This window comes from Bacillus rossius, chromosome 5 (genome assembly GCF_032445375.1).
Source record: "Bacillus rossius redtenbacheri isolate Brsri chromosome 5, Brsri_v3, whole genome shotgun sequence".
Taxonomy (NCBI): Eukaryota; Metazoa; Arthropoda; class Insecta; order Phasmatodea; family Bacillidae; genus Bacillus; species Bacillus rossius.
The window spans coordinates 82,613,405-83,145,071 of record NC_086333.1 but is presented as its reverse complement, the minus strand read 5'-3'; the positions used below and the strand labels follow the sequence as shown (position 1 = coordinate 83,145,071).

At 43.3% G+C, this 531,667-nt stretch overlaps 16 protein-coding genes across 27 annotated transcripts; 7 read left to right on the top strand and 9 right to left on the bottom strand.

The window, feature by feature from the left end:
* Positions 1 to 12,886: 12,886 nt before the first annotated feature.
* On the bottom strand, positions 12,887 to 28,816 carry LOC134532138 (uncharacterized). 3 transcript variants are annotated; one of them, XM_063368484.1, is made up of 5 exons: positions 28,795 to 28,816; positions 28,513 to 28,642; positions 22,659 to 25,726; positions 20,232 to 20,383; positions 12,887 to 17,857 (listed from the first exon to the last, which is right to left on the bottom strand). In XM_063368484.1, the coding sequence occupies exons 3-5, from the start codon at positions 25,639 to 25,641 to the stop codon at positions 14,681 to 14,683; spliced, it is 6,312 nt and encodes a 2,103-aa protein (XP_063224554.1). In that variant the 5' UTR covers positions 25,642 to 25,726; positions 28,513 to 28,642; positions 28,795 to 28,816; the 3' UTR covers positions 12,887 to 14,680. The 3 variants fall into 3 exon arrangements, with proteins under 3 accessions (XP_063224554.1, XP_063224555.1, XP_063224556.1); XM_063368485.1 differs by lacking the exon at positions 28,795 to 28,816 and having other exon boundaries at positions 28,580 to 28,784; XM_063368486.1 differs by lacking the exons at positions 12,887 to 17,857; positions 28,795 to 28,816 and adding an exon at positions 17,877 to 20,057 and having other exon boundaries at positions 28,513 to 28,784.
* A 5,563-nt stretch (positions 28,817 to 34,379) lies between these two features.
* Positions 34,380 to 54,688, bottom strand: LOC134532139 (cryptochrome-1-like). Its single transcript, XM_063368487.1, has 10 exons — positions 54,244 to 54,688; positions 53,505 to 53,613; positions 45,622 to 45,764; positions 43,058 to 43,242; positions 42,414 to 42,643; positions 41,121 to 41,288; positions 39,159 to 39,299; positions 37,960 to 38,111; positions 36,828 to 37,030; positions 34,380 to 35,841 (listed from the first exon to the last, which is right to left on the bottom strand). Exons 1-10 carry the CDS (start codon positions 54,414 to 54,416, stop codon positions 35,699 to 35,701), a joined length of 1,647 nt encoding a protein of 548 aa, XP_063224557.1. The 5' UTR covers positions 54,417 to 54,688; the 3' UTR covers positions 34,380 to 35,698.
* On the bottom strand, positions 45,774 to 53,483 carry LOC134532140 (uncharacterized). Its single transcript, XM_063368488.1, has 2 exons — positions 53,307 to 53,483; positions 45,774 to 49,887 (listed from the first exon to the last, which is right to left on the bottom strand). The coding sequence occupies exons 1-2, from the start codon at positions 53,432 to 53,434 to the stop codon at positions 48,552 to 48,554; spliced, it is 1,464 nt and encodes a 487-aa protein (XP_063224558.1). The 5' UTR covers positions 53,435 to 53,483; the 3' UTR covers positions 45,774 to 48,551.
* A 371-nt stretch (positions 54,689 to 55,059) lies between the features above and the next one.
* On the top strand, positions 55,060 to 67,275 carry LOC134532137 (E3 ubiquitin-protein ligase RNF169-like). Its single transcript, XM_063368483.1, has 7 exons — positions 55,060 to 55,454; positions 57,574 to 57,728; positions 58,831 to 58,917; positions 60,793 to 60,979; positions 62,732 to 62,848; positions 64,821 to 64,908; positions 66,989 to 67,275. The coding sequence occupies exons 1-7, from the start codon at positions 55,118 to 55,120 to the stop codon at positions 67,152 to 67,154; spliced, it is 1,137 nt and encodes a 378-aa protein (XP_063224553.1). The 5' UTR covers positions 55,060 to 55,117; the 3' UTR covers positions 67,155 to 67,275.
* Positions 67,276 to 79,844: 12,569 nt separating this feature from the next.
* On the top strand, positions 79,845 to 84,074 carry LOC134532136 (nuclear cap-binding protein subunit 2). The gene is made up of 4 exons (XM_063368482.1): positions 79,845 to 80,205; positions 81,891 to 82,072; positions 82,576 to 82,714; positions 83,642 to 84,074. The coding sequence occupies exons 1-4, from the start codon at positions 80,125 to 80,127 to the stop codon at positions 83,753 to 83,755; spliced, it is 516 nt and encodes a 171-aa protein (XP_063224552.1). The 5' UTR covers positions 79,845 to 80,124; the 3' UTR covers positions 83,756 to 84,074.
* A 9,800-nt stretch (positions 84,075 to 93,874) lies between these two features.
* LOC134532135 (mitochondrial import inner membrane translocase subunit Tim22) lies at positions 93,875 to 97,672 on the top strand. The gene is made up of 4 exons (XM_063368481.1): positions 93,875 to 94,073; positions 94,744 to 95,059; positions 96,544 to 96,788; positions 97,264 to 97,672. The coding sequence occupies exons 2-4, from the start codon at positions 94,754 to 94,756 to the stop codon at positions 97,265 to 97,267; spliced, it is 555 nt and encodes a 184-aa protein (XP_063224551.1). The 5' UTR covers positions 93,875 to 94,073; positions 94,744 to 94,753; the 3' UTR covers positions 97,268 to 97,672.
* A 2,113-nt stretch (positions 97,673 to 99,785) lies between these two features.
* LOC134532133 (uncharacterized) lies at positions 99,786 to 109,545 on the bottom strand. 3 transcript variants are annotated; one of them, XM_063368477.1, is made up of 4 exons: positions 106,538 to 109,545; positions 104,383 to 104,579; positions 102,916 to 103,152; positions 99,786 to 100,479 (listed from the first exon to the last, which is right to left on the bottom strand). In XM_063368477.1, the coding sequence occupies exons 1-4, from the start codon at positions 106,581 to 106,583 to the stop codon at positions 100,303 to 100,305; spliced, it is 657 nt and encodes a 218-aa protein (XP_063224547.1). In that variant the 5' UTR covers positions 106,584 to 109,545; the 3' UTR covers positions 99,786 to 100,302. The 3 variants fall into 3 exon arrangements, with proteins under 3 accessions (XP_063224547.1, XP_063224545.1, XP_063224546.1); XM_063368475.1 differs by lacking the exon at positions 106,538 to 109,545 and having other exon boundaries at positions 104,383 to 105,481; XM_063368476.1 differs by lacking the exon at positions 106,538 to 109,545 and having other exon boundaries at positions 102,916 to 103,143; positions 104,383 to 105,481.
* A 182-nt stretch (positions 109,546 to 109,727) lies between these two features.
* Positions 109,728 to 164,641, bottom strand: LOC134532134 (ras-like GTP-binding protein RhoL). 2 transcript variants are annotated; one of them, XM_063368479.1, is made up of 5 exons: positions 164,520 to 164,641; positions 120,998 to 121,179; positions 114,973 to 115,087; positions 113,589 to 113,706; positions 109,728 to 110,906 (listed from the first exon to the last, which is right to left on the bottom strand). In XM_063368479.1, the coding sequence occupies exons 2-5, from the start codon at positions 121,168 to 121,170 to the stop codon at positions 110,704 to 110,706; spliced, it is 609 nt and encodes a 202-aa protein (XP_063224549.1). In that variant the 5' UTR covers positions 121,171 to 121,179; positions 164,520 to 164,641; the 3' UTR covers positions 109,728 to 110,703. The 2 variants fall into 2 exon arrangements, with proteins under 2 accessions (XP_063224549.1, XP_063224548.1); XM_063368478.1 differs by lacking the exon at positions 164,520 to 164,641 and adding an exon at positions 141,081 to 141,324.
* Positions 158,601 to 178,118, bottom strand: LOC134532327 (foot protein 1 variant 1-like). The gene is made up of 13 exons (XM_063368747.1): positions 178,045 to 178,118; positions 161,107 to 161,239; positions 160,990 to 161,000; positions 160,657 to 160,879; positions 160,587 to 160,609; positions 160,117 to 160,249; positions 159,957 to 159,979; positions 159,757 to 159,889; positions 159,640 to 159,650; positions 159,217 to 159,529; positions 159,050 to 159,060; positions 158,717 to 158,939; positions 158,601 to 158,669 (listed from the first exon to the last, which is right to left on the bottom strand). Exons 1-13 carry the CDS (start codon positions 178,116 to 178,118, stop codon positions 158,601 to 158,603), a joined length of 1,380 nt encoding a protein of 459 aa, XP_063224817.1.
* LOC134532132 (monocarboxylate transporter 14) lies at positions 174,127 to 220,425 on the bottom strand. Its single transcript, XM_063368474.1, has 9 exons — positions 220,322 to 220,425; positions 194,567 to 194,669; positions 191,470 to 191,596; positions 189,474 to 189,617; positions 186,043 to 186,302; positions 184,240 to 184,491; positions 183,186 to 183,543; positions 180,590 to 180,781; positions 174,127 to 178,307 (listed from the first exon to the last, which is right to left on the bottom strand). The coding sequence occupies exons 2-9, from the start codon at positions 194,654 to 194,656 to the stop codon at positions 178,138 to 178,140; spliced, it is 1,593 nt and encodes a 530-aa protein (XP_063224544.1). The 5' UTR covers positions 194,657 to 194,669; positions 220,322 to 220,425; the 3' UTR covers positions 174,127 to 178,137.
* Positions 220,426 to 228,061: 7,636 nt separating this feature from the next.
* LOC134532131 (uncharacterized) lies at positions 228,062 to 268,227 on the top strand. Of its 2 annotated transcripts, XM_063368472.1 has the most exons (11): positions 228,062 to 228,175; positions 231,671 to 231,842; positions 234,337 to 234,463; positions 235,714 to 235,857; positions 256,163 to 256,381; positions 262,135 to 262,248; positions 263,420 to 263,610; positions 264,561 to 264,627; positions 264,768 to 264,907; positions 265,762 to 265,837; positions 267,464 to 268,227. In XM_063368472.1, exons 2-11 carry the CDS (start codon positions 231,786 to 231,788, stop codon positions 267,898 to 267,900), a joined length of 1,572 nt encoding a protein of 523 aa, XP_063224542.1. In that variant the 5' UTR covers positions 228,062 to 228,175; positions 231,671 to 231,785; the 3' UTR covers positions 267,901 to 268,227. The 2 variants fall into 2 exon arrangements, with proteins under 2 accessions (XP_063224542.1, XP_063224543.1); XM_063368473.1 differs by lacking the exon at positions 235,714 to 235,857.
* Positions 268,228 to 268,252: 25 nt separating this feature from the next.
* On the top strand, positions 268,253 to 290,213 carry LOC134532129 (uncharacterized). The gene is made up of 7 exons (XM_063368464.1): positions 268,253 to 268,682; positions 275,343 to 275,412; positions 276,708 to 276,794; positions 278,268 to 279,831; positions 280,639 to 280,937; positions 284,789 to 284,968; positions 285,716 to 290,213. Exons 3-7 carry the CDS (start codon positions 276,767 to 276,769, stop codon positions 285,826 to 285,828), a joined length of 2,184 nt encoding a protein of 727 aa, XP_063224534.1. The 5' UTR covers positions 268,253 to 268,682; positions 275,343 to 275,412; positions 276,708 to 276,766; the 3' UTR covers positions 285,829 to 290,213.
* Positions 290,214 to 290,451: 238 nt separating this feature from the next.
* On the bottom strand, positions 290,452 to 324,349 carry LOC134532130 (uncharacterized). 6 transcript variants are annotated; one of them, XM_063368468.1, is made up of 7 exons: positions 324,231 to 324,349; positions 301,614 to 301,740; positions 300,341 to 300,490; positions 296,858 to 297,140; positions 294,700 to 295,517; positions 293,641 to 293,832; positions 290,452 to 292,814 (listed from the first exon to the last, which is right to left on the bottom strand). In XM_063368468.1, exons 1-7 carry the CDS (start codon positions 324,237 to 324,239, stop codon positions 292,651 to 292,653), a joined length of 1,743 nt encoding a protein of 580 aa, XP_063224538.1. In that variant the 5' UTR covers positions 324,240 to 324,349; the 3' UTR covers positions 290,452 to 292,650. The 6 variants fall into 6 exon arrangements, with proteins under 6 accessions (XP_063224538.1, XP_063224537.1, XP_063224536.1 ...); XM_063368467.1 differs by lacking the exon at positions 324,231 to 324,349 and adding an exon at positions 317,013 to 317,076; XM_063368466.1 differs by lacking the exon at positions 324,231 to 324,349 and adding an exon at positions 317,013 to 317,048 and having other exon boundaries at positions 300,279 to 300,490.
* A 53,012-nt stretch (positions 324,350 to 377,361) lies between these two features.
* LOC134532397 (achaete-scute homolog 1a-like) lies at positions 377,362 to 394,237 on the top strand. The gene is made up of 2 exons (XM_063368837.1): positions 377,362 to 378,020; positions 391,708 to 394,237. Exon 1 carries the CDS (start codon positions 377,386 to 377,388, stop codon positions 378,016 to 378,018), a length of 633 nt encoding a protein of 210 aa, XP_063224907.1. The 5' UTR covers positions 377,362 to 377,385; the 3' UTR covers positions 378,019 to 378,020; positions 391,708 to 394,237.
* LOC134532326 (uncharacterized) lies at positions 378,029 to 381,693 on the bottom strand. The gene is made up of 3 exons (XM_063368746.1): positions 379,471 to 381,693; positions 378,067 to 379,409; positions 378,029 to 378,035 (listed from the first exon to the last, which is right to left on the bottom strand). Exons 1-3 carry the CDS (start codon positions 381,691 to 381,693, stop codon positions 378,029 to 378,031), a joined length of 3,573 nt encoding a protein of 1,190 aa, XP_063224816.1.
* A 90,001-nt stretch (positions 394,238 to 484,238) lies between the features above and the next one.
* Positions 484,239 to 484,784, top strand: LOC134532325 (achaete-scute complex protein T8-like; the record flags this gene model as incomplete). Its single annotated transcript, XM_063368745.1, has 1 exon — positions 484,239 to 484,784. A coding segment is annotated over exon 1 (546 nt), but the record flags the coding sequence as incomplete, so codon positions are not given.
* Between the last annotated feature and the right edge of the window lie 46,883 nt (positions 484,785 to 531,667).

The following is a 531,667-nucleotide window of genomic DNA, read 5'->3' as shown; positions in this document are numbered from 1 at the left end:
CGTTGGCACCACTCTTTCCCTCCAGGGGTCTACTGTGTTGAGGCTGTTCCTTTCAGACTGTTTGCAGCGGAGCACTGGGCAGTCTTGGTGAAAGTGTTGTTCAGGGCAGTGCCAACACTTCGGCAACCTTTTGTTGGGGGTAGTATATTCTTGTACCAGGGTTGGTGGTGAACAAGGTTTACTTGTTACAGTGCCCCTAGTTTCGAGACAGTCTCGCTGCACGGCAGTGGCTCGAACCATAAGTTCGGATAAATTCTCGGGAGGCGGATGCCGTAGAAATGGCCGTAGGTTGGGCCGCACCAGCTCCAACAAGGTAGGAAGAAATTCATTTGGGTCTCTCCCTGGGTGTAGCCTCTTATAAAGTTTCCTTTTCTGTAGTAAGAAACTTTCGACATCCTCTCCTTCCTTTTGTTTGGTACCATATAATTGGGCAGTAAGCTTTACCAGTCTTGATTGGTTTCCAAAATGGTTCAGGAAACCCCCTGTGAACTCTTCCCAGGTGTCATACAGCCCTTCATGGTTATTCCACCATCTAGAGGCTTCCCCAAGTAGTAATGGACCTATCTGGTCCACCCATTCGGTGGGGTGGATTGCATGTGCCCGTAGGGCTTGCTCCCATTGGTGGACAGATTGCACAGGGTCCTCATGATCCTGCCCTCTAAAGGGCCGAGGTACACTTGCAGATCCTGTACTTGAAGGTAACGTGGGATTCACTCTACACTGGGCGCAGGTAAACGACATCCCAGCAAGGTCCAGTGGTGTATCTTCCCAGTCTAGACAGGCGAGATGGTAGTCGCGATGGCAGGCCTGGCAGGTGACGATGACTAGGGCTGTCTCCGGGCAGTTCGGCGCGAAGCAGCGCCGGGGAGCTGGAACTGTTGGCTTCTTTTCTACCAGAAGTTGTCTGCAGGGCTGGCATATGTGGATATATGCCTGTTCACTGACTTGTTCCACGATACCAAGGCAATGTAGGTGAAACTGGGCATTGCAGCATACACAGGGAATGCTGGGTCCATCCGGTGTACTGCAGCGAGGTGCGGCACAGGATCCAGAAGACATCCTTCAGTTGGGTTGGGCGCCACCAGGTGTTTTCTGCACTCCTGGAAGTGGATGTGGCTCTGGCTGTGCTGATGGCTCTCGTAGAGGCAGGGCGTGGTCCTCAGGTTATCCAAGCTGACTGGCCCCTTGTTGGGCGCCAAATTGACTTGTCCCGGGCTTCTGAGAGGGGCACAGGGAGGAGCGGGAGCGGTCCCCGAGCAGGGGTTGCTGCCCAATAGAAGAGAGAGGTAGGAGCGGTCCCCCAGAGAGGTCGCTGCCTACCGGAGGAGGGAAGGGGTAGGAGCGGTCCTGCAGAGAGGTCGCTGCCTACCAGAGGAGGGAAGGGGTAGGAGCGGTCCTTCAGAGAGGTCGCTACCTACCAGAGGGGGTGGGGGTAGGAGCGGTCCTCCAGGGAGGTCGCTGCCTAAAACAATACTGCTCAAGTATTCGGTTACTTTTATTGGCCCAGAATTACTAGGAAGAGCTTTCTGCCTGGCTTAGCTCAGCCAGGGTAAATATACAATGTATGTACATATTCAGTAGGGAGGGCACATCTGTACCCTTCCTGTGCATCGAATAACAATACTCTTTACATTCACTTGTATCATTTGACGTCGTCCGACCGACGACCATCCCTAAGCCCGACCTGCAACCGCCAGTATACTCTCCCGCTAACGGAACGCACCCCTGGCCGTGGCCCACCCGAGTCGAGCGAGCCACCGAGCCGAACGGCCAAACCAGACATTATTATTATAAAGCACACTAAATCCGAGTGGACTAGAGACGAACCACACCCATTCCCCCTCAAACAATTAATTACGAATTTTGCGACCTTAAAGTCTCTTCCAGACGCAGTTATTTAGTTTTTAACGTAATGAGGTCAAGCTTGGCGCGGCAGGGGCCGACGCGCCACCGGACGCCATGCCAGTTCCGCAGTTCTACTCGACTCGCGGACCGGGACGGACCTACGTCCCACGGAGAGACCACAACCATTGTCTTCATCGCAAGTAACGTCCGGTAAATATAGTCATTTAGCATAAACCAAACCTTTTTCTATTCACCTCTCCGTGCGTGCCCGGTCCGTTTTTTACGGTTCAGGACCTAATCCGACCGCGTAAACGTAAAGATGCCCCGCACCACACCTGGTGCGCAGGGTCGTTCTTCAGCATACGGCACGGGCCGTCTCCCGCAAACCACAGAACTTTCTTAAGGCCACGCGCCTTCGCGTGGACCACAAACCCGCAAGGGAAACTTCGCCAAGTTTAGTGGCGGTGCGTGTACCACCCAGTGGGCACGGCACCCGCGTAGAAACAATCGCTTACGGGACTGGCCGACTCCAGTCACCCACAAACTCTGTGTGCCACGTCAATTGTGCGCGCCTAATTTTCATTAAGTTGACGCCGCCGCCAGTGCTCCCTCTGAGAGCACAGGCCGTTATGTGTCCTCAACACCTGATAAGTGCCGCGCCCCGAACGCGCCCGCGCGCGCAACGTAGTGCAGTGCCCCGAACGGCGTGACGTCAGTCACGGCCTCCTACGTGTGCAAAGCGCCCGGCCGGGTGTGGCACTGCGCAAGGGTATTGTTTTTCATGCATTCGAGAATATAAACAGAAACTAATAAATCTAAAACCATCAATAATCAATGTTAATGTAATAATCAGTTTATAAAGGGTTATAATTCACAACGCTGGCCGAAGTCATCTTCCCGCGCTCCGCAGTTTTCCCGCGGAATTCCCCCCCTCCCTGGCCCCGGCGGCCAGGGAGGTTAGTCAGTCGCCATCCAGCACTCGCCCGGGCCGGCAGCCCACGCACGGGGAGCCTTCAACTTTCGCGCCAACATTCTGTAACTGCAATAGGTAATTATAGTCCAATCGTTTTTATATCAGCTCCCCGGTCGGCCCAAACCGGCCGTTAGCGATCTCGCGCGGTCTATTAATAAAGTGGGTAGTCCATTCACGGACTTTCTATTTCCTACGTAATTAATTAGGTGACCCCTAGTGGCACCCGCGCCTCACGCTATTACATCCCACCTCGGGACATAGTTCTTTGCCCACGCAGGGCGGCACTGCGCCAAATGCGACCACAAACATTCGGACGAGTCATCAACTGGGACTTGCCACGGCCACGTGTACGATATCGTTCAAGATTCCCACGTGTCCGTACCCAGCTTAACGTGGCCCTCGCCACCACGCGGACTAGCCGCCTGTGCATATCCTCCGGTGCGGGGCGTACCACAGTGATTTAGTGTAATGTGTTTTCATAAGTAAATTCGCGGGACCTACCTCCCTATAGCGTAATGTGTTTTCATAAGTAAATTCGCGGGACCTACCGCCCTTATAGTGTAATGTGTTTTCATAAGTAATTGGCGGGACCTATCACTCACGGACCTCGCGTTACTTCCGCGGACTTTCGCATAGACCAGGACAGGTTCATCGTGCGCGGAGCTTAGGTCGACGATGAAGCGGCCAGTTACGTGATCGTGCGACATGTAGAGTGTGCTACGCAATTAAACAACTACAAGTACGTGTGCATTTCATTAATCAGGCGTCCTGGGAGGCCATAACAGCCCGGGGAGTCCTTTGTCGCCGCATCCCTGCCTGCAGCCACGAGGCCAGGAACCCCACCCTTGAGATCCAAAAGTTAATCAAACAGTTAAAATTCACGTAGAATCAGATCAGGCAACGGGGACAGCCTCAAAATGGCGCCCAACTAGTGTGGCCAGAACATCACCAAACTCCCTCAACAAACAAGCAGACAAAGGGCTCGAGTAGGGACAGGGCAACAGCGCGCAGCGTGGCAACACCGCGCGACGGAGCGGCGCCGCGCCGGCCGGACAACCCCCCGCCCCCGCTTTCTACCCGCGCAGTACCCCTCCCCTCCTCCGTCCGAGACCACCCCTCAGCCCGCACGTCACTCCGCTCACCACCCCTCCCCTACTCCGCCCGATACCACCCCTCAGCCCGCACGTCGCTCCGCTCACCACCCCTCCTCACCACGCTCCACCCCTAGGTCAGCTGTGAGGGGTGACGTAGGACAGCCGCGAGCCAAGCACAGTGGAGCAACAAGGTCATAAGTCACCATGAGTCTCTGAAGATGAACGACTTCCAGGAGGCCTACGAGGCATGGGCAAGCGAGGGCTATCCATGCCCAGGGTACAACTGGGAGTACGAGGAACAGGACGAGTGGGAGGATGACGTCACCGCAAAGTACTCTGAGGGGCCGGAAGTAGACTGGATGCCGCCACGATTGTACCACATGACACAGCACGCATCGCCGCTTCCACACACGGCCAGCCACCACGCCGCTGTCGCGGCCAAGATGCCGCCCACTTTAAGAACAACCGAAACACCCGTCTGCACCTCGTCGCCGCCCCCGACGCCGTTGCCGCCCCCGACGCCGTCGCCGCCCCCGACGCCGACGCCGCCCCCGCCATATGGGGCGGAGACATCACCACAGGTAGAGGAAGGCACGCCCATCCAGCCCCTGTGGTACAATTGGCACGCGGGGATCGGGTGGACACGTCAGGACGACGCGGACGCGCCGCCTCCGACGCCGCCCCCTGTTGCCGCCCAGGTGGCAATTGGGCCAACCAAAATGGCCACTTTGCGACACCGTCTACCGGATCACCAGGTGGCGGATCACACGCAGCGCCACTGCGGATCCCGAACACCACCTCCGGCACCACCGACGACGCCGCCCCCAGCCACTGAAGGAGCAACTGGTGCGGCCGCAAGCCTCAGAACGGCCACTTTGCGACTCAGTCGGCCGGATTACCAGGTGGCGGATCACACGCAGCACCACTGCGGATACCGAACACCACCTCCGGCACCACCGACGACGCCGCCCCCAGCCACTGAAGAAGCAACTGGCGCGGACGCAAGCCTCAAAACGGCCACTTCGCGACCCAGTCGGCCGGATCACCAGGTAGCGGATCACACGCAGCACCACTGCGGATCCCGAACACCACCTCCGGCACCACCGACGACGCCGCCCCCAGCCACTGAGAGCGCAGCTGGCGCGGCCGCAAGCCTCAAGACGGCCACTTCGCGACAACGTCGGCCGGATCACCAGGTGGCGGATCACACGCAGCACCACTGCGGATCCCGAACACCACCTCCGGCACCACCGACGACGCCGCCCCCAGCCACTGAGAGCGCAGCTGGCGCGGCCGCAAGCCTCAAAACGGCCACTTTGCGACACCGCCGGCCGGATCACCAGGTGGCGGATCACACGCAGCACCACTGCGGATCCCGAACACCACCTCCGGCACCACCGACGACGCCGCCCCCAGCCACCGAGAGCGCAGCTGGCGCGGCCGCGCGTCGCGAATTCACCACATCGCGACCTAGTCCAGATCACCAGGTGGCGGATCACACGCAGCGCCACTGCGGATCCCGAACACCACCTCCGGCACCACCGACGACGCCGCCCCCAGCCACCGAGAGCGCAGCTGGCGCGGCCGCGCGTCGCGAATCCACCACATCGCGACCTAGTCCAGATCACCAGGTGGCGGATCACACGCAGCGCCACTGCGGATCCCGAACACCACCTCCGGTACCACCGACGACGCCGCCCCCAGCCACCGAGAAAGCACGTGGCGCGGCCGCTCGTCTCAAAAGCGCCACATTTCGACCTAGTCTGGCAGACCACCGGGTTGTCGACGCCGTGCCACAAGGCACCGAGGTGGACTTGACAGCCACGACGCCGCCGCCGCCGCCGACGACGCCGCCCCCAACTGCCGTGAAGGCTCACGGGGGGTGGGCGCGATGCAAACCGGCCGTGCTCCCATTCGCGCCGCAGAAGGCGCCATACCGTCGCCTGCCGCGGAGGGCGCCACCACGCGCGCCACCTTGGGCACGCTGCCGCCTGCCGCTGAGGGCGCCACCACGCGCGCCACCTTGGGCGCGCCGCCGCCTGCCGCTGAGGGCGCCACCACGCGCGCCACCTTGGACGTGCCGCCGCCTGCCGCTGAGGGCGCCACCACGCGCGCCACCTTGGGCGCGCCGCCGCCGGCCGCTGAGGGCGCCACCACGCGTGCCACCTTGGGCGCGCCGCCGCCTGCCGCTGAGGGCACCACCACGCGCGCCACCTTGGGCGCGCCGCAGCCTGCCGCTGAGGGCGCCACCACGTGCGCCACCTTGGGCGTGCTGCCGCCTGCCGCTGAGGGTGCCACCACGCGCGCCACCTTAAGCTCGCAGCTGCCTGCCGCTGAGGGCGCCACCTCGAACGTGCCGCCGCCTGCCGCCGAAGGCGCCGCCACGCCGCCGCTGCCCACCTCGGCCGCAGCTGACGCTGACGCACAGGTACCTGACGCCGCCCCATGGACAGCCGCTACGGGTCTACCAGGTCAGTGTGCCGGCGTATCTTTAAGTGTGTGTGTAAGGTGTTGAGGCACAGAACGGCCTCGTCGAGGGGGGGGCATTTGACGCCGCCGTCAGTGCTCCCTCTGAGAGCACAGGCCGTTATGTGTCCTCAACACCTGATAAGTGCCGCGCCCCGAACGCGCCCGCGCGCGCAACGTAGTGCAGTGCCCCGAATGGCGTGACGTCAGTCACGGCCTCCTACGTGTGCAAAGCGCCCGGCCGGGTGTGGCACTGCGCAAGGGTATTGTTTTTCATGCATTCGAGAATATAAACAGAAACTAATAAATCTAAAACCATCAATAATCAATGTTAATGTAATAATCAGTTTATAAAGGGTTATAATTCACAACGCTGGCCGAAGTCATCTTCCCGCGCTCCGCAGTTTTCCCGCGGAATTCCCCCCCTCCCTGGCCCCGGCGGCCAGGGAGGTTAGTCAGTCGCCATCCAGCACTCGCCCGGGCCGGCAGCCCACGCACGGGGAGCCTTCAACTTTCGCGCCAACATTCTGTAACTGCAATAGGTAATTATAGTCCAATCGTTTTTATATCAGCTCCCCGGTCGGCCCATACCGGCCGTTAGCGATCTCGCGCGGTCTATTAATAAAGTGGGTAGTCCATTCACGGACTTTCTATTTCCTACGTAATTAATTAGGTGACCCCTAGTGGCACCCGCGCCTCACGCTATTACATCCCACCTCGGGACATAGTTCTTTGCCCACGCAGGGCGGCACTGCGCCAAACGCGACCACAAACATTCGGACGAGTCATCAACTGGGACTTGCCACGGCCACGTGTACGATATCGTTCAAGATTCCCACGTGTCCGTACCCAGCTTAACGTGGCCCTCGCCACCACGCGGACTAGCCGCCTGTGCATATCCTCCGGTGCGGGCGTACCACAGTGATTTAGTGTAATGTGTTTTCATAAGTAAATTCGCGGGACCTACCGCCCTATAGCGTAATGTGTTTTCATAAGTAAATTCGCGGGACCTACCGCCCTTATAGTGTAATGTGTTTTCATAAGTAATTGGCGGGACCTATCACTCACGGACCTCGCGTTACGTCCGCGGACTTTCGCATAAACCAGGACAGGTTCATCGTGCGCGGAGCTTAGGTCGACGATGAAGCGGCCAGTTACGTGATCGTGCGACATGTAGAGTGTGCTACGCAATAAAACGACTACAAGTACGTGTGCATTTCATTAATCAGGCGTCCTGGGAGGCCATAACAGCCCGGGGAGTCCTTTGTCGCCGCATCCCTGCCTGCAGCCACGAGGCCAGGAACCCCACCCTTGAGATCCAAAAGTTAATCAAACAGTTAAAATTCACGTAGAATCAGATCAGGCAACGGGGACGGCGTCAAAGTGTACTTTGTTAACGTAACTTTGCGCCACGTCATTTGTGCGCGCCTAATTTTCATTAAGTGTACTTTGTCAACGTAACTTTGCGCCACGTCATTTGTGCGCGCCTAATTTTCATTAAGTGTACTTTGTCAACGTAACTTTGCGCCACGTCATCTGTGCGCGCCTAACTTTCATTAAGTGTACTTTGTTAATGTAACTTTGCGCCACGTCATCTGTGCGCGCCTCTCTTGCATCAAGTGTACTTGGCCTGCATACTATTACCCGAGAAACCAGTGCCACGAAACATTGAACATGTACCGGCCTGCACCCCGCAACGGACAAGTAGCCCTCAGGGGCATGTCTGTACTCAGTAATTGTATGGTGTGACGTCAATCCCTTGAATAAAGGCACGTCGCTACTACGGCAATCCCACGCATTCTTCTTTAACGTAAATTCCCAGGCAAGACCGCCGACGGTTCTAGCGGACCACGCTGGGGCAACGAACCACGAACCCTCATTGGTTAGACACCGAGCTAGCCTGGCGCCCTCCCGGAACATAAAACGTTAGTCAGACCAGCCACCCCGCTAGAACTCGCGCCCGGACTCGAACACGAGACCGCGGACGACGGCACATTAACAGGTTTCTTGTCACAACACTATATATTTACATATTTGTCCTGAATTAGGCTGGGCAGGTAGACAAAGTTACCTTAATTTACATTCCCCTTTGTCTGCCATCTAGGGGCGGGTGGCGAACTAAATTTCCTGCCCATAGATTGTGTAGGAGGGGTGGCGCACTTGGGGCTTGTGCTATCATACCAGCCGAGGCCAAAATGGTGGACATGACACTATGCATCTCATCCTTCGCTCCTTCCCTCTTCTTCCACATACAAATCGCCCATCTAACCGCTTGACGTTGCACCCTTTCCAGTTCTTAATTTCTATCCCTAGGTATGGGTTACAAATTGCCGCTGCATATTCAAGCATTGGCCTCACAAACTCTGAATACACCTCCTTCACTCTCCGTCCTGTCCCCTTCAGTGTCCTAGCAATAGCCCCAGTCCTCCCCTTCTTTACCATCCGCTGCACCTGCTTTCCCCAACCTGGGTCACTCCCAGGTACTTGCGTTCCTCTACATCCTGAATCTCTTGCCCCTCCAACTATATATTTTTGCTTAACGACCTTTCTTCACCTTGTGAATCTGACCACCTTCGCTTCATTGATATTTACCCACATTCCATTTTCCCTCGACCAAACTGCCAGCTTCTTCAAGTCTTCTTGCAGGTGTGCCACTTCCCCCACAGTTTCATAGATCACGCAGTCATCAGCGAACAGTCTCAGTTTGCAATGCGATTCCTCGCTAACATCGTTCATCATGATTAGAAAAAGCAGGGACCCCCCATAACGCTCCCCTGCGGTACCCCTGATGTCACGTACCACTCTTCTGACCATTCAATTCCCACTTTAACCCGCTATTTCCTATCCTTTCAGGAAGTCCCCTGTCTAATACACCACCCTACTGTTCTCTATCAGATTATCAACCTTCTCCATCACCATCTTGGCACCCTAACGAACACCTTCTCAAAATCAATAAAGATTGATACTGCCCGTTTGCCTTCATCCACTGCCTCGAAGATTCCATTTCTTTTCAGAATTATTTAAAAGTTTTAATCTCCTTTCCTTGGTGGAATCTCGCATATCCAAGAAAGTTACTCATTTGCACCAGACAATTCCAGTGAAGAACAGGCTGGCAATAACATTAAGAATTTTGGCAATAGTACCTCAAAATTTGTGCCGTGTGTGCTGTAATTTATAGTGTTCTTCAAGGACAAAATTTAAAGGTATGTTAATTAGGAATAAAAGTTATCTGCAAGTAGGCATCGCCCTTCTTAACCCTCATTTTCTGTTTCTTCGCCCAACTAGCTGCTCTCATAAGTATATTTTTACTCGTACATGAAAATTGTTCCTAAACAATATTTATTTTACAGTGAAAAATTGTTAATAGCTTTTTTTTTTTTTTTTTAAAATAAAGTATTGACGCCGACCGCCGGTTCTCCCTCTGGTTCGCACAGGCCGTTATGTCACAACAACACTTACTCTTAAGTGCATCAAACACGTCCGAGCGTGATGTCCGCCGAGTGTATAAAAGTGCGCCGCGACGAACACCAAAGCGACGACAGCGCCCGACCGGGTGTGTCAATGCGCCGAATTAAATACGAATTATTCTGTTCAAATCAAAAACAACCAATTTAATAACAATTTAAAACATAATTAATTCAAGGAAAATCATGTCTAATTGTTTTTTAATTATATATTGTGTAACATGTCTTTTAAGCCCAAAACTGGCCGGATCTGTTTTCCCGCGCTCCACGCGTTTAGGCGCAAGGCCGCAGGGCGGACTCGAACTCGTTACCGTCTGGAGCTCGTAGGGGTCGGACGCTCCGCGAACGTCGAGCCGTCAACTTTCGCGCTACATCCACTTATCAGCAATAGTGTAAGTTTTAAAATCCTTCTTCCAGCTCGGCGCCGACCCCACCCATTCGCACGATATTTCGTGAGACTCGTAACTAATTAAATTTATCCCAACAGGGAACTTTACATTTTCTACGTAATTTCGTGTCCAGAGATTGACAGCGTAATTGTGTTACGCAGTTTCGGCTTCACAGCCAATTAATTGTTATCATCGAAGACTCTTTGTAACGAGTGTCGAGGTCTTACTTACTAACTTTCGCCTTTTAACTTTCGTCTGTAAATGTGTAACTTGTAACATGCAATCTAACCAAGTATTTTCTGATTAATAAGTGACTGTAACGTGTATGACTCCAGCGTACCGGGTTAGTACTTTTCGGGACCTTAATATTTCGCCATAGGTTAGATTGCAAATAACTTTGGAATGTCCGTTTGTATGTGCTGTTTTCCATGTTAACGTAACTGCCTGTAGTTCTTGCAGCACAGGAGATCTGTGGCTATCTGCCGCGCCATTCACATTTATAATCGGCCACTGTGTAAGTCCGTGTACACCACTTGGCAACCTATCCTGGTCGCGCGTACCGTTTACGTAGAGATATACGCGTGTCGCAGCGGTCAGACAACAGAAGCGGCCAGTACCTGGACCAATAAGTGTATCGGTTCTGAATAAAATGCAGTGTCGTGTCAAATCGTTTACCAGTTATTTATAAGGCATCCTGGGTGGCCTGAACAGCCCGGGTAGGTTTTGAACAGAGACGCGCTCCTGCCTGCAGCCACGAGGTCGAACCCCCGTTAAAACCCCTGAGATCACTTTCAACATTAATAATCAATTTAAAAACCTAGACAGGCAGCGCGAGTGGCGTCATAATGGTATTTTTCTTCTCACAAACCTGGCTTCCTCAAGCATTAAATAAGCAAAGGGCATACTAGTACAGCTTATTTACTTTGTTTTATAATTATTTCTTCAATTAATCTGTCTTAAATAATGTTTAAAATGGGGAGAAAGCAGAACAGGCATGCTCATTTTGCAGTTTGAGAAGCATAGACACAAAAGATTTGCTACGTAAATATTTACTTTCTTTTAAATTAGTATTAGTTTCAAAAATTAAAAAAAAAAAAGAATCTCCCCATAATATTCAAAGAATGTTTAAAACTATTTTTTTTTAAATTATTATTATAGATTTTTATTGTAATTAAATGAAAACGAGAGCCTATATTAAAAAAAAATTCCAGGTACTACTTCAGAGGAGCAGTTTTTGTGCAATATGGCGAACAATAAATTAAATGAAGGTTTGGTTCGGGTAAGTTAGTCACATTAATATTACATAAAAACTCAGAATTTTGTGTGTGTGTGTGTGTGTGTGTGCGTGCGTGTGCGTGCTCATGTGCAGTGCATGTGTGCAGTGCATGTGTGTCCCCCGAGGACTCCACTGTTACACATTGCTAATTCAGTCACTCTGGTCCCTTGTCTGTTTAACTTCTCAAACCCGTTCTCAAGTATCAACTGGACCTGCCTTGGGAGGCATACTGCTTCAATAAATAAATTTGTAATCCCTACTTGGGTCTTTGAAACTACAGCTTATATTCTGTCAAGCAACATGCGTGATCTAGACCCCAAACTGATTTATTCCACACGACATTTTTACTGTTATCTTTCCAGTTTAGTTTACTTCTGTATTGTCTCATAGCGTGCACTAAAGATGTTCTAGAGACGTGTTTCTGGTGAGCCTTGTGGGAGCACATGTTCAGAGAGAAGCATGTGGGATGAAGAGCGTTCAACGACGTTCACAACCACGCACGTCTGAGGCTGGGAGGTCCACGTACCGACCCGGTGTAGTCACAACTTGAGATGACTTCCATCGAGTCCAATTGCCCTCTCTGTGAACGTACTCTCTACAATGTACGTAAACCCTCCCACCCATTCTAGCATGGATGGAAATTATTTGTAATTCTTTCATTAACGTTTGCAGTTTACTTTATAAAATGTATAATTATTTATACAAAATCACAAATATTAACATAGTCTTAATTGACTTGGATCTCACATATTTGTAGAGTTAAGTTTTTTTTTTTATTTGTCACATGCCCACCAACAGTTGGGAGACTTTAACAGTGGTTTATGCAGTATTTTAACTGCATCTCGCAAATATTATTCCTTCATAAATTCATGAATTACCTATAAGGGTAAATATTAATGCTTCATTTTACTGTTAAATAGTCCCATTGCATTTCTGTTTTTCAAAAACCAGGTCACAAAAATGTTCAAAATAAATTTTGATCTTCATCCACTTGCAAAGCCTCATATTAATTATCACTGTAAGCTTTACTGATAACTCTTTTAAGCCTCGTGCTAGGCGCTTGAAACATGCTATGGTAACCCAGTCAAACAGGAACATGATTTCTTACATAACAAACTAATTGATTCTCTTAAAATATTTTTACTAACTACAATTTAAAATTCAATTGAAGTGACAGAGTTAGAAATGAATCTGAAACTTTTAAATGCCACCATTAACTTCTTCCCGTACCTTTCTACAAAAAAATTGTTTGCTTGTCAACTGTGGGGTAACCCTTATGTACTACATGTGGCCTTGTTTCCAAATATTTCACTAAGACCATTCCCAGTCGGTGAAAACTGAATTGAGGGAAAGGCTACTACCACATGAAATGCTGCAAGTTTCGCACAATGTCCTTTATTCTGAAAGAACCCTAATGCCTCGAATAACATAGTGTGCACTTGCTGGGTGGATGCGCTGGACAATATGTAATCCTGTGACAAATATTTCGATAGTTCACATTTTCCTTAAATTTGTAATTTAAAAACCACAACTTTTTTTTGTTTAACACCCTTAAAAATTGGTAAAAAAATTCATCAAATATTTTTTTGAAAATACAATAATATAACAATCTTAGTATCGTACTTTCAAAAAATATCAAACATCATAACTTTACAACAAGGCACCTTAGGAAAATTCTAGACACCAAAAGCTCAAGAATATTATACAAATGAACAAAAATTCAACAGTAAATCAACTACAAAAAAAAATTCTTCCTTAAAATTAATATCACATATTCTCACATTGAGTAAAAATTAATACTTCATAAGGCACAGAAGGATGTGGAAAAATTGCTACCTACATTTAACATGACTGTAAAACTTGAAAACAAATTTTAAACGAGTTTCACAATTACTGTGTGGCGTGACTTGGAATAAAACAAGCAATAATTCACACTGATTACAAAAGTATTTTAAATACTTGTTACAATAATATAGTTTCAATTATCAAGGGTCAGAAAAATTCAAAACGTAAACTTAAGCGCCCGTACAGGAAAACAATTAGGATCATCCTAGCTATGTCCATATAAAAACAGTCTTTTGTTTATCACATGTGAAGCAAATAATCTAAGAATTTAATGCGTTTACTCCTCCAGTGAATTCACAGTATTCAGTCTGGACGGTTATCATGGGCTTCCCTGGAGCGAACACAACTTTATGAAACACACGAGCACACGGGATGTGAGACTGCTGGCGTTGTCCCGAGGACAATCTTGCAGACTGTGACTGAGGAACTCAACGTTCATCCAGATCAACTCACAAGATACAGGATGGTATGGCAATCTCTTGACATTTATATGACCCACTCTCAAACCCTTGGCACTCGGCTCAGGAGAGAAAACAGAATGGATGATCAGGAAACAACAAGCGTTGTATGGACTTCCTTACAATGATATAAATGTACTTCAGTATTTGTATTGAGCTCACAATCACACAAACACTTTCATTAAACCTGAATTAAAACATTAGCTTTTCCAACACATCTAACAAATATGAAGCAAATGTATACTTCGGTTTGCAAATGAACACAAATTAACAAATACACAATTATCATGATGGTACTAGCAAAGAAGTTTAAAAAGGTTCAATCTGTTGGAATGTTTTGGCAAATGTTTGGTTCGTTTGTTTGGAAAACCTTGAAATCACAACTTTCAAATGGTTTAAATTTTTTAAAGGATCGTTGTTAGGAATAGCTTGTTCCCACGTAAATGCCTGAAGGACTGAAACAACAGAATATACTATTGTGCATCCCAACAATGACCAATTCTGAATTCTTGTCAAAAAGGCATTATATAACAAAATATATTGCTTTTAAATTTTTTTTTCAGAATAAACAGTTGTTGACAGTAATAAGAGCAAGAAGACAAATAGAAAATATTCTAATTGGCTGAAATACACTGTACTTGTATTACTGTAGATACTTTAACACAATTACTTACATAACACAACAATTTGAGAAAGGTTTGATATAACAAATCACGTTTAATACAAAATAATATAAATTACAAGAGTAACCAGGCTCATTAAGAGAGTTCATTTAAAAAACTGCAAAAACTCCATAATTACATCAAACTTATTTAGTTATGATACATGAAAATTATGGTGAAAATATCATCCGACAAATGATCCTAAATTTTATGGCAAGTAGTTTAGAGAAATTATGTGACCTGTAGAAATTGTTTGAGCAGATGATTCTGTGCATTTAATTGCTCTATTGCCTTCTGACTGACCCACTTCAGAGCAGTGTTCTGAACCACTCGCTAGCCCACTCTGGCTGGACTGGTCGTGGGATGTAACAGCTCTATTAGGTCCCATATTTTCATGAACCAGCACCGCAACTTCGGATGCAAGGTCACGAGACAGCTTCGGTTCCACTCCTTTTGAAATCAGTACAGCTTCCAAAGATGACTGCAGCAAAGGAAGAAAAGAGTGGTCGAATGTGCATTCCCTCACTGGAGTACCACTACTACGGCTTTCCCTGGCGTGTGCGCAAGATACCGAAAGCAACTCCATCACTACGGGACTAGTTTGCATTACAGATGAATGCAAATCTCTCCCAAATGCTTTTTTTTCAGTCAGATGCAAATCCATTGTTTGAGGACATGGTTTATCTTTTTTTGAACCCAAATCCACAGCAAAAGAGCTTTCAGGTTTGCCTTTTGGTTGCAAAGTCTTTGGTAATGGAGTAGTTAACTGATCCTCTGTAATTAACAAATCCATTGTCGCTGTTCTTATTGGATTCTCTTCAGTCAGATCAAAACCTATTCTAGGCTTGTATTCTTTGGTTGAGAGTAAGTGTGATGTCAAAAGAGTTGGTGGTTTACCTGCAGATGTCTGGACAATCTCCACTTCAGACCTTGCTAGTTTGTCCTTTGATGTCCGGGCATTCTCCACTGCAGGAGAGCCTGCAGGTTTGTCTTCAAAAGGCAGGACATTCTCCAATGAGAGTGAGCTTGCTGGTTTGTCTTCAAAAGGCAGGACATCCTCCAATGAGAGTGAGCTTGCTGGCTTGTCTTCAGAAGGCAGGATATCCTCCAATGAGAGTGGGCTTGCTGGCTTGTCTTCAGAAGGCTGGACATTTTCTGCTGCAGGAGAGCTTGCTGGCTTGTCTTCAGAAGGCTGGACATTTTCTGCTGCAGGAGAGCTTGCTGGCTTGTCTTCAAAAGGCTGGACATCTTCCAATGAGAGTGAGCTTGCTGGCTTGTCTTCAAAAGGCTGGACATTCTCCAATGAGAGTGAGCTTGCTGGCTTGTCTTCAGAAGGCTGGACATTTTCTGCTGCAGGAGAGCTTGCTGGCTTGTCTTCAGAAGGCTGGACATTTTCTGCTGCAGGAGAGCTTGCTGGCTTGTCTTCAAAAGGCTGGACATCTTCCAATGAGAGTGAGCTTGCTGGCTTGTCTTCAAAAGGCTGGACATTCTCCAATGAGAGTGAGCTTGCTGGCTTGTCTTCAAAAGGCTGGACATCCTCCAATGAGAGTAAGCTTGCTGGCTTGTCTTCAGAAGGCTGGACATTTTCTGCTGCAGGAGAGCTTGCTGGCTTGTCTTCAAAAGGCTGGACATCTTCCAATGAGAGTGAGCTTGCTGGCTTGTCTTCAAAAGGCTGGACATCCTCCAATGAGAGTGAGCTTGCTGGCTTGTCTTCAGAAGGCTGGACATTTTCTGCTGCAGGAGAGCTTGCTGGCTTGTCTTCAAAAGGCTGGACATCCTCCAATGAGAGTGAGCTTGCTGGCTTGTCTTCAAAAGGCTGGACATCCTCCAATGAGAGTGAGCTAGCTGGTTTGTCTTCAAAAGGCTGGACATTCTCCAATGAGAGTGAGCTTGCTGGCTTGTCTTCAAAAGGCTGGACATTCTCCAATGAGAGTGAGCTTGCTGGCTTGTCTTCAAAAGGCTGGACATCCTCCAATGAGAGTGAGCTTGCTGGCTTGTCTTCAGAAGGCTGGACATTTTCTGCTGCAGGAGAGCTTGCTGGCTTGTCTTCAAAAGGCTGGACATCTTCCAATGAGAGTGAGCTTGCTGGCTTGTCTTCAAAAGGCTGGACATTCTCCAATGAGAGTGAGCTTGCTGGCTTGTCTTCAAAAGGCTGGACATCCTCCAATGAGAGTAAGCTTGCTGGCTTGTCTTCAGAAGGCTGGACATTTTCTGCTGCAGGAGAGCTTGCTGGCTTGTCTTCAAAAGGCTGGACATCTTCCAATGAGAGTGAGCTTGCTGGCTTGTCTTCAAAAGGCTGGACATCCTCCAATGAGAGTGAGCTTGCTGGCTTGTCTTCAGAAGGCTGGACATTTTCTGCTGCAGGAGAGCTTGCTGGCTTGTCTTCAAAAGGCTGGACATCCTCCAATGAGAGTGAGCTTGCTGGCTTGTCTTCAAAAGGCTGGACATCCTCCAATGAGAGTGAGCTAGCTGGTTTGTCTTCAAAAGGCTGGACATTCTCCAATGAGAGTGAGCTTGCTGGCTTGTCTTCAAAAGGCTGGACATCCTCCAATGAGAGTGAGCTAGCTGGTTTGTCTTCAAAAGGCTGGACATTCTCCAATGAGAGTGAGCTTGCTGGCTTGTCTTCAAAAGGCTGGACATCCTCCAATGAGAGTGAGCTTGCTGGCTTGTCTTCAGAAGGCTGGACATTTTCTGCTGCAGGAGAGCTTGCTGGCTTGTCTTCAGAAGGCTGGACATTTTCTGCTGCAGGAGAGCTTGCTGGCTTGTCTTCAAAAGGCTGGACATCTTCCAATGAGAGTGAGCTTGCTGGCTTGTCTTCAAAAGGCTGGACATTCTCCAATGAGAGTGAGCTTGCTGGCTTGTCTTCAAAAGGCTGGACATCCTCCAATGAGAGTAAGCTTGCTGGCTTGTCTTCAGAAGGCTGGACATTTTCTGCTGCAGGAGAGCTTGCTGGCTTGTCTTCAGAAGGCTGGACATCCTCCAATGCAAGTGAGCTTGCTGGTTTGTTCTCAGATGGCTGGACTTCCTCCGCTGCAGGGGAGCTTGCTGTTTTGTTTTTAGAATGCAGGGAATGTGTCAATGCGCATGTTAATTTTTCATTGAATTCCCGCACATCTGGTAGAGTATAATTTGCAAGTTTTTGACAAACATCTTTACTTGGAATGAATTCATCTGAAGTAATTCCAAACTCATTACTGTCGTAGTCACCTACAGATGAAGCACTACTGCTGCTGACAAATATGTAGTCAAGGTCATCCTCCGTGTCTTCAGTTTCCTCGGTAAGTAACTTGTTACCACTAAAGGCTGCTGGAGAGGTACTGCCTGTGCCACATGACGTCTGACTGGCGGGCCCTTCCTTCGAGGTCTGGTGGCACAGTTGGTTCACCTGCAACAGATGTGCTGAGCATTCAAAGGAGCGTCCCACTACTCACATCATCGCACAACTTCTCTTTAAGAATTGGTGCATCTGCCTAAAAAAAAAAATACCGTTAACAGTTAAAGTGAAATTGATCTCCTACAATGTAAAAGCCTGGAAAGATTATGAAGAGCAAGTATCAAGATACTCAATTCAACAAACAGGTTTTAAGATGATGTCTAATAACTCAGTGAATAAAAAGCAGTCAATAAATGTACAACAAATTACACTTTTTACATTAATTTTAGCCCAGTTTCCTACATTTCTACCATTTAGAAAATGCAACCTTAGGTAAGAGCAAATATCTTACACACATCAGAAAACTTGCACAGTAACTTCAAACAAGCACAAGTAAAGCTGATTCTTGGCAATTGAAGAGATTTCACCTTCTAATAGTCGCGCTTCCTTCAGAGCCTCATCTAAAATATTTTTGTTTCTTGACTTGCAATGCTTGCACCATTTCTGATTACAGCCAGGCTAAAATCACAGCGCGCCATGGAAGTTACAAGAATTTTTCCATCCATTGCTCGCATCAATTACGTAGTCCAAATTGCCAAAGTATTGGTCTCAATGTCCATTACAGCGACATGCTATTCCAATATCTGTGTCTATCGATCAGTCGAGATCACGGGATATGCATTAAGGCAGATTGTGGTTTGTTAAATACTGTCTTGTATGTCGTGTTTGCAACGTGACAGAGTTAAAAATTACAGGAGAAAAGAAACACGTTTTCTTAAACAAATTGAAAAATTTGTATTTTAACAGCATGGGAAAAAAGTGTGTTGTTTCGTAAGTATGTATAGTAATTCCAGAAACAGTTTTTATTTCCCTGACTTTTTCTTGACTTTGCCAATGTACATGGAATTCCCTGACTTTTACAGGTTTTCCCTGACCGTAGCAATCCTTTGATTTCATTTTTAGATTGCTGTTCTAAAATAAAATTGTGCCTCCTCTTGAATTTGAGCCAGGTCAACACATCTGCTGTCGAAACTAAAATACTAAAGGTATTTACATAAATTAAATTATTATGGTAAACGAGATCATGTGTGGATAGCTATATACTTAAACCAAATTTCACTCCGCTGATCTAAAGGTTTTAAAGGTGACAGAAAATGCAGAGAATTTAAAGGAACAATATCACTACGCCTATGAAGTAGTGCCATCAGCACGGAAACTGGTGGGAACAGTCTGGCCAACACCGCATACCATTATCACAGCGCAACTGCAGACAACTTGGTAGGATGATTCTGTAATGGTTTCCCATCACCTTACATGACTTAACAATACACTCGGTTCTAAATAATCATCGTCATCAGGGTGTCTACAAAAATCTCACCAACACTTTCAGTACTTTTTCAAGACTTTTCAGTAAAATGTACCAACAAGTTTTTTTATCAAAGGGATATTTTAAATAAAATAACAACCCCAATTAAGCATGAGCAAATGTAACAATGAAATATTCTAAAATTCTCATCAACGATAAAACTTTCTTAGAAATAATTTTCACATGATTTAAAGTGGACAGTTGCCCACTTTTTGTATTTAATATGCAACTGTAAACTGGACTGTGGCGTCACAAAACAAAATGCAAGATGAATCAACTCTGCTGGAAATTAAAGTTTCATGACTCAGTGCCCTTCTTGTTCTTTTAGGGAACTTTCTTTAACTTTGGTGACCAATCTTCAGTCTCCTTACGTTCGTGACTTCTGTGACATGAAGATACCCTGGTTTTTTGTCTGGAAACGTAAAATACCGTAAAATCCATATAAAATGAATCCACAACGATTCACTTGTGAACAATGCGATTGGCAGCAAGCATGCGTGACGACACAACTGACCGCCGTGATGGTCGAGCAACAACTGTTGCTTCGTCACCGGAAACTGCATGGCTCTGCCCACCTTGGCAGGGAGCCAACTTGAAAACTTGGGACAGCTGGTAAGCAGCAGGGAAGTTCAAAAATGACATGTTTCTAACAGTATACACACTATTTACACGTCCAAACACTGGTCACCAAATGCTTCCAGCCTGCTGCCTGGTCAGCAAAAAAAAACTCCCATCTTCTTCTGTCCCTCCACTACTACTCCTCTTCACTCTGTTCCATTCTCCTCCTCTCTCATGAACCGTTGGTAGAAAAATGCCCCTGACCCAGCCAGAAGTTGAGCCTTGGACCTTTAGATTCAACCAGGAAAAAAATATTCTCTGCTAATGAACTATGTTTCTGAAATTCTTAAAAATTTATCAGTATACCATGATTCCTCAGAAAAAATTGCCACAGGTAGTAAACGTAAAAAAATTTAAATAAGTTTGGTAAAACACTACAATGTTGTATTTTTTCTTTCTTACCAATGCTCGCTTGACTTCTGAAGGAATGGATCTTGCCCGGCAGAACTTCTCAACCTGCAGGAACACGCTCGCAGATCCATCGATAGTGCATGAGTCGAACCACGCCTTCGAGGCTTCCACGTCATTGGCCAGAATGAAGGACACCGTATCGCCTGGACAAATGAACCTTTTCACTCCGGGGTCACCACTGGTGACTGTCATCGGTGTCCACGCACGACACAAGTGAAACTTCTTGTCTATTAGATACAGGTAAGAGATAAATTATTAGTTGTTTTTTTTAATTGAACAGGAGATATAATAATTGAGAATAATAAGGCTGCGGGTATGATCTCATTTAAAAAAAAAACTGAGTAGACAAACACAAGCAGCATTACAAGAATTCTGTAGCATCGCTGCTGCGTCATTTATACCTCTCCCTTGCCGTCTCCCCTTCCGGCCGTTAGAACTAGCATACAGCATACAGCATGCCCCTTCCGTCTTTTCTTCGACCGCTAGTGCATGCGCGTGAGTGGCGTCTGAGCTGATGAACTCTCCTCCTCTACTTGTTCCCCCACCACGTGCCTAACAATTCCCCTCATGAAATCGGAATTTTTGTAACGCTCGAAAATTGTAGCCCCCTCAGCAAAGAAGTTTCACTTCATTAAATCATGTGCATGCCCATATAAAACACTGTTTTTAATTCTAGTTTGTTGTGTCATCCAGCAAGAGATTTATCTGTCTAATTATTTCAATTTTGATTTCATCTATAAAGTCACTTGTCTTATTAATTGTTCACTGAATAAATTATATATATATATTTTTTTAATTGCAGTTGTAAAATTGTATGTGAACTATAAAAATTAAGTAATGTAATAGGTCCGGATAAAGAAAAAAAAATGGTTATGTCTTAATAGTGTTTCTAAGGCGTTTATACATGAAGAAGCAATTGTAAAATGGAGGATGGAGGACATCCACTGCCCCCAGAACAACGACCAAAAGCAAGACCCTTCAACACCAGGCAGAAGGGGGGAAAAAAAACAGAAGAAAAACAAGAAAACACTCTGGCGAAGCCCACAGATTGCAGACAGCCAGGGAGGACTAACAAAGATGGACCCCGGGTCCTGCTCAGTAATGACAGCATGGCCACCAGCAGGGTGATTGTGAACTCACGTTTTGCAACACAAGACAAGCAACGAAGGTCGTGGAGGAAAATCTGTTAAAACTCTTAACTATTGATGATATTGTGATGATATGTACTATAATTTTTGAGTATGAACATACATTTTAGACTGTATTTATCTCACTGGTGCTATGTTATATACCACCTGTGTATCAGTTGGTAATGCAAAATGAATAAGAGGTCATTGATGTAATTTAACTAAAATAAGTATTAAATAATGTGACATTTAAGTGGGTGAGTTAGGGGCCAAACCTATTCATAATGAAGTTTAAAATAAACAATATTTGAGGTTAGGAACTGTTACCACAGAACTTATATCTATGGTTTTACGTTTGCTATGACAAAACACAGGTTTTGCAACATTGATGACACAGATTTATTTTATTCCATGTTTAAATGAAATGATTACAAACAAATCACAGTTTTTTGCTAGAAACAAAAATTAAATATAAAAATAAATAGTTACATATCACTGAAACAAAAAACAAAATAGTTTATTTAACACAAGCAATAATTATTCAGTGGTTGCTTGCCTTTGATGTTACTGAATTTCACCGTGGCTCACAAGTCCGCAGATTATAACGAAACACACACCGCACGTTGGTTTGTAATCACCAAAGACGGTATGTGTTTCGGTACAATGTGGAGAGTGCTGCATACCTGCGTGAGTGTTCGTAATCAACCTGCCAGCCCTGGTAGTTTAGATGAAAGTGAGTAATAGTAAAGGCAGACGATAGGTTCCCAAAAGGACATAGAATTTTTAGGTCTTGCCTATGGTTTAACTTACCAATCATAATTATCATGGATCTTGTAACTTGGATCTGTCAATGAGAATAACTTTCACCCACATTAATTTTGACGATTTTTTTTAATGGCTGTTTTCATAAAGAATAAAAAAAATTAAATTAAAAATCACAGAAATCCTTTTGTAATCATTTGTAAATTTTTGAAGGAAAAAAAACACTGCACATCACCACATAAGAACAACACTGAAAGTATGTGTTATACTTCCAAACTGATGAGCCTCATCTTCAGGTGAACAAAGAGAACTGCTCATTACCCTTATCAGAAAAAATGAAAAAAAAAACTGATTAACACACAAGTTACAGCAAGCTACACTCACATAAATGTTATATTGATATCTAGCTTAAGAATTCACTAAACTTTCCAAGCAGATTTAATTAATGGACAAAAAAAATATATTCTAACATGAATCAACCACAGTATACTATTTCTAAATTACAACGTAAAGAAAAAATTCAACTTACCTATGCTGAAAACTTTGGTCAGATCAAATGTTGCCAGACAAATCCCAAAAAGAAGAGCGACCTCTCGTCGGAAAGTGACACCCATGCCATCGACTCCATACTGAACTATGGCAGACACTTCGTCCAACCACACGATGGAGCCTTCCCGACAAGTCTCGTCTCTTCCACAGCCAGAAGAGGATCTCTCGTCGGGGACCTCGCCATTATCCTTCCAAGCATCGCACGCACACCACTCGTACTGGTCCTTGTTCTTGCCGTAGTTCCTCACCACTCGCAGGAACACCTTGTCTCCGGCGCTCACGTGCAGGTTCACCAACTCTCCCTCCCTCAACGGCTCCTCGCACATCAGGCTCGGCCGGAAGAACTGGTTCCACACCAGGACCGCGACCCTCGAGTCGCCCAGCGAGACGCAGGCCGTGAAGCACATCCGCTCCACGCTCGCCACCTCTGCCTCGTACACCTCGGTCTGCGACAGCGTCGCCGGGCCCGCCGGCAGCGACAGCGCGCTCTCTTCGGCACACTGCCTCGGCTTCTTGCCGACCCACAGACGGGTCACGGAGAGGGCCAGGCCCCCCTCGCCCCTGCTCACCTCCCCGTCCAAGTACACCGACTTGCCCGCCGGGAGGTACTCCTCCAGGGGCCAGTCCTTCAGCTTGTCCGGAACGAGCAGATTGCCTCTGCAGAACATTGCCGTCATCTGCTTTTTCAAGACCGTGCACTGAACGATGCCTGTACTTTTGGACGTGTACGAGACAACTGTGGCCGCGTGACCTCTGATCGACTTGGGCATCGTGCCAAGCATTTCGCTATCTTTAGGTGCTGACGTCGCAGTCCGGTCGCTGCCACCCGGGCTGAAGGACTCTGAAGTGCCTGCGGACACCCGGCCACCGATGCCATTGCAGTCCGACGCCTGTGGCTTCATCTCGGTTTCCACCTCTTCACTCACGTCCACCACCCTCGGGGATGGAACTACTAATTTCGTTTTCTTTTCTGCCCACAGACTCGTGATTGTGATAACTCCTGAAGTTTCTTTTTCAAAATGTCCGTCGAAGAACACGCTCCTGCCAACAGTTAAGTAGTCCTGCACTGATAAGTTATAGTCTTTGGGTATGAAAACAACATCTTTGTGGAAAAATGCTTCCTTAAGTGTATGCTCAAAGAGGAACTCTACAATTCCCTCAACATCAGAAACAAAACACTTAACCTTTGCAGTCCTATTGCGCAGAACTAGTTCGGTGGTTGTATTCGAAACCACTGTCGAATCGAGGGCAGCTGATTCTGGCTTTGGTTTCTTCTTTATCCACATGGTAGTTGCAACAAATTCGAAATAGCCATTCAACATTATGACTTTCGCATCAAAGTAAACAGATGTTCCTACTGGTAATGCTTTCGAAAGCTGTTTTCTACACAGTTGAGGTTCTAACAAAACTGAGCCTTTTATGAACACAATTTCTATAGTTACATTATTAATGATGCAATCTAAGACACCTTCAGACTGAGAATTGTAGAATTTAACTACACCACAACGGCCAGTGAGACTTTCCCAGGGTGAGGATCCATCCACAACACCAGTGTCATTCGCAGGCTCTGGCCAGCTCTGATTCGTCAAGGGCTCTGCTAGTGCCGGGGTTGCTCGCTCGCTCTCTTCATCCATCACACTCGGCGAGGTGGAACTATCGTGCCGCTTAATTAGCCTCACTGTCTCGACCACGACATCTCCCGGCGAGAACATCTGAGCCGTGAAGTACACTTCCGACCCTATCGGCAGGTGAGCAGACAGGCTCGTACGACCGTCTGTTTCCGAAGAAAAATCTGTGTCGCTTCTGTAGAAAAGCACTTCACTTTCTTTACCGAATCTACTACAACTTATAAAGCCAGCGTCCTCTGAAATGTATCGGCTCACTTTACCGTTCCGGCCGATGGTAAGTACGTCAGTGCCATCCCACGTGCTGGAGCCCATGCTCAGCGATGAGGAACACTTGCTGCTGACCGAGTCCATGCAGTCTCTAGGTGAAGGCTGACTAGGAGCTGCTGCCACAACACCCGGTCTCTTGCCACACCACAAACGAGAGATTTTAACCAGAGTGGTATTTCCGGACGATATCAACTTCCCGTCAAAGTGAACCATCGTGCCCACCGGCAGGTACTCTTGTAGTGCGACTTCTGACGGCTCGGGAAAGAACACATCCTGCCTACTGAACAGAGCAAACATTTGCTGTCCTTGCACCTTAAACCTGCCCACTTTGCCTCGGTTGCAAGAATAGTAACTCTCCACTGTGCCAGACCATCCTTTCACGTATCCATCTGGATCCGAGCCACGCTTGAAATCAGTCTGTTTGTCTCCTACCCACAAGCAAGTAGCTGTGACACCAGAACTCGTTACAACTGCATCAAAGTTCACCGGTGTGCACCTTGGGATCAAATCTGGCAGAGTTTTCACTCCTTCCACATATTCTGGTATACACACGACGCTACAATGGAACTTTACCTCAGGTGTGTGGTCCAACACACCTCCTTCATTTGATATGTGTTTAACGCGAGCACAATGATTCCTCATGACCTGCATCGACGACGCACTGTGATTCTGAGTCGCACTGTTTCCTCGGTACGGAGTAGCAGGCAACAGCTCGTCCGTCGAAACGCGACAATTCATCACGTCCACTTTGAGTCCTCTGAACCTGATGTCGTATTGCTTGCCCCAAGGCTCAGCCTCGAACGAGACCACTGTGTCGCAATGTAGCACGTCAGTGAGCGGCGTATTGCTCGTGACTTTCTTACCATTTACAAACACTTTATTTTTGAAGAAAAAAAACCTTTCTTTGGTACCCTCACAGTTAAAGATGGCAGTCCCAAAAGCAGGACCCACAGAGTCTACCAGTGCCCGCCCTCTGTAGATCCTGAAGTTGCTACCCAAGTGTCCTGCCCTGGATGTTTTCCCCTCCCTTCCCCCTCCATCCTGCCCCAATCCGGAGGCAATATTCATAGTGCGACTGTCCTTGAAAGTCCCTTACTGTCACATGTCCATGCCAACCTCACACCCATCCGGAACCTTCAAGTGCAGCTGTTGCCTGCAACAAAAATAATATGTGTGGCTATTACACAGGGATGTTAGACAAATCTCATTTGAAGAATCAAAAACACTTACTTACTTTCATGTGAAACAAGAAAGTGGTACATAATTTTTCTGTTAAAATACTAGCCCAATTAAATTGTTAAAAGTAAATTCACTGAGTGCTTAAACTTATGCACATATATAGGCATGCTGCATGCAAACAAATGCATTCAATCGTGCTTTAAGCAGGGACAAAGGACACATCGGGAGAGGTCTCAGGTTGGTAGGTGAAGAATAGCTGTGTTGGTATCTATAAGTAATCCCTGACTTGGTAATAAAAAGGTTGTGAAGTACATTACTGTTATTTTGGATGCAGTGTCGGTTTGGCATCCTGGTATTAACTACTCAGAAAACATTTCCCAAAGCGAGCCAAGGTGTGAGTGATGTCCTTTTCAAGGTTCTGTTTCTCTTGCCATGTTTGATTTTTTTTTTTTTTGCTGGTTTTAGATTTCTGTGAAGTACCTAGTATAGACTGTTTAACAGAGTGATCTGCATCACCCAACATGTTGCATTGACACAACAAGAAATATGTTTCTCTGATACAAAATTCATTTTATGCTATTCAAGATATACCTATCCCTCACTTAGCACGGCTTCAGATTGTGCGAATTCATTTAGCGCAATTTTAATTTTACTGCCCCAGTCTCAAATAGCACGTCTGTAAACTTCAGTTAGCCCGAAATCTCTGCAGGTAAAAAAAAAAGTCGGGCATGACGCCACGAAGTCTATTTCAACTGTAAACGTATGTGCCGTGGGATACAGATAGCCAAACAAGGGGGGAAGATATGCACGTGCAGGTCTGTCTACGCTATCGGCTGTTTTACAAACATCCGCTGTGGCAAGTCAAATTGCGGCTATGGAGTGTAATGGAACAAATGTTTTTACGTCCGTGCGTATGCCGCCGTGCCGTTGTCGCTTGGCCACAAACCGGACCATGAACTCAGCCTAACCAGTGGCAGGGAATACACTCAAACAAAAGCAACGTCTGCCCATTCAGTTGCTGGTAACTGCACGTGCTTGATCACTCGTAATGCATCGTGTTCAACTATTTGAGACAAAACTAGAAGTATTACGGTGTGCAGATTGTCATGAAGGCCACACTTATGGTGGTCGCACTTTAGTTTTAAGCAAGTCAAATAAGTCTGATGCTGTTGGTTGTACTAGCAGGAATATATTTGGCATTAGATACCGGAACAGAAATGAACAGATGATTAACGTGGAAAAAAGGTTGTTAAATGAATGTTGCAATGAAAAATATAATCATTGGCCTGATAGGATTGGTGTGAACCAGGTTGTGATACGCGAATAAACACTTTAATTTTTGAAAAATTAAAATAAAATCATCCAGACAGTAATTTTGGTTTCACTGTCAGTAAAGAATGGTTTAGGAAGGTACGCGACGTGAGTTGAAGGTCAGGCAGGCAAGTCAGCCAGTCGACTGACGATAAAGTACTTATCCACGTATCTCCCGTTATGCGGTGTCGTATTTGTCATACTAAGTGCGATGGGAAGCATATAAAAGATAAATGGTGTGACATATTTATAGTTAAGTGTTATTTAACGCATTTATATTACGTAAAGTATAGTTTCAGACACAACTTTTGAACATATTAAATAAATTAGCCTTGCTATTTATGGAAACTAATGCTTCAGAATACGCGATTTCAAATAACACGAGCATTTTTAGGAACGAATTAGTCGTGCTAAGTGAGGGATTGGTGTATTTATTCACGTTAAAAATTGTTGGTGTAAAATGTACATTGTGCAACTGTTTTTGTTTATATTTAATCCATGTGAAGGACTCGTGAATTAGCTGGCTCACGATCAAAGCTGAAACCCAGGAGAATACATGTTTTGTCACTTTTTTTTACATTTGATGCAACACCTAAAGACTTGCCAAATACCTGAGTGCAATTATATAAAAATAAAGCAACTGGACAAATTTGTTAAAAATTATTAATTACTAATATCTGTGGATCTGGATTTAGGATTGGAACCAAGGTTAGCTGGATGAGAGGTTATGTGCCACTAAGTATCTACAGTACTGGTTTGTGAGCATTGTGCATGTGCGTTCATGCTCATCATCGCTTAAGAAACAACACCGCCTAAGCGACTTTTTTTAAAAATTTGTTTTTTGTTTCTTTGTGGAAACTTAAGGAGTTAGCATCTTCTCACGAAATGAATTTGCTTAAAATTCAACAGAATGTGCTGCTATGGTATTTTCTCTAACACCAGCACGGTGCATAAAGTAAGTAAGCTCTCCTGAAAAAATGTTCTATATGTATGTGTGAGTGTGCATGTCGGGTGTGCAGACCCTTAGAGATGTGCTTCAAGCCGGGAAGACTGGCTACCTACGCTGTACCGTGGACCGCTTGTGGTTGAAAGACACGAGAGGAAAGGTCCGGCGAGCATCCAAGTGGTCTTGTTAAACGATTGAGGCCATGGAAGAACATATGTTGTTCTTCTGTAACTTAACTGCTCAGTGCTAACTCAATTTGCATCACAAGTTGTTTTTAAACAACTCCCAAAATATGCACACACACACTGATTCTTTCTTGTAATGCACTGCACTGACTGTCTGTCGACCAATTTTAATTATCTATACACAGCTACAAGCTGTAAAATATCATGATTTTTAGATATTTGTAAATGCGAAATTAATATATTTGTAACGTAGAATTGAAACCATAATTCTAATCTAAAATGTGGGATAATTTTAAAATATATTTCGTCAAATCTTACCTGTCACTTCCAAATAATAAAGTATCATCACCAAAACTTTCTATGGCAGTTTTACATTTGCAATTACCTTCAGCTACGACCAAATGCATAGAGCTAAAATTGCAACGTATCGTAACAGGTAACACTCGACCTGAGACAGAAAAATCCCCAGTTTTATTTATATTCCTGACAAAAACAACACAATTCACTGGGAAATTTCTACAGGACAAGTACTATACGTTGTTGAAAACAAAAAACCCGAAATTAAAGAATGTACAATATAGCAACACAAAAATTCCTTACACAAAAATATAGACTAACAATTCTGCAGAATCACTACATATCTATATTCACTTTACGATTTATACGTTCAGAAATATCATTAATAATAGCCAAAGTACTTATATGCAATGAAATTTTAGGATCTATCATCTAAAGACTCAACTATCTATAGAACGTAAATAAATGTCAAAAAATGTGTCTTATAGAAAAGCATGAGTTGTAGTGGTAATAAAATCTCGTGTCCACTTATGAACAAAATACCAAACAAAAAGCGGAAAAATAAATGCAGCTACTATTGCAATGACTTGACGTGCAACTTCATTGCCCTCTCTCCAAGCTAGGGAATTCACCTCTACCAGTTAAAGAATGTCACAACTCAACGCAAACGTATGTAGTGCAAAATAGTGTGAGATTTCGAAACAGTGAAAACTTCCTGCTGGAACTTGTGATATTTAATTAGAATTAGGTTTTAGGTATTCAAGTTTGTGTGTACTCAGAATTAGTTTTAATTTTTAATAGTGCCATAGTTCTGTGTAAATATTCTCGCAACTAGTTTTTCATGTTTTTGGGTTGGCATGCGAATTGTGCATGTTTTAGTTGTAGGGGTTGGCGAGCTTGCCCAGCAATCGTGTCTTGGCCCACGCGGTGGTATGTCATATTGCGCAGATACTCCAAAACGATAGCCGATAGTGTACATTTTAATTAATCGACCTCGACTATTACAGCTTCTGATTGACATCTTGACGGCACCTGTTTGAGCTCATTCGGTCCACACAAACCACTATGGCACATCGGCCCCTCGACAGAGCATGAGTGTCTGCATATGCGCCATCAGCGCAAGTGCAGGGCAAGTCAATGCAGCACTACGAATGCCCAAAACCGCCAACATATCGATTGCCCCAGAGCTGCATTCGACAAGCTATCCCAGTTATTAAATGTGTTGTGTTAATAAACCAATAGTAATAAGACAATGTTTTAACAGCGATGGACTCTTATTGGTGTTTACAAATTGTGTCTTTGAGTGACTATTCTCATAGCTTGGTCTGAATTAGTCCTCTGCACAAGAAACTTTTCTGAAGTCTGCATCTAGTGACACATGGAAACCAGGGGTTCGGCCAGTACTACTTGTAATTTAACTGGATTAGGCACATTCTGCACTGTAGGGCCTATTAACATTTGTTCTCAATGTTATGAGCAATAGTGTAGGTTATTTTTAATCCTTTTTCATCGGCCCACGGCTAATCCCAATCGGCTTGGTTTGAACTTGCCAGCCATTTCTCTTTAAAAAGGTATGCCTGCATGAGGGACATTTAAATATTAACAAAAAATTGTTTTAGTATGAACGCAGGAATCATCCCAGACCTCAAATGACGACACTTGATAGTACTCCCTCTGCTCTCACAGGCCATTATGGCCGGTCTTCACCTCGCAAGGGTGTGTGCATGGCCATGCGCGTGTGGAGAACATTCTAATTGCCAAGCGAGCACGCCATGGTGCTGCGTGCAGAGCGAAAGCAATCGCCTATATGGCCGATATATCGATTGCCGCCCACACGACAATGTCCATGTCCACCATGGAGTTAGGGTGTAATAAGCGTCGAAATAAGGGCAGCTTTCTTTCGTTGCTTTTCACAGACGAGAGAGCCAAACGACTGATCGTGCATCTTATGGGGTTTTTTTTGGTCATAGTAAATAAATATGGCGGTGTTGTTACAAAGGATACTAATGGTCAATTAGGTTAGGTTAGCTTCATTATAAATACTTTAAAACATTGAGGACGGTTGATTTGGTTAGGATAACAACATTTAAAGATACTGAAAAGAAAAGAAAAAACCAGGAACTTCGTCTATGAAAACAAGGCTGCCCTCGTATTAATGGGCAATGTTTCAATGACACTTAAGGCATAATGTCCCACAATAACTGACCTGACGCGAATCCATTTAAAAGTCCTGGTCTCAACCACTCTGTAGTTGTGCATGTTATATATTTTTTTTTTTGCAGAAAAAAGGACCCCTAGTGGCACCTGTCATTCGGAATGACCAGTTAGTTCGTCATTTTTTTTTCGGTACTAGACATGTGTCACACCGCAGAGCCCCTCATCCTTTGTGCTCGTCAGCCTTCTACGCAATAGTAAGTTATTAAACCATTCTTTCTCTCAGACGCCATGGCTAGCCCCTTAGCTGGCCCGAACTCACCAGCCACTTAATTTAATATAACCTTGCCCCATGTGGCTATTTTCTCTATATTGCATAATTCGCCCGCCCGGACGCAGTTGTGATCCGGGCTTCATTAGTTATTATTATGTCTCAAGACTCTTACCTGGTTTCGTCACAGGGTCTCCAGTTAGTCGGAAAGTACACCATTAGCTTTTGTTAGGCTCACGGTGTGCTGGGGATCTTTAAGGTTTCACAAGGATATGTGGAATGAACAGAAACAAGGTGTGATTCCGTCTGAATATAATTACTCCATACTGAGGAAACTTATGTTATAACAGATATTAAAAGATAGTAACATATAATATCAATTACGTACTTAAAGAGCTCACAGGTATATTCAGAAAGAAAAAAAAATGGGCCGGCCCTAAATTAGATTTAGGTCTGTTGTGCATGAGTCTGCAATACATCCTTACAGCCTTTAGGTGGAACCTGTTTTCAGCCTGAGCCTCATGCTCTTCCGACTGCGAGCCGGCTCGCAGTTATTATTTATTGCATCGGCTGATGCTCAACCTGTAATAAACCTGTGTTCCTGTAGACTTAGTAGGTACTTCAAAACAAAAAGGCTAGAAACGTACGGGCTACGGCATACGTCAAGAAGACATTTGAAAGGTGAACAGAGGCGGAACACGGGTAATACGCAAATAATTTAGGTGCTAACATCCCAAGAGATTGGTTGGTGTTCAGGTGGATCGTAATATATAAAAATATAAATAAAAAATAAAACACTGAAATCTGGTTACTTCTAGATTATGTTAATGGTTAACTTATTTTATTTTGGACAAGCCAGATTTATCACAGTTGGCTCAAACCCCATTTACCCTCATTCCAAACATAACTTTCTTCTTTACAGAATAGTAGACCTCGACTGACTAAATTCCATATCATAAATATAGTCTATAACTAGGTAGTTAAGTTGAGCTCAGGTAATACCTTCATAGACACATGGAAAACCCTGGGTTGAACTATTGCAAGCATTAAGCATGCAGATTCAATACATGCAGGGGCGTAGCCAGGGGGAGGTTTTAGGGGTTCAAACCCCCCCCTTAGCACCAAATCTTTAATTAATTTCTTATCCATCACTCAAAAAAATTTCATATTAAAATTAATAAAAATTTTACCATTACAATATTTAAATTTAAGTACCGAAAACTGCTAAAATAGCACTATTTTACACCTTAAAATCCAAATTTTCCCGGGGGAGGGCGGGGGGGCCCCATGCTTCTTAACACCCCCCATACACAAATCCTGGCTACGCCACTGAATACAGGACTATGTCACTTGGGTCCTGGGGTTCTGATGAAGACCCTGAGAGATGCTTTGCCCTATTTCCACCTCAGATGTGTAAATATTACTTCTGTGTTCTCAAGTTACATAATAATAAGTTTTGAATCAAATTGTATGTTCAGGGGTCCAAATGAGTGGAAGGCTTCTAATATCTACATACAGGTGAATCAGCCAGACTAATTTCGGGGCATTGTCTTAAAAATTGAGGTTTGGCTATTAGTAACATTCAATTAAATAAATTATGACAGATTTTATTTTTATTGTAAAATTATTTAAACTTACTATTATATAGAGTTTTTTAATATATCACATTTTTAAATTTTTTTAAAAAAGTAGACAAGTATAATAAGATTTAAAATACAATTAAAATTACTTAATGACTATGTTTAGTCAAGTTCAACTGATAACTCATTACATGTTATAGAGTTAGGTTTTGTTCGGAAAGGCCAAATGGAGTCATTGAAACACTAAATGCTTTTCTTTAAACAAATCATATAAGTTTTGAAGCAAACGTTCATTCTTGCAGTGCATGGTTGCTCTGATTTGAACAAGAGAAAATATAATTACAGGTACCATACGGTGATATTTAAACACAGGCCAAAACTACACATTGTTACCATATAGAGTAAAAAGTCGTTCACAAGGCAGGAGGAGATACAAACCACGTGAATTGCCTTTATGAAGGAGAATGCCTTTGTGAAATTTACTGACAAAGATACAATATATGTGACAATTGTGAACAAACTCCAAGAAAGCATGATATAACAGAACAGAAACACCTGTTACTTTAAAAAGTTATATACATATTTATTATTATATTTTACAGTACAAAAGATGTCAAGAGTGTTTAATTTGTGGTGAACTGCAAGTCTTTTTAAGATGCAGTTCAGACAGCCGCCTTTTACAGTATTTAGTTTGAAACAATTAAGTACAACTGTTTCCAACAATTATTGCACAAAACAGTCGAGAAAAACTATTGGCCAGTGATACGAAAAATTTAACTTCACATTTATTACCTAAGCTTAACATTTACCAAAGAAGAGCAGCAGGCCATCACAAAGCAAGTGTGGTCGGAAGCAATACGTAGGTCTGTGTGGTTTCACATCAGTTTGAACCAGATTCAAATCTGGAACTTGAAACTTGATTCTAATTCCTTAATAGTACATTATACATTTTTTTTTAGCTGGACGTTAACACAAGATAACTAAACAATTACTGTCAAACACTGCTGACCTCTGCTAACCACTGCAACCTTTCCAGGAAAACTGCCGAGACAGTCAATTATGTTGTATCAAAATCAACTTTGAATAATGGTCATTTACACCAGCCTATAAAAAAAAAGCTCGACCAATGTAAAAATGCCGTATTTACCCGCCAGAAGGGTCGTTCCTACATAACACACACCCTTAATTTTGGGCAAAAAATTCTAACATTTTCACCGTAAGGGTCACTTTTAAATGAGTCGTGCCATATAACTGTCTCCAGTAGAATACAAGCGATGTCTTTATGGTCCGTGTCTCAGCTTATTGGCACTTAAGTCCTTCATCTTTCCCCTCTTCATCCTTTATGGCCAATACTCTTCCTATGCCCTAGCACTATCAAACAAAAAATACAAAGGAAAATAATGCTATATTAATACCCATGTTTCCCATCCAGTCTTCCCCCAAGAAGGAAACAACCTTGTAAATTTTTTTTGACAGCTTCTTCAATAAAAACAAGAACGTTCTTTACAGCAGTTTTGTCATGAATTAAAAATTTCCGGAGGAAGCGTAGGAAATTCTCACGCAAATAAACAATGTTTGGCCACAGTTGCATCACAAAAACCTGTTCAGAAAGAGTGATAATTGTGTATAGTGCCAGTTCACGACGAGGAGAGGAGGAGAGAGAACCATAAACACTGCTGCATTGCCGCGCGTGCACACACACATAACCCTTCCCCTCTTCCTCTCTCAATCCGGCAGGCAGCCACGTCACTTGCAGCAGGCTGAGTAGCCGCACGACAGGCAGCAGGCTGAGTAGCCGCACGACAGACGGCAGACGTAGGTTAACAGCGCAATTCCCGATGCTTTACACCCACTGCCGAGATATTTTAACCAAACAATTGTTATTTACTCGTGACATATTTATTAAAAACCAACACAGGCTAGTTAATTAAGCATATAGTCATTATAACCCAAAATGGTAATTTTTGCACATGGATCACAGTACATTTTATTCAACAAAAAATCTGCATAAAATCTGCGACACATACGTGGGTAAATACGGTGACAGCAGTGAGCAGAACACAACTGCCAAGCATGTAGCGTACCACTAACTGCAGTCGTGTACTCGGAGCCCAACAGAGAGCAGGCTTGCGTGTTGATCAGTCACCACACTTCTGTGTGAGCGTACTTCGATAAACAGATAAATAATTCCCACAAAGTTCAAATTTTCAGATTAAACTCCGGGACTGATTCAAGTTTGAAGAGCCCAGCCCTAGCAACAAACAAAAACAGAGATGAACTCTGAACCGCTAATATGCATATCAATAATTGATTATAGTTAACCATTTATATTGTTAATGTAAAAATGGGCTCACAGTGTTAGTTGAAACACTTGTTAGATTCAAACCAAACTCTATTACCGAGATCTTAGCCATTACCTGCACTCTGCCCATATTGTTATAAACATATACATTCACAGCCCAAAAACTTTACATTTCATAAAACAAAACAACAAAACTCAACAAAAATGCAGGGTGAACTGGCAATGTCAAATCTATTTTTTTAAAAAAAGTCACAACTAAAAAATAAGTTCATTAACATCAAATTGAAATAAATTATACTATTGTATACTTATAATCAAATTCATGCTAAAGTATTTCTCCAAAACACAATTTGGTAGTATTTACACAGTGAAATAAAAAAAATACATCACAATAATCAAACCACAAGAGAGAAGAAACCCTACGGAAAGTGTGCATCATCTGCTATCCCACCTCTGTCAAGTCTCTTATCACATCTCTCTCTCACCGTGCAGAACGTGAGAAAGTGAACAGCACCAGTCAAAATGGCATTAAGTGACGCAGTTTGTACACACAGCGAGTAGATTTTCAAATAAGCATTTTTTCATGTCGCAAGAAAAAACAGAAAATTTCTGATAGCTTTCAAAAATTCATGGGTCAACTGGGTTCTTGCCGGAAAAATAATTCACAGCCAATCGCGTGTCTCTCCATGTTCCCGGTCTGGTGGCCACCTCGAAAAGTCTTGTAGAAAGATGCACATTCAGTATGCAGAACATTAAAAATTAAAACTTTTTTAACAGTTCCACTAGCACATTTTTAACTGGCAGATTTTAAATGTATTCACGAGGAACACACCTAAAAAAAAATAGTATTACGTACTTAGAAAAATACTTTGAGGGAGCGGCATCGCGCACTTCACGGCTTCACACGGCGCCGGCCTGCTTGCCTGTCTCCTCCTTCACGACGGCGTACTTGCTGGCCGGACTGTACTGCACGGCCGTGATGCAGTCAGGCCCCGGGGACTGCTTGCCCTCCGCGCCCGCCGGCGCCATCTTGGGCACGCACCCTGCCAGGAGCAACACAGCGTGCCGTGAGTATCAACCACCGCCCCACACAGCTCCACAACGCTCCACACTGCTTCACACAGGTACTCACAGCTCCACTCAGGTACACACAACTCCACTCAGGTACACACAGCTCCACTCAGGTACACTCAGGTCCACAACGCTCTACACAGGTCCACAACGCTCTACACAGGTCCACAACGCTCCACACAGGTCCACAACGCTCCACAACGCTCCACACAGGTCCACAAAGGTCCATACTGCTCCACACCACTCCACACAGGTCCACACCACTCCACACAGGTCCACAATGCTCCACACAGGTCCACAACGCTCCACACAGGTCCACAACGCTCCACGCGGGTCCACAACGCTCCACGCAGGTCCACACCGCTCCACGCAGGTCCACAATGCTCCACACCGCTCCACACAGGTCCACACCGCTCCACACAGGTCCACACCGCTCCACGTAGGTCCACACTGCTCCACACCGCTCCACACAGGTCCACAACGCTCCACGCAGGTCCACAACGCTCCACGCAGGTCCACAACGCTCCACGCAGGTCCACAACGCTCCACGCAGGTCCACAACGCTCCACGCAGGTCCACAACGCTCCACGCAGGTCCACAACGCTCCACGCAGGTCCACAACGCTCCACGCAGGTCCACAACGCTCCACGCAGGTCCACAACGCTCCACGCAGGTCCACAATGCTCCACGCAGGTCCACAATGCTCCACAACGCTCCACACAGGTTCACAATGCTCCACACAGGTTCACAATGCTCCACACAGCTCCACAACGCTCCACACAGGTACACACAGCTCCACTCAGGTAATGAGCACACTCTTTTAAAACGTCCTGTGCTTGAAAACTTTTATTTAATTCACAACTAATCAGTAAAAAATAATAAATGCACATAAATAATTACTAAACAAATATAATAGTACTGTATTAAATAAGAAGTGTTGTTTGGCGTAGGGACCCACCGGAGCCGCGGTACTTGCTGAGCTGCTGGTACACCTGCTTCATGCGCTCCATATTGACGCGGCTGACCACCGCGTGGTTCACCATGGGCAGGGCGTAGTCCTTGCCCACGATGCACTTGGCAGCCTTCTGCACCGACTCTGGTGCCATCCACGGCTCGTGGATGTAGCGCGTGGGGAAGTTCTTCAGCACGGGCAGGTAGCGCCTGAACCAAGCCCACGCATCACCGCCCTGACCCTGCCCCTTCTATCGTTCTCAGGCACAACGTTACATCAAGTAGCTTGTAGCCGCGTCCTTGGCGAATTATTCACCAACGTTTCGGTCGACATTGCAGTCGCCGTCATCAGGGAGCAGTTACCTACCGAGGTTCTTAACCTGTTGTCCTGCCCTTTATATACTCTCGCCCGAGGGGGAAGGTGCTTCCCGATTGGCTGCTGCTGTGGGCCAATCAGAGCCTTCCTTTCTTCTGGTTGGCTGGGCTGTTTCGCCAATCGGGGGCGATTTGTCTGATGTTGGCAAAACAGCCCAAGCCAACCAGAACAGTGGAAGGCTCTGATTGGCCTCTGCCTTGCGTGGTGGCAGGCAACTGCACTTTATCTCATTGGTCATCATTCAGCGGTAGTCAGGAGCACTTGCATGCGGTCGGTGGATCATGAAAACTTTTTCAGAATGTATTAAATGACAATTTAACGTCCGAGGTCTGTGACCAGACACAAAGTAACTTTCTTTCAGTGAAATATTTTGAAATTTCTTGACCATCGGCGTTACGGGCTAATGGCGTAGCCTTGGTGTCCCTCGGCTTTCACACTGCAGTACAATGAGTTAAAGTGTGACTGCGTGACTTCAGACTTTTTCTAGCTAGAACTAGTACAAAACAGGCGCAGAGCGATGAACCAATCTGCGCTAATGTGTGAAGAATCATAGATTAAGTTATTTAAATTCTAGGAATATTTTTTTTTTAAATAAGATAAAAAAATTTAAAATATGTTTTGAGAAATTCTTGTGTTTTCAAATGGAATTAACAATTTTTTAATATTTCAAAGCATCTTTCTTATTGAGCATAAATAAATAGTAGTTTCAAAGTGTCGGTTGTTGCCACCGTGCCCGCGTGGAACACGGCGGACGGTGGCTCACCTGACGTAGTCGCCGTTGGGGTCCGCCTTGCGGCCGAAGCGCACGGGGCAGTAGCAGTGGAAGAACTGCTGGAAGAAGGACGAGCAGGACAGCCACATCCACATGCCTGCGTTCACCGACCAATCAGCATCCAGCAGCAGCTCGTCAAACACCTGCCGGCAAGCACACGCACCGCCTCGTCGCCACCCGGCTGCCAGTTCTGCGTCTCCGGGGCACCACCCGCGTTTCACACCACACGTCACAGTTCCCTTAGCATCAGGGGCATGATCATAGGGCGAACTGCGATAATACCAAAATAACAACAAAAAGTACGTCAATACTTTGTATCATTGGATTAATTAGTATTTTTAATCAAAACTAAACTCAAATCACAAAATTGTATATGTAATTGTCTATTAAATGTAATGTATTTAGCATGAAGTTTTTACAAAAATGTATGTACTATAAAGATTGGTAAATTTATTTTACTCCTTTTTGATCTTACAACTGTTATTAATAACTCATGTTTTACATTACAATGTTGATGGATTTTTGAAACAAGTAAGTACGTGCAGATTTATTTTTAGTGTTTTGAGTGCATCATCTATCAGTCAAGGTGACACTAGTTGGTGAAATAAGTTATCTTGTATAAAAATTTGTTTCCAAATTTGGAAATTTTGCTCAATACATAAAAAAAACTTAAAAAAAAACTGTAGAATTTCATTGAATTTCCCGTTTTATTATTTCTTAAGAGTTGCTTGCTATTACTTTTGTGTTATGTTAGTGATTTATTGTTGACGTGGATTTGTTTACACAAAGAGAACTATTTTTACAGGAAGTTTCCATAATGTAATAATGTTTTGCTTTCTAAACATTCAATACACTTTCAAATAATTTGTATGTTAATCATGATATAACTATGTTGATCATGCAGACCACAATCTTTCTTGTGCAAACATAACCTCAATGCCATGTGATACAAATTATTTTATTTATGAACGAACCTTGATACCGGAGCACAATATACAATGTCATGGGCATTATTACATAATAAACACAGTTAGCATGCGAAACAGAAGTTCAAACAACTGTAACTATAATACTAATTGCAGGAGGTGAACATCGGCCTTGATACGAATCCTTGAATAGCAAGGATTGGGTCGCCCCGTCCCCAGTGCTGATGGCAAGGACCCGACCCAGACGGGGGGAAGCCAGGCTACCTTCATGCCCTCCTCCCAGGACATCCAGAGGTCTCCGCGCGTCAGGAAACAGGCGACGGCGTGGCGCGCCAGGTGGTGAATCCAGCCCTCCTCGCGCAGCTGCGTCATGATGGCGTCAATCCAGGGGAACCCGGTCTGCCCCTGCGACCACACACCGACACATGCACGTTGCTTCACTCGCACTGTGAGCAGCACTCTTCTCCTGTCAGGAAGGTTCTCACCTTGTGAGCTCAATAATTATGACTTTACGTTAACATACTGCTACTGCAATGGGGGTTGAAGCGTTCGTCGAATCCTAGGGCGCCACCACGTGTACACCCGGCTACTCTGTTCTCAGGACCGTGACGTAGCCCGTGTGTGGCGAGGCCCGTTTCCCCCCTCTAGCACTCACAAACCTCCGAGACCGACGACAGGTGCGTAAAGCTCCTTCCTCTCGCAGTGCTCGCGACTCACTGCCTGTTCGTCCTCGCTCGGCAACTCTCGGGAGCGGAGCACTGACGTCACATCGGCGGGCGCGGGCCGACACACACACACACACACACGTTGGCAGGTGGGGGTGGAAGGAGGGGGCTTGCAGCGTGTAAGGGGAGAGGTGGTGGCACATCGGGCTGAGAGGGGCGCAGCCCGGGACGATGTCAACACCAAGAAAGGTCTCTAATTTGGCCTCCATGGTTCTGCACATTCTGAGTTCGGCACCAACCTAGCCACTCCCACCCTCGGGAGCTCTCCAGATGGATTCTGGCTGACAACTTCGGCAGTGTGGCTCTGCCGACATCTTTAGTTTCTACAGGGTTTATTGTTAGTGATACAGGGGATTAGTAGGTCCCACCATCTTGCATTGTACCATCTTTTTGCTAATATTTTTATTTTGAACAATCTACTTGCATTTTTGGCATGTCAAGTAACAAATCATATCTCCCAAACCTTATATTTGAGGTTGAATCGAATCGTTTGTAATTCATATTCAAAAATTTGAATATTTGCATACATACAGTATTATGTATTTCAAAAATTTATTTCAACACACGTGCTAATGTGATATTTTTAAACATAATTTACTAAGAGTATAGTATGCAATTAATTTAAATAAATTGTTTACGACCTACTCTATTCACAGGATAAACACAATCTAGAATGTCGGAAAATCCAGGAAATTGAAACTGGTCAGGTAAAGTCAGAGAATTTACTTTAAAAACTGGAAAAGTCATAGAAATTCCTCTTTTTCACCATAATTGTGCTTTGTTAGGGTGGAAAAATAATTACAATTGATAAAAGGCATGGCCCTGGTCTTAACATACAGACATCAAACATCCCTGTCTTTTAGAGAACAGTCTAGGCTCTAGGCTATGCTGTATTCCTAAGGTTCTCTGGAGAACCACAGGTCATGTTGCAGCTAGTATCAAGTAAACAGTTGAGCAGCGACAACATGATCAGGTACATCTCTCGTTGAATAGTCTCGGCTACGCTATTCAATAATATGTCGGCGGCCACATCACTGCACAGGCTACCTATTTTAACTTATAAACTGTAAATTCTCCAAAAAAAAATCGAAATTTTAAAACACCAATTTTAGGATACATATAGGTGGGTCTGTAGTGTTGAAAAACACCACTTTCGTAATTTTATCATTCCATTTACGAAAAAGCAAGGACTCTAGAAATTCACCATCAGAGTTTGTCATGCGAGGAACATTGTGCGGGTGGGTCGCGACTCTGTGAAGGATGACCGGAGTGCCGTGCACACAATTCCGGCTGGGAAAAACGGGATTAGTTGAGCGACTCGTGCGAGGGCAATCCCGTGGATGAGATTCACTGAATCACAAAAGGCATTTGAGCGAACAAAGGAACCGCCCATGCAATGGCAGACACAGAACATTCTACTGACCCAAGCCATGATTGTGTTACACAGTTACAGTGAGCGTAGCGGATGTTCCCGGGGGGAAAGGGAGCGAGGCCCACTCACGCTGGCCCACTTGTAGAGCGCCTCCTTGTTGCGGTCCCAGGGAATCTGCACGCAGATGGGGTTGCCCTGCATCTTGTCGAAGTTGGGGTTCTTGGTGGCCGCGCAGTAGAAGAACTCCCGCCACAGCAGCTGTCCGTGCAGGGACAGCGGGGGGCACGCCTTCTTGATCTGCACACCACGCACGCACACACACGTCATCTCCAGCACTGCGGAGAACACTCTCACAGAGCAGTACACACTGAGAGATACAACACAAAGAGAATGATAACACTGAACTCTTTTAACAACATTCATTATACCCATTCCTCAGGAGTAGAACAGTGAAGACAGAAACTGTGTGCATTTCCTACAACTACCCAAGTAACTAAACTAAACATAAAACACCATCAAGTTCAAAATTTGAATATTTTTGTTTCAGTAAAAGGTTTAGTCATTTGTGTTTTTTTTATAATATAATGTACCAAATATTAAAAAAAAAAAAAAATTACCTACTTTACAAAGGTTTCCATCAACATTAAATAATTTTCTTAGTCACAGATTTTATATAAATACTAATAATACTACACTGTTGAACCTCATAACAAAGTAGTACTTCACTAGGATAATTTTCACTCGTAAGTACAATATAAACTCTTCAATCCAGGACATTTGTAACCAAAGGTTACGTCGCTCTCATACTTCGGTAAAACATGTCATTACAATGAATCTTGACTTATTTTTTTGCCTCTACAATGTATATTAAAAGTCAGCTTATTCTATCATTAAAAAAACCCAGTAACTCTGTTCTGCATGATGGTAAATACAAAAAGAGAAAACGAGAAACACAAATAAAAGACTGACATCCCACTTCTCCCTAAAGTGCTAGTTTCATCTTTCAACGCAATACGAGTGGCGGCCAACCAGAGGAAGATGGAGAGGGGGGGGGGGGGGGTGCAGTGGCGTAGCCAAGATTTGTGTATGGGGGGTGTTAAGAAGCATGCCCCCCCCCCCCCCACATAGTAAAGCCTTTTGGGCCAGGGGTCCTCCCCCGAGAAAATTTGGATTTTAAGGTGTAAAATAGTGCTATTTTAGCAGTTTTCGGTACTTAAATTTAAATATTGTAATGGTAAAAATTTTATTAATTTTAATATGAAATTTGTTTGAGTGATGAATAAGAAATTAATTAAAGATTTGGTGCTAGGGAGGGGGGGGGGGGGTTTAACCCCTAAATCCACCCTTGGCTACGCCCCTGAGGGGTGGATGTGATGAATGCGGTAATGTCTGAAGGGGAGGAAGAGCGGGGCGGGGCAGCACCTTCTTGTAGAGGTCGGTGAGCTGGTAGTAGAAGAGGCGGGTGGACAGACAGCCGAAGCGCAGGTAGGGGCTGAGCCCCGTCTGGCTGGCCAGCAGCGACTGGGGCGTCATCTTGGGGCGCCCGAACGACGCCACCCACGCCTTGCGCTCCAGATGCCTCTCCAGCCGGGCCAGCGCCTCCGACTCCCCCCCGTGCCACACCGGGGGCTTCAGCCCCTCCGTGTCGAAGCCTGCAGCAGCACGGCCGTCGTGTCACGCCTCTCACCGCGCAACAGCCCAGGTTACAGCCTTCCTCATGCAGTCCAGCAATAATCATTTGTTATATTTCAGGTTAGACGTAAAATATTTCACCGGGATTATTGTTTTTAATTTTAAAATTCATAAATTTATTTTTTAGTATTTTCTTTCAGCTGGCTACTTTGGGTTTAATAAAATAAAAGGCTCTTTTACACCATGTCTACCCAAAACAGGAAAAAAAAAAAAAAAAAAAAAAATTCCTGATAAAAATTTAACATTTTTCTTGCTAATTTTTTAAAATTAATATACATATATTTTGGAATATTCTGAAAGAAATCAATGAAATCCAGCCTCCATCATCACCACAGTCTGAGCCAGGGCCGACAGGGGCGGAGGCCGCTACTGACCCAGCTCCTCCAGCGTCGGCACGCCGAACACCTCGTCGTGCTCCTCAGACACGGGCGTGGACGCCGAGTGCACCAGCTTCAGGCTGATGGTGTTCTCCGGCGGGGGAGGCGGGTCCATGGACGCGATCACCGCCTGGAACCTGTGGTAGGTGAGCGGCGCCTTGCCGCCGTTCTTCTCGATGATCCTGCGCGACACACGCGTCACACGTCATAGCGGCGCTCCCACCTGCTTCTACACTCTACAGACACAATCAATAATCATTTCTCTTCACAAAAATAACTTACAGGTACAAATTTTTACTCTCTCTTCGCCTAAACGGAAGCTTATACTTTTACAATGTATAACCAGAGACCTGAAAAATTCGCGGGTTCATTTCGTGTTATGCTAAAATTTAAATAATTATACCTTAGTGCTGCTTCTGTCATTCGTTCACTGTTAATCTGGAGGACTGAGGGCCAATCAGATACCCTCATTCATAGAAGTGTCGAATCACAGGCCACCCAGTCGAGACGACTCACACGTCAGCGGCCAATGAACAGTTGGTATTTGCCCGAGTGTGTAGAGGATATTGGAGTCTATCCTGGAGGTCATTGAACCCGCAATTTTTTCTGGTCTCTATGTATAACTTATCAAGGCAGACCAAATATTTTTCATCATCTATGCCATTATATGACTGTTTTCCAAACAAAATTATTTTACCACATAAATTTTCTAGGTCTGAGGGTTCTAGCCGCATCAAGGGCCAAGATTACACAGACGTTAGTAGGTAACTGCTATCCTGAAGCCTGAAGATGGCGATTGCAACGTCGACCGAAACGTCGGTGAAATCGTCCTCTTTCATCGCGGCTACGCCCCCACAAACCAAGCAACGTCAGACAATGGTCGGGATAGCCTGTTATCCTTGTATTTTACCACCTGTTTCTAGAAGTCACAGGGATTTGGTGAAAACGTTTATTCTAAGTATGACACTGCCTCATCACATGTTAGCAATTTAGATTGTGCTCCTTCACTTTTAATTTCACAGAAAGTTCTGAACAGTTCTCTTGGCAGGGTGATCCCACTCAGCAGACACGGAGTAAAATGGCGCAGGTGGAAGAAACTAGGATCTGTATTCCGTTGTCCACCGTTTCCAGAAACCACTAATCGCAAATTTCCGTGGAGTGTTACCCGTGTATTGGCCATTGCTGATTTCTACTTCTGTTAACACTAGTTTGTGCATTATTTATTCTTTATTTTATAACTTCCATTAGACAGACAAGTGTTTTCACACAATGGACACATCACATATACAAATGGTAAATAATATACACAGACATAAAACTACAACAGTCATAAAAAATATTAGAGATTAAAAAATACTTTGCTAAAATCTAAGAATTATAAACATTAAAAATATTATTCAGGAAAAAAAATTAAAGAAGTTTAAATTACAGTGAGATATTCTGCTGTAATAACATTTAGGTATTTAAGCAGAAGACAATCCCAGCTAAAAGTTTTGTAGATAGTATGCACGGTACAACAAGAACACTATTATTTCTGAAAAGGGGCTACAATGTTACTGTAAATGTTTATTTATTTAGTATTCCTCCAATTGCTCTTGTTTGTAATACAAGGACAGTATTTAGTTCAAGGATGTTGATCCCTCAAAATATGCCTTGGGAAATGACTGACTGAATTAAAATAAGCATAAGTCTTTCGAACAAAAATTGCTTTTTGTAGAAAGTTGCCTAAGTAAAAAAACACCGCCTACGTCACATATTTTATTTTTTTGAAAATTAGTTTTTTATTTCTCCATGGAAAAGTAAGCATTTAGCATCTTCTCATCACAAAGTGTATTTGCAGTAAATCCAACAGAATGCGCTGGTATGGTCTTTTTCTAACACCGGCTATCACTAAGTTCCAGCATGGCGCATAAAGTTATCAAGCTCTCCTGAAAAACGTGATTTTTGTCACATAGGCAGTGTTGTTTCTTAAGGGGCCCGCCTCGTCAGGGGTGTATGTGTGTTAGTGAGGCGGGAAGATAAGTGCGACGCTCGCTGGTATTTCCAGCGCGGTATAGCCTCTAAGCGCAAGTCTCTGAACTGGCGCTCATTCGTCTCGTCGTCACAGGATAACTGTGAAATTTGAGCAGTGACCGTAACATTAAATGGCTGAGAAATAAAGATAAAGGTGTTATACAAGCCCCTTAAGTGCTTTCAAGAATCTGTACTGATTGTTTTATGCCTAAAAATTACTCTGAAAACACGCATTTTAGGCATTTTAACGCTTCTAAAAAAAAGTTTAAAAACTTAATCCGAAATTAAAAGTACTTTTCGGCCCTCAGCGAACTCTTAAATGCTAGTCGTAAATAGGCCCCACTCGGATATCTTGAGTAGTTTTGAAATCGCGTTGTTTTTCCTGAAGCTCTGCACACCGTATGTGTGCCCAGGTAGGCGGGACCCTTAAGCGAGAATATGCTTAGTCTTTTACCAATAAGTTCAAAGTAGCCCTTCCATTTAAAATGTTCATCAACCAGAATACCTAAGAATCCAGCACTGTGTGTGTGTGTGTGTGTGCGACTCACTTCTCCAGCTCGTAGAGAGTGTGCGAGACGCGCACTACGACCGTGATGTTGAGGGCCTTGCACATCACCATGATGTTCTGGTCCCGCACGCGCCCAAACGGCTCCGGGTCCTCTTCGAACGTGAGACACGTGGTGCCCCATTCCTGCAACACGACCGGAGACCTAGCAGCTGGGCGACAACGCTCCTCCGTCTTGCACACGATCGCTCGGGTCGCATTCCGGCACTAACATTGTAACACAGAGATGTTGGAAAAGAACAAACTAACTATGTAGCACACTTAAACGCAGGGATGAGAATAGTAATAGCTGCTATAAAACATATTAAAATCCAATTTTAAAAAAAAAACATAAGATGCATAAACAGTGCAAAATTTACAAGTTTTTAATGTGTTAAAAAAAAACTACCTACCACAGACGAAGGGCAAACTGTCCACTTTACCACTATCAAGAGGTACAAATCTATTTTCAATATCACAAAATACTGAAAAAAAAAAATTTTAACACACAGTTAATGCACAACCAATAAATTTGTTGGTTAGTTGTCCAGAAATTTCTCTGAAGCACATGTGTGACCCAAGAATAGTGTGTATCGGAAATCCATGGCCCTAACATTTAATTTGATCACTAATTACATTTACTTTATAAGTTCAAAGTAGGACAGTAAAACACAAATTTTTGGGAGATGCTAATAATGAATAATTAATTCAAAAAATTTTTACATATCAAATCGAATCACTGGGCCCGAAATTCGCAAATTGTAGTGTGCATGTGTTATCTGCTGCCAAGTCGGAAACAAATGAATATTAAAATACATTATTTGTACACTAGCAGTCTTTATTAAAAAGTTTTGAAGTTTAAAGAGTTTGAAGGGCACTTATTCAATTAAAGACCAATTAAGGACTTTATAAGGAAATTAAGGAGGCATATGAACCCTGAACCTCATGAGTAGAGATAAGATTTTACGGTTTTATTTTCAGCTTAGAAACTATAGGGTCAAAACAAGTGCGTCATCAGTTGAAACTCATTATTGATCTTTACAGTCAGCTTGTTCTGACAATTTGGCAACAAACCACATACTATTATCTTTGAAATATTTGTGCAATGGGAGTGCATGACTTGATGTAAGCTTTTGGACATACGCCATTGCTAAGCACATGTATGTCTGTAGAAGAAAACTACAAAAAAAACAAAAGACAAAAACACAAATTAAGCAAAATTTGCTGTTGTCAACAGGTCATAAACACCACATTATATTCCATGGAGGCTGAGCCAACTCTAAAGGACAGAACTGTAATACCAATCCCATCCATCATGGAAATGATTACCCCTGTGTCACCACGACATATTTCCAGTTCAAGGATATTTTCTACAAACAGACCGATGGCACGGCAATGGGCTCTTCTCTTTCACCATTTATGGCCAATATATTTATGGAAAACTTTGAGCAAGAAGCACTTGGCAAAAGTAATAGCCCTCCTAAAATCTGGCTCCGTTATGTAGACGACACCTTCACTGTCTGGCAACATGGACCTGAAACTTTGGAGGAATTTGTGAACCACCTCAACTCTCTGAGGCCATCAATAAAATTCACATATGAAAAAGAAACCAATGGTAGCATTCCTTTCCTGGATGTACTAGTCAGCAGAAAAAACAACAGCCTGGAAAATAAAGTATACAGGAAACGTACACACACACAAGCCAATACCTTAATTTTGCATCCAACCATCCCAAAACAACAAAAACTGGCATAATTCACACACTAACCAACCGAGCTGAGATTATTTGTTCTGATGAGAAATCTATTGCGGTTGAACACAATCATATAAAAAAGGAACTCGTAGCCAATGGTTACCCATCAACACCATCAAACAGCATATGAAATCCAACAAAACACTCAAATCCACAGAAACCGAGAAACTGGTAGGAACCCTAGTCATTCCGTATGTTCAAGGGCTTTCAGAAAAAATTATACGCCTGGGAAACAAATATGGACTTAAAACAGCATTCCGTTCTAAATCTACTATTAAAGTATTGTTACCAAGGTGAAACCAGCCACAGAAAAATTACAAACTCACAACTGTGTATCAGATCCCCTGTGAATGTGACCACGTGTACGTAGGTGAAACTAGCAGAGCTCTATCCACCCGAATCAAAGAACACAAAAACAACTGCAAGAAGGGTGAAACCCTAAAATCCAGACTTGCTGAACATACATGGGAAAATAGCCACAATATTCTCTGGGAAGACTCCACACCACTCATACAAGAACCCGATAAAGTAAAAAGCAAAATCAAAGAATCAGCCTTCATTATTAGCAGTAAAAATGTTTTCATCCAGCAGAGCATTGAATTAAAAAATATGTGGATCCCTTTGATTAAGAGGGGCTCAGTATCTGTGCTTAATGAAGCACCCCCTCAGCAGACTCTCGTCTGACTGATAAAGGGATAACATCATCGCCCGTGAGGGCCGCGGGGCCCGAATGCCGCAACTTGGCATCGAACTCCGCGACCCTTTAGGAGTACCAGGTGGCTTACTGCCGACCCATTACCTCCTGTTTTGCCTAATGTGAATTCGGTTTTGACTTTTTGTGAATGACTTTTAAATAAGCTGCGAAGCTGTGTTTTGTTGCAAATGACCTGGTATAATCTACTTTAATTTCGTGTGGTGACTCTACTTTAAACTCGTGTGTTGTCCAGCCCTCCCTTTAAGTTTAAATTTAAATTCAAAGGGCGTGGGAAGGGGGGAAAATATTAATTTAAGCTGAGCAGTTGGCCTTGGCTGCTCAGTTTGTTTTGATTTATATGTTGTTATTAAAAACGTGTTGATTTATTTATTTGCGTGTGGGCAGAGGCTGGACTGATTTACTGTGTTAGCTAGTGTGTTGTGTGTGTGGCGAGGTTCCTAGACCGTGGGCTGCTGACCCCCTCCCTTTAACGGGAAGAGGGGCTAGGCCGGCGGAGGGGACAAGTCCCCTCTGCCCACGGCTGGCTCGGTGTGTACCTAGCGCGGCTCAGAACCGCAGTTAACATTTCTGCCAACTGCAGCACTGCGCCGCGCGAAGTAGACTGCAGCTCGGTGCGGCCCCAGGCCCTGGGGAGCTGCGGTCTGTTATGAGCTGGTTCAGCTGCGAGTTGTGCGCCCTTGGTGGCTAGGCCGGCCTCCAGGAGTCGAGTGGCTTCTTCAAATGTAGCAAAAGCCACTCGGTGAAGGCCGGTGGGGCGCCCTGTTGCCTTGCTGCGTATGCGCCAACACTTGGTCGGTTTGTGGCCGGCCTCGTGCAGTGCAGACTCCACTTCTTCGGTCGGTACCCCAGCCCCTCCGCCGCCCCGCAGGACGACAAAGTGCCAGGGCACTCTCTTCAGTTGCGGAGGCTGCTGGCGATGTTCTGCAGCAGGCTGCAGTCTTGGTTCCCGCGCAACAGTGGCGGCCGCCTCCCTCTTCTTGGCTGGAGGGGCCGGCGTCACTGGGCGGTCTCGAGGCGTGCGCAGCTGTTGTTGACTTGGTGCTGGTGCTGTGGCTGCAGTGCTGGTACCTTTCTCTGCCGTAAAAACGGCGGTTTGGGTGCCAGAGTGTTTCCACTTGGCTGCGGCGGGCGTCTGACACGAGGTGTGTCGGAGCCCTGCTGGTTTGTCCGTCTGTGTGCTGCAGTCCTGCAGCTCTGGAGTGAGCTCAGGCGTCTGGAATGAGCTGTCGTTGCTGTGGTTATTCTTGTTTTGCCTTGCTTGCTCCTCGCATTGCACCACATCCCAGTAGATGCCCCATCCGAGGTAATCCGGCGGGTCTGATGCAATGCGGACGGCCGCATGTGTTGTACGAATGCGGTACCTTGAGTCCCGCACTCTCTTGAGACGGTCAAGGCAGGCCGAATCACGCAGATACACCAACGCCTCTGTGGTGCCTGCTGCGCTGCGGATCGGCACTACATCTACTTCTGGCTGGTACTCTTCATCGTCGTAGTCCTCCACGTATCCAGTGACCAGCTCGCTCAGCTTCCCCGGCTCGATGGCTGGATCCCACTTGATCATGCAGCAGAAAGCCAGGGAGCCGATGCCAGCGGGCATGTGATCCTCGTAGATCTTCTCGTAGAAGTCGATAATTCGACCACTCTCTGAGCGCAACGGCGACAAGTCCTTGTCGCAGTCTGCCTCTAGGCTAGGTTCGCACTGCTCGGTGTGCTTGTGGCCGCGGTGGTTTCCCCTCCTCTTTCGGTGCGGGTTTGGCATCTTGCTGCTAGTGAGGAGAGAGCTCGACCGACCAGGCTGACTGCTAGAGTGCGAATGACCTTTGATTAAGAGAGAAACATCCCTGCAGCACAAAACAATAACCAATCCGCTCTAACTCCATGGTGCACAGCCAATTGGGAGTCAGCTTGTCTGCCATTGGCTGAACAAGATGTAGTCCTTTCTCTGATAACTACAGTAGAACCCTCTGCTTATAATGTCATATTTTTAAAGTCCCAATATTTCCCCCATAAGGACAATGTATTTATTTCCTGCATGTAACGTTCATAAATAGTGTAATTTCCTGCTTGTAATGTTTGCTTTCTAACATTCAATAAATGGGGAAAAAATGTTTTAAAACCAAATTATTCCAACACTTACGATAAAAAGTTTCCTTTATGTATGTTTATGTTTAGAATCACTGCCATACAATACATGAAGTTTGTTAAAATACAATTTTATGCAATATACTGAAGGTACACAATGTTCATAGTTACGTGTCAGTTGGTACCCTTAGTCAACTCTTTTCTTCCTTGAAATTCCAGTGGGTATTCAGATGCACGTACATAGTCCTATGATATTTAAGTTGCCAACCATTGAGCGAGGGCATAACTAAAAGTGTTTTCTATTGCTTACAAATAATTTTTTTTTTTTCATTCATACGTAGGAATCCCAAAATTAAACATTTTCAGGTGGCGAAGGAGTAGACGTTCTCACTCTTAATGTTGTAGTCATGAATCGTGACACAATTTTACAAAAAAATGTGGCAGTGTATCTTTAAAGACAAACAAAATTTAACCAGGGAATAAGACAAAGTTGAAAAATTGTTGGCTTGTTTCAGAAAATTCATGTATCAAGTATACTATCTTTGGTTTTAACATTAAAGTTATTTACATAGCTTGTTGAGTCCATTGGTACAAAGCTCAAACATTGTTAAGTGCTAAATTGAGATTTCCTGCTTATAATGTTTTTTTCTTGTGCTCCCTTGAAAAACATTATAACAGGGTTCTACTGTACCCCCATATTTCCAGCCCCTACTCAGTCGCACCTGTGTTTTCGTACCATGTGTGTCTCTGCCTAAGGACGGGAGCAGATAGCAGTTCCCGAAACTTCGCTTGTTTCTGTTTTGGAAAACTATTGTGTTTGTTTCGTCTTTTCGTTTTGTCGTGTTTTTTTTGTCTTGTTTCAACTGTTGGGCTGAATTTTTTTGGGTTCAATATTTTTGTGCTGTCATCATTTGTGGGGGTTTTTTCGTTCTGTTAGTCAATTTTTCTTTGTTTTTCTTTGTTTGTTGACCATATTCCTGTCATGGAATATTATGTGGTGTTTATATCCTGTTGACAACAGCAAATTTTTGCTTAATTTGGGTTTTTGTCTTTTGTGTTTTTTGTAGTTTTCTTCTACAGACATACATGTACTTATCAATGGCGTATGTCCAAAAGCTTACATCAAGTTAAACCACATACTAAAATAATAAAACTTAATAAATTGAATATATATAAAAAAATTAAATTTTAGTGATTTGAATAAAATGTTAATATATTTCATGAACTTAACGGCACTTCAGTTCAGAATGGCAAATTAACTCGCATTTCAATGGGTTTTTTTAATATATATACGTGTTTACACACATTTCTGTTTTATTTTAGTTTTATCAAAAATTTTCATAAAATCTTGCCTCTGCTTATGAGAGAGGCTTCTGCCACTCCCTGCCCCGCTGATACGATGACAAGAAGCGATCAAACGACAAATGAGCGTAAACACGCCACAAACGCTGGAAGCTAAGCTGCTAAGGAACGACCCCTGCCGGTCGATACCTGGCGAGCACTCGACCGAGCGAGCCCCCGATGCATCAGATAGCATGAACGCTGAACAGCATGGTAATGCTCCGCAGGAAGCTGCTCTGACTTTCAGATGCGGTCTCCCGTCAAGCATTACTGCGAGCTGTTACGTCCCAGATGCATTCTGGGCCCTGCTTCCTGCTATCTGGCAGCCTCGCCTACCTTCACCTTTAAAGGCAGATGTGGAACACATACTTCAAAACCCAGACAAATATTTCAGGATTTTCAAACAGCCAGATCAGAACACATGAATGGGAAGTAAAAATTTGAAGAAAAAAATCACATAAAAAGACCTCAGTTGTGCTACAGCAGTTGAACGCACAATTCTGTGGATAATTCTTTAGTTGCACCATCATAACTAAAAACTACCACTTTTTAAAGAAAAGATACAACCATCTCTTCTGAAAGACACAATCAGGATTGCAGCTGCAGAAATAAAAATTAGTCTTTTACTTCACTTTCCATGACGTTTCACATCAAATAAACTCAGGAAATTATTTTCCAATGATCTAAGTTAAACCACTTTAATCCAGAAAAAAATAATTTTGTTTACAACCCTCACCTTCAAATTTAAAGTAATATAATTTTGTTTTTTCTAAACATAAATCTGAAGTCAAAACCACACAGTATCTCGGAAGAGACTGGGAACACACAGCACTGAATCCGGCCGTTGTGTACAAGAAGGCAGCACACCTCACTTTAGAACACTTTCCATTACTTTGCACATGGGCACATTTAAAATTAGTTTGAAAGCCATCCACCAATGGTAAGAGATGAAAGTGCTTCAAAATACGCTATAATTAACTGTGGAACTGTTCTGGCCACAAAACGAACTGGCTTCCCTTGTGCCGATGCATTATAAAACATTTACAATGTAATAGCCGCCGCTGCCATGGACAGGAAAATAGCATCAACAATGCAATAGAAGTTACCTTGGAGACGAAGAAAACAAACAATTCAATGTCAAAACTTTGTCAAGAAGTATCAAAGTTCTGCTCTAGGTGTTGGTTATCTCAACATCTCATGTTGGCAGTAACCTTCCTTGCATTTGGAAGGTCAAGTGTGTAATTTCATTTAGATCAGAGGAAAACACTATTTGTGTAAGAAATAAAGAAACAGAAACTTTTATCTCTGTCTCTATTTATACATATAGTTTCCGTTTGTTTGTTTCTTAAAACAAATTTACAGTTTTACTCCAATCTCGATGAAATTTTAAACACTCGACCAACAGGAAATGAGGAAGGTCATGCATCTACGTAATATTTCAGGGAAAGCGCCCCTTGAAGCAGAATTTTCGTATTTCTTGATCAAATCTTGGATACTCAGTACTCGGCGTACCTACGAGGAGGGGCATTATGAGCAGTCAAGTGTTCAGGGCCTGATTAACCCTCAGGCTAATTAGGCTGCAGTCTAGGGTGCGAGGTTCGGGGGGGATGGGGGCGCTGAAATTGTGTCTTTGCATGCACTATTAATCTAGCATCATTGCATCTACCCTACATATTTCATCTAGACCGAGACAAAACACTAAAACTAAATGCGCTGTGAACTGAAAAAGCTTGGGACTCCCTGATTTTAACAATATGCATTTGAAATTTTAAAAAGCGCACTTAAAACAAACACTGACTTGTCACCCGGCGGGGGCGCGTCCTCACAATTAGCCCGGGGGCGGTCAGAACTCTCGATCAGCCGGTGCGCGTGTTCCGCCTGCAGCGAAGCACGAGAACTGCAGCTAGTTTCACATGTATAACGCATGAAATAGTTATTCTGCTGGCTGAAGAAGATGTGGAGACTACAACCGACACTAGGCGGGGCGACGGCGCACCTTGAAGAGCTTGGGCAAGGTGTCGGCGGGCTGGCCTCGGATCACGAACAGGCGGGAGTTGAGGCGCCTCAGGCTGTGGTCCAGATCCTCCAGGCACTGCAGCAGGAACCTGCGACAACCCCGCGTCCCTTCAGACACTCCTCGACGCTCCCACAGCTCTCGGCACCAGTCACAGCTATACACTAGTACGGATATCCGTGCAAAACAACTGCTTTCTGTAAAAAAAAAAAAATCAGGAAATTTAGAAAATTATACTTTTGAATTCTTCTGATTATCCTCAGCGTTGCGGTATTTGAAGCAGTTTTCCTTATGTAGATTCTGTAGTACTGGTTCAAAGTTACCATGAATGTCAGTCTAACTTTGCACCAGGATAAAAAATATATATATTTGTATAATTAAGTCCACATAAATTGCAATTTTACGTAGAACCAGGCATTATGAATGTCAGGGGTATATATTTTCTACTGAGAGATTAAGAAAATTAATTGTTATTAAATCTCCAAAGAAGGAAATATAGGAAATGTGGTTCAATGTTACCCTGAATGACAGTACATTAAATGTTTAGGGTAGGATTCAAGTGGTTCAGGGGTTTTACCTGCAATGCTTTAAGTAATTGTATGTTGAAAATATGGTAGGTAGTAGTTCCAAATTAGAGCTTACTGGAGGATTCCAAAAATATTTAAAAAAAAACATCAAAAATAAAACAAAGAAAGACTGGTGTAACATAGCAAATAGTTACCTCCATTTGTTGATTCCAACATTCGAAGAACCTGCAAACCAGGGGTCCAAAATAAACACACACCGGAAGGTCGTAGCACCTTTTAACCCCTCACGCAAACTAGGGTTATCATGCAGACGAAGTCCCCTTCGAAACCAATGTACGGAATGCTTTTGTCTCTTCTCTCCGCTCATAATTAGTTTATCCAAGTCAAATATAAACCGATATCAACGCGTATTTCATCTTGAATACGCCACAATCATACCTATGATGTTTACGTTCGTATTAATAAATATTACACGATCCTTTCAAAACGCACAAACACAAATCATTACCAACACACAACACCACTCGGAAGCACACCGTACGCAACGTGACAAGCAACGTGACTTTCCAAGCAGCTGGTAAAATCACGCTACTATTGGTTACTTCAGTCACATGACATTAGAGTCACGTTACGAAGTGTGATGTAGGTCGCTTTCCAAACGCATAGGTTAATACGGTGCATTAAATGAAAATAATGTTAAAGTATAGCCCCAATAACAAAGAGTGCAATTTTTAGATATTTTTAATTTTTAAAAACTGTACAAATATAAATAAAATAAAGTGTAAGAAATAGAATGAGCGTTTATGATAATAAAAGTTTATATTACAAATTAAATATTGTTAAAAGTTATTCTTTAAAACTGTAAAAATATATACAGTAAGAACATGATTTTTGCAAAACGTACGTTCTTTTTTTTATTAACTATTTTAATTTGTTTTTATTTATAAACAATAATTTTATTTTACATGTTGGCTATTACTAGCAAAACGTGCAACAAATGAACTGTTATTATGCATTGCCGCCGAATCGCATCTTCTGTCAAGATTTGGTAGTGGATGTTTTGTAAATATGTCGAAATTATCGAGGAATGAAGCTGCCTCATTACACTCAAAAATGTTACGAGAAATGACTCTTCTTGATGTGATGTGTCCCGTGTGTAGAGGGATATTGATCGAGCCTGTGACGATGCCGTGTTATCATTGTTTATGTAAACTGTGTTTTGAGAGAACTATGGAAGAAGCAAGTTTGTCGTGCCCAATGTGTAGGAAGCGCATAGGTGGATGGTTCAGAAAAAATTCTAAGACAGGAAAATTGATCGATTCAAAATTATGGAAGGAAATAAAGACTCAATTTCCACACCAAGTAGGAGCCAAATTGAAAGGTGAAGATGATGGTATTCCCGAAGGTGAGATTTAGATTTAGGCATGTTCAATGCACTTACATTTCTTTTTAAATTTAAAGTAAGATGCCTTATTAATTTTTATCTACTTAATATGATCTGTTTTAGATACTTACGGATTTGTCTAATATACCTGAGTGAATGACTAGTAGGTCAAAACCATGAGCATTCTCAAGATGCTTGTTATTTGTTATTAAGGGATGATTTTAAAGCTAAAGGCCATTTTTATTAATTATAATACTACCTCTGGACCTATACACTTCTTGAACATTACTTAATTGTTTACTCAACTACATACCATAAGCATTACAAGCAAACAGGTGTTTAAAAAATGGAGTGATATGGTTAGAGAAATATGAAGATATTCCGAAAAAGTCACTCTAGAAAGCATTTTACATTTTTGGACTGTCAACTAGTATACTGTTATTTTTAATTTAACATTTTTTTTTTATTTTGCTTAGGCGTGTAAGGGAACAGGGGGGGGGGGGGGGGTAGACTCCTTGACACCGGCAAGTGTATCAATCAATCAACCAACAAGTAGTTTTACTGAAACAATAATCTCTTTAGTAAACAAATGAAACAAGCTATAATGACACAGTTGAATATTTTTATACACAAATTATAATAATTACTTGTACATACTCATTACTAAAGTAATGATTACAGATGCTGCAAGGTATTAATTAGCCTACAGATATTAAAATTAATTTATGTGTAATGCTATTAAATAAATTATTAACCTAATCCTTACTTATAATAAATTTACATTCAATAATAAACATGTATTGGCAATTAATATTACTTCTTTTCTTCAGTTTACAGATTCACAAATCTGTAACCTTCAGTAATCTCAGACTGTAGGTCTAGTTTATAAACAGTGCAAGAGTGCAAGATGCAAAATGTTCAATAACCACTTATTAGAGTCCTGGTGTATATATACTACACAAGGTGTGATAACGCAATGCAAGTTTTGTTTGACATCCAACTTTCTTGCATTTTCGACGGCCCTGTTTGAGAAGAGTTCCGAAACTTTTAAAGAGGCAGACACGTGCCTAGAAGCCATCATTGTTCTTTCTCTTATGTGCATCATGTTCACACTTGGTAAGCTTTCACACATTAAAAAAGTGTTTAAAATTCAAAAAAAGATAGTTAGAATAATAAATGGTAAGACACAAAGGACTCACTGCAAACCATTGTTTAAACAATTAAATATTATGACTTTTCCTTGCCTGTACATTTTTCATACTGTACATTTTTCATACTATACTTTACACAATGCGTAACTCCACAGTAATATCAAATAGTAATATACACAGTTATCAAACTAGAAATAGATGTGATTTACATTTAATCACACATAGAACAAAACTATTTTCACAAGGACCCTACTACAGTAGTATCAAACTAATTAATAAATTACCAACTGAATTTAAGGAAATTGTCCATTTAAATAGGTTTAAACAAGAACTAAAGAAATATTTGGTAAAAAAATCCTTTTATTCAGTTGAAGAATACCTTAGGGTATAAGCATATTAATATGTTGGTTTTTGTATTTCAGCAAGTATGATGGTTAGGATGTATCAGCAACCTAAATAATATTGCCAAGACAAAGATTGTAGTATCCAGGAGTGTGGTTATGTTTTGTATTTAAGATTTGTGTTTGTCTATATGTTTTAATTTTTTTTTTGTATTTTGTATATTGACAACTCCCTTCTAGTATGTACTGGAGAAAACAGGAGGCAACCAAATAAATAAAATAAATTAAAAAAAATATCAAATGTTTTCATGATAAATATGACTACTTTGGATTTCTGCTGCTTTATTAGCAACTGTGAATTTTTGTGCGTTGGTTGCATTGTTGTGTTTCTTTGCATGGTTTGTTAACTCAGTCTTAAGCAGCGTGGCTGGCGTGGAGACGGTGGAGAGATCGTGAGGGAACGTGCGGTGTTGCGCTCACGCTTGCGTGCTCTCTTGAGCCAAGCTGTCCTTTAGTTTTATTCTTCCTGTTTCATTTGAGGGTTGACGTCTTTGCGACAGCAGCGTCGTCGGAGCCGGCCGGCCGGTGGCTCGTAGGGAGCCCGGGGCTGGGGTCTGAGGGACACAGAGCGGGGTCGGCGTGTTGCAGACGTGCTGACGCAGTTCGCGCCCCAGCAGCAGCTGTGCGACACGGGCGAGATCCGCCGGGAGTACGAGCTGGACCTGAAGAAGCTGCAGGACGAGGAGAGGAGGAGACAGGAGGAGGAGGAGAGCAAGAGCGCGGCACTGATCGAGCAGCTTCAGGTGCGGTCGTCGTCCCCTCCCCTTCCTTCCTTCCTTCCTTCTTCCACTTCTCAAACTGCTTCCGGGCATCTCGACAATCACACCCTTCAACACTAGCTTGAACGATAACTTAACATTCCGCTAACATGTAGATTTTTTTTAAACATAAGTACATCTGATCAAAGACAGTGTTGGAAATCCTTGGAAACAATGTTGTCTTTTTCTTACTAGTTTTTCTTATCGTCACCTTATTACATATTTGCCATATTGATAAACTGAAGCTGTCTGAGCATATATCGCAGTCAAGAGTTGAGGAGTAATTAATTATAAATAATTAAGTCACTGATATTTTTATCAGTATTGATATCTAACTAAACAAGTAATTTCACTTGTGTTCTACGTATTCGGTTTAAAAGAAAACAGTTTTTGATTGCTCATAGTTTGAAAATTATTCAGCCATTTCTTTTTATCTTTATTAATGTTTTATGTCTATTATAGCCTTTTTTTTAGAAGCTCAAAGAAAAATATTAGACAATTTGTAAAATTATGTAATTCTAGGGGCAAGATTATATGGTGAATTGCGATGAAAACTAAACAAAACCAAAAAGCATTTCATAACACCACATAGCATTGAATGCAAGTAATGTCATAGAATTTAAAAAATTTAACCAGTGCAGAATTAAAATCAAAAAAAAAAGTAATCTTTTAATGTTTCAAATTCAAAGATTGTCATTCTTTCCAGAAAATAAATATTGTATTAAAGTGCATGGTTCAGAAAAAAAATTGATTTAATTAGTTTCATTGTACAACTCGTATTGAATCACTTTTTAAACCACAAATGCTGACTAGTTTTTTTTTATTGTTCTGAATGTATTTGATATGAAACAATTTATTACAAATTAATTTACAGTAAAAATGCAGCATATAAATTGAACCACTATTTTAGTTGTTAGTAAAGAAATTTATTAAAGTTAAAAAAATATAAATAAATAGCACTAAAATCCTCTGTTTTAAAAACTGATTTGTACTGATGATGAAACAGAACCGTAGACTCTTGTCTCTGGTGTCTCCCCCTCGTCCCGGCGAGTGCCGGGAGTCTGTGGCACGGGTTGCGTGTCCCCAGGAGGAGGAGATGCAGCTGAGGCTGCGGCTGAAGCAGGCCGAGATGGACGAGCGTCTCGCGAGGCAGCTGCAGGACGAGGCCTCGCAGGTGAGGCTCTCCTCGGAACACCCGGCGCACGCTTGCTGTGCCGTGCAGTGTCTGACCTGACCGCGCTGTAAGCAAGTGTTCTACCACAACGCTCATTTGTGAACACTGTGACCGTGATTATTTATACTTTATCCTGCGACAAGAATTAAAAAAAAACCTGGGTTCGCTCCCGGCACTCAGGTTCGACTCTTGTTTTGGCACCGAGTCGGTATCCGAGTGTCCGTGGATCGCTCCAATCCTAGAGGTTGCATCAACGTGATCAATATGGACAGGTGTGGGCGCTCACCTGGCACGACGCTGGAGCGTCCTCTGCGACGCACGCAGACTCCCTCTCAGCCTCCGTAGACTTGCTGTGCTGGTTTCACAACTTGTGATGTCGTGTGTGACTCGTGTGTCTCCGTGTCGTGTCTGGCCTGCCCTCGCTGTAAGTGTTGTTTGAAGGTTTGGTCAAATATAGCGGTTCTGTATTCCAACTGGCAGCACGGGTGCACATCGTCGGTGGAGATGATGACAGTACCGATTGTGTATTTTGTGCGGGAAAAGAAAGATTTTTATGTTCAGTTCGACATTTTAATTGCGGTTGTAAAGTTTACCTATAAGTACTGTATTTTAATATAGTTATGTTGTCTGCATGATCGATTGATGAGACAGGGAAAACTCAGGGAAATAGTGTAGGGTAAGAGTGAGGGACCCCTTGTATCTGTGCATGACCTGTGTGACAAACCTTATCAAAGAATCAATCAAATATCCCTTGGGTTCATTTTAATAACGCCGGCATTAACACATTATTCAAAATGTAGTTCCTAATGCACAACTAAATTGACACCCAAACAGTATAAATTCACAGTAATTTTATCTGGAAGGTGATTGTATTTAAGTAAAGAATGTTTCTTTTTCGAGGTATTTTTAAGATACTGAAATAAAACTTATTTTACAAGACAAATGAAACCTTAGTTATTTTTATATGTAGTCACCATCATAATTTAAACATTTGTCATAGTGTATCACCAGCTTTTCTATGCCTTCTGCATACTCGGTTACTGTCAAGTTGTTGAACTGGTCTTGAAATGTTAGGAAAGAACAAATTGAGTCCATCTAAGTATAGTGAAACGTCTAACCTGTTGAATTTTTTTCTTTAATCCTTGATTTGACTTTGTCGGTCACAACTGAAGATCGGTCCAAGTGTTTTCATCATGACTTATTCGTTCGCTTACCGTGGAACATGATGCACCATTTTTTCGAATTGAAGCTTCATTCATCCCATTTCAATGAACCGTGTATACCTGTCTGTAAATTTTTGATGAGGTTGACGTATATCACATTCGAAAAGCATAATGCACTAAGAACCTCATAATTGGCAGGATCTTTCATCTTGTCATACGTTTCAAACACAAACATTTATGAACAGTAAACGACAGTTGCAGCTCCTGATGGCTTCATACTGGCGTGACGGAGTGGGAAGGTTTGTACCATGGCGGTGAGGGTGATGGTAGAACTGTACAACTCATCAGAACAAAATTTTCGTTACTTTTAGATAACCCTCGTACAATAAAATTGGAAATTAAGGGTGATAAAGGTGATGAGACTGAAGAAGACAGCACAAATTATGCTCTTATTTTAGTGCGTAGGCAATTTTTAACAATAAATTCTGTACACGTTACATACGTAATATGTATCGACAACAGTTAATTGAGGCTTGTTCATGGTATTTGTTGTTGAAAATTTATGTCAAACGTAGGTTATTCCTCGTATGTCCGCAAATTTTTTACTGCATGTCGTTGCAAGGGCGGGATGGAATGAAAAGCACGGTGTGATGGTGCGAAGGTTCGTGGCGCGCACGGACTCGTAACGTCGGATGTGCTTGTTGCCTTCCAGAGCCCGGGCCAGCCGGAACCCCGGGACGGAGACAAGGAGAACAACGTGCATCCCAGCGGGACGGGGGCCATGCCCGCCCCCAACAAGGGCCCCATGGACGCCTTCCTCACGCTCAAGAAGGCTGCGGGCTCCTCCAGGTGCCTCAGCCCCGCAGACCTCAACGGCAAGGCCCGGCCCCCCGCTGCAGGTGTGACCCTGTAGCGTAGCTCGTCCTGGGCCCGGCCGTGGGCTGGATCAGGGTTTTAGCCACACTGTGCACTGCAGTGGCTATCAAATGACACGTTTGTAAAACATTTACTGTAGTTATTAATTTTTGAGAGTTTTTACACTGTACAAGGTGTATCAAAAAAGAAACAGAAGTTTTGTAATTTTGCAGGTTTGTATTAATCCGATTTGCTTAATTTTTTTTGCTGTCGTGGTGGTAAACGTGTTTGAAAAATTATCTGTTCATTGTTTGCCATATTGGATGTTTGGTTTGTTGTCAGCTATCAAAAAGGTTACGTGTGTTTTGGTATCATTGGTTGATTTGTTATCTTATATATTTGTTTACAAAAAAATATAGTATAAGAATTTGCCGATGCTACCAAAACACATGTAAACTTTTTCACAATTGACAACAACTTAAACATATAATATGGCTAATAATGTACAGATATTTTTCAGACATGTTTACCAACATGACAGCAAAAAAAATTACGTGAATCTGACTAATACGACCTGCAAAATTGCCAAGTTCCTGTTGCTTTTTTAACACACCAATATTATTAAGGGAAAATTTAGAAATGCAAACCTACAAGATATCTTTCATACATTTAGTGAAATGTGGCATAAATGCACTTTATAGTGCTTAACAGTGAAGGAATGCATACGGGAGAATGCTGAGAAAACCGCCAGCACTTTGCAGTGTCCAGTGTGTTTCCCACTTGCAAGCAGCTGTGTTTATTTTGGGGCATCTAACCCCGATCACCTCGGTGGTCACTTCTGTGACTCCGTCACACAACTAGAGTTGTGCAGTAAACTAACCTGGCAAACACGGAGCCACTCGTGTTCAAATTTTTGTGAGCGAAACCTCTGTGAGATTTACGGAAGAATCAAATAAAATAGTGGTGGGAAAAACTTGTCTTTTAAATTACAGAAAAAATAATAAGAGTTTTAAACACTCAGTACTTGTTTTGTCCAGAGACGTACGAGACTGTAAAAATCCAGATAAAACGACACAATTAATGACGATGCACTCGGCGAACAACTCGATTGGCAGCAAGCGTGCATGATGGCACGACTTACCGCCATGATGGTCGAACAGCAGCTGTCGCTTCGTCGCCGGAAGCTGCAGGGCTACCCACCTCGGCAGGCGGCCAACTCGGGAAAATTTGGCGCTGCTGGCGAGCAGCGCGGGGGAAGTTCAAAAATTCAAACGTTTCAAACACTATACACTAAATCAGTGGTTCCCAAACGTTTTCAGCTGGCGACCCACCTTTCCTTATAGGAATACCTCCACGGTCTATCGGTCCATGGTGGAGTAAAAAACCTTATTTGTATTGTATCCCTTCCTTATGTACATATAATTTACCATCAAATATTGCATATAGATATGCTTTTTTAAGATACCGATTGATTATTGATAAACAATTTGTGTTCTGATTTGAAAATGGTTGACAAAATATAAGCACTTTCGATTTTCCTTATCTTTTTTGATGGTTTATTCAATGGTTTCGGATAGTTTTAGCATCGAGTCGCGACCCACCTGTCACTCTTCTGCGACCCACTACTGGGTCGCGACCCACCGTTTGGGAACCGCTGCACTAAATTAACACACAATATTTACAAGTCCAAACAGTAGTGATGTTTGGAGACTCTCGTTGTGCTCAGTTGTTGATTGTAGGCGTCCGTCAGTGACTGAAAGGGTCGGCTCAAGGAAGTGCGTGTGTGTTGCGTGCAGGGGTCGGGGGGAAGCCGCGCTGCGCGAGCGACGCCAGCACGGACAGCATCCACCAGGAGATGCACCACTTCAAGCCCATCAGAGCCGTGCCGCGCACGCCACCCAAGAGGATGCCAGGTGCGCTGCCCCCGCCGACTTTTGAAACAAGTTTGTCCGGGAACTTTGGACTCTGCCGGAACACGAATGGAAAAAAAAAAAAATTTCCTTCTTCCTTTTCACCTTCCTATTTATTTTATTTATTTATTTATTTATTTATTTGATTTGTATCATGCCACACCAACAGCACAAGGCTCCAACGGTGGGCACAAAATTTAGGACAAGTACAAAACATATACAGTAACATTAAAATTAGAGTTAAGAGAAGACCCAAGCTCCTAACTATTTCTTGATTTTTTTTTTATCGTAAAAAATTGTTATAATTCCAACAAAAATTTATTGTAAATACGTACATGTTAGATTACGCTGGCCTAGGAGTCCCTATATTTCACAGTCATCCAACTTCAATTTTCTGTCCCTTAAATAGAAATAATGATTTTTTATAGAGACTTATAAACACTTTTAATATAAACATGATGTTCGAGAAATTGGAAAATTAAAAGAAAAATTGGAACTTAACTTAATTCATTACAGATATTACTATCATAATTAATTTTGTTTCAAGCATCGTTCATTGCAATCATATATTATCCATTCAATGCCTTTTCTTTATACTTAAATAACATTGTGTGTCTACTGTTTTTTTGTCCTATGTGTATTGTATTTCTATTTTAATTTTTTTTATTGATTTTTTTGGCTTTGTATGTTGTGAACATTCATGCAAACTAATATTAATGATATGGCTGTACTATGGTGTTTCTTGAATTATGCAATAATTGGTTTTTGAGCAATCACTAAAGATAACTCAATAGTACAGTTTCCTACAAAGGTTTTCATATTTACACTATTTTATTGCATAATCATCACACACGCATAATCGTCGCACCGATATTTTAGGGCGTCAAAATTTGGATTAAAAAATCTCTGGTGTAAACGTCGCATTATGTTTTTGGTCCCGCTATTAGATGCCGAGCGCTTTGTGTAGGTATCTTTTCCGTATAAAACGATGTATTTTAAAGTAGAAATCTAATATTTATTCGGAAATTACCACTTAATTATTTAATTAACGGAAATACGAAGTTGTCTGATGTGTAAATTTTCTTTTAAAGACGTTTTTAAACGTTATTATCTATATCTGACCGTCTGCGTCGCAGCGGTGTACCGGTGTAAATATATTTTCCGTCTTTCCGTATAAAACTACATATGTATTTTAAAGTAGAAATCTAATATTTACTGAGACAATCGTCTGCATCGACGCGGTGTACCGCTTATGAACATGTAGCCAGTGCTAGTTGGCATCATTCGTGTTTGGTTATGTTGCTTCCCGTATAGAGCGCGCGCACGTAGTCGAATATCGATATCTCGCCGATTGCATGCAGCACGCGCGCTCTGTCGAGTGCAGAGTTAACTACATTTGATGGCCCGCATTCTTTCGTGGTAAATGTGTACTACTGCAATAGTTACGTGTTGGTTCACGTCACAGATTCAAGTGGCTTGCGTTCACGTTACAGTTTGGCTTTTCTACTTAAAGTTGAAGAATGGTTTTTGTTTAATGAATTATTAATATAAATTGTTTGGCGTGCCCTTGTATACTCCACCCTTTTTTAAATAAACTACTTTCCAGGAATGGTTTTTTTTTTTTTAATGAATGACTTTACCTAACAAAAAAAAACATTTCCGCATAATCGTTGCACCCCTACTTTTCAAACTTGATTTTAGTATAAAATGTGCGGCAATTATCGGAGAAAACACGGTACTTTGTAAGAAACAGTGGTACCTAACATACTGTCAATAAATTTCTCATGGTACTTAGAAACTAAAACTCATTATCATTAAACATTGTATGTATTTAACGGGCAAGTGCTGAATCCTTGAAACTTACTATGCAGGGAATTTTAAGGTTGTTTTTTTTTTCATACGATGGTTTTAATGTATGTATGTAGCAATAACGCCAATGTTTATTTTAACGTGTTTGTGGAACTGGTTTTCGCAGATGGCAGGGTTGTGGAGCCGAAACTGATAAAGTCCATCCCGAGGAACCTCAACGAGGTGTATGATGAGATGTCGGTTCCTGGGAAGAGGTGAGTCTCTCGTGCTTCGCGGGATTACGTCCTGTTTGTGTGGCATGTCCCGGTCTCCATGTAACTGTTTCGTGGGTCCTCGGCACATGTCGTCAGGCAGGAAAGAGAGCAATTGGTTGATGTCATCTCTTTGCAACACTCTTGTTAATAACTCGATTCCCTAATCAAGTTGTACTGTAATTTGGAATATCTCATCTTCAAAACAATCTCCATGGTACTATATGTTGTAATTCACCTCGACTTCACATGCAGAGCAACACTGCTCAACCCTGAACATCCCAGGAAATACCGTGTTTTATCGCATAATCATCGCATGTGCATAATCGTCGCACCGATATTTTATGGCGTCAAAATTTGGATTAAAAAAATTCTCTGGCGTAAACGTTGCATGATGTTTTTGGTCCCAATATTAGATTCTGAGCTCTTTGTATAGGTATATTTTCCGTATAAAACTATGTATTTTAAAGTAGAAATCTAGTATTTATTCGGAACTTACCACTTATTTAATTAACGGGAAATCAAGTTTGAAAAGTAGGAGTGCTATGATAATGCAGAAATTTTTTTTTGTTAGGTAAAGTTATTCATAAAAATAAAACCTGTTCATGAAAAGTACTTTTATTTAAAAAAAGGAATAGTATACAAGAGCACGCCAAACAATTTATATTAATAATTCATGCACCAAAAACCTTTATTCAACTTTAAATAGAAAAACAAAATCTGTGACCTGAATGCAAGCCAGTTTAATATGTGATGTGAACTAACGCAAAACCATCGTCATAGTACACATTTACCACAAAAGAGTGCGGGCCATCAAATGTAGTTAACTCAGCACTCATCAGAGAGAACGCATTGCATCCAATAGCGAGATATCGATATTCAACTACGTGTGCGCGCTCTATATGGGAAGCAACATAACCAAACACGAATAATGCCAACTAGCGCTGGCTACATTTTTATGAGCGATACACCGCTGCAATGCATATGAACAGATAAAAGTTATAACATTTAAAAAAGTCTTTAAAAGAAAATTTACACATCAGGCAGCTTCGTATTTCTGTTAATTAAATAAGTAAAATAGTTAATTTCCGAATAAATATTATATTTCTATTTTAAAACACTGTTTTATACGGAAAAGATACCTACACAAAGCGCTCTGAATCTAATATCGGAACCAAAAACATCATGCGACATTTACGCGAGAAGTTTTTTTATCCAAATTTTGACGCCCTAAAATATGGGTGCGACGATTATGCGAGTGCGACAATTATGCAATAAATAGGGTATCCCCACCTCCCCCGTGAATCGGCTAGGAGACGTGGATGTGGTGAACAGTGTGTAAAAGGTTCAGTTCTTGAAATTGGGGGCTGCTAAACAGCTTTATTAACATTTATATGCAAATATAATATTTGACATAATAAATCTTTTTTTTTTTTTTTTTATGTTTTTAACCATTTAAAATTTTTATTTCTCAGTAATGCATGCTCAAATATCACAAGGCTCATGAATATGGCAGAAGGATATTGTAAGTATACCTTAAGGAGATGTTCATTATGTGACCCAGCTACAAATGAAACTGGGTATATAAAAAAATGTTTTCCAGTTAATTATTCCATCAGTGAGTAGAGAGAGAGAGAGAGAGAGGGATAATGATACTGACAGGGAGAGAGGCTGTGGCGTGTACCGCCGGGGGTGATCTGTGTCACTGCTACCCTTTGGAATCAAAAAGTCCCTCACTGATGAGGCAACAGCAATTGTGGAGCGGGGATGAAAAACATAACGATAATGTGAAAACTATGTTTTAACTAAAACTTTTTTGAATATTTTAAAGTTTTAGCTTATATTGCATGCATATGGGACTAGACCATCTAGTTAAGTCAGGTACCTCCACTCACTTAAACCCTTGTACTGCAGTTTCCCTCACCCCACTTCCACCATTCTCTCTCTCTCTCTCTCTCTCCCCCCCCCCCCCCCCCCCCCCCCCCCCGCCCACCCGAACTCCTTCAACCCTGCACATCTTACTTTACAGACATAGTGGTTCCAAACATAACAACTTTGTCATCTTAATTTTCCGTGGTTGCAGCGTGGTGCCCGCGGCGGGCCTGGGACACTGCGTGGACCTCAGCAGTCCGTCCAGCTCGGCCGACACCGGGGCTGCCCCGTCCGCCTTCGCAGGCAAGTGTCCGTCCCCCTGCTGTGTCCATGACCCTGCGCTTGACTGCAACGATACTGCTTTATTGGTGCCGTGAAGCAATTTAGCAGACAGTGTCGCATTTCTTTTGTCGTGTGCACCTACGTGTAGGCATGTAGCATATTCTTTATAAACATTATTCAAATGAACGTATATTTAGGGACCCAGGAAAATCGTGAACCACGTACTTACACGAAATTTATCGGTTTTTAAAGTTTTTCGTGAAATTCAAACATTTTTGATGAGACACTTATTTAGGCGTGAAATACAGCTGTTTTCACAAGATGATTGACACGCCATTTCTGGAAATGTCGCGCTGTTGTTCACGGATTTGTAACACAGGAAACAAATTTCAATAACGAAAGTTGTTTGATATCTTGAACGTAGTATTATTTTTTTAATGTAGCAACCTAACCAACCGTTTACACAATGTCACAGTAACCCAACAACTCATTAAAACTGTAAACTACTTTTTAAAGTGTGCTGTGACTGTAAGAGAGAGGACAAAAACAAACATGTGCAAATGAATAAACCAAATTCACATACACATATACAGTAAAACCCCTTATTTGCACTTTTCAAGGAACCCCAAGGAAAAAGTGTAAATTGCGGAAAAGTGTAAATTGTGGGAAAGCACTTTTATTGGCAGTTAATGCTAAATTTTAGCTTAAAAAAATGTATCAGCATTTACCTATTTTTAATTATTGTGTTTAAAGTACTAACAGGAATATTCAGTTCCTTGGCCAAAACCACTCGGGTACCCACATGCTTGTCAAACTTCTCAATAATTTTAATTTTATCTTCAATAGATAAAGTATTTCGTGGAACTTTATACCTATCCATCTTCAATCAAAATCTTGCCATAAATAATATTGTGAACGATAAAAAAACACGTGCTAACCAAAACGGACGTTGACTAATGTAAACAATGAAAGCCATCATAGATATGTACTGTACATAATGCAGCACTACTAAATATACGTACTGTGTATGAGCGCTTTCCGGTAGTATCGATAGCTCAGCGCTTCGGACTATGCTCTGCTACGAGAGTGCTCTATGACACCATAAATAAAACCGTTTGTGGTTCTGCTACGAATGTTCTCTATGGCAGCAAAGATTAAAACGTTAGTAGAGGAGAGGCACCATAGAACTTGTCGATACATCAAAACGAAAGGTTACAGACAATAGGCGAACTACTTCAAACTTTTCACATCTATGACTAACGTGACGAGTATTTACATTTTTACCGTGTTTTGAAACGTACATTCCGGGTTTTTTGGTTACGTAGCGGTGTAATTTCAGGGAAAATGCAACACGAAAGTTAATGTACAATAAAACGGACCTACATAAAATGACGTTATTTGCGGGAAAACGTAAATAACGAGAACGTAAATACGAGGTTTTACTGTAAATGCAATATAAGCATGGGCTGTGTGTGAAATTAAAATATCTAAAAAAATTTAACCTAGAACACAGATAATCTGTAGTTTTTTAGTATTAATTTGACAATCAAAACAAAATGCAAATTTATATCAAGCTTGTTAAAATTAGATTTGAATGTCTAATATGAACTGAATAAAGTGTGTGCTGTAGACGACTATTGAATTTAGGTACTCGGAAACCAGTATTGTCAAGGAAATATTTTCAGTTAAATTTATAATTATGCCATTTACGTTTATGAAGTGAATGTAAAAGTTTTCTACTTGGAACAAGAGAGAGACAGTTTAGTTTTTAGAGAAACAAATATTTGAGCAGTAATTTTAAAGAGTTGGTTTTGAATGTTTTCAATTTGCCATTACGTTAAGTTTTATTGAGGTTGTTCCAGATAACGGAACCAAGTCAAAATTCAGATCTTTCTTAGTCTAAATAGAGAAATAAATAAAAGAATCCGATCACAAAAAGAGTTTGTAAGCCGAGGCCAAACATTCATGTCCGATCAGAAGCTCTGTCCGAGAGGCAATGCGACATGCCGGTGGGCCAGGTGTCGGCCGAGGTCTGGACTCTGGACGCTTGCAGAGTTCGGGAGCAGCTGCAAGAGGGACCGGGCTAGGTGTCGGCCGAGGTCTGGACGCGGAACGCTTGCAGAGTTCGGGAGCAGCTGCAAGAGGGACCGGGCTAGGTGTCGGCCGAGGTCTGGACTCGGGACGCTTGCAGAGTTCGGGAGCAGCTGCAAGAGGGACCGGGCTAGGTGTCGGCCGAGGTCTGGACTCGGGACGCTTGCAGAGTTCGGGAGCAGCTGCAAGAGGGACCGGGCTAGGTGTCGGCCGAGGTCTGGACTCGGGACGCTTGCAGAGTTCGGGAGCAGCTGCAAGAGGGACCGGGCTAGGTGTCGGCCGAGGTCTGGACTCGGGACGCTTGCAGAGTTCGGGAGCAGCTGCAAGAGGGACCGGGCTAGGTGTCGGCCGAGGTCTGGACTCTGGACGCTTGCAGGGTTCGGGAGCGGCTGCAAGAGGGACCGGGCCAGCCTGTGGCCCAGCGGGGAGGACGAGCCCCCGGGCAAGAGGGCCCGGGGGGAGCCTGCGGGCGACGCGAGCCCCTACGAGCAGCGGGTGTGCGAGGGCCGGAAGGTGATCGCCATCGTCCGGCGGGACGCCATCGCGGAGGTGGGCGGCCACGCCCGCCGCTTGGATGCCGACGGCCGTCCCGGGGGGCCCGACTCGGACTCCTCGGACGCCAACTGGGACGACCCGGACGTGGCGCGCCTCGTCGGCGTGGAGCCGGAGGGCGCGGCGTGCCGCCTGGCGACCGTCACCAACAACGACGTGGCGACGCGCGAGGCGTACGAGGAGCAGCTCCGCATCGAGCAGGCGATACGGCAGGAGCGGGCGGACTACGAGCTGGCCCTGCGCCTGGACCAGCACTGGGCGAGCCTGGACCGCAAGGTGGACCGCACCAAGGGCTCCCCGCGGGCCTACGAGCTGCGCAACGCTCGCCGCGCACGCGCCGGCCGCCAGAGCACGCTTGACGAGTTCCCCAGCGCCCCGCGCCTCAGGCACTGCTGACTGCAGCCGGCGCTCCGGACTCTGTGGCCAGCACTCGAGCCAAGGAATTTTTAGGGGATTTTAGCTTCGTATTTTACGATACACTATTTTAAATGTGGAACACACTTTATTTTATGTATGTGGCCCTTTCTGTTTCATAAGAATTTTTTTTTAATTGTTCCTTATTTTCCTTCTTAAATTATTGTGACACAATTTAAAATTTGTAACTTTTTATTTGCTTGTTTATTCTGTTTTAATTTCACTAACAGAAAAAATAAATGCCCAGTCGCTCAAAAATTTGTTTTGCAGTTTAAAAATATTTCTGGCAAACGAAAATTTACCGACAAAATTATTTGATGTGAATTGGAGTTGCAAGCAAATGCGGTTTCTGTATGTGAGATACGATTTTTTGCTCTCTGTTGTTCTGGATATGTGAGAGAATTACTGATATCTCTTGTGGTTGCAAACAAACATTGGTTTTCATTATTTTCATCACCCTGAAGTAATTCTGATTTTTAAATTGTGTTTCTGTGGCATGGGCAATGTACGAACTTACGCTAGATTTTACAAAAATCTTGATAATTGTTTCAATTTTCCTTGTTTCTACTGTCAGTACTTGGATCCAAGAACTATAAGCATTTTTGTGTATTTTTTTGCTGTTTTGAAAATTGGAGATTGTCCTAAAGTGGCACACAAAATTTATCAAATGCTGATAGCCTACTATAGATGTGAATTTGAAGTGACAGTGGGAATAGCAGAAATGTCAAGAGAGCTCCGAATACCAAGTGAATAATATCGAGACTGATGAGCTGATATATGCATTTCAACACTCATATAAAGTTGCTGCTATGATAATTTTGGCCATTAAAAAAATTTTGTATCACTTTAACTGAACTTATTTTAGTAATCTTGTGCAACAGAGCAAATAGTAATAGTATTTTTGTGTAAAATTCTCCTCTGTTTTGGTTGGAATGTATTGTTTTGATTTCATTGTAATATAAAATGTGAAGATCTACCACAAACAATTTCTGACTGCAAGATTTTTACCTTGGAATTGTAAATGCTTGTTTGTCTTGGATTTAAGTAATATGGTTTTGATTCCTTAGTAACTTTTTGTGTAGTTTAGTAACGAAGAATCTCCAAAACTGAGTTTCCTATAATTTTATTGTATGGCTTACCTGATTGTTCTGGCTACTGTTGAGTCGTGGTGTGATTTTGATCTCATTGTTCCAGTGCAGAGGTAAATTCACTGCCAACCACCGAGACACTTGTTGGAGATTGTTAAAATTCAAATATGTACGTATGTGGTGAAAACATAGCTTACTTTAAGTATATGTCATAGAGATAAATTTATTTGCAGGGAATTAACTTCCCTTATCATTTTTACCGATGCTGCTGTTGCCTTTGGCGAAGATTGAAACAGGACTCGCAACGCACCGAGTTGCTGCCGTGTGTGCATCCAGACGATGATGGTCAGGTGTAGCGACGGAGCACATGGTAGTGCTTTCGTGGTGTGTGTTGTGATAAGAATACACAGTCAATTAAGAAAGGCATGTTATTGCCAGGGTCATGCTACATGCACTGTCTATAGTTGAGCGACTACCGAGTTGCATTGTTTTACTAGCAGAGAATTTTCTGTTTATCTTATTTTATTTTTTTTAACAGACTGAAGGATGTTAATATTAAATTACAGTATGTCCTGTGTAATGTATTTTTAGCTTTGAACATATTTTATTTTACTAATTTAATCTGTCGACTTGTAAAGAAAAATAATAAGAGTTATTTCTGTTATAAAATTAAATGTTAGAATTTGAATTGTTGTGTTTTCATCCACCAGTTGGTTCTCCCACCCAGAGACGTGCTCCACGTGAACGCTAAGTTCTGGTGCATCCGTGCCCACCAAGTGAACTTGGACTTGCGTCCCTCTGCGGAGTCCAGCCGCAGCAGGTACTTGCTGTTAGTACGTAACGTGAAGTGCCTCTCCGTTCGAGCGCCTACACCACCATGAGGCATTCCTCATTTACGTGGTTTTATCGCTCTCCGGGGCCGAACTTGGCGCTGGCGTACTCGATCACACGCCTCTCATCACCCATGCCGTTCTGACTAGCGTCCAGCACATAGATGGCCGTGCCCGGATCGGGGGACCAGTCAGCATGACAGTGTGTGATATTCCCTGAACAGTTGTTTGACGAGGTAGAGGGCATCAGTCAGAGGACCTCTGTCATCAGGGCTGTGATTGTTGCGAAGTTCAGGACAAAGGAACCAAGCCAGTTCAACTTTTGCAGTTTTTTTCCGGTATGGAGGTGGCCTTTTCTTCGATGAGGGCTGGCTGGTCTGGCAGGGGATTACATCCTTCCATGCTCGTGAGGTGCCCCAAGAACTCGAGCTCCTCTGCACCGGTGTGGCATTTGCACTGCGTGCAAGTCAGACCATGTATGGGGAGCAGTTTGAGGATGGTGTTAAAATCCTCCTCTGTAGTCCGTGGGAAGGTTTGGGGGAACTTGCTGATGTATCCAATGTGAACCTTTGGTGGTCTGGATGGTCGTGGTCAGCCCAAATGGACTGACGTAAAACTGAAACCATCTGGCATGCTAGTACCTTCCAGTACCTGGATTGTATGTCAATGATTAGAACTCTTATTCAACAACCTTGTTGGTGAATGCCTCCGTGGTGTTAATGAGCATTGGGGTTACAGGAATCGTGAGGTCGTTAATGGGATCGAAGTACGCCCAAAAAGCCGTGGACTTGTATCCTTTGTTGGCCATGATGCTACTATTTTAAGGTAACTTGCTTAGCTCTAGCACACTGCCCTCCTTCATCTCAGTCATCGGCTCTGTGATACCCACAAGCTTGCGAGGGCAAAACTCTACATGTTTTGTGGGATACCATCGGGATTCAGAATTTAGTGATATTTGTACGGCACATTCAGTTGGTCGACGTGAATGGTCAGGAAGTATACCATTGCTGAGGTTCGCCAGTAGAATGGGATGTGCGCAGGTGGGAGGACTGCGATCTGCCAGGCCGCACACTATATTTCTGCCCCCAGGTTCTTGTATGCAGTCTACCTTCCCTAACCTCTATGGTGGCATCTTTCTGGGTCAGATAAGGCAGCCCAAGGATGAGCACATCCTGGAAGTCAGGCATGATGAAGATGGACATACTGGTCAAATAGTCCCTAATGATGTTTACCTTTGCACACCTGTTCGTGAGTGTGCAAAATACTGCGATGTGTGGCTCGCTGTGGTGTCCACCAGCGCCTCCACAGGCTGCCTGTTCAGCAATACCTGGAACTTGATGGGGTTTCCCACCTCCTGTCTCAGCTGCCCCGGGCAGGATGGCCCTGGTCCGAGTCCCACAGCTGTAGGCACGTTCGCCGACGACGCCTGGGGGGATAGTGTCTCGACGTCGGGTGCTGCAGGCAGGTCCCACCGGTCTGAGGACGCATGAGCTGGGAGTGAGATCGGGGGTATTGGCCATCTGTATAGCTGCCCCCTTATTTGCTGTTACCCATTGGCGCAGGTTCTCATATCGGTGCTCGCCGCAGGGTCTCCCTCGTCAGGCAGACACTATAGCAGTGGGTCGGAAGCCTCTTGCACGTGTCTGATGGGTTGTTATGGCGATCTTCTGGGCGAGGTTTTCCCGCTTGGTTGTGTTGCCCATATCTCCCACGCAGGGCCGGAACTAGGAGATTCGTTAGGGGGGGCAAAGCTTAAATTGCCGCTCCCTCCTTACCAACATTATAAAATACCCTTTTTTGTTAGAAGCGGTGGTTGAAATGATACCATTCACTTATACATAATTGTGAACTTTTATTTATCAAGTACACTAATTGGAAAACTAATACAATTACATTTTTTACTATAATGCAGTAGACTGTTATCAAACTATTGTTTATTGTTTGCACAGCAGTGAAAATTAATTTCTTACCAATAAGTTTATTAAGTACTAAAATTACATAAGGAACATGTGTTTCTGAATTAAGTATAATATTGTATTGATAACCATACAAAGAAATTCAGTTCAAAATTTAATTTTTCGAGCATGATTAGCTGCAAAAGTAATAATATCATCAAAATTGATCAAAGCAGCTTGTTAGTGTTCAATAGATATACTACTTAGATTTGTTAATCCCTGCTGGCCCATCGTGCTTCTCAGATAGCTTTTAATAGGTTTAAGTTTACTAAAACTTCTTTCACCTGACGCAATTGTAACTGGAAGGGTGAGAAACATTCTCAGAGCAGTAGTAATGTTAGGATGTGCCTCCTCCAGTTTATTTTTGTAGATAAGGCTCAGCATTGTTTACGCTGTAGCATCTTTTAATTCATAGTCTACTGTTAATGCATGGTGCTTAAAACTTTCAATTTCAAATACGAATTCTTCTTTGTTAAGATCGGCACTGTGTTTCCTAATTCTGCTGCTTTGACTTTTAAATCTTCTATTTCCATTTTATGAATTTGAACACCACTAAAAAATCCAAACTTATTGTTAATGTTCTCCAAAGCCTTAAACCTGTTACTCAGTTCCATAATTAATCTGTCAATGACTTTCAACATTACTTGATGTAAGTTTTTTGGACATATGCCATTGCTAAGCACTTTTTCTGTAGAAGAAAACTAAAAAAAAAGTAAAAATAACCAAAAGACAAAAAGCACAAAATAAGCAAAAAATTGCTGTTGTCAACAGAATATAAACACCACAAAATGTTCCGTAACAGGAATATGGTCAACAAACAAAGAAAAACAAAGAAAAATGTACTAAGAGAACGAAAAAAAAAAAAACACAAATCATGACGACACAAAAATATTGAACCCAAAAACAATTCAGCACAATGGTTGAAACGAGACAAAAACACGACAAAACAAAAAGACGAAACAAACATAATAGTTTTCCAAAACAGAATAGAACGATAAAAACCCCACAAATGATGACAGCACAAAAATATTGAACCCAAAAAAATTCAGCACAACAGTTGAAACGAGACAATAACACGGCAAAACGAAAAGACGAAACAAACACAATAGTTTTTCCAAAACAGAATAGAACGATAAAAACCCCACAAATGATGACAGCACAAAAATATTGAACCCAAAAAAATTCAGCACAACAGTTGAAACGAGACAATAACACGGCAAAACGAAAAGACGAAACAAACACAATAGTTTTTCCAAAACAGAAACAAGCAACGTTTCGGGAACTACTATCTGTTCCCGTCCTCAGGCAGAGACGCACATGGTACGAAAACACAGGAGCGACTGAGTAGGGGCTGGAAAAATGAGGGTATTTATCAGAGAAAGGGCTAGATCTTGCTCAGCCAAGTGATCACCCGCGCAACGGGTCCTTGAGATGCCAGCTCTCATCGCAGTGGTTTTACTCACTCTAGACAACGAATTATGGTAATACTTGTTTCTTAGAGTGATGTAACGCATTTGAAGTACGAATATATTTACAAATTATGCATAATCAAGTTAAATAGAATTTCTTAATTTCTTGGCTAACTTATTGGTTGCGATATGTACACTTTCAAAACTTTTTTTAATGACTAGTTTCATTTTGTTTTAGTGAACCACTTTTCATATTTTGCCGCCCCCTGATATTTGACGCCCGGGGCACATGCCCCCCATGCCCCCCCTTAGTTCCGGCCCTGTCCCACGGCTGGTTGGCTTGGAAATTGACATCCCCCTGTGGTGGTGGTGGTGGTTTTCTTTAGGCAAGGTGTCCAATCGCAATGTTGATGGTGCCAGCAGTGCTGGTCGGGGCATCGCGATGGTCCAGCCGCCTTAAAATACTTTTAGGCCCTTCTAGGGTGAGAAAAGCATCCAGTCCCAACCCACCACACTATAAACGAATGACCATATGTACAACCGATGCAATGCTCTCCCATATTATCTGTGTCCAGAAAAAAAATCTTGAAGTCTATTCAAGCTATGTCATATTTGTCGCTAAACATTCGATTCCTTACATGCTCCATTTTTCCGGGGCGATGTGCCAAGCTAGTTGATCGTTGCATTTTCACACAAACATTCATGTGTCTTCATGAACATGTCCGGTGAACTCTGGGAGGATATCCAGTCCGCATGGTGTTTGGGTATCAACTGGTCATGATAAGTTTAGTTTACATTGTCCTCACACACCACACACAGAATTAAACCTTCTTGAAAATGGAAGAACTCGCGCCTCTCGGCGCATGCGTGATGCATGACAACACAGCACTGCTGCCTTGTGCGATTTCGCCTCACTGCACGTGAAATAGAGTCACAGGGCACTGCACATTTCTTCAAACCTCTGCCGTCCGCCGCAGTCCGGTGTTCGAGGTCGGGCGCAGGTCCTAGCGAGGTGGCTGGCTTTCTTAGAGATTTCTGTTCCGGGAAGGCGCCAGGTTAGCTCGGTGTCTAACCGTGTGATGGTCGTGGGTTCGTTGCCCCAGCGTGGTCCGCTAGAACCGTCGGCGGTGATGGAATTTGTTTCCTCATTAGGTTGGGTTGTTTAGGTTAATTTACATACACTGTTCTGGTTGTTCTACGGGTCGCACATCGCGCACGGGAGGTGCGGGGTGGACTTTTTATTGTTTGACGCCAGCCGATAGTGCGCCTCTTAGTCGCACAGGCCGCGATGCCTCTCCGACGCCTCTCAAAGCCGTGTGCCACGAACACGCCCGCGCGTGCAACATGGTGCAACGAGTGTGAGTGCACCGAACGACCCGCAGCTAGCACCACTACCGGCCACCTCGGCGGAAGCACTCCGCCGGGTGTGGCAATGTGCTTCCGCCGGACTATAGCATCAAGGGCACATGTTTTCTCTCACAGACATAAACTATGTAATGTATATTTCATCAAATGTTTTTATTTGTTAATTCCATTGTTTAACGTGCGAATAGGTCCTAAACTTGGCCGCGTCTGTTTCCCGCGCGCTGCGCTTCTGGCGCGCAATTGGCAGGCCTGCTGTAGCGCTGTGCTACACGAGTGAGTCAGTACCCACTGGGAGCTCGAAGAGGCTGGTCGTCTTCGCGCAACGTTGAGAGGCCACCTTCGCGCCAATTCCGCAACCGCATCTAGATCGTGAGTTACAACACCACTGGCCGTGCATCACCGCGCATCACCGCGCAGGTCTTAGCAGCAACGTCCGCCACGTACTGTTCGCTCAAAACTCCCCCCTCTCCATAGTAAGCGGGGTCATCGCCGAACAGCCGTACATGCGCAGAGCTCTCTAACCCCGAACAGTCGCGGCCAGGGGATGGATAGCACCATGTAGAGGTTGGTGTGTAATAAAAACCACACTTCACGTAGCGGAGTGCATCATTTGTAGTATAAGGCGTCTTGGGTGGCCTAAACAGCCCAAGGATCACCTCTACGGACACGTCCCTGCCTCCCGCCACTTGGCCGAACCCAAACCCCGAGACCCATCCCGCAAAACTTGATAGCTTTGACGGGGAGGCAGCCGGAACGGTGTCATGTTCACGATTTACACTGGATCATTACATTGGGCGCGAGGTTTACTCGGCGGTACATGACTGCCAATGAGGCGTCGGAACACGTAGAAGTTTTGGTTACACTATTATTACAATTACACTTGATAAAACGGCACTCTGTGGTGCTTTTACGTACACGATTACACTGCACACGTTGTCTGAGAGGGACACCTGCGTGCCTCTACGTGTGTTTACTTATTAAGTCCTCACGCCAGTCGCAGTCGAGGGAGAGCGTTCGATTAGCATCGGCTAATCTCGTAATCTGTAACTTGCGACGCGCGGGCCCACCTGTGTTGACCGCGGCTCGCTACTAAATTAAAAACCCGTTTAAGCTTGAATGTAGCCTGTGCCTGTGCACTGGGCGATTAACTAAAGTTCTGGGGTGGCGGGAGACGGCCCATACCGTATACTGCACGGCCCCACGTAATGCTTTGTGTGGGGCGTGTTAAATTGACGCGGCTGGGTTAGGCCCTACACCAGAAAAGGACCGGGCGCACACGGGGAGTATTTAAAAAAAAGGTTTTGGTTGTGACTATAATTACCAGATGGACGTTCGGTGAAACAAAGAGATGCTGGCTCCCCGTGGGACGTGCGTCCGTCCCGGTCCGCGAGTCGCGCTGTACTGTACTACTGGCCCTGGCGCGAGGGGAGGGGTGAGCTCCCTGTCGCGCCAGAGTTTCTAAAGTTCCGTTATTCGTAAAAATCTATATAATTAACTAATTTTAAGTGGCTCTAAATTCACATAATAAAACTTAATGATTAACTTAATATCTATATATGTTTTAGAATTGACATTTAATAAGTTTGTCTAAAATAATTTTGAATATTAGAGTCAAGCTGGAGATAGCTTGATAACTACTCCAGTGGCGAATGATAATGCTAATTTGGGGCGGTTTGCGTTACGTCACACGTTTCACTACTGAATTTAGGCTGAAGGCCGCAAGGATTGCACTCACAGCTGTTTTAGTAGATAGCTACACGTGAGTGACCCGGGCACTCCTACGTCGCACTCTATTAATTAGGGGCTTTTGTTTGTTTTTGATTACTTTATTATTGTGTGGGGAATTTTGTAGGCACGGGGAGTGCGTTGCATGCGTAGTTAAAATGTTTCGCTATTCTCTACCTTGGGCTGCGGTCCGCTCACTTGACTCAGGTGGGCCATGGCTAGGGGTGCTTTCCGTTAGCGGAGCCGAGTACTGGCGGGTGCAGGTCGGGCTTTGGGTTGGCCTTCGGCCGTACGATGTCACCTCTGCAACACTCCCCAGTTGTTTGGTTTGAACGCGGATATTGTTGCATGTGCAGTAGTAATACTGGGCACATGGCACATCCCATGGTTGTGTTATTTACTGTGAGAGGTTTTAAGCCCCTGTGACGTACCAACTCCAAGCTGATGGCTATGTCCATGCTCCTGTGCATATCGCAAGTGTTGGCCGACCAACCACCCCGAGTGACAGGTTATGACGTAGACGAGTTGTCGTACATCGAGGGGTGTATGGCATTGAGCTCTATAAACTAGCCGGGCGCATATCGCAGAAATTCTCATCTGACACACTGAGTTCACCATGAGGTTTTGGACTCAGAACCACGGGTATGGCATATTTATTATATTATTAAATAATTAATTTACACACAGATTAACAACCCTTATCGGTTGTCGCTCCAACGGCCATCATTACCACGGCGGTGCCATCCGTTCGTGGTATTGCACTACGTTTATTGCACTCATTTGGTTGCGCATACACCCTTTGTGAGCAGAGGGAACACCAATGAGTGTCGTCAGTGTCTTGGATACTGATGTATCACATTCTATTGGTCTCGCTTTTCCTGCTCAGGCCAGGCAACTGCCAGGTTAGGCTCTTGAGCTGTAACTAGTTATTTAAATTTTATACATAAGTTATCTATGTTAAATCATTTTTGTTTAAAGTTTCATATTGTAAAAACAATAGGTTACTGAGGTGGCTAGAATTAATTGGTAAGGTTAATGGCAACGTATAAAAAATGTTTATAGGTAAGGGAGCATGTTGTATTTAAAGTAAAACGAACGAGCCGAAGTTTTGCTTACCAACACCAAGGAAATTGCTCTAAACAGTTTGGGAGTCATCAGGTCCGAAAAATTACTATCTTATAACTTAAGAAAAGGTTTTTTCAAAATAGCGCTATGTCTCTCAGGTTAAAAAGTTCATTTACTATAACTATTTTTTAATGCTTTATGGCAACCCATTTCAAAGCCAGAACTATCCCAAGACGAATAACCATACTTTCATTACAATAAATGTTTCATGTTTGCATTATTTATATTATGTTCTCTATGGACTTTGGATTTCGCCGACAGTAATTTATTGTTGTTTATAACTAGCATTGATGATTAAGTGCACGAACTTCAAGAGAAGTAATTTGCTAAGTAATTAATGCCTTTTATGAATTGAATTCTGATTTTCAAATAATAAATATGATTTTGTTGTATGTGTGTGTGATGTACGGCATGTTAACGTGAACAATTTTATAGACGCCTTAATGTTTTGAGGTTATAAATATACTTTATATTTATATATTTTTGGGTATACATTTTTATAGTTTTTATAATGAGTAGTCCAACATTTGGACAAACTTCTGTGATAACAGCATCTGTAGAGTTGAGTTCCTATCGTGATCAACATTTTAAGGTGAGTAAACAAAATTTCCAGGCATAGGGAATTAATGAAAATAATAATCACTTTCAACTTTGGGCAACGTAATTGAGAAATAAATTTTTAAAAAGTGTTACTTATTTTATTTGTTTTGTAATTTTTCAATTCTTGTTATGAAGTCAGAATTGAATACGAACAACATTGCTTTAAATATTTAAATTCAAAAAAAAATTAAGATTCTAACATTAAAATAGGTTATTATGTAAGATCAATACCTATTTATTTTTATTTGATACTAGTCAACTTTCAGAATTGGAGGAGTAGTATAGAAGATGATACCTTAGTATGGATAGGTAATTGTCTACGGTAGGGGTGCCAATGAAAAAAAAAACAGAAAATGTATTTATTTTTTTCCTTATTTAATTGTATCATATTGAGACACATTCAGATATTTTTGAGAACTTCTCATGTAATTAGCTATTTTACGTTTGCCTATGCATCGACTTGGCCACTGCCATACTTGAGTGCAAGTTAATGTTTTGCTGTATTTTTGGTTTAAAGTTTGGTGTAAAGTTTTTGTTAATGTGGTTAAATTTTCAAGTCGCTGTTGTTGCGTAAATAAAATTTGTAAAATTTTTTTTTGACGTTCTTCTAATTATCCTGTATAAATAGTTTCTTAATTCCTAGTGGTTTCTGACAAAAATGATCTTTTGTAGGTCTCATTAGATAACCTATGCCCTATGCAGTAAAGTGGCCATCTTCATGTTGTGATTTAATTGTGTTGTTGATCCTGTGGTTTTCCATATGAAAGAAAGTGTATATTCTGCATTTGGATGTTGTGATGCAATGGAACGTAAATAATATCTTTAAAAAGAAAATTATGTTATATCTTATTGTGCACCCAAACCCAAATGTCAATTCTTGACTAGGATTTTTTTCTTAGCATTATGGAGGCACGAAGTGCTAATTTGTTACGTGCGATGCTTGCTGATTTAATTTAGTACATCTAAATATGTTGACATAGAAAAAATGTGTGATACAACAGTGAATTATGATTGTAAGTTCACTATAAAAGAAAATATTCCACAAGACCTGATATATTTTTTTTTGTATTTCTGTTAGTAGATTCTTTGTTTTGTCAGGATATTTCGACATACTAAAACAAAACAGCAAAGTTCATGTACCATACGATCATTGTATACAGGATCTTACCATCAGGGTTAAAGGATAAACTTGGTTGCATGATACGGAGCATTTACCCTAAATTCTAGAAACATTAGCTTATCAAGGAGTTATAAATACCAGGAAAATATTGAGTACTAAGTATCAATTTTAAAAAATGGATTAAAACTGTGTAAAACCAAGTTAGGTATAAAAAACATTTCCCACAGTAAAATAACTTAACTGAATATATTCTAAAAATAAGGTACCCTGAGGCAAATGTTAAAAGTCGCTATTTTAATTCGTTTATTTACTTAAGTGGTACTTATGGATGTGTTTAATTATCATGATTTTAGTTATCTTACAATAATAAATTCCTCATTCACTAACAAAAAATTTTGTGTGACTTATCAAGGGCTGCTACGTTCGAACGATGGATCATCGGTACTTAATCTTTAATCTTCAATCTCCTAATAGTCCCTCCCTCCTCGTGAAATAAGCTGAACTGCTAAAAGTAAGGGTTCGAGCTGGATCCTGGATGGTGTGTTGTCATGTCGCAGGGCTCTCGCAGCGAACAAGAGCGGAAGCTGCGGACGTCTGCGACTCTCTATGTCGGCAACCTCTCCTTCTACACCACCGAGGAGCAGATCTACGAGTTGTTCTCGAAATGTGGCGACGTGAAGAAAATTGTGATGGGGCTGGACAAGTACAAGAAGACACCGTGCGGCTTTTGTTTTGTAGAGTATCCTTTTTTTCAACGTGGAATATCCTTTTGTATGTTAATTTTTGCTGCATAGTTTTCACATTTTTGGATATATCTGTTATCTCATGTGGGTAGGTTTTTGTAGAAGATTGTTAAGTTAGTGCATAGTATGTAGGCAAAATTATTTAAGACATTGACTGCTAGCCTTAGCATCTTTATTTTAATGGATGTTTTAGTTATAGTAGTATACAGGACATGGTGTTGTCAACTGAGCAGTATTTTTCAGGTCCTCCTTCCAAGAACGTTTTATGGTTTTTATTGCACAAATAAAATTAAATTTAGCTGTTATTTTCTTGCATTTGCAACTCGGTTTTGATATCACGGGAGCCTTCGAAGTTCCCAATGTTTCACAGTGTTTCGTAAGTCAACTAAGATATTGGAATCGGTTTAGCATGTAGTAATTTTTATTTATAAATAACTCATGTTCCTCGTAGGGTATTGCTCTGTGCTGGGGTGTGTGTATTTTCCTGAGCTGAGGCGAGGTACTACACGAGAGTGGACGCAGAGGCCTGCATGCGGTACATCAACGGCACGCGTCTCGACGACCGCATCATCCGCACTGACTGGGACGCTGGCTTCAGCGAGGGCCGGCAGTATGGCCGCGGCAAGACGGGTGGACAGGTTCGTGTCTCGACAGCTTCTTTGTGGACCTGGGTTTAGTGATCAATCCATTTAAAACTATTCTTAAAAGAACCTCAATTATAGATGTCTGGTATTAACACAGCAACCACAATTTGGCTTACACATTAAATTACTCGTAGTCTGTATTTTTTTTTATTCTTTTACGTTAATTTTTGTCTTCTGGTTAAAATTTGAGCTCTGATATTGGCTAGTTTCTCTCACCATTCCCCACTAGTGACTGGCTTGTATTAGCTGCAGTCTTCATGCCAATTTTCCCTTGTGCTCCAATGATATAATAGCTTTAATTCTTCCAACCCCTCTTCCATTTAACAAACGCCTTTGTTTCCAACCCCACAGTTATCTATCCCTTCAATTATTAGCAAAACTGAGGTGTAATGAAGAAACACCTGAAATCTAACTCTGAGTTTACACAATATTTCTTCAGCGATCTTTCTGTTTCATTAGGAAATGAGAGGTTATTCCATTCAAAAATTAGTTTCAGTAGGGGAACTTATCCAGTGTACCATTATTGTGATCAAAAAGAAATATAATACCACATAGCACATAGTCTTTAATAAAATACTAGGTGAATTCTTTTTTAGTGTATTTTAGTTGCTAAACATTTTATGATATGATACTTTCAAAAGGTATGTATGAACCTTGGTTCTCAGAAAAAGAATAAACAGAGAATCTTGTATTCAATGTGCCCAGGTCAGGAAAAATTGTGAACTTCAGGCCTGGAAAACTTGGATAAGTCAGGAATTTCAGATTTCAAATGCGAAGCAAGTGAATCGGTACTTGTGAAGTTTAAGTTAACAAGCAACGTAATTAATGCAAGTGCATTTGACCGTTTCTTGCTGGTTATCGGGCAAAAGGAACTTTGTTCACAGTCGCGTGTGAGGTACCTGCAGGTTGCGTTTGTTCCAGGTGAGAGACGAGTACCGCACGGACTACGACGGCGGCCGCGGTGGCTACGGCAAGATCATCCAGCAGAAGGTGTCCACACCCATCTCCGACATCACTGCTTTCAACCGTGTCTGAGCACGGTCAGGTGCCGTTCGCCAGTTAAAGACGGTGCTCTCCTGCATTGACGTTGGTGCTCGTGCCAGCTCGCAGTTCTCCAATGTGCCGAGTGAAGTGACTCAAAATAATTTATATCGGTTTTCTGAGATATCATGGTGTAAGCATTAAAACATGCCTGGTTGGCCAGACATTGCAGAAGTTTCTAACTTGTGATGGGGAAGAACTTTTAATTGAGACGTCCTGCAGCCTTTGTGGATTGTTTGATTTTGTATGACTACAGGCTGTAAAATATTGTAATGATGTGAATGTCCAATTAAAGTGTTTCATTTTCTAGAGACGGTTGGTTTCAGTCGTCTGTATTTATTGACGACATTTCTGAAAGACTCGCATGGCTGTCATAGATTTGTAATTCAGGACACTGGTTTTGATATCTCGAAAGGGGAAATTAATTTTTCTACAACAAAGTCAATCAAAGGTAATTAATGAAGGGTGTTACAAACGTGATACATGTGCTGTGTGTAGCAACCTGACCTGTGTGAATATTCAAATTTTCGATTATCAGAACAAATATTTATTATTGTATTCAATTTGATTTTAAATACTAACACTTAGAAAAAAACGTGTATTGAGTCGTCTACGAATACGGCTCTGTGGGATCTCGAAAGTTTGGAATAATTTCGGGATCACATATTTTCTCGTTGGGCAGGATCAGAATTTCCACAGGATTTTCGTAATGTTTTAAGGTTATTTATGTGGAGTTTTTTGCTACCTCGGGCCTATTAAATTTTGAGAAGACAAATATAGTAAAACCAGGATTTAACACAGTAATTCGAAACCATAACTAATACCCATGTTATCAGCTAAAGTATTTTACGGAGAGAGCAGGTCTCGTTAAAAATAGATTAGGACTGACAAGAATAAATATGTGTCTGTAAAAAGAAAAGCACTGCACTGGTGATAAAGTTGACAGTTTTCAGATCAGAGATTAGAAACACGGCATACCAGTTCTGTATTTAGTTTCGTTCAGAATGTGGCAGTGAAGAGAAATTAACATCTGGTCGCATACTTGCAGCAAAGACTCCTAAAGCCTAATAACTTACGACAATGTTTTTCTGGTGGATAATATACAGTGAATGAAGGCCAACTGTATACAGGCCCACACTCACATTTCTAGCATAGTGGCAGTTCAGACTGTTATCTTCTCCTGCATGGCCCAAAAAAAAGATCACACTAAGAAGGTGGGGGAACTTCATCTCTTTTACCAAGCACACATTACTAGACAGAAAAAAAATAGGAACTTTCGAAGCACCTACTATGTTCCTACATTTTAAGTTAAAACAAACCAAAAAATATAATCCATAATTGTTAATATAAATTATGATTTATTTTCACGTAGTGAAAAATTCAAACAAGTTTTTTTGGATCTATGTCTCTGCTCTCTGTAAATTCTTTTTAAACCCACCCTCAAAATTTCTTCACACATACTGCAATGACCTTACATATTCACTTTGCACTGTTTATAAAAACATTTTTGTGGCAGATGATATTTTAATTACAATGGAAATTAATTATTTATTTACTTTAAAGACTCGTTAAAGAGTTAATAAAACAATTATTTAAACAGCTCGCCGGCCGAGGTAAGCCCCAAGGACAAACGTAAAAAGGTTTGAAAGACCGGAAACTTATCAGTACTGCAAAAGGTGAGAACCCCGGTGTGCTGGTGCATCTACTATCTGCCAGTGATGACAAGGGACTGGGGAAGAGGCACGCTCTCTGCGGGCAACATGGCGTCTTTTTCGCCGAACCAAAGTACTGTTAGGTTATTGCGATTACATGCCTAGGGTTGATGAGCAAAGGACACATAAAACACTGTTAAAATTGTTGCATGCCTTATCACAGCTTGGTTACTTAATAAAATATAGTAATTAATACTGTATTGTTTTGAACGTAAGCAGGGCCGCGGCGCGCGCAGGTTCGGAGATGGCTGGCGGCCCTGTACGGCCGCTGACGTCACGTGGCCACCGCAACATGAGACATGCCGCGCGCACCTGGTGGATTACAAGGGTCGCAGCTTCCCCGCCCCCCTAATCCTACCCTACGCTCCCCGCGTGAAGCTCTGCCTCGGCGCCGTTAATCTTAACACCTGGCAGCTGTGGGGAGTTCCGCGATTCGCCGCACGAGTTGCCGATGTCTTTCTCGATAAATCTGGCGTCGGGTCGGCGCGGAATGACGCGACTGGCCCCAGCTGCGCTCGTGAATTCTGGAAGTGGCGCCTGGGCCTATATAAGCCTAGGACGCCGGCAGTTAAGTGGAGTGGAGTTCTGAGGCGATAGTGCTGCGGATGCGGCGGAATTCCTGGGCGAGAGTTTCTTGGAGATAGTTGGGTGGCGAGAGTGCCGCGGGCGCGGCTAGAGTCCCGAGCAAAGTTCCAAGCGAATCCTCGAGGAATGGGAAGTGCGACGGCGGCGACGGAGTCCCGCAACGGTGGTCCACGAGGGGTGCTGCGGCAAGAGTTACGCCAGATGTGTGGCCCAGCGAGGTGTGCGGTGTGTAAAAACCGAGTGACTGGGGAGTAAACATTTTTAAGTGTAATTGATTATTATTAGGCATTTTTAGAAGATTATTTGTTAGTGTTGTAAATAGTGGCAATCAATAAAACTTTGTAGTAATAAAATTTTAAAAGGGCTATCCATTTACGAACTCAATAGTTTTCCCACGATTATTATTTTTTTTTTTTATAAATCGTAACAGTATTTAAATAAAGTCTGACTTCGGCTGGACTCGGGTCTGCCCTGGAAGTGTTTGACACTGTCTTTGTGTTGGTAGCATGATTATATAAGAATTACTAAACAAAATCATCTTGACTGGTCCGCTGTAAAACAAAACCCTTGGACAAACATAATAAAGGTTTTAAATATTATTAATAATAAGGGAGCGAAGCACTGATGCTAGGGCGCCCTCTTGAGGTAGTTTGTGCCGTGTTTGATCTTGCCTACGACTATGTACATCGGCAGTACTAATGCCGGGAAGGAGTGACAGGAAGAAAATGGGAGAGGAGGCTGACCAGGCTTAAGGGGGCAAAGCCCTGGTCAACATCACAACTAACACAAAAATAATACATTATCTGTATTTCACTTGATGCAGGCCTATCAATTTGGAAGCGTTCTTTTTGAAACTAGTGATGTGTCATTCGTGAATGAATTGTTCAAAACAAACTAAATCATGTGATTTGGTTGCGATGAGAGAATCGATTCTTTGAGTAGATTCCTTGAAAGCTGAACATAAGTCAGAAGAACGAAAAGGAAAAAGAAAGAGACGAGAACCAGCCACGTGGCCAGTCTGATTCATTCCTTGGATTAGTTCGTGAAATGAATCGTGACATCGGGAGTGAGAGTAATCGGTAATTGCTGCGTGAGTGTGTGTATACATGAGAGCAAACAATATGATAAAATAGGTTAACATGAAAAGTATCTACACCAGACAAAGTCAACGGTTAAGTAGAAGTTTAAAATTTATTTTTCAGATACAAAAACATAAATTTTGGAAATAAAAAAAATAACAGGGAAAGTAACATCGTAGAAATGCACGACACGTAACATTTTTGGGTTAATTACTTCACATCGCTTGGACTGGTTTTTAGAGCAGTCACAAAACCAGGTTGTTTAGTTGTTGCTTATATATTTAATAAAAGATAAATTATAAATATATAAGGAAATTAACACGTGAAAAAAAGTTTATATAACAGTGGTTTCTATTTGACCAAATTATATTAAAATTGTCTTCAGCAGTCATAAACTTGTATAAATATTGATGTAATTTTGTAAACACTTGCTAATATGTCATTATCTAATATAAATGCATGTGACATGTATAAATGAGTTGAGTGTGTCGAGCTCCTGATCAATACAGTATTGATTTTCAGCCGAGACTGGAATTTTTCACTTCAGAAATATTTCCCACTTAGGTCCAAGACTGGGGGTTCCGATTTCCTTTCACACAAAGCACTAATAAACCATCGCACAATCATCCTGCCACAAAAAATAAAGGTACACTCTACACTGCGGCTTACCACAGCGAAGTTACCTAGGCTAATCATGCTATTTTTACAACAGCCAGTATGTAGCTAGACGTCTGGAATTTCAGGTATCCAAGCTAAGTAGATTACGATAACCAGCCAGGCGCAATAACGTAACTAATACCAAATATTTGCTAGTACCTACTACAAAGGGTAAACGAGTTGTGTTTCTTGATAAGGGCTACGTCTCATAGAAAAACGAATCATATGAACTGATACAAATGAATTGATTAGTAAAATTAATCTTTCTACCCATCACTACTTCAAAAAATGGAGTCTAGAACGTTACATATTAATCGAAAATCTTTCAGGGAACCTTAAGGGGCCCGCCTCGTCAGGGGTGTATGTGTGTTAGTGAGGCGGGATGATAAGTGCGACGCTCACTGGTGCTTCCAGCGCGGTATAGCCTCTAAGCGCAAGTCTCTGAACTGGCGCGCATTTGACTCGTCACAGGATAACTGAAATTTGAGCACTGACCGTAACATTATATGACGGAGAAATGAAGATAAAGGTGTTATGCAAGCCCCTTAAGTGCTCTCAAGAATCTGTACTGATTGTTTTATGCCTAAAAATTACTCTGAAAACACGCATTTTAGGCATTTTAACGCTTCTAAAAATACAGTTTAAAAACTTAATTCGAAATTAAAAGTACTTTTCGGCCCTCAGTGAACTATTAAATGCTATTCGTAAGAAGGCCCCACTCGCATATCTTGAGTAGTTTTGAAATCGCGTTGTTTTTCCTGAAGCTCTGCACACCGTAATGTGTGCCCAGGTAGGCGGGAAATTCGAAAATTTAGCTGGTCATCAGGATGATCAACGTTTGCAAAAATAAGAGTGCGTAGCAACCAAAAAATATAATTATTTAAATCCTTAATAAATAAATGTAATTCAGTGAAACAGATATACAGTTTGAAGATGGCGGGCAAGTAATGTGATGTGGAATTGAGCTCTGCGGAAATGGTGGAATTATAGGAGTACAAAGGAGTTGAGAAGGGAGTATACTAAGATAGCAGCGTAACATTATATATTTTGTATCAATGTAGATAAGAATTAAGGGTTTTAGTGTTTAATCTTTTGCATAAGGAGGTAGTAGTGTTGTGTTGATTTGCGGTCGCCACGTGGCCGTTTAATTAGAGTAGAAATAAGATCTAAGGTGTAGGATTATCTGTTGGTTATTACAGTAGGATTATATATTATTTAAGTTATTTGGGTAATAGGTTAGTGTAGAATAGTGAATTGTGACAAAATGGGTAGGGTGAAATGTAAGTCGAAGCTTAAATGTGTGGGTTGTAAAAAGGTGTGGAAAGATGGAGAGAGTGGTGTACGGTGTGACAAATGCGAAGGCTGGGTCCATACGGAGTGTGCAGGACTAGAGGAGGGGGAGCTGGGTAGTCTGGGGCAGGAGTGGATGTGTAAGGATTGTGACAAGGATAGCAAGGGTTCAGGAAGTGTAGTGGCAATGGCAGGAAGCAGTGGTAGCCAGGAGCTGGTAGGTGGGGTGTCAGGAACTCAGAGGGAAGGAGGGAATGTAGATGTGGGTAAGGACTGGGCACTCAATTTCATTGGTGATATTCTGGGAGGAAAGATTGTTGAGGGTCTGAGTGGGACAAGGAGGGAAGTCGATTTGAAAGAAGGATTAGGTGAGGTGTTGTACAGGAAGGAGATGGAAATAAAACATAGATTAGAGAGGGTAGAGGAAGAAGTAAAAAGGGAGGATGGGTTGAGAAGTGTGTTAGTAAGGGTCGAAAGGCTGGAGTGCGAGCTGAAGAGGACAAAGGAGGAAGTTGAGAAGGAAAGGCAGATGAGAAAGGAGGCTGATGTGGAGGTAGATAGGCTGCGCAGGAGGGTGGAGGAGCTGGAAGGGAGGGAGAAAGTAAGGACTCAAGCTGTTAAGGCCACATATGCAGAGGCATGTACTGGGGAAGTTCAGGAAACAGGTGTCAGGTTGCAGAATGAAGGGGTAGCAAGGAGGGTGCGGGAGGAGGCCGGCAGTAAGGCTGTGGGTACAAGCAACGTAGATGTGAACAGGCATGAAGAGGGCAGGGATACGAAAAGGGGTACAATAGTTAGACAGGAGCCCGAAGTGATTTTCCTGGGCAGCTCTATTGTGAAGGGGGTAGAATTGCAGGGGGTGGGGAAAGGAAGTATATATAAAGCTGCGTTTGGAGGTGCAAAGATTAGGAACTTGGGGGAGAGGGTAGGCTGCATGAAAGGAAGCAGTAAAGTTAAGGTGGTGGTTGTTCATGTAGGGGGAAATGATGTGGCTGGTAGAGTGGTGGGGAGGGAAGTAGAGGAGGATATGAGGGGGCTAGTGGGCAAGGTGAAGGAGAAGTTCCCTGTAGCCAGAGTTGTGGTCAGTGGGGTACTAGTAAGGAGGGGTATAAACTATGTCAAGGCTGCGGCGGTCAGCGAGGTGTATGAGAGGGTGTGTAGGGACTTGGGAGCCATGTTGGTAGATAGCAGGAAATGGGTGGGGCAGGACTGTGTGGGCAGGGATCAGGTTCACCTAACAGAGAGGGGAAAATGGATGCTAGGAGACCTGCTAGGAAGGGAGACTTCTGGCCATTTGGAAAGGGCAAGGTTTGAGCAGCAGGGAAGAAGATAGCAACTAGATAGTGAGGAAGGTGGAGAGAAGGGGGGTGATTGTGAATATAGAGCCGATAGCAATGCTAGGGAGGAGGTGACAGCTAAAGTCAACAAAACTCAGATTGGTTGGACGGGGAGCGAGGAAGGAGGAAAGAGGGGGGTGGAGTTGGATAGGGCTGCAAGAGTGCTGGAAATCGGGGTTCTAAGGGGAAGGGGCACTCGTATCAGGGCGGAAGGGACAGAGGCGCAAAGGGGAAAATGCCAATATGTAAAAGTCGCAGTTATAAACTGTAGAAGTATATATAAGAAGGTGGAGGAGTTCTGGGGCAGGGTGGAAGCCTATGGGGCGGATATCATTGTAGCGGTGGAGACATGGTTGGACGAGGAAATTAGAGATGGGGAACTGAAGAGAGCACACTTTGAAATATTTAGAAGGGACAGGAACAGGAATGGAGGAGGGGTAATGGTGTGCATGCGAGAGGGACTCTGTGGTAGGGTTGTATGGGTTGGGGGGAGAGCGGAGTTATTGGAGATGCAGTTCCAGGTAGGAGAGAAAAATGTACGGCTGATTGCGGTGTACCGGCCACCAGGGCAAGGGGATGAAGCCATACGGGAGGTGCAGGACAGGTTGGACATGCTAGGGGAAGGCAAGTGGGTGATAGTGGCGGGGGATCTGAACATGCCAGGGGTGGCATGGGAAAAGGGGCCGGAGGGGATGGGGTCAAGGGAACAGAGATGGGCATCTCAACTGGCAAACAGAGGACTGGAGCAGGTGGTGACTGAAAGCACCAGAAAAGGTGCCAGGAGAGGAGAGCAGGATGACGGGAACCTGTTGGATGTGGTACTTGTGAGACCAATGGAGGCGGTCAGGGGAAGTGTGGTAATGGAGGGCATCAGTGATCACAGGATCCCAGTAGTGGAGTTAGACGTGGGCTGGAGGGAGAAAAGGGTAAGGAGGGGAAACGTGGTAAACTGTTGGGGTAAGGCTGATAGAGTGGGGGCAGAGGCATTCCTGAAGGGGGAATACAGTAGATGGGTAGATATAGAGGACCTCGAAGGTAGATGGGCTGCCTTAAGAAATATTCTGCTGCAGATGGCTACACGTTTTGTACCTCAGAGGAGGGTAGGCCAAGGAGGTGACCCTCCCTACTATGGAAGGGAGTTGAAAGTGTTGAAAAGGAAATGTAGGAGGCTGCATGCGAGGGCAAGGAAGCTTGGGGGAGAGGAGATAGAGGCGGAAATGAAGGCGCTTGGGAAGGAACTAGGGAGGAAATCGCGGGAAGCAAGGGATGCTTACATGGAACAGCTGATGGGGGAAGGGGGGACGGTAAATGGGGCGGAGCTCTACAGATACATAAGAAGAGTGAAGGGTGAGGAGGGAATAGGGGTTCTCAGAGGAGGAGGGGGGCAGGAATATACAGAGGACAGGGAAAAGGCAGACTTACTGCAGGAGCAATATCTGGCAGTATTTACAAAGGGGGAGGCATGGGAGGGTAAAGAGGACGACAGTTTAATGGGCAGGAAGGCCTTTGAGCTGCGACTGACAGATGTAATTAAGGTGATCAGGAGGTTGAAAGGGAGAAAGGCAGCTGGGCCAGATGGTATAGGGAATAGTCATTTGAAGTTGGGTGATAGGGAGATTGGGAAGTACCTGTTGGAGGTTTTCAAGCAGTCTCTGGAGGAGGGGAAACTACCAATGGAATGGAAGGAGGCAGTGGTAGTTCCCATCTACAAGGGGGGAAATGATAAGGCGGAGCCAGGAAGTTACAGGCCGGTCAGTTTGACGTCCTGTGTAGGAAAAGTGATGGAGAGGTTGGTAGGAAGGTACGTAAAGGGGGAAATGGAAGATCTGGGGTGGGTGGATAACAGGCAGCATGGATTCAGGATGGGGTTCTCATGCGAGACCCAGATGGCTGGGCTGTTGGAAGACCTGGTGGAAGCGGTGGACGGGGGGAAGCAGATAGATGCAATCTTTATAGATTTTGAAAAGGCGTTTGATAAGGTCCCCCATAGGAGGTTAATGGAAAAGGTTGAGTTGCTGGTGAGGGATGGAAGGGTGGTAAACTGGGTGGGTGATTTCCTGAGGAATAGAAGACAAAGAGTGAGAGTGGGTGAGGAAAGCTCCGAGGAGGGGGAAGTGACGTCGGGGGTGCCACAGGGGAGTGTGCTGGGGCCTCTGTTGTTCACAATTATGATAAACGATCTGGGGGAGGGCATGAAAGCCAGATGGAGGCTATTTGCAGATGACTGTGTAGTGTATGAGGTTGTGGGGGAAGGGGGATGTTTAACAGAGGACTTGATAAGGTTGGAGCAATGGACGGAGAAAAATGGAATGTCCTTGAATGTTGGTAAGACAAAAGTTGTCAGATTTACAAAGAGGAGGAAAGTCACACGAAATGTATATTACTGGAAGGGGCAGGAGATAAGAGAGGCAGCAGGATATAAGTACCTGGGGGTGACACTGAAAAATGACCTAGGATGGGCGGAGCACATAGAGGGGGTGGTCAGGAGGGGAAGGCAGGCGCTGGGGTTGCTTGGTAGGACCCTGCAGGGAGCTGGGAGGAGGACAAAGGAGAAGGCATACTCCACATTGGTCAGGCCAATGTTGGAGTATGCGGCGGCGGTCTGGGACCCCTACCTGGTGACTGAGGTGAAGGAGCTGGAAGGGGTGCAGCGCAGAGCGGCTAGGTGGGTGATGGGAATGTGGAGAAGGAGGGAGGGGCAGGATGGGAAACTGCATAGCCCAACGGAAATGATTAAGGAGTTGGGGTGGGAAACGTTACAGAGGAGAAGAAGAGTGGAAAGGTTGGTCAGGATGTTCAAGGTGCTGAAGGGGGAAGGGGGATGGGGGCAATTGGGAAGCAAAGTACATAGAGGGGAGTACAGAGGACGAAGAGACCACAGATGTAAGCTCCAGAGGGTGTGGAGGCGGACAGAGAGAGGGCGGAACACCTTCCTGGTGAGGACGGGGAGGGAGTGGAATGGGCTGGGGGAGGAAATGGTGGAGGTCAGGGATGGGAGGGAGCTGAGGAGAAAGCTGATGGAGGGGGGGGGGGAGAGGGGAGTGAGTGGGAGTTCTTGCCACCGGGTGAAAGCCCAATTGCAGGTTAAGTAATAATAATAATAACAGTCGTAGCAATATTGTGATTCTGATTATTATAAATAACAGAAAAATAATATCTAATAATGTCACGAAATAAATGTTTCCTTGTTTCTTTGTAATGTCTGGAAATCATAGAACCAACTCTCCATATAGGTTATCTAATTCGATGTGAAAACACGGATGAATACTGAAACGAAATAATTATTGACGTTAGCTTCAAATTGTTCCTTTTTAAGTTAAACGAACATTATCTATATCAAACCATGATTAATTTTTATGAACTGTAATTCACGATTAAAATTTGTTTAAGTGTTCTTAATCATTGTTTTTGAAATCTTTTTAGTCAAATGATCAACGCCTGAGTACATAGAGGGCCAAGTACTTTATTTACTCTATGTAGAGGGCTAAACTTTGTCGTCTTCATGTTATTCTATGAACGATTCTAGCTGTTGGTTAAATTAAAGTTTTTCGTGACATTCATAAAAGAAATTTAGTTTTGTATATTGTCAGCAACTGTATTTGGCAAATACTGTTTTTTGTATTCGAGCTTTGGTTGGAAAGCGTACAAGGAGGTAAATAAAATATGTTAATATCTACGTATAAATGATTGTAAACAAATGTTTTTATTAATAAATTGGATGCTTAACTTGCCGAACACGTATTTTTACCATCGTCATACGCGTTAGTTGGCAGTAATTGTATTTTTTGTATTTCGAAAAATAAATAGTGGTGCAAGGTAACTTTTAAACGTCGCTGCTTTTTCGTAAATAAAATAATTAAACTTCTGAATATTTATTGAACGCCAGAAACGTTCCTCTATTTACCCTGAAATGAGAGTTTCAGATTTCATAATAGTTATAGAGAAATTATGTAACGTTTGTAGGTTATGGTAGGTAGCCAAGTTTATTTTTTATCACTGTAGCCAAGGGCGTCGCCAGGGGGGGGGGGGATAGGGGGGGCAGTTGCCCTCCCCTAGAGCCCTAGAGATTCAAAAAAATGTAGCCAAATGCAAAAGAATACCAACTTTTCCCACAACTTGCCCCCCCCCCCCCCCCCCCCAGGCCATTAAATGGCCATCGGCTGGCGACGCCCTTGACTGTAGCGGAGACTGTTTTCCACAAGAGAGTTTTGGAAAATACCATATTCGTAATTTTATTTTTTTTTACGGTAAATCTGCGGTGTAAGAAATTCACCCCGACTGGGAAGCAATGAGGTGCCAACGGGCTCGCGGTGTTGTGGCAGCTGCAGCGCCATGCCGGAGGACGACGCCAAGCGGATCGTGTTCTTCTCGGATGAGCAGCTGGACAGGTTGGCGGCGCACATGCTCGGGGGCCTGCACCACTACCGGGAGAACATCGTGGTCCCTCGCGGCGCCGGGCCCGTCCACATCAAGACCAAGGAGGAGAAGATGGTGGAGGCGGTCTTCGAGAGCTGCGCCTTCAAGTCGGCCATGAGCTGCGTCATCGGCTACGGCCTGGGCGCCGTCATCGGCCTGTTCTCGGCCAGCGTGGGCCCCACCGTGCCGCTGCCGGGCGACAAGATACAGTCCGCGCGCGAGGTGCCTGCCAGTCACTTTGTATAGCCTGCTTCCCACCCGGGCAGCTGGGTTCGATTCTCTGCATGTGGGAAATGCAGCTGACCCGTTGCAGTGGGTTTTCTCGGGTAACTCCTGTTCTGACCACCCAGCCATTTCATCAATGCTCCACTCCTATCTTCATAATTTTCCATAGTCTCTAATGATTCCAATTTCAGACAAGATGTTAAGCTACAATTCAATCCTTTGGTTCATTTACTGGTGACATCTGGCTGTGCATTTTGGTGACATGGATACCGTAATTTTAGTTTTTTTTTTGTTTTCAGTGAAATGCATATCACAGCTCTCATAACTGCTCCTTTCATATTGGTACAGTAGTACTGAATGGATATAGAATGATTCAAGTATGATGTGCTTTTATTGGGGGGAAAAAAATTTCACATTTCATGAAACATGTTAAATATTACTATTTGTGTCTTTTGTAATGCAGTAACAGCAGTGGTTACAACAGACACTATACAGGATGTGCCAGCAAGACGCTCTAGAGGTTGGAGCATGAAGCATTATGGAGTGGTGATAGCACTCGTGAGCACATGTTTTGTAACCAATCTTAATCATTACTACGACAGGTTTCAGCTGGTACAATATTATATAGATATTTATGAAATAGATTTCATTTGTATAAATAATTTGTAAGGGGCTTAGAATGAAGTTGTGGCTTCTAACATTATAATAGACCTTCTTCAAAAGCGAAAGTGTCTTATTGTTAATCCTGGCCAATAAATAATGTAAATGCATGCAAATCATGAATATTATTTAGGCTAAATGAATTATTCCTTATGGATTATTCCTTGATCCTGATGGCATGATCTGTATACTACTACTATGGTACAAGATGTTTGCTGTTTTAAATTATTACATCGAAAGATCCTGGCCAGACAAATACTGGAATACAAAATATATAAGTCTTGTGTAAATTTTTTTCTTTTCTGTTCAAGATCTTTAAAACGAACTAAATTAAAACAGCAAGCATCATGCCATTAGGACCTAGTTTTAAACTTGGAGCGTTTTGCAGACTCCGACCTTAACTTTTCTTGATACATGTAACTAAGAACTAGGAAACGGGTGTAGTTGCTAGGTACCCCAATATGATAACTTTTTATTTTACGTGAACCAATTAAGTCAACAGGTTCTACCCAGGGGAGCAAAAACTAAGTTTCCGAAGGAGGGGGGGGGGGGGGGGGGGGCAATATAACTCCGGGGGTCCTCCATCGGGAAAATTTGTATTCCAAGGTGGAAAATGGTGCTATTTAAGCAGTTTTATTATCTAAAAATTGATTACACAGCACTTTCTTTGCCCCATGTTTGCCCCCACTTCAAGGTTTCAGAGGGAGGGCGCAAATACCCTTGCCCCCCCCCCCCCTGTTGTTGGGCCCCTGGTTCTACCATTAATGGTAATAGCGCTCATTGCACCTGGAAGTAGCGAGGGTGACCGCGAACTGCCCCAGGTGCTGCGCGAGATGAAGGGCACGATGCTGAGCTACGGCAAGAACTTTGCGCTGATCGGCGCAGTGTTCTCGGCGGTGGAGTGCGCCATCGAGTCGCACCGCGGCAAGTCGGACTGGAAGAACGGCACGTACGCGGGCGCGGTGACGGGCGGGGTGATCGGCCTCCGGGCCGGCGTCAAGGCGGGCGTGTTCGGGGCCGCCGGCTTCGCGGCGTTCTCCACCCTCATCGACTACTTCATGCACAGGTGACGGCGTGCATTGATGCGCGGTCAGCGTGTCTTCCTCCAAAAACAGTTCGGTGATATTGTGCTGTGGAGAATAGCTGGTTGATTTTCAGACTGGTCGTTTGGGTTCGGTTGCCACACAAATGATCGAACAATGCTAATGGACGATTGTGTAAGAGTTTACCTTTTTCTACTACCTAAGGGTTCACGCTGAGCTGTGTAGCACCGTACTGACAAGACAAGTAAAGGAGGGGAATATTATCAGTAGCTTAATTTTTACTATCAAGGCAGAAAATCTTTTTTTGTTGATCAAGAAAGATTAAGTTTCGGTTAATTGCTACTTAAATCCATTATATAACTTGTATTTTGGTGCTATGGGGCGTTTTGATATGATTTTCAGTGTTGTTTCAGTTTTATTGCAATTCACCATGTAGTCTTGTCTCTGCAGATAGCACGTCAGAGCGTTCACGCCGCGACGTCTGTTGGTTGGCTGCAGGTAGTGGCACCTGGGAGCCTCGGAGTCCTGGCCACACGGACTCGTAGCTTCAGAGTCGACGGTACGCGTGGTCGAGCAGAGCCTGACGCTTGGCCGCAGCGACTCACGCAGTCTCCCGACCCCATCTCGACGTGGAAGACATTACATTGGTGGAGACAAGAGTTTATGGTTTTGTTTTTAGTTCAGTTCCAATTTTTAAACCAAGATATTTTATTTCTATTATTTTTATTTGTATAATTTATGTTTCGTGATGCTTATTCTGTGAAAGGAGTATAGTTTAAAACTGCTGCAAAATTACAATAACATAATTTGCAGTAAGTTTTTTCCAAAACAAATTCAATTGTAAAAATAATTTGTTGAATATTTGTAGTTTCAAAACTATTCAATAAGAGATGTGTGAATAAACAAAGTATATTTATTTTTTGCAACCCATACACTTTGGTACAAAATTAATCCTTAAATAAGGGCATTATTGAATTTCAAACATTAAGATATTATATTTATTTGAATAAGTTTTGGTGAAATGCTGCTTCATTTCATGATTTTACTTGTATTTTGCAGCTATATTGCGTATTGTCTTGCATTTTGGTGTTATAGATAGGGAGTTTTGATAAGCTTTTCAGTTTTCAATGCTGTTTTGGTTTTATCACAATTCACCAAATAAATCTTGTCTCTAGTCACAACACTTTATAACAAGTTTCATTGACAGTTTTTTTTGTTGTGTTTGTGTGTTGATTTATGTGTTAATTATTATACTAAAATTTTATTTAACAATAGGAATCGTATGAAAATTCAACATGATGACTGTGTTCCAGAAATGGGAACTGTATAAATCCTATAAATAAATTATTTCATAAAACATGCTATTGGTCATGGTATGGGCTAAAAATTAGTTTTATATTTGTTATGTGACTACTGTATGTAATTTTTAAGTGTTGGTTTACATCTGTGGGTATTGCTGCGGCCGGTATCAGAAGAACTGTTCTTGGGGTGTCCTGTACACGATACAGAACCTGCTGATACTTTGTACTCCAACAGTGTCGCATGCGTGGTAGGAAGAGTTACTGCATGTTCGGCCGTTATTGTCACAACCTGTTGTGTTTTGAAAATTTATTTCAGGTAATTCGGCAAGCTACTTCCGTTTGGTGATAATGAAAGATTCTCTTAAGTCACATGGATTTCATTATATAGATTGGAATAACAACCGTACTTTTGTTCCGTCATAGTCGCCATTCGCATCGAGGCACTTGTCATAACGTGTAACAAGTTTTGAAATACCGTCTTCCTAGAAATTTGTCTCCTGGGAGTAAAATCCTTTGTAAGGCACTGCGAAGCACATTGCAATGTGGACCACTATCTCGCGCCTGAAGAGACAGTAATCACTCGATGGGCGGGATTTCTTATGACAGGGTTCATTTTTTAACAAACAAGTCAACCAGAAGAGCAATGATTCCATTCCTCACTGTCTATGGAACACTTGCTCACAGCACCATGGGAATGATGCTATCCCCATCTCTCTCTCACACGTGCTCACTGGGGTTTTCTCAAATTATTACGGACAAGATTTTAGGCTAATTTTGTTTTACTCTGTTTATTCATAAATATATACAAATATGACACTAAAATGTTTTATAATACGTATATTAAAAGAAATCAGTTTTTGTGTTTTGATTTAAATTTTTTGATTAAAAATGCTGATTATTTTATGCTGTCGGTCAGTTGCATTTCGGTGCTTCGTGGTTTATCAACTTGCATTTCTGTGTTATATTGTATTGGCATGATTTTCAGTGTTATTTAGATTTTAGCGCCATTCACCATATAATCTTGTCCCTAAAAAATTATCCTCATGTATGGGTTGCGGGCATGTAAGCAAACATACGTAATGTGACAGTTTACAGCATACACTTTGTCAAGTGAGCGGGGACCGGGCAGAGAAGTGCCTTGTGGAGACAAGTGTAGAAGCTGTGTGGACTGACAGTATCGTCAACTGTCGAGACGAGAAAGACAAGGGTCCAGAGGGTAGTTGCCAGTTGCTCGCGGCAGGCTGAGAGGGATAGGAGTCTCTACTGCACATGCAATCTTGCTTGATGACAAAGAAACACTCAAGTAATGCATTTTTCTTGCTGTGTCTTCATTGCCTTTGACTATGTGTTTTTTATACCAGAGCGTGAGCTCACATAAAAATTTATCTACTGTATATAATGTTGGAAATTTTTTCTTCCTTTTCTCCCATAAAATGTTTTCATCACATGCCGAACATTTGTACTTCGGCTCGGCTGTGAACACAAATACGGCCCTCGGTACGTGTCGCAGCCATAGAATTCAGTTTGACTTCAACTCTGCAATCCAGTGCAAGATCAGGCCTTGTTCCTGGCTTTCCCCTGGAGAAGTCCAGGATAACATGGTGTCTCATAACAGCGTGCCTGAAAAACCCACAGGTGTGCACTTTGTAATGAAAATGCTTTATGATAATCTGTCGTATTTTAAGCAACTAGTAGGTGCCTTAAATACATGAAAAATCCTTTCAAAGCGAGGTGACACAGGTGATTTTATTTTATTGATAACTAGCTGCCCGACCCGGCTTCACACGGTTGTATTAATGGGGGGGGAAAAATGAGACCAAATTTCTTATTTACAGTTATAATAAATGAAATAATTTTGACAAAATCTTAATACAATGCTTTGTAATGTACCGAAGAAAAAACGAATACCTAGCACCGATGGTTTCCCGACACTCAAGCACGCAACGTTGTCATGGAGACAAAGTACCCACTGTTTCCCGGGCTTAAACACCAATCAACATTGATAATCAGTTTATTATTATTAATTATAAATTATTAAGACCATTAATCAAAATAAAAACTATCCTATCTCTCAAGTTGGAAAAAATTACACATAAATGCCAATTTTCATCGAAATCGGTTGACTTGGTGAAGAGTTCACTGGAAACAAACATCAGGACACTGGATTCATATATATATTAAGATTTGACAGCTGTTGTCACGACAGATCTCTCCAGTTGGCGAGCCAGGACGCTCCCTACAGCTCGGTCTGGACTCTGCGGCGGTCCCACGGCTCTTCCACGATGCTGAATATCTCGAAGCCGAGCACCTGCTCGTACAAGTGGTACACGTCGTGGAGGTCGATGCCGTTCCTGAGCAGCTCGGCCTTGAACTCGCCGTACTCCGCCGCCTTGTCGAGGCTCGTCAGCAGCGCCTGCAGCAGGGACACCCGCCCCTCCAAGTTACGCTCTCATTCCTTCCACGAAACCAGCGCTGGTCTGGTATGTTTTTGTTCTTTGACATAACGTATTATTAATCGATGAACGCCGCCTGCACGCACGAAAAAGCATGACTCATCGACACGTTCCGCCAGAGACGAGCGTGCAAGAACCGGCCAACCCCACCGTGCCAGAAAATATTCTATAATATCAAACAGGTTAAGGCGGGCATTTTTAACTGATTGTTCGTGATTATATTCAAACAAATTATTTAAATTTGCAAAAAACTGTAATTAATATTTGAAAATTAAAAATTATGCAATTTTTCATCAATGTTTTCTTATGACGTCACGTTAAATTATCGTCTGTAAACCGACTTTACAGACAACCCCTCTTTTTTCCCCATAAGAGTGCATATTAAACAAAATAATTTGTTTTCCAGTGTGTTAAGTGTGCATGCTGACTACCACGTCAGTCAAGTCACTGGTCCCTTTTAAATTAATTGACAGTACAAATATATGCCTCGATACATTTGATGTAGGTTTAAATAAAATTCGAATAACATTTTGAGATCAAACAAGCTAAATTTAAAAAAAAAATCATATACCACTTTTTTAATTACTTGGGCTTGGCATAACATTCAGAAATAGGTGCTAACAACATTTCTGAGTTATAAAATAATATTGTTATTAAAATAAGAGAATTATTTCAGTTCTAATAAGAATTTTAAAAAGATAATTTAACTTGTTAACGTAATTCCCGACTGTTTACCAAATGTGTCTGCCATGATTTTCCACTAGTATCATAGTAGGTGCGAGGTAAACAAGCCCTGAAAGTTTCTGGGAAGCCTTTTCACAGACGAGAGAGCCAAACGCCCAATTGTGCATCTTCGGTTTTTTTTTTGTTCATTGTAAATAAATATGGCGGTTTTGATAAAAGGATACTAATGGTCAATTAGGTTAGGTTAGGTTAGCTACATTATAAATACTTTAAAAACATTGTGGACGGTTGATTTGGTTAGGATAGCTACATTAAAGATACGGAAAAAAAGCATGTACTTTGGGGAACTTCGGGTGTGGCTCTCTCGTCTGTGAAATGAAGGCTTCCCAAAGTTTCTAGCTTTACGAACCCCTTAAATTCAATAAAACTACTGCTAGTTAAAATTTTATACAATTTTTTGGACTTACAGCATTGCAATTTTACATGGACTTCAAAAATGAAAATGTAAACATAAATCCACAGAAAACAAGCCTGTACCAGCTGACGTCAAACTTTAAGTATCAGACAGCACAGAATATTTTGTGAACGTAATTTAGTCTTGAAAAAATATCAGCACAATCACAGTGGACATTCTTGAAGTTTTTACCATGTCATTGCAAAACTGCGATGACATATATGATATATCCAAAGACTTGCATTCCAAGAATCATTTGAAGAGAGTTCCTGAAGTTGACAGGATGCAGCCTAGAAACCTTGTTTCATAAAACTATAAGTCACAATCTGTCTATACAAGTAATATTACACTCGCCTTGCATAAAGTTTATTGTAACTTGCATTGGCTTGCCATTTGTGAATACAATTGCTACTAGTCTAAACACTAAAGTAAAACATTTTACATAGTACAATTTATGTGCTTCATATGGAAGTTTGTATAAAGGATACAAAATTCACGGAAATTGTTGAAAATAATATTGAGGTTAGGTGACAAAACAGTTTCAGACCCAGGATTAATATGGATTTTATGACAATTATTTAATGTGCAAATAGACATTGGTTTTTTTTATTTATGTACCTACTCATTTCCACCTCAATAAGGCTTAATTAGCTGTATTTGATGCTACTCTTTGTAGTACTTACTCTTTGTTCATAATAATTCAGATAATTAGCTGTTATGTTTATAACTTAGGAGCACAGGATAACTCCTTTTAAATAAATGTGTACATGATCAAGAAGAGGTTATGTTGCTTACTATGGTACCGATTGTCTATTTTTGCCAAAGAACATTGCTGACAGTACAGGGGAAGGTGTATTGTGGGAAATATTTATTTTGGTATCATCAATTTTATCTCTCTCCAGGGGCGTAGCCAGGGGGGGGGGGGGGGTTAGGGGTTCAACACCCCCCACACACAAATCCTGGCTACGCCACTGTCTCTCTCCCATTCTTTCTCTTCCTCTCGCTCTCTTCCACTCTTTCTCTCTCCTTCCCTCTCTATTTCTGTGTATGTATCTAACCTATCTATGTATATATACTTTTACCGGAGTTCCCTCTAAACATAAACAATCTCATCTGACTTGTAAAACTTGTACTTCAGTTTTACTAGTGTACCAACTTTAAAAATTCAAAAAAAGTGTCTATGCAACAGTTTAGTTTCACGATTGTAACCAGTGCCTTGTAGTTCTGTGCGACAGGGCCCGGTGGTGGTCGCGGTCACCTGGAACTCCGGCCCCTGGACCTTGTTCACGAAGGTCCTGAAGCACTCGTGGTGCGACATGTAGCGCGCGAAGAGGTCGCGGGTGCGGTCGAGCGGCAGGGCGCTGATGACGTCGCCCACGAGGCCGTGGAAGCCCGTGCCGGCGCGGGGCTGCCTGGGGGGGCGCGGGGGCGGCTCGTGGTGCTCCCCCAGGTTCAGCAGTCCGGGGTAGCCCGCCTCGTCCAGGTACTGCATGACCTGCGACACACCCGGTGCTCGGTGCCGAGCAGACATCAGTCCAGGCCACACATGACAGGGGCGTAGGGGGGGGGGGGGGGGCTGTTTTGGGTGTCCAAACACCCCCCCGAATATATATATATATGTATATATGTACTTATGACAAAATTTACACTTGTCTAGCTGTTGCAAATGCACTTAGATGAAACTAAGTAAGAACCCTTGAGCCGTTAACCCTTAATATTCAGCAATGAGTTTTCAGCAGTGTCTCGTTAAAAATATCATAAAGTCGGGACACAAATTTATGTTATTTAAATCCAATATTTTAATTACTGAAAGTGCTTAAATAGCACCAAATTGCACATTAAAATCAAAATTTTCCCGGGGGAGGACCTCCGGATCCCCCTCCCTAGTACAAGGGAGGGCGTAAGTAAACACCCCCCGAAAATAAATCCTGGCTATGCCCCTGGTCGGTGATATGGCATGTACGTGTGTTCTCATGTTGTTCATATAAACTTATAATGTGCATTACTTGCATTAACGCGTTCTTGTATAGTTTATTAACCCGGCCGTAGAAAAACCACGTAGCAATACATCACGCTGTTCAATGTCGAGCGTGATAAATATTCGCTTTTCAAGCATGTCCTTTCTCCAACAGCCGCTAGAATTCGCTGCCTGAATCGTAATTGGGATGTGGGAAGGAGATTATGTATTATCAACCGTCTAATGCCAGTTTTCTTACTTATTTATGAATTGGGATTACTTAATGTTTATGAAAGTGACTACGTATGGGTATATGTTGCTACACGTGGGTCCACCATCTTTGTGTCACATCTCCGTTCATCGACTTCCATTCCACTTCACAAAATTACTCCAACCAAATGACGTATACCGAGAGCTAAGAGAATTGCACTTCATAAAAAAAAAACCTAGGAATTGAATCCAGAACATGTGAACTAGAAAACATACTCAAAAAGCACTGTCATAGATAATTTTTAGCATGTTTATAATATTTGATATTTACCAAATAATTTTTTGCATTAGTTTTAAAAATTACACAATATCGTTTTTACGTGTTGTCTACAGTTATAAATTATGTTACCTGCTATGCCCACACTGTCTTGTTCCACAAACCCCCCAATTTAAAATTATCCAGAGAATCATTTTCAAGAATGAGGTTTAGCAAACCTCCTGAAATGAGGAATCCACAGGAATGGCCCTAGAGCGGGTACCAGGGCAGGCGTGACTCACCGCCCTGTACTCCGGGCTGAGGCGGACTCGGGCGAACAGCTCTGCGAAGGCCTCGCTGCCGAGGTAGTCGTGTGCTCGCCGGTACGCCTCGTCGTGCCTCAGGTAGTCGCCGAGCACGGCGGAGTACTCGTCGCTGGGGAACAGGCTCACCAGCTCGGCGAGGTCGCTCTCCAGCGAGCAGGTCGTCTCCGCGGCTCCTGCGGGGGCCGGACCGAACTCTCGTTCTGCTTCTCTGCTCTCTGTTTCCCACAGCCACGAAGGGCACTGCAGGCAAATCCTGCGATGGTTTCTTACAACAGGCACGACCAGTTCTTGTGCCGTTATATCCCCGGTCTGTTCTGCCTCTAGTGTCATGAAACCTTGATGATTACTAGAGACACAATTTAGTGGTTTAGTTTTCAGGCTAATATAATTTTTCAAAACGAGATTTAAATGTTATTTTTTCTAGTTTTATTGATTCTGCTTATTCATAAAGGTAGTACATTGTTAAACAGATTGACACTTAAATGTATTGACGTGGTCAAGGTATTCGCTTACGGATGATAGTGCAATTGAATGGGTGCCACCGTATCCAAGGGTCATGAAAGGTGGAGATCCTGTCTGTAGGATGTGACCTCGCTCGTGTGGAAGCGTGACTCTTAACCCCTTAGCGCAATTACCAGCAGCGTCGGGCACGCCACGAGATGTTACTAATTAAGGTGAGGTCTTGTGGGCGTCCCCAACGCCAGTCTCGCAGTAGGTGGTTAGCACGTGGATGAATGAAGAAAAAAGTAAAATATGTTCGGTACTGAGTTTTATTACGTGCCACTGTGTAACGTGCCTCTCATACATATGATTAATAAAACGTGAAACTGTTTAACGCCTAACAGCTCGACTGGTTTATGTGATATCCACCTCTAGGTTGGATAAAGTCTTTGCATTGGCGATCAAACTCCGACTAGCGGATTGCTGTACAATATTGCAATACATGCAGGGAAGAACCAACAGCAGGCAGACACAACCCACAGGCAACAACTCATACAGGCACGAACAGACAAGACACACGCAAGACAAAAAAAATTCTAAACACATCTAAATTAATTACAAAAATAGTATAAGATATGACGTACATAATGTTGAGTATAGAAAAAGTAAAGGTTTATAGATTTAAATGTAAAATATAGATATGTATTTATTGTTTATTTATTATTTTTAATTATTATTTTTGTAACTTATAAAATATAAGGTAATACATAATTTAAATTTGATTCAGAAGGTATACAATTTTAGAATTCAAATAAAGATATTATAATTTGTTAAAACCCTGTAAATGATATTGTTATAAGTTTAAAGAGTACACAAAGTTGAACGTAAGCGAGAATTAAATTGGGGAATTCTGACTGGTGTTCTCAAGGAGATATATGCAACTGTTTTATTTTATAACTGTTAACAATTGTGAACAAAGATTGCTCCAATATAGGCCCTGCAGTCAACAAAGGAGTTAAGTAAGGTAGAGGGAAATTCTTCAGAACAATCAGTTGGATAACTTATTTTGAAATTTTTCTATTTGTTCAGTATTGGTTACCTTGATGCCATTCCAGTTAATAGAGTCTGAATTAGTTGCATGAAAAGTCATATTTTTTATAAGGGCTAAAGTTCTTAGAGCAGAAGATTATGACAAACCAACTTAATAATTTGGAATCAAGAATGACACCATGATCTTTTATGAATAGGGATTTGGAGATTAACTAACTGGCTAATTTGTATTCATATTCAACTGGATGATATTTCCCAGTTAAGAATATGACCTTAGTTTAATCTTTATTAAGTGTGACCATATTTTTTTTTACACACCAATTATTGACTTCAATAATGTCTTCTTGTAATATACATATTTCCTTCATCCCTGTGTGTGTTAATTTTGTGTTGTACAGTTGCACAGCTGCTATTAATTCTAGAAAATTTAAGTTACTAAGGTAATGATGGTATTAAATATTAAAACTGTATTAAAATTATCAAACAGTGTATGTGCATAGTGATGAAATCTAATTAGGTTCCTGTCCTCCCATTCTATCGCTGGTACAGTTTTTCAAGTGAGAACCAGTTATAGCAAGTGGTGCTACCTGAGGCAAACATAACCTTACAACTACGTAACGAAGCATTCTCTCCGACTTACCGTGGCAAGAGCCAATGAGACAAACGGCAGTGAACAGTAACTTCATGTGTAGATTGGGTTTACTATCTCGAGCGGGGTCGTCCTGTCTTTGCAGCAGGCCCGCGGGCCGTGGCTGATTAATCTCGCAGCACTTGGCTATCAGTCTGATCACTTGCTCTCTGTCCCTTGTTATCAATAACACTTCAGTGGAGTGTCACCCATAATATGAGATTTTGTCTTATTTTACCTATACAAATATCACTCTCCCTTTTAAACTGTTTTAAAGTAATGACCCCTTCTCCAGTCATCCCATCCTTCTCCCTCAAAACTTTCTTTAACTTTGTAACCGTAGAGATAACAACAAATTGTAAGTTCAAACATATATTTTATTTCTGAACATGTTGATTAATATGAAACTTATTGAGGTCACAAAAAATTTTAGTTAACAATATAGGTACATATATCCTGTACACATTGATTTTGTAAAGTGTTATTAAATTATGGCTAACTAATAGAAATAGTATATTATAATCAAACTGTTTTAGTTATTTAACAGTTTTTTAACTACATTAAATTAAATTAAACTATCTAACTTGAATAAGTTGGTCAGCCTGAAAATAACCTCGTAGAGTCCAATTCCAGGGGATTTTGAGTAGCAAAACATTAACCTTCAGATGTTGCATCCCTGAGATTCTCAGTGTTGCTACAGGTGGAGAAGATAGGGAAAAAGGAAAAGGTAAATAAATATGGTCAGAAAATAACCTGGAAAAGTCAGGGAAATCTCAAAATATTTCTTGAATTTTTTCTTGAGCCAACAAAATATAACGAAAAATTAGACCTCTGTCAGTGTTTAAGCACATAAAAAATGCTAAAACATTAAAAATCAAGAAAATTGGTCAGTTTCTCTTTCGTGAAAACCCACACTTTTTGCTGCAAACACGAAGGGGGAAACATTTCTGCATGTTTACATACAATTTTGATCGCTTGCATTCAATAGTTTACAAACACATGTATAAATCTAAAATGGCATTAATGGGGCCTTGCATATTTCATGAAAATTTCAAGACTAGCTGAAAATTAAAACAATGTAGCATCGTCGTTTCGTGATTGGATGAGTTTCCTATGGGTTCATGTTCATTGTTATTACACCAATCACAGTAATCCAGTGCGGGAGCAAACACGTCCTGAGTGGCTCGGTCAAATAAGGCAATGACTTCTCTCACGGACAGTCACCAATCACAAGGAAGAAATTACTTTTGTTGGTATAACTTGTTGCAGTCTAATAGGCGTTCAATTTTTTATTTAATGAACAATGCCTGCTTTTAGGCATTAATTTTGTCATTCCAACAATAAATAGATTTAATAGATATAATTTTCTGAAGAGTTATTCAATATAGGTCTGCCAGCGGCCTCTAATAAAAGTCTCTTTTTTGAATTTTTGTCAACAATGCATTTTTTTTTTAATTGGGTGAGTTACATAGAATAAAATCGTATTATAGGTGCAGGTGTCTGATGCTAGTCTTTTCTTCGTAAAAAAAAATGATCATGTAGTTATGAATTTGTTTTGGCGTTGGTATTTTAAGTTAAAAATTACACATTTGAACTGCATATACAACCTCTTTTCCCCCCCAGAAAGCAACATCAAGAGGACCACTGGATTGTTAGTTTCTGGAAGTTCTGGGAAACTTGTCAATCCAGATCTGGAAAACCTAGGAAAGTCAGAGAATTTTGGAATCACAAGCTTGTACCAACCCTGATTTTGTGTTGTGCTTCTTCAACGTGCTTGTATTTGCTCTCCTGGAATTCAGCCAGGCACTCCGCCGCTCGAGTTGTGGATGTCCTCCGTCAACTCCGAGTGTGAACGACTGTTCGATGTAACATGCGTGAACTTGCTTCAAGTCTAACTCGCTTGCCAAAACATGCTGCAGGATCCTGAGTCCTTTGTATGACATCTACTTGTACTTCTATTTGAGACATACGGGAAAAAACCCAGAATCACACTAATTTGTTTTTAGGTTGAAGATCTGCTTGAATAAATAATTTTTTTTTATACTGTGATAGGAGTTTAAATGATTGCTAGGGATATTTTAGATATTTTTTTTACACAATTTAATTCACTTTCAGACATAAATTACATTCAGATACAGCTCTGAAAAAAGACTTGGAACTAACGTGAAGTTTTTTTATATATAAATACAGTTTTTTTTAGTTCACTTTTATTGATCTTCCATTTCTGATGCTACAAATCCAAGGATTAGATTTTTTCTTCTATTAAATCATCTTCGCTTTGAATCAAATATAACATGTAACTTTCACTTCCGAAACTGTACATATTTACAATACATACACTGATTGTATGTGACAGCAAACAGCATATATCTCTTTAAAATTATACATGTTATACAAAATACATACTTTGGCACACATTTCCCACAATTCATTTGCACTCTAATTTAAGCACTGTCACTACAGAATATATGTACTATACAAATTATGATCAAATATTTGTATTGTTTATTTATGAGACACTTCTAATGCAACAACGAGAATAATAAACATCGTTGAGACAGCTTTCACAAATAGTTCGTTATGAGTACCGTAATGATATGAGTATCTGCCTCACCCTTCCATGAGTTGCTCACTTAGTGTGAGGGAGGGTCACAGCTAAGTCTTATCACACAATACTTTACTTCACCTACAGCAATACTCACTCCGAAGTAAATATTTCCCAACCACTGTGAGAAGTTGTACATTTAATAGTAATTAAAGATGAATTACTTCACAAATTAAAAACAATACAGTGCATAATTTTTAAAATGGGATTTTTTTTCGTAATTAAATATTGTAATCATGGTAGTTAATATGTGCTTTGACACAAGAAAAAAACATTAAAGATCCGGAAAGATTATGTTAGATTATTACATACCAAAATAAGATGGGACCTCTAAAAAAAGATAACTGTGGGTTCAGAACTATTTGGAGAGTCACTCAATGCTCATAAATTATTGAGTGTTTTGGCATCAACAGTCTCTTCTCAGCCTTAGCGACCACGGCTACTTAATTTGTCTTTGAGTTAAACAGCTTGTTTTTTTAAACCCCAAGACTGTCTGTTTAGGCAGGCCCCTTCGAATCCTGTGTTTGTTCAGAAGATTGTGATTCTTGTTTTATTACAAAAGCGTTCACAAATAAGGCATGAAGTAACAAAAAAATATTGTAAAATAACGTTTACTAGTTACAAAATTTCACTGGCAAAAGCAACAGAAAAAACGACTAGTGCTCACTCTTAACCAAACCACTTCATAGAAAAATTTGAATGGAAATTATTTAGTTATATAATACTGCGCAGAAAGCATTCGTTAAAAGACTTTTTGTTTGTGAAGAGATTTACTCTACAAGACCAGGAAGGTAATATTTACATAGATGTAATGATGCAACATAACTTAGTGCTGGTTTCTATTGATGAGCATCTCGCAAAATGTGACTGCACAGTGTAACACGAGCAAGATACCAAAGCATTGTTGTACCGAGTTGCAGAGGAATATGGTTGCGACTCCATCGGGATTAAAAAGGCATGTCCAATTTGCATTGTCACATTTCATAAACTTCTAAAATGACAGCATCGCTTAAGCTTGGCACCACAAAGCAATGCCCCAGCTCTTGAAAGTCCAGGCAATGCACAGCTTCATTGTCTGCCGCCTTCACTGGCAGCACTTGTTCGGTAATCCAGGTGCGCAAATGTTCCTTCATTTCGTATGTCACCTGTTGCAATAATACTTATTAATGGCATGTTTTAAAAAAAAAATTGTGTTTGTGTGAGTAATTAGTTTTGAAAGAAATTATGTGAGTGCGCATCAAGAGTTGCGCATGAGAGTCAGCATTTGAATGTCCGTGCGTGCAGCATGTGTTCACGATTATTATAATTTGAGCTCTCACTTCTGAAGCCAACTTCAAAATAAGTGTAATTTTTATGAGAAAAAATCATACTGTGGACAAGTTTTTTAAGAGTTTGTTATTGGTAAAAGGAAAATGTGTGAATATTGACTGAACAAGCACGGGTAACGTTCCGGACTTTCAGCCGCGAAGAAGCCGAGACGTAAGAGCAGTGCACGCTCCGACAGGCCGGGAGCTACGGAGGTCCGGTAGCACGGCAGCACGGCAGCACGGCAGCACGGCAGCACGGCAGCACGTCACAGCAGGGCGCACAGTCTCTTGGGCGGCGGGGGCTTCCTCATGACGGCCCGGATGGCCTCCACGAACACCTCCTTGAGACCCTCGCCCTTGATGGCCGAGCACTCGACGTAGCGCGCCGCGCGGATCTTCTGCTTCATCTTGCGGCCCTCCGACGTCGACACGCAGTCGTCGTCCTCCTCGCGCAGGTCCGTCTTCGTGGCTGCAACGGCACAACAACACAGCGTCACTCGCCACCTCGGAGTGCTCCCGCTTCCTCCGCCAGTCACCGCTCTTCCTCTTCCATCTACAGCACAGTGGCGTAGCTAAGGTGACTGGCGCCCCTGGCCAGAATTTAAAATAGCGCCCCCTCTTGGATTAAAAGAGAGGGGGGAGGGTTCAATAACACGAAACCGTCGCTGCGCCCCCCCCCCCCCCCCACACTTCCTTCACTGCTCTGGTGCCCCTGGCGGGGGCCATCCTTGCCACCCGATTGCTACGCCACTGCTCCAGCGACCTCGTTACAGACCAGACATTCCAACACTAAGAAAAATATGTTCTACAATGGATGATTTAACAAGCAGACAACAAACCAGCGTCAGCATTCTTCAAGCAGTAAAGCTGGAAGGATTTTGGCTACCACTGCCTCCCGCACAGCATGTCAGCTTGCAGCAAGCTATATTCAAGCTAACTGGGCTCCATGGATCAAGCCCACAGCAAAAAACTTGCGACAGGGTTACCATTTGAAGCTTGTTGTAAGCTTGTAGCATAGCCCTACCCTTAAGGCGTGGTCTCTTGGTACCAGGTGGTTATCTCATTTTTTTGTCTCTGCTAATAATTAGGGATTATCTTGTAAATTTATTTCGATAGCACGCTTGCATTTGTTGTCACCAATTTCCTTACCAGATATTCACTGAACATTATTTTCGAGTTTTTTTTTAAGGTAACACCAGTGATCATAATTACAAACACTTGCGTGACTTTATACTGTTATTGCATAATATTTAGTAAATTCTGTTGAGGAAATTTGAGGCAAACATAAAATTGAGAATATATTACTAGCAATGTAACGGGTGCGCAACAATTTTGGTGATGCGTTAATTGTCGTTTGGTTCCACAGTCACGCGAGAAGATTCTGCACATGCAACTAGGGAATACCCTCACCAGGGTTATTTAAATGGATGCTACAAACATTTAATTGTGTTATAAGAGGAATCTTCCACCATAAATTAAAATTCATGATAAAATTGACTAATGGGCGCCTGATAAAACAATAATAGACTGTAGAAGAAATAGTAATGGGTAAATCTGAATTAAAAGTATGTGTGTGGGACTGAAAAACAAATTATTTTGTTCAATTCCCAAAACAAACACTATCACTATCTACTCTTCTATAATGAAAACAATAAAGCACTTAATATTCTTCAAATTGAATCAGGACCAGCAACCGTCATGGAAGTTCCTCATGAGCGACGAATTCCCCTAGGTATGCCGTCAGAAATTTAACTAGCAGCACAACTTCTACCTTGCCAATACAAGTACCACCATGTCTTCTTGACTCGCGCGGGCTGTTAGCCCTTCCTCGCTCGCGCAGAAAGTCGTCTTGTCGACGTCAACAGCTCCAAGATTCGGCACATAAAGTCCTGCCTCCTAGCTTACCTTTGATATAAACACCTACCTATGCATGGGGGAACATATAGCGGACACTTGGTACAATTTATACTGCTTGCATGAACGGTAGTGGGAAGGTACTTATGGCATTGCTGTAATGATAGTTGAAATGAATTAAGAAAAATAATAAAATATCCAATCAAAAGACGGTGAAGTGAAAATCATACTTAGGCTAAATTATACTAATAGAAAAACCAGGCTAGGGGGTTGCTAGTTCTGGGTGACATTACAAACATTTACAATCACAAAAATAATTACAAAGAAATGAGGCGATAAAACAAATAATGTTACAATAAATAAAAACAACTGAGAGTATGTCCGATACCACATGCAAGAGCACTTTTACGGTAAACTTACAGGAAAAGCCTTGAAGTAATGTTTGTGAGTATAAAACAAAAAAAAAACTAACAAGGTATACGTATGTGAGCCAAGCCCTACAACTGACAAAGGTGAACCTCATTAAGGGACAGGCCAACAACTAGCCACGACCTAGCATAGTAAGTCAACGATGTTATACCAATATATTTTAATTTTGTTTTACATACAAACAGATAAAGTATTTGGACAATGTGCCACAAAGTATATCTGGGTTACACATATAATGAATTCTGATACAGACACGACACTAGATGGCTGTTATCAAACAACACACATAAACTTCCCTATTGCGAGTACCCCCTTAACTCTACATTACATATTTACATTTGTGAGTCTGATAACTGTGACTGGTATCTCTCGGCAAGTGTGACGCCAAGATACCGCAAGTTAGCAGACCCGTGGTTTGACTCACTATGCAGAGTCGTGGCTATTTGGTGTCGAATGGCAAGCCTACTGTGGGCTTGATGCATGGAGCCTAGTTAGCTTGAATCAGACTTGCTGCAAGCTAACATACTTGACACTGCAAGCTCAATTCTTAATCGAGCCTATTTTGCTACATGGGTTCATGTTTCTTGGTTGCCAAAACAGTAGCGTCACCTACTGGAGAGTTTGTTTGGAACTGCCAATCGTCCAAAGCACACAAGACATAAGGACTGAGAAGACAGGTTGTCGGAGTTGTTCACGTCGATGGCCTTGGATACCAGACATTGAACCAGCACAGGTGGCGGCAGACTGAGGAGAACCCTGCCACGCCAGCCTTGCCCGGGGGATTCAGGCAGTCAGGTCGGCCGGCCGGGAGCTGCAGAGCGCGAGCGCAGTGTGTTACCACTGCGCGGGCGGGAGGAGGGGTACTCACCGACCAGCACGATGGGTATGGAGGGGCAGTGGTGTCGGATCTCCGGGTACCACTTGGACGCGATGTTCTCGAACGAGCTGCGCCCAGACACGGAGAAGCACAGGAGGAAGCAGTCCGTCTGCAACAGCGAGCAACCAGCACTCCTCCAGTTCACTCCACTTCAACAATTTCATCATGTAAAATTACACAGCCTTCATTTGTGGCTATGCGGGACATCTCTCTTCAGTAATAAACAATCCTAACGATGATGCGTACAATTATTAAGAATCATCTAGCAGCGTTGGGCAACTACACTTTTCGAGGGTACATAATTTTTCTCTGTCGTATTATTCTGTAGAATAATGCGGCATGTGGCGAAGAAAACGAAAAAATAATTATATTAAAATAGTGCATTAATATTATACATTTACATATTGTCCAATATTTCTTTGAGAATATTATGGCATCCCAACAGTGTCTGCGATAACTTATTCATCACGTATGCAATCAGACAACTAATACACGACAGGATACCTGCCAATATTTATTTTTAGGAAGATTATTTATAGGTCCCGCCTATCTGATCACATATATGTTGCGTGAACCTTCAGATAAAACCACACAATTCAAAAACCACTTAAGATATCACAGTAGTGTCCGTTTACGAAAAAAATTTAATAACATGATTTCTGTTTCAGTATATTGTTTTTAAACTTTATTTTTAGGAAACTGAAACGGGACTGGTACAGATTTTTGAAAACACTCAAGGGACTTGCATTACACCTTTGTCTTCATTTCCCCGCCATCTAATGTTATGGCCACCACTCAAATCTCTAGTTATATGTACGATGAGAAGACTTTGTCAGTCAACAGCCATGCTCTTAGAAACGACACCATACTAGAAGCACCAGCGAGCGTCGCTGACAGATACACTCCTGGCCAGGTGAGCATCTTTAGAGTGAGCACTGGTTGACTAGCACTGATGCACAGGGGCATACACATAATTTCATTTTTTGGGGTGAGGAGGGAGATAAAGCCACTTTGCCCACTGTTTTCTTTCAAATTCTTTCCTTTTTGTTATTGGAAACGATAGGTTTTGTTTAGGAGTTTGGAAGGGTGTTACGTCCCCACCCCCCTGATGCAGACGCGGGCTGTCGTGGGCATTCACTAACGACATCTTGTCTTCTGACTCGAGGCAACGCCCTTGTAACTGTGATTCGGCATGACTTTTACAGCCATCTCCAATGTCGATTAAATGCCCAGAAGCCAAGATGTAGTCAATGATTAGTATCTGTTAAAAGTACAGAGCAGTCATCACTGCCATTAAGTATTCAAGAAGGATGTCATGGTGTCAGCAGTGGCTGGAAGGAACGCGGTGAGGGTGTGTGAGGGACGGGCGACTCACGTTGGGGTAGGACAGTGGTCGCAGGCGCTCGTAGTCCTCCTGGCCGGCCGTGTCCCACAGCGTCATGTTGAAGTCCTGGCCGTCCACCGTGATGTTGTCTGCGTAGTTGTCGAACCTGGCACACACCACATCGCCCGTGACTCCCGCCGCCCGCTGCTGCAGACAACCATCAGGTGGGGAGCGGCGACCAGCCTGACTGCCAGTTGCTCGTGACCGCAGTGACACGCGGAGCCTGTCCCTCCATCAAGAAGTATACAGAAACCCCAGTACACAGAAACAACTGGATTAATTATTTTATTCTCTTTAGGGGAAAGGCATGTACCTTAGGACGGCATGTACCGTGGGCAGGGGTGAAGTCAGTAGGGGGGGGGGTTGGGGTTCTAGGCCCCCCCCCCCCTCCTTTAGCAACATTTATTTTCTTATCTGAAAGCAGGTTAGCTAAAAGCCTGGGTGTATTACTGCTATCACCGGCCACTGCACTGGAGGGGAAGAGTAAGCGAGCCCTACCGATTCTCCTTCCCTTCCCCTACCCTTGTGGCGAGCAGAAGCTACAAGGTTGTGACGCCGTGACGGGTCCCAAGCTTCCAAATATCTTACACCTACTGTATTTAACCAGCGCGGTAATTATAAGCAGGTGTTGACTGGGCTTCCAAAAGTGTAAGGATCGCTGTGTGTGTATAGAATTGAGACGATGACATGGTGTCATGTAACTATTTAAGCTAAAGTTAATTGTTTCCAGGAATAGGCCAGTTCTGCCGAAACCCAACCATTTTTATTCCTTTTTTTTTTGTATTGTCGAGCTTCGAGCATGATTTATGATTTTGAGTGTACGTGGACAAGGCACTTGGATTCATTAAAATATGTTTAATTAATTTCTTACTTCATCACTCAAACAATTTTTTATTTAAAAATTAATAATATTTTTACCATTACAATATTTAAAGTTAAATACCGAAAACTGCTTAAAAGCACTATTTTACACCTTAAAATTATATTTTTCCGGGGGAGGACCCCCGGACCCTCCTCTTTTTTTTTAGGAAGGGGGAGGGGACCATGCTTCTTAAACCCCCCCGCCCTCCATACACAAATCCTGGCTACGCTACTGCGTGGGACAAGTGATTAGCAGAGCACTCAAGAAGTCCATGCAATTTCAAGCCACATCTTTGGCACCCAGTGTGCTGTTGAGAATGAAAGTGTAATTTAAACACTACATTACTTTCTATTAATAGATTTTCTCATATACTATTTAATTCCTTTATTACCATAATGGTGAGTATAAGAAAATTTTTTTTTTTTAGTATCTCTGTGCACGAATATGTACCTTGGGTCACATATAAATATCATGTTCCGAGGTATATGACTAATAGCATAAGTATCAAATTTAATTAGATTTTCTTTATTCTTACATATTCTAAGAAGTAATAACATCAAAAGGGTGAAACAAGACCCAATGGCTATTGCAGCTGCATGAAAACCACAAGCAACTAGGTCTTACTCGTTCGACCAGTTTCAATAAGACAAATGCGTCTGGATCTTTTGAAAAATTATGGGAATATAAGAAAAATAAATGTTCACTCCTGATGGAATTTTAACTATAGACAAAACAAGTGTGACCACAGTGCATAATCCTGGACATGGGCTTAGATCCCACAGGGTCAGGACCCTCCTGAAATCAAAAAGCCATCTCTGAGGGAACCCACTTGCGCTTGCCAAATAGTAACTGCGAGATGGGAATGATTATCCTGGACAAGTGATTTCTCCCAAAGGTGGCAAACAGGTAGGACATGACTTTTGGTGAACGAGGTGTGAACATCACACAAACTGCAGCAGTAAAGATATAGGCAACTTAAAACCACCAGAATTTGTGTTCCCACGTGTTCATTTAAAAAATAAAATGATAAAAGGGTACCCGAACTGGACGTTTTTGAACTGCTCATGTGAGTGGTTGGTCCAACAGCAAGATTTTTGTTAAATTTTTGCATCTATTTTATTGAACTTGTAAAGCCTTATGTGGACAGAAAAGTTCTAATCATTCTGCATAATCACAGAAGGCATCTTTCCATAGAGTGCTTACAAATGTGCAAAGATTACGGAATAGTTTGGACTTTTCCACCACACACAAGTCATAAGCTCCAGCCATAATATTGCCCTGTATTTGGACCCTTCAATTATATTACAAATTCATCTTGCACTGAGTGAATGATAACGAACTGTGGTCGAGCATTAACAATTTGAGATGTTGCAGAATGCATGGGTAAAACATATTTACGTGCATTTACACCACAAAATGTAATGTGTCTCAGGAATATGGCCTTTTAATGAGAACATATTTTCTGATGATGAGTTAATGACATGCTATGTGACAGATAGAAAAAATCCCTCAAGGCTTGAGATACTAGCACTATTCAGTCAAACTTAACCCGCTGTTGATTTTTGTTTGCCAGGACCCAGCATTATTGCACCTCAAGAGCTTACACCTTGTCAAAAATAGAACTTTATTTTTTTTTTTCCTTGAGCTGCTGCTTTTTTTTTTTGCACTTTGGCATGAAAAAAAGTATTGTATTGTAATATATACCTACTTACATGTAATTTAATGATACGTATTTTAGGAAAATATTATAAAGCATCATTTTAATGCCCTTGTTAATGACTTTATTGATGTGTGTATGACTTATGGAAGCATCCATTTGGAGTTTAGGTATTTGTATGATATCGTGAGTTATTGAAGTGACAACGTCTAATAAATCGATGAACGCCGGCTGCACGCACGAAAAAGTGTCCCGTTACGCACAGTGTCCCGTTACGCTCATTGTATGCTTGCACCGCATCTATTTCTCTTCCACTCATTGGAACAACCATCGGTTTGACTTTTTCGAGGCACATTAAACTTGAAACACTCCCATTCGTTTCCTACTTTTCCTATCATCGTCCTATCCTTAACAGAATAACACAGATTGGAAGAAGTTAAATAGCAAACATGTATAAAAGTTATAGTTAAAATAATCTCTTCGTTAAAGTAATAAACATATTTGAATTAATGAGTGCATATAAAAGTAAATTTATCAATTAAATTGTAGAATTCATTTCACTCCTTTTTATCCATACAAAATAATGATAATTCGATAAAATTGATTCAATTTTATTCATAAAAATATGCAATCATTACATGCTTTATATTAGCTTCACCTGTATGTTTGTCTGTCCGTCTGTAACTCTGTCTGTCCGTCTGTAACTCTTTCGACTAAGAGTGAGTGACTCATCACAGTAAAATGTCCCACCCATTTCATTACGTTCGTTAGCCGAGCGGTCTAAGGCGCGGTACGCGGACGATACCGCGCTGATGGTTCGCCATCATGACCCCAACCAAATTAAAGCCAGGCTGACCGCGGCCATCAACCAAATTAATAATTATTTTATGTCCTGGGGCATCCTTCCCAACCCCAGCAAAACAGAAGCCATCTTTTTTACCAGACGACGCCCCCGTCTGCCCCCAGCACTGTATGTGGGAGGCGCAGTCATCAAGTGGAGCGATACAGTGAAATACCTTGATGTGACACTGGATCGCTCCCTGCGCTTCTCACCGCACTTCTCATCTGCCACTGCTCAGGCCTACCGTGCATATAACTCGTTGTCCTCCATTCTCCGCCCCCACAGCCCCTTACCAGACATGGACAGAGTGCGCCTCTTCAAGGCGTACATTGTACCTATTTTGCTTTACTCCTCAGTAATATTTGCACATGTACCCGACATCCGCTTCCACCAACTAAAAACATGTTTCAATAAACTACTCAGAGCAACACTCGGCAAATACAAATACGTCACTAATATACAGCTACATGCCCTCGCAGACACACAATCGCCCAGATCACTTGTTATACAATACGCAGACAAATTCTTCAAGAAAGCAGCACAACACCCGTCTACACTTGTCCGAAACATTGGAAAACACGACATCAACAGACCATACCCACACACACTCATCACCGATTACCATCCCGGCAGACCACCCTGAAAGGGTGGCATGTAAAAACATACCACCCAAAGCCATGAATCCCAGTGTAGTGCACCGGACACCCCCCCACAGTGCCAGTGCGACGTGAAAAACCAATGGACGCCCACCACAGTGCCATTGGCTGAATTGTAATGTGTATATAATGTATATTATGTGAGTTGTCCTAAATTTATGTAATGTCCCCACCCCATCAAATGACATTCTTTGTAAATATCAATATTTTACTAAAGTGTTTATGTTGTGTGCAAAAACTCGCCACGAAAATAGGGCTGATAGCCCCAGAAAAAAGACAAAGGTTTTTAAACTTTCCTTTAAATAACCGCTGCAAAACATATGTAATTTTTTCTGTAAATATTGTTGTGTTTGTGTTTGTAAAGTGTAACCGTAAATAATAAATGTATATTGTTTTTGGCAAAGGAGCACCTGGTGCTGGCATGCCAATCAATCATGAAAATGTAAAAATTGTGTCAATGCAAAAATAAAAATCTTTTGAATTTGAATTTGAATTTGACTTCTGTGACGTCAGTTTTCGGATTCAAAGATCGTGGGTTCTACTCCCGGCCACGCCGAAAAAAAAAATGTTTTTTTTTTTTTTCCCCCGGTAAATTCTAATATTATATCCATACATCTAACTGAAATTGATTCGTAGAGACTTTACCATTTCTTTGTGACGTTGCAACTCCAAATAGTTATCTCAGATGGTAATAGGTAGTGTCGGTAACTAATTTCCCTATGATAATTATACATAAATATAGTTTAAAAAACTAAAAAAACATGCTTTTAAAGAATATCAAACTAAAAAGTTAAAAATAAATATAGTTTAAAAAACTAAAAAACATGCTTTTAAAGAATATCAAACTAAAAAGTTAAAAATAAATATAGTTAAAAAAACTAAAGAAACATGCTTTTAAAGATTATCAAACTAAAAAGTAAAAAATAATTTTAAAATTAAATTTATGACAATAGTATATAAGCAATACTAGTATAAATGAGAAAAAAGCATGGGGCGCTTAATATTCAAAAAATATGGCACAAAGCGCCTCAAGCTTTTTTCTCATTTATACTAGTATTGCTTATGTACTATTGTCATAAATTTAATTTTAAAATTATTTTTTACTTTTTAGTTTGATAATCTTTAAAAGCATGTTTCTTTAGTTTTTTTAACTATATTTATTTCATCAATGTTATGTTATGACGTTGTCACGTTAAACTATCGTCCGTAAACCGACTTTACAGACAACCATTTTTTTTAATAAACCTGCGCATGAGACAATAGAACTTAAAATTGGTGTAATTGGCAAAAGTTTAGAATAAATTTTCTCCTGGTTCCACACAGTTCTCCTTAATACTATCTCTGCCAATCTTTGTTTGTATTTAGGACCGTCGCTCAAGGGAGTTGCTGTTTCTTTTTGGGATCACACATAGTTCGCGAGTTTAGCAACTTTTTTTATGCACGAGCAACTCCTGACAGAAAGCGACTAAGTAGGTTGTGCTCCACTGCGGGTGAAAAGGTGATTGATTGATCTGACCAGCAGGGAGGCCACACAATAAAAAGGGGAAAGAGATACGAAACGAAAAAATAAAATGCCATCTTGATTTGAACAGTTTTTTAGGAGCAATACAATTTTCTATCGTTTGATTTTCAAAATTTGGGTTTGTTCAAGTGTAGTAGGCTATATAATGTAGCGGAAAGCATGAAGTTAAATGTAACGGGCTGCTAAAACCAGTATATCCTGTGCGACGTAATTGGCGTTAAGTATAGAAGTCATTGTTGGGAATGGCTACAACTGCAATAACTGGGTTATGGTCTATGGAAATCTCTTATTTAATGTTCGATATATATCTTAACGACTGTAATTTATCAATTATAACGATAAAAAAAATGGTTGTGAATGAAAACTGTTGAAACCAACATGGCGTCGTTCAGCTGCTAGTTCTCCCCACAACAGTCGCTGCTCTAGTTGGCGCCCGGCTCGGTGCGAGGTGTTGAAGAGGGGGGAGGGGGAGACTCACACGGTGGGCACGTAGTCCCGGGGGAACTCCTTGGAGACGTATGTGATGAGCATGCAGGTCTTGCCCACCATGCCGTCGCCCACGGCCGTGATCTTGATGGGGCGCATCCTGTTGGGCTGCAGACCCTCGGAGCGCACGCCGTTCTCCCTGTGCGGGCCCTTGGGCGTGGCCATGCCGCAGCCCTGCAACCACACACCACCACACACCATCACACACCATCACACACCATCACACACCATCAACACCACCAGGCTCGAGGCTAACACTCTCTCTACTCGGCGAGCATTGAGCGCGTTCATGTGCTTCAATGACCCGCGTCGTGGGATACCACGAGCCAGTAATAAACAAAGGGACAGTTTGGTTGAACCGATCATTTACAACCCAGGGCAAGGAATGGAAGATCTCTTACAATAACAACATAGGTAAAGGCAGGGACAGTCGGAGGAGTCATGTGAACACCTAATAATTTGCTACAAGGGTCAGATTCTCCAGTGGGAATAGTAAACCCGCAGCCACCAGCAGCATTTATGGACTTTACACGATCTGATAGTTCGTTTACAATCGATATTAGTGATTCACGTTAGAAACGTAAAAGAAATATGTATCTGCGGCTGTTGTGTAAGTTGTACGTAAGCCCTGATGAGAAAAAAAAACATGTTAAGTAAATGTTTTCTGTCCATGCCGTCTGGAATGAAAGAAAACACATTGCGAGAGTTCGCTAGTTTCATATCGGCGGTTTCACTTCAATTATCAATTTTTTTTATGGAGTCTGTTATTTGTCGTGGCTCAGAAAGCATATCCGCCACGCGCGTTGGCGCGTTGAAACTTCACAGACATTCAATTACATCCGCGTGAACGATAGCACTGAACTGTTACGTATGCTCCCGCACTACGTACATGATGACGTCTCCGCGGCGCCTGACCGCGCGCCCGATGCTACCCGCCCAACAGGAATTGTCGCGCGCCAAGCGCCAAGCGTCGGAGCCGCTCGGAAATGCTCGGCGGAGTTCGTGTGGCGGGCTTTGAACCCCTCCTAGCACATGATGCATGCGACCCTCTCCCTGCATGGCTAATCCCAGCATGACTAGGCGTATAGGCTTCGGCCTGAGACGCACCTAGGTCCCTCCCTAACCCGGACCCCTCCAAAATACACTTAGTTTTAGTTAGGTTAGGAAAAAAAAAATCGGCCGCCCAGAAGCTACGCCGTCAGAATCTCGCCTGCCTGCCGTCACGCTGCCCGACCAAACTCCACTCGACTTGGTAAGACACTTCATCGGAGAACTGTTTGCGGAGCTAACGACGACACCGTTAAGGCAGCGAGACCAGTTGGAGTAAAACTTGCAAAGATAAGAGACATTCAACCTGAGCCCGCGGCCCGCCCAGTTCTCTGCACCGTCCGCAACCGACTAGCGCCAGAAACGTTGCGTTAAAATTCGGCCTTGAAATTGTACTCCCATCGCGCCCAAATAAGTTTCACTTCAAAAACATATTGTAATTTAATAAACACCACCGCGGTTGCTATCAGCTCACCCTTCAAGGCTGGCCACTCACCCTGGAGGCGGCAGGTCAGACTGCACAGACACTGGCACCAGCACGCGCCGGCAGCGAAGGGCGGGCAGGGACGTGAATGGGCGAGTACTCGCCGCGTGATCCAGAGGGCAGCTGCTCCAATTACAGCCTCCCCTCGTCCCGTATCCCCCCCTACCACCCTACCCCGCTGGGACTCGTTCATTCGCCCACAGCTGCCTGCCACGACATCCTGCAGCACTGCACGCGACTCGAGTTGTCGACTCGCCATTCTGAATGTGGGCCCACTTTCAAACGAACATCCTACACTTGTGAGCAACCTCATTTCAAATGAAATTTATTTTTGAAGTGAAACTTCTTTGGGCGTGATTGGAGTATAATTAAAAGGTCGAATTTGAATGCAACGTTTACGAGAAACAATGATTTTTTTCCTCCCTAGCCTAAGTTAATCTAAGTGTGTGCGGGAGGGTCAATGCTAGGGGAGGACCTAAGTGTGTCTCAGGCCGAAGCCTATACACTCTACCATGCGTGGTTTCAACCATGCAGAACAAGGGCGCGCGCATCGTGTGCTAATTGGGGTTTATTGGCCAGTCATGGCTGCGATTGACACCCCTTTGTTTGCCTTAGCCTAACGGCTAACTGAAGTGACCCAGGTAAAACCTGCAGAGACACAGGTAAAACCCTGGGCCGGGTCATGCGGGGATCAAATCATGTATTAAAGCAAGCAAGAGAGCTACTGGACAAGAGGGAAGAAGGTCCTGGTAAGAGGAGTTGGGCGGGGCAGAAAGATTCAAAAAGCAGGGGTTGGGCGCTTGGGCCTTGCGGCCCGCATTAGTATTGCTGGGCACACCTGGGTTGTATTTACCAGGGGCGCTTGACTTCACTCGTCAGCCCAGCCCTGCTGCCCAGGAAGTCACATGCAAGAAAGAAACGGGCAGCTGTAACTATTCCCTCCCCCCCCCCCCCCTCGGGCTGTTATCTACGCCCGTGTCCCTGAGCTTGTAAGTCACAGTCAAGGGTCTCTGGAAGCTACTGAGTTTACAAGGATTTTTCCTCGAAATAGTGCAAAAAAAATTACAGTATATATTCGATATTTCCCGCCACAAACAACCAATCAGCAGAGCCGCGCTCATAACGGCAGGGTGATGGCTGGACTACGGAGCCAGTTGTGCACACGGAAGAAATGGCTGCCCTGCCGAGTGCACGCGAGCCGCGGTGAGCCTCCCAGCAGGACCTAACTGCAGAGGTGGCCGCGCGCGGTACGGGGTCGGCTGGAGGAGGCCCTGGAGAGACCCCTCGCACCACACTTGACCCGGGGTCACTCGCTCTTCCGCCTCGACCGCCGGGTGGCTCGCAACCCCGCCGCAGACTGACTAGGTTACAAGTCAACGCTAGATGGCTATTTAACAGCATGATTACTTCATCTTAGGGCGCGGTTACACGGGACCCTGAACTACTTCAGGTGAACATGTTTAAGTAAACACGTTTACAAACGCGAAAGTGTACGGTTACACGGTAGTTGCTGAAAAGTGTGTTTAGCTCTAAAACCGATTGTCTACTGTCAACGAATGACTGTGTTGTTGATCTCTATTTTGTAATTGTATCCAGAAAACGCGGGATTTTCTCACTTGTTTATACAGCATTATGAGCAGAAATGAAATGTGTTTACATATTGCTCAATATGTTTTTACCAATCGGGAATTCAAACAACATGCACAGTAAAATTATTAAACTTATTTTTTATTATATATTACTCGAACTTGTGCCAGAAACACTTTCCATCTAGAATTTCTGCAAAAGACTATATTCTAACCAGCCAATCAGAGGCTAATGTAGAAGATATGTCGATCTGAACTACTTTGCCAACCTGTTTAAGTTAAATGGGAAATGGCCTCGAACGAAACATGTTCAGACTGTGTGTAACCGCACTCAACAGCTGAACATGTTCACCTGAAGTAGTTCAGACTCCCGTGTAACCGCGCCCTTAGATAAGTTATTTTCACAGAGTCGCAACAATTTTTTTTATAGAAAATTTTACATCAAAATAAAGATTTGTGACGTTATCTTACATTCAGAAGTTATTGATACAGACCGGAAAAATTCGCGAATTCATTTCGCGATAGGCTAAAATACAAATAGTAATACCTCAGTGCTGCCTCTGCTATTGGCTCACAACTCACCTGGATGACGCTGAGCCAATGAGAAACACCCAACCAAAGCTTTATCGAATCACAGGCTGCTACGTTGGGACTTCTTACAAACCAGCAGCCAATGAGTGGGTGACATTTGACCGAGTGTACGCAGAACTATGGAGTTCATCCTGGAGGTCATTGGACCGGTGAATTTTTCCGGTCCCTAGTTATTGAGTTACGGAGTAGCTGGCGGCATTAAAACTTGAACTGGAAAGTTGCAATTCTATAATAAACTTTCACAGCTCCTCTCGGGAGCAGTAACAAGGTCACGTCCGTTGGCGGTTGCACTCAGTAGGGCAGCCATTTCTTCCTTGTTTAAATCTGGCTCATGTTTTTTTTTGACGTGACAACGTCTAATAAATCGATGAACGCCGGCTGCACGCACGAAAAAGTGTCCCGTTACGCACATTGTCCCGTTACGTTGTGTCCCGTTACGTTCATTGTACGCTTGCGCCGCATCTATCTCTTTTCCATTCGATTGGAACAACCATCGATTTGACTTTTTCGAAGCACATTAAACTTGAAACACTCCCATTCATTTCATACTTTTCCTATCATCGTCCTATCCTTAACAGAATAACACAGATTGGAAGAAGTTAAATAGCAAACATGTATAAAAGTTATAGTTAAAATAATCTCTTCGTTAAAGTAATAAACATATTTGAATTAATGAGTGCAATTAAAAGAAAAAAATTATCAATTAAATTGTAGATTTCATTTCACTCCTTCTTGTATCCATACAAAAGAGTGATAGTTCAATAAAAATGATTCAATTGTATTCATAAAATTGTGCAATCATTTCATCAATGTTTTGTTACGACGTTGTCACGTTAAACTATCGTCTGTAAACCGACTTTACAGACAATCAATTTTTTATTGAATGTGATCGTAGTTGAAAAAAACTGTTTACACTTGTATTTGTTTGCACTATAAAGAAAATTTATGTTACTTAAGGAAAATTGAAATTTTTTGAGAAAATTGAAGTGTATTTTAAAAGACAATTTTTTTTATTTACTAACATGAGTCAGGCTGAAAATGTATAGGAGACCAATTTCGGGCATCAAAGTAGCCGAGTAAAATTATATAGAAATTGACCAGGTGTTAAACATATTGACTACTATAACTTTCACGTGTTCATGTCCTTGATTTTTAGATCTTTGTTGTTTTCACAGCCTACGTTTCTCGTTATTTTACACTCACTCTTACTGTGACACAATCTATATTATGATTAAGCTCAGATTTGTCTCAAACGAACGACAAGATATTGAATAAATACACGAGGTTTTATCTTAAACGTAAAATAATTCTATTTAATATTTACAGAGAACAAATAATTAATGAAATCAATTTTTTTTATTGAATGTAAATGACGTCCTCAAGCACAACCATGTTCCGCGTGCATGTCAACAGTGAGCAGGTACGTGTGAAACTGCGAGACAGTTCGGTGGTCGCCCTAGCTGTCCGGGCTGCACCACAGAACACCGCACCGCCTGCGCCACTGGGACAGCGACTCCTGAGGCGAGGGTCGCCGACCTGAGAGTGGCCCGCGCCGCGCATGCGCTCAGCTGTCGACATCCAGGCCTCCCCGCCCCCCGTGTTACACCTGGGGAGCTCCAGGGGGGAGGGGGGCCTTCATCTCACAGACGAGACAGCCACACCCCAAGTTCATGCTCCCGTTCTATCTCATTGTGTAAACAGGTGTGGCATTAAATTTTGCGGTCGATCAGGATAGGTTAGCTACATTATAAATACTTTAAAACATTGTGTATGGTTGGTTATACTAGGTAAGTATAGCTATATTAAAAAATACTGTAAAATCATTTTATGTTTGCTTAGCAAATAACTTTTTTAATATGTAGCTATCCAGGGCTAGAAAACCGTTTACATGATTTCACAGTATCTTTAATGTAGCTATCCTAACCAAATCAACCGTTCACAGTGTTTTAAAGTATTTATAATGTAGCTATCCTAACCTTTTACAATAAAAAAAAACCGAAGATGCACGATCGGGTGTTTGGCTCTCTCGTCTGTGAAAAGAAGGCTTCCCCAGGGGTGGTCCCTTCTACACACACCTGCAGCTGCAGCAGTGCGTGTCTCATGCTGGCATGAAACCAAAACACTCTGGCTCGGTGGTTAGTTTGCAGGTGGAGTCGGTATTCTTCACTGGTCGCGGGTCGGAGCTGGAGCAAGGTCGCGCGAGATGCAGGTCATCTGCTTCCCTTTCCGGGGTGCTCGTGGCGCACTGACCTCTCTGTCAGGTTTCAATAAACAACCGGAGCTACCAACTTAGCCGCTGGTTGCAAACATGTCATTTCGGAAGGTTATTTGTAATGGGGACGCACCACAACGCCGAAATACCACAACGCCGAACGTACAATAACGCCGAAAACCATAACGCCGAATGCCAAATTGACTACAACGCAGACAGCTAGAAAACTGCTGTGTACCACAACGCCGAATTACCACAACGCCGAAATACATTTTTACGGTTTACGGACGATAGTTTAACGTGACAACGTCATAACAAAACATTTATGTAATGATTGCATACTGTTATGAATAAAATTGAATCATTTTTATTGAATTATCACTATTTTGTATGGATACAAAGGAGTGAAATTAATTCTACAATTTAATAGATAATTTTTTTCTTTTATTTGCACTCATTAATTCAAATATGTTTATTACTTTAACGAAGAGATTATTTTAACTATAACTTTGATTCATGTTTGCTATTTAACTTCTTCCAATCTGTGTTATTCTGTTAAGGATAGGACGATGATAGGAAAAGTAGAAAACGAATGGGTGTGTTTCAAGTTTAATGTGCTTCGAAAAAGTCAAATCGACGGTTGTTCCAATCGAGTGGAAGAGAGATAGATGCGGCGCAAGCGTACAATGAGCGTAACGGGACACAACGTAACGGGACAAAGTGCGGAACGGGACACTTTTTCGGGCGTGCAGCCGGCGTTCATCGAATTATTAGACGTTGTCACGTCAAAAACTTATATAAAATTACTAGATCTAGTACGAAACTGCTAACTGTGGACACCCTGGGAAGACTGCGACAGCGCGCGAGTGCAGAGGCGCCTAGCGGCCGGCGCGGGAAGCAGGCGGGCCTAGAGGGCCAGTCAGGCCGAACTGTCGCGACTACAGCTCATTCCTATGCGGCGCCGGACCGCATTCCCGCCTCATCCGGCCTTTCTTCTGGCAGCGCCTCGGAGCAAGGAGGGACTCCCACAGTGGAAACAAACCATGTTCAGTGCGACATGCGACGCTACCTGCTGGGTGGGCCCGTAACTGCCGGCAACAATAACTGGGATGCAGTACATCTGGTATGCCACACCACTAAAGATGTGCCTACTAAAATAAAGTTTATTGGTTTAGTTTGCCTGATGACAGCTAATGCATCACTTCTCAAATCAAATGTAGCTATGTTTATAACTATATTATGAAAGCCGAGGGCGGACCCAGGACTGTCTATGCGCCACCGTAGCCCCCCTTTGACCCCGCCGCTGATGAAAGCTACTGTCTAGTGTGTGGGCCCAGAACTACTTCAAGAACTAAGTCTCCGTCTGGGCAGCTGGAGTCTCTCCCCGGTGAAACACCGCCTCGTGGCCACTGCTTGAAGCAGTGTCCGAGCCCGAGCTGTGGAGATCGTCACAAGCGTGTTGCAGCGCTGTTTCCGCGCTGTGTCGGGTGTTGCAACAAGGCGGTGCGCTGCGCAGCGGCGAGGCTCAGAAACACTCTCCGAGCCCACGCGCGAGGTTGCCACACGTCGCCAGTGATTCCACTGCCACAGCCGCTGACGTGTGTGTATCTGCTGTCTGCTGTATCCCTGTTTTAACTTCTTTTAACTGTTAATGTTATCAACGTTTTGTTTAGGTCTTTAGTAGTGCCAAAATGTCTGGATTTTTAGGTCGTATGCTATTAGGTTACGTTAGTTTAGTATTATAATATTTATGAAGTATATTTGTGTAGTACTGTGGTTGAGTGTAAGAGAAGGCAAAAGCCTTAACTTCGCCATTAAGTCAATAAATAAATATATGTGACTTCAAGTACGTCACCAGGGGCGTACGCAATGGGTGATATAACCCCCCCCCCCCCCCCCCCCGTGTCCAAGGAATTGAAGATTTGTATGCACTCATGTACGTCACAAGCGCCATCTACTGACAGTAAATAAGTCCTAGTCCGTGAAGCCGGGGGGCTTTCCACTATCGCAACTTACACCAATAAAGCGATGTTTTCTTGGAAAAAACATGGTGGATATCAGAAAGTTGTATTCACCCCCTCCCTCTTACCACTTACACAAGCTTCTGAATCAGCCAATGACGCTTTGGCCGTTTCTGAAGTTACCTTGTGCAATGAATACTTGCTGTAATTGTGGTACACATTGTCTACTCTTTTGGCTTATGCTGTGCGTTATTTTTGACACTGGCTGCCACTTTTCGTATTCCTTCACAAAGCTCTCTGAGCACTCAGGTGCATACAGATGTATATGCATCTACGATTCCTTCCTTAATGAAATTGTAAACAGAATGGTTAGCATAATGCAAAAAATCAGACATACTTCATCGCCACACGGGCAGAAGTCTATCGACAGTTTACCAACATTCACCGGGACAGTAGACTAAAGCCTGGTAGCAGTCTGTACCAAGAAATGATAGCGTCTGTAACAACGGACGATATTCGTGCAGTAAGAGACGTGTATGTACTTTTACAAAAGATTCCTTTGGAAACCAGTTGCCAAGAAATAATTAGTAATACTACCAGAAAGATACCGTAATTATACACAACACGGGAATAAGCTTATTTTTGAATGTATGAAATATGTTTTTTCAAGATAATGAGTATTTCTTACAAATATTGGTGCATAATCTTAGATTTTAATTTGATGTCTCATTTTAACCATAGAAAATATAATCGAATATTCAATCATTTGACTTTATTTTGTTTTATTATGCTTATTAAAGTGCGCAGTTAATGCTGGGAAGCTATTCAGGGAACGGTTTACAAATCGCTTTAACTACTGGAGGTACCGGGACAACACAAGACATAAATACCCGGGTAAGAACCGGAACCCAGTATAACTGCGAACACTATTTTGTAGCTGTACAGCTGTTTTCATGTAAATGTACAGTTCTACAAATATCTGTAGTTTTACATCAATATTTCTGTTCCATTTACAATACATCAGTAATTCTGTTCCATTTACAAAAAAAAAAAATACAGTGTGTATCTTAAAGCGCTAAAATGGGCGAGTTGCACCGGAGCGGCTGACCACAAGCAGGTTGAATCCCGGGAAATGACCGACTGTCACGTGACGGAAGTGTGTCAGTTCGTCCTCCTGGGGAAGCCTTCAGTTCACAGACGAGAGAGCCACACCCGAAGTTCTCCGAAGTTCATGCTCGCTTTTTTTTCTCCCGTTCTATCTCATAGTATAAACCAGTGTGGCATTAAATTTTGCGGTCGATTAGGATAGGTTAGCTACATTATAAATACTTTAAAACATTGTGGATGGTTGGTTATATTAGGTAAGTATAGCTACATTAAAAATACTGTAAAATTGTTTTATGGTTGCACAGCAAATAACTTTTTAATATGTAGCTATCCAGGGCTAGGAAACCGTTTACATGATTTCACAGTACCTTTAATGTAGCTATCCTAACCAAATTAACCGTCCACAGTGTTTTAAAGTATTTATAATGTAGCTAACCTAACCTTTTACAATGAACAAAAAAAAAACCGAAGATGCACGAGCGTTCGTTTGGCTCTCTCGTCTGTGAAATGAAGGCTTCCCTTCCACAACAGCTGACGCTATCTCGTATTCCAGCCGCGTGGCGCGCCCTGACCGCGGGCCGCGTGGGCTGCGCTCCTTCCTGCCTCTCCGCGGTCAAGATGGCCGCGACAGTAACCGTAGCGTGCCATACCGCCGTCTGCGCAGGCGCGAAGCACCGCCCGCACGTGCCGAACATACCACATGCGTTGAGTTTTAACATTTATATTACAAACTCTGCTACCCTGATCTACATTACACATAATTTATAAAACTAGTGAGGAGAAAATGAAGTAGGTACATTGGTGTGCCTTTTGAAAATTATTTTCCTAACCTAATTCAAAAAACAATATTTAGTGTTGCGATGTTTTGGCCCATTCTTCAATTACACAGAAACGTAAAAACGGGATCGGACCCGCAAGATATTTACGTTTCAATTCACGGAAACGTAGCAAACGGCAACCAATGAGAACGAACTTCACAGTTACGAAAAATTAATTTAATGGAAACAAATCTTGAGATCCGAGAAACAAAAAACACGGCCCGAATTTACATATTAATTAAAAAATTACCACAAAGTAATGATAGAACACTATAAAGTCTTGTACCTACTTGAAAACAATTTTTTTAAGTATTTTGAAACGTAAAAAAACATGGCTACCATCGCCAGTGCAGACGTAGACTTTGCGGGGCGCAAATATTTAGGAAAAAGGCCATACTGGAGAGCCTGAGGGGTATAGACTTGCCCCCAGAAAAAAAAAGGTTAGGGGGCCATCCACCGGGAGATTCCAAGATTTAAAATTATTCAACCATGCAGTAGGGGTAAATGTGCATCACGGAAAAAGGGGGAGGGGGCAGCCATGGCGCTCCGTAGTAATCTTTGAAAACTCAAACTGACTGCAATCGAGACAGCAGCAGTATACCATGATTATACGCACAAGGAAAACGGGCGCGGAGTGCTCGATAGCCAGAGACGTCGTGCAGACGTTATCGCACACCGTGACTGCGTGGTTCTTATCAGCTAGCAAACACGAGCAGCGACGGCTGATAGCGACTGCTGCAAATACCTGCGCCATTGTTCCGGCCGACGCAGAGCAACATGTTTTCCTGGAACTGCACTTTAATGGTCCCTTTGGTCTGGGATGTATCTGTGTTGGCGAGGCGGGACGGGTCGTTACAACGCAGAAATACCATAACGCCGAATGTCAAAATTAACCACAACGCCGAAATACCATAACGCCGAATTTCAAAATTGACCACAACGCTGACAGCTAGAAAACTGCTGTGTACCACAACGCTGAAATAACAACTGAATGAATTTGTGTGTGTTTCTTAAACGTACCTTAACGCCGAAATACCACAATCAAACCTAACCTTACCTAACTTAACCTAGCGTAATATAACCTAACCTAACTTAACCTAGCCTAACCTAACCTAGTCTAACCTAACCTAGTTTAACCTAACCTAGTCTAACCTAACCTAACCAAGTCTAACGTAACCTAACCTTTGTGGCAGTCCTGCAATGACAGTTTTCGGCGTTAGTGTATTTCGGCGTTGTGGTATTTCGGCGTTGTGGTGCGTCCCCAGGCGGGACGATAGGCGCGATGCTCGCTGGTGCTTCTAGCGCGGTATCGCCTCTAAGCGCAAGGCTCTGAACTGGCGCGCAGTCTTCTCGTCGCCCATAGGACAACTGTGGAATTTGAGCGGTGACCGTAACATTATATGGCATACAAATGAAGGTAAAGATGTAATGCAAGTCCCTTAAGTGCTTTCAAGAATCCGTAACGGTTGTTTTACGCCTAAATGTTACTCTGAAAACACCCCTTTTAGCCTTTTTCGCTCTTTTAGAAATACAGTTTAATAACTTAATCCAATATCTAAAGTACTTTTCGGCCCTCAACGACTTCTCAAGTGCTTTTCTAAACAGACCCCACTCGGATGTCTTGAGTAGTTTAAAAATCGCGCTGAAGCTCCACTGCGCACCGTGTGTGTGCCCGGGTAGGCGAGGTCATCAGATTTTTCTCCCGGTTCACGAGTACCAGAGTTGTAAAACGATTAGAAAGGGCTTCAGTTTGTGGTCGCCCTGAACGGGAGTTTTCTGGCCATAGTTCTCCGCCCTGCTAGCGGAGCATCTGAGCCTGTCGAGACACAGCAAAGGCTCTCTCGTCCGGCATCTCGGCCTGAACGGGTCAGCCAGTTGCTGGATTACCGAACACAAGCAGCCAGACCTCAGAGGGGATGCCGACATGAGTCGACCGAAGTCGCGCGGGCTGGCGGACAGCGATACTCGCTACACCGAAGTGATGAAATCACTAGAGACCTGCAAAATTCGCGGATTCATTCGGTGATAGGCTAGATTTCAAACACATATACCTCTTAGATAATTTTGCTATTGGCTTACTGTTCATCTGGACGAATCTCAACCAGTTATAAACCCTCAACCAAAGAAGGGTCGAATCACAGACAAACCAGCTGAGACGACTTACAAGTCGACAGCCAATGAACTTGCGTTATTTGCCCGAGTGTACAGGGGTATGCGCAGTCTATCCTGAAGGCCATCGAAACCGCGAATTTTGCAGGTCTCTAGTCATCACTTAGAAACACACTAGATGTAATTCTCTATGTTATACCTGTTCTAGGTCAAGTGTTCCTCACTCGTGATCGTTCTAAGTTTAATTTATAGGTCACTGAACCCGCCAGATTTTCAAATCATTCACTCTACAAGGGGTCATCTTCGCTGTTCGAATTGCCAGCATTCACCGGATATCGCAATGTTGTGGACTCGAAGTATTTCTCGGGGTTCATTCGACATAAAAGTAGTTAAGTTGAAATGCATACGTCATTAACGTCAATGGTGTTGCGTGGCCGCTGGAGACGAGGCAGGATTTTCAGGGAAAACACAACCCTCCCTCCTCCCATCCCCTTCCACTACCGCTACGTGGACTTCTCATTAGTGGGTCTCTTCCTCTCCCGGGAGTCCGGGCGCCGCTCTATCTCCTTGGAGGCTTCGGCATGAAGTGGCATAACTAGGACGCCACTCTTCTCGCAGCTTCGCATGTTGATGACGCGACACTTCGGACAGCTACGAGACCTTTCCAGGGCGGAACCTGGGAGGTATAAACACGAGTCCGACCTGCAAGTCACGGGGTGCCTCTCGCTTGGCGAGCGATAGAGGACGAAGAGCTCACTGTCTATACGGTATAATTTGGAAAAAGCTGTATGGGTATATCGTGAGCCAACGTTGGGTCCAGCGCAGGGAAAAAAAAATAAATTATTCTATCTCACTTTCGGTTCATGCTCGCACCACGCTGTTCGCGCATGCGCGGCAACAGCGCCTCGCCTCGAGCAAACAGCGGCAACAACGCATGACGACACGCTACCTGCGTGCTGCCATCTGCCAAGCAGTGCGCGAACTACCTGTGCAGCCCAGTGCGTCGCCTCCATTCTCTCGTATGGACCGTAATAAGTCAACTGACGTGGCTAACCATGAGTAGAAACACCAAAATGTTTACAAATATTCTACATTTTGATCATTTTAAACTGTTGAGCGTTACTGAAACAGTCTACTGCATTTCACACGGTCTCTTGTTAACGCTCGTGGCCTTGACGAGAAGTCTAAGATGTACATCAAGTTCTATCCCTGCCCGAACACGCCCGAATATTCACCTTCGGCCAACCTCGGGATTTGTTTCATTTTTGCGCAGGAAAAATGAATTCAAATATTAAAAGTGGCCGGTTAGGTTAGCTACATTAAAACACTTTAAAACACTATGGACGGTTAGTTAGGTTAGTATATCTATATTAAAATAAACAGAGAAATATAAATTAATATAAATAAACCCGAGGTTGGCCGAAGGTGAATATTCGGGCGTGTTCCGGCAGGGACAGAACTTGATGTACATCTTAGGCTTCCCGGCCTTGATACGGAGCTGCTGTAGCCAATCAACAATCAACATTCGCACATGGATTGTTCAGTTTGTCGCCATGTTGGTCAGCCTGCACCGCTCTCTCGGGCCGCGAAGCCAGCACTCATGACTTCAGTAACCTGTTCCCAGTGTTGCAACACCAACACACGCACGACAGTCATTTATTGCGCCCGTTACCAGTCCTCTCAACTACTCGCATTTCCGGCAATAACGGTTTCTTCACCATTTACGTACGACCCCTCCCCCCTTGTACCCGAATGCACTCACATACCTACATACTTAGCAAATGCTGCCACAATGTAAAGGACGCGTTTCTAATGGATGGATAGTATCTATCTGTATACTGCACTACCTGTTGCCAGTTGGTCGTACTGATGTGGACGAAGCCATTTTGAGTCGTGTTATCTACGAATATTCAGCCAAACGTAAATAACGACCAATTAAAAAAAAATAATGTAGCGTGGATGTTATAAATGTCAGCGATAAAAATAAATATTTAATGTATTTAAAAAATATTAAAAAACTTATAATGAGAATTAAATACCCATGTAAGTTTAAATTCACAAATTTGGTAATTTTTTAAACATTTTAATTTGTCTCCATTTCAGTTATCATCACTTATGCTTATAACGTATTAAACTAATCATATGCCAAAAATCTTAAGTAATATTATATACAACAAAATAAAACACGATTCCGAAGCTAATGGCTGTAGAGACGTAACAGTGGATGCAAATGTCGCATCCCTGGAAATTTCGATTTTAGTGTGTGTGTGTGTGTGTGTGTAGGAATGCATTGGCAGCGCTTGTGAGAATTCGGAAGCAAAGCAACGATAGCTGCGTCCTCTACGGTGCACTGCTAGTGGATCCCTGAGCTGAGCGATCCATCAGGCTAGAACTGCTCGGGTCTAACAAGCAATTTTTGACGTGATAACGTCTTACAAATCGATGAACGCCGAAAAAGCATGACTCATTCTCACGTTCCGCCTGAGCCGAGCGTGCAAGAACCGGCCGACCACCGTGCGAGGAAAATCTTCTATAATATCAAACAGGTTAGGCGGGCTTTTTAAAAGCAGCAATTTAAAAAAAAATTGATTTATCTGTTCATTTTCGTCATTTCAAATTAAAAATTTATTGACATTGATTTGATTTCAATTTATTACTATAACTAATTGTTAGAGACCGGAAAATGATGCGGATTTATTTCTAGATAGGCTAGAATCCAAGCTTGTTCACATTCGTTCTGATAAGTGACTGGACCAAAATACGCCTGAAACACTCTAAGCCAATGGAAAACCCTGACCAAAAGAATTATCGAATCACAGGCATCCCGATTGGCAGGTGTCCCGAGTTAGTAGCCAATGAGCAGGTGTAATTTACACAAGTGTGTACAGGATCGTGGAATTTATCCTAGAGGTGATTAAAAACGCGAATTTCTCCAGTCCCTACTAATTGTTCGTGATTATATTTAAAAAAAATATTTAAATTAAATTTGCAAAAACTGTAAATAATATTTGAAAATTAAAAAGTATCCAATTTTTCATGTATGTTTTTAATTTCTCTACCAATTTGAAGATTATTCCTTACAAACGCCGAGGTGTGCAATGCCTTGGCGGAAATAATCAACCAGAAGAAGAGAGCTATTAGATGCCCTTTTTATCTATAACTGTTATACTAATAAAACAAAATGCAATTATATTCTAGAAAATACTGGGATTAAAGTACCCACCTATAACAGTCGACAGGCACCTTTATTATGCTCCTTAGGCAAAACAAATGATATATTATACAGAATTATATAAAATTTTAATAAACATGGTTGCTATTTCTCTCTATCAAAAAATAATTTAAATATAAAACAATTTTTTTATCTTAATTTAAATTTAATATGTTTAAGGTTAATGATGCTACTATAGTTATTTTTTTATAAACATGTTCTTGATTATCTTTATTGTTGTTATATAATTATGAAACTTGTTCTTGTTTATCTGTTACTTGCCTGCTGCGTTGTCTTTTGTATGTGTTATTATAGTATTGTCCTCAGATGTTATTCATTTTGTTTCATATGGTTGTTTTGTCTATGTAATTTTTTTTATGTTTATCGTGCCTACCACACATGGCCTTATGCCGTCGGTAGGCATGTAACAAATTGATAAATAAACAAATTGACAAATAAATAAATAACCCCTCCCGACCGAGCGACGCCCAGTGAAGACGTGAGCTCAGAGCCGACCACGCCCCCCCCCCCCCCCCCCCCCTCCTCTCGTGTTGTCCTCGACAGTCACTTGTCGCCGGGCCGCTAACACACGCGGCTTGTTCGCGACTGCCTCGCGTCAAGGTCACGGCGACATGCGCGCGGTGGTCTGTGTCGCGAGGTCACCACTAGTTCCCTAGGCTGTGATTAGTAGAGACCGGAAAAATTCGCGCTTTCGATGACCTCTAGGATAGACTCCACAACCCTCTACATACTCAGGCAAATGCCATTTGTTCATTGGCTATTGACTCGTGACACTTGTCAACTTGGACGCTTGCGATTCGATACTTTTTTGGTTGAAGGTTTCCCATTGGCTAAAATTCCTTCAGATAAACTGTAAGCCAATCACAGAAGCAAAATATGTACAGTTGTTTGGATTCTAGCATATCGTGAAATGAATCCGCGAATTTTTCTCTAGTCTCTAGTGATTAGGGACACGGGAATATCGTAGATTCGTTTGGCGCCAGGCTAAAATGCGCTGTCCTGTGTACACTATGCCCACAATCGCTTTTCTATTGGCTGATTTCTCAAAACCCGTCCATATTTAAATGGCTGGACTCGATTCGGCATATCTTCACTGTCCCACAGTGGAAGAAGGAGGATTTGCACTCTAATTATCAAAGGTATGCACATTTGCAGTCTACTTTGGGATGAAAAGAATCCGCGAAATTTCCATATCTCAAGCTATGATACAAAAAAAAATAACCCCTTCTTTATCCCAAAAAAAAAAGGGTTTGTCTGTAAACTCGGTTTACGGACGATAATTTTACGTGATAATGTTATAAGAAAACATTGTTGAAAAATTGCATACATTTTAATTTTCAAATATTATTTACAGTTTTTGCAAATTTAATTTAAATAATTTGTTTAAATATAATCACGAACAATTATTTAAAAAGCCCACCTTAACCTGTTTGATATTATAGAAAAATTTCTCGCACGGTGGTTGGCCGGTTCTTGCACGCTCGGCTCAGGCGGAACGTGACAATAAGTCATGTTTTTTCGTGCGTGCAGCCGGCGTTCATCGATTTATAAGACGTTATCACGCCAATAATGATATTTTTCGTGCAAAAGATTTTGTAACTAGGTGTATGTTAAAACACTGTAACACCGTCTGTGTTTCGTGATTGAGATTCTTTCAGGTACAACTCTACTCTACGGTAGGCACACCAATCACAACCACCCAGTGCGGAAGCAAACTTGACCTGATGGCCTGGCCAAATAAGGCATTGTCTTCTCTTGCAGACGGCCGCCAATCACATTGAAGTAACTGCTGGCGCTTACACACCATACTGCAATCAAATGATCGTTCAGATTTTTTCCCCCCGAAAAATACAAGCCTCGATGCAGCACATACTGGATTAATCTATGATTAAAAAAAGTACTTTTATGGCTCTGCAAACAGATTATCATTCTTATCTACGCAGATTACTGTCCACTTGAAGGTGTGAATTCCAAGAAACAAACGTCCAATTTGACCTTGTACGTTCATAAAAAGACTAATTTTAAAGATAAAGAAATGCTTATTAAAAATAATAATTATGCTAACCTAAGCTCACAAACAGCTAGCTGACTGTGCTGTTTTTTTTTAAATAATGCCATAAGTGCATACTGCAGAATAGTTCTGAGTTTTGTATGATTGTACAATTAAAGAGAGTTATAGAACGTAAAGTCACATTTCACCTGTCACTAGGGAGATTGTTCATCAATATTTTACTCTTCTCTATATGTATATAAACGTAAATGAAGGAGTCAATATGTTTGAACGGTTGAAGTTTATTTGCCTTCAAATTTGTGAGGCATGCTGGGTGTTTATATACCTAGTGTTATCGTTAGGCCAGACTTCACAATTGTGTGTCTACTTGACATCATTGGTAAAGACTTTAAACCAATTATATTTGACAAGAAAAATGGACTTCAACAGATTTAATTTTTTTTAAAGGCTGTTTGGGCCGTAGATTATTTGACACGTCCCAAACGACTCTAAACAAATGACAGTTTTTAATTCAGCTGCCTGATTCCTAGAGACCTGCAAAATTCGCGGTTTCGATGGCCTTCAGGATATAATGCACATACCCCTGTACACTCGGGCAAATAACGCAAGTTCATTGGCTGCACCAATCACAATCATTCAGGGAGGAATGGCCTGGTCAAACAAGGCAACGGCTACTCTTGCAGTCGGCCACCAAATACAAGGAATAACTAGAGACCTGAAAAATTCGCGATTTCAATGACCTCTAGGATGCACTCCATGATCATCTATGCACTCGGGAGAATTGCATCTGCTCATTGGTTACTGACTCGTGGCACCTGTTAACTGGGATGCTCGTGATTCGATACTTTTGTTTACATTTTTTCCATTGGCCCAAAGTCCTTCAGATATACTGTGGCCCAATCACCGAAGCAGCAGAAATGCACACTTTTAAGATTCTAGCCTATCGTGAAATGAATGCGCGAATTTTAAAGGTCTCTAGTAATAACCATCTGGCGCGGACATATCACATTGCATTCTAATGGGGCGTTCGGACCTTTTAAAGAAAAATAAATTGGGCCTACTCATTGTTCGATGACAAGGTCACATCATTTGGTGGGTCATGCGTGATTGTTCCTTGCTTGCAACTGGGTCCGGGCATGTCGAGACCACAAGTGGAGCAGGTGTGTGTATGCTTGGCACCCGATGGATCCTCCAGAGGTGCTGACTACTTGTCGCAGCGCGCGCGACAGTCCGCAGACACCTGGGCCACGCCCACTGCCAGTCCCCAGCCAACTGTCTGGTCAGCTGAGTGCGGTAGAGGGGCTGAGGCGGCGACTATGCTGGGTTGGTGGCCCCAGCCGCTGGTCTAATACCCTCCCGATCAAACAACAGGGAGCGATCCCTAACAGTTCTGTATATTTAAAAACTCTGGAATATTTAAACAAGAGAACTGGAATGTTACTCCCACCCTACCCCATAAGGGCGCACATGTGGGAGGGGAACGCGAGAACGCCGGCCGTAAGGTCGGAATAATCTGCCAGTCCCCAGCCCCGAGTCATGGTTGGGCACACTAGCAGTTACAGTCTTCCCATTAGCTCTTCCTTTGGTTCTTATTTATTTTAGGGTTTTTTTTTTGACGTGATAACGTCTTATAAATCGATGAACGCCGGCTGCACGCACGAAAAATTGTTACGTTCCGCCCTGAGCCTAGCGTGCAAGAACCGGCCAACCACCGTGCGAGAAAAATCTTCTATAATATCAAAGAGGTTAAGGCGGGCTTTTTAACTAATTGTTCGCGATTATATTTAAACAAATTATTTAAATTAAATTTGCAAAAAAAACTGTAAATAATATTATGAAAATTAAAAAAGTATGCGATTTTTTATCAATGTTTTCTAATGACGTTATCACGTAAAATTTATCGTCCGTAAACCGACTTTACAGACAAACAAACCCCCCCCCCCTTCTTTTTTTAGGATCTTCTGTCTTTGTGCTTTATATGTTCTCACCGAACTTAAAATTTCAATTTCTTCTTGATTATTACAATTCATTAAATTTAAGTATATATAAATTATATATATGCATATCCGGTTCATAGCAGGGTCGTCCTAATATTTATCTCTCTTGCCTTATTTCATTCATCACTTCTCTGCCCCGCCTCCGCACCAGGCAGCTGGGAGGGAGATGGCTCATTGCAGCAGACCGCGCGGGATTGCCAAGGTCACGATGAGCTGACCCAGCAGCGCCACATGGGCGTGACTCCATCAGCGATCACGGTCAGACGACCTTTCACCGGCTCCAGGCAGCTTTCCCTCATTTCCCTGAACTGTGATGTGCGTGTCTGACTCCTTTCCACACGGCGCAAACAACAAATTATTAGAGACCGGAAAAATTCGCGATTTCAATGACCTCTAGGATGGACTCCATGATCCTCTATGCACTCGGGAGAATTGCATCTGCTCATTGGTTACTGACTCGTGACACCTGTTAACTGGGATGCTCGTGATTCGATACTTCTTTTGTTTGCCTTTTGTCATAGGCTCAAAGTACTTCAGATATACTGTGGTCCAATCACCGAAGCAGCAAAAATGCAAACTTTTTGGATTTTAGCCTATCCTGAAATGAATGCGAGAATTTTTTAGATCTCTAAAAATTGTCATTATGAATTTTGAGTAATTTTCCAACCACGCAAGCGAAATAAACATACAACTGTTTGAAGATTGGGTTGTTCGTTTTTTAACGTTACTTTTTAGAATACCAACATATGCGTGCCGTATGTGTAAAGGCTAAGTATAAAACGGCTTAAATATATTTAATCCTAATTATGACTCTACTCTTCCGAGGACGACAATAATAAAATAATATTTTGTTAGTATTGCCAACTTCTAACGCGTATTCAAAATCCGCGGGTGTATCAAGTAACTATCGCACTGCTTACCATGGTTCTGGTGTGTGTTTCAGCACCTCCAGGGGGGTGTTTCACAGCTTCATGACGTCAGAGCGACCTTCGCACTACTCGCGGTGATGCAACAACACGAGACACCATCACCGGACACCAGCTCGGACGAGACTGCGCGCGGCGCACGACACGGGCGATGTAGTACAGCGAGCCGCCGCCAGGCGCGTCCCGAGCGCGACTGGCCGGCTGGGCGTGCGCGCGCACCTCGGCCCCGCGCATGCGCGGACTCCCGCCTGTCACTGCACGGAAGCCTTCATTTCACAGACGAGAGAGCCATACTTCCGATCGTCAACAAGCCTCTCTTCTTACTTCCAAGTTACACAAACAGCTGGGTAGTGCCATACGCGTTCCGCGGAAACATTTGCATTGTGTGTGTTTCGTGGTTGGCAGGGTTAATTTCAGGTGCGTGTCTGCCGTCTGCATACCAATCACAGCCAACCACCGCGGGAATGGCGCAGGAAGTTACAAGTCTAATGAGCGATCAGACTATATAGTTCATTGGTTAGGGTTCCGTACTGAGAACGTACATATGTCACGAGAAACCTGAAGTAATTACAAACATTCAAGGTTCACTGAACAATCCCTTGTTAGAGCCAACTGTAAAAACAATGCAACTCCATGAGAAAAGTATGTGTTCAGTAAGTTAACGGAGTTGCTATGCGTATATGCCTGCAGAGTACATAAACCAACGATATTTAACTAAGGGATCAAGGTACTAATTGTTTGTTTGCCGAATAAGATTTTCCTGTTCTGCCAACGAAATAATTCAAAATTAAACTATGAACTCGAAAAAAGCAATGAACATTGTTGAAATTATGCCACAAACTTATTCTGTTATTTTCGCTCTTCAAAGAAAGTATTTCTTCGCCAGGACACTGCGGATAGAATAAAAGTATCTGGGCTTCATTACTGCATGAACATTTACTATAACCTGTCATAAAGCACTTATTATCGTACGCATAGCATTTCGTCCCTCCACTGTCCACTTCCAGACACCTCTTCATTTTCCGCGAATACCAAGAGTGGCGGTGAGTGCTGTTAACGATAATAGTGTGTTCCTACTGAGACAGAAAAGAGGTTAGTGAATGTTTCTTATATGGCCCAAACAATCGACGTTTTCAAAGTAGTTTTAAGTGTGTATGTATGTGCATATGTGTGTACATACATTAGTTATCTTTTCAAAATTGTTTACTGAATAAAAAAATTTAGTAAGGGAACTATATTTCGATAAAGGCAACACAGTTTATGGCATGGGTGCGACTTTAAAGGCCCGTCTACAACAGTCAAAACCTGTGGGCGGTGCGTGTCCATATCCTAATGTGAAGGACGTTACATTGTCGCACTGAAAACTGCCAAGTCTACAATAAATTGTGATGTCCGATGTCCGTATTTCCTGAAATCTAAAGTAGTCGCTAGAGCGAAGTGAATGTTCTCTCATTGATTTATTGTTTATTGTTTTGAGGCATGGTTTTTCAAACGGGAAACGGAAAATTCAAATATCGTGAGTGTTCTGTTGCTGTCCTATGCTACAAGAGGACACATATTGAGATGAAAAAAAATTCATGTTGGCCAATGTATTCGGACCAGGGAACTTCTGACCATCGCCCACACCTCGCATGACGTCAGAGGGTCACGTGGACCAATCAGTGATCAGTGTTCGTCGTACACACTGCAATTGTAGACGGGCCTTGAACGCGTATCTTCACGAGAGGCTGTGTATTGATGGGGAAGTACCGGCAAATAGAGCGCCCAAGCAAGGCGGCAGGCGTTGCCATGGCGACACCAGCCCGACCCCCCCCCCCCCCCACGGCAAACACACCCTTCCACGTCATTATTACGGATTTTAAAGATGGCAACCTATACGAAATGTGCAACGGTGTTTTTCAATTTTGATTACTTAATTTTTTTTTATAAATTTTAATTTTTTTCCCATTAAAATCTGATAATAATTACGGATTTTCAAGATGGCAGACATGACGTCATACTAACTGGTGATATAGGTATATACCTTGGCAAAAGTGGTTGGAGGTCAGTCTGTCGGTGGCTTCCGTGGAGATAGGATCTATTGATTTTTTTTAATTTATTTTTTTCCCTCACCGGGTTCGAAACGAGGACTTCGAGCTCCATGACGTAAGTTCGTTTTCAAAATAATATTTGATTATTTTTTTTATAAATTTATAGTTTTTCTCGTTCTTCTATCATTAAATATACGGCTTTTCAAGATGGCGACCGTAACGAAAATTGCAACAGTTACGTCATAATCCAATATGTCGTCAGAGGCTTATCGCAGGCTGTAGATATGTATTATTAAGCCTCAATATGGACATTTCAAGCCGTTGGCATTTTAAAGGACAAAAACAGGAAATTTTCCCTCAAAATGTGAAATTTTCCTCGAAAATGGGAAATGTTTTAGGAATTTTTAGTTATTTTTGAGTCTTTTTGAGTCATTTTTGAGTGACGTCGGATGGTAGCCAGTTCCACCTCCACAGCCTGAAGCCTGTGCCCGGTGGAACTATTGTAAGCTACTGCCCTGACGTGAGTGGACTGCTGTCTGCTAAATCCAGCGCGTCTCCTCCTGTGAGTAGCTCGTCCTCACGTTGCCTGTTAGAGGTTTATGTTCCTCTTAAAACACGGTGTATTGTGTGAGAGATGTAAAAAAGAGGGATAACAATTAAGCAGTTGCGATGACCAGACTACGTGTTGTGGCTCCACATGACGGACTGCACCCTAGTCGCCTCGCGGTGAACGCGCTGTACCCCCTAGTCGCCTCGCGGTGAATGCACTGTACCCCTAGTCGCCTCGCGGTGAACGCGCTGTACCCCTAGTCGCCTCACGGTGAACGTGCTGTACCCATAGTCGCCTCGTGGTGAACGCGCTGTACCCCTAGTCGCCTCACGGTGAACGCGCTGTACCCCTAGTCACCTCGCAGTGAACGCGCTGTACCCCTAGTCGCCTCGCAGTGAACGCGCTGTACCCCTAGTCGCCTTGCGGTGAACGCGCTGTAGCCCTAGTCGCCTCGCGGTGAACGCACTGTACCCCTAGTCGCCTCGCGGCGAACGCGCTGTACCCTCTAGTCACCTCGCAGTGAACGCGCTGTACCCCTAGTCGCCTCGTGGTGAACGCGCTGTACCGCTAGTCGCCTCGCGGTGAACGCGCTGTACCCTAGTCGCCTCGCGGCGAACGTGCTGTACCTCTAGTCACCTCGCGGTGAACGTGCTGTACCCCCTAGTCGCCTCGCGATGAACGCACTGCACCCCTAGTCGCCTTGCGGTGAACGCGCTGTACCCTAGTCGCCTCGCGGCGAACGTGCTTTACCCCATAGTCGCCTCGCGGTGAACGCGCTGTACCCCCTAGTCGCCTCGCGATGAACGTGCTGTACCCTCTAGTCGCCTTACAGTGAACGCGCTGTACCCTCTAGTCGCCTCGCGGTGAACGCGCTGTACCCCTAGTCGCCTCGCGGTGAACGCGCTGTACTCCTAGTCAACTCGCGGTGAACGCGCTGTACCCCTAGTCGCCTCACGGTGAACGTGCTGTACCCATAGTCGCCTCGTGGTGAACGCGCTGTACCCCTAGTCGCCTCACGGTGAACGCGCTGTACCCCTAGTCACCTCGCAGTGAACGCGCTGTACCCCTAGTCGCCTCGCAGTGAACGCGCTGTACCCCTAGTCGCCTTGCGGTGAACGCGCTGTAGCCCTAGTCGCCTCGCGGTGAACGCACTGTACCCCTAGTCGCCTCGCGGTGAACGCGCTGTACCCTAGTCGCCTCGCGGCGAACGTGCTGTACCTCTAGTCACCTCGCGGTGAACGTGCTGTACCCCCTAGTCGCCTCGCGATGAACGCACTGCACCCCTAGTCGCCTTGCGGTGAACGCGCTGTACCCTAGTCGCCTCGCGGCGAACGTGCTTTACCCCATAGTCGCCTCGCGGTGAACGCGCTGTACCCCCTAGTCGCCTCGCGGTGAACGTGCTGTACCCTCTAGTCGCCTTACAGTGAACGCGCTGTACCCTCTAGTCGCCTCGCGGTGAACGCGCTGTACCCCTAGTCGCCTCGCGGTGAACGCGCTGTACTCCTAGTCAACTCGCGGTGAACGCGCCGTACTCCTAGTCGCCTCGCGGTGAACGCGCCGTACTCCTAGTCGCCTCGCGGTGAACGCGCCGTACTCCTAGTCGCCTCGCGGTGAACGCGCCGTACTCCTAGTCAACTCGCGGTGAACGCGCTGTACCCAGCACGGACTCGCGGAGTCAGTGACCCCGAGGTAAGTTGACCCGGCCTGGCCTCATCTCTGCGCCGCTGCAATTACACCAATTAGCGTATCCGCGACGACGGGCCAAGGGGAGGGGTGGGGGTGTCCACTCGACACACTACGCTACATTCGGCGGAGGCGATGTTAAACACCGCAAACTGCCGCCACTCAGCTGTATTAAGTCCGGGAATAGCAAGAGGAAAATGAAAATAAATAACAAACAAGGGAACATGAATGACCTCGACATTCACGCCGGCGGTCTGGGGAGAATGTGGCGCTGACTTACGGACCGGTCGAGAAACTCGTTACGAGAAATATTTCCTGGTCGCCGGCCCCCGTTCCAGTCGACTTGCCAAGTACTGTCGGTACCACAAACATCGAGTCACTGAAGTGGCAGGTGCGGGGGAGCCGAACAGGTCCTGGTGGCGGTTCGGTGCTTAGTGGCCTGTAGTGAACCGAACTGAAGGATTTCGGGCTCAGCCTCGATTGCTAAACGTAAACACTATCAATTCCAATTATATTTCACCGCCACGCTGCCTTCACACATCTGCGCGCTTTTTCTTCTTCTTCTTCTTCTTCTTCTTCTTCTTCATCTCCTCTTAGAGTTACTTCATGTTCGGGGCGCACGAAACTGTAAGCACCTGCATTTTGCGAACACGTTTGCGTTTCTGGTCGATCTATTACTCAGAACACTGCAACTCTTTCTTACTGTGATGGGAATCGTGTGTTCTCATTGGTCCTGTCATCAACCTCGCGAAACAAGTTGTGCAAAACATCCAACACATTACTTATAAATCCTACAAACAGTCAAATGTTCCTGTGAAGTACAGTTGCTTCTGATTATTACTACCATTTAACAGTTATTAGTTTTGTCGTGTTTTTATCTCGTTTCAACTGTTGTGCTGAATTTTTTTGGGTTCAATATTTTTGTGCTGTTATCATTTGTGGGTTTTTTTCCGTTCACTTAGTCCATTTTTCTTTGTTTTTTTGACCATATTCCTGTTATGGAATATTATGTGGTGTTTATATCCTGTTGACAAAAGCATTTTTTTTGCTTAATTTGTTTTTTTTTTGTCTTTTGGGTTTTTTGTAGTTTTCTTCTACAGACATACATGTGCTTAGCAATGGCGTACGTCCAAAAGATTACTTCAAGTCATGCACTCCCATTGCACTAATCTTTCAAAGATAATAGTTAATTAAGTGAATGAAGTAAAATAGAAGTAGTGTCTCACAATAAATAAGAAAGAACCATAATAATTTACAGTGTTCAGTGCCGAGAGCTTCTATTGGCTGGACTGGTTTTCATAGCTTCATTGAGCCAGAGTCCGCTAAATAAACTGCGAGGCAATGTCATAAGCGCAACGGACAAGGGCGTACGTGGAATTAGAGGGGGGATGGGGGCAATCCAAAATCTATAATTCCCACCAACAAAAGTAAATATTTTGAAAGAAAACGGTGATAAAAGTGGTTTTATCCCCCCCCCCTTTTTTTTGTGGTAATCTCTTGGACACCTGGGTTATTACACTGCAATTTTTATTGTAATTGGAACAGAAATAGTCATGTAAAATTACAGATATTTGTAAGTTTGTACATTTACATGAAAACCACTGCATCGCCGCTACAATATAGCGTTCGCGGTAATGCTGGTTTCCGATTCTTACCCGATCATTTATACTTTGTGTTGTCTCAGTAGGTACCTCCAATAGTTTAAAGTTATTTGCAAACCGTTCCCAGTATAGGTTTCCAATGTTAACTGCGCACATTAATAAGCATGATAAAACGAAATAAAGTTCAATTGTTGAATTTCCGATTATCTTTTCCATGGTTTAAAAAAAGGTTATTATTGATTGAAACATAAATTAAAATTTAAAATTTTGTGGCAATTTTAGTAAGAAAAACTAAGTCCTATCTGGAAATATATGCAAAGATAACCATGGCCACGTGTTGTTTGTTGTGGTATTGCAGATACTCCAAAGTAGAGACCGGAAAAATTCGCGGATTCCTTTCGAGACAGGCTGGAATCCAAACTCGTTTAGCTCATTGCTGCGTCAGTGATTGGACCGCAATTTACCTGAAGGACTCTGAGCCAATGGCAAACACTCGACAAAAAGAAGTATCGAATCATAGGAACCGCAGTAAACAGGTGTCCCGAGTCGGTAGCCAATGACCAGGTGATAGTTGCCCGAGTACATAGAGAATAGTGGAGTCTATCCTAGTGGGTCATTGAAACCGCGAATTTTTCCAGTCCCTGCTCCAAAGGAATCTCCTGTGAAAGCACAGACATGATGTTGTCGCGCAGAGTGGCTGGGGGGGGGGGGGGGGGCAGTGTCTGTGTCCCCCCGGAGGAAGCAGGCGCAGGCCGGAAGCGACGAGCGACGCATACCGACGGCCACCAGGGTCTCCGCCCCTCCGTGTTGTGGCCAGAGGAGTAACGTCTCCTCGCCAGCTTGCACTGTGACGTCACTCGTCACGGCGGACATCTCGGGTGACATTCGGCATTCCGCCATCTTGCACTCCGCCGCTTTCAATTTATTATTGTAATGAAACATTTTTTATACAAATTTTAAATTTTTCTGATATTTTTAGAATGATAATAACTAGAGACCGGAAAAATTCGCGAATTCATTTCGCGATAGGTTAAAATACAAATAGTTATACCTCAGTTCTGCCTCTGCTATTGGCTCACAACTCACCTGGATGACTCTGGGCCAATGAGAAACACCCGACCAAAGCTTTATCGAATCACAGGCTGCTACGTTGGGACGCCTCACAAGACAGCAGCCAATGAGTGGGTGACATTTAAACGAGTGTACGTATAACTATGGAGTTCATCCTACAGGGCATTGAACCCGCGAATTTTACCGGTCCCTAATAATTAGAGACCTGAAAAATTCGCGGGTTCATTTCGTGTTATGCTAAAAGTCAAATAATTATACCTTAGTGCTGCTTCTGTCGTTGGTTCACTGTTTATCTGGAGGACTGAGGGCCAATTAGAGACCCTCACTCATAGAAGTGTCGAATCACAGGCCACCCAGTCGAGACGACTCACAAGTCAGCAGCCAATGAACAGTTGGCATTTGCCCGAGTGTGTAGAGGATATTGGAGTCTATCCTGGAGGTCATTGAACCCGCGAATTTTTCCTGTGTCAAATAATTACTGATTTTTAATATGGCAGACATGATCCAAGATGGCGGAAGGTTCTGGAAACCAAAATAGCGGAATCCAAGATGTCAGAATTCAAAAAAAGGTGTCGGGATCAAAGTATCCGAAATGGCCACCGGGGTCGCGATCCAAGATGTCGGACACCGACTCCAGCTCCGCACTTGACCCCAGTATGTACTACTCAAGAGGCATCACTCGACCGTGTCTCCATCTCACACGCCGTGTTGATTATTTTTTCAGTCGTTGCATTTATTTAAGGGCCATTTGTAGGGACCGGAATAATTCGCGGGTTCAATGACCTTCAGGATGATCTCCATAGTTCTGCATACACTCGGTCAAATGCCACCCACTCATTGGCTGCTGTCTCGTGAGACGTCCCAACGTAGCAGCCTGTGATTTGATACAGCTTTGGGCGGGTGTTTCTCATTGGCCGAGCGTCATCCAGGTGAGTTGTGAGCCAATAGCAGAGGCAGCACTGAGGTATAACTATTTGTATTTTAGCCTATCGCGAAATGAATTCGCGAATTTTTCCGGTCTCTAGCCATTTGTTGTTTTGTCACACATATATTTCCACCAGAGATCAGCTCCAAGTAGTATCATGGGTGGCGAAAGTGTCGATAGTTAGGAAGACTTGCGCGCACAACGTGCACAATGCATGGACCTAATGTCGCCCGTGTGGTTTCGTCCACGTGCCAACCAGCCGAGCGAAGGGAACATGAAGATGGCGCGTGTGTGCTGCCGGCTGAACGCGACGGAATCACGGAGCGTTGGGCAATGCGACCCTGGCAGGGACCGCGCGTGGCACAATGCGCGCGGAGTGTTCCCGCGCCTCACAGATAGAGCACGCGGCGATGTCGTCAACTGCTGGAGCGCGACCCGTGCAGGCGCGCCGAACAACCCAGCTCTGCTCGCTGCAGCCGCCCGGGCAGCCTTCACTACACAGACGAGACAGCCACGCCCGAAGTTCCCCGAAGTTCATGCTCGCTTTCCCCCCCCCCCCCCCCCCCCCCCCCGTTCCATCTCATTGTATAAACCGGTGTGGCATTAAATTTTGCGGTAGATTATGATAAGTTAGCTACATTATAAATACTTAAAACATTGTGGACGGTTGGTTACATTAGGTAAGTATAGCTACATTAAAAATACTGTAAAATCATTTTATGGTTGCTTAGCAAATAAATTTTTAATATTCAGCTATCCAGGGCTAGGAAACCGTTTACGTGATTTCACAGTATCTTTAATGCAGCTATCCTAACCAAATCAACCGTCCACAATGTTTTAAAGTATTTATAATGTTGCTAACCTAACCTTTTACAATTAACAAAAAAAAAAACCCGAGGATGCACAGTCGGTCGTTTGGCTCTATCGTCTGTGAAAAGAAGGAAGGCTTCCCGTAGCCGGACGGCAATACTGACGCCAGGCCGACAGATGGCACACGGCGTGCCCAGTGTTACCAATGTTTCTGTTTAGTACATGTGGGACCCACATTATGACAACGAAAAAAAAAACTTTTTGACGTGATAACGTCTTATAAATCGATGATCGCCGGCTGCACGCACGAAAAATTATCACGTTCCGCCTGAGCCCTGCGTGCAAGAACCTGCCAACCACCGTGCGAGAAAATCTTCTATAATATCAAACAGGTTAAGGCGGGCTTTTTTTTTAACTAATCGTTCGTGATTCTATTTAAACAAATTATTTAAATTAAATTTGCAAAAACTTTAAATAATATTTGGAAAATTCAAAAGTATGCAATTTTTCATCAATGTTTTCTTATGACGCTATTACGTAAAATTATCGTCCGTAAACCGACTTTACAGACAACCCCCTTTTTTATTCATTATACAGATTCATCGCATTCATGAAAGAGATATAGGACCTACCTCCAGTTCTTAAAGTTTTTGAAAAGAAGTTAATAATGTTTGACACCTGATATTATATATATATATATATATATATATAATTGGATGTTGGTATGTATGTATGTATGACTTGATAAACTCCGACACCGTTTGACCGATCACTTGAAAGTTGGCACATCGAAGTTTTTTTTTATGAAGGTTTTTATGCTATCCATTTGTTATTAACTCGCCGCTAGATGGCGCTGCAGCGCATCAACTTCTGAACCGGCCCCGCTGTCTGCGAGGGGTTCCTGTTGCACCTGTCGAGCTCTCTGACAGACAATACAAGCTGAGTCGACAGATGGCCATCCGCAAAATATTTTCCGTGAAGGAGGGGGGGGGGGGGGGGGAGAGCAGTGGCGGATCCAGAGGTTCACCTCGGAGGGGGCACTCTAGGATTACAGAATATCCAGAGAAAAAATGTCTTATCTACTCACACTACACATAACATCCAACCACCAGATTTTATGATTCTACAAGAAATTAATTAATTATATCAAAATATAATATTTTATTGGCTTCAGAAACAATCATTTTTGTCGGCAATATTAATGTAGCAGACAACTGGTTTTTCGGGGGGGGGGGACTTGCCCCTGGTGCCCCCCCCCCCCCCCCTTGGATCCGCCACTGGGGGGGAGTGTATGTGGAAAGGTGAATTGCATTTTCTCGCGTGAATGTGTCGCATCACAAACACCCGTTAAAGCTGGGAATCAATCGTGTGGATGCTTATCAAGTGGAGATCATGTGATTGGACATTAAAACAGATAACGAGATCAATGAGGTTCCTGATAATTTTGCATTCCGAAAATATTGATTTGCTATTTGACTTGAAGCCTGATCGCAAAAAGCAGCGTTCGAACAGTTCATGAAGGCTATAAAGATATTAATATTGCACGCATGTGTTTCTACTGCCGTACATTCGTTTCAGTAAGCAGACACTTGGTCGTTTCTTCTACCATTGCTAGGGACTGGGGGAAAATTCTCGGGTTCAGTGACCTTAAGGGCGGACTACACAGCACTCGGTGTGGTCGGAAACATAACGCCAGTTCGTTGGTCGGTGACTTGTGAGCCGTCTTTGCTGGGTTGTCTTTGGTCGAGGGTTTCTCATTGGCCCAGAGCGCTCCGGATGAACAAGTTATTTCCGGGCAAATGTCGGCCTGGCCTCACCACCATCACCTCCTAGGACTGAACCCGTCAGGGTGTACCAGGAGCACTACTTTTCTTCTTCTACCATCCAGGCACACCCGTGGTTTGGATGAGCCATGGATGGAGTTGGCCTTTGTTGTTACACGTTTCCTGAAATGGTATAAATACCATTAAGAGGGCCTTTATCGGTTGATAACTTATCCATTCTGTTATTACCGCCGTGCCAGCAGCCAGAATAAAGCCTTGTCAGTTGTTAAATATTCCACGTCCTTTCACGTGTCCACACATAAAACACGGCGGTGTTTATTAAAAACTTTGCTGTCGTTCCGTGTGAGATCTTTCACATGACCCTGTGTCGGGACGGTTTTTTTTTTTTTTTTTAAATTTGATGAACAGTGAGCCGATAGTAAAAGAAGCTCAAAGGTACGTGTATTCTATCCAGGAATGAATCCGCTAATTGTCCCACAGCGGCCCGGAGTGGCCCAGAGTGGCCCAAGCAGAGACCTCAGACCTCGGGACTGCGTGCCAGACAGGAAGTCAGCGTGGAGTGCAGCCGGAAGTGCGTGGGTCCCGTGTCGCCTCACGCAGTTGGCTGGAGCAGAGCAGGCGCGGTGTCACTGGCGAATCAGGAGCCGCGATGGCAGGGCTCTAGGCCGTCCACTCATGCGGGGATAGTGTTTGGGGAAGGGGGAAGGGGGGGTTAATAGCCACAAAAGAAAAGGGGCCTCAGGGAATTAAAAAAAAAATCTCTTTAAAACAATATATTTCAAGCCAACTTGGAACTTTAAATTTTGACAGTGGTTTTGCTAATTTATCTTACAAATTTTGATATACTTTTCCGATAATATATCTATACATGCTAATGATCAAAGGCTAGTGAAACTTCCTTACAATTATGAGTAAATAAAATCTTTGAAGGTTTTTTTTTTCTGATACGAAACTATGTAAACTCAGTTTAAATCGACATGCACGAGTTGACCTGCACTTTTAATTACGTGTTAATAACAATTTTATTCTTTGCTCTCCATATCTGAGACGGAAAACCAAAGCAAACAAGGAAAATAAGAACGGAAAGGGGTGGAGAAGGGGGAAGGGGAACTGAGAGGTTCGTGTGGGTTGTCTGGCTGCCAGCCACCTCACTAGCGGGGTCTCGTGTCAGGGCTGACGACCCGAGTCTGAGCGAGTCTGAAACAAGCAGCTGCTTGAAGCATGCCTGAGGCATTGCGACGCAAGAGCAGTACCTCTCTCCCCGCCCCGCTGTAGAGTCTGGACCCAGATGTCCGCCTCAGTTGTGGCCCGCGAGACGCCGTGTTCGAGTGCTTCGTCTTTTGTTTCCGGACTTGAAAACTGCATAGTAGAGTGTACATGGTGGTCCGGCCACTGGCGCTGGCGCGTCGTGCCGGGTGCCGACCGCCATCTTGGATTGTGACGTCACGGCGGCCATCTTGGATGCCCGTTACCTTGACCCCGGTGGCCATTTTGGATCCGCCATTTTGGATCCCCATTTTGTTTTCCGCCATTTTGAATTATGACATCACAGTTGCAATTTCCGCCATCATGAAAATCTTTATTTATTATCCGATTTTAATGGGAAAAATTTTTTAAATTTATAAAAAAATGCAATTAATAAAATTTTAATAAAAATATTTAAAAAAATAATGTTGTATTTTCACATGTGAACATGACAGCCATGCTTCTTTCATTGCTACGAACATAATGCAACATGGTCAGACATTTTTACAAAATATAAAATTTGCAATTATACTCAAACGCCACTCCGTTAGTACACCATTCCATAAATTCCGAACTGTAAAATTACTTTCTTTTATTTAAGTCATTATGTTTAAGAATTGTCTATGTTTTCTTTATATCTAAAACTTAATAATTGATGTTGGTATTTCTAAACACCACGGCTTATTTAGTGGCCATATTCCGCCTGTACAGTTGCTCCCCCTGGGCTGCACGTCGAAGCTTTCGACATCGAGCCGCCATAGCGTCAGACCACCGGTAGATGCGCAGTAGCGAGTCTCTGACCGACGTCTGCGGTGCCTACAAACACGTTGACAATCAGTGCGGCAATGAATTTTTTTTTGCTAAAAAAATATCTGAGCGCTCATCATTCTGCAAGAACGTAAGCGCGCCAGCGGTTTCTTGTTTGTGATTGGCGGCCGTCCGCAAGAGAAACCGTCGCCTTATTTGGCCGGGGCATCCAGGATGAGACTGCTTCCGAGATTATAGGCATGTGTCTGAGAGAAACCCAAAATTACGAAGCACAGACGGTGCTACTGTGTCTGAGCACACGGCTGGCCTCGGAATATCTGCAAGGAATTATTCCACCCCTCCGCGGAATATCTGCCTGTATGAACATCTGCATGTTTGAATATCTGCCTGTTTGAATATCTCCCTGTATTATCTGCCTGTTTGAATATCTGCATGCTTGAATATCTGCATGCTTGAATATATGCCTGCTTGAATATCTGCCTGTATGAATATCTGCCTGTTTGAATATCTGCCTGTTTGAATATCTGCCTGTTTGAATATCTGCCTGTTTGAATATCTCCCTGTATTATCTGCCTGTTTGAATATCTGCATGCTTGAATATATGCCTGCTTGAATATCTGCCTGTATGAATATCTGCATGTATGAATATCTGCCTGTTTGAATATCTGCCTGTTTGAATATCTCCCTGTATTATCTGCCTGTTTGAATATCTGCATGCTTGAATATCTGCCTGCTTGAATATCTGCCTGCTTGAATATCTGCCTGTTTGAATATCTGCATGCTTGAATATCTGCCTGCTTGAATATCTGCCTGTTTGAATATCTGCCTGTTTGAATATCTGCCTGTTTGAATATCTGCCTGTTTGAATATCTGCCTGTTTGAATATCTGCATGCTTGAATAATGCCTGCTTGAATATCTGCCTGTTTGAATATCTGCCTGTTTGAATAACTGCCGGTTTGAATATATCCCTGTTTGAATATCTGCATGTTTGAATATATCCCTGTTTGAATAACTGCCTGTTTGAATATCTGCATGTTTGAATAAATGCCTGTTTGAATATCTGCCTGTTTGAATATCTGCATGTTTGAATATCTGCCTGTTTGAATATCTGCCTGTTTAAATATCTGCCTGTTTGAATATCTCCATGTTTGAAAATCTGCATGTTTGAATATCTGCCTGTTTGAATATCTGCATGCTTGAATATCTGCCTGCTTGAATATCTGCCTGTTTGAATATCTGCCTGTTTGAATATCTGCCTGTTTGAATATCTCCCTGTATTATCTGCCTGTTTGAATATCTGCATGCTTGAATATATGCCTGCTTGAATATCTGCCTGTTTGAATATCTGCCTGCTTGAATATCTGCCTGTTTGAATATCTGCCTGTTTGAATATCTGCCTGTTTGAATATCTCCCTGTATTATCTGCCTGTTTGAATATCTGCATGCTTGAATAATGCCGGTTTGAATATCTGCATGTTTGAATACCCGCCTGTTTGAATATCTGCATGTTTGAATATCTGCCTGTCGCGAGATGTCCGTTCTCGTTCGAAGACCAAGTACAGTGTGTGCAGAGAGCAAGAAGTCCAGACCACAAGTCAGTGAACCTGCAACATGCCAGTGGCTGTGTCACTGTGAGTCAGCCCCCCCTTCCCCCTCACCGGGTCGCAGTTCTGGACTTCCGCTGCGTCACAGGAACAGGAAGCAGAGAGCCGCTGTGACTGACAGTGACCGAACACGTGGTCGCGACATACGTGGCCCTCAAACAAGGTTGGACAGATAATATTAACTACGTCAGTCTCATTAGCGTAATTATTAGTAGAGACCTGAAAAATTCAAATAATTATATCGTAGTGCTGCTTCTGCCATTGGTCCACTGTTAATCTGGAGGACTGAGGGCCAATTAGAGACCCTCACTCATAGAAGTGTCGAATCACAGGCCACCCAGTCGAGACGACTCACAAGTCAGCAGCCAATGAACAGTTGGCATTTGCCCGAGTGTGTAGAGGATATTGGAGTCTATCCTGGAGGTCATTGAACCCGCGAATTTTTCCGGTCTTTAATTATTAGTATTGGTATACACTGTAAAATAAATGTATCACTACCAAATAGTGTTCACAGTAATACTAGATTCGTATTCTTATACGGGCATTAATGCTTTGTGTTGTCTCAGTACCTCCAATAGTTATTTGTAAGCCGTTATTTGAATAGCTTTCCAGTATTAACAGCGCATATTAATGAGCATAGTAAAAAATAAAGTCAAATGATTGAATAATCGATTATCTTTTCCATGGATAAAAAAATATATTGAATGAAACATAAATTATAATATAAATATTAATCGCCAGTTTTCGTAAGAAATAGTATTATCTCGAAAAAATGTTTTTCATATATGCAGTATTCATACATGTGTTGTAAAAAAATTACAACTTTATTGTAGTGTCACAAAGTATTTCTTGGCAACTGGTTTCCAAAGAAACTTTTGTATAAAAACAGACCAGACTTGTATGGGCTTACTGGCGTCTTATTCACCTTCGTCTCGGCGTTAAAAAAAATTGGCCAGATATTTGCGGTAAATAAGATGAAACATATGGCTGGACCGACCACAGACATGGCTTTAGGCCCTTGTTGAAGTCAACACACGTGGCGTTGTGAAGTCGCTTAAACGAAAACATCTGTAAGTTCCTTGTATAGTGGTAACATGCTGGACCTCTTTCTTTAAAATCGGACGGTTTCAGCGCAAGAAAGCTTGGTGATGTAATAATTATGGCTCGTCGTGTTGAAATGGTCATAATATAGAGACCGGAAAAAATCGCGGGTTCAATGACCTCCAGGATGAACTCCATAGTTCTGCGTACACTCGGTCAAATATCACCCACTCATTGGCTGCTGTCTTGTGAGACGTCCCAACGTAGCAGCCTGTGATTTGATAAAGCTTTGGTTGGGTGTTTCTCATTGGCCCAGAGTCATCCAGGTGAGTTGTGAGCCAATAGCGGAACCAGCACTGAGGTATAACTATTTGTATTTTAGCCTATCGCGAGATGAATTCGCGAATTTTTCCGGTCTCTAGCTCATAGATATTTCATGAGACTGGAGTACAAGGGTTACCCCAAACTTGGAGAGTACGAATGTGGGAAACATTTTGGTACATCGTCGTCTCACGTCGCGTCGGTGCTCTTGTGTTATCCACCCGCCGGTTGGGCGATGTCGCGGACATAGCTGCTCGCTGGGCGTCTTATCAGCAAGGTCGCCGCAATGACGGAGATAAGCGAGCCGCCGGCTGTGCCGCGAGCAAGGAGCTTGCGAATGTCGCGATGAATAAACCTCCTGGTGCGCGCTGCGATCTGGGTCACAGCCTCTGGGCTGCAGGAGCGACGCCAGAGCTGGTCGTCTGGACGCCTCGTCAGGGGCGTATCTGTGTTAGTGAGGCGGGACTAGCTGGTGCTTCTAGCGCGGTGTCTCCTCTGGACTGGCGCGCAGTCTTCTCGTCGTGCACATGAGCGGTGACCGTAACATTATATATGGCGGAGAAATGAAGATACAAGTGTAATGCAAGTCCCTTAAGTGCTTTCAAGAACCTGTACCGGTTGTTTTACGCTTAAAAATTACTCTGAAAACACGCGTTTTAGCCATTTTCACTCTTATAAAAATACGGTTTAAAATCTTAATCCGAAATCAAAAGTACTTTTCGGCCTTCAGCCGAACTCTTAAAGACCCCACTCGGATATCTCGAGTAGTTTTGAAATCGTGTTGTTTTCCCTGAAGCTCTGCACACCGTGTGTGTGTCCGGGTAGGCGGGGGTTTTAAGTGCTTTCAAGAATTTCTGCAGGTTGTTTTTATGCCTAAATGCTACCCTGAAAACACGTCTTTCAGACATTTCAACTCTTCTAAAAATAATGCTTTTTCGTAAACAGACCCCACTCGGATATCTTGAGTAGTTTTCAGATCGCACTGTTTTTCAAAAAGCTTCGCACGCCGTAGTTGTGTGCAGGTATACGGGACCCTTAAGTACGCTGAGAAAAAAAGTAGTTGCAAATAAACCGAACTTTGGTACCTACAACCCACAAAGTCTTTTCAATGACTTATAGGATGGACTCCATGATCCTCTATGCACTCGGGAGAATTGCATCTGCTCATTGGTTACTGACTCGTGACCCGATACTTATTTTGTTTACATTTTTCCATTGGCTCAAAGTCCTTCAGATATACTGTGGCCCAATAACCGGAGCAGCAAAAATGCCAACTTTTTGGATTTTTGCCTATCTTGAAATGAATGCGCGAATTTTTCAGGTCTCTACCTATAGAAGTTATCACTTCAAAAATTGTCATGGCATAAAAGCAATAGTTGACAGGGACGTGGCGTTGTTCGGTAGTTGTGAGTAGTTCTCCCGGGCGGCGGTGCTTCCTGTGCCGGGGGCGGCGCTATCTGCCGCTATCGGGCCGCCCCCGGGGGCAGGAAGTGCGCCGGTGATAGCGGCCGGGCCTACTGCGCGCTGGCTGCACTTCAGCTCTAGCCAGTAGCGGGCTCTGCCTCAGACCACGTGTCGCCTGCGTACCCGTATGTATTCGTTACTATAACAATTAGTACTCGTTACTATCGTATCCTTACGTTACTCCTTACTTCTGATACCTCATAACCGTATTACGTATTAGCCAGCTGAACAGGATGTCCACATTAATTTTTTTAACAAATATATTTTATTGGAAAATCATTGTTAAACTGAAAAGTGTCTCTCTGTGGGTTGCGAGGAGTCCCAGACACGTGAGAGGCCCGGATAGTTGCCGTTTATGGCTGCTGAGTTGTCCAGCTACTGGTTGCTGTATGGGCTAGTGGTTGGGTGGTGTCGATGCAGGGATGGGTTAGCTCAGCCTCTCTGTGGCTCCTATCGTTCCCTTGCAAATATGGGGCCGCGCCATTTGCTGTCGGACACTGCCCCCCGCAAGGTAGCACATGCCGGCCCGCCAGGGGCTGCTGGGGCTGTTCGCACACTGACACACCTCAGCTGAGGCTGTTCGCACACTGACCCCCTGTTCGCACACTGACACACCTCAGCTGAGGCTGTTCGCACACTGACCCCCGCAGGGTAGCACATGCCAGCCCGCCAGGGGCTGCTGGGGCTGTTCGCACACTGACACACCTCAGCTGAGGCTGTTCGCACACTGACCCCCGCAGGGTAGCACATGCCGGCCCGCCAGGGGCTGCTGGGGCTGTTCGCACACTGACACACCTCAGCTGAGGCTGTTCGCACACTGACCCCCGCAGGGTAGCACATGCCGGCCCGCCAGGGGCTGCTGGGGCTGTTCGCACACTGACACACCTCAGCTGAGGCTGTTCGCACACTGACCCCCGCAGGGTAGCACATGCCGGCCCGCCAGGGGCTGCTGGGGCTGTTCGCACACTGACACACCTCAGCTGAGGCTGTTCGCACACTGACCCCCTCAGGGTAGCACATGCCGGCCCGCCAGGGGCTGCTGGGGCTGTTCGCACACTGACACACCTCAGCTGAGGCTGTTCGCACACTGACCCCCTGTTCGCACACTGACACACCTCAGCTGAGGCTGTTCGCCCACTGCCCCCCGCAGGGTAGCACATGCCGGCCCACCAGGGGCTGCTGGGGCTGTTCGCACACTGACACACCTCAGCTGAGGCTGTTCGCACACTGACCCCCGCAGGGTAGCACATGCCGGCCCGCCAGGGGCTGCTGGGGCTGTTCGCACACTGACACACCTCAGCTGAGGCTGTTCGCACACTGACCCCCGCAGGGTAGCACATGCCGGCCCGCCAGGGGCTGCTGGGGCTGTTCGCACACTGACACACCTCAGCTGAGGCTGTTCGCACACTGCCCCCCGCAGGGTAGCACATGCCGGCCCGCCAGGGGCTGCTGGGGCTGTTCGCACACTGACACACCTCAGCTGAGGCTGTTCGCACACTGCCCCCCGCAGGGTAGCACATGCCGGCCCGCCAGGGGCTGCTGGGGCTGTTCGCACACTGACACACCTCAGCTGAGGCTGTTCGCACACTGACCCCCTCAGGGTAGCACATGCCGGCCCGCCAGGGACTGCTGGGGCTGTTCGCACACTGACACACCTCAGCTGAGGCTGTTCGCACACTGCCCCCCGCAGGGTAGCACATGCCGGCCCGCCAGGGGCTGCTGGTGCTGTTCGCACACTGACACACCTCAGCTGAGGCTGTTCGCACACTGACCCCCGCAGGGTAGCACATGCCGGCCCGCCAGGGGCTGCTGGGGCTGTTCGCACACTGACACACCTCAGCTGAGGCTGTTCGCACACTGACCCCCGCAGGGTAGCACATGCCGGCCCGCCAGGGGCTGCTGGGGCTGTTCGCACACTGACACACCTCAGCTGAGGCTGTTCGCACACTGCCCCCCGCAGGGTAGCACATGCCGGCCCGCCAGGGACTGCTGGGGCTGTTCGCACAATGACACACCTCAGCTGAGGCTGTTCGCACACTGCCCCCCGCAGGGTAGCACATGCCAGCCCGCCAGGGGCTGCTGGGGCTGTTCGCACACTGACACACCTCAGCTGAGGCTGTTCGCACACTGACCCCCTCAGGGTAGCACATGCCGGCCCGCCAGGGGCTGCTGGGGCTGTTCGCACACTGACACACCTCAGCTGAGGCTGTTCGCACACTGACCCCCTCAGGGTAGCACATGCCGGCCCGCCAGGGGCTGCTGGGGCTGTTCGCACAATGACACACCTCAGCTGAGGCTGTTCGCACACTGACTTCCTCAGGGTAGCACATGCCGGCCCGCCAGGGGCTGCTGGGGCTGTTCGCACACTGACACACCTCAGCTGAGGCTGTTCGCACACTGCCCCCCGCAGGGTAGCACATGCCGGCCCGCCAGGGGCTGCTGGGGCTGTTCGCACACTGACACACCTCAGCTGAGGCTGTTCGCACACTGACCCCCTCAGGGTAGCACATGCCGGCCCGCCAGGGGCTGCTGGGGCTGTTCGCACACTGACACACCTCAGCTGAGGCTGTTCGCACACTGACCCCCTCAGGGTAGCACATGCCGGCCCGCCAGGGGCTGCTGGGGCTGTTCGCACACTGACACACCTCAGCTGAGGCTGTTCGCACACTGACCCCCGCAGGGTAGCACATGCCGGCCCGCCAGGGGCTGCTGGGGCTGTTCGCACACTGACACACCTCAGCTGAGGCTGTTCGCACACTGCCCCCCGCAGGGTAGCACATGCCGGCCCGCCAGGGGCTGCTGGGGCTGTTCGCACACTGACACACCTCAGCTGAGGCTGTTCGCACACTGACCCCCGCAGGGTAGCACATGCCGGCCCGCCAGGGGCTGCTGGGGCTGTTCGCACACTGACACACCTCAGCTGAGGCTGTTCGCACACTGACCCCCTCAGGGTAGCACATGCCGGCCCGCCAGGGGCTGCTGGGGCTGTTCGCACACTGACACACCTCAGCTGAGGCTGTTCGCACACTGCCCCCCGCAGGGTAGCACATGCCGGCCCGCCAGGGGCTGCTGGGGCTGTTCGCACACTGACACACCTCAGCTGAGGCTGTTCGCACACTGACCCCCTCAGGGTAGCACATGCCGGCCCGCCAGGGGCTGCTGGGGCTGTTCGCACACTGACACACCTCAGCTGAGGCTGTTCGCACACTGACCCCCTCAGGGTAGCACATGCCGGCCCGCCAGGGGCTGCTGGGGCTGTTCGCACAATGACACACCTCAGCTGAGGCTGTTCGCACACTGACCCCCGCAGGGTAGCACATGCCGGCCCGCCAGGGGCTGCTGGTGCTGTTCGCACACTGACACACCTCAGCTGAGGCTGTTCGCACACTGACCCGCCGGTGAGTGTGCGGCGCAGTCCAGCTGATCTAAGCAACTCTACTCAGTCAGCGGGAGGTTTCAATAATAAGTTCCTGGTCATTCGCCGAGTATCTAGTCATATGGAATACGCGTTAACGGGACTATATCCCTTTCTTTTGTTGTGAACAGGAATTACATCAGAGTTCTCTTAATGTTTATGTTAATACGGTTTTGCGCCGCATGACTTGCACAAAACTGCAGGTACTACTCAGGTAGCGACCCACGGCTCATGAATATGAGTCATCGCGCGGTTTTGGGTTCGAACTAGCGACGTGCACGCGCTTATGCGGAATGTCTTGCAATTAGTGGTATTTTGACATTTTGATATTTAGTGACATTTTGTAACTGCATGCATTCCTCTCAACAGATTAAAGAAAAAAATACTACTTATGGCCTTATTTGATTATTAAACTATGCGCCTTTGAAAATTACATTTCTGAACGCATTCTTGTTGCAATACCAGACCACGTGAGCTGAAACAAGAGCGTGCGTATTGGCGCACGCAGTATGAAATCTTCTTTGATTTTTGTTTTTCACAATGTGTGGCGTTTCGTGACTCGTGGAACAAAACAAGCATTGCGTCAAGTGTCCCGCCTAGTCACGGGTCGGTGAGGCGGAATGATAAAGGTGACGCTCGCTGGTGCTTCTAGCACGATGTCTCCTCTAAGCGCGAGGCTTGCCGACTGATGCGCAGTCTTCTCGTCGGGCATTTGAGCGGTAGCAATAACATTGTAAGGCGGAGAAATGGAGATGGAGGTGTGATGCAGGTCCCTTGATGGCTTTCAAGAATCTATATTGGATGTTTCATACGTAAAAACCTTTTATTCCGTTACCACACGAAGGAAATCCAGACACGGAACTACCCATATGTCTTCAGCGTGTTCTTAATGGTTTACGTGCAAGAGGCCACTGGGACATCTCGTGCAGCTGCCTTGAAGCATAGCCCTGCAGGCGACTAGAGCTGTAGCAAACCGTATGTGCTCGGTACTGAGTAACGGGTGCGCCGTCTAGTACCGAGTAACGAAACTTTACTCATGAATGCATTTCGTTACTCGCATTTTTCGTAGTATGGCAGTTCACTTGTAGTTCTACACTTTACCTATTAAATCAAATTAAATTTAGAATGACTTAAAACACAAGTCTGGTTCAAAAAACTGAAAAGTGAAAGAAAAAAAATGCACCTTACGTAGTTTGGTATGTAATGTATAAGTTATGTTTACTATTAATTACGAATGTTGCGACGCCGCGACGTCATACTGTACGCGTACGCAATACGACTCGATTCGTCGCTCTGACATAACATAGCATGTAATGACTAATACAGCGTGACGAGGCCAACCAATCCACACGGACTCGTGACGGGCAAGAGAAGTATTCAGAAGCAGGAGACCCCCCTGTGTGCGCCCCTGCGCCCCTGGGGCGCTGGAGGGCTACCAGTGACGTCATCGCGAGTGGGGATCCACCCTGTGACGTGCGCGAGGCTTGTTTACGGTAGCGCCGGTCAGCCGGAATGCGGTAAACACGGCTGGACGTTGTTCCTGACGTCATCACACAGGAAGTGCAGTGTGGAGGAAACCGCTCAAAAACACCATCACAAAAATTTTAATCCCAGCTGTTTTTTTTCTTATATAATTCATCGATATTTTCTGGTTAAAGGATTGCCTCCCATTTCAGGTCGAAATTGTATATTCATATTAATCACAGAACAACTTCAAAACTATTTAAATGTTTTAATTTTCACGAAATGAATATATATATATACTTCTATATATATACCTATGTGTATACACATGTATACATACACATATATACACTTAATGCATAATTATCTGCCAAAGTTACATTTTTAACGTTTTTGGGTCGTACAAATAAAGATAATTTGATGGATTGCACAGCTGAAAATTTTTAGGTTTAATTGCAATGCTACTGGCTACTTCATGAAATGGTCTACATTTCAATCACAAAATGTGATTTTATATTTCTTGGCTGTCGAAATCCTGACAAATTTGAGAATTGTGAAATGTCAGGTGAAAGAAATTCTAACAATTTATTGAAGTAACCAGCAGCAATGAAGTTAACCTTCAGTACTGTTTACTTTCTACATTAAATTTCGTGTCCAAATTTCGTATTATAAGTGCATTTGCAACACGAGAACACAGTGAATTTGCTCGTAACAAAGGTTAGATGTTACACATCACTGGCAAGAGTTGAAAGACTCGCTGAATTTTTTGACGTGACGCCTAATAAATCGATGAACGCCGGCTGTACGCACTAAAAAGTGTCCCGTAACGCAAATTGTCCCTTTACGCTGTGTTTCGTTACGCTCATTGTACGTTTGCGCCGCATCTATCTCTCTTCCACTCGATTGGAACAACCATCGATTTGACTTTTTCGAGGCACATTAAACTTGAAACACTCCCATTCGTTTCCTACTTTTCCTATCATCGTCCTATCCTTAACAGAATAACACAGATTGGAAGAAGTTAAATAGCAAACATGTATACAAGTTATAGTTAAATAATATGTTCGCTAAAGTAATAAACATATTCGAATTAATGATTGCAAATAAAATTAAACTTATCAATTAAATTGTAGATTTCATTTCACTCCTTCTTTGTTTCCATACAAAATATTGATAATTCAATAAAAATGATTCAATTTTATTCATAAAAGTATGCAATCATTTCATCAATGTTTTGTTATGACGTTGTCACGTTAAACTATCGTCCGTAAAACGACTTTACAGACAACATATTTTTTTATAGTGCACATACAACAATAGAAATTACCAAATTATTGCCCCTGCACAGTGAACCCTCGGTTCCTCTCGACGACCCAGGCAGACAGGACCACAGGTCAACAATACACATGATCCTGGGCAGTTGTCCTGGGGCCGCCTCTGGTACTACCCAGTGACACGCCCTGGCTAGAGCGTGGTCCCTACTGGAGGAAGACTGCCCTAGCAGGAACTGACCTGGTGCGGAGTGCAAGAGTGACCAGCAGTCCCTCAGGAGTGGGCAGGGCTCATGGCCCAGTGGAGCGGGACTGCAGCAGCAGTGACACGCCCTGGCTAGAGCGTGGTCCCTACTGGAGGAAGACTGCCCTAGCAGGAACTGACCTGGTGCGGTGTGCAGGAGTGACCAGCAGTCCCTCAGGAGCGGGCAGGGCTCATGGCCCAGTGGAGCGGGACTGTAGCAGCAGTGACACGCCCTGGCTAGAGCGTGGTCCTTACTGGAGGAAGACTGCCCTAGCAGGAACTGACCTGGTGCGGTGTGCAGGAGTGACCAGCAGTCCCTCAGGAGCGGGCAGGGCTCATGGCCCAGTGGAGCGGGACTGTAGCAGCAGTGACACGCCCTGGCTAGAGCGTGGTCCTTACTGGAGGAAGACTGCCCTAGCAGGAACTGACCTGGTGCGGTGTGCAGGAGTGACCAGCAGTCCCTCAGGAGCGGGCAGGGCTCATGGCCCAGTGGAGCGGGACTGCAGCAGCAGTGACACGCCCCGCCCTGGCTAGAGCGTGGTCCCTACTGGAGGAAGACTGCCCTAGCAGGAACTGACCTGGTGCGGTGTGCAGGAGTGACCAGCAGTCCCTCAGGAGCGGGCAGGGCTCATGGCCCAGTGGAGCGGGACTGTAGCAGCAGTGACACGCCCTGGCTAGAGCGTGGTCCCTACTGGAGGAAGACTGCCCTAGCAGGAACTGACCTGGTGCGGAGTGCAGGAGTGACCAGCAGTCCCTCAGGAGCGGGCAGGGCTCATGGCCCAGTGGAGCGGGACTGTAGCAGCAGTGACACGCCCTGGCTAGAGCGTGGTCCCTACTGGAGGAAGACTGCCCTAGCAGGAACTGACCTGGTGCGGAGTGCAGGAGTGACCAGCAGTCCCTCAGGAGTGGGCAGGGCTCATGGCCCAGTGGAGCGGGACTGTAGCAGCAGTGACACGCCCTGGCTAGAGCGTGGTCCCTACTGGAGGAAGACTGCCCTAGCAGGAACTGACCTGGTGCGGTGTGCAGGAGTGACCAGCAGTCCCTCAGGAGCGGGCAGGGCTCATGGCCCAGTGGAGCGGGACTGTAGCAGCAGTGACACGCCCTGCCCGACTAGAGCGTGGTCCCTACTGGAGGAAGACTGCCCTAGCAGGAACTGACCTGGTGCGGTGTGCAGGAGTGACCAGCAGTCCCTCAGGAGCGGGCAGGGCTCATGGCCCAGTGGAGCGGGACTGTAGCAGCAGTGACACGCCCTGGCTAGAGCGTGGTCCCTACTGGAGGAAGACTGCCCTAGCAGGAACTGACCTGGTGCGGTGTGCAGGAGTGACCAGCAGTCCCTCAGGAGTGGGCAGGGCTCATGGCCCAGTGGAGCGGGACTGTAGCAGCAGTGACACGCCCTGCCCGACTAGAGCGTGGTCCCTACTGGAGGAAGACTGCCCTAGCAGGAACTGACCTGGTGCGGTGTGCAGGAGTGACCAGCAGTCCCTCAGGAGCGGGCAGGGCTCATGGCCCAGTGGAGCGGGACTGTAGCAGCAGTGACACGTCCTGCCCGACTAGAGCGTGGTCCCTACTGGAGGAAGACTTCCCTAGCAGGAACTGACCTGGTGCGGTGTGCAGGAGTGACCAGCAGTCCCTCAGGAGCGGGCAGGGCTCATGGCCCAGTGGAGCGGGACTGTAGCAGCAGTGACACGCCCTGGCTAGAGCGTGGTCCCTACTGGAGGAAGACTGCCCTAGCAGGAACTGACCTGGTGCGGTGTGCAGGAGTGACCAGCAGTCCCTCAGGAGTGGGCAGGGCTCATGGCCCAGTGGAGCGGGACTGTAGCAGCAGAGACACGCCCTGGCTAGAGCGTGGTCCCTACTGGAGGAAGACTGCCCTAGCAGGAACTGACCTGGTGCGGTGTGCAGGAGTGACCAGCAGTCCCTCAGGAGCGGGCAGGGCTCATGGCCCAGTGGAGCGGGACTGTAGCAGCAGAGACACGCCCTGGCTAGAGCGTGGTCCCTACTGGAGGAAGACTGCCCTAGCAGGAACTGACCTGGTGCGGTGTGCAGGAGTGACCAGCAGTCCCTCAGGAGCGGGCAGGGCTCATGGCCCAGTGGAGCGGGACTGTAGCAGCAGTGACACGCCCTGGCTAGAGTGGTCCCTACTGGAGGAAGACTGCCCTAGCAGGAACTGACCTGGTGCGGTGTGCAGGAGTGACCAGCAGTCCCTCAGGAGCGGGCAGGGCTCATGGCCCAGTGGAGCGGGACTGTAGCAGCAGAGACACGCCCTGGCTAGAGTGGTCCCTACTGGAGGAAGACTGCCCTAGCAGGAACTGACCTGGTGCGGTGTGCAGGAGTGACCAGCAGTCCCTCAGGAGCGGGCAGGGCTCATGGCCCAGTGGAGCGGGACTGTAGCAGCAGTGACACGCCCTGGCTAGAGTGGTCCCTACTGGAGGAAGACTGCCCTAGCAGGAACTGACCTGGTGCGGTGTGCAGGAGTGACCAGCAGTCCCTCAGGAGCGGGCAGGGCTCATGGCCCAGTGGAGCGGGACTGTAGCAGCAGTGACACGCCCTGGCTAGAGTGGTTCCTACTGGAGGAAGACTGCCCTAGCAGGAACTGACCTGGTGCGGTGTGCAGGAGTGACCAGCAGTCCCTCAGGAGTGGGCAGGGCTCATGGCCCAGTGGAGCGGGACTGTAGCAGCAGTGACACGCCCTGGCTAGAGCGTGGTCCCTACTGGAGGAAGACTGCCCTAGCAGGAACTGACCTGGTGCGGTGTGCAGGAGTGACCAGCAGTCCCTCAGGAGCGGGCAGGGCTCATGGCCCAGTGGAGCGGGACTGTAGCAGCAGTGACACGCCCTGGCTAGAGCGTGGTCCCTACTGGAGGAAGACTGCCCTAGCAGGAACTGACCTGGTGCGGTGTGCAGGAGGTACCAGCAGTCCCTCAGGAGCGGGCAGGGCTCATGGCCCAGTGGAGCGGGACTGTAGCAGCAGTGACACGCCCTGGCTAGAGCGTGGTCCCTACTGGAGGAAGACTGCCCTAGCAGGAACTGACCTGGTGCGGTGTGCAGGAGTGACCAGCAGTCCCTCAGGAGCGGGCAGGGCTCATGGCCCAGTGGAGCGGGACTGTAGCAGCAGTGACACGCCCCGTTTGGACTACAGCTCGACACTGCCGCTGGCATTCCGGCGCTGATTGCCCGTCGTGTCGGCGTGGGACTCGCTGTCACAATCATCACGGCGTGTGGAGGGGGGAGCAGGAAGAGATAAGGCGCAGCGAGCAGGCAGCCGCGCTGGTCTGAAACCAGCCACGGTCTTCCCTGCGCGCAGACACCGGAGGCAAACCATTTTGTCAACCCCATCCACGGCGCCTCTCTACTGTTTATAAACCTCATAATTTAAAAATTTAATGCTCTTAAGAAAGTTACTATAAATGTGATCTGGAAAAATTGCCATTACTTGCAAGGTTTTCAATGAATTGTATTTTAATATAATTAAAATTTTTGTCGTACTATCAAGGTAAACAGTAGCATAAAAATATTGGTTGTCTGTAAAGTCGGTTTACGGACGATAGTTTAACGTGACAAGGTCGTAACAAAACATTGATGAAATGATTGCATACTTTTTGAAAAAAATAGAATCATTTTTATTTTAATAATAAATGATAAATACTTGAAATTATACTAGTAATTAGATTTTTAAAATGCAAGAATTAACCTTTATTGCCGAAATTATTGTTGTAATAAGCTATGAAAACTACATTAACTTTTCACTTCAGTTTATAAACAGTCGAGTGGAAGAGAGATAGATGCGGCGCAAGCGTACAATGAGCGTAATGGGACACAGCGTAACGGAACAAGGTGCGTAACGGGACACTTTTTCGTACGTGCAGCCGGCGTTCATCGATTTATTAGACGTTGTCACGTCAAAAAGCATTATTTCAGAACTCAGATTCCACCCCACCCCCTCCCCTAATTTCGACAGCCCTGCCAGCTATATTTCTTCATAACTTAATTTTTTTGGTGATCTTTTTTTTACCATTACTTGTTAGTTCAAAAATTTATATTGTTACTGTTTTAAAATTCATCACAGTTTACTGTATATCAGTTTGGTTACATATGCAACCATCAGTAATTAATAATTTTATCTTAGTTTTGTCTCGCATGAGAAGTAAGGCATGTCATTCAATTTGTAACATTAAAAGAACATCCATTAGGGGATTTTTGTTTACCATCGTAAACTTTAGTTTTCAATATTTCATCCACGAAGTACTTCAAGATTTGTTACTACAAATCATCCACTCTTTACCTTAGTGGGACTCTACCCTACCATGCCATTCTGTATTCATCAACGATGGCTATAATTGTTACTTTTTTTACGTGACGTCTAATAAATCGATGAACGCCGGCTGCACGCACGAAAAAGTGTCACGTTACGCACATTGTCTCGTTTCGCTGTGTCCCATTACGCTCATTTTATATTGCTCTTTGCTAACCTGAACCTCCTAGCATTGCAACCGAGTCCGGGGCGTAATTCTGTTTTCATGCATTTCAACGTAACATTTTCATTGCTCTTTGCTAACCCGTTCCTCCTAGCATTTCTGCAGAGTCTGTGGCGCAAATATATTATTTTTGACTGCATCTTGGTGTTGGGTAAGCCATTTTCCTTCACATCATCCTTGAAACACTCCCATTCGTTTCCTACTTTTTCTATCATCGTCCTATCCTTAACAGAATAAACAGATAGGAAGAAGTTAAATAGCAAACATGTATAAAAATTATAGCTAAAATAATCTCTTCGTTAAAGTAATAAAAATATTTGAATTAATGAGTGCAAATAAAAGTAAATTTATAAATTAAATTGTAGATTTCATTTCACTCCTTCTTTGTATCCATACAAAATAGTGATAATTCAATAAAAATGATTCAATTTTATTTATGAAAGTATGCAATCATTTCATCGATGTTTTGTTATGACATTGTCACGTTAAACTATCGTCCGTAAACCGACTTTACAGACAACCAAATTTTTTTTATTCATCCAGATTTACAGCAAGATGAATCACATTAAGTTTTCTGTTTACAGAAGATGTAATAGTTACACTAAGGACAAGGGTGTTGTATGTTGATGTAACATATTGTTAAAAAATGGGGCGTAATCATCTTTTTCTATATCACATGGGCTGAAAGACGTATGTATGTGTATAAAGTTTATATGTGTAACCTATATAACTATATATCATCAATTATATTTCACAAGTGAGTATTATGTTGATTAAACGTCTTACCTAACAATTTTAAAAAATATATATATAAATGCAATAAAATTATTTAATAAAACATATATAACCCCTCCATCAAAGCTTAAGTAAGTCTGGAGCACACACGAATGGTAGTTATTGCTACCTCCTAAATACAATGTCTTCATTAAGCCTCTTCAGGAATAGCATCTGTATTCTCTGCTCTTAAAACTACTGCTGCCTTCAAATACTTGTATACTGCATTCAAGGGCCTGCAAGGTAACATACAATTAAATAATTCAATGCAATTGCTAATGACTGCTAGCTCTGCAGAGAATGTTACAAAGATAGCAAGAATTCCTGCTTGATAGAGCAATGATATCGCATCACCGCTATTACCTATACGATTCTTGATTCAAATGCGATACTGTTCTTGATTCCCAACTCCAGATAGGTAGTGTAATTCCTAAATCAGTAGGATTATTAGATTTTTTAAAATAATAAATGTATATTGAAGTGAGAGTGGGTTATGATTATTGTGAACAATATACTTTATTGAAGAGAATAGTATCTATATTTGTAAAAATATTAAAAAAAAAAAAAACAGAAATAAGGGCTTTAAATGTTGTTTCTTTCGTTAAATAGAGAAACACAATTACATCTTTGTTTCATTTTAACAATTAACCAAGAGTGAAATATTATATATATATATATATAGTGTATACGTAAGAGAATACTATGTCAAAAGTAAAAAAATATTTATATTTAATAAGAGGAACACATTCAGTCACTAACGACACACGTGTCTTCATGTTTGTTTACAAATTGTAAATATCTGTAACCCCAGCACCATGCTGTACCGCTGCGAGTGAATAGTGGCTTGTTGAGAGCGCTTGGCGAGGACTCGCAAGTCCACGTGTGAAACTTGAACATGCGGGCACAGATTGCTCGGTATCTTGTGTGGGCTGACCTTCCGTCATCTGTTTTGTCACCCCGAATCCACAAAGCCATAGCAGCAACTTTTGGCACAGAGAATATGTTCCTTGTGGCCTGGATTGTGGTGCCCGTTCGGAAACAGGTCGTATGCTCAAACTGTAAAGTAAAAGAAATTTTTTTTTTTGCTTTGCAGTGGGCCAATTGTTTGGAAGGGCGCAAGCCCCTGTGTCCGCTGACCGGAGCCACCACAACTGCTCATATCGAGCTATTAGCTTCAGTTTATTGAAGTTGACGTCGTCCGGGGCTGCGCCCATCTGAGCCCGATGTGCCACCACCTCCCTCCCCTCCTGTTGATCCTCCCGGCTGACGTGTTTTTAAATAGCGCGCCGCCGCAAGAGGGCGCTGTAGAATCAGTGCTTCGCTCCCCAAGAAATAATAATACTGTGCAAATCTTTTGTATTGTTCCCCAAGTGCCATATGTTTTTATATTCAAATTTATTGTAATTTTTATGTATTTCGTTCACTAACCACGTCCGCGGCACGACGGGAAACAGGGTAACTGTTCAGGGCGCTTGGCGCCAACCCCCCTCACCACTCTGCTACCTCTGCGGCCATAGCTCGCGCAGTCGCTTCCCGTCGCCAGCTGAAGAGAGACGCTCCGTCCCGGCTCTCCGAGGACTGCGCCTTTGTGCGTCTATCGAGGTGGTTGGACCACAGCTGTGCCTGTCGTGCCGCGAGGCGTTCTCATAGAGCCATTGTGTTTGCGTGCTTCGAGTGTTGTTTGTCGGCGTGTGGGGCGCCCTGAGATACCACTGCGTGGTTAGGGTCATTGCTGAAGGGGGAAACGAGTCACGCCGCCACACGGGCTACGTCACGCCTGAGACAGAGTCTCCTCGCCGGGTCCGTGCCCCCTAGACACGGTGGCGCCCACTAAACGTACCTTATATATACTACCAAATCCCCCGACCATGTCAAAGTGAAACTTCTTTGGGAGCGATGAGAGTAAAATTTCAAGGCCGAATTTTAACGCAGCGTTTTCGTTAAACACAGTTTTGAAACGTTTGTGATGCGAAAAGGTCAGAGAATAGGTACTTGGCCAAAGAGATGTAAAGAGAGCACTATGCTATATACGTTGCCGGGCTTGTTTTCATTCTTCTCTTTGTGCTGTGATTTGTCCCTTGCCGAAATAAAAAAAAATATAACCGAGAGATAGATGAACGAAAGAATAAGACAGATTGTGCACATGCACTTTTTTCAGAACATCTATATATGTATCCTATACAATCTGTTGCGAGTGCCTTGAATTTTATATTTGCTTCCAGCGCGCTCACGTTCCTCCTTGTTCAACCAGCAGCGTAGAGAGCGCTGTTGAGACAGTTCCTGCATTTCCCGTGTTACGCAGGTTGGTACTGCGTAACGAGGAAACTCGCCCCTGCGGGCTAGTGGGATACCACCCACCATACACTGCACGGACTCGGCGCGCGAATTTCAATTGATGCGCGTTGGATAGCAGATCCTCGGGTCCACTCGTGCCGAATCGCCTTTGATCGGAGCACGTGGACGTGGTCGGAAGTTTCCGAGCCACGTTTCCGATTCAGGATGTCCAGAATATTCCTCGCTGTTTTAGTATGGAGCGCAGCGAGTATATAAGCAGGCTGCTAGCACGAGTTCCACAGAGTCTTCTCTCAACCGGCTGCGTGAATAATGCGGTGACCACGACCCGCACCTGCGATCATCGACGCCGAAAGGCTGCCCGCTGAGGTCTTCAAGCTGCGCATGGATGCCGAAAAAGGCGGTAAGAGAGGCCGCAAATTATACAAGTCAGTTACGGACTTGGTAATAATTCAGTGGTAGCCCAGAAACAATTTGCAAGTTGGCACGGGACTTCGGAAGTAAAAAGTAGGTGTCGGACTTTGCAGTAAAATGACCAAGGGGAACATAGAAAATTCCGCCGAGGGTCATGAAGTGGTTTGCGACTAGGAGCATAACAGAGTTCTGCTCAGCAATACTTAAAAAAAATATATATATATTTTCTCGTTCTATTAATACGGTGAAAATAAAAGGTGCTACTACTTGATTAAAACATTAAGGGCGTAGTGCAGTGGCATTAGCGGGACTACCAGTCGTGGCGTTTAAGACTACTTACTAATGAACATAAACAAGGAGGTAAATTTTTAATGAAAAACTGTTTTAAAATAATTTCAAGCAACAGCATGTTAGGTGATTTGTCTCCAATTTTCTGCACTAGTATAGTGTTCGTTTTATTACCAAATAGTGTGAATTCAGAGCCGGCGAAAATGTGCAAGTATCAGGGAATCAGCACGGCGGCAGAGGTAGAATAAAGAAATTCGCTCCGTCGATGTTTCCGGTCCTACTGGGGTGATCAGGTCAAGGATCAACGGAAATAAAAAAAACATTCGCCGCTATCACTTAAACGACACTGAAGATTTTAGCCAATTTTATTTGGGGAGAAGTGTTGAAATTTAATTTGTGTTAGAAATATCTCGTTCCTAAGTCTCTGGTACTGTTAAAACAATGTCTAATTTTGATCTGTAATTGAAGGTTTAAGTATTTTGTATTAAAAAGAATTTGTAATTATAACAAAAAAAGTAGTTATGAGAAAATGTTTAAAAAAGTAGTGAATGGTACGTAATTTTGTATAAGTTTATTTCAGGTGTTTTGTTGGTAATCGCTGGAACATGAATTGTAGCAGTAAGGTGTAAAAGCCAACATAATAAGAAAATTTATATTAATGTATGAGGATTATATGTGTTTGTATAATGTGTGAATAAATTTCTGTACATGCCGTACTAAATATGTGTTATACATTGCTCTGTGTTTCCTTAAGCTCTTGTTGCCATTCTAATTTCCAACGACTAGGTAACACCCGCATAGATAGCGCTACCTGTTATGAATTTCATATTTCGTTCAGAGGTTTGGCGTGTTCCAAATGGCAGAATTCTTTAAAGAAACAGTAACATGCACAATTTTTCTTTATGGTGTGACATTTCTACAGTGAGTAATATTTATTGTTATTTAATCATTATTGATTGATAAATAATTATTGATATCCTGAACAGTTATTTTGACGAAATGTAATAATTTAGTTCATTCATGTTTTTACATCACCAGACTTGCATACATTCACAGCCATGCTGCTTTTCTTGGCACAAATATGATAAAATACCACTTATTTTGAGTGATTTTAATGTAAATTTTACATCTGATGATTCAATACCATTAATTAAATTTCTGCGTGAAAAGTTTAATCTAAATATGAACAATTCTGAAATGGCAACAACAAAATCTGGAACTACAATAGATGTTTATACACGAAATTTGGAATGTATAGAGTCAAAAATGTATGTTTTATATTTAGTTACCATAAAGCTTTTATACTAACAATAGTGTAAAAGTTCAAAAATTCAACTGATATTTTGGCTATAATGTTTTAATTTTGATCCTTTAAATACTAAATATGCAATCAAATTTGCAACACTCAAAAATCCATAATATATGTTGGTTTCCTTGATTTGGTAAATCTTCAGAAAGGTACCTACCAGCACTCATTCTCGTATTAAAATTACAAGAACACAAGAGGTAAAATAAATGCTTTATTTTAAGTTTAACAAACAGCAACATGTCTCAATCAGTCACCACTGTTCAACTAACACAATAACATTTATCACATAATACCTTTGGACAACTCACGATCATAAAACAGTAAAACTACATCTGACTACAATACTCTTAACAACAACAGTGATTCATTAAACATACACATGACAAATATCCTCTTCATGAATCATAGTTACAGACATTAGGCCAATGTTAGGTACAATTCTTCTACCACTAATACATACGTAGGGGATATGTAACCAGTTATTCACAAATATTTACACTTTTGTACGTAATAAGTAGAGACCTGAAAAATTTGCGGGTTCATTTTGTGTTATGATAAAATTCAAATAATTATACCTTAGTACTGCTTCTGTCATTGGTTCACTATTGATCTGGAGGACTGAGGGCCAATTAGAGACCCCTCACTCATAGAAGTGTTGAATCACAGGCCACCCAGTCGAGACGACTCACATGTCACCAGCCAATGAACAGTTGGCATTTGCCCGAGTGTGTAGAGGATATTGGAGTCTATCCTGGAGGTCATTGAACCCGCGAATTTTTCCGGTCTCTAGTAATAAGTACACTCACTCCTTGTTTGTACTCCAGTGAGTTAAGAGGAGGACAATGCCTCTAGCTACAATTCTTAACTTAAGTAACAACATTTAAGTAATATTGACTCAGCCTCATTAAGTCACAGTTGGTTGGAGAGGGGAAATCCTGCAGCGTCGCAGAAGTCTTTATGACCTGGGCACGTCCGCTCCGAAGACTAGGACCTACGTAGCACGCAATGTTTCAGGTGCGTTGCAGGCATGTAATCAGGGGCGCAACAACTAAATTTCCAAAAGGTGGGGGCAATATACCTTTTTATAAAGAATCATCGATCCCCCCTATTGAAGCGGGGGGGGGGGGGGGGGGTCCGGGGGTCCTCCCCCGGGAAAATTTGTATTGCAAGGGAAAATAGTGCTATTTAAGCAGTTTTATTATCTAGAAATTTATTACACAGCACTTTCTTTGCCCCAGTTTGCCCCCACTTCAAGGTTTCAGAGGGGGGGCAAAATACCCTTGCGCCCCCCCCCCCCCCTTGTTGCACCCCTGCATGTAATACTACCTCACTGAAGCCACGTAATGTTTCTGCACTGTTACAAGGAAGTGTCTGAAACTTCTGTGCTGTATGAGCAGCACTGTCGTCACGGATCGATGACTCGTCAGCTGCAGATGTTGCACGTAACTCAGTGCACGTCATACTAATATTACAACACTAAGTACAACTGAGTAACCATTCAACCTGCTATCTCTTGACACTGTAAATTTTCCTTCGACCATCACAAGTCTTCCCTTTTAATCTTTTGTGTTGAAATAATTAACTCTTGTTGATTTTGCTAGCCTAGTTCTGAATTAGAGAGATGAACTACGATACATCAACTAAACATAGGCCTGAAAATAAGCTGAGGGATAAATTTTATAAAAGTATAACTTTTATAAGTAACAGTGCAAGTTTTAGTTCAAATGTACATATCAAGAAAAAAAATTTTTTTTAATAGAGGTAAGATTTCATGTTTAGGCTCAAAAATTAAAGTTATCTGTGATATTAGTTATATATTTTTTTCATTGATGTTTAGATATGAGATGTTGCAATATTAAACATATAAGATGATAAAATGTTTCGTAATACTATTGTCACCAAAGTAAGGTAAGATTTCATGTTTAAGCTCAAAAATTAAAGATATCGGTGATATTAGTTATATATTTTTTTCATTGATGTTTAGATATGAGATGTTGCAATATTAAACATATAAGATGATGAAATGTTTCGTAATACTATTGTCACCAAAGTAGGTATTATTTAAATTGTGATACAAGTTGTATTTGTAACAAATTATTTTTTATATTATTTTAATGATTAAGACCAATTTAATTTTAAAAAATCAGCATGCCTTTGTGTATTCTAATAGACTAAATATTAAAATCTTTAATATAAAAAAAAGAGGAGAGTATTACTGGAGAATAAAATAATTAGTTTTCACAAGTTATAGGCTAGTTGGTCTGTACATTTTGTTGTAAACTAAAATAATGGAATTCAATGAATTTTTTGGAGTTAAAGAATAAAATTTGGGTGATTTGAGTTAAGTTTTGCTTAAATACTGTTTAATTTTATGACTTCACTAACATTTCAGTGTTAAATGCTGTATTAAAATGTACTTCAGAGTTATCTGGTGTAGTGGCTCAAATTTCAGTGACATTTCGATTTTATCGCTATTCACCATGAAATATGGTGCCTAGTTTGTACTCAGTCCTTGTTCGAGCAACAAAACCAATATCTCACTGTCTCAAGTTTTATAAAAGGGCAACCAAAGCTGTGTTCATATTCTGAAAATACTAGCTGTTTAAGTTTAAAAATGAATTTAATGCTGATTTTAAGGATAGAAAAAAAATATATATATATGTATATTAGACATTAATTATTCCAATTTAAAACTTAAAAAAAAAATAATTGAAAATGAGTCTTAGTTATTGTACATTCTCAATAGGACCACTGTAATTGCCTCTGCAAATAGCTTATGTATATATGTATAAAAATAAAACAATCATCTTGATATTACACAATTATTTTTGATCACAATATTTGCAGATGCTCAGTCCGTGTAGCTCAATGAACACACAACAAGTATTTTTCTCTATTTTTTTCTTCACATGCCTAAAATAAATTTTTGTCATTTATCTGTAAAATATTGTCACAAGCATATCTCATCACTGATACGAGACTGTAAAATTTAACAAAGATTTAAACTCAAAGAACACACTGAACACATTTGACGCCAAACTTAGAAAATTAAAACCTTATGAAAAATAAATAATGTCCCTACAATACTTACAACACAATACTTAGCAGTTTGCAGAACAGCTAACCCAGGTTCTTATGTATTTAGCTCTTGTTAAGTAAGCTACTCACACGGACACAACATGGCACATGCATGCGTTGAGGTACACTCTCGTACAATATCCTCAGTTGTGCTTCCACCCTTTACAGACCTTGAAATACACGACATATTTCCAACCTGGCTAAAATCTTGAATGGAATAAAAATCATTTTAAAGTTACCACTAAAAACATTTAAAATCTTTAGAATACTATAATTTTTTTTTTTTTAATTTTGGGTTTTGAAAATTTGTACAATAAGAAATGCGGAGGGAACCGGACAAAATTATTTGCTTTTTGTTTTCTCTCACCGCCTTGGAAACTAGTATTGCGCTTGCATTCAAAGTTGATACACATGAATGCAGTATTCAGCAGGTCTCAATTATTTTCCCAGCTACACTTACAAAAAAAAAACCGTAGTGTGGCTGGCATATAATTTCTACTATGTTAAGGCGAGCACTAGGAGCTGAAACAATAAGTCCAAAACAAAACCATTTCTTAAATATCTTTCGGGAACAATCACCACCTATGGGTTATGTCCCGTGGTTCCACAAAGTGTGTGATGTACATTATGTGCTTCCGACTCTGATGCGAGATCAGTTGTTCCCCGCGATGCCACGGCATCTTGCGAGCAAAAACAAAAAGAAATAATTTAAAGGAACAGCGAAAGAGAAGGTGCTTCGTTCCAATGATCTTGATGTGGATCAATCACGCAGCACAGTTCCACTTCGACTGCAAAATTTTTAGATACAGTAATGAATTACTGCATTTTGCAAGATGCACCAATTTTTCACCGAAAGGAAAGCCTTTGTTCTTCACCTTCCAGGCATGCAAACATTGAGTCTGAAAGTTTTTTTTTTATTCAGAATTCAAAGGTTATTTTTTTTTCAATAGTGGTGTGACATGTTTAAAGTTCTGGTGGCCTAAATTTTCATGCCACTGGAAGGGGATTTACCTAGACTAGTCACAGCTACAAAATCACCAGCGGAGATCGTCATCGCAGCCAGACGCCGACGTCGCTCGCCCCGACTGCGGGTCCCCCAGAACAGCCGTCATCCCGGCGGAGGTCCCGTCACTACGCGCTCCGGGTGGCCTGGGCGTCCGCGTCTTCCCCGGCGTCGCCCTTCTTGCCGCACACCGCCACGTACAGGTACTCGATGCTCCAGGCCAGGATGCAGACGTACACGCACACCGTCTGTGCGTGGATGCACGCGGCGTAGCTGCCCGTGTAGTCCCTGATGATCCCTGCACACGCACACACACAGTTATCGCACTTCCAGGTGACCGAACCACACACTCCTCCATTCCCCCGCCTTAACTCAAACTCTAAAAGAAAAAAAGGAAGGATGACAAAAATTATAGTCTACACCGGTCTCTGCACCTGAACTATAAAGACTGTTCAGTTTTTTTAATATATTTTTTTGTACTTTCTTAGTAAATACCTGGCAAGAGAATTGCGTCCCAAAAACAAATGCAAGAAAGCATAGCAATCACTATAAAGGAAAATCCCACAAATAATAGCCAAGAAAAGGAATAAGAGACCACGCTACTGTTATGCAATTTTTCTAACTTTAGTACTATTAAAATGAGTTTAATCTAAAATGTTGTTAATGAATTTTAAAGACATCAGGAATGTGTTGAAATAAGACTCTTAAAAGGCCGTTATTTTCCAACATTTTGGACCTGCTGTTTAACTAGGAGATAAACCCTCCGCCCCCTCAAAGCCATCCCGTGTTGGTTACTTCACTTTCTTCTCGTTGCTGTTATTTGAGGGCTGCTCTTGTACATTTACGTATCAGGCTAGCTCTCTAGGCCCTGCATTTTTCGTCTCAGATTTTATCAAAAGATATAAACCAAATACATACTATGTACATAATAGCGGTAAAGGACATTCAAATGCTCGTAGCAATGACCTTTCACAGCTCGAACCAAGTTTCTTAGTAAATACCTGGCAAAAGAATTGCGTCCCAAAAACAAATGCAAGAAAGCATAGCAATCACTATAAAGGAAAATCCCTAGAATAATAGCCAAGAAAAGGAATAAAGAGACCAACTCGGCAAGTGATGTTATTGGTGTATCAAAATTTATTCATGCAAAATTATTTTAACATCTTGGTGTCAGACAAATTGCGTGGTTGTTACCACTTCTAAAATTGTAGACGAAAATTGCTGGGAGTATTTTTTTGGTGTTTCATATTTTTATAATCGTATTGGGGAAGTCCACCGGTAATGGTAAAATTGTGAATGATAAATTCAGTACACAGTTGACAAGCTTCGAGTACGAACAGCTGTATGTTTATGACAGCAGAATAAACTGCCAGTGGAAATCATTTTATGATGTTTTGAATTCTACTGGCCCAATTCGACAGCGTAGCTTTTGGGTTAACCTTTTTTACTCTGATTTTTGAGCCGACCCCCAGTGAAGGTATTTTGCTAAGTAACAGTTTGGAATTAATTTTGAAATTATATGAAAATATTTGAAACATAATTTGCCTGTGTTCGGATTGTGAGAATGGCCTCTCCAGCAGAGGTTAACACACAACTAAAGCTCGAGATATGTGGCACACAGTATAGTTCTGGCATTAAAGGTTTCACATCTTCAGTGACACTTGTAATATTGATCAACTACTAGATGTGATTTTTAAGCAAGTACCATTTTGAATTTGGGCCGCCGCAACACTGCTATCAGCATTCTACGCATACTGTCTGTGAACCTACATCTGTCGACAAGCCACAGACGCCATTACGGGAACATTGGACTGTGTTTACATTTGTCTGTGAGTACTGAAAATGCCTCCACCGACCGAGAACCCTGCCGACTGTGAAATATGCGCTGTGATTCGTTTACTTAGTGCTAAAGACGTGAGAGCTACTGAAATACATCTTCGGATCAATGAACTGTATGACTCTGAATGTTTTCTCCACACACTTCACTGATCCGAAGAAGAATTTCACCCGCTGTCACATCTTAGGCGCTAAGAAAACGAATCACAGCGCGTATTTGTCAGTCGGTGGGATTCTCAATCGACGGAGGCATTTTCAATACTCACAATCAAACGTAAACACGGTCGTACGTTCCCGCAATGGCGTCTGTTGGTTTGCTGACAGATGCGTGGGATGCCAACCGCAGCGCCGTGGTACTTATTAAAAAAAAGGGGGGGGGGAGGGGGGGGGGGGTTGTCTGTAAAGTTGGTTTACAGACGATAAATTTTACGTGATAACGTCATAAGGAAACATTGATGAAAAAATTGCATACTTTTTAATTTTCAAATATTATTTACAGTTTTTTTTTTTTGCAAATTTAATTTAAATAATTTGTTTGAATATAATCACGAGCAATTAGTTAAAAAGCCCGCCTTAACCTGTTTGATATTATAGAAATATATTCTCGCACGGTGGTTGGCCGGTTCTTGCACGCTCGGCTCAGGCGGAACGTGACAATGAGTCATGCCGGCATTCATCGATTCATAAGACGTTATCACGTGGAAGACACCCGCGGTACGGCAGGTGGTGGGCCTGGGGACCGACCTATGACGGGGCCGAGGGTCAGGATGAAGATGCCCTTGGCCACCATGTGCAGGCCGAAGGCGGCGGGCAGCTTCTCCAGGCTGCAGTGCTCCGAGATGGTGAGCGTGAAGTTGATGAGCGTGGCCCCGCGCAGGAAGCCGTTCAGCACCAGCCAGCTCATCAGGTAGACGTAGCTCGTCTGCTCAGCCAGCGCTGCAACCACCACGCCCGCGCAGGGGGTCCACAGTTAGCACTTTCCCACTGGATCTAGTACTTTTAGTGGTCTAGTACATTTACGCTCAGATCTAGTACTTTTTTATCTTTAATATAATAATATTACAACTCCGATATGTTTTATTATTAAGCGTAATTATTTTTAAAAAAACTATGGAATTTATATTTGTGTGGTGTGATATTTAAGTTTAAGCATTGCAATGTCATAATAACTTCCTAAATTGTTAAAACCATAAAAAAATAACAATTTAGTACTTTTTTTTTTCAAATCTAGTACTTTTTTCTTGCCTAAGTTGGTACGAAATATTTTTTCCTTGCGGACACCCTGCGCCCACGCTCGCAGTCAGTGGTGTCCGGGGTCTTGGAGGGGGTGGGACACAGCGGTGACGGGATCACCGACAAGTACGGTGAGTTGTGATGAAACCGAAAAACGACATCACTACATCATGCGACACCGAGATGCAAGTTAATGCAACATGAAGCACAGAAATTCAACAAAAATAATGAAAATAATTAGCATACTCAATCAAAACTCACCTCAGATTTTAAAAAATGTAATCCTTTTATATATTAAATTAATGTATATTATTTAAATGGAGTTAGTAGCAAAATGTATGTAGTACGAAATATATTGGGAAAAAATTTGGTTTTTTATATTATTGAAAATGTTATTAGTAACCAATTGTTTATATAATGACATTGGTACATGTTAAAAATGTATATATACATAAATACTTGCTGATTTATTTGTATTGTTCCCAGTAGTTTGACATGCTTATTACATTTTTATTATAAATTGTAAAATTTGATCATGTGTCAGTCAATACGATGCTGTTCTGGTAAAGGAAGTAGTTAGCATTGAAAAGTAAGGGTCATATTTGTTAAAAATGGTGCTATCTTTATGAATAAAATATGAATAAACAGAGTTCATAAAAATAAAAACAATACCACTGAAATCTCCTGTTTTAATAAATAAGAACTTGGTCTAAAAATAAAATCATGCAATCTTGTCTCTACTGATAAGGGTTGGAATAATCGCAGTGGCAAGGATGACCCGGAAGGGCCAGCTAGGAGAGTAAAGACAAGGATCTGTGACCAGCTCACGTGAACACAAGGTCGTGAATGTCCTCAGACGCATAGGGTTGGCATTACTTTGTAAACACAGACCACGAATATCGAGAAAATAACCGACTGTAGTTTTTTCCAACCGCAGAGCCCTTTTTGAAGCCACCGTTTCTTGTGAGGCCCCAAGAAACGTGTAGCGACTGTGAACAGTGCATCACACTAATTTGGCATTCAAATTTAAATCACTTCCAGTGGACGGAAAAATATTTGGTTACACTGTCAATCCAGAAATGTAAGATTATAATCACAAAAAAAATTAATTGTTTTTTTTTCAATAGTGATACCTTTCATTTTTTTTTTTTCATTTTTATAAAGGCCATGGATGGAGCCCCTGAGAAAGTGTTGTCCAATGGCTCTGGAGAACACAGTTTGTGAAACTCTGGCCTATTGGAAGGAACCATGCATGCTCTTCCTGAAGTGGCTATGAGAAACTTAGAAAGGACCACCAGACCAGGTCCTATGGAGTGTGAGGTGTTACCGCTGCTTCGCCCGTCCCTGCGTCGAAACAGAGCTGCAATTTGACCAAAGAGCAAAAACAATAGTACTATCCTGCTGACACCGGTGGCATGAATTGAGAATCGCAACTGAAAATATAAAATCTTAAACCACCGATTTTGATTATTTACCTGTTTAAGCACCACATCCATCTAAACATAAGAAACCTGGTGTCATTGAACCAATGCTTCCAAACATGATGAGCTCAAACAACGCTCCGCACCTGAGGCAGCTTAGATCTGAGGGACGATGAACCTTAGAGTCTCGCTATTGGTTCTTTCTGAAGCCAGCAGTAATGGAGCTCAGAACATCAACCAACATCAAAATGTTTCAGCATAATTAAAAAACTATTCACCTAGATGTAATTCATTTCTATTAAAGAACACTTATTCGCTATAAAAGGTTTTTTTTGATGATGTTTTATTACTTCATCTTATTTATTTTATTACATTTGGCTACAAATCATTTTATTTCTATTGTATCGAGTGATTTGGTTGATGTATTAGGTTTTCGACTCATTTCCGTATATGTGGATTTATTTCAGTTCCATTTGTATCGTGATAAATGTTTAAATATACATATTAGCTGATTAAATAAATAACAAATAGGCAAAGTCATTAACCTACACAAATTCTTTATAAAAGAAACAGTGAGCTGCTATCGTTTAATAATTTAAAATGTGCTAATACGACAGGAGCATGTTATTGGCTGGAGGGTGTGTCCCGCGGGAACCGGACCACGCGGCTAGGGATGGAGCACCCACCGGACCTGGAGATGCCGAGGAACACCCCAGCCACCATGAACAGCGTCCGGCGGCGGATGCTGACACGGTCGCAGATGGGCGGCAGCACGACGCGCGCGATCACGTCCGCGATGGCCGTCATGGACAGGAAGAAGGCGGTGTCCACCTTGTTGTAGCCGAGGTTGGCGAAGAAGAACGGCACCACCATCTTGAAGTTGAGCTCGGCCACGTAGAAGGTGGACAGCCCGAACAGGATGTTGAGGTAGGACGGGTCCTTGAGCAGGTCCAGATCCATGAAGTGGGCGAAGCGCTTCCAGTAGCTCTCCGCCTCGTGGGCCTTCTTGCCGCCGGAGTGACCCTCTTCGTCGTCGTGCACCGGCTGTGGGCATGCCAGGCCTCGGTCAGACACACCAGGGTCATCGGCACGTTTGAGTAGCAGCACACACATGTACGAACCACTCGGTAGGGACAAGATGTTTTATAAAATGGGATGAAACTATCATTGTGAAAGCATCTGTTTCAGACCAATTTATTACAAATCATTTTATTGTAAAATGCAACATATTAATAAAAGCTGTTTATTTAATTAAGCGGACGGGTTCGCTCCAAGGAGAAAATTGACGTGCCGAGACCTCGTGGACATAGAGAAATGATACACACTCACTATTTATGTGTCTATGAAACATGATTTTCTTCTGCAATTTAAATTGTAATATACAAAAAGGGTATTGAAAATTGAAACAAATATGGCGACACTACAAACTGTCAGGATCTTTATTTTTTTCTTACTCTCTACTTAGTTCCTTACTCTCGCTCTGTCTCTTTCTATTGCCCCTCCCCAGGAGCATTAAACGTTTAACGCAACCTTGTTGGAAGTCGCATTAGTAGTTTCACTTCAAAAAAATTTTTCCGAATGTCTTGAAGCGTGTTTGGGAAGAAGTTACTGCAAAACTGTAGGATTGTTAGACATAAAACGAGCAGGATTATCGAGCGGACACGTCGTGAAAGACAGGGCTGTCGGGCGTGTGAACCAAGTGCGGACGGGCGGGACGGGCGGGACGGGTGGGCCACCCACCGGGTGTATGTGGAAGGAGCTGCCGGTGAAGTCCATGCTGGACATGTTGGAGATGACGGACTGCTTGCGCCGCAGCTGCACGGCCGACAGGGAGGCGGTGGAGGTGATGCGCGGCATGAGCGGCCGCTTGCCGCCCGCCCTCTGGGCCTCCGCGTCGTCGCCGGCCCGGGACACCTCGATCCTCGGCTGCCTCAGCAGGGGCTTCTGCGCCTCCTTCTGCTTCTCCTCAGCCGGCGTCCCGTTCCCTTCCTCCTGCGACACACGACCGGCGGCTCAGCACATCTCCAAGGTACAGGCCGCGAAATATCATCTTTGAAAGATATCTGCAATGGGAGTGCATGACTCAGTGGCGTAGCCAAGATTTGTGTATGGGGGGGTGTTAAGAAGCATGGCCTCTCTCTCTCTCCCCCCCCCTCCCCCCCCCCCCCCCCCTCCGGTGTTAAAGCGGGAGGTCCGGGGGTCCTCCCCCGGGAAAATTGGGATTTTAAGGTGTAAAATAGTGCTATTTTAGCAGTTTTCGGTTCTTAAATTTAAATATTGTAATGGTAAAAATTTTATTAATTTTAATATGAAATTTGTTTGACGGATGAATAAGAAATTAATTAAATATTTGGTGCTGGGGGGGGGGGGGGGGGGGGGGGGGGTTTGAACCCCTAAAACCTCCCCTTGGCTACGCCCCTGGCATGACTTGATGTAAGCTTTTGGACATACGCCATTGCTAAGCTCATGTATGTCTGTAGAAGAAAACTACAAAAAACACAAAAAACAAAAACACAAATTAAGCAAAAATATCAACAGGATATAAACACCACATAATATTCCATAACAGGAATATGGTCAACAAACAAAAAAAAAAATAAAAATGGACTAACAGAACGAAAAAAAAAACCTGCATATGAAGACAGCACAAAAACATACAGACAACAGCACAACAGACATACATGAGCTAAGCAATGATGGCGTATGACCAAAAGCTTACGTGAAGTCAGGCTGTAAAATATTTGCCACCCTTGCCTCTACAATCTTCATTTCCTAGATTATTTTTACAATCCAACAATTCCGTTTGAATTGTACGTAAAATAATTTTTGGGTATATTTTTTGAGCTAATCAAAGCTCAATCATGTGGGCAGAGGGCGCAGAGGCCGATTACTGGTTTGGTGGGGGGGGGGGGGGGGGCGGCAAACTAGCTGTTTTACTCTAGAATATGGAAGTTTGCTTGCTACACGGATTCACGGAACGTGCAATGACAAGGGAGAGGGGAAAGTCATCAGCAAAATTTGTTGCTGACTTCTATCTGTAAAACATCAGAAAACAGAAAACCGTTATGGAAAAATCTTTTTGATTTCTATGAGGTAGCAAAAAAAAAAAAAAATCGGTCCCCAAATCTGCCGCCCTAGGCGCACACACCATAATAGAGACGTAAATACTGAAAGATGATAATAAACTACCTGGAATACCTTTTATTATACCAGTAAAATTTTAAGTTTGATATATATATATATATATATATATATATATATATATATATATATATATATATATATATATATAGACACACACACACACAAACATATATATGTATACATATATATATACATATACATACACATACATACACACACACATATATATACAAAAACACACACACACGCTCACACACACATATACACTGACACAATCACGTTTGACATTATTTTAAAGAATTCTACATTAAATGTCATGTCTTAGTTGGGTATTACAAGTGAACACGTGCTTGTCACCGAGCGGGGAAGGAGACAAGGAGGGAGGGAGAGGGCAGTCACCTCGCCGGCAGGCCGCAGGTGCCACTTGATTGGCTGCAGCAGCAGCGAGCCCACGATGGAGTGCAGCGACACCCCGCCCAGCAGCAGCACGGAGCCCGTGAAGCCGTACTCGCGGATCACCAGCTGCACCAGCTGGGGCATGAGCATGAAGCCCACCGCGGTGCCGGCCATGGAGAGCCCCACCGCCTGGCCGCGGTACTTCACGAAGTAGTGGTTGAGCGCCACGAAGCCGCTCGTGGTCGCGAAGCCCACGCCCAGGCCTGCGGGCACGTCCCACGTCCGCCAACCTCGCTCTACCCCACCGCCCGGCCTGTCGCACAGCGCAGACCCCGGGAGGGGGGCCATGGGGGGGGGGGGGGACAGCCCCTCCCGAGACCAACTTCATTGACTAGTGCATATTTCATGTTCACTTAAACATTTAATTCCACATGTTAAACTTTCATCTCATCAAAAAGTTGCATGGAGCTACTAAGGTTCTGTATTTGAAACCTGTAATTTGTAAATAATTTTCCAAGGCCAATATCTGACCTCTTTCATTTTTTGCAACTATGTACGACCTTTCTTTGTGCAATAGCCCCTCCCGAAAAGTCATCCTGAAGCCGCCATTGTGTCGCACAGCAGAGATCGTGATGATTGCAAGAGACCCCAGAGTTTGACGGAAACATTTCGCTTCGACATATTTCCCGAAATACAGCTTGTCCAGAAAAAATTGTCCCAGTTTCAATGGCATATTTTAACAGTTTAATTTAGACTGTTTAAGTAGCTTGGCTTCTGGGTTGTAACCGTGTCCTTGGCGAATAATTCACCGACGTTTCGGTTCAACATTGCAGTCGCCATCATCAGGGAGCAGTTACCTACTACAACCCAGAATCCAAGCTGCTTCAGACAATGGACGTGAAAGCCTGCGAACATTATTAAACTATTTAAAACAAATCATACATCAAATTGAAGGTAAACTAACCTAGTTTTTCTTACAGATTTTTTTTATATTTGCATTTTTAGTTTCACAGCACACACCAAAACTAAGTTCCAATTCTTCCCACATTTTGGTTAGCAAGTCCGGAGTAATGGAAGCAGTAGCCTCTTCGATTCTGTGTCTCAACTCCGGAAAATCATTAGGTAGCGGCGAAACATAGACACAATCTTTTATAAAGCCCCAAAGGCAAAATTTGCATGGCCTTATGTCAGGTGAACGTGGAGGCCAGCGAAAAAGAGCCTTGTCGTCTCGACCATCACGGCCAATCCAACGGTCTGTCAGAGACTTTGATGTTCAACCACACTCCTACAAAGAAATTCTAACTGCCAAATAAAGTTTACAGGTTTACCCTCTACTAACTGGGATAAGAGCCGTTCTTTCACGCTGCAAAGGCAAAAAACAACAAAGCAGTTATCACAAACTGGCTTATCTAAAACTGTTTTAGTAACTCTTTAAATGTGACCTTGAACCAAAACTCTATAATGCTTCCAATTGATATGTACTATTAATTTTTGTAACTAGGACTTTCTTTTATGCACCTACTGTACTGTAATATTTGTTTTGTGTTATGAGCATTAAGATGCACAGAAACTGCAATGTGGAAAATATGTCACCAACCATTGACAGTAATAGAATTAACTTTAAAAATATTCAGGTAACTTTTGATTGGGTGGCTCAAGCATAAAAAATAGTAATATTACCTAAAGAGTATTATTGAGTTACTTTAATTATTCTTGACAATGATAAAATAGAAATAGTTCTTTACCTGAGTGACATTTTATTTTCCAGTATCACGTAAATGGGAGTGTTCGATTAGTATCATGTTGTGATTTATGTTTAAACTAAATGTTACCTACATATGTAAACAAATATCAGCAGTAAAAATTGTTATTAATAAAATACATAAAATATTGTTCAGTAATCACTTTTATGTGTTTATTACATTCTAATTATGAAGAACCTTGCCCTGTTTCAGGTTTTCAAATATCTCTTCACATTTTTCGTTTCTTGTAATTCATTGTTTTAGTTGTGTATTCAAAATTTATTTGTTCCATTGTTAACAGTCCATGTGCATTAGGCAGGAAAATGATCTTGTCATCATTGTTTAATCATTTTGATGGTTTTGAATACTATCAAACTTTGTATTACAAAATATTTCATTGAATTAATGATGATATGTGGATATTTATGGAACGAATGATTGTGCATGCATAAGTAATGGTCAGTAATGAAATTCACTTAAAGAAAAATGAGATTACCGCATTGTTTTATATACTGCAGGTGATTGCTGTGTTGGGTGTTTATAATAGAGACCGGAAAAATTCGCGAATTCATTTCGCGATAGGCTAAAATACAAATAGTTATACCTCAGTGCTGCCTCTGCTATTGGCTCACAACTCACCTGGATGACGCTGGGCCAATGAGAAACACCCAACCAAAGTTTTATCGAATCACAGGCTGCTACGTTGGAACGTCTCACAAGACAGCAGCCAATGAGTGGGTGACATTTGACAAAGTGTACGCAGAACTATGGAGTTCATCCTGGAGGTCATTGAACCCGCGAATATTTCCGGGTCCCTATTTATAACAATAGTGAATGGTTGGACTGATTAGGTTATGCTAGCAAAATAATACCTACAAAGCTATTAATGTATTTCCTTTGTCCTGAATGGGGAAAAAATTCAGTCTTTCTATTTTTATTGATTCAGTGGAGCATACAAAAATTCTTCTTGTGGTGAAGGGTATCTAATGTAGAGTGCTATTAATTATTTAAATGCCCATTAAAGACCTACTTGAATCAACTAACAGTATGGATCTATATGAGTGGAGTATAAATTGAAGACAAACAGCCACTGCACGCATATACACACTCCGAAGGGTGCTACAGCTCAACCCACATTACTTGCAGCATGCTGTAGCTATGAGCACAGCTAGGAATGTCTTTCACAGGGGTTGTCTGTAAAGTCGGTTTACGGAGAATAATTTTACGTGATAACGTCATAAGAAAACACTGATGAAAAATTGCATACTTTTGAATTTTCAAATATTATTTACAGTTTTTGCAAATTTAATTTAAATAATTTGTTGAAATATAATAACGAAGAATTAGTTATAGAAATAAACTGAAATCAAATCAATGTCAATAAATTGTTAATTTCGGAATTACGAAATTGGACAAATAAATAATACATTTTGTTAAATTGCTGCTTTTTAAAAGCCCGCCTTAACCTGTTTGATATTATGGAAGATTTTCTCGCACGGTGGTTGGCAGGTTCTTGCACGCTCGGCTCAGGCGGAACGTGACAATGAGTCAAGGTTTTTTTTTGTGCGTGCAGCCGGCGTTCATCGATTTATAAGACATTGTCACGTCAGAAATTGAAAGAGGCACGCACGCCGGGCGCTAGCTGGTTGACAATGAGCTCGTCCTGAAGCCACCGTGCCGGCGAGGACTCACCGCCCATGAGGCTGTACGTGGTGAGGATGTGCGCCATGCTGGCGGCAGGCGAGGTCAGCAAGATGGCGGTGGCGGCAAGCGTGGCGCCCGCCAGACCCACCTTGCGGTACGAGAACTTCTTGATGAGCGGCCCCACGAACAGACCTGCGACCCCATCACACAGCTGCTCTGCCCCGCGCTCTTTGCAGCTCGGATGGAGCCAGTGGCGTAGCCAGGGGGGTTTTTTAGGGGTTCTAAACCCCCCCCCCCAACCCAACTTAGCCACAACTTTTTTTTTCTTATCTGAAAGCAGGTTAGCTACAAGCCTGAGTGTCTTACTGCTATCACCGGCCACTGCACTGGAGGGGAAGAGCGAGCCCTACCGATTCTCCTTCCCTTCCCCCTACCCCTGTGGCGAGCAGAAGCTACAAGGTTGTGATGCCATGGCGGGTCCCAAGCTTTCAAATATCTTACACCTACTGTATTTAACCAGCGGGGTAATTATAAGCAGGTGGTGACTGGGTAACTCTTCAAGCTAAAGCTAATTGTTTCCAGGAATATGCCAGTTCTGCCGAAACCCAACCCTTTTTATTCCTTTTTTTTGTATTGTCGATCTTCGAGCATGATTTATGATTTTGAGTGGACTTGGACAAGGCACTTGGATTGATTAAAATATATTTAATTAATTTCTTATTTCATCACTCAAACAATTTTGTTATTAAAAAAATTAATAATATTTTTACCATTACTATATTTAAAGTTAAATACCGAAAACTGCTCAAATAGCCCTAATTTACACCTTGAATCCAAAAATTTTCGGGGGAGGACCCCCAGAACCCCCACTTTAATAGGGGGGGGGGAGACCATTCTTCTTAACACCCTCCCCCCCATACACAAATCCTGGCTACGCGATTGGATGGAGCAGTCCTTCATGTTTGGTTAATTAGAGTTAATTACTGTATTTATTATTTTCAAGTTGATCAATTGTTCAACTAGGACAACAGATAAATCATAATTTTGGTGAGAGACATACATTGACTGGTTTTTGACCAACATCGAAAATGCTCGGTAGGTGAATTTGTCACAAGGAAATAATATGAACCGATACTTACATTACTCGTAAAGAATATAATTATTAAGTAAATGCAACTCTTGGGAAAGGGGGTATTTGCCCTTGCCCAGCCCTAATTTTTTTTTAAAATTTTATTTTGTAGGGAATATTTATGTTGACTTAACTCAAAAACTTTAATTCGTGTGTTAACTTTCCTTTCACTAAATGTTTTTTGAAACTATAAAATAACAGTATTTGAGACCATAATAGTGTAAATATTCCAAGCCAATCTCTGACTTATTCAGGCTCTTTTACACTGCCACAGTGCCGCTGTGTGGCGCATTGGGAAAAATTGCCAGAATTGTCTGCAGCCACTGCGCATGCGCCACTCTGCTACATTCCCAGTTAGTACTCGAAAAACGGTTTGGAAGGAAGCAAGAAAATTGTTTGTGTTGCTACAGCTAAATAAACTGCGTGAAAACAGAAGACATTGGAATTACTCGGCCTCCACTAGTGTGAATTCGCCACTCAGGTGAATGGTTCTGTTTGGTTTCAAGAGGCCACGGTGTGGCATGTTCCTTGCACGCTCGCAGTGGCCCAGTGTGAAGGGAGCCTGCAACTGCGTCCTTTCTTTGTGTGACAGCCAGTCCCGAGAAGTCTTCTGGAGTTATCCCTCTTATTAAGGGAGATATGCGCCCTTTAAAATTCATATTCTTGAACATTTTTTTTACTAACATAAAATTTTACTTGCAGCTAAGCGAAAAATAGACAAATAATGCTTTTCATTCCTGGAGTAAAAAAAAATAGTCTTCTAATAGATTTCCCTTGTTTTTGCATGCAGGTTATGTTTCAGCAGAAAGCCACCTTGAGCAACCCAGCCAGCGCAGGGGCGAGGCGGCAGGTTACCGCACACGGGGGGGGGGGGGGGGGGGGGGGGGGGGGGCACCGCCGCCCCGGGGGCCTTGCCTGAGAAGTTGATCATGCCGTCCTGCAGGCTGACGATGAGGGACGCCCCGGTGGTCTCGATGCCCAGGTCGCTCAGCTTGTCCCCGAACAGCAAGCCGAACGAGGGCTCGATGGACCGGGAGGCCAGCTGTGCAACAAACACCACCGACCACACACCGTCAGCTCCCCGGAGCCCCCACACGCTTACAGGGCCTGATTCACCCTCAGGTTGATTGAACGGTGCTACGCACAAATGAGTTAACCAACAAAAGGAAAAAAAAAAGTTATTGAAATAATTGTGTAGGTAAATAAAATGACACTTTTAATTGAGCTAAATTTCTTTAACCGACATTCCTTGCTACTATGCCATCTTGCGACCAAACATCCAATTCACTGCCACAATACCGGTTAATGTGTGTTCAACTTTGAAGCTCAATTTACTCAATTGAAAATGTTTGTGGGTTGAACCAATTTTACATAAAACCGTCCAATTAGGCTGCAGCCTAGGGCATGAGGATCGGGGGGGGGGGGGGGGGGGGGGGGGAAAGCTGTAATCGTGTCTTCGCATGCACTATTAATCTAGCATCATACCCTACATATTTCAACTAGACCGAGACAAAACACTAAAACTACTTAAATGCGCTGTGAACTGAAAAAAAGCTTCGGACTCCCATGATTTTAACAATGAATTTTTGAAATTTTTTTTTAAAAAGCGTGCGTAAAACCAACACTGAATTGTCATCCGGCGGGGGCGCGTCCTCGCAATTAGCCCCGGGCGGTCAGAACTCTCGATCAGCCGCTGCGTGCTTCTGTTGGCTCCACTTGGAACTAACTACGCAAACAAATCTGGGAAGTCAATTTTAACCTTTTTCTAACTGTCTTATCGATTTGAAACTTTGCAAGAGTATATAATCCGGATGACAATACAATAATTTGGTAGCATCGAACTGATGGAGCCAGGAGTTGGATAGTGAAACTCATCAAGGGTTACTAGTAAACCCCTCACTTTTTAGTCCGTACTGACACAAGCGCGTATTTTAAAACTATAATTTATTAACTTTTTAGTGTGTAACTAACTGATAAAAGTATTTTTTTTTTATTTTAGTTTTTTTTAAATATAATATATTATTATGTGTGTGTGTTTACCTAAATAGTAGGATGAAAATTACAAGTTGATTGCAGATAGAATTCAGTGGAAATCTTACAAGTTATGCAACATGAACATATAACGTTTGCAGTATGGCCACAGTAACATTTTTAGTGTTTTTTTTTACTGCAGGGTTTCAAAAGTTGTTCATTAAGTAATGGGTAGGGGGCCTGACAAAATTATTTGCCGGCCCTGTGTACTCATAGGAGATACTGGAATATTAGGACAGGACAGCATTTTTGAACATATGGTTTCAAACACTGATTTACAGGATTTGAATTTTTTTTTTTACTTTTAAACATTAATTGACATTTTATAGCCATGGAATGCCAAAAAAAGGAAAGGAAGCCTACAAAATAAGTCAAAAGATTGTGAAGGTTAAAAATTATTAAGTTCAAGCTAGATTGCACATTAATAATGGCATACAACTGGAAACAATGTAAAGTACACATTATTAAAACTAACTATGCTATATTTAATATTGGTGAAATGTGCAACAAATACAAGAATAAAATTTTTTTTTAAATTTTTAATGTAGTAAAAATTAAACAAAAAAATGGTGTGTGGCTACGTACCCCCGTTATAAGTTATACTTCTTATTGATTTAAGACACTGAACTATTTTGAAAAATACTGTAACAAAAATTAATTAAATAAATACTCAGGACTGTATTCAATATTAATATAAACATATGTATATACCTATAACATATTATTATAGCCAATATGAGCAACAAATAAAATGTATTTATATGTATTTGCTCAAAGCACAATTTGTATAATCCTGTAATCTGTAATTTAAGAAAAGTAAAAACAAAATTCCACAAACCACAGCCCTTTCGCTCAACATCCACGCACTATAACCACTGTGCTACGAAGCCTGACGGAAAACTGTAAGGTGAATAGGTATGTACTATATTTGTAATACCAGAATACTTATGTTTATTAAAACTTGAAATTACTCTTTACACTGACTATTTTACTTTATCTAATAAATTATAGGGTAGTTTGACTATCATAAATTTTTATTTGGCACACCAATACGTTTGGTATGTTCCCTAATTTTTATGAACGTGACTACATGTATATAGATGTTTTATATTCACACACGTGGGTCCACCTTCTCCCTGTGAAAATTTAATTGCATGGTGCACACGCATCGTAAAAATTCACTCTCATCATATTTCCACAACGTGCCTAAAAAAGTATAGCTTCAAAAAAAAGAGGGGGGGGGGGGGGGTTGTTTGTCTGTAAAGTCAGTTTACGGATGATAATTTCACGTGATAACGTCACAAGAAAACATTGAACAAAAAATTGCATACTTTTTAATTTTCAAATATTATTGACAGTTTTTTGCAAAATTAATATAAATTATATTGTTTAAATATAATCAATGAACAATTAGTTAAAAAGCCCATCTTAAACCTGTTTGATAATGTAGAAGATCTTCCTCGCATGGTGGCTGGCCGGTACTTGCACGCTCGGCTCAGGTGGAACGTGACCAATATTTCTGTGCGTGCAGCCGGCGCTCATCGATTTACAAGACGTTATCACGTCAAAAAAATATGAAATTGATAGTAGGAACGCACAACGCTCCCATACAGAATGAGTAGAGACCGGAAAAATTTGCGAGTTCAATGACCTCTAGGGTGGACTCCATGATCCTCTATGCACTCGGGAGAATTGCATCCGCTCATTGGCTACTGACTCGTGGCACCTGTTAACTGGGATGCTCGTGATTCGCTACTTCTTTTGTTTACATTTTTTCCATTGGCCCAAAGTTTTTCAGATATACTGTGGTCCAATCACCGAAGCAGCAAAAATACAAACTTTTTGGATTCTCCAGCCTATCGTGAAATGAATGTGCGAATTTTTCAGGTCTCTAAGAATGAGCCTTCGCACCGATGACGCACCGAGCCAGACCGCCGGCGGACAGCAGACCTGGCCGGCGCGGGGTGGACGGGGCACTTACGTTTATGAAGCTGGCGCCCAGCACCACCATCCAGCCCCAGCCGCCATCTGGGGCCACCAGCTTCTTGGCTGGCGTCGTCTTGGCCGCCATCTCTCCAGCCGCGCTGCAACACACCACACATGCACTTCACTTCAGGTGCCATCAGTGGCATAGCTAAGGTAACTGGCACCCCTGGCCAGAATCGAAAATGGCATCCCCTCTTGGATTAAAGAAGGGAGGTGGGAGGATTCAGTAACGCGAAACCGTCGCATCGGGACCCCCCCCCCCCCCCCCTTTTCCCTGCTCCGAAACCCCTGGCGGAGGCCATCCATGCCACCCGCTTGCTACGCCACTGGGTGCCTGCCATGTTCTTCCAACGACCAGGGACAAGTCACACAAGGGGGGAAAAAATTAATAAAATTTTCAGCTTGATCCAGGTCTGAATCTTAAAAGGCTCTACACTCACGCAAAAAATGATTACTTAATTTTCTTGTAGTTATTTATCATTTTAAATAGCAACTTTGCAGCGTATCGTTTCAAATGTAATTAAAAGGGACTTTCTAAATATTATTTAACAGCGGTCAGAAGCGAACGAAGGGGGAAAGAAAGATGGGATACACACACACACATATATTCTCCGAAGTACGGAAAAAAAAAACATATCAGTGAAGACAGCATGATAATTTGGGTGATGCAAGCTATATCAATCAACATCAGTGAGTATTTGTTAGGGACCGGAAAAATTCGCGGCTTCAATGACCCCCAGGATGAACTCCATAGTTCTGCGTACACTCGGTCAAATATCACCCACTCATTGGCTGCTGTCTTGTGAGACGTCCCAACGTAGCAGCCTGTGATTCGACACAGCTTTGGTTGGGTGTTTCTCATTGGCCCAGAGTCATCAGAGTTGGGCCAATAGCAGAGGCAGCAAGCACTGAGGTATGTATTTGTATTTTAGCCTATCGCAAAATGAATTCGCGAATTTTTCCGGTCTCTAGTATTAGTTGTCAGAAGTCATATAGGATTTTTTTTTAATTCACGTAATGTTTAATTTTTTCAAATTTTTTACAAACCCCGTCGGTGGAAAGCAAGCAGACAAAGCGCGCAAGCAGGCAGATTGTTCAGGCCGCAGGTATCAGGCGGCCAGACGCGGCATGGAGGTAGCGCGGAGCAGCACATACACCTCTCTGCGCGCTATGTGCGCCTGATACATGTCCACGCGCTCCGGTTTGCGCGCTGCCGCCGGCGTCGCCACGTACCTCCTCTTTGTTGTTGCACATGTACGGAAGGAATGTACTTTTGACATTATTTGGCTTCAGTGATTGGGCCACAGTTTATCTGAAGGACTCTGGGCCAATGAAAAATCTTTAACAGAAGAATTAGCAAATCACGATCATTCCAGTCAACATGTGTAACGAGTCGGTAACCAATCAGCAGATGTAATTTGCACGAGTGCATAGAGGATCATGGAGTCTATCCTTTAGGGATTTGAAATCGCGAATTTTACAGGTCTCTAACTATATAGCATTCATACATACATACATACACACACAAATCCTAATCACTTTTTCCCCAGACAATAGTGGATCTCCAAATTTTTGGGGGACCTTTATACTATCTTCCCAAGAGAAAAAAAAATTGTGTATAATTGTTTGAAGCATGACTTGTAACAAATCAATCTCGCGCAAGTAAATAAACAAAAGAACTAAACACAGCGCACAAGAAATGAGCCAGCAGCACGGTGTGTGCGATCACAGCTGCGGATGGCCCCCGCTCGTCCTTGAAGGAATTTTCCGTCTGACGGCCCGTCCAGAGTTCACGGACGCATCTCGCAGCTCCCAGCATCTGAGCATCCCAGCACCCAGCACCTAACACCAGCACCTAGTACCAGCACCCAGCACCTAGCACCTAGCACTCACCCTCGCCACGAAGCGATGAGGCAAAACTGTGAGTTTTGATTACTTCGCAAGTCAATTCCTTCAGCAGTGCGAGCACATGCAAGGGCAGTGAGTTCGCGGAACATTCTAAAAGTTCACGGACTGCAATCAATACCTCTCCTTCAACTGAAGGATGTCTGCTGCAAGTGAAGAAGTTCGTGCCCTTACTTGGCTGAGCCACTCAGAACTCGTTTCCATCCGCTGTTATTCGTGCGCTGACAGGTTCGAAATCATTTCGTGGCAAATCGAAGCCTCTCCGTAATGTTTCCTGCTATTATCACGGACGCATAGTGCTGGGGCCTGGCTTCACAAGAAACTCAACAGAGCAAGAACGCAACACTCAAATAACAAAAAAAATTGGTTGTCTGTAAAGTCGATTTACGGACGATAGTTTAACGTGACGTCATAACAAAACATTGATAAAATGATTGCATACTTTTATGAATAAAATTGAATCATTTTTATTGAATTATCACTATTTTGTATGGATACAAAGAAAGAGGGAAATGAAATCTACAATTTAATTGATAAATTTACTTTTATTTGCACTCATTAATTCAAATATGTTTATTACTGTAACGAAGAGATTATTTTAACTGTAACTTTTATACATGTTTGCTATTTAACTTCTTCCAATCTGTATTATTCTGTTAAGGATAGGACGATGATAGGAAAAGTAGGAAACGAATGAGTTTCAAGTTTAATGTACTTCGAAAAAGTCAAATCTATGGTTGTTCCAATCGAGTGGAAGAGAGATAGATGCGGCGCAAGCGTACAATGAGCGTAACGGGACACAACGTAACGGGACAATGTGCGTAACGGGACACTTTTTCGTTTGTGCAGCCGGCGTTCATCGATTTATTAGACGTTGTCACGTCAAAAAAGAAAAAAAAAAAACACGTAAATCGCAAGTTGACCGCTACCCTACAAATATTGACAAGATAATATTAAATGCGTTAAAACCGTAACAACACTACAGAGCATGTCAGACAACACACAACACCGCAATGTAAGTAAGTTACTGCACCGTTTAGCACCGAAATGTAAACAACACATGTTATCAATAAGCAATTTGACAATATTAACTCAAACCACAAAACTTTTATCTTTTCCATGGTAAATTCATTGAATGTAATTACCTAGCATGTATTTTGTTCCAAAATGTATAAACTAAATGGAGTGAAAAATATATACATATTATGATGTTTGATCTTGCATCTCATTATTAATCATGTTGGTATATTTTTCGCACACTCAATGCCGATTTGCCGATTTATTTTTATTTTTCAGAGTAGTGTTTTTCTATACATGGTTATAACAAATTATTTTATTGTATAAGTGCCTTAGGGGTCATCAAAAAAAAAAGAGACTATTTTGGTGAAATAAGTATTACGAAATATTTTAGTTTCATATTTGCTAAATAATGCATCATTTTGATGAATAAAAACAATAATACCGAAATCTCTCGTTTTAAAAACGAAATCGACCAAAATATAAAACCATAAAATCTTTTCCCTGCAGGAAATTTGAAATTATTGAAATAAATGTAAAATTATTTTCCCCAGGCTTCTTTTGATAATGTTTGTTTATATGATATTGTTTGTTTCTGATATATTTGCTTTCAATTTGCGACGGCTTAATGAATGGAAACGTGAGACGTGTAATGAAAAGAAAATCATAGCCTTCTTTTTATGCACATCACGTAACATCTGCACCTTTAAAGGTTTTCGGAATACTTCAATTCAAAATTTTAATATTAGAAGGCGGAAACGCATGCCGAAACAGGAGAATTAAGATGCGATGCGTTTTTTGAGTTTCTTACGTAGTTAATAAACCTGGCTTAACAAAATCAGAATTTTTGGTCGCCATTAAACAAAGTATAGGGACCGGATAAATTCGCGGGTTCAATGACCTGCAGGATGAACTCCATAGTTATACATACACTCGGTCAACGTCGTCCCAACGTAGCAGCCTGTGATTCGATAAAGCTTTGGTTGGGTGTTTCTCATTGGCCCAGAGTCATCCAGTTGAGTTGTGAGCCAATAGCAGAGGCAGCACTGAGTTATAACTATTTGAATTTTAGCCTATCGCGAAATGAATCCGCGAATTTTTGCGGTCTCTAACAATGAAGTAAAATTAAGATAACTGAGCATCCACTTCTTTTTTCCTTACAGAAATTCGGAAATTTCGCAAATTGCTCTAACAGGCTTAACTCACAAACACGTGTAATTATTACTGTGCGAAATTCTGCGATTTGATCAGGAGCTGTAGTAACACACTTTCTAGCGGGCTTGGATCTACCGGCGAACTGGCAACAAAATTAAGGACCTAATCACACGTAATCTAATAAGGATCGCAGGCCTTACCGGCAACTGTCTGGAGTTGCTTGGCTTCTGCGTTGCAGCGCGTCGAAGGCGAACATATCACAGACGTTTCGGTCGACCTTGCAGTCGTCATCGTCAGGGTGAAATCTTCGCCTCTGAACGCGGCTACAACCCAGAAGCCAAGCAACTCTACACGTAATTTCTCCCGAGACACTTCCAAGTCAGTAGGTGGAGTCACGATGATATTCGTGAGTTCACTGGGTAGCAAAGTAGACTAGAAGCACACGTGGAGTTGCTTCGCGCTCGTGATTGGACTGCAGTGGTCTAGACACGCCTCCCAACACCATTAGCCAGTGGCTGCTAATCATGTGCATGATGTGACCTTGTTATCGACCAATGAGCATTCTAAAAATTTCTTGTTACGTAAAGGGACCGTGCAAATTCGCTTATTCATTTCGCGATACGATAAAATTCACATATTTATATCTCCGCTATTGGCACACAGTTTATTTGTAGGGACCGGAAAAATTCGCGGGTTCAATGACCTCTAGGATGAACTCCATAGTTCTGCGTACACTCGGTCAAATGTCACCCACTCATTGGCTGCTGTCTTGTGAGACGTCTCAACGTAGCAGCCTGTGATTCGATAAAGCTTTGGTTGGGTGTTTCTCATTGACCTAGCGTCATCCAGGTGAGTTGTGAGCCAATAGCAGAGGCAGCACTGAGGTATAACTATTTGTATTTTAGCCTATCGCGAAATGAATTCGCTACCCTAAACATTAGTATGTTCACAAAACTAACGCAAATTTGTCATAACTTTTGGGAAGGGGGGGGGGGGTGTACATTCCCCAAACCCATCCCCACCCCCCACCCCTTGCGCTAGCCACTGATGCAGGAGCTGGTGACCCATCGTGAGTGACGTCATGTGAGATCCACTGCAAGTCCCAGCGTGTGTCAGCTGTTGTTGTGTTCGGGGAACTGTGTTTGGACAGTGACGGGGTCTCGGAGGAAGCAAGGTACACGAGCCAGAACACAGCCAGTAAGAGCTCTGCAGGAGCGACAGAGAGCGCCGACCACTGTGCGCGCGACGACCTCCAGAAAGAAGCCTTACACTGGAGCTCTTTGCTGTCTGGAACTGCGGCGAGACTGTGTCAGTCCGTTGTATTAGGCCTACTGATTTATAGAGACCTGCAAAATTCGCGGATTCATTCGGTGATAGGCTAGAATTCAAACACATATACCTCTTAGATAATTTTTCTATTGGCTTACTGTTCATCCGGACGAATCTCAACCAGTTATAAACCCTCAACGACTTACAAGTCAGCAGCCAATGAACTTGCGTTATTTGCCCGAGTGTACAGGGGTATGTGCAGTCTATCATGAAGGCCATCGAAACCGCGAATTAGGCAGGTCTCTATTGGTGGCGAAGTCTGTTATTAAACTTGACCACATCAGAATATGCTCTACATTAACATTGCAAATCTGAACTCGCACGCCACGGGTAGAGCCACGATTATAGTCGGGCTGGACTCAATGTGCCTGTAAACAATTAAGCCTGTTGAGTTTTCTCATTGGGCGAAGGCACCGCCGTTCCTTTGTCGGGTTACACTTGTCCTTGCTTGTAATTGGCCCAGGGTCGTCCAGGCTCTGTATTCCAGTCATCAACGCGAAGTATGTGCGTACTGTACACGTGCTTCGAGTCTACACTGCTTGCTTCCCAATGAATCCGCGAATATCGTGACTAGCTACTCGGGATGGACTATAAGTAGAGACCGGAAAAATTAGCGGATTCATTTCGTGATAGGCTAAACTTCAAACATGTGAGCAATTCTGCTGGTTCTGCTATTGGCTCGCAGTTTAACTGGAGCTCTCTGGGCCAATGAAAGACTATCGACCAAAGAAGCGTCGAATCAATAGGCCCGGAGATTTTGTGGATTCGTTGGCCTCAGGGGTAGAATTCAAAGTCGCAGGTGTGCTCAACCCATGTCTGCTTTCCCATTTTTGATTCTTAGCGAGAACCTTTTTTATCCTTGTTAATTGGCACTACCTGATTCGTTTGCTTCTCTCCTAGCTGGGCATAGTTGGCTCACGGTCGTAGAGGGGCGTGTCCAAAATAACTGCGATCCAATCAGGAACACAGTGCGAAAGTGTGGTTGTTCTAGCTTGCGACTAAGTGAATGCGCGAAATGTCCGTTATCTCAAGTTATCGCCTTTATCGGTGGCGAAGTTAAGGTGGAAACGTCTTTGAATACACTTGACCGCATCAAAAGATTCTCCACATTAACATTGCAAATCTGAACTCGCGCGCCGCTGGTAGATCCACGATTACTTACAGGCTAGACTCTATTTGCATGTAAACAATGAAGCCTGTTGAGGGGTTCTCATTGGGCGACACTTGGCCTTGCTTGTTACTGGCTCAGGGTCATCAACGTGAAGCAGAGGTATACTGTATACGTGCTTCGAGTCCACACTGTTTCCCAATGCCGCGAATATCGTGGTTATAACTACTCGGGATGGACTATCAGTAGGGGCAGGCACTTTAGGAGAAAAAATGTGAACGCCTATTAGACTGCAAAAAGGCATACCCGCACCAGTGGTTTCTTCCTTGTGATTGGCGGCCGTCTGCGAAAGAGTTACTGCATTATTTTATCGAGCCGCTCAGGCCGCGTTTTCTTCAATACTGAATTACTGTGATTGGTGTAGTAACAATCGACATGTAGATGGAAGAAACTCACCCAGTCACGAAACACAGACGATGATACAGTGTTTTAACTTTCAGTGAGTCTCAAAATCTTTTCGCGAAAAATGCATGGCCCTAACTATAAGACGAGAGAAAAGCAGACCCATTGATTTCAAAACCAAGCCTGCAAAACTGTAAATTTTGAGTCACGCACTGCCAACGGGTACAATGATGGTCTATCTGTCCGCGGCGCTTATCTGGCCTTATCGTCACAGCAATTATTTGTGCGTCTCCGACCTCGTGTTGTCAATACCGCGCTATCGTCTCAACGAACTAAATTGGCATTGAGGGCTGATAAAGATGAAGGACCTTCGTTAGATGTTCAGGGTCTTCTGGTGCGGCCTACATCTGTACATTGCGAGGTTGCGCAGTTTTCGCACCGGCGTTTGCGTAAACGTTGGGATTGGATGAACACGAACGCTCAGGCAGGTATTCATAAGGCCTGTCTACAACAGTTCGCACCTGTGGACGACCCGTGTCCTTATCCTAATGTGAAGGACGTCACATTGTCGCACGGAAAACATCCTAGTCTACAATTGTGATGTCCGATGTCAGAAAGTCCTATAATATTCGCGGATTCATTTCGCGATAGGATAGACTCCAAATACTTTTGACATTATTTTGCTTCAGTGATTGGACCACAGTTTATCTGAAGGACTCTGGGCAAATGAAAAATCTTTAACAGAAGAATAATTAGCGAATCACGATCATTCCAGTCAACAGGTGTTACGAGTCGGTAACCAATCAGCAGATGTAATTTGCACGAGTGCATAGAGGATCATGGAGTCTATCCTTTAGGGATTTGAAATCGCGAATTTTACAGGTCTCTACCGATGTCAGAATGTCCTGAATTATAAAAGTAGTCACTAGGGCGCAGTAAATATTTTCGATTGTTTTTATTCACGTTTTCCAAACGGGAATCGGAAACTTAAATATCGCGAGTGTTCTGTTGTCGCTCTATGCTAGACAAAAGGACATAGATAGGGACAGAAAGTTCAAGTTGACCAATGTATTCGGACCACCGCCCACAACACGCATGACGTCAGAGGGTCACGTGGACCAATCAGCGATCAGTGTACGTCAGACACAGTCTAGTGAATTGCAACTGTAGACGGGTCTTTAGTCACTAATTAATAGATACCAGCAAAATTCGCGGATTCATTCGGTGATAGGCTAGAATTTAAACACATATACCTCTTAGATAATTTGGCTATTGGCTTACTGTTAATCTGGACGAATCTCAACCAGTTATAAATAGGGACCGGGAAAATTCGCGGGTTCAATGACCTCAAGGATGAACTGCATAGTTTTGCGTACACTCGGTCAACTATCACCAACTCATTGGCTGCTGTGTTGTGAGCCGTCCCAACGTAGCAGCCTGTGATTCGATAAAGCTTTGGTTGGGTGTTTCTCATTGGCCCAGCGTCATCCAGGTGAGTTGTGAGCCAATAGCAGAGGCAGCACTGAGGTATAACTATTTGTATTTTAGCCTATCGCGAAACGAGTCCGCGAAATGTTCCAGTCGCTAAGAAGAAGCGAATCTACCAGAGCAGAGTCGCGCCAGTCGGCAGCCAATGAACAGGCGACATTTTCCTAATTATACAGAGGGCTTTGAAGACTATCCTGAAGTCAATGATTCAGCGAATTTTAGCACTTCATAGAAAAGAGTTCGGCCATAACTGCACAAATTTTAACTTAAACACGGCATGCCTTACACCAATTCAAAGTGAAAAAAATTTCAGGAAATGTATTGAATGCGGCATATTTGATTACCATGATGGATTTAATAGTTGTACGTGATTTGGAAACTGGGTGAGGAAGTCGCCCTACACTACATCTTTCAAGCGAACCACGCTGTTTTTAGCCCTCACTAGAACCAACTGCTAACCGTTGGCTCGTGATCTTCTGAGAGTGACAAACAGTGGCGTACGCAAAAAAGGTGAGGGGGAGTAGATGAGGGAATTAACGTCCTCCCAAATACTAAGAAATACTTAAAAACCTTTATCATTTCCACCATCAAAAGGGGGAGGGGGGAAATCCTGAAAGCAAACTGCAGGCAAAGAGTTTTAATCCACAACACAAAACACATCCCCCTCCCCTGGAACCTAAAATATTATATTCTGTGTACGCGCCCAACGTCAAGGTGACTGTGAACTGGTTCAACTAGGCGAGGGCGCCCATACCTATGGGCATGGTGGGTCCGTGGGTCCCCTATCTTTCAGACAAAGAAAAAAATTCGGGTTTATTGAGCATTTTGGGCAAATTTTGAGTCCTTTAAGGCCATTTTTGGCCATTTTTTTGTCATTTGTGATGGTTTACCCGTCTCCCCCTACAAATTCTGCCCCCCCCCCCCTTTTTCAAACTTTCATATGGGCGCCCTTGCAACCAGGTATTGAACAGGACAGACTCAGTACTTCTCTGTGTACTCGGGCCACAGTATCTGTTCACCGGCTGCTTCATGCGCGAGCTGGTTATTTGGATCGGCCCAGAGGTCCCAGCCACGGCAGACAGGCACGGGAGTCCAGTGGGGTTGGTCCAGGGACTTCCCCGGCCTCGGAGGATAACGATGACCGAGGCAGAAAGGCACGACGTCACCAGGCCAGCCCGGCGGAGGGCGAGGGTCAACGCGCGGTTCCACGGAGGGTGCGTCATGTCCGGGCATCTAAGACCTGAGGGAACAAGGGGTGTCCCGGACATACGCCCCCTCCTCATCATGATATTTCTAGCGCGGTATCTCTCTAAGCGCAAGGCTCTGAACTGACACGCAGTCTTCTCGTCGTCACAGGATAACCGTCAAATTTGAGCGGTGACCGTAACATATGGCCAAGAAATGAAGATAAAGGTGTAATGCAAGTCCCTTAAGTGCTTTCAAGAACCTGTACTGGTTGTTTTACGCCTAAAAACCACTCTGAAAACATGAGCTTTAGCCATTTTAACTCTTCTAAAAATACAGTTTAGAAACTTAATCCGAAATCAAAAGTACTTTTCGTTCCTCAGCGAACTCTTAAATGCTTTTCGTAAACAGACCCCACTCGGATATCTTGAGTAGTTTAGAAATAGCGTTGTTTTCCCTGAAGATCTGCACACCATGTGTGTGCCTGGGTACGATTGATACTACAGTTGTAAATGTGAGGTTTCTTTGATTCTGAATCCCTGCATCCGCAATTTCCTAGTGAGCCGCCGGTCAGATTGTCATCCTCTCAGATTTTCGAGGAACCAGCTACATTTTTCGTCGAGTAAGCTGGAGCTGTCAACCTTCCCACTAATCCTGTGATGAGTAGGGACCGGAAAAATTCGCGGGTTCAATGACCTGCAGGATGAACTCCATAGTTCTACCTAAACTCGGTCAAATGTCACCCACTCATTGGCTGCTGTCTTGTGAGACGTCCCAACATAGCAGTCTGTGATACGATAAAGCTTTGGTTGGGTGTTTCTCATTGGCCCAGAGTCATCCAGGTGAGTTGTGAGCCAATAGCAAAGGCAGCACTGAGGTATAACTATTTGTCTTTTAGCCTATCGCGAAATGAATTCGCGAATTTTTCCGGTCTCTAGTGATGATGGTATAGTAGCATTATCACGCGCTGCGGCTACAGTTCCTTCAGTTGAATAAGCTACTAAATCTCACTGTTAAAAGAGAGAACTTGTAGAGCAGAATATTGGAAGTAAACATTTACCGACACGGCCTCTTGGTCCCGCGGCGCGCTGACGCGAGATACACGGACGAAGGGGCGGCTAACAGGATGCAGCAGCTGACAAGGGCTCGGGCTTGCAGCAGCTGACAAGAGCCGGAGCCTCTCGCGCGACGCGTGGGGCTACAAGCATGGCGTCGTGACGGCGGTGTAAGCCTCTAAGCTCACGCCAGTTGAACTGCAGTCACGTGTGTGTTCGCGGATGCATTCGGTGGCGAACTAGACTTGAAGCACACATACGTCAGTTTTAGCTGCGATAGACGCCACTCTCTTCAGCAATGGCTAGAGATCAGAAAAATTCGCGAATTCATTTCGCGATAGGCTAAAATACAAATAGTTATACCTCAGTGCTGCCTCTGCTATTGGCTCGAAACTCACCTGGATGACTCTGGGCCAATGAGAAACACCCAACCAAAACTTTATCGAATCACAGGCTGCTTCTTTGGGACGTCTCACAATACAGCAGCCAATGCGTGGGTAACATTTGACTGAGTGTACGTAGAACTATGGAGTTCATCCTGGAGGTCATTGAACCCGCGATTTTTTCCGGTCCCTAGCAATAGACAGAAAAATAAAAAATTTTCAGTAGTTTCTAGTTTCCCATAAACCATATTTTTCAAATCCGTTATAGAGTCACTATTTTAAGCGCAAGAGAGCCCCTTCAGTGAGGGGGGGGGGGGTGACTGCCCCCTGACAAACCCCCCCCCCCCTTGGAAGTACGCCCATGTTCCTCGGTATGCTTCACTGACGTCTATTTGGTAGCCTGGGATTCGGTAATTCTTTATGTGAGGGTTCCTCATTGGTAGATACCGGAAAAATTCGCGGTTTAATGGCCTTCAGGATAGACTGCACATACCCCTGTACATTCGGGCAAATAACGCATGTTCATTGGCTGCCGACTTGTAAGTCGTCTCAGCTGGTTTGTCTGTTATTCGATCCTTCTTTGGTTGCGGGTTTATAACTGGTTGAGATTCGTCCAGATGAACAGTAAGCCAATAGCAAAATTATCTAAGAGGTATATGTGTTTGAATTCTAGCCTATCACCGAATGACTCCGCGAATTTTGCAGGTCTCTACTCATTGGCTACGAGTATGAGCTGGGTGCCAACAGCGGAATAAGCTTGTAGGTATACATAGTTGAAATTTATCTTGTCACGAAATGAATCCACCCAATTTTCCGGTCCCTGAGGATTGGCTCACGGCAACTTCGACACGCTCGGACGACCTTGACCCAGCGACAAACAAACAGAAGCCAGTGCAGGGATGCGAGGCGTCCGACCTTGGTGTCCTCGAACAAGGAGGAACTGAACAAAAGATCACAGGTTCACTGACCTCTCAGAGTATTCTCTGCGTTCCTCTACATAATCGGGCGAACGTCGCTTGTTCATTGGCAACTGACCTAAGATTTGTTTGAACTGAGTTTTCCCGTTATGCGGTACTTCTTTTGTTTCGGGTTTCTCATTGGTTCAGAGTCCTTCAAATAAGCATCGATTCAAAGGTATAATTACTATAATACATACTTCCGCGATGCGTGACCACGAGTTATTCTCGCCATGAGCACACTCAAAAGACTTGGGAGTGTTTAGATCACTGGTTAGTCTAGCCCGGAGCGAAAGTGTCTACGCAAAATAATAGTGCTTCAAATCATTGCCAAGAAAAGTGGTTTTTTGACGTGATAACGTCTAATAAATCGATGCACGCACGAAAAACTGTCCCGTTACGCATATTGTCCCGTTACGCTCATTGTACGCTTGCACCGCATCTATCTCTCTTACATTCGATTGGAACAACCATCGATTTGACTTTTTCGAGGCACATTAAACTTGAAACACTCCCATTCGTTTCCTACTTTTCTTATCATCGTCCTATCCTTAACAGAATAACACAGATTGGAAGAAGTTAAAAAGTTATAGTTAAAATAATCTGTTCGTTAAAGTAATAAACATATTTGAATTAATGAGTGTAAATAAAAGTAAATTTATCAATTAAATTGTAGATTTCATTTCACTCCTTTGTATCCATATAAAATAGTGATAATTCAATAAAAATGATCCAATTTTATTCGTAAAAGTATGCAATAATTCCATCAATGTTTTGTTATGACGTTTTCACGTTAAACTATCGTCCGTAAACCGACTTTAGAGACAACCGATTTTTTTTTCTTCATAAATTGTTGTAGGGCAAAGACAGTGTTCTTCCTAATCCAAGTGAATATTGTTCAATAATTTCAGAGTATCATCATCATTATTATTATTCATAAATTGTTGTAGACAGCGTACATGAGCGGGTACCGGGTACTGACTTCACGTCCAGCTACACCGCTGACAGCGCGCGATAACACGCGATAAGGAGGGTCCGCTCCGCTGGTGGCCGGATAACCGGGTTAGCGCAGGCGGCAGAACGAGGACGGCACACACGCCTCTCCGCCTGGTGCTGCCGCAGTGGGCTCGTCCAGAACTACAGCGCGTCTCGACCTGGGGAAGCCTACGATGTACATTCTGTATTGCACAGACCCGAATACTCACGTTGGCAAGCCTTCTTTCCACAGACGAGAGAGCCAAACCCAAAGTTCACCGAAGTTCATGCTCGCTTTTTTGTTTACATGATTTCACAGTATCTTTAATGTAGCTATCCTAACAAAATCAACCGTCCACAATGTTTTAAAGTATTTATAATGTAGCTAACCTAATTGACCATTAGTTATCATGAATTGTATATTTATTCATTTAAAATGCACAACAACAACAAAAACCGAAGATGCACGATCGGGTGTTTGGCTCTCTCGTCTGTGGAAAGAAGGCTTGCCAACGTGAGTATTCGTGTCTGTGCAATACAGAATGTACATCGTAGGCTTCCCCTCGACCTGCGCTGCGTATCTGCCGTCTGTTGCCAGACACACGCCACAGAGCACAGTTTTACACACACCTTTACAATGTAATTAACATTTTTGAAAATATTAATGAAACTTTGTGCTTCTTACAAGGAAAATTTAAAATGAGAATTTTGCAAAATACTTTAATTTATAATTCACCAAGAGCTTCATCTAATAATATTAAATTTTTTACTTCTAAGGAGACTTAACATAAAGACGAAATCTTGGTTGTTGTGTTACTGTGTTTCTGTGTGGCTGTATTGTTATGTTGCTGTGTTGTTTTATCTTGTGTTGCTGTTTTTTGCTGTGGCAGTGTTGTATTGCTGTGTGGCTATATTGTTGTGTTGCTGTGTGTCTGTGTTGTTGTATGACTGTATTGTTGTGTTGCTGTGTTGTTTTGATGTGTGGCTGTGTTGTTTTGCTGTGTAGCTGTATTATTGTGTTGCTGTGTTGCGTTGCTGAGTGGCTGTCGTTTTGCTGTGTGACTGTGTTGTTTTGCTGTGTGGGTGTGATGTTTTTCTGTGTTGTTGTTTTTCTGTGTCTGTATTGTTGTGTTGCTGTGTGCCTGTATTGTTGTGTTGTGTGGTTGTATTGCTGTGTGTCTGTATTTTTGTGTTGCTGTGTGCCTGTATTGTTGTGTTGTGTGGTTGTATTGCTGTGTGTCTGTATTGTTGTGTTGCTGTGTGGCTGTATTGTTGTGTTGTGTGGTTGTATTGCTGTGTGTCTGTATTGTTGTGTTGCTGTGTGCCTGTATTGTTGTGTTGTGTGGTTGTATTGCTGTGTGTCTGTATTGTTGTGTTGCTGTGTGGCTGTGTTGTGTGGCAGGGCCGAGGCCTCGGTGCTATTCCCGGCTGCAGGCCGCGCGTGTGAGCGCCTCCCAGAGGCCCTCAAGGTCACACGGAGTCCCGACTGGAGGTCGCTCAGACCGCGAGTGTTCCCAGTCCATATTATTAGTGGCAGGGCTCATTGGACTGCCATGTGAGGCATTGTGACTGGCGGCCGTCTGCGAGAGAAGCCTTCGCCTTATACAGCACGCGTTCCTTGTGATTGGTGGAGACCTGAACAATTCGTGCATTCATTTCACGATAGGCTAGAATCCCAAAAGTTTGCAATTTTGCTGCTTCAGAGATTGGGCCACAGTATATCTGAAGGACTTTGGGCCTATGCAAAAATGTAAACAAAAGAAGTATCGAATCACGAGCATCCCAGTTAACAGGTGTCACGAGTCAGTAGCCAATGAGCAGATGCAATTCTCCCGAGTGCATAGAGGATCATGGAGTCCATCCTAGAGGTCATCGAAATCGCGAATTTTTCCGGTCTCTAGTGATTGGTGTGCCGACGGTAGAAATGTACCTGAGATAAACTCAACTAGTCGTGAAACACTGACTGCTACGGTTCTTTACCACACAGCTGGTCTAGAAAACGTATCGCGGAAAAATACAAGCTCGAATTGCTAGGGAATGGAAAAACTAGCGGGTTCGATGACCTCCAAGGGTAGACTTCACAGTCCTCTGTACACTCGGGCAAACGTCGCCTATTCATTGGCTGCCTTAGCTGAGTGTTTGTCATTGGCCAGGAGTAGGCATTCCGTTAAAAACTGTGTGCCAACAGCGGAAGCAGGTTAGTGGTATATGTACATGGTTCAATTTCGTCCTATCGCTAGAGACCTTAAAAATTCGCGATTTCAATGACCTATAGGATGGACTCCATGATCCTCTATGCACTCGGGAGAATTGCATCTGCTCATTGGTTACTGACTCGTGACACCTGTTAACTGGGATGCTCGTGATTCGATACTTCTTTTGTTTACATTTTTTTTCCATAGGCCCAAAGTCCTTCAGATATACCTTTGAATATATATACTGTATAGAAGTCGCGAGTGGATAGGATTTACTCTACGTTTTTCAGAAGCGTATGATGAGCAGCTTGGGAACTTCGCCGCTGCAGTGCGCTGCCGTAACGCCCTGTATCGTCTTAGTTGTCATTTACACGTTAGAGCGCAGCGCTGTCGCCCGCTGTCATTCCCCGCACCCCTCATCCATCATTCACTGCAGCTCAACATCGTTCAACGGGAGGGGGAAGGGGTGTTTGAAGAGTTCGACACTTGTCCGCTAGGGACCACCGCAAGTCGATGCCCTAGAGATGGTGGCGATTGCGGCGGTGAATTAACCAACTACCTCAAAACCGTATTAGAAATTTTAACCTGGGCTGGCGACTTCTATACAGTATATATATTCAAAGGATATACTGTGGCCCAATCACCGAAGCAGCAAAAATTAAAATCTTTGGATTCTAGCCTATCGTGAAATGAATGCGCGAATTTTTCAGGTCTCTACCTATCGCGGAATGAATTCGCTAATTTTTTCAGGTCCCAGGCGATAGGTTACAATTAAAACTATTGCATGTTTGCGCTACTTCTGCAGCCGGCCCCTGAGGTTGTCTGAAGGACCGCGAGGCCATGAAGCGAGCCAGGCGGGGCGTGTCACAAGTGGGCAGGGAGCCAATGAGACGGTGACTTTCGCCGAGCAACCCTCGCGACTCGCAGCAGCCGGCGCCACGACCTGCCCGTGACCTCTGACCCGGGGCGGAGGGGGGGGAGGGGTGATTGGAGACGAGGGACTGATGGGGCTTCAGCCAATCAGCTAGAGGCGCGTAGCCACACCCACGCTTGCGCGTCGCCACCTCGTCACTGGCCAGCATGTCTATCAGGGCCATGTCATAGCCATGTCTATCAGAGTCATGTCTGTCAGGACCATGTCTATCAGTGCCATGTCTGTCAGAGCTATGTCTATCAGAGCTGTGACATAGTTGAGGTTAATTTTTAACCACGCCACAGCCGTACAGTCCCGCCCAAAGTGCTGTGGAAATAGTGCTTCATAAAGTCTAATAATGGTCAATAAATAAGAACTAGAATCTCCACCGTTAAAAAAGGGTCACTTTCATAATAAAAAAGAGGTAATTTTAAAACTGCATCCAAACACTAAGCTTCAGGCAATGTTTTGGGCGTCTAACCAATAAGGCGCGACAATAACGCAAATTTTCCAGTTCCCAACGGATGATATTCTAGATGATTTCAATTTAATTTTCGATTAATTGTACTGTTCCTCCAGGGGACTACTACAGCGCAAACCCGTAGATCGAGACCGAAATAATTTGCAGATTCATTTCGCGATAAGATAAATTTCAACTATGTATTCCTCTATTGCACTCAGTTTATAGGGATTACTCCTGGCCATTGCAAAACCCTCAACCAAAGACTCATTGACACACAGGCTACCAAGTAGAGACGTCTCACCAGTCGGCAGCCAATGAACAGGAGACATTTGCCCGAGTGTACAGAGGACTGTGCAGTCTATCCTGGAGGTAGTTGGAAACGCCAACTGTTCCGGTCCCTACTCATAGGGAAGACCACTGACTCACCGGTCAGTGAGAACAAACTTGTTTCCAGAATGTTCATGTATGGTCATTAGGGGTTGTGAGTAATCGCGGGAAGATTAAACTTCTGTTTATGTTTGCAACAATTACGTGTTACGCCGGGCGAATGAACACTGCCTGGCTCTAGAATTGGACAATGAAAACGTAGTTTTTGCATTTGCAGTTTCGTCGTGAAACAACCACGTCCTTCCAAGAATTGTTTCTCCCAAGACCAAATTAGTACTGGTGACTTTGATTTGGGGATTTGACCCAAAACTTCACGCGATAAGTAAATAATAAACCATCATTTCATGGGTATCAATCCCTGAATCTTGTTCAGAGTGCATGGAATAGTTGGTTCCAGGTTCAAAGAACACTCTCGCGTGCTTGTTTAGTGTTTTACTTGAAACACAAGATGTTGAAACAATGAAACTACTCTTACAGGTGGAAGTTAAGTGTACGCCAAGCGATGTTTGCGGGGAATTTCGCTATACTGAGGACAACGGGGGCTAATTTCAAAATCTGATCTCTAGAGACCTGTAAAATTCGCGATTTCAAATCCCTAAAGGATAGGCTCCATTATGCTCTATGCACTCGTGCAAATTACATCTGCTGATTGGTTACCGACTCGTAACACCTGTTGAATGGAATGATCGCGATTCGCTAATTCTTCTGTTAAAGATTTTTTCATTTGCCCAGAGTCCTTCAGATAAACTGTGGCCCAAACACTGAAGCAAAATAATGTCAGAAGTATTTGGACTATATCCTATCGCGAAATGAATCCGCGAATTTTACAGGTCTCTACTGATCTCAAACGATGCGGGGGGAGTATTGCCACGACCTCGCCTGCTCTGGGTGAGACTGGGAAACTGCGGCCGGCCTGTGACGGGTGTAGGGGTCAGTGCAGCGGGGGAGGACCTGTTAGGGGGCATTCCCGACGTCCAGGAAGGATGTCCCCAGCACGTGAGCACCCAGAGCCTCCCCGCTGGTGCACACGCGGGGGGTGCAGTCCTGTGAGGCAGGCGGTGAAGACGGCCCGACACCACTGCTGCAGGTGTGCTCACCTCAGGGGCGCGAAGGCCGCTACGTGCGTCACCACAACTCGCCGGACACCTCCCCCCCCCCCTCCCTGCTCGCTATATCGTCTCTGCGAGATTGTTTATACATAGAGACCGGAAAAATTATTAGCTGCTGACTTGTGAGTCGTCTCGACTGGGTGGCCTGTGATTCGACACTTCTATGACTGAGGGGTCTCTAATTGGCCCTCAATACTCCAGATTAACAGTGAACCAATGAATGACAGAAGCAGCACTAAGGTATAATTATTTGAATTTTAGCATAACACGAAATGAATCCGCGAATTTTTCAGGTCTCTATTTATACAGTAATAACACTCGACAAGCACAAAGAGAATTCATGCGACGATAATTGCGGACGCACTGGGAGATACATTCCAACTGAAGTAAGTTATGGGGGGGGGGGGGAAGTGGTATCTCTGTGAAGGCAGTGAAGGCAGTGTGTTATCTCGGGTGATAAGTGGTGAGCCGTTACAACACCAAACCCCACAACAGGAAGTGATGCATTTTAAGAATCCGTTTGGAGGGAGGCTATAATTAAAAGCTCAACTAACATTTACTGCTCCAGCGGCTGTTTTCTAAGTAAGAACATGTTTTTCTCTTTAATCGGAACTACCTGATTCGCTCAATTCTCTCCTGGCTGGGCATCGTTGACTCGCGGTCGTAGAGGGCCGTGTCAAAATAGCTGCGGTCCAATCACGAACACAGTGCAATAGTATGAAGAGTTTCATTACAGCTTGTGACAAAATGAGTCCCCAAAATATTTCTATACCACTAATGATAACGTTTAACTTTCAAACCCCCTTGAAAACATACGTTATTTAAAAAAAAAATCATATTTGTTTTCAAATCATTTCACGAAATAAATTTCTTTGTACGACTCTCGTATTAAGTCAAACCCAGTACAAAGAACAAAATATTTTTTTAAAAATTTGAAAAAGGTAATGTATCAAGTATACACACAAGATAGTTATATTAGCAAGGCGTTGTATAAAAATGTGAAATTTTAAAGTTCCTACCCAAAACAGTGTCGAAATCGCTGTGCGGAAAAATATAGAAAGGTTGGCAATGATGAAATAAGCATATCTTCCAAAACTGTTGATTTGACTGTGAGTTAACTATGAATATATATGTATATATGTATGTATGTATATATAAATATAATAGGATGCTGACAATTCCTTACTCCGTGGTTCAACCGATCTCCACGAAAATTGGTGTACATAGATATTTGAACACGGAGAATATTTTCGCAATATCAATTCTGCTATAACTCGCCACTAGATGGCGCTGCAGCGTATCAGCTTCTACTCCGTCCAACAAATTGGTATATTGAGATTTTTTACTGTCAATCCTTAGTAACAACAAATAGTGATTGGGACTGTGATTAGTAGAGACCGGAAAAATTCGCGATTTCAATGACCTCTAGGATGGACTCCATGATCCTCTATGCACTCGGGAGAATTGCATCTGCTCATCGGTTACTGACTCGTGGCACCTGTTAACTGGGATGCTCGTGATTCGCTACTTCTTTTGTTTACATTTTTCCATGGGCTTTCAGATATACTGAGGCCCAATCACCAAAGCAGCAAAAATGCAAACTTTTTGGATTCTAGCCTATCGTGAAATGAATGCGCGAATTTTTCAGGTCTCTAGTGATAATATACAATGTCAAATACTTCATAGATTCTAGATTACATACAAACCATCCTTTTAGATATAAAGTGTTAAATAAATGAACACTGGCAGGACGCCCGCCCGGGTTCTGCTAGTATTATATATATAGAATGTCAATCGTACGCCAAGTCCATGTGCATGCATGCAAAGCAGAAAGAAAACCCGATCTCGGTGCACATCGACTAGTTCACCAATTTATAACCACGGTTGTTCAAAGAAAGGGCAAAGGCAGCGCGTCTCTTGAGACAATCGATACCGGGCCTTCGTCTCTCGCGCTACTGTCATGTCGAAACCTCGATATCGACACGTGCGCGTGACAGGTTCGAGAGATCGACTCAGCCGTCGGTTGAAGGCCGTCGGCAGAGTGTAGGACACACTGAGGTCGTTGGTCGGACTATTCTCCACGTGAGCCCTCGTTGCTAGACATACCTCTATTTCTTAGATATACCTAGAGACCGGAAAACTTCGCGAATTCATTTCGCGACAGGCTAAAATACAAATAGTTATACCTCAGTAGTGCCTCTGCTATTGGCTTACAACTCACCTGGATGACGGTGGGCCAATGAGAAACACCCAACCAAAGCTTTATCGAATCACAGGCTGCTACGTTGGGACGTCTCACAAGACAGCAGCCAATGAGTGGGTGATATTTGACCGAGTGTACGCAGAACTATGGAGTTCATCCTGGAGGTCATTGAACCAGCGAATTTTTCCGGTCCCTAGACATACCTGTATTTCTTAGATATACCTCGACAAACTACGTTTGCATTTCCCACACTTTGTGTTATTATTGGCTACTCACTTCCCGTTCTTGGCTGGGCCAATGAGAACGTGGTTACTGTGCTACTGAAGACCTATGATTCGCTCGAAGGTAGCTACACTATGTTAAACTTTTTCAACCAACGATTAAAACAAGAAGAAACCAGTCTTTTGAGATATATTCAGCAAGAAAATTTTTCTCAGAAAAAACAGGTGAATATAGTTATTGCTAGGGACTGGAAAAATTCGCGGGTTCAAAGACCTCCAGGAAGAAATCCATAGTTCTGCGTACACTCAGTCAAATATCACCCACTTATTGGCTGCTGTCTTGTGAGACGTCCCAACGTAGCAGACTGTGATTCGATAAAGCTTTGGTTGGGTGTTTCTCATTGGCTCAGCGTCATCCAAGTGAGGTGTGAGCCAATAGCAGAGGCAGCACTGAGGTATTATAACTATTTGTATTTTAGCCTATCACGAAATGAATGCGCGAATTATTTCTGTCTCTAGTTTTTGCTATAGACCTGAAAAAAAATTCGTGTTATTATTCGTAGAGAGATATTGGTCTGCATACCATCACATACTTGAAAAGCGTCCTCATAGGACTGTAAGTAAATTTAACCGCCCCCAAGGAAGAGACCAATAACGACAGTAGTGTATAAAGGAAAGCTGGGACAGGTTCCAGGTTGTGAGGCATGGGGCGGGTCAATGACCGACCGCCATGACGTCATAGCGTCCATTTTGGTGTCAAATTTCCTCTAAATACCTCTAAATTCCTTACAATTTCCATGTAAATGGGGAAAAAATTCCCGTTTTATTTCCAAAAAAAAAAAAAAATAGAATTTCGAAATTCGAAATACCTCAAAATACATTTACCTTACAAAAAAAAAAAAATTCTAAAAGCGGCTTAAATTCGTTATCGGCAAACCGCACTAAGCCGCCGAGGTCATGACATATACCTTGAAGATAAACTTTAAAATCTTTCAATTTTAACCGAAAATTCCCAAAAAAATTTCCTAAAAATATAAAAAAAAATGCTCAGGTACATAAAATGATTTATTACTTAATCCACATGAGTCCTCGCTTCGATTCCCTGCGAGAGTAAACAAGCAATTTATTAATAAAAATTTAGATAAATTCTTAATTACAACTTAAATAAAATTTTAATATAAAATGTTTTCTTACACCATACCCGCCATCTTGGATTCTAGAACCTTCCTCCATAAAAAAAAAGATGTAACAATCGCCGCATTAAAATCCTTAATTTTTATGCTAGAAAATAAAGGAAAATTTTAAAATTCATAAAAAATTACAATTAATTAACTTTTAATTACAAATTTATAAAAAGGTACTGGGTTCTAAACCAGCGTGGTCATTCGATTATAAATGGCGATGGCTCCTTTTTCCAAGAAAGCCACCGGCAGACTGACCTCCAACCACTAATTCTAAGGAATATATTACATCAGCCAGTAATTCGGCATGACGGCCATCTTGGTTTTGCCTGTTGGAGCCCGCCATCTTGTATTCGACATATTGTTTTCTTCTGCTATATTGCGCCACCGCTACATTAGTTTGATTTTTGCCTGCTAGAGTGCGCATTATTTCTTAACAGGCTGTCAACTGTCACGATATTCGCCATTTTTTCACCCGTATTGGCCACCATATTAGAATTCTGTAATTTTTTTAGCTATGAATGAGTAAATTACATTTCATCTTAAAAAACAACGGATCTCTAAATAATAGTACAAGAAATATTACTTGAAATATCACTACAAACTAGCATATTGTAACGAGTATAACGTGACGCGCAAACTGGGTTCGTAAGGTATAGCCCAATTAATTGGTTCAGTTTTATTTATTACTAATGTCTACACCATAAATTTAATTAATGCACTCAAGATCTCTGTCCACAACACAACTGGTATTTGAAACATCAACACCTTCCACTGGAGTTTGGCTCGACAGTGGCTCGCTCTTCTGTCCGCTTCCTTCACACACTCACCCACACCGCGCCGCAGTACAGTCATCCACTATCACTCGTCGCCAGGCCTCCCGATAGGCCCGGCCACTGCCCTCCTCACCTCTCGCTGGTCGCACGGGTGTCGCCAGTATCACTCCCCGAGGGGGAGACTCTCCGCTCTTCGCGGAGGCCGGCGTCGCTGCTTTTATACCCTGGGCAGACACTCTGGAACCTACTGGGGGGTTGGAGGTGTCGCGTCACCTTGGGCCGACCCGACGCCCGAAAAGTCCAGAAAGGCTGTGTTTATTCGCGCCACTCCGTGCGGCGGCCTCGGGAAACCCGCAGAATTCCCAGGTCGCTAAAAGGGTCATTGACAATGGCCTGAGGCGGGGCGGTGCGCGGGGGGCGGAAAGGAGGGAGGGGGCAGGGAGGACCCTTGTAATCCGTGGAATGCCTTACGTCAGTGGCCGGTGCGTGACGTCAGAGGCCGTGCGAGGCCGCCAGCCAGCTCCGAACCTGGCGCGCGTCGCGGTCCTGTCTGCTTTCGTAACATTATGTCAAATATGGATGAAACTGAGGCTAAATATAAAACTCCTGCTTGGTTTGCTTTAGTTCTAAACGGTAGTTAGCGCCAAATTAGCCTAGATTTATATATATTTGTTTTATCATTTATTTATGAAGTGTCTGACTGTTTGAAGCATGAACGAGAATATGTTTAGAAGTTGGACATACACGGAAGATGATGACTGCACCCCCACCCCTCCCCACCAAGTTAACAACATTTCGTAAAGAATTGCACCACAACCATTCAACACGCTCCAGCGATGCTGCCACTTCGGTTTGCCAAGTAATTTAATACACGTTTGTGAAAATTGTTAACATACAAATTTGAAACTGGCGTTTTGAAGTTATAAACAATACCCTCTAGATGCCGTGAAAGACAAAAAAAAAGTTTATACATTATTTTCTTATTAATTTGTTATCTTACAATTGAGTTAATAAACCTTTCGGGAGGAAATACTAAATGTTTAATTTAAAGTAACCTACACGAATTCAATGGTTTCCATGGTTTTATCATATTCTGTGATATAAATCCCATTAACAACACTTTCATTGTTTATTTAATTATTAGCAGTTTAGAAGATTAACGAACCATAATGAAGGCTTCAATTTCAAAGTATTTTCCTGAACTGAACGCTTAGAGACACCGAATCAACAGACTCCCTAGCAGCTCGCGGGCTGCGTTAAAATCAGAATGACCTCCAAACACAGGGAATATCTCCTTGAGTGATTGATTGTTTCATCATCTTGACACGAAGCTCTGCAGCCTGTGGTAACACTGTGGTTAATTGTTGGAGTGCTTAACTCCCACGTGGCTATAGTCAGGAAGACTTCTTGCCCGAACTGCAGTCACTAAACAGTTTGCCATTTCTGAAGTAGGTATGTTATGTGCGATAAGGAAGTAAACGAATACCCGATAAACCAATTTCTGGATTTTTTTTTCAGGAACATTAAAAAAAAATTATTTAAATTTTTTTTTTTTACATCACGAAATCTTTTTTTTAATAAGCAAAATTAAATATAATACGAAATATATCTATTCTCAGAAATGTGCCAATAACCTGAAACCTTTTCAGAGATAATTTCCGCGTGATTTTGAGATTTGACTTGGCATTTCTCACTGGCTCCCTCTTGAAGTTATCTCCGGAGCTTCCACTCTCATCTCTCCTGCCTCTGTGCCACCTCTGTGCACACTTGTTCCCACCCCTTCTGTCTGCATCACGTTCAGCAACCCTGCTCAAGTTTCCACCTTTCGCCTCCTGTTTGTATTTTGACGTGACAACGTCTAATAAATCGACGAACGCCGGCTGCACCCACAAAAGTGTCCCGTTACGCACATTGTCCCGTTACGCTCATTGTACGCTTGCGCCGCATCTATCTCTCTTCCACTCAATTGGAACAACCATCGAGTTTACTTTTTCGAGGCACATTTAACTTGAAACACTCCCATTCGTTTCCTACTTTTCCTATCATCGTCCTATCCTTAACAGAATAACACTGATTGGAAGAAGTTAAATAGCAAACATGTATAAAAGTTATAGTTAAAATAATCTCTTCGTTAAAGTAATAAACATATTTGAATTAATGAGTGCAAATGAAAGTAAATTATCAATTAATTTGTAGATTTCATTTCACTCCTTCTTTGTATACATACAAAATAGAGATAATTCAATTAAAATTAATCAATTTTATTCATAAAAGTATGCAATCATTTCATCAATGTTTTGTTATGACGTTGTCACGTTAAACTATCGTCCGTAAACCGACTTTACAGACAACCAATTTTTTATACGTTCAGTCCGTCCGTCAACAATACGAGCGACTCGCACGTCATTTGTTCCACTCCGCTGCTGCCTAAAACAGTTAATGCTCATATTTTTGAGGAAAATTTATCTTTTAAGGTTTGCCAGTTTGACGAGCATGTACGCTAAAGCACTTATGAATGATTAAATCAAGCTCTAGAATACGTATGTATCTCAATATATTTTCGAGTTACCGCGCATTATTAATTTATTTTGTGTCTCAAACCATTATTGTTTCAAATAAGAAACTCAATACGTGTTCACAGGCAAGTTAAGAACACAATAAGGAAGCAGGTTAAAAAATAAATAAATAAAACAAATTAAAAAAAATAATAATATAAAGCTAACGCATTTCAGACATTTTTGAGATTTTTAATTTCACATTTTCCGTCCGTGCAAAGTTTAAAGATTGGCAAGGCTTTGACGGACAAATGGAATTTTTCGAGCTATCTGATTGGCTGAATTTTACGTGATATTCGTGAGTCAAGCTTTTTTTTTTAAAAAAAAAAAATCTATGAAAATATATAATTCCCACCGACAAATGGAAATAATTTTGAAAGCAAACAGCACAGGCACTAAGTGGTTCCATCCCCCGGAAGATAGGAGGACTGCTTCAGCTCAACAGTCAATCTATGCTAAAGGTCTCCAGGAATAGAACAATTTGCCAGTTTACATTAGAGAATGTCCACATCTAAAAATGTTCAGGAAACACTTACGAAACTATTTGTTATGCAAAAGACAGTAATGACTTGAATACCAACTTATAAGTCGGGTGGTGTATATATGTATACCAAGGTGATTTTATGTGTATACGATGTTATAATGTTGTCAGTATTGGATGTACGAAACCTATGTTTTATTTTTTATGTGTTTATGTTAGCCTCCGTGCTATTAACAACAACAATGAATGAATAAACAAAGAAGCTCCAGACGCCTGGAGACGCGCAGAGTCGCGCGGGGCAGGCCTACCTTCAGGCGCGCATGCGCGGTGAGCAGAGCAGTCCCTCGCGGCGCACAGCTGACTGGCTCGCCGCCTGGCCGCTACTGGCCGCCACGCCGCCGGCGGACAGTGTTGCCACCTCTCCCGCGCGCCGTGCCGCAACTACCGCGCCGCGCCGTAACTAGCGCGCCGTGCCGTAACTACCGCGCGGCGCCGGACGTCACATTGCTTCACTGCCTTTGTGATCTTGTGATTCCGGGGACGCACCACAACGCCGAATTAACACAACGCCGAAATACATTAACGCTGAAAAAAGTCATTGCAGGACTGCCACAAAGGTTAGGTTAGGTTAGGTTAGGTTAGGTTAGGCTAGGTTAGGCTAGCCAAGGTTAGGTTAGGTTGTGGTATTCCGGCGTTAAGATACATTAAAGAAACACACAAAAATTCATTTTGCTCCTGTGCCCCCCCCCCCTCGCCCAAGCAAACATTTTTTCGGCGTTACTGTATTTCGGCGTTGTGGTACACAGCAGTATTCTAGCTGTCGGCGTTGCGGTCAATTTGGCATTTGGTGTTATGGTATTCGGAGTTATTGTACGTTCGGCGTTGTGGTATTTCGGCGTTGTGGTAACGACCCTGTGATTCCAAGTGTTGCAACAACCATTGAATATATTCAATGCAACAACTGACATCACTGGCATCACTGCCTTCACCGAGACATCGCACAATTATTCATTACTTCAGGATAAAAAATAAAGCTCATCTAAACCCCTTCCCCCTTCCCACATACCTTGGGACTTAGCTTTTTTAATTTCCACGCGTTTTGTCTGGTTAAACTCTGCACACACACAAGCTTCCATGCCCCTCGCTCATTTCAAAAATATAAATTTTTTTTGTCATCAGTTATGTCCTCGACATCTCAAAATTATTACCAAAAAAATAATAAAAACTTTCACCGTGTTCATCCCCTTAAGTGTACAATTAGTGATGCTGATGAGTGATGCTGATGGAGCACGCTGACCCACCGTCTTTACATCACGTCTTCTTTTATTTATTATTGTCCTCTTGGCCGGGACGGGCGGTGGGAGGTGGGAGGTGCCTTCTCGCCGGAGGACGGTCGGCGCTATTGGCAACCCTGCCAGCAGCCGCACAGCTGGTCGCCGTGGCGCGCCGCCAAGCAGGCGGGCCAACATGGCGGCCGGCCACGCGCGGTGTAAACAACCCCCGCCCCCTCCCCCACCCGCAACACGTGTCCTCGTGGTTGTCACGTGACCGCGCCCGCCCGCTTTGTGGCTGATGTTCACTGAGTCACAGCAGGGTTCGTGGCGACACAATAACCTGTAACACGACTTACGGTCCGAAGATTGGAATTTGGGAATTTGCGTAATCATTAGAGACCTGAAATATTCGCTCAATCATTTCACGATAGGCTAGAATTTCAAAAAGTTTGCATTTTTGCTGCTTCGATGATTGGGCCTCAGTATATCTGAAGTACTTTGGGCCAATGGAAAAATGTAAACAAAAGAAGTATCAAATCACGAGCATCCCAGTTAACAGGTGCTACGAGTCAGTAGCAAATGAGCGGATGCAATTCTCCCGAGTGCATAGAGGATCATGGAGTCCATCCTAGAGGTCATTGAAATCACGAATTTTTCCGGTCTCTAGTAATTATTAGTTCATGAATAAAACTATGGTTAATAAACTGGGCCATCAATTTGATCCTGTTTTTCCCACTCTTAACAATATGTGTTTACATAGTTTCAACTGATTAAACTGTGAATATATATATAATATATATATGTTTTAAATCAATGTATTGGAATATATTACACGCATTTAACCAATATTATGGTACATTATTTATGAAATATATTAGTTTCTGAGAAGAGGAAGTTATGTTTAAAAAACCGTCTTCAATTAGAGCAAAATATTTACGCGAAAAAGAGGGTATAAAAATACGCAGGATCAAGTACATCCAGCAAAGGCTGCCCACAGTCGTTGTACAATTGTCGCCAGTTCATTGGCTTATGACTTAAGTGAAGTATCATCTAGGTTGTCGTGGATTGGTTACTTCTTCTATTGAGGAAATCCCATTGCCTCATTGTCCTGCAGACGAACTGTGGAACAAGCGAAGAGTAGCACGAATGTAATATGAATTTAATTCTAACCAAATGCGAAATGAATACAAGAAATTTTCCAGTGTCTAGCTATTGGAGCAGAGTCTTTCGTGTATAAATCTGACCGCTCATTAGACGGCAAACACGGTAAGCCCGCGCGAGTGAGTTCTTCCTTGTGATTGGCGGCCGTCTGCAAGAGAAGCCATTGCCCTGTTCGCCTGGGCCATTCAGGACGCGTTTGCTTCCGCACTGGGTGGCTGTGATTGGCGAGCCTGAAATTAACCCAGCCAACCACGAAACACAGACGACAGTATTTTAATACACTGCTGCTCTGGAACTCTTTTCGCAAACCAACGCATGCCCCAATCTATAAATAGAGACCGGAAAATTTGCGGATTCATTTCGTGATAGTCTAAAATGCAAATAGTTATACCTCAGTGCTGCCTCGGCTATTGGCTCACAACTCACCTGCGTGACTCTGGGCCAATGAGAAACACCCAACCAAAGCTTTATCGAATCACAGGCTTCTACGTTGGGACGTCTCACAAGACAGCAGCCAATGAGTTGGTGACATCTGACCGAATGTACGTAGAACTATGAAGTTCATCCTGCAGGTCATTGAACCCGCGAATTTTTCTGGTCCCTATCTATAAATCACCATCTCAACAGCTGTACGAACGCAGTTGAGGCATGCTGTGTGTGTCGGAGAACTCTGTTTGCCACACAAGGCTTCCTTCAGCCGCCATCTGTTCTGCGTTCACTCGGCAACAACAATTGTATAAATACGGATGACTCATCCGACGTTTCCTGTTTCATACGCGCTTTCGTCCGCCGCCACAAGCCAGTGCGAGGCGCACAAGTAGTCAGGGACAGTGCGGGAGACTCCAGCAACAGGCTGAACTCCAAAAACCTATAACCCTCTGTGACCTCTGCGATGCGACCAGGCGTCTGTAGCGCTCACCACCAGTGGGTAGAGACCGGAAATATTCGCTAATTCATTTCGCGATAGGCTAAAATACAAATAGTTATACCTCAGTGCTGCCTCTGCTATTGGCTCACAACTCTCATGAATAACTCTGGGCCAATGAGAAACACTCAACCAAAGCTGTATCCAATCACAGGCTGCTACTTTGGGACACCTTACGAGACAGCAGCCAATGAATGGGTGACATTTGACCGAGTGTACGTATAACTATGGAGTTCATCCTACAGGTCATTGAACCTGCGAATTTTTCCGGTCCCTATCTCTGACTGCCAAGCATAACCGACGGAACATTCAAGTCAAAGACGGGTACCACAGCTAGGCATAGTATATTTCCGGTTTTTAATTGAAAAAAAATTCATTTGCGACTGAAAATTCGACTAAGTAAACAAATAGAAGTTCAAACGAAACTCCGAGCCAAGCCTCTAGTGAAGAGGGGAGGGGTAGGTATTAGAGGAGTGCTTGTCATCGCAGGCGAAGTCAAGGTCGCGTCACTGCTGTGACGTCACCCGCAGCTGTGATGTGGCTGACCCGCTTGCCTTTGTCTGCTTTGTTTGTCTATACTCTGCCAGCTCTACTCTTCTCCGGACCATCTGAGCACACGTACTTAATAGTAGTTCTGTTTTCGTATTCCGTTTTTAAACTGTATTTTTAAGGGAGTGAAAATGGCTAAAAGGCCTGTGTTCAGGCATGAAACTCCCGGTAGGAGAGACCGGAAAAATTCGCAGATTCATTTCGTGATAGACTAAACTTCAAACATGTGAGCAATTCTGCTGGTTCTGCTATTGGCTCACAGTTTAACTGGAGCTCTCTGGGCCAATGGCAGACTATTGACCAAAGAAGCGTCGAATCACAAGCTACCCAGTGGAAACACCTCACAAGTTAGCACCCAATGAACACGCGTGTTTGCTTGAGAAATGCAGAGGATAATAGAAGCTATACTAGAGGTCAATGAAGCCGCGAATATTTCAGGTCTCTACTTATGCATGTATATTTTCTATATAAATAAAAATGTAAATGTTCATTCGTTCAAAATCTTAAATCTCAGAAATTTCTTCACCGATTGATTTGAAATTTTGCACAACGTTGCATTCGAATACGCGCGAGTACGCGCATCTACCTGTGCCTGTGTCAGGTAAAACTAGTATAGAGAAAAATATAGATAGGTGAAAAAATATATATAAATGAATAGTGCTCGTCTTTCGTTTTTTTTTAAGATAAAGATATCGGTAGAATGATATATTAATAGAGAGATAGATATGTAGAGAGGTATAGAGAGATAAAGAGTATAGAGAGATATAGATAGGGAGACACAGGTAAAGAGAGATTTTTAAATAGAGGTATATGTATAGTGAGATTTTTAGAGTGTCATATGTAAACAGAAAGAGAAAGAATTTTTTGTACATATGTACCTACTTCAAACAAATGACAAGAAAATTGATATATATATATATATATATATATATATATATATATATAAAGTCATTTAAGAATGCGTGTTGGTCGTTAACGAGGTCGCCATCTTTGGCGGACTAGACCTCAACGTGCTGGCGCATAACCGTCTCAGGGCCGCCAAGGTCATGTCAAGGCCACTTCAGTCCAGTCGCCTGCGTGCTTCGAGTCCACTCTGCTGACAGAGAACCCGCGGCGATGACCGTGCGTAGCAGTCACCTCTTCGCTGACCTTGTCTCCGGCACCGAGAGCTGGTCGCAGATCCCGGTCACACACACAGAGAGAAATGAGACATGGCTAGAGACCGGAAAAATTCGTGATTTCAATGACCTCTAGGATGGACTCCATGATCCTCTATGCACTCGGGAGAATTGCAACCGCTCATTGGCTACTGACTCGTGGCACCTGTTAACTGGGATGCTCGTGATTCGATACTTCTTTTGTTTACATTTTTTCTATTGGCTCAAAGTCCTTCAGATATACTGTGGTCCAATCACCTAAGCAGTAAAAATGCAAAATTTTTGGATTCTAGCCTATCGTGAAATGAATGCGTGAATTTTTCAGGTCACTAGACATGGCGCGATCCAGAAGGCTGAATTCGCACGGAGAAAAGAAAATGCTAACGTGCAGATTCGGAGTGGTCTATATCTGAGGCAGTGACACTGGCCCCAAAGCGACAGCGGTCGCCGGGCCTCGCTGTCACGGCTATTTATAAACCACTTGACAAGTCAGATGAGACACCTACACTGACCCTGGCACGGTGTCTGCTCGGGACGGCTTGACAGTTCCACAAGTCATCGTGCGAGATCCACACCAGGATCCGGGAAGTCATGTGCAGACTATGATCGTCCGTCATAGCTTTGAATATATATACTGTATAGAAGTCGCCAGCCCAGGTTAAAATTTCTTATACGGTTTGAGGTAGTTGGTTAATTCACCGCCGAAATCGCCACCATCTCTAGGGCATAGACTTGTGGTGGTCCCTAGCGGACAAGTGTCGAACTCTTCAAACACCCCTTCCCCCTAACGACCTTGAGCTGCAGTGAATGATGGGTGGGGGGGTACGGGGAATGACAGCGGGCGACCTTACTGCGCTCTAACGTGTAAATAGCAACTAAGACAATACAGGGCGTTACGGCAGCGCACTGCAGCGGTGAAGTTCCCAAGCTGCTCATCATACGCTTTTGAAAGACGTAGAGTAAATCCTATCCACTCGCGACTTCTATACAGTATATATATTCAAAGGTCATAGTAACAGCCAGACGTGTTTTGCGAAGTGATGCGATACCCACAAATTAAAGTCTGCTTCTTTTTGACGTGACGTCTTATAAATCGATAAACGCCGGCTGCACGCACGGAAATTTTTTTCATGTTCCGCCTGAGCCGAGCGTGCAAGAACCGGCCAACCACCGTGCGAGAAAATCTTCTATATTATCAAACAGGTTAAGGCGGGCTTTTTTAAAACTAATTGTTAGGGACCGGAATAATTCGCGAATTCATTTCGCGATAGGCTAAAATACAAATAGTTATACCTCAGTGCTGCCTCTGCTATTGGCTCACAACTCACCTGGATGACTCTGGGCCAATGAGAAACACCCAACCAAAGCTTTATCGAATCACAGGCTGCTACGTTGGGACGTCTCACAAGACAGCAGCCAATGAGTGGGTGATATTTGAACGAGTGTACGCAGAACTATGGAGTTCATTCTGGAGGTCATTGAATTTGCAAATTTTACCAGTCCCTACTAATTGTTCGTGATTATATTTGAACAAATTATTTTAATTAAAAATTAAAAAACTGTAAATAATATTTGAAAATTAAAAAGTATGCAATTTTTCATTAATGTTTTTTTTGGTTCCATGTCCTCTGTCCGAGGCAGTGGCGAGTTCGTGTTTTCGTTAAGGGGAAGGAGCATGTAGACATATGACGGTCTTTTAATAATTGTATGGCCTATAATTAGAGACCGGAAAAATTCGCGGTTTCATTTCGCGATATGCTAGAATCCAATTGCATTTAACTTTTTGCTGCTTCAGTGATTGTACCGCAGGTTGTCTGAAGGAATCAGAGCCAATGAATAATCCTCAACGAAAGAAGTAATATATCAAAAGTGTTCTAGTTAACAGGTGTCACGAGTCAGTAGCCAATGAGCAGATGTAATTGTCCGAGTGCATAGAGGATCTTGGAGAATATCCTGTAGGTCATTGAATTCGCGAATTTTTCCGGTCCCTACCTATAATTATAAATATCACTGGCATACGTGTATTTTGCCATGGTTAACAAATTTATAAAAAAATTTGAAATCTTAATATTATGCAGCAAAACTAACTACTAAAACATAACTTTCTTTCCCATCAAATACTGAAAACAGTGGCGGGTCATGCACACGCTAGCAGGCCTCGAGCCAGCGGGTGTTATGTAACTTCAGGTAGCTTGGGGGGGGGGGGGGGGGGGATGGTTTATCTTCCGCGAAGAGATGAACGCAACAATGTACGCCCCGCACCAGCGGTTTCTTCCTTGTGATTGGCTGACGTCTGAAAGAGAAGACTTTGTCTTGTTGTGCCGGATGGGTTTTCTTTCGCACTGGATGGCCGTGAATCGAGTGTAGAGAGTAAACTTGCTCCTGAAGGAAACTCAACCAGTTACGAAACACAGACGATTATACAGTGTTTACCACACACGTCCCTAGCCACAGGTGTTGTGAATCCCATGTAGATTCGCGGATTAATTCCGCGATAGGATGAAATTCAATCATGTATACCTCTAAGCTAGCTGTTCGTGCCATTCGCAACCAGTTCATGGACCAATGAGTAGAGACCGGAAAAATTCGCAGTTTCATTTCACGACACGCTAAAATGCAAATAATTGTATTTTTATGCGACTTCTGCTATTGATTCACTGTTAACCTGGAGGACTGTGGGCCAATTTGCTATTGGCATACTGTTCATCTGGACGAATCTCAACCAGTTATAAACCCTCAACCAAAGAAGGATCGAATCACAGACTAACCAGCTGAGACGACTTACAAGTCGGCAGCCAATGAACTTGCGTTATTTGCCCGAGTGTACAGGGGTATGTGCAGTCTATCCTGGCGGTGAAGTCAGTGGAGCGCGGTGGCCACAGCGGGCGGGCCTGGAGGAATGCGACGGCTGTTTCGAAACTCGGCGGAGGGCAAAAAACAGGAGGCGCGTGTGGAGACAGTATTTGTAGTCTGATAGCGCGAGGCCGCGGGTACAGACCCATTGTTCTCCGACCGGCAGTGTCGCTGCGTGTCTCCGGGAGGCCGCTCCGCCAGCCTCTGGTCTCTGGCAGGCCCCTGCAACCTGCTGCCGCTCTGGTGGGTACGCCTTCAGACCGCGAGGTCAGCAACTGGAGGGCTGTCGCCCCGGCCGCTGGACTGGCAGAGTCATTATTACTATAGATATCGTAGTGTTAGAACACAAACAAATGTTGGCGGGTAGATGAACTGAATTATTTGTACTGAAATGTACATTCATTCACATCGTCAAATATTTAAAAACTGGCATTTTTCGCGTGCTATCGAATTTGCGATGTATTAAAAATGAAGTGATTGCTAATAAATCTATTGATTTACCAACTAAGTAGGATAAAAAAAACCTTTGGAATAGTGTAATTAATATGTTGCGGCGATATGAGGTGTTGTCGGGAAAGGTTTTGGTTTTGGATGTTGTGATGGAAAAAAAAGGTGTGTGTGGGGGGGGGGGGGGCGCTAACTCGGGTGGAAACTAGTCTAGTTACGTCCCTGAACACTAGAGACCGGAAAAATTCGCGATTTCAATGACCTCTAGGATGGACTCCATGATCCTCTATGCACTCGGGAGAATTGCATCTGCTCATTGGCTACTGACTCGTGGCACCTATTAACTGGGATGCTCGTGATTCGATACTTCTTTTGTTTATATTTTTCCATTGGCCCAAAGTCCTTCAGATATACTGTGGTCCAATCACCGAAGCAGCAAAAATTCAAACTTTTTGGATTCTAGCCTATCGTGAAATAAATGCGTGAATTTTTCAGGTCTCTAATTACTATCCATTAAAAAAAACATTTGTGTGTTCGTTTTTTGCTTGGTTGAAATCAAATACTCGTATCTTTGTGTTGCTGTTAATATTGGCTCAGTTTATCTTGGGTATCTACTCAGGACCAATGGAAGACAGTGGGACATCTCGCAAGTCAGCAACCATTGAACAGATGACGTTTGCCCGAGTGTGCAGAGGTCTATAGAGTCTATCCTAGAGGTCACTGAACTGTTACGAGGATGCTAGAGACGAGGCAGGCGAGATGGCCAGTGGGAGGCCCCACCTCCCGTCCCTTTGCGGTGATCCGATTAGGAGCGGCGCCTCCCTCCCTGTTCATCGAGTTCCCAGATTCCTGTCTGTTTCAAGTGGCATTACTGTGGGAAGCCATTTTTCTCAGAGCTCCTGGTGCTAGGTCGGGGAATCTGATTAATAGAGACCGGAAAAATTCGCGGGTTCAATGACCTCCAGGATAGACTCCAATATCCTCTATACACGCGGGCAAATACCAACTGTTCATTGGCTGCTGACTTGTGAGTCGTATCGACTGGGTGGCCTGCGATTGGACACTTCTATGAGTGAGGGTCTCTAATTGGCCCTCAGTCCTCCAGATTAACAGTGGACCAATGACAGAAGCAGCACTAAGGTATAATTATTTGAATATTAACACAACACGAAACAAACCCGCGAATTTTTCAGGCCTCTACTGATAACGCGACACTTCTAAGGACTACAAGATTTTTCCAGACCAGAGATGGGAGGTGTATAAACTGAGAGACTGGCCTGCGAGGGCAGTGAAGCCAGCCCTTGATGAGCGCTAGCGTCGTGTGCGGAGACTGGCGCATGGGTAGAGACCGGAAAAATTCGTGATTTCAATGACCTCTAGGATGGACTCCATGATCCTCTATGCACTCGGGAGAATTGCAACCGCTCATTGGTTACTGACTCGTGACACCTGTTAACTGGGATGCTCGTGATTCGATACTTCTTTTGTTTACATTTTTTCATAGGCCCAAAGTCCTTCAGATATACTGTTGTCCAATCACGCAGCAAAAAAGCAAACTTTTTGGATTCTAGCCTATCTTTAAATTAATGTGCGACTTTTTCAGGTCTCTACGCATGGGGGACCTAAGTATCCGGGGCGGTGTTGCGTGCAATATTACATCATTGGAACCAAAAATATTTTCGCAATATACTGTACCACAAGGCTGTATACTACCAAACTGCACAGTACACACCCTAGAACCAAATCAACTGTTCATTGTCACACCATCATCCACCTCCATGTCAGAGTTGAACAAGCGAGATTACACGAGTTCGCTCGCATGCATTTTAAGTACCACACAAACCAAATCGTTAGGATTTCTAGCTTTTTAAATGAAGCAAATAGTTTTATGTAGTCATGCGGGAGCAAAATAAAAATTAAAGTGTGTGCCATTTAAAGTGTCTCAAATTTGACAGTTCTTCAAGGAAGAACTGCGCTTGCAAAGCATCACAAGGTTTTTGTTCACGAGCTCTGCCAACTACGTGAAGTAATGTTCGCAGGCTTTTACGGCCATTGTCAGAAGTAGCTTGGCTTCCGGGTTGTGTATCAAGTGATTTTGTTTGAGTATTACGTTTCCGACTCATTTCGGTATATGTGGACTTATTTCATTTCAATTGGTATCGTTTAAGATTATTTCGGTTATTTGACATTAATTGTTAAAGTAAATAACATTTCCACAAATGAAGGTCCTGCGTGTCTGCTTTGTGCCGAGCGCTGAAACCCCCTGCAAGACCCTGCACCAGGGCATGGCCCCCACAAGGGTGGACTCCTGGGGCCATGTTCCAGGGGCTCCGCCCTGGTGTCGTGCCTCGAGCTCGGCCGGTGATAACGAGGACCGGAGCCGCGCTCTGGCTACGTAAGGTCGCCGGCAGATCCGCCTGCCAGGGCCCCTGCTCGCGCGCATGTCGTGGTGACGCACACGGCCCGAGGCCACTGTGTCTCCACCACCTTCACCAGCTGCCGCCACTATCGCAGAACACACCTCACTTCTTGGCGACAAAAATTCTCGTTTTCAATGACCTCTAGGATGGACTCCATGATCCTCTATGCACGCGGGAGAATTGCATCTGCTCATTGGCTACTGACTCGTGGCACCTGTTAACTGGGATGCTCGTGATTCGATACTTCTTTTGTTTACATTTTTTCATAGACCCAAAGTCCTTCAGATATACTGTGGTCCAATCACCGAAGCAGAAAAAATGCAAACTGTTTGGATTCTAGCTTATCGTGAACTGAATGCGCGAATTTTTCAGGTCTCTAGTAGGGACCGGAAAAATTCGCGGTTTTAATGACCTCTAGAATGAACTTTACAGTTCTACGTACACTCGGACAAATGTCACCCTCTCATTGGCTGCTGTCTTGTGAAGGTGCCCCAACGTAGCGGCCTGTGATTCGACACAGCTTCGGTTGAGTGTTTCTCATTGGCCCAGAGTCATCCAGGTGAGTTGTGAGCCAATAGCAGAGGCAGCACTGAGGTATAACTATTTGAATTTCAGGCTGTCGAGAAATGAATCCGCGAAATTTTCGTGTCTCTACCAATCACGCATAACCATAAAAAATGACGTGACCTTGCTATCGACCGATGGAAATTTTTAGAGGTCTTGATTACTACGTGTAAGGGCAAGTTGAGCTGTAGCTTGGAGGGGAATTTAATCCACTTCATGATCGTGGTTGTCATTACAGCTTGTCATCGTGAAACAAGGCGAGTTACGCAACTACCCACGAGAGTGAGTGTTTTGTTTGTCGCTGCAGGTCGCCTGGCGGGGCCTGGTGACGCCTGGTGACGCCTGGTGGATCCTGGACGACGCCTGGTGACGCCTGGTGACGCCTGGTGACGCCTGGTGACGCCTGGTGACGCCTGGTGACGATGGTCGACTCCGCGGCGCGCCGGTGGAAGGTGGTCCTGGCGTGCGGCTGGTGCCAGGCGAGTGTCACGCGGTCGGCAGCCACTAAGACTTAGTGGCCGAGGCGAGGACGAGAGAGGAACACACGTCACTGAGCAACACCCACGGATACTGAGCAACATTACTGAGCACTACATTTCCTGAGACTGTCGCGCCCGTGCGAAGTGCTTAGCGAGAATAGAACCGAGCGCTCAGCATGGAATACATCACTAGAGACCGGAAAAATTCGCGGATTCATTCCGTGAAACACTACAATTCAAATAATTATACCTTAGCGCTGCTTCTACCACTGGTTCACTGTTAATCTGGAGTAATGAGGGCCAATTAGAAACCCTCACTCATAGAAGTGTCGAATCACAGGCTACCCAGTCGAGACGACTCACAAGTCAACAGCCAATGAACAGTTGGTATTTGCCCGATTGTGTAGAGGATAGTAGAGTCTATCCTGGAGGTCATTGAACCCACGAATTTTTCCGGTCTCTACTAATATATACATTACTTTGATCTATGATTTTCGGACCAATGTTTTTCTTCATCCACCAGCCTGCCACATTTTTTTTTTACCCGAAGGCTACCGAGTGCATGACTACGATGCACGTAAATGATTGGTTTCTCACAAATGAAACAACCAGTGTGAAGAAACAGGTATCTACTCCAGTATGTAAATGACATTAAAGTTTAGTGTGATGCCAATTTGACTCGCATGGTACTTAAATGTTAAACTTATATGTTGAATCTATCATTGTAGCTGGATATAAGATGGGACTTTTTATTTTCGAAAATATATGCATGTTTATTAGAAAGCAATAAGTTATGCCCACTTTAACACGTTCGTTCCAGACGATGTTACAGTATTTCAGCACACAGCCAGTCTGGAAATATTTTGGTAACAATACATGCCTCTGGACGTAAGGTTAAATAATAGGGTTTCTTAATAATAAGAGACTCTTATCATACCTACTTTCTCTTGAGATACGGTTAACTGTTGATTGGTAGTTGTTCTATGGATGTTGGCTTAATATGTTGTATTTCATAATTGTGTTTTGTGTCAACACTAAAACACCTTTTTTATGTCACAGTAAATGTTTTGTTTCGACAAACAAAAGAAACATATAATATGATCGACTACTAAGTTATATATATTTTTTAATTTACTGTACTTATAAGCATGCTATAATTATCATTAGAAAAAAATTAATCTCTTTCTTAATGACAAAGTTAGCTTCTAATGCTATAAATAAAACATTGTATTAAAACAAAATTATTTTAACATCAATTAAATAATAATGTCGAAGTATACGTTCATATCACTGTAGGTCTCCTGTAGTACCTACATGTCAGATGAATGCTATACCTCGGAGGTAAATGACACAAATTCATAAATGGTAAGTATTCGAGTCATGCCTACATGGATGGTGTTATGCACAAATGAGTTAACCAACAAAAGGAAAAAAAAGTTATTGAAATAATTGTGTAAGTAAAATGTCACTTTTAATTGAGCTAAATTTTTTAACCGACATTCCTTGCTACTATGCAATCTTGCGACCAAACATTCAACGCACTGCCACAATACCGGTTATTGTGTGTTCAACTTTGAGCTCAATTTACTCAGTTGAAAATGTTTGTGGGTTGAACCATTTTCACATAACACCGTCCACATGGTGTTCGTTACCTCTGAAAGAAACCGGACATGCCTTTGTTCCCTATTCATGGTAACTGAACATAGTGATCTATACCACTGTATGGAGACCTATACCTATTCCCTTTTCGTGGTACCTGATGATAGTGATCTATACCACTGTATGGAGACCTATATTCCCTTATCGTGGTAACTGAGGATAGTGATCTATACCACTGTATGGAGACCTATATTTCCTTATCGTGGTAACTGAGGATAGTGATCTATACCACTGTATGGAGACCTATATTTCCTTATCGTGGTAACTGAGGATAGTGATCTATACCACTGTATGGAGACCTATATTTCCTTATCGTGGTAACTGAGGATAGTGATCTATACCACTGTATGGAGACCTATATTTCCTTATCGTGGTAACTGAACATAGTGATATATACCACTGTATGGATACCTATATTCCCTTTTCGTGGTAACTGAACATAGTGAGTGATCTATACCACTGTATGGAGCGAAACATGTACATCATGGTCTGGGTCGAGTGGCACGAGACCATAAACTCACAGCTGCTTGAAGGTCAACTATTGTTCAATGTAAGGCTTTGTGATGATGACGAGCAGTGGTTAATGATGGTGGTATTGATGATAGTGCTGACGGTAAAGACGTTTGTAATGATGGCGGAGGTGATGTGGATGGTGGTATAGATGATGATGATGGTGATGATGGTGGTGATGATGGTAGCAGTAATGATGCTGGTGACGGTGATGATGCTGATGGTAAAAACGGTGGTAATGATGATGTAGGTGATGAGGATGGTGGTAGTGTTGATGATGGCGATGGGGATGGTGGTGATGGTGGTGACGGTGTGGTGCTCGCAGGGCGTGGTGCTGGCGGTGGTGCAGAACTTCGCGCTGCTGGCGGCCGCGCTCTTCTCGCGGCTCCAGATGTCCGCCACGGACACCGGACTGCTGCTCAACTGCCACGCGGGGGTCAGCTGTCTCTCTGGTGAGGACGACCCCCCACTCCTCTCTGACTGCAGACTGTCCCGCCCAGTTCCCCAGCTCCACTGCAACACTGCCTGACGCACAGTTCATTGCCCACCTCGAGGCAGCAGGGGGCGACTGCTCTCGTAACAACGGGAACAGATGGCGGCTTCAGGATGACTTTTCGGGAGGGACTATCGCTAGGGACAGGAAAAATTCGCGGGTTCAATGACCTGTAGGATGAACTCCACAGTTCTACGTACACTCGGTCAAATGCCACCCACTCATTGGCTGCTGTCTTGTGAGATGTTACAGCGTAGCAGCCTGTGTTTCGATAAAGATTTGGTTGGGTGTTTCTCATTGACCCAGAGTCATCCAGGTGAGTTGCGAGCCAATATGAGAGGCAGCACTGAGGTATAACGGTTTGTATTTTAGCCTATCGCGAAATGAATTCGCGAATTTTTCCGTTCTCTAGCTATCACAAAAAGAAAGGTCGTAGTTGCAAAAAATGAAAGTGGTCAGATATTGGCCTTGGAATATTATTTATAAGTTACAGGTTTTAAATACAGAACCTTAGTAGCTCCATGCAACTTTCGATGAGATAAAAGTTTAACATATGAAATTAAATATTTAAGTAAACATAAATAAACACTAATCAATAAAATTGGTCTCGGGAGGGGCTATCGCCCCCACCGCTCCCCCCCCCCCTTTCTGGAACCGCGCTTTAATTGGGAACAGATGGAAATAGAAAACAGCTCTGAGATAAATTCCGTAAGTATCATTAACCAAACTTAAGTACCCGAGGTACAACCATTTGTAATTGATAACAGGAGCGTGGTACATTCGACAGCGAGGTCACTGTGACGGCGACACAACTGAGGGATCTTGGGGCAGGAGGACCGACCTCGGCCTACAGCGAGGAGAACCGTGCCAGCTTTGCCCGGAGCGCTGTTGGGACTCCACCAGGCCTGGCCCAGTTCTCTGCGTCCCAGGAACCTGGGAGCAAGGCCGTGGTCAGGATTGTGTTGAGAATGGGGCCAGTACCCCATTATGTCATTTCTGACGTGATAACTGGGATGCTCGTGAATCGATACTTCTTTTATTTACATTTTTACATAGGCCCAAAGTCCAGATATACTGTGGCCCAATCACCGAAGCAGCAAAAAAGCAAACTTTTTGGATTCTAGCCTATCGTGAAATGAATGCGCGAATATTTCAGGTCTCTACTCACATGGAAGTGAACAGGGAAGTGTGTGGTGGCTGTGTTGGCAGTGCTGGCGGCGGGCGGACTGCTGCGACGTCATGGCGCCCGCAAGATGGCGGCGCTGGGAGGAGCGCTGCTGGCGCTAGGCGTGGCTCTCAGCGGGCAGGCGGCCTCCTTCGGCCAGCTGCTGCTCTGCTACGGCTTCGTGTCGTGTGCGTACCTAGCGTCACTGCCCGTCCGACACGGCTTCAGTCACTTCCCGGGTCTGAGGTGGCTTCAGATACTGGCCGGGTCTGAGGTGGCTTCAGATACTGCCTGGTCTGTGGTCGTTTCTAATACTGGCTGGGTCTGAGGTGGCTTCAGTCACTGCCCGGGTCTGAGGTGGCTTCAGATACTGCCTGGTCTGAGGTGGCTTCAGATACTGCCTGGTCTGTGGTCGTTTCTAATACTGGCTGGGTCTGAGGTGGCTTCAGTTACTGGCCGGGTCTGAGGTGGCTTCAGATACTGCCTGGTCTGTGGTCGTTTCTAATACTGGCTGGGTCTGAGGTGGCTTCAGTCACTGCCCGGGTCTGAGGTGGCTTCAGATACTGCCTGGTCTGTGGTCGTTTCTAATACTGGCTGGGTCTGAGGTGGCTTTAGTTACTGGCTGGGTCTGAGGTGGCTTCAGATACTGCCTGGTCTGTGGTCGTTTCTAATACTGGCTGGGTCTGAGGTGGCTTCAGTTACTGGCCGGGTCTGAGGTGGCTTCAGATACTGCCTGGTCTGTGGTCGTTTCTAATACTGGCTGGGTCTGAGGTGGCTTCAGTTACTGGCCGGGTCTGAGGTGGCTTCAGATACTGCCTGGTCTGTGGTCGTTTCTAATACTGGCTGGGTCTGAGGTGGCTTCAGTTACTGGCCGGGTCTGAGGTGGCTTCAGATACTGCCTGGTCTGTGGTCGTTTCTAATACTGGCTGGGTCTGAGGTGGCTTCAGTCACTGCCCGGGTCTGAGGTGGCTTCAGATACTGCCGGGTCTGTGGTCGTTTCTAATACTGGCTGGGTCTGAGGTATCTTTAGTTACTGGCCGGGTCTGAGGTGGCTTCAGATACTGCCTGGTCTGTGGTCGTTTCTAATACTGGCTGGGTCTGAGGTGGCTTCAGTTACTGGCCGGGTCTGAGGTGGCTTCAGATACTGCCTGGTCTGTGGTCGTTTCTAATACTGGCTGGGTCTGAGGTGGCTTTAGTTACTGGCCGGGTCTGAGGTGGCTTCAGATACTGCCTGGTCTGTGGTCGTTTCTAATACTGGCTGGGTGTGAGGTGGCTTCAGTTACTGGCCGGGTCTGAGGTGGCTTCAGATACTGCCTGGTCTGTGGTCGTTTCTAATACTGGCTGGGTCTGAGGTGGCTTCAGTTACTGGCCGGGTCTGAGGTGGCTTCAGATACTGCCTGGTCTGTGGTCGTTTCTAATACTGGCTGGGTCTGAGGTGGCTTCAGAAACTGCCCGGGTCTGAGGTGGCTTTAGTCACTGCCCGGGTCTGAGGTGGCTTCAGATACTGCCTGGTCTGTGGTCGTTTCTAATACTGGCTGGGTCTGAGGTGGCTTCAGTCACTGCCCGGGTCTGAGGTGGCTTCAGATACTGCCTGGTCTGTGGTCGTTTCTAATACTGGCTGGGTCTGAGGTGGCTTTAGTTACTAACCGGGTCTGAGGTGGCTTCAGATACTGCCTGGTCTGTGGTCGTTTCTAATACTGGCTGGGTCTGAGGTGGCTTTAGTTACTGGCTGGGTCTGAGGTGGCTTCAGATACTGCCTGGTCTGTGGTCGTTTCTAATACTGGCTGGGTCTGAGGTGGCTTCAGTCACTGCCCGGGTCTGAGGTGACTTCAGATACTGCCTGGTCTGTGGTCGTTTCTAATACTGGCTTGTTCTGAGGTGGCTTTTGTTACTGGCCGGGTCTGAGGTGGCTTCAGATACTGCCTGGTCTGTGGTCGTTTCTAATACTGGCTGGGTCTGAGGTGGCTTTAGTTACTGGCCGGGTCTGAGGTGGCTTCAGATACTGCCTGGTCTGTGGTCGTTTCTAATACTGGCTGGGTCTGAGGTGGCTTCAGTCACTGCCCGGGTCTGAGGTGGCTTCAGATACTGCCTGGTCTGTGGTCGTTTCTAATACTGGTTGGGTCTGAGGTGGCTTTAGTTACTGGCCGGGTCTGAGGTGGCTTCAGATACTGCCTGGTCTGTGGTCGTTTCTAATACTGGCTGGGTCTGAGGTGGCTTTAGTTACTGGCCGGGTCTGAGGTGGCTTCAGATACTGCCTGGTCTGTGGTCGTTTCTAATACTGGCTGGGTCTGAGGTGGCTTCAGTTACTGGCCGGGTCTGAGGTGGCTTCAGATACTGCCTGGTCTGTGGTCGTTTCTAATACTGGCTGGGATGAGGTGGCTTTAGTTACTGGCTGGGTCTGAGGTGGCTTCAGATACTGCCTGGTCTGTGGTCGTTTCTAATACTGGCTGGGTCTGAGGTGGCTTCAGTTACTGGCCGGGTCTGAGGTGGCTTCAGATACTGTCTGGTCTGCGGTGGCTTCAGATACTGCCTGGTCTGTGGTCGTTTCTAATACTGGCTGGGTCTGAGGTGGCTTCAGTTACTGGCCGGGTCTGAGGTGGCTTCAGATACTGCCTGGTCTGTGGTTGTTTCTAATACTGGCTGGGTCTGAGGTGGCTTCAGTTACTGGCCGGGTCTGAGGTGGCTTCAGATACTGCCTGGTCTGTGGTCGTTTCTAATACTGGCTGGGTCTGAGGTGGCTTCAGTTACTGGCCGGGTCTGAGGTGGCTTCAGATACTGCCTGGTCTGTGGTCGTTTCTAATACTGGCTGGGTCTGAGGTGGCTTCAGAAACTGCCCGGGTCTGAGGTGGCTTTAGTCACTGCCCGGGTCTGAGGTGGCTTCAGATACTGCCTGGTCTGTGGTCGTTTCTAATACTGGCTGGGTCTGAGGTGGCTTCAGTCACTGCCCGGGTCTGAGGTGGCTTCAGATACTGCCTGGTCTGTGGTCGTTTCTAATACTGGCTGGGTCTGAGGTGGCTTTAGTTACTAACCGGGTCTGAGGTGGCTTCAGATACTGCCTGGTCTGTGGTCGTTTCTAATACTGGCTGGGTCTGAGGTGGCTTTAGTTACTGGCTGGGTCTGAGGTGGCTTCAGATACTGCCTGGTCTGTGGTCGTTTCTAATACTGGCTGGGTCTGAGGTGGCTTCAGTCACTGCCCGGGTCTGAGGTGACTTCAGATACTGCCTGGTCTGTGGTCGTTTCTAATACTGGCTTGTTCTGAGGTGGCTTTTGTTACTGGCCGGGTCTGAGGTGGCTTCAGATACTGCCTGGTCTGTGGTCGTTTCTAATACTGGCTGGGTCTGAGGTGGCTTTAGTTACTGGCCGGGTCTGAGGTGGCTTCAGATACTGCCTGGTCTGTGGTCGTTTCTAATACTGGCTGGGTCTGAGGTGGCTTCAGTCACTGCCCGGGTCTGAGGTGGCTTCAGATACTGCCTGGTCTGTTGTCGTTTCTAATACTGGTTGGGTCTGAGGTGGCTTTAGTTACTGGCCGGGTCTGAGGTGGCTTCAGATACTGCCTGGTCTGTGGTCGTTTCTAATACTGGCTGGGTCTGAGGTGGCTTTAGTTACTGGCCGGGTCTGAGGTGGCTTCAGATACTGCCTGGTCTGTGGTCGTTTCTAATACTGGCTGGGTCTGAGGTGGCTTCAGTTACTGGCCGGGTCTGAGGTGGCTTCAGATACTGCCTGGTCTGTGGTCGTTTCTAATACTGGCTGGGATGAGGTGGCTTTAGTTACTGGCTGGGTCTGAGGTGGCTTCAGATACTGCCTGGTCTGTGGTCGTTTCTAATACTGGCTGGGTCTGAGGTGGCTTCAGTTACTGGCCGGGTCTGAGGTGGCTTCAGATACTGTCTGGTCTGCGGTGGCTTCAGATACTGCCTGGTCTGTGGTCGTTTCTAATACTGGCTGGGTCTGAGGTGGCTTCAGTTACTGGCCGGGTCTGAGGTGGCTTCAGATACTGCCTGGTCTGTGGTTGTTTCTAATACTGGCTGGGTCTGAGGTGGCTTCAGTTACTGGCCGGGTCTGAGGTGGCTTCAGATACTGCCTGGTCTGTGGTCGTTTCTAATACTGGCTGGGTCTGAGGTGGCTTCAGTCACTGCCCGGGTCTGAGGTGGCTTCAGATACTGCCTGGTCTGTGGTCGTTTCTAATACTGGCTGGGTCTGAGGTGGCTTTAGTTACTGGCCGGGTCTGAGGTGGCTTCAGATACTGCCTGGTCTGAGGTGGCTTCAGATACTGCCTGGTCTGTGGTCGTTTCTAATACTGGCTGGGTCTGAGGTGGCTTTAGTTACAAGCTGGGTCTGAGGTGGCTTCAGATACTGCCTGGTCTGTGGTCGTTTCTAATACTGGCTAAGTCTGAGGTGGCTTCAGTCACTGCCCGGGTCTGAGGTGGCTTCAGATACTGCCTGGTCTGTGGTCTTTTCTAATACTGGCTGGGTCTGAGGTGGCTTCAGTTACTGGCCGGGTCTGAGGTGGCTTCAGATACTGCCTGGTCTGTGGTCGTTTCTAATACTGGCTGGGTCTGAGGTGGCTTCAGTCACTGCCCGGGTCTGAGGTGGCTTCAGATACTGCCTGGTCTGTGGTCGTTTCTAATACTGGCTGGGTCTGAGGTGGCATCAGTCACTGCCCGGGTCTGAGGTGGCTTCAGATACTGCCTGGTCTGTGGTCGTTTCTAATACTGGCTGGGTCTGAGGTGGCTTTAGTTACTGGCCGGGTCTGAGGTGGCTTCAGATACTGCCTGGTCTGTGGTCGTTTCTAATACTGGCTGGGTCTGAGGTGGCTTCAGTTACTGGCCGGGTCTGAGGTGGCTTCAGATACTGCCTGGTCTGTGGTCGTTTCTAATACTGGCTGGGTCTGAGGTGGCTTCAGATACTGCCCGGGTCTGAGGTGGCTTCAGTCACTGCCCGGGTCTGAGGTGGCTTCAGATACTGCCTGGTCTGTGGTCGTTTCTAATACTGGCTGGGTCTGAGGTGGCTTCAGTCACTGCCCGGGTCTGAGGTGGCTTCAGATACTGCCTGGTCTGTGGTCGTTTCTAATACTGGCTGGGTCTGAGGTGGCTTTAGTTACTGGCCGGGTCTGAGGTGGCTTCAGATACTGCCTGGTCTGTGGTCGTTTCTAATACTGGCTGGGTCTGAGGTGGCTTTAGTTACTGGCTGGGTCTGAGGTGGCTTCAGTCACTGCCCGGGTCTGAGGTGGCTTCAGATACTGCCTGGTCTGTGGTCGTTTCTAATACTGGCTGGGTCTGAGGTGGCTTTAGTTACTGGCCGGGTCTGAGGTGGCTTCAGATACTGCCTGGTCTGTGGTCGTTTCTAATACTGGCTGGGTCTGAGGTGGCTTCAGTTACTGGCCGGGTCTGAGGTGGCTTCAGATACTGCCTGGTCTGTGGTCGTTTCTAATACTGGCTGGGTCTGAGGTGGCTTCAGTCACTGCCCGGGTCTGAGGTGGCTTCAGTCACTGCCCGGGTCTGAGGTGGCTTCAGATACTGCCTGGTCTGTGGTCGTTTCTAATAATGGCTGGGTCTGAGGTGGCTTCAGTCACTGCCCGGGTCTGAGGTGGCTTCAGATACTGCCTGGTCTGTGGTCGTTTCTAATACTGGCTGGGTCTGAGGTGGCTTTAGTTACTGGCCGGGTCTGAGGTGGCTTCAGATACTGCCTGGTCTGTGGTCGTTTCTAATACTGGCTGGGTCTGAGGTGGCTTTAGTTACTGGCTGGGTCTGAGGTGGCTTCAGATACTGCCTGGTCTGTGGTCGTTTCTAATACTGGCTGGGTCTGAGGTGGCTTCAGTCACTGCCCGGGTCTGAGGTGGCTTCAGATACTGCCTGGTCTGTGGTCGTTTCTAATACTGGCTGGGTCTGAGGTGGCATCAGTCACTGCCCGGGTCTGAGGTGGCTTCAGATACTGCCTGGTCTGTGGTCGTTTCTAATACTGGCTGGGTCTGAGGTGGCTTTAGTTACTGGCCGGGTCTGAGGTGGCTTCAGATACTGCCTGGTCTGTGGTCGTTTCTAATACTGGCTGGGTCTGAGGTGGCTTCAGTCACTGCCCGGGTCTGAGGTGGCTTCAGATACTGCCTGGTCTGTGGTCGTTTCAAATACTGGCTGGGTCTGAGGTGGCTTTAGTTACTGGCCGGGTCTGAGGTGGCTTCAGATACTGCCTGGTCTGTGGTCGTTTCTAATACTGGCTGGGTCTGAGGTGGCTTTAGTTACTGGCTGGGTCTGAGGTGGCTTCAGATACTGCCTGGTCTGTGGTCGTTTATAATACTGGCTGGGTCTGAGGTGGCTTCAGTCACTGCCCGGGTCTGAGGTGGCTTCAGATACTGCCTGGTCTGTGGTCGTTTCTAATACTGGCTGGGTCTGAGGTGGCTTTAGTTACTGGCCGGGTCTGAGGTGGCTTCAGATACTGCCTGGTCTGTGGTCGTTTCTAATACTGGCTGGGTCTGAGGTGGCTTCAGTTACTGGCCGGGTCGGAGGTGGCTTCAGATACTGCCTGGTCTGTGGTCGTTTCTAATACTGGCTGGGTCTGAGGTGGCTTCAGTTACTGGCCGGGTCTGAGGTGGCTTCAGATACTGCCTGGTCTGTGGTCGTTTCTAATACTGGCTGGGTCTGAGGTGGCTTCAGTTACTGGCCGGGTCTGAGGTGGCTTCAGATACTGCCTGGTCTGTGGTCGTTTCTAATACTGGCTGGGTCTGAGGTGGCTTCAGTCACTGCCCGGGTCTGAGGTGGCTTCAGATACTGCCTGGTCTGTGGTCGTTTCTAATACTGGCTGGGTTGAGGTGGCTTCAGTCACTGCCCAGGTCTGAGGTGGCTTCATATACTGCCTGGTCTGTGGTCGTTTCTAATACTGGCTGGGTCTGAGGTGGCTTTAGTTACTGGCCGGGTCTGAGGTGGCTTCAGATACTGCCTGGTCTGTGGTCGTTTCTAATACAGGCTGGGTCTGAGGTGGCTTCAGTTACTGGCCGGGTCTGAGGTGGCTTCAGATACTGCCTGGTCTGTGGTCGTTTCTAATACTGGCTGGGTCTGAGGTGGCTTCAGTCACTGCCCGGGTCTGAGGTGGCTTCAGTCACTGCCCGGGTCTGAGGTGGCTTCAGATACTGCCTGGTCTGTGGTCGTTTCTAATACTGGCTGGGTCTGAGGTGGCTTCAGTCACTGCCCGGGTCTGAGGTGGCTTCAGATACTGCCTGGTCTGTGGTCGTTTCTAATACTGGTTGGGTCTGAGGTGGCTTTAGTTACTGGCCGGGTCTGAGGTGGCTTCAGATACTGCCTGGTCTGTGGTCGTTTCTAATACTGGCTGGGTCTGAGGTGGCTTTAGTTACTGGCCGGGTCTGAGGTGGCTTCAGATACTGCCTGGTCTGTGGTCGTTTCTAATACTGGCTGGGTCTGAGGTGGCTTCAGTTACTGGCCGGGTCTGAGGTGGCTTCAGATACTGCCTGGTCTGTGGTCGTTTCTAATACTGGCTGGGTCTGAGGTGGCTTTAGTTACTGGCTGGGTCTGAGGTGGCTTCAGATACTGCCTGGTCTGTGGTCGTTTCTAATACTGGCTGGGTCTGAGGTGGCTTCAGTTACTGGCCGGGTCTGAGGTGGCTTCAGATACTGTCTGGTCTGCGGTGGCTTCAGATACTGCCTGGTCTGTGGTCGTTTCTAATACTGGCTGGGTCTGAGGTGTCTTCAGTTACTGGCCGGGTCTGAGGTGGCTTCAGATACTGCCTGGTCTGTGGTTGTTTCTAATACTGGCTGGGTCTGAGGTGGCTTCAGTTACTGGCCGGGTCTGAGGTGGCTTCAGATACTGCCTGGTCTGTGGTCGTTTCTAATACTGGCTGGGTCTGAGGTGGCTTCAGTCACTGCCCGGGTCTGAGGTGGCTTCAGATACTGCCTGGTCTGTGGTCGTTTCTAATACTGGCTGGGTCTGAGGTGGCTTTAGTTACTGGCCGGGTCTGAGGTGGCTTCAGATACTGCCTGGTCTGAGGTGGCTTCAGATACTGCCTGGTCTGTGGTCGTTTCTAATACTGGCTGGGTCTGAGGTGGCTTTAGTTACAAGCTGGGTCTGAGGTGGCTTCAGATACTGCCTGGTCTGTGGTCGTTTCTAATACTGGATAAGTCTGAGGTGGCTTCAGTCACTGCCCGGGTCTGAGGTGGCTTCAGATACTGCCTGGTCTGTGGTCTTTTCTAATACTGGCTGGGTCTGAGGTGGCTTCAGTTACTGGCCGGGTCTGAGGTGGCTTCAGATACTGCCTGGTCTGTGGTCGTTTCTAATACTGGCTGGGTCTGAGGTGGCTTCAGTCACTGCCCGGGTCTGAGGTGGCTTCAGATACTGCCTGGTCTGTGGTCGTTTCTAATACTGGCTGGGTCTGAGGTGGCATCAGTCACTGCCCGGGTCTGAGGTGGCTTCAGATACTGCCTGGTCTGTGGTCGTTTCTAATACTGGCTGGGTCTGAGGTGGCTTTAGTTACTGGCCGGGTCTGAGGTGGCTTCAGATACTGCCTGGTCTGTGGTCGTTTCTAATACTGGCTGGGTCTGAGGTGGCTTCAGATACTGCCCGGGTCTGAGGTGGCTTCAGTCACTGCCCGGGTCTGAGGTGGCTTCAGATACTGCCTGGTCTGTGGTCGTTTCTAATACTGGCTGGGTCTGAGGTGGCTTCAGTCACTGCCCGGGTCTGAGGTGGCTTCAGATACTGCCTGGTCTGTGGTCGTTTCTAATACTGGCTGGGTCTGAGGTGGCTTTAGTTACTGGCCGGGTCTGAGGTGGCTTCAGATACTGCCTGGTCTGTGGTCGTTTCTAATACTGGCTGGGTCTGAGGTGGCTTTAGTTACTGGCTGGGTCTGAGGTGGCTTCAGATACTGCCTGGTCTGTGGTCGTTTCTAATACTGGCTGGGTCTGAGGTGGCTTCAGTCACTGCCCGGGTCTGAGGTGGCTTCAGATACTGCCTGGTCTGTGGTCGTTTCTAATACTGGCTGGGTCTGAGGTGGCTTTAGTTACTGGCCGGGTCTGAGGTGGCTTCAGATACTGCCTGGTCTGTGGTCGTTTCTAATACTGGCTGGGTCTGAGGTGGCTTCAGTTACTGGCCGGGTCTGAGGTGGCTTCAGATACTGCCTGGTCTGTGGTCGTTTCTAATACTGGCTGGGTCTGAGGTGGCTTCAGTCACTGCCCGGGTCTGAGGTGGCTTCAGTCACTGCCCGGGTCTGAGGTGGCTTCAGATACTGCCTGGTCTGTGGTCGTTTCTAATACTGGCTGGGTCTGAGGTGGCTTCAGTCACTGCCCGGGTCTGAGGTGGCTTCAGATACTGCCTGGTCTGTGGTCGTTTCTATTACTGGCTGGGTCTGAGGTGGCTTTAGTTACTGGCCGGGTCTGAGGTGGCTTCAGATACTGCCTGGTCTGTGGTCGTTTCTAATACTGGCTGGGTCTGAGGTGGCTTTAGTTACTGGCTGGGTCTGAGGTGGCTTCAGATACTGCCTGGTCTGTGGTCGTTTCTAATACTGGCTGGGTCTGAGGTGGCTTCAGTCACTGCCCGGGTCTGAGGTGGCTTCAGATACTGCCTGGTCTGTGGTCGTTTCTAATACTGGCTGGGTCTGAGGTGGCATCAGTCACTGCCCGGGTCTGAGGTGGCTTCAGATACTGCCTGGTCTGTGGTCGTTTCTAATACTGGCTGGGTCTGAGGTGGCTTTAGTTACTGGCCGGGTCTGAGGTGGCTTCAGATACTGCCTGGTCTGTGGTCGTTTCTAATACTGGCTGGGTCTGAGGTGGCTTCAGTCACTGCCCGGGTCTGAGGTGGCTTCAGATACTGCCTGGTCTGTGGTCGTTTCTAATACTGGCTGGGTCTGAGGTGGCTTTAGTTACTGGCCGGGTCTGAGGTGGCTTCAGATACTGCCTGGTCTGTGGTCGTTTCTAATACTGGCTGGGTCTGAGGTGGCTTTAGTTACTGGCTGGGTCTGAGGTGGCTTCAGATACTGCCTGGTCTGTGGTCGTTTATAATACTGGCTGGGTCTGAGGTGGCTTCAGTCACTGCCCGGGTCTGAGGTGGCTTCAGATACTGCCTGGTCTGTGGTCGTTTCTAATACTGGCTGGGTCTGAGGTGGCTTTAGTTACTGGCCGGGTCTGAGGTGGCTTCAGATACTGCCTGGTCTGTGGTCGTTTCTAATACTGGCTGGGTCTGAGGTGGCTTCAGTTACTGGCCGGGTCTGAGGTGGCTTCAGATACTGCCTGGTCTGTGGTCGTTTCTAATACTGGCTGGGTCTGAGGTGGCTTCAGTTACTGGCCGGGTCTGAGGTGGCTTCAGATACTGCCTGGTCTGTGGTCGTTTCTAATACTGGCTGGGTCTGAGGTGGCTTCAGTTACTGGCCGGGTCTGAGGTGGCTTCAGATACTGCCTGGTCTGTGGTCGTTTCTAATACTGGCTGGGTCTGAGGTGGCTTCAGTCACTGCCCGGGTCTGAGGTGGCTTCAGATACTGCCTGGTCTGTGGTCGTTTCTAATACTGGCTGGGTTGAGGTGGCTTCAGTCACTGCCCAGGTCTGAGGTGGCTTCAGATACTGCCTGGTCTGTGGTCGTTTCTAATACTGGCTGGGTCTGAGGTGGCTTTAGTTACTGGCCGGGTCTGAGGTGGCTTCAGATACTGCCTGGTCTGTGGTCGTTTCTAATACTGGCTGGGTCTGAGGTGGCTTCAGTTACTGGCCGGGTCTGAGGTGGCTTCAGATACTGCCTGGTCTGTGGTCGTTTCTAATACTGGCTGGGTCTGAGGTGGCTTCAGTCACTGCCCGGGTCTGAGGTGGCTTCAGTCACTGCCCGGGTCTGAGGTGGCTTCAGATACTGCCTGGTCTGTGGTCGTTTCTAATACTGGCTGGGTCTGAGGTGGCTTCAGTCACTGCCCGGGTCTGAGGTGGCTTCAGATACTGCCTGGTCTGTGGTCGTTTCTAATACTGGCTGGGACTGAGGTGGCTTCAGTCACTGCCCGGGTCTGAGGTGGCTTCAGATACTGCCTGGTCTGTGGTCGTTTCTAATACTGGCTGGGTCTGAGGTGGCTTCAGTCACTGCCCGGGTCTGAGGTGGCTTCAGATACTGCCTGGTCTGTGGTCGTTTCTAATACTGGCTGGGTCTGAGGTGGCTTTAGTTACTGGCCGGGTCTGAGGTGGCTTCAGATACTGCCTGGTCTGTGGTCGTTTCTAATACTGGCTGGGTCTGAGGTGGCTTCAGTTACTGGCCGGGTCTGAGGTGGCTTCAGATACTGCCTGGTCTGTGGTCGTTTCTAATACTGGCTGGGTCTGAGGTGGCTTCAGTCACTGCCCGGGTCTGAGGTGGCTTCAGTCACTGCCCGGGTCTGAGGTGGCTTCAGATACTGCCTGGTCTGTGGTCGTTTCTAATACTGGCTGGGTCTGAGGTGGCTTCAGTCACTGCCCGGGTCTGAGGTGGCTTCAGATACTGCCTGGTCTGTGGTCGTTTCTAATACTGGCTGGGTCTGAGGTGGCTTTAGTTACTGGCCGGGTCTGAGGTGGCTTCAGATACTGCCTGGTCTGTGGTCGTTTCTAATACTGGCTGGGTCTGAGGTGGCTTCAGTCACTGCCGGGGGATGAGGTGGCTTCAGATACTGCCTGGTCTGTGGTCGTTTCTAATACTGGCTGGGTCTTAGGTGGCTTTAGTTACTGGCCGGGTCTGAGGTGGCTTCAGATACTGCCTGGTCTGTGGTCGTTTCTAATACTGGCTGGGTCTGAGGTGGCTTCAGTTACTGGCCGGGTCTGAGGTGGCTTCAGATACTGCCTGGTCTGTGGTCGTTTCTAATACTGGCTGGGTCTGAGGTGGCTTCAGTCACTGCCCAGGTCTGAGGTGGCTTCAGATACTGCCTGGTCTGTGGTCGTTTCTAATACTGGCTGGGTCTGAGGTGGCTTTAGTTACTGGCCGGGTCTGAGGTGGCTTCAGATACTGCCTGGTCTGTGGTCGTTTCTAATACTGGCTGGGTCTGAGGTGGCTTTAGTTACTGGCCGGGTCTGAGGTGGCTTCAGATACTGCCTGGTCTGTGGTCGTTTCTAATACTGGCTGGGTCTGAGGTGGCTTCAGTTACTGGCCGGGTCTGAGGTGGCTTCAGATACTGCCTGGTCTGTGGTCGTTTCTAATACTGGCTGGGTCTGAGGTGGCTTTAGTTACTGGCCGGGTCTGAGGTGGCTTCAGTCACTGCCCGGGTCTGAGGTGGCTTCAGTCACTGCCCGGGTCTGAGGTGGCTTCAGTCACTGCCCGGGTCTGAGGTGGCTTCAGATACTGCCTGGTCTGTGGTCGTTTCTAATACTGGATGGGTCTGAGGTGACTTTAGTTACTGGCCGGGTCTGAGGTGGCTTCAGTCACTGCCCGGGTCTGAGGTGGCTTCAGTCACTGCCCGGGTCTGAGGTGGCTTCAGATACTGCCTGGTCTGTGGTCGTTTCTAATACTGGCTGGGTCTGAGGTGGCTTCAGTTACTGGCCGGGTCTGAGGTGGCTTCAGATACTGCCTGGTCTGTGGTCGTTTCTAATACTGGCTGGGTCTGAGGTGGCTTTAGTTACTGGCCGGGTCTGAGGTGGCTTCAGATACTGCCTGGTCTGTGGTCGTTTCTAATACTGGCTGGGTCTGAGGTGGCTTCAGTCACTGCCCGGGTCTGAGGTGGCTTCAGATACTGCCTGGTCTGTGGTCGTTTCTAATACTGGCTGGGTCTGAGGTGGCTTCAGATACTGGCCGGGTCTGAGGTGGCTTCAGATACTGCCTGGTCTGTGGTCGTTTCTAATACTGGCTGGGTCTGAGGTGGCTTCAGTTAATGGCCGGGTCTGAGGTGGCTTCAGATACTGCCTGGTCTGTGGTCGTTTCTAATACTGGCTGGGTCTGAGGTGGCTTCAGTCACTGCCCGGGTCTGAGGTGGCTTCAGATACTGCCTGGTCTGTGGTCGTTTCTAATACTGGCTGGGTCTGAGGTGGCTTCAGTCACTGCCCGGGTCTGAGGTGGCTTCAGATACTGCCTGGTCTGTGGTCGTTTCTAATACTGGCTGGGTCTGAGGTGGCTTTAGTTACTGGCTGGGTCTGAGGTGGCTTCAGATACTGCCTGGTCTGTGGTCGTTTCTAATACTGGCTGGGTCTGAGGTGGCTTCAGTTACTGGCCGGGTCTGAGGTGGCTTCAGATACTGCCTGGTCTGTGGTCGTTTCTAATACTGGCTGGGTCTGAGGTGGCTTCAGTCACTGCCCGGGTCTGAGGTGGCTTCAGATACTGCCTGGTCTGTGGTCGTTTCTAATACTGGCTGGGTCTGAGGTGGCTTCAGTCACTGCCCGGGGATGAGGTGGCTTCAGATACTGCCTGGTCTGTGGTCGTTTCTAATACTGGCTGGGTCTGAGGTGGCTTTAGTTACTGGCCGGGTCTGAGGTGGCTTCAGTCACTTCCCGGGTCTGAGGTGGCTTCAGTCACTGCCCGGGTCTGAGGTGGCTTCAGTCACTGCCCGGGTCTGAGGTGGCTTCAGATACTGCCTGGTCTGTGGTCGTTTCTAATACTGGCTGGGTCTGAGGTGGCTTTAGTTACTGGCCGGGTCTGAGGTGGCTTCAGTCACTGCCCGGGTCTGAGGTGGCTTCAGATACTGCCTGGTCTGTGGTCGTTTCTAATACTGGCTGGGTCTGAGGTGGCTTTAGTTACTGGCTGGGTCTGAGGTGGCTTCAGATACTGCCTGGTCTGTGGTCGTTTCTAATACTGGCTGGGTCTGAGGTGGCTTTAGTTACTGGCCGGGTCTGAGGTGGCTTCAGATACTGCCTGGTCTGTGGTCGTTTCTAATACTGGCTGGGTCTGAGGTGGCTTCAGATACTGCCTGGTCTGTGGTCGTTTCTAATACTGGCTGGGTCTGAGGTGGCTTTAGTTACTGGCTGGGTCTGAGGTGGCTTCAGATACTGCCTGGTCTGTGGTCGTTTCTAATACTGGCTGGGTCTGAGGTGGCTTTAGTTACTGTCCGGGTCTGAGGTGGCTTCAGATACTGCCTGGTCTGTGGTCGTTTCTAATACTGGCTGGGTCTGAGGTGGCTTCAGATACTGCCTGGTCTGTGGTCGTTTCTAATACTGGCTGGGTCTGAGGTGGCTTCAGTCACTGCCCGGGTCTGAGGTGGCTTCAGATACTGCCTGGTCTGTGGTCGTTTCTAATACTGGCTGGGTCTGAGGTGGCTTCAGTCACTGCCCGGGTCTGAGGTGGCTTCAGATACTGCCTGGTCTGTGGTCGTTTCTAATACTGGCTGGGTCTGAGGTGGCTTTAGTTACTGGCTGGGTCTGAGGTGGCTTCAGATACTGCCTGGTCTGTGGTCGTTTCTAATACTGGCTGGGTCTGAGGTGGCTTCAGTTACTGGCCGGGTCTGAGGTGGCTTCAGATACTGCCTGGTCTGTGGTCGTTTCTAATACTGGCTGGGTCTGAGGTGGCTTCAGTCACTGCCCGGGTCTGAGGTGGCTTCAGATACTGCCTGGTCTGTGGTCGTTTCTAATACTGGCTGGGTCTGAGGTGGCTTCAGTCACTGCCCGGGGATGAGGTGGCTTCAGATACTGCCTGGTCTGTGGTCGTTTCTAATACTGGCTGGGTCTGAGGTGGCTTCAGTCACTGCCCGGGTCTGAGGTGGCTTCAGATACTGCCTGGTCTGTGGTCGTTTCTAATACTGGCTGGGTCTGAGGTGGCTTCAGTCACTGCCCGGGTCTGAGGTGGCTTCAGATACTGCCTGGTCTGTGGTCGTTTCTAATACTGGCTGGGTCTGAGGTGGCTTCAGTCACTGCCCGGGTCTGAGGTGGCTTCAGATACTGCCTGGTCTGTGGTCGTTTCTAATACTGGCTGGGTCTGAGGTGGCTTCAGTTACTGGCCGGGTCTGAGGTGGCTTCAGATACTGCCTGGTCTGTGGTCGTTTCTAATACTGGCTGGGTCTGAGGTGGCTTCAGATACTGGCCGGGTCTGAGGTGGCTTCAGATACTGCCTGGTCTGTGGTCGTTTCTAATACTGGCTGGGTCTGAGGTGGCTTCAGATACTGGCCGGGTCTGAGGTGGCTTCAGATACTGCCTGGTCTGTGGTCGTTTCTAATACTGGCTGGGTCTGAAGTGGCTTCAGTTACTGGCCGGGTCTGAGGTGGCTTCAGATACTGCCTGGTCTGTGGTCGTTTCTAATACTGGCTGGGTCTGAGGTGGCTTCAGTCACTGCCCGGGTCTGAGGTGGCTTCAGATACTGCCTGGTCTGTGGTCGTTTCTAATACTGGCTGGGTCTGAGGTGGCTTTAGTACTGGCCGGGTCTGAGGTGGCTTCAGATACTGCCTGGTCTGTGGTCGTTTCTAATACTGGCTGGGTCTGAGGTGGCTTTAGTTACTGGCCGGGTCTGAGGTGGCTTCAGATACTGCCTGGTCTGTGGTCGTTTCTAATACTGGCTGGGTCTGAGGTGGCTTCAGTTACTGGCCGGGCCTGAGGTGGCTTCAGATACTGCCTGGTCTGTGGTCGTTTCTAATACTGGCTGGGTCTGAGGTGGCTTTAGTTACTGGCTGGGTCTGAGGTGGCTTCAGATACTGCCTGGTCTGTGGTCGTTTCTAATACTGGCTGGGTCTGAGGTTGCTTCAGTCACTGCCTGGGTCTGAGGTGGCTTCAGATACTGCCTGGTCTGTGGTCGTTTCTAATACTGGCTGGGTCTGAGGTGGCTTTAGTTACTGGCTGGGTCTGAGGTGGCTTCAGATACTGCCTGGTCTGTGGTCGTTTCTAATACTGGCTGGGTCTGAGGTGGCTTTAGTTACTGGCCGGGTCTGAGGTGGCTTCAGATACTGCCTGGTCTGTGGTCGTTTCTAATACTGGCTGGATCTGAGGTGGCTTCAGTTACTGGCCGGGTCTGAGGTGGCTTCAGATACTGCCTGGTCTGTGGTCGTTTCTAATACTGGCTGGGTCTGAGGTGGCTTCAGTCACTGCCCGGGTCTGAGGTGGCTTCAGATACTGCCTGGTCTGTGGTCGTTTCTAATACTGGCTGGGTCTGAGGTGGCTTTAGTTACTGGCTGGGTCTGAGGTGGCTTCAGATACTGCCTGGTCTGTGGTCGTTTCTAATATTGGCTGGGTCTGAGGTGGCTTCAGTTACTGGCCGGGTCTGAGGTGGCTTCAGATACTGCCTGGTCTGTGGTCGTTTCTAATACTGGCTGGGTCTGAGGTGGCTTCAGTCACTGCCCGGGTCTGAGGTGGCTTCAGATACTGCCTGGTCTGTGGTCGTTTCTAATACTGGCTGGGTCTGAGGTGGCTTTATTTACTGGCTGGGTCTGAGGTGGCTTCAGATACTGCCTGGTCTGTGGTCGTTTCTAATACTGGCTGGGTCTGAGGTGGCTTCAGTCACTGCCCGGGTCTGAGGTGGCTTCAGATACTGCCTGGTCTGTGGTCGTTTCTAATACTGGCTGGGTCTGAGGTGGCTTTAGTTACTGGCTGGGTCTGAGGTGGCTTCAGATACTGCCTGGTCTGTGGTCGTTTCTAATACTGGCTGGGTCTGAGGTGGCTTTAGTTACTGGCCGGGTCTGAGGTGGCTTCAGATACTGCCTGGTCTGTGGTCGTTTCTAATACTGGCTGGGTCTGAGGTGGCTTCAGATACTGCCTGGTCTGTGGTCGTTTCTAATACTGGCTGGGTCTGAGGTGGCTTTAGTTACTGGCTGGGTCTGAGGTGGCTTCAGATACTGCCTGGTCTGTGGTCGTTTCTAATACTGGCTGGGTCTGAGGTGGCTTTAGTTACTGTCCGGGTCTGAGGTGGCTTCAGATACTGCCTGGTCTGTGGTCGTTTCTAATACTGGCTGGGTCTGAGGTGGCTTTAGTTACTGGCCGGGTCTGAGGTGGCTTCAGATACTGCCTGGTCTGTGGTCGTTTCTAATACTGGCTGGGTCTGAGGTGGCTTCAGTCACTGCCCGGGTCTGAGGTGGCTTCAGATACTGCCTGGTCTGTGGTCGTTTCTAATACTGGCTGGGTCTGAGGTGGCTTCAGTTACTGGCCGGGTCTGAGGTGGCTTCAGATACTGCCTGGTCTGTGGTCGTTTCTAATACTGGCTGGGTCTGAGGTGGCTTCAGTTACTGGCTGGGTCTGAGGTGGCTTCAGATACTGCCTGGTCTGTGGTCGTTTCTAATACTGGCTGGGTCTGAGGTGGCTTCAGATACTGCCTGGTCTGTGGTCGTTTCTAATACTGGCTGGGTCTGAGGTGGCTTCAGTCACTGCCCGGGTCTGAGGTGGCTTCAGATACTGCCTGGTCTGTGGTCGTTTCTAATACTGGCTGGGTCTGAGGTGGCTTTAGTTACTGGCTGGGTCTGAGGTGGCTTCAGATACTGCCTGGTCTGTGGTCGTTTCTAATACTGGCTGGGTCTGAGATGGCTTTAGATACTGGCCGGGTCTGAGGTGTCTTCAGATACTGCCTGGTCTGTGGTCGTTTCTAATACTGGCTGGGTCTGAGGTGGCTTCAGTCACTGCCCGGGTCTGAGGTGGCTTCAGATACTGCCTGGTCTGTGGTCGTTTCTAATACTGGCTGGGTCTGAGGTGGCTTCAGTCACTGCCCGGGTCTGAGGTGGCTTCAGTTACTGGCCGGGTCTGAGGTGGCTTCAGATACTGCCTGGTCTGTGGTCGTTTCTAATACTGGCTGGGTCTGAGGTGGCTTCAGTTACTGGCCGGGTCTGAGGTGGCTTCAGTTACTGGCCGGGTCTGAGGTGGCTTCAGATACTGCCTGGTCTGTGGTCGTTTCTAATACTGGCTGGGTCTGAGGTGGCTTCAGTTACTGGCCGGGTCTGAGTTGGCTTCAGTTACTGGCCGGGTCTGAGGTGGCTTCAGATACTGCCTGGTCTGTGGTCGTTTCTAATACTGGCTGGGTCTGAGGTGGCTTCAGTCACTGCCCGGGTCTGAGGTGGCTTCAGTCACTGCCCGGGTCTGAGGTGGCTTCAGATACTGCCTGGTCTGTGGTCGTTTCTAATACTGGCTGGGTCTGAGGTGGCTTCAGTTACTGGCCGGGTCTGAGGTGGCTTCAGTTACTGGCCGGGTCTGAGGTGGCTTCAGATACTGCCTGGTCTGTGGTCGTTTCTAATACTGGCTGGGTCTGAGGTGGCTTCAGTTACTGGCCGGGTCTGAGGTGGCTTCAGTTACTGGCCGGGTCTGAGGTGGCTTCAGATACTGCCTGGTCTGTGGTCGTTATAATACTGGCTGGGTCTGAGGTGGCTTCAGTCACTGCCCGGGTCTGTGGTGGCTTCAGTTACTGGCCGGGTCTGAGGTGGCTTCAGATACTGCCTGGTCTGTGGTCGTTTCTAATACTGGCTGGGTCTGAGGTGGCTTCAGTTACTGGCCGGGTCTGAGGTGGCTTCAGTTACTGGCCGGGTCTGAGGTGGCTTCAGATACTGCCTGGTCTGTGGTCGTTTCTAATACTGGCTGGGTCTGAGGTGGCTTCAGTCACTGCCCGGGTCTGAGGTGGCTTCAGTTACTGGCCGGGTCTGAGGTGGCTTCAGATACTGCCTGGTCTGTGGTCGTTTCTAATACTGGCTGGGTCTGAGGTGGCTTCAGTCACTGCCCGGGTCTGAGGTGGCTTCAGATACTGCCTGGTCTGTGGTCGTTTCTAATACTGGCTGGGTCTGAGGTGGCTTCAGTTACTGGCCGGGTCTGAGGTGGCTTCAGATACTGCCTGGTCTGTGGTCGTTTCTAATACTGGCTGGGTCTGAGGTGGCTTCAGTCACTGCCCGGGTCTGAGGTGGCTTCAGATACTGCCTGGTCTGTGGTCGTTTCTAATACTGGCTGGGTCTGAGGTGGCTTCAGTTACTGCCCGGGTCTGAGGTGGCTTCAGATACTGCCTGGTCTGTGGTCGTTTCTAATACTGGCTGGGTCTGAGGTGGCTTCAGTTACTGGCCGGGTCTGAGGTGGCTTCAGATACTGCCTGGTCTGTGGTCGTTTCTAATACTGGCTGGGTCTGAGGTGGCTTCAGTTACTGGCCGGGTCTGAGACATTTCACGACATGTCACGAAATATGAGTCTTTAAATGAACCGAAATACACATTATTAGAGGCATACATTTATTTTTAAATAAGTTTTCGAGATTAACTGAAGCATTGTCTGTGTTTCATGGTTGTGTGTATATATTTTTTTCTTTAAGTAACATGTCTACTGTCGGCACAGTGTGTGGCAGCAGGCGTGTACTGATTGGCTCGGCCAACTGCAAGGAAGAATCCACTGGAACTGGCTACCTCATTGCTGTAGTAATGCCCCTACGAATGATACGCTAAGATCCCTTTCTTAGAGGATTTACTCTTTTCACTTAAAATGTAATTTTACTTTATTGATTTTGGCTGATGGGGAACTGCTCTAGGCTAGTACCTGCCGAAACGTCTGGAGATTTGACACCTCATCGACCCTTCTGGGCGGGGTGTGTGAGTCAGGACCGAATAATTGAACCAATGATTTGTGGAGTTTTCAGTATAGTCATGAATACTTAAGTGTAATGATTTGAAGACCTACAGAGTATGCTTTAGAGGGCCGGAAATTGCCCGAATTCGTTTGACGTCAGACTAAAAGTTCAATGCATTATGTTTTCTCTACCAACGTTTTGTTCGTGTTAAATGGTAATACCTGAGCATCGTTGGCTCACGGTCGCAGATGGGCGTGTCTCAATAACTGCGGTACGATCATGAACACAGTCCGCGAGTATGATGTTTTGAATTCTAGCGTGCGACCTAATGAATTCGGGAAATTTTGCTACCTCTAACTATAACATAAAATGTCAGGATATTTAGTATTAAACACCGAGTCGGTTTCCAGCGATTATAAATCCACCACAAGAGCCACGATTATTACGCACCGGGAAAATTCGTGTTTCCAATGACCTCCAGGATAGACTGCACAGTCCTCTGTACACTCGAGCAAATGTCTCCTGTTCATTGGCTGCCGACTGGCGAGACGGCTCTACTTGGTAGCCTGTGTATCGGTGATTCTTTGGTTGAGGGTTTCTCATTGGCCAGGAGTATCCCTTAGAAACTGCGTGTCAATAGCTGAATTAGCTTAGAGGTATCATAGAGAAATGTAAAATTCGCGATTTCAAATCCCTAAAGGATAGACTCCATGATCCTCTATGCACTCGTGCAAATTACATCTGCTGATTGGTTACCAACTCGTAACACCTGTTGACTGGAATGATCGTGATTCGCTAATTCTTCTGTTAAAGATTTTTCATTGGCCCAGAGTCCTTCAGATAAACTGTGGCCCAATCACTGAAGCATAATACTGTCAAAAGTATTTGGACTCTATCCTATCGCGAAATGAATTCGCGAATTTTACAGGTCTCTAGCGTATCAATCCTTGAATTATATCACATCGCGAAAAGAAACCGCGAATTTATCCGGCCCCTTACGATTATTTTGTGTAATCATTGGGTTTCAAGGTAGACTTGAGACATACTACTACTTGAGGCAGTTCTGAACAAGAAAGAGGTGGTTATCCAGTGACCTTGTGATCGACCGATGAGAGAGTGATGATGGGTGTGTGTGTGTGTGCAGCGGTGGGCGCGGGGCTGCTGCTTGCCTCCACGGGGGTGGCGCTGGGGGCGGGCTGCGGGGGCGCCGTGCTGGCGGCGGCGGGGGCGGCGCCCGTGGCTGCCCCGGCCCTCGTGTCCGGCCTGCTGGCGCGCTACGGCCTCCAGGGGGCGGCGCTGCTGTGCGGCGGCGTCTGCCTGCACTGCGTCGCTGCGGCCTTGCTGCTGCGGCCGGAGCACCGAGGTGAGGCCACTCGCCCCACTAGCCCCACTAGCCCTCACTCGCCCCACTCGTCCCACTAGCCCCACTCGCCCCACTAGCCCCGCTCGCCCCACTCGCCCCATTCGCCCTCACTCGGCCCACTCGCCCCACTCGCTCACTCGCCTCACTAGCCCCACTCGCCCCACTAGCCCCACTCGCCCACTCGCCTCACTAGCCCACTCGCCTCACTAGCCCCACTCGCCTCACTAGCCCCACTCGCCCCACTCGGCCCACTCGCCCCACTCGCCCACTCGCCTCACTAGCCCCACTCGCCTCACTAGCCCCACTCGCCCCACTCGCCCCACTCGCCCCACTCGCCCACTCGCCTCACTAGCCCCACTCGCCCCACTCGCCCACTCGCCTCACTAGCCCCACTCGCCCCACTAGCCCCACTCGCCCACTTGCCTCACTAGCCCCACTCGCCCCACTAGCCCCACTCGCCCTCACTCGCCCCACTCGCCACACTCGCCCTCACTCGCCCCACTCGCCCACTCGCCTCACTAGCCCCACTCGCCCCACTCGCCCACTCGCCTCACTAGCCCCACTCGCCTCACTAGCCCCACTCGCCCCACTCGGCCCACTCGCCCCACTCGCCCCACTAGCCCCACTCGCCCACTTGCCTCACTAGCCCCACTCGCCCCACTAGCCCCACTCGCCCCACTAGCCCCACTCGCCCTCACTCGCCCCACTCGCCACACTCGCCCTCACTCACCCCACTCGCCCCACTCGCCACACTCGCCCTCACTCGCTCCACTCGCCCCGCTCGCCACACTCTCCCTCACTCGCTCCACACGCCCTAACTCGCTCCACTCGCCCCACTCGCCTCTCTCGCCCCACTCACCCCACTCGTCCCACGAGCACCGGCCGACCACTAGCCTCGTGGCTCCCGTAGCTGCTAGAAGTGCATCGTAGTGGCATCGGCCATATTGGCGTTGCTTCAGAACTCTCACAAGTGATGCATCCGTCATGAGATTCTTTTAAAACTCAATAAGACTAAAATATAACTGAAATAGAGACGAATAAAAGTGCCAGTATAATTACCGTTAGGCGAACTTAAGCTTGTAGGAGTATTCATGCTCATTGTAAGAAGTATTTTTAATATTTTGGGATTAATTACAAAATTCTTATTTTGCTCACTAACATTTGGAACATCCACGCTACATTGGAATTTTAAAGTTATACGTTGCTATTTCCGTTTTGCTGAATATTCGCAGATATCACGACACAAAATGTCTGCGTGCACATTAGTACGACGAACTGATAACAGGTAGTGCTAGCAGTAGAAGTATCCGGACATCATTCATCCCTTATAAATGCGTCCTTTACATTGTGGCAGCATTTGCTAAGGGATGTAGGGATGTGTGCTCTGTGAACGGATCCCTATGTACTCGGATACAGTATGTGACTGGCTTTGATACATTTTACCTATGTCCACATCCGCAACATTTATTATTGGTAGAGACCTGCGAAATTCGCGGTTTCGATGGCCTTCAGGATGGACTGCACATACCCCTGTACACTCGGGAAAATAACGCAAGTTCGTTGGCTGCCGACTTGTAAGACGTCTCAGCTGGTTTGTCTGTGATTCGATCCTTCTTTGTTTGAGGGTTTATAACTGGTTGAGATTCGTCTAGATGAACAGTAAGCCAATAGCAAAATTATCTAAGAGGTATATGTGTTTGTATTCTAGCTTATCACCGAATGAATCCGCGAACTTTGCAGGTCTCTAATTATTGGCAGAGACCGGAAAAATTCGCGAATTCATTTCGCGATAGGCTAAAATTCAAATAGTTATACCTCAGTGCTGCCTCTGCTATTGGCTCACAACTCACCTGGATGACGCTGGGCCAATGAGAAACACCCGACCAAAGCTTTATCGAATCACAGGCTGCTACGTTGGGACGTCTGACAAGACGGCAGCCAATGAGTGGGTGATATTTGACCGAGTGTACGCAGAACTATGGAGTTCATCCTGGAGGTCATTGAACCCGCGAATTTTTCCGGTCCCTAGTTATTGGCTCCGTTCGGCCAAAGAAGCTTGTTCCTTATTTGACTCAGCCAGTGACTACCAGATCTTCCAGTCACTGTGGCTTGCATAACATTCTGGCGCTAAGCCGTCGTCTCTGCTTACGAGGAGATATATGGGAATGTCTCGGGGTTCAATTATCGGCAGGTTAGACTTAATAGCGCTGTGTTTCCTTGAATCTCTGCTGTCCTCAGAAAAAGGCACTTTGAGGCATCGAAACAACTGAGGCCTAGTTGAGAACGCTGCAAAAATAATAGAGTTTTTAGAGTTTAACTTGGCAAAAATATCTTATTAATTTACGCATCTTTTCTTACGACTAGGGTCATATATATTTTTGCGAGAATGTTTTGAGACATAATGCGTAGCATTGTGTAGGTTTCATGAGTAACCTACACTCTACTTTTTTTGTTGATGGAACAGTAATATTAATGTAAAATTCACATATTTGTAAATTTGTTCATTAACATCAAAGCAACTGTATCACTACAAAATAGGTTTGCAGTAATACTGTGCTGGGATTCTTACCCAGTGTAATACCCCAAGTGTCTTAAAGAATAATTAAATAATAAGGTTAAAAGATTTGGAAGCTTTGATTACTGAGGCCCTCAATTAATAACTATAAAAGTCAACAACAGAGGCGACACTAGGAGTAAACAAAGAAAATTTAGGGACTCCCTACAAATACTTGGGAGTAAAAGGATCGTTATCATATATTAAATAAATAAAAACAACTGTTACGTCTATAGACTTCCTTATTTTATTAATCATTGTTCTTTTTTTTATAGATTAAATTTTCCTTAGTAAAGGCTGTTTTTCATTGATAAATGATCTTATTTACATAACTCACAATTACACTTATTATATGATATTCCTTAACGTTATTTACGATAGGGCCGGCCCTGAATGTATAACAAAAATTAAAATATTTAAAAACAAGAATGAAATTAACATTGGTAACTTTAAAGATTGTACATATAGTCCTTCCGAAACATAATATAAATTTCTTCTCCTCGAACTGCTTTTTACTGTCCGCTGTCTTAACTGGGTTACACTAATCTTGGGTTCGTGAATAAAAAGATAGAATTATGCGGGTATCACCCGGGGCTGTAGGTAGACGGTGATCAAGGTAGTAGGCCTAATGATGTTGGATTCTGCGCAGGAACCCGACTCCAGAGGTTCTGGCAGAGGATTTTGGTTGCCCCAAACTTGGAACCCTGTCAAAACAGGGTGTTGGTCCTGGCGCTCAGGAGAGGGCGTCTCGTCTCCGCAAACTCGAACCACGATTCGCGGTAGCCACGGAAGTCATCATGATTAATTAAAAAAAATAATTTATATAAAAATACTAAGTTTCTCTACTTTCAACTAAACTACTGACTGGTTAATAATTTTAGCTAGGGACTCCATCCCTTTAGTCTGAGAAGACTACATAATATACGATGTCGATGATTCGCAGAAGATCGCAGATACAAACGGTACCAGTCAGTCAGGAGGCGCGCACCGAAGTAAGTTCAGAGCGGGATATCACCAGAATATCATAAGCGCGGGGTCTCTAGAGAATGGGAGGGGGGTTAGGCTCTGAGCCGAAAATTACCGAGCCCACCCGAAGGTGTCCGGCATAAAAAAAATTAGATCTTACTGGAGTGACTGCGCGACTGAGGCGCTATCTTTTGGTGGCGAGAGGAAGTACTAATAAATCGACTTGTGACCGACGAGAGTGTCAAGCTAGGGGGTAATGGAGTAACCAGTGGTGCCACCTAGCGGCCTGAGACATAAGGAGGGGAAAGGTTGTCGTTACCTCCGCGCGAGCGCGGTAGTGTCGGCGCTGCCGACGCCTCACAAGTGGCATTAGTTACCACAGCCGTCGCTAGGTGTCGTTAAGGTGCAGAATCGTAACTGCGGCTGTCAAGCCTGAGATGGCCTTGACTTCGGTTAACGTACCCGAGCGGTCGTCGCTCCTAGCCACTTCTGAGAAGAGAGGGTGGGTGAGCAGGCGGGGGGTGGCTTCAAAAAACGCATGGTCTGTGGGACACAAGGCCCACGGGATCCTCCTGTCGTGTCTTGCTGCTAGTGAACCTTATACCGATTCGTGACAGAGTTAGCAGGGCTCAGCACTGCTTCACAAGCTGCTCTTAGCAAAAGGTAGTCACGCGAAGAAATAAAGTTACCGGCCCCGACGTGCCTGGAGGCGGGAGAAATATTAGCCAGAATGCTAGCCTGGCATGAGGCTGGGAAAGAAAAACAGCTCGCCTCTGAGAACAGAGGCTGAGGGCCTGGCCGTAAAGAAAATAAGATGAGAGAAAAAAAAATATTTCCAAAAATATTTAAGATTACAAAATTTTTAAATAAAACGTGCCTAAATCCCAAATACACGGCACACCAGGCATTTATGCTTTCTGTTGTTCCAGTACCGGCAATTTTTAAAGTTATTTGTATTCCCTGAATAGCTTTCCAGCATTACCTAACTGCGCACATTAATATTTTTTTTATTTGCATCCAATAGATTCAATTTTTTAACAGTATGTTCACAGAAAATAGGGCTTGTCAGTTTGATATACATTACAATAAGTAAATAACACTTAAAACATATACAATATATACATGACTTATAGACAATATCATATACATAGGTATAAATACATATATAATGATATAAAAAATGTAGATAAAACTAACACAATTCAATATACATGTTAAAAATCGATAAGTTTATCTTAAAAGCTCTTATTTACCATAAATGATCCATTGTTTCAGGCTTTACTTGAATCACAAAATACTACAATTCAAACATTATTTTTATAAATAAAAAAATCACGATACCTAAATATTCTAGGTAAGTTGAGTCATTTGGAATAATGTCCATTGCAACTTCGCTCCAGATAATAACGCAAATTATGCAGCTCTCTGCCCATTAAGGATTTCTCTAAATGTCAGTGACCAATATCATGTTAATGTACTTTGTAAGCTGAGGATTGTGAGGTATGGCCTAAAGTTGAGTACATGTTATTTTACAGTACTATGCATAGATCACTAATCTTATGCCTTACACCATTCATTTCTTTTGTGTTGCCTCTGGTGCACAGAGCGTAGCCTAGGCCATAATGTCCGTTGTATACAGCTGTCGATACCAGCAAATACTTTAGGACAGTTTCGTTCGATTAATGTCATTTGTTGATGGATGACTTCATGTCAGATGTATTTATTGGTACACCTCATATGCATTACCGGTCAACTATGTTACTGTTATGGTTGTCGCTCATAGGTTACGATCACTAAAAGATAGTATTAAATTGAAAGTGCAACTATTAAACATACATGTGTTTTCGAAACACACTATAATCTTAAGGGTCGGCCGTTGCAGTAAGCCTCTGAGTGAAACTGTATGATGCAAACCCCTGATTGGACCCATTTTTCATCAACAACACACGTTTGGCAATTTTGCAACACACCCACACATTTTTCTTTTAGTGGCGTGAGGTCTAAGAATTCACTATTGAGCTCAGAGAGATATATTTAATACTTATGTTATGCATCATATTCTAATAACATGCTAAACTTGGGAAATAATTTTTAAAATGTACTATTTTATTTTTTGTTCACATCTAGACTGAACCATAATACTGCAATATACACAGACGCATTCTGCAATTTGATGTTCCTCAATCGAACTACTATTCGAACGCAGCATACTTCATGTTTATTTATTTGACAGGAAAGTCCACGTCGAAGGAAGGCGGGCAAAGCAAAGACAGTCAACCAACCGTGAGAAGAGGAACAATAGTACCAGTCATGAAGATAGATGCTCCAGAGGATGAAGAAAAACAAGGTTTGCCTTATTTGCGTTCATCTCACGCACAGTTACTTGTTTGTATTTAGTATCACACCGTATCACTGTATCCATGCATTAAATAATTACCGGATATCATGCTACCAAGTAGAGACGCATCACCAGTAAGCAACCGATGAACAGGAGACATTTGCCCGAGTATAAAGAAAGAGGATCGTGGTGTCTATCATAGATGCACATAACTGAAAAGGCGAATATTCCCAGTCCCTGGCAACTTGTAACCAGCGCTCTCGGATGCACTGAAGGTGATGGTGGTGAACAGACGCGGGGGCGTGTGTGGGGAACCACACACAACTTAGAACAGTCATAACTTAGAAATTTCAAAATAAAACCACGTAACTTAGATCTGTCATAAGTTAAAAATATCATAACTTAGAAACACACAACGCAGAACCACACCACGTAGAAACGTCGTAACATTGAAAGTCAAAAGTCACAACTTAGAACTATCGTAACTTAAAAACACACAAGTTAGAAACACGTACCTTAGAAACACAGAACGCCGAACCACATAACGTAGAACTATCATAACTTGGAAAACACACAACTTAGAACAGTCATAACTTAGAAACCTCGGAAAAAACCACGTAACTTAGATCTGTCATAAGTTAAAACGATCATAACTTAGAAACACGTAACTTAGAAACACGTAACTTAGAAACACGCAACGCAGAACCACACAACGTAGAAACGTCGTAACGTAGAAATGCATAACTTAGAACTATCACAACTTAGAAACACACAACTTAGAAAAACGTAAATTAGAAACACAGAACGCCGAACCACATAACGTAGAACTATCATAACTGGAGACCGGAAAAATTCGCGGGTTCAGTGATCTCTAGGATAGACTCCACTATCCTCTACACACTCGGGCAAATGCCAACTGTTCATTAGCTGCTGACTTGTGAGTCGTCTCGACTGGGTGGCCTGTGATTCGACACTTCTATGAGTGAGGGTCTCTAATTGGCCCTCAGTCCTCCAGATTAACAGTGAACCAATGACAGAAGCAGCACTAAGGTATAATTATTTGACTTTTAGCATAACACGAAATGAATCCGCGAATTTTTCAGGTCTCTAGTTATAACTTAGAAACACACAACTTAGAACAGGCATGACTTAGAACAGCCCCCCGCGCGTGTGCGAGCAGACGGCAGACGGCCCAGCTCCGCCTCTTCCGGCCCCCGGAGGCGGGGCACCCCCGGCTGGAGGCCGCGACAGTCCGTGGGCAGCCTCCACTCCGGCTCCAGCGCCGGCATGTTCGAGGACGAGGCCTCGCGCAGTCAGCGCTCCAGCCGCTCCTCCAGCATCGCGCTGGAGCCGCCGAGACTCCACAGACCCGTGAGCCCACCTCCTCCGCCGTCAGAGTAGTGGACTACAGCAGGTTCTGGCGCAGTCGGCTTCCAGCACCTGAACCTTCATCAGGGAACGTGGGAATGTACTTTTTGGACAAAAAATTCTCCATAGTCCTCCAAATGTCTCAAAATTTCACTCTCCTAATTAATGTATTAAAAAAATTGATAAAACATTGTAAGGTGCCCAAAATTTCCAAAGAGGAACCATTTTTCCTACACTTTTCCTTACGGCTGCTAGTTTGACCTCGACCTTGAAAATATGCGATTATTGCTATAAACACACATTTAAAATCCCACCAATTTAAATTCTAGAAACTTTTATATGCCAGAACCTACTATTATTCACTACTAAAGAGGGCAGTGCAGACGGACGCACAAGGAAGGATTCGGTTATGACATGTATTTAGAAATCTTCCCAACATCTCCTTGGAATGATTTCAGAAAAAAAAAAAAGCAAAACCGAAATTCTCTGGTACATAAACCCGAAAGGTTTGCCATCATATTCCTCTGTATGTTCGAATGAATACAAGATCTAATGCCTCATACATCGATGTCATTGAACACAGTCGAGAGGTGAGACGGAGACGGGAGAAACAAGAAGAAACCCATTGGGTTCTTGGATCTTCCTCCGTGTCTCCTTGTGGAACATCGGGAGTGATCCCCCGGGGGTCAAACCCTGATCTGCTTGGAGGAAGACGAGTTGTCTGGCAATCAACCCAACTTGGGCCTCGTCTCAATCAGCTCACACTGCTTGAGACTGAATTAAGTTGAGGTGAATTCAAATGTGATAATTGATTTTAACCTGACAAATTTGCAGCTTTGGAAGAGGAATTATTAAGTGTTTTTCGTCTTACCAACTTACAATATGCAAAGTGTTGAGAGTAAATGCACAAGGAGGTCGTATCTGGGGCCTTACTTGTGTTCATTTGATTACAGGCCGGCCAGGAGTCTTCTGTCGGCGCCCATTCCAAGAAGCTCGACGTTCCCAATCTCGCCCAAAGAGGTTTGTGATGACTTCATTACTTATCTATACTGATAAAAAATTTCCTCTGAAAATTCAGGAATAATACTGGTCACCTGGAGTAGCCAAGTGATGTGTATGAGAGTGAGGCACAACTGGACACCTGGTTGGGGTCTGTGCAGGTGACCGTCGCGGCTCCACGCTGTCGGCCGGGTCGCACCGCCGCTCCCAGAGGTCCTCCCTGGCCAGCCTGCTGTCCGCCGGCTCCTCGCTCGCCGTCGTCCTGGACGAGCACGAGGAGGACGGTCTCCTGGGGGCCAGGGTGAGTCCCTGACGACCTCCCGTCGAGCTTACAGCTGCATGCTCCAGACCATCATGACGACCTCCCGTTACAGCTGCATGCTCGAGACCATCATGACGACCTCCCGTCGAGCTTACAGCTGCATGCTCCAGAACATCATGACGACCTCCCTTTGAGCTTACAGCTGCATGCTCGAGACCACTGGCCTTCATATGCACAGGCTGGAATAATGTTCACCTTTTGGATGAAACACACGATCCTCGGCGTACTCGGGTATATCTCAACTGTTCATTGGCTGCTGGTTGATTGTTTCGTCTGAACTGGAATGATTGTAACATGATAATTTCTTTGGCTGAGAATTTCCTATTAGCTCTCCGAGTGATCCAATCACAGAAGTAGAACGTAAATGTTACCAAAAAAATAGTAAACCTCCTATTTTTCCGGTCTCTGATGAGTATGGACGTGTATTTTTCGTGAAAATATTTGGAGACATGTACACCTATTTTTGGCACGAACACGCCTGATTGCAGTCTGATTGCAGTCTGATTATTGGTCAGATTTTTTCACGAAAAGTTATTGGATATTTTTTTGACACCACAGCTTTATTAATTTTGGTTTCTTTAAAAATTTTCAAGAATTATGTAAATGTTATGATTAAGACTTATATTTATTACAGTTTCGTTTATTGTGCTTCATTTTCGTGTGTAATTTTTGATATTGAACATGGATGAAGTGTTCTCTCTATCGATCGAGGGACAGGCGGGTGCAGTAGATCTTGGTCTCAGAGTCGCGCCATGAAAGCACAGTGTCGGGGTACTGCAAGTGATGCTCGTCCGAGGGCGTAACTCCCTCAGCAGCTTGTGGGTGTGTCGCAGGCCCCAGAGGAGCGGCGGTCATCGGGAGTGTCCGCCCGCTCCAGCAGCCTGGAGGTTCCAGGAGAGCAGGTTCCAGGTGAGTGCACCATGCCCGCTCGTCTGTTGTGTACGGCCAAACCAAAACACCTAGTTCATTCAAACAATTACCTGCTGTGCGAGGGATTTTTTTGAAACAAGAATAGTTTCCGTGCCTACAATTAATATATGTAATGTTAAATTTATAAAAGAAACTTCCCTTTCTTGTTTACGATGAACTTAAATATTTTAAAACTACTAACATATATTCGTGCAAATATGTTAACGTGGAAACCATAATACGTTTTATTGATAGATAGGTATGTCATGTTTTTTTTTCGCGAGATAATTCTCAGACCAGCTATGTGTTAAAACTTTGTAGCATTGTTTGTGTTTCGTGGTTGGCCGGGTTTATTTCAGGCGCATGAATACTGTTGGCACGCCAATCACAGCCGACCAGCCAGGTATGGCAATTGGTAGGGACTGGAAAAATTCGCGGGTTCAATGACCTCCAGGATGAACTCCATAGTTCTGCGTACACTCGGTCAAATGTCACCCACTCATTGGCTACTGTCTTGTGAGATGTCCCAACATAGCAGCCTGTGATTCGACACAGCTTCGGTTGGGTGTTTCTCATTGGTCCAGAGTCCTCCAGGCGAGTTGTGAGCCAATAGCCGAGGCAGTGCTGAGGTATAACTATTTGTATTTTAGCCTATCGCGAAATGAATTCGCGAATTTTTCTGGTCTCTAGCAATTAGCATCTCTTGTAGACGGCCGCCGATATGCCAGCTAAGACATGGCGCACTGCAGGTCGATGCAGATCTGATGCTTGCCACTGGCATCGTGGACGGCCGCTAGACCGCAGTTGGGGCCAGAGAGGCGCTACCCGTGGCAGTAGCTCGCCGGTAGCGACTGTTTGCTCGGCACCGCCCGCTTGCGACACACAGCCGTGTGTGTGTGCTCCGCACACGGGCGATGGCACAACAGCTGAGTTATCTCGAGCTTGCACTGGGAACACAGCGCCTCGTAAACAACTGCTGGGGAGTGGTTGCGAGATCAGCTCAAGGTTCGCTGCCACGCGCAGATGTCGCATTTACCTGTCGTTACTTTTTATTTGAGGACAGTTTCTGTCATTTACCACGATAGATCTTTGAATTTTATTATTTTGTCTCAGATTTTCTTACTAGTGGTAAACTGTGCCATGAAGTTGCATGATCTCTAGTAATTATAATAATCATTATTATTTGGAGGACTCATTGGATAGCAAAGTAGGTTAGAAGCACAGATTCAGTTGCTTCGCGCTGATGACTGGACCACTGTGTCCTTGATCACCTTCAGTATGTTTGCGCAAGGAGAAGAATCCCTTGTACTGTTCAAAGAATGTGACCTGGTTATTGAACTATCGGCATTGATAAAAAAGGCTTGTTTATTACAGGAAAAACTCCAGTTGCCTCTGATAAACAAGTATTTGTGTCAATGCCGAGAGTTCAATAACAAGGTAACATTCTTTGAAGGGTACAAGTGATTCTTCTCCTTGTGTACACCGGCTGAGGGTGGTCAAGGGCTTTGTTTCTTACAGGAAACTGGAGTGTTTCCTGTAACGAGGTTGTAGCTGCACCGAGAGAGAGCTTACGTGGCGAGAGTCCCTCTGATGGGCCCGCATGGTGAGAGAGAGTGCTTGTTGCAGGCGGATCAGGGGGGCAGAGACCCTGGTGGGGCCGCCTGTCTGTCGGCAGCGTGTGCTCTGGAGGAGGGTCGCGTGTGTTCGGCGCCAGGTCTCCGAGCCTGGTCTCCGGGGACAGCACTGCCTGTCTGGTGAGAGAGAGAGGGCTTGTTGCAGGCGGATCAGGGGGGCAGAGACCCTGGTGGGGCCGCCTGTCTGTCGGCAGCGTGTGCTCTGGAGGAGGGTCGCGTGTGTTCGGCGCCAGGTCTCCGAGCCTGGTCTCCGGGGACAGCACTGCCTGTCTGGTGAGAGAGAGAGGGCTTGTTGCAGGCGGATCGGGGGGCAGAGACCCTGGTGGGGCCGCCTGTCTGTCGACAGCGTGTGCTCTGGAGGAGGGTCGCGTGTGTTCGGCGCCAGGTCTCCGAGCCTGGTCTCCGGGGACAGCACTGCCTGTCTGGTGAGAGAGAGAGGGCTTGTTGCAGGCGGATCAGGGGGGCAGAGACCCTGGTGGGGCCGCCTGTCTGTCGGCAGCGTGTGCTCTGGAGGAGGGTCGCGTGTGTTCGGCGCCAGGTCTCCGAGCCTAGTCTCCGGGGACAGCACTGCCTGTCTGGTGAGAGAGAGAGTGCTTGTTGCAGGCGGATCAGGGGGGCAGAGACCCTGGTGGGGCCGCCTGTCTGTCGGCAGCGTGTGCTCTGGAGGAGGGTCGCGTGTGTTCGGCGCCAGGTCTCCGAGCCTGGTCTCCGGGGACAGCACTGCCTGTCTGGTGAGAGAGAGAGTGCTTGTTGCAGGCGGATCAGGGGGGCAGAGACCCTGGTGGGGCCGCCTGTCTGTCGGCAGCGTGTGCTCTGGAGGAGGGTCGCGTGTGTTCGGCGCCAGGTCTCCGAGCCTAGTCTCCGGGGACAGCACTGCCTGTCTGGTGAGAGAGAGAGGGCTTGTTGCAGGCGGATCAGGGGGGCAGAGACCCTGGTGGGGCCGCCTGTCTGTCGGCAGCGTGTGCTCTGGAGGAGGGTCGCGTGTGTTCGGCGCCAGGTCTCCGAGCCTGGTCTCCGGGGACAGCACTGCCTGTCTGGTGAGAGAGAGAGGGCTTGTTGCAGGCGGATCAGGGGGGCAGAGACCCTGGTGGGGCCGCCTGTCTGTCGGCAGCGTGTACTCTGGAGGAGGGTCGCGTGTGTTCGGCGCCAGGTCTCCGAGCCTGGTCTCCCGGGACGCCGAGGACTTTCCCGTCGGCGGTGCGACCCCCCAGGTCAGTGCTCGAGTGCCTGTAAGTAATGCCAACATCAGCAATTAAGTTTTAAATGTAACTAAAACACTGAAAATTTCTAAAAGTAATGACATAAATAAAAAATAATAATTTTAAAAAATTCTTATTGTAGAATTGTGCGAATGGTGTATAAACGGAGTGGTGTATTTAGGATGATTGCAAACTATTATTCGTTGGAAATGTTTTTGACAATGCCGAATTATATTGGCAGTAATGAAATAAGCATTGCTACCTTGTGCATATGTGCAGATGTGTGCACATGTGTATTTTTTTTAGACTGAAACTGAAGTTATGATTCCGAAACTCATACATTGCGGGTATGCAGTTTTTTTTAAAGTTTTGAAACAAAATAAGTATTTCGTATTGGAAAATAGATAAAATGAAACATTTATAGTGAATATTCCCAGCAACGAAAGACTAATTTAAAAAAAAATCAAGGTAGCCAACATCTTCTTCCGAAAAGGTAAAGACTTTTAGGTTGTTAGGTTGCCAGAAGTTCGCTGTTTCCCAAGGGAAATAAGGGCGATAGTTGTTGCGACACCCCTCTGGCAATGGTTTGTTTGTACAGCGACTGGAAGGGCAGCCCATCCAATTTCTGAAAACATATTTCTTTAAGTGTTTAAATAATCCTGAAAACTTGCCCCTTTGAAGGGCAGCCCATCAGGATTTTTCTGACAGTAGGGTTTTTGAAAGGTTGTCTGAATAGTTGCCCCTTGGATGGGCAGCCCTTCAACAATTCATCTCCCCCTAGGCATGCATGTTTCTGTAAGTTTTGAAGGAACATTTTACTAAATTGCCAGCGGTATACGGAAAAGAACTTGCTATAAAGAGTGATAGCGACCTGTCCGCCACCTCTCAGCGCGTCATCCTGCCCGGATAGGTGAGCAGCTGGTCGCTGTCCGCCTGCGCCCTTATCATAACCGTCGCTCCAACCCTCATGTTAGTAACTACTACTATTTTCGGTGTCTGTTCCAACCAGTTACTGATACAGTAATGTACTGGTTACAAGTAGCTGATACTTCTGCATCAGCTACAGCATTAGCAGTCCCAAGAAGCAACAAAGTATCAGCATTTCGTTACAGGTTACACATCCTCCGTGCCGTCATCACCAGCGTAAAAAGGGTGTTTTCTCTTTCCACGTTCTTCGTAAAAAGGTATCAGTTTTCTCGTTCTATATTTTTCTTAGTCGAAAAAAGGTATCGGTGTACTCTTTCCACGCCTTTCGTAATCTGAGTCTTCAGTCTTCGCAAGAAGTACGCACTGCGCACTGAGTGTACTTTGATGAGAAGCCTAAGATGTACATCAATCTCTATCCCTGCCCGAACACGCCCGAATATTCACCTTCAGCCAACCTCGGGATTTGTTTTATTTTTGCGCAGGAAAAATGAATTCAAATATTAAAAGTGGTCGGTTAGGTTAGCTACATTAAAACACTTTAAAACACTATGGACGGTTAGTTAGGTTAGTATAGCTACATTAAAATAAACTGAGAAATATAAATATATACAAATAAACCCGAGGTTGGCCGAAGGTGAATATTCGGGCGTGTTCTGGCAGGGACAGAACTTTATGTACTTCTTAGGCCTCCCTACTTTTATATGGGACAATAAACATAAACAAAACGACTCGTTACAATTTCGCTATGCGCCTCTCCTTCAACTCCTTCCCCTGCGCTTCCTCCCCTACATTTTTTCCCTTCTTTATCCCTTATTCGTCGTGCCGCTCCCTCCCCTTTCACAAGCTCCGCCCAAGTGACCGTCATCTGCGATATGGTTCTGCGCACATTGGCCGTGGTGTTCCAGGTGAATTCTAAACTGATACTAAAGTACTTGATACTTGAATAGTGTACTCGTTTGCAGTACTTGAAACAGGCGTGTATCAGCTACAAAGTAGTAGACTAACTAGCTGTCCCAGACGGGAAGTCTTCATTTCACAGACGAGAGAGCCACACCCGAACTTTTCCGAAGTTCGAAGTTCATGCTCGCTTTTTTTTTTCCGTTCTATCTCATTGTATAAACCGGTGTGGCATTAAATTTTTCGGTCGATTAGGATAGGTTAGCTACTTTATAAATACCTACTTTAAAAAATTGTGGATTGTTGGTTATATTAGGTAAGTATAGCTACATTAAAAATAATGTAAAATCATTTTATGGTGGCTTACTTAGCAAATAACTTTTTAATATGTAGCTATCCAGGTCTAGGAAACCGACATGATGATTTCACAGTATCTTTAATGTAGCTATCGTAACCAAATCAACCAACCGTCCGCAATGTTTTAAAGTATTTATAATGTAGCTAACGTAACCTTTTATTTACAATGAACAAAAAAAAAACCGAAGATGCACGATCGGACGTTGGCTCTCTCGTCTGTGAAAAGAAGCAAGCTGTCCCTGTCCGCACACCCAAGAAGCTGCTTCTAGCACGCAGCGGTCGAGGTGACCGGCGCGACACTCTGCTTCCTGGTATCCGGAGAACATAACCGTCAGAGAGGTTGATGATTCTGAACGATGTTCGAACGTCTCCCTACCGCGTTGGAATTCATTGTATCGAGTAAAAATGTGTGGACTAAATAAAATGTTATTGAGACTTTTTGACGTGACGTCTAATAAATCGATGAACGCCGGATGCACGCACGAAAAAATGTCCCGTTGCGCACATTTTCCCGTTACGCTCATTGTACGCTTGCGCCGCATCTATCTCTCTTCCACTCGATTGGAACAACCATCGATTTGACTTTTTTTCGAGGCACATTAAACTTGAAACACTCCCATTCGTTTCCTACTTTTCCTATCATCGTCCTATCCTTAACAGAATATCACAGATTGGAAGAAGTTAAATAGCAAACATGTATAAAAGTTATAGTTAAAATAATCTCTTCGTTTAAAGTAATAAACATATTTGAATTAATGAGTGCAAATAAAATTTAATTTATCACTTAAATTGTAGATTTCATATCACTCCTTCTTTGTATTCATACAAAATAGTGATAATTCAATAAAAATGATTCAATTTTATTCATAAAAGTATGCAATCATTTCATCAATGTTTTGTTAAGACGTTGTCACGTTAAACTATCGTCCGTAAACCGACTTTACAGACAACCAATCTTTTTGATGGTTATTTTCATCCTGTGTTTTACTTTAACGACTTAAAATTGAATTTAGTCAATAGGTTTGTTCAGTATATAACTCCCACTAAAAAGGTTTTGCAATTTTTTAAAATTTTATTCATTTGTTTGAGAGGTTTCGTAGTACAATATGTAACAATAATATGCATAAAACTGATATTATTACAAGTGTAACTATTTCGTTTCCATTACAATTTTATTGCAGTAACTGCAGAAACGAGCCAAATTTGTCAAAATGTCAGTCACACGTGCGGTAACATGCACCCGTAAATATTAATTTGGGCGAACATTGGGGAATGTACTAAGCAAATTGGTGTGTCAAAGGAAACTTTATGGTAGTAAAACTATCTTGGAATTCATTTTGTTAACTTGAACAGTCACAACAAGATATAATCGCAACTTTAAAATACCTATAATTTATTAGCCAATAAAATTGTGTTGGAACAAACATGGCGTCAAAGATTGTGTTGGTTCTCTAAAGAATTACGAACGTGCGCTCTCTTTAAAAATGTTTCAAACTAAAAATTGCAGCACTCATTAGATAGATTAAAACCAAATTATCCTGAAACATTTTTAAACACGTATTATAAGACTAAGTATATGTGTGTATATTTGATTTTGCTTAAACGACAGAAATCAGTCTGTAAATACTTCCTACAAACAATATTGAACTGATTCAACATTTAAGATTTAACAGTAAAAATTTAATAATTAAACTATTTTATTCAACAATATGGCGTCGAATACACATAAGCTAGCAATTTCTTGTGTCTCTACAGTATGATGAACGCTACGCTATCTCTTCTACGTTTCAGTGTTAACTGAGGATTGTAAAACATTGTAATAATGAGCAATTTTTTTAAAAGTTGTCATAATTTCTTTTTATGACTGTAAATTATAAGAAAAGAGTAAATAGAGATCGGAAAAATTCGTGGATTCATTTCTAGATAGGCTAGAATCCAAGCTCGTTCACATTCATTCTGATAAGTGACTGGACCAACAAAATAAGCCTGAAACACTCACTCCAAGCCAATGAAAAACTCTGACCAAAAGAATTATCGAATCACAGGCATCCCGATTAGCAGGTGTCCCGAGTTAGTAGCCAATGAGCAGGTGTAATTTACACAAGTGTGTACAGGATCGTGGAATTTATCCTATAGGTGAGTGATTGATTAAAAACGCGAATTTCTCTAGTCCCTAAGAGTAAATACGGGAGAGTAAGAAGTTCCACATAAAAAATTCTAACCTTTGTTAAGTATGATGAGGAGGAGGGGGGTGGGTGGTACAAACAACTAACGGACAGACCGACAAGACAGACAGGAAAATGAAGGAAGGACGGAGAGAGCAGAGAGAGCAGAGAGAAAAGAAGAAGGGCAGGCAGGCAGCGAGCGACCGACCTCATGAGTCGCTCTTAGTCCCACGGGTATCCGGAGCGCAGGAACCGGGTAGAGGTGTGTGTGCCGCATTATAACAACACTCGCCCCAACGAACGAACGCTCAATCCAAGGTTACGTAAGACGCGGGCTGGCCTGCGGGTATCCGGAGACGATAACACGGATACAGGTTGTTGGCGATGGGGCACATGACAACACGCCTGTTACATACGCCCGTTTCCACAATGACGCGGAAAAGTAAAAAAAACGTAAACGGAACCGGACCCGCAGGATATTATTTTACATTTCACTATCAGCCTGTCACTTCCACCATTGAATATATACGGACAGAACTTGATGTACATCTTAGGCTTCCCTCCATACGCATGCCGTCGTAGATGGGAAGCCTATGATGTACATTCTCTATTGCACAGACCCGAATACTCACGTTGGCAAGCCTTCTTTTCACAGACGAGAGAGCCACACCCGAAGTTCCCCGAAGTTCATGCTCGCTTTTTTTTTTCCCGTTCAGTCTCATTGTATAAACCGGTGTGGCATTAAATTTTGCGGTCGATTAGGATAGGTTAGCTAAATTATAAATACTTTAAAACATTGTGGAAGGTTGGCTATATTAGGCAAGTATAGCTACATTAAAAATTCTGTAAAATCATTTTATGGTTGCTTAACAAATAACTTTTTAATATGTAGCTATACAGGGCTAGGAAACCATTTACATGATTTCACAGTATCTTTAATTTAGCTATCCTAATTAAATCAACCGTCCACAATGTTTTAAAGTATTTATAATGTAGGTAACCTAACCTAATTGACCATTAGTTATCATGAGTTACAATGAACCAAAAAAAAACCGAAGATGCACGATCGGCGTTTGATTCTCTCGTCTGTGAAAAGAAGGCTTCCCGTGGAAGTATGGAGGTGTCGGAGATGTATATCCTTTATTTTACGCCTTTTTATTTAATATCGCGAAAATAATTTTGGGATCGACGAAACTGAACTAACGAAGTACCTTAATACAACGTAAAAACATTTCTATAAAAAATATGCAAATATACACTTTATAATAAAAAAACATAATTTTTTTTTTTTAATCATTAAAGGAAGCTTTTTTAAAAGACTATCTTCTACATATTTATTCGGCCGCCTATGAGAGCAGATATATTATTACGGAATTAAAAAAGTTTACTTAGAGACTTTTTTTTTGTTTTTTACAGTTTTTTGAAAACCAAAACTTTTGGTTTCTCTGATGTGTGTGTTCCCTCTACGCAATAAACTGTAGTACGTCGTATTCGGTAGCTACGAGAGTTTCATTATTTTAAAGGGAGAAGGGGGGAAGTATCACTTTCCTCGCTGTTGGTTTTCAAATTCTTTCTTTCTGTTGGTGTTGGTGACGGGTGTTCATAGGTAGAGACCGGAAAAATTCGCGGATTCATTTCACGACAGCCTGAAATTCAAATAGTTATACCTCAGTGCTGGCTCTGCTATTGGCTCACAACTCACCTGGATGACTCTGGGCCAGTGAGAAACACTCAACCGAAGCTGTGTCGAATCACAGGCCGCTACGTTGGGGGCACCTCCACAAGAGAGCAGCCAATGAGAGGGTGACATTTGACCGAGTGTACGTAGAACTATAAAGTTCATCCTAGAGGTCATTCAACCAGCGAATTTTTCCGGTGCCTAGTTCGTGGTATTGTATGGACTTGGGGGAGGGAGGAGCGATGCCCCTCCCGCCTGGCGCTCCCGTGCACGCCACTGGATCGGACAGGTAGTGACCTCCCCTCGTGTTGCTGCAGGGCGAGGGGTGCTGTCATAACTTAGAAACACACAACTTGGAAACACACAACTTAGTAACACATAACTTAGAATTGTCTAAGTTATGACAGTTCTAAGTTATGACTTTCTACGTTATGACGTTTCTAAGATGTGTGATTCTGCGTTGCGTGTTTCTAAGTTACGTGTTTCTAAGTTATGACAAATCTAAGTTGTGTGTTTCTAAGTTGTGATAGTTCTAAGTTATGACTTTCTACGTTATGACGTTTCTAAGTTGTGTGGTTCTGCGTTGTGTGTTTCTAAGTTACGTATTCCTAAGTTATGATCTTTCTAAGTTATGTGGTGTTCCCGCAGGGCGAGACCCCGCGCACAGACACAGATGGCAGCCTGGGCAGTCTGCGGCCGCCAGGTGACAGCTCGGACGGTAAGCCCCGGCGAGTTGCAGCTCCGGCCTTCGCGACCCCCGAGACACTTGACGACACACGCCACTGCAGTCAGCCACTGTTCGTCAAGGGGAAAGAAAATTTAAGAACGCAAATCATTGGAAAAACACAAACACACAGAAAGCTTCTTTAAAGCTTCAATCACCTTCAAACTATGTTCCTTGTATAGACCAGGAGAGATATTGACATAATCAAACTTAAGACTAGAAAAATCTATTCAGCATATTCTTACATTCTTTTCGTAAATAGACACCACACGGAAATTATGAGGAGTTTTTTAATCGTGTGGGCTCTAATAAACATCAGCACACCGTTTTGCGTACAGATAGGTGAGGCCTATTATTTCAAAAGACTATATAAGCAGATGTCAAACAGATAAACCCAACGATGAACTCTAAACAGACACAATGGACAACACAGCGTCTACAGCACAGACCAACACATAGAGTTAACAACGACGAGACAATCGGAACAATCGTAGTAAATGCAGGCAGACAACAAAACCTGGATCACGCAGCGAATATACGAACACAGCCGATGAAGATAAAACACATATTGTGCACAACACAATGACGAAAAACACCGATGAACACGGTATGTTTCTCATGACAAAACAATTGCGATGTTTCGGGCACTGTCATCCGTTCCCGCCCAGGCACAAACAGGCAAATTCTTACCACGGAATCCTTTGCTGCCCGATATTTAAGTTTGGATGCGTTCGTCTGTGCTGTCGTTGTGTCTTGTCCATTATACCAGTTTAGGTATAGCCTATCGCTGGGTTTATCTGTTTGGCATAGCTATGTAGTCTTGTTCTCTGTGGGTTTATGTTTTCATGCTTATTTCTTAATTTGCGTTCTTGAATCCTTGACAAACAGTGCAAAACTGCAAAGGCGTATGTCCAAGAAATTGTATTTCTCCCTTGCATGAATCATTTAAAGAACAATGTGAGACTATCACTATCAGTTATAAACAGTCACTCGTCAAATAAGGGAAGAAAGATATTATTTCTTTAGAAACTCTTTCTTAGGTTCTCGTGACCAGAGATGTCACACATCTCGGCTGATTTTGAGTTGACACAGCGTGTGTTTGTTTAGGGTCACTGACACAACGTTTAACCATTGTCGATGGCAGATTAATAAGATGTCGTTAAGTAAAATCTTACTTAAAATTTAGAATATTTGTTATTGTTTCGGTCGTAAACAAACCTTGAATGCTCCCGAAGAAGGAAGAGGTTGTCAGAAGAATGTATCACACGTACAGTTTTTTTCCATTCCAGCCAGAAGACAGTCAGAAGACTCCAGAATAGACAGAAGACTGCGTGGCGGTTCTTCTGGAATGCTCGATTTGCCCAAGTCGTACGAACGTGAGTAGGCTGTATGTTTGCAACAAAGGTTACCACGAGCTAGATGTACATTTCGTAACCACATTTATTACGAATTCAGCCAAGCTGAAAAAAAATATATTTTCGTAAGTTCTCTGTTTCATTCGTTATTTACTTCATCCACAAATTTATTACATGCAAAATTGACTATTTCAATTACTGTTTTACAAAGATAACTGGAAGATAAAAATATTTTACCATTTAAAACATTTAAAGAATAATAATTAATTTGTAATCATTTTTTTTTCCCTTAGTGGATCAAAGAAATTCTCCATGACGGAAGTCACGACATGTATGACAGGCAAAATGGTAGAAAAGTGTTCTAATAGAAACACTTGATGATGGAAAACTCTATGTGGTCAGAATTTAGGGTTGTACTTTTTTTTGGGGTGTTCTCTGCTTCCTAGTATTCCTATTAAAAAAAATTGCAGGCAAGATAGAGTGTAAGGTCTAGTCTCATGATTCATACACAAGTCATTATGCAAATATACTTTTATTACAGTTTTGTTACCAGACGAGAGATGAGTGGAGACAGTACCATTTCGCAAAGTTTTGAAACACAAGGCTGTACAATAGTATCTCTGAATACACTCGAGAGCCAGTAAACTGTTCGTTGGCTCCCAATTCGTGACTGACTCAATCACACGGGATTTGAGCAATCGAGTGATGAATGTTTGCCACTGACTCGAGTTCTTCTAAGGCGTGTCACAAAAGGGAAGCCTTCATTTCACAGACGAGAGAGCCACACCCGAAGTTCCCTGAAGGTTGCTTAGCAAATAATTTTTTAATATGTAGCTATCCAGGGCTAGGAAACCGTTTACATGATTTCATAGTATCTTTAATGCAGCTATCCTAACCAAATCAACCATAAAGTATTTATAATGTAGCTAACCTAACTTAATTGACCATTAGTTATCATGAGTTGTCCAAAATAACCAAAACCCCGAAGATGCACGATCGGGAGTTTGGCTCTCTCGTCTGTGAAAAGAATGCTTCCCGTCACAAAATCCAAAGTCGAACGCGGTAGTCAAATAGAAGGCAGAATGGCAGGTATTCCACACTGAGGGGTCCGCATCTATGAGAAGGTTAGATGCAGTGAGCGGGACTAGCCTGGGAGAGCTGTCATAGGTCCTGGCCCGGACCACGGGCAGTGTGGGTGAACTAGAGGTCCCGTGCTGGAGTGAAAGATCAAGGCCCAGCTGTGGGATATCAGTGGGGCCACCCGCTGGTCAGCTGATGTCGATACTGGGATTGGTTCCCTCGCCCTGTAGCCGTTGGGAGCCCGTGTCTCCTGAGATCTTTCCCCAAGAGTGGGTTTGCATTCGCACTTAGGCTTACGGACAAGGTGTGTCCGAGGATATGTTGATGGAACACTCTGTGGCACCGAGCACGAAGCCCTGAGTGGCTCAGGATCTCTGCAGGCGAGAGTGTAGCGCAGAGCGTGTTTGGGCGCAGGCTCGCGGCAGCTGTCCGTGTCCTCGGACCGGAGCGGCTCCAGCGGCACGACGGCGGGCTACCTGACGGCGGCGCAGTCCCTCCGCAGCTCCGGGTCGCAGGGCAGCGGCCTCTGGTGGTCCACGCTGTCGCTGGCGAGCGCGCGCTCCGAGCCGCCCATCACCCGGCCCGACGAAGAAGACACGGCCACCCCCGAGACACCCCCCGGGCAGCGTCGTGACTCCGCGACTCCCTGGAGGACCCCGCTGACCGGGGCCGGCACCGCTGACCTCGGCACCACCAGCGACCCGCGACCTCAGCTTCCCGGCGGGGCTCTACCCGAGATCCCGGCGAAGCACCTCGCTAGTGGCACCACCGAAGATGAGAACAATCGTGCTTTCGTCGATCCACAGCCGACCGATCTCGCAAATACTTTGATTAATAACACACCAGTAACTCAGGAAGACAATTCCTGTCTCATAAGTAGCAGCAACGTACAACCACGGCTTCTGCAAGGCAATCCGTCTACTAACTCGATGATTCCAGAAGATAGTGTTCGGCTCAGTGGCACCACCGAGGATGAGAGTAATCTTAATCCCGTCCATTCAAATCAAATGGATGTTGGGAACACTTCAATGACTTTTTCGATGGGGACTCAAGAAGACACTCCTGGTCTAACGAGCAGCAGCATACAACCGCAGCTTCTTAGCGAAAATCTGCCCGATATTTCTGTGACTCCAGACGATGCCCTTCTCTCTGTGGGAGAGAGCGGTGAAGACGAAACGAATCTTCCAACTGCCATTCCACAGCCATTGCTTCCTCGTGAAAATATGTCAATAAAGAACATGCTGGCAACTCAGGAAGATACCTCTGACCTGGGTAGCAGCGACAGCGAAGAAGACAGTGGGAATGATAGCAAGGAACCAGAAGCGATAGCAGAAGAGCCCAAATACGAAGGTGCCAGAGATGAAAAGGCAACCTCATTAGGTTTCGCAGCTCCCTTTGAAGCACATGTGAATCCTTTCATATACACAGAGACTTATGAAAACGAAGAACACCCAAAGGATGTTCCCGTAACCCTAGAAAATTCTTCATACACTAAGGGTTATATGGGTGATTTTTCCAAAGGAAATGAATATGGTGCTGCATTTGTTGAGGGTAAGAACGACTACCATACACACGAGGAAAATAACACTATATTCTATCAACCAAAAAATAAAGTGCATCACATAAGCCTTGAAAAGTCAAACGATAAAACAAAAATGACTGAAAGCTTGTCTATCAATAGTTCTGTACCAACAGACGTAACAATGACCGGGAATCATGATCTTAGTTTTAATGAAGATGTCAATAACACAACTAGCGCAGATATAGCTGGTGAACCCGAAATAACAGATAATCTTGAGGTTTTAGGGAACAGTGTTGAACATTTCACAAACCCAAATGTTTCTGGAGAATCGGAAGAGAAGGAATGTCTTCTACCTGAAAATAAAACGACAAATACAAAAGAATCTAACTATGTTATTAGTAGGACCACAGCAAACAGCTTTGGGAAACCTTCGGAACGATACTCCATCATAGTAAGGTAAGTGATAAAATTTATAAAATTTGCCTTGCTAGTGTATTCCCTAGTACTTCTTTCAGCCATGATGCATTTTCATTTCTTAGAAATAACTGAACAATGTTGAACCTGCTGCTCTCCAGACGTTTCCAATCTGCCCTCAGGAGTAAGCAATGGGAGTAGAGGGTGTAGATCTGGGGCAGAAGCTGCAGTTTCCCAAGAAAAGTATATGTATGCCTGATTTCCCACAATTTCCCCCTGCTAGAAAAAAAAACTTTTTGATCTTGCCACTATAGTTAGTGTGTTACAATTTGGCACTGAGTTACAAAGCACTTTAACTGGTTCCACCAGAATTTTTGCATGTCATACTGGAATACGTTTCCTCGACTATGACCATTTGTCCAGCAAATCTGCTTGAAAACCAAAACCCGTGTGCGAATGTTTCCCGATCTGGACAGAGTCAGCTTCCAAACCAGTTAGGGAAAGAGGAGGAAGCGCTGTAACAGAGCCAGGGTCTGTTGACCACACGAGATATAAAGGTTGCACGTGTTCATAGTCAACAGTGTCAAGGTATGTCGACCACTAGTCATAGAGGTGGCACGTGTTCGCAGTCAACAGTGCCAGGGTCTGTCGAACACTAGTTATAGAGGTTGCACGTGTTCGCAGTCAACAGAGCCAGGGTCTGTCGACCACTAGTCATAGAGGTGGCACGTGTTCGCAGTCAACAGTGCCAGGGTATGTTGACCACTAGTTACAAAGGTCGCACGTGTTCGCAGTGAACAGTGCCAGGGTCTGTCGACCACCAGTCACGGAGGTTGCACGTGTTCGCAGCGTGCCCGACGAGGCCGGTAGCAGCCCTACGCCCTTCGGGCTGGACCTGGCTGCGCTGCGCGACTTCCCGCGGGCCTGCCTGCTGCTGGGGCTGGCCCTCGCGCAGTGCGCCGACGTCAACCACGCCTTCTTCACGCCGCTGATGCTGGCCGGCGACCTGGCGCCGCTCCTCCTGGTCGTCGTGGCGGCGGCCGACCTGGCGGCCAGGGTGCTGCTGCCCGTAGGCCTGGACGGCTTCCACCCATCGCCCCGGGCCGTGTGTCTGGCGGGCTTCCTGCTGCTGGTGGCCTCGCGCACGGGTCAGTAGCCTCGGTCCACCGCATGCCGGTGCGACCATCACGTGCAGGGGCGCAACAACTACATTTCCAAATGGGGGGGCAATATACCTTTTTATAAAGAATCATCGATCCCCCCTATTGAAGCGGGGGGTGGGGGGGTCCCCCCCCCGGGAAAATTTGTATTTCAAGGTGGAAAATGGTGCTATTTAAACAGTTTTATTGTCAAAAAATTGATTACACAGCACTTTCTTTGCCCCCGTTTGCCCCCACTTCAAGGTTTCAGAGGAGGGGGGCAAAATACCTTTCCCCCCTTGTTGTTGCGCCCCTGATCACGTGGTGATGTCTTATAAATCGATGACTCATTGTCACCTTCCGCCTGAGCCGAGCGTGCAATAACCGGCCAACCACCGTGCGAGAAAAAAATCTTCCATAATATCAAACAGGTTAAGGCGGGCTTTTTGAACTAATTGTTCGTGATTATATTTAAACAAGTTATTTAAATTAAATTTGCAAAAACTGTAAGTAATATTTGAAAATTACAATAGAATGCAATTTTTCATCAATGTTTTCTTATGAGGTTATCACATAAAATTATCGTTCTTAAACCGACTTTACAGACAAACCCCCCCCCCCCCCCTTATTTTTTAATCATTTTTCTCTTTAACTGAATTTTAAAAGAAAATTTACTGTCACCTTAAATAAAATCTCAGGGAATAGCAAACATTTAGAACTCAAACCTTTGCAAGGTAATGATTTTGCTTGAAGAAACTGAACATTTCATGTTTTGGTATTTTATTTATTTGTTTTTAATACTTTGTTGTTAAGTCAATTATTTGAAGATTTCTTGAAAACCAGTCATAAATACACACATACTTATATTATTAAATAAATGAAACACGCATGTCAAGTTTGTACGAAAGACATGCTTGCAGTAACACTTGTGCAAACCATAAAATAGACTACTTGGAAAAAACGTTCTTGCTGCTTGTATGAGTCATGTCGGGCTATAATGGGAACTAAATACATTATTGTAGCCCTCTAAGTATTATAGTAAATATAAAATAATCTATAAGTAGCTAATTTGCTTTGATTTCTTGTTCTATCTTCGCTGTTTTTTTAACCCTGGAAAGGATGGGTCCAACCCCACGAACCTATCACCCCCTCCCCCTGGTCTCGAGCATGGCTGAGGAATGATAACCTTTCGTATGCCCTTAATGCATACTGAGTCCTATATCAAGGTTTTTTTAATTTGTAGAAACCGAATGGGATCCCTAAAATTGCAAGAGACATAAATATATATATATACTAATTTTTAGATTTGATTATGGTAAACGATGGGACAAAAAACTTTTGTTTTGTGTTAAATGGAACTAGTTTCTGAACTTTATGTAACTTTCCCGCTCTCAAGCTGGTGCCGATTGGCCAACCAAGGATGTATGCATACACAGAATCAGTGCAACTGTAAACTGTGCGGTGAATTAGCATTTTTGGCACAATTATAAATTTGAATTTTGAAAAGCAATTTTACAAGTTTTTTTTTTTTTGCAGCTAAAAACTTAAACTTTTTCCGCTCTCTGTACACTCCCATTTAATCTTTGTCAGGCCATTCTCCCTAATCCTGTTCCCAGAGGTAGATCTGATTTTGCAGAGAGTTAGCGAGCTAGCAGGCGCGCTCGTGTTATCCCCACTTTGATGCACGCCCGTCGCCTGTAATTCTCCTCCGAGCCGTGATCAAGGCGGCTTATCTCGGCGTTCTCCCAGAGCAGCTCGGTTCTGAGAGCCAGCCTTATGCTAGCAATGTCAGCCATGTCCAGGGACTCAGTTTCCCCAACGCCCCGTCACGTCTCCGGGCTCAGTGCAGCCTCGTTCCCAGTGTCATCACAGTTTCCAACCACCACTCCCCCTTTCTCAAGGCTTTCCTGGGAACTCTGCCAAGAGAAATGACCCACCGCTTAACCCCGGCCAGGGGCGGCCTGTCTCAAGGTCTCGACACTAGACTTTGAATGTAGGTACCGCCTCTGCCCTCTCGTGGTGGATTTGAGAGTTATTTCCCTTGGGTGTTTGAACGCCCGCTAAATGTCTGCCCCCTGGCACCTCACGCAACAAGCAGTGCCCCGTAATTTGTCTCCAAGCCACCAGAGCACTGCACTAGTCCCCTCCATAAGCTCCATGCCTTCATTGTCGCCTCACGCAAGTCGATCTCTCCTTGTTTCGGACACCCCTCAGTAGGTCGCGCTGCGATCGGACACAAACACCAACCTCGAGATATCGAAGTCAGTATTTCTCGACCACCCCCTCGGAAATCTTCGGAACCTTTCGGTTCGGTAGCCGAAGCCCCCCATTTCTTTCGAGAGCCATAGCCTGTTTATAATTACAAGTCACTACCGCCACGCAGATACTCCGCGCAGCCCTAGCAAACTGACCACATCGAATACTCGGCGAAAAGCACAAGACTACAGTCTGGTCTTCGTACGAAAATGTAGTCGGCTAGTCAAGGGATGTTGTCCTTAGTCTCATTTCTTAACCAGTAATTAGTCAGTCTGCGTGCATAGTAGTGATAGTTATACTTCGCTAATTTACTAATTATTTTAAATTATGGAAACCTCCAGCCAGCGAACTTAAAATCTCCAGTCCTCCAAATTCTTAGTGATGTCTACAGCTTGAAAAATGAGATAACAACATTAAATAGAATGGAACAACCAAAAAAATTTCATTACAGGACTTTCATTGCTCTAAGCACTAATATCTAAAAGTCTGGGGTTGTTTATTTTAACCTATTGTTTATGATTCTGTTTAACTATGTCAAATTAAACTTAATAGTAATATTCTAATTAGGGCCAGCCCATACTTTAAATTTTGTAGTTTTGATATATTTTCCAACTTATTCATTAAATAATACAATTTTAATATATTTGTCAACCCATTCATTAAATGTTATAATTTTAATATATTTGTCAATATGTATACATAAAATAAGTAACCTTTTAACCTGTTTGTGGAATCCATGTTTTGTTGATTTATGTTAAATTAATTAAAAGTAAAAATAAGTATAGAGGCACTTAGATTTAGACGAAATCATGTGTGCTACAATTTTGCCTTTGAAACTGAAAGGTCCACCAGTCTCCCAAATTTATGTTCAGGGGATATTTACGTTACACCAGTGAAGGAAAGTGTATGTGTAGCAAAACGATGCTATGATTCTTCGTAGTCTCCAGATCTTCCAACACCCATGAAAAACTACATACATTCCATTTCTTTTTCACCTCACCAATTCGCGCCAATTGAGCTTCACCAACACTCCATACCGATATACAAGCACTTCGAATAGGGGAACTGACCATTGAGAGCTAAATTCGTTCTACAGGTAACTATTGATTACGCTTCAAGCAGGAACAAGAGGTTTCTATTTTATTTTCTGGTGTATATTATTATAAAATTCAACACCTGTTCAGAATAAATATTTTAGTGTCTCCATCTAAGAATTTACTAAGATAACAGGAAAAATTCACAATATGGCCATTAACCCTTATATTTCTCTGCAAAATAGTTTAATAATATCATTATTTATCATTCACCTTCAAACTACCATACTTGCAATAATGTTATTTGAAATTTGGTACCCATGAATGGTTCAAACGATTTTCGTATTTAGTAAAAACAAATGTTTATGCTGTTATTAAAAAATAAATTTGTATTTTAATACATAACACAAAAGTCCATTTCTAATCTTGTAACAGCATTAAAACACATCAATAAAACTGTGTGTTGATTGAAGCTGTTATTTTAAAACAGGTTCAGATGGCATACAAATTGGTCTGAATTATTTATTATTTCCAAATCCGCAGATAGTTGTGTGGACCATGTGCTTGCAGTGCTGACGCTGACCATGGAGACGAGTGGAATGCTGATGGCCTGCGTGTTCCTCGGGGCCAGTCGGGGCGTCAAGGCGGCCTACCTTCCCACGGCCGCCCCTGCAGACAACTTCTGGACCTCTCTCTGCCTGCAGATGGCCTCCCAAGGCGTGGTCTTCATCGTGCTTGGCCCGCTCACGGGTATGCGCACCTGGCTTCTTTCAGTCTGCGCTCAATGTGACTCCTGGTTGAGTGGTCGCCTCAGTCCGTGACCAGTGAGACTCCTGGTTGAGTGGTCGGACTGCTCGTCTCAGTCAATACGTGACCATTGTGACTCCTGGTTGAGTGGTCAGACTGCTCCTCTCAGTCAGTACGTGACCAGTGTGACTTCTGGTTGAGTGGTCGCCTCAGTCCGTGACCAGTGTGACTCCTGGTTGAGTGGTCAGACTGCTCGCCTCAGTCATTCTGTGACCAGTGTGACACCTGGTTGAGTGGTTAGACTAATTGTTTTAGTCAGTCTGTGACCAGTGTCACTCCTGGTTGAGTGATCAGTCTACCTGTCTCACGCCAAGGTGTTAGCCACAGGGATCAAACACATGTTTTCCACAGGTGGGATATGCCGTGAATGTTGGCTTGAGCCAGTGGTTGGTGTCAGAGATCGCTCATGTCCCTCAACAATGCATCCATCACTGAATCATCTCACTTGTCAACCTTTATCCAAGTCCAATGACCCAATTTCATTCACTCATTAAAAGCTAAAATTTATACTTAAGTTTCTAGGAACAAGTTTGCAACTAATTGCCGTCGTTGAGAAATTGATTCTGTACCCTAGTTTGGACGATACTGCATTAGGTGTATCAGCCTATTTAGACCTTAGTGCTCTACAGTCAGACTCACAACGAGCCGTAGATTGTTCATTTTGTAGCTGTATCCTTATGATTTTGGCAGGCTACTTGAAGGACTGGAATGGCAGCTACGATGCGAGTGTCCTCGCCATAAACATAGCCACTGTGGTCGGGATGCTGCTGTGCTGTGTCGAGTACCTCCGGCCTGCCTCGTGACTCCTCGCCATCAGCATGGCGACTGTGGTCGGGATGCTGCTGTGCTGTGTCGAGTACCTCCGGCCTGCCACGTGACTCCTCGCCATCAGAATGGCGACTGTGGTCGGGATGCTGCTGTGCTGTGTCGAGTACCTCCTGCCTGCCTCGTGACTCCTCGCCATCAGCATGGCGACTGTGGTCGGGATGCTGCTGTGCTGTGTCGAGTACCTCCGGCCTGCCACGTGACTCCTCGCCATCAGCATGGCGACTGTGGTCGGGATGCTGCTGTGCTGTGTCGAGTACCTCCGGCCTGCCACGTGACTCCTCGCCATCAGCATGGCGACTGTGGTCGGGATGCTGATGTGCTGTGTTGAGTACCTCCGGCCTGCATCGTGACTTCTCGCCATCAGCATGGCGACTGTGGTCGGGATGCTGATGTGCTGTGTCGAGTACCTCCGGCCTGCCAAGTGACTTCTCGCCATGAGCATGCCGACTGTGGTCGGGATGCTGCTGTGCTGTGTCGAGTACCTCCGGCCTGCCTCGTGACTCCTCGCCATCAGCATGGCGACTGTGGTCGGGATGCTGCTGTGCTGTGTCGAGTACCTCCGGCCTGCCACATGACTCCTCGCCATCAGAATGGCGACTGTGGTCGGGATGCTTCTGTGCTGTGTCGAGTACCTCCGGCCTGCCACGTGACTCCTCGCCATCAGCATGGCGACTGTGGTCGGGATGCTGCTGTGCTGTGTCGAGTACCTCCGGCCTGCATCGTGACTCCTCGCCATCAGCATGGCGACTGTGGTCGGGATGCTGATGTGCTGTGTCGAGTACCTCCGGCCTGCCAAGTGACTTCTCGCCATGAGCATGCCGACTGTGGTCGGGATGCTGCTGTGCTGTGTCGAGTACCTCCGGCCTGCCTCGTGACTCCTCGCCATCAGCATGGCGACTGTGGTGGGGATGCTGCTCTGCTGTGTCGAGTACCTCCGGCCTGCCACATGACTCCTCGCCATCAGCATGGTGACTGTGGTCGGGATGCTTCTGTGCTGTGTCGAGTACCTCCGGCCTGCCACGTGACTCCTCGCCATCAGCATGGCGACTGGGTCGGGATACTGCTGTGCTGTGTCGAGTACCTCCGGCCTGCTACGTTAAAAAAAATTATAAATGTAAAATTTCAGTAGTATATGGTCTTTTTTTCTAAATATTACTAAGTCAAAAATCCTACAGTTTTTTTTCTGTTAGCCCCAGCATAATTAATTAATACTCACTTTTTAAAATGATATTTTTGATTGAATGTATATATTTTGATTGTAAATAATTTGTTTGTAATTTTATGGAAACCCAAAAATTCTACATAAGTTGAAAGGCATTATAGCAGTAGTACCTATACGTGTATATTTTCTCTAATACACTGATTCACAATTGGAATTGATCTTTGTCACATGTCATAAAAAAGAAGTTAAATATTAGTAGGGGGAGCACACGGGTTCTGGGGCACAGTAAACAATCAAACAGGTGGGTGTGGCACCACATGTCCAGGTGGGCGTGGCAGCAGGCAGGCGTGGCACCACATGGCCATGTGGGGGCGTGGGCGGGAGCCATGTGGAGGGAATCCTCAGGTGGTTGTTGACGTCACGTGGAGCATCGTCTGCTCGTGCGACGGCATCTTGGTTGTAATTTGTGTTAAAGACAATTGTTCTCTTGTAGTGATATATTTATATTGTTTTTTCCAGTAATTAAATACATAGTGGCAATTACTAAAAAAGTAATATTATTTATAACATTCACCCAATTTATTAGAAGTATTCTTATTACCTCACACACAGTTGTCATTATTCATAACTAAAATAATTTGTTTGAAGGAATGTCTTGTGCATATATAGAGAGTATTCTCGCTTATAGTCATTATATTAAATTTTTATATATTGCCAATGCTGTATCGTGCGAGAGCCTCGCAGACCTGTGGCGACTGCGCTCCCCTTCCTGATTTAATAATAACCCAGACGGCCTTCCGCGTAGGGTCCGCCAGCCAGCAGCGCTACGCGCCGCGGATAGAAAAGCCTTCAATTAATATTATTTAGATTTACCTCAATTTAAAATATTTATTTTCCCACACTTAAAATATTACGTGTACCTTGAGGGCGTACGGGGTTGTGGTGAATTTATCGATATTAAATAGTGGGCGCCACCACGTGAGTGGGCACGTGGACCCGGCTTGATACTCTTACTCAGGGCGTTACGTGGCCCGTGTGCGGCGAGATATTTGGCCCTCTGGATTTTAACCGCGCCGCTCTCGACCCTGCCTAAGCCCGCTCTCAGCGTCGGGCACGCTTCTAACACGCCGTGGGCTCTCAGGGCGTCCCACACGCCGCCGACCAGGTTAGGGTCCCACGTGGTCCCCCCCGAACACAAAGACACGTAACACAGTTAATTAGTTTACGTACTCACGATTTATTTCCGTACACGTTCCTTCACTGGTACAACTGGTAAAAATGCCCGGGGCACGAATCGGCTTAGATGAAGAGGCGGACCATACACGTGGCCGCCCCAAGTCGTTACGTATTACGATGGTGATATTAAAAACTCCGAGAAGTTACTATTAATTATTTAAAAAGTCTCTCCGACCGAGAGAGGCCCCGAGGATGAAGAAAGAGATTCAGATAAATTAAACTATGGAATTATTACTCAGTGACTCAACGGTGATGTCCTCGAGGTGTCGATAGAGACGTCCGCTCTCGGCCGGCTGTAGAAGGAGACTGGGATGAGATCATGGTTTGCAGGTGGCAACATGGCGCCCCTTCGCGCCGAACACAATGACCGTTACACACTCTGCGATTCCGTGCCCCGGCGAAAGTTAAGTAAATAGTAGATTACATTTAATAATTATATAGAAATTACTGGTAATTTAAAATACATTAATGTTTACGTAGTTATTAAGAATTATGCTAAAACATTTCTACCCTCGTTCAAGTCCGTGCCTGTTCGGGTCCGCCCGGGCAACGTCTATAGTTTTATATTTAACATAATATTTAAATTAAAGAAACACCTGATTAAACTGTAACAAAACACTGGGGCGAAAGAATAAAAGAAAAAGGTTTACAATGTGAATTAATATATTTAGGGGTGCGGCGCACTGCATCTAAGCGCCCTCTTGCTGTAGTTCGTGGCGCGCAGTTTGAATCGCACACGGCTACGTACGTTACGACACAAATGCCGGGTAGGGAAGGTATTGGGAAAGGGAACGGAGGATGAGCAGGCTCGTGGGGCGAAGCCCCGGCTGACACAACCTGTATACGAAAAACGTAATTTCTCCCAAGTTAAAATACTTTTTTTCCACACTTAAAATATTACATGTACCTGTATACAAATGTACTTTCTCCCAAGTTAAAATACTTTTTTCCACACATAAAATATTACGTGTATATGCATTATTTCAGTTAAATATAAAAATATTATTTCAATTTAAAAATAAAATATTGTGTGAAACAATTTTTTTTTACTCCAGTTAAGTGACAGGAAGTTGTGTGTGTTTTATTAACAGAGTTACCTGTACCTGCCATTTGATTATTACCAGGCAAAAGTAACTTGTAATAATATTTTCTTCTTTTGCGATAGTTTCGTTTACTTAACATTTGTTTAAAAAAAATAATTTATGTGTATTTCTCACATCAGTTTTGATATCTCTTATGAGTCTCGTTTACATACTGTTTCTTTTAAAAATAAAAGATAATGTATGTATATTTTTTCTCACATCAGTTTTAATATCTCTTACGAATACCTAGCACATTGCTACAAATTAGATTACATATTATGTGTGTTTTCTAGACGAAAGTAACATCCTACGTGTTACATCAGTCAACGAGTTTTAAAGACTTTTAAACCAGACACGTCTTTCCCAATCACACGTGGTGCCACGCCCACCTCGTACCACACCCACCTCCTGCCACGCCCATTGTTTACAGTGCCCCAGAACCTGTGTGCTCCCCCTACTAACATTAAATGTTTAAACATTTTGCTTGATAAGCCAGTTAATATTTATTTTGTTTTGTTTTTTAAATTTTTAAGATGGAATTGTATCTCTTGACTTCGATTGAAAATACAATTCAGACCAATTTGTATGCCATCTAAACCTGTTTTAAAATAACAGCTTCAATCAACATACAGTTTTATTGAATTGTGTTTTCATGCTGTTACAAGATTAGAAATGGACTTTGTGTTATGTATTAAAATACAAATTTATTTTTAATAACACCATAAACATTTGTTCATACCAAATACAAAAATTGTTTGAACCATTCATAGGTACTAATATTCAAATAACATTATTACAAGTCTGGTATTTGGAAGGTAACTGCAGAATAATGATAGTATTAAAATATTTTGCAGAGAAATATAAGGGTTAATGGCCATAATATGTGATTTTTTTACCTGTTATCGTAGTAAATGTGTTACAGTATTTTGAGCATTAGGTTTTTTGGTATAAAACATATTAACTGAAAGAAGAATATATTTTATCAATATTTCATCATGAATGACTATTTATCACAATTTCTTTAAGCATGATGGTTAAATAATTGGGCTGATTCAGAAGTCAACCAGAGTTCAGTATATTATGTTACACTGAACATATATAGGAATTACAAACAACCCTTTTTGGAAATTATGTGGTAACTTTTAATGGAATTAAACAGGAGCAGTCGGTTACAAACACTGAAATTTCGGTGGGCCAATATGGCGACAAACACAAATGGTTGCCAAAGCCAGAAGTTTGTGGTGATGGCTTACAAAAAGGTAGAGGCTAAAAGAACAAAGCTTTGTATTCTCAGACTGTAAGCCAATTGATGAAATGATGAAGTATATATTTGTTAAAACCTATATTAGATTTTAACAAGTGCAACTAGTATAAATTTTTTTTTAAAAATCTGCTATGTAAAATCTTTGGTAACAATTTCAGATGAGCACACACAGTAAAATAAAATACCACTGCTATTAACATGCATTTGCTAACAATTACAAGTAAAAATAATCGACATTTCAAAACATGACAATGATCATATCTTTTTATCAGTAAAAATTAATTATCAACAATAAACATCATAAAAAACGATTTAATACTATTTTAAATCTTGAACCTTCACACAGTAATCTATGCATTATTAGGGTCATCAATTCTTTGAAAGTTTGTAAGTGCAGCTCATTAGATTTATATGTAATTCAATTTGGAAACAGCATGCTTACCGATTACGCTCTTAAGATGTTTATTTTTCACTCTGGATATCAATAATTATTTTTAAATATAATGTTATAAAAATATGTGTATATATTACAATTATTTTTTGTTTTATTTAAATTTTTTAGCTGTTTTATTTTTAAGGTTTGGCTAACAATTTATAGAGTTATCAAAATAACTTAGTAAATTTATCACTTATCCAGCACAGAAAATCGTACCCTAAATCCTCAAATAAATATGACCCTAATCCATGTTTTAGAAATCAGCTTGAAACATTTGTATTGTTGTCTTATTGCAAGTGAATTATTTTAGAGGTTGAATTGTATGACGGGCTTATCTATTATCAAGGGTGTGCTATATTTTTGGTTCTATAGTTTTGGTTTGTAATGTTACATTTTCATGATTTGTATGAGGCCATAAACCAGCGAAATCAACTATACCTCATCATCTTCTTTCATGAGCAAACCAAGCAACATTATTTGGTTGTAAAATAAAATTCTTTTTGGAATCTGAAAAAGCCATACCTCAATGACGATGTGTCAAAATACAATGTTAGGCTGCTTCAATGTCTCATTTACAAAAACCTCAAAACAGTCAGAAGAATATTGTAAAAAATAACATACACGCAGTCACTAAACAAACGAACGGCTAACATACAACAGAGAATGCAAGCACATGCATATAAATTACAACATTTAGAACTATTCATAACTTAGTCTATAGGGAAAAAATTTCCATATTATTCACGTAAACTAAAATATAAAGAAATTGACTGAGTGAATTTAGTCCTTTGTCCAAGTGGAACACGTCCAGTTTCAGCCTTAAACAAAGAATGTCCTTCTACAGTAACTCAGTTGATGATATACCGACTTTCAGAATAGTGTCAATGGGGTGATGACAGCTCAAGTACAATGTCACTGCACAAAGATACCAAACAAGCCAATAACAAAATACATAGGCACGTGTCCTGAGTTCAAGGCGCTCACTCGCACATACTGGCCTGACAGCCTAACAACATGCCACAAGGTCATTTACTTATAGTACCTATTGAGTGCTAGTCGAATCGATGAGAAACTGTAGATAAACTCATAATATAAAAGCCATTCGAAAACTTTGCACATTTCACAGAAAATCACAGTCAGGCAGTGTAAGTGCACACTACCTTGAAGGAAAATTAAGCAATGTCATATCCAGTTTAGAGACATAGGTCTAGGTGACAGGGTATGCCTCTGTAGCAGGAAGGTAGGAACTGCTGTGGTTCGAGCCCAAAATTTATGAGCACCGAGTACAATACCAATTGGTTCGGAACTGCATATGCACTCTAAAAGTTTTAGAGTACATCACTTGAAACTTGGACATAAAGAGCTCTGGGCTGAAAAATTGTAGACACTGCCATGCCTCACGGCCAAAGATTTATGACTGGAGGAACTCCCTGTGGCCCAGGTAAGAAGTAAAAACTTCAGTGCAACTCAGCCAAGTCAGTCGGAGTGCAAGAGTGTGTTAACTACTTTGCTGCTCAGCTGAGAACTTGAGGAACTTCTTGACACTCAGATATGATGCAACAGCTCAGCGCTGCTCAGCCACTGAGGGTTGCAGAGTTGCAGGAGTGCCCATGCCGCTCAGCTGGGCTGCAGGAACTCCCCTGCGCTCCAGTCGTGGTGTCCGTGCTCTCTGAAGCGCGCCATCATGGGCTTGACGATCCAGCAGAGGCCGGAGGCGGCCTGCAGCACCGCCAGGAACACGAAGCAGCCTGTGGTGCCTCCCTCGTGGCCCAGGAACACACCTGCGCATTGCACCACCCGAGCTGAGCAACGTTCCTTACCACGATGACAGTGAGACTCAGACACACTGCGACAGATCGGGAGTCAGCCTGCCAGAGATACATTTTCCATTTCTTACAAGCGAACGATGCCTGGCTGCATTTTTCAAGTTGACTGACCTCTAAATGTTGAACTCACGAATTTCCTAACATTTTTATAGAAAGGTAAATTTTCATCAGTATGTGTTTCCTTTCTAATAAATCACAAAAAAAATGTATTTAAACTGTTCAATGTACTATTTCTTGACAAAGATTCGATCTGAATAACCTAACTTGGCCGGAAGTGTTAGAGACTTGAATAAATGAAGACAGACAGCAAGACTGGAAAACTTAGTGGGCACGAAAAGCTTAATACCACTTTGCCTTTACAATGGACAAGAAAATTTAAGAGATTTAATTCTGGTAGGATTGTGGAATAACTTGAATAATCTAATAATAGGTAAAATTACAAGAGAAGAACCCCAAATCCTATGCATTATTGCATGAGTTCGTTGTTCATGGAACAGGTCTACTACCATGTCAGATTGACATCAGTATACCCAAAAAATCATTCAGAGCAAAAACTATTAAGTATTTTAACAGATGAAAAAAATGCATCGATAATATGGCATTTACTAAAATAAATTGTTCCCTTCTCCCTTCCAAAGAAAGATTGATGCCCACTCTCCCCTTCACCCGAATCATGGCCCTGATTGATGAACAGAAGAAGCAGACGTGTCGCGCCCAGATGTCACTGGGCATGTTGGGAGGAAGCAGTTGCTGCCGGCGAGGACACCGGGGCTGGACTCACCCATGATGGAGGCGGCGAGCAGCACCACAACAGCCGAGGCCACGTCGAGGGCGCAGCCGAGGCGCGACAAGGCCGAGCCACCCAGGGCATCCAGCACCACCGTCCGGCTGGTGGCCAGCGACGCGCCCTGTCCTATGCCGATGATCACGCAGTTCAGGATGATCTGGTCGTGCGACGTGGACTCTGAGAACACTGCAACACCACACGCTTCAGTCACACTCCGCCTTCATCTCCGACCACCTCCATCCTGTTTGTAGCCAGCACGCGCCCTGTCCTATGCCGATGATCACACAGTTCAGGATGATCTGGTCGTGCGACGTGGACTCTGAGAACACTGCAACACCACACGCTTCAGTCACACCCTGCCTTCAACTCCGACCACCTCCATCCTGTTTGTGGCCAGCACGTGCCCTGTCCTATGCCGATGATCATGCAGTTCAGGATGACGTGGACTCTGAGAACACTGCAACACCACAGGCTTCAGACACACCCCGCCTTCATGTCCGACCACTTCAAGTACCCCCGGGAGTGAAAATACTATTGAAGCACACAGAGAAATATCAGATACACGTGCCTGCAGCATCTAACTGATGAGTTTCTTGGTACAGAGACTTGTTAAGTTGTTACTAAGATGATAAAAAATAGTGATATATTAATAACATATACATGATTACAATTACCGCACAATTAATTCCAGCTAGAATTTCTTAAAATGTTTAGACTTTTGTGGTAAATATTGCACTTAACATAACTCCTGTAACTGTAAAAATCCTAAAATATAAAATAAATTATATCTGCTGTGAAACATTCTTATTAAGTCAAACAAAGCTACGTAATAGCACAAAAAGAGTTGGTGTAACTTACATCATATTCATGATATGACTCGTGGGCATTAGACATGAACATGGCAAGAAGAGACTATGCAGAACAGATGTGCTAGGTGGTAACCCACACGTCTTTGGCCGCACCCATACCAGGAATGTACCCTAGATTGCAAAGAGAGAGTCAACATTGTAATCCCTGCACACCAGAGCATGAAAGCAAAAGAAAGGTACTTGCAGTAGAGGCCCGCGGCAGCGGCGAAGCTGCCCACAGAGTAGAGGAACTTCTGGCGGTGGGACGCCATGCCCAGGAACCAGGGCATGGTGACCAGGAAGCAGAGCCACGAGAAGCCGGAGATGGTGACGGTGAGCATGGCCTCGTCCAGCGTGCTCTCGCTGATGTGCGTGCGCACGGCGACGGGCGCCAGCGCGGCGAACGCCATGGGGCACAGCCTGACGGACACGCGCAGCAGGAGAGCCGGCAGCGTGTGCGACGTCCTGAGGGCGTCCCCGAGCGCCGCGAAGCACGGGCAGCGGCACCTCCAGTCCCCTCGATCCTTCTCCGCGATGGCAGACAGGTCGTGGACCGTGCTCGAGTCCACCAGGAGCATCTGCGACTTGCCGTTGCCGACCGGCGTGGCGGGGGTCACGGCGCGCAGCAGGAATTCCTGCTCGTGGGGCATCATCCCCGCGACCCTCACCACCGCATCGCCCGAGTGACGTCCCGACCTCCTCGTCGCGCGGGGTCGAGGGACGACGTCCGCCTGCGCACTCTCGATGACGACGTACTCGCCCACGCAGCTCGCGCTGAAGGTGAGGGCCTCGGCGCGACCCTGCCGCCTCGCGCGCCCGGCCTCCTCGCTCGGGTCTCCGGGAGAGTCCTCGCCGTCCTCGCCTTCCTCCGGGATCTTCGGCAGGATGCTGATCCCGCAGGCGCTCCTGCGACTGGCGATGCCCGCGATGCTGTCTGGCGCCAGGTCGCTCACGAACCGCTCGTCCTCCGACACCTTGTGGTGACTGCTCGCGCTGGTCAGGAGCAGGTCACTGCTCGCATCACTGCAACAGCCAGTTTCACAACATATGTTACACATACTGGCAGATTCATCAATGTCAATTAGCTAATGACACTAATGTTCAGGCTGTGGAACACTATTTAACAGTTTACAACCAAAGTTCATTACTGACTCTTTCTGCCGAGATATATACACCACTTGTGCATTTTCTGCAACATATTACTCATATTTACATTTTTTTAAATGACAAGTTTAACATATAATGTTTTGTTTTAAGTTTTTTTATTCAGTCGTTATTGCATAAAATATATAACTACAGTTAAGATTATGCCTAAAAAATTGTAATATCTGTACAATAACATAAGGTGATAACAAGATGAAAGTGCAGAAAATTTTAGGATTACTTAAGGAAGTAGTATTAATTTTACCACCACACATATTTCTAATACAGTGGAGCATCTATTCTCCGAACCTCGGTAAACCGAACGACTGGTTAACCTAAAGCATTCCAGAAGGCAAAATTAATTCAAATTTGCACACCATCCACTGCAGGATTTCCACACGCAGCCGTAAGCATTGTTAACGTCGCTGCGGTTTTCTCCTCCCTGCAATAGTGGCGTCGATAGTGGCTTGTGGAAGGAAGGGAACAAGTTAAAAAAAAAAAAAAAGGACCATCCACTGAGGAAGCTTTTCACTGCCTAGAGACAACTATGAAGTGGGCGAAGTAACAAGAATAGTATGATTATATTCAACTTCTTTCATTAAAACGTATAAGAGATTTAGCAGCAAGAAAATTAGTGTCATCTCTGAAGAAAAAGAAAATTTTGGACTTCTTTCTTAAAAATGTATGTAGACCTACAGTATTTTTAATATTCTGCATATTTATTTGATAATTTTATTCTTTCCAAATTGATTCTTTTTTTCGCTGTTCCTGTGTTTATGTGATCCTTTGTGTTCTGCAACCTGTTTACGTATTAGTTCTTGTGTAAGCAGTGCAGTACAAAATACATACATATTTGTGTTTATTTGTTTCACGGTGCTCAAGAAACCCTCATATGGTGTTTTATTTGTCCCCCGAATATGACAGGTTATTCGAAGCTGGGTTCATCAGAATAGCGCCAGGATTCTGCAGATTTATTTGATAATTTTATTCTTTCCAAACTGATCCTTTGTTTCGCTGTTCCTGTGTTTATGCGATCCTTTGTGTGCTGCAACTTGTTTACGTATTAGTTCTTGTGTAAGCAGTGCAGTACAAAATACATACATATTTGTGTTTGTTTGTTTCACGGTGCTCAAGAAACCCTAACATGTTGTTTTTTTTGTCCCCCGAATATGACAGGGTTGATCAGAACGACGCTCCCCGGCACACAGCGGTGGGCTCACATGAAGGCGGTGGTCCTCGGCCGGTGGGCCGGCGGCACGGGGCGTGCCGGCCCACAGTCCAGAAGCAGGGAGCCCACGGCGGCCTGCAAGATGACGCCCGCCAGCATGAGCGGAGTGCCCTGCAGGCCGTAGTGCTGCAGCAGGAAGTGCGTGTAGAGCGGCGACAGGAACTGTCCCAGCGCCGAGCCCACGTTCAGCGCCATGTCGACGGCCCGAGGCGTCTCTGGCAGCCGCCTCTGCAGCACCGCGTCCAGGCGCGCGCGCACCAGGCACGCCCCTGTGCCTGCGCACACATCACTCACATGGCAGTGGGACATGTGCCACTAGCGCTATTTGATGAGGGCACCACGCTCCGAGTTGAGCGCCTTGTCAACTGCTCGCGGTGTCTCTGGGAACGTGTCTGCAGCATGGCGTCTAGGCCATCGTGCACCAGGCATGCCCTTGTTCCTGTGCACACATCACTCATGTCTGGGGCACATGGCAGTGGAACTCGTGCCATTAGCGCTATTTAGAAAGGGCACCCAAACATGTTGTTTCATCCAATTCTGTTGCGAATTTTACAAACAGAACAAATGCTCATAAGTTTTTAGCTTTTTAAAATATGTGTGCATGTTGCAAACCTTGAACTATTAACATATATCACATGCAAGAGTTAAATTTTGACATTAAATATCCTGAAATTCCAAAAGTTAATCAATTTCCCAAAAAAGGAAATGTTATTAGGGTCGCTGCATGTGTTAGTGGTTTGAAATGTGGTGCAGTTGCTACTTGGCATAGGAACCATTTTGTGTGTTGGTATGGCAATTTCATATTCTCTTAACAGTGAGTGAAATTATACGGAAAATAATGAATATTTGTTTCGAAATATAATTCAGTGAATTGTCCATATTGGGATTAACATATTATTTCGGGTTATTCTAACATAGGGCTTTTCTAACAGCACTTGAAGATTACAACTTCTGATCTCACAGTCAGTGAGGCGGGATTTACCCAGCTGATTACACATATGAGGAAGATAGCAAGATAAAACAGTATTTTACATTTCACTGATCTGAACAGGCTTTGAAAGTGACAGGCCTCCAAATTTTTAATGGATTATGAACCTTTTGTATGCTCGTATATTGAGTTATGCTGATTATCCATGGATTTATTTGCACTTTCCTCGCAAGTACCCAGATTTTACTTGTGATCGCAGAAATAGACGTCGAAATGTTTGCTAACATAAATGATACTCAAAGTACTTAATTGCAACTTCTGTTTTTAAAATGTTACTCGATATTATATTATTTTAAAGTTCACACTTTCGTGTGAGTCTCACGAAAAATGAATCACAATTGGAAATATGACTAGAACAAAATTATATAAAATTTCATAAATCTAAAATATCTTCTATTTTTGCACTAAAGTCACACGTGGTTCTGGAAGTTCTATCGACAGCCATACGTCATTAAGAATGTGAGGGCCAAAATTTAATTTCTGCCCAGCTCGCATGCGATATATATTCTATTGTTAGAGATCCAGTAATCTAGCTGGTTCAATGTCTTTCACTGTGCTTTCTTCAACCTTAATCATTAGTTCATTGGCTGCTGTCTTAGAGATGTGAAAGATTAAACTTTGACGACGTGAATGTGATTAGGCAGTTCAGTTGTTGGTTTTTTATTGGTTTCGATATTCTTGGGTCATGATTTAAGACAATTTCTTGGACATAACACCATTCCAGTTTTGCACTGTTTGTCATGGGATAAGTGCAAAATAAAAGAAAACACATTAACCCACAGAACACAAGCCGAAATTAATTGATGTCAAACAGATAGACACAACGATGAACCTGAACTGGTATTATGGACAACACGACATCACAGACGAACACATTCAAACTGAAAAAAAAATCATACAGCACAAGAATTATATGGAAGAAATCTAGTTCATGAAAAAGATAACAACAGCACAGATGAACGCAGTGAACTATGAACGACGAGACAGTTTCTACAACAACAGTAAATGCAGGCAGACAACATAAACCTGGACAACGCAGCAAATATACGAGCACAGCGCACAACGATGAAAATAAACACATACTATCGACAACAAAACGACGACAACACCGACCAACACAGAAGGTTCCCTATGACAAAACAGTTTCAACATTTCGTTAACCGGCCTTTTGTTTCCGTCATCAGGCGCAAAATCGTCGAAACTGTTCATAGGAAACCTACTCTGTTAGTCCGTGCTGTCGTCATTTTGTTGACCATAATATCTGTTTAGGTTCATCGTTCGGTTTGTCTGTTTGACATCAGCTGATTTAGGCTTGTTTTATGTGGGTTTATGGTTTTTTTTTTTCATTTTTAATTTATTATTGTGCATTTATGATTTCTTTTGACGTGATAACGTCTTATAAATCTATGAACGCCGGCTGCACGCACGAAAAAGCATAACTCATTGTCACGTTCCGCCTGAGCCGAGCGTGCAAGAACCTGCCGACAACCGTGCGAGAAAATCTTCCATAATATCAAACAGGTTAAGGCAGGATTTTTAAACTAATTGTTCGTGATTATATTTAATCAAATTATTCAAATTAAATTCGCAAAAAAACTGTAAATAATATTTGAAAATTAAAAAAGTATGCAAATTTTTCATCAATGTTTTTCTTATGACGTTATCACGTAAAATTATCGTCCGTATAACCGACTTTACAGACAACCCCTTTTTCTATGACAAAGAGTACAAAATTGACTTGATGTAAGCTTTTGGACATACACCATTGCTAAGCTAAAAATACTCGTCAGTTTGGCTAATTTATCTTTTTGCTTCTCTTTGCATTGTAGAGACTTCTTTTGGACAAGATTCGTGATGGACTGATAAATGCAATTGAAATCTTTAGTAATAAGGATGGACTGAATTTCAAGCTGTAGTGCCGAAATTTCATTGTTCAAATGTGAATTTTGACAGTGGATATGCGGCAATTCTATCACTCAGTAGATTTTGGCTGGCTTTCAGGGTTATTTGTTTAACAATGGCTTAGCAATGGCTAGAGACCTGCAAAATTCGCGGATTCATTTCGTGATATGCTACAATTCAAAAAATTATACCTTAGTGCTGCTTCTGCAATTGGTTCACTGTTAATGCTGGAGTAATGAGGGCCAATTAGAGACCCTCACTCATAGAAGTGTCGAATCACAGACACTCGGTCGAGACGACTCACAAGTCTGCAGCCAATGAACAGGTGGCATTTGCCCGAGTGTGTAGAGTGTAGTAGAGTCTATCCTGGAGGTCATTGAATCCGCGAATTTTGCAGGTCTCTAGCAATGGCGTATGTCCAAAAGCTCATATCAGGTCATGCACTCCCATTGCACAAATCTTTCAAAGATAATGAGTACAGAATTGTAATGGCGCATGTCGAAGAGATTGTGTGAGATCAGACTTCCCCGTGGCGTGGATCCGGGCGGGTGCCGGCAGACCAGACGGAGGAGACAGGAGACGCACCTCCCAGCACGCCGAAGCCCAGCAGCGAGTAGAGCGAGTGGTGCACGAAGCTGGAGGAGATGAGGCCCCCAGAGGTGAGAGCCACTCCCAGCAGCGCCACGTAGCGCCCGGCCCTGGAGTCTCGCCCCACCAGCGACCTGCACAGCGGCTCTGCCACCAGCCACGGGGCGTCAGCCCACTCTGCTCTTCCTCGCAGACCAAGAGACCAAGCAGAGGGTGGGGCACAAGGCATGTATCGGTTTTCAAGGAACGGGGGGAGTGGGTGTTTTGTCTAGAGACGTACGAGTTGTAAAATCCAGATAAAACGACACAATTAATGGTGATGCACTTGCAAACAACTCGATTGTCAACAAGCGTACACGATAGCACAACTGACCGCCATGATGGTTGAACAACAACTGTTGCTTCGTCGCCGGAAGCTGCAGGGCTACCCACCTTGGCAGGCAGCCAACTTGAAAAAACTTGGCGCTGCTGGCAAGCAGTGCGGGATGTTCGAAATTCAAACGTTTCTAACACTATACACTAAATTAACACACAATATTTACAAGTCCAAACAGGGGGGTTTAAGTGTTATCTATTTGAGTATGATTTTTGAAGTACAGCTTGTAGCCTTCTCGTGTGGAGCAATAAAGATAATTTTTTTAATTCGAGTCACTTGAGGGCTTTCAAAAAAACTGTATTCATTTATGAGCACCGAGTACATTGCCAACTGAGGGAATCTTCCGGCCGTATCTGTCAAAAAATTTAATTTTAATATTTCCTGGTATGGACTTATAGCTAGTCAGTTTTTGCGAATAATTGGCGGAAACTTGAAACAGTCTTGCAAATATAGGCTGGATTCACAGTGAATTCAGAATACTGGGTAATAAAAGTATATAAAGTTTCTAGGTTCAATTGTATCATTCATAAAATTCCTTATGGATCCTGAAAATATTGCTCCCTTTAAAGAAGCATTAAGAAGCATTAATTTGGTTATGTAAGTAGGTTTTGACCATCGTTTAAGGTGGTGCCTCGTGAAGCTGGCGGACGGGTGGTTCCTGGAACAACCACCACGCGGCGCCAGTGTCAGACTCTAGGGTCGCCGCCAGTGCACTGTCAGTGTGGTAAACCTCCGCAGCCCCTTCACTCCCGGGACTGTGGGGGTCCGCGCATAACTTACAACTGTTATTACAACATGAATGCAACTTATAATTGTCATAATTCAGAAACGTGCCACTTGAAGTTACCAAAAGTTGGAAACAGCACAAGCAACGAGAGGCAGAGAGGCGAGTACCTGAGGCGGCCCAGGCGGCGACGTAGAGCGCCGGGGCCCACAGACAGGAGTAGAGTGGCATGAGGTGCTCCTCCACCAGCTCTACCACCACGATGCCATAGGCGGGCAGCACGCAGGGCAGCACCAACTGCGACACAGCACAACACACTCGACCCTCGCCATCTATACCCGGGTCTGCCGTCTACCCCCTCGCCGTCTATACCCAGGTCTGCCGTCTGTACACGCACACATCGCTGTGTATACCTCGTCCGCCGTCTACCGCCTCGCTAGGTATACATGGTCTGCCGTCTACCGCCTCGCTAGGTATACTTGGTCTGCCGTCTACCGCCTCGCTAGGTATACTTGGTCTGCCGTCTACCGCTTAGCTAGGTATACACGGTCCGCCGTCTACCGACTTGAGTGACTCGGGCGTCAGTGTATGGTACCATTTATCTAGTGGCATGTGTGACTGGGGCAGCAGTGTATTGACAATTATTGACAATTCTGTCAGAAATAAACTGTAGAATTCTACCTACTCAGTGAAAAGATATTCGTTGAATTGGAGCAGGTCTGGGTTACATGAAGCAAGGTAACAACGAGTGGTTGGGGCACACGGCTTATTTCCGCCTACCCCTGGCAACGTCCGCCACGTTACATTATCTTTATTTATCATGGTGGTAGCACTGCATGTGACGTCGAGCCGACTGCTCGCGAGGAAGCTGAAACAATATGGGATCGGACCACAGAAAGTGCGAAATATTTTCATTAAATATCATATCTGCAAGGATATTGCATAAAATACGTTTTAGATAACTCGTGGTCATTACAAAGCAACATTTTTTTTTATTAAAGCAAGATTATTTTATATTTGTGCAAGCACATATTTGTGAATAACACTTCTGTGTTCATAGTTTGAACGAATTAGTAAACATAGTTAAAGTAATCGTCTTAGTATGCGTAAAGTATTATATTAATATATGAACATTTCGTGATTCAGGTCGTGTCAGTTTATGGGCTGGTCAACACCTTAAATATATATAGTTTTTATATAGTTTTTACCTTGAACATATGGCCTTTTTAAGTTAAGCAAATTTCATAGAATTAAAAAAAAAAATGTTTAATATTTTCTCATAGTTATCCGTAAAGGCCGAAAAAAAACCTTAACACGTGTTTGACGACTAACCAGGAGAATCAGCGCTAGGAGACTGTTGCTTGATACCAATCATCTGATTAACGTTTTCCCAGCCTCGTTAGATATGATACCAGATACAAAATATCTATCTCATCGTCTCACGTAACTGACGATAACACGCAGCGAAGTGTTAGGAATGACGTAATGACCTCCCTCTTATTAAGGCCCCCCCCACCCGGGCACACACGGCGCGCGGAGCTTCAGAAACAACCACGCGACTTGAAGAATGCTCGAGATATCCGAGTGGGGTTTGGAAGAGTGTACACTGCTAAAAACGAGTGTTTCCAGAAACATTTATGGACATGAGACAATTTCTAAAACATATTTTTGACGTGACAAAGTCTAATAAAATGATGAACGCCGGCTGCACGCACGAAAAAGTGTCCCGTTACGCACATTGTTCCGTTAAGCTGTGCCCCGTTACGCACATTGTTCCGTTACGCTGTGTCCCGTTACGCTCATTGTACGCTTGCGCCGCATCTATCTCTCTTCCACTCGACTGTTTATAAAGTGAAGTGAAAAGTTAATGTAATTTTCATTGCTTATTACAACAACAATTTCGTCAATAAAGGTTAATTATTCTTGCATTTTAAAAATCTGATTACTAGTATAATTTCAAGTATTTATTCTTTTATTATTAAAATAAAAATTATTCAATTTTATTCATAAAGTATGCAATCATTTCATCAATGTTTTGTTATGACGTCACGTTAAACTATTGTCCGTAAACCGACTTTACAGACAACCAATTTTTTTGCACAGTTGTTATAGAAAATTAATCGATAGTCATAGAATTATACTTATCACATGAGCGGGAAAAAAAATTTTATCCATTCAAGTCATTGTTATAAAAATATAATAGCACAGGCTGTCTATAAAAGAATGTTCAAGTTTCAATTGTATATTATACAAATTTAATTTAGACTATTTACAACAAATCATACATGTTTATTCATAAAGATAGCGCCATTTTCAACAAATACAACACTTACTAGTTAAATGATACTTCACCAAACCAGTGTTATTTTTAATGATACATAAAGCATTTTTACAATATAATAATATGTAATACGCACGTCTAACTTCTGGGAAGAATACAAATAAATCAGAAAGTATATGTGTGTAATGGCGTAATTAAAAAATTAGTTTCTAATAAGTTGCAATATCAAAAATAACAAAATATTTCCAACCTATTATCTACATATTCTTTTGTATTAACACCATGCTAAATAATTTACATTCATTGAATTCAATATATTAAAAGTTAAGGTTTTTTATTAATCATACTTTTTTATTTTATTTCGGTTCTTTAGGGTGTATTTACTCTCATTTCGATGTTATATGTAGAAACCAGCAAAATTCGCGGTTTATTTGGCCTTCAGGATAGACTGCACATACCCCTGTACACTCCGGCAAATAACACAAGTTCATTGGCTGTTGACTTGTAAGTCGTCTCAGCTGGTTTGTCTGTGATTCGATCCTTCTTTGGTTGAGGGTTTATGACTGGTTGAGATTCGTCCCGATGAACAGTAAGCCAATAACAAAATTATCTAAGAGGTATATGTGTTTGAATTCTAGCCTATCACCGAATGAATCCGCGAATTTTGCAGGTCTCTAGTTATATGGTGTATTGGCATGTTTTTTTCTGTGTTATTTCGGCTTCATCGCAATTCACCATATTATCTTGTCCCTAGTAATTGGGTAAAGAGCCATTCCTTCGCGCTGCAAGCGAGACAACAACAAAGCATTATTCGCGCATGCGCTTATCTATAACTGTTTGAGTTGCTCTTTAATTCTGACCTTGAACCAACACACTAAAACACTTTCATTTGATACTATTAAATTTTATAACTGGGACCTTCTTTTATGGGCATACTGTATCTGTTTATCACTGTAAATGGGCCTGTGTAACACTCTTTGTCATTTATATTGGTGACACCGAGATAACATGCCACTCAGTCATTCCACTACGTAGGCATTACAAAAAAATAGTTATACTTAGCGTACGTAAAAATAACAGGCACGTAACGTGTGTACAAGTAGCTCAGTAAATTACGTTGCCCCTAACCACAGATATTTAGCAACTTTAGTTAAGCCGACTTATGAGCCGCTATTATGAGACTAGAATGTTTTTTTTTTTGTGGGAGTCCTTAACTAATTTAGCTCATTATCCGAATATCTTCGAGTCGTCTGAGTTGTTTACTTTTTCCCTAAGCAAATTCCTGTTTCGATGAAGCGTTCCAAATTCAGCTCAAAACCCAAAAATAATAAAATACTTAGGCCTACATCTAATTACGTTGGAATAAAACCAAACCTATGCAAAATGAAAACATTTTGATAGTTTGCTATTTAAAAATATTGAAGCAATAATAAAGACAAAAGCAACATGGAATAAGTACTTTAACGCCGTTCTTGGCTTATGGAGTGAAATTGTTCAATGAGAAGAGAGATTAACTGCGTTTGGAAGTATGACGTAACAATATGGTGGTGGGATCCTGTTGTTGTTGTTGATGAAGGTGTATAAAAATAAAATTAAAAAAGTTAATTTCCATACATATGTGCATTTAAGAATATTACAAGTGTTGTTTAATAACTAAATCGTAATTACATTATAGCCTAGTATACTAATATAACATTTAAAAGGAAGTTCAGTCTGTACTTCTTACAATCAATGCTATTAAACGATAAATTCATTTATACTTATAAGTTTTCTAAACATTTTAAACGAATTTTGTTTAAATTTTTTGGAATTGCTGGTTTCGGGGGGCGAGAAATTGATCTGCCTAGGCCCCAATTGTAGCAAAAACGTTTTGACGTTCATTTTTAATAACAGAATATTAAAACGCAATAGTAATTAAATATTATAGATAGCCAACAAAGCAATGACGTCACTATTCAAAATTTATGGGTGAGATTAGATATTTTATTTAGGTAACTTTAGAAGGGACAAGCATATAGCACTGATACGTAATGAATCTATTCACACAAATACTACAACTAATTTAGAGAAATTGAAAACTATTTTACTTTCATGTTTCATTTATAACCCGAAATAACATTCTAACACTGTTTTATCCTCTGTCACCATGTGTAAAGTACACAATACAAACATTATCGTAAAGTAATGAAACTATCAGTTAAGAACACGGAAGTACAAGAACCATTTATAATTCGTACAACAAAGAAACTTATTACGAGGCTACAAATCTAACACAACATTACCTCGCTCGAAACACAGCCAATCTCTTACAATGCATGCACAAATAACTAAAATATGTTTGTTGAAGCAAATCAACACCACCCTGCTACAACTTTTCTCCTGTAACAACAGGGGAAGAAAAGGTCAACATTTAAACGGATCTGAAAGCAACAGTGACGTATATTAGCGAGTACCTACTGTATTTTTTTTACTGGAACTTAAATACTCATGTAAAATCACAGATATTTGTACAATTGAACAATTACATGAAAGCAACTGTTTAGCTTCAAACTAAAAAATAAAACTTTCGCAGTAATACTCAGTTCGGATTCTTGCCTGGGCCTTTATGTCTTGTTATCCAAGTACCTGCATTAGTTAAATATATTTGTAAACCGTTCCCTGAATAGCTTTCCAGTATTAACTGCGCATTATAAAACACAATGAAATTCAAGTGTTTAATATTTTATTATCTTTTCCATGGCTTAAAAATATTTATGTTTGCATAGAAACCCCAATCAAATTATAAAATTATTTGCCAATTTTCGTGAGCACGACAGGAAAGTATTCAGTACCGTTTGCAAAAACGTATTTGATATACGCAAAACATAACTACAGCAATGTATAACAAGCTATTTCTTGGCGACTAAGAATTTGTTTTGCGAGTAAAGTATGTGAGACCTCAGCGGTGCAGTGAGCGCGCATGCGCACGCGGAGGTATGCTCTGCTACGCTCGCGGCGTGGTCGAAGTGCGCACGCGCAGGTGGATGTATGCTCTGCTACGGTCACGGCGAGTTGGTCGAAGCGCGCACGCGCAGGAGAAGGTATGCTCTGCTACGCTCGTGGCGTGGTCGAAGTGCGCACGCGCAGGTGGATGTTTGCTCTGCTACACTCGCGGCGTTGTCCAAGCGCGCAGGCGCACGCGAAGGTATGCTCTGCTACGCTCGCGGCGGGGTCGAAGCGCGCACGCGCAGGAGGAGGTATGCTCTGCTACGCGCACGCGCAGTGGCAGGCATGCTCCGCTACGGCCACAGCCTCGCGGCAGTCACCTGCACGACGAAGGCGCCCACGAGGACGCGCCAGTCCCAGCCGCCCCAGCTCGGAGCGACGGCGGCGCGCTTCATGTCTTCACCAGGACTCCTCCCCCGGGTCACGGCCCGCCATCGCGGCTGTGGGGGGTCGTCCCTCCTGCTGTGTCCGGAGCTGCTCCAGCTGCCCACAGCTAGGGCTCTCTTGTCGGGGAGCGGCGCATCGCGGTGACAGGACCGTTCCTCGGGACCGGAGGGAGGAAATGTCTTTGCCTCTTCGCTCAGTCGTCACTACCTTTCATCTCGGTGTGTTGGCGAGGAGGAGGGGGCAGAGGCCTCGTCGCCGTCGACGCAGTTACCGAGTGTCGGAGGCGTCATCGACCGCCGAAGAGACGCGCCCCGTTGCGGAGTGCTCTGGAAGGACACTCGCTCGCGCCACGCGTCGCTGCGACGGCACTCGGAGTCGCACTGGCGGTCGGCGCCCGGGAGCGGGTGGAGGAGGGGCAGGGGAGGTGTGATAACGGGCGTATCTTATCGCCGCGCCTGCCCCCTTCCCCCCTGCGACCCTGATGACGCTGGCGCGTCGCGGCCTACGACACCTAGCGCCGGTCTCACGCCCCGCTCCGACTGCGTCCGAGTCGGACAGGTGCGAGCGTCACTTGTTCGCGGTGTTGCCACACGTACCCGAATTGTTACGTCTGTATTTAGTGTTTTGTTGGTGGGAATGGTAGATTTTATATGACGTGACAACGTCTAATAAATCGATTAAATGCCGGCTGCACGCACGAAAAAGGATGACTCGTCCCGTTACGCTAATTGTACGCTTGCGCCGCATCTATCTCTCTTCTATTCGATTGGAACAACCATCGATTTGACTTTCTCGAGGCACATTCAACTTGAAACACTCCCATTCGTTTCCTACTTTTCGTATCATCGTCCTATTCTTAACAGAATAACACAGATTGGAAGAAGTTAAACAGCAAACATGTGTAAAGTTATAGTTAAAATAATCATTCGTTAAAGTAATAAACTTTATTAAACTGTAGCGGCGGGCGAGTGATTCGCGTCCAGAAATGTAGTTAAAAATATAATTTTCGTATATAGTATTTATCACGCTTGGCATTATTATAAATAATTTTTACGTTAAATATCTAGCCCGGATTTAGTATTAAAGGTGTGTTTGCAAACCGAGAACAAATGAATTTACTCGTTACCGAGGTGAGATTGTGCTCATCTCGGTGTAGTCGACGCTGTGTGAGGTGACACAGTCGCGGCTCCGAGACGCACGGAGATAATGGCAGGATGTTTACTTGTTTACTCCGTGGCGATGGAAACATCTCTGCGCCTCTGCGATATGAAGGAACAGAGACAAGTCGCCCACGCCAAGGTATTCCAAGGAAAAAATATGATAAACTTCTTTATTTTCTTACACTGCAACAATTCCTTTTTTTGACGTGACAACGTCTAATAAATCGATTAACGCCGGCTACTGGCACGAAAAAGTGTCCCGTAACGCACCTTGTCCCGTTACGCTCATTGTACGCTTGCACCGCATCTATCTCCCTTCCACTCGATTGGAGCAACCATCGATTTGACTTTTTCGAGGCACATTAAACTTGAAACACTTCCATTCGTTTCCTTCTTTTCCTATCATCGTCCTATCCTTAACAGAATAACACAGATTGGAAGAAGTTAAATAGCGAACATGTATAAAAGTTATTGTTAAAGTAATCTCTTCGTTAAAGTAATAAACATATTTGAATTAATGAGCACAAATAAAAGTAAATTTCAATTAAATTGTAGATTTAATTGCACTCCTTCTTTATATCCATACAAAATAGTGATAATTCAATAAAAATTATTCAATTTTATTCATAAAAGTATGCAATCATTTCATCAATTTTTTGTTATGACGTTGTCACGTTAAACTATCGTCCGTAAACCGACTTTACAGGGCCTAACCAGAAAAAAAAAAAGATGGAGTTTATCTCGAAAGTTTTCAGATGCAAGCGAATGACCTGTAAACGCACCTTGTACCAGGTGAACACCCGCTAGCCTTTCCGGCCAGTGAGTAGGGGGAGAGGGTCGGTTCTGGACTAGACTGGACCAGTTCAGACATGTCGTAGTTCCTCTCACTGGGCTGTAGGCACTGCCTCCGCCGAGAGTCGAGCGTGTTGTAGCGGCATGATGTCCCAGCATGTAGCATGTAGCATGTAGCAGGTGCACCAGGCTTGGGGTAATCCATCAGTTGAGACCCGGAAATTTCGCGGATTCTTCTGGCCTCAGGATAGAATTCAATGTTATAGGTGTTCTCTACCCATGTTTACTTTCCCATTGGTTGATATCTTAGCGAGAACATTTTTATCCTTGTTATTTGGCACTGCCTGATTCGCTTACTTCTCTCCTAGCTGGCATCGTTGGATCACGGTCGTAGAGGGGCGTATCCAAAATAACTGCGGTCCAATCAGGAACACAGTGCGAGAGTGTGAAGGTTTGCATTCTAGCTTGCGACTAAATGAATCCGCGAAATTTCCGGGTGTCTATCCATCAGCCACTGTCTGAAGACTTGAGGGACCCTCCTAGTCAGGGGTGTACTTGTCCTAGTAAGGCGGGATATTAAAGCGCTCGCTGATGCGTCAACTCGGTATTGCATCTGAGTGCAATACTGTGGACTCGCCGTGCACAGACCAACTATGAGATTTGAGAGGTAAATTCTTATAGTCCACTACTGGAGTTTATCTGGATCTCGGCGATTTTCAACACTTTTAAAAAGCAAAAAATAAGTATCCATTAAAACTGTTGGGGTATCATGATAATAATTTAGTTAAATGGCAATCAAACGTTGCACTGACAACCCAAATTCTAGTGACAACCAATTAATACTAGCTCACTTTAACTACTGCCATTTTATGACCTTGCATGGCATATAAATTCCATGAATTTGTTTTGTTACAGCTGACGATCAAAAAGATAACATCGGCGATAAACCTCCACAAATAAATCCAACTCTGAAGGCTCGCAAAAAGGCTGTGTTTCATTCAAGTTTACAATATAAATGACTTAACATAATTTCCACCCGCAAGGCATAAACTGGCACAAAGTTCGGGCTCGATTTCACTTAATTGTTAGGGACCGGAAAAATTGGCGTGTTCAATGACCTCCAGGATGAACTCCATAGTTCTACGTACACTCGGTCAAATATCACCCACTCATTGGCTGCTGTCTTGTGAGACGTCCCAACGTAGCAGCCTGCGATTCGATAAAGCTTTGGTTGGGTGTTTCTCTCTCATTGGCCCAGCGTCATCCAGGTGAGTTGTGAGCCAATAACAGAGACAGCTCTGAGGTATAACTATTTGTATTTTAGCCTATCGCGAAATGAATTCGCGAATTTTTCCTGCCTATATTAATTAATTGTAGGTATATCCGAAGCGGGCGTGTGATAGGCCTGGAACTGCTAGGCCACGCCTCCAGAATAGCAGTGGACACTGTGGACACTGGCCGAGCTGACGAGCTCTGGCCACTGTCCCTCGCACCCGGACACCTGGCCGCTCCCGTCAGCTGGCGCCTCCCGTCACGACCGCACTCGCGGGGAACACCACATAACTTAGAAAGTCACAACTTAAATCTGTCCTAACTTAGAAAAACTTGGAAAAATCCACGTAACTTAGAAACACACAACTTAGAAAGATCATAACTTAGAAACACGTAACTTAGAAACACGCAATGCAGAACCACACAACTTAGAAAGTTCATAATGTAGAAAGTCATAACTTAGAACTTTCATTTCTTAGAAAATTCTAAGTTATGTGTTTCTAAGTTATGACAGCACCCCGCACTCGCGGGTTTCAGATTTGCACGCTACTCTTTCAGGACATATCCCCAAAAGCAATCCCTCACTGAAGTATCAGTTACTCAAATGAAACATTATTATTATTATTAATTTATGCCTTTCATATAAATTAAAGAATAAAAAATCTCACTCGTAGTAATTAACAGAAAAATCTATCAGCACCAGGAAACGAGTGCCAGTGCTCGCTGGCCACACGCCTCACACACAACGCTGCATCAGAAAGCTTCGATCCCCGATTCACCAGCACTATAGCTGTCGCTCGTCGTCCACTATAGCTCACCAAGGGGTCATACACCCTCTTCACTTCACTGCCCTCGTGGGTCAACCTCGCCGCTTATATACCTCTCAGCTCTGTTCTGGAAAGGGCTCGCAGCCCTTCGGAGTGTCGCGTCGTCAGGGTCGACCTGACACCAGAGCTCCGGTCACGCCACCTCACGTGAACGTGCCTAACCTTCAAGGGAACAACCGGCGCCGCGGGATAACGGCCGCTACCTGTCCGGAAGGTGGACCTTCCGGCCTGCCTCGTCGCCCCGTCTCCGGTATCCTCGTAACAATACGACTGCCCTTGGAAGGCGTGTATATGAGTGACACTTTTCACTGAAATTACAAGCATGTTATTTATAGGGTCAGTTTGATTTGTTCAGCAAGCACTATTTAAAGTTAGCTTTTCTTTTGAAAACTTTCAATGTTCCTATAGGCAGCATAGCATATAATTATGACTATTAGTGAACAAAAGTTCATAAAAGGAACTCATACGGTTTGAAAACGTCTCAAAGAACATATAGTCTTTTTAAGTTATATAAATGTTAAAACCACCATGTTTGCTGAGAAATTAATTCTCAAATATTTTGATAGTCATCACAAAATTAAATCATTTGTTTGTTTAAAATCAAGAGTAAACATTAGTATATTATATTATATTAAGGAAAAACTCTTTTGTGTCATGATTTCATGACCTTCTCATTATCGTGGTACTGAATCATGTTTGTACGTATTGCTAACATGAATTGAATCAATTTTATGATAAGGTTTTAGTCGAGATTTAAGCGAATTTGAGATTTAGTCGCTGTGAACGGGGACGCACCACAACGCCGAAATACCACAACACCGAACGTACAATACGCCAAAAACCATAACGCCGAATGCCAAATTGACTACAACGCCAACAGCTAGAAAACTGCTAGGTACCACCACGCCGAATTACCACAACGCCGAAAAATGTCATTGCAGGACTGCCACAAAGGTTAGGTTAGGTAATGTAAGGTTAAGTTAGGTTATGTTAGGCTAGCCTAGGTTAGGCTAGCCTACCTGTTCACACACACGGTGTGCAGAGCTTCAGGAAAAACAACGCGATTTCAAAACTACTCAAGATATCCGAGTGGGATATGTTTACGAAAAGCATTTAAGAGTTCGCTGAGGCCCGAAAAGTACTTTTAATTTTGGATCATGTTTTTAAACTGTATTTCTAGAAGAGTTAAAATGGCTGAAACGCATGTTTTCTTAGTAATTTTTAGGTGTAAAACAAGTGGTACAGATTCTTGAAAGCACTTAAGGGACTTGCACTACACCTTTATCTTCATTTCCCCGTAATACAAAAATACTGTCACCGCACAAATTTCACAGTTATCAATTGACGACGAGAAGACTGCGCGTCAGTTCAGAGCCTTGAGCTTAGAGGCGATACCGCGCTAGAAATACCATCGAGCGTCGCGCTTATCATCCCGCCTCACTAACACACATACACCCCTGACGAGGCGGGCCCTTTATGATACATTTAAGAAACACACACATTCATTCAGTTGTTTTTCATTTTGCTCCTTTGCCCCCCCCCCCCTCCCCCCTCCCCACAGCAACATTTTTCGGCGTTACTGTATTTCGGTGTTGTGATACACAGCAGTTTTCTAGCTGTCGGCGTTGCGGTCAATTTGGCATTCGGCGTTATTGTATGTTCGGCGTTATGGTATTCGGCGTTATTGTACGTTCGGCGTTGTGGTATTTCGGCATTGTGGTAATGACCCGCTGTGAACGATAATGCTAATCAGGACACTATGAATATCTTCCGTTTTCTCCGGGCATGGATACAGACCACGGAAATGTCCCTCAGTTGTTTGAGGATGTTTGCCGAGATCCTGGCTGTGAGGGAGTTGTTGCTGTGTAGCTTCGTGTCTGTGCGACTCTGCACAGACTTGTCTGTGCTCACCACGTGGGTGCGCAGACCAGGCTTGTCCTCGTCCAAGATGAAGTCGGTGTGATGCAGATCTTCCAGGCACTTTTGCTTGAGTTCTGCACATACTGTTTCATGCAGAGGTGTTTAATTACTAGCTGCTACATCCGGGGGCTTAGGAACCAGGGGGGGGGGGCAGGGGGGACGTGTCCCCCTGAACTTTTTGGGCGGAGGGGACTGTCCCTCCCAACTTTCTAGACCGTGATATTTTTATTTTATAATATTATTCTGCCCAACTTTATTTGTAATTTCTTCACTCATCAAATTTTATCTCAAGGAAACAATAATAATTTTAACATCGATGTATCCAATGGTTTGATACAAAAACTGCTTGAAAAGCGCTATTTTGCACTTTTAAAATCAAAATTTTCCGGTGGAGGACCCCCGGACCCCCCGTCTTAGTAAGAGGGGAATGGGTTTACATGACATCAAAATCATTATTTGTCCCCCCCAAATTTATGAACACAGCTACGCCAGTGGCTACAACCCTTTGTTTATATTATGTATACAGTATGAGTAGAGACAGGAAAAATTCGCGATTTCAATGACCTCTAGGATGGACTCCATGATCCTCTATGCACTCGGGAGAATTGCATCTGCTCATTGGCTACTGACTCGTGATACCTGTTAACTGGGATGCTCGTGATTCGATACTTCTTTTGTTTACATTTTTCCATTGGCCCAAAGTCCTTCAAATATACTGAGGCCCAATCACCGAAGCAGCAGAAATGCAAACTTTTTTATTCTAGCCTATCGTGAAATGAATGCGCGAATTTTTCAGGTCTCTAATTATGTACACAGTATGACATGAGTTTACAAGTTCATACCGACAAAACAAATTGAAAACATCTTCACCACTTATGGTGTAAAAATGCTCCCCAAGACTGGTATAGGTACGTCTTTGAAGTTGGGGCCGAACGACATTTTCGCTGTAAATAACAGAAAGTATTTAGCAGAGAATAATACTGAGCGTCTGGATTATGTTTAATTGAACGAAGTTATACAACTAACACGAATTTTGTCACCGTGGCAAAATTATGATTGGGGGCAGTAATACGCCACAGAAATATGGGCAAAATAAAGGCGTAACCCCCAATTATCTCCACGAAATAATGTTCCTACGGTGGTGGTAATAGAACTTAATTTAATTAAACATTATTTAGGTACATGGTGTTATATATTAAATACTTTTTCTATTATTTCCAATAAAAATGTTGATCAGCCCCGACTTCAAAGTGCCAATAATTTGTGTTTAGTGTAAGTATTGGTAATTAATAAAACTGTGATAAATCTTAATTGGGCTATCCATTACGAACCCAGTTCTCCTCACATTATTATAAATCGTAACTATATATATACTTTTATCACATCTTTTTAAATCATAATTATGCTACTTATTGATGATAGTTTGCACACTTTACGTTCAAAATTAAAGAAAAGTTAATGTCTCTGTCTTATTTGGGGGGGGGTTAACGATTACCTCTTCCCTGCATCACTGAAATCTCTATGTTTCTCTGCGTAAAGCCGGGCAACACATACATGTAACAAATCTGTATCCATTTTTCTGTAAAATATCTTTCTGTTAACAAAAGTTATGTAACAAAAAATGTTTATAATAATTTAATTAAATAAATAAATAAAGAAGTAGGTATAACTTCTATCACGCGTACATGCACATTGTTGACGTGATAACGTCTTATAAATCGATTGAACGCCGGCTGCACTAATGTATTATTTACAATCTTTTCGAACATAGGTCTGCGACAAAGGATCCTCTACGCCCCATTCAACTCGCTAGGAACTGACGCTCCGTGGTCGGGCTCAGGGCGTGTATGAGCAGTGTTGGGTGGCTGTGGTGGCGTGATAATGAGGAGCACACACACACGGCGACCTCGGTCCAAGGTCGGTGCTCAGCCCTGAGACCACTGCGCACCGCCTGAGCCACGTCTCTTCACTGCCGGGTCATGAGGCGTTCATTCCATCTCGCGGTGGATCTGACATGTGCTGGCGGTGTTGGTGAGCATTTTGAGTACAATCACCCCGCGAAAAGCTGACCAGCTATATATAAAATCTCTTTTGACGTGACAACGTCTAATAAATCGATGAACGCCGGCTGCACGCACGAAAAAGTGTCCCGTTACGCACATTGTTCCGTTGCGCTGTGTCCCGTACACACATTGTTCCGTTACGCTGTGTCCCGTTACGCTCATTATACGCTTGCGCCGCATCTATCTCTCTTCCACTCGACTGTTTATAATGTGAAGTGAAAAGTTAATGTGGTTTTCATTGCTTATTACAACAACAATTTCGGCAATAAAGTTTAATTATTCTTGCATTTTAAAAATCTGATTACTAGTATAATTACAAGTATTTATTATTTTATTATTAAAATAAATATGATTCAATTTTATTCATAAAGTATGCAATCATTTCATCAATGTTTTGTTATGACGTTGTGACGTTAAACTATCGTCCGTAAACCGACTTTACAGACAACCAATTTTTTTTTCAACTGCAATTCATATCTATAGTTAAGCAAAATTTCTAGTGAACACTATTTAAAGAACCTAGAAATACTGTTTGGATTCATTTATCGTGAGCCATTTATCTAGATGATTACGATGAGTTATTTCAAAAGCAAATATTACCTGGGAAATGTTATAGGTACCTCAACAATTGTATTGCCCCTCTCACTCTCTCTCTCTCTCTCCCCCCCCCCCCCCCAAATAAAAGATTATTATAAAAATTTCCAACTCCCGCCAAAATGCTACCAACACTCTTCTCTCATTGGCTGTCCATGCGTCCGTAACAGAAATAAAAATATATTCATTTCCCTCCCATGTGAACAACCTTACTATAAAACTATAAATATCTGGAAATATAAAATATATATATACTTTTCAACAGATGTCAGATATATGCTATTTATTACTTTTCAAAATTTCTTTCTCCCCGAAACTCTCTGGTTGTCAGATAACTCCCCCCCCCCCCCCCCCCTTAAACAAAAAATAATCCAAACCCAGAGATTCCTGGGAGCCATCAACTGATTGTACTGTCATAGGTCTGGCTGGCATTTAGCATGCTATACAACTAGAAACAGAATGAATGTGTGGTTTTATCTGTCTATTTGAAATTGTATAAATTCATGTGTGTGATGCAACTGTTGTCAATTATTATACACGTTTTGTCACTTCACTCTCGTTCGTAATTCCGTCTACTTTCGTGCGAGAGTACCTACGTAATGCAAAAGTCACTGTATTTTATAATCAGTTATATTATTAATGTAGTTACTTTTACTCTAATACGCCATACAGATACATTAAACATAGTTCGAAATAGCGTACGAATGAATTATGGAGTGTGTTCGTACGATTTTCTGATACACGTTGTTGTAAGAAAATTTGTTTGAATCAAAATATTGCAGTGTTACTGTACAGCCAATAAACAATAAGCTATTTAGTTATTTGAAGGCAAGTCCTCCCTTTTAAACTGATAATATATATTATTTTCAATTCCGATCCCTTTTTTTTTGAAATAGGCCAAATCAGATGTTTAAAGAATGTAATAACTAGACATTAATTATCCACTTATTTATAATTGGTTTCAGATATTAATAAATATGTATGTGTATGTGTGTTTTCGTTGAGTGTTGGTTTTAGTCATATTGTTTTTATTCTGTAGGTAATAACTAATTTTATTATTTAAACGCCAGTTTTGTTACAGCCGAATAAAGCAATTTATTCTGACCAAAAAAAAATAGCGCGATCAAAACGATATATACACATCTGTTAAACTTTAAAAGGTGTCAAAATTTTTAACAGTTAACACAGTCTCCTATCAGATACGAAAGCGGATATTCATAAATTATGCAAAGTGTATTTCTCATACTAGATCTTTAGTTTCACATTTTTTTATTTGTGCAAAACTTACCCATATTTGCAAGATGATTTGAATGCAAATCATTGTAGATGTCTTGATTGTCACTTAGTGAATATGCGAATAATGTCATTAAAATTTTTTAGGAAAGTTGAGAATGACCTTTTCAGACATGGCCTTGCTTTACAAATATTTCAACGTTTGTATTTATCGAATGCGAATTTAAATTAATATACGTACAAATGTCAACGTCTCGGCAATCTTTTAGTAGTACCTGTCTCTGACGCTTGGCTGCGCTGCATCCGGCGGCGTGTCTGCGCTCTGCCGGTGAAAGTTCGAACTACAAACTGACAAGCGGCTACACGCGTCCCTGACGTATGTGCGTTCTACAAAACTGTATACGTACTAACGTACTTTTAGTTTCCCACGACTGTCAGGACTAATTCCATATATGTAACAATGGTTTTAACAATTGTGTTTCACAGTGTAAACAGTGTTTAATGTTCGGAGAAAAGTGTTTTCATTTCGGTATGTTTTCAATATGTTTATAATCTTGCTCGACATTGTACCTCATTGTACCAGACGTAGTTTTTGATAACGAGCGAGAAAACTGCTTAGCGTAAATATTATTTTATATACTGCAACTCGATTTAACTTAAATTATAACTAATATATAGAAAAGATTTTAACTGAGAATAAATTTTTAATGTTACTGTTACTTGACGTTACTACTTTAAAATCATATAAATTAAAAAAAAATATATCGTTGCAGCAACACCAACAATATTAAATTTATTTTATAATAATTTTAATTCTCTGTAAAAGCAGTTATAACATTTATTAAAATTAAATTATCAATTAGTATTATTCAGGTACAGACATTATTTAAATGTTGTGCTTCTACTTATCACAGCACCGCTGTACATGATGGCGACCCCCCTCGGTGGGTGTAAATAAAAGGCGCACTCGCCTACACTCGCCGTGGTCCCAACTTACAGCCCTCGTAGAGAAGGACGTAACTTGCAGGGATGTGGAGCGCTAGTAGAGTACTCGCGTGCAATCATCTCTCGTTTAGGGATGGTCGCGCTGACTCGCTGCCATTGTGCACGAAGATGTAACACCTTCCAGGTACTCGTGCTACGTGCTTTGTCTCTCTGTAGAGCGAGTAAACTCGCAACTACACATAGTCATTCTGCACCTGATACAACACTAAATATTGCTCGTTGACCGGCATTCCTATTAAATCCTTGAATTTTATTATTTACTCTCGTAGCATAAAGTATAATCAATTCTACTGCATGCCCTTAAGCCAGCTGACCTATATTTTAACGTCCACCTTATTTTTCGATGTTTCCTTAATAATGAGTTTTATATCAGTCTTGATCAAACTTTATTTTAGTTTAGCATATAGTCTTACCAATAAATTTGCTATAACTTTCAAGAAAGTCCCTCAGTTTATTTGTTACGGAGTTACGTAAATTACCCTAAAAACACTGGTACCGTACATTCCCAACTTGTAAAAATATTCTTCTTCGTTACCTCTTCAGTGGTTGCATTATATGTTCCAAGTCCTGCAGTCCTCCGTTCAGAAGATGGCTAAGTCCGTCTGTCAAGTATTACCAGTAGATGTAGAGGCGACACTTCTGCGGGCAGTAACGTGGGAAGGGGGGGGGGGGGGAAGTGTGAGGCCCGCCCACCCCAGCGGCTAGCAGGCTCTCGTGTTGGTTTGCTGGGCTCCCACATGCATACCTCCAGCCAAGTAACGACTCCTTACTTCCAGATTCTCCTGCGCTGCGGTGGCCACATGACCACGTGGAGACCGGCCACAATCAGGCAGCAATCTTGTGGGCGGGTAGCCGGCCAACAGGCGGCAACAACCCGCTCAAACGTACGTCTCGCACCAAAAAGGTTACCGAGAAAGTTACGCACCAAACAATCTCCACCCCTTTTAAAAAAAGACACGTCTTTTAAATACACCAAACAAACACGAAGCCAATCTGCACATTTGAAATAAATACTAAGACAATTGGTTAGTTAGAAAATTTATGGAATATAATATTCAAAAAAACTTGTTATAACACCTTAGACAGTTTTTCCGACAAACATTTTTTGCTATCTACATGTGCCTTAAAAATCATATTTTTCTCCTTATTTTTCAAAAAGTAGTGTAATTAGTGTCAAAAACTTTATAATTTTGTAAGGACCTTTATGCTTTAAACCAAATTTAACACTAAACATATCCACTGCCTTACTAAGGTAATGAGTCTTGACAAGTACCATATCATTGACGTCATAGGTAACGTCTTGTTGTCTTTGGTCGTTTTTTGTATGATATCTGTTTTATTGACCGTGTAACGGTATTATTGAAGTATTATTTAAGATTTCACAATGATTGAGCAACAGTTTCAGCGAGTTTAAATTTTATTGTGTAATAGTGTTTGCATCGTGTATAGGTTAGGCCTACATTGCGCAATATTTTTAGTCGCCTGTTCGGAGCGGTCTCGTACGCACCCGTTTATTGTTAATTGTTACTCAATTCAGAAGCGATTTTATTGATATTTAAAGTGAGTGAAATAAAACTTTGTGAACTCAATCAATAAGAAGTTATTGTTCATATTCTTAAAGGTTTGGTGAGTTTTTATGTAATTGGTTTTTCCGTTTAAACATATATAATTCTAATATACTATACAATATTCCCCATGTAATTTATCACCATAATTTTAAATAATTAAACTTATGAAGTAATAACTTAAATATTAATTACATCTCCATTTAATAGTAATTACTAGAGTCTTAATTAAATATAAAAACATCCGTTCATTATTTTCTAAAGTTTACTAAACATATTTTTTAAAATTTGATTTGTTAAGTTATTGATGATCAATACATTTAATGAAATTTTATTTATGGTTATAATGATAATTAAATTTTTTAAACTATTTTTTAAATTAAATTTTATTACAATACTTACCCACTTTAATTTCCTATCCATTACATTTAATACTGATCCACAGCGAAGCGTGGACGGGTTTAGTTAGTTTATATCATATGTTTAAAATGCCACGACAGCTATCACCATCAGGTGTATAGTCATCTATTCTACTGAGGTGGTAATTCAATTGAGTTTATTTTATATAATGTCTATCAAAATAACAATAAAATTAAATAAAATTAAAATATATATATATATTACGTTACTACATCATTAATAATACCCACATTATGTTTCTGATGGGCTTTTGGGGTTCACTTTTCGTAGGCTGACTTCACTACGACCTTACTTCTTGATGGCTGTGGTGGTGTTTATGTCATGTTGGGGATGTTACAGGGTATTGTGATTCCAGCATTATGTTTTTAGAATGTGCTGTCAAACCATTAGAAGAGGTTTTTAACATATAGATGAATAGAAAAAAACAATTGCAATTAAGAATAGATAAAAACAATCACAGCATTTCCAACCTACGAACTGTGAATACGGAATATTTGTTGGGTAAACGTTACTTAAGAACGATTTACGTTTTCTGTTTAAGTTTTACTGATTAAGTAGTTGTGAAATTAGACCTATATTATAACTGCCTCAATGACTAAGAAATAATTAAGAAATACTGTAATGAGCTGGTTAAGTGAAAACATTACAGAATATTAATTTATGAAAGCCTTGAAATCATTTTTATGTATGTTTACCGGGGGAATAGTCTATTTCCGATATCATTTTTCTTCTTATTCTGAAATGATTGCCTGTCCGTAAACAGATTAATAGACGGCTAAACACAACGCCACAGTAGAGCGACAATGTCAAATGAATTAGCCATGACCTACAGTAAGGAACCATCCTACCAGTTATCTATAAAAAAAATCGGTGGGGCTGTATCGAGACTCACGGCTGTTGGTTTCAAGTGAAACTTCTATGTTAGCGAGTCACTTTTAGTGTAATGGTTTAAAATAAAAACGAGACATTGACTACGTACTAAAAATTTTACTTCAAAACCGACACTAAATGGTAGCTTACGACGAAAATTCTGTTTAACATTGTCCTGTGATATGATAAATGAGATACCGAAGGCATAATTTAATAATTAATGTTTTTTGGTGAACGTACAATCTGTATTGCCCAGTGTTGTCAGTTCTCTGTACACAATCACATGAATTACCGCGCTATCACGTCTGAGTCGTGAGCTACACTGAACATAAATTTTTTTCCTAACCTAAATTAAAACTAAGTGCATTTGGGAGGTCTAGGTAAGGAAGACTTAAGTGCGTCTCAGGCCGAAGCCTATATAGTTAGGAAAATGTTGTAACAATATGATACAGATTTTTTCGTCAGACTTTTTCTGGTACAATTACAAGTCGGGATTTGAACCTATGTTCTCTGGAATACGAATATAGTGTCTTACGACTCAGTCCATAAATTTCGATAGTGTATCTTTTTTCATCTTCAGATTGCCTTATGCTACAGGCGTAAGTGTACGATTATTGCATAACAGTATAAATACATAGTTTCAGACTATGGTATTCCATGTAGGCTATCATCACATGTCTTGAAAAATTATTGACATCTAATATTATAAGTACAACTATCAAAAATTTTAATTCACGTCTTTTGAGTATATATTACACTAGTGCGTGTAACTACATGTGATTTAGTTAACACTTATACCATGAGTTAAGCCAGTATTTGTGGAAGGGGAGGGCAGAAGCCAGTCCCTCCTCCGGAAACTCTTTTACAAAGATAATGCTTGAAAATACATTTTTAGGCTATTTGACGATTCCTTAAGTTCTTTTTGAATCTCCTGCCATTGTAATTTTTGTAAAATAAAAATTGTTCGTCTAAACAAATCTGGCATCCCTACGTTTCTGACACTAATTGTTACAGAAACAGGTTCCTCTTTTGAGGAAGCTTCTGTTCACTTGTACCTGTGCCTTGTTAACAGAAGTGTAAACAAATATACTACATATAAAACAAAACACAAATCTATTTAAAGAAAGTCAGTATCTATGCGAATATCAAAAAATTCAGTATAGTTCATTAAATAAAATTTCCACTGACAAACAACATTTTAAATAATAGGTAAATTAATTTGAGATGTATTTTCGGACAAACGCCATTACTAATTAAACTGTATGTCATGACAAACATCAGTCTGTGCCTTAAGATCTCTTTCCCGAAACGTCGCAACTGTTCTCTTAGGAATCATATACTGTGTTGGTCTGCGCTATCATCGTTGTGGTGTTCAAAATATCTGGGGGTTTTTTTCGTTCAACGGTTTCTTACGGTGTTTGTCTGTGCTGTCATCACTGTTTCTTCACATCGCTGGGTTCACCTGTGCATCTCTGTGTAGCCGTTGTTTTTTCAATTTTTATCTGTTAAGTTTCATCGTTGATTTATTCTGTTTGCCGTTGTGCACCGCGAATTTTCTTTGTAAATGGAACAGAAATATTCGTGTAACCTTAACTATTTTTTTAATTTGTTCATTTTCATGAAAATAACTGTATCACTACAAAATAGTGTTACCATTTATGCTTCATGTTGCCCCAGTACCTCGAATATTTAGTTTTTTTTTTGCAAACAGTTGTTTGAATAGCTTTCCAGGGATTAGCTGTGCATGTTAATCACGGTAAAACAAAAGAAAGCCAAAAGTTAACTTTTCTGTGGCTTTAAAACCAAATAAATAAAATGATTATACAATAAGCACACGCATATTTTAACTAAACACACTATTTTAATATCTAACATTTATTTCAAAATAACTTAACCATCGACAGTGCAAGCTCTTACATATGTTTTTACTAGTCTATATTTCTAAATAATTATTGTAAAGCGGGATTGTAAGTTTGTTTGCAGGAAAGTAACTAAAAAATTGCAGACTAAAAAACAGACTAGTTATACAAATTATATTTCACTGTTATGAAATTACATAATTCATGCCGAACGAACAACATAAGAACACATAAATTTGTTCATTAACGAGGTTAGATGTTACTGCACGTATTAATGACACATGAAACTACAGTAAACTCGTGTAATAACATCATGTCAGTGTTAAGAAGACTGCAAGTATCCGCTCTACCGCTCTGGTTCTGGTGGTAGAGCGCCTGCCTTGTGACTTGTAGGACCCGGGTTCGCGCCCCGGCTCCTCCAAGGCGGATTGCCCAGATGAAATGGTGGCATTTTCTCTGGTAGGAATACAATCCCTTGCAACAAGTCAGGCTACCAAAAGAAACGGTGGGTGGAACAGAAAAAAACCTTCCAGGTGGCTTCCAAATGGGGAGCCCGTTTCTTTTCCTGGGCTCCCCATGAGGTGGCCATTCCGGGGGTTTCTCCGGGGGAACGGAGTTTTGCAAAAATATTTTTTGTAGTTTTATAGCCTTTTAGTTTTTAGTAACTGTAGCATTATCATTCCAACATGTTATAAATAAAACTAAAACTAACATTTAAAACGATAAAAAAAAAATTGCTTTTTACAAAAATATTTTAATTAAGTGTGCATCAGTCAGTGAGTGGTTGTGTGTTCAACCATTCATCGGTATATATTTTCTTGAAGTATTATTGACAGTTAAATTCTAGTCAGAAACCTTTGTTTTGTAGTATTTTAGCAGTTTTTGACGAAAAAATATTTACAGGCACATGAATTTTATTCCTTTTATGACCTTCGAGTTATATTGTGTGTGTACCAGTATAAATTGAGATGTAAATAAAATATTGCAACCGCCCTGCTGCTTAACTGCCGCAACAGTGCGATAAGCAACTTTTCCCCACACTCATGCCCCAAGGCCAACCATAGGTAAATAGCTTATTCTCCGGGCAATGTGTGAGTACCATTATAAAAATTTCAAGAATTAAGTGCAGTCATTATTTACTATCATGGCTACCAATGATTACAACCCCCCACGTATACATTACATGAAACACATAGTTATCCTATACAAATATATATATATATATAAAACTATAGTTGAAAGAGCATATAAAGTTTCTATCAGTCCTGTGCGCGCACTTTCCCTAAACTCGTTTGCTCGTGGGTGATACTGCAGTCCTCGTAATATTCAAAAACAAAAGTACGTGAACTGTCTCCATGCACTCCATCCAAATTAATACTATGTGGGCCCGAGTGAAAGACAAGTTCATTAATGTTCATCCACTACAAAAGTATGTACCGGTCCTGAGTAAAGTCAAATTACGTTTCTAGTCACCGTCTACTTCAGCAAAACGTATTTCACAGCCGCGAGCTTCGCCTATTTTGGCCATAACAAGTATGAGCGTCGACTCCTTACTTTGAGCATGTTGAGTGGGGCCCCAGCTGGTGGTCAACGCGCCTCCGCGCCGCTGCCACACCGCGGGCCAGACGGTCGCACCGAACCATCCTCCTGCTGTCGAGTCCGGCTCGCAAGTCCCGTACCGCACACTCGCGCGCCACCGCTGAGCGCGCCACTCGGCTACGTCACCGTCGAGCTTCTTCGGCCGTCCTCGGGTACACTCGTAACAACCAAACCCACACATCACTAGGCTTTTAGGTGCAGACTGGCGGCGGAGTGAGTGGTCAGTGCAACCACTCACCACCAGGGGCGCTTGCGTCCCTGGTCACTAAATCCAGTACTGGACAACTGGAAAAGCGGACCACGAGTCCAAGTGCCCAACCCCCGCATGGTAGACTCTTTTCTACTCTGTCCAACACTTCATCCAGACCATCCTCTGTCTCCTGTAAATTCCTACACGTAATGCATGCCAATTTGCATCCCGCATGAATGTGCCCAGGGTTTTCCCTGTGTCTATGCAGGTTTTACCTGGGCCCAACCTATCTCTAGTTATAGTCTAGATTTAAGAGTGAGGGGAGTTAGTCATGGCGCCAATCGCTGCCATGGCTGGCCAATCCCCTCCTAGCACATGATGCATGCGACCCTCTCCTTGCATGGCTAATCCCAGCATGACTAGGCGTATAGGCTTCGGCCTGAGACGCACCTAGGTCCCTCCCTAACCCGGACCCCTCCAAAATACACTTAGTTTTAGTTAGGTTAGGAAAAAAAAATCATCACTAGGCGGCCGTTGAGCAAACAGTTTCATTTTCCTAAGTGTCCTCCTAATGCAATTAAATAATTTAAAAAAGGGAAAACTTAATAAACATAACTATGAATAATTAAATAACAATAACCAAAACAATTAATAAATTATTAATTACAAAAACAGTCACCGGAAACGGTAACACGATTTACGTTTTCTGTTTAAGTTTTACTGATTAAGTAGTTGTGAAATTAGACCTATATTATAACTGCCTCAGTGACTAAGAAATAATTTAGAAATACTGTAATGAGCTGGTTAAGTGAAAACATTACAGAATATTAATTTCTGAAAGACTTGAAATCATTTTATGTATGTTTACCAGGGGAATAGTTTATTTCCAATATAATTTTTTTCTTATTCTGAAATGATTGCCTGTCCGTAAACAGATTAATAGACGGCAAAACACACCGCCACAGTAGAGCGACAATGTCAAATGAATTAGCCATGACCTACAGTAAGGAACCATCCTACCAATTTTCTATAAAAAAAATCGGTGGGGCTGTATCGAGACTCACGGCTGTTGGTTTCAAGTGAAACTTCTATGTTAGCGAGTCACTTTTAGTGTAATGGTTTAAAATAAAAACGAGACATTGACTACGTACTAAAAATTTTAATTCAAAACCGACACTAAATGGTAGCTTACGACGAAAATTCTGTTTAACATTGTCCTGTAATATGATAAATGAGATACCGAAGGCATAATTTAATAATTAATGTTTTTTGGTGAACGTACAATCTGTATTGCCCAGTGTTGTCAGTTCTCTGTACACAATCACATGAATCACCGCGCTATCACGTCTGAGTCGTGAGCTACACTGAACATAAATTTTTTTCCTAACCTAAATTAAAACTAAGTGCATTTGGGAGGTCTAGATAAGGAAGACTTAAGTGCGTCTCAGGCCGAAGCCTATATAGTTAGGAAAATGTTAAAACAAGATGATACATATATTTTCGTCAGACTTTTTCTGGTACAATTACAAGTCGGGATTTGAACCTATGTTCTCTGGAATACGAATATAGTGTCTTACGACTCAGTCCATAAATTTCGATAGTGTATCTTTTCTCATCTTCAGATTGCCTTATGCTACAGGCGTAAGTGTACGATTATTGCATAACAGTACAAATACATAGTTTCAGACTATGGTATTCCATGTAGGCTATCATCACATGTCTTGAAAAATTATTGAAATCTAATATTATAAGTACAACTAACAAAAATTACGGTCTCCAAAATTTTAATTCACGTATTTTGAGTATATATTGCACTAGTGCGTGTAACTACATGTGATTTTGTTTACACTTTTACCATGAGTTAAGCCAGTATTTGTGGAAGGGGAGGGCAGAAGCCAGTCCCTCCTCCGGAAACTCTTTTACAATGATAATGCTTGAAAATACATTTTTAGGCTATTTGACGATTCCTTAAGTTCTTTTTGAATCTCCTGCCATTGTAATTTTTGTAAAATAAAAATTGTTCGTCTAAACAAATCTGGCATCCCTACGTTTCTGATACTAATTGTTACAGAAACAGGTTCCTCTTTTGAGGAAGCTTCTGTTCACTTGTACCTGTGCCTTGTTAACAGAAGTGTAAACAAATATACATATAAAACAAAACACAAATCTGTTTAAATAAAGTCAGTATCTATGCGAAAATCAAAAAATTCAGTACAGTTCATTAAATAAAATTTCCACTGACAAACAACATTTTAAATAATAGGTAAATTAATTTGATATGTATTTTCGGACAAACGCCTTTACTAATTAAACTGCATGTCATGACAAACCTCAGTCTGTTTGTGCCTTACGATCTCTTTCCCGAAACATCGCAACTGTTCTCTTAGGAATCATATACTGTGTTGGTTTGCGCTATCATAGTTGTGGTGTTCAAAATATCTGGGGGTTTTTTTCGTTCAACGGTTTCTTACGGTGTTTGTCTGTGCTGTCATCACTGTTTCTTCACATCGCTGGGTTCACCTGTGCATCTCTGTATAGCCGTTGTTTTTTCAATTTTTATCTGTTATGTTTCATCGTTGATTTATTCTGTTTGCCGTTGTGCACCGCGAATTTTCTTTGTAAATGGAACAGATACATTCATGTAACCTTAACTATTTTTTTTGTTCATTTACATGAAAATAACTGTATCACTACAAAATAGTGTTACCATTTATGCTTCATGTTGCCCCAGTACCTTGAATATTTAGTTGTTTGAATAGCTTTCCAGGGATTAGCTGTGCATGTTAAGCACGGTAAAACAAAAGAAAGGCAAAAGTTAACTTTTCTGTGGCTTTAAAACCAAATAAATAAAATGTTTATACAATAATCACACGCATATTTTAACTAAACACACTCTTTTAATATATAATATTTATTTCAAAATAACTTAACCATCGACAGTGCAAGCTCTTACATATGTTTTTACTAGTCTATATTTCTATATAACTAAAACATTGCAGACTAAAAAAAACTAGCTATACAAATTATATTTCACTGTTATGCAATTACATAATTCATGCCGAACGAACAACATAAGAACACATACATTTGTTCATTAACGAGGTTAGATGTTACTGCACGTATTAATGACACATGAAACTACAGTAAACTCGTGTAATAACATCATGTCAGTGTTAAGAAGACTGCAAGTATCCGCTCTACCGCTCTGGTTCTGGTGGTAGAGCGCCTGCCTTGTGACTTGTAGGACCCGGGTTCGCGCCCCGGCTCCTCCAAGGCGGATTGCCCAGATGAAATGGTGGCATTTTCTCTGGTAGGAATACAATCCCTTGTAACAAGTCAGGCTACCAAAAGAAACGGTGGGTGGAACAGAAAAAAACCTTCCAGGTGGCTTCCAAATGGGGAGCCCGTTTCTTTTCTTGGGCTCCCCATGCGGTGGCCATTCCGGGGGTTTCTCCGGGGGAACGGAGTTTTGCTAAAATATTTTTTGTAGTTTTGTAGCGTTTTAGTAACTGTAGGATTATCATTCCAACATGTTATAAATAAAACTAACATTTAAAAATTTTTTGCTTTTGTACAAAAATATTTTAATTATGTGTGCATCAGTCAGTGAGTGGTTGTGTGTTCAACCATTTATCGGTATATATTTTGTTGCAGTATTATTGACAATTAAATTATAGTCAGAAACCTTTGTTTTGTAGTATTTTGGCAGTTTTTGACGAAAAAATATTTATAGGCACATGAATTTTATTCCTTTTAAGACCTTCGAGTTATATTGTGTGTTTGTGTGTACCAGTATAAATTGAGATGTAAATAAAATATTGCAACCGCCCTGCTGCTTAACTCCCGCAACAGTGCGATTAGCAACTTTTCCCCACACTCATGCCCCAAGGCCAACCAAAGGTAAATAGCTTATTCCCTTATTCCCCGGCCAATGTGTGAGTACCATTATAAAAAACACAAAAATTAAGTGCAGTCATTATTTACTATCATGGCTACCAAGGATTACAACCCCCCACGTATACATTACATGAAACACATAGTTTTCCTATACAAATATATATATATATAAAACTATAGTTGAAAGAGCATATAAAGTTTCTATCAGTCCTGTGCGCGCACTTTCCCTAAACTCGTTTGCTCGTGGGTGATACTGCAGTCCTCTCGTAATATTCAAAAACAAAAGTACGTGAACTGTCTCCATGCACTCCATCCAAATTAATACTATGTGGGCCCGAGTGAAAGACAAGTTTGCAACGAAGTCGCAACGAAGCTTCACCATCTCGCCGCCCGCAGCGCTCCTTTCCCCTTTTCCTCCCCTCCATTTTTTGTTCAGCTCCCCTCAACTCCACCCTCATACCCCTCCTCTCGTCCCTCCCCTCTTTCCGCCGCTACTTCAGCGCCTCTATCGGCGCACCTTTTTCGGGCTAGGATAATTCTGGAGACACTCGGCGCAGCTATGCCCGAGTTCATAGCGATAGTTTTCAGGTTTCGGTCTTTATTATGATTCAATCTGGTAAGGCGTCTTTAACGTCAGTCTATTTCTATTACCCTCTTCGAGTGTCTCGCAGTTGTCATTTTTATAATTAAGCTTAACTTAGGTTCTCTAATGTTCTATGCGCGCGGCTCGACGACCATAGTAGATGTTTGTTAAACTGATGTTGATATTCTTGTGACATGTTTTTGTTAGCTTATTCAGAGCCATCTGCTCGGGGACTTTACCTTCTTAGCTTTTCTTGATTGCTGCCTGGTGTTTGTTACCTAATTTATAGTTTATGCGCCGTAGCGCGCCGTATCTAACTACCTGTTTAAAGACTTGCAGACGTTGTACTTGGGTTCGTTCGGGCGCAATTACCTCGGTAGCTACCCAGGAGTTCGACTTGGTAAATGTTCAAACCAGTGAGACCAAGGCGACTAACAAATTATGTGTCTGCATTACAGTACCGACTCACTTACATATGTTTGCCATTTTATTAATTCTATTTAGCTATATAAATTCTGTTGACACAAACCTTGACGGAAATGATACTTAAAGGTGCTAACACGTAACGAACTTATTTAATAACTGTAGTAATATGTGATTGAACTTTTATTGAACTATTATTTGTATTTGAGCGAGCTTATAAACATGTACCTATCTATTCATACTATACGCGCATTTATTGTGAATTGTTATGATGTTTACACACAGTTATGTGTAATAAAAAATTCTTTTTTTCTGAATTTCTTATAACATTACGACACACCTCTCTTTCGTCATTGGTAATCTCAGAGTACGTCTCTTAATTCTGTTTTTATAATTTACAGGAATTTCATTCTCTATTATTATTATTCTGAGAGTTCTTATTGGAGTGAGGTTGGGAGTACAGGCGGCTTGCTCCAACCTCGCTTCAAGACCTGCGCAACTCTGCTTGTGCGACAGCTGAGGTGTGTGTGTTCTCGTATTTTCCATGGCGGCGAGTGGCTCTGGAGCGGGGATCGGTTGGTTTACCGTCTCCATAAAGAAGAGCTGACGCAGTATCTCCAGGAAAATGATCTGCCCGTAGAGGACAGCGATACGGTGGCGGTTCTCCGCTCCCGTCTCGTCAACTTCCTTCGGGACATGGGCGAGCCATCCAAAAGTGTCTCGTCCAGAGTCAATGAGGGGTCAGCAAATACAGACGTGAGTCCTAATCCAGACCCATTTTCCCAGAAGTTGTAGCCTAACGTACTCAACTCATTGCCAACACTAGAGAGCAGTGAGCCCAAACGCGTCCTGGAATTTTTCATACAGGCTGAGAGACTGTGCAAATTAAAGTTGGTGTCTATGCAGTCTCTAATGAAGGGTCTCCTGACCAAATGCATTGGGGTTTATGTCAATAGGATGACGGAGGCCATTTTGTCCGGCGACGATTTTTATAGCTTTAAGTCTGCAGTGATTCATTCCGTATGCCCACCGCGTATTCTAGACGCTTGCAAGCGTGATTTAATTTTTCGGTTTCAACGACCTGACGAGTCCGTCACGCATTTCATAGATGAGGTTTTGGCCTTTGCTAATATATTGGACTTGGATATAGGGGAGACAGATTTAGTACAATTGGTGTTAGGTAATGTCGCACCTCATTTTCTTAGTATGTCTAGTATGCTATCTCCTCCAACATCTTACGATAGTTTACGCACCTGGGGTACCGAGTTAGAAGCGCGCCTGGTTGTGGCGAGTAAATACGAATCGGAGTTCCTGATGAAACACACGTCGAACTCTAGTTTTGAGAAATCCACACCTAGAATCACCTCTCAGTCTCATTATGCCAATAATAAGGGTGTACAGAACTCTTATAAATCAGGTGTTGCGTTCTCATACTCTTCACCATTTAAACAAAAGGGGAGTGAAGACTACTCCGCTAATAAGGTCGTGTTTTGTGAGGATAATCAGCTGCGCTCACGCGCAGGCCCCCAGACTTCGTCTAGGGTAAGTTCCCCGGCGGTGTCGCGGCCTGCTCGGCAGACACAGGGTGCCTCAAACTATATGCATGCTAGGTGTGCTAACTGCTGTCTTTTCGGCCATCTAGCTGATAACTGTGACAAGCCTCGTGTAGGATTAAATGAACGACGTTGTTTTACCTGTAAAGGGATAGGGCATTATAGGGCTAACTGTCAGGGAAACGACCACTGACAGGGCGGAAAAGAGGTCGCCACTGTCGGTTGCGCAAAAAATCCTCTTCACCTATGCACTTACACTACTTACCTGTTAATATACAGAATCGTTATTTTACAGCCTTACTGGACACGGGTGCCACTCGCTCGGTAGTGAGCGAGCAGTTCTTGCAAAATATAATAGAGTTATTCCCACATTTAATTTCCCCGCATATGATCGCCTCTAACACAGTTGACCTTTGTGTCGCAAATGGCGAAATCCTACATGCCAATAAATCAGTGATTATTCACTTCAAGGTGAAACACTTTTCTTGGAGCTGGGAGTTCGTTGTCGTTCCAGGAATATCTCCTGAGTTTATCCTGGTATTAGATTTTTTGAGTAAGAGCCGGAGTGTGTTAGACATAGGACGTCACGAGCTTCATTTAGATTTTGCTCCAAGTGTGAAAATCCCCTTACGATTTGACTCGGCTTGTAAGGTAGTGTTTGAATGTCACGATATGGATAGGTTGTCCCAACGGGCTGCCATGGAAGAAGTGATCAAAAAATTTCCGGATGTCATTACCACTAAAATTGGCCGCTGTGACATATTACCATATAAATTCTATCTTAAAGATGAAACGCCAGTGCGTAGTAAATACTACAAGGTATCTCCTCCAAAATTACAAGCCATGCGGGACATAATAGACAGGTTAAGTTCAGCAGGTGTAATTTCTCCATCTACATCTAATTTTAGTACCCCCACCTTTTTAGTACGCAAAAAGACGGTGTAAGTTGGCGCATGGCGCATAATTATATTCCATTGAACAAAAAGATTGCCTATGAGGACGTATATCCGATGCCTACTATTGAAAGTGCCTTGCAACATTTAGGAAAAGCTAATTTTTACTCAGTCATTGATTTGAACCAAAGCTTTCATCAGTGTTTACTTGATCCATCTTGCAGAAAATATACAGCCTTCTCTACTCCATTCGGCCACTACGAGTTTAATCGCGTGCCCATGGGAGTTAGCTTCGGCAGCCAAGCTATGAGTAGAATACTTGATCACATTCTGGCCGACTTAAAATATAATTATGTATTTAACTACATTGATGACATAATTATTTATAGCAATAGTTTTCAGGACCATATCGAGCATGTAACCGAAGTTCTATCCCGATTGCGATACGCGAATCTTACCGTAAATCCTAAAAAGGTGGAACTAGGGCAGACTTCAGTCAAATTCTTAGGTTTTATGATCTCGCAAGGCAAATTAATTATGGATCCCGATAAGATTACTCCTATTGCTCAATTTCCGTGCCCTATTAATCTAAAAGGAGTTCAATCATTTTTAGGTATGTTAGGTTATTTTTCCAGGTTTATAGAAAATTTTGCAGCTATTAGTGCACCCCTAAACCAATTACGCAAAAAGAATGTTTCGTTTCACTGGGGCCAAGATCAGGAAGATGCCTTTCGAAAATTAAAAAAGTGCATGATCTCTCCTCCGGTACTGATATTACCAGATTTTGATAAGAGGTTTGCCGTTCAAGTAGACGCGTCTTCCATAGCCTTAGGGGCAGTGCTTGGGCACCTAGATAACGGTAAAATACAGCCCATAGCTTTTGCTAGCCGATCCTTATCCGAGTCAGAACTCCGGCTTAGCGTTTACGAAAAAGAGGCTCTAGCATGTCTGTTTGGTCTAGAGAAGTTCGAAAGCTACCTGGACGCACGCAAATTCGACTTATATACAGATAATAGAGCATTAAGCTGGCTTTTCAATCATCCCCATCAGTTAGGGAAGCTAGGTCGGTGGATTTTGAGACTGTCACGATTTCGTTTCTTATTACATCATATACCAGGTAAAGAAAACATAATAGCTGACTCATTATCACGCATGTTCAACCCTGATGATTTTGAGCCTATTAATACTAAACCAGAAAAAACATCATCTGAATTCCTAGGGGCTTTCAAACTTCAACCAGAGTCATATTTCAACATCAAAAGGTGTCAGGAGCATGATTCGGCATGTCAGAAAATTCTGAAAGATTTAAAAACAAATAAACAGATACCATATATGCAGGAGCAGGGCATAATTTATTTTACCGGCACTTCGGGTAGGGCACGTAAGGCAGTTGTACCTGAACAATTAAGGCCTATGGTATTAGCATATTTTCATGGATCAGTGGTAGGAGCTCATTTAGGGATTGACAAGACGTATCGTCGGATAGCAGCACATTTATTTTGGCCTGATCTTAGATCTGATGTTCAACAGTATGTACGTGAATGCGCCGATTGCCAGCTATCCAAACCCCCTCATAATTCTAAAGTCGGTTTGTATGCCGCCGACCCTCCAGTAGCTCCTTGGCAGGTAATCCACATTGACATCTTTTGCCCCCTCACACGCTCCAAAAAGGGGAATATTTGCATCTTAGTAGTTTTGGATATCTTTTCTAAATTTGTCATACTTTTACCGATGAAAAACATGAAAGCTGATTCCATCGTGAAAGCCCTTACTGACCAGGTTTTCAAGGTGTTAGGCCCCCCTTGCGTGATAGTTTCAGATAATGCTCCCTACTTCCATTCGGGAGTGTACAAAAATTTTCTCTTTGAATGGGCAGTTAAGGCAGTGTACAGTTCACCTTATTTTCCACAGGGAAACATGGTAGAGAGAGTTAATAAAGTCTTAAAAGGTATTTTAATTTCTTTTTATCGAGGGGATCAGACACAGTGGGACACTGACATAGCCTTCATTAATATTGGATTAAATTCAGCCTTCCACTCGGCCACCGGCTATCCTCCTAGCCTCCTCTTCCTTGGGCGTGAGCTCTCTCATCCCCTCCTAAACCAGTGGGGCTTACCCCCCATTAATTCTACACTGGACGCTGACGGTCTTGATAAACTTTTAGATTCCGCAGTTTGCAATTTGCAGAAAGCCAGATCAGAGGTTGAAAGAAAGTATAACCGCAACAGAGCCGCTCCACGGTATGAAGAAGGGGACACTGTTTTGTGCAGAAGCTATCAACTACCGATGTTATCAGCACAGTTAAACACTAAACTTCTGGCCCCGTTTGATGGCCCATTTGTTATTGAGAAGTTCTTAGGAAACACTACTGTACTCTTAAGGTCTACTAAATTTAAGCATAGGCGGCGCAAGGCACATGTTTCTCAACTTAAGCCATTTGTTACCTAGTATGTTTGCCAAGCGCCTTCAATTTAGATGTATTATTGTGATATGATGATATTCTATTCTAGTCTATATTCTTAGAAATTAGGCCAAGCATTTTCAGTGTTTTGAGTGTGTGTGGGCTAGGGTAGTGTCTTAGGATGTTATATTTGTTTGTTTCGTTTTGTTCGGTGTGTGCGGCTTCCTTTCCCTTTACAGTTTGGCGCGCCATCCCCTTCCCAACCCTCATGCTGCTGCGGCCGTCATCGTTCTACACTTCGATCTTCGCATACTTCGGACTCCAGGGAGACGTCCCTGTTCTTCGGCTTCTCCTCCCTTATGCTGAGTCATGCCTGATCGAGGACCTGCTTGCGCTCTGTACCTGTGCCTGCAATTTCGACGTGTGGAGTCTGTCAACGCACTTCCCAGGGGACAAGAGTCTTGGACGCTGCGTCGAATGTGTTCTTTGAGCATCTCCTCAGACCCAGGATCACTCTCTTTACAAGGACAGTGTGGGTGAGCCTTACTCTTCGAGCTGCTTGGACAACTGACCCTGCGGACAACTTACGACGTGTTTCCTTCATGTGATGGAGTAGAGACCATCATGAGACTGTCTGCAACCTAGTCAGAGCCTCATGTTTCGACATTATAGAAGTCTAGAACTGTCATCATACCCCGAGTGGGTCATCCGGATTTCTTCTGTGCGCAGATGTGGACAACTGGTTCATTGGACCTCTCGGTAGGGACCGCTAAGGGAGAGGGAAGTTGCAACGAAGTCGCAACGAAGCTTCACCATCTCGCCGCCCGCAGCGCTCCTTTCCCCTTTTCCTCCCCTCCATTTTTTGTTCAGCTCCCCTCAACTCCACCCTCATACCCCTCCTCTCGTCCCTCCCCTCTTTTCCGCCGCTACTTCAGCGCCTCTATCGGCGCACCTTTTTCGGGCTATATAAACCCCGGGTTTTCGAGTGTTGATCACTGTCTGAACTCACTAGGAGTGATGACGGTCCACCGGGCAGCATTAGGATAATTCTGGAGACACTCGGCGAAGCTATGCCCGAATTCATAGCGATAGTTTTCAGGTTTCGGTCTTTATTATGATTCAATCTGGTTAGGCGTCTTTAACGTCAGTCTATTTCTATTACCCTCTTCGAGTGTCTCGCAGTTGTCATTTTTATAATGAAGCTTAACTTAGGTTCTCTAATGTTCTATGCGCGCGGCTCGACGACCATAGTAGATGTTTGTTAAACTGATGTTGATATTCTGTGTGACATGTTTTTGTTAGCTTATTCAGAGCCATCTGCTCACTATGCTCGGGGACTTTACCTTTTTAGCTTTTCTTGATTGCTGCCTGGTGTTTGTTACCTAATTTATAGTTTATGCGCCGTAGCGCGCCGTATCTAACTACCTGTTTAAAGACTTGCCGACGTTGTACTTGGGTTCGTTCGGGCGCAATTACCTCGGTAGCTACCCAGGAGTTCGACTTGGTAAATGTTCAAACCAGTGAGACCAAGGCGACTAACAAATTATGTGTCTGCATTACAGTACCGACTCACTTACATATGTTTGCCATTTTATTAATTCTATTTAGCTATATAAATTCTGTTGACACAAACCTTGACGGAAATGATACTTAAAGGTGCTAACACGTAACGAACTTATTTAATAACTGTAGTAATATGTGATTGAACTTTTATTGAACTATTATTTGTATTTGAGCGAGCTTATAAACATGTACCTATCTATTCATACTATACGCGCATTTATTGTGAATTGTTATGATGTTTACACACAGTTATGTGTAATAAAAAATTCTTTTTTTCTGAATTTCTTATAACATTACGACACACCTCTCTTTCGTCATTGGTAATCTCAGAGTACGTTTCTTAATTCTGTTTTTATAATTTACAGGAATTTCTTTCTCTATTATTATTATTCTGAGAGTTCTTATTGGAGTGAGGTTGGGAGTACAGGCGGCTTGCTCCAACCTCGCTTCAAGTTCATTAATGTTCATCCACTACAAAAGTATTTACCGGTCCTGAGTAAAGTCAAATTACTTTGCTAGTCACCGGCTACTTCAGCAAAACGTATTTCACAGCACCGAGCTTCGCCTATTCTGGCCATAACAAGTATGAGCGTGGACTCCTTACTTTGAGCATGTTGACTGGGCCCCAGCTGGTGGTCAACGCGCCTCCGAGCCGCTGCCACACCGCGGGCCAGACGGTCGCACCGAACCATCCTGCTGCTGTCGAGTCCGGCTCGCAAGTCCCGTACCGCACACTCGCGCGCCACCGCTGAGCGCGTCACTCGGCTACGTCACCGTCGAGCTTCTTCGGCCGTCCTCGGGTACACTCGTAACAACCACACCCACACATGGCTAGGCGGCCGTTGAGCAAACGGTTTCATTTTCTTAAGTGTCCTCCTAATGCAATTAAATAATTAAAAAAAACGGAAAACTTAATAAACATAACTATGAATAATTAAATAACAATAACCAAAACAATAAATAAATTATTAATTACAAAAACAGTTACCGGAAACGGTAACACGATTTACGTTTTCTGTTTAAGTTTTACTGATTAACAGTAGTTGTGAAATTAGACCTATACTATAACTGCCTCAATGACTAAGAAATAATTTAGAAATACTGTAATGAGCTGGTTAAGTGAAAACATTATAGAATATTAATTTATGAAAGCCTTGAAATCATTTTTATGTATGTTTACCAGGGGAATAGTTTATTTCCAATATCATTTTTTTCTTATTCTGAAATTATTGCCTGTCCGTAAACAGATTAATAGACGGCAAAACACACCGCCACAGTAGAGCGACAATGTCAAATGAATTAGCCATGACCTACAGTAAGGAACCATCCTACCAATTTTCTATAAAAAAAAATCGGTGGGGCTGTATCGAGGCTCACGGCCGTTGGTTTCAAGTGAAACTTCTATGTTAGCGAGTCACTTTTAGTGTAATGGTTTAAAATAAAAACGAGACATTGACTACGTACTAAAAATTTTACTTCAAAACCGACACTAAATGGTAGCTTACGACGAAAATTCTGTTTAACATTGTCCTGTGATATGATAAATGAGATACCGAAGGCATAATTTAATAATTAATGTTTTTTGGTGAACGTACAATCTGTATTGCCAACATACAAAGTGTTGTCAGTTCTCTGTACACAATCACACGAATCACCGCGCTATCACGTCTGAGTCGTGAGCTACACTGAACAGAATATTTTTTCCTAACCTAAATTAAAACTAAGTGCATTTGGGAGGTCTAGGTAAGGAAGACTTAAGTGCGTCTCAAGCCGAAGCCTATATAGTTAGGAAAATGTTACAACAAGATGATACAGATATTTTCGTCAGACTTTTTCTGGTACAATTACAAGTCGGGATTTGAACCTATGTTCTCTGGAATACGAATATAGTTTCTTACGACTCGGTCCATAAACTTCGATAGTGTATCTTTTCTCATCTTCAGATTGCCTTATGTTACAGGCGTGAGTGTACGATTATTGCATAACAGTACAAATACATAGTTTCAGACTATAGTGCTCCATGTAGGCTATCATCACATGTCTTGAAAAATTATTGACATCTAATATTATAAGTACAACTAACAAAAATTACGGTCTCCAAAATTTTAATTCACGTCTTTTTTAGTATATCTTGTACTAGTGCGTGTAACTACATGTGATTTTGTGTACACTTTTACCATGAGTTAAGCCAGTATTTGTGGAAGGGGAGGGCAGAAGCCAGTCCCTCCTCCGAAAACTCTTTTACAATGATAATGCTTGAAAATACATTTTTAGGCTATTTGACGATTCCTTAAGTTCTTTTTGAAACTCCTGCCATTGTAATTTTTGTAAAATAAAAATTGTTCGTCTAAACAAATCTGGCATCCCTACGTTTCTGATACTAATTGTTACAGAAACAGGTTCCTCTTTTGAGTAAGCTTCTCTGCACTTGTACCTGTGCCTTGTTAACAGAAGTGTAAACAAATATACATATAAAACAAAACACAAATCTGTTTAAAGAAAGTCAGTATCTATGCGAATATCAAAAAATTCAGTATAGTTTATTAAATAAAAATTTCCACTGACAAACAACATTTTAAATAATAGGTAAATTAATTTGAGATGTATTTTCAGACAAACGCCATTACTAATTAAACTGTATGTCATGACAAACATCAGTCTGTATGTGCCTTACGATCTCTTTCCCGAAACGCCGCAACTGTTCTCTTAGGAATCATATACTGTGTTGGTTTGCGCTATCATCGTTGTGGTGTAAAATATCTGTTTTTTTCGTTCAACGGTTTCTTACGGTGTTTGTCTGTGCTGTCATCACTGTTTATTCACATCGCTGGGTTCACCTGTGCATCTCTGTATAGCCGTTGTTTTTTCAATTTTTATCTGTTATGTTTCATCGTTGATTTATTCTGTTTGCCGTTGTGCACCGTGAATTTTCTTTGTAAATGGAACAGAAACATTCATGTAACCGTAACTATTTTTTTAATTTGTTCATTTACATGAAAATAACTGTATCACTACAAAATAGTGTTACCATTTATGCTTCATGTTGCCCCAGTACCTCGAATATTTAGTTGTTTTTTTTGCAAACAGTTGTTTGAATAGCTTTCTTGGGATTAGCTGTGCATGTTAAGCACGGTAAAACAAAAGAAAGCCAAAAGTTAACTTTTCTGTGGCTTTAAAACCAAATAAATAAAATGATTATACAATAAGCACACGCATATTTTAACTAAACACACTATTTTAATATCTAACATTTATTTCAAAATAACTTAACCATCGACAGTGCAAGCTCTTACATATGTTTTTACTAGTCTATATTTCTATATAATTATTGTAAAGCGGGATTGTAAGTTTGGTTGCAGGAAAGTAACTAAAAAAAAATTGCAGACTAAAAAACAGACTAGTTATACACTGTTATTAAATTACATAATTCATGCCGAACGAACAACATAAGAACACATAAACGAGGTTAGATGTTACTGCACGTATTAATGACACATGAAACTACAGTAAACTCGTGTAATAACATCATGTCAGTGTTAAGAAGACTGCAAGTATCCGCTCTACCGCTCTGGTTCTGGTGGTAGAGCGCCTGCCTTGTGACTTGTAGGACCCGGGTTCGCGCCCCGGCTCCTCCAAGGCGGATTGCCCAGATGAAATGGTGGCATTTTCTCTGGTAGGAATACAATCCCTTGCAACAAGTCAGGCTACCAAAAGAAACGGTGGGTGGAACAGAAAAAAACCTTCCAGGTGGCTTCCAAATGGGGAGCCCGTTTCTTTTCCTGGGCTCCCCATGCGGTGGCCATTCCGGGGGTTTCTCCGGGGGAACGGAGTTTTGCTAAAATATTTTTTGTAGTTTTGTAGCGTTTTAGTAACTGTAGGATTATCATTCCAACATGTTATAACTAAAACTAACTTAAAATTTTTTTGCTTTTGTACAAAAATATTTTAATTAAGTGTGCATCAGTCAGTGAGTGGTCGTGTGTTCAACCATTCATCGGTATATATTTTCTTGAAGTATTATTGACGGTTAAATTCTAGTCAGAAACCTTTGTTTTGTAGTATTTTAGCAGTTTTTGACGAAAAAATATTTACAGGCACATGAATTTTATTCCTTTTATGACCTTCGAGTTATATTGTGTGTGTACCAGTATAAATTGAGATGAAAATAATATATTCTATTTATTTCAACATGAGCAAAGCCTTTGATACTTTCCAACATATTCTTATGATTAAAAAATTGTCAATTTTAGTCCTCGCCAAGCAATGCGTGGTATATATATGTTTTAATTATCTTACAAATAGACGCTTTGCAGTCAAATTTGCAAATGCAATTTCATGGTATTAGGTGTTCTGCAAAGTAGTAGTTTATCTCAACTACTCTTTAATATTTAATAAATGATATTCCAACTGTAATCAGAATTGATCAAGAAAATATTTTGATGAAAAAAATATATAATTGGGAAATATGTTTGTGAAACTATTCAGCAAGATATTTCAGCTTTCAAGTTAACAAACGTATCTGAATAACGATAGCATTTATTGTATAACCTTTAGTGAAAAAATAATAATTTAATTAATCAGAATTATCACGTAGTAAGTAATGACATTAAACGTGGTGTCCTCTTTTAAGACCTTCGAGTTATATTGGATGCCAATCATTTTTTCACCAACATGTAGATAATACTATTAGCAACACATGAAGATCTTTAGGTATTATTAAATTTAAAACTTTCTCTGCATCAAAAGATTTTAATTAGAAAAGAATTGAAATTACATATGCATTAATATTTAAAAATTTCAGGCATTTAAATTATTTTGAATATGCTACCTATTTGCATTTTCTATTTATTACCTATACGTTCGATCAGTGATGCACTTTTTATTATAAACATGTTTTACTATTTTTGTTGGTTCAGACATAATGACTCGGTTTGGATTAAGAATTCCAACTTGCAATTACAGAATTAGTGACACTTTTAAAATTATTAGTAACTATAAAATGTGGAAACAATTATAACTCCTTTTGAATAATCTACAAATATTCATTGGTAAAACTTTTGTAATCTACATATTTATTTTGTATAGTACACCATTTTAGTTTCGGTTTAAGATTTTTGTGAAAACCAAAGTAACCAATTGGTTAACTGAACTTTATCAATTGTTTCGTGTTTTGTCGCACTGATGTGTATCATAATTCGTTTATAGGTGCTGTAAGGTACAAAAACTGAATTTCAATTAGATCTGACAGTTTTAATGAAGCAGTATAGTATAAAAAATACTTAAATTACATCAGAGTTTATTTTTGAAAGAGTGCAAAGCCCGTCAACATTCGAAATGCTCCCCTAGAGCGCCTGTGCTGCTTGCCCTGTCAACAAACTACACTACACAAAAATATTTCCCTCGCATTTCAGCATCTGAAAAACACATTTTGTAGACTTTAAATAATTTATTATAGACATTAAAAACTTTAACATCTGAGTTTGTTGTGTTCAGTCACAGTTTAGAAATTCCTTGAATATTTGCGTTGGATTTGCACTTATTAAATAATGATCTACAATTACTTCAATTATTCCAGTGTGCAAAAATGTAAATTCTATGAAGCTAGTTACATTACTATTTTACGTGTAAGGCCGTTTTCCTCATTCCGTAGAATGTTTAAGAAATTTTGGCAGAATGGAATACTAGGTACCACATGTATTTTTTTTTTAAATCGTCGTAATAAGAATACAGTGCTACCTATATAACATTTATTTCTTCTCGACAGCGATCTGGATACGATTTGTTATTGCAACTATCACCGTCTGAAGCGCTATCTGTACGCTTTTAAGTTAACCTGAGAAACAGCTAGAGGGTTGACAGCGCTACCTACCGAGTATTCTATACACTACTTCGAGGACAATGCTGCTGTACTCATTCCATGGAGGGTGTAAGAAAATATGGCAAAATTCCGTCTCGTCCCTTGGACTTATGGCAGATTTCCGTTATGGTACTTTTCGGCCTTTTTCGAAGAGGCCAGCTGGAATACTGCCATTATGGTGGTGTTCCGATATGGTAGCCTTCCGTCACCCCTAAGTTAGCAGGTAGCGCCCTCTGGCGCGGTCAGGTTGTAACCAACTGTCTCCAGAGAGCTGTCAAGCGCAGACCCGCCATGGAGGTTGTGTTGGTGGAGAGGCAGGGTGCGCTCCTGTGGCGCCACATCAGCGCGTGCGTCTGTCTGTATGTTGTGTTGTTTCGTGTTTTGTCGCATTGATGTGTATCAGTTTGTATCTTTTGTTAATGTGTTTTTGTTGTTATTTTATGTCATAATTCGTTCATAGGTGCTGTAAGGCACGAAAACTGAATTTCAATCAGATCTGACAATTTTAATGAAGCAGGATAATGTACAACCCGTCACTAACCAAACATCATGAGAAGTTCGTCAGACGATAGAGGAAGAAGATACTACAAAACAGCGAGTGTGGGTTCGTGACAAATAAAAAAAAATGGGTGGGTTTACTTACGTACAAGCGTTAGAAGTCATATTTACTTGGCGTAATAAATAAATAAATAAAATTATTATTATTTATTCCATAATGTAATAATTTATTAATTAAAATGCAAACATAATATATATGCGGGAACACACGAAAATACACTTGAAAAATTTGATAAACACAATTTTAATCAATATTATTACACCAAAAATAAATGTTTTTAAGTATATGGACCAGTATTTAATATCAATCACTAAAGTAGGTATATTGTTACTATTTATAATGTGGAAATAACTGGGTACGTAAGGGATAGTCCAATTAAGTTTTATTAAAGTTTTAAATAATTACTAATATTTACATTAATAATATCTAATTGTACTTAAAATTGTCCGATCACAAATCACTCGCACTTGAAAATATTTATTCTCAAGTCACTAAATGTCTGTCAAGTTCCTCAGTTCGCACTCCTCACTGGAGCTGGGCTCGACAGTGGTTCGCCCCTTACCTCGCTCCTGTCCTCACATACAGTCTCGCGCCACTCAGTCGCACTCTCACGGTCCCGTCGAACTCCGCGATGCACCACTCTCGAGGGGGTCTCTCACCCTCTTCGCCGAGTCGCACCTCCCTTCACTCGCGGAACTCTCGTCTAAATCCCCCGGAGGCCGGCGTCGCTGCTTAAGTACCTGACGGGTGCCCTTCTCGAACTGGCGAGAGCAGCTGTGACGAGTCGCCCCACAGCGACGCTTGTTCACGCCACTCCGTGCAGAATCCCACAAGACCGCTCAGCGATAGACAACGGCGCCGAGGCAGGACGATGCGCTGGGGTGTAGAGGGGATAGGGGGGTAACGAAGACCAGGTGCGCGTCAATGGATGGCGCGAGACGTCAGTGGATGGCGCGTGACGTCAGTCAGCTCCGAACCTGGCATCGCGGTCTGGTCTCTCACGTTCGTAACTTTATGATTTAAAACACCTATATTAATTTCCTATTTGTATATGTAGCCTTTCAAATTTCTGTAGATTTTTGTGGAATGTTGCGCTCCCCCTCCGTAAGAATTCATTCTCGTAATTTTTTCATAACGCATCTAAAGAAGCATAACTTCAGAAAGAGAACATGGTGTTAACTAAATGTTCATAGAAGATGCTAGGAGCACGATTGACGGCCATATCACGACGAATACACCGGTTCTCGATTGTCCGATCACAGAAGGTAAGCATCGTCGAGCGTGGTTAGTTTTAGATGGGTGCTACGAACACGTGTCGCAGCCACAGGCCGAACACCCCCGGAAGCGGCCGAAGGCGGCCGAAGATGCACTGCCGCGGAGAGAAGCGAGGAGGCACGTGACTCACGGCACGTGAAGCGGCCTCAACGCTCTCCCCGCCATCTTGGTTCTCAACCATGCAACACAAGTAGGTGTAAGCACATCTCACACAATTGTTGGCCAAACTTGTGTGACGACTGCGTGCGGTCTGGAGGAAAAACAAAACAGTTAATCTGCTGATGCCACACCATACGGAACTGTTGGTAGAAAATAATGAATTTCAGGAAAAAGAATCAAAATATTTAACATGGGCATAATAACTGTAAGTATACATAGTAGATCTTAAGGAAAAGCGAGTATATCATGTAACACATTAAATAACTGGAATAACATGAGAACGTAAATACCAATGAGACGGTAAGTATATAATACGGAATGTTTGTTTGAATCATATTAAGTACAACAAATGGCGCTGTTCTACATACGTACTATCCGATGCAATCGTGCACGCAGTAGGTAGCGGAACAATATTTCGCGTGAATTACATGCAGTTGCATTCTTGTAGGCACTGTCACATGGACTCCAGACTCGCTGTAGGCTCTCAAATTATTATAAATTATATTATTACTAGCTTTAACCCGTGGCTTCGCTCGCATTGAAGCCATTAAATAAGTATCAGAGATCATTAGAATGTAAATGAATCAATAAAATATATTTCTCTGTAATAAAAATAAATAATTTTGAATTTTGAATTTTGACCGTCGATAATACAGTGGAACGGTATTACAGTGCTCAGGGTTGGAACTTCATAACTGGAATGCTAGATGGCGTAAAAGTAGCTGGATTTTGAGATTTTTTGACAAACTTTTTTTTATCTTTCTTAAAAAAATTTTTTTTCAATAACAAGTATCCTATGTTACTTCTAATACCTCCAAGAAAATGTGTACAAAGTTTCATGATGATCGGTTAAGTAGTTTTCGCGTGAAAGCGTAACAAACAAACTTACATTCACATTTATAATATTAGTAGGGATAGTGATGTATTTTATAGTATTTCTGGGAGGAGGGTATGAATCACTCCACTTGGCCCAAGGTGACCACTGAAGCAGCGGATCGGACGCAACGGAACGCGGCCGCCGGCCACTCCTGCGAAGGACTACCTCCGTGGAATTGAACAGTAACCCGATGCAGGTTACTGTTGAGGAGGGTCTCCACGCACGCATGCCGCCACTTCCTCTTCTGCGGCGGGAGGTAGGAACCTAAAACAAAAACTCTTCTTCCGCAAATATTTGACATTCAATTTTGGAAAAAGGAGGGGATTCCCCTGAGGCAGCTGCTTGCTTTTCACCCGCTGGGGGAGGGGGGGAAGGGGTGTTTGCGTGTCCGGGGACCGCCTCCCCCCGCCCTGATTGGTCCAGACATCCCCTCCCTCGCCCGAGCTGCCGAGGCCTGCAGCGAGTACCCGGCCCTGTTTACATCGATTACCTCATTTCGAATACAATCCCTAGTTACAAACAAGTATTCTTATCGATGTGTGACACTATAACCTTCGGTGTACGGCATTTGGTGGGAGTAGTTTCATTATTCAACAACCACTGCCATCTGTTATCTGAGGCGGATGGCGCGAAAGACAAGATTGAAAATGTACAGTATTAACTATTTAGTGAGTTTTAACAAGATGGGTAGTATTTTAATTAAAATCCGTGTCGAAAATCGGGTCCAAAGCCGGTTTTCGGTAATTTTTCAAGTATTTTTCGCTTGTATGGTAGACGTTTCGTTTATATATGTAGTTTAAAATTTCGATTTGCCGATAAAAATATTCAATAGTCGCCGTGGCTGCTCCGGCAGCTAACTCTAGCGGCGGGTGTGGGAATTACGTGTGGTTCGCGTCCAAAAGTGTATTTCGAAACACAGATTGCGTTAATTAATCACGCTCGGCATTATTTTTGAAAACTCTGCGTTAATTTACGTGTACGAGGTACGTTTCTTCTTACTGTTAAATGCAACTTTTCCGCAGTATAGCAATTAAAAATAAAAAAGTTTATTTTGTTTCAGCCCACCCTACACTGGGTAATGTAGTCCCACTGTCCTCGTGTCCAGCTGCTGCCCCCCCGCTGGGCCGCGAGACCGAGGAAGACCAACAGCCCCCCTGTGGTGCCGGGGCGAGTGGTAGGGCTTCTCCCGTGTCTGCAGCGTCCAGCCATCCTCGGCTCGGCCGCCGGAGCCTACACAGGCTGTGTCTCAACTGGGCCCACTAACCTCGGCAGAGTAACGGGCCTATTTGCCTAAAGGCGGTTTGCCTAAACATGAGTTCGTTACGGCGATTTGCCTAAAGTCATTTCGCCTAAAGACGTTTTCCTAACGTCGAATTGCCTAACGGCTATTTGCCTAAAGGCGATTTGCCTAACGAAGTTTTCCTTAACGGAGTTCTGCCTGACGGCGATTTGCCCAACGGTGTTTTGCCTATCTCCTATTTGGCCAACGGCGTTTTGCCAAACGGCATTTTGCCTAAAATTAGGCAAAACGCCTTTAGGCAAAACGACACATGCCCAACTCGGCAGCATGAAAACATCTTCACCGCTTACGGTCTAAAGCCACTCCAAAGGCTGGTACACGCCTGGCTGGGAGCTGAACTGAATCATTATTGCAAATTAAAGGGGACGCATCAAATAAAAAAAAACTGAGCGTCTGAATTACGTTTAATTGAACGAAATTCTACAATCACTGAGAATTTTGTCACTGTAGCAAAATATTTCATTCAGATAATTAAGTGTAACACCTTTAATGTAGGTACAGATATATTCGTGCCGTGTTACAACTCCCAAATTATTTCAGTGATATAATTTTGCTACAGTAACAAAATTCGCTATGCATGCAGAACTACATTCATTTAAATATAATAAAGAGCTCAGTTTTCACTCTTATAAATATATGTAATTTCTATATTGTTGCGAAAGCAGACAGGACCGCGACGCGCGACAGGCTCGGAGCTGGCTGGCGGCACCGCACGGCCTCTGACGTCACGCGCCGTCCGCTGACGTAAGGCATGCCACGCGTGCCTGGCCGGATTACGAGGGTCCTCCCTGCCCCCTCCCCAATCGTCCTGCCTCGGCGCCGTTATCTATCGCTGAGCGGCCTTGGGAATTCCGCGGGCCGCGGCGTGGAGTGGCGTGAGTGAGCGACGCTGTTCTCGACGCTTCGGGCGGCGGGTCGGCCCGGGATGACGCGACTCGTCACAGCCGCTCTCGTCGGTTCGAGAAGAGCGCCACAGACTGCTTGAGCAGCAACGCCGGCCTCGGGGGGGTTCCGAGCGGATTCCGAGAGAAGGGAAGTGCGACATCGGCGAAGAGGGCGAGAGACCCCCATGAGAGTGGCATGACGCGGAGTTGGACTGGATCGCGAGAGTGCAGCCACCGAGTGGTGCGAGACTGACTGCGTTCTCATTTTGCAAACAATGTGCTCGTCATTGCACACGTTAGCACGCGTGCGAGTTGACGATTTGATTATAGTGCTGGCTAGCGATTATAGGAGTGAGCTCGTCATTGATTACGTTAGCGTGTGTGTGTGAGAGAGAGTTGACGAGTCGACTAGAGTGCTGGCTAGAGAGAGTGCGTGAGTTATGTACGTGAGATGTACAAGTTAGTGCGTTAGTGTGTTGACCAGTAAATTCGTGAGTTTGACTAGAGAGTTGGTGAGTGCTGCAAGAGAGTGGTGTGAGTGGTTTTGGTTGCACTCGCAGCAGCTCGTGTGTTGAATGTTCCATCAATATGCTGTTGCTTATATCTGATGTGATAAAAAATTAGAAAACATATTTATGCATTTTTTTAGTATTTATTTGAGTAGTATTCTAAATGAAATTTTGATATTGTATTTGATTAATGAAGTAATAAAAATTAAAGAAAAAACTATATGAATTAATTATTTTATTTTACAGGTTTTTATCTTTAGGCGTTTTATAGAAAAATGATGAGAGTGAATTTTTTGCTATGCGTGGGCACCATACAACGAAATGTTCACAGGAATATGGCGAACCAAGGAATTCTGCGGCCCAGCTTCATGCCATGCGAACATGCCACCAAGTTCAGGCATGGCTCGGTGAATTAAAAGACCTTTCGAAGTGGGGCTGTGTGAACACTCCAAGGAACATCTCACCTCTTGAAGCTAAGAAGGAGCCAGCTCTTGAATCAATCCTGGAAAGCATTTCCTGTGCCTGCAAGAAGGGGTGCTCAACCGCTTGTGGGTGTCGGAAAACAGGACTACATTGCAATGGGTAGTCGTATGGAAACATACTACCAACATTCCCGTCCTCTGACACTCCTGACGAACACTTGTTTGATTTTGTATGAATATTCTGAAGTTAAAGTTGCCAACACTGGTCTAATTTGTGAACGTCAAAAGACAAACTAGCTGACGCCAAACTGATCAGGTCCCTTTACGTGCTGAAGATTATGAATAAATGAGTATATGTTTTTATTTTTTTGTGTTTTATTATCGTTTCACCGAAAATATAGCTAAATACTGTTTATTGTATGTAAACTAAATTTCTGTATCGTTATTGAACCTAACTTTTATGTACATCTATATATTCGATCGTTGCTGAACTCACACACACACACACACATATATATAGGCTATATATATATATACAGTACACTCCCGATTATCCGCGAAATTAAGTGGCAGGGCCACCGCGGATAGTGAAAATCGCGGATAATCCGCAAAAAGCCGAAACTGGGAAACAAAAAAGGAAAAATTAATTTTAACTTAAAAATAAAAAAAAATCATTTATGCACACTGAAAGGTACAATTGACAGTAACATTTTTTAAATGATGCTAAAATTTTAGTATATTGCTGAATAATTAACATACAATACATTTCAGTAATGTAAACATAAAAGTGCTCAACCATACGACCAGAAACAAAGTGCGACAGAGACAACAATAGCAACGCATGCCAGCCTACTGCGTGAGTTCCGAGAAGGCCTGTGGCGTTTTACTGTATTCTGCACGCAATACACTCGTCAGTAGAGTTCAAATTTGCTCACTTTTAATAAAATACGATTTACATATGTGCTGTATTTTTTCGTAGCATGCGCGGATAATAGGGAATTTACTGTACATATATATAAACCTGTTTACCTTGTAAACTCTGGAGGTAGCAAAACGTTTAAGTTCTCGACAAGTTGCAAATTAACTCTTGTTTAAGAGCTGCCTTACGGAGTTTCACTACAGGTTTGGTCGGTTAGAAGTACCGGACAAAAACTGGCTAAAGTTCAGAAACAAAATATACAAAATGTATAGGCTATATAATATCTTTTTGAAATTCGGAGAGCTCTATCCCCGAAACTACTTATTCAAGGTAGAAAAACCAGTTTCGTCTCCAACTACAGACTATTTAGTCTACAGCCAGAATTAAAGGTATAAATATTTTTTGTCAATTGCATATTTTGGCAGACAATGGGCAAAAAACTAAAGAAAAAGTTGAGGTTTATTCCCAGACAGCGGCTCCGGCTGCAAAATAAAAAAAATTGTTGGTAAAAATTCAGAAAACCACAAAACCATCTCAGACATCGTGTTAAATGTCAGCTATGCGGAAATGTAGCATCATACCGAACTGCAACGGGAAGCCTATTTTTCACAGACGTGAGAGCCAAACGCCCGATCGTGCATCTTCGGGTTTATTTTTGTTCATTGTAAATAAATATGGTGGTGTTGATAAAAGGATACTAATGGTCAATTAGGTTAGGTTAGCTACATTATAAATACTTTAAAACATTGTGGACGGTTGATTTGGTAAGGATAGCTACATTAAAGATACGGAAATAAATTGGTTGTCAGTAAAGTCTGTTTACGGACGATAGTTTAACGTGACAACGTCATAACAAACCATTGATGAAATGATTGCATACTTTTATGAATGAAATTCAATCATTTTTATTGAATTATCACTATTTTGTATGGATACAAAGGAGGAGTGAAATTAAATCTACAATTTAATTGATAATTTGATTAAATTACTTTTATATGCTCTCATTAATTCAAATATGTTTATTACTTTAACGAAGAGATTTTTTTAACTATAACTTTTACACATGTTTGCTATTTTACTTCTTCCAATCTGTGTTATTCTGTTAAGGATAGGACGATGATAGATAAAGTAGGAAACGAATGGGAGTGTTTAAAGTTTAATGTGCCTCGAAAAAGTCAAATCGATGGTTGTTCCAATCGAGTGGAAGAGAGATAGATGGTGCGCAAGCGTACAATGAGCGTAACGGGACACAGAGTAACGGGGCAATGTGCGCAACGGGACACTTTTTTGTGCGTGCAGCCGGCGCTCATCGATTTATTAGACGTTGTCACGTCAAAAAGCTTGAACTTCGGGGAACTTCGGGTTTCGGCTCTCTCGCCTGTGGAATGAAGGCTCCAGGACTGAGGGCGGGAGGCGCCGGGCGCGGAAAGTTCATGGCTGTCCAGGCGCCGGCTGCCTGGACCGCGACAAACCTGTTGGCGCGCGGCCCCTATGTCCTTGCGGCTGGCACGCGCGCAGACAGGTGCTCGCCGGATTCATGTGGCCGTGGCGGACCCCAGAGCCTGGCGCGCGTCTCGCCAACCTGGTCCGTAATTACGTATTCCGTATCTCCTTGTGGAGAGTAGCCTGGCGGTCCTCGTCGCCACAGCTCAGACTCCTACAAGTGGCTAGGCTGCATTACTTGTCCTGTGTGGAGAGTAGCCTGGCGGTCCTCGTCGCCACAGCTCAAACTCCTACAAGTGGCTAGGCTGCATTACTTGTCCTGTGTGGAGAGTAGCCTGGCGGTCCTCGTCGCCACAGCTCAAACTCCTACAAGTGGCTAGACTGCATTACTTGTCCTGTGTGGAGAGTAGCCTGGCGGTCCTCGTCGCCACAGCTCTGACTCCTACAAGTGGCTAGACTGCATTACTTGTCCTGTGTGGAGAATAGCCTGGCGGTCCTCGTCGCCACAGCTCTGACTCCTACAAGTGGCTAGACTGCATTACTTGTCCTGTGTGGAGAGTAGCCTGGCGGTCCTCGTCGCCACAGCTCTGACTCCTACAAGTGGCTAGGCTGCATTACTTGTGCTGTGTGGAGAGTAGCCTGGCGGTCCTCGTCGCCACAGCTCTGACTCCTACAAGTGGCTAGACTGCATTACTTGTCCTGTGTGGAGAGTAGCCTGGCGGTCCTCGTCGCCACAGCTCTGACTCCTACAAGTGGCTAGACTGCATTACTTGCCCTGTGTGGAGAATAGCCTGGCGGTCCTCGTCGCCACAGCTCTGACTCCTACAAGTGGCTAGACTGCATTACTTCTCCTGTGTGGAGAATAGCCTGGCGGTCCTCGTCGCCACAGCTCTGACTCCTACAAGTGGCTAGACTGCATTACTTGTCCTGTGTGGAGAATAGCCTGGCGGTCCTCGTCGCCACAGCTCAAACTCCTACAAGTGGCTAGACTGCATTACTTGTCCTGTGTGGAGAATAGCCTGGTGGTCCTCGTCGCCACAGCTCTGACTCCTACAAGTGGCTAGACTGCATTACTTGTGCTGTGTGGAGAGTAGCCTGGCGGTCCTCGTCGCCACAGCTCTGACTCCTACAAGTGGCTAGACTGCATTACTTGTCCTGTGTGGAGAGTAGCCTGGCGGTCCTCGTCGCCACAGCTCTGACTCCTACAAGTGGCTAGACTGCATTACTTGTCCTGTGTGGAGAATAGCCTGGCGGTCCTCGTCGCCACAGCTCTGACTCCTACAAGTGGCTAGACTGCATTACTTCTCCTGTGTGGAGAATAGCCTGGCGGTCCTCGTCGCCACAGCTCTGACTCCTACAAGTGGCTAGGCTGCATTACTTGTCCTGTGTGGAGAGTAGCCTGGCGGTCCTCGTCGCCACAGCTCTGACTCCTACAAGTGGCTAGACTGCATTACTAGTCCTGTGTGGAGAATAGCCTGGCGGTCCTCGTCGCCACAGCTCTGACTCCTACAAGTGGCTAGACTGCATTACTTGTCCTGTGTGGAGAATAGCCTGGCGGTCCTCGTCGCCACAGCTCTGACTCCTACAAGTGGCTAGACTGCATTACTTGTCCTGTGTGGAGAATAGCCTGGCGGTCCTCGTCGCCACAGCTCTGACTCCTACAAGTGGCTAGACTGCATTACTTCTCCTGTGTGGAGAATAGCCTGGCGGTCCTCGTCGCCACAGCTCTGACTCCTACAAGTGGCTAGGCTGCATTACTTGTCCTGTGTGGAGAATAGCCTGGCGGTCCTCGTCGCCACAGCTCAAACTCCTACAAGTGGCTAGACTGCATTACTTGTCCTGTGTGGAGAATAGCCTGGTGGTCCTCGTCGCCACAGCTCTGACTCCTACAAGTGGCTAGACTGCATTACTTGTGCTGTGTGGAGAGTAGCCTGGCGGTCCTCGTCGCCACAGCTCTGACTTCTACAAGTGGCTAGACTGCATTACTTGTCCTGTGTGGAGAATAGCCTGGCGGTCCTCGTTGCCACAGCTCAAACTCCTACAAGTGGCTAGACTGCATTACTTGTCCTGTGTGGAGAGTAGCCTTTCGGTCCTTGTCGCCATAGCTCAAACTCCTACAAGTGGCTAGGCTGCATTACTTGTCCTGTGTGGAGAATAGCCTGGCGGTCCTCGTCGCCACAGCTCAAACTCCTACAAGTGGCTAGGCTGCATTACTTGTGCTGTGTGGAGAGTAGCCTGTCGGTCCTCGTCGCCACAGCTCAAACTCCTACAAGTGGCTAGGCTGCATTACTTGTCCTGTGTGGAGAGTAGCCTGGCGGTCCTCGTCGCCACAGCTCAAACTCCTACAAGTGGCTAGGCTGCATTACTTGTCCTGTGTGAAGAGTAGCCTGACGGTCCTCGTCGCCACCGCTCAAACTCTTACAAGTGGCTAGGCTGCATTACTTGTCCTGTGTGGAGAGTAGCCTGACGGTCCTCGTCGCCACAGCTCAAACTCCTACAAGTGGCTAGGCTGCATTACTTGTCCTGTGTGGAGAGTAGCCTGACGGTCCTCGTCGCCACCGCTCAAACTCCTACAAGGGCTAGGCTGCATTACTTGTCCTGTGTGGAGAATAGCCTGGCGGTCCTCGTCGCCACAGCTCAAACTCCTACAAGTGGCTAGGCTGCATTACTTGTGCTGTGTGGAGAGTAGCCTGTCGGTCCTCGTCGCCACAGCTCAAACTCCTACAAGTGGCTAGGCTGCATTACTTGTGCTGTGTGGAGAGTAGCCTGTCGGTCCTCGTCGCCACCGCTCAAACTCTTACAAGTGGCTAGGCTGCATTACTTGTCCTGTGTGGAGAATAGCCTAACGGTCCTCGTCGCCACCGCTCAAACTCTTACAAGTGGCTAGGCTGCATTATTTGTGCTGTGTGGAGAGTAGCCTGTCGGTCCTCGTCGCCACAGCTCTGACTCCTACAAGTGGCTAGGCTGCATTACTTGTCCTGTGTGGAGAATAGCCTGGCGGTCCTCGTCGCCACAGCTCAAACTCCTACAAGTGGCTAGGCTGCATTACTTGTGCTGTGTGGAGAGTAGCCTGTCGGTCCTCGTCGCCACAGCTCAAACTCCTACAAGTGGCTAGGCTGCATTACTTGTGCTGTGTGGAGAGTAGCCTGTCGGTCCTCGTCGCCACAGCTCAAACTCCTACAAGTGGCTAGGCTGCATTACTTGTGCTGTGTGGAGAATAGCCTGGCGGTCCTCGTCGCCACCGCTCAAACTCCTACAAGTGGCTAGGCTGCATTACTTGTGCTGTGTGGAGAGTAGCCTGTCGGTCCTCGTCGCCACAGCTCAAACTCCTACAAGTGGCTAGGCTGCATTACTTGTCCTGTGTGAAGAGTAGCCTGACGGTCCTCGTCGCCACCGCTCAAACTCCTACAAGTGGCTAGGCTGCATTACTTGTCCTGTGTGGAGAATAGCCTGGCGGTCCTCGTCGCCACAGCTCAAACTCCTACAAGTGGCTAGGCTGCATTACTTGTGCTGTGTGGAGAATAGCCTGGCGGTCCTCGTCGCCACCGCTCAAACTCCTACAAGTGGCTAGGCTGCATTACTTGTGCTGTGTGGAGAGTAGCCTGTCGGTCCTCGTCGCCACAGCTCAAACTCCTACAAGTGGCTAGGCTGCATTACTTGTCCTGTGTGAAGAGTAGCCTGACGGTCCTCGTCGCCACCGCTCAAACTCTTACAAGTGGCTAGGCTGCATTACTTGTCCTGTGTGGAGAGTAGCCTGTCGGTCCTCGTCACCACCGCTCATGCTCCTTTGACGTGAGGCGCGACTCTTGCCCTCCTCGGCGTGGACATCATGTATGGAGAGTAACCTGCTAGTCATCGTCGGGTCGTTACCGCTACGCCGAAATACCATAACGCCGAATGTAAAAATTGACCACAACGCCGACAGCTAGAAAACTGCCGTGCACCACAACGCCGAAATAACAACTTAATGGATTTGTGTGTGTTTCTTAAATGTACATAACGCCGAAATACCACAATCAAAACCTAACCTTACCTAACCTAACCTAACCTAGCGTAATATAACCTAACCTAACTTAACCTAGCCTAACCTAACCTAGCGAAACGTTACCTAGTCTAACCTAACCTAACCTTTGTGTCAGTCCTGCAATGACATTTTTCGGCGTTAGTGTATTTCGGCGTTGTGGTGCGTCCCCGTCCTCGTCACCACAACAAGAGTGTAGTGTAATGTAACGTGCCGGCGGATTGGGTTTATCCTGTGTGGAGAGTGACCTGCTGGTCCTCGTCACCACAGCAAGAGTGTAGTGTAATGTAGTGGTGTAGTGGTGCAGGTAGGGCCGGCGGGACTCTGTCCACGGCGCGCGAGTGGCGCGCGGTCGGGACCAGAGAGAGACGACAGACAAACAAACAAGTCTGGCCGGGCCTTGGTGCTGGGGGACAGCACCTGCCGCAGCTGCCACGCGCCTCGCCCCCCTCCACTCCTGTCCCTGTCACCCGGGTGGGGGCAGCCGGCGTCAGGCGCCCGCACCAGCAAGCGTTGAACCTGGCGTGCAGCCCGCTCTCACTCCCGGGGCAGCCTTCTCTTCACAGACGAGACAGACAAACTCCCGCTCGTGCATCTTCGGGTTTTTTTTCTGTTCATTGTAACTCATGATAACTAATGGTCAATTAGGTTAGGTTAGCTACATTATGAATAGGCCTACTTTAAAAAACATTGTGGACGTTTGATTTGGTTATGATAGCTGCATTAAAGATACTGTGAAATCATGTAAACGGTTTCCTAGCCCTGGATAGCTACATATAAAAAAAGTTATTTGCTAAGAAACCATAAAGTGATTTTACAGTATTTTTTAATGTAGCTATACTTGACTAATGTGGCTCGATGGGCGAATAGGACGGAGAATTGGTTGCGGACGGTGCAGAGAACTCGGTGGCCCGCCATGCTGCAGGGATAGGCGGGTCGCGGTGGTAGGGACCCGCCTGCGCCTGACGCCACCCGACTTGCTGGCGTCTAGTAAGGGAGTATTTGGGCAGAGGGTGACACTGCGGGGTTTGAGCTTATTTTGAAGTGGGAAATAATTTTGTTTATTCTTGTTCATTTAGAAAATTTGTCTTATATATCTCTTTCTCCGCCATTTTACCACTTACGATATAGGTACTAACAAGTATAGGTTTGCATTTCCAAATAAGATTCTTTCACTTCTATCACGTGTACTGAGCTACAATCGCTTTCTTTTTTTAAAAAAAATATATATATAATATACCAATCGTTAGTTGTTCTAAATTTTTTTTTAAAAATTAATCATTTTTTTTTTTACAAAATCAAAAAGCCATAGCATGAACTATGTAAGAACTTGTAATCGTGTTTTATACAGTTTTAAATTTATCGTTTGTGTGTAGCATTAGACAAAATTGTATTGATTTTTTGTACATCATTCATAAATCAATAAACATTTTGATTTCCCTAAACCCTTAAAAACTTAGCTACAGCCAATCAGAAAACACTTTCCTCTCAGGCGGAGTATTTAAAGGCAGGATAATTCCCGAGAATCTCAGTAGGTAACTGATGATGGCGACTGCAAGGTCAACCGAAACGTCGGTAAAATCTTAGCCTTAGACGTGGCTATATATTTTTTTGTTAATACACGATTCGGTAGATATCTGTTCACAATAAATTCGCGAATTCTCATGGTTATATTTATAACTGCAGGGCACTCATGCTTTATGTTACCGTTATTGGTTCTGAATAAACGGTATTAGCATTACATTTTATATCTATTAATATATATCAAAGTTTAAAAAAAAATTATTCAAACACGTGTACGATTTCTAAAATACGAGATAAAACCTAGTAGTTCAAAGGATCAGTCGAAGCCAAATTTTAAGATCAACAAAGATTCCTAAGCAAAACGTATTTTAAAAATTCAGATAAAACCTTAATAAAAGAAATACCGCCAGTTTGAGTTGGCAGCACTCTCGTCCGTTTTCGTCGGCTGGAATTAACGACCGCCCACGCAGTCAGTCATAAACTGCAAAACCCGCCGTGTTAATCAGCCAAGTGCAGGCGTGTTAAAGTTATCATTCTTCAGGAGCCAGCTGATTGGCGGAATGCGCCCGGGGCTGTTCGGCAGATTGGTCCCTGGTCGCCCATCGCTGTAGCCAATCAGGGGCCGAGTGCGGGCAACTAGCGCCTCTGGCGGCGAGTGTTTGGGAACAGCTGCAGCCGGGCTGTGTACTGGCCGCATTTCTCGTGGAGGGGGAGGGGGGAGATATCATCTCTCTCGCGCTCTCTCTCTCTCCCCCCCCCCCCTCTTAATCACTAACCGTCTCTCATGTCCTTCCTGCACTGAAAATAAAAATAAAATTACGGCCGGTTTTAAATGCCGCGGTAAGTAAGTTTATATCCCTGCCAAACTTTTTTTTTCCCGCGACAGCAAAGTAACTGTGATGTTTTCGCCAAATTGTTCGTTAGCAGATGGCCAATTTTTATGAGATGGCAGTACAATGAAGAAAATAGGTTACCATTATTTATATTGTATTAATCACCAAGGGGTGAAAAAAGGGCAAGTATGTTTTCAAAATTAATAATTATATCACCGTAATTGAAAGTGTTAGTGTAAGCGATGGCATAATCATAGTTAAAATAAAATAGGCGTGTGATTACCAATTTTTAAAAAAAAAAATTGTTTGCCTCATGAAATGAAAAGGAGGTAAATGTGATTTCATCAAAGGTAAAATACATTGTACTCGAACACTCTAAAACTGAAGTTTTAAAATCAGATACTTTATCTATACAAAAAATTAAAAAGACCTTCGCATATCCATTTCAAATAAAATTATTCTTAAACGATTTAATTATGAAATAATTCCTTTATATACCTGATAAGTTATTTGATATATTAAAAATATTTTGAATTAATAACATACTTCGCTTTAAATGGTAAGATTTTATCATTACTCTAAGATTTTGCGAGCGAAGCCGTAGTTTTTAAGCTAGTATAAAAAATATTCGTTAATTATTTTGAAGTCAACAATAACAAATAAATATTATTATAGTCCTAAATAAATAATAATTAAATCTCTATTTTTACAATTTTTGATTATTTTATAAAATAATCAAATTTATTAACAAACTAGCTTTTACCCGCGGCTTCGCCCGCATTGAAGCCATTAAAAAGTATCAGCTATCATTACAATAGAAATTAAGCAATTAAATATATTTCTCTGTTACAAAAATTAATAATTTTGAATTTTGAATTTTGACCGTCGATGATACAGTGCAACGGTATTACAGTACTCAGGGTTGGAACTTCATAACTAGAATGCTAGATGGCGTTAAAGTAGCTAGATTTTGAGACTTTTTGACAAACATTTTTTTTTATCTTTCGTAAAAATTTTTTTTTTCAATAAAAAGTATCCTATGTTACTTCTAATACCTCCAAGAAAATGTGCACAAAGTTTCATAATGATCGGTGCAGTAGTTTTCGCGTGAAAGCGTAACAAACAAACTTACATTCCCGTTTATAATATTATATTATATTAAGTAGGGATTATCAAGAAGTAAATGTTTAAAATCTTTCAATCTACTATAAATGAATGGGAGAGACTTGCTTCTTCGCTACGGATGATAACGAGTGTGAGACTGGCTTCTAGGCGGTTGTGAAGCGAATGAAAGACTCGCTACTTGGAAGAAACTAGGCCAGTACCGGCAATAGATGAGGCCTCTATTCAAGACTAGCCATTTTCAATAGTATCCCTTCACAATGGAAAGGAGTAATATTGCAAATTTCGTAACTTCACGTTGGGTCGGTAAATAGCTGACATTAATTTAAATTTCAGAGTTCAGAGATTTGTGTGAGAACACCAGAATATTATTAGTAATTGATGAGTGCACATGTAAAACTTTCCTTCCGTAGTTCAATTTTATTTTTCTGTGATTTGTACCAAGCTAATTTCACACACTCGGCACAGTGTTCTATACTAGATATTGTTCAGAATTTTAACGAGCTTAAAATTAATGGTGTTATTAAAGTTATTTATTTTTTGTTCTTAAATATTAGTACAGTATGTGTAGGATTGCAACGAGGCAGCGGTGGAAGAGAGAATCAGTCTTCATCAGGGTGCAATCGTCATAATACTGATATAATGTTGCGTATTTTTGTTTGGTATAGGAGTAAACATTGTATGTATAGTTTGAAGGTGCATTAACTATAGCATACAAGTTATTTTTAACAGTTCCACACGACTCCAGTCAAAGTAAAGACGATGTTTCGATCCCTCAAATAGAACCACACAGCACTCTTGCAACAGTCAACTAACAAATAACAATAATTAAATTCATTATTAACATTATGGTGAAGTACCAGGTTTTAGGTTAACGACTCAGATGTTCCAATGTGTCGTGGTGGGTATTTAAATGAATAACTGGAGGAATTATGGCCATTCGTTGCGTACATATGGCTCGACCCCAGAAACTGAGTCAATTAAGGCAATAAATTGCCGCGTTTGATATACGAACCCATGTGAGAGTAACGGCGCGAACTAAGCCTGTATTATCAAAATTAGTTAGCCAACTCTTATGTTCTCTTGGCAAGGGACTCCCGTATAAAACCACAGACCAGTTTTATTAACATATATTTTTAAGAAGAACCTCCTTCTATGGAAAGAAGATTAAACAAGCAAGAAGCTAAGTGTATGAATGAATAATGAATTGAAAATAAGAGTTTACAGCAGTAATATATTCAAACATACGTGTATATACACTGCAAAAATAACACATATGTGTTTAATTATAAATGTTTCATCTGAGGTCATCCAAGTCTGTCAATATACCGACGACTTAAATGAGTTGTTATACGAACGGCCTTGCAACAGGGCCAAAAATATTATCAAATATATTTCGCCAAAGGTTCAAACATTGCTGCTGTTGTGCAGATGTTGCTGTTTAACCAACGTATAGAGCCAAAAAACATATTTCTAAACAGTAACAAAATCGTGGAAAATCAGTTGAGACTAGTACAAGTCCCGGATCTTTGCTTGGTGGGGAGTGTATACACTGATAATCTGTACCAGTCCCTGCTCCGTGATCTGCAGGCACTGCAGTAGCCGCTACTCTGTACCGGTCCCTGCTCTGTGATCTGCAGGCACTGCAGTAGCCGCTACTCTGTACCGGTCCCTGCTCTGTGCTCTGCAGGCACTGCACTAGCCGCTCCTCTGTACCGGTCCCTGCTCTGTGCTCTGCAGGCACTATATGAGCCGCTCCTCTGTACCGGTCCCTGCTCTGTGATCTGCAGGCACTGCAGTAGCCGCTACTCTGTACCGGTCCCTGCTCTGTGCTCTGCAGGCACTGCACTAGCCGCTCCTCTGTACCGGTCCCTGCTCTGTGCTCTGCAGGCACTATATGAGCCGCTCCTCTGTACCGGTCCCTGCTCTGTGCTCTGCAGGCACTGCACTAGCCGCTCCTCTGTACCGGTCCCTGCTCTGTGCTCGGCAGGCACTGCACTAGCCGCTTCTCTGTACCGGTCCCTGCTCTGTACTCTGCAGGCACTGCATGAGCCGCTCCTCTGTACCGGTCCCTGCTCTGTGCTCTGCAGGCACTGCAGTAGCCGCTACTCTGTACCGGTCCCTGCTCTGTACTCTGCAGGCACTATATGAGCCGCTCCTCTGTACCGGTCCCTGCTCTGTGCTCTGCAGGCACTGCAGTAGCCGCTACTCTGTACCAGTCCCTGCTCTGTGCTCTGCAGAAACTGCATGAGCCGCTCCTCTGTACCGGTCCCTGCTCTGTGCTCTGCAGGCACTGCACTAGCCGCTCCTCTGTACCGGTCCCTGCTCTGTGCTCTGCAGGCACTATATGAGCCGCTCCTCTGTACCGGTCCCTGCTCTGTGCTCTGCAGACACTGCATGAGCCGCTTCTCTGTACCGGTCCCTGCTCTGTACTCTGCAGGCACTGCATGAGCCGCTCCTCTGTACCGGTCCCTGCTCTGTGCTCTGCAGACACTGCATGAGCCGCTCCTCTGTACCGGTCGCTGCTCTGTGCTCTGCAGGCACTATATGAGCCGCTCCTCTGTACCAGTCCCTGCTCTGTGCTCTGCAGGCACTATATGAGCCGCTCCTCTGTACCAGTCCCTGCTCTGTGCTCTGCAGGCACTGCAGTAGCCGCTACTCTGTACAAGTCCCTGCTCTGTGCTCTGCAGGCACTATATGAGCCGCTCCTCTGTACCGGTCCCTGCTCTGTGCTCTGCAGGCACTGCAGTAGCCGCTACTCAGTACCAGTCCCTGCTCTGTGCTCTGCAGAAACTGCATGAGCCGCTCCTCTGTACCGGTCCCTGCTCTGTGCTCTGCAGAAACTGCATGAGCCGCTCCTCTGTACCGGTCCGTGCTCTGCAGGCACTGCAGTAGCCGCTACTCTGTACTAGTCCCTGCTCTGTGCTCTGCAGAAACTGCATGAGCCGCTCCTCTGTACCGGTCCCTGCTCTGTGCTCTGCAGGCACTGCAGTAGCCGCTACTCTGTACCAGTCCCTGCTCTGTGCTCTGCAGAAACTGCATGAGCCGCTCCTCTGTACCGGTCCCTGCTCTGTGCTCTGCAGGCACTGCACTAGCCGCTCCTCTGTACCGGTCCCTGCTCTGTGCTCTGCAGGCACTATATGAGCCGCTCCTCTGTACCGGTCCCTGCTCTGTGCTCTGCAGACACTGCATGAGCCGCTTCTCTGTACCGGTCCCTGCTCTGTACTCTGCAGGCACTGCATGAGCCGCTCCTCTGTACCGGTCCCTGCTCTGTGCTCTGCAGACACTGCATGAGCCGCTCCTCTGTACCGGTCGCTGCTCTGTGCTCTGCAGGCACTATATGAGCCGCTCCTCTGTACCAGTCCCTGCTCTGTGCTCTGCAGGCACTATATGAGCCGCTCCTCTGTACCAGTCCCTGCTCTGTGCTCTGCAGGCACTGCAGTAGCCGCTACTCTGTACCAGTCCCTGCTCTGTGCTCTGCAGGCACTATATGAGCCGCTCCTCTGTACCGGTCCCTGCTCTGTGCTCTGCAGGCACTGCACTAGCCGCTCCTCTGTACCGGTCCCTGCTCTGTGCTCGGCAGGCACTGCACTAGCCGCTTCTCTGTACCGGTCCCTGCTCTGTACTCTGCAGGCACTGCATGAGCCGCTCCTCTGTACCGGTCCCTGCTCTGTGCTCTGCAGGCACTGCAGTAGCCGCTACTCTGTACCGGTCCCTGCTCTGTACTCTGCAGGCACTATATGAGCCGCTCCTCTGTACCGGTCCCTGCTCTGTGCTCTGCAGGCACTGCAGTAGCCGCTACTCTGTACCAGTCCCTGCTCTGTGCTCTGCAGAAACTGCATGAGCCGCTCCTCTGTACCGGTCCCTGCTCTGTGCTCTGCAGGCACTGCACTAGCCGCTCCTCTGTACCGGTCCCTGCTCTGTGCTCTGCAGGCACTATATGAGCCGCTCCTCTGTACCGGTCCCTGCTCTGTGCTCTGCAGACACTGCATGAGCCGCTTCTCTGTACCGGTCCCTGCTCTGTACTCTGCAGGCACTGCATGAGCCGCTCCTCTGTACCGGTCCCTGCTCTGTGCTCTGCAGACACTGCATGAGCCGCTCCTCTGTACCGGTCGCTGCTCTGTGCTCTGCAGGCACTATATGAGCCGCTCCTCTGTACCAGTCCCTGCTCTGTGCTCTGCAGGCACTATATGAGCCGCTCCTCTGTACCAGTCCCTGCTCTGTGCTCTGCAGGCACTGCAGTAGCCGCTACTCTGTACCAGTCCCTGCTCTGTGCTCTGCAGGCACTATATGAGCCGCTCCTCTGTACCGGTCCCTGCTCTGTGCTCTGCAGGCACTGCAGTAGCCGCTACTCTGTACCAGTCCCTGCTCTGTGCTCTGCAGAAACTGCATGAGCCGCTCCTCTGTACCGGTCCCTGCTCTGTACTCTGCAGAAACTGCATGAGCCGCTCCTCAGTACCGGTCCCTGCTCTGTGCTCTGCAGGCACTGCAGTAGCCGCTACTCTGTACCAGTCCCTGCTCTGTGCTCTGCAGAAACTGCATGAGCCGCTCCTCTGTACCGGTCCCTGCTCTGTGCTCTGCAGACACTGCATGAGCCGCTCCTCTGTACCAGTCCCTGCTCTGTGCTCTGCATGCACTGCAGTAGCCGCTCCTCTGTACCAGTCCCTGCTCTGTGCTCTGCAGGCACTGCACTAGCCGCTCCTCTGTACCAGTCCCTGCTCTGTGCTCTGCATGCACTGCAGTAGCCGCTCCTCTGTACCAGTCCCTGCTCTGTGCTCTGCATGCACTGCAGTAGCCGCTCCTCTGTACCAGTCCCTGCTCTGTGCTCTGCATGCACTGCAGTAGCCGCTCCTCTGTACCAGTCCCTGCTCTGTGCTCTGCAGACACTGCATGAGCCGCTCCTCTGTACCAGTCCCTGCTCTGTGCTCTGCAGACACTGCATGAGCCGCTCCTCTGTACCAGTCCCTGCTCTGTGCTCTGCAGACACTGCATGAGCCGCTCCTCTGTACCAGTCCCTGCTCTGTGCTCTGCAGGCACTGCAGTAGCCGCTCCTCTGTACCAGTCCCTGCTCTGTGCTCTGCATGCACTGCAGTAGCCGCTCCTCTGTACCAGTCCCTGCTCTGTGCTCTGCATGCACTGCAGTAGCCGCTCCTCTGTACCAGTCCCTGCTCTGTGCTCTGCATGCACTGCAGTAGCCGCTCCTCTGTACCAGTCCCTGCTCTGTGCTCTGCAGACACTGCATGAGCCGCTCCTCTGTACCAGTCCCTGCTCTGTGCTCGGCAGGCACTGCACTAGCCGCTCCTCTGTACCAGTCCCTGCTCTGTGCTCTGCATGCACTGCAGTAGCCGCTCCTCTGTACCAGTCCCTGCTCTGTGCTCTGCATGCACTGCAGTAGCCGCTCCTCTGTACCAGTCCCTGCTCTGTGCTCTGCATGCACTGCAGTAGCCGCTCCTCTGTACCAGTCCCTGCTCTGTGCTCTGCAGACACTGCATGAGCCGCTCCTCTGTACCAGTCCCTGCTCTGTGCTCGGCAGGCACTGCACTAGCCGCTCCTCTGTACCAGTCCCTGCTCTGTGCTCTGCAGGCACTGCAGTAGCCGCTCCTCTGTACCGGTCCCTGCTCTGTGCTCGGCAGGTGTGCTCCAGCCACGTGCCAAGAAACGCCCGCATGCTGGTGTGTGGCTGAAGGCTGCCCGCCCGACGCCGCATTACGCATGCCACGTCCTCCACGCACGCACGCACGCACGCCAGAAGGCCGCGGGCAGCCACTGTCTTCTCCAGCACCGAGCGCAGTCTCGAGTCCCTGACTGAACCTAGCGGCTGCTGCCAGTATCACACGGCCGCGCTTCTCTTGTGGTCGTTACCTTTTTACCACCACCGCGGTCATCACAACTGAGCGAAAATTATTCTCAGTCTAATTTTCATCTTTGGTTGATGAGTGTTCCCCCCTCCCCCTTCATTTCCATAATTTTAGTGGTTTTTCCACAGAGCTTTAGTATAATCTAGCCTATTGACACGTTTGAATAAAGGGTGGGTGTCTTTGCCCCTCGCATTTGAACCTGGATTGTGTTTCTAGTTATGATCAAAATTCTCATTCTTAAATCATTTATATATATACTTATGCGCATTACTGACTCACTGATACTCTCACTCCAAATATATATGTATACTTTGGAGACAAACGTATCATGATATCATGAAGCAGAAATATTAGGCTAATCCATAGAGATGTGTATAAAATATAAAATGGATGTGTAACAATAAACATTTGAAATACAGCTAAGTACGTGGGTATAAGCCTAATTTATTAAATTAAATTGTTGTTATTTTTATTATTAGGCGATTTAAGAATAACTATGATAATATATTTACTAAAAGGGTTATATTTTAGAAAGTTTATATGTAAACGAAAAACGGTGCAAAATTTTCTTTTTTTTTAAACCATGTTTGCGTGACCGGGAAACGTTTGATTATTTTTTGAATTTTTAAATATGCCCTTTGAATTTTTATTTTATTTTTATATTCTTATATCCTTGAATTTTATATTTTTTTAATAATTAGTAATTTTTTTATTTTTTTTATCTCCGAAAGTTTTAGGTGGATTTGTTTTTTTTAGTAGTTACGCCATTTAAAAAATTAATATTTAATATTAAAAAAAACTCGTAAATCCCCAACAGGGATAAGAGCTAGGATGTGACTATTCAAGAAATGCCATCTGTGTTAGAATCATCTGTTTCATTTCACAGTTAAGATAAAACATTCATGCGAAATTATATTTATAAATAACACTATTCACTTTCTCAGAGTAATAGTTGTTAATTTTTATAATGCCCAGTTACTTGAAATTATGGACTGTCTGGTATCAAAATGGCGTAAAATAAAATGAGGAAGTGTGGTTGCTATTGACTCTAGAAATACGTAGAGACACATTGTCTCAGTATATTTTGTAATGTTTCTTAGAGAACTTCACGTGTTGAATGTTGGCTATCCTGTTTTCCCAGCAGGCTCTCTGTCGGAGTGACGTAGCTACCGGGCCAATTAAACAAAATGAAATTTCTAAACAAATAAATGTGGATTCCTTGCCATCACGTGCGTTTGAAGTGAAACTTCGCAGATAGAGAAATGGGAAAGCATCAGAGTACCTACACTTCTATTTGAATCACTAGTACAAGTGTGCACGCATACAAGTGTTTAGGAGAATGTACAGGGAGTTGGGTGTATAAGAATATGAGCGAGTATCGGTACGGAAGTATGCAGTGAGCAAAGAATGCTTGTGAGCAAGTACACAAGTACGTTAGTACAGAAGTAGTTAAGTATGCAAGTGTTCCATAATGCATAAATATCACCGAGCTCATCTGCTGCAATCTGTGTTTTCGTCAAATAATTTTAAAGTTTAAAAAAATATTTTTAATTCACCTTCAATAAAGTACACACTTGAGGTTCACAACTTCAAACATGGCAACTTAAAACCTGCAAAGAGTGGTTTCAGTCTGTCTCTCCACTTTATTGGTTGTTTCTCCCCTCCCCTTTCCACTTCATTATTGAAACATCTCTACTTATGAGAGTTACATTTTTTTTCGTTTTTCGTTACGCTCTTGTATCTACTTACTTACCTTACCGGTTGTAAAGAAGTTTGAGAAAAAAAATTGGTTGTCTGTAAAGTCGGTTTACGGACGATAGTTTAACGTGACAACGTCATAACAAAACATTGATGCAATGATTGCATACTTTTATGAATAAAATTGAATCATTTTTATTGAATTATCACAATGTTGTGTGGATACAAAGAAGGAGTGAAATGAAATCTACAATTTAATTGATAAATTTACTTTTATTTGCACTCATTAATTCAAATATGTTTATTACTTTAACGATCAGATTGTTTTAACTATAACTTTTATACATGTTTGCTATTTAACTTCAAGATCGTCGAGAATGTTTTACGCTTTTTCGCAACTACACATTTAACGACGAAGTTTGTTCGTCATGAAATTAAACGTAGAATTTAATAAAAATGCCCTTGCAGTTAATAAAATAAGTATTAGTAAGTTTAAGAAAGAATTTCGGCTTTAATTAACAACCCAGACGCTCGTGGTGCGCTGGGGCCGAGATTAAAATTTGTCGAGAATATTTTACGTTTTTATGTCTTCCAGTGCTCAAAATGATATGCAATTGTGGCCCCGGGCACGAAATTTTATTTATAATTCATTAATAATAACGCCCCTTGCGATAAACAAAGGAAAATATGTATTAACGAGTGACTGGTTGCCGCGGAAGCGGCTAGATAGCGCGATTTGTTCGGATCGCGTCCATCACCGTAGGTGGAAGCACCGTAGGGTAATAATATTATTTCGTTTTTATAATACGATTTTATAACAAATACGCATCCCAAATACACCAAACTTATTTATAATGTGTTACAATATTTTTTAAAACCTTGTGCAAAATTCCCAGGTGTAATTTCAATTATTATGTGTAACTGAAAACACCATTGTTCGTACAAAAACGTATTTGAAAATTCAACGAAAATTCAACGTTATTTTTAAATAACCGTACCGATTGTGCTGACAATCGGTGGACGATCGTTAAATTACATGATAATAATTAATCAAACGACGAAAACATGATTGAAAAGTCAAATCGATAGTTGTTCCAATCGATTGGAAGAGAGATGCGGCGCAAGCGTACAATGAGCGTAACGGGATACATCGTAGTGGGACAATGTGCGTTACGGGACACTTTTTCGTGCGTGCAGCCGGCGTTCATCGATTTATTAAGACGTTGTCACGTCAAAAATAATTGAATGACGAATATTTTATACTCCAAAGCTGTAGCGCTGTGATATGCAGGTAGCGAGGCAGCGAGGTAGCGATTAAGCACGATGTAAACTGTACTACAAACATGGTTGTCAGAGACGAGCGATGTCGTCTGTTGTAAGGTTGCCCGCAATGCAGCGCTGTATAGCGGGCTAGCTCGCAGAGTGGCGCTAGGAGTAATACTGGCTTGGCTGAATCAGAACCGCTAACTGGAGGGAAGACATTACCAACTACTTCCACTAATGTATGGTACTGTATCGTCTTAAGTAGAATATGATATTTTTTTACAAGCATGTTCTTTTAAATGTGAATATCAAGTGTTTTGTTGAGTTGTCGTTTTGACGGTGCCAGGTGAGAAATGAGGCGGGCGGGGTTTCTTCAGTGTGCTCCTGTTTCCCCCACCGATGCAATCTCGCCCATCCTTGTCGACCGATGTGGTGACAGTCCAATACAGCAACAAGACAGAAACATCGCTCCACGTCTGTGCCCCACTGGACTCGAACCAGCTGCAGGTGCAGAGTTTGTCAGTGTCTTCTCTCACACAGAGACTGCATATAACACACGTCCGCGCATTGCTCTGTTCCTGTTACTCTAGGACTGGAGTGTGGAATCGTGATCCTGTTACAGTCGCACCTGTGTTTTCGTACCATGTGCGTCTCTGCCTGAGGGGGGAGCAGATAGCAGTTCCCGAAACGTCGCTTGTTTCTGTTTTAGAAAACTGTTGTGTTTGTTTCGTCTTTTCGTTTTGTCGTGTTTTTGTCTCGTTTTGACTGTTGTGCTGATTTTTTTTGGTATCAATATTTTTGTGCTGTCATCATTTGTGTTGTTTTTTGTTATCTTCTGTTTTTGGAAAACTATAGTGTTTGTTTCGTCTTTTCATTTTTCTGTGTTTTTTTCTCTTTTCAAGTGTTGTGCTGAATTTTTTGGGTTCGGTATTTTTGTGCTGTCATCATTTGTGGGGTTTTTTTCGTTTTGTTAGTCCATTTTTCTTTATTTTTCTTTGTTTTTTGACCATATTCCTGTTGTAGAGTATTGTGTGGTGTTTATATCCTGACAACAGCAAAGTTTTGCTTAATTTGTGTTTTTTGTAGTTTTCTTCTACAGACATACATGTGCTTAGCAATGGCGTATGTCCAAATGTCATGCACTCCCATTGCACAAATCTTTCAAAGATAATAGGATGTTCCTCTCAGCCTTCCTGTATTCTGCTTTGTCGCTGTATGCTCTAGCAGCAGTGTGTGGTTTGTGGGAGAGAGGGGTGGGTACAGCTTAACACAGCTAAGCGGAACGCGATCAGGTAGTTCCAAGCTAAGCGAAATGTAGTTGATGAATATGAATATAGACCAAAAGCTCCGTCCAAGACGAATATATCACCGAAGTTTCGGTCGACATTGCAGTCGCCATCATCAGGGTACAGTTACCTACTGTAGGTAACTGATACTGTAACTGTACTGGTAACTGTAAGTACTGTAGGTAACTATATGTTACACTAGGTAACTCTACCCTGATGATGGCGACTGCAATATCGACCGAAACGTCAGTAATATATATTCGCCTTGGACGCGGCTACAACCCGGAAGCCGAGCTACTTCAGACGATGGCCGGGGAAGTCTGCGATCTTTATCAAGGAGAACAAAGTCAGGCATAAGGATGTTGGGTATGCAGTTAGTATATGTAACTAAGAAATTTTACTGTTGTAGGGAGTACCACATTTTGACCAAACGTCGTTAGATTAAACGTAATTGGGATTAACGCACTTTGTAGATGTACAAATTTTACAACTGTTAAGTATCATTATATTTGAAAGATTTGTGCAATGGGAGTGCATGACTTGATGTAAACTTTTGGACATACGCCATTGCTAAGCACATGTATTTCTGTAGAAGAAAACAACAAAAAACACAAAAGACAAAAAACACAAATCAAGCAAAAAATTGCTGTTGTCAACAGGATATAAACACCACATAATATTCCATAACAGGAATATGGTCAAAAAATAAATAAAAACAAAGAAAAATGGACTAACAGAACGAAAAAACCACCACAAATGATGACAGCAGAAAAATATTTCTTTCATGTTAACTATTTTTTAAAAATTGATTAAAATTCGGTAAAACTTCCCTTAGTTTAGGGAGTTTCCGTGTGACATTCCGCTACCTTGCAGCAGTTTGTACATGTTCATGTCTACAGTGTCGTGGCTGTAGAACCAGGCCATCAGGAGCGGTGAGGGGGGGGGATCACCAGGGGCACAACCCCCTCCCCCCCTTGCACCCTGGAGGGAGGACTGGAGGAGCAGCCCCTGGAGTCAAGGTCACCGCTCAGCTGCCTGTGCCTTCTCCAGCCACGCTCACCGACGTATCGGTCGACATTGCAGTCGCCATCATCAGGGAGTCAGTTGTCTTTATTATTTGCCAAGTACACGGCTACAACCCAGAAGCCAAGCTACTTCAGACAATGGCCGTGAAAGCCTGCTAACATTATTAAATCAATTACAATTTATATTTTTAAAAATTGGTTGTCTGTAAAGTCGGTTTACGGACGATAGTTTAACGTGACTACGTCATAACAAAACATTGATGAAATGATTGCATACTTTTATGAATAAAATTGAATCATTTTTATTGAATTATCACTATTATGTATGGATACAAAGAAGAAGTGAATAAAATCTACAATTTAATTGATAAATTTACGTTTATTTGCATTCATTTATTCAAATATGTTTATTACTTTAACGAAGAGATTATTTTAACTATAACTTTTATACATGTTTGCTATTTAACTTCTTCCAATCTGTGTTATTCTGTTAAGGATAGGACGATGATAGGAAAAGTGGGAAACGAATGGGAGTGTTTCAAGTTTAATGTGCCTCGAAAAAGTTAAAATCGATGGTTGTTCCAATCGAGTGGAAGAGAGATAGATGCGGCTCAAGCGTACAATGAGCGTAACGGTCAATGTGCGTAACGGGACATTTTTTCGTGCGTGCAGCCGGCGTTCATCGATTTATTAGACGTTGTCACGTCAAAAATAATGAATAATAAAATCTAAAAAGAAATACAAAGAAACATTTTGTTACGAAATAAAAATGATGGGTTTTTTTCCCAACACTTCTCAACAAACATTATTCCGTGGTAGATAACAGTGTCTGCTGACGGGAACCATCCAGCGCGAGCAAGACTGCTGATGCATCTGGCCTGCTGACAGCCGCGCGTGGCAAGTGTCCAAGGAGGGGCGTGTTTCCGGGGACTTGAGACCTGTCCACACAGCGCCCTTGGTCGCGCTGGCACTTGAAACAACTACAGAAAGTAACATGAAGTGAAACACTCGTGTGAACATAAACCAAACAAACGATGGAACAGTGGAACCCTGCTCTCTTCTCTGGCCATCATGTCGGCTGCAGCATCTTCACGCCATGATTGGCAAATAGCTAGAGACCGGAAAAATTCGCGGATTCATTTCGTGATAGGCTAAACTTCAAACATGTGAGCAATTATGCTGGTTCTGCTATTGGCTCGCAGTTTAACTGGAGCTCTCTGGGCCAATGGCAGACTATTGACCAAAGAAGCGTCGAATCACAAGCTACCCAGTGGAAACGCCTCACAAGTTAGTACCCAATGAACACGCGTGTTTGCTTGAGAAATGCAGAGGATAATGGAAGCTATACTAGAGGTCAATGAATCCGCGAATATTTCAGGTCTCTACTAATAGCGAGTTGTCCACGAGCTGTCCCACTGTCCCGTGTTCGGTACCACATCATCGCCGAGGATGTCCAATATTTGTAAAAAGTCAGGCAAATAGTCATAAATAAAAATTTACCACACATAATTCATTACGTCGTGGTTACATAAGTTCACTTTCTGCAATTCTACAGTTGGGTGTGCTTACAAAATGATTTTCTGTAATCTCATTTTCGAAGTATGACTTCATAAGATTAACTGCAATGAGCTAAAATCCTGGAAGCTAACAACTTGACAGGAGACTCTGAATCACTTAGGCAAATCGGCAACCTTGACACGGCAAGGATTTCAGCTCACGACATCCACCTCGCGGTTCACGAGTCCATAGCCACTGAGCCAATAGGGAGGACATTCGTTGTGTCAGTTAGTTTATAAACTAAATATTGAAAGTTAATGCTCATTGTGGGACGCAGAATCATGTAACACGTCTTCTAGTACTCATGCAGATTGAGCGACTTGTTTGACATCTCATGTGAGCCTCATACTAATTAATTACTTTAAATTGATTTTTGTTGCACATGTGACGAAATAATTAACTTTTAATACAACAGTATTCTAGGAATGCGGACCAGGGACTGGTTCCTGGTTGTGCAGGCCTAACCCTGACGTCACGTCGGCTATCTTGGTGTCAATTCCTCAAACATTTCTCAAAACTCTTTAAATTACTAAAAAAAAAAGTCCCTTTTCCAAGAGGAAAATTACTGATTATAGGAAATTTTGTCCATTTTTCCCCCTTAAATAATCCTGAGAGTCATAATTTTCACCGAAAGAGTTAAATTTCTTCGGAGTGAGGCAATTTTTTTTTTTTTCAGTGGGGCATTTTCCACAATGAGATACAATTTTCATGATGAGGGCTTCTTCTTAAACACTGAAATCTGTAGCTGACAAAACTCAGAATAAAGTAAAAATTCAAGCTGGTGGGAAGCGCAGCCTCATCTACCATGTTGAGAGTTATATCACTCTTGTATTATATCCTTCCAAGTAATAATGAATGAATGTTTTGAATATGCGTAGTAAATATAGCAGCGAAGTTAAACTCTTTGACCAGGAGCAAAAAAAAAATCCAGCAAATATTCGTAATAAAAGACAAATAACGGTTCGGAGAAAAACGTTTAACTGTGGAGATCTTGTTCTAAAAAGAACCAGTCCCATCAGTCAATTCTGGAGATACGTTACCAAGAAATTATATTTATTATTTGAAGGACCGTACGTAATCACCAAAATAATTAGGAACAACTGTTACGAAGTATCTGATATTGAGACTAAACAGATCATAGGACACTACAACATAACTCAGCTTAGGGAATATCACACCCCTGTTGCAAAATAATTTACATTTATTAACAAAAAGTTTTACTTAATAACTCATTACTTACACTTTACAAAGCTATATTTATAAAAATTTTTAATGAGAGCCAGTATTTCAGTACTTGCCAGAGATGTGTAACATCTGACCTCGGTAAAGAGAAATTCATGAGTTCTCATGTCGTTCATGTTTCAAATAAACTTATAATAAGAAACTCGGACACGAAATTTAAAGTAGAATTCTTTAAAACAATGCACAATCAAATATTCGCTTCTCAAGTACACGCCAACATTTCTGGGTGTGAATCATACTTTCTGCGCCCGGCGCAAGGATTCGCTCGCTGCCTGAGTCGTAATAGTTGCTCGCCGCTATCATGCACAGATAGCAGCACTGGCCTGATGAAAGATTTCATTCAGTATTAAAATACTACCCATATTGTTAAAATTCAATAAACAGTAAATACGTTAAATATTCCCCACACGCTAGAAATATAATATTACGGAATTTCTAACATATTAACCTGAAACATTATAAAACATATTTCCACGAGTGGGGAAAACGGGTTTGTAAGGATGTTCCAATTAATTCATACAGTTTAATTTGCTACTAACATTTACATTTATAAATAAATCACCACCCTTGATGTCAGTTCACAAATCACTAAGTATCTGCAAGTCCAAAGTTCGCACTCCTCACTGGAGCCAGGCTCAACTGCGCGCATGTCTCGTGCCACTCGGTCGCACTCGCGCTCCACTCAACTCGCCTGTTTGGACCATCGGAACTCCCGCGGAGGCCGGCGTCACAGCTTTTATACCCGTCGGCCGTCTTCCCGGAACTTACTGGAGTCGTTGCGACGTGTCGCGTGATCCAGGGCCAACCCGGACGCTCGAAGCATCCAGAACATCGGCGTTTATTCACGCCACTCCACGCGGCGGCCTCTGTAAGCCCGCGGATTTCCCAGGTCGCTAAGGGATGGTAAATGACAGCGCCGAAGAAGGAGGGTGAGGGGGCGGGCCACCATAATCGCCGATGATATGCGCGAGGTACCTGCCGCGCGTCGCGGCCTTGTCTTCCTCGCACATAATAACACTAAATATGTGTTTGTATTTTTGTTTGTTTTCCGAACGACTGAAATTATTCTGTAAATACTTTCTAATTTATTATTCAACTTTATTATTACATAATATGAAAAACTGTTTCCAGTTACGAAATTTGAGTTACGTTTAAAAACTCCTTACATTACAAGGAGAATGTGTATTACATATATTAATTTAATGTCAGTTTTTTTAGGTATTTTACTTTTTACTATGAATGTTTTAGTTCGCCAAATATATTCCAGGGCAGTTTCGCTATCAAAAAGTACCGTAATGTTGACGAAAGTGACCACGTACGGGTTTGTGTTTCTACCCGTGGGTCCGCCATCTTTGTGTCACGTTTATGTTCATCAACTTCCGTCCCACCTCCACGAACTCACTCCGACCAGAATCCGCTCTCGCGCGCGGAAGAACGTGTAGTCCAGAGAAGCCCGAGATGTACATCAAGTTCTGTCCCTGCCCGAACACGCCCGAATATTCACCTTCGGCCAACCTCGGGATTTGTTTTATTTTTGCGCAGGAAAAATGAATTCAAATATTAAAAGTGGTCGGTTAGGTTAGCTACATTAAAACACTTTAAAACACTATGGACGGTTAGTTAGGTTAGTATAGCTACATTAAAATAAAACAGAGAAATATAAATATATATAAATGAACCCGAGGTTGGCCGAAGGTGAATATTCGGGCGTGTTCGGGCAGGGACAGAACTTGGTGGACATCTTAGGCTTCCCGTGCAGTCCATGGTGCCGGCCAAGTGACCCAGCAGTGCTGCCAACTGCTGCTGACGTTTTGGCTGCGCTGATATGTTATCCGAGAGTCCGGAGCCGGAGTTCCCAGCGCACAAGGGCCCGCGCTGTCTGCGCTCGGCCAGGCCTGCCAACCACCTACGTTGCAACGTTGCAACAATAACAGCACGAACCTTACAACTTGGCGGCCTCCTTTTGATGATTAACGCTTACAACGGAATCTTATAAAATCGTCGATTTAATTAAAAAAGGGGGGTGACTGTAAAGTCGGTTTACGGACGATAATTTTACGTGATAACGTCATAAATTGATGAAAAATTGCATACTTTTTAATTTTTAAAATATTATTTACAGTTTTTACAAATTTAATTTAAATGATTTGTTTAAATATAATCACGAACGATTAGTTTAAAAGCACGCCTTAACCTGTTTGATATTGTTACGATTTACAGGGTTCGTAAAGGGATAGCCCAATGAAAGATTTTTATCACACACACAGTTTTATTTATTGCCACTATTTACATTACTAGCAAATAATCTAAAATTGCCAAATAATTAATTACACTTAAAGAAAGGTATATTCCCCGGTCACTAGTTTTCACACTCCGCACACCTCGCTGGGCCGCACCTCTGGCGCAACTCTCGCCGCAGCACCCCTCGTGGACCTCCGTTGCCGCACTCCGCCGCCGCCGACGCACTTGCCCTCGCCGAGATCCCACTCGACGCCTCGCTCGGAACTTCGCTCGGAACTCCGCCGCGCCCGCGACTCTATCGCTCGGAACTGAACTCTTCGCCCTGGAACCTTCGTCCAGGGACTTCGCCGCTCTATCACCCGGAAACTCCGCCACGGGAAAACTCCCGTCTTCACTCTGAACTACTCCCTGAGGCCGGCGTCCCCCGGCTTTTATATCAGCCCAGACACCTTCCAGAACTGACGAGCGCGGCCGGGGCCAGTCGCGTCATTCCGCGCCGACCCGACGGCAGAAATCTCTCGAAACACGTGTCGGCGACTCGCGTAACTCCGCAGCTGTCAGGTTTCAGATGTCAAACTCACAGCGCCACACGGGGAGCTGAGGGCTGGAGGGAGGGGAAGCGGCACCCCAGGTGCGCACGGCACATCTCATGTTACAGCGGCATGTGATATCAGCCCAGCTAGCTCTGCACCTGCGCGTGACGCAACCTTGCTCACGTTCGTAACATTATTATAGAGGATTTTCTCGCACGGTGGTTGGCCGGTTCTTGCACGCTCGGCTCAGGCGGAACGTGACAATTTTTTGTGCGTGCAGCCGGCGTTCATCGATTTATAAGACGTTATCACGTCAAAAATTTATTTTCTTTCACAATGCGAATGTTTGAAAAGTTAAAACGTAGGCCTATAGTAGGCTACATATACATTTGTAAAACATCGTGGCATTCGATGCACATAAAGTCCGCGTCTTTTGAAAGTTTTCGGAACACGCCACTTCAAACATGGAAGAAGGAAAACGCAAGCCGAAACGCAACAAGCAGAAAGCTGGGCGATGCTTGCGTTGGGCATTTGCGTGTTGCGTAGTTCATAAATGAGTATTTAGCTATAAACGTCATTATTGAACTATCTTTTTCTTGCGTTTCTGGCGCGGTTCAATAACCCCAGCGTTGAAGCGCTGCTCGCGGAAACAGCGTCCAAGCAACGCGACAAGAATTGAAGCTTGGAACAGCGCGTGTCGTGTTCAAAAACATGCCCCGTGACGAGAAACAAATTACGGGCAAAAGAGCACAGAGTGCTGGCGTGCCGAGATGAAATGTATAAAACCTGTAAAGAGTACAAATATCCGTCGCTTGCCATAGTCCGGCACACAATGGCCTTCCCGTCAGAGCGATGTCACAGCGGCGAGGCCTGGAGGAACTGTCACTTCTCGGCGATGCCCTCCCGAGTTCGTGCGCTGTGACGTCACGGCTCATGTGTTACCTCAGTGCTCCGCCTGGGGAGCGCCGCTCCTTACCACTGCAGCCGCGTGACGACACAGCACCTGGCGGCGGAGACGTGGCGGTTTTTGCAGCTCGCCGATTCATCACGCTGCCATCCGGGGCAGTAAGCGTGGGCGAGGCCAGAATCAGAATTTTTCTACAACTCGCTTTTTTGGGTTCAATATTTTTGTGCTGTCATCATTTGTGGGGTTTTTTTCGTTCTCTTTCTGTTTTTGGAAAACTATTGCGTTTGTTTCGTATTTTCGTTTTGTCGTGTTTTTGTCTCGTTTCAACTGTTGTGCTGAATTTTTTTTTGTTCCGTTTTTTTGTGCTGTCATCATTTGTGGGTTATTTTTCGTTCTGTTAGTCAATTTTTCTTTGTTTTTTCTTTGTTTGTTGACCATATTCCTGTTATGGAATATTATGTGGTGTATATATCCTGTTGAAACAGCCATTTTTTGCTTAATTTGTGTTTTTTGTCTTTTGTGTTTTTTGTAGTTTTCTTCTACAGACATACATGTGCTTAGCAATGGCGTATGTCCAAAAGCTTACATCAAGTCAAGCACTCCCATTGCACAAATCTTTCAAAGATAATGTCGCTAAGTGTATTGTAATTCAGGTGCACCCTACACTGGCGTAGAATCAAATCATTTGAATCGACAGCGGGGGTGCGTGTGTTGTTAGATAGATTTGGCACACGGGCCTGCTACCAAAGTTACATGTACCTAATGCGGCGGGGGAGTGAAGCTCCCCACCAGTTAGATCCGCCGTGCAGCTCACAGCTCGATCATTCCATCCTAGCCTCGCTCGGAACCACTCAAGATCCGGGTCACGGGTCATCGTTCAGCGCGGAGATCCTTCTGAGCTTCGTGAGGGTTGCCTGTCTGGCGTCACCGTGCACCGAGTGTTGCTGGTGGTATCACATCAGGGGTGGGAAACATGGACGGCGTAGGGGCTGATTATTGCAGTGTCACGGGTCACTGGTGATACTTATATTCATTTAATGCCAAGGCTACTTACTGTGTTCCAATGATATTCCGCTCCAGTAGCGACATAACTCCTGGTCACCAACGACCGTACATATATACCTACTTTCTTAAGTGGTATTCGTGACAATTGGGGTAGTTTGATCAATTTGTGTAAATAAACGCTGTTTAGTGAAGTGTTTTTTAATATATATATATATATATATGACTTCTTATAAAAAAAAGACACAAATATGTAGGATCAATTACTTTTTACTATCGTACATTTTAAGGCCTGCAACCTGAAGCCACGGCTAGCAACTCAGCAACTCATGACGTCACGAGTAATGACGTCACAGCGGTTACAGAAACCTCGTGGTTTTGAATGAACGACCTGGCATTGTAATTGCGTTCTTTCTTGTTGACGGTCCCCGAGAATTCAATGTTGTAACATTCAAATAGTTTTAAAAGTACCATCTATTTTTTACGAAATATACCAGGAAAGTTTTGATAAGTTTTTTTATATTTTGTTGTTAAATATTCAAGAATGAGCGTGCTGTCACGAATTTTTTTCTTAAGTTAGTAAATACCTTTGGTTAGAGATGATTGAAACGAGGTTGACTGGAAAGGACTGGAAATGAACACGCGGTACAAGAGGAAATGCGCCGCTCCAGAAGACGGCCAGTGCTGTGAGACCTGCGCAGACTCGCGGCTCGTGGTGAGCGAGTGTCGGAACACGCTGTGCCCCGCCACCGGGTGCCCGTCAAGCCGGCGGCCCGCAGCTGTCCGCGGGCACGCGTCCTGCTCCCCTCCCTCCCTCCCTCCCTCCCTCCCTCCCTCCCTCCCTCCCTCCCTCCTGACAGTACGGACTTTCGAAAAACGACACTTGCGGAGTTCCGTTTACGAGCGAGGATTAGGTACTCCCCGCGTGGAGAAGGGGGGGGGGGCTGTGTAACCCCTCCCCGGGTTACAGCCGCCCGAATATATATCTTCCAATTTTTTATCTCCCCCTCCCTCCTAGATGTTACGTGAGGCGGCGGTGTGCCCTAACTGCCGCCGGCCTAGGAGGGGAGGGGGAGAGGAGCTGGTTCTTGCCATGCGCCTCACGTCCGAGGCACGCGCTGCAGGTATACCCTCCCTCCCGGGCCGGGTCGCTAGGGGCGAGTGTCGCGCGGCAGGCGGCGGTGGAGGGGAGGTCCCCCTCAAGGCCACGCCGCCAGCCACGCGAGCCCCACGCGACCGGCGTGCCGCCAGACGGCGACCAGGCCTCGCCGCAGACACACACGCGCGCAGCATGGCCGCAGCAGGCTTCCTGGCCGTGGCGCCCCAGCAGCAGCAGCAGCAGCAGCAGCAGCCATCCAGCAGCGAGGCGCTGCACTGCAAGAGACGCATCAGCTTCGCGTACGCGTCGTCGGCGCCGCACCAGCCGGCCTCCGTGGCGCGGCGCAACGCGCGCGAGAGGAACCGCGTCAAGCAGGTCAACAACGGCTTCGCGACGCTGCGGCAGCACATCCCGGCGGCGGTGGCGGCGGCGCTGAGCCCTCCGGCCCCCGCCGCCTCCCCGGGGGCGGCCGGCCCCCAGTCGTCGCGCGCCGCCAGCCGCAAGCTCAGCAAGGTGGAGACCCTGCGCATGGCCGTGGAGTACATCCGCGGGCTGCAGCGGCTGCTGGACGAGCACTCGCCGGCGGCCAGCACCCAGGTGTCGGGGGCGGACCCCGACCACGGCTACTGCTCCGCCAGTCCGCCGAGCGCGCACCGCCGCTGCCCGCCGCCGTCCCCGGACACCGCCTCCTCGCCGGCTCCGTCCTTCGCCTCCGAGGGCTCCACCGCCGGCTCGGCCGCCTACAACTGCGAGAACTACGAGCCCATGAGCCCCGAGGACGAGGAGCTGCTCGACGTGATATCCTGGTGGCAGCAGAGCCACTAGCGGTGAGTGCCTAGCTCCTGGTAGCTTTCCTGCATCACTGTCGCTTGCTCCAGAGCTACTGGTAGCTTCCTCAGCTTCTCCTGCATCACTGTTGCTTGCTCTAGACCTCCTGGTAGCTTCCTCAGCTTCTCCTGCATCATTGTTGCTTGCTCTAGAGCTCCTGGTAGCTTCCTCAGCTTCTCCTGCATCATTGTTGCTTGCTCTAGAGCTCCTGGTAGCTTCTTCAGCTTCTCCATCATTGTTGCTTGCTCTAGAGCTCCTGGTAGCTTCCTCAGCTTCTCCTGCATCATTGTTGCTTGCTCTAGAGCTCCTGGTACCTTCTCCTGCATCACAGTTGCTTGCTCTAGAGCTCCTGGTAACTTCCTCAGCTTCTTCTTCATCACTGTCGCTTGCGCTAGAGCTACTGGTAGCTTCCTCAGCTTCTCCTGCGTCACTGTTGCTTGCTCTAGAGCTCCTGGTAGCTTCCTCAGCTTCTCCTGCATCATTGTTGCTTGCTCTAGAGCTCCTGGTAGCTTCCTCAGCTTCTCCTGCATCATTGTTGCTTGCTCTAGAGCTCCTGGTACCTTCTCCTGCATCACTGTTGCTTGCTCTAGAGCTCCTGGTAGCTTCTCCTGCATCACTGTTGCTTGCTCTAGAGCTACTGGTAGCTTCCTCAGCTTCTCCTGCGTCACTGTTGCTTGCTCTAGAGCTCCTGGTAGCTTCTCCTGCATCACTGTTGCTTGCTCTAGAGCTCCTGGTAACTTCCTCAGCTTCTCCTGCGTCACTGTTGCTTGCTCTAGAGATCCTGGTAGCTTCTCCTGCATCACTGTTGCTTGCTCTAGAGCTCCTGGTAGCTTCCTCAGCTTCTCCTGCGTCACTGTTGCTTGCTCTAGAGCTCCTGGTAGCTTCCTCAGCTTCTCCTGCATCATTGTTGCTTGCTCTAGAGCTCCTGGTAGCTTCCTCAGCTTCTCCTGCATCATTGTTGCTTGCTCTAGAGCTCCTGGTACCTTCTCCTTCATCATTGTTGCTTGCTCTAGAGCTGCTGGTAGCTTCTTCATCTTCTCCTGCATCGCTGTCGCTTGCGCTAGAGCTACTGGTAGCTTCCTCAGCTTCTCCTGCGTCACTGTCGCTTGCTCCAGAGCTCCTGGTAGCTTCCTCAGCTTCTCCTGCGTCACTGTTGCTTGCTCTAGAGATCCTGGTAGCTTCTCCTGCATCACTGTTGCTTGCTCTAGAGCTCCTGGTAACTTCCTCAGCTTCTTCTTCATCACTGTCGCTTGCGCTAGAGCTGCTGGTAGCTTCTTCATCTTCTCCTGCATCGCTGTCGCTTGCGCTAGAGCTACTGGTAGCTTCCTCAGCTTCTCCTGCGTCACTGTTGCTTGCTCTAGAGCTCCTGGTAGCTTCCTCAGCTTCTCCTGCATCATTGTTGCTTGCTCTAGAGCTCCTGGTACCTTCTCCTTCATCATTGTTGCTTGCTCTAGAGCTGCTGGTAGCTTCTTCATCTTCTCCTGCATCGCTGTTGCTTGCTCTAGAGCTCTTGGTAGCTTCTTCAGCTTCTACTTCATCATTGTTGCTTGCTCCAGAGCTCTTGGTAGCTTCTTCAGCTTCTACTTCATCATTGTTGCTTGCTCTAGAGCTCCTGGTAGCTTCTTCAGCTTCTCCTTCATCACTGTTGCTTGCTCCAGAGCTCCTGGTAGCTTCCTCAGCTTCTCCATCATTGTTGCTTGCTCTAGAGCTCCTGGTAGCTTCTTCAGCTTTTCCTTCATCATTGTTGCTTTCTCTAGAGCTCCCGGTAGCTTCTTCAGCTTCTACTTCATCATTGTTGCTTGCTCTAGAGCTCATGGTAGCTTCTTCAGCTTCTCCTTCATCATTGTTGCTTTCTCTAGAGCTCCCGGTAGCTTCTTCAGCTTCTCCATCATTGTTGCTTGCTCTAGAGCTCCTGGTAGCTTCTTCAGCTTCTCCTTCATCATTGTTGCTTTCTCTAGAGCTCCCGGTAGCTTCTTCAGCTTCTCCATCATTGTTGCTTTCTCTAGAGCTCCTGGTAGCTTCTTCAGCTTCTACTTCATCATTGTTGCTTGCTCTAGAGCTCCTGGTAGCTTCTTCAGCTTCTCCTTCATCATTGTTGCTTTCTCTAGAGCTCCCGGTAGCTTCTTCAGCTTCTCCATCATTGTTGCTTGCTCTAGAGCTCCTGGTAGCTTCTTCAGCTTCTACTTCATCATTGTTGCTTGCTCCAGAGCTCTTGGTAGCTTCTTCAGCTTCTACTTCATCATTGTTGCTTGCTCTAGAGCTCCTGGTAGCTTCTTCAGCTTCTACTTCATCATTGTTGCTTTCTCTAGAGCTCCTGGTAGCTTCTTCAGCTTCTACTTCATCATTGTTGCTTGCTCTAGAGCTCCTGGTAGCTTCTTCAGCTTCTACTTCATCATTGTTGCTTGCTCTAGAGCTCTTGGTAGCTTCTTCAGCTTCTACTTCATCATTGTTGCTTGCTCTAGAGCTCCTGGTAGCTTCTTCAGCTTCTACTTCATCATTGTTGCTTGCTCCAGAGCTCTTGGTAGCTTCTTCAGCTTCTACTTCATCATTGTTGCTTGCTCTAGAGCTCCTGGTAGCTTCTTCAGCTTCTACTTCATCATTGTTGCTTGCTCTAGAGCTCTTGGTAGCTTCTTCAGCTTCTACTTCATCATTGTTGCTTGCTCTAGAGCTCCTGGTAGCTTCTTCAGCTTCTACTTCATCATTGTTGCTTGCTCCAGAGCTCTTGGTAGCTTCTTCAGCTTCTACTTCATCATTGTTGCTTGCTCTAGAGCTCCTGGTAGCTTCTTCAGCTTCTACTTCATCATTGTTGCTTGCTCTAGAGCTCCTGGTAGCTTCTTCAGCTTCTCCTTCATCACTGTTGCTTTCTCTAGAGCTCCCGGTAGCTTCTTCAGCTTCTCCATCATTGTTGCTTGCTCTAGAGCTCCTGGTAGCTTCTTCAGCTTCTCCTTCATCATTGTTGCTTTCTCTAGAGCTCCCGGTAGCTTCTTCAGCTTCTCCATCATTGTTGCTTTCTCTAGAGCTCCCGGTAGCTTCTTCAGCTTCTACTTCATCATTGTTGCTTGCTCTAGAGCTCCTGGTAGCTTCTTCAGCTTCTCCTTCATCACTGTTGCTTTCTCTAGAGCTCCCGGTAGCTTCTTCAGCTTCTCCATCATTGTTGCTTGCTCTAGAGCTCCTGGTAGCTTCTTCAGCTTCTCCTTCATCATTGTTGCTTTCTCTAGAGCTCCCGGTAGCTTCTTCAGCTTCTCCATCATTGTTGCTTTCTCTAGAGCTCCCGGTAGCTTCTTCAGCTTCTACTTCATCATTGTTGCTTGCTCTAGAGCTCCTGGTAGCTTCTTCAGCTTCTCCTTCATCACTGTTGCTTTCTCTAGAGCTCCCGGTAGCTTCTTCAGCTTCTCCATCATTGTTGCTTGCTCTAGAGCTCCTGGTAGCTTCTTCAGCTTCTACTTCATCATTGTTGCTTTCTCTAGAGCTCCCGGTAGCTTCTTCAGCTTCTCCATCATTGTTGCTTGCTCTAGAGCTCCTGGTAGCTTCTTCAGCTTCTCCATCATTGTTGCTTTCTCTAGAGCTCCCGGTAGCTTCTTCAGCTTCTACTTCATCATTGTTGCTTTCTCTAGAGCTCCCGGTAGCTTCTTCAGCTTCTACTTCATCATTGTTGCTTGCTCTAGAGCTCATGGTAGCTTCTTCAGCTTCCCTCCAACTCTAGCATGTTCTAGCGCCAACCATTGCATCCACCCAGTACCTTCGTATTACCAGCGCGGTAGAACCTTCCAATGTTTACATTTGCATGCTAAGTCCAAGATACGTGCTGAAGGTAAATAAATTATGTATCTACTAAAGTTCATCTCTTCAAGTCATAAAGTACGTAAAATATTCATGTGATACGGCAGTAAAAACATTTATATACCTACCTCATGTTACCTTGCGAATAGTCAGCTTAAATAACACCAATAAATAAGTACCTTTATGTGTTTCGCGCGTACGCCTGTAATTACTCAGAAGACGAATTTTTAATTGCAGTGTTGTAAATATGATGGAAATAAGTTTTTTTAGCGCTCTTTTGTCATCGTAATTTACTACAAAAATTTATATTTATTTTGTTAACAATGAAAGCGAAACTGAATACTGAGCCGCAAGGCAAATATTCTTGTGGATAAACATATAATTTATTAAACATTTACTGCAATAATAATAATGAGTTTTTAAGTCATTGCTTTTTATTTTACTTTTCCGATTGTTTTTCAATCTTGTCCTAATAAAGGTTCCCGGCATGTTTAGAGTTACTATAGCTTTTATTTGAATGGTAAATGCTTAAATTTTTATCTTTTGCCTCATATTTCCCCATAACATATTTTTCGGGTAAAAGTTTTCATAAAGCTCCGTATATGGACATAACCGTAACACTTTAGAGGAACACCGATTAAACATTGCCTCGTTTCTTACTTGATTCCAAACCAGTAGTGGATTGTTACCGTGAAATAGTGTTTGTTTACATCAAAAAAATATTCCAATGTCAACTGTTTTAAACAAAAATATTTTTTATGCAAATGGTTTATAGTTTTTTGCACGTATTATTTTTTTTATATTATTATTAGGGTCACTGATGTGAGGTTTTATAAAATTAAATAAAGTGTGGAATAAGGGGACATCTAGCTGTTGTTACAAACAGGATATCCGTCTAATGGTTTTTGTTTTCATGATGTGTACTTGTTTCACAAACCGCGTTGTATTTGTCTGCAGTTATGAAAATTCTTACCTGTCTTGGGTATGCGTTGCCGTTTTATCGGCCACTTCATTTTCATTATTATTAACCTTAAGTCATCGAGAGCCAGATAACTTAGCACGAAACCATAAATACATAAAGGCTAAATAAAAAAAACAACACACACCTTAAAATAAAACGTACAACAAATTTTTCTCCCACTCCTCCCTCCCCTGGACACAAACTAAGGGTCTCTGGCTAATAACGGTTTGAATTTGTTTTACGTTGGTTACCATGCGCTGTTCAGTACTCGATGTTCATACACAATCTTGTGAATTACCACTTAGTAGCATGACGTTTTTGCTGGATATATATTCCAAGTGTAAGTTTTACAAGGGTTTTCATTTTCATGTATGGTTTGGAGTAATGATTTTGAATATTTACACTATTGGTAGCCAAACTTAAAATAGTGTGGTGACAGTTACTAATGGACCGATTTTCATCTTGTTTATTCTTTTTCAAATTTCAGTAACAAACTTTTAATCTTCCTCTTCAATTTGGTTAATTTGATTTAAAACCACGAATTTAATTTTTCAATTGCCAATTGGTCGTATCTAAACTTAATTAGAAGTCGAGTTGGGATTTCCTGTTTCTAGCAGGCCTGTGGCCAAGCCTCAAAAGTTGGCAACACTGCTCTACACCCTCTTTAGTTTATGGTTTCCGTTTCTGATGTTTCTCTTGTAGATATGGGTATCGTCGCCTCGCTGATTGAATATCGTCTTCATGAATGAGCGACGGTGTCAATTTCTGCTGTTAAAACAATATCTACCATATCCTTATAGGCTATAAGTGTGTGCGCGTGTGTATCGTACACGTAAAAAGGTCACGCACAAAGGATGCCGCCAAATGTCGTTCTCAAGAGAGGGGCGTTGGAAACCGGAGGCGGCTGGCAGCTGGCTGGTTTAAGAATTTACAACCGCATCGCGAGTTTTTATTGATCATGTTCCCAACTAGCAGGACAACTTCAGGGAGACGTTAAAAGTTTAAATCTGTTTTATGATATACATTTTTTTTACTTCTTTGTAGGTGACATATGTAGTTCAGGCATTACCACTTCTCTTACAAATAATTACATTTACAAATAAACAGCTATTGGATCAGCTAGTTACAGTAAAACATTTAACATAATAATAATATAATTTACGATGATATGTGTAATATGCTGGAAAACAATCTTGTACATAAATAATTCGTATACAATGTGTTGAAACGGGTTGTAAACCAAAATGGTAAGTTACTGAAGATTGCTTGATAAGGGGGTAGGGGAGATACAAAGAATAGCAAGCATCCTGTAATACTTGAAATATGACGTGGAATCGATATATCGAATGGGATGATGGCAGAAAGAATACATAAGCGGAATAGGAGGAGAGAAGCGCCTTGAAAAAAATATATACGTATACCCCGAACATTGGTGACGTCTGCCGAGAATTTAAAGATCGCCGCACAGAAAACCGAGGCACAGAACACTATTGCACAGAACACTGAGGCACAGGACACCACAGCACAGAATACATAGGCACACATAGGCAAAGAACATGGAGGTACATAACACCGAATCTCAGAATATCGAGGCACAGAAAACAAGAAGAACATTGTGATACAATAACACCTGTTTTACAGAACATCAAGGCACATTTCACCAAGAAACAGAATTATGAGACTCCTAACACCAATGCACAGAACACCGAAAACAACCTCTAACACAGAATACCTCGGCACATAACACAAAAATCCTAGGCAGAGGACACCCGGGCCCCGGATATCAGAAAACAGAACACCGAGGCTTATAATATCGAGCCACAGAACACCGAGACACAGATCATCGAAGTACAGAACACCAGGAACAGAACATAGAGCTACAGAACACTAATGCACAAATAATCTAGACACAGAACACTTAAACACTTAACACCGAAGCACATAACAGTGAGGCACAGAACACCGATCATAGATTACCGAGGCACAAAAAAACATCATGCACGGAACACCCGGGTGCAGAACATCGAGGCACAGAACACCCAGCCACAAAAAAAAAAGGATGCACAAAACGCACGTGCAGAGAACACCGAGGTTCATAACATTGGGTACTAAACATTGAGGCACAGCACATTGAGGGAATAGTACAGTCTCACGGAACACTTGAGACAGGAAAACGAGACACATAACATCAAGACACAGAACGCAGATGTACAGAACACCGAGGCAAGAAACAGCCGGCATTCAGGAGTGCAACTGACGAGTTGATGGCGGACTCGTGCCGCACGCCAAGATGGCGACGAGCGGACCACGAGACAGGGGTTCGTGGAGTGTGAGGACAGCGTGTTACCACTGCGGTGGGCCCGGGTAGAAGGCGCGACGTGGCCGAAGAGACCTCCAGTCCACACGGCCGTCCACTGTCGCGGCCTTCCAAGGAGACCCGCTTCCACCGCAGGCACCAGACCGTGAACTAGCTCCCACCGGTCGAACAACCACCGCGGTCCGCGTCTTCTGGACACCCTTCGGTCCACTTCTACCCGTGCGGCGATGTTGTCCCAGTAGGTGGCCCGTCAGTCATCTCGTTTGGGTCATCGGAACCGGAACCGATTTCCAGAACCGGGAATTTCGGTACTAGTTTTAAACGGAACCGAGAATTACCGGTATTTCAGGTACTAGGTAGTATTTTTTTTTATATATAAATGGTGCAGCAGTCGGTGGTTGAAGTATTAATAGTTTTGAACGATTAAACAAGGTTTTGTGACCAAACGTAAAAATATAAACTCTTGCATTACAACATTCTATTGCAAAAAGTATCTACTAACTTGAAGAAATCACTTCATATCCACTATTACTCTCAAACATTAACTCATGCAAAACACAAAATTATTAACTTTTAATAAAATTTCTTCTATTCATAAGAAAACTTGTCGAGGGAGTACAGCGCTGTGAGGTATATCTGGTGTTCGCTGAAATACAGGAAGGTTTCTTGTAATGATTACAAACTTTCTCTAAAAGGTTTTGTGCCGACATGAATTCTCAAACCTTCCTCAACTCCTCTCGTAACTTCCGCGGTTGGCAGACGCCTTGTTTGCCAGACGTGATTATTTCAAGGCGGCCGCCTGATCGAGAGCACTATATATAAGCTTCGGAGGCACTAAGGGCGATATTGGCTCGGGTATCACACTCCTCTTCGCCTCTAAGCACCGGTCACAGACCTGTAGTGCAGTCTGCTCGTCGTGACGCACCACTGTGGGACTTGCAGCGGCGACCCTTGAATATTAAACCCTGCACTTCCCTGTATCACTTAATAATACTGCGAGTCAAATTTTTCTTACCTAAAATTTTTTGTGGAAACACCCGTTTCAACCTTTTGCACTGTCCAAAAAAGTACACGTTATAAACGAAACAAAGGAGCGAAACTTGTATAGACAAGTGCATTGGCTCTTAAAAAAAATATTCGTAATCAGGTACTTTTAATAAGTCTCGAGTGGTTTGACGACCTAGCCAGTAGGTGACCACCTAGCCAGTCGATCACATAACCAGGTGGCCACCTAGACAAGCGGCCACCTAGTCGGTCGGCCACCAAGCCAGTCGGCGAACTTTACGTCGACCACGGGCGTTGAATAGAGCAAATCTCGATTTCTCGTCGGCTCAATCAAGTCCCGAAAAGATGGTGGGGGGGGGGGGGGGGTTAGCCGTGACTGGCAACAGCAGATAGAAGGAATCGTCGCTATCAACACAGACAAGCTTGTGTGACTGTGCTGAAGGACGAGGTCCGCGGCTCTGGCAGGACTCGCGACCACGAGTCCTGAGTCCTGTGTCCTGTTGTTCGAGGAGCTGACAAGACATGGAGTGCAACATCCTGTCCGACGAGACACGATGACGTCGTAGGAACATTTGAAATACTATGTTAATATAAACGTCATTCAAAGGAAGTGAGAACTAAACTCGACGAGATTTCGATGTAAGAAATGTGAACCGTGATCAATAAAACAACAATAAGGATAACAGCATTGATAAGAAGACCTCGTAGAGAAAACCAGCGTGTAAGGATGGGGGGAGCTGAATTGTGGCCCCTTGGAAGGGCAGCCCATCAGGATTTTTCTGGCATTGGTGTTTTTGAAAGGTTGTCTGAATTAGGTTAGGTTAGGTCACTTTACAAACTAACCACTGTCAGAAAAATCCTGAAGGGTTGCCCATCCAAGGGGCAGCATTAGAGTCGCCCCTAAGGATGAACGAGGACGCAGAGAGAATCAGATAATTTGAAACTGGAACACACGACTCCTCGGTGGTGCGCAGTGCCGTGTGGTCTCAAGAGGAGTGGAGTCTCGGAGACGCACGGCGCCTCCTGACGGAGGCTGTGAATGGACCACGGCCGACGCACCGCCCACGCAGGCGCCTGCTCGCCCATTCACGGCCGACAGCGGCGATTGTGCGGCCGAGTTGGTATTCGCGCCGCGCGCCGCCTGACAAGCCATTGTCAGCCCGCCGTGCCTCTGTCTGTCTCTCTCTCTCTCTCTCTCTCTCTCTCTCTCTCTCTCTCTCTCTCTCTCTCTCGCCTGTCTCCGGCGACAGCGAGACGGCCACCACACTCTTAACTAGCGACCAATTAGGCAAGGACCTGAGTTTGTTTTACTCAAAACAATAACCAAGGTTTAAGTAAAACAAAAAAAAATTGGTTGTCTGTAAAGTCGATTTACGGACGATAGTTTAACGTGACAACGTCATATCAAAACATTGATGAAATGATTGCATACTTCTATGAATAAAATTGAATGTTTTTTTTTATTGAATTATCACTATTTTGTATGAATACAAAGGAGTGAAATGAAATCTACAATTTAATTGATAAATTTACTTTTATTTGCACTCATTAATTCAAATATGTTTATTACTTTAACGAACAGATTATTTTTAATATAACCTTTATACATGTTTTTGCTATTTAACTTCTTCCAATCCGTGTTATTCTGTTAAGGATAGGACGATGATAGGAAAAGTAGGGAACGAATGGGAGTGTTTCAAGTTTAATGTGCCTCGAAAAAGTCAAATCGATGGTTGTTCCAATCGAGTGGAAGAGAGATAAATGCGGCGCAAGCGTGCAATGAGCGTAAAGGGACACAGCGCAACGGGACAATGTGCGTAACGGGACACATTTCCGTGCGTGCAGCCGGCGTTCATCGATTTATTAGACGTTGTCACGTCAAAAAAAAATCTTAAATCGATCTTGCCCATCGGAAGAACCATTCGGATAACGTATGCAAGATGTTTGGCTCGAGCCGAGTACACACTGCGTGCTGTCCAGTACACACTGCGTGCTGTCCAGTACACACTGCGTGCTGTCCAGTACACACTGCGTGCTGTCCAGTACGCACCGTGTGTGCTGTAACGGGACTCTTCAAACATGTTCCAGCCCAACGACTCCCGCCTCTCGTCTGACGAGACGAAGACGACGTGGAACAAATTACACGGTGTCATTACAGCGCTCGAGCGGGGGGAAAGAGGCTGCGCCGCGCCGAGTCTAGGAATGCCGAAGCGGTCTATTTTAGAGACGTCTATGGCCGGCGGCGGTCTAGGCTGCTGTCGCTTTCGCGGTTCCTGTGCTGACGTCACGATCGTGTCGCTCCGGGCTGTGCCGGCCTTCCAGAAGCTCATTGATCGATAACAAGGGGTTACACGTGAGTGGGTTACTTCTTCCTTGTTCGTAACTGGCTCGCGGCCATCAATGGTGTATCCAGAGCACTCTAGTGCTACCAACGTGACGCAAATGTATAGGTTCTTCAAGGCTACTGCTCGGCTCTACGTCATTACTAGAGACCGGAAAAATTCGCGATTTCAATGACCTCTAGGATTGACTCCGTGATCCTTTATGCACTCGGGAGAATTGCATCTGCTCATTGGTTACTGACTCGTGACACCTGTTAACTGGGATGCTCGTGATTAGCTACTTCTTTTGTTTACATTTTTCCATTGGCCTAAAGTCCTTCAGATATACTGTGGTCCAATCACCGAAGCAGCAAAAATGCAAACCTTTTGGATTCTAGCCTATCCTGAAATGAATGCGCGAATTTTTCAGGTCTCTACTCATTGGTCGATAACAAGGGGTTACACGTGAGTGGGTTACTTCTTCCTTGTTCGTAACTGTTTCCCGGTCATCCAGGGGCGTGTCCATAGCACTCTAGTGCTACCAACGTGACGCAAAAAAAGTATACGTTCTTCAAGGCTACTGCGCGGCTCTACGTCATTACTATGGGAATGTGGGACCCGCATTATTATTTGGCTGAAGCTTCACCGCATGACCTTGCACATTTCCACTGTGCTTATCATTGGTAGCCTACGCCCCGAAGACATAGAAGGTTGTCTCAAACGAGATCCAGCCAATGGACGATTCGCACGGTTTTTTATTGTATGCAAAACTGAGGTGTGGATCTTAATGACAAAAAAAAATTATTACCAAATTTTTAATGACCGAACTGGTTTTCTAGTTGATCAATTAATGTCACTATAGTTCAAGGGACGAGAGAGAGAGAGAGAGATATATAGAGATTAAGATTTATCATACCAAAATTGGTATGTGAAAACATCCATTTTAGCCTTTAATTACACTTACAAAAAATAAATGTTAAAGACGGAGTCATGAAACTTGTTTAGGAAAGTACAGTAGAACCCCTCATATCCGACCATCCCACAACCGACTCCTCCGGATATCCGACTTGGTCTCCGTAGTTGGCGAGCCTGTTCAGACTTGAAAAAGTGACGCATCTACATGTTTTCGTGACGCAAACTGTCAGTTCAGACGTGATTGTTGTGTAGAATGTGCTCGTACTATAATCTTGTACTGTTCTATGTTCTTTTTTTTTAACGTAACGTATTGTATAGTGGCCGCAAAATCAAGATTGACAAAAACTGAAACAAAAATCAATTACTGAATTCTTTAAACAAAGTATGCTTACATTGTATTCATCTTCTCATTTATAATTTAAGAAAAGTAAATGTTTGAAACGTAACCAGCAACATTTTTACAAATAAAAGTTGTATTACTATAAATACTGTATAGCTGGGAAAGGCGTTTTTGTGTTCCTACGGACATCCGACCTTTTGGCCGTTCCGACCACGGCCCGGTCCCATCGTGGTCGGATGTGAGAGGTTATTCGTAGACTCTGGAGCGGCCAGCGAGTGACGCGGTGAGAAGAGCGGTGTGGCTGGAGCCACAGCGAGGCTGCAGGGCTGGCTGTTGCGTGCTCGCTGGGGGGACTTTTCGCGCAGGCAGGCCGTCTTGGGGCAGGTAGGGAGGCCTCCCTTTTATCGGCCCTTCTCCTGAAAGGGCTCGGTGGTGAGGGGTCGCCGCCCCAGGACCAGACCCCGCGAGGAGAAAGGGCTTGCAGGGTTCCCCCCCCCCCCAACCCCCAACCCCCGCGGGCGCAGGACGGGTTTTGTAAAGGTCCTTCCAAAAGGAACTAGCTTCCACGAGCCGGGAGGACATAAAGACTCGGCGGAGAAGAATGGCTCGCGCCGGGGCCTCGCTCAACGGGAATATTGTGTCGGCCAAACACCCGGGATAGGGGGCCCCGGGAGCGAGCATAAAGCCGTTCACGAAATATCTTCCGTCCCCTCGCTTGCCTTCTACCTTCGTACCCTACACGCTTTCAGGTGCATTCTGCAATTATTTACACTCTGTCTTATCTGCCTCCGCGCCGCGCGAGGTGCAAAAAAAAAAACATTTACGTCCACTGGCGCGCTGTGGCTTTTTACCTGGCCAGCTTCGCTTCAGCAGCGCGGCTAGCTGGAACTGGCTTCCAGGGAACTGGCTTCCAGGAGAACTGGCTTCCAGGGAACTGGCTTCCAGGAGAACTAGCTTCCAGGAGAACCGGCAGCAGAGTTGTGGAGTCGAGCCTCGCGATCAAAGATAATTCCTTACTGAGGTTCAAGGGAGAAGCAAGGCCAATTTTTTTTTACAAATTTTTTTCTTAACATTTACTAGATACTAAAACCTTCTAATATGTTTTTTTGGTCAGTTATAGGCTACGTATATTGCCTTAATTTTCGTTTTGAAACTCCAGTTAATCATAGTGTTACGAACGCAGACAGGACCGCGACGCGTGCTAGGATTCGGAGCTGGCTGGCGGCCACTCACGGCCTCTGACGTCACGCGCCGGCCACTGACGTGAGGCATGCCACGGATTACAAGGGTCCTTTCTGCCCCCTCCCCCCTTTCCGCTCCCCACGCACCTTCCCGTCTCAGGCCATTGCCAATGACACTTTTAGCGGCCTGGGATTCTGGGTATTCTGGGTGTTTCCCGAGGTTGCCGCGCGGAGTGGCGCGAATAAACACCGGCTCTCTGGACTTTTCGGGCGTCGTGTCGGCCCAAGGTGACGCGACACCTCCAACCCCCCAGCTGGCTCCAGAAAGTCTGGCCAGGGTATAAAAGCAGCGACGCCGGCCTCCGCGAATAGCGGAGAGAGTCTCCCCCTCGGGGAGTGATACTGGCGACACCCGTGTGAAGAGGGCAGTGGCCGGGCCTATCGGGAGGCGACAACTGAGTGAAGGCCTGGCGACGAGTGATAGTGGATGACTGTACTGCGGCGCGGTGAAGGAAGCGGACAGAAGAGCGAGCCACTGTCGAGCCAAGCTGCAGTGGAAGGTGTTAATGTTTCAATGACCAGTTGTGTTGTGGACAGAGATCTTGAGTGCATTAATTAAATTTATGGCGTAGACATTTTTAATAATGAAAACTGAACCAATTAATCGGGCTATACCTTACGAACCCAGTCTTCTCCCCACATTACACTCGTAACAATATGATTACTAGAAAATGGTGAATATGCGATGGGATAGGAAAACAGCTAACGTCTAACACCTGAGTAGCGCAGATCGTGTACATGTTGGTTTGAAGTGGGACTTGTCGAGTGTGAACTGGTTCTTCATGCGTGTTCTCCCGCTGTTGCAGGACCCCGGGTCACGTGATGACGGGGTGGCTGTGACGTCACGACCCCCCAGTGCCTTCCGCCGCCTCCGAGCCTGCGCACGAGCGGCGCCTCAGAGCAACACTCGCGTAGAAGCGAGCAGACACGACCACAGAACACAAGAGCGCACAGAAGCGAAGCCAACGTGTCGACGTCTTTGAAGTTGATCACGATCACGTAATTCAGTGATCGACGATACATGATTATGTCCTTCCTGCACTGCCTGTCCCTGACACTCGCTTGTGATTGGCCAGTGTATTTTCCAACAGATTTTACTTGGATGACTGTACGCGCTTTTTTTTTTTTTTTTTTTCAGAATCCCATTAGTCCTATTTTTTTCTCCTCTTCAAATAGGAGTTATTTATTTTTATAATTTTTCGCAGACCATAAAATATCGCGGCCATTTGAATTTGTAAACAAAAAATTGCTGGAATATTATTATATGAGAGTTTTGTTTCGGTTCAAATTCTATAACACTGGGTTGATGAATATACATTTTCAAAAGCGCTGGCGACAATCAAATGAATCACAGAAAACATTCGTATGGTTTTATGCTATTTTTTTGTACAGAAAATAGTGGCCTAGAAGATGACCTATTAAAAACTCATACACTTTTCACGATCAGGAATCAGATTTTGTTCCTTTTTTCTATGAATATATACATCCTCAAAAAAATTACTTTTTAGTTAACTAAAAGTCATTAACTTGTTTGAAGAGGATTCCATTTAACATATAATTTTCATTCAATTCATTCTCAAAGCTGTAAAAAATTGGCTTAAAAAATTCAGTTAATTGACTCCAATAAATAAATAATTAGCATAAAAAAATACTTCCGGACGGAGTCGGGAAATGCCGTATTCTTAACAAATTTCCACTGTAATAGAGTTAAAAAAAATTGTCAGGAAACGGTATGCCGTGACATAGTTAATGTCACCTTTTTTATTACCTCGCGATAGCGAATTATTCACACGTTGCGGAAATGGTGCTTGACCACGTCTGCTGGTGGTTAGTAAGCATGGATTAGAATCCCCGGCATTCAACCCAGTCACGTCCACGAAATACAGTCCGTTTAAAACTGTTTGCACAACCGCAGACACTGCACTTGGACCAATGTTTTGAGTTGCTCAGGCCACGAGCTACTGAAAGAAACAATTACACCCGGTTATCACATGCCCTGCTCATGGCATGTGTCGCACCTGGCATGTGTCACTCATGGCATGTGTCGCACCTGGCATGTGTCTTTCATGGCATGTGTCGCACCTGGCATGTGTCACTCATGGCATGTGTCGCACCTGGCATGTGTCGCACCTGGCATGTGTCACTCATGGCATGTGTCGCACCTGGCATGTGTCACTCATGGCATGTGTCGCACCTGGCATGTGTCGCACCTGGCATGTGTCGCACCTGGCATGTGTCACTCACGGCATGTGTCGCACTTGACATGTGTCGCACCTGGCATGTGTCGCACCTGGCATGTGTCACTCATGGCATGTGTCGCACATGGCATGTGTCGCACATGGCATGTGTCGCACTGGTGACCGGTGGCTGTGCGGGTGACAGCTTTGCTTCTGTGCGCGAGACTGTTCTGTGTTCCACCAGGCCTGTCCTGCGTCCTCAAGATGAAAACAACCAGCACACATGTCGTATGCTCTAGTAGAAGCGATGTTTGTTTCAAACAGAGGTCGACAGTGTGCACTACCTGTGTTTTGTAATGTGAAATAGTTGCAGCATGCTTATACGCATCAGTCTATGCTCTCAAATGCCAAAAAGTATTTATCAGGTCATGTCCACAGCTTCAGCGAGTGCTGTAACACACAATATTGGCTACGATCGTGTAGCTACTTCATTAACATGTGCTCTGCCAAGAATGTGAGTTTGCATTTGCAACATGTTAGCTTCCTGCATTCCGTGACAGAAATGAACAAAGTATGTTTAATTCGCAGGCTTTTTGAGTTTTATTGTTAACAGAATCTCGCTCGTTTTGAAATGGTATTCCTGTACCATTGAACTTGTACTGAAGAGACTTGTGTTTTGAGTCCTTTTTGGATTCGATTTATATGTATGTTAAATTTCTAGTCAATGTTATCTGAATTATCAGTGTCATACGATCGTTTAGAAGTGGGGACAAAAGACTCTATATTTAGAGCGTACATTCCGAGAGAGCTTGATGATGTTTTCATGAATATTGGTTTTTCGTGTCGATACACCTTATAGATGTTTTTTTAGCATAGTTATAATTGTTTGCTATACTGTTACTGATGCTGTTATTTATTTTTCTATTAGAAATTTGTTAGAGTCTTCTATGTGATAGCATTCTTGTAAACTTTAAGATAGCTAATATTTTGTATATAAGATCTATGTCTTTTTTAATTTTTTAAAAAGAAACCTGTAAATATCCATACCTACACTATTCCGTAATTTGTTTGAGCTAGTAAATGTCCCAGAGGTTTGTTCAAATTTTTCTTCATTCTTCCAGAAATTGCAGTGTTAAATGGCTAATTTTATGTCACTAAATCATATTCCATTAAAATTTATATAAAACTGTATTTTATATGCTGTTGATGAACATTTAATGCGAATATATACATATACCAATTTTTTATACTTGTACAGATTTTTACATTAAATTTTCTATATTTTATTAACTGAGAAGTGTTTTCATTATTCCTTGTATGGTCAACAAGAAAAATAAATAGTAATGTAGTTTGTTCTTATTATGTTTTGAGTTTATGCAAATAGTACAGATTCTATGAAACATCACATTTAAGATATGTTGAATGTATTACAAATTTTTACTTTATTTACTTGAGGCTTCTATACGTCTGCCTACGAGCATAACCTGCTGCGTGCTGTCATTTAGAAATCACAAGACTTGATCTGTAGGGAAGGTGGTCCATAGCGAAAAAAAAATGCTTTTATGCTGCTCACAGGAGGAATATTCTTATAAGGCTCATAGATGGACCAATGAAACCGATGATGTCGCTCTACTTAAAGTAGGCGCTTCATCTGAGAATAACATACACAGCTAACATTTTTTCTGTACTTTTACAAAAGATTAATCTTGAAACCAATTGTCAAAAAATAGTTTGTAACACTACAAGAAAGATATTGTAACTTCGTACAACACATGACTATGGTTGTTATTGCATATATGAAATACTTTTTTTGGTGATAATACTGAGTATGTTAACGAAAAGTGGCTCCTAATTTTATGTTTCAATTGATACTTCATTCAAGCATAATTTTTTTTAAACCGTGCAAAAGATTATCGAATATTCAATCATTGGACTTTATTTTGTTTTATTATGCTTATTAGTGTGTAGTTAATACTGGAAAGCTATTCAGGGAACGGTTTACAAATAACTCTAAGTATTGCAAGTCCTGGACAACACAAAGCATAAATGCCTGGGTAAGAATCCGAACCCAGTATTACCACGAACCATAGTTTGTAGTGACAGTTGTTTCCATGTAAATGTACAAATCTACTAATGTCTGTAATTTTACATGAATATTTCTGTTAGATTTACAAAAAAAATCTCAGTGTAGGTACATAATCACAGAGCTGCCAACCATTACGGATTTTCCGTAATTATTACGGATTTTAACCCCGAATTACGGAATTACGGAACATCGCTGGTTTATTACGGAAACGAGGCTTTGTGCTGCGAGGTAACGGAGAAAATTCCGTTTCTGCTGTGCTTGTTTCGTGAACGCAGTTTGAATACATCGCTTGGTTGCACAAATAACGGAACTAGTAAGTGTGCGCATGTACGATGTACTGTCGAAATAAGTAAATTAATTCTCGTGTTTTCAAATAATAATGGGATGGTATTACGTCCGTTGTACGATACAACTAGTACATATTCTCAGACTTATCGTTTGAAGGCTACTTAAATCACGATAATTTTTGTACGGTACTTTGGCTAACCTGTGTTGTTAATTTATTTCTTGAAAGCCATTTTTTTTTTCATCATAGTGTTTTTGTCGTGTCTACAGACGTGAAATTTTTTTATGTTTTTCGATAGTGTTGTGTTCTTCAGTGCCGGTTTTAGAAATGAAGCGTGTGACAGAATAATGTGTATCTGGAAAAAAAAAACACGCAAGTCTTCAGAGCTTTCGACTTAAATATTCAAAAGAATGGCCATGCTTGTCGTTTTCAAATGTTTGGAACGCCACGGTTTTGTAATGTATGCACGTGTGACTTTTCGATTGCACATGGTGGAAGGGATGACTGTAGACGGCATATTGAATCATAGAAACATGCAGAACATTTTAAAGCCGTGACGAGCAATAAATCTACTATATCTTCGTTTTTTCGCTACATCTGAAGAAACGAAAGTAACGAACGCAGTTATTGTTTACAAGACCTTGTGTTTGTCTTGTTTGTTTACATGACATTTCTTATCCAACCAGGATAAAAAAAGCAAATAAAAAGACAGTTGCTTTAAAGTTTAACTTTGAATTGAAGATTCAAAATATCCAGTAAAATTATTAATATTTCTTACATATTCAGATGATTGTATTGTTCAAATAGATTTTTTTTATTCATTAATTTGCATTGTATTCATATTTTTCTTTTTCTTTTGCATATTATTGTCCTTGTTTTATCTTGAGTGTGTGTTATAATGCCCCAGGAAAAATTTATCGTGCATGATTTACGCGTACTTTTTTCATATACCTAATTGCCATTACTGATGGGTGTGATTTGAGGTTGGCAGCTCTGTAATCATAAACATCTCCTTCAACTGTAAGTGACAGTTGTAAGCTGTCTCAACAGGAAACGTTGGTTGCTAAAGGATCGACTGTGACTGCCAGGACTGTACCCTGGGGGGGGGGGGGGAGGGGGCGCCTCCCTTCCAGTATTTAATATAAAAAAAAAGGAGGGGTTGTCTGTAAAGTCGGTTCACGGACGATAATTTTACTTGATAACGTCATAAGAAAACATTGATGAAAAATAGCATACTTTTTAATTTTCAGATATTATGTAGGTACAGTTTTTGCAAATTTTATTTAAATAATTTGTTTAAATATAATCACGAACAATTAGTTCAAAAGCCCGCCTTAACCAGTTTGATATTATAGAAGATTTTCTCGCACGGTGGTTGGCCGGTTCTTGCACTCTCGGCTCAGGCGGAACGTGACAATTTTTCGTGCGTGCTGCCGGCGTTCGTCGATTTATAAGACGTTACCACGTCAAAAGAAACACAACCAAAGAAAAAATTTGAGAAAAAAGCAACTTAACTACATACGTTTACAGAGAAATTATTTTAGAAGAATTATTGTAATCCTTAGAGGGCTGCCTGCAAAGATGTGTTTCCTTATCATTATAGCCCGATATGGCCTGTACACAGAAACTACAGGAATTGTGTTTCCAAGTAGTCTATGCTTACAGCTGTATTTCCACGTGTACGTACTTTTGACTTTTTTTTTTTTTTTTAGCGAAATCATCAAATAACGGACTTAAGAACAAGGTGTGAAAGACAACTAAATAAAAACCAAAATGTGCCAATGTTCCGTTTTATTTTATCAAGAAAGAATAATTAGTTAAATTTCTATGCGTGAGCGTTGGAGTTTTTAATGTGAATTATTCCCTGAGATTTTGCCGAGACAGTCAATATTTGTTTTAAAGTTGAACTGTAAAGAAAGCTGGGCTTGCAGAGGTCAGGGCTGAACTATGGTCGGACCGCGCTCTGTCGGGCTGCGGGCGCACCGCGGCTGTGTGGACTCAAGGGCGCTGGGAACTGCTACTCTGGAGGGACCTTACCAAGGAGTCAGCCCCACCCCCTCCTCCGCACGAGAACATTTGAAAAATAAACTCTTTCAACGCCCAACCATGGAACTATAATTCCGACCACGCGTTTCGGAAACTTATCTTCAGAAATTTTGATATACTCACCCTCATAAATTGTATACAGGTTAGTTCTATAAATTCTAACAATCAGATTCCTGAGAAATAGCGTTATTATAATATGAGCCAGTAAAATCTTTGAAATATATTTTTTTAAATATACGAAATCAAAATAACTCAATTGAAATCGAAAGGTATTGGCTAGCATTTTAATTTACATGATGCTGTTAAGAATCATTTTCCTTTTTTTCCAATTTATGTCGATATTTTTCACAGAAAACTAAAGAATGAAGGAAAGAAACAAAGAAGAAGAAGGCTGCTGCGGGGCGCTATGGCCGCCAGTGCGACCACGTGATACTTCAGACCTAGGATCTGACGTCCAACTCTTCATCCAGTTCCATCCTTCTGTTTCCCGTAACCAATTTGCACGCATAATGCAGGATTTTTGCACCTCGCATGAAAGAGCCCAGTGTTTTCCCTGCGTCTGTGCAGGTTTTACCTGGGCTCAACTTATCTAGTTTTTAGTCTAGGATAGTCAGTGAGGGGAGTTAGTCATGGCGCCAATTGCTGCCATGGCTGGCCAATCCCCTCCTAGCACATGATGCATGCTTCCACTCCTGCATGGCTAACATCCTGCATGATTAGAGCGTATAGGCTTCGGCCTGAGACACACTTAAAGTCTTTCATTCCCAGACATCTCCTGCACACTAATAGCTTTAAGTTAGGTTAGGAAAAAATAAAAATCGTGACAGCGCTTCCGTCCGAACACAGAGCTAAGAAGATAAAGAGCCGCAACTCAATGCTATAACTAACAGGAAGCCTTGTTTTTACAGACGAGAGAGCCAAACTCCCGATCGTGCATCTTCGGTTTTTTTCTGTTCATTGTAAATAAATATGGCGGTGTTGATAAAAGGATACTAATGGTCAATTAGGTTAGGTTAGCTACATTATAAATACTTTAAAACATTGTGGACGGTTGATTTGGTTAGGATAGCTACATTAAAGATACGGAAAAAAAAAGCATGAACTTCGGGTTTTGGCTCTCTAGTCTGTGAAAAGAAGGCTTCCCATAACTAACGCTCTTAAGTTGCTTTGGAAATCAGAAAAAAAAAAGTGCGGTGTTCATAAGCAACCTAACAACCTAAAATGTCGTTAAATTTTCGTAAAGTAAATGTTGGCAACCTTGAATTTTTGTGGTCGTTCGTTGCTGGGAATATTCACCATAAATGTTTGAGATAATCTATTTTCCAATACGGAACAACCGAAACAAAGTTTTAAAATGCTTTATGTTTTGTTTCAAACATGAAAAAAAAAACTGCATAGCCACCAAGTACGAGTGTTGGAAATCATAACTTCAGTTTTAATTACAAAAAAAACATACACACGTGCACACGTCTGCGCATGCGCACATGGCAGTCAGTCATGTTTATATCATTGCTACCAAGATAATTCAACATTGTCAAAAATTATTCCAAAATATATTTTGAAATTATAATTAATACGCCACTCCGTTAATACATGGATTCTAAGCTTAGAATGTTGAAAAATTATTTTTTTTTATTTCAGTTATTTTTAAGACATTTCTATGCTTTCTTAAGTTAAAAAAACTTAATTTTTGTTGTTGGTATTCCTGAAGCGTACAGCTTGTTTTGTGGCCATATCCCGCCTGCACAGTTGCGCCTCTCTGAGTGGCTGGCTACTGGTCAGGTCTAGCAAGTTGGCGCTACTGCAGTTACAACATGCCTGCCAGACAGCTCACAATTAGTGCAATACTACGTTAAACTATTTAATTGAAATAGTTTGGGTGTTAACATCTTTACATTCTACATATTTTGTGTGGTTTGTTTAGTACCTCTAATAATTTCAATGAAATATTTTTTTTTCTACAGCGACAAAATTATTGATGTTGGTAGAACTTCATTCGATTAAAAATAATCCAGAGACTCGTTCTTCATTATTTGCAGTAAAACGACGTTCAGCCCCAACTTCAAAGACGTTTACCAGCCTTTGGATCATAAGTCTTATGAAGATTATTTTTGGACTTTTAGTATATATGAGCATACTAACCATATAATATTTTGATCTGATTTTCTTCCGAACAGCTTAACTACAGTCGTTAATACAAAGCAGGCTATAACAGTTGATGCAAATGTAAACAATCTTCCGCCATATTGGTATGTATAAATCATTTTAAAAATGACGGGATAAAAACCGTTTCACGTCTGACGGCTAATGCTCCAACTGAATCCTTTCCTCATCTCTGGTAATGTTTCCTCATCTCTAGAGACCTGCAAATTCGCGGATTCATTTCGTGATATGCTACAATCCAAATAATTATACCTTAGCGCTGCTTCTACCACTGGTTCAACGTTAATCTGGAGGACTGAGGGCCAATTAGAGATCCTCACTCATAGAAGTGTCGAATCACAGACCACCCAGTCGAGACGACTCACAAGTCAGCAGCCAATGAACAGTTGGCATTTGCCCGAGTGTGTAGAGTGTAGTAGAGTCTATCCTGGAGGTCATTGAACCCGCGAATTTTGCATGTCTCTACAGTCATCTCTGGTAATGTTGAACCGCTATGCCCTCGTGTGCGCGTGTTGTGTCGAGAGTAGCAGGGTTGAAAAGGGGGGGGGGGGGGGTGTCCTTGCAAGGCTTCCAGCAGCTTGGTGAGGGCTTCTGGAGGCAGCGGGCAGATACGCCCGGCATTACATGCAGACCACTCGCATACTCAAGTCCTGCAGCTTCTGTGCATGAGGCCGTAAAGGGAAGGAAAACACACTAATGATTACAGTCATGCATCTAAAAAAAATTGGTTCTCTGTAAAGTCGGTTTACGGACGATGGTTTAACGTGACGTCATACCAAAAAATTGATGAAATGATCGCATACTTTTATTAATAAAAATGGAATCATTTTTATTGAATTATTACTATTTTGTATGGATACAAAGAAGGAGTGAAATGAAATCTACAATTTAATTGATAAATGTACTTTTATTTGCACTCATCAATTCAAATATGTTTATTACTTTAACGAAGAGATTATTTTATACATGTTTGCTATTTAACTTCTTCCAATCTGCGTTATTCTGTTAAGGATAGGACGATGATAGGAAAAGTAGGAAACGAATGGGAGTGTTTCAAGTTTAATGTGCCTCGAAAAAGTCAAATCGATGGTGGTTCCAATCGAGTGGAAGAGAGATAGATGCGGCGCAAGCGTACAATGTGCGTAACGGGACACAGCGTAACGGGACAATGTGCTTTACGGGACGCTTTTTCGTGCGTGCAGCCGGCGTTCACCGATTTATTAGACGTTGTCACGTCAATAATCTCTCTGTAAAGTCATGTTTTGCTGAGTTGCTTCGATGTTCTCACTCTTGTGTTCGCGTGTGTTTTGTTGTGTTTGAAAGCCCGGGAAGGGAGTATGTCCCAGGCCTGCGAGTAGCGCACAAGTCTGCGGACAGGTGGTCACTGCAGACGTCGGGTCGGATGACAGCTCAGCCTCGCCGACACTAGTCACGCGTGCCGGCTGCTATCAGCGCCACTGTCTGTCGCCTGCAGAGGTGTACAAGTACCGAAGGTAAGCGTACCCGTATCAGTGGCGGATCCAGATGTTCACCTCGGAGGGGGCACTCTAGGATTTCAGAGCAGCCAGAGAAAAAATGTCTTAAAATTACTACATTTGTATTTTTGATCTACTCACCCTACACATAACTATAGACCTGAAAAATTCGCGGGTTCATTTCGTGTCATGCTAAAATTAAAATAATTATACCTTAGTGCTGCTTCTGTCATTGGTTCACTGTTAATCTGGAGGACTGAGGGCCAATTAGAGACCCTCACTCATAGAAGTGTCGAATCACAGACACTCAGTCGAGACGACTCACAAGTCAGCAGCTAATGAACAGTTGGCATTTGCCCGAGTGTGTAGAGGATTTTGGAGTCTATCCTGGAGGACACTGAACCCGCGAATTTTTCCGGTCTCTACACATAACATCCTACCACCTGATTTTATGATTCCAGAAGAAATTAATTATATTAAAATATTTTATTGGTTTCAGAAACAATCATTTTTTGTCGGCAATATTAATGTAGCAGACAACTGGTTTTTCGGGGGGGGGGGGGAGCTTGCCTCTGGTGGCCCCCCCCCCCCCCCTGGATCCGCCACTGACCCGTATGTATTCGTTACTATAACAATTAGTACTCGTTACTATCGTATCGTCACGTTGCTCGTTACTTCTGACACCGCATAACATGCTATGTTATGTTAGAGCAACGAATAAAGTCGTATTGCCTACGCGTACAGTATGACTTCGCGGCGTCGCAACATTTGTAATTTGTAGTAAACATAATTTATACATCACATACTAAAACTGCGTGAGGTGCATTTTTTCACTTTTCGGTATTTTGAACCAGACTTGTGTTTAAGTCATTCTAAATTAAATTTGATTTAATAGGTAAAGTTTTGAACTACTAGTGAACTGTTGTCGGAATCTACTAAATTTGCAATGGATTTACTATTTTGAAAATTTTAACCGTGAGCTCATGTTATATCACAATAACATCACAATCCAATATGCGTCGACTATAATGAGAAAGCAACAAATAGGTGTCGAAAATTATTTATTGACAATAAAATTCAAACAACATTCTAACGATAAATCCCATACTACGAAAAATGCGAGTAACGAAGTGCATTCGTGTGTAACGTTTCGTTACTCGGTTCTAGATGGCGCACCCGTTACTCAGTACCGAGTACATACGGTTTGCTGCAGCTCTACATCATAGCAGTCTTACAAAACACATTGAACCATTTTAAAACAAAATAAAATTTTAATAATGGGTCCATGTACGCGCATTAGAAGTTATATTTACTTGGCGTGGTAAAAAAAAAACCTTAATTTTGCATGCAAATAATTAATAGAAATAAAATAATAAAAGGACTGAACAGATATTATGAATACGGTTGGGAAAGTGTAAATACGATATAATTAAATAATTTTAATAAATACGCAGTATTCGACATTAATATAAACACGTGTATAATATTATTAATTAAGTAAAATAATCTATATCAATATTAATAACGAAAATAAATAAATCTATAATGCAGCTTCTAGCTGTTGAATGTCACACAAAACCTAAACAAATAAATTGTACATACGGGAACATAACCTCACTTTCATAAATAAACTAGATAAAGTTTATAAACACAATTTCAATCAATAATATTCGCAATAAGTAAATGTTTTTGATTTTATAGACCAGTATTAAATATCACTGAAGTATAGATATGATAAGCATATTAAATAAATATTATTTGTATGTAGCCTTTTTTTTCATCCTGTCAATTTTGTTGCATGGTCCGCGCGCATCGTATAAAATCACCCTCATCTTTCTTTTTATAACGCGCCTAAAGAAGTATAACTCAAAAACATGTGCGAACACTACTGTTAAATAAATGCTTTTTTATAAAGTTTACAAATGCCTGGAAAATTGTAACTAATCGTGTTTTACTGCTATTAGGGTCTATTCCAAATTATTGTGTCATCGCAGTAAAATTATTTTATCTCAAAACAAATGGTTTTAGTTCAAAGTAGTATAGTATTAGATTTTGGTATTAAAATGCTTACGTAACCTGGCGGATTTTTTGTCCCAAGTGGTGTTAAGTCAAGGATATGTATCTCGTGTATAAAGAGAACATGTACTACCTATGTATTATTGACAAGGCCCACAACATAATTATATGTTCCGTTGGCCGAAATAAAATAAAATGAAATGAAACAAAATCTAGATCTAATTTTTAGGTAACATCCTGCTAAGGGAATATGTGTGTGTTTAAAATACTATATTTTTTCTGTTTCGGTTCATTACTCCAGACGATCATTTGTTAAGTTTGCCCTTAACTACTTTCTGGTAATTGCTTGAAGCTCAAATGGTAGTCAAATATTTCGCGAAATAGAAGGTTCGCTAATAATAGCTAGTTAACTAAATACGTAGATTAGAGACCTTGAAGTTTTTCCATCCAGCTACGCGCAGACTGAAAGATTAAAATACTTCTTTCAGAGCAACAGCCAGCGCCCCCCCCCCCCCTCACCCTTAACTATACTCAATTTCCCCCCCCCCTATTTTTTTTCACAAGACGTCATGGGCGTTTCCAGACGCCAAATTACGCCAGAAGCCGGTTACACGAGCGGGGGGCCAGAAGCCTCCCCCTTCTGTGCCTAGCAGCTGCTGCGCTGCCAGTCGGCTGTTATTATTTAATTTGTCAGAAATAGGTTAAAAAAAATGTAGTTATCGATATTTAACAGCCCGAAATTCAGATTTTCTACTATACCTATATATTAACTTCTTTTTCTGCACTGATTACTGCAACGATCAACAGATACACAATCAAGTAAAAAAAAAAAAAAAAAAAGAAGTTTTTTTTATATAAGTATCAGTAAGAATTTTAACCTTCACCAAACAATAAACAGGCAACCACTACGTAACTATGTAGTACCATAGGTTCCCAATACTTTTTATATGTATTTCAACTTTTGATAACACATAGATTTAGATTTTTGCAGTGTAGGGCTTTTCAGAAATTATCATTACGCTGACTTAAAGAGAAGTTTTATACGTGTATATATAGCTAATCGAAGTTAATTTCTTCAATAAGTGGCTGTAGAAAAAATATAATTATGTTTTGAAGTTGCTGGGAACGTTAAAATCTACATAAAAGAGAGTGAGTGTATGTGTGTCGTAGCTCGCTTAGCGCGGAGTGGCGAGCCCTAGATCCGTGGAATAATTTTCCTGGATCCTCCAGTTCAGCTTTGCCGGCAAATCAACGAGTATTTTTCGAAATTAATCTTAGTATTTTAATTTTATTGATTTATTTTAGCGATTTTTTCGATTTTTAACCACGTTTTCCCGACAATCTCCATGGAAAAGGCTATTCCAGTTTTGGTGCCTCATTCGCTCAGGGATCTTAATCCAGTCTTTCCGAAATCATTTTGGCCATCGTACTGACACGGTATTGTTCGTTAAATAAATGCGAATTCGAAAGCCCTTAAGAACTGTTGAATCCAATATGGGGTATGTGTTTTTTTTTTTATTTCTACCCGGTGATCTTAGTTCTAACGATTTCCTGATAGTCTGCCATTGGCCCAGAGAGCTCCAGTTAAACTTCGAGCCAATAGCAGAACCAGCAGAATTGCTCGCATGTTTGAAGTTTAGCCCATCACGAAATGAATCCGCGAATTTTTCCGGTCTCTAGTTATAAAGGAAGGTTCTGGTGACACTCCAAGATGATCCTAGACAGTCCTGGTTCAAGGTGAGCAAACTTAGGATTAGCAATTTACGAATATTGACCAAAAAATGTATATTTGATTGGAAGGTAAGCCCACTAGCCCCTGCCTGGCCACACGGCTTCCGCGTCGCCATTGGTTGACGCGGCATAGCTTCCATGGGCAGTTACCCTCCCCCCGCGCATTCCATCACAGCTCCAACACTCCGTCTCGACGTTATGTAGGCCTTTACATCGACGTCTGTATTTCCTCTATGGCAACGTATGTATGTATTTCCCCTATGTCAACGTCTGTATAATCTCAACTCCATGTCGACGTCTATTGCCTCTACTTTAATGTCTCTATTGTCTCTATGTCGACGTCTGTTATGTCTCTATGTCGACGTTTGTATTACAACTCCATATCGACGTCTGTATTGCCCAAATGTGGAATGTTTGTATTGACCTTATGTCGGCGTCTGTATTTCTTCTATCATGATGTCTGTATTACCTGTATGTCGATGTATGTATTGCTTTTTTGTCGACGTCTTTATTGCCTCTAGGTAGCGGATACGTCTGCATTACTTCAACTTCATATTGACATCTGTAATACTCAGTGTCGACGTCTGTATTGCCTCTATAACGACGTATATAGCCTCTATGTTTAAGTCTGTATTGCCTCTATTTCGACGTCTCTATTGTCTATATGTAGAGACAGGAAAAATTCGTCAATTCATTTCGCGATAGGCTAAAATACAAATAGTTATACCTCAGTGCTGCCTCTGCTATTGGCTCACAACTCACCTGGATGACTCTGGGCCAAAGAGAAACACCCTACCAAAGCTGTATCGAATCACAGGCTGCTACGTTGGGACGTCTCACAAGACAGCAGCCAATGAGTAGGTGGCATTTGACCGTGTGTATGTAGAAATATGGAGTTCATCCTACAGGTCATTGAATCCGCGAATTTTTCCTGTCCCTGCCTATGTATATGTCGATGTAGGTATTGCTTCTATATCGAGTCGTTGCAGGCTGATGTCATTTTTAGTAGGTACTATTTATTCAATGACCTGGGATGTAGGTAATTATTGTGAAGCATATTGTGCGAACGCGGGAGACAAGGCCGTGACGCGAGCCACTCACCGGAGCAGCCTGGCGGCCCCACCCGGCCACTGACGTCACGCACGCATACCTTCTGGGATTAGAGCTGTCCGGCCTCGCAACTCACCCCCCCCCCTTCTCCCTTCCTCTTTCCACCCACTCGGCGCTGGGAGTTCTGCGGACTTTCAGAGGCCGCCGCGTGGAGTGGCGTGAATAAGCGCCGATGTTCTGGACGCTTCGAGCGTGGGATCGGCCCTGGATGACGCGACAAGTAACAACCACTCTAATAAGTTCCAGAAAGATGGCGAACGGGTATAAAAGCGGCGACGCCGGCCCTCCGCGGGAGTAGGTACCGAGAATGAAAATGAAGAGTGGCCAAGAGTACCAGGTACCAGGCTCCAGGTCACTAGGGACTCGAGTCGCGGGCTGGTGGGGGGGGGGGGGGTGGAGGTCGCAGTTCACATCCTGGCCACGTGCGCCGCCTCGCACCTGCCGGCCGGCCAATCACAATCTCCGGGCGAGTGCGGAACTAGGCTCGGCGGACTGCGACCCCCCCGTGCAACACGCCGCACGCCACCACTGCGTCACGTGCACTCAGTCACGGCGCGCTGACCCCCGCTAGGGGCAGAGGGAGGGGGGAGCGAGCTGGCCAGGGCAATACCTACTCTACACCCTCATTGTGTCATACCGCACGGCGGTTTCCTGCTCTTCCTCACACCACCAAGAATAACGCCGACAAAATTTTTCTTTTGATGAAAACACTTAAAAAAACACTTTCACGCATTTCCGTTGTTTAAATAATCATTATAAAAGAAACGTAATGCATAAATGAGTGTAAAGGCTCTAAAGTATTGTTCACAATCTGACCACTCTCAAATATTATGTTGTGAAGGTTCAGGCTACAGCGTTTCCTAATGTGCGCACAATTATTTTTGGTGTGATTTGTCGAGATTATTCCCACGGAAGTTTAATAATAATAAGTAATAATAAGTTAGTCAGCTTGTCTACTGTCTGACATTCGCGTAGCGCGGAGACCTAGATCATTTAGGCGAAGTCCGTGTGCACCATTAAAAGATTTTTTTCAAAATTATATTTAGTTTTATTTTTAATTTCAACTTTTAAAAATTTTAGACCCCATTTTTTTTTTATAATTTTCGCTGCTTCCACACAATTTTTAAACCTTCTTTAATCTTACCCTCAGAATGTCTTGAAACTTTCACAGGATATACATAGAAGATAATTCTATGTTCTTCCCTTATTTCCGGATATAAAAGGTCTTAGGAGCTGAAATTTCATGACTAGGATTATCTTACTTAGTCTCTAGATTCGCACTTAAAAATAGTTTTTAAATTTAACCTCTTATATTGTTTGAAATTGGTTTAGATCAAAACACATCAATTTTTTATTTTCAACTTTTTTTTTTGTTGTAAACTGCAAAAATTGAATTTTGTTTGATATCACGTAAACAGTGAGAACATATTTCCAACGAGAATATGGCCTCGGGTTGTATAGGGGTTGTGTGCTTGACATTGCCCCAGTACATGTAATTTTTTTTCCATGCTGATTGTAAATACTATCATTAAAGTAACAAACTCATTTACTCCTATAAAAGTTTATATAGAATTAATAATTCTGCTTTAATAATATACCAATAATATAAAATTAACACTATAATAATGTAAATAAAATATTATATTGTTACAAGTTAGAGGGCAGGTTAGTAACGGATAGCCCAATTAATTGAATACAATTTTGTGTGTACACTTTTAATTAAGCTACAACACTCAAATTGTCTAGCAATTAAATCCAAAAGCCGCTCTCTAACCAACCAGAGGGTTAAGAGGCCGTGTCACAAATTTTCGCTCCTATCTATATTAATGTTATTTTAAAAGGCAGTTTTTCTCAAAGTCTATAAGAGGTAGGGGCCAGAAATTTTGCCTACTGAAAGTATACAATACATTTAACATAACCGCTTTTTTCAAATTTATTTATCATATCATATATTATTTCTGTGATGAAAATAATATTATCAATATTTTGATTTGTCCAGATACATTGAAATTTTGCTTATATTTATAATTATTTAGCAAAAACTGAAAACGCCATTGAAATGTATTGCACATTACCTTCCGATCAGTGTCTTCATGATCATGATGGGTTTATAAACCTGGGTGTAATCAAGTCTTTAACTATTACATGACAACATTTATACTTAATAATTTGGAGATATGCCTTTTCTATCCTCAGCCCCTGAGCTTTTACTATCTGGTCTGGCGACCGACCTGACACTCTTCAACCACCCCAGGGGTCTCCGATTACACATCTTATCAAAAAAAAAAAAAAAGCTGTTCGTTCATTTGTTTTTGTGTTCGAGCGAAGGTTTACTTCTCCATTAGTGCCACAGAATTCACACATTTATGCCAAGGGAATATTCCGCTGATGTGACGCCATACGAATGTATTATTCGCGACCATACAACTTTTTTGTTTGTCATCGGGAAAATGACGCCGCAGTTTGATTTTTTGTGGTGATATAAAATAAATTTTCTTGGAATGTTCATTTTAAATTGAGCATTTTTAAATGTCAGCGTAGAATATGCTTATCTGCCCATTTTGTTTCTTTCCATAATAATGAGTAAAGTTAACATTGTCATAGACATTTTATTATATTCGTTTGCCGTCCAAGTACAAATGTCACACTATATCGCACGTAATTATATTTTTTTACTAATTTGTTAGTTGTCATTTTATTTAAGTTATAAATAACATTAATAAAAATTATTACTTAATAGTCCAGAATAGAGATTGAGTTATTATTCATTTAATAGGGGTTTAAAATATGGTACTACATACATATTTATATTATCTTCTTGTCTTCTTTGTAACTTTACTGGAAGAATGGCATTTGGTATGTATGTTAACTCACAATGAAAATACTTCAGAAGTACTCAATTAACAGTGAACAACCTAGGGCCTATACTAATTTCATTATGTTCATGAAATATAATTGATATTACTAATAATGAACTGTATGTGTTTTGCGTAGAGATATCGTACGTACTGTATGTGGTACAGACCAACATTAGCTAAGACTCTGTAAATAAGTAATTTCAGTTAATGTGTAGAGAATATTAAAAGTTAGAAATAATGATATATATAAAACAATGCAGAGTTATCAGCATAAAAATAGAAGTTGTTTTTACGTAGCGCCTACTGGAATGTATATTTTGTGTTGAATTATGTGGTATGATTAGTATTCTCTTATTGTAAGTGTGTTTTGTTAAAATCTTATAAAACATCACTTACTGTTGAAGGATTTTCATTTTTTTTGTGATGATCTTACTTAAACAAGTTTTAATTATATTACACATGTATATTTTAAAAGCATTTGAATGTATACTTATAGAATTGTAATAGGCTTTATACGGACTCTCACGATGCATGTGAGCATCTATAATTAATAGAGACCGGAAAAATTCGCGGATTCATTCGGCGATAGGCTAGAAGTCAAATACATATACCTTTTAGATGATTTTGCTATTGGCTTACTGTTCATCTGGACGAATCTCAACCAATTATAAAACACCAACCAAAGAAGGATCGAATCACAGACAAACAAGCTGAGACGACTAACAAGTCAGCAGCAAATGAACTGCCGTTCAGTGGCGTAGCGTGCCATCTCGGCGCCTGGGGCGGGAAACCCATTTTGCCGCCCCCATTTTATAGGTGCTTAATTAAAATTAAATTTCACATGCAATGAGGTACCTTTTATTGAAGTTAAAATAGGATGAGCTGTTTTACAAGCGGATTCTACGGGCCTTATGAGCAGCGAAGTCAGAAATAACTTTGTCAAAATCAATATTAGCAGCCAATTCTTGTTCAATCGACAATATAGTCAAGTTTGATAGTCTATCGGAGTTATGTTCTTATATATTTTTAACGCCTTTTTGGTAATTATATTTAATTTTCGGAGCTCCGAAGTATATGATCAAATTATAATTTTTCGGGGGAATTGTTAAAGTATTTTTTTAGTATTATTATATAGCTATTTTTATGAGTAGTAATAGGGTATGTATTTTATGATGGATGCACCGATTTGTGATGAAACGATTTTATGATATATATGTATATATATATATATATATATATATATATATATATATATATAAAATGTTGTCATATAAATTTTGTGTCTTTTTAACTTGCTGCCTCCTCTCACTGTTCGCAACCTTATTAGTATTTTTTAAGCCTGCTATTAGTTTGGGTTTTAATATTTTTTTGGGTTTACCTGCGCTCGCGGTACGGGGCAATATATGAGTTTTACTGTGTCCCGGTTTGCGGAAGTTGTTTGGTTTGCCCTGGGTTAAGGTTAAACTTTACAGTACAATGCGTAGTACTAAATTCAATGAGTGCGAAAGAGAGGCATAGACACGGGTCGACGCGTGAAACAAAAGATTTTGTATGAGTAATTAACACAATAAGGAGTGCCGCTCAACTCGGCTCGCGCGCGCCGGGCGGCGCGGTGTGATGCGATGTTGCTGTTCGTATGTAAACAAACAAACGTTATAAAGAGCTCTGTCAGTGATTTCGCAGTTTTTCTTTTAAATAAATATTAAAAAATAGTTGGTGCGCAAAATTCTAGATAAAAATGGAACATTATAGTGTGTCTGACATGTAATGAATGAATCATAGATCAGATCTCAACCCGCTTCACCGGCGACCCGCCCCCGCGGGCTGCCGCCCGGGGCGGGCCGCCCCCTCCGCCCCACCCACGCTACGCCACTGCTGCCGTTATTTGCCCGAGTGTACAGGGGAATGTGCAGTCTATCCTGAAGGCCGTCGAAACCGCGAATTTTTCCGGTCCCTAATCTACATCAATATTATGGCCGTTTCACAAGATCAAATATTTATTGAATTCAATCTGTTGCATTCATTGTACATGATTTTCGATATGTACATTGAATTCAATACAAATTGAAGATGTTACTCAACTAAGCTTATTCTTATTAACTTATAAGTATTTTGTTTGTTCAGTACATAAAAGTAAAAGATTCGTTATTATTTAAATAATGAGCATCTTTAAGCAATAACGTTTTCAAAATATTTACATAAACATAATGGAATATATTTTTTAAATACTTTATATCTACGATCACATCAACGGCAGTATTATGTAATGAATGAGGTAATGAAATATCTTGAAAGGATATTTTCTTCTCTGTAAAGTAAATTTGTAATGCAGCCCTCTTAATGTTAGTCTTGTGAGTTATTTCGTCTTCTAATATGCTACAGCAATGTATAAAATTAAGTTTTGTTAGTGTTTTAGTCTTGTGTAATGTTAAAGTGTAATGTGATAAATTCAATAATTTTTTTGTAAGTTCGTATTCATAAAGGTAGGCTACATATCGTATTAAGATAAATAGTATAATATTTGTAAATTTAAATTCTTTGAAACAACGTCGATAAGAGGTTCACCTACCTCTGTTAAACTGTATGATGGTGCATTGTAAAAAATTAGGTAGTCTGACTTAAGTGAGATTGTATTTAGATTGTGTGTGATGCATATGCAATATCTAAGCATATGCATTTATGTTATTATCCTTTTAAAACGTTACATGATGAATTTCGTATACTTTTTAATGTCAACTAACATTATTTATCACGGACTATTACATCCAGATAAAGAATAATTACCACATGTTTGAAGATTAATTGTATTCCGATACGTTTAAAGTATTAAAATTTTTAGATTCGACTCATACCATAGTTGTATAAGTGAGGTTTCTTGATTCTGAATCCCTGCATCCGCAATTTCCTAGTGAGCCGCCGGTCAGATTGTCATCCTCTCAGATTGTCGAGGAACCAGATACATTTTTCGTCGAGTAAACTCGAGCTGTCAACCTTCCCACTAATCCTGTGATAAGGGTATAGTAGCTTTATCACGCGCTGCGGCTACAGTTCCTTCGGTTGAAAAAGCCACTAAATCTCACTGTTAAAAGAGAGAACTTCTAGAGCAGAATATTGGAAATAAACATTTACTGACACGGCCTCTTAATCAGCTAACCTAGGTACGGTAATCTTCGTATCGAGTGCCTGTCATTTTTTTCCCCCCTGCTCCAGTCTTGCGTGAATTATTCTTGGTCTCGTGGGTCCTGTTTGCGTGAGTGTCCATTCCTAACTCAGTCATGGCTTCATGATTATGTATATGCCCCACGCGAGGTTATGGGTTAAGGGGGTGCCTCCCATTTCAGGTCAGGTCATGATTAATCACTGATCAACATTTAGACTTTTTCAATTGTTTAACTTTCACGAAATGAAAAAATATACATAGAGCATACTTTTTACATAATTAGCCGCCAAAGTGACATCTTTGACGTGTGTGGGTTGTACAAATATGGAGAATTTAATTTATTGCAGAACTGAAACTTTTTAGGTTTAACTGCAATGCCACTGGCTACTTCATGATATGGTTTTGCATTTCTATCACAAAAACTCATTTCATGTTTCTTGGCTGTCAAAATCGTTACAAATTTGAGAATTTTGAAATGCCAGGTAAAATTAATTAATATTTTCTGAAAGAAATTCAAACCATTTCTTGAAGTAGCCAGTGGCATTGCAGTTAAACCTGAAAAAGTTTCAGATCTGCAATTAATTAAATTCTCCTTATTTGTACAACCCAAAAACGTTAAAAATGTAACTTCGGCAGCTAACTATGCAGAAAAGTATGCACTGTATATATTTTTCATTTCGCGAAAGTTAAACAATTGGAAAAGTCTACAAGTTTATGTGTAATTACTGTGAATATAAAATCTTGACCTGAAATGGGAGGCACCCCCCTTTAGGAAGAAGGTGAACTCTGACGAGCTATGGATAGAGACCGGAAAAATTCGCGATTTCAATGACCTCTAGGATGGACTCCATGATCCTCTATGCACTCGGGAGAATTGCATCTGCTCATCGGTTACTGACTCGTAGCACCTGTTAACTGGGATGCTCGTGATTCGATACTTCTTTTGTTTACATTTTCCCACTGGCCCAAAGTACTTCAGATATACTGTGGTCCAATCACCGAAGCAGCAAAAATGCAAACTTTTTTGGATTCTAGCCTATCGTGAAATGAATGCGCGAATTTTTCCGGTCTCTAGCCATGATGGATGTCTGTTCTGCGAGGCGGGATAAGCATTCGCCAGTATCTCGCGTGTTGTTGCAAGCAGTGCTTCTAGAAGGGTCGCAGGCCTCGGTAATGTCGCGATGTGAAATAAATCCTGGTCCCCCCCTCCCCCGCTCGCTAACGACCCCCTGGAGGGGGGTGGGTGGACACGCACTTCCGCGCGCGATGCTATCGCCGTGCGAGTGAGCACGCCCAACCGTCATCTGTCACCTGTCACCGCCGTGACAAGCCATGTCACACGTGGGCGGGAAACTGGTCGACCAATGAGCAGCGCGCGCGACCGAGCCGATCAGCTCGGCACGACGCCATTATTCCAGTTCAGTTGGCAGTTCTGGAATTGTCACCAGAAACCCTAAAAAAAAAAGTTATTAAGGCCTTATCACACCGTAAAGTTTTCTCTTCCAACTCTTTCCAGTACGTTGTGTCCAATAAAGTTGGATGTCTATGTCGTCACCAACAACATCACCAACACGGCCATCTTTGTTTGACAAGTTGGATGACTTCAGTTCCCATCAAATATTTTGCACATAGGACGGGTTCTAAAATTCTTAAACTGTAGTACTGTACATAACCTATAGTTACCCCGGCCTTCTGTCAATGATTCATATTTATCTGGAAAGCAAAAAAATTGTCAAAAATTTGATTTAAAAAAATTATTTTCTCTAACTGTGCGAAACTTTAACAAGTTTATACATGATGTTTATAGTGAAAAGAACACCGTGGGCTTCTATTAACATCAATTGCTTTTTTTTTTTGACGTGATAACGTCTTATAAATCGATGAACGTCGGCTGCACGCACGAAAAAGCATGACTCATTCTCACTTTCCGCCTGAGCCGAGCGTGCAAGAACCGGCCAACCACCGTGCGAGAAAATCTTCTATAATATCAAACAGTTAAAGGCGGGCTTTTAAACTAATTGTTACGTGATTATATTTAAACAAATTATTTAAATTAAATTTGAAAAAAAAACTGTAAATAAAATTTGAAAATTAAATAGTATGCAATTTTTCATTAATATGACGGTATTACGTTAAATTATCGTACTTAAGCCGACTTTACAGACAACCCTTTTTTTTGTTTTTTTAGTTTTCGGGACCCTTCACTTCAGAATAACCGTTGAAAACGAAGCCAAATGGCAAGATAGTTGAATGTTGAACAAAACTAGCGTTGCTAGTACTAAATGTGGTTTCCGAGCAGTTGGGCCCTTGCGTCTGTTGCGTGGCTCGCCCACCCGGCCTCAGCATTGAATATATATAAATATATATTCAATGGCCTCAGGGACCAGGTCAGGGGGAGGGGGTGACGGCAGCTGGCCGGCCAATAGTGGCCAGTCATGGTCACCTCTGGGGAGAGGGTTGGCGTCTGGCAGGGTCGGCATGGAGTCACCGGCCTCAGGGACGAGCCATGGTGTGTGCTTCGACATTCGTTTATTGTAACAGGTTTCATATCATACAGCATGTTGAAGTTCGTTGTGTATTAAAGCAGTCATGTGGACTGCCGACAGAAGTGAAAACGTTTTCACAATTTTTACGAAAAAAATATTTTCACACCACAAATTTGTTTTATCACGTTAGTAAAATAACTCCTAAATTACTATAAAATACGCATTGCATAGATATTGCAGGTATTAAAAAAAATGATGTTCTTAATTTTTAGGTTATATTGCTAAATAGACTCCGTTTTCTTCGTTATTCAAAGTGTGTGTGTGAGTGTATATATATATATATATATATAATACTCAATTTTTACTGCACAGTAATCGTATACTTAATATATAAAAGCGCAATAAGTTATACTAATAGGAACAGATATAGTGTTATCGTTAACACGTCACGTGACCATGTCGATGACGACTTACATGAATTTACTCCCTATCCAAACCGTCCCTAAGAAGTTTTCACTTCAAAAAGGTAACAAATCTGGTGTCTTTGTGGAATGTTATTCGTCACATCGAGTATTTACTTCCAGACTTATCAAATGCGTTAAGATATATTTTAATATTAAAAAAAAGTGGTTTCAAAGACTCCGTAATGGTAGAGTTGTAAAAACAGAAGTAAATCGCTTAGTTTATTGACATCGCGTGTGTAGATCCAGGCCGAGGGGGGGGGGGGGGGGGGTGCTGGGCCCCTAGGAAATAAAAAGTCCCCACACATTACGTTTCCAAACTGTGAATAAATATCTGGTGATTTTCTGGTGCTTTTCTGTGATTTGAAATTGATTTTTTTTGTTGATAGTTTGCAAGCATGGCACCAAGTCCTCTTCACTCCGCACCAAATTCTTCTTGAAGCGTTAGATATGGATAGAGACCTGCAAAATTCGCGGATTCATTCGGTGATAGGCTAGAATTCAAACACATATACCTCTTAGATAATATTGCTATTGGCCTACTGTTCATCTGGACGAATCTCAACCAGTTATAAACCCTCAAGCAAAGATGGATCGAATCACAGACAAACCAGCTGAGACGACTTACAAGTCAACAACAATGAACTTGCGTTATTTGCCCGAGTGTACAGGATAATGTGCAGTCTATCCCGAAGGCCATCGAAACCGCGAATTTTGCAGGTCTCTAGATATGGAACGTCATGAAGCACAGGTTATGTGGTTTCCAGGGTAGACTCCACCGTACAATACGAACTCGAGGAAAAGAAGACAGCTCGCTGGCTGCCACGTGTATGAGCTAGTTATTCATCTCTCTCACTGGTATCACTCTAAATGTAAAAAAACGCGAAAGTTAAACGCTTGCCGTCGGTTCCAAGTCTGCCAAAAGCGAGTCAAATAACGGCCGTCCGACACCTCAATAATGAGATACGCCTAGCTGTTTGAAGGCCACCTGGCGGGGAAATATATCCTGAGATGGCGGGATCCCATTTCTTTGATTAAATCGCACGAGTGTTGTAACAACGGGCGAGAGCCGAAAAAAACGCGGAGATTTATTTCTTCGCGAGCTGAAAACAGAATACTTTCACTTGTTTTCTCGTCTTCTATGATTGGTCTACGGCTCTTGCGAGAGACGTCTATGCACCAATGGCACTCCTGTGTTGTTACTGTTACTATTGATCAAAAAGTTAATTGAATAATAGGATAAAATGTATCTCCTTGGAAATTTATTTTATATAGAGGTATAATTATTAACATTAGGATTGATATTATTTATTATTGCAATCACACCTCCTAATTTGTTAGGAATGGATCGTAGAATTGCATATGCAAATAGGAAATATCATTCGGGTTGAATATGAGTTAGTGTTACTAATGGATAGGGACCGGAGAAATTCGCGGGTTCAATGACCTCCAGGATGAACTCCATAGTTCTGCGTACACTTGGTCAAATGCCACCCACTCATTGACTGCTGTCTTGTGAGACGTCCCAACGTAGCAGCCTGTGATTCGATACAGCTTTGGTCGGGTGTTTCTCATTGGCCCAGAGTCATCCAGGTGAGTTGTGAGCCAATAGCAGAGGCAGCACTGAGGTATAACTATTTGTATTTTAGCCTATCGCGAAATGAATTCGCGAATGTTTCCGGTCTCTACTAATGGATTAGCAGGCGTAAAATTATCGGGGTCACCTAAAATATAAGGTTCTATTAATGTTAAGTATGTTAATAACATAATTATGCAGACAAATACCACTATGTCTTTTAATGAGAAATAAGGATGGAATGGAATTTTATCAATATTTCTTTTTATTCCTATTGGGTTGTTTGACCCAGTTTGATGTAGGAATAATAAGTGAATTATAACTAGAGACCGGAAAAATTCGCGGGTTCAATGACCTCCAGGATAGACTCCAATATCCTCTACACACTCGGGCAAATGCCAACTGTTCATTGGCTGTTGACTTGCGAGTCGTCTCGACTGGGCAGCCTGTGATTGGACACTTCTATGAGCGAGGGTCTCTGATTGGCCCTCAGTCCTCCAGATTAACAGTGAACCAATGTCGGAAGCAGCACTAAGGTATAATTATTTGAATTGTAGCGTTTCACGAAATGAATCCGCGAATTTTTCAGGTCTCTAATTATAACTAGAGACCGGAAAAATTCGCGATTTCAATGACCTGTAGGATAGACTCCATGATCCTCTATACACTCGGGAGAATTGCATCCGCTCATTGGTTACTGACTCGTAGCACCTGTTAACTGGGATGCTCGTGATTCGATACTTCTTTTGTTTGCATATTTTCCATTGGCCCAAAGTCCTTCAGATATACTGTGGCCCAATCACCGAAGCAGAAAAAAGGGCAAACGTTTTGGATTCTAGCCTATCGTGAAATGAATGCACGAATTTTTCAGGTCTCTATACCATAGAGTGAGCCAGGCTCACTTCTCGTCAACGGTGCGGCAGTGGGCAGAGGCGGAGGCCCTCCCCCAGTAATAAATCGCCGGCCGCCACTGGGGAGGAGGGTGGTGTCCTGACCTCTGGTCAGCGGCGTGGGAGTGCGACCAGCGCACACCTGCCCCCCTCCCCCTGCCCTGGGGCACGAGGGGGTGTGGGAGCGGACCAGAGCCCTTAGCACACATACTCTCCCACCGCGCTCCTGAACTCGCCCTCAGCACAGTCCTGACTGCAACCCCGCCGAACCACCCAACCCACAACACCTCAGGGCCACCAAACATCCGTCATCTACATCACCATTAAAACCTGATATCTATCTTCGCAACTGGAGGTAGTCCGCGGCCTGGAACTCCACCCGGGAACATGTGGTTCGATGCCCGGATCTTGCACTCGGACCTCGAGGCCCGCAGTGGCTATGATGACAGTACAGTTGCAGCTCACCCTGCGGCGGTGTTGCCTGATGGAGCAACAAGTCCGAGCCTGAGGGGTGTCCCTGTCCGTCCCTGTCCGTCCCCAGGGACTGGGGGGCGGGGGACATTTCGATATCTTCGCATCACGTTAATAGCGGGGTATCGCTATAGCACACATTCACACCGATGTAAATAATTACCGAATAATGGGTTTGTTTGATCAAAAAAAATTTTTTTTAATAGAAAGGGTGGTTTGGTTTTTGAGGTGGTATAGTTAAAGTACATATGTCCATGAGGAACGAAGGAGGGCGATAGACATACTATGCTATCTCGTGTTTACAACCCCGCTCCTGCTGGCACGGCCTTTTCGAGCTCACTTCGGCAGGAACTATGCTTATTTATTTACTAACTTATGTTAAGTGTGTTGGGTTGGGAGGGGTCGGTGTCAGGGAAGACACTAATTAATTGTGTCTCAGGCCAAAGCCTATAAGTAGAGACATGAAATATTCGCGGATTCATTGACCTCTAGTATAGCTTCCATTATCCTCTGCATTTCTCAAGCAAACACGCGTGTTCATTGGGTGCTAACTTGTGAGGCGTTTCCACTGGGTAGCTTGTGATTCGACGCTTCTTTGGTCAATAGTCTGCCATTGGCCCAGAGAGCTCCAGTTAAACTGCGAGCCAATAGCAGAACCAGCAGAATTGCTCACATGTTTGAAGTTAAGCCTATCAAGAAATGAATCCGCGAATTTTTCCGGTCTCTACCTATAAGCCTCACCATGCTGGGTTTCAGCCACGCATGCGTCGTGTGCTTTATTCGGGGGTTGGCCAGCCGTGGCAGCGACTAACTCCAGACTGTAACTAGTCACTCCGGGTGCAACCAGCCTCGCAGTGAGAGTGCAGGTCCAGCTCGGGACAGAAGAGGATGGCCCAGGAGCAGAGAAGTCCCTACCACGTGTTGCTTGGGAGTCTGTACACGAGGTCCGCACTAGGTCTGTGCTCGCTTCAACTGCGGCCTGCCCGGCAGACCTCCTTCCTTCCACGTGGAGTCAGCAGCTGTGAGCTACCTCCTGCATGGGCCGTCAACCACTGCGGCGGGATGCTGGAACCAGCAGAGAGATGCACCCGGGCACACACACGGTGCGCAGAGCTTCAGGAGAAACAACGCGATTTCAAAACTACTCAAGATATCCGAGCGGGGGTCTGCTTACGGAAAAGCATTTAAGAGTTCGCTGAAGACCGAAAAGTACTTTTGATTTCGGATTAAGTTTTTAAACTGTAGTTTTAGAAGAGTTAAATATGGCTAAAATGCATGTTTCCAGAGCAATTTTTAGGCGTAAAACAACCGGTACAGGTTCTTGAAAGCACTTAAGGGACTTGCATTACACCTTTATCTTCATTTCTCCGCCATATAATGTTACGGTCACCGCTCATGTGCACGACGAGAAGACTGCGCGCCAGTCCAGAGGAGACACCGCGCTAGAAGCACCAGCGAGCGTCGCGCTTATCATCCCGCCTCACTAACACACACACGCCCCTGATAGTATCCGCGTGGACGCCTCAGGCCGAGGTGACGAGGAGCACTGCCCATCAGCTCGTCACACACAGTTCGTCGTCAGTAACCGCCTGCAAGGTAGCAAGTGTTGGTACATTTCCAACACGGACATTTCAAAATCCCTGTCAAACCGTGTGGCCAATGAAGTTGGAAAACGTCACGGGTTTATTGACATCGCCTACTGTTTACTCAAGCTGGTGTCTGTTTTCTTTTTTCACTCCCTACTTCGCGAGGAATAGATTATTGTTTGATTGTGTTCCATATGATCCTTTAATTCCTTTCTCAAGTTCATGACTAAATAATTTACGAAGGACGTTGGTTACAAATTATCCAGGGATCTTTGTAAATGTATTGTTATCTTCGTAAATTTACGCACACTGAATTAAATTACTTTGAACATGAATCCCAAAGCTTATTCTTGGCATATTATAAATAAATTTAAAAAAAAAAACTGGTCAATTGTTCAGCAAGAACACTTTTAATTTGTCCACCTTTAAAACGAATGATGCAACCCGAAAATCTAAATACAGCGTAGATTCTACAAAGATTCAGTTATTTGAAATTAAGATAAGGACTTCGTTTATTTGAGATCAACTCTTCATTAAAAAGTCCGTAAATTTATTGTGATTCCTAACAGTGCAGTACCTAAAAGTTCAAATCAAACAGATGAGAGCCTTCTAAACGAAGTGGCACTCAACAGTCATTGGACTGCTCCTCAGGTTCTGTGCCGAGATGTCGTGGTTGAACACAGCACGTGTAATCTATCCTCGCTGTTTCGTAATTACAGAGGGGTCGTTACCACAACGGCCGAAATACCATAACGCCGAATGTCAAAATTGACCACAACATCGACAGCTAGAAAACTGCTGTGTACCACAACGTCGAAATAACAACTGAATGAATTCGTGTGTGTTTTCTTAAATGTACCTTAACGCCGAAATACCACAATCAAACCTAACCTTACCCAACCTAACCTAACCTAGTGTGATATAACCTAACCTTACCTAGTCTAACCTTACCTAACCTAACCTAGCGCAATATAACCTAACCTTACCTAGTCTAACCTAACCTAACCTTTGTGGCAGTCCTGCAATGACATTTTTCGGCGTTAGTGTATTTCGGCGTTGTGGTATTTCGGCGTTGTGGTACACAGCAGTTTTCCAGCTGTCGGCGTTGTGGTCAATTTGGCATTTCGGCGTTGTGGTATTTCGGCGTTGTGGTACACAGCAGTTTTCCAGCTGTCGGCATTGTGGTCAATTTGGCATTTCGGCGTTGTGGTATTTCGGCGTTGTGGTACACACCAGTTTTCTAGCTGTCGGCGTTGTGGTCAATTTGGCATTTCGGCGTTGTGGTATTTCGGCGTTGTGGTACACACCAGTTTTCTAGCTGTCGGCGTTGTGGTCAATTTGGCATTTCGGCGTTGTGATGCGTCCCCATTCCGCCCCGTCCCCATTCCTCCCCGTCCCCATCCCCAGAGCGGGGCAGCTGTCCGCGCGCGTCGTCGGAGATGCTCCTGCGACGACCGCCGAGCCAACAGGCGCGAATCCAAACATCGCGGTGAGTGGGCGCGTCTGTGCGCTGCAGCCGCCCCTGTGCCACGTGGCCATGCCAAACACAGCTGCGCTCCCGCCCCCGAGATGCTCCGCAGCGACGCATGTCCACAATTCTGGAGTCCGCGACCCTGAGTCCATCTTCCACCGCTCCACCGCTGGAGCGACCACCATCGCGGATCTGCGCAGCACCGGACAGGTCATCCGACACCTGCAGCGACATTCAACTGCCCGTCGATTCCACTGACGTGCCGCCTTCTGGACACGACAACAAGGAGTGTGTGCTCTGCCGGGCACAAATATGTCATATAGCTCACTCTAGCTTCATGATACTCCGCTCGAAAGCGTGGAAAATGCCATTTATTGATACAGGGGGCCGATATCTCATGACGTTTGATAACACATCCACCCACGCACACAAGAATTCCTTCAAACCCTGGTGGAAGAGAAAATAAAAAAATGCAGGGAGAATGGTAGTCCATTGAGGCGGGGGGGCATTGCTCGCGGTGCGCGCGGGCGAATGTCTGCAGAAGATCTGCTCGAGGAGACAGCCCATGGGCCCTGGCACTCCCAACTGCAAACACTCTGAACAAACCCATTCTGTGACTGAAATAATTATACTTTATCAAAGAGTTACTGTGTGCCAAGTTATATCAATACTTCTTACAAGTCACTCTTCTTCCCTGTGGTATCTAAACAGCGGAAATTTTGCAGTCGTTCAACTTAAGCTCGATTCTTTTAAATAAATGTACTTTTTTTATTTTCCGAGACAAGACTTTTATTTAAGTCCATAATTTTTTTTGCTATCGACTAATAACGAAATAAGTTACCTAAAACCATTATTTATTTTTTGGAAGTTTTCCATTAGTTAATTTATTAAAATCTCCAATTAAGATTACCAAAAAACCCAACAATAAAGTCAAGATTTTTCTGTCTAATGTGCTGAAAACATATTTCAATTTATATCTAAATATGTATTTACAATGCTACATTCAATGGCGAATATTTTCTCGATACACGGTTTAAGTTTTACTACCGTTTAGAACTTTGTTTCAATGATCTGAATGATTTAAGATGTGGAAAATGTAGGCTCATTAAAAATTACCAATGTATAACACACACACACACACACACACAGAGATATATATATATGTTTTTTCTAAAACTACTGTCAAAACATAACTGAATTGTCAGTGATATTCAGTTATCAATATTTAAATCCTTCACAGTATTACACAATGGGGGTATTGATGAAACTTTTATGTCGTGGATTTGTGTTTAAGACGTCTGCGTGCAAAGCGTCCCTCTGGTCGTCGCTGAGACCACCACAGCTAGCCGTGACTCGCTGGTGTGTGGACCTTCTTCTTAAGTGGACTTGCAGTTGTTTCAAGTCGGATTTTACACATTCTTTCGGGAAACTAAGAAGGGTAGAATACTTTTTCCACAAACTCACCTAAATTTATATAGAAGTAATCAGCTGTCCTCTCTTGTGTTGTTTCCTAGACGTTATTTTTAGAGACCGGAAAAATTCGCGAGTTCATTTCGCGATAGGCTAAAATACAAATAGTTACACCTCAGTGCCGCCTCTGCTACTGGCTCACAACTCACCTAGATGACACTGGGCCAATGAGAAACACCCAACCAATGCTTTATCGAATCACAGGCTGCTACGTTGGGACGTCTCACAAGACAGCAGCCAATGAATGGGTGACATTTGACCGAGTGTACGTAGAACTATGGAGTTCATCCTGGAGGTCATTTAACCCGCGAATTTTTCCGGTCCCTAGTTATTTTCCCAACTTCTCTGTTCTTTGGTGTTCTTTGGTGAATTTTCACCAATTTCACTCGTTCTTCAGCTAATTAATAATCGTCTCAGATGACAGATCACAGATTATTCAACTCTATTTGGCATTTCTTGAATTGTCACCGCCTATACGTGATCTCTGTTGAGGGTAAACAAGGATTTTTTTTTTTAAAGTGCCAGATGTTTATCTTCACTTCTGTGATTCTGGAATATCATTTATATTTAATGTACTTGGTTTTCATTCGTGGGGCTGAGAGAGGTGCTGCTTATGTTTCAGTTATATTACAAGCTTGATCCTTTGGCTTGAATATTTTGATTGTACGTGTAATTAATTTCTTCTGATATCTTTTCTGTTTACTGAACCTTCCTATTCTTTGTTCAGACATCGTGCAAAAATTCTTCATTCTGTATTTCCAGGTCTCGTATCCTCCTGTTCTCCAAATGATTTATCGCTAGAGACCGGAAAAAATCGCCATTACAATGACCTCTAGGATGGACTCCATGATCCTCTATGCACTCGGGAGAATTGCATCTGCTCATTGGTTACTGACTCGTAGCACCTGTTAACTGGGATGCTCGTGATTCGATACTTATTTTCTTTACATTTTTCCATAGGCCCAAAGTCCTTCAGATATACTGTGGTCCAATCACCGAAGCAGCAAAAATGCCAACTTTTTGGATTCTAGTCTATCGTGAAATGAATACGCGAATTTTTCAGGTCTCTATTTATCGCTTAATTGTTCTTATATATTCTCTTCAAATCTTCATGATTCGGTTAGCTTCTTCTTCTTTTTTGCATATTCTGCTAAATATCTGCTGGTATCCTTTGCTTCTGTTAACGTCTTTCAGCTGAAGATCACTGAGCCCCGGTCAGCGACTCTGGTCTCGTGACTTGAGCGGCGCCTGAGATAGGACCTGCCAGTCCGCGCTGTCAGCTCGAGCCCATCAGTCGGAACAAAAACAGTCGGAACTGCCGCCTGCAAGCAAAGTCGGTGGACTGACCAGTCGGAGCTATGTAATGGACTGGCGAACTGATGGACTTCACATCAAATCCGAATGTGTGATGGGCTCGAAGAGAACTCAGTCCGAACTGCTGTGTGTGGGAAGAGCGTCTCGGCAGTCCAAGTAATCAGTCCATCAGACGAGTGTCGTGGCAGACATATTTGTTTAAACTCTTTGGTTACTTTGATTTTTTTTAACTAAAAGTGCAACTGCAATTGCTACATTCAAAGTTTCTTCCAAGTTCTACGATGGATATAATGCATCCAACAGCTGTTACCGGTGCCGGTAACTTTCTTCCTTGTTTAGTTAGCTGTTGCCTACGTGAGTTTATTTTTTTTTGAAGAAGTATTTATTTTTGTGTTCAATTAGAAAATATTCATTTTTATTGGTTTTTGCCATTTTGTTAAAGTAATGTCGTTAGGATGCTAAAATGAAACTGCGGCGCATAATCCAACGCCTTATTTTACCTAGTTGTTTAGGATGCGAAAAGAGCCACGTCAACGCCTGGTTATCCGTCCACAATTCAAAAGTATCAAACTCAATAAACGTTTCAAACCTTTCAACTGCAAAAATGCATGCCAGTGCCTCCTTTTCATAAACGTATGAATAGTCCCCAATTAAGGCACACGATACGTGCTACCGTTTCTGCATTGTTGAAACACAGCAAGATACGGCTTATAGGCTTAGTCTTCCCTCCTAATCCAATTCACACAATTTAATTAGATTGAAAAAAAAATGATAAACCACCAGCCACTTATTCACACAGATGTTTCAATATATTATAAGCTTTTTTTTTAATTTTCACCTCCTAGATATAAATCCCAATTTAGGGTGTACCTACTAGATGTCAAAGTTCACCTGACTAATTTATCTTATTTATCTTCCTCAGTGCACCTTGTTTTCTGCAGTATTTCAGTTATATTTTAGTCTTTTCTTCCTAACTATGCTCGTAGGAGGTTGTGAGACGCTTACCTACGGCGCCCGTTGAAAAAATGATTAATAAAACAAACGCTTTAATTTAATATACATGAAATCTTTACTAAAAATTATATATCTTTTAATATTGTACAAATGAAAACTATTTTTATAAAATGATAAAAACATTTGAGAAAAATTATATATATATATGTGTGTGTGTGTGTGTGTGTGTGTGTATACATCTGTGCAATATACCGATAAATTTTAGCAGCAAGAAATGAAGTGACCACAAAAGAAGAATATAATATAAACATTCGAAAAGTAAGTGACTGCATGTGCATATGTCCTGCAGGTCCTGTGAGGTCCAGTCAGCTCGGAGTAGACGGAATGCTACTCCTCACAGCATGGACTCACCGGTTATATTTCCTCATTTTAAAATCGCGGGTTTTTTTTTCCCAGTTCCTTGAACGATCGCCAGTCGCGCGCCCTGCCTGGTCCTCATAACTGGATACTTATTTTTGAGCGAGGAAAGGTTGCCAAAACCTTGGCTAGAGGCCGTGGGACTAATGGGTGGATGCTCGCCTCTGGTATAAGAGCAATCGCCATTCGTGAACTGTCTGAGGATTGATAGCTGGACTTTCACGGCTTTTTTTTAAATAAGTATAATTGTGTAATCACGTCTTGTAAATACTTATTTCTAGAGACCGGAAAAATTCGCGAATTCATTTCGTTATAGGCTAAAATGCAAATAGTTATACCTAAGTGCTGCCTCTGCTATTGGCTCACAACTCACCTGGATGACTCTGGGCCAATGATAAACACCCAACCAAAGTTTTATCTAATCACAGGCTGCTACGTTGGGACGTCTCACAAGACAGCAGCCAATGAGTGGGTGACATTTTACCGATTGTACGCAGAACTATGGAGTTCATCCTGGAGGTCATTGAACCCGCAAATTTTTCCGGTCCCTATTGATAGTTAACTGGACTTTCACTTTTTTTTAAAAATAAGTGTAATTGTGTAATCCCGTCTTGTAAAGACTTATTTCGCTGCCCTGTTGTGGTTAAATTATATATGTACATTATGTTAATTTTTTTAATTATTAAAACTGAAACTACAAGAACTTGTATAAATTTTCATTAGTAATGAGTTAGCAAAAAAAAGTTAAAATCTTTTTGATTATTTAATTATTAAAAATAGTTTTAACGTATAGTATGTAAAAATTGTTACGTTAATCTTGTTTTTATTTTCACTTTGTGGCAAAATGACTATAATTTAAAGAATTACCGTGATGTAGGTTCGTGCCGTTTACTTTTCGCGTCGCGGAGCGGCGGAAATGTTGTCATTGTTCATTCACTCGACGGCAGAACATTATCAATGCCTGTGCATGCATTGCGGTATGTCTATGTAGCCTATTGGGAGAATATGTTGCACTATAACTCAACGATAAGGTGATATATGCAGAAAAACAAGATCAGTCTACAAAATTGATCGACCACATCTAACCTATACATAAAATTAAATTAAAAACTTATTTATTATAAACAATCCTAGCTTTGATATTTAAAAATATATATTTATGGTTTGAGTATTTCAACAGTGAGTAATATTTATTGTTAATTAATCAATATTAATTGAACAATAATTATTGATATCCTGGCCTGTTATTTTGAAGAGAGTAATAATTTGGTTGATTCAAGTTTATTTAGAAAAATTGTATTTTTTCTCTCTTTTTCTCTCATTGCCATTTGACCCCTTATGATATTGTTTCGATTTACCGCGGGTTCGTAAAGGATAGACCAATTAAAGATTTTATTACACACACCGTTTTATTGATAGCCACTACTTATGTCACTTACAGATAATCCTCCAAACTGGCAAATAATAAATTGCACTTAAAGAAATGTCGTCCCCAGTCACTTGTTTTCTCGCACCGCACACCTCGCTGGGCCGCACCTCAAGCGCAACTCTCGCCGCAGCACCCCTCGTGGATCTCCGCCGTGGGACTCAGTCGCCGCACTCCGCCGCCGCCGACGCACTTGCCTTCGTCGAGGATCCATTCGACGCCTTGCTCGGGACTTCGCTCGGAACTCCACCGCGGGAAAACTCCCGACTTCACTTACTCACTCCCTGCCCTGGAACCTTCATCCAAGGACTTCGCCACTCTGCCGCACCCGCGGCACTATCGCCCCGGAAACTCTGCCGCGGGAAAGTCCCGGCTGGACTCTCTCTACTCACTCTCTCAAGGCCGGCGTCCCGGGCACACACACACACACACACACACACACACACACACACACATATATATATATATATATATAGGCCCAGAAACCTTCCAGAACTCTGAGCGCGGCCGGTGCCAGTCGCGTCATTCCGCGCCGACCCGACGGCAGAAATCTCTCGAAAACACGTGTCGGCGGCTCGCGTAACTCCGCAGCTGGCAGGGTTCAGTTACGTGTCAAAGGCAGGGCGCCGCGCGGGGAGGGGTGGGAAGGAGGGGGGAAAAGCGACAATCCTTGTTATCTTCCAGGCGCGCACGGCGCATATCATGTTGCGGCAGCCGCCAGCCAGCTCTGCACCTGCACATATCATGGCCTTGCTCACGTTCGTAACAATATACTTACGAGCCGAGGTTTGAATTGCCAAAGAAGTTTCACTTCTATAGCGTGTACTGAGTTACACGCTCTTTTATTACACGCTTTATATTAGCTTCACCTGTATGTTAGTTAGTTTGTATGTTGTAACCGATTCCTTTGGCTGCGATTTTGACCCACTTTAAAACGGCCAGATTTCATTCAAACTTTGTAGATTTATATGGACCGATGACAATACACTAATTTGATAAGATTATTCCATTATTCAATTTGCAAAATAAGATTTTTGCCAATTTATATAATTTCACAATATTTAGTAGGCTTTGTTTATATCGCGCCAAACACAAACTGAAAGAAAAGAGTTCGCACATTATAAAGAAAACCATTTCGCTCATGTGCGAACTTTTTTCATTCAGTTTGTCTTTGGCGCGATATAAACAAAGTCTACTAAATATTGTGACATTTAATTAAATGTAAAGTGAGAGTGGGTTATGATTATTGTGAACAATATACTTTCTTGAAGAGAATATTATCTAGGCTATATTTGTAAAAAATATGGAGAAAAAAACCTGAAATAAGGGCTTTAAACGTTATTTCTTTCGTTAAATAGAGAGACACAATTACGTCTTTGTTTCATTTTACCAATTAACCAAGAGTGAAACATTATTATAAAACAACATTTTATGCAAATATTTCTCGAAACATGGAAACATTGAAGTTTGATTTTGTTGTGAAACCAACAGCAGATGGGAAATCAAACACCATATGCATAACCTCAATAGCTACACCTGATGGGCAGATTTTTGAAATTACACTCGAACACCAACCTGCAAATCTACACCAAGCAGTTACAAATACTCCAAACTATGCTAAGGTCAGTAAATCATTAAATAAAAGACATCAAATACGGAAAATATGGATAAGTTTGACAGATGATATATCAAAAACATATTTGGTTAGAGAGCAAAACTAACAGTTTAAGGATTTTTACCTGGAAGAAATTGAGGAAAAAACAAAAAAGTGCTGAATCTATACCTAGTGGATCAAATAAAAAATTGGAAAAACTGGTAGAAAAATTTTTCTTGAAAAAAAACTATATCTGACACTCAAAATTTAGGGAAAATTGCAAAATATTTCATGATTGAGAAATTCACGGGCAGAAACTCAAATGCTTACCAGTGGATTAAAGATTTCAACAAAGAATGTGAACGTTTCCTAATCAAAGAAAACAAAAAAAAAAATTGAAATTTTAAAACATTTATTAGAATACTCCAGTGTAGTTTGGTACAACTGCATGCAAATGAAACTTACAGTAGAATTGGACTGGAAGAAATGGGAGAACATTTTGTGTGAGTCATTTGAAAACAAAGGATGGTCACCCATCAGATATGCTGACTTAGAATAAACATCAATGACTTCCCGAATATATTGATTTTCATAGCAGGATATTGAAATTATTGAGTACTGTAGTTCTTTAACACGCTATATTGGATATATATTTTAGAAGCAGCCAACATCTATTCAAATTCACTTTAATAGTAAAGTCATGCAATAAATAAAAAATTGAGCCATATCTAGAGACACTTCTGAGTTAAAACAATATTTTTCGATTTTATTTTAACTGCAGCCAATATCTATTCAAAATCTACTTTAATAGTAAAATGATGTAATATCTATCATAATTTTTTACATTGTTATAAAATTTCCTTCATACGTCGATAAATAAGTATCACATTAAATTATAAATAAACCAAACTAAAAAGTAGAAAATAAATAATAGTTTAAAAAACTAAAAACAAAACGCTTTATATAGAAAACCAAACTAAAAAAATTGAAAATAAATTTTAATATATTTGAATTAAGAATAATGTAATTTTTTTAATAAATATAAATTAATAATAAGTAGTATATATAAGAAAAAAAGTATTTTATTTAAAAAAAAGCGCGGGGTGCATGGTGTCGATAGTTATAAATATTTTATTGACTTATATGAGTAGAAGGATTATCATTTCTAAAATATTTTAAAAAGCACCCCACGCTTTTTTTAAATAAAATACATTTTTTCTTATATACTCTATTATTAATTTATATTTATTAAAAAAATTTACACTATTCTTAATTCAAATTTATTAAAAAAAAATTTCTATTTTTTTTTGTTTGGTTTTCTATATAAAGCGTGTTTTTTAGTTTTTTTAAACTATTATTTATTTTTTAATGAACATCAGTGAAATGAAGTGTGTTGTCTGCTTAGGAAATAAAACTTGTTCAAACTTCTCCTTTGCCAAGGTAATAATAAAAACAGTACAATTTTAATCTCAAAATCGCTCTTTGTAGACGATCCACCATTGATCTTTGGTCACAATATATATATATTTTTTGTGAATAAGCAAATACTGACACATATGGATACTCTAACACAGACATGGGCAAACCTTTTATGGGGAGGGCCAGATAAAATAAAAAATATATATAGGCGGACCGAAAAAAAATTTAACGTAACACGTGTTTATAAGAGTTAAAATTTATTTTTTATTTTTTCATCACACACAAGTTCTATTATATGCCACAATGTTAAAAACAAACTTTAAAAATGTTACAATAATTGATTATTCTTTAGAAAGAGCATGGAGGAGTATGTGACAGATGAAACTGTGACTGAGCTTATAAAAGTTGTTCATAAACTGGTAGAAACTGGGAATTTGCACGCAACATAGGTGAGGTTAAGCGCGAACTCAGTTAGTATTAGATGCGATAATACCGCACTTAAATGCAATGAAAAGAAAACCGTTGTTATATTCTAGTTACGCTGTGTCCTGTGGGTAATTGTAGGGGTTTTCAAAACCACGTCGCAGGTCGGATTGATAGAGACCGGAAAAATTCGCGAATTCATTTCGCGATAGGCTAAAATACAAATAGTTACACCTCAGTGCTGCCTCTGCTATTGGCTCACAACTCACCTGGATGACGCTGGGCCAAAGAGAAACACCCAACCAAAGCTTTATCGAATCACAGGCTGCTACGTTGGGACGACGTTGACCGAGTGTATGTATAACTATGGAGTTCATCCTGGAGGTCATTGAACCCGCGAATTTTTCCGGTCTCTACGGATTGACTACCCCGACGGACCGCGACCCGTGCTTTGCCCGTGAAGTTTCTAACACTGGTGTTTCAAGAGTGATCAGCACGTGTGCGGATTGCAATGCGGGATCTTTGGAAGCACCGCAGAGACACAGCACTAGCGCGCAGGCAGTGTTGTGCGGGTGGCATCTGGCAGCTTGCTAGGCGCTCTGTGTGTGTTCCTCGCTGTCTGGCAGTCACGGCTGTCACTGTCTGTCACTCGCGGGCTGTCACTGTCTGTCAGCCGCGGGCTCTGGTGACAGTTGACGCCACTCGCATCTCTCCAGACAAACTGTGATCCCACCGCAGAAGCAGCAGAGGGTAATTTTTTTTTTCCTAATCTAACTATAACTTTGAAAGATTTGTGCAATGGGAGTGCATTACTTGATGTAAGCTTTAGGACATACGCCATTGCTAAGCACATGTATGTCTGTAGAAGAAAACTACAAAAAAACGAATGACAAAAAACACAAATTAAGTAAAAATTGCTATTGTCAACAGGATATATAGCCTACACCACATAATATTCCATAACAGGAATATGGTCAACAAACAAAGAAAAAACAAAACTGTAGTGCTGAATTTTTTTGGGGTTCAATTCATCAATTGTTTTTTTTTTTTCGTTCTCTTAGTCCATTTTTCTTTGTTTTTTCTTTGTTTGTTGACTATATTCCTGTTATGGAATATTATGTGTTGTATATATCCTGTTGACAACAGCAATTTTTGCTTAATTTGTGTTTTTTGTCATTTATTTTTTTGTAGTGTTCTTCTACAGACATACATGTGCTTAGCAATGGCGTATGTACAAAAGCTTACAACAAGTCTAACTAAAACTAAGTGTATTTTGGAGGGGTCCGGGTTAGGGGAGGGAAGTAGGTGCGTCTCAGGCCGAAGCCTATACGCCTAGTCATGCTGGGATTAGCCATGCAAGGAGAGGGTCGCATGCATCATGTGCTAGGAGGGGATTGGCCAGCCATGGCAGCGATTGGCGCCATGACTAACTACCCTCACTCTTTAATCTAGACTATAACTAGAGATAGGTTGGGCCCAGGCAAAACCAGCATAGACACAAGGAAAACCCCTAGGCACTGTCATGGGAGGAGCAAATATGCATGCATTAAGTGTAGGAGAATACAGGAGACAGAGGATGGTCTGGATGAAGATATGGACAGAGTAGAAAAGAGTCTACCATGCAGCGGGGTTGGGCACTTGGACTCGTGTATCCAGGACTGTATTTAGCGACCAGGGACGCAAGCGCCCCTGGTGGTGAGTGGCTGCACTGACCACTCACTCCACCGCCAGTCAGCACTAGCAACAAGTGTTCCTGTCTCTAGTAACTGGTAGATACAGTAGCGCCGGGAAGCGAGAGCTGCTTGCTTTCAAATTCTTCAGTTTTGTTATTTTGAATGATAGGTTTTAATAGACATTTCATGATTTGGGGGGGGGGGAAAAAGCGGGGTGGTCCATGCGTACGCTCCTCTGTGTATATATTGTAATGTATCTAAGAAACGTGTTTCGCTTCGATAATCTGCAACACAACGTGTATTCTTCTTCACTCGTGTATATGTATTCGAGGTGTTGGTTATCTTGGGCAGAATCACAGACGTCCTGTCTGTAAGGCACGTGTTACTGGCAAGCGACTACTACTCTGTAGCGTGGGGAAGCTTTCTTTTCACAGACGAGCGAGCCAAACGCCCGATCGTGCATATTCGGGTTATTTTTTTGTTCATTGTAAACAAATATGGCGGTGTCGATAAAAGGAAAGACCGTAAACAAGGCAACGGTATTTATTTATAATTGGTTTTAGAGGAGTGTCCGTGAATGTTTATTTTGGACAACTCATGATAACTAATGGTCAATTAGGTTAGGTTAGCTACATTATGAATAGCTTAAAACATTTTGGACGGTTGATTTGGTTAGGATAGCTACATTACAAATACTGTGAAATCATGTAAACGGTTTCCTAGCGCTGGATAGGTACGTATTAAAAAGTTATTTGCTAAGCAACCATAAAATGATTATAAAGTATTTTTAATGTAGCTATACTTACCAACCATCCACAATGTTTTAAAGTATTTATAATGTAGCTAACCTATGATGAATCTTAATGAATAATTTTAAAAATGACATCTTATAAGTTGGACCCGCGCATTTGGAGAATAAATGCCCGCGAATTTTTTTCCCCCCAAAATCATAAATACACCTGTTGTGGTACGGGGGGAAAAAAGCTAGCATGAACTTGGGGGAACTTCGGGTGTGTCTCTCTCGTCTGTGAAATGTTGGCCTCCCCTGTAGCGTGACAGCAGCGCTGCGCCTCTGCGTGGTCGCTGCTCTGTGTCCGGGCCGGCTGCAACAGCGCCGCCATTGGCCGCGGTCACGAGGAGGCACGTGACCACCAGCACCCCCCCTCACACCCCCCACCGCGGGGGGCCGCCGGCCAACACCTGCAGCCCCTCCACGCATTTCGGCTCCCCCCCCCCCCTAGCTCCTGGGTCCACGTCAACACGTGTTCCGGCCCAGCACGTACTGGAGACGAGCTCACTTGCCCCGGGTACCTGCAATCTGTCTAGAGACCGGCAAAACTCGTGGGTTCATTTCGTGCTATGCTAAAATTCAAATAATTATATCGTAGTGCTGCTTCGGTCATTGGTTCACTGTTAATCTGGAGGACTGAGGGCCAATTAGAGACCCTCACTCATAGAAGTGTCGAATCACAGGCCACCCAGTCGAGAAGACTCACAAGTCAGCAGCCAATGAACAGTTGGCATTGTCCGAGTGTGTAGAGGATATTGGAGTCTATCCTGGAGGTCATTGAACCCGCGAATTTTTTCCAGTCCCTAGCTATAGTTACTATTATATATAGAGACCGGAAAATTTCGCGGATTCATTTCGTGATAGGCTAAACTTCAAACATGTGTACATTCCTGCTGGTTCTGCTATTGGCTCGCAGTTTAACTGGAGCTATCTGGGCCAATGGCAGACTATTGACCAAAAAAGCGTCGAATCACAAGCTACCCAGTGGAGACGCCTCACATATTTGTACCCAATCAACACGCGTGTTTACTAGAGATGTGCAGAGGATAATGGAGGCTATCCTAGAGATCATTTAATCCGCAAATTTTTCCGGTCCCTAATTATATACCATAATTTTTTTACAGTTACGTGTTTTTTTTCTCTCTCTCTAAGTAGCCTTTAGTTTTCAAGACTTTATGTTGAATTTAAAAATAAAATATTTTGATTTTATTTTTTTATCGTTTTAAAATTCCATGTAAATATTAAGAAAATACATGTTTCCGCTCTCTAAAAAATTAAAGATTATGTTTACTTAGTGTTTGGCTCATCTGACTGGAAAGCCCGCGGACTTGTGGTGTAGGGCACATGGAATAACTTTATGTTTCAACTGAAGACACGCTGTGTTGGCCTGGCTGGCGGTAGTCGGGCGCTGAACGCGGCTAGGACCGGCCAGGTAGTCGGCGGCCGAGGAAAGGGTTTGGGCGCGGGTCACTGGCCGAGCCGAGCACCGGCGCTTCGGGCGTCTCCGGCCGCGCTCGGGCGTCTCCGGCCGACGCTCTCTCTCGCGCGCGGCCACGCGACCGCCACACGCCGCGCCGCCCCCCTCCCCTCTACCCCCCTGCTCCGTGGGCGGCGGGGCGCGCGCAACAGCGGCGCAAGGCGCCCGCGCCATGGAGTCGACCTGCCGGCGCCATAGAGCATGCAACCCACAGAACATGCGTGCAGCCTTCTTTCCACAGACGAGCGAGCCAAAACCCGAGGTTCCCCGAAGTTTATGTTTTTTTCCGTAACTTTAATATAGCTATCCTAACCAAATCAACCGTCCACAATGTTTTTAAAGTATTATTTATAACGTAGCTAACCTAGCCTAATTGACAATTGGTATCCTTTTATCAACACCGCCATATTTATTTACAATGAACAAAAAAAAAATAAAGAAACCACAAATATGCACCATCGGGCGTTTGGCTCTCTCGTCTGTGAAAAGAAGGATTCACGCAGTGTTGAGTCGGGTTATCATCAAAACCTACATATTTCCATAACTGTTCGTTTATTTGTATTGCTCCGTGGATCCCACACTGAGTCGAACACAATATACACACACACACATAAGCGTTACTATTTCAATAAATCATAAATAGACTTAAAAATTAGTACGCAACTAACATACGTACCATCTTAAAATTCAGTACAATATAAATGACATTTAATAATATATATAGTTGTTCAGTAATGATATGAAATAGGATTGGTCACACTTTCATAACGTAAATTTTAGAAACCTGCATTAAAAAAATAGTCAACCTTATATAAGTAGACTATTAAATAATCCAGCCTAAAATTAAAAAAAATGACTACGGCTTATTTTACAAACACGAACCAATAGAAAGATAAACATTGTTAAAAAAAAAAATATGTAAGTAGGCTTACGTTATATGACACTGAAAATTTGTCAAGTCCTTGGAAAGTTTCGGATGAAACCAGTGGCTCATCACCCCCCCCCCCCCAAAAAAAAAACCCGAAAGTTGGAAAAAATTATTTCAAAATATTAGTGCGGCAGTATGTTATTCTGAGTGTTAGAGCACGTGATGTTTAAGAAGCAGCGTCGCCTATGACTACTCCTGTAGTGGGTTAGTGTCAATATTAATGTTAGTTTGAATTGTTTCTTTTTTTTCTTTCAAATATACCCCACCTCCCAATCCAGAAAAAATATATATCCAATACCCGCCACTGCCCAATCATGTGTGACCCTCCGGAGGATACGACCTCGCTGTCGACCGACAGGGGGTTGGCAATGCTCGACTGCGGGGGGGGGGGGGGGGGGGGGGCAGACAGCAGACCGCGGTGATGCGGGCTGCGACCTTCATCCGTCCCGCCGTCAACTGCTGCTGCACATTCCCTCGTCTGTGCACACCGCACACGCTTCTCACTGCACGTGGCCTCAGTTACCACTGACGGTTAGGTTATTAACCCTGAACCCACCTTAACTATGTTATATTTGCCGAGGAAAAAACTACAATATGTAAATATCCCATTCCGTTGTATAGGTCGTTACTGTTACGAGGCGGCCAGAGATGGCTGGGGACACAAGTAGCACCCTTCCACTATCAGTACACGGACCCCCCATTAGTGGGCCTCATTATGACTAGAGACCTGTAAAATGCACGGATTCATTTCGCGATGGGATAGAGTCCAAATACTTTTGAAATGATTTTGCTTCAGTGATTGTGCCACAGTTTATCTGAAGGACTCTGGGCCAATGAAAAATCTTTGACAGAAGAATTAGCGAATCACGATCATTCCAGTCAACAGGTGTTACGAGTCGCTAACCAATCAGCAGATGTAATTTGCACGAGTGCTTAGAGGATCATGGAGTCTATCCTTTAGGGATCCGAAATCGCGAATTTTACAGGTCTCCAATTATGACCCGTGGAGTCCGGGCGCTCGAGGTTGCCGAGAGCACCGCCGCGTGAAGTGTCGTAACCAGGACGCCGTTGTTCTGGCGGCTTCGAGTGTTGATGAAGCGACACTTCTGGGGGCTACGAGACCTTCACAGGGCTGGACCTCGTTAGGCTGGGGGCCATACCGGCGCATCCTGGGAGTGGTTAACGAGTGAAGAGGATGAACGAGTCACTGGCGAGCGATAGCGGGCAACGAGAGACGGTGCACAGAGGAAAAAAGTTGTTTGAATCAAACAAAAATATTTGTTTAAATATGGCGAAATAAATATTTACTTGGTGGAACAAAATATTTTGTTAGCTTAACCAAACTCGGTAATTAAAAAAAAAAAAATGTTAAACCTAACCAAATATACAGTTGATTTTACAAACTCATTTTGTTGGGTCAAAAAAAATATTTCCTACTACAAACTATTTTTGTTTGAATTAACAAAATATATATTTATTTCGCCATATAGGCTACAAATACATATTTAGTTGAGGCGAAGAAACCTTTCTCTCGGTGTGATCGGAGCACCGGGGGCTGTGACAGGGAGCGGCGGGCGAGTGGGTGTGGGGCAGTGCTGGGCCCCAGGTGTGCGAGAAGTAGAGACCCGGAAACTTCGCGGATTCATTTAGTCGCAAGCTAGAATGCAAACCTCCACACTCTCGCACTGTGTTCATGATTGGACCGCAGTTGTTTGGACACGCCCCTCCACGACCGTGAGCCAACGATGTCCAGCTAGGAGAGAAGTAAGCGAATCAGGTAGTGCCAAATAACAAGGATAAAAATGTATTCGCTAAGAAATCAACCAATGGGAAAGTAAACATGGGTCGAGCACACCTATAACTTTGAATTCTATCCTGAGGCCAGAGGAATCCGTAAAATTTCTTGGTCTCTACTTATCAGTCGATTTACGAAGATCGCTGGATAGTTTGTCTCGTGAATTTTAAGTGAAAGATTTAAAGTGTTACGAACCTGAGCGGGCTTGCAGCGGCTGTTAACGGTTTTGGCTATTCATCACGAGATACACGCCTGTTTGTATCAGTCTTTGTTTGTAGAAGTGTTTTGAAACTCGGCATACTACGAGCCATTCTCTTGCGAGTCACTTGTTCTGTGACACACGTGTAACACGTGAGAAACGTTCTCGTCGTATCTGTAAAGTGCTACATAAACCTTTCTCCGAACTATGTACGTAGGTCAGTGGGGAAATAACTCGGCTGGAATGAACAAAATCTTTTAGGTCTTAAAAGTCAAGATATCTCGCGACCACTAACATTCTCTAAGTTTATAGAATGTCCATCGATTCGCATGAAATTAATTCCGCCCTGTTAAAAATATTTTATTTTTCAAATGTAGGACAGTACTAGAAGCAGTTACAGTTTAACTATCACTGTTAGCTACCCTTGGTTGTTTTAAGCAACTGGCAAAAAAGGATGAATATGCAAACGCACGGAAAACAAGCCAAAATCAGCATATTTTAAAAAATAAAAACAAGCACAAAAAAAATTGGCTGTCTGTAAAGTCGGTTTACGGACGATAGATTAACGTGACAACGTCATAACAAAACATTGATGAAATGATTGCATACTTTTATCAATAAAATTGAATCATTTTTTATTGAATTATCACTATTTTGTATGGATACAAAGAAGGAGTGAAATGAAATATAGGTACAATTTAATTGATAAAATTACTTTTATTTGCACTCATTAATTCAAATATGTTTATAACTTTAACGAAGAGATTATTATAACTATAACTTGTATACATGTTTGCTATTTAACTTCTTCCAATCTGTGTTATTCTGTTAAGGATAGGACGATGATAGGAAAAGTAGGAAACGAATGGGAGTGTTTCAAGTTTAATGTGCCTCGAAAAAGTCAAATCGATGGTTGTTACAATCGAGTGGAAGAGAGATAGATGCGGCGCAAGCGTACAATGAACGTAACGGGACAAAGCGTAACGGGACAATGAGTCTTTTTTTTACGTGCGTGCAGCCGGCGTTCATCGATTTATTAGACGTTGTCACGTCAACATTTTTTTTAACGCGTTAATTGTTACTAGCAATCTCAGGATGCCCTCTTATAATGACGCAGCGGGGTCAAGTAACACCTTCAAGTGGACGGGTGTTGGTGGAGACCTACAGATGTTACTTTTCCGGAAAATTATTTTCGGAAAACCAAACCGGTAAACTACCAGAAAGTTTTCTGTAAATTCCAACGAGTTATACTTTCACGGAAACATATGAATTTTATCAAGGTTTTTATACTATTGTAGCCAAATAAAACAAACTATGTTTTTTCTTTACCCTCTAATGTCTCACTCAACATTTGAGGGTTGGATGGGACCAAATATTGCAAAAGGAACAATATGGGGAACTGGTAGGTACGAAAAACGCAAGACAAGTGATGTCAGCGATCCTAGTGTTCAAGAGTATAACTACGTTTTTAAGTGCGTGAAGCTAGTCACAGTAGCGGTATATAGCGGCGTGGAGTTGAAAATAGCCAGAAAGCAATGCATTAAAGTGTCTTGCTCTTCGCCATTGTTAATTGGTCAGTGTTTCCCGCATTGTACTATCACGATATTTGGAAGGACACATGTCATCCTCTACCAACTGATAGGAACAAAAAAAAAAGGGAGGTTTGTCTGTAAAGTCGGTTTACGGACGATAATTTTACGTGATAACGTCATAAGAAAACATTGATGAAAAATTGCATAATTTTTAATTTTCAAACATTATTTACAGTTTTTTTTCGCAAATTTAATTTAAATTATTTGTTTAAACATAATCACGAACAATTAGTTAAAAAGCCCGCCTCAACCTGTTTGGTATTATAGAAGATTTTCTCTCACGGGTAGGTTGGCCGGTTCTTGGACGCTCGGCTCAGGCGGAACGTGAAAATTTTTTCGTTGCGTGCAGCCGGCGTTCATTGATTTATAAGACGTTATCACGTTAAAAAAAGGTGGTTTAAACAGTATCTGCAGTAATAGAAATCATTATACGATGTTTTTCAACGTATGTTGAATAAAATTAAATATGTTGGTGATGGGAAAGAAAGGGAACATTCTTCCGGAAAACATCTGCTGGTAAATGTTCCCAGTGAGGTCTGAGACATGGAGGAACCACTCAGTGGCGGATCCAAGGAGGGGGGGGGCACCAGGGGCAAGTGCTTCCCCCCCCCCCCCCCCCCGGAAAACCAGTTGTCTGCTACATTAATATTGCCGACAAAAATGATTGTTTCTGAAACCAATAAAAATATTTTAATATAATAATTAATGAATTTCTCGTAGAATCATAAAATCTGGTGGTTGGATATTATGTGTAGTGTGAGTAGATCAAATACAAATTTAGTAATTTCAAGACATTTTCTCTCTGGCTACTCTGTAATCCTGGAGTACCCCCCTCCGAGGAGAACCCCTGGATCCGCCACTGGGAACACTGCGCCGCGGCTACTACGTCAGTGTCGCCGCCTCACGCAACAGGTAGCCGGCCCGCCCGCGCCTTGGGCCGCTCTTGCGCGCGCAAGCCGCGCCGCACAATAATAAAGCAGCAGCATGCCGGTCCTCTTTTCTTCGTGCCCCCCCCCCCCCCCCCCCCCCGCCAGCCTCGTGGCTGGCCAGCGCCTCTTCACCGCGCCCGAAAAGCCCGAGAAAAGAAGACGGGAGAGAGAAGAAAAAAAACTACCGGTTTAAAACATGAGGTAAAAGTGGAGTGAGGCATTACAAAATATACCCTTGAGGGGCGAATGGCTGGGGAGGAGCTAGGTACGACCAGGTGGCTGGGCGAGGGGTTGGAGGGGAGGGGGGGAATTGAAAACACCGGGCCTGCTCTAATGCAGCTGCCTCCAAAACTCAAATAACCGGACTTCTTTCACAGCTGAATTACATTACTTCGAATCTATCCTACACCTGGCTGAACAAGTTTTCTCGCCGCCGACTGCCGACAAGGGCGAGTTTGGCGTGCGACGCAGTTGCGTGTCACGGGGGGAGAAACTCCCGTCTGCCGAGACGGGGACTTGGGGTTTGTCAAGTAGTTTCGGGCCCACCCGCTAGATGGCAGCTTTCACAATAGATTACTAACCTAGCTGCATTGGTTGTGAGAAGTAATGCATTACGTAGGGGCAGGCATTTTTCGCGAAAAGATCTGAACATTTATTAGACTGCAACAAGGTATACCCTCACCTGTGGTGTCTTCCTTGTGATTGGCGGCCGTCTGCGAGAGAAGTCGTTGCCTTATTTGACCGAGCCACTCAGGACGCGTTTGCTTCCGCGCTGAATCACTGTGATTGGTGTTGTTACAATCGATATGTACCTGGAAGAAACTCTCCCAATCACGAAACAGACGATGCTACAGTGTTTTAACTTCCATCTAGTCCCGAAATATTTTCGCGAAATCTGCATGCCCCTATGCATTAGCTATTATCAGGCAAACAAAACAATAAAAAAATTAGTTCACATTTTTAGTAGGTACATATTTTTGTAGTGTAGCATCCAGAAGTACTGCATCTCCTACTAATTTACATATATACATGCTCGCACAGTTTGAATCTCAATTACTAAGCAAGTAGTCGTCAGGTAGTTTAATTAAAATTAATAAAACTGAACATTTTGGATTTTACCTTCTATTCGAGCTATTATTGATAGTAATTATGGATGGGTCCACCCAACCAATAGCGTCACATGTCGCGCAAAACATTGTTTCACTCTCCACTTTAAGAGTCGCACCTCTGTTATCTCCCTCCTTGTTCTATGCTGCGCGTTCTTCAGAGGTGGTAAGGCAACACACGGAAATTTCCCGCTTCTTTTCGTCCCGATGATGACTACACTACAATTATTTCGCCTCTTCCCTCCATGGCTGTGTCCAGATAGCTCCCATCTGGCAGTAGAGAGCAGAATCAAGTCAACCCATTCACGGTGAGAAATCACGCAAAAGAAAATCAATTTTGAACATAGTATACATAGGACTGTGACTTTCAAACTGGCGCCAAATAAATCCGCATCTGTAGAAGCCACCATTTGAAACCCGCAACTTTAAACACTTGTTTGTTTTCACGTCGTCTTCAATTGGGCCACATTTGTCTGACTCGTCCCAAAGTATAGTTAAAACCAGTAACTAGGAACTGGAAAATAAATTTGCGGGTTCAATGACCTCCAGGATGTAATCCACAGTTCTAAGTACACTCGGACAGATGTTACCCTCTCATTGGCTGCTGTCTTGTGAGACTTTCCAACTTAGTAGCCTGTGATTCGATACAGCTTTGGTTGAGTGTTGTTCTTCACCAAGAGTCCTCCAGATGAGACGTGAGCCAATAGCAGAGGGAGGCGTAAGGTATAACTATTTGAATTTTAGCCCATCGCGAGATGACCCGGGTAATTTTTCCAACTTGTACAATTAACAACCGTAGATACCGGAAAAATTCGCGGGTTCAATGGCCTCCAGGATAGACTCCAATATCCTCCACACACTCGGGCAAATGCCACCTGTTCATTGGCTGCTGACTTGGAGTCGTCTCAACTGGGTGGCCTGTGATTTGACACTTCTATGAGTGAGGGTCTCTAATTGACCCTCAGTCCTCCAGATTAACAGTGAACAATGACAGAAGCAGCACTAAGGTATAATTATTTGAATTTTAGCATAATACGAAATGAACCCGCGAATTTTTCAGGTCTCTACTTAACATTCAACTCACAGTTCCTCCAAGTGTGAGGAAGACTTGGTCACGAGACACCTTGAGCGCCGGGCTTGGCTGTCCTCTGATGTTCCTGGCGCAGAAATGAAGATAGACAAAGGAGTAATGAAAGTCCCTGCGACTCTTTCGACGGTGAAAGCTAGCTGCTGTTTAGAGCGATGTCCCAACACACGATTGAAGCTCAAGCAACACCGGCACAGTAAGCTGCAGATGTACTGTCGCCACAGCAGCTGGAAGCCGCTATTATGATGATTGTGATGCAACTAAATCAAGTATGTTTGGGTTGAATAAAGATGCGAGGTTGAGGTCTGGCCTCGAACCCGCGCCTTGCTTGAGGGAAAATGCGATAACAATGTAGGAGAAAAAAACATGGGTTGGAATCCCAATAGAGACACACTGCTAGGTGTTGTCCTTGGAATTAAGATTTTCAAACTTTCTAAAAAGAACTAACTATATATGGTAACATGATAGTTTTCTCCAGAGTAATATTAGTTATGCAAAATTGTAAATCTCCATTATAACATGAATTCTTGACGGATTAATAATTAGGAAGCTGATTAAAATATATTAGCTTTATCTTATATATAAAATTCTCGTGTCACAGTTTTCGTTGCCATACTCCTCCGAAACGGCTTGACCGATTTTGATGAAATTTTTTGTGCTTATCCGGTATCTATGAGAATCGGCCAACATCTATTTTTCATCCCCCTAAATGTTAGGGGTAGTCCACCCCTAAATTTTTTTTTGGACAACATTTTTTTTCTTTTTTTATAATGTGCAATCAAAAATACATACAACCCTAAATTTTCACCCTTATATCACCAACCCCTAATTTTTAATATAATTTTATATTTTTCAACCCCGGTCGATAGCTGATCAATTAACACTTGATCAACCTTCCCCGCCTACAGCGAGCTCATAGACCACATATTAATATGAAATTCCATCCCTAAGGGAGTGGAAAAGTGATAATTTAATTTTACAACAGAAAAAATCATAGGTCAAAGACATACAAATAGTGAGTGAGTGTCATTTCTCTGTGTCTGCCACATGATCATACACATAGTAAGGTCTGGCAAATTCGTATTTTTCTCCTTGGTGAGACCAGCCCGCTTAGTGGAGCTCGCAGCGGCTAGCAAAATAAAGGCGCTCATAACAGTTTTGTTCTTAACTTCGTCAATAGATAGAGTTGCCTTGAATTTTAAACGCACCATCGTTTGATGCGTTTGTCATGTCTTTAATTTTCGTTTGTTTGTGCCGTATGCGTTCCTATACCATTCATCCGATTGCGATGAAATTTTGGTGAGTTGTTATGCGCATGCCCGTGAAGGTTTCTGAGACGGTATAACTATTTTGCAATAGTTGGAGCACAAATCGATTCAAAAAATTAGTTTATTTCATATTATATAGCGGTACTTCGTCTGTTTTTGTTGTATAAGTGCGCACGCATGACACAATTGATTTAAATATAAAAGAGAGACAGAGATAGTGTGATATATAGAGAGTGAGATAAAGAGAGACAGAGAGATAAGTTGAGATAGAGCGAGGTATAGAGAATGAAATGGGTTAGATAAACAGATATACATGTATAGAGCTATATAGATATTTATATATAGAAGATATAGAGATAGTGGGAGTTATATATATGTAGATATAAAGAGATAAATATAGATAGATACATATATAGATGTATATAGAGATAAATACACATTTGGAGAGATTTATATATGATTTTTATATGTGGGACTACTTCAAACATATTACAAAACAAAACTGAATGAGGCATTGCAATGCATGCCGAGCATTAGCTAGATAATGGAATCTTTTCAATAATAGTAATCTCTTATTTTTAAGCTTTTTTTGTTATAGAGTCTAGACTACATACAGATCACCAATTTTTAGATATATACAGGTAAATAACTATACACTGGCAGAACAACGTCTGTCGGGAACTGAAAGTGATATAAATTATTTTGCACACTTGACAATCAAATTAAGAAGACAATTACTAACTGCATCTGATTTCGAAAAATGTCACATTCACCCTGTGTTCAGCCCGGGCAACGCCGGGTACTGTAGTTAGAAATTCCCTAGAAATAATTTATATGGCAAAACAACGTTTGCCGGGTAAGCTAGTATTATTATATTATCTTAATATCATTATCTTTTCTGTAGCTGCGCATGTCAACAAAATACAGATTAAAAACATTTTTTGTAAATTAAATTAGAGTCAATGCACTTTAGCCATCCAGACTAAAATTGCTGACGTAAACTTCATAAAATAATTTTAAACAACTCGTCTTAAATGAAAATCCTAGAAAAAAGCGGTGCAGTCTGATTCTGCAACATCTTTACAATATCACTATTCTGAGTTACAGTGACGTAACATTTAAAAATAATTAGATTCGATGAAAGATGTGAGTAATTTGAGGGAAAATATGATTGTGTGAAACGCACTTTACAGCTTAGGGATCTGAGAGCTTACAGTATCAAGCCACTAACTCACGTATCACACACTCCTGCCAGCAAAACAGTTATGTCTAGTGACCGGAAAAATTCGCGAGTTTAATGACCTCTAGGATGAACTTTATAGTTCTACGTACATTCGGTCAAATGTCACCCTCCCATTGGCTGCTGTCTTGTGAAGGTGTCCCAACGTAGCGGCCTGTAATTCGACACAGCTTCGGTTGAGTGTTTCTCACCGGCCCGGAGTCGTCCAGGTGAGTTGTGAGCCAATAGCAGAGGCAGCACTGAGGTATATCTATTTGTATTTTAGGCTGTCGTGAAATGAATCCGCGAAATTTTTCCGGTCTCTAGTTATGTCACATTGATTAGTCACTACACATTTCAGTAAAATTTATTATCATTGATTGCCATAGCTTGATTCACGACATCTTTCCTGAAGTGTAGTGTAGATACGACACTGTTGCCTTCCTACTAACACCGCTTGTTATTTTTTTTTACAGCGGCTTCTATCTGGAAAAAGTTTTTACCTCCTTGAAAATATTTTTTTTCACCCGACATTTTTTGTGTCACAAAAAATTTTAAAACAACCGGTACAAATTTTTTGTTTGATCCGCCGTAGCTGTTTCACAAAGGTCTGATACAGTTAGAGGCGTTTCAGGCTTGCATGCAAGAAGTGACTGCCGCCAGTGACTGATGTCTCGCCTAGAGACACGGTGGACTCGTAGCCTTAGAGAACGCGGCAGGAGGACTGTAATGTTTTAAAAGAGAACTGGAAGATACTCCCACACTACCCTTCGAGGGCGAATATTGGGAGGGGAACGTTGAGAAATGCCGGCCGCAAGGTCGGAATACATATATCTGTTCATAACGCGAAGACCAGTAAGCCACGCACCAAACGGCCCCGCCCACCTGTGCACACACGGTGCGCAGAACTTCAGATAAAACCACGCGAAATCAAAACTACTCAAGACATCCGAGTGGGGTCTATTAACGAAAAGCATTTAAGAATTCGCGGAGGGCCGATAAGTAGTTTAGATTCAGGATTACAGTAAGTATTTAAACTCTGTTTTTAGAAGAGTTAAAATGTCTAGAAGGCGTGTTTTTACATTAAATCTAGGCGTAAAACAACCGGTGAATACTCTTGAAAGCTCTTAAAAGACTTGCATTATACCTCTATCTTCATTTCTATGGCATGTAGTGTTACGGTCACCGCTCAAATTCTCACAGTTGCCCCATGTACGACGAGAAGACTGCGCGCCAGTCCAGAGGAGACACCGCGCTAGAAGCACCAGCGAGCGTAGCGCTTATCATCCCGCCTCACACACACACACACCCCTGACGAGGCGGGCCTCTTGAGGGGATTGGTGCAGGGCAAAAATCGGTCATGTGTCCGAATTTGTTGGAAATTGGCTTAAGTGTCTCATAAATGCTTGTTCGTTACTGCTGTAGGATCAGCCAGCTCGTATATAAGCTAGCGGGTTAGATTTCGAGCGACCTGTCGTGAGGGAGGGTTGTCGAAGGGTGCAGCTCTGAGGCCTGCCATCTAGCGGGGATCGTCGGAATGTCTTAGAAAATATCGCCTTTCTCTCTCTCTCTCTCTCAAGCACGGACACCCTACAGGTTTTCTTAGAAGGAAGGCAAACCGTGATAACCAGCTCTTCTCCTTTCCACCCATACTCTCCACCCCCCTCCCTCTTTTGCACCAGCCGTAAACCTTTACAATTACATTGTCCTTCATTCTCGGCAGCGGCCCGCCTCGTCAGGGGTGTATGTGTGTTAGTAGTAAAGCATTTTTCTGCAATGTTTTGGGGCGACGGCCAGTTTAAAAAGTGACCTCCTGACAATTGCTGACCCCATGGAGGTAGCTCGTGGCCTTGGAAGTGCTCGGATACCTACTGCGGCTCGCGGCCTTGAACGCGCGCCGCGCAGCCAACATGATCGCGGCCTTGAAGGTGCGCACTCGCCTCTAAGGGCGGAAATAGCCCGCACCGAAGAAGCCGCAGGAAGTGGAGCGGGGCTATTCCTGGCCGCGGACTGGCCGCCGGCCAGTTGCGTCACGCCGCGCTTATCCCCGCGGACTAAAATTGTGCCACCGCGCATTTTATCTCGTTTACTTATTTATTCCCTGCCGCTCGCTGACTGGCGGGGGAAACGCGACACCAGCGCCGCCCAGGTCAGCGGCCGGCGCGCGAACTACACGGCGTGCCTGCCCTCAGGACATGCTCCGTGGAGCGACGGCTGGCCAAACATTTCCTCGACATTATAAACAAATGTTACATGCATTCGTGGAACATCCGGTAATTACTTTTAATTTAATTATGAGTAGAGACCTGAAAAAATCGCGCATTCATTTCACGATAGGCTAGAATCCAAAAAGTTTGCATTTTTTGCTGCTTCGGTGATTGTACCACAGTATATCTGAAGGACTTTGGGCCAATGGAAAAATGTAAACAAAATAAGTATCGAATCACGAGCATCCCAGTTAACAGGTGACACGAATCAGTAACCAATGAGCGGATGCAATTCTCCCAAGTGCATAGAGGATTATGGAGTCCATCCTATAGGTAGGGATAGGAAAAATTCGCGAGTTCATTTCGCGACAGGCTAAAATACAAATAGTTACACCTCAGTACTGCCTCTGCTATTGGCTCACAACTCACCTGGATGACTCTGGGCCAATTAGAAACGCCCGACCAAAGCTTTATCGAATCACAGGCTGCTACGCTGGGACGTCTCAGAAGACGGCAGCCAATGAGTGGGTGGCATTTGACCGAGTGTACGTAGAACTTTGGAGTTCATCCTGCAGGTCATTGAACCCGCGAATTTTTCCTATCCCTACCTATAGGTCATTGAAATCGCGAATTTTTCCGGTCTCTAATTATGAGTAGTAGGAAAACGGGGGTTTGGGAACAGTTGGAGAATCAGGGAGTTTGCTAATTAGACAAGATATTGGGCAAGTTTGTTGGGAAGGGGATAAATAGGGGGAGTCCGTCCGTAGTTAATACCTTCCAGCACTCCTGAAAGTGATTATTGCCATTATGGTCATTACCATCGAGCGCCCCACTCCCATATCGCCATTTTAGATTCAAAATTTCCAAGAGAGGGAATCCAGGATATATTTGGCTTTATCAATTGTGAGGGTCTAAAATATTTCCACGAGTTCAAATTTTTTCGATGTTGACTCTATAGTCCGCTATACAGTCGAGCCAGGACTGTTGGTCTTACACTCTCTATAATCTATAATTAGAGACTGGAAAAATTCGCGATTTCAATGACCTCTAGGATGGACTCCATGATCCTCTATGCACTCGGGAGAATTGCATCCGCTCATTGGCTACTGACTCGTGGCACCTGTTAACTGGGATGCTCGTGATTCGCTACTTATTTTGTTTACATTTTTCCATAGGCCCAAAGTACTTCAGATATATGTACTGTGGTCCAATCACCGAAGCAACAAAAATGCAAACTTTTTGGATTCTAGCCTATCGTGAAATGAATGCGCAAATTTTTCGTCTCTATCTATAATTATTGACAATACCGAAAAAATATGCGGATTCATTGCGCGAGAGGATAAAATTAAAATATGTGTAATACTGAGCTAATTCAGCTATTGTCACACATTTTATTGGCAATATTCGGGACCAATGAGAAGCACTCAACTAAAGAATCGGCGAATCACTATCTACCATGTTGAGACGTGGCACAAGTCGGCAGCCAGTAAACAGGTAGCATTTTCCCACGTGTACAGATGACTGTGCAATCTATGATTTATCCGGTTCCTCACAATAATGCATCACTAGAGACCGGAAAAATTCGCGAATTCATTTCGCGATAGGCTAAAATACAAATAGTTATACCTCAGTGCTGCCTCTGCTATTGGCTCACAACTCACCTGGATGACTCTGGGCCAATGAGAAACACTCAACCGAAGCTGTATCGAATCACAGGCCGCTACGTTGGGGCACCTTCACAAGACAGCAGCCAATGAGAGGGTGACATTTGACCGAGTGTACGTAGAACTATAAAGTTCATCCTAGAGGTCATTGAACCCGCGAATTTTTCCGGTCCCTATTTAAAAGTACAAAAATGTATTTCGGTGTCAAGAAGCCTGGAATCTCAGGCTGGCCAGACGACACGCCCTGCAAGTTAGCGACCAATGAACAGCGCAGGTGTGTCTGGTGTCGCTGAGACGAACAAGCTACTCGTGCTCACGTGAGCGCAAAGGCGCCGCGAGATAACACTAGACAACTGGACACGCGTGTATCAGAGAGACTACACTACATCCGGAGAAATTCGACTAATGATTTCCTCCCCTCTTTTTGCGATAAGCTCCGCGCGTATTTGGAGCCTACCCTCGGGCTGTTTATCTTTTATCCGCGCAGGTGTGGGTTCAGTACGGGTTATGATGTTACCAGAGCATCTACAGAAACACAAACTTCGACCTCCATATAACCTGCGGCATATCTAGAGCAATCCTACAATTTCAGATGAACTGTAAACTATTTTGGCATAATACGTTATCTAAGAGCATTACGTGATTCGTATCTTGTTACTAGAGACCGGAAAAATTCGCGATTTCAATGACCTGTAGAATGGACTCCATGATCCTCTATGCATGCGGGAAAATGACATCTGCTCATTGGCTACTGACTCGTGATACCTGTTACTGGGACGCTAGTGATTCGATACATCTTTTGTTAAAGGTTTTTCATTGGCCGAGTGTCATTCAGATAAACGTTTGCCCAATCACTGATGCGGTAAAAAGGCAAACGTTTTTGGATTCTAGCCTATCGCGAAAGGAATCCGCCAATTTTTCCGGTCTCTACTTGTTACTGGTTTGGAATGTAAAGTTGCAAGCATTAAATTATTTGATCCTGTCTGCTATTGGCTAGATTGGAGCAAAAAAAATTCGCTCCGCTCACTGTTACGGACGTTTTTAAAACATTGTTTAGAACGAAGCACGGAAGTAATTCTTGCATTCTGACGTCAGCCGTTTCTTTAACACAGTTGGTTACCATTAGGGACCGGAAAAATTCGCGGGTTCAATGACCTCCAGGATGAACTCCATAGTTCTACGTACACTCCGTCAAATATCATCCACCTATTGGCTGCTGTCTTGTCAGACGTCTAACGTAGCAGCCTGTGATTCGATAAAGCTTTGGTTGGGTGTTTCTCATTGGCCCAGCGTCATCCAGGTAAGTTGTGAGCCAATAGCAGAGGCAGCACTGAGGTATAACTATTTGTATTTTAGCCTATCGCGAAATGAATACGCGAATTTTTCCGGTCTCTAGTAATTACTGTTAAAATAAAATCTTGACTTGAAACACGAGGCACCCCCTCATGCAGGGGCAGTCTCGGTGCAGGATCTGGGTTCACGTCCCCAGATCCTCCAGACCCGTGCTCGCTGGTGGATCGTTCCGTTTTCAGTATGCAGGAGGAAGACCGACCCGTCCGTTTACACGGTCCCAAGAGCGCGGAGCGACAGGCGGAGGGGTTCATTCGAATAAGAGACATTGGATGGAACAACAACGGCGGTAGGATCGCGATGGTAGGCCATACACCTGGGACATTATGCAAGTGGGGCACAGGCTACCTGACCTCGGCAGGGAAGCACTGACACGTGCAGATGTGGCGGGGTCGTGTTCGCATCACAAGCGCGGTCCAGGGCAGCTAGTTCCCTGTTCTCCCGCCATGCGGCGCTCCTTTCGCTCCCTCGGGACGACCTCTCGCGTCTGCATGGCTTCTCCTGACCCCACCACACTAGAGGTGTACCCGCATGTATTCGTTACTATAACAATTAGTACTCGTTACTATCGTATCGTTACGTTACTCCTTACTTCCGGTACCTCATAACTAGGGACCGGAAAAATTCGCGGATTCAATGACCTCTAGGATAGCCTCCATTAGCCTCTGCATTTCTCAAGTAAACACGCGTGTTCATTGGGTGCTAATTTGTGAGGCGTCTCCACTGGGTAGCTCGTGATTCGACGCTTCTTTGGTCGATAGTCTCTCATTGGCCCAGAGAGCTACAGTTGAACTGCGAGCCAATAGCAGAACCAGCAGAATTGTACACATGTTTGAATTTTAGCCTATCACGAAATGAATCCGCGAATTTTTCCGGTCTCTACTCATAACATGCTATGTTATTGTTACGATTTACCGCGGGTTCGTAAAGAATAGCCCAATAAATATATTTTACTACACACTACACAGTTTTATTGATGGCCAATATTTATGTCACTTACATTTAATCTTATAAAATTTCCAAATAATCAATTGCACTTAAAAAATGTTGCTTCACCAGTCACTCGTTTCTTACAATCCACACACCTCGCTGGGCCGCACCTCTGGCGCAACTCTCGCCGCAGCACCCCTCGTGGGTCTACGCCGCGGGACTCCGTCGCCGCACTCCGCCACCGCCGCCGACGCACTTGCTTTCGCCGATATCCCACTCGACGCCTCGCTCGGAACTTTGCTCGGAACTCCGCCGCGCCCGCGACTCTATCGCCCGGAACTGAACTCTTCGCCCTGGAACCTTCGTCCAGGGACTTCGCCGCTCTATCGCCCGGAAACCTCGCCGCGGGAAAACTCCCGACTTCACTGAACTCCTGCCCTGGAACCTTCGTCCAAGGACTTCGCCAATCTGCCGCACCCGTGTCACTATCGCCCCGGAAACTCCACCGCGGGAAAGCTCCCGCCATAACTCTCATTGAACTCTCTCTCCAACTCCCCACTGAGGCCGACGTCCTCTTTTTATATATCAGCTGCCATTTCTGGAACTACCGAGCGCGGCTGGGGCCAGTCGCGTCATTCCGCGCCGACCCGACAGCAGAAATCTCTCGAAACACGTTCCGGCGTCTCGCGTAACTCCGCAGCTGTCAGGTTTCAGTTACGTGTCAAAGGACGGGCGCCGCGTGGGGAGTGGAGGGAAGGAGGGGGGAAAGCGACAATCCTTGTTATCTTCCAGGCGCGCGCGGCGCATATCATGTTGCGGCAGTCGCCAGCCAGCTCTGCACCTGCACGTGTCCCGGCCTTGCTCACGTTCGTAACATTGTTAGAGCGACGAATCGAGTCGTATTGCGTACGCGTACAGTATGACGTCGCGGCGTCGCAACATTCGTAATTTGTAGAAAACATAGCTTATACATACATACCAAACTGCGCGAGGTGCATTTTTTCACTTTTCTGTATTTTGAACCAGACTTGTGTTGAAGTCCTAAATTTAATTTGATTTAATAGGTAAAGTGCAGAACTACAAGTGAACTGTTGACGGTATTTTTGTGCTGTCATTATTTGTGGTTTTTTTTTTTCTGTTAGTCCATTTTTCTTTGTTTTTCTTTATTTTTTGACCATATTCCTGTTGTGGAGTATTGTGTGGTGACAACAGCAATTGTTTGCTTAATTTGTGTTTTTGTCATTTGTGTTTTTTGTAGTTTTCTTCTACAGACATACATGTGCATAGCAATGGCGTATGTCCAAAAGCTTACATTAACTCGGTCCATCGCTCACCGCCGGCTACACTGACTCCACGTCAGCACCAGAGTCATCAGAGAGCACACCCACGGCCATCAGCAGACAACTGCCTGCTTCCCCGTCGCTTCTCGCGAGGCAGACGGCGAGGCTTCGAGCCTTGTTCCAGGGACTCATGCCTCACTGGCTCGTTTCTCTCGGCTGCTTTTACCTCATTCCACACCTACCACTCTTCTCTGCATTTGTAATGGCTTCTGCTTGGGCGATTTCGCTTGTTTACTTTCTTTCCTCGAACATAACCTGTTTTCACATAGAGCATTTTGCGATTTATGTCTCCCGAAAACAAAGTTAATGTTACTCTCGGAGTGACAGCTCTCACTGACTTCAGGTCAGTGCTACCCACCAACGGTCATCACGTCATCACTGCAAATGTTTGACCTGGTGAGTCATACGTAACGACCACGAGAAAAGTATGCTCTACTAAGATGTAGCCCTATATATATACTTAATCTCTGTGGCTTCCATAGTTTACGAGTTTCAAGTGGTGTTGAATCCTCAGCTGAATTGACACCCAACCCGAGATTAAAGACTTTAATATTCCTGTCTAAATTTCGCACTAAAATGAAATTCACAAATAAAGATAAACTCCTGTCCTGGAGGTCACTGTGCCGGCATCTAACTCAAACATCAGCGACATCCTCACTGCCTGATCACTCAGTGATCAGAATCACTCACTTTCTCCGTGCACTCAAGACTCCAGGAGTGACGGTGCTGTTTCCCTGGAGCCTTAGTCACGTGTTCATTGCCCTCTGTCCTCAGGAGAATACATGCCAGTCTCTGATGGCCTGAATGTGAGTGATCCGTTCAGTCGTTGATGGTTTTTTTACTGATTTGAAATGGCTACTGAAGTGCAAACTTAATGTAGCTCCACTGATCATATTTAAATATATTTGAAAAAATTCAAATGTTCGGGGTATCACTTTTTTAAAATGAAGTAGTGATGTTTCTGGTCTCTACGTGAAAGAACATAGTGAATAAAGTGTTAGAAAAAAAATCCTACCTAATATAAATCTACCACAAGATATAGTGGGACAGTTAGATTAGTATAGTAAATAATGCAGTGATATAAACGTAGCTCTGTAGCACTGGTACAGCAGCACTGCCTGGTCCGGGTGACAGCGGACAGCTGAGACTGTCACGAGAGGAAAGGAGTCAGCTCCAGGAGGTGAGTGCGCGGAACTGACGGTGGGTCAGCTCTCGGCGCAAGGTGGCCACTCTGGCGCACCTGCCAGCCCACCCAATAAACATGGATTGTGCCGCTCCTCGTAGCAGGGGTGTCCACGCCGCAGTGGGACAAGGGTTCAACAGACTGTCGCTGCTTCCTTCCTGCCTCGCTCACTCCCTGTCTTCTCAGCTCGCTCTCTTCCTCACTCACAGCCTTCCTCACATCCTGCCTTCCTCACTCACAGCCTTCCTCACATCCTGCCTTCCTCACATCCTGCCTTCCTCACTCCCTGCCTTCCTCACTTCCTGCCTTCCTCACATCCTGCCTTCCTCACATCCTGCCTTCCTCACTTCCTGCCTTCCTCACTTCCTGCCTTCCTCACATCCTGCCTTCCTCACATCCTGCCTTCCTAACTTCCTGCCTTCCTAACTTCCTGCCTTCCTCACTTCCTGCCTTCCTCATTTCCTGCCTTCCTCACATCCTGCCTTCCTCACTTCCTGCCTTCCTCACTTCCTGCCTTCCTCACTTCCTGCCTTCCTCACTTCCTGCCTTCCTCACTCCCTGCCTTCCTCACTTCCTGCCTTCCTCACTTCCTGCCTTCCTCACTTCCTGCCTTCCTCACTTACTGCCTTCCTCACTTCCTGCCTTCCTCACTTCCTGCCTTCCTCACTTCCTGCCTTCCACACTTCCTGCCTTCCTCACTTCCTGCCTTCCTCACTTCCTGCCTTCCTCACTTCCTGCCTTCCTCACTTCCTGCCTTCCTCACTTCCTGCCTTCCTCACTTCCTGCCTTCCTCACTTCCTGCCACCCTCACTTGCTGCCTTTCTCACTTCCTGCCTTCCTCACTTCCTGCCTTCCTCACTTCCTGCCTTCCTCACTTCCTGCCTTCCTCACTTCCTGCCTTCCTCACTTCCTGCCTTCCTCACTTCCTGCCTTCCTCACTTCCTGCCTTCCTCACTCCCTGCCTTCCTCACTTCCTTCCTTCCTCACTTGCTGCCTTCCTCACTTCATGCCTTCCTCACTTCCTGCCTTCCTCACTTCCTGCCTTCCTCGCTTCCTGCCTTCCTCACTTTCTGCCTTCCTCACTTCCTGCCTTCCTCACTTCCTGCCTTCCTCACTTCCTGCCTTCCTCACTTCCTGCCTTCCTCATTTCCTGCCTTCCTCACTTCCTGCCTTCCTCACTTCCTGCCTTCCTCACTTCCTGCCTTCCTCACTTCCTGCCACCCTCACTTGCTGCCTTTCTCACTTCCTGCCTTCCTCACTTCCTGCCTTCCTCACTTCCTGCCTTCCTCACTTCCTGCCTTCCTCACTTCCTGCCTTCCTCACTTCCTGCCTTCCTCACTTCCTGCCACCCTCACTTGCTGCCTTTCTCACTTCCTGCCTTCCTCACTTCCTGCCTTCCTCACTTCCTGCCTTCCTCACTTCCTGCCTTCCTCACTTCCTGCCTTCCTCACTTCCTGCCTTCCTCACTTCCTGCCTTCCTCACTTCCTGCCTTCCTCACTTCCTGCCTTCCTCACTTCCTGCCTTCCTCACATCCTGCCTTCCTCACTCCCTGCCTTCCTCACTTCATGCCTTCCTCACTTCCTGCCTTCCTCACTTCCTGCCTTCCTCACTTCCTGCCTTCCTCACTTCCTGCCTTCCTCACTTCCTGCCACCCTCACTTGCTGCCTTTCTCACTTCCTGCCTTCCTCACTTCCTGCCTTCCTCACTTCCTGCCTTCCTCACTTCCTGCCTTCCTCACTTCCTGCCTTCCTCACATCCTGCCTTCCTCACTTCCTGCCTTCCTCACTTCCTGCCTTCCTCACTTCCTGCCTTCCTCACTTCCTGCCTTCCTCACTTCCTGCCTTCCTCACTTCCTGCCTTCCTCACTTCCTGCCTTCCTCACTTCCTCACTTCCTGCCTTCCTCACTTCCTGCCTTCCTCACTCCCTGCCTTCCTCACTTCCTGCCTTCCTCACTTCCTGCCTTCCTCACTTCCTGCCTTCCTCACTTCCTGCCTTCCTCACTTCCTGCCTTCCTCACTTCCTGCCTTCCTCACTTCCTGCCTTCCTCACTTCCTGCCTTCCTCACTTCCTGCCTTCCTCACTTCCTGCCTTCCTCACTTCCTGCCTTCCTAACTTGCTGCCTTCCTAACTTCCTGCCTTCCTCACTTCCTGCCTTCCTCACTTCCTGCCTTCCTCACTTCCTGCCTTCCTCACTTCCTGCCTTCCTCACTTCCTGCCTTCCTCACTTCCTGCCTTCCTCACTCCTTCTCATCCTCAATTCCTGCCTTCCTCACTCCTTTTCATCCTCACTTCCTGCCTTCCTCACTACTTCTCATCCTCACTTCCTGCCTTCCTCACTCCTTCTCATCCTCACTTCCTGCCATCCTCACTCCTTCTCATCCTCACTTCCTGCCATCCTCACTCCTCATCCTCACTTCCTGCCATCCTCACTCCTTCTCATCCTCACTTCCTGCCATCCTCACTCCTTCTCATCCTCACTTCTGCCTACCTCACTACTTCTTGTCCTCACTTCAGCCTTCCTCACTACTTCTCATCCTCACTTCCTGCCTTCCTCACTGCTTCTCATCCTCACTTCCTGCCTTCCTCACTCCTTCTCATCCTCACTTATGCCTACCTCACTTCTTCTCGTCCTCACTTCAGCCTTCCTCACTACTTCTCATCCTCACTTCTTGCCTTCCTCACTACTTCTCATCCTCACTTCCTGCCATCCTCACTCTTTCTCATCCTCACTTCCTGCCTTCCTGGCTCCTTCTCTTCCTCACTTCCTGCCTTCCTCACTCCTTCTTATCATCACTTCCTGCCTTCCTCACTCCTTCTCATCATCACTTCCTGCCTTCCTCACTACTTCTCATCCTCACTTCACTTCCTTCCTCACTCCTCATCCTCACTTCCTGCCTTCCTCACTGCTTCTCATCCTCACATCCTGCCTTCCTCACTGCTTCTCATCCTCACATCCTGCCTTCCTCACTCCTTCTCATCCTCATTCCTGCCTTCCTCACTCCTTCTAATCCTCACTTCCTGCCTTCCTCACTACTTCTCATCCTCACTTCCTGGCTTCCTCACTGCTTCTCATCCTCACTTCCTGCCTTCCTCACTCCTTCTCATCCTCACTTATGCCTACCTCACTTCTTCTCGTCCTCACTTCAGCCTTCCTCACTACTTCTCATCCTCACTTCCTGCCTTCCTCACTACTTCTCATCCTCACTTCCTGCCATCCTCACTCTTTCTCATCCTCACTTCCTGCCTTCCTGGCTCCTTCTCTTCCTCACTTCCTGCCTTCCTCACTCCTTCTTATCATCACTTCCTGCCTTCCTCACTCCTTCTCATCATCACTTCCTGCCTTCCTCACTACTTCTCATCCTCACTTCACTTCCTTCCTCACTTCTCATCCTCACTTCCTGCCTTCCTCACTGCTTCTCATCCTCACTTCCTGCCTTCCTCACTGCTTCTCATCCTCACATCCTGCCTTCCTCACTCCTTCTCATCCTCACTTCCTGCCTTCCTCACTACTTCTCATCCTCACATCCTGCCTTCCTCACTGCTTCTCATCCTCACATCCTGCCTTCCTCACTCCTTCTCATCCTCATTCCTGCCTTCCTCACTCCTTATAATCCTTACTTCTGTCTTCCTCACTACTTCTCATCCTCACTTTCTGCCATCCTCACTCTTTCTCATCCTCACTTCCTGCCTTCCTGGCTCCTTCTCATCCTCACTTCCTGCCTTCCTCACTCCTTCTTATCATTACTTCCTGCCTTCCTCACTCCTTCTCATCATCACTTCCTGCCTTCCTCACTACTTCTCATCATCACTTCCTGCCTTCCTCACTACTTCTCGTCCTCACTTCCTGCCATCCTCACTCTTTCTCATCCTCACTTCCTGCTTTCCTCACTCCTTCTCATCCTCACTTCTGTCTTCCTCACTCCGGCAAGCAGGCGACCAGACACTCGGTGCAGGAGCGACGACCCAGGCATCAGCAGAGATATCGGAAGAGGTGGCCACGGTGCAGACACGTGGTGGTACTGGTCCGGCCAACCACAGGCCTCGGGAGCTAGACGTGCTCCCACCGCCAGGCAGAGCAGACGGGTGGTGGGGGGAATAGTCCTTCCCTGCTCCCCCACGACGGACCAGGGATGCTGGAGTGGACCGGTCATGGCGGGCTGCAGGCATATGTCACGCTAATGTCTGGAGGATTCCTGGGAGACCTTTATAACGAGTATTAGAACGAAGGCATCCGAAACCCAAGTATTTAATTATTATATTTTTATTTGGGTATTTATTTGTTATGACTAGGGACCGGAAAAATTCGCGGGTTCAATGACCCCCAGGAAGAACTCCATAGTTCTGCGTACACTGTGTCAAATGTCACCCACTCATTGGCTGCTGTCTTGTAAGACGTCCCAACGTAGCAGCCTGTGATTCGATAAAGCTTTGGTTGAATGTTTCTCATTGGCCCAGCGTCATCCAGGTGAGTTGTGAGCCATTAGCAGAGGCAGCACTGAGGTATGACTATTTGTATTTTAGCCTATCGCGAAATGAATTCGCGAATTTTTCCGGTCTCTACTAATGAGGTATTGCGAAGGTACCAACTGGCAGTGCACGTCATCTAGAGAAGCCTTCAACACCATCTACACTATCGTGCATTAGTCGTATTTAGAGTATCTTTCAACAATAAGTACTATCAGGTAAGCCTAACCCATCGTGCATTAGTCGTGTTTGCTGGCATACGCGAAGAATAAGCAGATGTAGGAAAATTTCACGGATTTATTCCGCGAATTGCTGAAATTCAAATTACTATAACTTTTTGCTGCTGCTGAAGGTCACTGTTAATCTGGAGGTCTGAGAGAGATTCAATTAAAGAAATATATAGAGACCGGAAAAATTCGCAGGTTCAATGACCTCCAGGATAGACTCCAATATTCTCTAAACACTCGGGCAAATGCCAACTATTCATTAGCTGCTGACTTGTGAGTAGTCTCGACTGGGTGGCCTGTGATTCGACACTTCTATGAGTGAGGGTCTCTAATTGGCCCTCAGTCCTCCAGATTAACAGTGGACCAATGACAGAAGCAGCACTAAGGTATAATTATTTGAATTTAAGCATTTCACGGAATGAATACGCGAATTTTTCAGGTTTTTACCCATAATGCCCGGATTATCAGGATTTTCGATTGTCCGGATTGTTTTTTGGCTCCAGTTAGTCCTGAAGGGCGAGGTTCGACTGAGCTGCTGAAAGATGGCGCTCACGTCTGGTAAGGACGGCGCAGACGGAGCAGGGCTGGTGCTTCTAGCGGAATGTAGTCTCTAAGCGCACTGCTGTGAACTGGCGCGCAGTCTTCTCGTCGTGCATAGAGGAACTATGAGATCTGAACGGTGACCGCAACATTACATAGTGGATAAATGAAGTTAAAGGTGTAATACACCTAAAAATTACTATGAAAACACGCATTTTATCAATTTTCACTCTTTTTAAAACACAGCTTAAAAACTTAATTCGGAAGCCAAACTACTTATCAGTAGAGACCTGTAAAATTCGTGGATTCATTTCGCGATAGGATAGAGTCCAAATACTTTTGACATTATTTTGCTTCAGTGATTGGGCCACATTTTATTTGTATGACTCTGGACCAATGAAAAATCTTTAACAGAAGAATTAGCGAATCACGATCTTTCCAGTCAACAGGTGTTACGAGTCGGTAACCAATCAGCAGATGTAATTTGCACGAGTGCATAGAGGATCATGGAGTTTATCCTTTAGGGATTTGAAATGGCGAATTTTACAGGTCACTTATCAGCCCTCAGCGAATTCTTAAATGCTTTTCGTAAGCAGACCCCACTCGGATGTCTTGAGTAGTTTTCATATCGCGATGTTTTTCCTGAAGCTCTGCGCACCGTGTGTGTGCCCGGGTAGGCGGAGTGTAACTCACAGAATATTTAACAAGTAAACGAGAAATTTTTACAGTGATATTTTTTTTAGCGGCGATAATTAGTTGTCCGACAAAAAAGGCTTCGGCGCGACCTAGGGTAGTCGCGCTTCAGCGCAGCTGATTGGCCGAGCACCGAGCAGTAACCGACGACCGAAGTCCGCTTCACAAAGGTTTGATCGCGCCGGGCTCCCCCCCACCCCCTCACTGCTCTGACGTCACGTACAGTCGTTGTCCTCTTTAGGGCAAGGTCTACTAATTTTTGTTTTAAATTCTTGATGTTTCACAGCTGCTATGCACTTTTTTTTATTGTAAATGGAACATAAAAATTCATGTAAAATTACAGATATTTGTAAATTTGTACATCTACATGAATCACTAAAAATTTATTGGGTTCGAATTCTTACCCGGACATTTATGCTTTGTGTTGTCCCAGTACCTCCAATAGTTGAAGATTCCCAGTAGTAACTGCACCCATCAATAAACACAATAAATCAAATCAAGTCTAACTATTGAATAATCGATTGAATTTTGCATGGTTAAATATAAAATATGCTTGGTTGAAATGTTTTCCTAAGAAAAGTATTATCTCGTGTAACGTATTTCATATATGCAGAAATAACCATAGCTATGTGTTGTACAGAGTTACAATATCTTTCTTGTAGTACGTATTACAGATTATTTCTTGGCAACTGGTTTCCAAAGGACTCTATTGTATTTTTGACGTGACAACGTCTAATAAATCGATGAACGCCGGCTGCACGCACGAAAAAGTGTCCCGTTACGCTCATTGTACGCTTGCGCCGCATCTATCTCTCTTCCACTCGATTGGAACAACCATCGATTTGACTTTTTCGAGGCACATTAAACTTGAAACACGCACATTCGTTTCCTACTTTTCCTATCATCGTCCTATCATTAACAGAATAACACAGATTGTAAGAAGTTAAATAGCAAACATGTATAAAAGTTTTAGTTAAAATAATCTGTTCGTTAAAATAATAAACGTATTTAATTTATCAATTAAATTGTAGATTTCATTTCACTCCTTCTTTGTATCCATACAAATTAGTTATAATTCAATAAAAATTATTCAATTTTATTCATAAAAGTATGCAATAATTTCATCAATGTTTTGTTATGACGTTGTCACGTTAAACTATCGTCCGTAAACCGACTTTACAGACAACCAATTTGTATTTTTTTTTCCCTGTTTGCAGAGAACCGCCTACTGACCTTGTAGAACAGTAACCTCGACTGCCACTGTGCAGCCTAGTCAGGCTGGCCACCCCTGGACCAGGCCCTCGCTGCGTGAGCCCGGCCTGACCAGGCGTGAAGGCTGGCCCAGACCCGCCAGTAGGTGCGCGCGCAGCCTAGTGACGTCATCACGCACGTGTAATCAGCACGTTCCAACGTGTGCGCCATTTCAAACAAACAGTGAAGCATTCCAAAGTCATTTATGGTTTCACGTGGGGAAAAAAAAATAGTTTTAATAATTTATTGTGCTACATTTTTACACATAAGTCCGTCAACTGCTAGATAAACGTTCCTTAGAATTTCGGGAAAGCGGTGATAAGAAAGCGGTCAATGTCCTCTGGGACGAACACAGCCAGTCGGGGGCTGAGCACGCACAGTGCTGGCAAGTCACGTGTCCTCCGGCTAATTTCCACTCGAGATGTTTCGCCCTGCATGCAACGTCCAGCAAATTTAATGTTTTTTTTTTTTTTTTTTTTTTTTTGGGAGAGGACACAAACAAAACAGGAAGAAGCGAGCGCCTGTATTCCGGGCGCCGACAGCTTTTTGTCGGGCTGTCCTCTGGCGCGCGGTTCGCGAGTGTCCGACCAGGCACACCTGCCGTCCGTGTTCCTGGGCCACTTGCCCACACTCCCCCCCACTCCCCCCCACTCCCCCCCACTCCCCCCCGCAGCACGTGCCGTCTTAAAAACAGCGCCGGCTAATCGCGCCGCTAACAAACACCGGACCACAAGTAAAGAAGAAGAAAAAAAAATAAAACTTAACAAAAAAAAAACCGAGCAGCTCTCTAGTCGGTTCCTCCTGCCCCTCCCTCTTCCACAGCGAGTCCCGACCAGCCTCGCGGAGACTTGGTTACATCGCTGCTCGTTTGTTTCACGTCCGAGGCCAACAGTCGCTGCGCCGGCCCGCGCGGACGTGACGAAAGGAAGGAGCCGAAGAAGTGAAGAAGGCGCAGGAGAGAGGGAACCGAAAGCCGGCGCCAGCCGAAAGGGCGGAACACGTTTTTCCTGGAAATCGTATGCATTTTTTAAAAACAAAAAAAAATTAATGTCCGTCTCGTCGCCAGGGTAAGGTCCAGAGGCGCAGCCTGAAGGTGAGTGGAAGTGGTGGGGGTAGGATGTCCTCGTCGGACGATCATCTCGCCTTAGCACCTGTGAGAGAGAGAGAGAGAGAGAGCCAATTACGAGCCGTTAACGGCCGGCGCAGAGCCGCGGCGCGCCTGTAAACGTGTAGCCCGCGAGTGTTTACGACGTGCGGGCTGTCCTCACCTCGCTGGACGGGGCGCATCAGGCCGTGAGGGGCCGACTGCTAGCTCCCCCAGCTGCTGCATCTGCTGCATCTGCTGCATCTGCTGCATCTGCGCCCCGCGGCTACCTGCACCTCAGGCCAGTCTTCGTCGGGTGGCCACGTTTGGAAGTTATACTCCTTCACTTATGAGTAGAGACCCGTGAATTTCGCGGATTCAATGACCTCCAGGATGGACTCCAATATCCTCTTCACACTCGGGCAAATGCCAACTGTTCATTGGCTGTTGACTTGTGATTCGTCTCGACTGGGTGGCCTGTGATTCGACACTTCTACGAGTGAGGGTCTCTAATTGGCCCTCAGTCCTCCAGATTAACAGTGAACCAATGACAGAGGCAGCACCAAAGTATAATTATTTGAATTTTAGCATAACACTAAATGAATCCGCGAAATTCACGGGTCTCTACTTATGAGTAAAGGCCGGAAAAATTCACGGATTCATTTCGTGACAGGCTAAACTTCAAACATGTGAGCAATTCTGCTAGTTCTGCTATTGGCTCGCAGTTTAACTGGAGCTCTCTGGACCAATGGCAGACTATTGACCAAAGAAGCGTCGAATCACAAGCTACCCAGTGGAAACGCCTCACAAGTTAGCACCCAATGAACACGCGTGTTTGCTTGAGAAATGCAGAGGATAATGGAGGCTATCCTAGAGGTCATTGAATCCGCGAATTTTTCCGGTCACTACTTATGATTGTGGGTTTTTACAATGCAATGGAATTTTCACAGGATGAAATAAAGGCTACATGGAAAAATAATAATTATATTTGTTTTCAAAGAATGTTATATACCTTAGTGATTGATATTGAATACTGGCCCATAGCTTTAAAACACGCATTTATTGTGAATGTTAGTGATATAAATTGTGTTTGTAAACTTTTTAAAGTGTATTTATGTAAGTGAAGTTGTGTTCCCGTATTTTTATTTGCATTATAAATAATCAATTAATACTTTGTTAATATCCAATATGTAATTTAAATTAAAAAAATTATAATAAACAAACCGCATTTTTATTATCATTATTAATTAAAATTTATGTATGTATATTATTTTACTAAATTAAATACGTTTTTATACAAGTGTTTGAATAAATATTTAATACAGAGTATTAATTAAATTCTTTTATTTTGATTGAATTTTTTTTACCAAACATATTTATAATCAATCACTTCAGTCATTCTATTATCTTATAACTATTAGATATTTGCATGTGAAATTCCAGTTAATTTTTTATTACGTCAAGCAAGTATAACTTCTAACGATCATACGTAAGTAAACACACACATTTTTTTCTATGTATTTTTTTTTCCTTAACCCCGCCATCTTTGTTTCAGATTTGCTACTTGTTGGTAAAGAACTAATTTTCTTGATCTTGTTTCATGCAGTTATTTCTTTAGGGTTTATACTTTTTTAATTTTAGTTTTGATGTAATGACACGTTGGTTTATTTTTATTTCTTTTAATCGCTGTAACTAGTTTTTGCAATTTGTAAAGTTTCTGGCCGTGTGTTTATTAGCTGGCCTTGCCAGAGTGTCGCCAAATACCCGAGCGATGGCAGCACGAGCGCGACTGCAGGTTTTATTGTTTCACCTTCGGCGAGGGGAGGTCTTCTTTTCACAGACGAGAGAGCCAGACGCCCGATCGTGCATCTTCGGTTTTTTTTGTTCATCGTAAAAGGTTAGGTTAGCTACATTATAAATACTTTAAAACATTGTGGACGGTTGATTTGGTTAGGATAGCTACGTTAAAGATACTCTGAAATCATGTAAACGGTTTCCTAGTCCTGGATAGCTACGTATTAAAAAGTTATTTGCCTAGCAACCATAAAATGATTTTACAGTATTTTTAATGTAGCTATACTTACCTAATATAACCAATCATCCACAATGTTTTAAAGTATTTATAATGTAGCTAACTTATTCTAATCGACCGCAAAATTTAACGCCACACCGGTTTATACAATGAGATAGCATGAACTTCGGGTAACTTCGGCTGTAGCTCTCTCGTCTGTGAGATGAAGGCCTCCCTTGGGCGAGTGTCGAGGGACTTGAAGGATGGCTGCTGACGTAAGGACACTGAAAGAAGGACTCCCAGTCCGGCGCTGCTAGAGACTCAGTGGGCGAACCCCACCTGCAGTTCCAAGAAGGCTCCTTATCCCCGCCGCAACTGTCTTCATGGCGGCAGTAATGACACGTTTGTTAGAAATGCCACCTGAATTTAATTATTACTTTCACTGCGTGCTGACGTTTACCTTCAATATTTTCAACAAGATTCTGAACAGTCTGGAGTGATCCTATCGAACAACTGACCTGGTTCCCTTGCCGTATAGCCTCCTGCGTTTTGACGTCGCCTGTGGGGAAATTACAGCTTCATTGACGTGACAACGTCTAATAAATCGATGCACGAACGAAAAAATGTCCCGTTACGCACATTGTACCGTTACGCTGCGTCCCGTTACTCTCATTGTACGCTTGCGCCGCACCTATCTCTCTTCCACCCGATTGGAACAACCATCGATTTGACTTTTTCGAGGCACATTAAACTTGAAACACTCCCATTCGTTTCCTACTTTTCCTATCATCGTCCTATCCTTAACAGAATAACACAGATTGGAAGAAGTTAAATAGCAAACATGTATAAAAGTTATAGTTAAAATAATCTCTTCGTTAAAGTAATAAACATATTTGAATTAATGAGTGCAAATAAAAGTAAATTCATCAATAAAATTGTAGATTTCATTTCACTCCTTCTTTGTATCAATACAAAATAGTGATAATTCAATAAAAATGATTCAATTTTATTCATAAAAGTATGCAATCATTTCATCAATGTTTTGTTATGACTAGAGACCCGGAAAATTCGCGGGTTCATTTCGAGTTATGCTAAAATTCAAATAATTATATCTTAGTGCTGCTTCTGTCATTGGTTCACTGTTAATCTGGAGGACTGAGGGCCAATTAGAGACCCTCACTCATAGAAGTGTCGAATCACAGGCCACCCAGTCGAGACGACTCACAAGTCAGCAGCCAATGAACAGTTGGCATTTGCCCGAGTGTGTAGATGATAGTGGAGTCTATCCTGGAGATCATTGAACCCGCGAATTTTCCGGGTCTCTAGTTATGACGTTGTCACGTTAAATTATCGTCCGTAAAACGACTTTACAGACAACCATTTTTTTTTTAACTTCGTCCAACTTAAACGCTTTTGGAAGATCCTATGCAGTCAATTTATTGATGTGTAACATCCTAGCTCTCGATGTACGGCATTTGGTAGGAGCAATTTCGTGAATGGAGTGGAAGTTGCATGGCACAGAAATGTGTAACCACGGTGCTTTAATGAATATCAAAAAGATGGGCAGTTTATTAAAAAAAAAATAAATCAAAAATCGTGTCTAAAGCCGGGGATTAGTATTTTATCGGAGTCGTTTCATTATATAGTTTGAAATTTCGCTCTGCAAATCGAATCAGTCGATAGTCGACGTAGCTGCTCCGGCAACGAATTCTAGCGGCAGGTGCTGAAACTACGTGTGATTCACGTGATGAAATTTAGTTTAAAACACAATTAGCGTATATTTATCATCAGGGAGCGGAAAAATTCGCTGGTTCAATGACCTGCAGGATGAACTCCATAATTCTGCGTACACTCGGTTAAATGTCACCCACTTATTGGCTGCTGTCTTGTGAGACGTCCCAAAGTAGAAGCCTGTTATTCGATAAAGCTTTGGTTGGGTGTTTCTCATTGGCCCAGCGTCATCCAGGTGAGTTGTGAGCCAATAGCAGAGGCAGCACTGAGGTATAACTATTTGTATTTTAGCCTATCGCGAAATGAATTCGCAAATTTTTCCGGTCTCTATTCATCATTATCGTAGCATCGTCTGTGTCTCGTGATTGGGTGATTTGATTCCAATGTACAACATCAATCACAATAATCCAGTGCGGGAGTAAACGCGTCCTGAGTGGCTCGGTCAAATAAAGCAACGACTTCTCTCGCAGACGGCCGCCAATCACAAGGAAGAAACCGCTGGTGTGGTTATACCTTTTTGCTGTTTAATAGGCGTTCAGAGTTTTTCGCGGAAAATGACTGCCCCTATCTATAGGATATTATTTTAGGTATTTGGTTTAAGAAGAAATTTAAAAGCATTTCACAGGCTGTGCACCTATATTTTGTTTGTTCCAGTCAGCTGATCAAGGACAGAACTATTTTTTTTTATTTGAATAATTCTCCCATCGGTAATGGTTGTGTGAATGTATATATTGACAATTGTTTAAAGTGAGACCTTTCATTGACATTAATTTACAATGTCTTACTGCACTAATCTATGACAACGTTTTTTTTGTATTTAATACTGTGCATATAATGTTTTGCTTCTAAAATCTTGGAGGTTGCATTGACTATCCAGATTTTTACCTGACAAGGGTAATACATTCTATTGCAGGAAAGATACAAATTTTGGAAAGGTTAGTGAGTTAGGCCATATAGTGCACTTCCCATATGAGTGGTAAGGTTAGTGTACTAGGCCAGATAGTGCACCTCCTATATGAGTGGTAAGGTTAGTGTGCTAGGCCAGATAGTTCACCTCCTATATGAGTGGTAAAGCGTTTACACTTCTCGGATGTGTGGGCTGCGTAAGATTCGAGTCAAAGAAAAGGCGGCATGTTGCAGGGAGGTAACCTCACCACAGGCTAGACTCGACTTGCTTGTAGGTAAACAATCAAGCCTTTTCGGAATGCTTATTGATCGACTAACAAGGTCACGTGCTTTGACGAGTTAAACATGATTGGGTAAACACGCCTTCTTGTTCACAACTGTTTCGGGGTCGTCGAGAACACAGTAGTCCAATCATCAAGTCTACTTTGCTAACCAATGAATCCGCCAAATAATTGAGGCTCTATTTATGGAGTATGTGTATGTCTGTGAAGTCTAGCTCTGTCTGAAACAATTCCATCGTCATTATACCATGCTATTCTCCTAATTTTATTAAAGTGAAAACTTCTATGGGAAGGTTTGGTTAGGGAGTAAATTCATGAAAGTTTTCATCGACATGGTCACGTGACGTGTTAACGATAACACTATATCTCTTCCTCTTAGTATAACTTATTGCGCTTTTAATTCTTAAGTATACGATTACTGTGCAGTAAAAAGTGAGTATAGAAAACATTAATATTCTTATATAGATATATAGTTTGAATAACGAAGAAAACGGAGTCTTTGTAGCAATATAACCTAAAAATTGAGAACATCATCATTTATTTTTTTGGTAAATATGTAGTGTACGGATTAGCGCCAAAAAAAATCGTAAAAATATGAAATAACTTTCATTATATGCTCTTTTACGTCCTATTTTCATAACCGCCTGCGAAGATAAGAAATTCCAAATACTTTAGGAGATATCGAATTTTTTAATTACCATATTTGGGCGAAATTTGTTAAAAAAAAATTTTAAATTCCGAAAATACTTTTATTCTGTGCTCTTTAACTTCCTCTTTTCATTAAACCCGGTGGAGATAAGAAATTCCAAATACTTTAGGAGATATTGAATTTTTTAATTTTCATCCTGTGCACTCGTGCAGCGTTCATTGTTGCTTGTTTACAAGTATGATTTTTTTTTGCGACGTACGTGAACAGGGAAACCTAAGATGCACATAAAGTTCTGCCATCCCCGATTACACCCGAACAATTCACCTTCGGCCAACCTCGGGTTTATTTATTAATATTTATATTTCTCTGTTTATTTTAATGTAGCTATACTTACCTAACTAACCGTCCATAGTGTTTTAAAGTGTCTTAATGTAGCTAACCTAACCGACCACTTATAATATTTTGAATTCATTTTTCCTGCACAAAAATAAAACAAATCCCGAAGTTGGCTGAAGGTGAATTGTTCGGGTGTAATCGGGAATGGCAGAACTTTATGTGCATCTTAGGTCTCCCACGAGAACGACTACATCATGTAAAAAGAAAATTACGTGAGTTCCGTCGGTGGTCGTCTGTTCATCCTTTGTCCCGGTTTGTTAGGTCAGGTCAGCTACATTATAAATACTTGAAAACTAAACAACCATTAAAATTAATTTTATTATTTTAATTTCCGTTCAGTTTCAAAGTATTTATAATGTAGCTGACCTGACATAATCTACCTTTGTCTCGTTTTGTTATGCCAGGTCAGTTACATTATAGTAAATACTTAAAACTATACAAGTAAAATTAATTGATATTATTTTTAATTTCCGTTTATTTTGAAGTATTTATAATGTAACTAACCTTACCTAATGGAAAATTTCTGTTATTTAGGCATTCACGCGCGCACGGCACGGTATTGCAAAATAAGAACGGCGATATCTCCAAAAGTAATTGGAATTTTTTATCTCCGCAGGTGGTTATGAAAAGAGGACGTAAAAGAGCATATAATGAAAGTTATTTCATATTTTTACGATTTTTTTTTGGCGCTAATCCGTACACTACATATTTACCAACAAATTTGTTGTGTGATAGTATTTTTTTCGTAAAAAATTGCGAAAACGTTTTAACTTCTGTCGGCAGTCGTCATGACTGCTTTGAAATTTTTTTGACGTGACAACGTCTAATAAATCGATGAACGCCGGCTGCACGCAAGAAAAAGTGTCCCGTTACGCACATTTTACCGTTACGCTGTGTCCCGTTACGCTCATTGTAAGCTTCCGCCGCATCTATCTCTCTTCCACTCGATTGGAACAACCATCGATTTGACTTTTTCGAGGCACATTAAACTTGAAACACTCCCATTAGTTTCCTACATTTCCTATCATCGTCCTATCCTTAACAGAATAACACAGATTGGAAGAAGTTAAAAGCGAACATGTATAAAAGTTATAGTTAAAATAATCTATTCGTTAAAGTAATAAACATATTTGAATTAATGAGTACAAATAAAAGTAAATTTATCAATTAAATTGTAGAATTCATTCCACTCCTTTGTATCCATACAAAATAGTATAATTCAATAAAATTGAATCAATTTTATTCATAAAAGTATGCAATCAATTCATTAATGTTTTGTTATGACGTTGTCACGTTAAACTATCGTCCGTAAACCGACTTTACAGACAACCAATTTTTTTTTCAATACAGAAATTTTCCTAAATTCGATATTCACAACTTCGTTTTCCCTAACGGCTTTTCGCCCAGCTGCATCACGAATACCCCTCTGAGGCTGCGCCTCTGTATGTGGCGCTGTTCTTGGCCGCAGCCGCCGAGATAAGAAGGGTTGCAGGGAGAAAGTAAGGGTCGACCGCAGGTATACAAAAAGCGCGAAGGAACCACCAGCAACCCCCCCCCCCCCCCCAGAATATTTAAATGAGGTCCGGCAGGAAGGGATATATTCTCGGGTGGCTTGATGGCCAAGGCATAAAGGAACAGGGTGCAGGGAGGGTAGATCACGGGAGGGAGAGGACGCAGATTTATAAGGCATACCGGTGGCCTCTACCCCTCTGTGAGGGGTGAGGGGTTGGGACACGCGCCTGAGTACAGCTGCCTCATGACTCCTGCAGCACGACCTCGTACAGCACCGACAGAGTGGATTGCAACACACCCTCCGAGCTGGAACCTTTGCCTTGCTCCAGCCAATACCCCAGGATGAGGGGAGGGGAGCTGTGAGGGGTGAGGGGTGAGGGGTTGGGACACGCGCCTGAGTACAGCTGCCTCATGACTCCTGCAACACGACCTCGTACAGTACCGGCAGAGTGGATTGCAACACACCCTCCGAGCTGGAACCTTTGCCTTGCTCCAGCCAATACCCCAGGATGAGGGGAGGGGAGCTGTGAGGGGTGAGGGGTGAGGGGTTGGAACACGCGCCTGAGTACAGCTGCTTCAAGAATACTACAACACGCCCTCGTACAGCACCGGCAGAGCGGATTGCAACACACCCTCCGAGCTGGAACCTTCGCCCTTCTCCAGCCTCTACCCCAGGGTGTGGGGAGGGGAGCTGTGAGGGGTGAGGGGTTGGGACACGCGCCTGAGTACAGCTGCTTCAAGAATACTACAACACGCCCTCGTACAGCACCGGCAGAGTGGATTGCAACACACCCTCCGAGCTGGAACCTTTGCCTTGCTCCAGCCAATACCCCAGGATGAGGGGAGGGGAGCTGTGAGGGGTGAGGGGTGAGGGGTTGGGACACGCGCCTGAGTACAGCTGCTTCAAGAATACTACAACACGACCTCGTACAGTACCGGCAGAGTGGATTGCAACACACCAGCTCTGACTGATTGTCAGAGACCGGAAAAATTCGCAATTTCAATGACCTCTAGGATGGACTCCAATGATCCTCTATGCACTCGGGAGAATTGCATCTGCTCATTGGTTATTGACTCGTGACACCTGTTAACTGGGATGCTCGTGATTCGATACTTATTTTGATACTTACATTGGCCCAAAGTACTTCAGATATACTGTGGTCCAATCACCGAAGCAGCAAAAATGCAAACTTTTTGGATTTTAGCCTATCCTGAAATGAATGCACGCATTTTTCAGGTCTCTACTTGTCCAACCACATATTTATAGTTTTTTTATGTGTTAACATCTTAGCTCTCGGGTATACGGCATTTGGTAGGAATAATTTCGTGAATGGAACTGAAGTCGAATGGAACGGAAATGTGTGAAAATTGTGCTGCTATCTGAGGAAGACTCAGAAATCTCGAAAATATGGCAGTCTAGCATGATTCGTCCGTATATATAAACAATCGTGAACATATATATACTAAGCGTTTTGGTGTGCCTAAATAAACTTTATAATTGTACAACTATCCTTTAATACTTATGTTACAATTTATAGCAATAAATATAAATAATTAAAACTTAAAAATTACGTTAAATTCTGGCATTACAATTTTGACAAACCTTAGTTAACATTAAAATTAAGAGATAGCGCAGAGTTCATCACACTGTAGAGACCACAAATTTTTAGCCTACATATATTCGACACCATGTAAAATAAAATAATTTATTGATTCAATTTTTACTGTTTGAACTTAAATGTTAAATAAGATCAATAAGGTTAAGGTTTGTTTGTAGGAAGTATTTAGCCTACAGGCTGATTTATGTCGTTCATGCAAAAACAAACATACATAAACTTAGAGTTATAGTAAATGTTTTAAAATGTTTCAGGTTAATTTTGTTTTTATTCATCTTTTGAACTGAAACTTTCAGTTTTAAAAATATTTAAAAGATAGCGTCGTGTTCGTTTTGCTTTAGAGAACCAATTAAAATTCAGGAGGCGTCTATGTAAAAGGAGGGATAGTAAAATACCGTATACCAATGTGTGGTATATTTGAAAACATGGGCAAACTCCATGCTCATATACATAGGTAGCCTACATAAACAAGAAGTGGTCGCTTTCCATTAGCTGTTTCCTCTGTGTTAAGTGATTCCTGTCACTCGGAATTCGGAAACTATAAAACCAGGTGTTCAAATTGTAGGAGGTGCAATACAACAGATGAAAGAATGTAAAGCGGTTTTCAGTCTAGCCTGATGGTAAAATATACTGAAAGAGACGTAGTGGTGGTCAACAATAAGGGACCTGAAAATTGCGCGGATTTGTCAGGCGTCAGGCTAAAATTCAAAGCCTTGTGTTTGCTTTAGCAAAATTTGCTTATTTCTAAGTGAGTTCATTTTGTGGTCTAATTAATCGGCACTACGTGATTCGCTTATTTCTCTCCTAGCTGGGCATCTTTGGCTCACGGTCGTTTAGGGGCTTGTCAAAATATCTGCAGTCCAATCATGAACACTGGGCAGGAATATAAAGATTTGCATTCTAGCTTGCGCCCAAATAAGTTCGCAAAAATATTGTAACTGTTTATCAAGATTTTCAGATCAGCTACGAGATAAAACTTTGTAGAATTTTCTGTGTTTCGTGGTTGGCTGGGTTTATTTCAGGTACAACTCTACTCTACGGTTGGCGCACCAATCACAGCCATCCAGTGCGGAAGCAAACGCGTCCTGATTGACCCAGCCAAACAGGGAAATTGCTTCTCTTGAAGACAAGGAAACAATCGCTAGCGTGGACATGCCTTATTGCAGTCCAATGAGTGATCAGTAGAGACCTGCAAAATTCGCGGTTTCGATGGCCTTCAGGATAGACTGCACATACCCCTGTACACTCGGGCAAATAACGCAAGTTCATTGGCTGCCGACTTGTAAGTCGTCTTCGCTGGTTTGTCTGTGATTCGATCCTTCTTTGGTTGAGGGTTTATAACCGGTTGAGACTCGTCCAGATGAACAGTAAGCCAATAGCAAAATTATCTAAGAGGTATATGTGTTTGAATTCTAGCCTATAACCGAATGAATCCGCGAATTTTGCAGGTCTCTAGCGATCAGACTATTTCGCGATTAATACATTCCCCTAATTACCATCCGTGAAAAGCTGAAAGGTAGGGGAATGCAGGGGAGGGAAGTTCGCGCGGCGCGTGTTGGCAGCACTGCGGACCGGCGGGCAGACAGGAAACAGCGGCGGCGCGCGCACCGCTAGCAACAGGAGTCGAGGGTTCGGCGGGGAGCATATGCCGCCAGATGTTACCCTACCAGGTCCAACCCCCTTTCTCGCCCGCCGCTTCCCCCCTGGCCCACCTAGCTGTGCTACCTTCACCCCATGCCGCTGCACGACCGCGCGCAACAGCGCCTCAAGTGCGCCGGAGTGGTAGCCCCGCTAGCCTCGTGTCCACCTGCTGCCGCGCCCGCGCAGGCATCGTAGTTCAGGCAGGGGGAAAACCCCCATTTCTTACACGCTTTATATTGGATTCACCTGTATGTTTGTTTGTTTGTATGTTTGTAACCGACTCCTTTGGGTGCGATTTTGACCCACTTTAAACGGCCAGATTTCATTCAAACTTTGTCGATTTATCTAGGACCGATGACAATACACTAATTTGATAAGATTATTCCATTATTAAATTTGCAAAAAAAAATTTGTCAATTTATATAATTTCACAATATTTAGTAGGCTTTGTTTATATCGCGCCAAAGACAAACTGAAATAAAAGAGTTCGCACATTGTAAAGAAAACCATTTCGCTCATTTGCGAACTCTTTTCTTTCAGTTTGTCTTCGGCGCGATATAAACAAAACCTACTAAATATTGTGTTATTTAATTAAATGAAAAGTAATAGTGGGTTATGATTATTCATAGTAAGTACATTTGTTAAACATTACTTAACTTACTCGTTGCTTGTGAGGAAAATAAATAGAATAACAGTTCGTCGCTGGCAGTAGTCTCAACGAGACTCCAGTTCCCCGGTAGACCGGATCAGTGGGAGCAATGGCGAGCGATACGCGCGCGTCTCGCTGCATGGAGAGACACTGGCGTCTCCTGTCTCCTGTGGACGAGCCTTCCTCGCAGCGCGCGCCACGGGTTGGAGGTCAAACACAGCCACTGCAGGAATATGGTGGATCTTTATACACAAACATATTTCTGAAGTTATGCTTCTTTATTAGGGGCAGGAAATATTAGCGAAAAATTCTGAACGCCTACTAGACTGCAACAAGGTATACCCACACCAGCGGTTTCTTCCTTGTGATTGGCGGCCGTCTGCGAGAGAAGTCGTTGCCTTGTTTGCACGAGCCACTAAGGATGAGTTTGCTTCCACACTGAATTAGTGTGATTGGTTGTTGTAACAATCGACATGCACCTCAAAGTAACTCACCCAATCACGAAACACAGACGATGCTGCAGTGTTTTAACTTCCAGCTACTCTCGAGATCTTTTCACGAAGTTTTCATGGCCCTAATTCTTTAGGCGCGTTATAAAAAAATATAATGAAAATGAATTTTTACGATATGCGTGCAGGTGCACCATGCGACGAAATTTTCACAGTATAAAAAAGTCCACGTAAAAAAAATCACATACAAATAAAAATTATTTGTGTGCTTTTAAATCTTTAACTTTAATGATTGACATTTAATACTGGTCCATGTCATTAAAAAACATATATTAATTGTGAATATTAGTGACAGAAATTGTTTTTATAAGCTTTTTCAAGTATATTTTTAAGTGTATTTATTCAAGTGAGGTTATGTTCTCGTATATATAATTTATCAGCATTATAAATTGATACATTATAATTAATACATAATAAAAATTAATAAATTACAATAATCATTCCGCACATTTATTGATTTCCGTTAATAATAAAACATTTATCCTGAATATTTTACTAAATTAAATAATTATTTTTATACATGTGTTCATATTATATTGACGACTGAGTATTTATTTTTAAAAAAAAAAAATATTTAATTTGTTTGACCTTATGCTTTACCAACCGTATTTATAATATCTCTCTAGTCCTTTTATTATTTTATTTCTAGTAATTATTTGCACGCAAAATTGAAGTTAGTATTTTACTGCACCATGTAAGTTTTGACTTCTAATACGCGTACATAAGTGAACGCACACATTAAAAAAAAAACCAATAGCCACCCATTTGTTTGGCGAGATGGTGATGCACCTAGTAGTGAAGGCAAGTGCAGTGTGTTTCTTCTCCCCGAAGCAGCGAGCACCGCGCCGCAGGCAGTGTGTCACTAAGGGCCACCTGTCGGGGCTGGTAGCGCGCGGTAAGTGGCCACTCACGCCCTTATCGAGCGCCCACTGCAGATACTGGCGGCGGCCTCCCCTAGCCGAGCAGGCTGCAGCACATGCCGGCCACAGAACATACCAGCGTGCAGAGGCGCATCTCGCCTCGCGACGTCTGCGCATCCCGGGAAACTGCCACGTTCTGGCCTTCAAGTATTTGTGAGCCCAACTGGTCTAGAAATGCCGTGTGTATGTCCTAAACTTGGTTTGCCCACCTTCCAGAAACTATCCTGATCACCTGGGGTCGGGGAAATTGTCTTGAAACTGCCCTCACTCATTGGTAGAGACCGGAAAAATTCGCGGATTCATTTCGTGATAGGCTAAACTTCAAACATGTGTACAATTCTGCTGGTTATGATACTGGCTCGCAGTTTAACTGGAGCTCTCTGGGCCAATGGCAGACTATTGACCAAAGAAGCGTCGAATCACAAGCTACCCAGTGGAAACTCCTCACAAGTTAGCACCCAATGAACACGCGTGTTTGCTTGAGAAATGCAGAGGATAATGGAAGCTATACTAGAGGTCAATGAATCCGCGAATATTTCAGGTATCTACTCATTGGAGATGTTTCCCTAATCTCTTGGACACATCATCATCATCATGGCCTACATCACACCTACCAAATGATTCCCTGAACTCTTGAACACCTTATCATCTTGACCTACCTCACGCTTTCCAAATGATTCCCTGATCTCTTGACTAGATCATCATTTTGACCCACACAACACACTGTCCCGAAAAATTCCGTGAAATTTATACCACATAATTATCTTGACCTATCTCACAACTCTTGAAAACATTATCATCTTGACATTTATACTACCTTCCAGAGGATTCCCTAACTTTGAACACTCTTTTAGACCTACTTCACACCTTTCAGAGGAGTTACTGATCTCTTTAACACATCAATTTTACCTACATGATAATAACTAGGAGCTCCTCAGGCATATCATAGTCTTGAAGTGTTTCATAGGTACCCTTCAGAGGCATATAGGAGGGATCGGTAGGGATCGGAACAATTCGTGTATCCAAGGACCCCCAGGATAGACTCCACAGTCCTCTGTACACTCGGGCAAATTCTCGTATTCATTTAGCGGGTTCACTGGTTAGCAAAGTGGACTTGAAGCACACATGCGTCAGACTCAAGTTGATGATTGGACTACAGAGCTCTTGTCACGCCCATGTCGACCCTGAGACAATTGAATACAAGAACAAGTGGATAGCCAATCACGTGTAACCTTCCAAATGACATGAGCTAGGGACCGGAAAAATTCGCGAGTTCAATGACCTCCAGGATGAACTCCATAGTTCTGCGTACACTCGGTCAAATGGCACCCACTCATTGGCTGCTGTCTTGTGAGACGTCCCAACGTAGCAGCCTGTGATTCGATAAAGCTTTGGTCGGGTGTTTCTCATTGGCCCGGAGTCATCCAGGTGAGTTGTGAGCCAATAGCAGAGGCAGCACTGAGGTATAACTATTTGTATTTTAGCCTATCGCGAAATGAATTCGCGAATTTTCCGGTCCCTAGTAATTTCCAGGGGGGTGGCGCGGCCCGAGAGTTTTGTGCGTGGGTCTCAACCAACCCAAGTCATTTCTGGATAGTGTGCGGGGCCCCTGCCCCCCTCCCTGCCCCAAGTGATACACTTGTTAACACCAGGGGGGCCGCTCTCCATCAGGGATCTAGGCTCACGCCTGTGCCTAGGCCGTGAGAGACGCGCGAGTGATAGAGTACATAGTTGATGTTATGAGCTGGAACAATGGCCCGCTGCAGGGTACAGCAGGGGGAAGGGGGGGTGTTGTAGCCGGCACGCGCCCAGTGACCTTGCAGCCGGCGGCAAGGGGGCGGGGCATGCCGGTGGAGTGACCTTGGACCCACAGCTCTGCCGCATGAGGGCGCCCTTCTGGCCTCGCCGAGCGGACAAGTTTCCTGACGTGAGTTCCCGACAGCAATACCTACATGCTGCCACCTTGTCTGGGGATCCGACACTTCACCGCTGAAACACTCGTCAACTATGAAAGCTACAGAGTTGAAGTGAATACCTACCTCTTAGTAGAGCAGACTTTGCTCGTGGTCGTAACGTATGAGTCTAGAGACCGGAACAATTCGCGGATTCATTTCGCGATAGGCTAGCATCAAAACAACTATACCTTCATACCGCTTCTGCGATTGGCCCACGTTTTATCCGGGGAACTGTGAGCCAATGGGAAAAACTAAACCAAGAAAGTGCCGAATTACGGACAGCCTAGTTGAGACGTCTCAGCGCGTCAGTAGCCAATGAACAGGTGTCATTTCCGCGAGTATTTAAAGGGTTGTGGAGTCTATCGTAGAGGTCAATGAATCCGCGAATTTTGCAGGTCTCTACTGATAAGTGAATGGACCAAAATACGCCTGAAACACTCTAAGCTAATGAAAAACCCCTGACCGAAAGAATTATCGAATCACAGGCATCCCGATTAGCAGGGGTCCCGAGTTAGTAGCCAATGAGCAGGTGTAATTTACACAAGTGTATACAGGATCGTGGAGTTTATCCTAGAGGTGATTAAAAACGCGAATTTCTCCAGTCCCTACGGTATGACTCACCCGATCAACATTTGCAGTGATGACGTAATGAGCAATGGTGGGGAGCGCCGACTTGAAGTCAGTGAGAACTGTCACTCCGAGAGTAACAGACCGATCAGCGTGATTTAAATGTTAATTTGCTCGTGAATGAGCACTGAGTGGTGTTAGTTGAGTGGAATAACTATAACGTTACTAACTTTGTTTTCGGGAGACATTAATCGCAAAATGCTCTATGCGGAAACAGGTTATGTTCGAGGAAAGAAAGTAAACAAGCGAAATCGCCCGAGCAGAAGCCATTACAAATGCAGAGAAGAGTGGTAGGTGTGGAATGAGGTAAAAGCAGCCGAGGGAAATGAGCCAGTGAGGCATGAGTCCCTGGAACAAGGCTCGAAGCGACGGGGAAGCAGGCAGTTGTCTGCTGATGGACGTGGGTGTGCTCTCTGATGACTCTGGTGCTGACGTGGAGTCAGTGTAGCCGGCGGTGGTGAGCGATGTTTTTAAATTCCCTTTAAATTGCCCGGATTACCACCTCATAATCTGCAACTAAAAATCGGATCGGTAATCATAATGTTACGAAACATAAACCAGCCACGTCTTTGTAATGGCACTCGGTTTGCGGTGAAGAAATTAATGAACAATGTCATCGAAGCCACGCGTACCTATGATTCCGAACCATGCCATTCGACTTTAAACGGTTACAATTTCCAGTGCGGCTTGCATTTGCAATGTCAATTAATAAATCGCAAGGGCAGTCGTTAAGTGTTTGTGGCATTAATCTTGAAAATCCATGTTTTTCACGTGGCCAACTGTATATCGCCTGTTCCCGTGTCGGAAAACCATCAGCATTATTTATTTACGTGGCAGGAAATAAAACTAACAATGTTGTGTATCAACAAGCATTACAATAAACAATATGTTATAGAGATAATAAAAAATTACAAACATATACAATATTAAACTATACAACAATATAAATAATTATTATTAGTATAGTATTCCAGTTTGAATTGAATGATAGGACGTCTGTCGGGTCAGCTAGTGTGTGTGTGTGTGTGTCTATATATATATATATATATATATATATATATATACACACACACTATAATTCAAGGCAAGACTCGCTATTCAACTGTGGCAGAAGCGTTTGGGCTACTGTACTATGAACCTGACTGAGGCATTTTTAAAGGGAGAAATAGGAACTAATAGACGCCATATTGGTTTTAAAAATTTTATATCATAACCTCATATCCATTTTTTAAATTTGAAATTTGAAAATTTACCTTAATTAACACAGGAACACATTTAAAGATTTTCAAAACAGTTTTAGAAACGGTTTTATTACAGTTGTAGTCATTACCGAATTGAATTCAATATCAAAAACTATATTTGGAGCAGCTAATCACCGTTAATTGCATGCTATTAACTATGCTTTAACGAAGCGAATTAAACGTTAGAAGATTGTTATGGCCTAGAATCGTTTGAGACCACGATGGCGTCACATCTGCATGTTGCATGTCACCCAAAACACCGCCGGTCAGGCGAGAAGGTAGCGCGACTGGTCACGGCGGTAGCTGGGTTACTGGACCGAGGCGGCCCGGAGTTGGGCGGCTCTTCGCCCGTGCTGTACCCGGCTCCAGCCACACTTCTGGCCACGCGTCGTCCTGCAAGGCTCCCTTACAACTGCCTCCCCTTCCCCTTCCCCCTTCCACTCACGCCTCCTTGCCAGCACTCTTTATTCTCCCCTCCCCTCTCTTACCAACGCGCGCTCTCTCGCCGCCAAATTACACCCGGACTTTATCTCCTTCCATCAAGCCTTACGCAGCAGTTAATACTCATCAACAAGTCCCCCGGCTGAGGCTGGTCCTAGCCACGCGCCCGTCCTTTGTTTCTGCCTCGTCTCGCTCCCCGCAGCCCGGAGTTGAGGTTATGGTCGATACGGAAAACACCCTGCTTTAGGCCCCTACCAAAAATATATATGTACTAGCTGCGGTACCCGGCGTTGCCCGGGCTAAACACACGGAGCTCTATTGTCTGCGAGTTAAAAAAAAAGGGGTTGTTTGTAAAGTCGGTTTACGGACGATAATTTTACGTGATAACGTCATAAGAGAAAACATTGATGAAAAATTCCATACCTTAACCTGTTTGATATTATAGAAGATTTTCCTCGCACGGTGGTTTGGCCTGTTCTTGCCACGCTCGGCTCAGGAGGAACGTGACAATGAGTTATGCTTTTTCCGTGCGTGCAGCCGGCGTTCGTCGATTTATAAGACGTTATCACGTCAAAAACTCAAATCCCGTATTGTGTTAGGAAAACGTATATGAAGTAGGTTAGGAAATACAGCGCAACAAAATCTGCCGTGTACAATCGGATAAACTTAGTTCATTGCCGATTACCTTAGTAGGAAAACTTGGTCAAGGAATCTGTTTCTCATTGTGTGTTATTGTGTTTCTGTACTCTACATATGAATCCATACAAAGCCTGTCGGGTTTAGGTTTCCTTTACAAATTGAAACTAAAAAAAAAAAATAAAAAAAAAATCGGTTGTCTGTAGAGTCAGTTTACGGATGATAGTTTAAGGTGACAACGTCATAACAAAACATTGATGAAATGATTGCATCCATTTATGAATAAAATTGAATAATTTTTATTGAATTATCACTATTTTGTATGGATACAAAGAAGGAGTGAAATGAAATCTACAATTTAATTGATGAATTTACTTTTATTTGCACTCATTAATTCAAATATGTTTATTACTTTAACGAAGAGATTATTTCAACTATAACTTTTATACATGTTTGCTATTTAACTTCTTCCAATCTGTGTTATTCTGTTAAGGATAGGACGATGATAGGAAAAGTAGGAAACGAATGGGAGTGTTTCAAGTTTAATGTGCCTCGAAAAAGTCAAATCGATGGTTTTTCCAATCTAGTGGAAGAGAGATAGATGCGGCTCAAGCGTACAATGAGCGTAACGGGACACAGCGTAACGGGAAAATGTGCGTAACGGGATACTTTTTCGTGCGTGCAGCCGGAGTTCATCGATTTATTAGACGTTGTCACGTCAAAACCCTCACAGCAATACATCAGCCAATAATATCACTCCTTTTGTACGCGACCAATCAGGATAGTCCTCGCCTGCCATTGGCTGTGCAAGGAGAGGAGCTCCAACATAGATAAACCATAGTTGTCCGGTGTACAACATCAGTTTGTGCCTGATGGCGGGAATAAACGCCAGTTCCCAAAACGTCGCAACTGTTATTACTGGAAACCTTCTGTTTTCGACAATGCTATCGTCATTGTGTTGACCATGGTACTTGTTATCTTCATCGTTGTGTTTATATGTTTGCTCCGTTGTCCAGGTTTGTTGTCTGCCTTCATTTAATCTGTCTCGTCGTTGTTAGCCCATTGTGTTTGTCTGTGTTGTTATATTATTTGTCATGACTAAGTTTCAACAATGGAATTCTTGTGCTGTCTGATATTTAGAGGTTGAATATTTTTTTTGTCCGTGCTGACGTCTTATTTTCCATAAAACTTGTTTAATTTCATCGTTGGTTCCGTTTGTCCGACATCAGCTGATTCAGATTTTTTTTTCTGTGAATATTTTATCTTCATTTTTTCCGTGACAAAGTGTAAAACTGCAATGGCCTGTGTCGAAAAAACTGCATTAAATATAATCATTTATTAGATGAAAATAACAATTCTATTAATTACCTTCGTAATAACAGGAAAAACAGTTTTATTTTATGCACGGTAGACATTCGAGTCATATAAGCTTGTGTGTGTGTGTGTGTGTATATATATATATATATATATATATATATATATATATATATATATATATATATATATAAACACACACAGGAATAATTCGCGAATTCAATTACCTACAGGATATTCTCCAAGATCCTATATGTACTCGGAAAATTACATCTGCACAATGGCTACTGTCTCGTGACACCTATTACCTAGAACACTTTTGATGTATTACTTCTTTCGTTGAGGATTATTCATTGGCTCTGATTCCTTCAGACAACCTGCGGTACAATCACTGAAGCAGCAAAAGGTTAAAAACATTTGGAATCTAGCCTATCGCGAAATGAAACAGCGAACTTTTCAGGTCTCTCTCTCTCTCTCTCTCTTTCTCTCTCTCTCTCTCTCTCTCTCTCTCTATATATATATATATATATATATATATATATATATTGAAGACTCACTTGATTTTAAGTTTACAGTATGAATTTTAAAATCACCGTATTTTTGTGGTCATAGCTATTCGGGAAGATTGTTCAGGTTTTTTGTGGAGCATGTAACCCACTGCCAGGGAGGAGTAGACATGACTGCAACTGACGAGAACTTCTGGGTACGAAATGGCAGACGCCGCTGAAGGAAAAAGGGACTAACGTGTATTTTTTTCCCCCCGCGGACACTATAGGCCGGAAATGCAGGCGCTGCCAGGATGTTCCCCGCTCCTGCACGTGTGCACGTGTTCCAGCACGTGTTTCTCATTCCCACGTGCGGGCAGCCCTTCAATTAACCTTGGCTGGAGGGAATTGTAACGTCTGGAAACGCCCGCGCCGCTAAGGAGTGTCTCAGTCTCTCTCTCTCTCTCTCTCTCTCTCTCTCTCTCTCTCTCTCCAACGCACGACATCTGCTATTACTGCTGTCCTTGTTTAGCCGTGCCCTGTTGCCACATGTACGCCACTCATCATGAAAAGTATTGTGACGTAATGAAACATTTTTGACGTGACAACGTCTAATAAATCGATGAAAGCCGGCTGCACGCACGAAAAAGGATGACTCATTGTCCCGTTACGCTTTGTCCCGTTACGCTAATTGTACGCTTGCGCCGCATCTATCTCTCTTCCACTCGATTGGAACAACCATCGATTTGACTTCTTCGAGGCACATTAAACTTGAAACACTCCCATTCGTTTCCTACTTTTCCAATCATCGTCCTATCCTTAACAGAATAACACAGATTGGAAGAAGTTAAATAGCAAACATGTATAAAAGTTATAGTTAAAATAATCTGTTCGTTAAAGTAATAAACATATTTGAATTGATGAGTGCAAATAAAAGAAAATTTATCAATTAAATTGTAGTTTTCATTTCACTCCTTCTTTGTATCCATTCAAAATAGTGATAATTCAATAAAAACGATTCAATTTTATTCATAAAAGTATGCAATCATTTCATCAATGTTTTGTAATGTCGTTGTCACGTTAAACTATCGTCCGTAAACCGACTTTACAGACAATCAATTTTATTTCTTCAAATTTTTTTGGAAACATTGTCTTTTGTAAATTAAAATCTGGTTTGAGAATTTTGAAAATATAATTTCCTGTTTTATTTCATTTGATAATATCACTTTTTTTTTAATTTCTAAGGAGTCGTTACTGAAAGACGCCAATTTGGCTTCAAACGCTTTCGTCAACCATTATTTTATACCATTCAATATTAAAAGATTTTGCTCCTTTAAGCATAGCACACAATTCTATGAAATGCCTTGTTATAATGCCGACAGTTAACAATTAGTTTCTCCTGTGAAATTATAACAAACACACTACAGACTAATACCGGGCAGCTCTGTACTAACAACACAGGCAGGAGTGTGGAAACTAACCTAGAGGCAAGAGGTGAAACCACACAATATTTGATAGATATTTCGTTGAATTATAAATTATATTATGTGGTGTCTGCGATTAACTTCTTTTTAATAAATTTTTTTGTACTGTAGGTTTCTTTCCCCAATATATATGTATTATTTTTAAATTAGTTTTTCTAAGAGAAGAAAAAATTATTTTCATTGTCATAATGTTGGTACTATAATGTATCAAATATCTATATTGTTCGTACCGAGCGTACCGTCTGATAGCTATCGGACTGATGCGAACACAACGCCGAGTGTTCACACAAAGATCTTGGAGCTAAGCGGTATCCGTATCTCCAAACCCTAGGTTGACTCGCCGACGCATGCCTGAGCTGTGCTCTCATTGGCCGCGCCTTAGGTACTACCTCGGCGAAAGGGAAGGGGGGTTGGGTAGAAGCAATCCGGCCCGACGACGAGAACATAACTAAATATGTGTGTCACTTATTTACAGACCTTAATGCTAGTCATATCTGCAACTTCACAATGACAGGAATGAATATATATAGAGACCGGAAAATTTTGCGGGTTCAATGACCTCCAGGATAGACTCCAATATCCTCTACACACTCGGGCAAATGCCAACTGTTTATTAGCTGCTGACTTGTGAGTAGTCTCGACTGGGTGGCCTGTGATTGGACACTTCTATGAGTGAGGGTCTCTAATTGGCCCTCAGTCCTCCAGATTAACAGTGAACCAATGACAGAAGCAGCACTAAGGTATAATTATTTGAATTTTAGCATAACACGAAATGAACCAGCGAATTTTTCAGGTCTCTAAATATATGGTTAGGCGCGGGGGTTCTAAACTCGACAATAACTTTCAAATACTTAATACAGATATGTATGCCGCAGCATTTATGTAGCTATTTAGCCTTTAAATAAATTTAGTATTTTAACACACAATAATTCTATTTCCAAATCATTTATTTAACGCAGGCTGGCTCGAGGGGAGTTCCCTAGGTTCAGAACCCCCCCCCCCCCCCCCTTTTCCGTACTTGTCGTGTTCAGACTCGGTGCATGAGTGTCGGACGAGAAACCAGTAGGCATACCCTCACAACAATGCAACATTGTTAATTTATCTCAATGAGCAAAAATTATTTTTGGATTCTAGGATTTTTAGACATCAATATAACCCATATAACACCCTCAATAAGATATACGGCGTTGTAACAAAAAGTGTTTAAATTCTCATATTTATGCTTGTAGTCTAAAATTACCACCGTGTTTAACTCAGGTGTGTAAGCTGTCTGCTTCATAGAAAAATATCACATATTTAGAACGAAAGCATACAATAACATTTTATTAAAGTAACAAAAAATTTATAAATGATGTTTGTTCGTTTAAATTTGTTTAAGTTATATTTCTTAAATCGCGTTATAAAAAAAAAGAGAGAGAGCGAATTTGTACGCTGCGCACGCAACACAACATGCAATTAAATTTTCATACGAAACTGGCGTATCCACGTGTAGCCTACGAACATGGAACCAAAATTTCGGTGTGCCAATTGAAACTTTATGATAGTGATACCATGGAATATATTTGGTAAACTTAAATAGTCATGGTAATGACTTATTTAAAAATTCTTAATATAGCAGTTGTAGTGATTACGAGAACAAACACTTTTCAGATATCTTGATCAGTTAGCCTTGCAGCAGCTGTACGTATCGCAACAGCCGCTGCGATATCAAAACCATCGGCGAAATGTTGGTGTTCGGAAGAGTAACTTTCTGAGGGCCAACCAGGGCTCCACTGAAGCCAACTGTTGCAGCGCACACACGTGATCGGGGCGCTGGGGCGGCTTGGCTCCTGCAAGCCTAGACAGAGGGGGGACCGAGGGGGACCGAGGGGGACCGAGGGGGACCGAGGGGGACCGAGGGGGGCACTCAGGGGCGTCGCGTGCACATATTCTGTTCTTCCTCATTCCGCGAGACCCCGCCCCTCCGCCGCGCGAGCCCTTGAGGGGGGGAGCGCACAATAGGGGCAACAGACGACTGCCAGTTCCCCTCCCCGGGGGAACTTCCACAAACAGCCCCGCGCGCCAGAACGCGCCCTGGCGCACATTTCCACGCACGCACGCACGCACGCACGCGTCGCCAACCGTCTCCTACCCTTCCCGCCGCGCCCCCTCCCCTTTGCGGCAAGCGGGGAGCGCGCGCCCTTCCAGCCCGGAGCTCAGTCGCGGCCCGGCCTGGCGTGGGAGTGGCTCGCGGCATGTCCCAGCACGTCGCGCTGAGGTGATGCCAGACATGACCGCCATGGGCGTGACGAGCCTCGCCGCGCTGCCGGCCAAGATGGCGGGGCTGCAGCGGCGCGAGGACGCCGAGCTGGGGGCGGCGCGCGCCAAGGACCCCGCCCCCGGGGGCGGGCGGCAGCGGGGCCGCAGGGCCGCCCCCGGCCCGGCGCACCAGCAGCAGCCGCCCCCGCTGGCCGTGGCGCGCCGCAACGCGCGGGAGAGGAACCGCGTCAAGCAGGTCAACAACGGCTTCGCGACGCTGCGGCAGCACATCCCGGCGGCGGTGGCCGAGGCGTACCTGCCCCCGGGGGAGGCGGCGCCGGCCCGCGGCAAGAAGCTCAGCAAGGTGGAGACCCTGCGCATGGCCGTCGACTACATCCGCGGGCTGCAGCGGCTGCTGTCGGGCGAGCAGGCCTCGGGGGCGGCGTCCCCCGCCCCCGGCGGCGGCGACGACTTCTCCTTCGCCGACGACGACCTGGGCAGCGCGGCGGGGGCGGACGACGACCTGGGCAGCGCCGACGGCTCTGCGTCGTCGCCCTTCGTGTCGGGGGCGGCGTCGCCCGACAACGGCCGCTACCTGCAGCAGCTGTACGTGACGCAGCCGCCGCCGCTGCAGTTCGCGCCGCCGCCGCTGGGGGCGGTGAAGCAGGAGCGCGTGGACGAGGAGCCGCCCCCGGTGGCGGCCGTGGACCGCGCCGTGCTCGAGATGATGTGGTGGGAGCAGGCGCGCCGCCTCCGCCTCATATCCGCCGCCCCCCAGTCGCCGTCCTGAGGCGCTTAGGTGAGTCGCCCCGCGTCCTGCAACGAGCGTAGCATAGCCGTGTTTCTACCTTGTTACTGCTCTCCGCTATTTATTACTAGGGACAGCAATAATTCGCGAATTCAATGACCTACAGGATATTCTCCAAGATCCTCTATGCACTCGGACAAATTACATCTGCTCATTGGCTACTGTCTCGTGACACCTATTACCTAGAATACTTTTGATTCGATACGTCTTTCGTTGAGGATTATTCATTGGCTCTGATTCCTTCAGACAACCTGTGGTACAATCACTGAAGCAGCAAAAGGTTGAAAACTTTTTAATTCTAGCCTATCGCTAAATGAAACCGCGAATTTTTCCGGTCTCTATTTATTACAGTGGCCACTTTTTGGATGCACGATTGTGACTCGGTGTTGTTTCAGACAAAATCTGTGACGTATTTTAGTAATTTGCATTTTTCATTTTAACTTCTAATCTCACGCATGTGGCCGCCGTAGTATTAACACAAGCCGTGTCACTTATCAAACTAATGTTTATACTGTAACGAATATTATTTATTTATTTTTTTATTTTAGCTAATTGTTAGTATGTACCAAATGCTTGAGATAAAACATGTAGGAATTAGTTTAGAAATTAATGGTGTTATCTATTTAAATATTTAACCTAGTATTTTGTAATCAACTAGAGCCACTGCCGCGCGTCGAATGAAAAAATAAATAATTAAACTAAATCGAATTTTTAAAATCAACTCTAGAAACTAGAAACAAAAATAAATAGTTAGAACTAATATATTTATTGCAGTTTTTTGTTAAAGAACATCGAACTAGTATAACCGGGAAGAATTACTAACAAAGACGCCATCTTGAATTCAACAGTTTACAAGGGTCTTCAAATTCGCATTTATTTAACCAAAAATAACCAAATTATGATGACAAATATGATTTATATAGTTATCAACGAACAATGTCCATACCCAGGGAATGGCCATGATTGCATGATCACATGGCAATTTTGTGATGCCGTTTTATTTTTCTTCAGTTAATCCCCCCTCCCCTCCAACCGTTTTGCAACGTATTAACTTTTTTAAAATTTTTTTTTTTTAACTTCTTAGAAGTGTTGTTTTTAATGACGTAGATTCTAATTCAAATTTACTTACTATGTCAGATGTAATCAAAAACTATTTAAGCATTGTTTTGGGCGGGGCAATATGGCAATCGGTAGGTTAAAAAGAAACTACATTGCAGCATGCCGTCTCCTGACAATTTCTAACTCCATGTCCATAAACATACAATTTAGACAATGTAACTGAAGATAACCACATAAAGACTGAAGTTAGATCCCAAAGTGACGTAAAAAGCGTTAATAAAGCAATAGCCGTCACCACGGATATCATCCAGAAAAACGTGAAGGAAAATTCGCAAAAAAAAAAATATAAATTAATAATAATTAAAAAGCTAAATGAATTTCGAAAAATATCTCTTCCGATTTGCAACACGTTCTCCTCCGGAGATTTCACATACCAAATTCCACGGCTCTACGCCTCGTAGTATCCTTTATTATTATAGATACGTTCAGCTGGCAAATATATTGATTACATTCTGCATTTGTCGAGCTGCTGTGCCAAATGCTAAAAAGTGACGATCGGAAGTTTAAAAAAACTACTAAACGCATAATAAAATAATGATAATACGAGTAATAACTTCCCAAGCTGCAAAACCAATTCGAACACAAGGCTACATATAACGCCAGAAATCCTTCAAATCTATCATCCCCATCAACAAAAATTGAAAGAATTTGAAAGTAAAGAGCGGGAAAAGTGGTTTCTTTCCCCCCTCCATTTTTTTTTTACCGTGTGTACGATCGTGGGCCTTGGGTGTTGTGGCGTCACTTGTCTTACGAACAGCTCTAAATGTCGTGGGTTCGTACCCCACCTCGGGCATGGACTAGGATTTACTCGTTTTCTATTACTTCAGTTTGAATTGTTCAAATTTTAGTTTTGATAAGGCATTCCTATACATCCAAAATATATGTTGGTGTGTAATTAATAGGATCCCCTGCATGGCCGCAACTCCACCCCCCCCCTTTTTTTTCCCCCAAGGAATTTAAAAGATCCTCCCTGTAATTTCCCGCTCGCGCTTGCAAAATTCGTAACTGTGAACCGGGGATTATGAGAATAATAATGACAGAACTATGTTTTAAGGACATTTCTCTGAATGTGTTAAAGTTTTCCGTTTGTTGCATGCAAAATAGTCGAAGATTGCCTTGTGATTTTTGAACTTTGTTTACACTACATACATATATGTCAGATTATTATTTGCCGTGGTGTATTATTGATAAAGAAGAAAAAGTTATTTTTGACATTCCCGTGCAGTTTTCCGTGCGAGGTTTCAAGGTTGCGGGGGTGAACCAGTGTCCAAAACTGTGTCCCCTGTACCTATAAGTATACACTCCAGGCATCGGGGTGTTACTTCCAGGGACAAGTGCGTATAATATATATGTATATACTCCAAACAGCTGTCTAACTGCCTATCCGTGACTGAATTGTATACCCCGTCGTAGAAGTGCTTTCGACAACTTTCCACTGATGCAAACATCAGATCATCGTTAGGTGGATGAACCAAACTGAATATCTTGTGTATGAGACATTACAGCTTCAGTGTTACCCCCCTCCCCTTAACAATGTGCCAACTACGCACGCCATAACTTATGCAACTATATAAATAAAATTGCAGATGTTCGTTCCTTCAAAATCTTAAATTTCCGGAAGTTCTTAACCGATTGATTTGAGATTTTGAAGAAAAAAAATTGCATTCGAATACGTGCGTGTTTTATATGCCTATGTCACGCCTATGAGAGGTATAATGATAGTTAAAAAATATAGGGATATATAGATACAGGTATTTAGAGGAGAGGGATATAGAGAGATGTATAAGATGTACATTTATAGAGAGAAAGGGATAGAGGTAGATATATATTGTTATGAGTGAGGAAAACAGGTTCGTAAGGATAGCCCAATTAATTTTCATACAGTTTTATTTACTATTAATATTTACATTACTAATTAATTCCACACACTTAATGTCTGTCCACAAATCACTCGCACTTAAAAATGTATTTCCTTAATCACTAAATATCTGTCCAAACCACACTTCGCACTCCTTACTGGAGCTAGGCTTTACAGTTATCCGTCCCTTGCCTCACACCTGTCCAAACACCTACACACACAGTCTCGCGCCGCTCACAAAAAAAAAAAGGGTGGGGGGAGTCTCGTACACCTCGCCGAACTCCACTTCACTCCACTCCACTCGCCCATTGGAACTCTCGGAACTCCCTCGGAGGCCGGCGTCGCCGCTTTTATACCCTTGGAAGTCTTTCTGGAACCGAATGGGGTGGTCGTGACGTGTCACGCTCGAAGCATCCAGAATAACGGCGCATTTCCCACAGCCACTCCACGCGGCGGCCAGCCCAAGGAATTCCCAGGCCACTCGGGGATAGGATAACAGCGCCGGGGAAGGAGGGTTGGGTTGGCAAGGGAGGGGGGGGGAGGCCCGGCCGCCTTAATCCCTGAAGGTATGCGCGTATGATGTCAGTGAGTGACCGTGCGGGTCTGGAGTTTGTCGTGTCCTTGTCTACCACGTTCGTAACAATATGCAGAGAGATATATATAGTGAAATAGAAATATAAAGATTTACATAGAGATAGAGAATTATATAGAGAGACACTTTGTATATTTGTATATACTTCAAGCAAATTACAAAAAAAAAAAATGATTGAGGCATTGCAACGCTTGCCGGGCATTAACTTATCTAGAATATATACATATACATATATTATAGGACGAAACGCCGTTAAATGTTGGGACCGGGTATCTTGCCACTGTGCAGGTTCGGCGTGCTGTCTATACGCCAGTATCCACTCTACAGTTGTGGCAAGATGTTTTTGATCGAAGGGTTGTTGTATTTAACTGTCCCTATCCTACCATTATGTCGGCAGTTAACCATTGGTGATTGGATCAAGCCGTAGTTATGTGTATTCATTCGCAGTGACCACATGATGCGCACATCCTGGAAATTGGTCAGGGTAAGTGAGGGACTTTCACTTTTAATCCTGGAAAAGTCATGGAAAATTCCCCAGTCTGAACAAGACCACCTATGGGGATGGTGGAGGCGGGAACTTTTATTTATTTCAAACAAATTTACTGAATAGGTCAAATATTAAAAAAAAAATTCAGGGAAATTTGTATTTGTGGTCATGAAATTCCGGGTTACCTATGTTAGATTAGGTAACATTCCCATGCATTTCAGTTCTTTCCTTCGATTTATTTCTTTACAATTCAAACATTTAATCATTGAAATTAAATTATATTAACGTACACTTATATCGTTATAAATGGGTTCTTTGGATGCTTTTTCGTGTAATTTTACTTATTTTTATTTATTTAATTACATTTGGGTACAAATAATTTCATTCGTACTTTGTACATTGTAGTTTCACAGGTACAAATGATTTGGTGGTCATCCTGGCCCAATAGTAATTTTCTTACGATGGATAGAGAACATTTTCATGCAGTCACTTACCCTCATTGTAAAAATCGTCCAAAGAACAATTCCTGCCTGATAATAAAAATATTTTTTTTTAGGTGTGGTTTTATTAGCTTGTCGCTCCTAGTTATTCTGGAGCAGGAGGTAGGTGTCTGAAAGAAAACCACAGTCATACGACCCCCTGTATTGCAGTCGACCATAATATGTTAAAATAAAATTCTTCTTCACATAACTGGATACGTAAGATATCAAGTTTATAATGAGGTACGTAAAAAAAAGTACTCTTTTTGCCTCGAGAACGAAAGAACAAAAAAGGCTATCCTTATTGACGCAGGAGGGGGGGGGGGTGAGAGAATGTTGACTTTACCCTGAGCCCTTCTTTGTTTGTCGACATCACCACTTCAAGCGCGGAAATATCTTTTTTTTTTTAATTCGGGGTCCGGATGTTAGCTCAGCAGGAACCACTTATAGAGAGTTTACGTGATACATCTCCTTCCCCTCCGCGGCCTTCTAGAAAATATCATTTCACCAGCTCCTGTCTCACTGGCTGTCTTACCCGACCAACCCGAGAAGGGAACTCAGTGTAGCTGGTCCATCATTGCCGTTTCCGTTAGACTTCCATTACCTAGTTTCAATATTTCATAATCCAAGTTTTATAAATACGTCGTTAAAAGCGATGGATACCTACTCTTCATCTTGAAAAGTTATTTCTTTCTGCAATGCATATATATATATATATATATATATATATAAGTCAGGCTCGACAGCTTGAAGTAGTGTTCTTATAACAAACATTTTAGTTAAAGTCTGAGCGCCATTCAGGAGTCTACTTTTACGTACATACAGTGAATACTAAAATATAGGAATTTTATACTAACACCAACATAGCATTAAAATAAATAAAAATAAAACTGGAATATAAATATTTTTTGAAGATGAAACTTAAATAATCATGCAAATTTACAGTTATGTGAAAATTTGTACATTTACATGAAAGCTACTTACTGTATCACTGCAAAAAAAAAAGGTTTGCAGTTATATTGTGTTTTAATTATTGACTGGACATCTATGCTTTTAGTTGTCCGAGTACCTGCATTAGTCAAAGATATTTATAAACCTTTCCCTAAATAGCTGTGCAGTACTAATTGCGCACATTAATAAGTATTATAAAACAAAATAAAGATCAATTTTTGAATGTTCAGTGGACTTTTCCATGATAGTTACATTTGTTTAAAATATCAATCAAATTTTTTTAATTATCTGCCAATTTTCTAAATCGCAAAATTAAACATTCAGTATTGTTTCCGAAAACGTATTTCACTATGCAAAAATAACCATAACAATTTGTTGTAAAAATTTAAAATATTTTTTTAGTAGTATTACAAACTATTTTTTGGAAAAACTGGTTTCCAAAGGAATCTTTTTTTTAGAAGTACAAAAAAAAATTTTTGTGTCTGGTTTAGAAAAGGATATTTATAATTTCAGGAAGGCTGTACAGACGAGAAATGCGCGCTGATTCATTTCTCATGCTCGGTCGCTTTGCCCCTGCAGCAGTATCGTGGGTGCGCGGGGTGGAGCGGTGGTAACACACTACACCCGAATACCGGGGCTGTTAGTTCTGGTGGCGGCTTGCCATTCTCCCCACAGACCTGTCAGTCAGGCGAGCGCTAGCAGGCATTGGCCGGCGGCTCTGCCAATCACTGTGGAGTGTCGGTCCTTTGTCGGCCCGCTGCGACCTCTAGGCGGGCAACCCTTGCATGTGCTGTGTTCCCAGGGGTTCGTAGGAGCGGCTCGCACAGCTCTACACTACACGCCACACCCGAGTTCAACTAGGTCACTTGAAATTACAGCACACCGACAAGCCTCTAGTGCACACCAACACTACACTACATCACGCCAGTTGGCCGATCTAACTGGTGGGGAGCTTCACTCCCCCGCCGAATTAGGTACACGTAACTTTTGTAGCATTGCACAACCTACCAGCGCCGCACACACAGGCCCGTGTGCCAAACCTATCCCACAAGACACCCACACCCCCGCCCGTCGATTCGAATGATTCTTCACCGGTGTGGGGTGCACCTGAATTACTATGCACTTGGCGAGTTGTAGAAACTTCGGTTTCTGGCCTCGCCCACGCTTACTGCCCCGGATGGCAGTAGGATGGATCTGCGGCGGCGGGCATCAGCGCCACCGAAGGAGGAACAAATGGGTGCGTGGACTTACGTTCGCGCGTTACAAGTTATACTTACTTGGCGTAGTAATAGAAAACTAACTTCAATTTTGCACGCAAATAATTCATATAAATAAATTAACAAAAAGGACTGGAGTGATATTATAAATACGGTTGGTAATGTATAAATTCAGCAAATTTAAATAAATACCACGTATTCAATTTTAATATAAATACGTGTATAGCATGAATTATTTCATTTAGTAAAAAATATCGACATAAGTATTAATTATCTAATAATGAAAAAGAATAAATATGCTGAATGTTTATATTGATTTATTAATTACAATTATTTTTAAGTAATAATGCCATAATTTATATTGCAAAGAAATAATACGTACGGGAACATAACCTCACTTATATATGTAAATACACATGAATAAATTTATAAACACAATTTATAGGCCTACCACTAATATTCACAATAAATTAATGTTTATAATGACATGTACCAGTATTCAATATCAATCACTAAAATATAAAATTTAAAAGCATGTACATAAATTTTATTTGTAGGTAGCTTTTTTTTTTCATCCTGTGAAAATTTCATTGCATGGTGAGCGCGCATCGCAAATATCAATCTCACAACGGTCTAAAGATGTATCAGAAAAACTCAGTGGAAAATGTTCAATGATGATTGTAAAACAAATATACGCGTTTCTGTCACATATATAGGGACCGGAAAAATTCGCAGGTTCAATGACCAGGAAGAACTCCATAGTTCTACGTATACTCGGTCAAATGCCACCCACTCATTAGCTGCTGTCTTGTGAGACGTCCCAACGTAGCAGCCTGTGATTCGATAAAGCTTTGGTTGGGTGTTTCTCATTGGCCCAGAGTCATCCAGGTGAGTTGTGAGCCAATAGCAGAGGCAGCACTGAGGTATAACTATTTGTATTTTAGCCTATCGCGAAATGAATTCGCGAATTTTTCCGGTCTCTACGTATAGTGTTGCTGCGTGAGTGGTAGCGAGTGGTTCGTGTCTTGGTATCTGAAGAGAAGGTATACGATTATATAACTTGTCTATGGTTGGTTAAAAAACATTATTCTGGATACACGCCACTGCAGGTTCACACTCTATGAAGTAGAGAAAACCTCAAGAACAGACAAAGAAAGGAGAACATGCGAACACAAAGAAAACACGCCAGTATCAGCCGATGTCAAGTGTTGCATGCACAGACAGCACAGAGACTTCCGTGGAAGGCATCAGCCAGAACAGCACCACAGCACAGACAGAACACAGTGGGCTGACGACAAGACAGTTGCGACAGGAACAGCAAATACGAACAACCTTGTACAAAATACAGCGACAAACAGAGAAATCAATTGATCGTGCCAAACAGTGATTCTGGCAACACAAAGACAGGCGAATGTTGTATGTCCGAAAATAATTTTTTTAATCAGTCTTAACGGCCCGCTGCAAGAAATCATTCAAAGGTAAAATTTTCGTGTTCAGGGCCGGCGCGTCCATATAGGCGAACTAGGCAACCGCCTAGGGCGCCAAGTAGCTGGGGGCGGCGCAGCACGACACATAACAGCTCATATTATGTTTAACGATTATTGAAACTAGATGAAAATGAATTTTTGTAACAGTTTGGAATGTTTATATTGATATAAGTAATTATTTAAAGTCCACGGTGACCTGTTTATGATTTGTAATAAGTAAAAAAGTATAAAAAAAACACAAGCCTGCTTACATTTGAATGTTGACAAAATCGTAGGCTTACGTGATGTATTTTGAGGCAAGGAAATTTTTTTTTATGTTGTCCGGCCGGGAGGGGGGGGGGGGACATTAAGGTTTTTCGCCTAGGGCGTCAATTTACCTTGCACCGGCCCTGTTCGTGTTCTTGCTTAGCAAGGAGCTTGTTGGCAGGCAAGTTGGACAGGGTTATAGGTACGCGCGCAGTACATAAATACATCCATGCGCCGACCTTCGACTATTTCTGAATTCACGGCTGCTTTGAGGGCCAGGTTAGCAGGGGTTTTGACGTGACAACGTCTAATAAATCGATGAACGCCGGCTGCACGCACGAAAAAATGTCCCGTTACGCTGTGTCCTGTTACTCTCATTGTTCCGTTACGCTGTGTTCCGTTACGCTGTCGGCGAGTGCAGTAATAATAGGTTATGTTACAATTGACTAAAAAATTATGGTGATTCATATAATTGATGATAGATATTTGATTACAGTTTATTTATATGAAAACTTGTTCATAATTATATTTAAACTTTATAGCTAAACGCCGGTTTTTAAAATTAATTACAAGTTTCGTCGACTGTTTATAAAGTGAAAAGTTAATGTTGTTTTTATTGCTTATTACAACAACATTTTAGGCAAAAAAGGTTTATTATTCTTGCATTTTAAAAATTTGATTACTAGTATAATTTCAAGTATTTATTCTTTTATTATTAAAATAAAAATGATTCAATTGTATTCATAAAAGTATGCATTCATTTCATCAATGTTTGGTTATGGCGTTGTCACGTTAAACTATCGTCCGACTATACAGACAACCAATTTTTTCATCGCCATGTTTGTTCCAATTGTGAATATCCAGTCTAAACCTCCATTTTGAACCTCCACCTATACTTACCATAATCACTTCGCGGCCTACCTGCCTGAATCTGTGTGTGAACGTGTGAGTGACTGGTTTTAATGTAGTACTAATTATCATCTGGTTTTGGCTATGCCGGATTATTTAAGCGTTAATTACTTTACAGCTCGTGTATGCCTATGCTTGCTTTTGTTAGTTACCTGTAAATGAGCTCTTTGGTTAAATTTTGTAATGGTAGCCTTATCTTTAGTTAAAGCTTGATTTTGCTTTCTATCGTATTACCTTTTTTATCATCTGTTATGTTTATGTTATGCTTATTTTTGTAAAATTAAAATGTTCGATGTAACAGCATAATGTGTGGTTAGTTGTAGGAAGAGGTGTATCACCTTAACTTCGCCATCAATGAAGACGATAATTAATAAATTAATTGTGTTCTTTATTGTTTAGTTAAATCGTTCGAGTAGATTATTGAAGCGTGAAATTAAACTTCTGAAGTGCGTAGTGGTTATGGAACGATTTTTTTTCTACTTTTACCAACGCTTCTCTTGGCATCTTGGCTGGTGAAGTGTAGCCAACACCACCGCGATGTACGGAGCATGTTTCGGCTGTTCTATGTGGCGAGTCACATCTGGTGTGTCCTCACACACAGCAGATGGCGCTCCTGAGTACACTGGCCGAGAGAGAGAGAGAGAGAGAGAGAGAGAGAGAAGGAAATGCTCTTGTTTTCTAGGTTCCTTTATTTCGTGCTCGACACAACTACCCGATGCCGTTAAAAAGCTCAAGTACTTATTTACCGTGAGAAATTTTAAATGTTGAAATAAAGTCTTAGCTTACACAAAAGAGGTATATTTAAAAATTGTCTCTATATTGTAACAAAAAATAATACTGTTTATTTCACAGTGTAAAATAATTATTCAAACCAGTACCATCTCGAATTCGAAAGTTCAAATTTATTCAGCAGCAGACACATGTTTTTACTGAAAAGGTTACATCAGTGTTAGAGAAAAATATCATGCACAGAAGGGCCGTATTTAATTGAAAAAAAAAATAAATTATTTTTATTTACAAGGTTGTACTCTTACCTTTAAAAGAAGTTAGGGGTGAGTGTTTTATTACTGGCTGCAGATGTTGGGCCGATCAGAGACTTCTTCGCTTCTGGTTGGCTGGGTGGTTTGGCCAATCGGAAAACTGACTTCTGTGGTTGGTTTGAACTTCTGGCCAATCAGCGGCCACTTCTCTCCTGGTTGGCTGGTCTAGCTGGCCAGTCTGAGGCGATCTGTCTTTTGCCGTATGCAAAGCTAGGTCCTGTAGGTTTTTCTGATGTGAGTTTCTCAGCTTTATTTATTCACGGCCAACCCCAACTATTGGCTGTTTTACAATCTGCGCGCGACAAAACAAAACAAAAATCTATGAATACAACATTAAATATTAAGTTAACTACATACTAGCACAATGTAATTAAAGAAAGTCACAAAATTAAAAAAAAATTCACACATCTTAAACATTGCCAGAAGCAGTAGTAGGGACTTATATTTTCCCCTGGATGATAAAAGTGATGTATGTTTTAGCTAGTTCGGTTGTCAAACTCCCTGTTTAATTTTGATGGTGATGTATTTATTTATTTGTTTATTTCATATCGCTTGACCCCATTTCAGGGCATGATACATGTCAATTTTACGCATAATATATAAAAACAATAAATAAGATACATATTGATACATACAAAAATATAAAAACACATTACAATTTCTGTTATTCAATTACAAATAACATTTATTTTGTGACGCTATAAAGAAAATAATAGCAACAAAACAACTATGCACAATATTTTATACAACCATAATGATTTGCATGAATTCTTATCTCAATAAAGTATTACAGTTTTGACGTGATAACGTCTTATAAATCGATGAACGCCGGCTGCACGCACGTAAAAGCACGACTCATTGTCACGTTCCGCCTGAGCCGAGCGTGCAAGAACCGGCCAACCACCGTGCGAGAAAATCTTCTATAATATCAAACAGGTTAAGGCGGGCTTTTTTTAACTAATTGTTCGTGATTATATTTAAACAAATTATTTAAATTAAATTTTGAAACAAACTGTAAATAATATTTGAAAATTTAAAAAGTATACAATTTTTCATCAATGTATTTCTTATGACGTTATCACGTAAAATTATCGTCCGCAAACCGACTTTACAGACAACAAACCTTTTTTTTATTTGAATATAATTTACAGTGTCCTTAAAATAATGATAGAACAATTTCTGGGTAAGGTTGTGTAATTCTATTGCAATATTGTGATATCGTCGTTGCTTCTCGGTTGTATCGAGCCCTGTGACGGGGGTAGCCTGGATGTGGTACAGTAGAGTTGTGGTGCTGGTTTCCACGGAGTGTACTGCCGTGGCCGCCGCGATATAGCGCGGCGTGGGGTCCCCCCTGGCCCACCCTGGCCCACCCTGGCCCACCCTGGCCCACCCTGGCCACGGCCCACTCGCAGGTATTTGCGGCGGCTGGCCGCTGGCAGCGCGACAGACTCCACCAGGTCTCCGCCGCCACACGCCAGTCGCTTGTCCACGCTCGTTTTTTCCAGTTGCCCACGCAAGACAGCACCACCGAAATTGATGGTAGGTACGGGGTGGTCCCTCTTATTGGTAGAGACCGGAAAAATTCGCGAATTCATTTCGCGATAGGCTAAAATACAAATAGTTATACTTCAGTGCTGCCTCTGCTACTGGCTCACAACTCACCTGGATGACTCTGGGCCAATGAGAAACACCCGACCAAAGCTTTATCGAATCACAGGCTGCTACGTTGGGACGTCTGACAAGACAGCAGCCAATGAGTGGGTGACATTTGACACAGTGTACGCAGAACTATGGAGTTCATCCTGGAGGTCATTGAACCCGCGAATTTTTCCGGTCCCTACTTATTGGTAAAGGATCCCCATTAATGTTTTCTCTACGGCCCTGGACCGCGATTGGTGTCGGCTGTGTACTTGTCAGTGATGCCCTGATCGCTTTAGGGCAAGCTTGGAGTTGGAATTCCCTATAGCCTCGTGAAAAGCTGACGCAGGGAGCGGCAAAATGGCTCCTGGTTACTAGTCTGGTTAGCTGGGAAGAGGTTGGATAGGTTCTCGACCGTGCCACGGGTATTCTGGATGTTTCGAGGGGTCCCAGGATGAGGTGGGAGATCGGCATGCGGCGCCAGTAGAGCTGAGTCTAGGGCTGACACAGCCAACTGTCTGGTCAGCCAATCTCTGGTTGCGTGTACGGCGTGAACCGTTAACCACGCCCATGGGGGCCCCGGGGCTTGTAAGGGCGCCGGGTTACCAAAGAAAAACACCCTGTTTGACTGGTATGAAATACCACAAACAAAGTAACTATCCCTACTTCCCTACTAATATTATAAATGTGAATGTAAGTTTGTTTGTTACGCTTTCACGCGAAACTTTGTACAAATTTTCTTGGAGGTATTAGAAGTAACATAGGATAATTTTTATTGGAAATAAAAAATATTTTTTTACGAAATATAAAAAAAAATGTTTGTCAAAAAATCTCAAAATCTAGCTACTTTAACGTCTTCTAGCATTCCAGTTATGAAGTTTCAACCCTGAGTACTGTAATACCGTTGCACTGTATTATCGACGGTCAAAATTCAAAATTATTTACTTTTGTTACAGAGAAATATATTTTATTGATTCATTTCTATTGTAATGATCTCTGATACTTATTAAATGGCTTCAATGCGATCGAAGCCGCGGGTAGAAGCTGGTATGTATATAAAGGGACGCAAAAAAAACCCGGAGGACTAAGTCTATGAGGGGTTCAAGAGATTCTTTCTTTCTTTCTGCGACGTCTTACCTCGCGGAGTACGGCATTCGGTGGGAGTCATCATGTGAACGGAACGGAAGTCACAGGAAACGGAAATGCGTAACCACGCTGCTGCCGTCTGTGGCGGATGGCGCGAACCAGAGTTCGCAAAGCCAAAGGGAAACTTATATAAATTTTCAACTATTTAATGTGTTTTTAACAAGTTGGGCGGTACTTGTCGAAAAAATCAGGACCAAGGAGGTTTAGTATATTTTTTTATTCTCAAGTCCTGTTTTTTCGCTTTTATCGGAGTCGTTTCATTATATAATTTTAACTTTCGCTCTGCGAATCGAATGATTCTATAGTCTACAGCTTGTCCGGCAACGAATTATAACGGCGGGCGCGGAAACTACGTGTCATTCGTGACAAGAAATGTAGTTTAAAACACAATTTTCATATATATTTATCACGCTAGGCATAATTTTAAAGAATTTTACGTTAAATATCTTGCCCGAGTTTAATATTATAGGTGTGTTTGCTAACCGAGAACAAATGAATTTACTCGTTACCGAGGTTATATATGTTGCATATCTTTTTCGCTGCCCAGCCACGAGTGGTCAATGTTGTCTCGTTTTTTCCAAAAGCATTTAAGAATTAGTTGAAGGCGGAGAAGTAGTTTTATTTTTGGATTAGCTAAGTTTTGAAACTGTATTTTTAGAAGAGTTAAAATGGCTAAAAGGAATGCTTTAAAGAGTAGTTTTTAGGCATAAAATAAACGGTAGAGATTCTTGAAAGCACTTAAAGGGACTTGCATTACACCTTTATCTTCATTTCTCCGCCATGTAATGTTACGGTCACCGCTCAAGTGCACGACGAGAAGACTGCGCGCCAGGCCAGAGGAGACGCCGCGCTAGAAGCTCCAGCGAGCGTGCAGATACGCCTCTGACTGGTGCGGGGTCTGTGGCCCCGGATAGTCGTGTGCAAGGAACAGCTCTCAGGAGCTGAGGTTCTGTGCCGCGACAAAGCAGCGCCCGGGGCGACCTTTACCTTTCCGCCTGGGAGCCCTCAACCCCCCCCCCCCTCCCCCCATAAAAGGCAGGGCGCGGGAAGCAAGGGCGTATCTCCGCCACAGGCCCTCTCTTGCCTGCAGCGGGGCCAGGAACCTCCGCGGCTCAGAAACAACAACAACAACAACAACAACAACAACAAAGGCTCAGCTCTTCGGCAACAGCCACGGGCGTAGATTTGGGCCCAGGTGAAACCTGCATGGACACAGGGAAAAAAAAAACCCTGGGCGCGTTCGTGCGGGATGATGCAAATTGGCATGCACTACGTGTAGTAGGAATGTACAGGAGACAAGAGGATGGTCTGGATGAAGTGTTGGACAGAGTGGTAAAGAGTCTACCATGACCTCCCTGGAGGTCTGTTCCCGACAGTCTTCCTGGCCGGCTCAAGGTCACCCCGCGGAACCACGACCTGGGGCCGGGGGAAGACGTGGCTGACGTCTCGGGAGACCTCGCCCCACATCTGCCGCGCAACTGTCACACCCCCCCCTCCTCACCGGCGCCGCGACCGGGCCGACGTCGGCGAACAAAAACGGGAGGGGGCCTCCCGCAAAGAAGTGCCCTTTTTTTTTTGTCCAAAGCTCAGACACTTGGAAATTTCGCCATGTCGTTTCGGTGACAAGACTCGAACAACGTTATCGTTGGCAAAGTGATGAGCGATTCGTAAACCGCTCGTTTAGTTGGATGAACGAATCAGGCCTGTTTGTATTGTGATTTGTATTGTATAGTGACTTTGCCTTTTTTTGTCCAGCGAGTAGGTTTTTTTTTTTGCACAGGTGACATACAATAATAATAAACTACATGTGCGCACGTATCAAAGTGAAATATACACAGCACAAGGGTTTTTTTTCCCCCCACGAAGTCTCTTGAGATGGTAAAGTCATGTATCACTCGGTGATGCGCCCGCGCTGAATCCAATCTTGAAAATCAACTGTTTAAAAATATATATTACAACTAAGATAACCGGTATGTCGACATGAAGGTAAAGACCATACATTACAAGAAGACTCGATTAAAATCCGAAAGTGAGTAAGCATCAACAATTACCTAAAAAGCAAATTTCCGGAAGACGATGAAGAAAGCACCAATGATAACTGAACGGACATTGCCAGGCGGCGAAGAAGGCATCAACAATGCAGTAGCCGTCGCCAGGCGAAGAAGATCGCTGTTGTCATGGAGATTTACAGGAAAATGTAAGTCGCTCAAAAAAAATTAAAACACACATAACATTGAAAAATAAATGTGTTCGAGGTGCAAGCGGAACCCGCCCTGGAGGATCCACATACCAAACTTCACTCCTCTTGGCCTTGACGTAGGGCCATGCAGATTTCGCGAAAAGATTCCGAAACTAGCTAAAAGTCAAAACTCTGTAGCATCGTCTGTGTTTCGTGATTGGGTGAGTTTCTTTCACATATATGTCGATTGTTACCAAACCAATCACAGTTATTCAGTGCGGAAGTAAACGCGTCCTGAGTGGCTCGGTCAAATAAGGGAACAAATTCTCTCGTAACAGCCGCCAATCACAAGGTATAAACCACAGGTGCGGGTATATCTTGTTGCAGTCTAACATGTCTACATGTGTGCAGATATTTTCGCGAAAAATGCCTGCCCCTACCTTGACGTCTTCGCGCGAACTGCGGGCGAACAAACTTGTGTCTGTTATTGACGTAACTGACGGACAGGTCACCTGTGATGGGTTAATGACGTCCTGGACTTGCTACTGGGCGTAACGCCTCGTTGGCCGCGGAAGTCGGGCATGTGTCTTTTTGTCTAAAGGCGTTGTGCCTAATTTTAGGCAAAACGCCGTATAGCAAAACGCCGTTAGGCAAAACGCAGTTCGCCAAATAGGAGTTAGGCAAAACGCAGTTAGGCAAAACGCCGTTAGGCATAACGCCGTTAGGCATATCGCAGTTAGGCAAATCGCCGTTAGGCAAACCGCTGATAGGCAAAACGCCGTTAGGTTAGGTTAGGTTAGACAAAACGCCGTTAGGCAAATCACCATTAGGCAAAACGCCGTTGGCCTAATCGTAGTTAGGCAAAACGCCGTTAGGCAATTCGCCATTAGACAAAACGCCGTTAGGCAATTCGCCGTTAGGCAAAACGCCGTTAGGCAAAACGAGGTTTTCTCATCATAGTAACATTTTAGGCAAAACTCCGTTAGGCAAATCGCCTTTAGGCAAATCGCCGTAACGAATTCATGTTTAGGCAAACCGCCTTTAAGCAAATCGCCTGTTACTCCGGAAGTCATTGCGAACGGAGAAACCAAACTCCAGCCAGTCACGTCGCGGCCAGAAGCGAGTTTCCTCCGAGTGCTCCTGGGCCCGGAGGTGTTCGAACCCGGGAGTGCCGTGCGCTGCCACTGCGAACCTTGTCGGTTTTGACGCGAACACGTCTTTAAAATGGCTTCTACACTGGGAGGCAATTCAAAAAACCAATGATAACGAAATCGGGGGATACAGTTTGGTGTTGCAGCTAAATATCTATCATCTCCAGCCAAAAATTTAATTACACCACTGGATAGCTGAAGGATCAAAGAATTCGTTACGCCAAGTGAGGATTGTGAGGCATCGCGCGCGGTGGAGGGGGAAGCGCCGCCATTTTGAGGTCATTTTGCTGCGTTTCGAGATTTCCATCTAGTATAACTTTTGACTCGGAGAAGCTACGACGTTCGTTTGGGTTTCAATCGTCAGCTCTCGTCAAAATCTATCAATTGCATGTATAAAACATTAGTGTAGAATAGTTACAGTGAATATATATATTGTGTTAAAATGAAAAAAATATATATATGATGTCGGCCTATACGCAACTTCTTAGTGTTCAAACATGATTATAACATACATAAAATAGCGTATTTTATATTTTGTTTAGAAAATATTACCTGTTACGTACACGTATTCACGTACAACATACGGCCGTGTCCATGACACAGCCACGCCCCATTTCATCCCCCCCCCCCTTCGTCGTAAGGTGACCCCCTGACTGAGTCGCAAGAGGCGTGGAGATCTCCGGGTGTTGACGTCTCATTCACAAACCGCTCATGTCTGATTACGAACAGCGTTTAACAGCCATTTAACTCGTCCATACAAGTTTCCTTCCACGGTGTATGTATGTACATGTATTTTCTTGGACAGTGGAAAAGGCTCAAACAGGGGTTTTTTTACGGACGTTTTTATGTATGAAATTTCTTAACATATGCGCTGGTTTGTGGTGTAATGCTGGAATGTCGTCGACGGCTGGATCGGCGAACTGGCGTGATGTAGAGTCGTGTCGGTAATCTGTAGAGGCTTGCAAGTGTCCTGGTTAATGTCGGGTGAGGCGTGTGGTGTGAAGCTGTGCCCGCATGAGCATGTCTCACGTGACACTCGCGCAGACACATCACCTCGTGGTCGTGTTGGTGTCGCGAGGAGTCCCACCAGTGAATCCGCGAGGCAGCGGCGGCTGGGGGGTCAGGGGGCGCGGTCCCGGAGGGCTTATCTCTAGGCGAGCGCACAAGGAGCGCGCCTGTGCCGCTATCAGCGCGGCACGCCCCCTTATCAGCGGGACCGGGCAAGACGCGTGTCTCGACAGCAGGCCGCACTTGCTCGCTGAGGGACACCTGCAGTGCGTGGTCCACGTCGCAGGGGATTCTCAGATCCGGGAATATCGGTACTAGTCCTCAGCGGGACCGAGAAATTCGTTACTAGTCCTCTGTGGGACCGAGAAATTCGGTACTAGTCCTCAACGGAACCGACAATTTCGGTACTATTCCTCAACGGAATCGACAATTTCAGTACTATTCCTCAACGGAACCGACAATTTCGGTACTAGTCCTCAACGGAACCGTCAATTTCGGTACTATTCCTCAACGCAACCGACAATTTCGGTACTATTCCTCAACGCAACCGACAATTTCGGTACTATTCCTCAACGCAACCGACAATTTCGGTACTAGTCCCCAACGGAACCGAATTTTCGGAAGTAGTCCTCAACAGAACAAATAATTTCGGTACAGGTCCTCAACGGAACCAAGAATTCCCGGTACTTTCGGTACTAGGTATATTATTTTTAAAAATAATAATGTTGCAGCAGTTGGTGATTAAAGTAGTTGTATATATAGTTTTGAACGAAAGTAAAAAGATAAACATTTGTGCTACAATTGATTTATTGCAAAAAGTATCTACTAACATATCACTTTATTCTCAGCCTTATTCTCAATATTCGACTTTGAAACAAATAATCTTTTTAACGAATGCAAAATCACAGAATTATTAACTTAAGCTAACATTCATTATTTTCATAACAAACTTACAACAACAAAAAAAGGGGGGTTCTCTGTAATGTCGGTTTACGGACGATAATTTTACGTGATAACGTCATAAGACAAAATTGATGAAAAATTGCATACTTTTTAATTTTCAAATATTATTTACAGTTGTTTGCAAAATTTAATTTAAATAATTTGTTTAAATATAATCACGAACAATTAGTTAAAAAGCCCGCCTTAACCTGTTTGATATTATAGAAGAATTTCTCGCACGCTGGTTGGCCGGTTCTTGCACGCTCGGCTCAGGTGGGACGTTGCAATGAGTTATGCTTTTTTGTGCGCGCAGCCGGCGTTCATCGATTTATAATACGTTATCACGTAAAGAATAAAACTTAGTTATTTGAAGAACACTGGCGCACAAACCACATGTTTATTTATTTATTCAGTTTTTGATCCGTAGATCCCATATGGAGGTAAGGACTCCGGGATATAGAACAAGTCAATTAATACAAATATATACATATATACGAACATGATGTACAACCACAAAAACTAAATATTGCAGAGTACGTTTACATTTCAAAAGAAAGAAAGAGAGAGGGGGGGAAAAAAAAGCTGTCCGAGCACCGACTGTCGGCTGACTCGTCTCGTCAGAGGACGGTACCATCTGAAAGTGACCTTAGCGAGCAATAAATACGTAATTTTATACTGTAGACGTACTGAAAGTACCGGGAATCGATTTTAAACTCCCGGTTTTTACTATATTAAGAGGCCACTCCAGTGTTTCAGGGGCACTACGCAAACCGTGTTAACCCCATAAGATTCAATGCTATTTTCATTTTGCTTCTAACTAATTAACTAATATAGATTTCGAAATTATGCTTGCTTGATATGTAAGACAACGATGCTCTTATCAAAGCCCCTTTCAATGCTATTTTCATTTTGCTTCTAACTAATTAACTAATATAGATTTCGAAATTATGCTTGCTTGATATGTAAGACAACGATGCTCTTATCAAAGCCCCTTTCTTCAAAAACGTGCATAAATTATGGTTCAATCCTAGACAATACACTTATGCATGTTAGTAAAGATTAGTATAAAACTATAATTTATGCACGTTTTTGAAGAAAGGGGCTTTGATAAAACCATCGTTGTCTTACATATCAAGCAAGCATCATTTCTAAATCTATATTAGTTAATTAGTTATAAGCAAAATAAAAATAACATTGAATCTTATTATGTTAACGCGGGTTGCGTAGTGCCCCTGAAACACTGGAGTTGTCTCTTAAGAGTAGGGAATTCCCGGTAGAACACTAGTAGCCACGTCGAGCAACCGTCTGTCTCACTGGACGCTGGGGTTTGGACGTTTGCCAGGGCTGTTGTGCCCGCCGTGAGCGAATATGAGGGGCGACTCCCTCGTTCCTCTCGTTTATACGTGTATTAGAAGATGCATGTGAAACACCACCTAAAAAAATTGGTTGTCTGTAAAGTCGGTTTACGGACGATAGTTTAACGTGACAACGTCATAACAAAACATTGATGAAATATTTGCATACTTTTATGAATAAAATTGAATCACTTTTATTGAATTATCACTATTTCGTATGGATACAAAGAAGGAGTGAAATGAAATCTACAATTTAATTGATAAATTTACTTTTATTTGCACTCATTTATTCAAATATGTTCATTATTTTAACGAAGAGATTATTTTAACTATAACGTTTTTACAAGTTTGGTATTTAACTTCTTCCAATCTGTGTTATTCTGTTAAGGATAGGACGATGATAGGAAAAGTAGGAAACGAATGGGAGTGTTTCAAGTTTAATGTGCCTCGAAAAAGTCAAATCGATGGTTGTTCCAATCGAGTGGAAGAGAGATAGATGCGGCGCAAGCGTACAATGAGCGTAACGGGACAATGTGCGTAACGGGACACTTTTACGTGCGTGCAGCCGGCGTTCATCGATTTATTAGACGTCACGTCAAAAAAAAACTATTTGATTAAAATTATCTGTAAATAATAAAAAGGTGGACCGAAGGCTTCGCAAAGAACAAATTATTATTTGAAAGGAGGGGAAAAAAGGGGAACATTGGAGTTCACAGGTTGGTAAGTTGAAGCACTGCAATGCAGTGACAGGTCGACTGCAGTGGCCGGCGACGCGCAAGTAGACAAATGGACGTGTGTCTAGAAACAGATTTTATATTTATGCCAAGGACTCAATACAACATAAACTTAAAATAATTGGGTAAAAAAATTAATTTTCTGTAAAGTCGGATTACGGACGATAATTTAACGTGACGTCATAACAAATCATTGATGAAATGATTGCATACTTTATGAATAAAATTGTATCATTTGTATTTTAATAATAAAAGAACAAATACTTGAAATTATACTAGTTATCAGATTTTTAAAATGCAAGAATAATTAACCTTTATTGCCGAAATTGTTGTTGTAATAAGCAATGTAAACCACATTAACTTTTCACTTCACTTTATAAACAGTCGAGTGGAAGAGAGATAGATGCGGCGCAAGCGTACAATGAGCGTAACGGGACACAGCGTAACGGAACTAAGTGCGTAACGGGACACTTTTTCGTGCGTGCAGCCGGCGTTCATCGATTTATTAGACGTCGTCACGTCAAAAATGGTACATTATAATTAAACGATATTTTCAGGCCAATATTTTATTGGTATCGATACGATTCGAGCCACGTATCGAAGATCCAGTACATCGATGTGTGTAAAAGTGTTGCTTGCTAGTACTCGCGTCTCGGTGTTGTGCACTCTCTGGTCTGGACGCACAGCGCATTCCCAGGCGCGCGGCGTGACGGGCAGTGGCATCCAGCGAGGGGAGGGGGGGAGGATAGTTATGACTCAGCCGGGCGGAAGCTGTGACCTTGTTAATGAGCAGAGTCGAGCCTTGCCGCCGTCTCTTGGTTCCGACCGAAAAACCGTCCTTCCAGTCGGGCGCGCTGTTTCGTCTTCTCTCCTTCGTGCTCGTCCTTCTCTGCCACTTACAACCCCCCTCCCCCCCGCCCAACTATCTACATCCCCGCAGGCACGACTCGGCTTCGTCCAACTTCGGGCGTTTCAGTCGGCGCTCGTCCGCTAGACCGTGTTTACGAGGAAAGTAAGGTTGCGTCGCGCTATCGACGTAAAAAATTACCAGGCCCGCTTTTGTCACTATTACTACAGCTAGACGTCGACAGGCAATAAAGTTCGGTCGAGGCGACTGAAATGCTGCCCCTTGGAAGGGCAGCCCTTCAGGATTTTTCTGGCAATAGTTTGTTTGTACAGCGATTGGAAGGGCAGCCCAACCAATTTCTGAAAACATGTTTCTTTAAGTGTTTAAATAATCCTGAAAACTTGCCCCTTGGAAGGGCAGCCCATCAGGATTTTTCTGACAGTAGTGTTTTTGAAAGGTTGTCTGAATTGTTGCTCCTTGGATGGGCAGCCCTTCAGGATTTTTCTGACAGTGGTTAGTTTGTAAAGCGACTGGAAGGGCAGCCCTTCCAGTATCTTAAAATGTGTCTATTTTCGTAATTTTATAATCCTGAATTGTTGTCCCTTGGAAGGGCAGCCCATCAGGATATCTTTAACAGTGGTGTTTTTGAGAGGGTTGTCTGAATTGTTGCCCCTTGGAAGGGCAACCCTTCATGATTTTTCTGACAGTAGTGTTTTTGAAAGGTTGTCTGCATTGTTGCCCCTTGGATGGGCAGCCCTTCATGATTTTTCTGACAGTGGTTAGTTTGGAAAGTGACCTGACCTACCTAAACTAACCTTAAGGGCGGGAACGCTGTAGGTGACGAAAAGTCGGTGAAATGTTCGCCTTCGACGCAACCATAACGCACAAGCCAACCATCTTCAGAAATATAAGGAGTTTAAGAGATGTTATGTATTTGTGACGAAGTTAAGGCGTGTAGCTTTGTCTTACACGTAACTGCATAAATATTCTCAAAGTAGGTACATGCACGATAAGCTTAATAAAAACTATAGCCTATAAAAACGAAAAGTATTTACAAATAAGGTACTTTAAAATAAATTTAAACCAACTAATCACTAGCAAATATGAAATAACACAGAATAAACGCATGAGATAAACATGATTTACTAAGTATAGGATTGAAGATAGATTTTAAGAAGGATCTTGTAAAATCGACCTTAATTATATGTTTAACAAAAAAAGGGGGGTTGTCTGTAAAGTCGGTTTACGGACTATAATTTTACGTGATAACGTCATAAGAAAACATAGATGAAAAATTGCACACTTTTTAATTTTCAAATATTATTAACAGTTTTTGCAAAATTAATTTAAATAATTTGTTTAAATATAATCACGAACAATTAGTTAAAAAGCCCGCCTTAACCTGTTTGATATTATAGAAGATTTTCTCGCACGGTGGTTGGCCGGTTCTTGCACGCTCGGCTCAGGCGGAAAGTGAGAATGAGTCATGCTTTTTCGTGCGTGCAGCCGACGTTCATCGATTTATAAGACGCTATAACTTCAAAAATTAATCAACTAATCACTAGCAAATATGAAATAACACAGAATAAACACACGACATAAACATGATTTACTTAGTATAGGATTAAAGATCGATTTTAAGAAGGTTTTTGACAAATCAACCTTAATGCCATAGTTTTGACTGTTTTAAAATTTTTATGATAAAAATATATAATAAAAAAATTTGTTTGTCTGTAAAGTCGGTTTACGGACGATAGTTTAACGTGACGTCATAACAAAACATTGATGAAATGATTGCATACTTTTATGAATATAATTGAATCATTTTTATTTTAATAATAAAAGAATAAATACTCGAAATTATACTAGTAATCAGATTTTTAAAATGCAAGAATAATTATCCTTTATTGCCGAAACTGTTGTAATAAGCAATGAAAACTACATTAACTTATCACTGCACTTTATAAACAGTCGACGAAACAGTTCACGTGTAGTAATTAATTTTAAAAACTGGCGTTTAGCTATAAAGTTTAAATATAATTATAAACAAGTTTTCATTTAAATAAACTGTAATAAAATATCTATAATCAATTATATGAATCACCATAATTTTTTAGTCAATTATAACATAACCTATTATTACTGCACTCGCCGACAGATGCTACTTTTTTTAATAATAAAAGAATAAATACTTCAAATTATACTAGTAAACAGATTTTTAAAATGCAAGAATAATTAACCTTTATTGACGAAATTGTTGTAATAAGCAATGAAAACCACATTAACTTTTCGTTTAAATATAATTATGAACAAGTTTTCATATTAGTAAACTGTAATCAAATATCTAACATAACCTATTATTACTGCACTCGCTGACAGATGCTACTTTTTTTAAAATATTAAAAGAATAAATACTTGAAATTATACTAGTAATCAGATTTTTATAATGCAAGAATAATTAACCTTTATTGCCGAAATTGTTGTTGTAATAAGCAATGAAAACCACATTAACTTTACAATTCACTTTATAACCAGTCGACGAAACAGTTCACGTGTAGATGTAAGTTGTGTGTTGCCGCTGTCTTGCTTCTCCTCGGACGCATAGGCCAATCGAGTGTAAGAGAGATAGATGCGGCGCAAGCGTACAAAGAGCGTAACGAGACACAGCGTAACGGAACAATGTGCGTGACAGGACACTTTTTTTCGTGCGTGCAGCCGGAGTTCATAGATTTATTAGACGTTGTCACGTCAAAAACTACCAAGACGTAAACACAAATATACGTTGTGTAACAGTCGAGTGACTCGAACTCGGATGCACGGGCTCCGGCCGGTAGTCACGTGAGCGCCGGAAGTGGCCGTCAGGCGGGGGCAGGTCAGGTATGGGGTGGGGGTGGGGGTGGGGGGAGACACCCCGACCCGAGCCGCGGCCCGTGATTCAGCGCCAGCACAGGAACTCGGCAGTGTTGAGACAGGATGGCCTTCAAGCATCACAGTCGGAGACTGTTTGGTTTCATCATAAAAAAATTCATATCTTTCATAATAAATAAAGCCGGATGTAAAAAACATAGCAGAATAACGTAAATGTGTTACCGTATCCGGTAACTGTCTTTTGCGATTTAGTTGGCTGTTACTTTTTTTTTTCTTTTAAGAAACGTTTCTTTAGTTAAGCAGCAGGGCGGTTGCAAATGATTAGTTAATTAGAGCACTTTGACCAATTTTTTTAATATTCAACCCCAAAGTTGTTAAGTCTACCCCTCGACACTGTCATTTTGGGTTATATAGGGGGTAGTGGAGTCTCGGGAGGAAATGAAATATTTTAAATATTATACCCAGGGACAAGAAAAATCTCCCGGCGATCGAGGCCTCGACACACCGGGAATAGACGCCATCCGGATGACTGGTTGGACTGACATGGCTGATAAGCGAAGCTAAATCCTTAAATAAGCAGACTTACCGTGTATTACGATACAAAAAAAAAAGAGCTAGTGTAACTCAGTACACGTGGTAGAAGTGAATCGTCTCTGGCAATCCAAACCTCGATCGTAAGTTTATCGTAATGGGTAAAACGGCAGAAAGAGAATGGTGAGATTTGCCTTATTGTGGTTTTTGTAATAGTAGTTAGTAACACAGAGTATGACCATGAATTCTTTTTTGACGTGACAACGTCTAATAAATCGATGAACGCCGGCTGCAAGCATGAAAAAGTGTCCCGTTACGCACATTGTTATGTTACGCTGTGTCCCGTTACGCTCATTGTTCTGTTACGCTGTGTTCCGTTACGCTGTGTTCCGTTACGCTCTTTGTTCCGTTACGCTGTGTTCCGTTACGCTGTCGGCGAGTGCAGTAATAATAAGTTATGTTACAATTGACTTTAAAATTATGGTGATTGATATAATTGATGATAGATATTTGATTACTTTTTATTTATATGAAAACTTGTTCATAATTATATTTAAACTTTATAGCTAAACGCCAGTTTTTAAAATTAATTACAAGTCATCTACACGTGAACTGTTTCGTCGTCTGTTTTTAAAGTGAAGTGAAAAGTTAGTGTGGTTTTCATTGCTTATTACAACAACAATTTCGGCAATAAAGGTTAATTATTCTTGCATTTTAAAAATCTGATTACTAGTATAATTTCAAGTATTTGTTATTTTATTATTAAAATAAAAATTATTCAATTTTATTCATAAAGTATGCAATCAATGTCATCAATGTCATCAATGTTTTGTTATGACGTTGTCACGTTAAACTATCGTCCGTAAACCGACTTTACAGACAACCAATTATTTTTTTTTAATCAAAGTTCCCCACTGCAAGGCAATTTTTTAAAAAAAAAATCGTCGTAACTGATGGAGAAATGCGAGTAATGTTGGAACAACGCTGCGTGCGATGCTTGTTTTAACTGTGGCTGCTTGTTTCTCTGTTTCAGACAGACTTGCTTCGGAGCGCCCAGGAGGCCTCGCCACAAGAGCTGTCCGGGAGAGACTGGTCCACCGCGGGGAAGCCTTCTTTTCGCAGACGAGAGAGCCAACACCCGAAGTTCATGCTTTTTTTCCGTATCTTTAATGTAGCTATCCTAACCAAATCAACCGTCCACAATGTTTTAAAGTATTTATAATGTAGCTGACCTAACCTAATTGACCATTAGTATCCTTTCATCACAGTGGCGGATCCAAGAAAAAGGGGGGGGGGGGGGGGTGCACCAGGGGAAAGTGTCCCCTCCCTCCCCTCCCCCTGAAAAACCAGTTGTCTGCTACATTAATATTGCCGACAAAAATGATTGTTTCTGAAACCAATAAAATATTTTAATATAATTAATGAATTTTTTTGTAGAATCATAAAATCTGATGGTTGGATGTTATGTGTATGTAGTGTGAGTAGATAAGACATTTTTTCTCTGGCTATTCTGAAATCCTAGACTGTCCCCCTCCGAGGTGAACCCCTGGATCCGCCACTGTTTTATCAACACCGCCATATTTATTTACAATGAACAAAAAAAAACCTAAAGATGCACGATCGGGCGTTCGGCTCTCTCGTCTGTGAAAAGAAGGCTTCCCGTCCACATGTCGCGCCAGAGAGGGACTGGACCACATGTGCTCGAAAGAGACTCTACACGTGCTACAACTCTACCGGCGACCGCTAGAGTTCCGAAACCACTGTGTTGTTCAGACAGTTCATGAAAAAAAAAAAAAAAAAAAACTTTGTTGGTAGTTGTATAGCAGAATTATTCCTGAAGTTAAAAGTGGAAGAGACTACATCACATTTTTATGTGTTATCGTTAGAGACTTGTAAAATTCGCGATTTCAAATCCCTAAAGGATAGACTCCATGATCCTCTATGCACTCGTGCCAATTACATCTGCTGATTGGTTACCGACTCGTAACACCTGTTGACTGGAATGATCGTGATTCGCTAATTCTTCTGTTAAAGATTTTTCATTGGCCCAGAGTCCTTCAGATAAACTGTGGCCCAATCACTAAAGCAAAAAAATGTCAAAAGTACTTATTTGGACTCTATCCTATCGCGAAATGAATCCGCGAATTTTACAGGTCTCTAGTTATCGTGTTAATATTGTATATTTATTTATTACAGGACTGGCTGTTATTTTGTACAAAGTTAGTTGCAAGGACATTCACTTTAAACACGAGGCAAATGTGGCATGTATTGTCAATGAGTTATTTTATCTTTAGATAGTGTTCAGTGCCTTTAATTTTCAGATCTTAAAAAAAAAATTGTGTGGACGAAAATATATAATGGCTGTTGGAACTATGTAGTAATATTTAATGTGCCTGTTTTAATGGGAGACAAGGATGATAATTTCTAAGTGGCATGAATGTGATTACTGGTTGTTGCCGCATTCATTGGCCAGGTTCGAAGGAGGAGCAGGATACAGCTATCATCTTATTTCCAGTAGCCATCATGTTTGAGGTTATTGTTTCTGGCCACCATATTACATCGAATTTTCTTTTGTGCCATCATTTCACATTCACGTAAACATACCTTTATTTTATTTTAAGTTTTTTTTTAATTGTACGAAACATCCATGCACTGTATTATTAGACCCAAAATGCTATATAAAAGTACTCCTAATCTGATGAATTTTTTATTTGTAAACTCTACCAAATGTACAAACTATCACATTTCTTCTGGATTCAAATATGCAAAAAATATCAATGTTTCATTTTAAGTAAAATGCATATCCATTTTTACAAACTCATCATAAAAGTTATCACAATGTAACGTATGTTCCTACTTACAGCAAATCTTTCAAGTAATGAATGTTGAGTACAATTTTTTTATATATGCACGATTTCTTGTGAACTCACTTCTCATCATTCCATATAACAGCTGGTGCTGTTATCAAAACAGTGGTGTAAAGTGTTGTATTTTCGTAAAAAAAAACTGGAAATGTTTGCAGTTGGCTGCAACTTTAGATTTGTTACGTTAAAAAGTTTGAAGATTTTTACATTGTTATATCAATTTTAAATTTCATAGTATATAATTCTCTAAATGTTATTAATAGATTGAATGGAGTGTTTTGTATCCAACCAATGAAAAAATTCGCTCCATGAAATTATAAAATGAGTATAATTTGCTAACATAATAGAATCAAAGCATTTTAATTGGAAATAAATTGCATGGGCTTTTCTTGATTGAGCAGCTAAAAAAATGTGTTTCCCAAAAAAGTTCTAAACTAATTTATAAGAGTGTATGTGCAGTTATTTTTTTATTTATATCTACTACTAATTAAAATACAACTTAGTCTTCTATTGATATATATTAATATATATTGTCTTTTCTTTAATATTTGCTTGCTTTTATTTCTAACTGAAGCAGAGACCAGTTCAAAAATGGTTAGTTTATCTTTACAGCCTTGATCTCGCTTCTTGAGAAATCACTTGCAGTGATTCCGTATTGGAATATTTTGGCAACAGAATCTACACTTTCGTACATTTACTGAACAGTTATGACAAGATTTTTGTCATGGACTTGTAAACTAATGTTTGAGAGTCATTGGCAGCATCAAGTACGTATTTAACTGATGGAACAAATTTATATTGTGTTGACTATGTAATTACATACATGAACAAGCTGTCAAAACATCGTGCATGAGTTTGCTATAAAATGTTTTGTTATTACTAAGTAATATAATAGGACAATGTGATTGAACAATAACCTACAGGCCACTTGTAACTCCAGCTCCAGGTCTACACGCCTTTCCTTCATCTTCTCAAAATTCTGCCTTCTCCACCCTTGATCGCCTCTGATTCTGAATAGTCGGTTATCCAACTTCACTACACCCTTAAATATGTTATTGTCTTTTCGCTTCCTCTCAGCGATAGCAAATAGAGGCTTGTGATTGGTTGAAGCACCTTTATCCAGCTTAAAAAATGACAGGATGCAAGTGGAACTTTTCTAGATTACTTATCTGTGGACTACGTGTGGTTAAAAAGAGCAAACAAATTTCCAACCTGTCCTAAGGGATATCGTTTTTTTATTCACAGATATATTTGCATGTATTTTTTTTTAAGTGAACGTCACAACTATTAAACTGGCACAAAGAGATATCAGGTGTTATATTGTGTCATAGACTGACGCAATGGAATTTTTTAAACCCAGATTTCCTCAATTAGGACCTACTCCTGTGTTAAAAACTTTCAATATTATTGCAACTTACATCTCTTCCTGAAAAAAAAAAAAAAAAACCATTACGCTTGCTGGATAACACTTAAATTTGATATCAGCATAGTCACTCTAAGATAAACGACTTAGTGCTGGCAAACACTGCGTGTATTCGGCATATCTACTGACACTAAGCATGTATTAACTAGGCTAAAGTAACTGCAATATTGAAATTAAAATGCAATGATATATATATATATATTCTTGAAACTATTGCACCAGGACAGCGAGAGCTATGCGTAACACAATGATATCAAGGTCTAAAATGAAGTCACTTCGTTCAAGATGCCACGTGACCAACTGATACTGGAAGCTGATAAGCAACAAGCACCTCTTTGTTTAGAAAAATACAAACCAAAATTCTTTAAAATACAATTTCTTCAACATTGATGATTACTTGATCTATTTGTAGGTTGTTACGAGCGAGGTTTGATATAAGATATTAACTCCAATAAATAACTATTGTTATGATGTTCATCTTTGCTATGTCTTTAAATGTCCAAACTAAGATTTGGACTAGATTAATCGCCTGCATGTCAAATGCAGTTTGTCTGGTATTTTATGATGTTATAAATTCTCAGAAAAATAATTACAAATGTGATGCACCTTTCGTTAGTTATATAGTGACTTCATTCGATTAAAATAAAAAACCAGCATAAAAATTCCTTTAATAGTTTAAGGTGATGCCCTTTGTGCCAGTTTTGGACTTCAAGAAGATAGAATTTTTACCAATCCCAGGCCTTTATTTCCTTTATTCTTAAGAGACGTTAACGTAAATACGAGTGAGAGGTGAGGATTCCTGACCAATCAGAAGGCTGATGTAGAAAATAGGGCGAGTGTGTGATATGTTAAGGTAGGGGTGACCAACGTTTAAATAGTGAGTCTATTAAAAATACTAATTTGTATCATATATTTTTATTAGCAGCAACAAAAACCCCATATTCTTTCCTCCTTATTTTATGATTTTTTTTATTTGCGATAAGAACATCAGTACAATAAAATGAGCAGTATATCAGTAAAATTACAGCTCTCACCTTTACCAACTAAAAAGTAACATTACAAATTTAAATTGAGTATGAATGAGTAATATTCTTTCGTTTGAATTTATTTAGTAATAGAGTAATGGCAGACAGCTGTCCAAGTCTTGGTGGGCCGAAAACGAATGGTTTGTGGGCCATCTCTGAGTAAGGGAGGAAGAGAAGTGACATTTCTATTCTTAGTGGCTCTTAGGCCATTGTTGCTCCAACCTGTGTCAGGATAATCATGCTCCCCCTACTTAGATGTACAAATATTTTATGTTCTTCCTCCATAAATATTTTTATATTTGTAATACCAAGGAATCGTATTTAAATCACAATAATATTGTTTTAAACATATTAATAGTATGTACATAACTTAACTGTACCTGCATGGCAAACCTACTTATTTATATATTATAAAATAACCTGCAAAAAAAAAGTTAAATCATAATGTCTCCATCAAAAGGCAAAATAATCATTTGTTGGGACAGAGTTGTGTGCTACGTCAAGTGCCTTTTTTTTATAAATGAAATTTTTTGTAAAAATATATTTTGTTGAAAATATTTCAACTTTATTTGATATTAAAGGACATGTATCAATTCTGTACAGTACAAACCTTCTGCCTCGTTGTGTAGTGAACGTGGGAGTTTTCTAATGTGCCTTAGACCATCTGTGACTTTCTTATACCTACTGAAAATGTTTACTCGGTTTAGTGAAACTTTGTGATTATATGGTTCTTAGAATGTAGAAACTAGCATGTACAATACGATGCACTGTGATAGTTTTATACAATGTTTTGTAATTAAAAAATACATTCTATATTTACTTCGATCGTGACCTTGTTTATTTATTGGATGTCGTTCCCAGACTGTGATTGCCTTTATCTATAAATTATTTTTAAGCAATGGACAAATTAACCACATTTGTAATTGTTTCGTTGGTGACGAAGTAATATTAAACAAAATTATGTTACACAAAACTGTATTAATAAGTACGTACTCATAAAGTTGACAACATACAGAATACACTTAACATAAAATTTGCAAAAAAAAAAAAACACAAAAGTAATTATCAAAAAATTTTTATAGTGTGTTCGTTGATGCTGAAGATTATATTTTACTTTAAACTGAATTTTGTAATTTAGTAGAAAATGATGTGGATCTTATAACTCAATTTCTCCCGGACTTGCAACAAAATTTGGATAGTTATCAGTGGTTGTGCCCAAAGCAATATTGGCGCCAACAAATGATATAGTTAATAAAATCAACACATATTTTAAAAGATGTGCAAGGAGAAATAAGGAGTATTTGTCAATAGATACAATCATGGATACAGAACAAAGCACTTCATATTCTGCGGAGTTTTTAAATTCACTAGAACTTTCGGGTGTACCCTCACATAAACTTCAAATGAAACTAAATTTACAAGCTATGCTTAGGCGAAATCTAGATGCTCCTCGACTTTTTAATGGAACGTGGCTTCGGATCACACAATTGGGGCAGAATATACTTGGTGCCACTATTTTAACAGGTGTCGGTAAAGGGCAAAGTGTTATACCTCAAATTCCAGTTATCCCCACCGATTTGCCGTTCCAATTCAAAAGAGTTCAGTTTCACGTCAAGCTTAGTTTTGCTGTTACCATCAACAAAGCGCAAGGGCAAACATTGCTGGTAGCAGGGGTGCATTTGGAAAAGCCATGCTTTTCCCATGGCCAACTATATGTATCCTGTTCGCGTGTGTCCAATGCCCGAAATCTGCTCATATATGCACAGGACAGGAAAAAAAAAAACATAGTATACAGGAGCATTCTAGAATAATAATCTGATTTATGCTTTCTTAAAGAAAAATTAATTTATTATACGTTAATACTTTTAACTTTTTTAATTGTTAGTATTTAAAATTATTTATTTTTTTTTGTAATAGAGAAACATATTTCAATAAAGCATGTTTTCAGTTTTTTAATCTAAATTGTATGTTAGAATTTTGAAATACTAATGATCCAAGTCACGCAATAAATAAAAATTGGTTGTCTGTAAAGTCGGTTTACTGCGATAGTTTAACGTGACGTCATAACAAAGCATTGATGAAATGATTGCATACTTTTATGAATAAAATTGAATCATTTTTATTAAATTATCACTATTTTGTATGGATACAAAGAAGGGGTGAAATTAAATCTACAATTTAATTGATACATTTATTTTTATTTGCACTCATTAATTCAAATATGTTTATTACTTTAACGAACAGATTATTTTAACTATAACTTTTATACATGTTTGCTATTTAACTTCTTCCAATCTGTGTTATTCTGTTAAGGATAGGACGATGCAAGGAAAAGTAGGAAACGAATGGGAGTGATTCAAGTTTAATGTGCCTCGAAAAAGTCAAATCGATGGTTGTTCCAATCGAGTGGAAGAGCGATAGATGCGGCGCAGGCGTAAAATTAGCGTAACGGGACAATGTGCGTAACGGGACAATGAGTCATCCTTTTTCGTGCGTGCAGCCGGCGTTCGTCGATTTATTAGACGTTGTCACGTCAAAAAACAATTACCTTACTATTTTCTTTTCTTTGAAATGCTATTTGATACTTATTGAAGGACATCAACGCGAGCGAAGTCGCGGTTTAAGGCTAGTGTAATATAAAGAACATCCCTGCCGAGTTTCAAGTCTGTGTACATATGCTTGAAAGACGGTCCAGAGCTTAAACTTTACTTAGAACTCAAAATTTACGTAGACCAGTCTTTCTTTAAATTAGTTTTTCAAAACCACAAACGTTTGTCATTTAATTGCATAATAAGTTTTCAACCTGGCAAGCTTAAACCACTGTTGTCTTAATGTTTATTTATTCATTAATATCTGCAGTTCTGTGGTAGTGCTAATGTGCTGTGGTAAAGAATGAAGTATAAAACGGGCAAATGTATCAAACATTGTGAGATTTTATTTTGAGACTAAAAATAATAAAATAAACTTATAGTTTAAAAAACTAAAAAAAAAGTTATTATCGTTGAATTGACTAAAAAGTTTAAAAAAATAAAATTTAATATTAAGTTTTTTTGTCCAACATTCGAATAATGCACCACAAATCTGTATAACTACAAGTTTGGAGTTCTCTCTTCTTTCATTTTCGTAATGACTATATCCTAAAATTAGTGATATAAAATTTAAGACAAATAATATCAGATACCCCCAGGGTGCCGACCCCTTTGGGGGGGGGGGGGTGTTTGGCCCGATCCCCCCTGAAGAAGCCCGTCACTAAAGGGGACCTGCTAAAGTTTTCTTGCTTATTGCATGCATATAGGTCAACACATGGGCAGTCTACAGCATACAAGCAGCGTATATCCAGAGAAGAGTGTCGGTTAAACACTAGTGCAAAATTCTCGCAAACCCCCCCCCCCCTCCCCCTCCACCAACAACCCTGTTAATTCCGGCGGGGCCCATTTTAAAATCATACAGATTTGCGCCCCTGAAGCACCACATTACTTAATTTAAGTTCATTATTGTTATTATTCATTTTATTAATAACTATTTCCTGAAATTGGTGAGAGAAAATATATTACAAATAATATTCTTATTACAGACAGAAAATTTAAGACAAATTATATCAAGCACCCCACGTTTTTAATCATATAGAGTTGAGGTGCATTATATGGGTGTTGAACAAATAAAATTAAAATATTTTTTTTTTTTATTTCTAGTTCATTAAACGATAAAAGCGGGGTAGTAGAATTCGGGGGAATTTCCCACCATGCCCCGGACTCATGGCTAAACAAAACGCATGGTTATTGCCCATAGCTCTATGCCCCTCCCACTTCTCTCTACGGATCATAGTCATGAAATAGTTACAAGTGAAGTTAGTAAAAGCGTATTAAAAAACATACTAACCAGTAATATTTCGAATTAATTTACTTCCGAAGAGCTTACATGCAGTCGTTAATGAAAGCAGGCTGGAAGAGTCGGTACACATGTGAACTAACGTCCGCCATGTTGGTAAGGGGCTACGCGGCAGGCCGGCGCGCGTGTTTGTAAACACGGGGCGGCAGTGACCGTGGTGGGGACCATGTCCGCCATGTTGGTAAGGGCAAGGAGCAGTCTTCACGCGCCACGGGCGACGCGTCAGGCCGGCGCGCGTGTTTGTAAACACGGGGCGGCAGTGGCCGAGGTGGGGACCATGTCCGCCATGTTGGTAAGGGCAAGGAGCCGGCTTCACGCGCCACGGGCGACGCGGCAGGACAGCGCGCGTGTTTTTAAACACGGGGCGGCAGTGGCCAAGGTGGGGACCATGTCCGCCATGTTGGTAAGGGCAAGGAGCAGTCTTCACGCGCCACGGGCGACGCGGCAGGCCGGCGCGCGTGTTTGTAAACACGGGGCGGCAGTGGCCGAGGTGGGGACCATGTCCGCCATGTTGGTAAGGGCTACGCGGCAGGCCGGCGCGCGTGTTTGTAAACACGGGGCGGCAGTGGCCGAGGTGGGGACCATGTCCGCCATGTTGGTAAGGGCAAGGAGCCGGCTTCACGCGCCACGGGCGACGCGGCAGGCCAGCGCGCGTGTTTGTAAACACGGGGCGGCAGTGGCCGAGGTGGGGACCATGTCCGCCATGTTGGTAAGGGCTACGCGGCAGGCCGGCGCGCGTGTTTGTAAACACGGGGCGGCAGTGGCCGAGGTGGGGACCATGTCCGCCATGTTGGTAAGGGCAAGGAGCAGTCTTCACGCACCACGGGCGACGCGGCAGGCCGGCGCGCGTGTTTGTAAACACGGGGCGGCAGTGGCCGAGGTGGGGACCATGTCCGCCATGTTGGTAAGGGCAAGGAGCAGTATTCACGCACCACGGGCGACGCGGCAGGCCGGCGCGCGTGTTTGTAAACACGGGGCGGCAGTGGCCGAGGTGGGGACCATGTCCGCCATGTTGGTAAGGGCAAGGAGCAGTCTTCACGCACCACGGGCGACGCGGCAGGCCCGCGCGTGTTTGTAAACACGGGGCGGCAGTGGCCGAGGTGGGGACCATGTCCGCCATGTTGGTAAGGGCAAGGAGCCGGCTTCACGCGCGACGGGCGACGCGGCAGGCCGGCGCGCGTGTTTGTAAACACGGGGCGGCAGTGGCCGAGGTGGGGACCATGTCCGCCATGTTGGTAAGGGCAAGGAGCAGTCTTCACGCACCACGGGCGACGCGGCAGGCCGGCGCGTGTGTTTGTAAACACGGGGCGGCAGTGGCCGAGGTGGGGACCATGTCCGCCATGTTGGTAAGGGCTACGCGGCAGGCCGGCGCGCGTGTTTGTAAACACGGGGCGGCAGTGGCCAAGGTGGGGACCATGTCCGCCATGTTGGTAAGGGCAAGGAGCAGTCTTCACGCACCACGGGCGACGCGGCAGGCCGGCGCGCGTGTTTGTAAACACGGGGCGGCAGTGGCCGAGGTGGGGACCATGTCCGCCATGTTGGTAAGGGCAAGGAGCAGTCTTCACGCACCACGGGCGACGCGGCAGGCCGGCGCGTGTGTTTGTAAACACGGGGCGGCAGTGGCCGAGGTGGGGACCATGTCCGCCATGTTGGTAAGGGCAAGGAGCAGTCTTCACGCGCCACGGGCGACGCGGCAGGCCGGCGCGCGTGTTTGTAAACACGGGGAGGAGTGACCGAGGTGGGGACCATGTCCGCCATGTTGGTAAGGGCAAGGAGCAGTCTTCACGCGCGACGGGCGACGCGTCAGGCCGGCGCGCGTGTTTGTAAACACGGGGCGGAAGTGGTCGAGGTGGGGACCATGTCCGCCATGTTGGTAAGGGCAAGGAGCAGTCTTCACGCGCCACGGGCGACGCGGCAGGCCAGCGCGCGTGTTTGTAAACACGGGGCGGAAGTGGTCGAGGTGGGGACCATGTCCGCCATGTTGGTAAGGGCAAGGAGCAGTCTTCACGCGCGACGGGCGACGCGGCAGGCCAGCGCGCGTGTTTGTAAACACGGGGCGGAAGTGGTCGAGGTGGGGACCATGTCCGCAATGTTGGTAAGGGCAAGGAGCAGTCTTCACGCGCGACGGGCGACGCGGCAGGCCAGCGCGCGTGTTTGTAAACACGGGGCGGAAGTGGTCGAGGTGGGGACCATGTCCGCCATGTTGGTAAGGGCAAGGAGCAGTCTTCACGCGCCACGGGCGACGCGGCAGGCCAGCGCGCGTGTTTGTAAACACGGGGCGGAAGTGGTCGAGGTGGGGACCATGTCCGCCATGTTGGTAAGGGCAAGGAGCAGTCTTCACGCGCCACGGGCGACGCGTCAGGTCGGCGCGCGTGTTTGTAAACACGGGGCGGAAGTGGTCGAGGTGGGGACCATGTCCGCCATGTTGGTAAGGGCAAGGAGCAGTCTTCACGCGCGACGGGCGACGCGGCAGGCCAGCGCGCGTGTTTGTAAACACGGGGCGGAAGTGGTCGAGGTGGGGACCATGTCCGCCATGTTGGTAAGGGCAAGGAGCAGTCTTCACGCGCGACGGGCGACGCGGCAGGCCAGCGCGCGTGTTTGTAAACACGGGGCGGAAGTGGTCGAGGTGGGGACCATGTCCGCCATGTTGGTAAGGGCAAGGAGCAGTCTTCACGCGCGACGGGCGACGCGGCAGGCCAGCGCGCGTGTTTGTAAACACGGGGCGGAAGTTGTCGAGGTGGGGACCATGTCCGCCATGTTGGTAAGGGCAAGGAGCAGTCTTCACGCGCCACGGGCGACGCGGCAGGCCAGCGCGCGTGTTTGTAAACACGGGGCGGAAGTGGTCGAGGTGGGGACCATGTCCGCCATGTTGGTAAGGGCAAGGAGCAGTCTTCACGCACCACGGGCGACGCGGCAGGCCGGCGCGCGTGTTTGTAAACATGGGGCGGCAGTGACCGAGGTGGGGACCATGTCCGCCATGTTGGTAAGGGCAAGGAGCAGTCTTCACGCACCACGGGCGACGCGGCAGGCCAGCGCGCGTGTTTGTAAACACGGGGCGGCAGTGGCCGAGGTGGGGACCATGTCCGCCATGTTGGTAAGGGCAAGGAGCAGTCTTCACGCGCCACGGGCGACGCGGCAGGCCGGCGCGCGTGTTTGTAAACACGGGGCGGCGCCGGGGAGGAGTGACCGAGGTCCGGACCTCGTCCCGCCGAGACGCCCCGGGATAGGGCCCCAGGAATGCGGCACCTGCCCCTGGTCCGGGCACCTGGCGTGTGGCGGCCACGCGCCGCTCAGCCTCGGGGCAGCTGCGCCGTCTGCCGGCACCGGGCCGCACTTTCCACTGCCCGCCCTGCGTCCACCGTCCTCTGGGGAGAAACCCACACCTTGTTCCTGTAAGTGGTTCTGGACCCACCCGCTAGGTGGCAGCTTTCATTATACAGCACTGACATATTATCTTTGAAAGATTTGTGCAATGGGAGTGCATGACATGATGTAAGCTTTTGGACATACGCCATTGCTAAGCACTTTTTTTGTAGAAGAAAACTAAAAAAATACCCAAAAGACAAAAACACAAATCAAGCAAAAAATTGCTGTTGTCAACAGGATATAAACACCACATAATATTCCATAAAAGGAATAGGGTCAAAAAACAAAGAAAAACAAAGAAAAATGGACAAGAGAACGAAAAAAAAAACCCTCAAATGATGACAGCACAAAAATATTGAACCCAAAAGAATAACAATAGTTTTCCAAAACAGAAGAGAACGAAAAAAAAAAAAACCACAAAACATCGCTAAAATAGTGAGAAGTAATGCATAAGCCATCGATCAGTCAAATAAACCAGTGAAAATTGATTTGCGGTGTGCCACACCAGGAATTTTGTATCTACTACCAATTTATATAGCTAAAAAATGATTTTTTTTATATTGCAAAACAGTATTTAGTGTTTCTCGCACTGTCGTCATAAACCAAACACAACCCTCCTCCTTTTGTGCATGTATCTGAAAGACTGGAAACTCACCGTGGTTTTTATGTAACCCAATACAATCATTTACTACACTGGCATCTACGAATCTTCAAATGAATTAACATGATCAAAAGTGCGAGCCGGTAGGATGTATAGAAAAAATATATTGGCAAGGGTTTTTCTAAGCTCGAATGGAGGCACTATATAATTATCAGTCTCGCATAATAGAGTGTTAATTATAATAGATGACAAAAGCCATAGTTTTGCCAGAATTATCGATAAAATTTCAGAACGCGTTTACTTTCCCATATAAAACAGTTCTTCTTTACATTATGGACTATATTATTCTTGCTAATTTCATTAACACTCTACCGCAACAAACACATTTAACAAACAATAATTTTAAAAAATATATAATATTTGTTTTTAGTATTATTTATATAAAACCATATATAAATTGATACTTAGATAATCATAAGTATTAACGCTCTCTATGAATTTGAAATAAGTGGCTAGCTATTGTAGCGCTATCTATCGTGTCTAATTGAAACACCACTTGGGTATATATCGGGCTAGCCGCCGCCACTAGCTACTGTCTGTGACAGACATGACAACACTAGTATGGGCGGTATTTAGATACGTTCGGGCAAAGTAGCGAATAAGCACTGCCCTGTTAGGATACGACCGTAACCTAACTCGGCGGTCGTATTCCAGAAAGAGTCCAAACCGAATTCCAGTAAGGCAACAAAGCGGCAAAAGTTTTAATAACGGTGCCCTGCGCGAGGCTAGAAACTAGTTTTAATGCATTCCAGCGGACGTTTCGCAATCATCCATGCATTTGTTAGGTCAAAAATACTAGAGAAAGCAGCACCGTCGCACAAAAATAGAACCGCCTTTCAAATATTCTCAACTAGGTACTTTTAAATTTGCTAATAATTATTGTTACAAGAGTTAAAGTGTACTTAATGACAGAGTTTCATTTGACACGCCAACAAGCTTTATAGCATAATTACTAGAGACCTGAAAAATTCGCGCATTCATTTCACGATAGGCTAGAATCCAAAACGTTTGCATTTTTGCTGCTTCGGTGATTGGACCACAGATCTGAACGACTTTGGGCCTATGAAAAAATGTAAACAAAAGAAGTATCGAATCACGAGCATCCCAGTTAACAGGTGCTACGAGTCAGTAACCAATGAGCAGATGCAATTCTCCCGAGTGTATAGAGGATCATGGAGTCCATCCTAGAGGTCATTGAAATCGCAAATTTATCCGGTCTCTAATAATTACTTGACTGTCTGATTTTAAGAAGGTTTTCGACAAATCAACCTTAATGCCATAGTTTTAACGGTTTTAAATGTTTTATGATAAAATTTGGTTGTCTGTAAAGTCGGTTTACGGACGAAAGTTTAACGTGACGTCATAATAAAACATTGATGAAATGATTGCATACTTTTATGAATAAAACTGAATCTTTTTTATTGAATTATCACTATTTTGTGTGGATACAAAGAAGGAGTGAAATGAAATTTACAATTTAATTGATAAATTTACTTTTATTTGCACTCATTAATTCAAATATGTTTACTACTTTAACAAAGAGATTTTAACTATAACTTTTATACATGTTTGCTATTTAACTTCTTCCAATCTGTGTTATTCTGTTAATAATAGGACGATGATAGGAAAAGTAGGAAACGAATGGGAGTGTTTCAAGGATGATGTGAAGGAAAATGGCTTACCCAACACCAAGATGCAGTCAAAAATAATATATTTGCGCCACGGACTCTGCAGCAATGCTAGGAGGAACGGGTTAGCAAAGAGCAATGAAAATGTTACATTTAAATGCATAAAACAGAATTACGCCACGGACCCGGTCGCATTATTAGGAGGTTCAGGTTAGCAAAGAGCAATATAAAATGAGCGTAACGGGACACAGCGAAACGGGAAAATGTGCGTAACGGGACACTTTTTCGTGCGTGCAGATGGCGTTCATCGATTTATTAGACGTCACGTCAAAAGCTCTGGAATGTTTAATCAAAGAGAACTGGAATGTTACTCCCTCCCTACCCTATAAGGGCGCATATGTGGGAGGGGAACGCGAGTACGCCGGCCGTAAGGTCGGAATAATCTTTGCCATCCACCTTGTCCTGTACTGAACCTGCCTGCATCATGCTCGCAGTAACTAACCCCGCATGAATGAGCCCAGGGTTTTCCCTGTGTCTCACTGCACCCAACCTTCCATTTTGAATCTATGAAAATAATGCGCTAATTTTTTTTTTCTTAAGGATACTGGTGAGCAAAAACGCCTGATTGAAACTAATTTATTATTAATTGGTTGGAGCAGGAAATTTTTTTTTTGCGAAAAAATGCTGAACGCCCATTAGATTGCTCGTAGCCAGCGGTGTCTTCCTTGTGATTGGCGGTCGTCTGCGAGAGAAGCAGGTGCCTTATTTGGCCGGGCCACTCAGGGCGAGTTTGCTTCCGCATCTAATCACTGATTGGTAGGGACCGGAAAAATTCGCGGGTTCAATGCCCTCCAGGATGAACTCCATAGTTCTACGTACACTCGGTCAAATGTCACCCACTCATTGGCTGCTGTGTTGTGAGACGTCCCAACGTAGCAGCCTGTGATTCGATAAAGCTTTGGTTGGGTGTTTCTCATTGGCCCAGAGTCATCCAGGTGAGTTGTGAGCCAATAGCAGAGGCAGCACTGAGGTATAAGCTAGAGACCCGGAAAATTCGCGGGTTCAATGACCTCCAGGATAGACTCCAATATCCTCTACACACTCGGGCAAATGCCAACTGTTCATTGGCTGCTGACTTGTGAGTCGTCTCGACTGGGTGGCCTGTGATTGGACACTTCTATGAGTGAGGGTCTCTAATTGGCCCTCAGTCCTCCAGATTAACAGTGAACCAATGACAGAAGCAGCACTAAGGTATAATTATTTGAATTTTAGCATAACACGAATTGAACCCGTGAATTTTACGGGTCTCTAGGTATAACTAATTGTATTTTGGCCTAGTTTTTCCGGTCTCTAGCTATATAGTGTTGTGGTCGCCGCTCAGACAGGACAGGAAGGATGGTCCAGGAAGAAGGGCAGGACGGTACCAGTGGAGGTGAACCAGCGACGCGCGCGCCCCTGGCGGCGGGCGACAGTACTCGACACCTGCCCGGCCACCACGCGCCAGGACAGACAGAGGCGGAGACACAGCCGTCGGGCCGAACTTTCATATCCGCCTGCGGGCGCCCTGCTAGGAGTCTCCAGGGAAGCCTTCTGTTCACAGACGAGAGAGCCGAACGCCCGATCGTCAGAGATCGTTAAAATTCGCGTATTCATTTCAGGACAGCCTGAAATTCAAATAGTTATACCTCAGTGCTGCCTCTGCTATTGGCTCACAACTCACCTGGATGACGCTAGGTCAATGAGAAACACCCAACCAAAGCTTTATCGAATCACAGGCCGCTACGTTGGGGGCACCTTCACAAGACTGCAGCCAATGAGATGGTGACATTTGACCGAGTGTACGTAGAACTATAAAGTTCATACTAAAGGTCATTGAACCAGCGAATTTTTCCGGTCCCTACCGATCGTGCATCTTTGGTTTTTTTTTTTTTTGTTCATTGTAAATAAATATGGCGGTGTTGATAAAATGAAAGACCATAAACAAGGCAACGGTATTTATTTGTCATTGTTTTTAGAGGAAAATACCTAATTGAAGAAACGTACTTCGTGGATTTGTATATTTTTCATACCGTATAAAATCTAGGAAGTCTTTGCCTTCCACAAATATTCTCGGGACGCCCCATATTCCGTGAATGTTTATTTTGGACATCTCATGATAAATAATGGTCAATTAGGTTAAGTTAGCTAAATTATAAATACATTAAAACACTGTGGACGGTTGATTTTGTTAGGATAGCTACATTAAAGATACTGAGAAATCATGTAAACGGTTCCCTAGCCCTGGATAGCTACATATTAAAAAGTCATTTGCTAAGCAACCATAAAATGATTTTACAGTATTTTTAATGTAGCTATACTTACCTAATATAACCAACCATCCACAATGTTTTAAAGTATTTATAATGTAGCTAACCTATCCTAATGGACCGCAAAACTTAATGTCACACCAGTTTATACAATGAGATAGAACCGAAAAAAAAGCGAGCCAGCATGAAGTTCGGGTGTGTCTCTCTCGTCTGTGAACTGACGGCTCCCCTCCTCGGGAGTCCCCAGCCCAGCTGACGAGGCCCCGCCCACAGTTGGCCGTCGGCAGATTTTAGATGGCAGTGCAGTGTTTATACACTTCTTCTACCTTTAATAACTCTTGCAATTCTTCGTTAATGCACAAAAACTAAATTAAAATTCCTAGTCAAACTTATTCTTAATTTAAGAAAAAAAAATGACGAGAGTGAAATTCTACGATACGCTTTCAATATGCAACGAAATTTTCAGACGATGAGATAAAAAAAGGGCACATACAAAATTTAAAAATTAAATACGTGCTTTTAAATCTGTTACTTTAGTCATTTATATTGAATACTGGTCCACATCATTATAAACATTTATTCATTGTGAATATTAATGATATAAATTATGTTCATAAACTTTTTCAAAGTGTATTTGTATAAGTGAGGTTATGTTTCCGTATGTACAACAATGTCAGGTTGTTTGTAAGCTTCCATTGTCGCTGGCAGGGAGTGTATGTGGAGGGTTTAGTTGTCTCCTGGCCGATTGCATGGGAGTGTTTGTGAGGTTATGTTTCCGTATGTATAATCTATTTGCATTATAATTTACTACATATTTTAATAAATAATACAAATTAATACATTAGAATAAACATTTAGCATATTTATTGATTTTAATTGTTTATTAAAATTTATCTGGATTATTTTACTAAATTAATTTTTTTAATTTGATGATTTTATACTTTACCAACCGTATTTATAATATCATTCCAGTCTTATTATTTTATTTTAATTAATTATTTGCATGCAAAATTAAAGTTTGTTTTTTATTACGCCAAGTAAGTATAACTTCTAAGGGGGAGCTGAATTGTTGCCCCACTTCTAACGCGCGTATATAAGTACCCACATTTTTTTTTTTTGCATAACAAGATTAATTTTAGAATTCTAGTAAATCTTTACCGCAGTAATAGATATATATATATTTAAGGTTTTTGAAATAATAAAGTTTGTATTAATTTTAGAATATTTGGACCAACCTGTACCTCGTAATATAAATACATCTGGCAAAAATATGATTATTTTTTTCTTTAAACCGTAATAAGAAAATAAAATTACGTAAGCGAATAACAGTTCAGAAAAATATTATCACCTTTATTTTGTTTTTTATAAAATTTTCTAACCTGATATCGAAAAGCCACTTAACAGAAGTTTTTAAAGATTTAATAAGGTTTAATATAGGTAAGTAAGCAACTTCTAAAAACAACTATAGAGATAAACATTATGAAAATAATTTTCTAATGGTAGAAAACTTTTGGTGGGTTTTGTAGTTTGTTTGAGGAGGAAAAGAAGATACAAGGCGTTTCTAAGAAGAGCCAATAACACGTGATAGGTAATTCTCCACGAGAAAATAGAGTAAAAAAAAAACATATTTTTTTTTATTTCCTGAAGTGATTCACCTAAAAATTAAATTTTAGAAAGTTTTTTTTTTTTTTTTTTTTTTTAGGAAATATGGAATAAACCATTTGCTAAGCAAAAAATCGGCGATTAAAGTTGGGTGTACGATTGAAAAAATTACAATAACAGTAGCAATAGATCGTGTGCACAATAATTGACCGCCATTTTTTCCAACCTACTGATTCACAATAGCGCATAGGATGGTCGAGCTACGGAAGCATGGTGCAACAGCCAATGAGAATAGAGTAGGGACTAGAGAACAGTTTATAATTATCAATAATATTGGGGCAAGAAATTGTCCAGGTATTACAATTTTCAATCATATGTAATTCCTACTTTATTGATTTTACTTGTAAAATTAATTTAAATAAAAAAATATTTCGTGTGTAGAATGGTAAACTAAATATTTTATATAACACAAATTAATTTATATGTACGTTAAAAAACTGTATTTATAAATTGCTGGTTAGATGTCACGGGATAATAATTAGATTGTTAATATCTTTATTTACTAACACAACTAACAGACGTCAGGTAAATTGCGAAATTTCATTGGCTGAAACTAACAGTAAGATTTCAATTGTGAACCGAATTCGCATTTTCGCGTTTGCATGGCCTGCTACTTACGCGCTTACGGTAGTTTTTTTTTTTTAATTGTGAACCCAGCTTAATGTTTCTTATGACAGTTATCATTCACCCGGGAATCACGGTTACCAACATCGTCCCGTTTAGAAATAAACTTTGGGGGGGAGGGTGGAGGGAGGGGGTGCGCATACTTACTTCGTTGTAATTGTATAGCACAAAACTATAGAGAACTCTTTTGTTATCATGTTACCAAGTTCATTGAATTTTGACGTGACAACGTCTAATAAATCGATGAAAGCCGGCTGCACGCACGAAAAAGTGTCCCATAACGCACATTGTCCCGTTACGCGGTGTCCCGTTACGCTCATTGTACGCTTGCGGCACATCTATCTCTCTTCCACTCGATTGGAACAACCATCGATTTGACTTTTTCGAGGCACATTAAACTTGAAACACTCCCATTCGTTTCCTACTTTTCCTATCATCGTCCTATCCTTAACAGAATAACACAGATTGGAAGAAGTTAAATAGCAAACATGTATAAAAGTTATAGTTAAAATAATATCTTCGTTAAAGTAATTAACATATTTGAATTAATGAGTGCAAATAAAAGTAAATTTATCAATTAAATTGTAGATTTCATTTCACTCCTTCTTTATATACATACAAAATAGTGATAATTCAATAAAAATTATTTAATTTTATTCATAAAAGTACGCAATCATTTCATTAATGTTTTGTTATGACGTTGTCACGTTAACTATCGTCCGTAAACCGACTTTACAGACAATCAATTTTTTTTTTAAGAAGGTGGTGTAAACGGACCGCTCTCAGGTAAGCCATTTTCGCGAAGAGCTAACTTTGAATTGCCTTACCAGAAGCCAACACTCACTACACGTGATAAGATACGGTGTAATATCCATGTGTTGCACACGCGGCCGTAACGTAGCCCCGTTGCGTAACCGAAATGCGCACGTGTGGAGACAGGACTCGTTGCAGCGTTACGTGTCAAAACTTGACACGAAGATACGCCACGGGCTCGACATGTCATTTGTCGGTCTTTCGCCGGCACATCAGAGGAAGTTGCGGCTCAACGAAATATCCAATGGACGGGTCAGTGGCGGTTCCAGGGGGGGGGGGCACCAGGGGCAAGAGGCCCCCCCCCCCCCCCGAAAAACCAGTTGTCTGCTACAATAATATTGCTGAAAAAAATTATTGTTTCTGAAACCAATAAAATATTTTAATATAATTAATGGATTTCTTGTAGAACCATAAAATCTGGTGGTTGGATGTTATGTGTAGTGGGAGTAGATTAAATACAAATTTAGTAATTTTAAGACTTTTTTTTCTCTGGCTACTCTGAAATCCTAGAGTGCCCCCCCCCCCCCCCCCCCCCCCCGAGGTGAACCTCTGGATCCGCCACTGGGACGGGTGGCGTATCATTCATTTTTCGTACCCGATTGAAGATAGGAAAAAATTCGAATTCCGTATTAATGCATTCTCGTGAAGTTCTTGTACAATACACTCAGTGGCTGAAACTGACCTGCGCTCATGGCTGATGATCTGCCCTTCCGACGTGTCTACGTGCAAAGTCGAGCTGTTTTCCATAGACTTGTAGAGGGACTGTCTGTAGACGTGTGGACAGACAATAAAGTACACAGGCAGTATAGAGACTTTGTCACGTGTACACACGTGGTACGTCTTGTTGCTCGTAAGTCGCTGAACGCGGCTGATCTTGTTGGGATCGCGGCTTGTGCAGTGATGATCATGGACAATGATGATCATGGACAGTGATGATCATGGACGTAAGCGAGTCCGCCAGCGCTTGTCAGTGTGGGTGATCATCTAACATCGGAAACAAGCAAATTTAATGTTTTCCCACGTTGCAAATAAACTTTTGATATAAAACTCCGTCACGAAATTTAAAGTAGAATTCTTTAATATAATTCCGTGCGTGATAAAGATACTGATCAATAAAATATTAGCTTTTATAGTACAAACCAAAAAATTTCTAGACGCGAATCGCACACTTACTTCCTGTGCCCGCCGCCAGAATTCGCTGCCTGAATCGTAAACGTTGCTTGCCGCCATCATGAGCAGATAGCAGCACGACTCCGATAAAAGACTTGCAAAAATGGCAAACACCGGCTTTGGACCTGAATTTTGACAAGGAACTTTATTAAAATACTGCCCAGCTTGTTAAAGATCACTGAACAATTCATACTATAACATTTTACGCTCAAGTTAGAGGTTATACTTATATGGTATAACTAAAATATTAACTTGAAAATTTTAAAACACATATTATAACACTAAGTATATGTTTGCATATTTGTTTTTGCTTAAATGACTTAAATCAGCCTGTAAATACTTCCTGCAAACAAACCATAACCTTATTGAGCTGAAACACATCATTATAATAAGAAAAAATATATTAATATAATGTTATTAAAAAAAGTAAAGAAAGAG

Coding starts and splice junctions, on each gene's coding strand:
- LOC134532138 (XM_063368484.1), bottom strand. CDS start 25,641: ATGAATATTGCCTCCGGATTGGGGCAGGATGGAGGGGGAAGGGAGGGG. Junction 20,384..22,658: donor GACCAAAGTTTTCAGCATAG/GTAAGTTGAATT, acceptor TCATTTGTCCAG/GCGATACGGTGTCCTTCATT. Junction 17,858..20,231: donor CAGAAGTCAAGCGAGCATTG/GTAAGAAAGAAA, acceptor CATCTGTTGCAG/GTGAACCAACTGTGCCACCA.
- LOC134532140 (XM_063368488.1), bottom strand. CDS start 53,434: ATGCGTTATACATGTGAAACTAGCTGCAGTTCTCGTGCTTCGCTGCAG. Junction 49,888..53,306: donor GCGCCCCCGCCGGGTGACAA/GTCAGTGTTTGT, acceptor TTCGCACTCTAG/CAGTCAGCCTGGTCGGTCGA.
- LOC134532139 (XM_063368487.1), bottom strand. CDS start 54,416: ATGAGCGGAGAGAAGAGACAAAAGCATTCCGTACATTGGTTTCGAAGG. Junction 53,614..54,243: donor GTTGGAATCAACAAATGGAG/GTAACTATTTGC, acceptor GGGTTGTCGCAG/GTTCCTGCTGCAGTGCCTGG. Junction 45,765..53,504: donor CCTTGCCCAAGCTCTTCAAG/GTGCGCCGTCGC, acceptor GTCGTGTTGCAG/GAATGGGGCACCACGTGTCT.
- LOC134532137 (XM_063368483.1), top strand. CDS start 55,118: ATGTCGAAATTATCGAGGAATGAAGCTGCCTCATTACACTCAAAAATG. Junction 55,455..57,573: donor AGATGATGGTATTCCCGAAG/GTGAGATTTAGA, acceptor GGCGTGTTGCAG/ACGTGCTGACGCAGTTCGCG. Junction 57,729..58,830: donor CACTGATCGAGCAGCTTCAG/GTGCGGTCGTCG, acceptor GCGTGTCCCCAG/GAGGAGGAGATGCAGCTGAG.
- LOC134532136 (XM_063368482.1), top strand. CDS start 80,125: ATGAGTAGTCCAACATTTGGACAAACTTCTGTGATAACAGCATCTGTA. Junction 80,206..81,890: donor ATCGTGATCAACATTTTAAG/GTGAGTAAACAA, acceptor GTCATGTCGCAG/GGCTCTCGCAGCGAACAAGA. Junction 82,715..83,641: donor GCGGCAAGACGGGTGGACAG/GTTCGTGTCTCG, acceptor CGTTTGTTCCAG/GTGAGAGACGAGTACCGCAC.
- LOC134532135 (XM_063368481.1), top strand. CDS start 94,754: ATGCCGGAGGACGACGCCAAGCGGATCGTGTTCTTCTCGGATGAGCAG. Junction 95,060..96,543: donor AGATACAGTCCGCGCGCGAG/GTGCCTGCCAGT, acceptor GAACTGCCCCAG/GTGCTGCGCGAGATGAAGGG.
- LOC134532133 (XM_063368475.1), bottom strand. CDS start 104,736: ATGACACTAGAGGCAGAACAGACCGGGGATATAACGGCACAAGAACTG. Junction 103,153..104,382: donor TCAGCCCGGAGTACAGGGCG/GTGAGTCACGCC, acceptor GGTGTGTCGCAG/GTCATGCAGTACCTGGACGA. Junction 100,480..102,915: donor TCCAGGGGCCGGAGTTCCAG/GTGACCGCGACC, acceptor TCCCTGCTGCAG/GCGCTGCTGACGAGCCTCGA.
- LOC134532134 (XM_063368478.1), bottom strand. Junction 115,088..120,997: donor CGGGACTACGTGCCCACCGT/GTGAGTCTCCCC, acceptor GGTGTGTGCCAG/GTTCGACAACTACGCAGACA. Junction 110,907..113,588: donor CATACCCATCGTGCTGGTCG/GTGAGTACCCCT, acceptor GTGCCGTTGCAG/CCACGAAGACGGACCTGCGC.
- LOC134532327 (XM_063368747.1), bottom strand. CDS start 178,118: ATGACGGCTGTTCTGGGGGACCCGCAGTCGGGGCGAGCGACGTCGGCG. Junction 160,610..160,656: donor GCATGTGCTACCCTGCGGGG/GTCAGTGTGCGA, acceptor GTGTGCGAACAG/CCCCAGCAGCCCCTGGCGGG. Junction 158,670..158,716: donor GCATGTGCTACCCTGCGGGG/GTCAGTGTGCGA, acceptor GTGTGCGAACAG/CCCCAGCAGCCCCTGGCGGG.
- LOC134532132 (XM_063368474.1), bottom strand. CDS start 194,656: ATGGCGGCCAAGACGACGCCAGCCAAGAAGCTGGTGGCCCCAGATGGC. Junction 191,597..194,566: donor TGGGCGCCAGCTTCATAAAC/GTAAGTGCCCCG, acceptor TTTGTTGCACAG/CTGGCCTCCCGGTCCATCGA. Junction 178,308..180,589: donor GACCCTCGGCCCCGTCATAG/GTCGGTCCCCAG, acceptor GTGCGTGTGCAG/GGATCATCAGGGACTACACG.
- LOC134532131 (XM_063368472.1), top strand. CDS start 231,786: ATGGTCGACTCCGCGGCGCGCCGGTGGAAGGTGGTCCTGGCGTGCGGC. Junction 231,843..234,336: donor TGGCGTGCGGCTGGTGCCAG/GCGAGTGTCACG, acceptor TGGTGCTCGCAG/GGCGTGGTGCTGGCGGTGGT. Junction 235,858..256,162: donor CTGCTACGGCTTCGTGTCGT/GTGCGTACCTAG, acceptor GTGTGTGTGCAG/CGGTGGGCGCGGGGCTGCTG.
- LOC134532129 (XM_063368464.1), top strand. CDS start 276,767: ATGCTCGATTTGCCCAAGTCGTACGAAC. Junction 279,832..280,638: donor CGATACTCCATCATAGTAAG/GTAAGTGATAAA, acceptor ACGTGTTCGCAG/CGTGCCCGACGAGGCCGGTA. Junction 284,969..285,715: donor CGTGCTTGGCCCGCTCACGG/GTATGCGCACCT, acceptor TGATTTTGGCAG/GCTACTTGAAGGACTGGAAT.
- LOC134532130 (XM_063368465.1), bottom strand. CDS start 307,104: ATGAAGCGCGCCGCCGTCGCTCCGAGCTGGGGCGGCTGGGACTGGCGC. Junction 297,141..300,340: donor GGGCTTCGGCGTGCTGGGAG/GTGCGTCTCCTG, acceptor ATGTGTGCGCAG/GCACAGGGGCGTGCCTGGTG. Junction 292,815..293,640: donor GCTCGCCGCCTCCATCATGG/GTGAGTCCAGCC, acceptor TGCAATGCGCAG/GTGTGTTCCTGGGCCACGAG.
- LOC134532397 (XM_063368837.1), top strand. CDS start 377,386: ATGGCCGCAGCAGGCTTCCTGGCCGTGGCGCCCCAGCAGCAGCAGCAG.
- LOC134532326 (XM_063368746.1), bottom strand. CDS start 381,693: ATGAGCTCTAGAGCAAGCAACAATGATGAAGTAGAAGCTGAAGAAGCT. Junction 379,410..379,470: donor AAGCTACCAGCAGCTCTAGA/GCAAGCAACAAT, acceptor ACAATGATGCAG/GAGAAGCTGAGGAAGCTACC.